The 576,716-nt window shown below is 32.6% G+C and overlaps 38 protein-coding genes, 6 long non-coding RNA genes and 1 other non-coding gene across 79 annotated transcripts; 26 read left to right on the top strand and 19 right to left on the bottom strand.

Moving 5' to 3' along the window:
- Window positions 1-18,345: 18,345 nt before the first annotated feature.
- Dnaaf3 (Dynein axonemal assembly factor 3) lies at window positions 18,346-20,239 on the top strand. The gene is made up of 2 exons (XM_014247425.3): window positions 18,346-19,285; window positions 19,348-20,239. Exons 1-2 carry the CDS (start codon window positions 18,518-18,520, stop codon window positions 20,119-20,121), a joined length of 1,542 nt encoding a protein of 513 aa, XP_014102900.2. The 5' UTR covers window positions 18,346-18,517; the 3' UTR covers window positions 20,122-20,239.
- Window positions 20,185-21,830, bottom strand: rswl (tRNA methyltransferase roswell). The gene is made up of 3 exons (XM_014247426.3): window positions 21,118-21,830; window positions 20,694-21,060; window positions 20,185-20,635 (listed from the first exon to the last, which is right to left on the bottom strand). Exons 1-3 carry the CDS (start codon window positions 21,732-21,734, stop codon window positions 20,240-20,242), a joined length of 1,380 nt encoding a protein of 459 aa, XP_014102901.2. The 5' UTR covers window positions 21,735-21,830; the 3' UTR covers window positions 20,185-20,239.
- A 337-nt stretch (window positions 21,831-22,167) lies between these two features.
- On the top strand, window positions 22,168-35,569 carry Hmgs (hydroxymethylglutaryl-CoA synthase). Of its 6 annotated transcripts, none has more exons than XR_004977958.2 (3): window positions 22,168-22,336; window positions 32,309-33,977; window positions 34,041-35,569. XR_004977958.2 is itself a non-coding variant. In XM_036370085.2 (2 exons), the coding sequence occupies exon 2, from the start codon at window positions 32,414-32,416 to the stop codon at window positions 33,794-33,796; it is 1,383 nt and encodes a 460-aa protein (XP_036225978.2). In that variant the 5' UTR covers window positions 22,168-22,336; window positions 32,309-32,413; the 3' UTR covers window positions 33,797-35,569. The 6 variants fall into 6 exon arrangements, 1 of the variants encoding a protein (XP_036225978.2); XR_004977959.2 differs by having other exon boundaries at window positions 32,309-33,981; XR_004977960.2 differs by lacking the exon at window positions 22,168-22,336 and adding an exon at window positions 24,480-24,730.
- A 2,457-nt stretch (window positions 35,570-38,026) lies between these two features.
- Window positions 38,027-43,132, bottom strand: LOC106627231 (alpha-N-acetylgalactosaminidase). The gene is made up of 9 exons (XM_014247286.3): window positions 41,723-43,132; window positions 40,001-40,178; window positions 39,655-39,924; window positions 39,425-39,586; window positions 39,221-39,360; window positions 39,035-39,145; window positions 38,806-38,920; window positions 38,545-38,620; window positions 38,027-38,218 (listed from the first exon to the last, which is right to left on the bottom strand). Exons 1-9 carry the CDS (start codon window positions 41,875-41,877, stop codon window positions 38,184-38,186), a joined length of 1,242 nt encoding a protein of 413 aa, XP_014102761.2. The 5' UTR covers window positions 41,878-43,132; the 3' UTR covers window positions 38,027-38,183.
- A 3,380-nt stretch (window positions 43,133-46,512) lies between these two features.
- LOC106627226 (V-type proton ATPase subunit Vha44) lies at window positions 46,513-77,853 on the top strand. 3 transcript variants are annotated; one of them, XM_014247276.3, is made up of 9 exons: window positions 46,513-46,629; window positions 56,904-57,046; window positions 57,805-57,958; window positions 72,171-72,357; window positions 72,494-72,592; window positions 72,668-72,923; window positions 74,894-74,991; window positions 75,472-75,613; window positions 75,690-77,853. In XM_014247276.3, the coding sequence occupies exons 2-9, from the start codon at window positions 56,915-56,917 to the stop codon at window positions 75,786-75,788; spliced, it is 1,167 nt and encodes a 388-aa protein (XP_014102751.1). In that variant the 5' UTR covers window positions 46,513-46,629; window positions 56,904-56,914; the 3' UTR covers window positions 75,789-77,853. The 3 variants fall into 3 exon arrangements, with proteins under 3 accessions (XP_014102751.1, XP_014102750.1, XP_036225972.1); XM_014247275.3 differs by having other exon boundaries at window positions 46,541-46,766; XM_036370079.2 differs by lacking the exon at window positions 46,513-46,629 and adding an exon at window positions 54,237-54,255.
- LOC138856878 (V-type proton ATPase subunit C-like) lies at window positions 63,974-71,165 on the top strand. 3 transcript variants are annotated; one of them, XR_011395862.1, is made up of 4 exons: window positions 63,974-65,659; window positions 68,233-68,393; window positions 70,499-70,753; window positions 70,825-71,165. XR_011395862.1 is itself a non-coding variant. In XM_070107757.1 (3 exons), exons 1-3 carry the CDS (start codon window positions 64,668-64,670, stop codon window positions 70,585-70,587), a joined length of 1,242 nt encoding a protein of 413 aa, XP_069963858.1. In that variant the 5' UTR covers window positions 63,974-64,667; the 3' UTR covers window positions 70,588-71,161. The 3 variants fall into 3 exon arrangements, 2 of the variants coding, with proteins under 2 accessions (XP_069963858.1, XP_069963859.1); XM_070107757.1 differs by having other exon boundaries at window positions 70,499-71,161; XM_070107758.1 differs by having other exon boundaries at window positions 68,296-68,393; window positions 70,499-71,160.
- A 715-nt stretch (window positions 77,854-78,568) lies between the features above and the next one.
- ppk (pickpocket) lies at window positions 78,569-81,594 on the bottom strand. Its single transcript, XM_014247344.3, has 8 exons — window positions 81,197-81,594; window positions 80,832-81,104; window positions 80,499-80,762; window positions 80,198-80,435; window positions 79,534-79,673; window positions 79,343-79,473; window positions 79,036-79,276; window positions 78,569-78,975 (listed from the first exon to the last, which is right to left on the bottom strand). Exons 1-8 carry the CDS (start codon window positions 81,451-81,453, stop codon window positions 78,726-78,728), a joined length of 1,794 nt encoding a protein of 597 aa, XP_014102819.2. The 5' UTR covers window positions 81,454-81,594; the 3' UTR covers window positions 78,569-78,725.
- A 698-nt stretch (window positions 81,595-82,292) lies between these two features.
- LOC106627256 (ribonuclease H2 subunit B) lies at window positions 82,293-83,720 on the bottom strand. Its single transcript, XM_036370084.2, has 2 exons — window positions 83,644-83,720; window positions 82,293-83,579 (listed from the first exon to the last, which is right to left on the bottom strand). The coding sequence occupies exon 2, from the start codon at window positions 83,566-83,568 to the stop codon at window positions 82,495-82,497; it is 1,074 nt and encodes a 357-aa protein (XP_036225977.2). The 5' UTR covers window positions 83,569-83,579; window positions 83,644-83,720; the 3' UTR covers window positions 82,293-82,494.
- A 1,288-nt stretch (window positions 83,721-85,008) lies between these two features.
- LOC106627297 (sialin) lies at window positions 85,009-108,646 on the bottom strand. 4 transcript variants are annotated; one of them, XM_014247365.3, is made up of 9 exons: window positions 108,365-108,646; window positions 105,974-106,214; window positions 103,538-103,588; window positions 87,374-87,934; window positions 87,215-87,301; window positions 86,546-86,829; window positions 86,344-86,476; window positions 86,000-86,241; window positions 85,009-85,927 (listed from the first exon to the last, which is right to left on the bottom strand). In XM_014247365.3, the coding sequence occupies exons 3-9, from the start codon at window positions 103,575-103,577 to the stop codon at window positions 85,721-85,723; spliced, it is 1,554 nt and encodes a 517-aa protein (XP_014102840.2). In that variant the 5' UTR covers window positions 103,578-103,588; window positions 105,974-106,214; window positions 108,365-108,646; the 3' UTR covers window positions 85,009-85,720. The 4 variants fall into 4 exon arrangements, with proteins under 4 accessions (XP_014102840.2, XP_014102839.2, XP_069963851.1 ...); XM_014247364.3 differs by lacking the exon at window positions 105,974-106,214; XM_070107750.1 differs by lacking the exon at window positions 108,365-108,646 and having other exon boundaries at window positions 105,978-106,038.
- Window positions 98,398-99,360, top strand: LOC118682219 (uncharacterized). The gene is made up of 2 exons (XR_011395861.1): window positions 98,398-98,673; window positions 98,755-99,360. It is a non-coding gene; the product is annotated as an uncharacterized lncRNA (long non-coding RNA).
- Window positions 108,647-128,323: 19,677 nt separating the features above from the next.
- Window positions 128,324-138,148, top strand: LOC106627251 (coiled-coil domain-containing protein 85). 6 transcript variants are annotated; one of them, XM_036370070.2, is made up of 5 exons: window positions 128,324-128,405; window positions 132,653-134,151; window positions 136,195-136,383; window positions 136,442-136,678; window positions 137,468-138,148. In XM_036370070.2, exons 2-5 carry the CDS (start codon window positions 132,751-132,753, stop codon window positions 137,903-137,905), a joined length of 2,265 nt encoding a protein of 754 aa, XP_036225963.2. In that variant the 5' UTR covers window positions 128,324-128,405; window positions 132,653-132,750; the 3' UTR covers window positions 137,906-138,148. The 6 variants fall into 6 exon arrangements, with proteins under 6 accessions (XP_036225963.2, XP_036225964.2, XP_014102789.2 ...); XM_036370071.2 differs by having other exon boundaries at window positions 128,335-128,417; XM_014247314.3 differs by having other exon boundaries at window positions 128,367-128,491.
- Window positions 138,149-138,761: 613 nt separating this feature from the next.
- Brca2 (BRCA2, DNA repair associated) lies at window positions 138,762-142,495 on the bottom strand. 2 transcript variants are annotated; one of them, XM_014247413.3, is made up of 2 exons: window positions 141,027-142,495; window positions 138,762-140,963 (listed from the first exon to the last, which is right to left on the bottom strand). In XM_014247413.3, the coding sequence occupies exons 1-2, from the start codon at window positions 142,396-142,398 to the stop codon at window positions 138,886-138,888; spliced, it is 3,450 nt and encodes a 1,149-aa protein (XP_014102888.2). In that variant the 5' UTR covers window positions 142,399-142,495; the 3' UTR covers window positions 138,762-138,885. The 2 variants fall into 2 exon arrangements, with proteins under 2 accessions (XP_014102888.2, XP_014102889.2); XM_014247414.3 differs by having other exon boundaries at window positions 138,762-140,960.
- A 338-nt stretch (window positions 142,496-142,833) lies between these two features.
- LOC106627317 (polyadenylate-binding protein) lies at window positions 142,834-149,591 on the top strand. Of its 2 annotated transcripts, none has more exons than XM_014247396.3 (3): window positions 142,834-143,281; window positions 143,442-144,370; window positions 145,527-149,591. In XM_014247396.3, exons 2-3 carry the CDS (start codon window positions 143,639-143,641, stop codon window positions 145,749-145,751), a joined length of 957 nt encoding a protein of 318 aa, XP_014102871.1. In that variant the 5' UTR covers window positions 142,834-143,281; window positions 143,442-143,638; the 3' UTR covers window positions 145,752-149,591. The 2 variants fall into 2 exon arrangements, with proteins under 2 accessions (XP_014102871.1, XP_014102870.1); XM_014247395.3 differs by having other exon boundaries at window positions 142,834-143,353.
- A 4-nt stretch (window positions 149,592-149,595) lies between these two features.
- On the bottom strand, window positions 149,596-150,838 carry LOC106627300 (tRNA-uridine aminocarboxypropyltransferase 1). Its single transcript, XM_070107726.1, has one exon. The coding sequence runs from the start codon at window positions 150,662-150,664 to the stop codon at window positions 149,699-149,701; it is 966 nt and encodes a 321-aa protein (XP_069963827.1). The 5' UTR covers window positions 150,665-150,838; the 3' UTR covers window positions 149,596-149,698.
- Window positions 150,839-150,986: 148 nt separating this feature from the next.
- LOC106627302 (small integral membrane protein 14) lies at window positions 150,987-154,335 on the top strand. 3 transcript variants are annotated; one of them, XM_070107727.1, is made up of 6 exons: window positions 150,987-151,193; window positions 151,275-151,365; window positions 152,913-152,925; window positions 152,957-153,026; window positions 153,143-153,188; window positions 153,251-154,335. In XM_070107727.1, exons 1-6 carry the CDS (start codon window positions 151,002-151,004, stop codon window positions 153,469-153,471), a joined length of 633 nt encoding a protein of 210 aa, XP_069963828.1. In that variant the 5' UTR covers window positions 150,987-151,001; the 3' UTR covers window positions 153,472-154,335. The 3 variants fall into 3 exon arrangements, with proteins under 3 accessions (XP_069963828.1, XP_014102848.2, XP_014102849.2); XM_014247373.3 differs by having other exon boundaries at window positions 151,099-151,365; window positions 152,913-153,026; XM_014247374.3 differs by lacking the exons at window positions 150,987-151,193; window positions 151,275-151,365 and adding an exon at window positions 152,440-152,556 and having other exon boundaries at window positions 152,913-153,026.
- Window positions 154,336-154,918: 583 nt separating this feature from the next.
- LOC106627299 (zinc finger CCHC domain-containing protein 8 homolog) lies at window positions 154,919-157,347 on the bottom strand. The gene is made up of 3 exons (XM_014247369.3): window positions 156,260-157,347; window positions 156,060-156,182; window positions 154,919-156,002 (listed from the first exon to the last, which is right to left on the bottom strand). The coding sequence occupies exons 1-3, from the start codon at window positions 157,262-157,264 to the stop codon at window positions 155,223-155,225; spliced, it is 1,908 nt and encodes a 635-aa protein (XP_014102844.2). The 5' UTR covers window positions 157,265-157,347; the 3' UTR covers window positions 154,919-155,222.
- Window positions 157,348-158,037: 690 nt separating this feature from the next.
- On the bottom strand, window positions 158,038-239,951 carry ITP (ion transport peptide). 5 transcript variants are annotated; one of them, XR_004977944.2, is made up of 5 exons: window positions 239,643-239,951; window positions 239,498-239,558; window positions 164,713-164,933; window positions 160,809-162,854; window positions 158,038-160,007 (listed from the first exon to the last, which is right to left on the bottom strand). XR_004977944.2 is itself a non-coding variant. In XM_014247372.3 (4 exons), exons 2-4 carry the CDS (start codon window positions 222,078-222,080, stop codon window positions 159,899-159,901), a joined length of 411 nt encoding a protein of 136 aa, XP_014102847.1. In that variant the 5' UTR covers window positions 222,081-223,166; window positions 227,103-227,491; the 3' UTR covers window positions 158,038-159,898. The 5 variants fall into 5 exon arrangements, 2 of the variants coding, with proteins under 2 accessions (XP_014102847.1, XP_069963826.1); XR_004977942.2 differs by lacking the exons at window positions 239,498-239,558; window positions 239,643-239,951 and adding exons at window positions 222,000-223,166; window positions 227,103-227,493; XR_004977943.2 differs by lacking the exons at window positions 239,498-239,558; window positions 239,643-239,951 and adding exons at window positions 200,635-201,174; window positions 207,572-207,890.
- Window positions 239,952-243,843: 3,892 nt separating this feature from the next.
- Window positions 243,844-244,949, bottom strand: LOC138857117 (uncharacterized). The gene is made up of 2 exons (XR_011396089.1): window positions 244,822-244,949; window positions 243,844-244,745 (listed from the first exon to the last, which is right to left on the bottom strand). It is a non-coding gene; the product is annotated as an uncharacterized lncRNA (long non-coding RNA).
- Window positions 244,950-247,691: 2,742 nt separating this feature from the next.
- Window positions 247,692-250,618, bottom strand: LOC118682216 (uncharacterized). 3 transcript variants are annotated; one of them, XR_004977952.2, is made up of 3 exons: window positions 250,174-250,617; window positions 249,930-250,109; window positions 247,692-247,811 (listed from the first exon to the last, which is right to left on the bottom strand). It is a non-coding gene; the product is annotated as an uncharacterized lncRNA (long non-coding RNA). The 3 variants fall into 3 exon arrangements; XR_004977953.2 differs by lacking the exon at window positions 247,692-247,811 and adding an exon at window positions 249,787-249,871 and having other exon boundaries at window positions 250,174-250,618; XR_004977954.2 differs by lacking the exon at window positions 247,692-247,811 and having other exon boundaries at window positions 249,870-250,109; window positions 250,174-250,362; window positions 250,424-250,612.
- On the top strand, window positions 247,826-249,852 carry LOC106627243 (uncharacterized). The gene is made up of 7 exons (XM_014247305.3): window positions 247,826-247,966; window positions 248,185-248,321; window positions 248,378-248,522; window positions 248,581-248,603; window positions 248,796-248,927; window positions 248,983-249,145; window positions 249,203-249,852. The coding sequence occupies exons 1-7, from the start codon at window positions 247,950-247,952 to the stop codon at window positions 249,627-249,629; spliced, it is 1,044 nt and encodes a 347-aa protein (XP_014102780.2). The 5' UTR covers window positions 247,826-247,949; the 3' UTR covers window positions 249,630-249,852.
- Window positions 250,619-250,915: 297 nt separating the features above from the next.
- spin (Protein spinster) lies at window positions 250,916-279,957 on the top strand. 3 transcript variants are annotated; one of them, XR_004977941.2, is made up of 9 exons: window positions 250,916-251,696; window positions 267,713-268,070; window positions 270,065-270,391; window positions 271,284-271,545; window positions 276,262-276,360; window positions 276,469-276,762; window positions 276,837-276,978; window positions 277,203-277,377; window positions 278,469-279,957. XR_004977941.2 is itself a non-coding variant. In XM_014247398.3 (8 exons), exons 1-8 carry the CDS (start codon window positions 251,420-251,422, stop codon window positions 278,489-278,491), a joined length of 1,782 nt encoding a protein of 593 aa, XP_014102873.2. In that variant the 5' UTR covers window positions 250,919-251,419; the 3' UTR covers window positions 278,492-279,957. The 3 variants fall into 3 exon arrangements, 1 of the variants encoding a protein (XP_014102873.2); XR_004977940.2 differs by lacking the exon at window positions 271,284-271,545 and adding an exon at window positions 270,548-270,809 and having other exon boundaries at window positions 250,918-251,696; XM_014247398.3 differs by lacking the exons at window positions 271,284-271,545; window positions 277,203-277,377 and adding an exon at window positions 270,548-270,809 and having other exon boundaries at window positions 250,919-251,696.
- A 1,172-nt stretch (window positions 279,958-281,129) lies between these two features.
- LOC106627246 (probable citrate synthase, mitochondrial) lies at window positions 281,130-282,885 on the bottom strand. Its single transcript, XM_014247308.3, has one exon. The coding sequence runs from the start codon at window positions 282,747-282,749 to the stop codon at window positions 281,280-281,282; it is 1,470 nt and encodes a 489-aa protein (XP_014102783.2). The 5' UTR covers window positions 282,750-282,885; the 3' UTR covers window positions 281,130-281,279.
- A 652-nt stretch (window positions 282,886-283,537) lies between these two features.
- On the top strand, window positions 283,538-285,807 carry LOC138856862 (uncharacterized). Its single transcript, XR_011395829.1, has 2 exons — window positions 283,538-283,927; window positions 285,477-285,807. It is a non-coding gene; the product is annotated as an uncharacterized lncRNA (long non-coding RNA).
- Window positions 285,808-287,848: 2,041 nt separating this feature from the next.
- On the bottom strand, window positions 287,849-299,905 carry Sec24AB (Protein transport protein Sec24AB). Of its 2 annotated transcripts, XM_014247410.3 has the most exons (15): window positions 299,637-299,905; window positions 295,261-296,037; window positions 294,351-295,195; window positions 294,183-294,285; window positions 293,249-293,375; window positions 293,071-293,180; window positions 292,773-293,004; window positions 292,542-292,699; window positions 291,964-292,189; window positions 291,514-291,767; window positions 291,077-291,445; window positions 290,766-290,977; window positions 290,599-290,696; window positions 290,363-290,501; window positions 287,849-289,016 (listed from the first exon to the last, which is right to left on the bottom strand). In XM_014247410.3, exons 2-15 carry the CDS (start codon window positions 295,996-295,998, stop codon window positions 288,905-288,907), a joined length of 3,723 nt encoding a protein of 1,240 aa, XP_014102885.2. In that variant the 5' UTR covers window positions 295,999-296,037; window positions 299,637-299,905; the 3' UTR covers window positions 287,849-288,904. The 2 variants fall into 2 exon arrangements, with proteins under 2 accessions (XP_014102885.2, XP_069963794.1); XM_070107693.1 differs by lacking the exon at window positions 299,637-299,905 and having other exon boundaries at window positions 295,261-296,053.
- A 973-nt stretch (window positions 299,906-300,878) lies between these two features.
- On the bottom strand, window positions 300,879-337,049 carry vimar (visceral mesodermal armadillo-repeats). 2 transcript variants are annotated; one of them, XM_070107691.1, is made up of 4 exons: window positions 336,962-337,049; window positions 306,202-307,128; window positions 304,587-304,973; window positions 300,879-304,526 (listed from the first exon to the last, which is right to left on the bottom strand). In XM_070107691.1, exons 2-4 carry the CDS (start codon window positions 306,968-306,970, stop codon window positions 303,922-303,924), a joined length of 1,761 nt encoding a protein of 586 aa, XP_069963792.1. In that variant the 5' UTR covers window positions 306,971-307,128; window positions 336,962-337,049; the 3' UTR covers window positions 300,879-303,921. The 2 variants fall into 2 exon arrangements, with proteins under 2 accessions (XP_069963792.1, XP_014102837.2); XM_014247362.3 differs by lacking the exon at window positions 336,962-337,049 and adding an exon at window positions 326,364-326,893.
- On the bottom strand, window positions 313,369-317,736 carry LOC138856860 (dnaJ homolog subfamily B member 12). Its single transcript, XM_070107692.1, has 3 exons — window positions 315,731-317,736; window positions 314,266-314,429; window positions 313,369-314,012 (listed from the first exon to the last, which is right to left on the bottom strand). The coding sequence occupies exons 1-3, from the start codon at window positions 316,648-316,650 to the stop codon at window positions 313,885-313,887; spliced, it is 1,212 nt and encodes a 403-aa protein (XP_069963793.1). The 5' UTR covers window positions 316,651-317,736; the 3' UTR covers window positions 313,369-313,884.
- On the top strand, window positions 324,651-325,561 carry LOC118682215 (uncharacterized). Its single transcript, XR_004977948.2, has 3 exons — window positions 324,651-324,721; window positions 324,926-325,113; window positions 325,177-325,561. It is a non-coding gene; the product is annotated as an uncharacterized lncRNA (long non-coding RNA).
- LOC106627240 (uncharacterized) lies at window positions 327,306-329,345 on the top strand. Its single transcript, XM_014247300.3, has 6 exons — window positions 327,306-327,590; window positions 327,658-327,986; window positions 328,040-328,130; window positions 328,358-328,408; window positions 328,470-328,930; window positions 329,020-329,345. Exons 1-6 carry the CDS (start codon window positions 327,425-327,427, stop codon window positions 329,173-329,175), a joined length of 1,254 nt encoding a protein of 417 aa, XP_014102775.2. The 5' UTR covers window positions 327,306-327,424; the 3' UTR covers window positions 329,176-329,345.
- Window positions 336,512-345,219, top strand: LOC106627321 (23 kDa integral membrane protein). The gene is made up of 6 exons (XM_014247401.3): window positions 336,512-336,665; window positions 338,789-338,876; window positions 343,036-343,227; window positions 343,321-343,482; window positions 343,544-343,735; window positions 344,833-345,219. The coding sequence occupies exons 2-6, from the start codon at window positions 338,817-338,819 to the stop codon at window positions 344,902-344,904; spliced, it is 678 nt and encodes a 225-aa protein (XP_014102876.2). The 5' UTR covers window positions 336,512-336,665; window positions 338,789-338,816; the 3' UTR covers window positions 344,905-345,219.
- Window positions 337,721-338,750, top strand: LOC106627320 (uncharacterized). The gene has a single exon (XM_014247399.3). It carries the CDS (start codon window positions 337,721-337,723, stop codon window positions 338,444-338,446), a length of 726 nt encoding a protein of 241 aa, XP_014102874.1. The 3' UTR covers window positions 338,447-338,750.
- A 5,772-nt stretch (window positions 345,220-350,991) lies between the features above and the next one.
- Tsp42Eb (Tetraspanin 42Eb) lies at window positions 350,992-355,254 on the top strand. Its single transcript, XM_014247293.3, has 4 exons — window positions 350,992-351,225; window positions 354,203-354,394; window positions 354,471-354,635; window positions 354,709-355,254. The coding sequence occupies exons 1-4, from the start codon at window positions 351,166-351,168 to the stop codon at window positions 354,976-354,978; spliced, it is 687 nt and encodes a 228-aa protein (XP_014102768.2). The 5' UTR covers window positions 350,992-351,165; the 3' UTR covers window positions 354,979-355,254.
- Window positions 355,255-357,280: 2,026 nt separating this feature from the next.
- On the top strand, window positions 357,281-360,968 carry LOC106627290 (23 kDa integral membrane protein). The gene is made up of 4 exons (XM_014247357.3): window positions 357,281-357,532; window positions 360,047-360,238; window positions 360,325-360,489; window positions 360,569-360,968. Exons 1-4 carry the CDS (start codon window positions 357,473-357,475, stop codon window positions 360,839-360,841), a joined length of 690 nt encoding a protein of 229 aa, XP_014102832.2. The 5' UTR covers window positions 357,281-357,472; the 3' UTR covers window positions 360,842-360,968.
- A 1,739-nt stretch (window positions 360,969-362,707) lies between these two features.
- Window positions 362,708-365,867, top strand: LOC106627271 (23 kDa integral membrane protein). Its single transcript, XM_014247337.3, has 5 exons — window positions 362,708-362,887; window positions 364,713-364,904; window positions 365,013-365,174; window positions 365,272-365,475; window positions 365,554-365,867. The coding sequence occupies exons 1-5, from the start codon at window positions 362,828-362,830 to the stop codon at window positions 365,623-365,625; spliced, it is 690 nt and encodes a 229-aa protein (XP_014102812.2). The 5' UTR covers window positions 362,708-362,827; the 3' UTR covers window positions 365,626-365,867.
- A 1,053-nt stretch (window positions 365,868-366,920) lies between these two features.
- Window positions 366,921-392,030, top strand: Tsp42Ee (Tetraspanin 42Ee). Its single transcript, XM_014247421.3, has 5 exons — window positions 366,921-367,078; window positions 369,420-369,532; window positions 390,212-390,571; window positions 390,632-390,826; window positions 390,895-392,030. Exons 2-5 carry the CDS (start codon window positions 369,473-369,475, stop codon window positions 390,964-390,966), a joined length of 687 nt encoding a protein of 228 aa, XP_014102896.1. The 5' UTR covers window positions 366,921-367,078; window positions 369,420-369,472; the 3' UTR covers window positions 390,967-392,030.
- A 4,357-nt stretch (window positions 392,031-396,387) lies between these two features.
- Tsp42Ef (Tetraspanin 42Ef) lies at window positions 396,388-418,460 on the top strand. Of its 2 annotated transcripts, none has more exons than XM_014247294.3 (6): window positions 396,388-396,500; window positions 398,718-398,852; window positions 415,682-415,855; window positions 415,987-416,148; window positions 417,443-417,640; window positions 417,750-418,460. In XM_014247294.3, exons 2-6 carry the CDS (start codon window positions 398,796-398,798, stop codon window positions 417,819-417,821), a joined length of 663 nt encoding a protein of 220 aa, XP_014102769.1. In that variant the 5' UTR covers window positions 396,388-396,500; window positions 398,718-398,795; the 3' UTR covers window positions 417,822-418,460. The 2 variants fall into 2 exon arrangements, with proteins under 2 accessions (XP_014102769.1, XP_036225952.1); XM_036370059.2 differs by having other exon boundaries at window positions 396,390-396,500; window positions 398,734-398,852.
- An 8,657-nt stretch (window positions 418,461-427,117) lies between these two features.
- On the top strand, window positions 427,118-449,942 carry Tsp42Eg (Tetraspanin 42Eg). The gene is made up of 6 exons (XM_014247338.3): window positions 427,118-427,223; window positions 427,847-427,936; window positions 447,873-448,037; window positions 448,178-448,354; window positions 448,620-448,793; window positions 448,919-449,942. Exons 2-6 carry the CDS (start codon window positions 427,877-427,879, stop codon window positions 448,997-448,999), a joined length of 657 nt encoding a protein of 218 aa, XP_014102813.1. The 5' UTR covers window positions 427,118-427,223; window positions 427,847-427,876; the 3' UTR covers window positions 449,000-449,942.
- A 2,702-nt stretch (window positions 449,943-452,644) lies between these two features.
- Tsp42Eh (Tetraspanin 42Eh) lies at window positions 452,645-459,612 on the top strand. Its single transcript, XM_014247354.3, has 5 exons — window positions 452,645-453,138; window positions 457,477-457,659; window positions 458,676-458,843; window positions 458,976-459,173; window positions 459,237-459,612. Exons 1-5 carry the CDS (start codon window positions 453,076-453,078, stop codon window positions 459,312-459,314), a joined length of 690 nt encoding a protein of 229 aa, XP_014102829.1. The 5' UTR covers window positions 452,645-453,075; the 3' UTR covers window positions 459,315-459,612.
- On the bottom strand, window positions 457,858-457,930 carry TRNAR-UCU (transfer RNA arginine (anticodon UCU)). The gene has a single exon. It is a non-coding gene; the product is annotated as a tRNA-Arg (tRNA).
- Window positions 459,613-463,666: 4,054 nt separating the features above from the next.
- Tsp42Ei (Tetraspanin 42Ei) lies at window positions 463,667-466,802 on the top strand. Its single transcript, XM_014247317.3, has 6 exons — window positions 463,667-463,950; window positions 464,053-464,119; window positions 465,675-465,857; window positions 465,957-466,121; window positions 466,253-466,450; window positions 466,526-466,802. Exons 2-6 carry the CDS (start codon window positions 464,060-464,062, stop codon window positions 466,601-466,603), a joined length of 684 nt encoding a protein of 227 aa, XP_014102792.2. The 5' UTR covers window positions 463,667-463,950; window positions 464,053-464,059; the 3' UTR covers window positions 466,604-466,802.
- Window positions 466,803-468,760: 1,958 nt separating this feature from the next.
- LOC106627263 (23 kDa integral membrane protein) lies at window positions 468,761-472,874 on the top strand. Its single transcript, XM_014247329.3, has 6 exons — window positions 468,761-468,871; window positions 469,706-469,797; window positions 471,677-471,838; window positions 471,950-472,111; window positions 472,174-472,374; window positions 472,608-472,874. The coding sequence occupies exons 2-6, from the start codon at window positions 469,729-469,731 to the stop codon at window positions 472,692-472,694; spliced, it is 681 nt and encodes a 226-aa protein (XP_014102804.2). The 5' UTR covers window positions 468,761-468,871; window positions 469,706-469,728; the 3' UTR covers window positions 472,695-472,874.
- An 862-nt stretch (window positions 472,875-473,736) lies between these two features.
- On the top strand, window positions 473,737-480,973 carry Tsp42Ek (Tetraspanin 42Ek). 2 transcript variants are annotated; one of them, XM_014247288.3, is made up of 6 exons: window positions 473,737-473,927; window positions 474,097-474,187; window positions 477,605-477,763; window positions 477,914-478,072; window positions 480,101-480,298; window positions 480,565-480,973. In XM_014247288.3, the coding sequence occupies exons 2-6, from the start codon at window positions 474,128-474,130 to the stop codon at window positions 480,634-480,636; spliced, it is 648 nt and encodes a 215-aa protein (XP_014102763.1). In that variant the 5' UTR covers window positions 473,737-473,927; window positions 474,097-474,127; the 3' UTR covers window positions 480,637-480,973. The 2 variants fall into 2 exon arrangements, with proteins under 2 accessions (XP_014102763.1, XP_014102762.1); XM_014247287.3 differs by having other exon boundaries at window positions 473,739-473,927; window positions 474,075-474,187.
- Window positions 480,974-486,640: 5,667 nt separating this feature from the next.
- Window positions 486,641-487,743, bottom strand: LOC138856859 (uncharacterized). The gene is made up of 3 exons (XR_011395826.1): window positions 487,613-487,743; window positions 486,916-486,994; window positions 486,641-486,861 (listed from the first exon to the last, which is right to left on the bottom strand). It is a non-coding gene; the product is annotated as an uncharacterized lncRNA (long non-coding RNA).
- A 6,681-nt stretch (window positions 487,744-494,424) lies between these two features.
- Window positions 494,425-521,285, top strand: Drep2 (DNA fragmentation factor-related protein 2). Of its 2 annotated transcripts, XM_014247323.3 has the most exons (5): window positions 508,826-509,279; window positions 511,186-512,472; window positions 518,320-518,416; window positions 518,478-518,651; window positions 518,713-521,285. In XM_014247323.3, the coding sequence occupies exons 2-5, from the start codon at window positions 512,320-512,322 to the stop codon at window positions 519,873-519,875; spliced, it is 1,587 nt and encodes a 528-aa protein (XP_014102798.1). In that variant the 5' UTR covers window positions 508,826-509,279; window positions 511,186-512,319; the 3' UTR covers window positions 519,876-521,285. The 2 variants fall into 2 exon arrangements, with proteins under 2 accessions (XP_036225940.1, XP_014102798.1); XM_036370047.2 differs by lacking the exons at window positions 508,826-509,279; window positions 511,186-512,472 and adding an exon at window positions 494,425-495,043.
- An 8,990-nt stretch (window positions 521,286-530,275) lies between these two features.
- Window positions 530,276-532,718, bottom strand: LOC106627244 (uncharacterized). The gene is made up of 6 exons (XM_014247306.3): window positions 532,524-532,718; window positions 531,976-532,444; window positions 531,361-531,914; window positions 531,134-531,299; window positions 530,902-531,070; window positions 530,276-530,826 (listed from the first exon to the last, which is right to left on the bottom strand). The coding sequence occupies exons 2-6, from the start codon at window positions 532,349-532,351 to the stop codon at window positions 530,652-530,654; spliced, it is 1,440 nt and encodes a 479-aa protein (XP_014102781.2). The 5' UTR covers window positions 532,352-532,444; window positions 532,524-532,718; the 3' UTR covers window positions 530,276-530,651.
- Window positions 532,719-534,089: 1,371 nt separating this feature from the next.
- Window positions 534,090-575,264, bottom strand: Myd88 (myeloid differentiation primary response protein MyD88). Its single transcript, XM_014247384.3, has 6 exons — window positions 574,119-575,264; window positions 558,780-559,556; window positions 536,899-537,239; window positions 536,655-536,823; window positions 536,365-536,563; window positions 534,090-535,389 (listed from the first exon to the last, which is right to left on the bottom strand). Exons 2-6 carry the CDS (start codon window positions 559,258-559,260, stop codon window positions 534,945-534,947), a joined length of 1,635 nt encoding a protein of 544 aa, XP_014102859.2. The 5' UTR covers window positions 559,261-559,556; window positions 574,119-575,264; the 3' UTR covers window positions 534,090-534,944.
- Window positions 575,265-576,716: the final 1,452 nt, after the last annotated feature.

The following is a 576,716-nucleotide window of genomic DNA, read 5'->3' as shown; positions in this document are numbered from 1 at the left end:
TTATGCAAAAACTGATGTAAACAAACGTATGTGTGTGAATTTGCATCTGTCTTTAACGCACGGGTATTCGGAATTGATTCACTATATATCTTTACTGCTCACTCTCATGTCTTTTTCTGAGTCATTGCTGACCATAAATCCATCATAGCTGAAAATTGTCAGTTATGACTGTAAATCTAACACAAGTGAAAAATTATTTTGCACAGTAGATAATACAATTTTTATTTCTTTAATAAATTCAAAACTTTTAATCAAAATTAGTTATAATAATATGCATAAATATAAAAAAAGTGTAAAAAAAATATTAAATAACAAATTATAAAAAGAAATGTTCACTTAATTTCATGCCTGCTCCTCTCAAAAGCTCTGCTGTACGTGCTTCTCCAGTTCATGAATATTTCGGAATTTAAAATAGCCTAAATAAAAATTACAATTAACTAAAAATATAACTTTATTTTAAACTTAATAATAACTTGCGTATATTATATTTGAAAACTCCTTCGTTATTTATACATTTTTTAAAAAGCAAAAAATGTTACTGAACAGGAGCACGCAACACTTTTGGTTTATCGCACGAAATAACAGCTACATAAGTATTTCACAACTTCTCGAAACTTCTATGAAAATGTATGCTCTCTCCTTTCGACGTATACAGAACTTGCTTTTGGAAAAATCGTAAACATTGACAGTCATTTTACTATTCATTTGACTGACATAATAAATCTGAGTGTATTGGTGAACCCATTAGAAGTTTCTTTTGGGGGATTTTGCAATAAATGCATACGAACACAAATCTACATCTATGTATATGTTTATGTATGTATTTGTTATTTTATGGCAATATACAAATATTTCATTCTTAAAATTTATAATTTGGCAAACAAAAATGTTAATTGATTAAATGGTTTAACGGCTTCGCTAGCTTGCCTAACATATTAACGCACTGTGTTTGTGTGTGTGTGCGCAAAAGTAAGCATAGAAAACATATTCAATAATGGCCTCGCTAGTTATAAAGGTCGCGATCAACAGAAATGATGATCGCCTTTGGTCATTGGCTGCTCTAAGCGTGCGCGTGTAGCTACAAACATACGTACAAAGCGGCGTTGGAGACCAAGTCTCCACACATCAACAGATATAGTGACTTATACAGATGATAGCCAAATTATTAAGGAGATATTGAGTGTAAATTTTTTTTATGGATTTATGGATATTCAATCTCTGATTAGATGAGCTTCGTGAAATCACTTCTTATATTTTCTAAAAATTATTTACGGATTCAGAATTTAATTTTCTAGTGCTGCTGAAAAAATTTTCCTTCTAACATATTTTTAATAATAATATTTAGTATTAACCCCTAAAACTAACCCGGAAATCCGCCACTGCTCAAATTTTGTTTAAGATTTGATTAATTTTCGCTCTTTCATTAGCTCTTTTAATAATGTTCTTAATAATATTTTGCGTACTGTACTCTCATATATCTATATAAATACTCATATGTGTTACTATTCATGTTAAACGAGGGAATGGTAATAATAAGAAATTCATTCAAAAATTAAAATCCATTAACACATTCTAAATTAAAGGCGCCATAATTTTGTACTTGGGAGCAAAAGAATTTAAAACAAGAAAAAACGTTAACTTCAGTTGCGCCGAAGCTATAATACCCTTCACAAAAACAAAGGCCCCTTACAAGAACTTGATTCCGAACGTTCAATTTGTATGACAGCTATATGATATAGTGATCTGATCTGACCAATTTCTGTGGAGAATAATTTGTTGCCTTAAGCAATAACTCGTGCCTAATTTCGTGAAGATATCTCGTCAAATAAAAAAATGTTCCATGCAAGCACTTTACTCCGATCGTTCAGTCAATATGGCAGCTATATGCTATAGTCATCCGATCGATACAATTTCTTCGGAGATTAGATTAATGCTTTAAATAATAATACATGCCAAATTTCGTGAAGATACCTCGTCAAATTAAAGAGTTTTCCATACAAGCACTTGATTCCGATTGTTCAGTTTGTATGGCAGATATATGCTATAGTGATCCGATATCGGCGGTTCCGACAAATGAGCAGCTTCTTTGTGAGAAAAGTACAGGTGCAAAATTTCAGATCGATATCTCAAAAACTGAGGGACTAGTTCGCGTATATACAGACGGACGGACAGACAGACGGACATGGCTAAATCAACTCAGCTCGTCACGGCGATCATTTATATATATACTTTATATGGTCTCCGACGTTTCCTTCTGGGTGTTACAAACTTCGTGGCAAAATTAATATACCCTGTTCAGGGTATAAATATTAATAAATAGAATAAGATCTAGTAAAAAAAGTTTCATTATTTTTATTGAGTATAGTTACACTATCATCAAATATGCACCGTTTTGTTCGTAACTGGTTGGCATTTTGAAGATAATTTCATAATTCTACACTCCCGTTCTGTTGTCCCTATTTGTAAACATTTGGGAGCCGAAATTCACAAACTTCCTTTGAGTAAATGGTACTAGACGGTGTTTTGTGCCATTATTAGGTCCCTGGCAATCGAAACCGTACTTACATAACGGTCGAACTCGACGATTTCCATTATTTTATGGATTTTTTCGGCAATTGGCCGAAGGCTGGTAGAAAAAAGAAAGCAAAAAAAACATATGTATATTATATATGGTAAGTCCTTAGACGATAACGTCTGGCTCAGTCGACCATTATATAAGTATTCGCGCTAAATTTATGATGTTTACATTAAATATTTATCACGTATTAAAATATGTTATGCATCTTTGGCAACACACAAACTCACATTTTTATACACTTGCAACATGTTGCTACAGAGTATAATAGTTTTGTTCATCTAACGGTTGTTTGTATCACCTAAAACTAATCGAGTTTGATATAGGGTCTTCTATAGGGCCATCTAAAAGGTTTACTGTACATATCTTCTAATTTACTAAGCTACAAAAACCAAATTTACTTAGAACAATTCCTATAAGAACTCGTATCAACACTGTAAAAATATGGTTAAAATCGGACCCCACCCACTCCTGATATAACGGCACTGTTAAAAATTAATAAATTTTAAATTAAATTTTACATCCGAGACGGTACGAGAGAACTTTATAGTAGCAGCGATCAAAGTAAGGGGAAAACCCATATCTCGGGTAATGCTCAACCGATTTCAACCAAATACGGTAAAGAGCATTACTCTGTCATTTTTATGTCGAAGTGAGAAAATGGATGATATCAGACTACAACCACACCTACTTCTTATATAACACAATTTTAAAATCCATCAGATTCTTTCACTTTTCAGTAAACAAATTAAGCACCAATGAATATATCGGTTTGAAACTTTGCACGAATACTGATTTTGAAGTGTGTCAGCTTAAGACCAAACATTTTGCAAATCGAACCGAAACTCAGAGGGTATCTTTATCTGATGTTAATATGCCCGTGTGCTTAAACTGGGCTTAATCGGATCAATAATTCTCTTAGTCCCCATATATTTAATAGACAAATTTTCGAATTTTCGGCTGACTTTATAACGCAAATATCGGTCATTATGTAAATTTTCTTAATGAAATTAAAAGAGCGTATTGCTTATTGTAAGTGGCAAGACTATAAAATGTTCGGTTATACTCGAACTTAGCTTCTCCTTACTTGTTATATTATATATAACTTCTATATTAATAAGTTCAGCTAATATGAGAGAATCAAAAATAACAAGAAAAATCCTAACACACAATAAAAAAAAATTAAAATAAAAAATATATAAGTCTCGTGCCACGGCCGAGATTTTATAAAACAACGACAATAACATATAAACACAAATATATATTAACATATAAAATATTTTCACCAGTTGCTGCTGTCCATTTATCTATAAAAAATACCACAATTTTTATTAAATGCTACAAGCTATTAGACACCCAACAAACGGTATATTCTGCTTGTTCATCCTCAATGAATATGTATGCACATATGTGCATACACACATTAATATTAACTCGAAAGCGTGTAGAAATGTTTTGTTGCGACACCATTTAAAAAAGTAGAAAAATAAATCAAACGCACCACTTTGATATCGAAAATAAATCAAAACTCTTGTGGGTGATAATGAAAACCGCGACGCATACGACGACACAGCCACTTCCGTCGCTAGTTGCGATAGGGTAAAGGTGCATGAATTGGACTGCTTTTAAGCAATGAGAAATCATGAAAAATTATTCACTTTAAGCGATTAAATGGCGTGGTGGGATGGTGTGTTTTTAAATACTGTTTCAAATTGAACATTTACTTTGCTCAAAGATTGAGCGATCAAAAGGAAGTGTTGGAGATTGAGTCGTAATTTCCGAAGAATTTTTTTTTGATTATAGTGAGGATCTAGAGTTGATGTAACCTTAATCGACCATATCATATTATTTTTAGCGACGTATCACAAATAACCGAAAACTTGCAAAAACGCTATATCCAGTTGAAAGTCAGAAAAAATGAGTTTTTTGTGATCTTTTTTTAAAGAGAAATTTTATTTAACAAATAAATAAACAACTATGCCTTCACGGAATGTAATCCACTTTACTACTTGGCTATTCATTTTGACAAATTTTGGATTCACTTAACCCCGTAGCCAATCGCCTTCCGGCTTCCTAAAAAGAAAAAAAGTAGTTTAGTAGTAGAGTATTCCTTCGATCATTATCTGACTACTATATCAAGAAATTCGTGTGAAATTTTCAAGTCCATTGGTCCAGCCGTTGAAGAGAAATCTTAATCACCGAATGTGAAAATAGCGTTTTGAGAACAATGTGTTTAAGTTTTGGGAGCCGATTATACTAAGTTAAAAGTTCTGGAAAATGCGCTCATATCTCCGAAACTATTTGCTAGAACAACTTCAAGTTCTCGGAGAATATTCTTAAATATATAAAAATTCGATCCATATGCAAAAAAACATCGATTCTTTTAAATTGATATAATCCCTTGCCGCTTAAAACAAAAATCCATTAAAAAAATATATAAATATATTATCTATTGTATATATCATTATTGTTTTTTTTCTTTTATAACTTTTTATAAGATAAAATATATTTATGCATTTGCACATATCACCCTATATTTGTTTAGATTGTTTTTATTAAAACCAAATAATTTTAATTAAAAAATGTTTGCACCCCATTTGCGTCAAGCGAAAGCGATTTTGTGCGTCAGACATGATTTAGGAATACAAACAGAATATTAGTAAAACAAATTTATTTATTTGTGAACAAGCGTTTAACATCGGCGAGACACTTAAAAAACTTTCTTATAATATCATTTATAATATTTTATTACAACAAAAGTCACAGCAAAAAGAAAATTTATTGAAGAGCAAAGTATGCAGCAGCCAGATGGTATATTGCAACATTAAATTGGCGAGCTGAAATGAGAGGTATATGTATATTGTACTCGGTTACTTATTTTATGAAATAGTTTAGTGACTTACTAAATCCAATCTCTCTTATATTATAGACTTTTATTTAAAAACACAGCAAATTTGCACCTTCAAACTTCTTATCTCGGCTATAATTGAACCGGTTAACGATGAGAGACATTTCTCACCATAGACACTGTATTAATTTCACTTACGTTTGCACTAAATTTTTCCACTCTCAAGTAATTGCAAATACAAGGACGTGCCACCAAATTCTTAACCTCACAGTCCAATTGTTACTATCGTAGAGTACTTACTGATAGACGGGTCAAAACTTCAACTGAATCGGACTCCGAAACGTGTTCGCGGACTTCAGAAAAAGGAAAAAAGAGTAATAATAGTCGGTCATTCGATTCTTTCAATTTTTTTTTTGGATGGGAGTTTAAGTTAGGTTAGATAGCGGATTTCTCAAGTAGCCGGATGATTATATTTAGACTGCTATCTACAGTCCTTTGTGAAGTTAGATAAAAACTCCCGTAGTTGCATATCAGCTATTGACAAAGCGGCTTCAACCTTTCACAACTCTGCTTAAAGTGTGTAAAAGTATGAGGTACGCGTTGTTTTAGCCTTGATCTGGCAAAGGCGAGACATTCGAGAAGGAAGTTTTGAGATGATGAACTTATTTTCTTTCAAGCAGCTTATGTAAGGGCATGCCTTAATTTTCCCTCCAAATTTTCAATCTTACCGCATGCATCTTGAACGGGTAGTGTAGTTAGAACTCCTACAACTATTGCAAGGTGAGCTTTGCTGAGAGCGAAGATCTCACTAGATCTCTCGTCACGATCGATAAAATTGAATTGCGAGGAAGTTTGGACAAAATACATTAAATTAAAACAATCAATTAAGATGTATATTTGCCACCGTAACATATTGTCAACGATTAATGGTTCAGAAAGTAAATAATATATGGAGATAAACTCAACTACTCAACTTCATACATATGTAGCTGGGGCTTAGCTTCTCACTTTTGAGCCATTGAAAACAACGCCTTAATCCAATATAGTCTAAAGTTATAATATTTTTTTAACATGCATTTAACAACTAAATTTGTATATAGATATGTACATATGTATGTATATACACTTGTAAATCATATGCAATTCATTTAAATAGTTTTAAAAGCAAGTAGCTTTACGAGAACATCGCACTCGTAAAGCTACTTGCTACACAAAATACAAGTTCAAAAACAATTAACACCTTTCACCTTTCTAAACAAAATTAAGCACCGAAAATAGTAGAGAAAAACTTGTTCTCATGATGCTTTAATTTTTTATAACCACACTAAATGCACAAATATGCATGCATCTACATACACATAGATGAGTGTGTGTGTGTGGCAATTTGGTGTTTTTTGCTGGTGGTGGTGGTGGTGTGGCAACTCGTGTAGCATTTGTAGCATTTAGTCATTTGGTCTCACTTAAGCATTGTTTATTGGCGGGGTTTTATGTGCGCCGAACCTGTTGAAATTCACACAACATTTGCACAGGAGTGACATACATATATAGACACCAGTAAATACATATACACATATATATACATATATGACTTAATCTGTGTTTGTACATGCTTTCTAGGAATTGTTTGAATCATAGCATCTGAATGGAGAGGTTACAGAATTTTTTAAAACCTTTGGTTATCAAGTTATTACTAGAACATTAAAGGGTTATATCCACTTGAAAGTCAGAAAAAACGCGACTTTTTGTGATTTTTTGAAGGAAGGGACTGTTTTTTATTAAAATTTGAAAAAATGTGCATTTATAGTCAGCTTAAATAATCAGCGATTAATTTTGAAAAATTTTGGATTCGCTTCACCCATCCATGTCCAGGAAGATCTCTCGGCACTGAAAACAGCGTTTTTTGAAAAACGAGTTTGTAAAAATTCACAAGTGGCTATAGCACCTTAATTGTCACGCCTAGTGTGATAGCCTAAAAAAGGCGATTTTTTGAGATTAAAATAAAAAAAAAAAAATTTTCACTAAAAAAAATATTGGCCATCCAATGACTAAAGGTTGAGAAAAATCAAAAATTGACAAAAGGAAGGTATTTGAAAGTTAAGTTAAATTTTTCCCAAAATTTTGGTCGTTTTTGGTCTGGCAAAATTCGATTTTAGATCGGATCAAAAGAATGGATAACTATATATACAACATGCAGAAAAAGTATTGATAGTTTTCGGATCATATGTCTTTGAGTAATCACTCAAGCAAATTTGAAAAATAAAGTTTTGCGAAAAACGCTTTTAAAGATAAACTGACAGATCTAATGAAACTGAGCGACTACACTTTAGAAGACTGCAACTCAAAAACTCATTGATATCGATTTTAAATTTTAGAATGTATTTATTATTTTTAAAAGTATAAACTATCGACAATGAAAGAACCGTTTTTTTTTTTTAATTTCACACAAGGTGTGTCCTTCAATTTCAACACAATTAGCAGACACTTGGTGAAATTTGTATTTATTCCAAGCGGATACAATATGTAAAAAACAACGTCTTCAATTTCCTACAGGATCCAGATATTCTTTAGCTTACAATTTATGCTTAACATTATATCACCAAAACAGTGCGCTGCGGCTAACATTCAGAGCGTTCCGATACACGTTCTATGATTGTTCTAAGCGCTGTTGCGCTGCGCCGCGCTTTACGACCAAATTATCCAGTGCAAAGTTGTTACGAGCGAACACCTTAACGTGTTGAAAATTCGCTCAAATAGCCCACAGCAACAAGAACAGCAGCAATGGGTTAAATGCTGCCTTGCTAAAGAAATTTTTCGTGGTAGATAATATCTTTTGCTACTTTGTGTTCACTATTAAATTTATATTTTCTGGTTGAGCGCTTTTATTTTTTCAATTTTCGTTTCATTCGTGTGTTTGCAGAGTCCGTTTGCTGTGCTTTCGTTTATTTGCATTAACTTTTTTTCCACAACAACGGTAATAAACTTAGAAGCAATTCGGGCAATAAAAAACTCCCACGGTCGGTGTCTAATTTCTACAAACACACATGTGGGTTTATAGGTATGTATGTATGTGTTTGTTTGCACTGCGTAATATCAGCTTGTTACTTGTGAACAAAAAAAAAAGGTTAGCTTCGGCTGCACCGAAGCTATGATACCACAGATGCATTTTTTATAGCATAAAATGGTATAAAAAAGATCTTTATCTTGAGTTTGATCGGTCAGTTTGCATGGCAGCAATATACTATTGTGATCCGATCTGAACAATTTATTTGAAGAACGTACCGTTGCCTTAGACAATAATCTTTGCTGAATTTCGTGAAGATTTCTTGTCAAATAAAAATGTTTCCTTACAAGACCCTGTGTTTTATTGGTCAGTTTGTACGGCAGCTATATCCAACAGTTGTCCGAACTAAACAATTTTTTCAGAGATTGTAGAGCCACCTAGGAATGCCGAATTTCGTGAAGATATCTTGTAAAAAAAAAAATTATTCCAAACAAGGACTTGAGTTTTATTGCGCTAGTTGTATGGCAGTTATATCCAATAGTGGTCCGATATCGGCTGTGTCGACAAAATAGCACTTTCATTGGAAGAAAAGAACGTGTGAAACATTTCTGATTGCATATCTCAAAAACTGAGGGATTAGCTCGGGTATACACAGAAAGGCAGTCACCGCTAAATCGTCTTAGCTCGCCAGGCTAATCCCTTATATACATATAATATATATGTACTTTATAGAGTCTCCGACGTTTTCTTCTGGGTGTTACAAACTTCGTGACAAATTTAATATACCCTGTTCAGATTATTTAAATATTATACATACAAATAGGCACAATCGGCCTTCATTTGTCTATTGTACTCGATGCCACACACATTAAATTCAAAATAGTCCCCGCCCTTTTTACGAGTATTGTGATTGTGTGTATATAAATTATTCAATTGAAATTGAATTGAATTCATTACGAAATCACTGCCTCGGCAGCGCAGCTTCGTAACAGCGTTTCGCTTGCATTGTGTGAGCGCCAATAAATACTTATCGCCATCAAAATGGGGCAAACGATTGGCAATGCAAGCACTTACCTACACATTTACATATGTACATATATATTTGTGTAATCGTTTGTAATCAACATTTTGTGCACGAGTGTATGTGCTGTGCAACAAAAGCTTAAGCGAATAAAAGTCTACAATCATACATACATATACCATATACAAGCACTCCAACCAATCCGCTGTGAGCGCGCCGACTTCCCCTTGTTTGATTCGGTGCGCGAATCGCATATTAAGTATCGTATTGCAATCACGGGCCGAATCAAATGATTCACTTCGTCTCATTTGTAGCTGAGCGATTGGCAATGGCCATGCAGGCAAACGAGGTTGATGCTGGTATTGTTACCTATACAAATAAACGCATTGCTGCTAACTGCTGTGGCTGCCATCAGTTGCAGTAAAATGTAAAAATTTAAGTGTTTTTCAACTAGTAAGTTGTTAGTGAATAAGAACCCAAATAGAAAAAAGTTTTGTATACATATTGAAAAAGATAACAATTTTTTTGTTAGCAAAATTTTGAAATTTTCATTTGGGGACTCGTGATCAACGGTTATTCAGAGACTGTTGTTTTTTTTTTAAATGTAAATTCTTTTGCTTCTTAATGCTTAGCTTTGTTGAAAGTCCAATAGAATGGTGTAAGTAGTGATGTCGACAAAAGCTTTCAAACCCCTTCTTCCTCTTTTGTATCACTGGAAATATTGTAATTGGTAATTCCGACGAGGAGGCTCTAAGTAAATCTAGAAACTTTTTCCACATTATAACAGTGAAATTCGAATGTGATAGGTAGGATGAATAGGTACAGGTTTAGTGAACTATTGAAGTTTATTATCCACTTTAGCATTACAGAAAATTTGTGTTCTGTAAACACAGTGTGCACTTTTCGCAAAATAATACCTATATATTATATAACTGCTATTATAAAATGGGTTTCCTATGGGTTTCTCAATTGTTATTGGGAGACGAAGCTTACTTCAAGTTCATTAAATAGTATATAACTCTCATTCAAACCATTATCAAATTCTGCATAGTATATCTACAAAAAGATTCGACTATATACAGAAATTCAAGGCAAAAGCAAAAAACAAAAATTAATAAATACCCCAAAATGTTCGCAAATTGTTCTGACGCCATTAAAAATACAAATTAAAATGTTATACAAATAACAACAACGTAACAAGTAAACTGTCGTATTTATACATCACCACTTGCACGAGTACTCCTCTAATGATCAGTCTGTATATATGTACATAAGTATGTAAGTGCTTACATTTGCGCCTGCGCCAGCGTATCACATTTCTTGCACATTGTGGTCTTGTCTTTGGTTTTGGTTTTGACATTGTCTTTGCTCACATTTAAAATGCATTCGTTAAGGATTCGGCACAGTTTTCTGCTATCTAATCAATAATCGAACGAAGTTGTTTCGGTTCCGGTATACCATATATGTATTGTATGTAGATATGTACTCGTATGTACATGATGTGCAACGCAATTAACAAATTTACAAAAAAGAATTTGCTATGTGGGAATTATTATTTGACACATTTTTTTTTAATATTTTACATTGATTTATGCATTGGACACGTACGAGCGTTGTTTGATAAATCAGTGATTTTTGTTATTTTTATACGCTGAACAGGGTATATCAAATTTAGCCACGAACTTTGTAACACCCAGAAGGCATCATCGCAGACCCTAAAAAGTTTTTATGTTAATTTGTTGGAGTCCTTGATATCAGACCACTATAGCATTTGTCTGACATACAAACTGAACCTTGTGTATGGAATATTTTTTTTCTTGACGAGATGTCTTCACGAAATTTGGCATCGCTTATTGTCGAAGGCAGCGATACAATCTTCGATGAAATTGTTCAGATCGGACCACTATAGCATATAGCTGCCATACAAACTGAACGAACATAATCCAGTCCTTGTAAGGAAAACTATTCTAGTTGACAAGATATCTAAACGAAATTTTGCATGTACTGGTTTCCAAGGCAACGCTATAATCGTTAGAGACCCAAAACTCGAAAGAAGTCTATTTTATTTCGATAGTTCTGGACATAAGATGGGTTTGATTCAAAGTCAACGATTTTAAAAACTCAAAAGGTGACTGACTTATCAAACTTCCTATTTACACATAAATATGTAAATTTATGTGTCTGTTGTTTGCATATAATCACACATTTAACATTGATTTACCTTTACCTTTTTATTATTACAACTTCTTCTTCTTAATGTGGTTTATGGCAAATTGAAAATTTCAAACGCCTCGGTCATCGTTAATTTTATTATTTATTTAATTGCTTATTGACAATGTAACGTATACGACTGTGCAAATTTATGCATTGCTCTTTTATATTTATGTATTTGTGTATGTGCGTGTGTGTGTGTGTGTGTGTTATGGCTGAAACTAAATATGCACTTCGTGGAATAGTTCATAATAAAAAATCATATTATGACATATTCATGCACAGAAGTTGCTAGCATTACAATGACTATACATGTTTACATACAAAAATACTCGTATATACTATGTACATACATATATATGTACATATGTATACAATGTTACTTGTACATCGGGCTCAACTTGAGGTTGAAGATGCGATTTTTACTCTAGTAAGTAATAAAGTTTACTTAGTTATTATGCGGTAACACGTGCAACCAACAACACACCAAATGCAACAACAACAATTACATATAACAAGAATAACAACAATAAACACTAAAAGATATAGTTGCCGCTTAGAGCTCCACCAACCAATTGCCGTCATCGCTGCCATATTCCATAGTTCAAGCATCAACAATTCGCTGATTCGCCACCAGTCGGCCACCAGACGCTGTCCGCGCAGTCAGCAAGCGAACAGCATAGCTTATATGCGAGCAAATGGAGGCTGACAGACATACCATAGAAATTTTCCAATAATTTACATGATAATCACTACTTGACAGAGAGTCGAAAAGCATAAGGTTGAAAGGCAATAAAATGCATTGTATGTACATATACATATAACTATATGTGTTTATATTCATCGTTTGTGAGATATGTATATCTGCTACATATGTATGTATGCAATATATGTGCAATGCATAATTTTTATACTTTGTGTATTTGTTGACCTTATTGTTGTTACTTCACCCAGCATTATTGGTGGTTTTAAATATTTGCAACTCTTTGTTGCAATTGCTTTTGTTGTGCAAAGCACTTTGCGTGTATTGGGATTGTAAATTCAGATATACATATATATACTTGCGTGCATAAATGCAATCATTTGACTTTGAATGGAAAATACCGAAATAAAAACTTTGTTGTCTTCATATCTTGCGTTGACTCAGGTTAGTTTGGGATTTGAGTTTTGTTGTTGAGCTTAGTTTGTCGTAAGGTTCTTTAGAGCCGAAGTGAATCCTAGGAGGTCTTTAGTAGGGTTAAAAAATTTGCCAAATCACTGCTGTTGAAATTTTTTGGTAGATGGTGATGTGAACTTTACCGAACAGTTTTTTAAGGGTTAAGGTCTCACTACTTTTGTCACCGACGTCAATCGCCTTATCAGATTTAATATTTAACCAGAATGCTTTGACGATGAATAAAGGTTTCTTAAGTTTCATAGAATTATGATGTTACAACGTAACAGTCATTTTTGAAATTTCCTAATGGTAATCTAACCTAACCTACATAGGTGAACCTTGTACCATATTTTACAGAATTACTGAAGAGTATATTTTAAAAATCTGAGAGGGTTAACTTCTAATCAAAAACATTATTATTGTTGTTGTGGTAGCAGCAGAAAACGTTCCCCAAAATTCGCATAGTTTTAGCTATCAATTATTATCAATATTTTAGCGCAAGATTTATTTGTAAATCCAGATCCATCAAATTTTGGGTTTCGTCAGCTTTCGCCTCTTCCCGCTATTTTTGACGAGTATAAGTCAGCTATTTTTAGTTTATCTTGGGAGAGTATAGTATATAATATATAGGTAAGTATAGTAAATCGAATAGCTGTTTTGAGTCGGTGAGGAAAATTTCTCCCAAACGGATATATTTTTTAGATCATGATCAAAATAATATAATTTTTAAACTGGTCCTTGCAAGCGATATCTTGAGTAAAAATTGAGATATCTTGATGAAACTTGGTACACATATGCCTTGACATCCAAGGAAGCTTGGTATTGCAGATGGACAGAATCAGACCCATAACTAAGCTCTGCAATAAGATGCTGGTATTTAGCACAACGAATTTTATTAGGGCGAGGCATCTACGGTTGAAAAATGTTTTTAAAGTGGGCGTAGCCTTGTCCTTGTGCTGTGAAATAAGACAAAAACAACATCTACTTCCCATGTAAATTTATTTCCATCTGATTCTTTGACTTTCCAGTACACAAATCAGGAAGCCATCAATGTATCCGAATAAAACTTTTCACTAATAGTACCTTTGAATTGGGCCACCTTATGGCAAAAATTTGCCCAAATTGGACTAGAACTTTTGTGAAAACGTTTAAAAATCGTAACTATTATCAACAAGTAAGTAAGGGCTAAGTTCGAATGTAACCGAAGATTTTATACTCTTGCAACTTGCAGAGAACAAAGCCGGGGAAATACCTTCAGGTGTAGCAAAACTTTATATTAAACTAGAAAAAACGTTAGCTTCAGCTGAACCTCTAATACCCTTCACAGGTGCATTTTTTTACAGCATAAAAGGGTATAGAAAGAAATTTATATTTTTTATCAGTTAAGTTTGCTAAGATATCTTACATATTGACCGATATATATGGTATAAAGCCAACCGGAAGTTTGAAAATTGTATCCTAGGTATATGGGAGATAAGGGTTATCTATATTTGGCATTATCTGTACATTTTATTAACCGAAAAAGATGTTCTGTGAGTTCCACATATCATCATCAATTGATGTTTGAAAATCCTGATATTAGTTATATGGGGTCTAGGGCAAATTTTCACCCGACTTTTATCCATTTTAGGCATTGTTATTAGAAAAACACGATCCCCCCATTTTATTAAGATAACTTACATATTGGTATGAAATTGGTTGAGTTGCTCCAAAAATATGGGGTTTCAACTAAAGGTAAACGGTGCCACGCCCCTTGCCAATGCTGACATTGGCTCTAACAAAGCCCTCTTGTGCCATCGCCTATGTAAAATTTAATATCTCTGATGCATTTAGTTACTGATTTATGGCACTTTAATAAAACCGTTATATGAGGAGTGGGCGGGGTTATCATCCGATTTAACCTATTTTCACGCAGTCGTAAGGATTTATACTGTATAAATTTGTGTAATATAGCTTGAATGGCTTGGGAGATATATACATTAAAACTATTAAGGAACGGGACAACGCCCATTTTTTTAAGATCTTCAAAACACAGGTGCCGCTAAAGCTATTCGCTATACTAATAACAGTTTTGTATCTTAAGTTGGGGCTTAGTTAAGGTAATTTTTCGGTTTTCGAGTAATGACGTTTTCTGGGCATGGCAGGGGTCTACAATACCGAATTTCTTATGAAGGCAACGAACGTGTGTACAAAGTTTCAACACGATATTTTAATATTCGTTTCGTCATCTGGATCATTTATATACATATGTATATATAACTCTATATCTATCTCGATCAATTTTAGGTGATACAAACAACCGTTTGGTGAAAAAACTATTCTACTCTGTAGCAACATGTTGCAAGTGTATGAAAATTAATTTCAGATACTTCTCTCTTCGTTCTGCTAACTTTTTCACTTCCTCTGTTCTAGTTGGACAAATTCCTTTAAATTCATATTAACATACTTAGTGTAAGCAGTTCATGGCCGCGGCAATCCAAAGTGACTGGCTGGTGTGACTTACGTATGTATGAGCAGACACACACACACACATCTACACATACATACATATATCTGGAAATACATATAACATACATATGGCATGTATCGAGTGGCAGATTTATTGCAAAGTGCACTCAATAGGAATTAATTCGTTGGTCCGCAGACGCAACAATATTACTACATACACACTTACATACATATGTATGTAAAATATCCACATATTTATGATGTTTTTATACTAAAATTGTTGCTGCTACTCCTGCCGCTCGCTGCATGACTGATTTGTTGCAATGTCAGCTTGTCGTTGCCGCGGCCGCCGCTGCTGCTGCTGTTGCTGGCGTTGCAAGGCGTTGTGCCATAGCGGAGGCGCAAAATGCAAAGGATGCCGATTTCTTTTATGTTCAATATTTTTATGTACTTTTCGACGAATGCAATAATTTTTAATAAGTTGCAACAGCCGCAACCGCGCAACAACAACAACACCCATAGAATATATGGTATACATGTATGTATATATGTGTGCATTTAGTCATTCAGCGTTCAGCTCAAATGTGCATCATTCATTCGCTTTCGCTTTTTGCGCTGATTTCTGCGATTCGCGATGCTGCCGCAGTCACCGCGATCGCGCGCGTCAAGGCGCAATTTGCGCAGCGTATAAATTAAGGAGCATACGGCGTAAGCGAGCTCGCGAGCGAGCGACTGTGCAATGCGAATCCATCAATTTGCCTCAATTGTTCTGCGAATAAATCAAAGCAGCGTTCCACATCAAAATTTTTATACCCAAATGTAATGCTTGCTGCTTTCCGCTTGTTTTTCAAGATCAAGCGAATGTGGCTCGTAAGAGCTCTTTGAAGTTACGCTTGATGGACCCAGCCGAAATCGGACGAAATTAATTGCGAACGCTTTGGTATATATTTCTTTGCGAGCAGCAAATGTAAATATGTGTGAGTTTATATTGTAATGGAAATTTTATATTACACACTGGACTAGTATGTTAGGTACTAGTGGTTAACTAGTTGGAGATTACTTTAAAAATATAATATATTTTAATAGAAAAGTCATTTATTCATAAAATGTTTACCTTGTTTAGGTAGTACTAGTCACTAACTAGTTGTAAATTACTTTCAATTGGATAAACAATTGTGCCTTAAGATTAAAGCGTTAACTTCTTATTATAATCTAAAAAGCAGGGTGTCCACATTTTCCCCGTTTCAGTCTTCTTGATAATTCTTTTGATTATTGATAATTGAAAACATGTACAATAGTTTTATTCAAAGTATTGCCCATCTGAAGTTACAACAATTTCCCATCTTTTTGGCAATTTGCAGATTCTATTCCAAAATAACTGCATCGGCAGCTTGGCGGCCAAGTATGAATAAAGCAGTTTTTGATACCCTGTTCTCACGTGAACCTTATTTCAGAAAGGGCGTTTAGCACGTACGGGACGGTAGTCAGAACGGGCAAGGTCTGAGCTAGAACGCAGGTGAGGCAAAACTTCCCAGTCGCTGTTCTCCAAATAGTTTTTAACCAGTCGTGCAACATGAGGCCTACGAATCTTTAGAAAATATTATAGCAGTGACCTCAGTTTGAGCAAAATCAACCTGTATGCAGTGCTGAATGGAGCACATGCTACAAACGTCTGCTCGATGTTATTGTAAAATCAATCCGTAAACTCCAAGAAATATTCAATAAGCTTTCCAAGTAAAGCAACAAAATTGAATTCACTTTGCTTAATTTTTAACTGAAAAACGCCACATCTGTGAATTGTTCATTGCCTCTGACGTATCGTTATTGATCCATCTTACTTCTAAAGTGGAGAAGCGATACAAAACGTCGACCTTAAAAAACGTTCGCGTAACCAAAACTGCCTAATTTTATATCAAGCTGTATCAGTGTATTCGTATTGGTAAAGAATGTCGTAATATACAATAAACAACCTGCGCTCAAGTAGAAACGGTTGAAATTTTTGAGGTTAAAAAAGGGCGTTATCTCCAAATACTCGCTAATTCGGAGTCGAAGTTTGTACGTAGCATACATATGTAAATATGTTCGTACTGATTTCAATGATTAACAAGAAATTGTGCGAATTTATATCATTTTCAGAAAAAAAATAGAGAATATAATAAATGTTACTCATACACCATGGTGCCCATAGTCTTGAAATATTATATTTGGTAACTAATCAAAAAATTCTTTAATATATGTATACTTATGTGTAAAAATTAATTTATGAATATTAATTTATGAGTCTCCAAAACTGTTTGAGTAAGTTTTTGTACACAGCAAAAACAACAAAAATATTTGAAAGAGAAAGTTTATGGCCACATTTGGTTTCGGAATCTGAATCGTACCTGGGCTTCATGTTAGAGAGGGTAGACCTGAAAGTGGTTTCGTTTTCGTTTCGGAAATTTAAATATAATACACCATTAATTTAATAATATTTTTCTTCATGGTACTTCATGGTCTACTTATTGAAAAGTTTGCATAGGTTCCTCAAGTTCTTTTATTAACAGATCTAGTTAGAAGAAATCCATTATTTTTGCATTGAAATTGAAGGTTTTTTTTTTGAACATAGTAAGACTGATCCGATTTTCACAGGCTTCTCTTGAGGCGAATTTTTCACGGCGAAATCATCGCTAGAAAACGGCAGTTATCACTCGATATCAGATGCTTCCTACCTATAAGGTGCATGTATAAGAACCTCTAAACACAGCGCTCGCAGCTTCTGTCGAGATCGGTGTGTGTGTATTGGCGTTGTGTTGTTGTAATTCAATTCCTCTCCTATTGGCTAAAGCTGGCCGCTTCTGGATGATTGCTTCCTTCATCAGGTCCAATTGTTGACAGTACAGGTCCCTGTCAATCTCACCAAACTCATAGTAAAACCTTTCTGACAGTCAATTCTTGCTTGGTCACCATTTTCGCGCCCTCGCCGCCATTCAGCAGCGATTGGCAGAATGAAATTCAGTTCTTGAAGTTTTGTTGCGTTAACTCGTGTGATATACATTTATAGTAGCATACTTTTATACATATCTACACAGCGTTCATAGACCCACATGCCACACAAGCCTTAGCAACAATAATTCAGAATAATAATCCGCATGGCAACATTAAAAAACAAGTTTAAAAAAAAAAAATAATATAAACGTGTAATCGTCCAACAACGAAGTGAAGCAACTCGAAATAATTAAAAAACAGTCTACAAAGAACTCGTGGATGAATGAAAAATGTTTTGGGGGCTTAGCGAAGCGCTTGATCTGCACCAAGAATATTGCACAGCGCTAAAACTACAACAACCACACGAGTATGACGGCAAAAAGCAGGAAGAAGCCAACGAAGGAGAGCAAAAATCGCAAACGCCTGGAGATGTATACAAAGGAGAGGCAGAAGGTGAGGCGCCCAGCGCAGAAGAAGAAACGGACGCTGGTGGCGATGCAACAGGCGCAGTTAAACAACTCAATATACTGCTCTTCGGTGCTGGTGATCCGCGTCACATCATCAAAACAATGGCCAAAATGTACCGACACAAAGGCAGTCGTGTCAATTTCTATGTGCTCGATGGTTGCATAGAAATCGTGGCACGAAATATGTTGCTGCTCGGTATAGCGCTTGAGAATCCGCAATCGTTTCACTTAATGCGAAAGGTGCATCTCTTCATGGACGTATACGGCAATGCGCTGCTGCGTCCCGCTTCACATCAATATCTAATAGGTAAAGCAAAAGCGATGCTGAAAATGATCACCGACGATGAAGAGCTAAAGCGATTGGCACCGCAACTGAATATTGACCGACTAAGGTATCGCGAGCGCGATGGTTTGGCGAACGCCTTCAACTTTCTACTGCCACGCGAAGCTTATAACTTCAATATGCAGCAGTATTGGACCGAACGCGTGCGCAAATTGTTGAGCACGCGTTATGATTATCGCGAGGGCGCCTTCGATTGGGATTTGAATATGGTGTTGAAGGACAGGGACGCAGCGCAAATATGCTCGCAGGTGACATTCATTTTATTTGTAACAATTTATTTGATTTTTTTTTTCAAAATTTTTGTTCATAGGAATATCGCTATTGGCGCGAAACGGGCATCGCCTTTACTTACCCCGAATATGAGCAGTGCAAGCCGAATAAAACACTCGTCGCCGGACTGGTACGTAACGGCGAGAAATATGTGCATCGCGGTTATGCTGGCGACATAGAGACGGGTCCATTTTGCACATTTGGTCTCAACACCGCTGATAAGCAAATGATGAACTCTGTGCATGGCGATAATGACTATCGTGCCACGGACATTACCGAACGCAATCTGCTGGAATACTTTCACGAATTGCAAACTTGTGCCGCTTACACGCATGATCGTAAAATTTCACGTAAATATGGTTCGGTTAAGTTGCTAATGGGCGAGCGGCTCACATTTGATGAATGCGATGTGGATGCCATGCGCGAGTATGGTAAACCGTGGATTCAGATGGAACAGTGCAAGATATTTTTCCTCTCGGCCGATGATATTTTCACGCTGCAAGACGTGAATGCCAATGAAAACTGGCGCAACTTCTTCGATGTGGTTTTTGTGGGACATAATTACTTTCCATTTTTGAAGAGTAATTTCGCCGAAGTGCTGCGCGCTAATGCGTTGCTCATTTTGGAGAGTAAACTGTTGACTGTAGCGCGTAAAGAGGTGGTGCACGAATTCGAAGACAAATTGAAGTCATATGCGAAGTTGTTAAATTTAACGCCGGTGATCAATTATAATGCCTTGAATTTGAAAAACAGCATTTTGAGATATAAGAAAATCATCGAAGTGGAGAAAGAGCTGAAAACGGGAATTAAATAGTTCAAATGAACATTTTTTTAAAACCGCTAGTTACTACTTTTCAATCATTTTTACAGCCAATCATTTCGTTTCAATTAAATATGTATATTTTTTAAACTAGAAACTTACAAATATGTAATTAGTTGCTATTATGGTTTTTCTTTTTAGTGGCCCAAGTTTCTAAATTGAACTGCGTATCTTTTCTGTACGATCTTATTTTGGGCTTTAGCTTATTTTCTTCATCATTGAAGTTATTATCTAAAGAGAAATTCAGCTGTTTGGCGCGTTTTTCCAGCACACGCTTTTGTTGCAGCTCATCTGCTGATACATCGACGATTTTTCGGCGCGGTACATGCTTCAGCGCTTGTGTCCAATTATTGGTAGTTTTCAGTTCTAATAAAATGTTGATCATTTGGTTAAGCGTTAGCGACTTGCCTGAACCTGCGCCCCACTGTAGGTAGCGATCGAGCGGCAGACGTGCCATGCGCAGTCCCAAACGTTTCGCTTTAGCTAGCGATAGCGGCTCATTATTAACCTTAGAAATAGGAGTAAATTTAGTAAATGTTGTACAATTCTTATCTGTATATATTTACCGTATCCACCATTGCGCCAACTATATAAACATTGTCGGGATTATACACTTCCAGATCTGTGCGGCAATGTGGCGTCAAATAGACTAGATTTTCTTTCGGAAATAACTCGGTAAAACATTTTTCATGCACATTCATCGGGAATTCTGTATTGAACATAGTGGGTATGTAACGGTTGAGAGCTTTTGTGCATATGCTATCCAAATTCACGTTACAGTAATGCAAATCGAAGGGATCATCATGCGCACGATTGTCAGCAAAACATAACATCAATTGTTTAGCTGCGTTCAGTGCCTCGCGGCGCGTCATATGTCGATCGTATGAGCAGTCTAACACAATTTTAGGCGAAAACTGCATGGCGCGTATCAACCTGAATAAGCAAAGCAACAATATGTTTAAGAAAATTCAAAGTTAAGATGTTAGTCACCTGTTATTCTGAAAGTTATTTATGGTCGAATCGTAGATACGTAAAAATAGTGCCGTATGTCCCAAGCCATAGATGATGTGTTGATTTTCTTCACGTTCTTTACGCATTTCCTCCTTGCGCTCCAGCACATGTACGGTACGTTCCTCTTTTTTACGTTCCTTGGCTTGTTTTTTAGCTTCAACTTGCCATAAGTAACCGTAATACTTGTAGCGTGCTGACTTCGAAGGCAATGTAAGTATGTATGCCCAGTTCTCATCTGTAATTGACTCTAATGCCGGCACACGTCGGCCCTCTTGATGTGCGATATCGACTTCGAGTTGTAAGACTTTAAGAAGTTTTTCGCGTTCCTCATTATTGGCTGGAGGCTCAGCCTTTGCACCAGAATCATTTCGAAATGTTGGTTCTGTTTGCGTGAAAGGATTATAGTGGGGTTTAGCAGGTTTAGACTCACTTTCGATGTGGTCATCATCTGCGGCTACTTTTACACAACTACGCGTTGTGACCGAAACACAAACGGTTTTCGTTGACAGCAGACTGTGATTTGTACACTGTGATAGTTGCAAATAAGAATGCAATGCACTACGAGCAGGCGCTAGCCGGAATAATGATTTTAACATTTTTTTTTATTTAAATTATTAACAAGTAAGAAATTTGATAACATCCATGTGTGTAATCGAATTTGCGGCGAATTGACTATGGTCACTCAGCTGTTTAAGAATGTCAAATGCAAAAGCATTAGGTAAAAAAAAAACAAAAGGGAAAGCGGAGAGCGTCTACAATAAAATAGATGAACAATGCATAGAAAGGCAGCAATTTTCGCGTGTTGTGCAAATATTTACATGTATTCCGTATTTATTTTATTTTAAACTATAAACTATTGATATTAGAGAATTATAATTATATAATTTACATTCTCTTTTTATATATTCCAAATTTTCCATTCAACATTTTTTCGAAACCACTGTTGACACTTTGAAAGCCACTGTAATTGAACAGCTGTTAACTTGAGCAACTGTCAAAATCAGCTTTATTCATTTACGTTCTCTGCCAGCGGCTAATAAATTTATTCCAATAAGAGTGAAAAGGAATAGAATTCCTCGAAATAATAAAGTTAATCATTATAGAAGTAGTATTTTTTATACATTTTAAAATAATCAAAATAAACGTGATTTGTGTTCTAATCACTTCAGGTGCAGTGGAAATTATTTAATAATTTAAGGTAAGAACTTTTAATGGAATCGTGTCGAGTGAAAGTTTTTATGTTATTCACACATGAATTCCGCCACAAGAAAGAAGAAAGTAGCATAGCATGTTTGGCAATTAAATACAAAATATTGTTGCCGTTGATGCAATAAAATAGAACTATTTTTTTAATAATAAAGTGTTTCTGCATAAACCCAAAGGTCTAAATCGGCTAAAGAAAGTGCGTCAGGAAAAGCAAAAAGTCCTTTATCAGACTTTCACATGTAACTGTAGCACTGCTAATGACAGCAATAATCAACGTGTAACTTCAGCACCAAAACAGTTAAAATTTTCATTGATGCTTTAATTATTGAACATTTAACTCTGCATATTCAGCGCACATGAAACGCAAAGCAATAGTTACGAAATTTCAAATATTTGTATATACTCATGTTTGTATGTCAGCTGAAAAAAGTCTTATAAGTATGCATGCCTGTGGCTAATGCCTCCGTTCACAAAGCGTGTGCTAAGAAAGTTGTGAGTAATCACAAAACGCTCAGGCGATACTCATTTCTTGGTACTCATATATTAAATAATACGCTCTGTCCATATGAATGTATGCATGCGCAAATGTTTGTAATTAAATTTCCATACATACATACATATGTTTATTAATGTGGGCTTGGCAAATGTGATGAAAAATAGATTGATGTCTATTTTTGTTAATTCATTTATAATTTCACTTGTTAAAACAAAACGCAGTAAAAAAAATGTTTTAGTTAGGCGCTAGCAGTGTTTGTTTTACTTGACCGTTATATTGAAAATGCTCTCAAATCTAAATGTTAAAGACACTATTTGCTAAAACCATAATTTTAATAATAGTATATAATGCTAACGTTTAAGACGCATGAATTGCGTACATATGTATGTATATCGTTAAAATTTTTATAGCGAGGATTTTTGATCAGGCTATACCTCAGTTAACGTTTTTTTTTTGTTATATAGCAATAATTATTCAATAGAAATATACAAACATAATCAGAGCATTATACACATACAAACATATTTTGAATATTTCCGTAAAAATTCAAAATGCTTACACGTAAAAATCAAGCTATAGCTGCATTTTTTCTAAAATGAACTTAGCACTTTCTTAGAAGAACGTCATAACTTTGAATTTATACCCGCATTCATTACTTTTCCGGCTGTAAAAGAGAGTTCAAACGTAAATGCTGATTTTATCGTTCTTTGTAAACACATGCATATGTATTTAGGATATTCATATGTGCCATGTTTGAACTCTATAAATATTTATTCATGTAAATTGAAGACATATAGCAAGCAATTTTATTTACAAATTTAAAATATTTGCAATCAGTTTTACTTTTATGATTTTTGCTATAAATGCAAAACGTCGGAACGATTGCTCACCAATAAAAAGCGAAGCCACAACATGAATACGTTTCATACAAAGCAATTAAACTTTGAACCCATGTAAACATTCGACTATGACAAACGGCAATTATAGCAGAGGGTTTTTCTAAACAACAACAAAGACATACGAATGAATTATAGAATAGTTTTTAGCTTAGTTCGTAAGCGACAAGTACACCGTTGATAAGCTTATCTATCAAACGCTAAAGTCTATGTAAACGATGAAAAGCGTAAGTTTTGAGTAAAACTGAATGAGCTGTACTTTTGTGGGTGTCTGCTGCTTATAAAAAATGTAAATTAAATGTATCGGCTCACTCATATGCATATCTACATGTGTATTTATGCATAACACTTGATCAATGATCGAATTATTTTCATTGCAACAACAAAATGTCAAATATTACAGGCATTGTAACATTACGTGAAAATCATACAAATTGTTTCGATGGGCATTAGCAGCGCATAGGAGTGTCCAGTATAAATAGTCGTCGCCTCATATAAGCATATATGTACATATATATGTACTATATATGTAAGATTTGTATGCTCAAATGTCGGTACGATCGATAACAAGTTAACTTTGTTGTGCACAAGCCAAATGGACAAAAGGTGCTTAGCAATCACAGGGGCAATACATTAACCCCACAACAACAAAAGTAACAATTGACAAATAAAAACAACAAGAACATTAGCTCTAGAAAAGCATTTATTGCAACAAGCGCTGCCAAACGCTTTTATTTGCTGCTCGCTATCATTTCGAAGTCAGTCTTTTTAACGGTTTCCAACGTTACGGTTTACATTTTTTGAAAGCTTTGCGCTCTGAAACATTTAGTTGTGTCCACGATTACGCGATCATTGATTCTAAGTATTTTAAAGCTGTAACATCATCAATTCTGGGTCGCTGCCGGCCTGTTCGTTGTTTATATCAACACAAATAAAGCGCCAATTCATCACTCGGCATACAGAAAACAAAAAGTGAAATTTCGAAATTTAAACGGTAAATAATTAAATTCCAAAAATTGCGCTTCTTTTTTGTTTTCAAATATAAATTAAAAGTGTGACTGCACGTGTCTTTATGCATGTATGTATGTATTAAATATTTGCGGGTATTTATGTTTGTAAATTTGTGTTTGCGTTATTTTAATTGATTGCGCACGAAAATAAACAAATTTGTTGAGTTATTGTCTTTATACAAAAATTTTACAAATTAGTTAGCTTTAAAAATAGTCACTAATTTATTAAAAATGTGCAATTAGCGCACCAAATAAACAAAAGAAAGAATTAATTGTTTTAATGGTCTAATTTTTAACTTGGCTTTACTTAAAATAGACAAGCGTAAATAATATACATACATATATATATGTAGATATATACAGTAACTGACAATAAAATAGAATCAAATCGATGTTTCCGAAATAATTAACAATTTTTATTATTTTTTCGATAAATTTAGGATACGTTTTACTTCGATTAATCGATTCCTACAATATTTATCTTTTAAAACAACATGAAGGTAGCTCTGTTACATTTTACTGTTATCTTTGTGTTCAAATTAAACAAAGTGTGCATTTATTGTCATGACAAAAGAATAGAATCAAGGCGTAAAAGTATATAATCTTTAGGATATTTGTTAAAACTTGACATTTTGTTATAATTAAGTATTATTTGTCGAAGAAATAGGCCGAGGAAAGCATTGCCCAGCGGCCCAAACATTTTTGTTTACTGCTTTGAAATATCCAAAAAATGCACATTGAGGGGACGGGCGCGAAAAACGACGTCTCACGATGACAATTACATAGAGATTTTATCAAAATCCGATCCTTTCAAGACTTCTGTAGCTATCCAAAGAAAATTGATGTAGAAATTTCTGCGATATCTGTTGCACAGAAAAAAATCTCTGCGGAAGGTTATCCCGGAAAATTCCAATTTTGAACAAAAAGACAGCGGAACAATCGGATTGCTTTTGCTTCAGCGCATATCTATTAGATCGGTGAAGAAAATGCAAAAAAAGTGGCGTAAGATCCTTCGATCCGATGAATGTAAAATAAATATGGTAGGTAAGATGGAAAAGATAGATAGGGGTCGACGTTCAAAGAATGGTGAAATAAATCCCTAATACACGACAAAAACTTTCAAAAATGGAGGTATCATGATATGGGACTGTTTTTCGTTGTACAGAGTTGGACCATTTTTAGAATTCGGGAAATCATGGATCGTTATCACTTCCTTAAAATTTCAGAAGATGTCATGTTTCCTTAAGCTGAAGAGAACATGCCTTTAGTTTGGCAGTTCTAGCATGATAATGCTTCGAAACATACCTCGGGTGTGGTGAAGACTTGGCTACAGGATCAAGGAATCGATGTTATGATTTGACCGGCGCAATCTCCGGACTTAAATCCTATAAAAAACCTGAGGAGTATGGTAAAGAAAAAGTTGACACGCATTAAACTTCAAAATAAGGAGGAACTATGGGAAAAAGTCCAAGAGGAGTGATATTCAATACCGAATTTAGTCTGTAAAGCTCTAGCGGAATCTAAGCCGAAAAGGTTATTGTCAAGTTCCTGACAGTTTCTTCAAAAAAAGTAGTCTGCTGATAATACTAAAATTTTTATTAAGTTATTCCTGCTTTTGAAATGTTTAGAATAAATTTTATTTACTATAAAAAATAATTGTTTCCTCCGAAGAAATGTGGTAACCCTTTTTTATTTGCAAATAGTTATGAATAAAATTTGGATTCTATATTATTGTCAGTAACTGTTTGTATGTACATATGTTAGTATGTACATAAATAAACAAACTGCTCTTGTAGTTGCATGTCACTTGTCGTTTATGTCAATTTAAAGCTGCTTTGGTGCGAATAAATGTTAAAAATCAACAACAACACAGCGTTAGCCACTTAACTTTTGAGCCAAGCTTGTCAATATTAAACGAGCTACTCTAAATTAATATATAAGTAGAAATACACGTGATGTTAAAGGCAATAAACTACTAAAATGAGTTTTGAGTAAATTTGCTCTAGTGAATATAATATATTAAAATTAACGTTTAATAATAATATTAAAAAAAAAATGATTAAAAAAATTATTTTTTTAAAAATCACTTATAAAAATATTATTACATATTAATTTATGGAATGCTTAAGTGTTAGCAAAATGACGGCACTTAAGTTGTGACTTGTGTTGAATAATTTTTTTAAGGTATTTTTTAACAATATTCAAATATAATGAAAATTAAATAAATGCTGACTTTTGAAAAAAAGCAAGAAAAAACGTTAACTTCGTTCGCTTTTGATCGGTCAGTTTGTATGTCAGCTATATGCTATAGTGTTCCAATATCGGCGGTTCCGATAAATGAGCAGCTTCTTAGGCCGAAAAGGACGTCTGCAAAATGTCAGATTGATATCTTAAAAACTGAGGAACAGGTTCGCGAGGGACGGACATTCCTAAATCGACTCAGATCGCCACGCTGATCATTTATATATAGTGTCTCTGATGTCTCCTTTTGGGCGTTAAAAACTTCGTGGAAAACTTAACTTAAAAAAAAAAATTTATCTTTATATTCATCCTATTTTATATAATTTTTTTTTTGTTTTATTCCCATAATTTATTTATTTTTTTGCAAAATATAGTTTATTATCATAATATTTTCTCTAATATTATATAATTAATTAGTTCTGTCATCTTTTACTACTGTTTTCGTGTGGTTGTTTTACCTATACATCTTGTACCAGTGAACATTTCCCACATTAGTTGATGTAATGCTGCCGTGTTGACGGTACTTGATCGGATATATGTCCGAATCCGTATCGGATATGTAGATCCGACTGTCTTGGGAACGCATTCTCTCCGTTTGTGTAGACACAATTATTGTGGAAAACTTATAAAACTATAAGAAGTCAGTACTTAGTTTTACAGAGATTCCTTTTCTTCCCTAATCACTTCTTTTCTTGTATAATAAATTATTTTATTTATCATGCATAGTATAAGATTAGGGGAATCTTAAGAAATCAAAAAGCTTCCATAACTTTGAACAAAAAATATATAATTATAGCCTGCTTATTTATATTAACTGTATAATTGTACAGGCAATATCAGATAACACGTGTGCAATTAAATGCGTGTGTGGCGTTACATAAAAAATATTTAAAAAGAATGCACCGCAAAGTGCAGTTTTCCACACACTCCAAAAGTCAGCTGGGAACGAGTTTTCGAGTCGCAACCAAAAATTTATATGAATATGTATATATGGTAATTCCTTTGATAACTTGAAAAAAATCCCAAAAAAAAAGAGTGATCATGATCTTTACACAAATTATGCAAGAGACCCACTGACCAAACAACACAATGTATACATGCATACATACATACCTATGTACATATGTATAATTTGTGTAAGTAAGTAAGTAAACATTCCGCTGAAGATACTCACGCACAATATGTTGCTCATCCGCACGCTCATTCAACGCCCGTTCGTTCGGTCTCAAGCGCACTCTTCACTAAGCAATGTGGCAGAGAAAGTTTTCCATTCGATTTCATTACAAATGCTTACAAAGTCACTTACATACATTTTTTTGTGCAAATAGTTAATATAGCAGTTAAACGCACTTGGTGATGCGTTCCACAATTGGTCCGTCACAGTGTGGTAGTAGTTGTTGAGTGATTTTGTGTGACACATGCAAGTCAGAAGAAACGCGTTTTTTATTTATTATTACTTTTTTTAAAGAGACAATATATTTAAAGTTGAATAAAAGGTGTACATTTAGAGAATAATGTGTTTTAATAATCTATTTATTTGAACATTTTTGGATTTCCTTATTCCCGTAGCCGATCTTCAGAAAGACCTCGGAAAAACGGTGTCTGGCGGTGAGCAAGATTTTTCTGCATAAAATTATCTCAAATCCAAAACTTAAAGTATTTATTATAACAATAGATAAATACAGGTAACGATCGAAATTTTGATTTTTGATGAAATAGCTGCTCACTCCAAAAAAAATTCGTTTTTGTGTAAAAAATTACACTTCAGAGTTTCTTAAATCGAAATTAATATCAAAAATCTCATTCCTGCGATCATTACCTGACAAGTACAATACATCTAGAAATGTTGTGTAAAAATTTCAAGTCAATCGGACCAGCCGTTTTGGATAAATTTTCCTCACCGGCTCTGAAAACAGCGTTTCGAGAAAAAGGTGTTTAAGTTTTGCGAGCCGATTACACTAAGTTAAAATTCCTACAAATATGCTCAAGTTTCTGAAACTATTTGCCGGTTCAACTTAAAATATTGATGATTATTTCCAAATACATTCGATATTTCGATTTCGATTTTTTTGAAATTCATCACTGGAAATAACCGTTTAAATCAATATCTTCGTATTTTCTTAAAATGGCTTAAAATCTTAATATTTTGGTAAGAAAACTTCGCTTTGTGTACAAATTTGAATGGAGCGATCAAAGAGCGCAACAATTATTCATTATTTTTTCTCTGTCAGCATTTAATTATACTATACTTTGGGCGGTAACATCATCACAAATTTTTTTTTTTTTGATAATATTTTGTCCTTTGTTGTATCTTATTATTGGGAAGAAGTGTCAAACTACTTTAAAGTAGTTCTGTACAAGTAAGTAATACCATCTTTATGGAGAAAGGTTAAAATCGCCAAAAATTAATAAGAAAATATGATATTATGGTGGCAACACAATTTTTTTGTTCCGAAAACTTAAGCCGCTACTTGAACAATGACTATTCATAGTAGACTGCTATACTAGTACCATTTTGCACTAGTTCTATACTACAGGGTAGGTGTTACAGTGTTAAATTACACGTAAAATGAGTTTTTTATTTTTAAATTAAACGTGTTATTGTACAATAATATTATAACAAATAGTACATTTATATGTCCGTTATATACCATATGTTAGTTTTTTTTATTACTCATATAAAAAAAAATTTTGTTTGTATTACAATCATTGCGGGCGAATGTTCAAACGGAAATCTTTTATTTGTTGATTTCGATTTCGATTTTCAATTATTATAAATAGTTTTGTTTTATAGTTTTATTTTAAATATTCATTCATTCATATTTTAGAAACTACACACACACACACACACAGCCATCAATTGACCGCCAAAGTGGCTTTTTGGCTCTTGCTGGCTCCGCACGCCGCTCTGTTGACGGAATTTGATTTGGTCTGATCGACCATCGTTTTCGACTCTTTAAGGCTGGTGGGTCTCTTGTCGCGCGCATTTGGCATTTGGCTCTTGAGTGTTCAAGTTGTAGTATTCCCTAGATCTTCGAATTCTTTTTTTTTTTTGGATCTTTCACTCGGCTTTACTCCGTCTGGCTGGCTTTATTTCGTAGCTTTGACGAGTGTTTATTTAAGAAAACTATTTGGCGCTAACAGACAAACAGCAGTGTTAACACATCAGTGTACGTTTGTTTATTTGTGTGTGTTTATGTGTGTGTGTAAAATTGTTGAAAGAATTCGTCGTGCAAACAGGTGAAAGTTGTGCGTGTGTCAAATATTTGGAAATAAGTAGGTATATAGGTTTACCAGGTTTATACCAGTTTACAAAATAAATTGCTACATACATATATACATGTTTCTATAAATTGCTTGTGATTGTGCGTGTTATAAAAGCATAAAGCCTGTGTTAACCTTTGTCCGTTTGGTGCTTCGACACGATACAAATTGAGAATTGCACTCAATTTATTATAGAAATGTGAAGCGATTATTTACATATATAGATATTAATAAAAACATTTCATTTACAATTGTGTGCATACAGATTTGTATTTGTATAATCGATATTGATATGGTATTGTGTCAAAGCAGTCAAAGTGCAGTGAATTGTTTGTATAATAAAAAAAAATGCAATTAAAACTTGTGCGGCACAAATTTTTTTTCACAACTTTTATTTATATTTTATATATACATACTTAAAACTAAAGAGAATCTAAATTTATCATATAATTTTTGCATAAAACATGCAAGACATTAGATCTGCATAAAATAAAAATAAATAAATTATAAATATTTTATGTAATATTATTAATAATATATATTTTTATATTAGATATTTAAATAGTTTTTGTGTTTTTTAATTTTTTGTTTTGTCACATTTTATTGTATTTATTTTCCAACACATGTTTTTTTTTAGAAGTTATATACTCGTATGTTACGCCCATTTTTACAGCTGCAAACTTTTGGAAATTTTCCTTACTTTTTTTTTAAGGTGTGGCGCTTGAACGTTAATTCGAAGAAACTTCTTCCTCCTTATTTTAATTCTCATTCCAGCAGTTTTAGATCTCAACACTTAAAAAACTCTCTTGCCTTTTCTGACTCTTCTAATTCCGCACGTATGCGGATTGCGCCCCTCGCGGTTGGGCGGGAGGAGGGTAATCGTTGGGTTATTATTATTATTGTATGTCATCAGTACCATCTACCCAAATTTGACCCGGACTCACAAAAAAATTACATTTTAACGTATTGTAATACAAATTGTTATTATCACTTTCAAATAAAAGCCTCGACTTGGATGGCCTTCAGCGAATTTTGATTTTTTTTGGGTACAACTTATTTTTGGAGCGTCATTCGCTAGATTGTTAGACAGTTTCGATGTCATATTCATAAAGCCACGTCTCGTCACCAGTAGTGATGTGTTGGTCATCTCTTTTACGACCTCTATTCGTTGTCGTTTTTTGTTAAAGATTCAGTTCTTTTGATACGAGTGTAGCTATTACACGCTTAATACCCAAAACATTAATCGGAATGTATTGAGTCGATCTATAAGAGATATTTAAATTCTCTGCTATCTTTCAGATGTCGAACACGATAATTTTCAAGCAACGTGTCTTTAACTTTGCTTCGCTGTGATCGTCATTAATAGTGGTAGATGGACGACTCGCTTGTTGTAAACTTCCGTTGAATTCACGAGCTTAACTGAATGCTTTGTGTCACTCAAATACTTTCGTTCGAGATAATGTAGACTCCCCAAAATAGTACTTCTGCAGTATTTTCAATGATTCCATAGCCGTGATGCCATTGGAAACACAAAATTTCTAGAAAAACGTTGATAAAAATCGCCAGACAAACCCCTTACGTCGTAGACAAACACGCGCTAATTGACATATGGACATCAAACTTCACACAATATATAATATTATAATATCAATGAAATTGTGTATATATATATTTTTTATACATAAATACGGTTATATGAGTATTTGAATAATTTTTTTTCCACTGCTTTCGTTCCCGCCCGGTTATTAAGTTGAATGTCTTGATAAGAACTCCAACATTTATCTAAGCATTCTACTTAAACTAGACAACTCATCTCAATGCTCTTCACGTTTCAGAAAATTAAACATATAAACATACATAAAAAGCATTTCGTTTCGTGCGTCAAAATAGTTATTTTCGAACCGTGTCTACGACTAATTTATGAACGATTTTCTCATGTGAGACAGAGAATAAAAAAAAAAACAATGCAAGTTCCTACATAATAGCCTTGCACTGTGAAGGATCACCAATTGCAATATATACACCGTTATTAATAGCTAACTTCTTTTCATTTGCAGTCTAACAATCACCCAAGCGTATTACCAACCACCACAACCTACTACTAAGCACTAGTCAAGCTCACATTTCAACTCGCACATACTTACATATAAGAAAAATTACAAATGTGGCCTAAAAATGTTGGCATACGCGCTATTGAGGCGATCTTCCCATCCCAGTATGTGGACCAAACGGAATTGGAACAATTTGATGGCGCCTCAGCGGGTAAATACACCATCGGTTTGGGTCAAGGGAAAATGGGTTTCTGCTCGGATCGTGAAGACGTGAACTCACTGTGCCTCACTGTGGTCAGCCGCCTGTTGGAACGCTATCAAATCAAGCCACAAGAAATCGGACGTCTAGAAGTCGGCACCGAAACCATTATTGACAAATCGAAATCGGTGAAATCGGTGCTAATGCAACTATTTGCCGATTCGGGAAATACAGATATCGAAGGTATCGATACAACGAACGCATGCTATGGCGGTACAGCAGCACTCTTCAACTCAATCAACTGGATAGAGTCGTCCAGCTGGGATGGTCGTTATGCATTGGCCGTTTGTGCTGATATTGCTGTGTACGCGAAGGGCGCAGCACGTCCCACAGGTGGCGCTGGCGCCATTGCTATGTTGGTGGGACCGAATGCATCGCTCGTCTTTGAGCGTGGACTGCGCGCCACACACATGGAACATGCCTACGACTTCTATAAGCCCGATTTGAGCTCCGAGTATCCCACAGTGGATGGTAAATTATCGATACAGTGTTATCTTTCCGCGCTAGACACATGCTATCAGTTGTACTGTAAGAAGTTTGCGAAAAAGTATCCGCAAGAGGCTGAGTTTACTTTGGATAACTTCGAAGCGTTGCTCTTCCACACGCCTTTCTGCAAGTTGGTGCAAAAGTCAGTGGCGCGCGTCGTCTTCAATGATTTCCTGCAATGCAGCGCTGAGAAGCGTGCGCTAAAGTACCCCGGCCTGGAGCGCTTTAACGCGGCCACGCTGACTCAAACCTACTTCGATCGCGATGTCGAGAAGGCCTTCATGACAGAATTCGCTGACATCTTCGAAGCGAAAACACGCCAATCATTGCTGCTGGCCAATCAGGTGGGCAACATGTACACACCTTCGGTGTACTCTGGTCTTGTTTCATTGCTCATCAATACGCCACCCGAGCGACTGGTGGGTAAACGCATTGGCCTCTTCTCGTATGGCTCCGGTTTAGCGGCCACAATGTACTCAATGCAGGTGACAAAGGATGCGGAAGCTTTCAAACAACTCGTATCTAAATTGGATTATGTTTTACCTATGCTGAATTCGCGCGAGAAAGTCGCACCCGAGTTGTTCTCCCAACTGATGGAGGTGCGCGAGAAGAACAATCATGCGGCGCCATACACGCCGAGCGGCAGTGTAAGCGTGCTCTTCCCCGGCACTTACTACCTGCAGTCCGTGGATGACATGCATCGGCGTACATACGAACGCAAGCCGACCATTGCGAATGGTGTGCATTAATAGTTGCTGTTTAAGGATGTGGTCGGCGGCGTGTTGGAGTGCCGACAGTGGTGGCGGTGTAGGCTTCGTAAACGGCGTCTCGGCGCATACAACAGCGGGTGCGTGCGATGTTCTGACATTGCATGGTGGATGAGAGAATTTTGGGCGCCATATGCAGTGCTTTAACATAGTTTTAGTTAAGGTAGGTGTGTGTGTATCACATTTTGTTGTAAATTATTAATTAAAAGTACTTAATTTTTTATAGAAAATAATAACACAAACACAAAGGCAACATGTGGTATGCAATTGCAGTTAAAATCGTATTTTCATTTATTTAATTAAATTTCAAACAACACTTGACAATAATAGTTCATTTAAAATAATGTTGCATATACTATACTAGTTAGCAAAATTCAAATATGTACATATGTATGCAGGTACATAAGCAATAAATGATTGCACTAACTAAATACCGCTAAGTATAATGGTTTACTACAAGTAAATTTTTTACAAAAGAAATAAAATCCATAAAGGCCGAGTTATGGTTCGGCGCACTCGTAAACACGTGAAGGCAATTTGAGCGCGCGGCTTGACAGCAGCAGCTTATGCGCTTGTGCGAACGCAACTCTACCTTGTACCTTATTACTTGATTGCAAATGTAATATGCTTTGTTATTTACTGTTATGCACAACAAAACGCTACTAAAATAGAAAATATACATAGTATGAAAAATTCAACAAGATTTACGCTATTATGTAGTTAGTTCTTAGTTCAATGCACTTTTAAAGAATATAAATTATTTTAAAATGTATAAAAAAAAACTAAAAACATATATATTTTTATATCTTTAACTACTTTTCACATTTGCTTACGCTTAAGAGCGCGCGAAAACGTCTTATGTCAAGCGACCAAGTAGCTTTACATGTTCATGTACATATATGTATAAATGGAAATGTGAATATATAAAATTATATAGCGAACATAAAAATTGTATGTTGAAGCACTATAGCACTAGGTTAAGACAAAATAAAGGCAAACCTCATCCAAACAAAAAAAAAACCGTATTCCTCAACTTATTGCTGTCGGTTGCGGTAGTTGGTATAATCATATTTACTTATGTACGTATGTGTGTGTAATACTCCTAAAAATAATATTTTTGCTACCCGTAGATGTTTAATTTACGTGACATTCGCAGCTGCAGCGTAGTAATCAGCTGATTGCCTAGAAGAGACATAAATCAATACTTTGAAAATTTTATACCAGTTTTTATATAAATATATAAATTGTACGATAAGATTAATACAAATCGTCTACGATTCGACGGCTAATCCAACTAAATAAACTTTAAAGATATTAAAACAACAACGCTATCAACTAATATGTATAAAAAAAAGATTGATTGCGTTTAACAATTTAACCACTGATAACGGTAAACCATGCAAAACGAAAAATTAAAACAAAAAAATAACAGCTAGTAACAAATTATTATTATATGTAAACATTAAATAAAATCAAAAGAAATTTTGTAACATTGCAACTGCATATATATCTACATAAATACATTTAAGCATATGTAATAATTAATCAAAAAAATATATCTAAAGTAAAATACAAAATAGCAAGTTGGACATGCATATAAGAGGCATATGATCTGTAACACACACAATTCGTTGTACGAGTTATAGCTAACGAATATAACGGAATTAATAGCATAAGTCATTGAGCGTTAAAGATAATGTCAGGCAAAGGAAATGTTCAAAATAATAAATGTTAAAAGATAAATTCGAAATTAAATTGAAATTGTTTGATTTCACATTAAGCGTTTGTAGAGTTGAGCAAATGTTGAAACCCAGTTATGTGCGTTCCCAGGACACTCGGGTCTACGTTGCGGGAAATGATCAAAATTACTTCAGGCATGTTTTCTGCAGTTACAACGCTATACAACTATATCCTTCAAAGTATTTGTGAAGCGACATGCCTAGTGTGTCAGCCTAACAAAAGGCGGTTTTTAGGAATTGAAACCAAACAAATATTGTATCAATTGTTTTAAGATTTTAAGAATATATTTATACATACTTTAAGACTACACAGCGATCTCCGAAAGCGCTAAATAGAAAAGGTCCTCAAGTGCAGCAGCCATTCTGGCCTTCTCTGTGGAAGAAACTTAAAACAAAAAAATTCTCTACTGGAAGATATTGTCCGTACAATGATCTAAGGTCGAAAAAAAAATGTTTGAAAAAACAGAGGCGTTTAAAAAGTTCTAAAATACAACTTTTCTGTTGACATCTTTCAAACTTTAAATAAAAATAGAAAACCGTTAGTCGGAGGACCTTCCCGTTACAATTAAGAGCTCATGCTTGGAAAGGCTTTTCTTAAAGTTGTCTATTAACCAATTTTTCAGAGTACCAAGCGAAAAAAAACATTCGTATTTTTTGACACACCCTAATGTGTATTCATACATATATATGAATAACTCTTCAATTGTTTTTGCTTTTACTGTATCCCTTTCCAGATACGCTTTCTTTTTCTTTTATTTGTTCACGTTCTTTTTTTTCCAATTTTTGATAAGTATATAAATTGCGGTGTAAACAAACAATGAAAGCGTTGTTTAGTTGGCTGCCCATTACTTAATAAACAACGGTAATAAGAAAAAAGTCAACTTCGGCTGCACCGAAGCTATAATACACTTTCCGATGCACTGCTTATAACAAACAAAAAGGTATAAAAATATATTTATTTTGAGTTTGATCGATCTGTTTGTAAAGCAGATATATGCTTTAGTGGACCAATATCGGCGGTTCCGAAAACAATAACAAAGTTAATTTAATTTAAACGCGACAGTAGTTGAAAACCTTACTAAAATGGTATAACTGCTTGCTATTACATCACTTACGCACGTATTTATACCAGTTGTTTTTTCCACCCGCCATTCTTCAATGCTATGAGAAACGAAAACATACATCCTTATAGTACCTCATTCTTGTACCATTTTTCCTATGAAAAATACACATATATTTAAAGCGCATTTTTACATTTATATATGTCTATATATAAAGTCAAACTTATTTGTATATTTTCGCAATATTGCAATGCTCTCATCACATTGCACCCGTGTTTACATTTTATCAATCAAACTTTCTAAATAAATTTAAACAATAGCGAACTTGTTGAAATAAATATCCAATAGCAAACATATGTGCTTATAACAATGTATGTACTATATGTATATATGGTATACACCCAGTACTGAAATCGACTAGTTTTAAACTTACAACTGGTATTTATATATGTGATATGTCAACTCAATATCTTTTTCTCACAAAGAGAGTTAGTTTTTATGAGTTCATGTCTCTTGTCACGAATTGAACATTATCAGATTTCGTTTAGAAATGAACCAGTCTCATACTAGTTCAAAACAGTAAGAAAACTAACTAGTTATAACTAGTATACTTTCTAGAATAATTTTTATTTGGATTTAGTTCAAATACTCTGTGTTTTTACTAAGCAAATAGTGATTCGCCAAGGCAATTTAGCTCTCTTTCAGAACCAGCTTTCCAAAAACTAAGTCTGATGTTTTTCTGACTATTTATAAATAATTGTATTCGACTGTGATTTTTAGTTATTTTAAGAATATTTCAAATATATTCAAGTTCATTTTTTAATTACTACAAAATATCGAGATTGGCAACCCTGCGTTGCAAGAGATTGCTCTCTCACTCTCAGCTCACTCGTTTCTACGGAAAAAATCCAATTTTCGCGGATATCCTACCGTACGGTCTGTTGAAGCGGACGGTAGAAGCGGTGGTGACTGTTCATTTACATTGCGCTCTCATAAGGTAGGTCGTATCAGCTGATTCGGTACACAGTTTTGCGTCGGTGACTGTTTGTGCTATTAGTGTTTTTAATAACTATTTTTTGGGTTTTACCACAGTATGTACTTATATATGTATGTGTGTATATAGTACCTAATGCGATTAAGTACTTGATGAATAGCCGATTGAAAGCGTAAATCTTTTTACAATTAATTTAAGAAGGTTTTTAAATGCAAGTTGATTGTGATTCAAATTAAGTTGAAAAGCGTGAAGATGATTCGTTGCATACACTGATTATCGCATCAAAAGTTTTCTTTATTTAATTATGTAGTTATATACGCCAAAAAGTATTTACAGTGATGGCGTAATAATAAGCACGACAAACGGAACTAACCTATTAAAAAAATTCGTTTCTGTGCAAAAAATGAACAGCGGTTAATTTGAGTATACATATTTATTTTTATCATATTTTTAGTAAAGCAATTTGTAACTGTGTCTAGTCTTTAACAGTATTTAGTCTTTAAAATAGTACAAATATACTTCTGTCAATAGAACACGCATTAAAAAATATATATGGTAGATTTGTAGCAGGCTTCTTAATTCAATACTGTGAACTTGAAAAAGTTTACGCCTGAAATGAAAAAAGTAAAAATTTCGTAAAAAAATTATTTAAAATTATTCTAAATTTTTTTTAAATTTTTGGTTAAAGAAAAATACCTTAAATTTAACATATGTATATTTAACACTAATGTAAAACTTAAAAATATTATGTTTACAAAATATATATAAATATATGTTTACCAAAAAATTCTGTTTGTAATTTTCGCATTAGTGTTATATACATATATAATGAATTCTAAAAATTTTTCTTTAACAATAAATTTAAAAAAAAAATTTAGTTTAAAAAAACTTTAACAAATTTTTTAGATAAAAAAATGTTTTTTTGTATACATTTACCATTTGGAATGATACGCGTGTTGAATATATGCGTTTGCTTGATTACACCCAGTTTTTGTGATTTTTCGAAGAGATTCTAAAAATATTGAAATAGTTAAGAAACGGTGAGCATAAAACTTTTTTGAAGTAAAATTTTTGGTTTAACGACAAACTAAATTTTAAAATTACTGTAAATATATATAGTATAATTGTTTTATTTATAATTATACATAGCTAGAAATAATATTTTTTTTTTTGTTTGCAATGAAATGTTATACTCACAACAACATCGTAACCACGCTGGCTGTCCAAACCCATCTCTTTTAAGTTGAAGCTAATTGGATAAGGAGCGCCATCGGTGCGGCGATTTACGAAGGCCACAGCATAAGAATATTCGCTGTACAAGAAATTAAACAAAAAATTTATATTAAAAGTTCAAAAATATATATATTAAATTTTAATATATTAAAGTTGTAAACACTTTTTGAAAAGCAGACAAATAAAAAATTACCCAGCGGAATTCCTTGGTGTAATTGGACGCGTCCAAACTTCGACATTCTTTTGTATGAGCACACGACGGCCTTGAATACCCAGTGGATCCTGATTCACAGCGATGATTTCACTTTATCAAAAAAATATAAATAATAATTTATTTAAAAATTAATAAATTTACAAAAAAAATAATATTTGAATTTACCGATTTTGCAAGATCGCCTTAATTTCGGGACGCACTGTAGCCAAATCGTTTGACATAATCAATGGCGCGGCCAAAATGGCCCACACAGCCATTTGCAATTTGCTCTGATCGTAGCTCAAACCAAAATTGCCAAGAATCAACTGTAAAATATGAAAAAATATATGTTAAAGAAATATCACCTGCCGCTATATCCACACAACTTACCATATCGGGATCATTCCAATGACCGGGTCCACCATGTGGTTGTATGCGATCTTGATTTTTCGAGAAGTAATCCATAATCTTGGCAACCGACTCAAATGAATCATCAATGTCGTCATAATTACGCCACAAATTGCAATGCTCTTTCAGCGCTTCATAGTCGGGCTTAAGTGAGACAGAGCAAATGTTATATAAAAAGTATAAAAAAAAAATATTTCCCAACATTAACTTACGATTTTGCCTTCATATTCTTGATAGACCGGCCAGCTGCACGAATACACCATAGAGCGCCCGGTTTTGTTGAGCAGACGCCCAAATTCAGGATAACCCGCGTCCATTGTCGTTGTATCAGCATAACAACCATCCAATTTCACATAATCCACATCCCATTCGGCGAAGGTCTGTGCATCCAGCTCCATGTGATTGATCACACCCGGATAGCCGGCGCAGGTGTGTGTGCCATAATCCTGATACAAGCCGAATTTCAAGCCAGCCTCGTGAATCTAAGCGACAGCGAGAATTAAAATTTGCTTTTATCAACATTATTTCATAGTTTGTTGTGTATTATTTTTCACTTACATAGTCAGCCAAGTGATTCAGTCCACTGGGGAAGCGATATCTGTCTTCTACTAATTTATTTGTAGCATTATTACGGTTCTTCTCCAACCAACAATCATCAATGATGACATACTCATAACCAGCATCGGCATAACCTTCCGACACTAATAAATCAGTGGTGCGTTTGAAGAGGTTCTCACTGGAAAATAGAGGAGTGTAGAGGGTAAATAGAGGAATTGATAAAATTAGAAATTTTTATTCGCCTAATTTCATACCTCACACCGCTCTTTACTTTTTTTTACTAACTATAGTTCATAAAATTCTCAAACCGCCCTTTAAGTACAGTTTAATTAAGAGGAAAGTAGTTTGAGCCGTTTGAGGTTTATTGCCGTCTTCATCTTTAAAATAAAGAACTCAAGCATAAATGAAGATATCAAAATAAAATTTAACATCAGAATGTGTGGCAACTCTTTTACTCATTTACCGTATATGTGGTTCTATGTTCTTCTGGTGATAATTTTTCACATAGTCGACGTTGATATCGGAAATTTAATAAATCAGTTCATAACCCGCTTAGTTTCCATATATAATGAATATAATGATTTAAGTCTCTTCTTTTAATTTTATCTCGAATACCATATATCGATCAATATCTAACAAATTTATTGTAACGGGATTGTGTACTCAAAATGAAAATTTCGGTGGACAGAGAGGATACTGATATATCCACTTTAAGGCGGATATCTTGGAGAAAGCATAATAATTCAGAGACTAAGAATTAGATAAAATGCCTTTGTATGTGATAAACTGGTAATAGGTGTAATCGGTATGTAAATTAGTCTATTAATGAATTTTAAAATCCGAGACCACATTTCTTCCGTAAACGAACTCGAAAATATTTTACTTTGATTTAATTTTTCAAACCGCGAAAGTAGTTAGAATATATGGTAGTTCCTAATTACAATGTTTTGTGTTTTTATACTCGAAATAGCGTATATTAAGTTTGCCACGAAGTTTGTAATAACCAAAATGAAATGTTGGAGACTCTATAAAAATATACATAGATCATAAATGATCAGCGTAATAAACTGAGTCGACTTAGCCATGTCCGTCTGTATATACACGAACTAGACCCTCAGTTATAATAATATCGATTTGAAATTTGGCACACTCACTTTTCTCCCTAATAAGTTGCTCATATGTCGGTGCCATCGCTATCGAACAACTATAGTATATATAGCTGCCATACAAACTTATCGATTAAACTCAACTCCTTGTATGAACAACTTTTTTATTTGACACGATATCTTTAGATCACTATAGCTAATAGCTGCCATATAAACTAAATTATCAATATTAAGTCTTTGTATGGAAAAAATTTATATAAAGGGCATTCTAGCTTCGATGCAACCGAAGTAAACTTTTTCACTGTATATTATTTAATTGCACTTTTATAAAAAAAAAATTTTTATTAATTTTCAACAAAACTTTGTCCTCATCAATCGACATGAAATTACGTTCTCTGAAAAAATAGTATCGCAAACGCTTCAGCCAACACCGAAAACTTGTTTATATCATTGTTATACTTTTTGTGCAAAATATTTTTAGATTTTGATTACTCTAAGTTCAATAACCAGTAGAGCAATTTGTTTGCACTGAACTTGGATTGAAGCAAAGCTTTGGAGTGCATCTAGCACACTTACACATACATACACAAGCGCGCTTACACACACTTATACACACCTTATGCACTCATTCGGATATTTTTGACAATCGGTTATGCAGCGGAAGCGCTCCCAATGCATCCAACCCATGGGCGGTGTCCTCGCCAAGCCATTCTCCAACGCCACCGCGGCTTGATAAGACGCCAGCAACAGCAAAAGGATGTTGTAGATCATTATGGTGTAACTTTACTCAATCGGAAGCAAAAAAAACAAATACACCTGCAGGGCTTTTCACGCTTTTACTTTCGTTTGTAATTATGTCGCGCAACTTCTGACTTTTATGCCGCGTTCGTGCGCAGTCCACTTGCACTTTGTAAGCGGTGAACAATTAATGATGGCTCCTGTTGTTGGGTATAAGCGATTTATATATGCTTTTCAATTACTAGATAAGTGCAGGTTCTCGGTTGCTGTTGTTGTTTTTCTCCACTTTTTTTTTATTTGTTTTGTTTTGCCTTTTTTTACGCAATAGGTGGTGATGGTGGTGATGGCGGTGTGTCGTTGAAGGGGCCCTATTGCCAGCCTAACTAACTGCGCGTACAATATCGGAGATACAAGAGCTGCGCTCCAATTCTAATGTCGTACTAAAAAACAAAAACGCAGTCGACGTTGGGGCCGGCAGCAGCTACACACGAAAGTACCAACAACAAGTACGTGCGCCAACAACAATAGCCACTTAATGTGTTCGCGGCGACGGTAGCCGCTACTCGGTAACAGCTACTCGTCAAATGTGAGCACAGTCAGTCTTATCAGTTTAAGTTGAGATTGCGACTTGAAGTTCAACGTTATGCTGCTCTTGTGCGCCACTTGTTCGCCTCCTGTTTTATTTTATTATAATTTTTTTTTTGTAGTTTTGTACGATTGTCGTCGTTGCTTTTACTAATTTGCTGATTTTCTGCCGTTTTGAAGTGCTCCTCTACTTTTTTCAATTAAAACTTCTATGTATGTATATGTGTGTCAACCACTTTATGTGTAAATACATATATTTATATGTGTACAGAAATTGTTCTTCAATTGAGCACTCAAACGATAGCGTTAGGAGTCCGCAGCAGGCATAGATGGAATGCGAAAGTCATGAGTCGTAAAAAAAAGTGAACGCAGCACGCTCAAACCGGGATGTCCGCGCTGCGATAAATGATAAGCAAATGTGCATACATACAAACATACGTATATATGTAATTATGTATGTGTGTACATATTTAGCTTAAGCTTAGCTTTGTTTGAAGTCGTTTTGCTGAGGGTCGGCCCGGCCCTCCAGGTTAGGGCGAAGTCGGCACTAACGCCGTTTATCCAAATGACTTTGCAGCTTGTTGAGGGTCAGCCGCCGCTTTGTCAATAAATAATCACAAACTTGTAGGTGTTCATACACACTTACACACACATAAATTGTATATATTGCAACATTTGCTGCCGTTGCTGCGGCTTGTGCTTGTTGTTATTGTTTGCTATTTTTATTGCACTTTTTGCCCATTGCAGCTGGCTTGTTTTAGTGTAGCAATAACGTTTTTTTAATATATTTTTTGGTTTTTTTTTTTGGTGTTTTTCTTTAAATTTTACCAACTATTTATATTTGTGGCGTTTAAGTGGAATGCGTGACTCCGCTGGCACCCGCACTTGCGTTAATTCCGAAACGAAAACGAAAACTTATCGCAAATCCAAATGCAAATGTGTACCCGCAGCGTTAGCGAAATGAAGTGCTTAGACCACCTATCCGTTCGACGACTGGTCGAGGAAACGCGGTGCCATACCGTCAGCAGTAACTGGTGCGCTGCAATGGGAATTGTTTATTTTCAGCTCGCTCTTGCCTTTTCGCTTTAATGTTTGTGGTATTTTTGCCTTTTTGTTTTTGTTATTGCCTTTTTGTTTTTGCTTTTTTGTAATTGCACGATGATCACAATTGCTGATCTGTCAGGTTAAACTGGTTTTACGAGTGTTGATGGACGAAATCGGTAAATTTGCATTTTAATTTAGTTAACGGTAACTGAAACATGCCTTTATTTTGACGTAAAGAACATAAATAAAGAAGGGCAAATGGGTATAATCTTACAACTGTGCAATCATATGTACATATCTATGTAAGTTTGCACATAAGTATACATATATGCATGTGTGTGTTTTCTAAAGCTGTAAGCATTGCAGGTAGAGTTTTATGTCGCTGACAGCTTGCGGTTTGTATGGTAATTCGCAAAGTGACAGTTTAACAAACCCATTTGAAATGATTTGACTAACGTGATGCGCTTACAATGAATTAAGTTGTTTGAATTAAGCTGAAAGTTATTTCGTATTGCTGTTTGAATAGACGCTGAAGAATTTTATGTTTATAATTTTGACGTAAGAAGCTACAATCGAACTTCCATATAGCGAATCTCAAGGGGACAACAACAAACTAGGTTATATAGGCCAAACTTGACGCCTTTGAAAATAGTAAAAAGTGAAAAAAATCTTACAAGGATGAAACCCATTGTTAGGGAAGATCAAATAACACAAAATAAATAAATAATAAATTATGTGCGTTTTGAGTTTGGGAATAGTAAGTTTCGAGGGTCGAAAACGTTTTATCTCGATTTCCGGGAAAACTACGAGTCCTATGGAAAAAAGTTATAAAGTTTTCACATATCTTCCATACTAGGAGTCTTTTGGAAAAAAGTAAAATGGCAAAGTTGTAGATAATAAAAGGATCTACAATTGTTGTTTTAACACATTTTACACATAACCTCAAAATTTATATGATAAGTTTAAATAACCAAGTTTTTGGGCTTTTAATTTTTATCATGTACAAATTATGCCTCAAAAACTGCATTTTTTTTAAATTTAAAATATTAAAGAGGAAACCTTAATTCGACTTATAATCGAAAAAAATTCAAATTTTCAATTCTGAAGTCAAAGTTTCAGATTTTTCGAAAAAGTCAGTAGGTGGAGCTTCTACTTTTTGTCTGTATAAAAGTTAAATACTTCACTGTAGTAAGTTTTCTCAGAAAATTGAAAAAATACCCCACTAAATGATTTAAACGTCCTTTTTTACAGCTGCTACTACAAAATAACAAGTAGATGAAATAAAAAAGCAGCTTCAAATCGTTTAGTGGGGTCTTTTTTTGCATTCTCTGAGGAAACTTATATATTTTTCACAGTATATAATTTTTATACTATCAGAAAATAGAGATTTCAGGTGAGTAAAGTATCGTATAGTAAAATTCGCTATAAAGGAATTCCTTATAAGGAGAGAAAAACATACCGAAACTTTAATGAAATTACAGTGTTCAGGAAAATAATTTGTTGTGAAGAAAATTTCGTTATACAGTTAGTAAAGAGAAGTTCGTCTGTAGTTTATTTACGAATAGAAACAATAAACTAAAAAAATGTGTAAAAAAATAATATTGGTATAAAATGTATAATAATTGTATAGGCATAACCATAAATATAGGTTTATATATATATATTCTCTGAACAATGAGATTTTAAGCGGTTTCCATTTCATAATAAAGGAAAAAGTCTTTACAATTAACTTTAAATACAGTATAATCTAAGTTTAAATTAGTTTTACAAATAAATTAGTTGAACATAAAAATTACATCCTTATAAGGTAATTTAAATACATACACATATGTATAAAATCAAAATTTAATAATAAAATGTAACTTAATAATTTTTAATTTATTAGATATTGTACTAATAAAAATATGTAATAATAATAATATTAATAATAATAAAAAGAATACTAAATTATATAATACACTTTTGATAAATATAAATATTATATTCCGCACATCACAATAAAAAGCCGCCGGTTTACAAACTACATTCAATAACTGCTGATCAAGCTTCATATTTATTTGCGTGTGCTATTTATTTGCAATATTTGCTTTTTGCAATCTATTGCAGAAGTATTGGGCTTTCATGTTGCCGCTGCATTTACAAGGCGATCGAATTCTTGACGTAATTTCGAGAATACACACATATGTATATACATATGTACATATGTTCATATATAGGAGCAAATGGAAAATTAGTGTCCCATATTGAGGTTATGTATATTTGTGTACATAGAGTGTACACAGTGTAATTTGAATTGCGATATTTCAACCAACCGTTTACCGTAATAGTATTTCCACATCATGGTAGTCGGACTCACATAACTAAAGACAAGATAAAAATATTTATATTGAACATAAAAGGAATGGGGCGTCCATATCTTGATACAATCGTACTCACGACTCACCAAGCAATGCTACCCGGCAGTTTTACAATTATACAGTTATTTACATTACAATGGCATTAAGATTAAACGCGAAATAGTGTTGCTGAATGTTTTCATATGGGAATTACTAAATTGCATTATTTCTCAAAACTATAAAAAAACGATTGTATAATATATTAGAAAACTTAAATACAGCGTTTTTTACAATTCGATGCTAGGGCATATATCTGTAATATTTGTACATACATACCTGATAAGTGCATATAATAGTAAAATTAGTACTCGCGAAATAGCTTTGACGTAAACATTTACTGCTAAATTTCAAAATTCAAACAACAGCATTAAAATCAATTAAAATATTATAAAAAAAATTACACTCTATTCTCTGTTTAATTTATTCAGGCATTCCTTGTCTATATCCGCTGCACTTTCATTTTTACATGTCACAATTACATTTCCTTTTGCTACTTTGGCGCCATTATTTTGCCTAGTTCTCAAACCATTGACTGCAGTGCATGCCAAACTGTTAACTGTCAAATTATCAACGAAATTTCCCTGATAAATGTTATCACGTGAATTTTTTCGTATTCCTTTTTACGCTCGTACTAATTCCGTTTTACTCGCACATTCGTTGTGTTGAGTTTCTTCACAGTCTGTCTTCTCGCCGTCGCTGTAACCGTCGTGTAGTTGCCGTCGTCGTTCGTTGTCGATTGATTTTTGGGCAATAGAAAATTGTAAGTGAAAAGTTTCCAACGTAATTGCAAATTCTTTGCACCATCGAATCGCACAAATTTTCGGCTAGTTTTGCAAAATTCCGTCGCAGTTAAAGTGTGGTTTCGCAGCTTCGCATAAAAAGAAACACGAAAAAAATGTAAGTGCCCCGTGCCAAAGTCAGATGAATGTGTGAGTGGGGAATGGTAAAATAGAGGGGAGCAACAAATGTTTTGTGGAATAGCTTATATCTATGATTTTGCCTTTTGGTGCGCTACATAAGAATCGCCTGTAAATTCATGGCTGTTCGATATAAAAACGCAATCAAGGCGTAATTAAACGCGCCATGTAAATCGGATAAAGTGTTTGAATGCATATGCGACATTGTATTGAAGGTTAAAACATGACTTTTAGGTGGTCCCATAAAGCTTCTATAAAAGCTGACAGGATCATGTGTGCGTCCACTAAAAGTGCTTTTGGCTGATTTGCAGGTGTACAGTCTGACTATAAATATATGTCAAATACATATTATGTATAGAAATAGACAAACATATTGCTTAGTTGGCTTAAAAATCATTTGAAAAAGTTAATTTTCATGATTCTGCGAACCCGTGAGCGAAAAATTTATCGATCCAAAGCTGTCATGTGACTGTCATCAAACAGCTGACACCACATCGTGCTGCTATGGTGGATTTGGCATTTCCAAGCGCAGCGCTGCTGTGAAATGTCAGAAAGTGTAATAGCAGCTGTGGTGAATTCTCTTTGCATTTGTTTTGGTTACCTTTTCGGCCTTCCATCCCAATTTGACAAACCTTAAAATTTCTAATTTCATATTTGAATTTTTGTTTTTCGAATTGTTCCTAGTATTGAATAAAGTAGTAGCATGGATTTAATGCATTTGAATTCAAAAAAGTGCTCTTTCGCACTTAATGACAATTTAGAATAGATTTATAAATGGTTTTAAAACTTATACTGTTATAACTGTAGTTGTAATTAACTCACGTGCCTGTTATGATAAAAATCTTGCTTTCAATTGTAATAGCGAGTTCTGACATCATTTCGTTTTTAATTCGCAACAGCTTTTCACCTTACGAAAGTACGTCTAACTTTTAAGGTGTAGCCCAGGACACGCGAATTTAGACACTCCGCACAATTTGCGAATTTCCCAAGCATCGGAAACGCGTTGCATTGACACACATTTGACCTGCTTCATTTTCTAACTTAACGCCCAGCTTTTGGTTTTTTTTTTTAAATTTAGGAAGTTTTCGTGTAAAGCGAAAATGAAAAAAAGCCGGCACGTAACATCATACCACTGTGTGCATGCCGTGGTTTAAACCGTCGCCATGACATGTCCGGCAATGTCTAAAAAGTGGTCGCGCCTAAAATCAAACAAACAATTTCTATAATTGTTAAAGCGACATTATCTAGGCTTGTAATGGCAGTATATGAATAAACCTTAGTGTTTACATACATATAAATTATATTTCCTAGTTATAATTTCCTATTTAATTTTATGTGCTCACGTCTAGCAGGTGATTGCGTGCTTGTAATTAGGGTAGACCTTTAGCAGGAATTGCCTACATTATAATAACTGTAATGGCGCCGAACCGCTTACATGACATAGTTTTTTTTTGTTTTTTTTTAAACTAAGTATTGGATAATGAATTCATAAGGAAAATTTAGCTGTAGTGGCATATTAATAGACAGATATTTGTTTGTCTCTGGTTCATGAAATCAATTTTTCTTGATTTTTTAAAAACTAATTGTTTTCTTTATTAAAAAAAAAATACTTTAAAAATACGTTACACAAATAAAATATATTATCATACAATGTGCTCTTTTCAAGGCTCCTGTGGCACGTGGAAAAATGCTTGGTGAATTTCGCTTTTATCTTGCCCAATCACCACACATGCTTCAGACAGTCATTACATATTTAATTAAAAAAAACTATGTCCTTCAAGTATACATATGTGTTAGTGTACGTATGTTTTGTGCCACACTCACACAGCGTTTAAAAATCATATTGACATCTAGGAAACAAAGTCCTTTTGTGATTGTAAACATTAGCATTTTTATTGATATACGGCACTGATAGCCGGTAATTATACTCCTTCTTGCTAGTAATTGTCACACTTTGCGTGTGTCAGTATGTGTGTGTAATTTGTATAGTATTATAATATTGTTAATAATGCATATTTTGCTTGCGATAAAAATTGTAGGCACTCAATGAACTACTTAACGTGTGTTTTTACAAAAAAAAAACAAAAAACAATTAGGGACATCTTCATATGTAGCATACTTACGCGGGTGTGTGTAAACTAGTTAAAAAAAATTTTTTATTTCATCAACTAATACAAATGAAAAAATAATTTTTCAGTCCACAAATGACAGGCAGCTTGTGTTTTTGTCTATATTTATTAACATACACAATAAAATATTGTGCATTGACCATGAAACGGTAAAAGTGTGGCTGCTTACAATTATATGGTGTATATATCTACCATCAGGTCAGCATGTGCTTTTATTCACTTGAAATATTTCCTATAAAGGGCGCTTCTAATCGTCGAATGGTCAACTTTTTGCTTATCATGTTGACAAGAATTGGGTAGTTAACACGTTTAACATAAATACTTGGTATATATGTCATGCATACATATGTTCATATACCAATGGTAAAAAATAGATACAGAGTTTTAAACTTTCAACTCCACTTTCGCTTGTGTTCGCCATTAACTTTGAAAAAGCACAAAAAAAAATCGTTAATACCCTTCACAAACAAACAGTTCCCATATAAGAACTTGATTTTAATCGATCAGTTTGTATGTCTGCTATATGCTATAGTGGTACGGTAAAATCAATATTTTCAGACATTGTTGCATTGTCTTAGACAATATTTTATGTCAAATTTCCTGAAGATATCTTGTAAAATAAAAAAGTTTTCAATACAAGGTCTTGAGTTTGATCGATCAGTTTGTATGGCAGCTATAACCTATAGTGGTCCCATGTCGGCGAGTTCGACAAATTAGCAGCTTCTTAAAGAGTAAATAGCGTGTGCAAAAATTTCAGATCGATATCTCAAAGACTGAGAGACTAGTTCGCGTATATACAGAAGAGGGACATGACGTAATCGCCTCAGCTTGTCACACCGATATTTTGTAAATCAACTTAATAGGCTCTCTGACATTTCCTTCTGGGTGTTACAAACTTTGTGATTAACTTAATCTCACCTGTTCATGGTATAAAAACATACAAACAGGAGACAGTGGTGCGCAGGCAACTTTGGAGACATAAAACCATAGAAAATGCTCGAATGGCATTCAATAGGAACATTATTATTAATTAATTAGCGAACAGCACACCCGTTGAGTCAGCACTTGGGGTGTACACCAAACTACGCTACAGAAAAGCAAACGTTATACGCTCGTTGTTGCAATGCACGCCACTGTGAACATTTGTATATGTGTTCAGTACGCCAATTGTATTAAAATACTCATATACATATATGTATGTATATGTATGTGTGTGTTTAAGCGCGCAGTGCCAACAAACTTTGCTATTGCCACCACAATATGGGGATATAGCAGCAACAGCAACAACAGCGTACGCGTAACTTCGTTGTTTCGCGTGACATGGCTGCTTGCTTCCTCTGTCTCTATTGCACTGTTCGCTGCTTGCTTAGTATTCACCCCCACGGCTATGAATCTTTAGCATTACCGTCACTATCAGCGCTTTCGTCAGCATTGACGACGCCAGCCAGCCATTCAGCCAAATAACGGCACCACACACCGCTTTGTCGCCGCACATTCGAGTTTAACATAGTTCCACTATTTGTTGTTGCTGCGTTTGCGCAAAATTTTCGCCGTGACAACGCGCACATTTGCCATTTTCCCTTTCGAATTTCGCTGACTTTTCCTAATCATATTTACTTTCCAATAGCTTACCGCGACTATGCGCCATACGGTGGATGGCGGCAAGTAGCAGTTAACCACCAAACCCACTTACCACTCACAATTCTTCCGCTACAAAAACAACAACCACCCACCCATCGGTTCAGGCGTCATTGGTGCGCTGCACTTAGTCTCGTTGGCGCCAGCATGCTTTGGAGTTGTTTATGTTTTTCCCGTTATATTTTGCTTTTTTTCTTATTTTCTTTTCTTGTGTGTATATTTTTTTTTTTTTTTAGTTTTGTTGTTTGTTATTGTTTCTTATAAAACACTTCGCAACTATTTTCGGTGTTCACTTAGCGTTACGACGATTTCGATCGCCTTGACGTTTGCGCTCTACGCGGCGGTGGCTATTGGCAGGAAATATTTTGAGATTGTCGATCTGTGTCGATGTTTGATGCATAAGCTGGTCGCTAGCCGAGCGACGCCACCAAGCCATTAGCTGCATTTCGTCACATTATCACATTATGTATGTATGCACTCGTGTGTGTGCAAATAAGGCTTTGTATGTGTTTGTATACAATATATACAATTGTGAATTGTTGTTTGCTATGCAGGTGGAAATCAATTGTGCTGCGGTGCCACATTGTCCTGTGCATGGCATTCGCTCTGTGAGTAGCCCTTTATTCGGCCACATACATATTTATTGCGGAAGCCAATGGTAGGAAGTTGGTGTCGTGAGTGTGCTAAAAATAGCATTAACACTAAGGAATACTGAATAATAAGTATATTTAAGTAATGTGTGCCACAAAAGTATACGCTTATACTTACATACAATGTACACACATGTAGCCACAAGCATACAAGCACCGTGTTTGCGTTACTCATACGCCCTGTCGTTCGCCTAGTCATAATACAATTTGTGCGCTCATTCGTTCGTTCGCCTTGCCACGCGTCCGAAAAGTATTACTGAACTTTACAAGGTTGCTCATTGTGTTTCGTTACCATGCTGACTACTTGTCTGACTGTCCCGTTTTATTTGTATTTACATACATACATATACAATATATGCATACATATGTGTGCACATTCGTTCCGCTGCACTGTGCATGCAGACACGTTTATATCCTGGCTATCGCCGATTGCATTTATAACGCGTGGCAATTGCGCGATTCGTGTGGTGTGAGTGGCACACTTCCGTTCGTGGCGCCACTTGCAATTTGTTTTGTCAAATTTTACTTCAAATTGTGCACACACACATACATCCATACATACATATGCAAGTTCACTTGTAGTATGCCGATTGGTTGCTATTTGATTTGGTTGTTTTTTTTCGGTGGTGGCATTAGTCATGCTCTACAGATGTGCGCAAATACACCAAAAATGCATGGTATATAATTTAGTGTTTTTCTTTGTGTCTGCGGTTTTGTGAAAGGAATTTTTTATTTGAAATTGTGATGGCGTAATTATCCTTTAGTGTGTATATTTTGATTTTTGCTAAAATAAAATTATTTTGCAAATAATAAAGTACTGTGCGGCAAGCAGTGCTTAGGGCGCTTAGAAGAATTGTGACAAATGCTTAAGATGGCTGATGGCTAACTTAAATTTACTGAAAATTGTATTTCTTTCTTTATCTCTTTCACAGTCATTAGACATATTACGTACCTTAAATTTTATAAAAATATAGATTTAGCCCATATTTATCTTTGAAGGATTCTTTTTTAGATTATCATAAAGATATTGTCCATACAACAACCTACAGTCGAAAAAACATAATGAAAAATTTTAGAAAATGTCGGTGTTAAAATAAAATTATTTTTGCGCAAAATTTTTGGTAGTTTTTGTTTTTGCAGAAGATAATTAATAGTAATCGGTTCATTTGCCGAAAAATCACTCAAGCAAATTTAGAAAATATAGATTTTAAACGCGTTTAAAGATACATACCGTTGGAGCTGATTAATCTGAGCGGCTACATTTTAGAAGTTTATAATTCAAAAAAATTTTTGAGATATCGTTTTAAAATTTTAGTATCTAATTTTTAAAGGTCAATTTATTTATTTATTTTTCATTTAATTTTATCAATTCGACTTGAGTACTTTATTTCCGTTATTCAAATGCTTTATATTATCAATTGTTTACTTTGAAATATATTCCACAATTAATTTATTTTATTTTTTATTAAATTAATTAATAATTTTATTTATTTTTTAATTAATTAATAAGTATTTTTTTATTTATTACTTTTTCTTTTCTTATACTATTTTTTTATAAATTTTTTTAAGTTCTTTTTTATTATATACATATTTTTTATTGTTGTTTTTAATATTTTTTTTAAATTTAGTTTTTTCTTTTTAAATTTTTGTTATATATTTTTTGGTTTTTGAATTTTTTTTTAGTTTTTTTTAAATAATTTTTTTAGAGTACGGTTTTTTTTTTAATCTTTTTTTATTATTTACTTTACTCGGTTAGCACTCCTCTTGAAAAAATCTCAACATCCCTATAACATATACATATATAAATATTTTAACCATGAGAAATAATTTATGTGCATACAAACGGTTACAAAGCACAAAAAAAAACAAATAATTTCAACTCACACAACATTTGCTCGCTTGCGCAAACAAATGCAACGCTGATTACATATACACACATACAAATGTGATTGATGCCCTTCGAAATTTCGAAGATATCGGTACTTTTAATAATGAAAATGGGCAGTGGGAACCTCCTTTTACAACACCAACAAATGCAGCCAACCATTATTGGACATTACGCGCCATTTGTTTATCTCACACAAAAATCCAATTTATTTCACAACACAAACACACACACACGTACACGCATGCCAACAATGTGTGGGTCATTGTTTTCTGCACAAACGGCAATGGGAAAAACTTCTAACAACACACACAACCGACAACAACAGTAATTAAATGACAGCAACGTACGCATTGTTGACATTTTGCGCTCATAACAAAAAAAAAAGCTTACATACATATAATTCTATTGGATGCTTGAAAGTTGGAGCGGTGAAGCGCAACGAATGCCGAATACCGAAATGTGACGAAAGGACGTGTTGAGCGACAAGAGATAGAAAAACAAAAAATTACACAAACAAACATGCCGCCAGCAGTCAGCCAGACTGTCTGTACGACTAAGTGACAACAATGGACGCCAGCATGTCCAAGCGCATACCGCGCTTCCACTTCTCACCTCTGTATATATGTGTGTACATGCATGTATTTTCATCTATCACCATTTTCGCTTGACTTAGACACCATATGCTGCCATGGGGTGGGGCGGTGGTCTGGAGCAACACACATTATTGCTTAGCTGCGGCCTGGCTATGCGTTTTTAGGTTTGGCTGGCTCGCTCTTGTACTGACATAGCTTGCATGCTTGCTTGTTGGGAATGAAATTTCCCAGGACGAATTCAGTTGCAAACAGAGCGCCGCCGTGTACGGAAACCTTCGTTGGTGAAATAAATATTTAAATACAAGAGAAAAACTTAGCCAAATTAAAAATTCTGTTTAATTTTTAGAATCCACAATAACATCTAAATTGTTTGCAATTAAGGAGAGAAATAATTTACTAAAATAGTTCACAAACAAAACAGTGCAAATATAAATTTTTTTTAAAACAGAGCGAGAATTGTCAATGCTGAAAGTGTTTATTGTTGTGGAAAATGTTAAGAGGCCAGCTAAGTTTTCACGCTAAGCACTCAATACACTCACGCATTGAATTGTTGTATGCCATCAGCGGACGAGTATGTAATGTGTGCAAGTTCACACAAAAATAAATAATAATTTACTATAAGTATATACGAATGTGTTTATAAAGTTGACTGAGTGCTCGAGTCTGTGTATGTGTTTGAATGGCTTTGAGCAATTGAAAAAATTTTATAAAAAAAGTTTGTAGTTACTAATTCAAAACACTAGTTTTTTTTTCTTAATTTATGTTATTTTATTTTATGATGCTGCCATATGCAGGTTTAATCAACAAAAAGAAAGTAATATTTTTTATACACTTTCAATAATTAGACCGCTCGCGTGCGCGGTTATCACAAAAAAATTTTAAATGACTTATAAAAGCATTCTCCTTGGTAATTTGAATAGGTATTGGAAGTTATATTTTAAAATTTCTTAATTGAATATATTTTTTTATCACTTTTCTTAATAATCTTCTTAATATTTCATTATTTGCTTTATGTTTGTATATATATTTTTTCTATTTAACTTTATATCACTTGCTTTTTTAATGAATTTATATTAAATATCCGTTTCGATTTGTTTTTATATCCGTGTGGTTATATGTTACTTTTTTTTCTTTTCAGTATTTCTTATATATTTTTATTTATGTGCACATACATTTCAATTAAATAATTTTGTTTCTTAATAAATAAATTCTTAATATCTATGCGATAAAATGCAAATTCAAAAAATAATTTTTTTTAGTTTTAATCATAAACTTGGGATTAACATTTTTTTTATTATCTCTCAATCCGGTATTTGAGATTAGAAATTTGAAAATTTTTAATTAAGATGTTCGAGATTAAAAAAAAATTATTGAAATGCTAATTTAATTCTTTCTAATGCATTGTTTGCAACCATGGATTTAATATTTAAGATTTTTTAAATGACCTTAATTTTGAAAGAATATTTTAAATAATAGCTGAATTTTTTGTTGTCAAAACAACTTGCAAGCATTTATTTAAAGAACTTAATGTCAATTTCGTTTTCAAAAATATTTCTTCAAATTGTTCCTATCATATTTTGGTTGTCACTAACAAAAAAATTTTCGAAATATGCCAAATAATTAAATCTTCGATTTATTTAAAATATACAATTCGTAAACTCTTTAAATATTTTTCATATCATTTTAAAAATACAAATGTATTTTGTTTTGTACGCTATTTGTAAAAATATATGCAGATAAACAAATCTGGATCAAACTGCTATATTCTCAAAAGAAAATTGTAGCAACCCTCTTTTAAACTATAAGAAGTTTATTATTTGAAATTATTTGAAAACTTGGCGCAATTGACAAATTTTATTATTATTTGATATTATTAAAAATTCTTGGAATTCTTCTCTGTTCCCAACGATAATTTATTATATATATATTTTTTCAACACGTATGTTTTTATTTGCTTTGTCCATATTTTAATTTTTATTAACATTTCAATTTTTTTTTTATTAAAATTTTTTTTTAAATATTTTGGTTAATATTTTTATATTTTTTGCTAATATATTTTTTTTCTAATATATAAATTTTTTTTTTCTAATATATTTAATTTTTTTTCTAATATATTTAAATTTTTTCCATAATCACTTAGTGGTTTGTTTAATTTTATTTATTTTTGTCTTATAATTTATATTTCCTTTTAAGTATTATCTATATATCCATAGTTTCATCTTTAATTTTATTAACTAGCATGTAGTTACCGATTTCAATCGGACGTTACTTAATCTCGATTACACAAGTACATTTATACGCCGTGGCATGCGACTTATGTACAGCTGTGATCACCACACACCTACACATGCATATAAATATCTAATCATTACTTATGCAGTCATATGTAAAATAGCGTTTATTTGTAGTTGAATGTCACTTCCTGAGTCCTTCGTAAAACTATTCGCCGCCGTTCAAGTTCAATGCGATATCAATTGAAAGTTTTACAACACTATAAATAATTAAAGGGATCTATTGATTTTACAACCGCAATGCATTTACTTATCCGTAATGAGCGCAACCAACTACTGTTGCCTTACCTTCATTTCACCTCGTTTTGTTTTTTTTTGTAATATAAGTTGGATAATATTTATTTATTTATATGTTTTCCTTTCGCTGCTATGCTTAAGCGTTGGTGGTTCCCAGTTAGTTGTTTGTCATCTCTCTCGCTACGCTTCGCCTTGACTCCTATTGGGATTACTGTAGTTGTACTTGTAGTTGTAAACCGTACAAAAGCGAAGTCCATACAAGCGCATATATTTGAATATTTTATATAACCGTTAAATGCAAGCAATTCCATTGCATGTCGAGACAACTCGTCCATTAAGTGACCATTGACTCTTCTGCCCTGCTATGCAATGTGATGTCATGTCGCATGCCATGCGCTCCTCATGCGTTCGTCTGTGTTTGTTTTTCTTGAGTTTGAATGCTTTGGCGTGGTTCACCAGAAAGAGGTTGCTTTATTTCAAACTTTGTCTAGCTGAGATTTGAATTGAATTTTTTTAATCAATGCTCAATTTGTGTGGAAGGAAATGTTGATTGATTTTTACTAAAAAATTGTCGTACATTTTTTCATTATTTGTGACTTGGCGCGTGTTTGCTTACATACATACAAATATTCATTGTCTATAATTTATTTATTTACTTATTTTATTCTCAAAATTCTCTACAATCCCTTAGAAATCATCAAGATGTCCGAGTATTGGCTTATTTCAGCCCCTGGCGACAAAACCTGCCAACAAACGTTCGACACCATGAACAATCTCACCAGCAAACAAAATAATCTATGCAACAACTATAAGTTTCATATACCCGACTTGAAGGTAATTGTAATTTTTGGTAAAATATATTTATATTTTTGTGAAAAATTATAAAAAAAGTTGAAAATGTTTATATAATATAATTGTGTATGTATATAATTTCTTTATAATAATCATTCTTTATGAATTTTTTTCTTATAAGAAATTATAAGTAATAAGTAGGTTTTTTTTATACAAAAAAAATCCTTATCCAGGTTGTAGGAGAAAACGTTGCCTAGATTTTGGCACATTGCTGAATAACTTACGGAAATGTATTTCATTCGATTTTAGGTCCGTTATAAATTCAATATTCTGCAAAAAAACTTTGTTAATAAATTAATTTTAATTTTTTCTGTTATCATTTAATTGTTTTTGACTTTTTTTTAATAAAAATATTTTTTTTATAAAGACTCTTATAAAATATTAGTTAATCAAAAAAGTAACATTCTTTAAAATGCAATAAAAAAAATTTTGACCTAAAACTTTTGTAGTTGAAAAAAAATTTATATAAAAAATTAAAAAAAAAATTAAAACAATTAAAAAATTTTAAAATTAAGAAATAAAAAGAAAAACTAGAAAAAATTTTAAAAAATACAAAAACTTTATAAAAACATTTTTTTTATAAAAAAATTTTTAATAAACCGTAGTATGAAGCAATAACTACGATTAAAAAGTTATAAACGCAAAAAATTTAACGAATCATATTACGCTCTGAGTGCTTGTTCACTCTGGTGTACACAAATCTGTTAATTTTTCTCTAATAATCATTGCCAATCTTCCAGGTCGGTACACTCGATCAATTGGTCGGTCTCTCCGATGATTTGGGTAAACTGGACACTTATGTGGAGCAAATAACACGCAAAGTTGCCGCCTATTTGGGTGAGGTGCTCGAGGATCAACGCGATAAATTGCACGAAAATCTACTCGCCAACAACAGTAAGTACAAGTGCAATTACTAAACTACACACACATATGTTGGAATAGACTATATAAAGAACATATATACATATATGTACTTTAACAATAATTAGTAAATTTAGTTTGAAATATTTTGTTTGGTTTTAAGACTAAAACAATTTTCTTCTTACTTTTGACAAAACACATTTTTGTAGAAAATACCGAAAATAGCAGAAAAGCACGCAAGCAAAGCATACTTGTGTGCTTAATAAAAGAATTAACCAAAAAGAGCAAGAAGAAAGTTTTGTATACACTAACACCAACAATATGTTGTTTTTTTTTTAGTAGAAATCGTTTGGAATGTTGATTGCGTTGCCAAAATAGTAATTAAAATTAAAAAAATAAACATTAAAACAAAAAAATTCAAATAACAAAATTAACCGAAAGCGTATTAACAACAATTAAAATTGTGCATTTATTTTTGCAAAGCCTTTTAAATAAAACTTAACAATGTTTGTCTACCCAAAATGGAATGAAATAGTTGGTTTTACGTTTTGAATACCCCAAAATACGCAAATCGTGTATAAAACACACCCCCACTAGCGTTGATTACCATAAAAAAATTATTTATTAAAATTAATACGAAAACAATTTTACAAAAACTATTATTAAATTTAGTGCGTACAAAGTACAGATTTAAAAACTAATCGATTTTCAGCTGGAAACAAGCGGTGTCTGTGATTAATAAAAAATTGAACAATATAAAACTCCTCTAAGTTCCCCTTTTTTCTTTGTTTATTATTTAGTAACTTATTATTATTTAGACTTTTTGGTTCTTGATTTATTTTTGTGTTTTTTTATTTCAAGTTGATTTTTTTATTATTTGTTTTCATTAATAATATTTGTTTATGTATTATTTTCAAAAAAATTATTTTGCTTTTTCACCAACTTACTTGTTTTTTGTGCTTTTTTTCATTTATTTCATTATCCAATTCATACGCACAATCATCACATCTCAGTCTGGCAACACTGTGTGTCGCTTTGTCGAGATGCGCTTCTTATAAGCCTTCTATTTTTTTTTCGTCTTATGCATACATGCGTTGAGAAGAATTGTAAAAGCAGTCATAAAAAATTATTGTGTTGTTGTTTTTTGTACTCTTTTTTTTTAAGTGCCTACTATGTCATTTACAACTACATGCATACATACATACAACATTTACTACTAACAATTATTTACAAATGCAGACTGGCTATAAAGCTGCCACACAAACAAATATGCATACATACAAACATATGTACATAACTCATATACAACGTACATATGTATTTTAGTGTAGGACTCCAGCTTATATTCATTCTACGACCATTTTTAGCGGCTTCACCCCAGTTAGCCTCCTTGAAGTCCCACACTTTGCCGTGTTATGGTTGGTCCAAATTTTCTATGGAACAACAATCCACAAATATTTTTCCTTTTTTCCTTTGTGCCCACACGAATAAGTTCACAAATAGAATGACGCGTGATTAGGGTAATTCTATTTATTATTGAAATTTGGGTAGCTCAATTTTGCCCCACAATGACTAATCAGAAAAAAAATTGGAAAGACTGTCGTTGCCGGAATTTCGCATAGAAAGTTATTTGTGTAAAAAATATATATTGTTCGATTATTAAATGCAGTTATGTTTTAATATAACGCTCATATTATAATATTTATAATCGATTTTAGTTGCGAAAAAAATGTATAGTCCTATTTTTCATATACATATGTAAGTAATAAGGCAATAATAATGATAAATTTTGTTTTTAATACTCAAATCTCAGCAAAACTTACCAATCATATTTATTTTTATAAACCCATATTAATTTTTAACGAAATCGTTATCGAGAAATAAAAAGTTACGTCATGAGAGGTCGGTTGCAATTTCACAGCTTATAAAAATCCTAATCTTAAGAGTGCACTTAGTGAAATATTATTTCATCTGAATCTCATAATATTTGTTATACTCATATTTTCGCACTTTTGTGCTCATTCTATTAAAGTTTTGCGGTATTCGAGAACATTTTCCGTATTAACTTTAGAATCTCATATAAAAATTTAAATTTAGAAAACCGCATAGGCCAATATGAGCAAAAAAGTTAGCGATTTATCGATAACATGGTAATAATTACCTTGGCAATCAAATAGAAAAAACGGCAATTCTGATATAGAAAAAAAATCCATACCTTTTTGGTCTAAAAATTAACAATAACGCTGAAAAAATCAGCAAATTATCCCATCAGTTATCGATAACATCTTACTAATTAATTTAAAATAATAATAATTTTGATGTTAAAAATAAAACACAATTTTGGTCTAAAATTTTCCAAATTTTAAAAATAATGAGAAATGTCATGGAAATATTATTAAAAAAAAGTAACTTTTTTTATTAATTAGGTCATATGTATGTTCTCATACTCCCATAAATTGTTATTGGCCAATTTTGCTATTCCTTCAAGTTTCCATAACCTATTCCGTGCCTAAAACTGTAAATTTTGTAAATAAATTATTTCACATAATCAGAAATGAAAAAATTTATTTCATAAATATTATTTTAATAAATAAACTTATAATTTAAATTATTTTCGTACATACTTACATCGATTGAAATTTCGAGTATCTCCTCATGTTGAGTATCGTCCATTTGTGATTTTAAACACAGCCATTACACTGAAAGCGTTTTACCTAATTTCATAGATGACATCAAATCTGCCACTTTGCTGACGTCACTTTAGCGAATTTTTACAAAAGTTGAAGTTTTGTTAGCCTCTTGTTTATAAAATAGAGGGTTGTCAGCTGGAAAAATTTTATGTATCATCTCGTATTATTTGTTTACCCATAAACCATTTACCACAATAACAAAAACATTTTGCTAAATTAACAAATATCGACCGTTAACATTTTTTTCATTTCTGCTCATAAACTTAAAACATAAACTTCCTGTCACCGCACAATCTGACGCTAAACATTTTCATTTCTTCATTTTTTTCCGTAAATTTTTTTATTAACGAAATTTGTTGTAAAAATGTTATAAAAATATATAAACATATTTAATTTATTGGAGAACTGACATTGCCTCTGTTTTGAGAGCCAAATGGTTGATGTCCTTACCGGCTAGATTTGCCATGTAAAAATCGTTTAACCGACCAACCAATCGAACAACCAAACATCTACCCAGAAAACCAATTAGTTTTTAAATCATGCTCAGAGATAAAAACAGTGTTTTGTTGTTGTTCAATTGTGAATTTATTTACGTTCGTTCGTTCGCTCGCTCGTTCGTTTGTTCGTTGTATCGTTAATTCAGTTCATTAAGAATCACTTTCAATACACACGCTCTCAACTTAATCGCAACATATTGTATTATTTGTTATTGTTTTTGTGCACTAATTGTTGTGTTCTCCATAAGGAACTTGCAACATTTATGTTTTTCTTTTCATATGGCAAATGTGTTTTTGAAAATATTATATAATGTTTGTGAAAAAACACCGACTTGAATTTGAATTGTGGGAAGTGCAAGCACACACCGCTATTTTTGGGAGATTTCTGTTTTGTTGTTATTTTGTTTATAAAAATTACTTTAGAAATATTTTTTAAAAAATCTTTGTAATAATTTTAATTGTGAATTTTTTTTTATATATTATATTTTTAATATAAATTTATTTTTTATATATTATATTTTTAATATAAATTTATTTTTATAAAAAAATTTATAAAATTTTTTTTTAAATTTATTTGTTTTTAAATTTTTTTTTTTTTTAATATTTTATTTGTTTTTGAAAATGTCTGCATGTGCATATGTTTGTTTGTATGTACATAGCGTTTTTATTTACAGATATATATGTATGTATGTACATATGAGTAAAGATAGTTGCTGTGTTTGGACATGTTCGCTTTACTTTTAAGTTTGCAGGCTAATCATATCGTCACTTATTTTTATTTTTTTTAGCAGAGCTTTTAAACGTCAAATGAAAAATTAATTGAAACAAATATATAGGATAACTAGATATTTGAAATATGAACATAATACGAATAATCCTTAAGGGGTTACATCCACTTGTGCATCTTAGAATTCTATATTTTTTCGCTCAGATATCAAATATACATATATTTGAAAATATATTCTGCGAAAATTTGTGGTTAATCCCGGAAATAGTTTCGGAGATAGGTCGACTTAAAATTTTTACAAGACCTTATATTCGTAGATATATTTGTCAAGTAATAATCGTAGGAATAAGATTTTTGATAATAATTTCAATTTGTTGAACCACTCTGAAATGTAAATTTCTTTACAAACTTTTTTTTTTTGGGAAGCCGCCATTTTAGTCGTTACCTTTAGTGATCTATTACAATAATATTTTATTGTTTAAGAATTTGAGGTAATTTTAAACAGAAAAATCTTCCTCACCGCCAGACACCTTTTTTTTTTAAGTCCTCCTGAAGATTGGCTACAGGACCAAGGACATCACAAATGTTTTAAAATTAATCAACGATTATTAAAGTTCATTAAATTCTGTAAATGTACAATAATTTTTATTTTTTTGTTAAATAAAATGGTTCTTCAAAAAAAATCACGAAAAACATGTTTTTTCTGACTTGAAAGTGATTATAATCGCTTAATAGTACTGGTGTTCCGATATTTTTATGATTTTACCCCGATTACAACACTGGTTTTTGTTTCTTAATATCATGGCACCAAAAGAGAGGAATATTTTTGAGTTTGTAATACAATTTATTATAGTATAAACTATCATAGTAAACGTAAATGATATGACGTTTAAAAGTACTCTGCTTTATAAACTTATAAATGTACATTAGGGTGTCTGTAATTTCATAAGTTGATGTTTTTCTTGCAAACGAAATCTGATATCACAGTTTTTGCCCGAAAAAAATATTTAATCTAAACAAGTTCTTGATTTTAAATTTAAACCGTGCCTAAGTCATGTGTCTGTTCTCATGTCAATAACATGGAATTAAAAATTTATATATTTAATATTTTGCATTAAACAGGCAAACCTATAACTTTAAAATTTTATATTCTGATACAAAAATGAGCGCTTTGCAAAAGAGATGCTATTGATTTTCTCCACAAAAACATTCCTTTAAAAGTTATACGCAGTTAAAGTTATAAAGTGTACTGTAAAATGGTACACCATGTCGTATGAGCAACCGAGAATGTGTAAATCACTTGCATGAATGCTCAGTAGATTTGATGTATAACTTTGACTGTGTATAACTTTTAAAGTCATTTCTTTATGCAGAAAATCAACAGGACCTTTTTAGTAAATCGCTAAATTTTGTATTAGGACATTCTATTTTTAAAGTTGTAAGTTTATTTGCTTTGGAGATAAAAAAAATTAGTACAGAAGAAGATAAAAATAATACCAATTAAAATAAAAGCTTGTCTACTCTGGAGATTTTTTTTAGAAACTTGGGAAGTAACGGATACCCTAATGTACATATTTATATTAATAATTATTCTTAATTTTTTATTAATTTTGTACATATTTGTGATTATGTAAAAACTGCTTTGCAACATGCTATATATTTGTTATGCTGAAATGTTCGTTTTGCTGCACGGTACATGCAAAAAAATTATGTTCAAAGAATTTTTTGATATATTTTGCTAACGTTTAAATGTTTTTGCAACTCATCACTTAATTTTGTATAATTTTAATTTAATTAACCTTCTTAATCAATACTTAATTTATGTTTCGATACTTTCTTATTTGAACTTACTCTCTAAGAATACAAACCTTGTCGTTTAGCGCGCGATTTAACTTCATGAGTAGCAATTTTAGTGCATTTATGTATGTAGTAATTAATTAAAGCAAATTTGCAAGGCTTCTAACAAAGTGCCGAACGTCAAACTAAACAAATCAGAATAAATCATATGTTCTTACATTAGAAATATTTTTACAAATTATACTATTGCAAACTCTAGGGAATAAATTAGATTTTTTAAAACATTATTTCTAGTAAATTCGATTTAATTTTGTTATAAGATGCTCTGTTTATTATTTATAAACCAATTTAAATGCCTTCCTCTTGTACTGAGGAGCGCATTTAAAGTATATTTCTTTTAATGTGCAACTCAAATGTTAAATTTGTATTTTTTCAAACTGAAAATTATACCTGAAATGAATGAAAATCCAAAAACTAATCCAACACCGTACCAACCAATGAATGAAACAACCGGCGAAAAAAAAAAACAAAATCTAATAAAAAACTGGAAAAACTCGCTGCGCACTTATCCTGCAACCGACAATTGCAAACAACTGTTATCCTGCGAACGTGTTACACAATGGAATGTTTGCCTGTCACGCACACTATAAAAAACACACACACACACATCTATGTACGCACACACTTACAACAATTAATTTACTACATGCACAACCAACAACAACACTATCGATACGGATTGAAAACGAAATCGTAATCGAATTTGATACCGTTGCTATCGTGGTCACCGTCACCGCCAACATCCTCACAACCCCCCTGCCCTCGAAAACTGCACGCACAACGTCGTCTACCTGACGATCGATCGATCCACCGACCGTTTGCGACTGAATATTTCGCCCCTTGTGCCAATTGTGTCACCTAACAACTACCGTTACATGCATATTTGACTATGCATATGTATATGTGTGTGTTTTATATGTGTACAATATATATATATATATGCATATGTTTGTGTATATGTGTGTGTGTGTATGTATGTAACAGGTCCGGGGCCGCCCGACGACAACACGCATGCGCATTCGGAATTGACGGGTAAAGCATCAAATTTATCGAATAGTCGTGACACGACCACTACCACTACCACTTGTTCCGCATGCCACACCGGAAGCCTAAATAATTGCTCCTCTAGCGAGGCATCTGCAGCGTCTGCGTCTGAGCGTGAATTCGATTTGTGTGCATCGTCGCCTGTGTGCGCGTGTGATGAATGTGCTGCCAGTGCCAATGTGAGCGCTAGCGTTAGCGCGAGCGGCGTCAGCGCCTGCGCTAGTGCGAGCGCCACAGCCACCACCCTTGAGGCTGATGAATGTTATCCTTTTACTTCTTCCTCCCTGAATGTGCCTACATGCCATGCGTCCGTCATCGCATCCGCAACCGCAACCGCATCCGCCAATGCCTACGCCTACGCCTGCACCTCTGCCGCCGATTGCGCATCCGCTGCCGTTGTTGCTAATAATGCCTCATATTGCTCCACATCGGCGCCCACCACAATGGTCGCTGATGAGCGCCGCAACGCTGCTACTACTACTTCTACTACTACCGCTAGTAAATTTTTTAACAGCTTTTCCAGCAACAATAACAACAACACATGCAACATAAATAATAATAATCGTTTGGGTTTGACGATCAGTTGTAGCGGCGCAAATATGCTGCAACTGCATCAGTCACAACAGCATCATCCCCACCAACAGCACCACCATCACCAACAACAGCAACACCACGAACCGCTTCACCTACAACATCCGTTGTTGCAACAACATCACCACCACCACCATCATCATCAACAACAACAACTCCACCACCACCACCATCATCAGCCTCATCATCACCACCATCAGTCGCCGCTCTCGGACGGTGGTGAGGGACACGATCAGCAGAACCTGAAGGGCAGCAACAGCACGTCGGATTTGAGTGATACATTCGATTGGTGGTTTCATAGGCATAAAAGAAATTCGAAAAAGAGCAGGTATCTACAAATCACAAGAACAAATCACTCATTAACGTACCCATCCACATCCTACACTAGCCAACACCTACACCAAACACCAAAACACCCAACACCAAATACCTTCAAAACCCAAAACACACCAAATATCAAATACCAACAGCCAAACTACACCCATCCAGCCAGCCGAAATGCTAAATAAGCAATACACAACAACAAAAAAAAAAACAAATAATTCAATCAACTAAACACAAAACAAGAACAACAACAGCTATAGTGAAGATGAGCGCCATGCAAAGAGAAGAGATACAGATCGACCCACGAAAGGCGAGAGCCAGTCGTTAAGCAATTACGTAAATGTTCAAACATGATGAGGTTAAGATTAATAAATACAAAAGCGTACATTTCAACATATATATATTTATATTATAATTTTTTTTTTTGAAATCGCAAAAAAAGTCACTGTTTTGTAAGATTAGATTTTTACTGAAGGAATGCTAGTAAAATCTTATAAAATAAAAAAAATAGGAATGATATTGCCATCGGTGTAAGTCGAAATCATCTAATCGCTTATACCGTTTTTTTTTTGTTTTTTAAAATAACAACCGTTATATGCCGAACATTTTTTTTATATAAATGTGTCTATACCGACAATGAAAAAGCAAACTTTACGAAGAAAGCACCTCATTTTGATCGATCAGTTTATATAATAGCTATATGCTATAGTGGTCCGATATGAAAAATGTAAGCGGAGATTGTAGCGTTCGCTGCACAATATATGCCAAATTTCGTGAAGACACCTTGTCAAATAAAAAAGCTTTTCATACAAAGACTTGATTTTGATCATTCAGTTCGCATTAGCGATCCGATATAGGTCCGATGTGACTGAGGAACTATGTAGTTCGCGTATACACAGACAGACGAATATGGCGTCATCGACTCAGCAACGTCACGCTCATCATTTATATATATATATATATGTATAAATTGTATATTATTTTCTAGGTTCTCCCAAGTTTCCTTATGGGCGTTACAAACTTCGTGGCAAACTTAATACACCCTGTTCTAAATTGCAACCTCCTCACTTGTATCGGACATTATCCTCTTTTATTAACGTTTTAATTTTTCTAATTCTACCAGAACAGCAATGACTTTATTTGCGATTTTATAAATACTTTACTTGATATAAAGTTTAAAAAAAAATAAAAAATTCACATAAAATTTGTAATAATTAGCAAATTCAAAATTATTCATTTGATAAAATATTTAGATTACCACATTTCAATCCCAATTAACACTACTCGCGTCAGCTTATGATTTTTTTCGAATAATATAAGAAATTAGACGAACGTATGATAATTATTAACAAAAAATTTACATATGTTTGCATAAGAAAAATCTAGAGCAATAAATTCTGCAGCACGTACATACACATTACGGTGTCTGTTATTTTCCAAGTTAATTTTTTTTTTTAAACGCGCTTTTCTATTTAAATCGCGCCTAAATAATTTTATTTTTCGCATATATGTAGTTTACATGGAATTTTTCATCTCCAAACCAAATAAACCTACAGATTTGAAAAATATATTCTACTGCAAAATTTTCTGTTCTACAAAAAAAGTCTTAATGGGTTGTTTTTTTTACACAAACGTTTCTGTAAAAGTTGTGCGCAGTTAATGTTATGCATCAAATGTACTGTATTCGTACAGTACACCATGTCGTATGAGCAACACAGAGTGTGTTCTACAAGTATGAATGCTCAGTACATTTGATGTACAACTTTAACTGCCTATAATTTTTAAATAAATGTTTTTATGAAAAAGATTAAGAAGATATTTTTTATAGAGTGAAAAATTTTGTATTAGAATATCACTTTTTCCGAATTGTAGATTTACTTGTTTAATGTAAAATATTTAAAAATCCTACGTTATATGTATATATGGGTAAAGAAAATATAACTTAGCCATTGTTTAAATTGGTTGAATTGGGCTTGATTTCATAGGAACCTTTTTTTACGGCAAAACTTGAAACTGCAGGGAGCCTTTGCAAAATAAAATTCAAATTGGGGAAATAACGGACACCCTAATACACATAAACATACCAGCAAACGATAATGACAAAGGATATACGCAAACGCACGGAAAGCATAGAAGCGCACAAATTAAACACACATATATACATACATAGATTGTTATGTCCACATATACTTAAAATGCCAACATTTTCACCAACCACACCAACACATTTAACGCCCACCCAATGAACAAACAACAAAACAAAAAACAATCGAAGTAAGCACTTGCACACGTTCAATCAGCGATAACCAATCATGCACCGATCGGTAGATTCATCAAACATAATTAATTTCCAGAATTATCGATTTTCAAATTTATACAAATACACTTACATACACATATACATACATACAGACATCAAATGCACCCGTTCACCTAAATCAAAATTGAAATTACTGAATAATTTGCCAATGTAAACCTAACCAAATCAATCCAATCACGTCCAACAACGCGCGCCTCGTTATCTCTCTTTCTCTCTCTCTGTGTCTCTATCTCTCTCTCGATGCTCATTTTTTATAGCAGTCGCTCATCAACGTTTCAATTAAATATAAACAATGGATTTAATTTCACACCAACTCATAGATCGTCCCCAGTGAGTAGTTGTTGTGGCAGTAGTAGTCACGGTCGTTCCAGTCCGGACACAGATTTGGGCGAACCACCGGCATTCCCATTAAGTCCAGGTTAGCATACCTGGTTTACAATTATATTCTAAATATTGTCATTATTTTTTCAACCAATTATGAATTATAGTTTTTTTTTCTGTTTTTTACTAAAGATTTCCGTTCTTTCAGTTCCCTTCATTTTCTTGGATTTTATACAGATATATTATTCTTCTTTCGTTATATTTTGCAATCACTTCTTCGGTTTCCTTTATGAAAACAACTATTTCACCTATGTTTTCACAAATTCCACTTTGTCAACTTTTCTCTTTCTATCACACACGTTTTGTTTTCTACTTCGCTCTGCGCACACTTTGCCTACTCGTATATAATATCACAGCAATTTGTGTAAATTATTTTGTAAATTTGCCAAATATGTTAGTAAGAACATGTAAATCATAACTGCAATATACAAATACAAGGCATACATAATCTTATTTATACAAGTATGATCATAAATATATACATAGCAATGTGTAAGGTGACTCATAAAGTTTGTTATTAAGCGCAATAAATAAGAAATGCGCCTAATGATAGGTAACACATTTTATATGAATAATGCAAATTAATTATATTTATCATTATAATTCGTCATCTAATTCATATAAAAGTTGGGATGTCAAATTGAGAATTGTAGGATATATGTATCGATATTTTATATTTTTATTTTTATATTAAATGTATCGATATTTTTGTATTTATTTTTCTTAAATACTGAAGCCCACGATTTCATTTTATCTGATTCTGAGTAATTAAATTGTGCTTTTTTCTTTATATTATCACAATTTTTTCCAAATAATCCATATTTAATAGATATAGAACTATTTCAAAACTTGCTAAATAAGTTTTTGTTTCTGCAACATTGAAAAATATATAAATTCAATATGCTTCCCGTACAAAATATTCGCTTAAAATCTAGTCCTTGTAAATATCTTCACAGAATTTTACATAAATTATTGTTCAAAACAGCGCTCCAATCTGCAAAAAATTGTTCAGAACGAACCACTATATCATATAGCTGCCATACAAACTGAGCGATCAAAATCGAGACAAAGATCTTTTTATACTCGCTTTGTTATAAGAAATGCATTTATGAAGCTTTGTTTTTTTATTTTGTTTTGTGGTGCTATAAAACCCGTGTTAGATATTATTTACCGATACATTGATTTTTGAATAGAGATTTTACAAAATTTGTGAAGAGTATTTGTTTATAAAGGAATACATTCTGAAATATTTCATTATTATAAAAAAAGAGAAATATGCCACTGATAGCTTTTTTTATTCTTTGAAAATGTATGTGTTACAAAGCTGTACAGACATTTTTTCTTTCGTATCACCGAAAATTGTAACTCGTTTTTAATATTGCTCAAAAAATTAAAAAAATAAGTAGATAAATTTATATGAAATTAGTAAAGAAAATTTAGGTTTTCATATCCCAAAAAATGTAAAATATCTTTTTTGGCAAAAAAATATTATTTCTTACTTTTATAAAATTTTTAAATATTTTTTTTCTTAATATTTTTTTTTTTTAATATTTTTTATCTCATCGAACTACTTTATGAGTCATCGCATATCGTTATTTTTTATCGGCGGTAACTGACACATTTGCATATTGTACATCAATAAAACAGAAGAAAGAAAACACTATAACACTAATTTAGTAATTTACTTGTTTATCCTTAAATTAAATAAATACACAAATAATTTGAGTTCTTGAAACAGTTACTACTCAAACCGTGTAATATTTTGTACAACGATTCCACAGACTTCCAAAACACACCACCCTTTCAACAAAAAAGTAAAGAAAAAATACTATTACCACACATAATACATACATATTAGTACATACGTGTATATATGTATGTATGTATGTATGTATGTATGTATATTCCACACATGTACATATATAACACCCGATTTCTTCCATTTCCCCCCCACCCTTTCACAGTCAGTCTTTCTTTTGCGCTCGTTCAGTTGTGTTTTATAAATAATTGTTTTTGTTGTATTTTTAACTTGCTATTGCAGGCATATTAGTTTATCTTACTGTCAGATGGACTTTTTACATTTTTCATTCAAACTATGATTTGTGTGTGATATTTTCTTTGCTCTATTTTCACGCCGCACAGTGTATAATGCTGATATTCTGATATTCCTTGAGTGTTTGCCACCATCACTAGCTACTTGCATACATAAATACATACAACCATGTGCATAGATGTATACCATACATAACTGTCAATGTTGTCCACCAATTGTGTCCATGTGTTGTGCTCCACAACTCACCACTACCACCACAACCACTACTATGTGTACCACCCACCAACGTTCACCGCTCACTGCTCATCTGCGCTTCCAATAAGCGTTCAAATGACAAAATAAAAGTATATTTGTGCCATAATTGTGCCGATATTATAATGAAATAAAATTTATTTGTTGTTGTTATTTTTTTAAGTAATCAAGGGTCGTGTGTATTTTGTTGCTGCTGTTTTACTACTATTTTATGCCAAAAATTTTATGTTCCGACAAAATGTTAAGAGCACAGTCAAATTGTATTAATGCGAATTTTATATAAAAAATATTGTGCAATATTTATTTAATATTTTTTATGATTATTTTAATTCTAATAGTGTAAATTATTTTTAATTTTGCTATTTTTTTTTAATTTACTTCCAAAAATTATATATATAAAATTTGTTTAAAAATAAAATGTTATACTTCCTTTCTATCCATTGTTATATAAATGTTTACTCTTATTTGCAAAGAAATTGTTAAAAATATGAAAATATATTGTATTTTCGACTTAAAAAATGTTATTGTTATTTTGTTATTTATAATTTTTTTATACAAGTCCACCAACAAATTTAATTATAATTTTGTTATTTATAATTATTTTTTATGAAAATATTTATCTCCACCGTAGCGTTTAAGCTTTAGCTCAATATTTAAATCACAACACTTTTGTACGCTAGTTATTTATTTATTGTAATACTTAATTATAAGCTTGTTTATGGTATCTCAGTTACTTCATTGCTTGAAATTTGCTAATTGTCCAATCTTGTTTAACAAATTTTGTTCAGTGTAATCAATAATATTTTGTGCTACTTCCAATTTCTGTTTTGCCGCCCCTAAAAAAACCTTACTATAACTGTTATGTCTCCCAAAAATGGTCGTGTGTTTGTTGCTGTGACTAACATAACTAATAATAAATATGTACTATAATACTACTATTTTATTGTCGAAATTCCAAATTTTATTCACATTCTTAATAGCTACTAAATTATTTTAATAAAAAATAAAACCACCACTTACATTTAATAACAATGTATAACTTCAATGTGTTGTTAAAAGAAACTACTTAACTCAAGTAATAATGCTTTTAAAACTTTTTCACACTTCTTTATTATTAATTTTTTCTTATAAAACGTAGATTTGAGCTGCCAATGAAATTTCAAATTTATTACTAATTAAATTTAGCTTAGCTGCGGCTTAAATCTACGCTCAAGGTCAAATGCTTATCTTATTTAGTTACTCGAAATTGAAAACAAACAAATTTTTCAAAAATACGCAAGCATTTGGCCTTATTTTTTCTATAATTAATTATTCTTTTCAATTACCTTTTTTTTACATATCAATTTATATATTTGCATATTACTCTATAAACTCTTATTTTACATATTTAAATTTTTTTCCACATACCAAGTATGCCACTAATCGTATTTTCCATCTTTTCCAACATCGTCTTCATTTTCTCGTTATTTATTAACTTCGTGATCGCTTGTCAAATTTCCATACGCACAGCCGATCTATCCGTGTACATTACCCGCTTTCAATGGGATATGGCTAAGTACCCGATTAAGCAGTCGTTGCGCAATATTGCCGATATTATTTCGAAACAAATTGGGCAAATCGATGCGGACCTGAAGACTAAGTCTACGGCTTACAACAGTCTTAAGGGTAACTTGCAAAATCTGGAGAAGAAGCAAACGTAAGTGTGACAACTTTATATAACAAAAATTTCATATAGTTTTAAAGAAAGAAGTTGGAAAAGAATAAAAATTAATTGTAGTAAAAATACAATATAACCTAATTTAATTTGCATTTTATCTGCCTTAAATTTACAGCGGAAGTTTGCTGACCCGTAATTTGGCCGATTTGGTCAAGAAAGAACACTTCATTCTCGATTCGGAGTATTTGACCACATTGTTGGTAATTGTGCCAAAGTAAGTGCACCCCAACCCAATTTAATTCTTAGCTTTCGTGCTTTTTATAAAAACATTTCCGCTTTTTCTTTGTAGAATTCTTGCTAACGATTGGTTAGCCAACTACGAGAAGATCACTGACATGATCGTGCCACGTTCCTCGCAATTGATCACACAGGACAATGATTACTGCTTGTTCAATGTGACACTCTTCAAGAAGGTGGTTGAAGAATTCAAACTGCATGCGCGTGAACGCAAATTCATTGTACGTGACTTCGTCTATAATGAGGAGGAATTAGCAGCTGGCAAGAATGAGATGACTAAGCTCATTACCGATAAGAAGAAGCAATTTGTAAGTATTATATATACATTAGGGTGTCCGTTATTTCCCAAGTTGATTGCAGACGTCTCCTAATGTTACAGTTTTTGCCCTAAAAAAAGGATCCAATGTAAACAAGCATTTTATTATGCATATAAACCGTCATATATCTTTTCCCTTGTACTCCTAAATTACATCGGATTTTTTGATATTTTCCGTTAAGCTGGTAAATCTACAATTTTGAAAAAGTAGTATTAGAGTACAAAAATTTTCATTCTACAAAAAATTATCCTATTAATATTTTCCATAAAAACATTAATTAAAACAAGTAAGGAAGGGCTAAGTTCGGATGTAACCGAACATTTTATACTCTCGCAAAGTTAAATAGTATACTCGTTTGAGATTTCTTTGTGGATTGACTGATATTTTCGGTAGAAGGTCAACTATAGGCAATGGGGTCCACATATTTAGTACTTAGGGGCTTAAACAGTTTTGGTTCGATTTAGATAATTTTTGGCTACAAGGTGGCATACTTTAATCGCATTATTCACGCAAAGTTTTATCCCGATACAGTCATTGTTGCCTGATTTGCATAGTGGAAAGTGAAAGAATCAGATGGAATTTAAAATGGTGTTATATGGGCAATAGGCGTGGTTGTAGTCCGATTTCGCCCATTTTCGCACTATGACATAGAAACATGAAAAGAACGTTATGCACCGAATTTGGTTGAAATCGGTTGAGCAGATCTCAAGATATGGGTTTTCACCTAAAAGGGGGCTGTGCCACACCCACTGACTAATTTTGAACGCGGTTCCTATAAAGCCAATTTATACCATCTCAGAGATAAAATTTAATGTCTCTGGCGTGTTTAGTGCTTGATTTATCGCGCTTTTAGTAGTTTTTAACAGTACCGTTATATGGGGAGTGGGCGGAGCTGCCACCCGATTTCAACTATTTTCACACCGTCAATAGAAGTGCTAAAAACATTTGCTTCTAGTGAATTTTGTTAATATAGCATTAGCGGTTTAGGAGATATGCACATTAAACCTATTAGAGGCGGGACCACGCCCACTTTTTAAAAAAAAGTTTTAACTGCAGATGCCCCTTTCTAATGTGATCCTGTGTACCAAATAACAGTCTTGTATCTTATTGCGGAGCTTAGTTATGGCAAGTTATTTGTTTTTGATTAATGGCGTTTTGTGGGCGTGGCAGTGGTCCGATTACGCCCATCTGCAATACCAACCGTCTCACGGTACCAAGAAACATGTCTACCAAGATTCATAAAGATATCTCATTTTTACTCAAGTTAGAGCTTGCACGGACGGACGGACGGACGGACGGACAGACAGTCACCCGGATTTCAACTCGTCTCTTCATCCTGATCATTTATATATATATAACCCTATATCTAACTCGATTAGTTTTAGGTGATACAAACAACCGTTAGGTGAACAAAACTATTATACTCTGTAGCAACAGGTTGCGAGAGTATAAAAATAAAGGTAGTTAAAGTTGTACATCAAATGTACTGAGCATTCATAGAACACATTCTGTGTTGCTCATACGACATGGTGTACTGTATGAATACATTACATTTGATGCATAAATATAATTGCGCATAACTTTTAAAGGAATGCGTTTATGAAAAAACTCATTCAGAGCTTTTTTGTTGAGCGGAAAATTTTGTATTATAATATCATCTTTCCAAAGTTGAAAGTTTATTTGTTTTGGCGATAAAACTTTATTGCGAAAGTTTAAAAAATCTTAAATTAAATATATGGAATATATAAAATGATTTCAGCACAATTTAAATTGAAAATGAAAAGCGTGTTTATGTTGAAACCTTTTTTGAGGGCAAAAACTGAAACTTCAGGTGACGTTTGCAAAAAAATCAACTTGGAAAATATCGGGCACCCTAATATGTACGAGTATACACACATATACTTATTTATATAATAGTTATAATAAAAATGATATAAAATTTGTATATTTTCATTCCATAGGGCCCATTGGTCAGATGGTTGAAGGTGAACTTCAGCGAAGCTTTTTGTGCTGTGGTGCATGTGAAAGCGCTGCGCGTTTTTGTAGAATCCGTTTTGAGGTGAGTGGTATATGTCTTGATATGAATAAGTAGTCAGTATCTTGAGAAAAAACTTATATTATTTTCAATCGGCTATTAATATATATATAACCTTATATAGACCAAAGGTTCAAAGCATATTTAGCAAAAAGGACTGCTAATCCGATTTGAATAATTTGTTCGCAGTTGTAACGTAGTCTAAGACAATAACTTATGCCGAATTTCGTGAAGATATCTCATCTAATAAAAAAGCTTTTCATAAAAGGAGTTAATTTGCATAGGTTAGTTTGTATGGCAGCTATATGATATATTGGTAAAATTTATACAATATGTTTGGAGATGATAGCGCTACCTTTTACAATAATATATGTCAAATTTCGTGAAGATAACTTGTCAATAAAAAGAATTTTCAATACAAGGACTTGATTTTGCTCAATCTGTTTATATTGATTTTGCAAAACCAATTAACTTCGATAAACTTCGCTTTCTTCTACTCTACAGATACGGCTTACCCGTAAATTTCCAAGCCATCCTCATCGAACCCAACAAGAAGAGCGTGAAACGCCTACGTGAATGCCTTAATCAACTGTATGGACACTTGGATGGTGCTTCTGCTGGCGGTCAGAGCAATGCCAGCATTGATGTAAGTTAACTTTACATTTATTCCTATTTTTGGCATTGAAATAACTTCCATAAATATACACTCTTTTTGCTTATAGAATGTTGACATCCCCGGCTTGGGCTTTGGCCAATCGGAATACTTTCCCTATGTGTTTTACAAACTGAACATCGATATGGTGGAAACAGCAAAAATCTAAAGTTCTTTTGAGTTGAACGCTCAACAATCCAATTTAGCCTAATCACAAATGAAATGAAGAGAAATACCTTTACAACTATGTTTACAAAACAAGAGAGAAGAAGCAACAAACTATAATTATCCTACAAGTGAAACAAAAGCAAACGATAAAAAAGTTTATATAAATCTTTAAAATAGTATAAAGAAAATTACTAAACCATCTGTATGTATGTTGTCAGTTCCACGTTCTTTGTTCGATATATTACGCGGCATAAACGTTCGGGTGACAGCGCAGTGCAAAACGATAAGAGAGGAGTGAGGTGTACGCGCGCTCGCCATGTCATGTAAAACAAAAGTATAAAAGCAATGCTTTACATATATATACTTATATACGCATATATATATATATATATATATATATACATATGTATATAATATATGTATGTATAAATATTTCGCGTCTTCTACGAAATTTTGTAGTTATTTCTGCATGTTAAAATTTTAATTAGTTTCATTTATATACATATATTTGTTTTATCTTAGTTTGGAAAAAAGTTAATTTACACGCACACATACATACACATACTAAATTCTTCTATTGTGTTTTTGAGAGAGAGCATTGCTGTTAAAACCAATTTCGTCATCAAATTTTAATGCCGAGTCTTGGCTGCAGTGGTTCAAGTGTAATTAATTATAGAATATATATAGTAGGTTTCTTCGTTTCGTTATTCTACTTTTTGTGTGGTTTATTAAGCCAATTTGACAGTATTTTCTATTTTCCTTTACATCTGTCGTTGTGTTGTTAGTTAAATAAAAAACTCTTTCTGCAATTTTCGCCATCAATTCAACAACAGTGGGGTAAATTTTTGTTTTCAAACCAAATTTTATTAAATATTATTGTTAAACTTAGCCTTTTAGCGCAAATTATGTCCGAATACGTTGCGTTTTGCTTTCATCTATATAAAAAGAGTCAAAAACGGTTTACAAAATTACGTTAGGCCATTAGTTGGTGAGGTAATTCGTAAGCATTAAAGCAATTATACAGCCATCGTACTTTTATATACATATACGCATACAAAGAAAGATATGCTTGCATTGATTTAACGGTTAATTACAAAAATTTAATAATTACAAAATTGTTCTTGGATTTGTTTTGTTACAAATTCATAGTTTTGGTGTACATACGGGCAACAGGCAAATCAAGAAGAACACTGAAACTTTAAAGTAATTAAAATAGAATGGGAACAACATCATCATTTAATATTATTAGAGTTATGAAATAAATCAACAGCGTACTAAATTCAATAACAATGCTAATATCTAGCATAAAGTGTATATTTACTATGTGTATGTTTATTGTTGTTGTTGAAAGAAGCTAGCATACATATATACTGCGTGTTTTTTATGAATAATCATACTGTACAACTGGCGCCATATTGCTTATGTTAAACTAAAAAAAATTTTAATAAAGCCAAGAAATATTATAAATAATGCGCATAAAAGGACATATGAGGGAGGGAAGCCGCAGCGCAGTTGTGAACTTTTGCTAAAATTTTGTTTCTAAAAGTAAAAGCACTTGCGAATTGTAGTTTACATTTTAATTTCATCTATGCAATAAACGCGCGTGCTTCCCTAACGCAAAGCAAAAACACCGCTTGGTGTCCTTTAACCCCTACAACATTGTTGCGAAAGAGAACGTACAATAATATTTGTAAACTCTAAACTTAAAAGTAAAATAATTATATATATACATACATATATATTATTGTTATAAAAAATGAATATTTCAAATTTTATTGCGTATTAAAAGAGGTACACATTCAACTTACATAAACTTACAGAATTATATACACTTCCACAGACACATATACATATACACTCACACATACATACCTACCTTCAAGCTACACAAGAAACAAAACTTATTTTGCAACAGAAAAGTGAAAACCAAACCAAACTCTATGTAAATGTACATAAGGAGTATTTAAGCAGTCAGTATGAAAACATAAATAAGTTTGATGAAGCGTAAAAGAGTAACGAGCTAACGCCATCCTTGTAAATAATTATACGAAAAAAAGACATTCCAATTTTGTTGTTTTTTCTAATGGGACGCACTGCAGTACTATGAAACAGGTAATGGAAATGTTAACGCCAAGAGGTGGTAAGCTTAAAAAACAGGGTTGTCCTTAAAAATCTATCGACTTTAACACCATTGATAAAATTAAGTTTGAATCGGCTTAGAGAATGTTGAAACGTGTTGGAGAATTAAAAAAATGTTAAATTATTTTATTTTTTGTCCTCTAAAATCGATACAAATGTAATCAAATCCAAGTTTTAGTCGCGTTGGCGTCGTTCAAGGTGTGTCACGCAGAGAATAAAGTCTAGAAAAGAATTTCTGGAAGTAAGTCTAGATGATAGAAAAAACAAGAAAAAAACATGCACCGAAGTTATAATACCATTCACGAATGTATCTATTATAGCATAAAAGGGTATAAAAAGTTCTTTATCTTTATTTTGAACGTTCAGTTTGTATGGCAGCTATATTTTATAGTGGTCCGTTATCGGCAATTCCGACAAATGGTCAGCTTCGTTGGGAGTAGAGGACGCATGTTCTGATTGCTATCTTGTATTGCCTTCAAATATCAGTTTTGCCTTCCCACACTGCGGAAAGAATTAAAAAATATTGCTCTATAAATGAAATAGTTATATCGTTCTAGCTCATCAAAGCCTAAAAGCGCTGTCAGGCTCAATTGAAAAAACTTTCAATTTTCATCTAAAATGATAGATTTGCGGCAGCAAAAATGTCAACAACTAGATTTTGCTTTATTAATTTAAAAACCTTAAAGCGCTTATATATGTATATTATTAAAAAATCAGCTACTTATAACGGTGAATGAATGTGCATATGTTTATCTCATTGCATTTTCAATCGAAGTTCCACGCATATGTCTAATTTAATTTAACGCTCATGCTCTGCTTCCAATTTCATCAAACGCTTCTTGGTTTGACGACGTTTGCGCAAATTATCATATAAACGCACTGAGAAAAAGTAAACCAATTCGATGAGACTCAAACTGGAAATGCCCATAAATAAGCCGAGAATGCCACCCCAGTTAGCTATCAAGGTGGCGATGCTGAAGAGCACAGTGCGCTTGATTGCCGTGAATTGATGCTCCTTGAAGTAGACCGACAAGCGCGAGCCCATGAAACTGTCAAAGGAATAATTATGAATTAGTGAATTAATTATTGCATGATATAGTCATACTTACTCCTCATGCTCGTAGACCTCACGGAAAGCCTGTAATGTTTTGTTCAGCTCATAGCGTGCACTCGAAATCTCCACATTGTAATCAAGTGAGGTGCAGGCTGGCATACAGTCACAAATGATTTTCATATTCGGGTCCATAGTGGCCTGCATAGTTTGATTCTGAATTAGGATGCTCAATTCAGACTGAGCGGTATCATAGCAGTTTATATCATTCACAGCGCAGACGGGCACATCTTTTGGCTCTAGGGGAAGCAACAATTGAGGGTTAATCATACACACATGTATATTAAAGTGATGGAGAGGCTTACTTGGCATCCAAAACTTTGCACAACCACATTTACTGATGGTGAAATTGGTTAAACACTCCACCTGACAATTGGATTGTGAATAGGAGCGGAAATAACGCAAATAACGTTCGTCATTGAAGTAGCACTGGCGTCTGAAATGAGAAATTGTAAACTAATGCCGCGTACTTAGTTATATATATAAATGATTTCACTTCTCTGGACTGAAGTCATGCAGATTATCCGTGGATATAACATAATGCGGCAATACGCTAACCATCACCTCGTCCCCATGCGGCAGCAAAATGTAATTACTCGTTGTCACCGGCACGCTCTCGGGAGACGTGAGAAAAACCTGTGAGGCGAGCCAAAAAGGAATAATTTATTAAATTTCTCTTAATATTGAAATGAGCTCTTCAAAAGAGTGTGTATATATTTGCAGTTGGTGGCTACTAGTAGCTGTAGTCACGGAACGATGGAAATACCAAAAATATTGCTAACCATATGATGTCATCGCTTGAACTCCCTTAGAAATCAAACAGAGCATCATATTTTAGGTCTGGCATATTATGTCTAAATTTCGTCTCAAAACATGCACGAGTCGGCCCCATTTTCTTTTGAGAATTTTGATCCATACAGGTGCTTGATTTGTGCGCGTCCGTAAGTTCGTGTTAGAGATGGCTAGGAGCCAGAAAATGCGGCGAATATTGCGAAGGCAGCAATGTGTGAAAACCTACAACTTTTGTACGTCGGAGGCTACGAGATTCCAGTTCGTGAAAATGCTTTTAGGTGACTTTGATGAAAATCTTAGCACCTTCTTGGCTAATCTTAACTACTTGTATTATATGTTTACCATTATTACCTTTCGTTTCGACCCACCTTATACCCTTGCTTAAAGCTTCGACAAGTATATTCGAAATTATGCTGGAAACCTTGTAGAAAAGCAAAAAATCCATTGCGCGCCGATGAAAATGCTGTACGTTGAGGATAAGAATTATAGCCTTGGCCCACATAGCCATCATCCAATGACCAATTGCCGGTTAGCTCGTTGAAACGTGGCAGCGGTTCGAAAAAATTGTTGAAATCGACCACGTCTTCATCATAATAATTTACAAAGCTGCAGAATTTGGCAAGGGATTAAATGAAAGTAATAACCCCCAAACAATTCGTAACACATTACCTGACATCTCGATATATATCCTTAGCTTGTAGACCATTGAACTGATAGCAAATACCTTCGTCGGTTGCCACAAAATTAAAAATTTTGTCACAAAAATAGAATCGACCATTCCATTTACAAAAGGGGCCCGTCTCGTTCTTCGAAATGGAGATATCGACTAGTGTTTGCGTAATATTGGGTCTAAAGTCCTTCGGTAAATATTTTGCAAAGCGTTGCACAACTTCGGATTCGCAAATGTGCAAAGTGGACATGAAGCGCTCCATACTACGAAGGAAAGTATAAGCATACATACATACATACCTATATCTAACTATAAACGTTCTAAAACCTTACTCCGTTTCGCTTATATCTTCATAATTTTGGAATGAGCCATATTTTTGTATCTCCTCCAATATGCGACTTGAAACGTTGGTAAAATCAAACATATTGCGTTCCATTTTTATTTCCGGGCATATGGTAATTGTGGGGAAGGGTATCTTATGCACAGGCACAAGAGTTTCATCAAAACCCAATATGACAGGTGTGTCCTGCCATTTAAGGTAAGTGGCCCAAATGAGCGAAATCGCAAAATATACCGAAATTACAAGCACAATGAACCAATATAATCTGCAAATTTATTTTATAAAAAAAAAAAAATTATTATAGTCGCTATTTTAATTAACACTCATTCAAAACTTTCTACGCTTGCAATATCTCACTTCTCATAAAATGGCCTATGCAATTCCACTAAGTAACGTAGTCCATGAATGGTTGTATTCTTCGAATATTCCATAATTAAGCCCTTGCAGGCAGACCACCTTGAACCATATTTAATCCGTGATTTAATAATTATATCGCTCGGCACTTCACTAAGTCCAGATATGGTACTCAAAGAATCGGCATTCTTGGTGGGCGTTGGCAGTTTTGTATCCACTTGTGGTAGTGTTGCCTCTGAGCCTCTATTGCTGACTTCCATAATGCTCAGGATGTTATTTAAACAATTCACGTAAAACTTGCGTGCTCCATTTACCGTTAACTACTAAATGCGCAACTTTTAACGCCACTACTTTTATAGCCGCTAGAGCTAATGATATGCTAATTTATAAACTATCCCTAAAGTATTGATGCCCGAGGGAGCCTTTTCCTTTTACCCACATTCCCATGTATGTAAGGATATAAACGTGTGCCAGTAGATGACATGGGTATGTAATACTAATTTTACACAAATATATGCATACATAATTATATACTCTCTTACTCACGAATACCTGCCGGATTCGAATTGTTTTATCTCAAAAACGGTAGCTCTTAGGAAAAAGTATTTATACATTTTTTAAAGATAGTTTTATTATCCTAAATTTTTGATTGAGGTAGTTTTACCATAAATCCTACCCTTTCGTTGAATATTGCGTAAAAAAAATATTTTTTGACCTCTGACCGCGAGTATATTTTTTTCAAATACCAGAACGATATGAAGTTGTCTCCTACAACTGTTTGCTTTTAATCATGTTTTTAACTTATGCACTCACTGTTAGCTTGTGGTAAATTTATGTATCTTTGAATGTTTAAATAGCGCGAAGTGATTTAAAGTAATTGAATTATAAATGATTCTTTAAATACATTTGTTAATATTTGTCATTATTTAACTGATGATAGACACAATGGCTTACCTATTATGACTTAGATTTTGCCTACCCTCCGAAAATTTCCTTTTAAGTGATAAAATATTATATAAAAAAATTTTCAAAAAGCATAGACTAAGTGACTTAATGTTTTACCACACACTTTTTTACATTTATAAACAAAAAATGTATGTAAATCATTTTACATAAAAACTATGTTTTTGTGATATTTTTATTCTTAATATGCATAAAACTGAGTACTAAAAATATATGCAAGGAAAAAGCAAAATATTTTATTATATTTACTTAATTAATTACACTAAAATAACAAAACATTATATACTTATAAAAAATAAGTCAAAAAAGAAACCAAACAAAATAAATCCGCCGTTGCCTTATTTCTTACTAAAAAACGATGCTATGCTTTTTGTACCTTTGGCACTCTTTGCTAACGCCTTTTCCTTAGCTGTTAAATTTCTCACTTTAACTGGCGAAGGTGTCATTATTGCTTGTACCACACTAACTGGGCTTACTTCTTCACTGGAACTATTTGGCCTGCTATGGTCATTAGTTGGTGAACCGTCAACCAAGCCACTGTTTTTAAGTTTATCCGTTACATTTTTGCCTTTATCTTCCAATTTTATTTTCTTGTTTTCATTAGAATTAAGTTGCTGCAAAGATTTTCGTTTCTTTCCACCTTTCTCTTTTTCCTCCTTCTTCGGCGCAGTTGTCAACAGCTTTTCTTCTGGTATTTCCAAATATTCTTTAAGCTCCTCGTGTAAGTCTACATCCAAATAGTCACCGACTATGTCGCATGCCATGCGTAAATAATCCATATCAGATTCTTCCCTGTTTTCGCCCTCAAGTTCACCACGTACATAATTTTTTGACATGGCACTCTGACCACAATGCACACCAATGCTGCGTAGCTTTTCTGTTACACGACGTGTTTTAATTGCTAACCACGCCAGCGTTCGCTCAGCGTTATATTTGTAAAATACCATCCCGTTGGCTTTTTTAACATCGGCGATACATCTCAAGTGCTCCTCGCCGCGTACAAATTCACGCAGTAATCGCAACGTGCTCTTATCATCTGCCTCACCAATATCAGCTAAAGTCAGCGCTTTTTGTGAACAATGTAAACGTATATGATGCAATGCAAGCAGCGTAATATCAATCGGTGTTGTCATGAAGATGCGTCCGTCTGAACACACATCATCGTTGATTAACCAGCTACGCCTTGGTTCGGCAAATTCTTTTACTTCCATTAGCTCTGTGTTGGATTTTGTAATAAAAAGTGTAGGCTTGCCTTTTCCAGGATGATAAAAGTACTCCAAGGTTAATTCATTTTCAGGATCTTCCAATAGCTCTTTTGATATGAACATCACTTTGTAAAGTGCCGGGGCTTTCGCTGCTGGAACAGGTGTTTCCTCGATAGGTTTTGAAGAGCGTGTAGACTTTTTACTCATTTTAAATACGTCTGCAATATATTGTCAATAAAGTTAAAAAAGTCTATAAAATTTACTACAATCAAAACAAAATACTTGTAAAAAATCGCGCGCTTACAAAATACAAACATTTAAGCGAAACGTCAAAAACGCAACTCTGTTAAATTAAAGGTCTAACCACAGTATGGTCATTCACAGTGCATAGTAAACGAAAATGACATTTATATACATAAATCGATATATGTATAATAGAATTTGATATCGTTATCAAGCATTTGAGATAATTGAAGTTAGTGCTTAATTATTTACGTTATTATGAAACATTTTACAAGTAATATCAAGTGTAGGAGTTTCAATCGATTATATTGTTGTCGGTTTTAGAAAATTTTATCCAAATGCCTCTACTTTCAGACCAATCCAATAATTTCTCAGAGCCTTATCAGCTCTAGTTTTGTACCATTTCGGAACCATTTTCCAACTACTTTACTAAGTTATAGGAAGTACTCATTGCAATTTGGCTACATTCGGCATTTGAAAGGATATTTGGTTATAAAGATTCCCCGCCAAAAAAAAAATCAAAAACTGACATAATGGCTGCCTTTAAACAAAGTTGATCAGATCAAAATATAGGGTAATTGTATGGAGAGTGATCGAATGATTTCTCTTCGAGTAATCACTCAAGCAAATTTTTATAATGTAAATTTGACAAAAAATTGAGTTTAAGATATGTTGAAGGCTATAACTGAAAAACCAATAGTTGGCTCAACATTTAAAATTTTAGTATGTTATTTTTAAAGGTATAACGATTTTTTAAACTTCGTACTAGGTGTGCCTTCTAAATATCTGTGTATTCGAATATTTACTCTCTCATAATTATTATTTGCATCGTTTTGTAAGTCTTACGAAAGTCTCGGTGATATTCCTACAACTAAGAATAAATGGTTATACTGGTCTGTAACAAGTGATACACAAAATATGTTTTTAAAATATTATCAACTTTATTTATATTAAATTTTCGATAAAATACATTTTAATGTACAATATTAAAAGCTTACAACACTAATTATCAATAGAGAAAAGTAATTATTTGCGTGCATTAAATGTGTATGGGCATTGTACTTCACTGAACTTTTAATTTTAAACACATAACAGACTTACCGTTATGTATGTGTGTATGTACAAATGTCTATAAATACAGTTTCTCAATATGCTTTAATGCGATTGTAAATAATTGTAAACACCAATTGCATCCATACGAACATGTTTTTTGTTTTCAATCTAAATTTATGCATAATAATAATCCGAACCTAATTAATGTCTTTATTTTACATGCGCAAACATACCTACAATTGTGTCTGCAATACAATCAGATATTGATTTAGATTGAAAACTTTACTATGCCTTATTCTTTCATACCGCACACACTATTAAATTTTAATGTAAAAATATATCTTTTATGTGTTGTTTTTTTTTTTATTTGCTTGTTTGGCAACTCATCCCCTGTCATATGTATGACAGTAGTTTAAACGTTATTAAACCCGTTAAAATTTACAGTTACTTTTTATGATTTAAGAAAATATCATTATCATACACATGAGTTTGTACGAAACCAGTATTAATTTAACTATTTAATATTTATTAAATAACTTTACATAAAGGCAAATATTTCAAGTCTTTTCAGTATTAAGTTGCATGTTTTGTTATTCTCCGCTCTACCAGTCTTGGAATGGCACGAACGTTGCGAAGTTACTCACAATGAAATGTGAGTATTTATCCAAACCATCCAATATTCCTATTCTACTTATATGCAAAACTTTTTATATTTATTACATGTACATATTTATGGCTTAAAGTCGAATTTGATGAATCTCTAACACTAAGTTCAATCACTATTTATGGCATTACGCGTTTAGGTGGGGGTGCACATAACTAAATGAGTGACTGAGATTGGCCTTAATTGCTTTTTCCATTACAAATATATTTTCTACCAACATAACATAACCTTGTAGCAAAAAATACTTTTAATATGTTGACGACAAGGCGTTTCGTGTGGCCTGAAAATTTTTCTCTAATACTTTAAACTTTTTTGTGTAACAGTTTTCCTTCTGCTTTTCAAAGTAATGCTGACATCATACTTTTACATTAATTTTTACTAAACTTCGAAATAACCTGCTCATTTCAGAGCATCTTCCAAGACATGTGCCTTCTCATTCTTTAATGGTTCACCCTCCTCGGCACTAACAACAGATCTGCGTTGCTTCTCTGGTGGATTGTTCCAAGGCTGTAGTTCACCGGAGCCCATAATTATGTAAACAATGGCGCTGGAAATGTAAGTGACTGCCAGTATGCCGAAAACTATTTGCCATTGATGATATGATTTCTGTAAATGCAATCAGATAAGTTAATGTTTAACTGTTGTAAAAGAAATCACTAATATAGTTATGAAACTTACATCATCATAGGTCAGCGCACCCACCATCCACGTCGACAAGAAGCCGCCGAATGAAGAGAGCGTATTGGCCAATCCGAAAATGGTGCCGCTGAAATTGGGCGCAATGTCCAAGCCGTTGCCAAGATAGCCTGCTGTTACAGCGCCGTGTGTAAATAAAGCCAAAGTAAAGATTGTCACTGACCACGCTGCATCGCGTCCCAAAAATATTTGCGCAATCATCAAGGTACCAGGGCATATCAGTGCTGTAATGAAGAAATGTTAAGAATGTTAGATGTCAGCGTCATTTTTCATAAGCATGCCTAAATGATATTTAAATTAAAAAAAGTCAGGGCTTGGTTACTCACCAAAACCGGTGAACACCTTTCTTGTGGCCGTTGTAGATAGCACACCACGCTGACGTAGATAATCAGCAAAGCAGGACGAACTGAAAGCCATTATATATTTGCCCAAGTACGGCAATGAGGAGAAAAGTCCATTCTAAAAGAAGAACAGTAAAACATTTAATAGTGTTAGAAATTTTAATGTTTTTGTTAAACTTTTTCTTACTTGTTTAATGTTAAAATGTAATATTTGATCCATAAATGTTGGCAGCTGATTAACGACAGTGAAAAAGCCAAATACAGATAAGCCGTGAGTAATTACAATTGCCCACACAGGTGCTGAGCTAAACAGATCGCACCATGGCACATAGCTGGGACGTTTCTTGGAAGTAGAGCTGCCAATGGCATCCTCTATTTCGCGCCGTTCCTCAGAGCTGATACGCGGATGTGTGGCGGGTGTCTCATAAACAAAGGTGAACCAGCAGATAGACCACAAAAGGCCAATACCACCTAGAAGAATAAAAATTGTATATAATACATTTCTTTTGTTATTATTATATATCAACAAATACACCAAACATTATTTTTTTTTTACGCTTGTTAACAATTGTGTATAAAGACGGATGTACATATGAGATTATGTAAGTAAGATAAAATTAATCTTAATCTTAAAATCTTTTAGTAATTGTCAATGGCAACTACATACTGCAAATTCATCCGCTTCCGCATAAAACGAAAACTTGGCAGCACTGTCATAGGTATTTTCAACAACTTGGCCGTTTTGCAGATATTCTCCATTTTTTTTCGCTTTGTACTTGTTTTTTTATTGAAGCGCAATTTGAGTATCAAGCTTAAAAAGTGTAAATATAAAAGGACGTTAAGTAATTACACCTACCGGTCAAATAGAAAACGCTGGGCCAACCCCAAATGGAAATGAAGTATCCGCAAACAGGCATCGTTATAGCTGCACCCAAGGAGGAAGCTATAAATTTAAATAGACAAAATTTCTTTTAAAAATATTGTCACAATTGCTTCGATGTAAGATTGAACATACCCATCATGTGCGACATGAATTTAGAACGTTCCATTGGTGGAATCCATACAGCCGCCACAGGATGTATAGCTGGCCAAGATGCGCCCAACATAAAGCCCAACACAACGCGTACAATAATTAACATGATATAATTAATATGTGCCGCCAATGGTGTAATCAGTGTAAGCAAACTAGCCCAGAGCATGGAATGCCCGAAGACACGCCGTCCACCGATTAGTTCAGCAAGTCGACCGCCTGGCAGTTCAGTTAATATATAACCCCAGAAAAAGGAACCTAGTACAAAGTTCGTTTGATAAGAATCCCATGGAAAGTAATCATTTCCATCGTCAGTTGGTGGCAGCTGAGTTGTTGTCGTTGTCGTAGTTGTTGTTGTTGTTGATGCTGCTGTGGCATTATCAGCTAGTTGTGCGGCACTCATTTTGCCGACCGTACGTGGTGGCGAATGCACATCTGGATGCACCATTGCCACAATGGCTATTGTCAGATTTACGCGCAATGCATAGTTCAACATGAAGCCAAGCATGGTGAGTATATTAAGTACTTGACGACATGATAGCATATCTATAGAATTACAAGAGTGGAAAATTTTTAGATTAATATTAGTTCGAATAATAATATAATATGCAACATATATGTATGTACATATATACATTATTTTTAAGTTTGTATGATTTGGGAGTTATCCAAGAAATTAGGAAAAGTATACAACAAAATTAATATCTGAAAGTATTTGAAATTCAAAAATGTAGAGGAATTTATCCCCTACTCATATCTTCATTGCGATTTTTTAGTATTTATTAAAACTATATGTTCAATTTTTAATATTTGGGTGAAAGCTAGCTGGAATTGTATAAATACAAGTACTAAATCCGAATATCGTATATCAATAATCTGCTTTACTTCTTTTCAACTCTAACATACTGTTCAAACATGGCAAAAAATTCCAACAAATACAACCTTCTTTCAATCCCTAAAACGTATCTATACTTCATGAGTTTGTGTGTATGTATGTGTCTACCTGTTTAATATATATCAACCCCACAGTCATTATCAAACTACTATAAATTTGCCGGTGGGACCATATTTACTTAGGTGTTTAATACTTTATGGACTGTTAAATCTCTATAAGCTTGAGGAAAATTTTCAAAAGTGCTATAATTAATCGTGCAAAAATTCGCTTTGATCTGTAGTCGCAAAAAGTAACACCTTATATGGTAATCTTAGTAAAATCAAAATTTGAATTGCGTATTAGGGAAACAAACACAAGACCGGCATGAAATGGTGCCATAATACAAAAAGTAGGCATAGTCATCACGTGATGTTATTGTTATATCTTTATTTTCGTTTTTACTTTACACAATTCACATGCCAAAACGCTCGTGGTCAAAAATGTATGTAAATTGTAGAATCAACTTAACGGCGCTCGTGCGAAGAATGCCTCGGACTGATTTATTGATGGCTTTTGCGCGAATATCAGTTTTTTATTTATTGATTAAAGCTAATTATCAAATGAATTATAATCGTAATGAATATATATGAATGTATAGCCGCGACTTTAAACCGTCGCTGTTATATATTAAGACCGATGAGGTGCGTACCTTCATTTATATCTCATAACTAATATTTAGTATTTGCACTTCAATATTTGATTTGAGTGTTTTAAATTTTTATTTGTATATACTTACATATGTGTTCATAAATGAGTACGCATTCATTTTGAGCAGCATGAGGGTTGGTATCGTTTTAAAAGCCTGTTTCGAAATTTATATAGTATATGCCTATTAATCTGCGGGTAAAAATCCCCAACAAACAGACACAGAAATCAAATTAATTAATTAAATTATAAACAAAAGATCACAAGTTTGTTTTTTATATTTTTGGCTTTGTTGTACGCTTTTGGGGGCCAAACGTGTTTCGAACTAATTCGCAGTAGTCGGCACATGTGACAAACGAACGAGTGCCGACCAGATTTGCAAACTCGATATTTGTATAAATAACTTAAGGCGCATTCCCCAGTAAATATGAAAATGAATAAATCATTTTAAAAAGCACAGTTACTTATTTATAGGATTTTTAGGATCATATATTGAAATATGCACCGATCCGTTAACATTTTTTGAAAAAGAAAACTTTTCGCAATAAGATTTTTCAATAAAAGTAGACTAGGATAATGAAAGAGAGTATAAAAACGTAGCTAACGTATAATTTATGGTTTTTTTATTTTGAGGGCTCTAAACGGTGATATGGCGTAATTCGATTTGGCCATGTCTATCTGTCTGCATATACGCGGATTAGTCTCTCAGTTTTTGAAATATCGACCTGGAATTTTGCACACCACCGTTTTACCCTAAGAAACTGAAAGAAAGACAACGGTATAATCTCCGAAAAAATTGTTCAGATCGGAGCACCATAGCATATAGCTGCCATACAAATTGAACGATTAAAATAATGTCCTTGTATGGAAGTTTTATATATGTGAAGATACCTACACAAAATTTGGCACATATCTTTGTCTAAGTCAACGTCACAATCTCTGAACATATTGGACGCCTATAGCATATAACTATAATAATAATGCACCAGTGAAGGGTATTATCGCTTCGGTGCAACGTTTGTTGCTGTTTTAATTTTTTGATTTTTCTTTTTATTATGTTTTCCAGTTTTTGACCGATTCAATTTTATTATTACCTAAAAACTTCTTTAATAGCTTTTTAGTTTTTAATTTCTCTCTTATCAAACATACTTATTTCAAAAGCACTGCAAAAATTAGAACGCATGGCTTTGAAGGGTATATGTATATACATATGTACGTATGCATGTATGTTTGTATATAGTTAATAGCTTCTTAGAACTAATTAAGGCTTAATTATAAATCTCACTTCGCTAGTAAATTTGATTAAAGCCGGTCAAAGCTATTTTAATCATTATAATATTTCTTTGGAAAAGCTTAATCAAATTTCAAATAAGCGTTAATCTCCATAAACCATTATATGATATTTCTACAGACGTGTAGTGGATGTAAAGTTTTCTTGTGTTTATATATCTACATATATGCGAATACATACATATATATATACTTGCTAAAGTTGTGCAAGTCGGGATGTAAGTATGAAGCTTCCGCTAAACTCTCCGTCTATCTAAATTGCACGAGCATTGTTTATTTGAAATAATATGCGGCAGTTATTTCGTATCTACTTTTTTTGCGGAATAGATATTTCCCACGGCCGTTTGAATACAACTCATGCGTCCACACTTGTGTGTAAGTATCTACGCATGTAGAATTTGCGGCAGAACGTGTTGAATGTACCTACATATGTGCATACACATGTTTGCCTTTTATATGTACCTATGTAGTGCCGCTTTAGAAAATGCGTCATTTACGAAAATTAAAATATATTTGTCCATTTTTTTGCGCGAAATGACGCGTGTGTGCGACGAGAAAAGCAGCTTTCAAATGTCAAATTTCTATTTATTTTTCGTCGACAAAGAGTAAATATTGTAGGCATAAATCTTTGTATAGTACTTTGGAAAGAATTTTTCAAAAAACATTAAAATGTTTTCAAAGCTCTTAAGTTTTCTTTTTCAAATTAGAAAAGAATTTCGCAAGGTTCAAGGTGAACCAAAAAAGTGCGAAAGTGGTTAGATTTCATGGCAAATGTTTGGTTATTTGTGCAACGATTCATTGAACTCTTGTCGTTGTTAACTATTTATTATTACGAACTAGTTTCCAATAACGCATAACAAACAAATAACAGCTGTTTGCGACTCGCTTAACCTTGTAGTATGGCGAAAAGAACAAGCGACTTGTAAAAACACAATCGAATGGCATAAACAAAGAGAAAGATAAATTGGGTAATGATTATGCTTCTTAAATGGTATAAGCTTACTCTCTTGTATTTAATACAATGGTATAACTAGTGGATCTTGTTGCTTTTACGCGCAATTTTTTTGACAAAAAATCGGAGGCCAAAAATTGCCAGAGAAAAATATAGCCAAAGACGGCTAGTAATATTTTAGAGCCATATTTAAGTTTTGCAGAATTTTTTTCTGTCGATTAAGTTAATATAATATAAGGTGTTTGCCGATATCTTATTAATTTAAATCTAATATAATCTATTTATGGAATAATATAAAGTCTTCTGCCGAGAATGTAAAAAACTCTGTGTCTTTCTTTGTTTGTCTTTATTTTTATTTTTTTGTTAAATGATTTGTTTTGTTTTCTACATTAAAAATCGCATGAATCATACCAAAAAGAGTTTCATACAAATAACTGCATGTATTAAAAAAATTTACGAGCATATTCATTTACGTCAGTATTATTACATTTTTGCTGTTGGGAGTCACATTTTTTAAATCTTTCAATAACCTAACCTCTTTAACATATTTCGCTTCGGAAGTAAATAATGTAAATGAGATTTGTATAAACAATTCTCACAACAGAAGCTTTGTTCTTTTATTTAACAACCTGTTTTGTAAATTATAGACTTTAAATAAGCAGCAGACTTATTTAGACATTATCTTAGAAACAAACATATCAATCGAGTATATTTCAAATAATAGGGAGAGAAAATGAGAAAATTTTAAAAATTCAGTAAATTCTCGCTGAATTTATTTGTATTACTTTTATAATAAATGCAGTTAGAAAATTTGTCACTGTCAGTCAAATCAGCTTGGATACTGCAGCCTCTGCTACAATAAATGATCGAATGCTTGTTTTCAACTTAGAAAAGCAAATCTTCTTTGTTTGAGCCTTCATTTTGTGAGCCTGAAGGCCAGAATATACTAACGTCTGACGGCAATTTGTTGTTCATACACACATACATATGTACATATATAGAGAGGGTGTCCCCCCAACAAAAAAAAATTTAAGTACTCGCACTCGCGTATACAGATGTACAAAGCTTAATCCGAAGCCTGTTTAAATTTAGGTTATTGTCACAAAAATTTTGTCATTCGCAAGATTTCAATTTCAATGAACTTATTGAGCTTATTTCAGGTACGTTCAAATATGAGTACTTGCAAACATACATACATATGTTCACACGTCATTAAAAATACAAAATGTGCCAATATTTTTTTAAGTAAACTTATGCTTTTCAAATGCGAAATACGCCGTTGGCTCGAACTTACTTGATTAATGTACATATGTATGTATGTGTGTGTGTGCAAATATTTTTCAAATACCGCAATGTGATTATTTGTATATACATATGTACATTGTTGCAAAAAGTTCTTTGTAGACGCGTCACCATGCTAGTATGTAAATATACATACATACACGTTTGCGTGTATAAGTATGTTTCTCATTAATGCCAATATTTGGATTTTAGCCAATAACTGTCTGGCTTTCCACAGTCATGCATTAACATAAGTGTTTGCATATAATATCTAATATAATGCTTTTAATTTTTTTAATGTGCGTGGGTTTGTACAGGTGAATAAAAGCACTTGAAACAAGTCTACATATATATCCTACCGCAGGTATATATGTACATATGTGTGTGTTGGCTTATCGTAAGTAAACGCCATATCAGCCATCAGTTAACGTCGGCTAAATAGCGGTACTTTTAAATTAGTTATATCATACATATTCACCAATGTCTATTCTATTGTCTCAATGTCAATGGATACCACGTGATATTTGCGGTTTTAATTTGATTATTCCAATCACGTGCAAACGATATGTAAATATATACGACTATGTATATTTTTGTGGTATTAAAATGTTATCTGTGTTGAAGTTACTATCTAATGTTATAATTAATTTATTAACTTAACCGATAGAAGCTCGATGAATGAGTGTGCACCCAAGTTAACGCAACAAAAAACTCATAGACCGAGGTTCCATCTGCGATAACGGTTTTGCTATGTGTTTGGGGGATTGGCAGTGAATCGTCTACAAAGATCTGCTTCCTTATGACCAAACTCGGATTTGTATTGCACGGATTTGTACTGTCAAAAATTGGACCGTCTGAAGGAAGCAATCGCCTAGAAGACACCGTGGCCAATAGGATAGAAATTGTGACTTGCCAGAAGCTTCGGTAGCTTGGCAGGGAGGTTCTTATGCAGCCACCTCATAGTACGGGCATCAAGTGATTACTACTTGTTTCTGTCTATCGCGAATGATTTTGCTGATAAAAACTCGTCTCAAAAGAAACTTGTAAAAATCAACTGTTCCATTTAACTGCCAATGAGGAACGAGGGTTGCAATGGAAGTGTCATTATGCAATTACCTTCAAAATGGCAATAAGTAATCGAACAAAACGGTGCATATCAGACATAAATCCGATCATTCTAACTATGTCAAATAAAATCTTCAATTTAATACAAAAATAATGAATTTTGATAGGCCTTATACAATATAATGTAATGGTGAGTATTGAATGTCAACGGATATCACGTGATATAAGTGGTTTTAATATAATTATGCCAATCACGTGCAAACGATATGTATGTATATTTGTGTGACAATAAATTGTTATCTGTGTTTTGTTTTAGTAATGAGGTAGTTAAGCTTCTCAAATTAGAATTTATTTCCTGACCTCCATAAATTTCGATTTTAACTTTATATAGTATTTATGAATAATTTATTTATACGCAATGTTTATCTTTCATATTTTGTTTTTTGTCAAATAAAAGCAACTGTCACTAACCTACTTAATATAGAATCTAATTAGACGACACTTGTGCGCACAAGTGGGTCTACATGTTGTTTCAGTTGCTAAAAATAACCTTGAATATAAGTAAGTTCATTTGAATGTCTGCCTGAGAAAATCGCTATCAATAGGTCGTCGACCATAAATATGTTAATATACATTATATGCAAACATGTGTGAATAACATACACATGCATACATATGGACCTAAGTATATGCCAACAGCCAACATTATGAATATTCACAGGAAATAATGAGCATCAACACTATTATTGTTTGTATGAAATTTAAAGTTATTTATTCAAGACGCCGTTTTTAAATTAACACACTAAATTCACAAAAATAATTTACACTTATTTATAAAAAATTGAAAAAACAATTTACGCTTCACATATAAAAGAAGTTGCCATACATGAACTTTATTTTTATCGATTAGTTCGTATGTAAATCAGTTTTTCGGAGATTTCAGCGTTGCATTAGGCAATATCTCGTCAAAATACTCTCCCTCCCTCAAAAACTGAGTTACTAATTTGCGTGTATGCAGACGAAAACAAAATTTGCTGCTGACATACATACATATGTAGGAAAAGAAGAGCCAGATATGCAGATAACCTTGACTCAAAGAATTCTTCGCCAATTCCTTATGCCATTTCAATACATTATATAAACAAAATAGGAATTTCTCTATAGATTAATTTAAAATAAAACTACAAGTATATTTTTGCAAATATGTGCCGACAAACATATTCATATATACATATATCTGAAATGCATAAATGTCAACTAACTTGTTCTGCTTTTGAGCTAAATTTTCGTTGAATGTTAATTAGTTAGTCGAATCTATTTTTATTGTGCGATAATTTTGAGTTCCTTATACATTAATGAAAAAACTGTACATATACCTACATATATACACACAGTTATACATACATATATGGTATACGAATGAAGGATGATATTCCGGTTTTGGGCATAATATTCATGATATGGACATAAAATGTTTGCTAATCGGTTTCGAACAATTCAATAAAAAGTAAGACAGTATTTTCAGATTTGCTGTGATGTTTAAAAAGACTCTATTAAGGAGAAAATTGTAACACAAAAAATTGATAAATGTCAAGCAATATTAGTGTTAGCTTCATTGCCACTAAATATATCGATATATCGAATGCTGCTGTAAAGGTTTGAAGTAAACTAGGGTTTAGTCGCTGAAATATTCTAATTGAGCTAATTCATGTATAACGAACGCTTGCTTAATGCAATCTTGTAGTGTGTATTTTCGCTTTATATATTATTAGCAAAATTACGTGGGCACAATAACAAAACAAAATTCCTAAAATTATACACATTCATACAAAAAACGGTACAACGGAACTGAAAGATAAAACACATAATGCTCTCACAATCCCTGGAATTTATTAAAAGCGTGGAACTAACCCCGCAACAGGAAAGCAAAAAAGTGAAACAACAACAAAATACAGTAGATACCGTTAAACTCTAAATTCCAATGGATGCCATAAAAAGCTAATGTGGAAATTTCAAATCCTCGCATTTCCGCTATGCAAACAACTGTTAAGTAATCGTTAATGCTGCTTATCATAGCATTGAAATATTCAGTATAATAAAGTCGCAGACACGCACACAAACACATATGCACATTAATATTTCAGTACACACGCCTGCTAGCGCTTTATGGCATTCGAGCCTCTGCTGAAAAAGGGGGCTCGACTCGCTCGCGGCCAGCCGACTGATAAATATTGGCACGCACACACACCTACACTGTCACATATTTGCAGTGGTATGTATTTGGTCACATTCGCGTTAATGCAAATATGTTTTCTATGTATGTACACATACATACATGCATACGAGTTTATGGTAAGCATACATCATAAATGCTTATAAAAATATCTTTTTTATGCAATTGTGTTTGTTTTTGGGAAAATTCCGCTAAGAACCATCCAGAAAAGTGTGATTTGCCGATAGTCTAAACATATACATACATAAGTATGTGTTTGCATATAAAGTGACTTGCGTCAATAGCTGCTTAAGCCGCTTGTATAAATCACTGCTGCGACATTCCAGAATATAAAAATACTTTCTTGACGGCGCCTATTTTTTGTAGGTTTTTTCATAATAGTAAATTAGCAACTTTACTAAAAATAAAAAAGTGTGCATATACATATGTATGAATGTATATAATTTATGAATGTTGATATAAATTTAGAAGAGAGAAGTAGCCATAAATATTGGAAGCATTTTCAAGTGAAATGGGTTTTCCAAACTTCTTGCCTTACTTTTTTTAAACTAATTTATTAATACTAATTTTGTTATAAAAAAACGAGTAGAAAGTGAGGTGAATCTTAAACACTTTCAAAAAACCACAAATAAAATTAGAAAAATTTTGAAAATGAATTTTTGTTTTAAAATGTATGCACTGCTGAAAAAAGTAGGGCTCCTACTAGAAATATAAATAATCAGTTTAAAAATAATTTCATTCTGTTTTAAAACTTTTTAAAATTTTCGGTTAGACCTTTAAAAAGAACATACTAAAATTTTAAATAAATAGATGTATCAAATAGTTTTTGAGTAACAGCCTTCTAAAATGTAACCGCTCAGTTCAATCAGCTCCATCAGTTTATCTTCAGACGCGTTTTTTTTTTCAAAACTACATTTTTTAAGTTTGCTCGATTGATTATTCCGAGATAAATGATTCAATCACTATAACTTTTTCTATGTACTCTAAAAATGTGTATAAATATACCCTCAAATTTTTAAAACAATTAATATAGTAGGCCTTTTGCCCAGAATCGTCCTTTTTAGGTTGTCACTCTTCGATATATGGCAACTCTATACCAAATTCAAATATATTTATTTTTTCCCATTGGTGGCAACTACATAAAAATTTGGCATACATTGTATAAAAATTTGCTTAGTTTTACTTTCGAACCGTCACGTCGCTGCTAGCTGTTTGAGTTCTTTAAACAAGTTACTAAATATTAAGATTTGATTTGAAAGTTTGGATTAAGCCAACTGTTTGTTCGATTCACCATTCTCTAAATTTTGGTGACCGAATTTAACGTTGCTGTTGAAACGATTGATTTGCCACTTTGATAATAATCGCCAAAGTTAAATGTGTGATTACAATTACTTGCATATTTTTACGACCTTGTTTCTTATCTTATGTCTGGGCATTATCAGTTTCTTTTATTATTGACATTTTATGAATATCATTATATAATAATTTGCCACATTAAATGACAAGTGTCATCGTCGGTAATTACCTCTATAAGCACTAGAAGCTTATTAGAACGTCAAATAGTCTATTGAAAATTTGCGATAAATACCTTGAAGTACTTATACTATGGAATCATATAGAGCTATTTAGATATACGACTGCATTTGTTCACATGAACGAACACTTCATTAGCACTAGAGCTAGTGTAGTAACTTGACAGCTGTAAAAAATCATTACAACGCAATAATTTCCGCAAAATTTGTCATATGTGTTAGAGTGGTGGCGTAGTTAGTGCACGAGTGCATACTAGTTTGTACATATATATTATATATCTACATATTTATTGAATTCTTTTCTTATTAACACGTGAAAAACAAAATATTTATTTATTTTTTTATTTCCTTTTTAAATGTTGCTGCTATTATTGTATATTTCTGCTTTTATTGTTGTTATTGTTTTTGTTTGTATTGCACATTTTACATACATATATTTTTTTCTAATTTTTCTATGTACACTTTTTATTTTAACTATTTCTTTATTGCAGTATTATACAGATATAGATTTATATTTAACTATATACATATATACACATATGTACGTAGGTGTGTATATACAACAATAAAGTGCACTTGTCTGCTAACTAATTACTATCTTGTTTACAAAATGCTTCTAGCGTTTTCAAATTACCATTAATTACCACGTATATACACGTGTTAAATAACTCACTATAAGTCTTAAAACGAAACTTCAATTTATCGCAAAAGCAGAAATATACACTTTAAACTTTATAATTGTTATATTTTCTATAATTTTATTATATTATGCCCTTATGGTCTTTCGTTGCGTAGTTAATCGAATACAAATTTATTTAATTTGTCACTATATGTGTACATTAAGTGCACAAACATGATAAACAATTACAATTATTAACTTAACAACTGTCAATTCAAGCTGACACTCAATCGATTTTACATTTAAATTAATTTATTTATTTGTTTTATGTAAATATTATGGCAACTAGAAGTGGTTGTTATTCAATTATAATATATTTATACATATGTATGTAGTTAAAAAAACACAAAAACAAACAAGATAAATAATTTTCGGGGAACTTTAGGAAAGTAAATGGCGGAAAAAAATTGAAGAAAAATATTTAGTTTTGCAAAACTTTAGTTTATATTTGACATTAAACATTTCATTGTCAACAAAATGTCTTTATTTTTATAACAAGAAACAAATTATAGTAGTTGAAAACCCAAATAGATTTTGTGCAGAAATATCAAACTGCAATTTTCGGAATGCGGAAGAGGAACATACACAGTTGTCACTGAAAGTTGTATGTCCCAGTTAATACCTAGTATTCATTCTACGAAAGGTACAGGTTGCAGCAGAAGGATTGTAAATATGTAAGAAAAACGATTTTTGAGTCTCATTTTTTATAGTTTATTCTTTGTAATACTTTTGCAACATTGCGGCACTGATTCCAGATCTCGAGTTAGAAGATCATTGGCATATTCATAATATCTGCACAATATTCAACTGAATTACGACAATGTTGTGTCACATTTTGAAGAGATCGAACTATTCAAAGCAAAACTATCCGAAAATATACATATGTGTAAAATTTTAGCCTCGATTTCGAACTAGTTCAAAAGATATACACGTAATGATTAGGTGCGTTGACCACGTGCCAATCGGCGCGCAAAACTTTGAAGCTTTGAAATTTTCTGAAAACCATGTTTTTATAATTGACGAGCAGGATTGGAGGAAAAATATTTTTTAGAATTTTTTAATTTAGCGTAATCGGCTCCAAAACTTTAAGCCCGATATTCGCGAAACGCTAGTTTCAGAGTCGGAGAAAAAACTTTCCCCGAATTGTGTGATCGACTGGACCGATCAACTAGAAGTTTTCGCACGACCTCCTTAGAAACGCTTGTACGGTAATAACCGAAGAATCCAAATTCGTAGATAACAATCTCGATTATAAAGCAACTCTGAAGTTTAAATTTTTCCAAAAAAAAAATTGTTTTGGATGCGACCATATAGTCAAAAAATAAAATTCTGATTAGTCCTTCGACCATTATCTATATTCATACATATATCGCAAATAAAATTTATGATGAATTTGAGATAATTTTAGGCAGAACATTTTTCCTCACCGCCAGATAACTTTTTTCGGAGGTCTTCCTGTAGATCGGCTACGAGATCGAGGGTATACAAAATCTTGCAAAATTAGTCACTGAGTATTAAATTATATTAAATTCTGTAAATGTATATTATTCACTGCCAAAAACTTTTGAATAAATTAAAAATTTAATAAATAAATCAATCAGCTGTTTTATGTTTACATATATATTTACAAACAGCAGATGGCGCGGAAGAGATGAAACAGTAATCATTTAATTTGACCACAGGGTGCTCATAACACGCCATCAAAACTTACTTTTGTCTGCATAAAAAATTTGGAAATATAATATTATGGTTATTACTATTATTTACTTTACAAAAGGCTGAGATGTGCTTATAGTACGTAGTAGTAGTATGTATATGTACATATATAAGAATACAGTTATATATGGTGTATTTTTCGTCGACGTTTAGTTTTTCAGTAAACTTCATTTCATTTTATTCATTCTTTGCACATTAACTGTTAATTGATATTTCCACTTAAATTAATTTCGTTGGCCTATTTTTAAGTTGATAGTTATGATTTCATTGCATTTTTATTAAATTATATTCAATAGTGAAGTCTTCTTTAGACGTCAACTCAATTGACATGGCTTATAAGTACGCGCGTGTGTGTAACATTCTCATTCACAAATTCACACACATATGCATCCATATGGAGGAACGCACAAGCTGTGAATGCATTTTCACGCATTCTCGCATGCTGAGACTAAATGTTGACGAAGTACATTGAACCCGTCTCCTTGCATCTAAGAAAGCATGCATGTTAGTATTCTCCTCAATTAAGCACGATTTGTATATGACAAACAATTTTCGAAGTCAGTCAATTTAAACATTATGACCCTGTGGCATTTGTCAGGTACCTCTACATACATCCATACATATGTATATAATTAGGTGTGTGAGTGCGTGTTGATATGACTTTAATAAGCCCCATTAAGGCCGCTGAGCGCCATAGAATTCATAATGACTGAATAATTGAACTGGTAGTGCACAAAAGAGGCTCGACTCAATGCGATCGGACATGTGCAATTCGTTAAACGCTTGTAAATAGTTTTTAATGCTTTATTATGTGTTTTTTTTTTATTTAAAAAAAACTTTTTTTTTACTTATACAATTTTAATGCATTAAATCATTGTTGCTTTGCCTAATAGATTAACACACACATACATGTAAAAGTTTCCGGCGTTAGTTAATTAAGCGGAAAAATGTCGCATTAATACAAGTGTACACACATTAAAGTACGGTTAAGTTACGCTAATTAGTAATTTATCTTAGGTAACTGTATTTAGCAGGTATTCTATACTAAAACAGTTATTTGCTGTAATTAACACATTTCCAGACAATTGTAAACAGAACTTCGAAACGATTTTATTATTTATTGTAAATTAATTTGTAACAATGTACATAGATGTGATGTTGTAAACATGCTTTGAAGAACTTCTAGGTAATTGGGCGAGGCGATTGGGGCAATTCGTTTTTTCAGGATGTTAGAACAAATCCATATTTGTACCCTGCATAGAGTATAACTAGAAGGAAACATCGGAGATCCTATTAAGTATATTTATAAATGATCAGCGTTACTAGCTGAGTGGATTTTTTGCCAAAGCGCGTCTATCTTTCTGTCTGTCTGTCTACATTTTCGCGAACGAACCCCCCAGTTTTGGAGATGTCGATCTGATTTTCGATGAACGATTTTCAACCGTTCTTTTCTCCCCAAGAAGCTGCTCATTTGTCGGAACCGGCGATATCCAACTACTATAGCGTATAGCTGCCATACACAATGGTCGAATAAAATCAAGTCCTTGTGGGAAAAACCTTTTATTTGCCAAGATGTATTCACAAAATTGCAAAATGCATCGAATATATTGTTCAGGTTGAACCACTAAAGCATATAGCTCCCATACAAACTTACTGATCAAAATCAAGTTCTAGTATGGAAAACTTATTTTTTAGTGGTTATTTAACAGTCGTCAAGCTGAGCCACCGTGAAGATTCTCAGCGGTAATCAATTGAGCTACTGGTTGATTACCCATGGTTAATTTTCACTAAATTAATCTTAAACTAACTAATCACAGAGGATAGAGAGTCCATGAAAGTATCTAATCTATCAACTTTGTTATTCATCGTCTTTCTTTCTGTTGTGAACGAACCCTTAACACAATCTTCTACTCCATCGAATTGAGCAAAAAAATTGCAAAGAGTGTTGCCAAGCCTTCTCCGTATTTGGCATGAAAATTCTCGTTGTGTGTCAACCATTTCAATACAAATAAATACACACACACTAGTAAAGCTTTTAATCATGTAAAATATCATAATTTATTATTTTGCTCCAATTAGAAAAATGGATTCGTCATATTTGTGTATATTATAGCAGATATTCAGATAGCAGTAACATTTTCAAGTACACATTTTCGCACACAAGACATATGTACTTATGTTAAAATAAATCTGTTTTACATACAATATGTATGTATTATGTATTTAGTGGCAATGAATATGAAACGTTTTTTTATACATAAATTAACGCGAACGACTTTGAAAACAAGCTACAAATTAACTATGTACCTATGTGGATATACATATGTATGTTTGTATATAACAAGTACGAGCTACAATAATATATATATAAACAAGTATATATATTTGCATATATTTATGCATGCATCTGTTGCATATTGACTACGTATATTCAGTCAGTTGGGGCGCGTCCTGGCCACGACAAAGTTTACTTTTACAGACCTACCTATTTTAGCTTGAGGATAATGACTCAGACTAGCTAGCTACTATTAACTTTTTTTTTGTCTACACAAATATATATAATATATATATATATATATATGGAAATATATAGATATTCATATAGTTACAGTTAACAGTTTTTATGCGTTTAATAAACTCATGCAGATTCAATGTCATCATAGTTATAAAACTTTCTCTACTACTTACATATGTATGTGCATAAATAAATTTTGCAAACAACATAATATTAAGTCGATGTACGAGTATATAAATATAGTGTGTGTGGCGGCTTCAAAAGTGTCAGTTTGTTATATGTTTTCATGTGACTTTGTTTATTTGTTTACTATTTGAATGGAAAATATTCACGAAGTTATGACATTCGTGCTTAGCAACGAAAAGGACGAGAGTCAAAATCTCGTCACAGTGACTTAGTGTATGACTAAACATTGTTGCAATGCGCCCAAAGTTGTAGTATTACTTGTAAAATACACAGTTAGAAGCCGTATCTTTCCATGTAAATGACGGAACATTTTATCTAAACTCTTGTACGTACATATGTACGACTGATCGCCGGCAAATTTCAATACGTTGGAGGTAAGATGTTATTAATACGTTATCTTTGTGTCTATAGGCATTTATAAAAGCAATAGCTTCGCTTGATGCAGTGGTTCTAAATCATATGATTTATTGTCTTATTCCGGTTGGAGATAATAAATCTTGCAAACATGGGAAGTAATAGACTTGAAAATTTCTAATTTTCTAATATGTACAAAATAAAATATTTAGATATATGTATATCTAATTTAATTATTAAATATTCGATTTACCACTCATTTAGTTATAGATTCAACCACTTCTTATTAGTATTGTCGGCAATTATTTTAAGAGGCACACAAAAGAAACATACATTTTTTCCATATTTCGGTAAGTTATACTTTAAAAAATTATATACGAAAATTTAAAATCGATATCTCAAATAGTTTTTGGGTTACAGCCTTCTAAAGTGTTGCCACTCAGCTCAATCAGCTCCATCAGTTTATCTTTAAATGCGATTTTCTCTACAAAAACTACAATTTTAAAAATAAGAATAAAGTCTCCATACAATGTCAACCTGTCAGTTTTTTGTTCTTCTCAAAAAACAAATTTTGGCAGGCCAAAGACGAACACAATTCAACTTTTTTTAAAAGGCCGCCAACTTGTCAGTTTTTGATTTCTTTCTTTTACGGTTTATCTTTTAAATTTGTTCTTGGGTTTTACCCACGGATATTTAGTAGTTCTTTTTTTAACTCCCAAATGTTTCGACTGTCACATAAGATGTACTTAAAGAAAAATTATACATACCTCTGCATCCACTTATTCCTCTTTTTTCTGTATTAGACATTTTGATATTGTCTGAAAATAGAAGAAATATACATTATAAGATGATTTAATTATAGACTTTAACAGCGTGTGGTTTGTATAAGACTTTCTGAACTGAATAAGTCCTTACGACACTGTACTTCTTTTTATTATGGTTGACGTCTAGAATTAGCTAAGACACTCATAAAATAAAATAAATCCATACTACAAATGACAGTTAAAGATTTTAAAACTCTTAAGGTATAAGCTTGTAAATATATTTATGTATAAAACATTTATTTCCAACTTGTTTTGATAATGTGGCACTCAAATGTGGTAATTTAAAACACATTTTTATAAAAAGTTACCTACAAATTCGTCATTAGCAAATTATTTCATGTAATTAATGCTTTTTAGGCAATTTACAAGTATCAATTGCAATAAAATTTAAATATGATTTATTATATCAAATTAATCACAATAATTTCAACAGCTTCGAATCAACCACAAAAGCACGTTTTAGGGTTCTAACGAGCATAAAATGTTTGTAGTAGCCAAGTCACAATCACAAAGTTGCAAAAGGCCACGTTCCGGCAATAGAAATTAAAGAGCGATTTCAAGGCAGCACACTTACTAAAGCTACGCCAGCGTACATACATACAATATGTATGTATATATGTATATACTTAGATGCAATGTAAATGCTTGCAAATGAATGCAAAATTGCAGAAAAGTAGAGCAGTAACAAGCGAAGTCAGCTTTGCTAGAGCAGAACTTGAAAAAACATCCATCATGCATTTCAAATAGACTTCTTTAAGTGATTTTAATGAATTTTGTAAACAAAATTATTCAAATTTATTCAAAAGTGTGACTTTGTGACATACAAACATATAGGTTTCGATTTTAGATTATTTTTCATTTGGCACATATTCGGAACACATGTTGACAAGAGTAGCCATATTGCTTAATATTTTCTTTTTGTGTAATACATACGTACATTCATAAATATAAGAGTTATTAAGCGAGTTTTTTGTGCGCTTAACGAGCTTTTCCCAGCGAAGATTTAAGCAAGGAATACCGATATACTTAATGTCCTAAGATTGCAACAAAATTTTAAATATAGCTATATGGTATAAAAGAATAATAATGTTGAAGATAAATTAAAAATGAAGAAGTCGCATTTTTTATTATTCTATTTGTTTTTTTGAAAAATAGCAAAGTTACTAAACATTTTTTTTATATATGTACATATAAATACCTGTACTTAGAAGCTGGAATAATTTATTCCACAAAACAATGAATAATATTGCTCACTAGCACACGGGTATAAATACAGGAGATTGCCGATTAATTTCTATAAATTTATGCATATAAGTTTACTTATTTATATATGCGCATATATTAAACAAAGCCGAATGGTTTATGCGTTGGAAAATATAAATAAAAACATATTTATTTATAATAACAATAAATGCATTCTCATGAATTAGTTATTTTTATGTCTCTGTAACGTTTTTACTTGTTATATTATATTATTTTGACGTTACTAGTACATCGCAAATTTTGTGATATTTAAATAGTATTCTAACAGAATATCGAACTCTACGACTATGTCTTCTGAAATTTATTGCGACACAAGCGGTTTAATCTTGTGAAAAAAATTGTTAATGGCCAAATGACAGGCCTAGGGATTCATTGAAAATATCTATTTTGTTTAGATATTTCCTCGAGAATCTTCCGAAGCAAAATAAGATAGCCTTAGAGGTTCGGGCGCTCGTTTTGATGGGCTTTTGTAAAAAAAATTCTTGTGAAGTAGTGATCGAAGAATTTAGATTTTTGATAATAATTTCGATTGTTTAAAGGTAAATTTTTTCACAGAAGTTAAGCCGCCATTTTGTCAAAATCAAAACTCACTTCGCTCATTATCTGAATTCATCTATTGCAATAATGTAATACATATTTTTGGATTTGAGATAATTTTAAACAGAAAGGGCTTAACGCAAGATATATTTTTTCGGAGGTCACCCTGTAGATCGGCTACGGAAATAAAGGAAAACAAAATTTTTCAAAATGATTCTGCTAAACACATAGTGGAAAACATGCAAACAACATTAATAACTGAGACGAAGTTCCGGGGCCTATACGCTCTGATTTGAGTATTTTTGCTGTATATTTTTCACTTGGATTGCTGTGGCGTTAAAGCATCAATATTATTATTTTAAATATTTGGTAAAAATTATACTAAATTTCACATGATAAGTCATTTCATTTATAGTACATTACAACTGAAGTTACCAATATAACGGCTTTATTTTCGATATATTTTGTATTTACATATAAAAATAAAATGCATCTATATATAGATAAGAGATTTGGAAATACTTTTCTATATTATATAATATAATTAGAAGTATTATGTATGTATGTATGTTCACCAACCTACATGAATACAACAAATTTTCTATCCAACATATGCTTGACAAGCCCACTGACTCAGCATAGCATCAAAACCAATTGTTGCATGTGGACATACGCACTAGTGTGTAGATACAAGCGCCATTTACTTTTTACTTGGGCGTAGCCAAAATGGGGTTGCGCCAATGGCTTGTGCAATATTACTTAATGCCACAGAGAGCAGGTATATTTTGTTTCAGAGGGGTGAGAGTGGAAAGATCTTCGACTGCCAAAATAATGAATTTGATTAAATAAAGGAGTAGATTGCAATATAAAAATATATAAAATAATAATAATTTTTTTTTTGGTATAACACAGCAAACAGCTAGAAACCACTTAGTGTGCCTCCTTAAACAAATGCAGTTAACGCCAGTGCTTGACAGGCTTATGTATGTCGTATTTACATTCAAAGATTAAAAAATCACATGTTATCTGACGGTCTGCAACTATGACGTAGGCATTACTATTTAGTTACATAGATAAAAAAAAACTCTTTAATTATCTATGAGATATTTGACTTTTCACATAAGTGTATCTAAGCGACAGTTACTCATAATTAAGCGTAAGTAAGTTGTGGCACACGTATGTGTATGTACATACTAACATATGTACAGCAATAAATTAATCGTACATCAACACTGAGTGTATATATCGTTCGAGTATGTACATATGTATGTTTTAAAACGTCAGCTCGCTGTTGTGCACTTTTTCGAAAACATCGAAAATGTGACAGCCGTTAATTTCTATGTATATAATATAAATGAAATATATTATGTAGATTTATATAAGGATCGGTTTATTTTTACTACTACGTGTTAGGTATGTTTGCACAAATGTGCCTATTTATATATACCTAAATATATTCAATTTTTAAAAGTTTTGTTTTGTTTTTCTTTCAACAAACCGTCTCACATTCAAACAGTTTCATATTGCCTCTAATTAGTCAAAACTGTTGATGTACAGTTTTTTTTTTTTGCTGAGAATTTAATTGACGCTATTAATTTGTATAAAATTTTTGGCAGTCAAAGGTTATTGAGGTAATGTCTTGCAACACTTTTTAATAAATCATGATTTTTTAATTATTAGTCAAAAATAATTCTTGGAGAAAATTAATATGTAAAAGTTAATTTTTAAGTTTTGTGTAAGTCAAATTTTTCATAGTCAAAAAAACAATTGACTCCACTTTTATATTTATCCAAAAATTAATTTATAAGTGGAAAAATTATTTTAAAATTTTATTTAATTGCGGTTTTTTGTAGACGGAAACAAATTTTCATCACCAATATAATTTTTTTAAAATTAATTTGAAAATGGAAAAATTATTTTTAAATTGTGTTTAATTACAATTTTTTGTACACGAAAAATTTTTTTGTTCGTCCCCATTATATTTTTGCCCAAAACTTAATTTACAAGTGGAAAATGCTTATTACATTTTTTATGTAAGATTTTTTTAGAGCGGATAAAATTATTTATTTCCATGATTATATTTTTATCCAAAAATTAATTTACAAATGGAAAACTATTTTAAAATTTTATAGACATAAGTATAAATCGAATATCGAAAAATAATATTTACAATATTTTCAAATAGTAATATGAAAAAACGTTATTTTCTTTAAAAAAAAACGTTGATTAATTAAACAAACATCACTATATTATTTTTTACAAAATTTTTAATACATTTATTTGCTTTGATATTGCCTTTTAAGTAAAAATTATACAATTTTATACTTTAGATGTAATTTTAATTAATTTGACACGTTTTTAGTTTTAAAAATAAATATGCTAACTAAACACATTCAAAAATTGTTTTTCATTATTAAAACTTCAAAATATTTAAACAATTTAAATGTCACTTTCTTATTTTTGTAAATTTTTTTTATTATTGTAAATATTATTTCACTTATTTAACGTTATTTGCAATGCAAAGTTAAGATTTTGTATTATTTCAATGTATTAAAATATTTATTTTTTAAATTGTATATTTTAAATATTTTCTTTATAGCTGCACAAAAATTTGTATTTATTTAAATTTGAAATTTCATTTCAGTTCTATTTATATTTGAAATATTTATAAATATAATTCTGTATACTATATGCAGTCAACAACGTGAGAATTTCGTAAGTTACTTTCTTTGACATCGCTTTCATTTACATAATATATAGCAGACCTGCCAAAATTTATTTTATTTTGTCAAACGTTTTCGGCCGGTTGCCACACCACACATTTTATATCTAGGCGATTTTTTTTCTTATTTTTTATTTTCAGTATTACACCGCAGCATGTGTTTCTAATGTATCACCCCTCAGAAGATTATATTTTCAAATTTCAACGCTCAACTGAAGAATTACAACGTAAAAATGCAACAAAATTACCTTTTCACTGTTAACTTTCGTAAATCAATTTATTATATATAATTAATTATTTTATTTTAAAACTTAAGTATTTTTTTAGTTTTATTTCACTGAATTTATTTTCTGCGAAACAATTACATATGTCAATTATACACTGGTGCTTAAGGTGCCGCGCCAAAAATCACATTGATTGCAGTAGTTGTTCGACTCAGGAACTTAGGTGTGTTATTGTACGTTTTCGAACATAAAAAGACCCGAAATCAACTAACTATCGGCAGCACTGCACAAATTCAACTGAAAATATATCAGCGTTGACGCGCCTTTAAATTTGCTCGCTCTCCGTTGACGAGTAGCAAAGGCACATGGCCAGAGTATCGACATACTCTCGTATATACTTATGAAAATATATATGCATATGTGTGCCGTGCTAGTGTGTGTGTTTAGGTATATTTATATATGGATTTTCGTCACGATATTCGTACCTCGTGGGTTGATTGTTTCAACAACCCGATTTTTATTCACTCTGCCTTCTAGCGTGTGCTGGTATTGGTGTATAAACACTCGCATGTTTGTATATATGTTTGCATAGCTGTGCGTTCACATGCATATTAATATGCATATATGTATGTATGTTTATGGAAATTGTGAGCTGTGCTTTTGTTGTAAAGCTGACTATCCTATACTAGTTCCCTGTTTGTATATATGTATCGCTTGGAATGATTTCATATAAATTGCATTTATTTAAAAAAAAATATGTATAAGCATTTCTTTCTAACTCTTCTGTTTAAAACTTTGCTCTTGAATACTATGTTTATGGGCTTATATCAAAGCCCTGAACAGGGTATAAAATTGGCCACGAAGTTTGTAACACCCAGAATGAAAGTCAGAGTCAGAGTCAAAAGTCAGAGAACCTATCAAATATATACATAAAGCATGACGAGCTTAGTCGATTTAGCCATGTCCGTCCGTCTGTGGGAAATATGTAGTCCCTCAGTCCCTAATCTATCGACTCCAATTTCACACAAGTCCTTTCAAGATCAAGATTAATATCTTTTTATAACTTTTTAAAATAAATGCGCCCGAAGTAACCGTGTTTTTTCTTATTTATACTATGAAATTATAGGAATTTTCCGCAGGACCTGATTTCGATCCGAATTCTGATTATGATCAGAAACGTGTTTCTAATAATGTTCGCCCTCGGTAGATAATCGTTAACTTATGAGACAAAATTGACCAGAAAAATGCTAACCCGTACTAACTCGACCTAAAATTTATTGGATTCTTCAGAACTCCTTTGTATTACTGTCGAAGATCACAGCGCAGTTTCAATAAAAAAAATTATGCATGGAAGGTATTTATGAAGACTATACAGTAGAACGATCATGTTTCTGGAAAATCAACTATAATACGCATAACTTTTGCATCTGGACTAAAATGGCAACATCATTCCGAGGCAGTAGATAATACTTACTAATAACTTGAGTTCTAAACTTGTTACCTAAATTTTTTTAGTTTAAGAATATAGATGTCTCAGACTCCATTGGGGAGCGTCAAGTTTTAGGTCGTGCAGATATGAGTAATGTTAGAGAGTTAACCATTAATCCTTTTTTGATTTGTGCTTCAATTTGGAGAAAAACCTCTAACGATGATGAACTGAGCATCAAAAAACATTTCCTAGCTACTGTAAAATTATTTTTTTTCGAAAGTGATGCAGCTATCAGCACCCACATGAGTGATAGCATTACATGCATAAATGTATAATATATATGGTGCATAGTAACATGCAGAAGTGCATTCTAAACGCGCGTGCACGCACACATACAAACATAAATGTAATGTACAAATAAATGCAAGAGTTGAATTCAATCTGATAATGTTTTTACAGACACCCATCAGTGCCAGAGTTCAACCATTTTACTACGAATCTGCACACATGCACAATTAATTTACATATATACATATATAGTCTATATATACATATACACAAATATATATTAATTATCATTTTGAATATTACTCCAATTGTTATTATTAATTGACATTTGGAAAATAAATAATTTTTTCTCTTAGCAAATATATTCCAAGAAGCTGCGCCTTGGAAAATTAATTGGGGAAAATAAGTCGGAATTCTATATTAACTGAGTTATTCCATAAAATCTAATGAATTTGTGTATAAATACAATAATGGAAGAAGCCCATTTAAAGTGGTCATTGCGGTCGATAAGACCCAACAGAATGGGTGATAAGAAGATTTTGGGTACTTAAAAAATTGCCTACTTCAAACAAAATGGCACGTAATGATACTAAAATATTCGTATTGATGAGGTTATCAGTTAGCATACTCTCAAATATATAATTATGGACTATAATGCACAGCTTGTCTGTTTAGCTTCTACTTGATAATGTCGTCGTCCACTTTCAGAGCGATTTAGCTAAGTTTTTTTATTCTATTTTGAAAGAGTTTTAACAATTAAGAGCTATTTTTGAAAAGTTAGAATTTAGAAAGCGCTAAATCGTACAAGCTGCCCCAGAAACATTAGCCCTTGAAGAGTAGTGAAACGAACAAATAACTGCTATCAATACAATAAACTGGTATAATAAAAAAGAAGCTGTCAGATAATTGTTAGACCTTGAGGAGTAGTGAAATGAACAAACAAATGGTGTATATGATATAATTTGGCATAATAAAATAAAAAGTGTCTACGACTCACCAATCCGTGGAGGAGAGTGATTCGAGAAAACAATCGGTATAAATGCAATAAACTGGTATAACAAAATATAAGCTGTTCTTGATGAACAAAGCTTTTGCATGTGGTAAATCGAACAAACAATTGATAATAAACTAGTATAATCAAATAGAGGCTGTCATATAATAGTTAAACTTTGAAAAGCAGTCAATCGACCAAACAAGTGGTATAAATGAAATAAACTGGCATTATCGAATAGAAAGAGTTTTTGATTCACAAAATCTTGGAGAAAAGTGAATTGACCAAAAAATTGGTTTAAATGCAATAAACTGGCATAATTAAATATACAGTGTCCTGGATTCAACAAGAATTAGGGAAACGAATAGGACAAATAATCGGAATAAATGTAATATACTGGCGTAATCAAATAGAGGCTGTTATAGAATTGTTAGAACCTCAACAGTAGTGGAACGAACAAATAACTGGTATAAGGACAATAAACTGTACGAGCAAGCAATTGATATAAAGCAATAAACTGGTATAATAAAAGATAGCTAGAATAGCAACAACTTATACTTGTATAATGCGGTATTACCATACATTCGTCTGTGTTAAGCTTAGTGGACATTTTTGTTGTTGCTTTCGCATTAAATTTTTTACTAGCGCGAAGTGGCGAATCTGAGGCAGCTTAGAATGACTTTGCGTTATGGTCTCTCTTCTTTAACTTAAAAGCTAAAGTTGTAAGGGTTTTATCATTTTATAATTTTTTTTTAAATGCTCTGGTACTCAAATAACTGTTAGCTGCAGCTACTCTCTGATCTCTCAATTAACTTTTTTTCATCTCATACGAGAATTTTAAAAATGTCTTCAATAATGACTAATTAAGATCTTCCAAAAGACAAAAAAAATCCCAGAGGGTCCGATAAACAATTTGGTGGCAGAAAAAATGTTGAAGTGGTGACTGTAGTCAGATGCGGTGTAATATGACCTTTGAAAGCACACTTTATTCACACTTTATATGCAGTTTGAGAATATTAACAGAGCACAAACTCACCGATAATGGCACACGCGCACACACTCATACATATACACTTATATGCTCATTTTTCGGCGAATTCAATGCCATTTTGTATACTTGGACACATGCGCAGGCGCATTTCAAGGCACACTTGCCCAGCAGGTAAAGAATGGTGTGGTTAATGTGTTTCTCCTTTCAAAGCAGGTAAGCACACTGGAGAATTACAAATTCGCCAAAAATATAGTGCTCACAGTGTGTAATATTTATATATGAGAAATTTACAAGGCGTCGCTTAAAGGATCATAACGCTTATTAGTGCCTATAACGGTAAATGCGTAATGATTTTGCTAAATCAAATGTCAATTACAAATAAATAGGGTGTTAAGAAAAGGAAGAAACTTTAGAATATTTATTGCAGCAAAAATGCTTGAATGTCACACAGTATTTACTAACGCTCATCTGCACTCTCGACTATATACATGAATACATAAACGGATGTTCAAAACTTTATTCTTTACAACTTCGGTTTTGTTTTTTTTTTACATAACAACAAAAGCAGTCTTTAGTTTGATAAATGCTTTATAAATGCGAATAAAAAATTTTGAGTGCGAAAAATGCAAATTACTCAAGCATTTTGCACTTTCTTTGTGAAGCAATTATGAAATATCATCTGATTAACGCGAGTAAATTTCCAGCGAAACGCTAATCGGCACGATCATTATGAGTTGAATTCAAAGTTGCTTCATAATTTTATTTTTAAGAAAAATAAAATGTTCAAAGAATATCCCAATTATGGCGATAGGGGCGTCAAATTGACTTACAGAGTTTCTTAGTGGATTAAGGACCGTTACATACCATATGATCAAATTTGACCCGTACTGGTCGATTTAAACTGCGCGCAAGATGTGTCGATAACATTTTTTTCCGTGATTATTAAAACCTATTCTATATATTTCAATGAGTGTTTGGCAGCTGTTTGTTTACGACGCGAATGGTTTGATTGAACAACGAGTTTGCTTGAAATTTTGTGTTTCCAGTGGAATCATAAAAATGTTGCAGAAGTTTTTTTGGGAAACTACTTTATTACAAACACAAGTATTTGAGTGGTACAAAGCATTTAGTGAAGGCCGTGAATTCATCGAAAACTTGCCTTATGCGATTCATCCATCCAGCTCTATTAATGATGAATACATCGAAAAAGTTATAAAACAGTTCCTAAAAATTGTCAGAGAAATAGCAAAGCATCAAAACATCTCTTATGGATCGAATTTACACATTTTGGTTAGTGCTTGGGATATGAAGCGTATCAATGCTATACTCGTACCAAAATACCGTAATATTTTGCAAAAAGCTAGCTGAGAACCCTTCACTTATCACACGCATCATTATTGATGACAAGATGTGGGTGATTCACCATGAATTCATTCCACAGGATCAAGCTGTCATGGAGGAGGATTACTTGAACGTACGCAATTCGCCGTATAATACCGAATTGGTTGGCCTTCTTGACCAAACACGAAACGAGACTAATCGCTCAGCTATCGTATTCGCCAAATTTGGCTCCCTGTAACTTTTTTCTGTTTTCGAAACTAAAAATCCGAGGCTTGTAACAAGTGTTTGGAAAACTAGACTAAGCATTGGCTTTTATTGGATCAGTAATAAGTGAAAATGTAGTTTTTTTTTTGTCTGTCCGGGTAATATTTGACCCCCGTTCTCTCGTAAGCAAGAACACTTGCTGATTTGACATTTCCGTTTCTGAACTTTACAAATGAATGAGGTAATTTTTTGGTTTTGTTTTAATGAACTCTCATTATCATTAATATTAAATGAAAGTTATAAATAACTCCATATATTTATTTAAATGTTTTTGTTTTTTAGTCAAAATAAAACTTTCGCCTTAAGGAATAAATTACTTGTAACGTTCACACAATTGAAATGAGGTCACGGGTGCAGGTGGAAATATAAAAAATAAAAATAATAAAAGCAAAAACATATTTTTTCCTACAATTTAAAGTTGCTCAATCAATAACTATGAATGCAGATCACGTAGGTGAAACCGATGTCGACACGCAAATTTGCCAATAACAATTTAATGCCTAAGCTTCCTGTAGATTTTTTATATATTTTTCATTGAAGAATATCAAGCATTGCCTGCAAATTATTTTACAGTTGAGTTTTTGCTTTATAAATACATATGTAATTACAATGATATTCTTTTTGGATTATTGTGCCTAAACGACAATGCTATATGGAGATGTTTTGCGAGTTCGGAGGTTTTCGTTACTGAGAGATATGGGAAAACAATTTTGAAAATTAAAAAATTTTGAATTTTGAAAACTTGTGAAAAGTAACCATCGGAAAACTTTGGCTTCAAAATTTTGTATATCAAGTTTTAATAATCTAAAATATTTTTCTTATGTTAGTGGGATGTAAAAATATTATTAATAAATAAACAAAAACAAAAAATTAATATAAGAAAAACATTTTAGACCTCAAATTTTGATAATCATGTGATGGAATAATGATATTCAACAAAAAAAGTTGAAAAAATAGAAAAAACTATTTTGCCAGCATTCCAATATTCATATGTTTGAAACGAAAAAGAACACCCCTCTGAAAATTTTAAGGGAAACAAGAAAAACGCGCTAACCGAAGCCATAATACTCTTTACGGGTACATTTCAGAAAAGATTATAGCGTGCTCCGTTGGAAGAACAGAGAAGTTCTGGTAGTAAAACTTGACAAGAGACTTAATCGATTTGAAAATTGAATAGCTTGTTTGAGCTAAGAAGAGTAATTTGGAAGAAAGAAGAACAAGAAAACAATTTTATCGATTCCAGATTGAAGTCTTTAATCAAAATAAGCGTTAATTTGACATTTCAAGCTACCAACCTTACGCTTATAGACATTAAGGACTAGTATTAATGAGTTGTGATATTAAATAACGCCTCATAAAAGAAAGTCTTCCATTCCAACTGAGCCTTTTATTAAACGCATTTATACCCACAAAGTTACTTTAATAGGCAAAAGACGATAGCTTAAACTATATTGCCAACGAGGGAAGGAGCAAGAAAAATGTGCCTCTTCACAAGAAGTAGGACGTTTAACTATTTTAAGATCGACAGTGCAATCAAAGTTCGAACTTCAATTGTAGTTTTTTTTTTATTTATCAAGTTTATTTAAAACCAAAGGCCTAACTGCTGATATTTTTAGATTTTCTCCTTTGCCTTTTGTATTTAGCAGACATTTGAAAATGTCCATTGGGAGGCAACGTTAAGTGGCCGCAATGCGCAGACGCATTAATCGACCGACGATTAAAGAGTGTGTGGCATATAAGGTGAACGTTCTGCAGGCAAAATGCAACCGTGTTGCGCATCGTTACTATTTTTACCCAATGCAAAATACAGATTTACTGGTATTTGCGCATGCGTCTATGTATTTATGCAAGTGCAGATATTATTACATGTATTTGTATAGTAGATGGCAAAAGTATTGGTATCAGTCATGAATTTAGTAATGTAATAGTTATGCTTGCTATGACTTCGATGTAAAAAAAAAAAGTTCTAGCTGTGTATGCTGCTTTTAGAAACTAGTAGCTTGTACAATGTTTTTATCGTTACTAATTTACAATTTTAAGGTGTTGCTACTTAAACTAAATTAACTTAGGCAACATTTCTTGCATTATAAAAAACTCTACTTCGAGGATTAGCCCGTGATCGTAACAAAGTTTTCTTCTCTGAACTTCTCTCATATGGTGGTATGTATTGGCAGACATGTTTCCATTCCACCATCCATACTTACACATGTGAACGCACCCATCTCCCGAATGTCGACAATATGCTATTAACGATAGGTTTCTTTGGGATTATTTAGAGTTTTTATCCATACGACTTTCTCTATCAGAGAGAATTCTTGGGAGTACAGACCTATTCGATATACATACATTGAATGCCATACCCTATAACTGAATGACGGATCTACCCTATTTATTGGTTTCGAAGCCGGTTAAGCTCTTTATTGTATATTTTTATAACTTCCTTCAGCTTTTCTGAGATGGTTTTGAACTTGAAGAATTCTTCATTTATCGCGTAAAATCATGATACTTATAGCAAAGTAAAACAAATTCGATCCGAAATGGATATATGTGGAAGCTTCGATTTTAAGTATTGTTTAATGTGTGTGTCGAATTTATATAAACTTTTCACTTGAAAATAACGTTTTTTTGGGGAAGCCGCCGTAATAATAAATTTTTTCTGGTTCTTAGATTTGGAGCAGAAATTTATCCCTCGCCGCCAGACACCGTTTTTCGGAGAATCTCTTGGAGATCGAAATTTTTCAAAATTATTCTCCGGTTATTAAAATGCATGAAATTATGTAAATGAACATTACTTTTATGAATTTATTAAATAAAAAACCTGTTCAAAAAAATGCACAAAAACACACGTGTGTGTTCTGACTTGGTAGTTTATATAACACTTTAATATAAACCACAGCATCGAGTATCGGTAAATTTTGACAAGAACACCTTTAACCTAAGTCGGGTTTAGCCAAATGCAACAAATTCATTTATAAATTTTTAAGTTTAGTGAAAGGATCTAACTACAATTGCCTTCATCCGGGGTCGCTTAAATCATAACCAAGTTTGCCAATGAACAAAGGCTCTTATCAAAATGTCTTCTTGCTTCAATATTCAGTACTGCAACCACTGGTTCATGCCCACCACTTAAACAAACATTTCCTGATTGCTTTTAAGCATATTTTTATGGCACACTGTATGCATGAAACGAATGTAAATACTCGTATAACTCAATCTATCCCAACGAACGTAACGAATGCAAGTTAACAAATGAATGTGCGTATGTATGTGTGTGTGGCGTGCTGAATGCAGCACCACTAATTTAAAACGATAGTCGATTCATGTTACAAATATGATCAGCGAAATAAAAATTAAAATACAAAGAAACCAGAAAAACCAAACACGCTTTATTGTAAATAAACATAAAAGCCACATTCCGATGCTGCACCAAAGCACATTACGTTGCCACAAACACGTGCATACATGCATATAAGACTGTATAAGCAAACTCACACATATACACAAACACGTGCATCTGTGAACTGACAGTACACTGACCGGCCGTTAAGGCTGGTTAACTTGCTGCCGTGTTGCCGGACTGCCGCTGTGCGAAACGCGCGCAAATTTCAAACACATATGCAAACTTGTATTTATTCACACACACTTACATACATATAAACACATGTGTGTGTGTGTGTGGTGTGTAACCACAAGCGTACGCCTGTAAAGAGGGGATGGTCCACGCTTTTCGATAATAATGATGATCATGATGACGATGACGACGCCGTTGATGCTTTGGCCAAAGTTGAGAATGTGACGAGCCTCCTTCAGCTCTGATACAGCTCTTTGCTGCCCACATGCCTAAGCACATTTCAACACACACACACACACATACATACAAGTATATTCACTTGTAACCACATCTGCGGTGTGTTTGTGCCGCTTGAAGCACTCCTCCCGTTGTCACAATGCGTGGCTGTTCTAATTTGCAAATGAAGAAAAAAAAAACAATAACAAAAACAAAAGAGAATAATAAATTCAAGCATCTAAAAATAACACTGCGCACCTGCAACATACCAATATTTAGCTCTGACCACCTTCCCCACCGCCTTTTCGAGTGCGCGACTCATTTGGGCATAATGTTAGCGGCACCCAACAGCGAATGCAACTAGCGCTAGCTGCGTTATTACCAATATGGTGTAATAAAAATCGCGTTGGCTGTAGGTAGGTATTTCTTGCACAGCCTTTTTGATTCGAATGGAGTCGGTTGGCAGTTGCTTCTGGCTGAGCTAAAGGCTAAGAAAACTCTAGTTAATTAAAGTGTGTTGATTTTCAAATTTATGTAAATTAATTTTTCGCATTGGTATATACATATGTACAGTTACCTATTATTCAAAAGTTGTACACATTTCAAGGAACTTTTTTCAGTACAGTATTTTTTTGCAAATTATATATATCCATAAAAAACAAATAGTTTTTGTATATAATTTTTGTAACAGAACATTTTTTTGTAATTTGTGCAGGTATTTAAATAATTATTTCCTTAATTTGACTTATTGATCTGCGAATTTCTAGAAATGTTAATCTGATTGCTGTCCTTCTCAGTGTCAAGGGGTTATGTTCACTTGCAAAACAGAAAAAAAACGCTTATTGTATATATATATATATATTTTTTTTATTTTTTTGAGGAGACATTATTTTTAATAACTAAATAAAAATAAATAATGCAATTTACAGAATTTAATAATCAGCGATTCATTTTGGATTCGCTTGACTCTATAACAGGTCTACAGGAAGACCTCCGAAAAGAGGTGACTCCAGTAAGGAAGATTTTACTACTTAAAATTTTTCAAATTCAAAACCAAAAAAAAAAAAAACATTGTTATTATGAACGAATTTAGTTAATGATCAAAGGATTAGTGAACATTTTTGATAAAATGACGGATTTTAAAAAAAGTTGTTTGTGAATCTCACCTCACCTCAAACATCTAAATTATTGCCAACAATTTTATTCCGTCTGTAATTACCGGACATATATACCTAAGAGGGTCGTGTAAAATTTTCAAGTCGTTCGGGTCTTGTAATTAATTTTCCTTATCGTCTCTGAAAACAGCGTTTCAAGAAAAACGCGTTTAAAGATGAAATAAACTAAGTTAAAAAATTCTTAAAAATATGCTCATATCTCCGAGTCTATTTGCCGGATAAAATTTTCGGAGAATATTCTCAAATATATGTACATTCGTTGTAAATGCAAAAACAAAACTCGATATTTAGAAATTCACAAATGGATATAACCCTTTAAGATAAAAATTTTAAAATAATAATCTTTCGACTTGGCATAGGGCCAAGCAAGTTCTTGCAGATTTTATTGCAAAATATATGTTTCCTACACATGAAATTGTTTGAGAAAGATTATGAAACACTTGCTAATAAACTATTTAATCCGTCTGGAAATCAGTCTGAAAATCACAACTGAATATTTGACAAGAATTGAAACAAAAGACTTAAGCAGCATACTCGGCCTGCGCGCTTCCACGTTTGAAACAAAAGATTTAAGCAGCAAACTCGACCAGCGCCTTTCAAGACTTTAAACAAAAGAGTTAGGCAGCAAATCCAATTTATACTGATGATACTTTAGCCACTATTTGACTATGTACTCATAGCTACAGGAAACTACTAAGGAAGAAATGGAGCTGAAATATTTTACAAAGGCGATTTTCGAATTTCACTCGCCGGCACTTCATAAAATATCGCAACTTGACTATGGAACTGGGATAACACTCAATCAGTCAGCTCATAAATAGTCTCACTAAGCCTTAAATTAATAACTGCGGATGATTTCCATAAATAAACTGTTCATTTTAGTAGTTACTTATTTTTTTTTTTTTACCAATTAATTTTGCTCATATGGTATTTAAATATTTATATATGATGTGCACATATATATTTGTATACGTATAAATGATGTGCGCAATAACAGGATCGCAGCAATGTAAGCAGCAATATTCAACACACGTTAATTAATACAAAAACCGGACCATGTCAATTAAATGTAAAGCACAAATTAATTTTGATTTCTATACCTTAACGTTTAACAATGTTAGTATGCAAGCTGTCGTACATACCCGGTAGGAAAAAAATCAAATCAATCAAGCTATTATAAGAAATTTTACAAACTATCTCGTAAATAGAAAAACTTGGTTTCAAAGTGAGAGTGAAGTTAGAATAAGATTTATTTAGTAAGTGATTACTTAAACAACTGCCTTTATTGTTGTTAATTAGCATTAACTAACTAAACTAGTACCAGTAAGTAATTATACAAAAAGAAATAAATAATTCTTCCATTTCGCTGTAAAGTTGCAAATTATTTATTTGTGATTGTATAATGGAAACTGACAGGCGGGTGGCCATCCGTACCATTTGAAAACCTCTCTAAAAAGAAGGAAAATAACAGAAACATAAATGTATCCTGATTCATCTCACTCTTTCATTGCGGCTGCTAAATATTTTAAATAAAGTGAAAATACTAAATTTACTACTGAGATAATTAAATTCCTGTTGAACATTCAGAAATACATACATATATAAGTACATATACGTGTAATGTTGCAAAAACTGCTATTGAAACTTCAGTGATGCAATTTGAAGTTTAAAACTGCTTTTAATACTGCAATTAAATGTATGGATCAGTTTCCTAGCGCATTAGGGATGTCATTAATTGTTTTTGTGTACTTCAATGCATATTATTTGCAACATTTTAGTGATTGTTTTATAATTCATTATAGACGCCTATTAAATTAAATTATTTAAATTTTAAAATAAAATTTTTCTAAATAAAATATTTTATTATTATTGAAATTTTTAATGGATAAAAGCTATGTCTTTATATGATTATTTAAGATTTTTACTATTTGCTTGTGACTTGTGCATATAATTTGTTTAATTATCTGTTCAAAAGTGTTTGAAAATAATAATATATGAATTTTGCTTCAATAAATATTAAAAAACTGAACGGAAATATACATATTTTTGTACATATATAATTACGAATTTAATAATCGTATTATGCTGTATTCTAATAACATATTGTATAACTGACCGGCTATTCTGGTCACATTGCGAGTTCATTGCTACAATTTATAAACAAACTTCTTTTCATATATATGTACTATATGTGTGCTTCTATATATACAGAATCAGTTGTTAATTATGATTTGTTTTGGTTTGTTTTGTTTACTCATTGTTTATGGTTTTTTTTCTTGCATAAATACATATTAACATATTATATATTTACTGTTATAATTTAAAAAAATATATTTTAACCTTCTTAGCAACAAAAAACAAAGGGTTATCAATTTGACCTGATTTTTGTTTCATTATCGAGTTGTTGCTTTATTTATATACACATATGAAACTTAAAACATACATCCGATCAAATTTGAATCGGACTCGTCCAATTTAAATGGACGCACAAACCGTATCGATACAACCATTTTGATAGATTGGTACAACCTTTTTATGTTTGTGTGAAGTTTGATCTTTATATGTCAATTAATGTGTATTTGTTTGTTCGTGTTCGCTTGAAATTTTATGTTTCCAAAGGAATCACGGCTACAGAATCGTTAAAAATGTTGCAAAGCCGTGAATTCATAGAAAACTTGCCTTATGCGATTCGTCCATTCATCTCCGTTAATGACGAGCGTATTGGCATCAGAGAGATAGCAGAGACGTTTTGGTTAATATATTGGGTATGAAGCGTGACAATAGTAGACTCGAACCGAAATACCTGAATCTTTTGCTAAAACGACGTCTACTAGAGGTCGCAAAAGAAATGTTGAGCTCCTATGCTTTCCCTCAATACTGTAGACTCTCCAAAACAATTCTGCAACATTTTCTATTTCGTAGTCGAGATTGCATTGTAAACACATACTTTGAAGCAAACTCGTTGTTCGATTGTTTTTTTTTTCATGGCAAAAATCGCCGGTAAACTTTTCGCGTCCAAACACACACTAATTGACATATGGAGATCAAACTTTGCATGAGCATTAGAAATAGGTTGTAATAATTTAGGAAAAAAATTAATGGGTGCGGCTTGCGCGTGCAGTTTAAATGGACCAATCCGTATCAAATTTGATCAGATACTCTATCCAAAGTGTACTTTAAATTTTATATGAAACGATACGAGTACATATGTATATACGAGTATACTATATAGTATACACCTAAATTTGTTTCGTATTCTATTTTAAAGGTCGTTCGAGCCAACAAGCCCCCTTTAACGTCAATGCATGTATGCGTACATTTCAATAGGAAATTTTATATGTGTGGGCATACTTGTATATACGTTTACAGAATGGAGAGTATGACACGCCTTCACGCCTGAAATTATCTTATTTTCTGTTTTCAATTTCATTAATAACAGCATGTGCCATCAATATTCTCTTTTTTTGTGTTCAAATTGCTTTATCTGGTAAATATTATTATGCGCACACATCTGAGGATGAGAAAAAGTAAGAAAAATATTATATAAGTATGCACGCATACGTAAATGTGTACATATTTATGCTTTTTACGTATATTCGAAGAAGTACAAAATATGTTTTTATTTTTTTCGAAAGCGTTAAGTCATCAATATTTTTTAGACACAGTTCTGCAACAATAGTTCGAATTGCGCATGTTCTATTGCGTACTTTGCACTTTGTAATAACATTTTGCAATAGTTATATTTCAATACATACTTACATCGATTAATATACAATATTTGTAAATATGTCAGATTTACACTACATATTATAATACTTGTCTGTGTTCTATCAGAGTTCTAATCTTTCTACAGGCGATATTCTCGTAAGTGCTGTGCTTTATTATATTTGTATGTATGTCGGTATGTACAAGCGTTCGCCCAAGTCTGAACGTTTAAATGACGCATAAACGCCGGAACAGAGGATTTAATTAATTCTCAATACAATAGCACTTGAAAACCTTCAAACTAAATACGAGTTTGATTCGCCTGACTCAGAAATGTTTGAAACTATGTACATAAAAATGAAAATGGGCGGCTTCAAAAATATATTATATAATATGTATATAAATATATTATATAATATTTAAATTATTCGACAGTTTGAAATTGTTTATAAATTTTCGTTTTTTTAATTCAAAAGTATTTAAGATTACCTTTAATAAGCAAGAAAACCCGTTAACTTCGGTTCCTATAATACCCTTCACGAGTGCATTTCTTATAGCATAAAAGGATATAAATATCTTTACGAGATCGTGTCATGAGTTTGAACAGTAAGTTTATATGATAGCTATATGCTAAAATGGTCCAGTATCGGCGGTTCACAAATGAACAGTTTCCTGGTTAGAAAATTTCGTGTGCAAAATTCCAGATTAAATCTGAAACGGAGTTACTCATTCGCATATATTGAGACAGACGGACATGGCTAAATCGTCTCAGCTTGTCACGCTGATCGTTTATACATATATTTTATAGAGTCTCCGACGTTTCTTCCTTTGTGCTACAAACTTCATGGCAAACTTAATATACCCTGTTCGGAGTATAAAAAATCGACAGCAAATCAATTATAGTAAAGATAAAAGTATTATAAAAATATAGTACATTTGTACTTGTATATCTTAGAAACAATTTAGTGTTTATGTGTGAAACATATATGTATATATGTATATTTGATTTAACTGTATTGTTCGAAATTGGCGGAAATGCTGAAACAAACAGCAGGAAGCATCTAACTTACACACTAACGGTCATTAAAACATATCTGTTTCGACGGTTTGCACGAGAACCTTTAAGCAAATTCTTTAACCGTCCGTCTCATTGTAGTGTGTAACTTTCGGTTATTATAAAAATTAAGGATCACGCGAGCTTTATTGGGCTACATGGGTTTCGTCGAGCAAAAAACGCCCTATTTTCAAATTTTTTTTTGCATATAAAAAGTGAAATATTTTATTTCAACTTTCTATTATTCCGAAGATACATATTTGATAAGGATTTTGTGAAATTTTCAAAGGAAAATATTAAAAAATCGGTCATTACGACGTCATTTCCGAGAGTCCCTCGGAAAAAGGTGCTTCCGCGTTGACAGCAGAACTTCCGACAGGATCATCAAAAGTAAAAAGAAAAAAATACATGTTTGAACTAAGACCATTAACTAGGTATTGAATGGAGAAAAAATCAAATAAAGTGAAAATTTTATTTTTGGCATACGTTAAAATAACGGAAATTTTGGTGAAAATTTCTCGACTTTTTTTTGTTTTAAATAATTGTAATTGAATTCAAGACCTTGTAAAGGATATCTTGAACAGCTGTGTAAAATTTCATTGATTCGCATCGTTTAAGTAGTTCGCGATAAATCTTAACAACTGACTTGGAAAACACAGTTTCGAGAAAAACTCGTTTAAAGTTTTAAGTGACTATATACATGACCTCGAGCACGCAACTTTTCAAAGTTGTACTTCCAGAACTATTACTGGGATCAACTTGAGAATTTAGTACAATATTCTAGAGATGTTATAGAATTAAATAAGACAATATAAAAAATTTTATTTTCTGATGCCGTGAAACCTAGGTAACCCCTTAAGAAGATCTAAAAAACTAATGAGCTTTTGTAAAACTACTGAGTTCTTATTGACAAAAATAAGCTGGGATGTTTGACATGTGCAGTTAATGACCTTAAGTGATCTTAAGGAGAAGTCATGTTTAGCTCATCGCTTGATAACATTGGCGTCACGCCATATATGTCTAGTATATGTTTGGTTGTAGACCAATAAAGTGCAATTGCTGTTCATTCGTTGGCCACCCAATCTTGAATTTCTCTTTGTATACAATACATGGTGCTTATTCGCCCCAAGTTTTTGTTAAAGTTTCTCAATGACTCTTCACATGTCATCATAAAACCCAACGAAAAGTCAACTAAACAATGTTTTTTTTTTGAAAGCAGTAATATCTATATTTCGGAGGAGTTGCAAAGAAATAAGAATGTTTTCATAAAAAATTTAGACTGCCTTGAACCACGCGTTCCGCATACGTCTCCTGTAGTGACAAAACACAGATCGTACATAAGCATCAGCAACTAAGGCGACGTTAACTTACTAAAATATATTTGACCTTACCTGCACCTCAATATCAGTCATGGCCAGGAAATTGGCTGCCTTTTCGCCTTTATAACAATTATCTATATGAAATCAGAAAAAATGCGTCTGTGGCGTGTTGCAGTTTGGCGCGTGTGTGTTTAGACTATCTAATGAAATTATCAATCCATTTTGAACTTACTAACAAGTTCAAACTGATAAGAGCTCATGAGATTCCCCATTATGTTAAACCACACTATGAATACAATCACAATGGTGTTTTACTATGTAAATTAGTTCAGCGGATGAGTATTTTCAAAATTCATAGCTTCCTTCTTGTAGCTTAAAGTTTTCAGTCACCAAAATATTAGGTACAAATCGACACAAATAAATCTTATAATACAAATATATATTGTACTTATGTGGTTATAAGTATAATATATAGTACAATAAGATTAAATAAGTATCATAATTAGTTACTATTAATTGCATTATTATTTCAAACAACAGCTGATAACTAGTATAAACTGGCGTTCAAACTAAATCTATATTTCTCGGGAAACAAGAACAAAATCTGCTGATGATGAAACGATATTGGCTTCGCAGCGTTCGATAAGCAATTGACAAGTTAGCAGTGAGTGCAGCAAAAAATGTTAGGTCCAGTACATCCGAATTGGACTTGGTTATATCCGTCGATTCAGAATCAACTTTAGTTAAAAGGCAAGTTCTAAGAAATCTACTTATCAATCCATTAAGTACTACATTACTTATACAATTCCTTAGCAGGACTTCAGACGACACCCATGTATTAATATAATATACATATATAAAATAGTGTTGAGGAGCTATCTTATTAATCTAATATAGATTGTTACGTTTTAATGACCGTTAGTGTGTAGGTACGTATATGATGTGTGCATCTACAGTTATCTGCGGTTGTTACATAAAGTGTACATGCTCTCTTTACAAATACTAATTCAAAGGCAGTTGTATCTATCTATACGCCAATAATCTTATGTTGTTATTATTATTTATCGCTTATGAATTTTAGCAAAGGCGAATGCCAATTAATAATTGCGCAAATTGATTGTTTGCACAATAGAAATTCAGTGAGTATTTTGCATTTCTATTATCCAAGAATTTATTAGCGAAAACATTCCAAGTTCATTTCAATAAAAATTGTGTCAAACTCTCATTTCTGCTTAACTAATTGATGATTTCTTCTTTTTATATTTGTAATCATATAAGTCATTCCTCATTGAAATTAAGCAGCGTTATGCAAATGCGGAATTTGCTGTAATCAAGAGCATGATAACTGTTCAATTGGCTTTCCTTTTCAAAGCAGGTTGACATGAAGAATTTACTTAACTTTGCTAACGTACAATAAAACTTCAGACCTTTGAAAGTACACCTTCAGTGACTTTTGAAATTACCCACAGTTATGCATATGTTATAGGTCCTTCGAGAATCTTCTGGAATTTTCCTAATCCTCTATTTACCGTAACAAAGATTTCCCTAAGAATGTACAGTTTCTCGTCATACCAGCAGCTGTAATATTTTTAAAAGGAATGCACCGAGCTCTGAGGTAGATGAGAGATCAAATGAGAGAATACAATAACATATCATCTAGATAGATGAGAGATTAAATGAGAGAATGCATAACGTTCTTTCTCAGTCAGTTTATAAAAATTATAAAACCTTCAATTGTCAAACCTATGATGACAAAAAAATGATTAACAAAACGGAAAGAATATTTTAGTTCCGCCTTAACTTTCTATATGTTTAACAGTACTTCTATATGCATAAATATTGTATATTTTATGTCATTTTTGATTCTAAATTATTATTAGTTATTATTCTTGAAACAAAATGACCTATTTAGAAGCTGTACAAGTGAGTTGCATCAAGTCTGTGGAATCAACCCCGTTAACTACGACGAGTTGAGAGCATAATAAGCGTCTGAACGGATTTATTTATCATACAATACGTAACAATTAACTTGTATCTCATGTAAAACTTCTTCTTTGATATTTATCTTCTGCAGTCCCTGGTGGAAAAATTTGTATCTCATGAAGTTAAGGTCTTTTTAAATAATTTTATTAGTTCTAACTATAATAAACTATAATCCAACTATATAGTTTGTAAACTTTGGACTTTGATTCGATTGATCCAGTATATAGAACAGTACAGACTACTTTTGGGCCATATTATTTTCTACAACATACTTTACGTATTTTAGGAAAAATAACTTTTTCGCGACCTATGATCGAATAACTGCGAAAGATTGATGCAGTGACAAATTCCTCCCTGGTTCGGGGATCTCAGTGGGCCCGGTGCTCTGTAACAATGTTTTACAAATTTTTTTCTCCAACAATTCACTGCAATCATCAATTGATTGCTGACAAATTTCTTAGTAACATATAAATAAGGTTTGGCTTAAGAATTCACAATTATGCTGTGATGAACTTTGTTTGCAATAAGCCAATTTCAGTATGATTCGTAATGAACATGATGAATTGAAGAAGATATTTTTTCACATTGAAATAAACACAACAACTACTTGTAGTGCCTTGGGTGATGAAGCTTAAGAGATACCTATGTGACCCGTGACAACTTCTAAAATGGTATTTAATATGATTTTATTGTATTACAGTAATTTTTTCGATTATTCGTGAATATTATACCCTGTACAGGGAAACGTCAGGGACCATATAAAATAAACATATATATAAATAATAAGCTGAGTCCATTTAACCATGTCCATCTCTCTGTATATACGCGAACTAGTCCTTCAGTTTTTGAGATATCGATCTAATATTTTGTTCATGTCCTTTTCTCCCCAAAGAGCTGCTCATTTGTCAACCACTATAGCATATAGCTGACATACAAACCGACCGATCGAAATCGAGTCCTCGTATGGAAAACCTTTTTATAACAAGATATCTTCACGAAATTTGGCACAGCTCATTTATTGTCTAAAGCAACCTTATAATCTTCGAAACTCTTGTTCAGATCGGATCACTAAACCATATAGCAGAGACATATAGTTGCCATACAAACTGACCGCTCAAAATCCAGATAACCTTTTTTATACCCTTTTATGCTAGAAAAAATACACCTGGCAGAGTATTATAGTTCGGTGCAGCCAAAGTTAAGATTGTTTCTTGTTTTGTGTTAATTTATTAGTTAGTCTAACATAATAAAGGAAATGTTAAAAATTAAATAACAAGATATATATGCACATATGTCTACAATTATTGAAATTTTATTGGTTTTTGGCGAAATTTATTTGATTTTCATTCATTATAAAAAATTAATAAATAAAATGAACTAAAATTCGATACAAATATGGCAACACCACAGTGATCTTGTCTCTTAACAGTGTTGTATATGAAAAGTAGTACGCTGTCTATACTGCGAAATGCTTAAAGTCATGAATAAAGTGTGATGACTCTCTTCCATTTAGTTAATCTTATCAACTTGTTGATTAAGCGAGTATAAATATTTAATTGATTGTGCGAAATATACAGCATGAATTCTATTAGACCTGTGAAAAGGCACAAGTATGTACCTTAAATTACATTTTCAAGCCGGCTGGTAGCACGGCATAGTAGAAATGTATATGTTCGAATTAAATTTGTTGATTTGCTCTCAGTGTTCAATTGGACGATCTTTGTAGATATTTTCAGTGGTAATTTTTCAAGTAAATTAAAAAATATTAAATAAAACGCTAAAGAATACTTCAAATATATAACAAAGTGCTTAAATTACATGAAAGTAATTGAATTTGTATTTAAATTACATGTTTTTGATGTGACTACAATTGGCTACATTTGTTTGCGTATACGCAGGAGAAAATAAAAACCGGAAGCAATTTTTAAGAGAGACCCACTGCGCGAGAGCAAAAAGCCAAAGCAAAAAAAAAAACACAAACAAAAACAAAACACAACATTCCTATAAGCATTTCATTAAGCCGCCGTTGTATGCCTGTTCATATGTATGTGTGAGTGTGGGAAGTAAAATTGTCGCAATACAAATTCGATTGTTGCAAAGTTGCCGATCGTGCGTGAGTTTGAGGCTGAAAGAGCGTGCTAGCAAGAGAGTGAGATCTGTGAATCTGCTATTTGTGCGTTTTGTGTCGCAGATACATAGTTAGTTAGATACATTTACCATTGGATGCACTTGTATTCACTTAGTAGGTAAAAGATGTCAAGCATCTGCTTATAAAAATTGGTGTTTAGTGTAACTGCAAGTTGAGTGAAGTGAAAATGCATAAAATGCTAGTTTGTAATTGAGGAAATGGTATGATTTCTTTATTTTATAAACAAATAAGTGCAATTTGTTCGATTTTCTTAAAAAATTAAGCAAGAATTGTGTAAAGTGCTGTGAAAGCAAACCCACAGAAAATGAAATATCCGACTTGTTGAACGCTACTGGGCCAGGGAAGCCCTCTAAATGTGTCTCAGTGATCGTACAGCCGAATAAGTTGATATTTCTCCAAATTCCAATTCAATTTCAGCAAAAAATGTGTGTGAAACTCTTGCATAGTTAGTGCCTACAGTTTTTGAAGAAATCTTAAACTGAGTTTAATCTCGAAGAGTTAAATCTAATTGACTTGTGCGCCACTCAAGTTCAGCGCAAGCAATAAGTGACCCCGATTCGGTAAAACCAGAAAAGGATGTTAGAAATTAATAGCATGAGATATGCACACGACAATTGTTTTTATATAACAAAAGTGTTATTTTTTTCAATTAAATTCATAAGCAATAACAATATTCATACTCCCTTCATGAATAAAAATATAATATATACTGACACATACATATGTATATATGTTAATGTATGCGTAGAAAGCAGCAACTTGGCGGTAAATCTGAAACGTTTTTATCGCCAACGTAAATCTAATGACATATCATATACATATGTCATACATACATACATATATACATATGGATTATATGTAGGCGCGTCTATACCGCCTCAAAGTTGTGCGACAACTCTAGCAGACGATCGCTGAAGTGTAACACTTTTCCTTTTGATACTGATACATACCATTTATGTAGGTAGCCCCATAATTACATGTCTAAATATGTAGAAAGGTGCATAGATCGGTATGTAGGCCTAAGATATATTCCGGCTTAGCAAATATAATTATGTTGCGCATATTGACAAAATCATATTAAATAGATTTTATGCTCGGTGACATCTCTTTTACTTTCTCCACATAAAAATAAAACTATTTGGTTTTTATTTAGTTTTGGGTTAAGTGTTGAGAAAGTATCTTATGATATAGTACAAAGACAACTACGGACTGAAAAAAAACTGTGTATATATTCACGTATTTTAATTCAGTTCTTAGTATCGCCTTCAAAATATACTCCTGAGCCAATATAATTATGCCAACGCTTAATCCACTTGTTAGAGGCCTCGGCTGAGATGACCTTCAGTGCCTTCATCGAATTTGGGTTTTTTCGATTTCGGCTAATTTTTCGAGCCCTATTCGCCAATCTACCAGTCCGGGTCAAATTTGATCATATGATATATTAAACTGCAAGTGAAAAAGGTCGAAAAGAGGATTAAAATTGTACAATAATCGATTTTCAAACGATATTAAGACGCATTCCGAAAATAAAATTATTTTCGCTTCAGTGATATCTATCTTCATATTATGCGACTAATGAAGTCCTTAAGAAAATATCGAAAAAGTAATAGATTTTAGGAAATACATTTCTTTAGAAAAACCAGTTATAATTTTTATTATTTGTGTAATGATGCTCGAAAAACAACATTTCAGGCACAATGTTATTATGGCCGCTTTATAATCGGTCCATAGTCAACTACACACTCGACAATAATATAAAAATAGTGTATGAAGAATTAATCCATCTTAAGTATTTGTATGCGGAATTTCTTCGGCACTTTTTATTTTTTTAGCGAAAATCAAAGAACTAAAAAATTAAAAAAATCACAAGAAGTGTTCAATATTATGTTTCCATGGTTCTAAACCATCTCTAACATTTCTTCAACTTTCTTATGTAAATTTTAGAATTTTTCGCGTCTTCACTACCAATCTGGGTTATAAAGAAGCATAGCTTGTGTATACGTAACACTTAAATTTCGTTTATTTATCTCTATTTTATTGCCTTCTCATTTACGCTTTGTTGAAATTCTTTGCCTCTCATGAATGGCATGAAGTGAAAAGTAACGCTTTGGATGGTATTTGCTTAGACGCCAATTTCACATGAATTTTTATTTCAACACACATAAATATATATAAATATATCAACGCTTATATGAATATGCGCAAGCACATTTAAATATTCCAAAATTTGTAGACGATTTCAAAAGTTTTAGTAATCATTTGTACTAAACATTTGTCTTGATACTTATTCTGATCGCTAAGCGTGAAGCATAAAAAAATTATCGTTAAACACTTTTATTTTGAATTGTGTGTAAGTGAGACCTATACGGTCGTTACGTTATGCGTGGAGCAAATAATTACCTCTTGATTAAAAAAATTACACTCTTTCGCACAGATGAACTCAAAATTTTAGGATTTAGGAAATTTGAGAATTTATACCAATTTACTAAAACACAAAAAAAAAACATTACCTTCCTAAATGAAGAAATAACAGCTACTGAGACACCTCTCTTAGCACTATTTGGGGTGATTAGGGACTTCGTACGGAATGCCCAGTACGTTTCTTACAAGGTTTCTATAACAATTTCTGTTTATTGGAATTCTAAATCGCAGAATCTTAATAAAGAAATATAAAGAAATTCTTCGTAGAGTTAACAGAAACTTATTTTCAAAAATCACAATACGAAAAATCTGAAGTCACGAATGGTGCCATTTGGACAACAAAAAAGGTCAGTCCTCAGAGGATGCTCAGAACTCCTAAGTATGCAAAGGCCCTCGCATATCGACAAAGGCCTTTGAGCGTGCCAAAATTTAGTTAAGGTGGCTAATATGAATTCGCCTGGTTCGGGGAAAGTATGACTTTGGAGATACTTTAAATTTAGTCTTGCGAAAGTTGGACAGTGAAGGTGGAAGTGTTTAGATCGTTCCCCCTCGCCTCTTTCAAAAGTTTTAGGCTCATAGGAAATGTACAGATAAGACTGCGTCCAATAAGAACTCCTTTTTTTGCGGCGTGATGAACCTTGCTGGTCAACTAATTCTATAGACCACTTCGGCTCTACCGTAGGTTAGAAGCAACTCGCAGCCGCACAATTGCTGGTTGCTAACCAACGCTTACTGAGCTCGCGCAAGGTGCAAAAGTCCAGTGCTAGCATGCAAAACGAGAACATCGACTCGTTCTCAGTTAAGAGAATAGGTTAAGCTCATCAGCTATGTTAGTAGAACTTTTTTTAATATTATATAACATATTTTTTAATTTTAAAGCTTTGAGAAGAACATTTGATAAATATTTAAGAAATTAATTATTCTCAAATGTATGAAACTATGTATGTTTACTGGATGGTAATACATGTAGGAGAGAAGCCTGCTTTAAGGATTTTTTACACAACCTGTTCTCTACTACTCAACTTAAAGTCAATAATTTTTACAAGAAGTGAGGGATTTTTCAAATGCCATCTCCAATATGCTGTAACATTTTTAGCTGACATTTCGATGATCAAATATTGCCATTTACAGTTAGTTGTAGTGCCATTAATTTGTACTCAAGTTTCCTGCGAATAACTAATGGATTTTAAAATAAAATTGCATTCATATTGGAAGTAAAAAAAAAATTTAAACCTGAAAAAAATGTTTCGGCTCCGACTCGGCACTTTAACACTAAAACTCTCTCTCGATGGAAAATAAATTTACTTTTTTCTAAAAAAAAAAACACCCTCAACAAGTAATAATCAGCAATAAAAAAAAAATATTAATGGTATAATTAAAATCAATCTCAATTATTTCTCCTTTTAAATTTGTAGACTACTTAAAAATGTCTAAGGTCAAGGAGGACCATTGGTAGACTTTGGGGTCAACAATACCCAACTACAGCATAAACAAACGGCAAATGCCTTAAGCAATGACTAAGACGTCTAATAAAATGTCTGGTATTACTAACAACAACAACAACAACAACAATAATAACAATAATAGTAATAACAATATAAACAAACTGAGTGAAAAGTTTTTAAGTACAAACAAAACAAAAACGTTAGAAGCGTCGTCTCACACATTGTCAACTGGTGTCAACACCACAACAAACAACAATAATAATAACAACGCCATCTCCCATAATAACCCGAAATCGAATAATAACAACGACTGTGACAAAATAACACAACAGCAATTTTCTGCTACGATTTCGAGTAAATTACAAGCACCACAAACCCGGCGCTCGCTGCCAGCTCCCAGTGCTGTGCAAACCTTGGCGCAACGCTCACTCCAACAGCAGCAACAGCAAAGCGTGACGACAAACTCATCGGTATTGCCATCAGCCAACCCAATTACAAAATACTCAAACGGTGCCACATTACCTTCACACCAGCTACAGACCATCGCCACTGTACACCAACATCACCCACCGCAGCAACAGCAACAGCACACGGCCGAGCCGACGACAACTGGAACAACAACTGTTGGCATTTCATCGGACGCGCAGCAACAACAATCACACCCAAAATCCTTGAATAGCGCAAAGGATAAGCGTCCTCACAACCATAACCATCACCAGCAACACCAACACCACCCACAGCACCAACCACACCATCACAGCCAACAACAACAGCAGCAAACAGTTTCGAAACATTTGAGTGGCGAGCTTGAAGGCACTTCGTCTACTATTAACGGTATCACTTTACAGCAGCAACGAAACGCCTACAATCTGCAGGCGTTGAAAGCTGCCAATCATTTAAAGGCGCCAGCACATTCCATACCGCCACGCTATCAACCACCACCCCAACCGGCTGGCAACCAGGCGGGCATATTGAAGCACATAAACACACTGCGCAGCGGCGGAGCGGAGAGTGCTGAGAACTTCGGTCAGCGACAGTCGGCGACGGGCGCCAACAAACAGCTTGCGTCCGCGAATTTCGATACTACGCATTTCAATCTTAAATATCCGCCAGACATACCACAATTGTCGCCTGTCTATATACCGGACTCGCTGAAATTAAACGGTGGCAGCGCTCGTTACTTGCCAACGCAACCGACATCGCTTGCACAGCGTCAAACTGCGCGGCTTGCTGGTGGTGCCACGAATCCGCAATATTTCTATAATACGCAACAACACCAACAGCAGTATCGGCAACAACAAGCGGAACAGCAGCAACAACAACAACAACAGCATCAACAAGATATGCTTAAGTTTGTGCGTAAAAGTGATCAGGACCATCCATCACCAAATGCTTCGATCACCTCCAGTGCCGCTGCTGTGCCGACAGGCACCACTCGTCTTACCGCCGAACAGAATCGGCAATTGCAGGTAAATATTCGTTGAAAAATCGATTATTTTGTTGTTAGTTAAGAATTACTACTTAAAACTCGACAATCTTAGTCCGTGGTCTGTACCAAAAACTTGTTGTTGTTACAAGTATATCGCGTTCTCATATACTATATGAGTGCTCAGAGACTCGTTGATTTGCGTCCCGACCGCGGACAAATCCAAAATTATGGAAAAAGTGTATATTCTCTTTAAAATCGACCACATGACTCGGCCTTTAGTGAACATAATCTGGGTGGGTTATCAAAGTAGTAACAGTATCAGTCTAGTTCTTTAGGCTAATTGTTTCAAAAATGTCAGGATACGTCAGCCTCCTACCCGAAAACTACAGTTCTGCTGCTTGGAAAATTTACATTAACTTTGTCAACTTTTTTTGATATCCAAAATAAAGGGGAAGCCCTCTTCAATACCATTAAACGAACTACCGGGTTAAGGTTATTTTTCAATGCCATTTCCGACAGTACTAAAAATGTTTAAGGACTGCGCAGAGTTTGACCGCTGCTTTAGCAATTTTATTACCTAAAGCAAATACGAATTATTTAAATACTATAAAAAAGGCTTATTGATATATTGTATCAACCAAGCAAAGTTTTAGATTCACTGATAAATGTTTCACAATATGGATTTAAAGAAGAGTAAAGAGGAGGTATCAATAATATCAAAGCTATAGTAGCGTTTAAAAATAGAAGATCCGCAAACCCTAACTTATCAAAAAACCGAACTATATTTATATCTACATTTATATTATATATATTAATATATACCATATATATAATACTTCCCTTATTATACTCTCGCAACCTGTTGCTACAGAGTATAATAGTTTTGTTCACCTAACGGTTGTTTGTATCACCTAAAACTAATCGAGTTAGATATAGGGTTATATATATATAAATGATCAGGATGAAGAGACGAGTTGAAATCCGGGTGACTGTCTGTCCGTCCGTCCGTCTGTCCGTCCGTCTGTCCGTCCGTCTGTCCGTCTGTCCGTCCGTCCGTGCAAGCTCTGACTTGAGTAAAAATTGAGATATCTTTATGAAACTTGGTAGACATGTTTCATGGTACCGTGAGACGGTTGGTATTGCAGATGGGCGTAATCGGACCACTGCCACGCCTACAAAACGCCATTAATCAAAAACAAATAACTTGCCATAACTAAGCTCCGCAATAAGATACAAGACTGTTATTTGGTACACAGGATCACATTACGGAGGGGCATCTGCAGTTAAAACTTTTTTTAAAAAAGTGGGCGTGGTCCCGCCTCTAATAGGTTTAATGTGCATATCTCCTAAACCGCTAATGCTATAATAACAAAATTCACTGGAAGCAAATATTTTTAGCACTTCTATTGACGGTGTGAAAATAGTTGAAATCGGGTGGCAACTCCGCCCACTCCCCATATAACGGTACTGTTAAAAACTACTAAAAGCGCGATAAATCAAGCACTAAACACGCCAGAGTCATTAAATTTTATCTCTGGGATGGTATGAGATGACTTTATAGGAACCGCGTTCAAAATTAGACAGTGGGCGTGGCACAGCCCACTTTTAGGTGAAAACCCATATCTTGAGATCTGCTTAACCGATTTCAACCAAATTCGGTGCATAACGTTCTTTTCATGTTTCTATGTCACAGTGCAAAAATGGGCGAAATCGGACTACAACCACGCCTACTTTCCATATAACACCATTTTAAATTCCATCTGATTATTTCACTTTCCACTATGCAAATCAGGCAACAATGACTGTATCGGGATAAAACTTTGCGTGAATAATGCGATTAAAGTATGCCACCTTGTGGCCAAAAATTGTCTAAATCGAACCAAAACTGTTTAAGCCCCTAAGTACTAAATATGTGGACCCCAGTGCCTATAGTTGACCTTCTACCGAAAATATCAGCCAATCCACAAAGAAATCTCAAACGAGTATACTATTTGACTTTGCGAGAGTATAAAATGTTCGGTTACATCCGAACTTAGCCCTTCCTTACTTGTTTTTAAAATATTTTTTACTTTCAACCGACCAGGGTCTCATTAACGAACTACGCGTCTTAAAGGAACAGAATCAACGTTTACTCGATGACAATCAGGAATTGCGCGACTTGTGTTGCTTTCTAGATGACGATCGTCAAAAGGGCCGGAAGCTTGCACGAGAATGGCAGCGTTTTGGCAGATATACAGCCAGTGTGATGAGACAGGAGGTGGCAGCATATCAGGTAGTGTAATGATCTCATTATTATGGTCTAAATACTTATATAATGATTTCTTGTAAAGCACAAGCTACGACAACTCGACGACAAACAACAAGAACTAATTACCGATAATCTGGAACTGAAAGAGTTGTGCCTGTACTTGGACGAGGAACGCACACATATTGCGGCGAATGCACTCTGTGCCAATTGTGGCAGCTCGGTACGCAATCCGTTACGGGATGATGGTGATGGCAGTAGTTCGAGCACAAATGCAGAAGAAACATTATCGGCGTTAAGGAACTATGAGCGCCAAATGCCCGTAAGTACAGCATTTGAACAATATTGGAACTTTTTCTTTTTTTTGAAAGGAAATTGTTAATATAGAGATTTTGGAAAGATGCTTAACATACCTTATCCTTTAGGTGTGTTTTATACAAATTTTTAATAATTTTTGCTTCAAATTATATGGTTGGAAATATCGCTGAAAATATTAGGACTTGAAAAGTTGTATATTTTTCATGACTAAATACAAATTATATTTCAAAATCGGGTCAATTGGCTATCCGGCACTGTGTATCTCTAAAACTGTGGAACCACTAACCTAATTTACATTTTTATACCCAGAAAAAAACGTCGAAGACCCTATAAAGGATATATATAAATGATCAGCGTGACGAGCTGGTTCGATTTAGCGATGTCTGTCTGTCTGCCTGTGTATACGCGAACTAGTCCCTCAGTTTTTGAGATATATTTTGATTTTTTTTTTGTACACGTTCTTTTCTCCTCAAACTCAACTCAAAAACTAGATCTTATATAGAAAACTTTTTTATTTAACGAGATATTGTCACTAAATTTGGCATGGATTGTTGCCCAAGCCAACAGTAAAATGTCCGTACAAATTATTCAGATCGTACCGTTATAGCATATAGCTCTCATATAAACTGTACTATCAAAATCAAGTCCTTATATGAAAAAAATTTTATTTGTGAGATTCGGCGCCAGCGAAGTGACATTTTTTTCTTGTTTTAGTTTATCGGTTGGCGTGATTATATATGTGTATATAAAAAAAAACTTATTTTCAATTTGTTTGATATCCTTCCGCTTTTAGGAAGCAACGCTACGTACAACGCTAAGTGATCAGACCGTCCAATACGTACGCTCGTTGGAACGACGCATACGACAATTGGAAGAGGAACGTGTTGGTACAACAACACCGACATCCAACATTCTAGCGACACAGCATAACCAAACGCAAGCACCAACATCGCAAACACAGCAACATCAACAACAACAACAGCAACAGTCGCAACAACAACCAGCACAAAATCCACTAATCGATCCGATATCGAGTCGACCCGAAGCTGTAGTGCGTGCTCTCCAAGTACTCGAGGTACGCGAGCAATTGGAACGAGATCGTCTCAGTGGACTCATTGAGAACTCAAGAGACCAAATGGATGACGGCGAAAAGGCTTTGGTGCGTGAAATGTGTAATGTAGTGTGGCGTAAACTCGAAAGTAATGTGCCGAACGTGTCGAGTAGTATGTAATAATGTTAACAGAAAAAGTAAGATGAAGAAGTAGAAGAAAATATTGCCAATTTCAATCATTAAATGATTCACTAATATTCACATGCACATACACATCTACAAAAGTATAAAGCATATGCTATTGTCCTGGAAGGGTTTGATAGAGAACTCTCATACATCACAACTTATTACATACATTATTTATATACAAACATACAAATGTACGTACATATATTATGAAATAATAAAGCGTGTTTTTTTTTAAAGATGCAAATAATTGGTAACGGTTTTTAATTAATATGTATTGATGCCCTGAACAGGGTATACACAGTTTGGCACGAAGTTTAGTAGCTCAGTTTTTGAGATTTAGAGCTGAAAGTTTGCACACGTCCTTTTCTCTCCAAGAAGCTGCTCCTGTGTCGATATCGCCGGTATATCTCTACTACTATATAATATAGCTGCAATACAAAATGATCGATCAAAATCAAGGCCTTATATGAAAAACTTTATTTGAAAAGACATCTTCACGAAATTTGACATAGATTATTGTGAAAGGTAGCGCTACAATCTCCAAACAAATTGTTCAGATCACACCGCTATAGTATATAGCTGCCATTCAAACTGACCGATCATGTAAATTTCCTTTTTGTAGCCTTTCAAGCTATAAGAAATGCATCTGTGAAGATTGAAAATTGAAAATTTTTACCCCAGTTATTCATACGACTCGTTAATACGTTTATCAAAATTTATTAAACAAAAATCTATTTCTTTTAAACTTTTGCATACCTGACTTTTGCAAAACTTAACACAACTATATCAAAAGTTGAACGATATTTTGAACTTATTCAAAAACGACAAAGGGAAAACGAAATTTAAATAAATTTACATACGTACATATTTACATATTGTTAACAACTATTGATAAGATACATATATTGATAATTAAGCACATGCTCTGTTTCACAAGATAAACAATATCGGCAAGCAATGCTCACGACGCACTACTCTCTGTCAATGCGCTCGCCCTTGGAGGCTCTGCTCGTGCGTCTTTTTAATCCCGATATACGACAATTGTTTGTGCTAGACATACAAATCGGCGAGACACTTGGCGGTTTGCCATACATATGCAGTCGCTCGATACGCTGTTTCGGCGTCGGATTCAATTCCATTTTCATTATGTTATTACACGAGGAATTTGACAATCTGCTGGCATTGAGCGAAGCGGCGCTTTTATTAACACTATCATTTTCCCAATCAATATGCTTAAATGATGTATCATTTGTTGGTGTTGTTACTGTTGCTTTGGCTTTTGTTGTAGTTGGTGTACCCAATGCGGCTGCTACCGATTCCGCCCGCTTTCTGGCACGTGTGCGCATGTGCGTTTGCTGTCGTGCTGGTGGCTGTGGTGTGCTGGTGCTCATGGCGGCTGAGGTGAAAAATTCTTGCAAATTTGGTATGGGTGTGGCAGGTGGTGATTTGGATTCATTGGCAATTGATGCAGCGGTTGTTGCGCCGCTTCGCTTCGTTGGTGTTTCGACCATGCTACTTTCGGACTTGAAATCCAGGTGTTTTGAAGATTTCGCCTTCACTTTGTTACTCTTATTTAAGGACAACAGATTCTTACGCGCTATTATACCACGACTAGCGCGATAATCTGGCGGAGTTTTAACTGCCAATTCGCTCAAACTGGAATGCGGGATGGTCGTTTGTATGTGAGCTAACGGACTGCGTTCACCACAAATCGATTTACAAATGAATTTTGGTGTTTGAGACGGAGATGCTGATATTCGTGCATTTTGTGCGCCATCGCAATCGTTACGTTTTCTTTTATTCAAACCATTCAATGCTGCTTCGGGTTTATCGGCTAAGTCTTCGATAACTGGATCTATAGGCCACTCAGAAAACAGCAAATTATCTAACGATTTAGTTTCTGAATTCTCTTTGATATTTTCAGCCTTCAAGTTTTCACTGACAAGCAGCTCCGGTAAGCGCTCTAATATACTAGCAGCTCTTTGCTTTGCCTCTTCCGATATTACAATCGCCTTTTTAGATGCCGTCGAGAAACCTGGAAGATTTATTTTGCATTCATTTGCAGTGTTTGCATTAGCCATTTTTTTATTCACCAATACTTCATCACCATTCTCTTCGTCCTCCCCTTCTACAGGCCACTCACTAAATTGTAAATTCTCTAAAGATCGCTTAACATCATCCTCAGCACTTTCTTTTTGATATTCCATCACGTCTGCTACTAAGCGCGCAGCTCGTTTTTTAGCATCATCACTTATTTGTATCGTTTTTCTTGAAGCAGTGGGAAATCCAGTCAATTTATTCGCATCAAGCTCCGCTTCCATGTCATCTTTTGGCAGTTGCTCTAGTATTTTTAACGCTTGTTCTTGTGCCTCCTTGGATATATTTATTGATTTACTTGAAGCTGTGCGAAAGCCAATGCATAACACTTCACTAGTCGAGTCATTTTTTGAAGTAGCCTCATTTTTTAGGCAGATTTCGTCATGTGGGTGTGGCGTTAGCGTCTTCAGGATAGGCACTACCGGCTGCTTTGCTTCATTTGAAATTGTGATTACTTTATGGGAGAACGCGGTAAACCCGCCAAAGTCCGACATTTCTTTACATTGGATATTGACATTATTGTGTACAACGTACGGATTTGCTGAGGTGCCAACTAAGTCATCACTTGTCGTCTTAGAAATGGTTATTGTTCGATTCATGACATTTTGACAATCTTCAATTTCTTCATCTTCCACAGGTAACTCTTCGTCAAAACTACTATTTATTGGTAATGGCGGTAGATTTTTCAATATGGACGTCGCACGAGCTTGAGCTTCAGCAGATATTTTAACTTCTTTATTGGAGGCAGTTCGAAAGCCTATTTTTGGTTCTGCATTTATTTGCTCAAAATTACATGCGTTAGTATCCATCGTATGATTTGCTTCTGAAGTTTCAATTTTGTCTAACTTGAATGATGAAGCCGCATCCAAGGCAATACCCATATCGAATTTCGCAAATATATCACATTCATCATACCATTCATCGTTTTGCTCGTCATTATTTGTATCGTCTTCTATATTATAAAAACAAGGATTACAATGCATATGCTTTACATGAAAAAAGGTAAATAGCGTACCGTTAGGTGTTAATTTATCACAGTTTTGTTTTGATGTGAGTCCCCAATCGACGCTAGAGTCCTCTTCCTCACTGCTAAAGCCTTTAAAGTCTTCTTCGTTTGAAATATGTCCATTGGGACTGGTTCTAAGTTGTTCCTCCATTTCCGGTAGCACTTGTTCTTCTTCGATCTGGATGCAATCATCTTTTACATTATCCACTGTGAATAATATGCCCGAACTACTTTTCTCTGCTAATGGCTTTATTTTTAAATTAAATTGTTTCTCCGTTTCCGCCAATACTAGTTCTTCTTCGAACTGCGTACAATCATTCTCTGCTTTGTTCGCTGTGAAAAATACGCCCGAGCTACCTATTCCTGCTATTGTCCTTATTCCTAAGTTGTTTTCCGCTAATTGATGGTCTACAAATTCCATAGATGTATCTTGTCTATTATCTCTCCCCCCGGACAACTCAGTAAAATAAGCGCTCAAATTTTGTAAATTTTCGCATAAACTCTGTGAATTTTGCAATAAGACGACTTCTTCTTTCACAGGTATAAGTTGAGTTTGATCCTCCTGCACCGAAAGGTCGGTAGATGAATCATAGCTTAGCAAATCCTCATTAGGGATGCAATGTGCAACACTATTGGTGGACTTGTTATATTGCTCAGCAATATTTTGACGTGCCATTACGTTTTCGTGTTTATGTCTGCTGTACGTTCGCAATGGTTTATTAGCAAATCGGAAATTTAAGTTACTCTCCTCCGAGGACTGCTGTAGTTCTGGAGATTGTGGCGAACCACAGAAATCTTCAAGTATTAAATCTACTATCGACTTTGTTTTTCGTTTAGGCTCCGGTGTTGTAGGCGAATTATCTTCATCCATTTTAAATTGTTTTATACTTGACAAATCGCTGGTTTTCTTTTCCGTTTCTTCGCATACGTGTAGCAACTCAGAATCTGTGATTTCAAACGCATCAGTCTTATTATAATTGATTTCACTAATTTTGTCTTCTCGATGTTCGAGAGATTCAAATAAAAAATTATTGCAGGGCTCAAAACCTTGTGTGGCTTTAAAAAGGCGAGAGCTGCTAGGCATTGCACTACTCCGATCCGCAAGGACAAGAAGACGATGCTCAGCAAATGGATCGTAACTAATATTCACTTTTGGCATTGCCTTTTCGTTGCGCGGACACTTATTTTTATTAGAATCTTGAATAGTCTCGTCGGAGTCATACATTACCAAAAGTGTGCAGGATAAATTTTCTTCCTCATCTTCATGGTTACATGACGATTCTGCAGTTACGTTAAGTCTTTTATGTCTTCGATGTAAACGTGATTTGTGTATGGAGTTATTCAATTTCCGTGGACTAGAGTTAATACTTTCATCAGCCATCAAAGAAATAGTCCTCAAAAATATTTTTAATTTAAGAAATAAACAAAATTAGACTTTCAAACACTACTAATAGACAGCTGTCAACTACACTGACAAAAAATAATGTAAATAATGCAGATAAGTGAATCATTAAAATTATTATTTTCTACATTTTTAAATATATCTACAAATTCTCTCCAATGTAACAACTAACTAGCAATAACATCCGAGCGATTGAAAGATTGTAGAAATAACTTTAATAATAAAACATACAATTTGTACAATGTGTTATTTCAATGAATGCTTTTATAATGCATGGAAATATATTAATATCTTGTTTGATGAAAAATTAGAAAAATTGCAATCGACATAAATACAAATAATTAATTATTATTAGGTGGCCACATCTTTTGCCTTACTTTTGAGTGGCCACTGCTTTTCACGTTGCAATACGTGCCCATTTTCTTTGCTCGCACGCAAGTTCGTGGCTCTAGTCTACAAATCGTTTTTTCACAAAATAAATTTGTTAAATAAGAACTAAGTAATTTGGTTCTACTAAAAAAATTTAAGAAACTAATATTTTTGTTATGCGATTGTTAAATGTTGTAAAATAACATCAGCACCATAATTTGCTATTATATTATTAGGCAATGAAAAAATGCAGGTAGAATAAGAGCAAAGAAAAGTGTTAAGGCATTAAGTGAAATTTTGGAGAAAATAGAAAAGAAGGAAAATACATGAAACAGCAAAGGAAGTAAAGTAATCAAACAAAGAAAAGTGAAGTGAAACAAGGCAAAGCAAGGCGGAAAAACGATTTTTTGCAAAACGCACACGCAAACGAAGACGAAAAGCGAAGCGAACTAGCGAACGGACGAGTTACGAGCAATTGAAAATTGTTAACACGGTAGGAGAAGTGTGTGGGATAAAAAAGTGAAAACTGTTTATTGGGCGTCAAACGGTTCACATAAATTTTTAGGTAGCTGATCGTTTACTTTGCCGCTTTTCATATATATTAATTATACATTGTTAATATTTTATTGTCTATTGATTTTGTGAACAAATAGTGAACTGCTATACGTGCATGAAATATAGGAAAATCATAACTGAGTAACTGAACGTGCGCCGGTGCTCTATCAAAAAGAAAAAAAACTTCAAAATTCTTAGCTACGGCAGCAATTCTTACAATAACGCTTATAACAACTCTATCGTCACCACAACGCTCCATAAGCAGCCCGCAGTGCCGCCACTACCACCTCCAATTATGTTTGTCAATTCGATGACGTTTCGCGGCAATCCTGCCCCCAACCATCATTACGCTGGCCACCCATTGGCTACGGCACACCATCCGCAACAACCGCAATTGCACCATCATGCTACAACTGGACAAGCTGGCGGGCCAATGGCTCACCATCCATCGGCAGCACATGGAACGCATCCGGGTGCCCATCCCGGCACAGCCAACAACAATATTCACCATGCCGCTTCGGCTATGAATCGTCATGCACCTCATGCCCCAATGGGTATGGGTAGCGGCAACATTACTTCAATGTCGCCTCATATGCCAAACAATGGCAGCGGCATTCCAGGTAGCGGCAGTGGCAGTGGTGCAAGCTCTAGCTCACCGGATAGTGGTAAAATTTATATCAAGAATTTGGAACGCTCCATTGACAACAAAGCAGTCTACGACACGTTTTGTGTGTTTGGTAACATTTTAAATTGCAATGTTGCCAAAGATGAGGATGGCAATTCACGCGGCTATGGTTTTGTGCATTTCGATTCAGAGGAGGCTGCACGTATTGCTATTTCAAAGGTGGACGGTATGTTGTGCAATAATCAGAAGGTGCAAGTAGTAAAATTCATACCACGCCGCGACCGTGAACAAGAAAAGGCATCGCAATTTAGGAATCTCTATGTGAAGAATCTTAGTGAAGATTTCACTGATCAACATTTACATGAAATGTTTGAACCGTACGGACGCATAACAAGTCACCGGGTAAGTTACAGCCATATCATTCATTAATATATGGTGCAGTTGTAAAGCAATGTTAACTAATTAATACAATTTTAATTTTGCGCAAATGTCAAACAGTAAAATTGTGACTATGTTATTAAGCTATTGTTTTTTTATATTTTTTTTATTAAGCTGCCAACTATGTATTTACAAAAATATTTTTAGTAGTTTTGTTTCCCTGCCATAAGTGCCCTTTGCATCTGTGTTACTCTGTTACACAATTTTTCCTGAATGCTCCTATGCTGTGGTATATTCAGTTTAATGTTTGCTTCGCAACAATATAGCGTTGCGCATGTCCTTGTTTATGCCTTGTGTCATTCCAACTGCCACCCTCCTGAACACCCGTAACTTTACTACCCAGGTTAGGCCTTGGCTTGATAACTAATGGTATTGGTTAATCATGCATATGAAAATTGTGATTGGTTTAAAAACAACTTTTATTGAATTAAATTTTCAACGTCATAATTAAGTTGTTAAAATCAGAAAATAAATATTTTGATGTTTGTACGAAAATAATAAACGTGACAATAGTTAAATGTATTATAACACAGTTTGGTCCAAAAGCCAACGAAAATGAGAGAAATTAATTTTAATTTTAAAATTTTGGATTAAAAATTGAACATTTAGTTTTTTTAATTTAAAAATTGTACAATAGTATATAAAACAATTATTTTTCAAATCAAAAGTTGGGAAAAAATGGATAAGAAAGGAAAGATTTACATAGGTATATCTAACTGGAACATTATAAGTTATAGCAATTAAATAAAAATAAGAAAAAAAGATGTTATTTTATTAAAAAAAACCTTCTTCTTCAAAAGAAAGTTACCAAAATGATGGAAGACGAAGTACGCAAACGCTAAAAAAGTATTTCTTTATTTATTTTAATTTTTTAATTATAAGCTTGGGATTAAATTTCGTTTTTTCAATCCGGTTTTTGGGATTACAATTTTTTTTTTGAATCCAATTCAAATAATTAGTTTCAATATTTTCGATTTAGACAAAAGAAAATTATTTAATTTAAATGTTAATGTAATTATTTTTTAATGCATTATTTGAAACCCTAATTGACTGTAGTTTCTTAAGTGCGCTTTTCTCGCTCTTGGTACATTTTCAACTAACTCGGTATTTTTTTTTTAAGGTGATGCTCGATGAAGAAGGCCGTTCTCGCCGTTTTGGTTTTGTGGCTTTTGAAAGCCCACAATCGGCTCTGGCAGCTGTTATTGGTCTAAATGGTAAGCAATTAGGAGACAATAAGTTCTTGTACGTGGCACGTGCACTGAACAAAGTTGAGCGCCAGCAGGAGATCAATCGAAAACTCGAAGAACGTAAACGGCAAAAAGCTGGCCAAGTATTCTACTATTAAATGGAAAGTATAAAGGATGAAAAATTAAAAAAATTACATTTGATGCAGATAAGAATTAATTCTGAGCCGAATATTGATTGCGAAGTGGATTAGTGATGAATGTTAGTTTCGAGCTCATAAGGTGGTAAGTATAAGAAATATGTTTCAATGAAGCATTGGTGAATATGCTTCACTGCTACAACAACAATTAGCTTCACAAAATTTAGTTGAATCGACGAAAGTTGATAAATGATATGTGTGGATACATAATAACTTTCGCAGGCGAGTCGATACAACTTGATGGAAAGAATTTTTCGAATATCGTATATAATTAAGAATTATTAAAAATTTAAAATGAATATTATAAAATTACCAACTAAATACACATACATACAAACAAATACATATATGTACATGTAGAAATGTAAAATTTAAAGGAAATTATGGGATTTTTCAATTTTGGTTTTGATGTTAAATGAAAGTTTACATTAGTAAAAAAACACATAAAAAAAATATCAAAAAAAAAAATGTATTGCTTATTGTTAACTTTTAAAAACTAAAAATATTCCGCAAGCAAAAATGAAAAAAAGAAATCAACTACAACAATGAAAAATGAAAGGAAAAGTAAACTTTATATAGAAACGCCGTTTAACGTTGATTACACCGTAGAATTTATGAATGTCACATTGAGAATATCTCAATGATTTGCAACTAAAATTAAACATAAATTTAACTTCAAATTAAATGACATATGTATGTCTCTATCTATATATATATAAATATTACTATTATAGCTACTATTACAATTATTCATGCACTCCTCCTAAATGTACACAAATAAACAAAATTTTACACACAGCTTCTACAAACACATAATCACACACTCACATACACACATACACAACCACGTTTGCTTATATACATACAAGTATGTATATGTAAAATGTATAATGAAATTTGTCACGAATCGGCAAGAAATTAATAAACACTCTATTGAAAACATAAAAAAGCACATTTCATAAATTTAAAGCAAGATATAACGCGAGAAACGCTAATATTAACATGAAAAGTACATTTATATTAAATTACTCACTTTGCAAAAAAAAAAAAAAAACTAATAATATTTGTAATATTAATGATCCCCAATTCCATATTATGTGTAAGAGTATTTAATTGTATTGCAAAAAGTTAAAAATTAAAACAGTATCGTAATATTAGAAAAAATGGAAAAGTGCGTAGTAACAACGTAAGATGTCTAAAAACAAAAACAAAGGGAACAACAGAAACCCAAATGCAAAGAAAAGGCAACAAATTTTAAGCTTAGTTGTAAAATCGATTCAAAATGCAAGAAATGTGTATTTACTGTAATTAAAAAGGCGAAGAAAAATAATACTGGCATAAAATAAATAAATAAATATAAAATGATAATAAAAACAAAAAATACATGTAATCAAAGGTGTAAAAAAAACAAAAACAAACAAATTGCAATGACAAAAGGTAAACAGCATGAAAATATTAAATTAAGCGAAGAGAAAAACAAACGCAGAGCACAGAAATCCAGATGAAGTAAACAAAAATATGACTAACAGTAATTTATTTTATTCTAATTAACCCAAAACAAATACTGGTAATAGGAAAAAAAAATTATGATTGAAATTATTATACTAAATGTTCCCAAAAAAATTTTAACATTTAAGTTCTTAACGTAGACAAAATGTATAGATATTACACAAAGAAACACACAAATGAAACTAAATGTTTAAAAAAAAACGCAAATAAAACAAAAAACAGAAAGGAAATTAATGAATTAGCAAAGGAAAACAAAAACAAAAGAAAAGTAAAGTAAATGCATATACATATGAGAAGCAGCAAGAAAAAACTGAAAAAAATTTTATTATTAAGCAAATGAAAATTTACTATATATTTTTACTAGACGAAATGCAATTGCAGTTATTTCCATTCAATACCCCTTTTACTCCCCTCTTCCCTTACAAAATCTATAATTACAATATGATTGAAACAATGTACACATGTTGTATAAATATTTAACTAGTAATTATTTTTTTATTGAAACCAAGATGTTGCAAAAATAACTTAAATTATGTAAAACAACCAAACTGTAACGAATTGAATACAAACAACTAGAAAAGCAACAAATAATTTAGAAAAAAAAAACTAAATAAACAAAAGTGGCAACCAACAAAGTAAAAAATTTAAATTAAATAAACACAAAGACAAAAACAAAAACAAGAAAAGTAAAGACAAACGTAATAACAATCGTATATTACAAACAGGCCTAATGGCAGAATCATAGCGGTAACAGCAGCAGTGGCCACAAAAAATATGAGAAGAATAAGAAGAAATCAAATAAAATCTACGCTTTTACATTTTAACTTCATGGGCAGCTGGGGAGAGGGTGAGACTTTTTTCTCTTTAATCGCCACTGCCATGCCCAAGAATCGTCATTGCTGTCATTACCCTATGATTCGGCTGTACCATATTTATATGTTAAATGAAAAAATAAAATACATATGTGTAAAAACAGCTCGAAAGGTGAAAATTTTTGAACATCACTTAGAGCCATTTTCTATTTTTTATTGCAGTAAATTGTTGTAACATTTTCGAATTTCTCTACAAACAAGCAATTGGTCTCGTAGCTATTCGGTTAACCATCTTTTTAATGATTATTAACCACATACTAAATGTACATACATTCATATCCTTTTTTTTTGTTTTTTTTCTTAAATTAACTTAAGTATGACGCACTTCAGCGACAACTATGTTGACTTTATTATATTTTTTTTTTTCTTTTTCTTATATATTCATACATTGGGATTTACATTGACAAACTGTTATACAAACATGAATAAATAAATAAAAAAAATAATAATACAATGGGAGTGATAAAATATTGAAATGTCGGCAAAAAATAAAGCAAAAAGAAAATCGACAAAGATTAAAGACATCTAAGATGAGATAAAAAGTATTACGCCTGAGGTATAATGCAGAAGAGTACACAAGCAGCACGATTGTGTAAATGTAAGGCAGTTGCAATAAAAAAAACCATATACACATACATACATAGAACGTGGAATCGCGTTAAATAACCCGTCATGGAAGGCTTTTTTTTGTCTGCATTTAATGCATATAAATATAAATGAATTTTAGCCTTGTGTTTGTCTGTTTTGCGATTATTATGATTGGATGTTTCACAGTGTCCCACACCCTCCTAAAAAACACTCAAAATATTTTCACATTGTGAACGCCTAAAAGCAGGTCAATAAAAAAGTGCGACACATTTACATGTCGATCTGTTCACTGCGTAAATATGCCGTTAATGTACAATTTGCTAAAAAAAAAATATAAATAAAACAAACAACCATGTATCCAATTTCAAATAGCAGCAACACATTAAATTAATCAGTGCAGTCAGTAGTAAATTTTTTTTAATAAATTGACACAGCGAAACACCTACACACCCACACATACACAGGGAGAATATTATTTCAAGCGATGCAAAACCCAATCCAGAAAGTTGCGTGCTTCATACCGATATACACAAGATTTATTTATCTATGACCATATATACATATGTATGTACTCTTCGTATTTTGTGTGAGATTGTGCATTTACAGTATTGCGATTTGCATCGCTTGAAAGTGACATCGACGATGTCTTATATACAAGTAAATAACTTATATACACACATTCATACATATTAATTCCATCAACTATCTATATAAATATAAAATATATAAATATATATATACTTACTTGAAAGTGAAACAAACAAAAAAAAAATAAATAAATAAAATTAAATAAATAAAATGCTTTTGCAAAAAGTGTTTAACAAAAAAATAACCGATTTTTGATTTAATTGAATGCTGCTAGCTGTTATTGTAAAAACTACACATTTTTAACATATAAATTAATTTTTATTTCCTCTTAATTATTTTGATAAATAGATTTTATATTGGTCTGCGATATGATTTCAGTTGGTTGTGGTCATAATATTTATGTATTATATCATACATATTGGCAAAGAAAAATAGTAAATTATCGTATTGTCCGTTATAGGGCGCATCACGTACCACATTTGTAGCCTCCGCGTCTACTAAACGCGCAGTTTCGTAAAAGCCTTGACCAATTTCGAGATTATCTAAGCCACCATACTGCCTATTGAGGCCCCAAGCATTAACATGTACTTCCAGCAAGAACTGATGTACAGCTTCAACTGTAGCGAGATACCAACGTGGACTGCCACGTTGATGTCGCCAAAATTGCGAAAATCGGTTTTGTAGAACTACCGTGGGCAAACCCTTTAAGCGTTCATCCTTATAAATACCGCGGCTTTGATTCCACGTGCTATCAATGAATATAGCACGTTTTACCGGCAGATTATCATATGTATATACTTTATTTATGTATTCTTCGCCCTCTTCTGGTTCGTCTTTGATTTCATCTATGCGCCATCTCAACATTGTGCCTATGTTGTGACCTTTCGGTAAGCCGTAATTATTTTCAGTTTTTAATCGTACACGTTGATTGAAAAGCTGCGGTACCGTTAAGCTTTTAGCACTTGGAAATATAAGTATGGCACCATCCATTTTTGAGTAATCAGGCATATCTGGATATGCATAAACATTCACACGATCCCTAGCCAAAACTGCAGCATGTGCTGATGTGCTCTTTCCGTCAATTTCCTTTTTATGCTTTATGATATCGATGTCAATTGGTATCTCTACATGCGGTATGAAATCACCCACATTCCCAACTGGTACATAACAGTTATAACAATAGAATTTACGTGAACGATTACATTGTGTGCAGGTAAAGCGTCCTTTAATTTCATCCAATTGATGTGTGTCGTCTAGGCGCATTTTAGCAAATGGATATTTCCTTGGTGCTGAAACATTGTCCACAGGGTGAGTCATTGCACAGAAATTGTATTATAAAAAATTACAAATATTATATATATGTTTGCAACTTAAATTTAATTGTTTTAATTCAATAAAATTAAGAAATTGTAAACACTTGTTTCGGCGCCACCTAACTGGGCGAAATCAGCTGTGTTTGGTAATTTCTGCAATAATAGGTATGTGTGCTACTTATCGATGTTAAGTGCTTTAATTTTTTAAACAACGGTATGAGACTTGTTGTTATTTCTTCGTTGAAAAGTATAAATCAAAAAATAAAGTGTTTTTGCCTGTAAAATTCTTAATTAAACAAAATCAAACCATACAACTTATTACACAATCTACGTTTCAATTAATGGAATATTCTATTATTTCATTAACGTTACACTGTGGTAACTCTCAATTACGTTCCTCCTATTTGCTATTTGCTTTTATAAATAAATTTCAAGTTTATTGTTTTCCATTGCTTCTCATTTCGGACACACACATCATAAAGTTGCGATTATTTTTTCACAAATCTGGAGAGCAAAAATTAAGTGAAAATATTGTAAGCAACCGTGGAAAACGGAAAGTAGTTAATACGTGTCATCATCGTTTATAACATTTTACTCCCCGAAATTCTTATCAGTTTGCCGAAACAAAAGTTGTGTGGAACAATTCGAGTACCTCCAACGCCAATTCATTAATACATCGCAGATATTTTGGAGTAGCTGGAGGAGGTAAAAAGAAATTGTTCAAACATATTACATATTAATAGAAATGCTAATAAAGAGCACAAAGTGCAGTGCGGTGGGAGGCGATCAAAACTGGAATCATGTAGCAATATTAATATTGTGTATTTACTATATTATTTTAGGAGAACCAAGCGCCAAGTATATATGACAAGAACTCTTGTAACTATAATAATGCAATGCAATTCTATTGAAGTTTTGATGCATTGATGCATACATTTATATATACTTACATATTTATATGCATCCGTTCATACCCTGTCATACGTATGTACTTAGGTGTATAAATAGTACATTGCTAATCATCCTGCATACAAGTTGCTAATGTCCATATTTTTGCTGAGTATGCAATGGAATGATAGATGAGATACTCAAGTGTCATATCTTACCAAATTGAAATTTGTAAAAATTATTTTGCAAGATGCAAATACATATTCAGTTGCATAAACACAACATATGTGAGCTTTGTTTGAACTTGTTTTGATAATCAGTGCTTTTAGTCTACAAGTTTTATACAATGTTCCAAACATTTTTCCAAAGGTCGGTGACAGATTGTGACCTATATGTAATTGCCTTATTCTACCTACTTTAACACAATATTTAATGATTTTATAATATTTTGTATGCCTACGTTAATAAAAGAAGAAGGTAATATGAATTAATTTTAAGCTTTTTATATAATATTAAATAATAATACTATATCCGGACTTACATATGTACGTATACATATATATATATATATAAACCAAATTATAAATATATATATATTTTTTTTTTCTAATTTTTTTGGTCTAAATTAAATGTTATGCGTCCATCCCGTTTGTTTTGCTTTTCTTATCTCTTTCTAAAAAAATGTAAAGAAATACAGTGAAATGTTACAAAATAATGAGAAAATAAACATACAAACAATAATAATTAAAACTTGTCATAATGGGGGACATTTTTGCAAGCTGCTTACAATTTATGTGCATTGTCTCGGGTTCTACTTTGTTCAATTCGCATTTAGAAACCTTATCAGTAAAACGAGACGTGTGAAGAAAAAAATTGTGTTTTTTTACGAGCCGTAAGTACATTCACTTTGTATAAAAATGTGCACAATTCAAAAACTAAAGCTACATTTGAAGGAGTTTATATTACTGCTTAGTTGAAGTTAATTTGAAGGAAAAATAAAATTATTTTGTACGTATGTATATTTTGGAAAATTATCTTAATAACGCCCCTATATTGTAATTTTTTATAAATACAAAACGTTCTTCTCATTTCTTCGTGCATATGTAAATATTTATATTCGATTGATTGTGTACTTAATTGTATACTTTAACTACAAAAAAATTATTGTTATAATATTTTTTAATGCTTGTGGAGAAGACACGTCATTTATATACATTTTGTTTTACGCTGACACCACTACAAATTGGATAAACACCTGATAGCCGACTCTCACTCGCCGCATATTTATTTATTTTTTTTTTACAGTTACGCCGTTTTAGGTTATATGCTAGAATTAATAAAGATTTTATTTTGTATTTTGTCAGTTAAACAAGCAATAGTTGCGCGAATTGTTGGACGAACAAAAAATGGGTGATGAATTTGATGGTTGCGAGTGTGTTTGGTCGCATGAGTACGCAATGCAGCGACTATTAGCGATGGTGAGTTGAAAGCCTTTTGTCTCAAAGCCTTTTATATTTGCAATAATAGATGTGCGCACTAATTTGCATCAATCGCTTTTATTTCATCAATTCTTTCTTTCTCTTTTCTCTTTCAGATACGGCAGAGCCAAAATCATTGCACAGATACGGAATGCGTCGATAGTAAGTTTCTGGTGGTTGACATTTCTCAAATTTATTGTTAATAAATTTATGTTTTTTTTAAGTATCGGGTCGCATACGTGAGACCACTACAACTGGCACTGGAAATGAGGAAAATAACTTCACTATGGTTACAATGTTAATGATCTTTGCTGTACTTATGTATTTGATACGGCCGGAATCGATCATGAAATTAACAAATACAAAACGGCGTTCGCAAAAACAAGATCCTAATGGTGGTTTGCCACCACCACCGCCGCCACCGGCACCGCCTGCAGTCAATTAATATTGGCGCTTCGTTTCGTGCACACTGAAAACACTAAACTTTTTGTCTATCAACTTTAATTCAATACAAATAAGTTAACACCACCTATTCTTTCCAAGTATAATTCTAAATCATTGTTCCCTAAGGGTTTTCTGTCAGGCGAATTTACATTGCAACCGTTCTAAAATTATTAAAAGATGCTTATAATGGATTATAATGGGTTTAAAAACAAATTTCTGGAATAATTTAAATTATTGTGCAATAAAAATTGAAAATTATATAGGCATGTGATCTAAATTATTGTGCAATTAAAATTGAAAATTTTATAGGCATGTAATCGATCACGCAAAGAAAATATATTTATACAACTTTTAAATCATTTGTAAGTTTTCAAATAATACTTAAACTTTTTCTGTAACTTATGCAAACCATTCCATGCAAGGATTTCTCAAATGAAAATTATGAGCACCAAATTTGCTCGCAAATCAATAAGAATATATCTGTGTATATATTAGCATATGTGTATGTACATCTACCTGTAATATATTTGATTGTGCGAATGTATGAGTAATGTGATTTAAATGAAAATTTGTTTTGCTCGCTCTTGGTGTATCTTAGAAGCGTGTATTAACATAAAGTGTTCTTTGTGAGAAACATATAATTAAAAAAAAAACTAAGACGATTTAGCAAATGCCACTTATTCAAAGCGATTAATGTTACCACACACATATATAAATGAATCTGCGTATACATATCTATATAAATATTTTTTTTTTGAATATATATTGCAGCTTACATTGTATATCACGAACTCGAAGTAGATATTTCTTATGTTAAATTCATACACATAATCTGAATAAATAAATTTACAACTACTCACATTAATACTATCTATTTCACACATAATTTTTATACCCTGAACAGTGTATAATATATTAAGTTTTCCACGAAGTTTGTAACACCAAGAAGGACCGACGGTGAACCTACAAAATACACAAGTATATATAAATGATATCTGTCTTTGAGATACTGATCTGAAATTTTGCTCACTTCCTTTTAGGCCCACATTTGTTTTTCGCGCTTGTCGAAACATATGTCGGACCACATAGCATATATGTATATAGCTGTCTTACAAACTGATCCATCGAAATCCAGTATGGAAAGCTTACGAACTTTAGGCATGGATTATTGTCCAAGCCAACTTATAAACTGACCGATCAAAATCAAGTTCTTGTATGGAAATCTTTTTATTTGTGAAGGGTATTGTGGCTTCGATGCAGTCAGTTTTTTCTTTTTTGAAACAGTTACTTTTTATTGTTCACTGTGTCGTTATTATGGATCCATAAAGCAACAGTGTTCGGAAATAGTTACTCGTTTTGTAGATATAGGAAAATATTGTTCGTGTCTTGAGAAACAATTTTTTTGTACTATAGAAATATTGTGGTAAAAATTGATTTATTTTCAGTTTTGAATGAATAAATTGATGTTTGCGTTACAAAGATATATTTAATTACATAATTACACTCATTATATATATTCTACTATAATTGATTTGTTGTTAAAATTAAGTAACGAAATTCCTTTATAGGAATATCGGGAAGTTTTGATTCTCTAGTAAATAATTTAATCATTATATTTTACAATTATTATGTATTTAATAGTAAAGAATTAACCACAAGCACACGTTCACACAACCATTCAGAAATTTACAAAATGCAATTTCAAAACGAATCATATACTTAAACAAGCAGTATATTCATATTCGCTCTTTATCAGTCGTCATCGTCGTTATGCAATTTGGTAACGATATTTCGTACTTTCTTAATAACTTCCTTCATTTGCTCATATTTGCCCGTTGAATCAGGCAGATTTTCAAAATTAATAACATCACTAACACCCACTTTGAAATTGTCACCAGCTGGTAGTTTTTCGTATGGTGAAAAATGCAACACTGGTGTACCCATGTGTGATTCCTTAATAATATCCAACATTCTTGTCATATCATTTGTGGTCGGCGTTGCTGGTTCAACTGTGTGTATTTCGTTTAAATTTGCTGGTTTCGATATTTCACTTGTTTTCGCTTCATTAATGCTAGTTGCCAGTGAGAGTGATTCTTCAGTCGCGCTACTTGACGACAAACTGTCAATATCACACAGACCAGACTTCAATTCAGCGAGTAACTTTTGTTTGCGTTCCTCCAAATAATCCAACGTGGGCGAACTCGTACGTTCATTTGTAATGCATGAGCTGTCTTCATTCGTTGCATCGTTTGGCGGTGTTGGTGGTGGTGGCGGTTTAATGTCGTTTGCGGGTTCCGGTGGTGGTGGAGGGCGAGTAAACACAACATTTTCATTGACTGCGTCGTCGTCCTCAATTTCCATATCGGCATTGTCCAATATGCTGGTTTTAATCTCAATCACATTAGTCGTTTGTGGTAGACTCTTAAGCCTTTTATGTTTATAACCTTTTATAACATTACCTCCCAATTTATTGATGAACTCTTCTTTTCGTTGATGGCGAGACAAAGGCGGTACGTTATGATGCTTATAGTCCTAGAATAATTTTAATTGAAGATAAAGTCATCCACGAATTAATGAAATCAAACTTACATCATAGAAATTCGGACCAGGATCAACATTGAATCCTGGAAAGTCTACAATTTTTGATATGTCATATTTAATCTCATCGCTTTCTTGTGAATTATTTTCCTCTGATGACATCACTGCGCCTCCCTTCAATATGAAAAAAATTTCAAACGTATTGCTTAAACTTAAAATATGTACCTTATGTATATATTGTTTTTACTTACTTCTGTATTGATTAGGGATATACCAGAATACACCACTTTAGCCTCCTCCAACCAACCGGGTGGATAACCAAGCTTTCTCATACGATAGAAAAAGAATGGGAGTTCTCCGCGCTTTAAACCAAGTGCTGACTGTAGCTTGTCACTAATTTTTCCTGGTATTAAATGTCCGAATCTTTGTTCAATATCAATATGATATCTCTCTTGTTTACGTGCTAATTTTGCACGGTTTATACGCGCGTTATTTCGTGGTTTAGCACATTCACGTAATGAGTGCCCACTTACTCCACAATTAAAACAAGCCGCTGTTGTTCGCACCCTTTGACACTCGTTTTCCTCTTTTTCTAACTTTTGCCGTTTACGTGCTGAAGATTCTTCATTCAAAACATCTTTAATACTACGTTTGTATGAAGGTACACATTGAGTGTCTAGTTTTTTCGAGCCAGAGGTATCGATTGTAAATAATGAGGTCAAATCTAAATCCGGCGATTCATTACGATTATCTGACTGGTGGCGCTCAGGTACTTCTGTTATACTAACCGCCTCTTCACAATCACTTAATTCCATATCTGAATGGTTGGCAGCCGATTGTTTTGCTATATATGCGTTTATACTACTAACTGTAGTATTTTCAGCATTCGAAATGCTAAATGCAAACATTGGATTGTCCACAATCATATTCAGAGTCTTATCAAGTGAGTCCAGTATTCTATGTCCATATTCTTTGAAAACATTTTCATTTGAAAATTTTATTTCAAATGCCAATGTTTGTTTACTACTTGTTGGTTTACATATTTCGGCTGCTTCTTGTGCTTCCTCCACTTCTCCTTCTTCGAAATCATCGCAGACAATTGCCTTTTTAACCGTGATAGTAGCCGGCAATTTTGTCTCAAGAATTTCATTCATACTGGTATCCGAAGTTAAATCAACTGTGCTGGTATCACGAGCACGGTCATCCAATTCTTCATTATCGCTATCCAATTTGATTATATCAGGATTTTTATCCATTGTGATTACAAAAATATACAGAAAATCTTTTAGGGAAAGTAAAATTTTGACAGTGCTTAAATTGAATGGTGCTAATATTGTAGAAACGAAGTGGAATCAGAACAGCACAAGAAGCTGAAAAAATATAACAGTTCAAAATTGAGAATGTTGCATTTCACATCTTTTTAACAATATAATTTAATTTTATTTACATTGTCAAAGTTGATTATATAACTGTTTTAAAATGTTTTAATATAAGGCTTCTACTAAATAATAATATTATGGTGGAAGTGAGGGTATTAATGTGAACATTTAAAACTAGTAGAATGTATTATATACTATATTAGTTATTTTAAAAATTATTTCGATTTTTTATTACTTTGAAACACACTGTCTGAGGACATTACAACAAGCAGCCGTTAATTTGTTAGTCCACAGTGTTTTTATTATCAATTTTCTAAAATTCAAAGCAAGATTGCTAACCTTTCACTGATAATTTAAAACATAGCAGTGCTTACAGCGTATAAATTGCTTATAAAATAAAACAAACGAATAGTGAAAGTCTTTAGTCCCGACACAATATGAGAATATTGTTCAAGCTTCACCCTTCGACGTCATTATAAATATTTATAAAACCGTTTCAATCTATGCATCGGAGGTTTGATGGAGTAAATTAAGTCAATTCAAGTTCCTTGTGAGGCAGCAGAGATACAAAAATGCTCAATCGGCACGACTGCGGTGCTTGGCTACTTATCATTAACCCTTTTTTTCTTGCAATAATAAAAAAAAAGCAATTTGTTAGAGTTTGAATTATACAATCTTTATTTTACGACTAGATCCAAAGAAGTTTCAATTTAAAAGTAATAATCATATAAAAATCAAAATTAAAAACAAACAATATAATGTTACAATCATAAAAAATAAAAACCTTAATACGCGTTATGATATTCAATGTATGTATGTAAAGTGGAAAACAAAGTAAAAAAATCTTTAGCTATAGTTACGTTTGTGTTTGTGGACGTGCGTGTATGCAGTTGCAAACATATTTTTTAGTTATATTTAATGCACATTAATATTAATGTACATAATACAAGTATATACACATGTACATACATATGCATGTGTATATATCGTATTGTCTGTAAGCTACACACATACTATCCGTCATTTGTGGTCTATTGAATTTACATATGAGCTTATGTGGGGAGTTGTTTTTATTGTTTGTTGTTATTATCTTCTTATTTGCACAGTATAAAAATCATCGTAACGATAGTACAATATACAATATCATATATATATATATATATGTAGGTATTTTTGTATGTATATAATTAGTAAAAATAACTTAAGAATATTATTGCAAAAATAATTTACAAATTAAAAATACTTTTATGTTTTCAATACAATGCATTCGTAGTATGTTTTCCATGTATGTATGTAAAGTTATTAAATTGTAAAAAATTTAAACCTCACGATTCGATAGCTACTACTTATAGCACGTAATCAATAATTTACGATAGTTTAATTTTAACATAATAATAATTATATTAATATAAATATAATTACAAATTAATACAAAATAATAATAAAAATATAATGAATCATCTATTTACATCAGACATTTAAAATACTCGTGTTTGTGTTTTTCCATTATATTTATGGTATATATATTTTTCGCTTGTTTGTTGCTTGTTATCGATGTCGATTAAATCGATTTGTTGCATTTAAATTAAATTTGAATGCAATCGGATTTTAGCTTTGTATGCATTTTTTTCGTTTTTACGGACACTGTGTTTTAACAAATTGCGTAAATGGAGTATTATTTGAGGCTGAAGTTATTATATTTGTTTTTTTTTTTGGAAATACTTTTGTAAATTATGAAAGCTTTAAAATTAACCACTGGAGACGGATATAGTAAACGCAAGCGAAAACTTCACACACATTGTAGTTTATTCAAAACTCACATTTTTAAATAATTTTTTACATTTAACATTTTTGTGCATAAACTTAGTTTTATTTCATGAAAAATATCTGTACATATAGAAAATGTGTGTCTATTAATTGCGTTTTAATTTTTTTTCAATTTTTTTTTTTTTTTGTTAAAAATTTGCTTTATGCAGACATCAAAGTACATCAACGAACAATTTGAAACGATTATGTTTGCTTTAAATTGAAATTATAATTATTTTATTCACTTTTGTTTATTTCATTAAATTTCCATTGATAATATGTATGTGTGTTTCTTCTTAGTTCTTTAAAAGTATTTTTTAAAACAAAATTTAATATAAAATTCCATAAATTTTTTTTTTTCAGTATTCCATTATTCCATAATCTATATTCATGCTTAGCTGCCAGTGTCGTCATCGTCATCATAGTCATCATCATCACTCCATTCATAATTAACGTTGTCATCGTCAGGATCTCATTGCCATTTTCGTTATACGGTTATACATCAATTTTATATTTATCGCCTTTATTTGATTTAACATTATCAGTGTTCCAGTCCAAGTCGTCGTTTGATCTACATAAAAAAGCCAACACAATCGCACTATCCACATTATGTCCATACAATCCACACACACTGCAACCGTCGCATGAACGTCGTCCGCAGGTCGTCAACAATGAAGCTAGTAGAACGCAGTAGAATGGAACACCTTACTTCTTGCCGAGAGTGAAGCGCCATTCATTGTATTTGTCCATCTCTTCGTGCAGTTGTAAAGCCTCGACGCAGGCGGCGAAGAATTGTGAACCGAAGCAATCTTGCCTGTGTGTGAGAATGTGAGAACAGTTGTCGTTAGTAATGCAATGTTACTGTAAATTAAAAGTTTTAAAAATTCAAAAAATGTTTTGCAAAAATTCTGATTCAAACGCAACAACAAAAAGTGCGTGTTCAATTGGTAGGCAACAAAATCGAACAAGTTCCGCCAAAAATTGCTTGGATATCTTGATTCTAAGATTATATATTGACGATATACATTTATTATTATATACATATGTATGTGTTCATAGTCATCAATAAATTGTAAAAAAAATTGTATATAATTATTTGCACGTGTACATATGCATATTTATGCTAAATTGCGACTAAACAGCTTTGAAAAATTGTACTTTTGTATGTATGTATGTATGTATGTTTTGTATATGTATGAGTTCGTGTATATTATTTCAGAAGTAATAGTCAGATATGTTATTATATGAAAAAATTAAAAAAAAATTGATTTTAAAGGATTTGGAATTTTATGTACATATACATATAGTATTATATTTTGAAAACCTTTAAAAAAAAGTTTCATATTTACAAAAAAAACTTTAATGCAAAAGTTCATACTTCAAAACTTATTCTCAAAAAAATTAAAAATTTGCAACGTTTTCTATAAATATGTATTTTATTGCTCAAATATAGCCTAACTTCAGGCGCACGAGCTTACTCCACCTTTGCAGAGTGGATAAACAAAATTTTCGTTAAAAAAAAGCAGTATCTCATGGGACCATTCAAAAAACTAAATACAAATATTATTATATACAAAAATTAAGGTAAATAAAAATGAAAAAAAAATTAACATACCAAAAAATCAAAAGTTCAATGTTGTTGTTGTTATTGCACTGGTACATGTGTGTGTTTGTAATTGTAATGTATTGCTGCGCTAGTCCTGTAAGTTTAAAGTGCTGCAAAGCGCACACAGACAAATATATGTCACATTGTGTTTTGTTGTTGTTTTTCGTTGCGATCTGTATTGTTGTAGGAAAAACACATTATCCTGATGGTCACATGGCCTCGCACTCCAGTGCTGCCAAGGTCAGCTGCTTGTGCGCTTGTTTGGCGTTGTTGCGGTTGTTGTTGCCGTGGTTCATTTCTATTTTTTCTCGCCTTTTTACAACATACTTTCTACTACATATTTATGCTTGCTTGTCGTTCTACTATTTTATCACAATAATTTCAGTAAATATTTGCTAACAAATTTCTTCAACATTCACATACATATCCATAGGTACATATATATATGTAGGTGTGTGTGTACATATGTAAGTCGCTATGTATGTGTCCGTTTCATTACCATAACTTGATGCCATCTTTTTTCGATTTTAAAATATTTTTAAATTTTTTTAACAGTTTTTTTTTTTTTAATTTGTTTTATATATAGTACATAACTTTTGTAAACGATTCTAGCATATATTTATATTTTATATATAAAAGTATTTAATTATAAAAAATTTAGAAACTCTTAAAAGTGCCACAACTGTCTTAGTAGTACATTCTCGATGTATCTACACTGAAAAAAATAATCTTGTAAAAATGTTTGTATGTATTTTTGTTGTTGTTTGGAAAATTTTCATTCGTGTTTTTTGAGTGTAAGTGGATTTTTGTGTGCTTTTCACAGATTGCAAAATGTTTAAAAGAATATTTAGTTGAGTTTATTTTTAATTTTGTTTGGTAAAAAATATATATTTTTAAAATTTATACAAATAACATTTTTACTAGATAAATACTTACTGGAAAGCACTTACTATAATAATAGTTACACATTTCTTCATGCATTTATACCTACATATAAACTTGTATATACTAACAAAAACATGTAAATTAAAAACTCAAAGTTATGTTTAGTGATTTTCGATTGATAAAATTTAATAAAAAGTACGAACATATTCATAAATACAAAATCAATACTTTTTTAGTATGTAATATTCCCGAGACATGTTCTATGCTTGTGTTTAAGCTGTTAAAGTGATGTTGCGTAGGTTGAAATTGGATTAACAGTACTGCATTTGAAACTCTGTTCAACTACAGATTTATGTAAGGTTAGCAGAATTGCACTTGAAATCCTGTTAAACTACAGGTCCATGTAAGATTAACGGAACTGAATTTGATGCGCTGTTACTCTACAATACTGCATTATACGAGTATTTCTCTTGATTGTCGCATGTATTTGTGCAGAATTTTTCACTAGACTGTACATTTTCCGCTACACTTAGTACTATTGCGCTAAGTACAAATACAAAACGCGTTTTTTGCAAGACTGTTATTTTTAATTTTGCTTTAGTTTAGTTTTGTTTTTTGTTTTCACTCCTAAAACTTTGAGTTAATAGTTTACAATATTTTTCACTTTGTTCTTATGTCTCTTTTGTATAAAGTTATTAAAGTTACTTATAGAATAAATAAGTTTATAAATATATTGAATTTCATTCTCTTTTCTTCAAAGTATTTTTTTTGTGTTTTTGTATTGTATATATGTGTGTGTTTGTGTGGGTGTGAGTTTTATTTATATCTGTTTAGTTATCTTTTAAGGTTCTGATTTGTTATTTAAAATAAATTAAGCATATTTTAAGCATAAACATAATTAATTACATATGTATGTAATAAATAACAGAAAATCATAAAACTCAAATGAAACTTAAACCATCGTAAAATACAATAATAAATAAGTACAAATTAATTGGAAATTGGAAAGTTTTGCATCTAAACTAAAGTTATGTTGGGACCGACTGTGGGAATGATATTGGAGAGCCGTTAATCACTTTAATAAAGTGCTGTAATTTCGAAATCTCTTCCGTTGGTATTAAAAGCACTTTTAAGCATTCTCCAAACCATTTCGAATCGAAGCAGTTTTTCCTAAAAATAAAAAATAAATAAAATAACAACATAAGCATAAAGAAATTACAAAATTAACAATTATATTAAATTATATAGTAAATGAATGTATGTAATGGTAATAAATTGTAAATTAAAAAAATATTAATAAATAAAATGACTGAAAATACTAATATAAACTAAAAAATTAAAAAAAAAATTTTAAACATAATTTAACATAAACATAACCACTTCTGTATGAATAAAATATGTGGAGTAATTGAAAACGGATTTTATTTTAACAGCACAAAAAATAGAATCGTTTTAAAATAATTAAATTTTGTATGCCAATTTACTAATACTAAGGTTGTGTGTATGTCTGTAAAATATTATATACGAAACAACATGTAAACTGGGATTGCACAGTGTCTCTGTGATTTAACCACAAATAATAAATAAATAGGTTTGCTTAAAATATTTTGAAAGCATGAGCTTTAATAGCACTTAAGGTAAAATGAATTTGTATAATTAAATTTCACGATTACTTCCAGCTAAGTACTATCAAATATGTAAGTATGTTTGTAATTTAAAAGTATTTATAATATATTTATGTTGCTGTAATCACTAATTCATTATTTTCCGCATCTCTTTATTGCATATTTGTAAAAGCAAATGGTATTGGCGAACCGTTTACAACTTTAACGAAGTATTGAAGTTGGCTAACTTCTTCTTCGGGTATCATTAGTACTTTGAGACATTCGCCAAATGTTTCGTGTGTATAACAATTTTGCCTGTTTAAATGAGAATAATGCACGAAACAAATAATTTATGGTATGTATACTAGCTGAAAAGGTTATCGGATAGATATAGGGATAGTAGGATCATAAAGGGTGACCTTATTTGTCTTTTGGGACAGTATTACATTTACAAGAATGTTTCAAGCCCTTTAATTAAACTTGCATGCAAATAGTCGTATGGAAAATTTTTTTTTACTATACAGTGAAATTTTTCCACTGTCAGATTAATTTTAAGGGTCATAAATTTAAAATAATAACAATAATATATAAGGTAATGAAATGCTTAATTTACAGTAAAGTAAATTTGATCTAAAATATGTTAATTTTAATTAATAACCTACGGATATAGCCTATTGTTTTGTTTAAGCTTTACTATAAAGACTTCAAGTTAAGGCAAAATTCACTATGTGCCAGAATATTGACATAAAAATATAAATATTATCTTGCTTAAAAAAGTGAGTTATATTAAATAATATATTGTAATATTGTATATAAAAATTAATAATATAAAATTATGGCAACCCTAGACTTAGAAATAAAATGCTTTTAAAAAGATAATGAGAGTTATGAGACTCTCTTTACTTAAACTATTTTTGAGAATATTGCAAATTCTTCATTTAGCACTATGTAAAATACTTTTTACCACATCATATTAGCCGTCTTCGATACGCCACTTATTTGCTCGTTATGCTTGAGTTCTGCTCGCTTGTCACCATTGAAGTCATTACAAGAAAGCATGTTTATAATAAATTATTTGATTCACTCTTATGTGATTTATAACTTTTGTTTTCTCTTTTCGCTACTCTCCGAGACTTGGTGAATCGAAGACAACTTTTTAAAGTAATTAAATAATACTGTGGAAGCGAACCACGATTATTTAAAAATTGTGCAATAACTGTGCATAGCGCTAAATATGAAGTAATATACTTTTACTAATTAGACGTCAGACTAGCGTAGTACTCAGCTTTCTTTAAACACTAAACTTATACCACAGTTATTGCACCCTTTTAACAGATTATCCATGAGTCTTTATCCACAGTGTTAATTAAATAACAAAATGTGGTTAGGTAACTATTTATAGGTCATGATAGGCGACCACTTACTTGCATAGTCGGTGTATACTTGTTTCGCGGAAAAGTTGATAGCAGTCTTCGCAAATGCGATCCAAGCGGAAGAACATTGTTTTGTTGAAGATTCCTTTGCACTCTAAGTCGAAGAAATTGCTTCGCTTTGACAAATTGTGGTTGTTGTGTGGCAAAGCTGTGATAAGTGGAATCAAGACAAGAAACAGCACCACCGAGATCTTAATGTTGCGGGAACACATCTGTAATGAGATTGCAGAAATAAAGGATATGAATAATTAGTAAAAGATATGGTTAAGTAAATTTCGGAATTTAATATTATAATAGTTATAATATGGTAGGATTTTAAAATTTTGAATAAAAAGAAAATTTAATTATTTCTAAGAACTTGAGTTATATGTAAACTAGGTAACTTATCTTGTAAAATATTTTTTAAGTACAAAATGAAATTTTATAGGCATTGTACAGACACTAAATGTTATCGATTTTGAATCGTGCAACGGGTTTCTACAACAAAAAGTGTTATTGTTGTGCAAATTTTGTTATGGCTTAATTGAACAAGTGATTGATATAGCAAGTTCATATGTCCTAGTGTAAACATAGCTTAAGCTTCATCTGTCACAGTGGTTAGCTGGCTTCCGGTAGCGAGAAAAACACAAACTATCGATAACACCATTATTTTTTACGGCAATCAAATAAATCAATAAAGTTGCAGCGAACGAATGCAGTTCGCGGCACTCACGCTACACCTTGGTCACGGGCGTGATATTTATTTGTCTACTATTCTTAAATTTTTTATTTTTTTTGCTTTTGTCTGTTTATGGTTCGCTATTTTTAAAGTTTGTCTGCCAATACTGTATTCGTTCGATTTTTTCGCTTTTTCCGCTTTGTTTGTAAAAGTATTTATAGCTGCGTGCTGTCTGTCGTCTGGCTGGCGTATTCGAAGAATTGGGTAAATGGATATGGGCCAAGTTAAACCTTGAATTTTTCGTGACTGCCCAGCTACACGACTATTGTCGATTCCTTTTGTCGGCAGCAGGCGTCTGACTTCTGACAGCTAGCGACCGGCCGGTAGCCAGACGGCGTGCAGTACGTGTAGTTGCTTTGTTGAGCCGGTTAGTTGCGACCGACCGATCGGTCAACACGACACGGCAGCTTGTAGACTTGAGCGCTTGTAAGCGCCTCATAGTCTACATTCTCGACATATAAACATTTCGTAGTATTATCTACAAGCGGCAGACGCCTGCATGAACTAGCAATACTATAAATAGCACCTATAGAGAAATACGTCTGTGTGTGGAGTTGTTGGGTTCAATGGGTGGCATTGCATAAAATTGTATTGCCACATTCAAAGGCGTTACCGACAACATATATCATTTTAACATGTTATGGCTATTTGTTTATTTTTTTTCCTGTTCTACCTTTACTCGATCTGGTTAGGTGAATTGATCGGTCGCCCATTGAAGTGGCCGCCAGACGATGTTATCTCTATGCAAAAAGGATAATACAGACTCGCCGCATATTCGGCATATTCACATACGTATATACACATACATATGGATATATTTTTAGTATAGAAGCCAAACCCTCCAGTCAGCTTACGGTTAGTTGTATTTGAGTCGCAACGAGTCACGATCTGTGGGCAGCTCAGCAAGTGTGTAAAGTTTTATTTATGGCATAAGTTGTATCTAAAAATAGCGTTATACTTTGTAGTAGTTGGTAAGAATAATATTGCCAAAGAGGCAAGGCATCGCATTGCGGACTTGTTTTTTTATAGTTGGAGTATGAGTTTACAATATTATGAATTGCAGATTTAATCAATGGCTTGCAGTCTTAAAGAAAATATAATGCACATTATTTTATAGGAAAAGTGGGTTATTTTTAAATGTTAAATTATGACTTTGGAGGGAGTCTATAATCTTGGAATTAGTGGTTATATATAAAGCACGCCATATTTTTGTATGTAAAGATATTTATGGATAACAGTGCATATGTATGTTTGTACCATAATAAAGGTGGCTTTAGAGTTCTGAATAAAGACGTGTCAAGCCAATACAAATGTGAACATAATCTAATACTAAATAATTTTAAGCATAAAAAGTTCATTTTACAGGGCTCCTTTGTAGAGTATACAAATTATTAGCGTAATGATCTGACTTATTTTAGCCAGTTCGTCTGTTTCTTCCTCAGCTTTTGAGATATCGATCTGAAATTTTGCTCACATCCTTTTTTTCCCAACAAACCGCCTAATTGTCGTAACCGCCGATTTCGGACCACTATACAAACGGATCGGTCAAACTCAAGTCTTTCTATGAAATTTATTTTTATTTGACAAATTATTTTTATGAAATTTAGCATGGATTATTTTCCAAGATAACGGTACAACGTACGACCCAATTGTTCAGATCGGATCACTATAGCATATAACTGAAATACAAACTGCTGCAAATAAAGTTCTTTGTATATGCTTTATGCTATAAGAAGAACACTTGTTAAGGGTATTACAGCTGCGATAGATACGAACTTAACGTTTTTCCTTGTTTCTAAATAAATTTTGGCTCAAGCATTGACAATATATCTCTATAATCAAATCACTCGCTAATTGTTTATAATTCTTGTTAACTTTTATGTTAATCAATAGAACAGACTATCATGTTATAAGATTAGTTTTTTAAGGTACTTTAAAAAATTTATTGATACCGAGAAAGAGTTTTTTGGTAAACAGTTATTTAAAACTATGATAGTATATGTTATGTTGAGAATTTACAGATTGATTCTAAGCTTCTCGAAGGCATTTGACATTTCGTCATTTTGACGCATATTTTTTAACCAAACTTACTTACAGCAGAACCGAACTAATAATACAGCAACAATATGTTTTTCTAAAAGAATTTTTATATTGAGCTAGAATTCTTATTTAACAGTATCTTTCAAGTGAATCTTTTGCAGCGCGAGATGCTATCATCGAATTGTTAAATAATTCCGCACAAATAATTGCACGCAAATTCTTTATATAATTGCATGTATGTATGCATGACTACATTTTTATTAAATTACAACACACATTTAATGAATCTTTTTATATAATTTGTAAATTGCGAAATCTGATAAACAAATAAAAACACATAATAATTTTAAATTTAAAGATGAAGTCATGCGGCGGACGCTTTGAAAATAATATAAAAACAAAAATATTAATGCAAACAGCAAATAACAAATTGATCAACGCCTATCTATTTGTTATAAAAGCACAATTTTATATTTGTAACACACACACAAACACATATGGTACATATGTGAGCACAGCGTGCACGCGCGTCGCATAGAGATCGCTTTCGCATTTGGGAGCAGTGCGTCAATGTAAATTAATGAATGGCCAGTCGCTCGCTCGCACATACATATATATGTGTGTGTATGTGTTTAGCCTGTGTTTACATGAGTCTTAATTGAAATGGCATGCAGATAATGCTGATGCATCACTTTTAATTAATATATTATATTCGACGACACTACGGCTGGCTGTGCCGCTGCGCCCAACGATGATGAGCGCTGAAATAATGATGGTGCTGCTGATCACATAAATATAGTACATCTGTATGCAAATGATGATCACAGTCTTATAGACGCGGGCGATAATAATTTGTATTTCAGCGATAACGACCGATGATGCAGCACCGTGTGCCGCACTTTATTTGCATTTGTGAAAGACGCAATTCATTTATGGGCGCGACGGCCGAATCGCCGCCTCCGCCGCATAGCGTCACATAGTCAATGTTCTGACAAGCCCCCCTGAAAAAGGGTACAAATACAATAATAATAATGCTGTTTAGCATGCCGATTGGATGGTGTGGAGCGAATGCCGAAGTGGTGACAAGTGCAAGGAAGCGAGTGTCGGCAGCTTCGTGAGCCAAAAACAACGGAAAAAAACGCAAAAAGCGCGCGAAATGCCATAAAAATACATTTAAAGGCACACATACTAACATATGTATTTTAACAGCATACGAATGGTCCGCTAGAAGAAGCGCTGTGTGGCGCGCAGGGGGGCGAGAAAGCGCGTTGTAAATATGTGCCCGATATTATTTAGTGTATGTATGTGCCTGTGTAACTTGAATTGCGCGCGCTAATCGTGTTAGGCGTGCTACGCGTAGCGCACAACGCTTCTGCAGCGCTTATGTGTTTTTTTTTTGTTTTTGTGTTTTCATATGTGTGTGTGTGAAATTAAAAATACAACACACGTCCAAGCGGTTTCGTAAAACGTTGCCGCGCCACGCTGATATGCGTGGCAGGTATGTAAATACACTAGCGTTTAGGTGATATTACAGTAAAACCCCTGTACACATACAAACCTACACATATACATATACATATACAAATACATATTGAAATACTTTCCCCACACATTCATATCCTCATTTGAGCTATTTTCAGTGCGCTCTTTGAATACTCATTGCTGCTGTTGTAATTAATGTGCTGCGCACCAGACTGTTGTGCGCCCACCGCCGTGTGGCAAGTGTGTGTCTGCTTGGAAGCAGCGACAGCGAGTTCGCCGTGACAATTTCTCAATGAATACACGATACTTGTGGCAGACATTGTGTCTAAAATCAAATAATTGCGCTAAATATACACCGTCTAGAAAAGTAGGTACACATGTTATTTATGTCTATACATGTGTATGTAGATATGTACATATGTTTATATATACTATATGCTAAAAATATAATTTTTACTCAAAATATACTGCTGTACAGTTTTAAGAGTTTTTGTTGCAAATTTTAATGAGTTTAAGGTTATGCCAATGATTTTTGTTACTTAAAAATAAGACACATAGTACTAAAAAGTTAAAAATATGTATGTTTGTAAAAAATTTAAATATTATACTAGCAAAAAATATTGAAATATAAATGTACTGTATACCTCTCGGTCATAACTATTAGCCAAGAATATTAAATATACGCAATACTGTATTTTTAATTATATTTGTTCTTTTGTTTTTTTAAATTTATTTTATATATGTACATACACAGGATTGCAAATAATGCATTAAAAAATAATTGAATTAGCATTTAACATAAAACTTTTTTCCACTTTTCTTAGAGATCGCACCACAGAGCCATCATATTCAATATTTTAGAGTAATGGTCAACATACTTACAAATTTAAACGATTAACATTTTATCAGTTTTTAATAAATTAATTTTTACCCCAAAATTAGAATAAATAATTTTAAATCTATCGTTTAATCCGAAGTCGGTTAATTTAAAAATTCGCAACCTTGCATACAAGTACATATTTTTAATTATTTAAAATTTAACTATTCTCACTATTTATTTTTAGCAATATCTACTAACATTTTATAAAAAATAAAACAAAATCTCTAAATGCGTTTTTTTTAATCATGCACATCTTTTAATGTTTCAAGTTTTTTATTTGTATTTAACAATTTGTTTTTATTCAAAGACAAAACAAAATGTAATATGTAATACGTTCTACATTATTTTGGTTGAGCAAAGCAGCCAAAAAGTAAAAAATATAAAACAAAAAAAAAAAAATCAATTGCATTATATTTATTAACACCTCGTCAATAGAGATCACGAGTTTCTAAAAGACAAATGAAAAGGAAACAAGAAAATAAACTTTCCGCATTGGACGAAATTGGCGGATGTGCTCATCCAAAAACAAACTCGCAAACCACAATCGCACATACACATGCAAATAACCAAAATCTGTATTTTCAATACACTTTGATTTCATCTGCTTGTCAACACCATTCATATATACATGCAAAAGCTTTCGCGCTTGTATGTGTGTTCGTATTTTTTAAGCATTTGCGGATGCCACTCAATATAAAATGCCTGCATATCTGCTTCAACCTAAGCGACTTGCTTATATACACACATAGCATACATGTGCTTTTAATTGAATTTTTTTATGAGCTTGTTGATGCTTTCAATTAAGTTGTTTAAGAAGAATATTCTACTTATTCTACAACGAAGAATGTCGATTCAATTTCGATGATTCGCGGCACAAAAACTCATAAAATACACCCAAGCGTCCTTTGAATGCTGAGTATGTACGCATTTATTAGAAAAGAAGTGAAGGTTCATTCGACTTATTAATTGAAACGGTGCGACCGGGTATTTTATAATCGTCTAGTCTCGAATAAGAGAGGAGAGCTTAACTTTTGACGTTAAGAATATATGCTGTTCGTTGACATATGCCTAACCTAACCTAAGAGGTTTCGTCTTTAGGTGTTTTTAGTTCGATCGGCTAATGTTAGAAATTATTACCTTAGCTCGGTTTGTAACGAGGTGCTCATTCATTAGCTCTTTGTATGCCTGAAATAAGTGGAATCTCCTACCAAACTCAAGAATTCCACTCTAAGAATTTTCATAATGGTTTAAATAGTTATCCACGCTTTTCGATGTATTTCAAATATTATTAAAAACTGAAAAAATTAAGATTTTTTTTAATCTTCCATTGCTTTATGTTGAAAGGCACGCGATTGCTTGCAAAAAAAAAATTATTTATACCAGCGCTTGTTTTTATAGCATTCAGAAAAGCGTGCACACACCACATATATGTATGTATGTACATATGTATGCAATATATGAAAAGGTGTGCAAATATAGGATACATTTGTAGCTAATTCATTAAGATGCTAGCCGCATTTAATTCAGCGCTGTCTAATTTGCCAGACGAAAATATTTATAATTATTTTTTGTACAACAAATTATGCGGATACACATAAATTTATAGAATTTTTATGTATGTATGTATGTGCACATGTGTTTTGCCGGCGTTATTTACGAAATATTTGAAACACAAAAGTCTGTGTATGAAAACAAAACGCATAGAATTTTTAAATGTTCGAGGTGTCTGCAACGAAATTGTATGTATGTACATATGTGTGTTTAATGTATGTGCAAATATTTTTAACTTGGTGTTTCCAAATTTATTATTGCGCATTAAGCATTTTTATTGTTAATAAAATTGTATACAAAGCGAATAATTTTACATGCATGCAAGTTCTCTAAGAAAATATTAAAAAAAAACAACAATAAAAACATTCGTCGATGTCTTCCTTGTATTTTTCGGACACAACTCATAAACTGATTTTATATCTTCGGGCAATTGACAATTTAATGCATTAGTATACATTAGAGTATATAAAAACATGTACAATATCGAACTCCCATTGATCGCATCCCATAAATGAAGGCAGTAACCGAAAGCGTAGAAAAATAAAAGTAAAAAAAAGGCAAGAATGCAAAAATTCGCAAACGATATTGACGTGAAAAATTTTCATATATCTATACGTATGTATATTAGTCGACAAAAACATGCCGCCTTGACAGTTATAAATTGCTATTAACCATTGAATTGCCAACTAATCAAAGCAATAAATTATACAGCGAAGTACGCACACAAGCAAATTTGCGTATATACATATATGTCTGTATGTCTGTATGTCTGCACGTATTTGCGCATTCCAACATTATCGTTCACGACGGCAATCAGATCCAGATCAGGGCAACAGATAGCAATGCACAACACGCAACAGATGCAAATGCTATACAAATGGAGGCTTGGCGCATTCACATTAATTGCTCTACTTCAAACTGTAGAATGAATGTGTGTGTGTGCGTGTGAGTGCGTGTTGGTGGCTTGCCTCCAATGCGTAGCCAATAAAATGTTATTCGTGCGATATTTGATTTACAAGCATATATGTACGTTTATTGGTATTTTTATTGAATTTTTCAGCAAATACAGACAGATATATGTATATGTATGTACATACGTAAATATCATTTTACACATCACCAGTATTAATGTCGTGATTGTAGCAATTATATTGCCACTATTATTGATGCTTTAAAAATGTATCACATCATGCGTGGACCTATGCCTGTAAATATGTATATACTTACAAACCAAGGAGCACAGTAATCAAATTTGGCGACTCGCAAATTTGTGTCGCCATTGAAATTAAAAATATTTGCTATAAATATTTCCGAGATTTCTCGAGTCTCAACAATATCGAATTTCTCGCTTGAGCGTCCAAATGTTTTCCAACGCCACGAAATTGTGTTAAAATTGTTGGTGGAAATTGGTGCCGTCCATTGTATTTTTGGAAGAATTTTAAATAGAATTTTTTTTGTGAATCATGGCATTGTGTTAAAATATATTTTCATAGTCAGAAATTCGGGGAAACTCTAAAATTTCAATTCTGTATTAATGATTATATTACATAATCGGTATATTAGTAGGAAGCTCAGTTCTACTTTTCAAGCATATGTAGCGTATACGTCTTGAGTCACATTAATGTCATGCTCATAATACCATATATTAATTTCATTTGCAATCGTCATTACATTGACAGCGGATGTCAAATTGACACTGACAGTTGTCTTTTTGATGTTAACTGTAATTGTAGCGGCGCATATTGACTGTCACTTTGACGTATGCATCTATTAAATTGTTGCAAATGTCAAATCAATCATTCGCTTTGACATTCAGTGAAATAAACAACTTAATTTGAATGTGTTTTGCGCTAATTGTATATTTGTAATCTTTAAAGCGTCAACTGAAATGTTATTTAAAAGGAAATGTTACATGAAGAGTTAGTAAATTGAATAAAAAAAATTTTAACAATACAAAAAATACAAAAAAATAATATAAAATAATTGTGTGTAATAAATATCTTATTTTAGAGTGCTGTCTGCTCTTTTTTCTAAGGATTTTGCATGGGAAGTTTTATAGTTATGAAAATAAATTTTATATTTAGCGGGCTCCACTACTTAACCTTTCCTTTGAAAATGGAACTCAGCAAACTTGAAAGTATAATTACAAGGGTTTCTGGGTACATGATTATCATTCATCATTTCGAACTGGCGGTTATCTTTCACAGATATGTTCAACTTCTATCGTTCTCTTCAGAAAGGTATCAATTCCAAATAAAAGTTCTCGGTAATAAAAACAAGACACTTTTAAGGCTTTGCATACCTCTGAACTGAGCGTTAAAATTTATTGAAAACAAATTTAACAGTTTATCGATTAAACACAATAGCCTTTGCCGGCCGGCATAAAAGCCAACAAACTGTCTTTCATTGAAAAATGGTGCAGCCTTTGCGAAAATCACATATACACACACACACATCTTTACGAGTGTATGTCTGTTAAATGAAATGCGAAGAGCAGATTTTAAAAATAAAATTGTAATAAATTTTGCAATTGGACGCCAATTAGGCATTTGGCGGTACACGCCATACGATCCATGCCTTTAAGAAAGCACGCACACAAACACACAAGTTCCCAAGCAATTTAAGGCGCTTACATGCCAGAGTGTTGGTTGATGTAGCATTGTGATTTCGCTGAAGCGCCGTGGGTCTGCGGCTGTTTGGCGCTGTCAGTTAAGCTGCTCGTGTGGCAATTCGATGCCACGGCAGATTTGCGCGCGCCAGCACTCGTTTGGCGGCGAACAACTTGAGAATGCCTAGGCAGCGGCAGATCAAATCTGAAGTACCTACACACTTATGACGTCCCGGAACGATTGAAGCTTGGGCTTTAAATGATCGACAAAGACAGCACAACAACACAAACCGAAGCAGGCGGGTGTATGTAAGTACGTACGTACGTTCAAGCATGTAGGAGCTCCCAGCGCACCACACACGCACACATACATATATATACAATATATTTATATATACACCAATATGTATGTAAGGTTGACTTTCGTTAAGGTTGACTTTCGTTATGGTCAGGGTTGTGCTGTGTAGTTGTGGTCTACAAAAATAGCAAGAATCTGTAAATCTTCAAACGTGTGACATTTCTTGGAATGCGCATTTGAGGTCATCTAACATATGGCAAATAATAAATGGGACGAATGTGGTGGAAAGTATAAAAATAGATAAATGATGCCGTTGACGGCGATGACAAGTTTGCGTATTCGCTACGCCCAATTTATTGATTTCAGAGAAATTGGGTAGTTTGGTTGTGTATATACACATATCTGCATACATCGTGCTGTATACTTATATACAAACACTTAGGGAAAAACGTTAATTTGGTAACTTTATTATTATTTTATTTTTATTTGAATTTTTAAGAAGTTCAAATTTTAGTTGATTTTAGGCATTTCAGCCGAAATGAATGAGTGCGCTATAAAAATGGAAATATGTTACATAACTCTTTATGATCGCTTATGTGTGATATTTAATTTGCTGCAACAAAAAACAAGCTTTATGTCGAGATTGTCATATAAAATTGTAAACTTTTTTTGAGTAATGCTAAAAATTGGATAAAGCGTTTGAAGTAGATTTATAGGCAGCGACTTGTGCTTGATATAGTTAGCAACATGTGACAATCAGCTGTGTATTATTTGATCAACAGCTGATTAGCTGAGTTTCTTTTATAACGGCAAAATGAATAATGCTTCAAAACAGATATATTTCGCACGCTCAAATGCTGATTTGTATACCCTGAACTGAGTGTATTAAGTATAAAATACTTTTGTATATACGTGAATTAGTTAGTTTTTTAGGTATTGATCTGAAATTTAACACACGTCCATTTCTCTCCAAGAAGCGACTTGTATATGGAAACTGATGTGCTCGGATCACTATAAGAGATAGCTGTCGTACAAACTGAACGATCACAAGCAAGCTCTTTTATGAAGACTTTATCATATATATGTATATCGCACTTTACTAAAAATTACCTTTGTGTTTAGATTTGGATACACACTAAATCGTTTTCATTTCTTTATTATTTTAATATGTAATAAATCTTAAGTTAAATTTATGTTTATTTAGCGTAATTAATGGCAGTTTTAATTTGTTTATATTTGTCAGTTATTTTTAGTCTTATAAATAGGAATTATTGTAAACCAAAATATCATAGTTAAGATCAATGTTGAAAAATTTGGAAAATGCAGATACTTCAAAGAATCAAAAATTCTTCAGAAGTCACTTTGTAGGACAACCGCACATTTTCTGTATTTCCGCTCTAAAAACTGTTTATAGTAATCTAAAAATAAATTAATTAATTAACCCTCAAAATGTTATGAATCAATTTAAATTTCGGTACTTTAACGCTGAAAAGTAGACTATGTAATTAAGAATTCTCCTTTTTAATACCATATATCTCTCTTTTACTCCGAAAAGTAGGCTATACATTTGAAAATTGCCTTTTTTACACCGTTTACCGTCTTAAAATTGCTGAGGAAGCCTCAAATGGCACACATCTTCCTTTTTGTTTTTGTTTTACGTCACTTAATAATAAAACAAAAACACTAACAAGGTCCTGGGTTCAATTTTGGCATCTCTTCTAATATCGAGAAAATTGTTTTTTATTAAATTCGGAATCACATGAAGAGGTTAAGACGTACAGAACCAACAGGATGAGAAGCTCAGCTAAGCGTCTAGCCGAATTGTAAGTGTTAAGTGAGTTTGTAAATTGTCAGAATTAAGAAAAGAACTGCTTGAAATTTATTAAAATTATTAATTATTGCAAAAATCTATATAATTCATAATTTAATAAGCTCCGAAACTTGAGAATTCAGTTAATGTAATTCAGTTTAAAATAAGTTCGCTTGCTATTAGTCCTAAGCATTACATCATTAAATTTTTATTAGCACTGATCAAACGGTCATATAACATGCACTAATTTGCATACTCAAAAAGCCATAAAATTATCCACCCATACATTGCTGGCAGCACTTATACGCACATACCCATGCACAAATATGCACATAAGTGTCTTCATTATTAATTGCAAGCAATCAAAGTATTTATTTCTCAATTTAGCTTCCTACAATTTCCTTATTCGTGCACTTGACCAACAACACACAGGTAGCACATATTTATGGCACACACACATGCGCATACTTGCACAGCCACACACTTGATTATAAACAAACAACTGATTGAAAGCGAAAAATTTAAATTCGACAAAAAAAGGTTGCCCGGCAACTGATTGCATAAATTGTTAAAATATTTAATAAAACCGTTAAAATGAGAGTAAGAAAACAGCGATTTCTTTTGAGGCGGTTCATTTCGGTTTCCCATAAATTGGCCGCTTTTGAATGTTACTCAAAAGAAAAACAAAAAACAAAAAAAAAAAGAGAATCACACAAAATCAAAGATGCTACACTCAAATATACATACATACCTATCTATGTGTTGGTATATGCAAAAGCTATATCTTTATATACATAAACTCGCTCAAGTATGTGTTTGTGTGTGTGTGTTTCGTTGCAAAGTGGAGTCTGCTAGTTGGAGAGCGTGTCATAAGCGGTCATTTCTGGATACAACCAATTTTTGCAGATGAACACAACAGTCAATGCGACAACAACAATGCGTTTGTGATTTGCACATCTATGCGCATACTTACGTAAATAAATATACTTATATTTGTATTTAAGATGGGCCAGCATATGAGTGTGTGTGTATGATGCTGTAGCAAATATTTTTATCATTGAATAAAATGGCAAGTTCACGCGTACATTACTTGAGTGCATAGTATGCATTTATATACATATGTATGTATAATATATATGTGTGAGTAATAGTGTGTGTGTATGAGTGTATTGATACACAAAGCTTTCTTGCGAATATAGTTGTTCTGAATTTATGCATTGTATGCGCTAAATTTGCTACTTTATTTTTTTACTAAATTTTTTATAGCATAATGCAAAATAAAATAAATAATAATAACAAACTAAAAATATGTAGAAAAATTCTCATACATAAATAAAGCGCGCCAGAAATCAATTGGACTTTGCGACAGTAATTTGTGGATATTTAAAAAAGTAAGCGCAGAAATGAGCTACTGAGAATGTTTTCGAATACATCAACGAAAATTTAGGACTAAGAATTTTAAAAAGATTTCAATACTAAAATATTTTTCTAATTTCTATGCAGAGTTGAATTAAAATTTATAATTTTTATTTAATAACGAAAATCTTAATAAAAAATAATTTTAAAATTTTAAATCCCAATTACTATTTATTTTGCAATTTTAAAATTTCAAATCCCAAATACCAGAATTTAAAATTTAAATACCAAATGCGAGGTTTAAATTAAAAAACTAAAAAAACATTTTTATTTTTAATTTCATATTCAATACTCTGTGGCAGTGGTCGGAAAACTTACATATTTAAACGATTTATATTTATTCAATTTTTATTATGGTTTTAGAATTAAAAATTAAATTTTTAAATTAAAAATTCAATTTTTAATTCCGAATTTGCAACTAAAAATTAAATTTTGGAATTAAAAAAATTATAAAAATTTCAATATTCACAATATAATATATACATACATATATGTAGATACAAAATATTGCTACATTTTTTTTTATCAACTTGAACTTTTTGCGATTTTTAAATACTATTTTATTGCCTAATTATTTCTGCATATTTATTTCAACTTAAAATAAAAACACTTTTTTAATTAGTTTGTGCTTTTCAAACGTTTGATAGCGTTGAGTCGCTTTACTGCATACATTTCATGCTCTGTTGTGCATGCTGTATCAGTAATGCGAATAATAAAAAAAAAATTTGAGATAAAATTTTTTTATGTAATGTAAGTACACTATGATAGCCAGTATAGCACTGCAAGTTGGAAACATAAACTGTAAAGAACTTTTTTTCCAGTAAAGCACACAAAAATTAATAAAATTGCTAATATTTGGAAATTGTATGACCGTTATTGTATGAATAGATTTTCGGCCATATGACAAACGGGACTGTAGTGAAGACCATCCTATCGGTACAATTTTGCACCAATTTTTCCAAATAGTAAAATTTAACGTAATAATGCGACGAATGTTGATCACTCTTTCTTCTTCTCTTCTTCTTTCGCTCTCACACATAAAAATTAGTCTAATGGAATCAAGTCACATAATTTCTTCAAATATTTCATTCATGAAAAGTTCCTACCATTTCGTTCGTTTAATTTTTTTTTTACATCAAAAAAATTGTTTTTGGCAATAATTTCTTAATTTTCAACAGTTTTTTTATTTATATTTTTTTTTTGTTTTGTGTAAACTTAAATTTTGGCTTCTCCTAAATGTAACTGCTGTCAAAACTAATACAACCTTTTCATTTAGGCAAATTTTACTACTGGGTTTTTACGTTGTCACATTTCTAATTTTCACTTCAGTTGTGTTTTTCCTTCTGCGCGTACATGCAACTTCACGAAGTAACTGGAAAATGCGAGACTGCGTGGTACCAATGTGTGCAACGCACACAACAAACACAGAATAACACAAAAACAACCCGAAGATGAGAGCAACAAAGCTCCTAAGAAAATGTAGAAAATGCAACTCGTTTTACAATTACAAAATATACAATTAAAACAAGAAAAACAAAAGCAGTAAATAAAGTCGCTACCAGGAAAGCGGCAACAATTTTACTGCGCGGCACATCTGCCACAACATCATTAATGGCACTCTCAATAGCAACATAGAAACAAAAATAACAGCAACAACAATCACAACAATTCCATACACACACATACAACATACACACCATTCACGCATACAACAATGAGCAATAAAAATCGTACAACTAGTGATATATATACACATACATAACATATATCATAGCCACCTGTTGGCTCGTAGGCCAAAGCAACTTGCAACATGCTGCCGTGCAATGATCTCGTTGGCAACAATGTAATGCAGCACTACACATAAATATAATTAACATTTTTTGATACAACTTTCCATAGAATAATTTGCGCGCCACCCAAGTGAGCAGTTAATTTAATAAAATAATAAAAATAAATAAATTAAAAAATGTATAAAATAAAAGTGGAAATTTAATCGAATTTACTGCTTGGGCAGGCAGTAAATGTGAACAGAACAAGTTGCAGCTGTGTGTGGTTGGCTTTGTGTCTCTAGTCCACACCAGCACAGCAACAGATTGGCGAAGGGAACACCATTACAACAAAAAGCCAGCAGCAGCAAGTTTATAGCGTTGTAGCTGCTATGGTTATTATGGCTCACTTTAATGATAATCATGTCGTTGACCATCATGTTGTTTGTTTATTAGCATTCTGCAGCAATACGTGGAACATCTGTGGGCGCTTAGATATTGATAGCGCAGTAAAGTAGGGAGAGTGTGAGCAAGTTGGAGTGTGTATAATTGGATACTCGCTTTCTTGTGTTTTCTGCTTTTCTAAAAACTAATTACCGCTGTAATGTTAGCTCTTTGAAAGTTTATGTATTGGCATTGGGTTGCCAACTGGTGAAGTATTTGTGTATTTTTGGATGAGTGTTGCACAATAAATGGCTTAATAGTAATTTCAGCCTATGAGATTAGAAATGTCTCAATATCGAGGTTGCTCAAAGAGAAAGAAGACGTTAGAGTAACTTCTAAAGCAACAATAATTTAATATTATTAAAAAGACCTCGAAAGCTTACTTTCATATCAAAACTCATAAATTTTTTGTATATAATTTTTTACGAAGTAAAAATTTGCTGGCAACTCTATTTATATATGCGATAAAATACAGCTTTTACCATTTTATTATATCTAGAACAGGATACTTTTTTATTTGAGAAATTATCTTCATGACATTCGGCATATATTATTTTTCAAGGCAAAGCTGCATCTCCGAAAAAATTGTTCAGATCGGACCCCTATAGGATATAGCGTCATACAAACTGGTAGATCAAAATCAAGATAAAGAACTTTTTATACTCTGTGATATCTGTAACAGTTCCTACCGGGCCCGGAGTTCTCTGGACGACACTGTGTATTTTATCTGCTGTGCAGCTGAATTTAACTTTTTTTCTTGTTTTTTATTTTTATTATCAAATTTATGGTATTAGTCTTTGCTTTCCCGTTAAAAAAAATTGGTGTATTAAAAAAATGAAAAAAATGAAGTGATATTATAAAGTTAGCGAGTTATGCTTACGTTTCAATTGTTTTGGTAATATTTGTGTACAGAAGATAGCGTGCTGTATATACATAATAGCAAAGTTGTTTACGAATATGCTAATCAGAGCGAACGTTCGAGACAAAGTGACGCGCCAACGTAGGTAATGTAAGTATACATACTACTACTATAAGTGATAAAAGCATAAAGATAAAATTATAAGCGCTTATGTACATATCAGAAAAAACATTTCAGTGCACATTTTTGTTGTTTTTACGTTTGCAAGCAGTACACACACATTTATTTGTCACAAACTTCTCGGCAAGTGCCGCACACGCCAGCTAAACGTTTGCAATCAAACGGCTATCGAACTTCTACAACAATGTGTACTTGAAGTTTCCACAAGCATTCAATTACGTGTTTACTTAATTATATATTATGTACCCTGTACTCGTATGGACATGTATGTAAGTATGCTTGTGTGGTACTTGTCTGAAATTGCTTTGTAATTGCGCAAACATATTAATTTGCTCAATGCTAATTAGTTGATTAATTAATTCTGTAAGCTTCCGAACTGTTATTCCAACTAGTTAATGAAAATGTTAACATTTACATCTGTATAATTTGTAATTTGCGTCGCTTGTCACATATATTTCATTTAATATGCAATTGACGTGAGTTCGCATACAAAACGTGTGTATGTGTCTGTATGTGTGTGCTTGTTAATGCGCGTGAAAAGCGGCCTGAAACTTTTTCTCAAGCTAAGACATTTGCTATGCCGTTGAGAAATTAATTTGTGCGGTTTGTTTTGCTTGACAAAGTGCCACGTGTCATTCACTTCACGTTACCAAGTGACAGTGTCAGAGTTGTCAATAATTGTGCTTAGCAAAATCAATATTATTACTGCTTAATCAATGCTTCATCAAATTTGCTGTTAATTATGTGTAATGAATTTATAAAAGATTGAGATTTCACTTCATTTTTGCCAAGCATATAAGTAATGTTAAGTAGTTGCAGAAAAGAGTATATCAGTGCGTATGAGTGACATTATCATTAAATGCTCGGTGTGCGTTTGCAGTGTGTGACAATTTTCGAAGGATTTTATTATAATTTTAAAGAAATGGTTGCGGAATGCCTAAGAAGTATTAGCAAATATATTGATTCAAAATTTTTAAAGTAGCAATATGTTTGAGATATATAAAAATATATATTATAATACAATTTAAAAAATAAATTAGAAAAAAATTTAATAACTTAGATATATTCGGCCGAACTTCACCGAAGCAATAACACCTTTCACAGTTGCCTTTTTTATAGCATTAAATTGTATAAAAAGATCTTTATCTGGATTTTAATCGGTCAGTTTGTATTATTGAAGATTGCCTTGGACAATAATCCATACCGAATTTCGGGAAGATATCTTGTCAAATAAAAAAGTTTGCCACACGAGAACTTGACTAAGATCGGTCAGTTTGTATGGCAGCTATATGCTATAGTGGTCCGATATCAACGGTTCCGACAAATGAGTAGCTCCTCGGGAAGAAAATGACGTGTGCAGAATCTCAGATTGATATCTCAAAAACTGAGGGACTATTTCATGTGTGTACAGACGGACATGGCTAAGTCAACTCATCAAAAAGAAATTACACAAATTTATAACCAGTTCAAACTTTTACCTAGCAAGCCTAGCCTAAGTAAATTAGTCATCGTATATTGCAACTTGTTATTAATGAACTAGTACACAACTACTTCGTAACTAGTACAACAATGATTCAAAACTAGTAAACAGATGAGAAATAGTCGCCGACATAAAGATGTTAATATATACAAACGAACACGCCAATATATATATGTAAGTAAGTAAATGTACGCATCAACGTCAACTTGGTGGTCGCTGGTTACGCTGACAGCAATGCATACGTTGACATATAAGCGCAGAGTTGTTTTTGTGCGCCAGCTTGTGTCTAAATTTAGCAAATTTTGCTACAACCGGTTTCAGCTGGTTTTCGTTACACTTTATTTTGCTTTCAATTAAAGTAATAAAATTCCAATTGCACACGAAGCTAGTAAGCCCACATAGCCGTGTATGCGTGTATGTGCTCTTATGAGTGTATGTGTAGCGAATTGCCTGCAATAGAATATGCATGAACGTAGATGCATATGATATGGTCAAAGGTATGCCGCGCATGCGATCTACGCGCCACTACTCACGGCACCCAACAGGCTAAGCGCGAGCTAAGACTCTGCAAAAGACAGTCGCCCAAATGGCTAGCAGACCCACACGAGCGCAGCCATGCGCAGCAACGGCAACGAAGCGACTTGGCCCGCCAGCCGCGCCATTCACAACATTGAATAGATTGTGCCGCGCACTAAATCACAGCGAGCTAAAATTAGACAAAATGCAAGCGCTAACCACAACAATAGCAACAATAGCAAAACACATACACGCACACAAATGTAGTGTATATTTACACTGCAAGTTGTTGTCGCGGCTTGTGAGTCGCGGTCGTGGCGGCAGCTTGTTTCGGCTCACCTTGTTTCTTGCTTTTGCTGCGAGCGTACGGCGAATTGCAATTGACTTTTTGCTGTTGTTGTGTAAGCGCGCTTGTCGGTATATGTGTGTGTGTGTTTGAGCTCTGTTGCAGCGCAGTGTGGCATGCAGCGCTGTTGTTGTTGTGATGGCTCGTTGGTGGTAATGTGGCGTGACCGGGCGTGCCGTGTTACTGTTTTTTGTTTGTTTTGTTGTTTTCGGTTGTTGCTGCTATTGCGGCAGCTGCAAAAAAGCCAAAGCCGCTCACTTCAAGTTATGCACAGGTAAGCGGTCGCTGGCAAGAAAATTAAAAAGTGCAACTTGTGTGGCTTGCCGCGAGCGGGTGGCCAAGCCCCACATGCGCAAAAAGTTGTACGAGATAAAAATACACCAACAACAATAACAACAAAAAAAAACCAAATATAAAACTACAAAAATTGCCGCTTACAATTCAGTTCAAGTTTTGTGTGCAACACACATACAGACATACGTACATACATGCATATATTTGCTGTGTCAACATGAAGCTGTGGTTCGACGTAAACGCGGCAATGGCAAACGTTAAACGATATCATTTTTCATTCAAAACTTATGCGCGTAAGAGCGCAGATTTGTTTAGATGAGTTGGCGCTGCGTGTTTTTTACGACAAATTTACTTTTGGTATCTTTACATATAGAAATATTATATGCATATGCATACATATACATATGTATACATAAATCTTTAATTTTAAAAATATTGTTTAGAATATTAGTTATTAATTCTTCAACTTTTCTGGACACTAATTTCATTTGAATTTTTTTCTTTAAAATTACTTTCGAAAAATTGCGTATCCGCCATGGTATACCCTACAAAATAAATTTATGTATAAACAATGAAATATGGTCTTTAATATAATAATATGTGACTTTTATTAGCTAACCTTCTAGAAACATCACGACAAGTAATTGAATGTGTCTTTTTTATACCCAAGGACTTGGACAAGGACGACCAAACGGTATTCCAGTTTAACATTGAAATCATATGCATATAGTGAAAATTTACTTAGTTCGCGAAATATTATTGCTATTCTTATGGCAACGGCAATTCTCAGTGGCTTTTATATAATCGGTTCAAAATTGAATTTGGAGAGGAATTTTTATATTTTGTTGTGTCTTTTGGGGTTTCACTTCACCTAACGATAGTTGGTTATTATTGATATTTTTAATATATATAGATGCGCAAAAAATTCAACAAAATTTTGCTTTGTTGGATCTATGTATGGTATATACCATAGTGAAACTTGTTAGAGCATAAAATTTAGATAAAGATTTATTTGCTCAAAGGATGCATAATTAGTTATTAATCGTTATTATATGAATGATTGTTGGATCTTAGAAATCTAAGCGCTTTTTTCGCAATAGCAGAGGCTACGATCTTAGAAAACTGCTTATTGGAAGAATTCAGGTACTTTTCATTAGTGATTTGAGGAGTGAAAGTAGTATTGGAATAAGTATATTATACTACTTGCCAAAACTACTACAATCCTATATAAAAAAATTTATTACAAATTGTTAACCGGAGATAGTAATGAAATATAATAAATTCATTGCATTATCTCTAAAGAAGAGAAATATTGAATTTACACATTTATTGTACCAACTTAAAAACAAATATGCCAAAATTCGCATTTGATCAAAACAAAAACTTCATTGTATAGAAAATTATATACCGAACATGCAAAAAAAATTTGTTATTGATCGGATCATTTGTCTCCTAGTAAACACTAGAGCAAAATTGTAACATAGAGTTTTGAGAAAATGCGTTTAAACAGAAACTTATTTATATCGTTAATTCTACTAGAGCAAAATTTGAGGAAAAAAGTCAAAAAATTTTTTGCTCACAATATTTTACGAAGCGGTAAGCTGTATCATAACATTAGCTGGAAAAAAATTGTAGAACTAAAAAAATGTATGCACGCTTTATTCCTAAGAGCCAGCGCTTCTAAGATACGGTACGATAAAGTTACGAACACACGTAACATTAAAATTTTATCAACTCATTTCTTTTAAGCTTGTGAACTAAAAGACTTAACGCTTTTCAGCAAAAATTTGTTTACCTTTAAGTTAATATTTATAACTATATATTGTCTTATATTACATTATCTGATGATTGTGTAAATGGTTGTATAGCGTCAGACTGTCTGTGTTTTCTTAACTGAAACGTTTCACCTTGTGAATTTAATGCAAAAATGCCGATTTACGTACGTGTTAAGAATGTACATATATATATATATATATATATATGTAAACGTGTGTATATATGTATATACATATATAAAAGTATGAGTATTGCGTTAATTATAAGTTTATTTGCTTAACTTATCAACACTTTTTGTTTACCATCTGCATAGTTTTGCATCTTTCATTGCGAATTAAAGCAACAACAACTTGTTTACAAGCAAATATAAATACAAACTATAATTGTAGGTAATTACTTGCGTGAATTTAGAATATACACACATACATATGTATATGGAAAGTAACACACATACAAACATAGAGCTTATCAAGCACATTGAGTGTACAATAAAAATTAAGTACTACAATAAATCTTTAAGATAAGGCGTTCAGATTTATGCAAGTAATATTAAAAACAAAACTTCAATTAACGCTCACCTACCTACAAACAAAAATACACACACACACATATATATGTAAAGAAAACACGTCAACGGACGTATTTAATATATTCCACTATCACACACACACAACAAGTACACATCTGTATGTGTTTGTGTTCACAAGAAAAAACAATGAAGCCAACGACGACACCCAGTCTGCCATGAACGCTGACGCGATTGCGGGCATGCTGTGTGAGGCGGCTAAATCCGAATATATATATGTACATATATGCACATACATACATATGTATTATTTATGTATTTGTACTGTTGCTTGTATTTAGCGCAATAGCTGCTGAAGAGCGCGCTAAAGTTTCGCATTAACTTGGCTAACTGGGTGGTTCGTTGAGATTGTCGGTTGGTTTGCCCGCCTGCTGTTCGCCTGGCCACCTGGTAACTTGCTATAATAAGTTGTTGTTGCTCGTTACAAAACATACACAAGTTTATGCATATGTGTTTGCTAATGTTTTTGCTGATTGATGTTTGACCAATTGCTAGCTTGCTCTGTCAAATAATGTACGAAACTCAAGTTGACGATCTGTCAAAGTGTCAATGCTGTCAGTTACAGATTATACCAGAAATTAACTGTATGGTAAAGCAGCACCCCAGGATTATATATATTATATGAATTTTACAATATTAAAATTAGTTGAAGTTGACTAAGTTTAGATATTGTATTTTCAATTGAATTCAAAAGGATAAAATAATGTTCTCAATGCTAGGTTAGGTTGAGATTTGTGTAATTTGATTGTCTAATTTTATGAAGTTACACTAAATTCGGTTCGCTTGATTTCGATAATTGTTTGGGGATTTGCTTCAGACAATGCTTCGAAAATCGTAAAATATATACAGCTTTTAATCTTTTTTAAGATTCTGTGAATAAAATAATAATAAACTATTCGTTTTTTTTTTTAATTTATCTGGCAAACACTGTTGTTTACTTGTGTCATTAAAAATCTTTACATTTTGCGAAAATATGATTCAACAATTGTTTTCACGCTTATGGATCTTATCTTCATATGTTTATTGTGTCGTTGATAAAGATAGCTTTATTATAGTTAGAGCCTGAACAGAGTATATTAAGTTTACGAAGTTTGTAGCATACAGAAGGAAATGTCGGAGAAGCTTTAAAGTGTATACATATCATGTCATACAAACTGATCAATCAAAATCAAGTTCTTATGTATGGAAAAGTTTTTTATTCGACCAGACATCTTCATGAAATTCGTCATCGATTATTGTCCAAGACAACGCTACAATCTCCGAATGTTCAGATCGGACAGCTATAGAATGTACGTTTTTAGATTTAGTTATTTGTACATTATTATAGGATATGGACGTGTAAAGGGTATTTTAGTTTCGGTGAAATCGAAGTTTTTTCTTATATGTTTTTTTTATAAGAATCTTACGTAAAAAATATTTATAAATTATAAATGGATACTCTTGGAATTTTCAGAAAATATTTTTATTGATTCAATTTTAATGTTTTTAAATTTTTTTTATTTCGTGTCTGCGATGCTCATTCAGTGATCAGCAATTCCAAGTGACCATGTGCAGGCAATGAAAAATGGAATGAGTCGTGAAGGGGTCATAAAAGAATAGTCATACTTTTTCAGAGTTTGAATACTTTGCTCATTTAAAATTACATACATATGTATTCTTATTTAAAATAATTCAATATTCTTTATTTAAAATATCTCAGCTGTTGTTTTTTTTGTTTGATTTCAAATCCAGAGAAGATCCAAAATCCGTGACCACTTGAAATATAGGTTTAAATTTGAAAAAACACCGAGTTTAACAGTTAGAGTTTAAAAACAACTGTGGAGTGCTCCAATTGTGGGTTTAGAAAACTCTAAGTTATGAATTCTTAAAAAATTTGCGATGGCAGCCACATTCTTAACGGTAAGTGCAAGTTTTTTAGTGATACAGCCAAAAAATTTTAATTTAAGGCGAGTTATTGAAACTTTTTGCGCATGAAGTTCGGTTTTATAAGTCGTGCTTAAAATAAAGATTAACGAAAATTAGAAACTTCAGTGTTTTTATATTTTGCACAAATTTGAGATTATGCAAGAAATACTTGATGCTACTCTCAATTTGAGTTTTTGTTTCCCAAAGCATGACTCATATGGAGAAGGGACAGACAAATCTAAAAAATCTGAAACTCAGCAACAAAAAGCATACAACTTGTCAGCGCTGCTGGCAAACTGGAACGTTCTCTGTCAACAGCAAATGGAGATCAAATGAAAAACCAAATACAAATTACAGACAGCAGGCAGTAAGTCACCAGTAAACCGTACTTCACAATATGACACTTAACTACATGCCACATGCTTGTGTATGTATGTGTGCAGCCAACAGACAAGCATATTGCGATCAATGAGACCATGTCCACGGTGAACGACAACACAGATGGCACAATAAAGAACAACAACACCCAACGACAGCAGTAAATACCCATACACACACATACAAATACATACACATGAAATGAGTGCGGTGACTCTGACGGCGACGAATGTGGCATGTGGAATTTCTTCATTCTCAATACTTTATGTTGCATACAACATTGCAGAGCATTGCATCAGCATAGCAACAGTCGCAAAAGCAACGGCATGTGACTACTTGACCAGTTGAAAATCAAGCAAACAAGCAAACGCCGCAACTGCCGCCACAGCATTAGTTTGGGGGCACGTACCACACACAATCGCACTGCTGGCTGTGGTGTTGCCGAAAAAAGGTGTGGTGCCGCAGTCAATATGATTTTTTTCAGGTCATTTTTCATTTTGGTTAACAACATCGCACAGCATAGTAACACAACCGCAAAGAGACGGGTGTAAGCGTTTTGCGCATGCGCACCATATCTTGACCAATAGGCATACATGTCTTATTGCTTTTTTTGTTAGTTTTTTAAATGTGTGTTGTATGAATAGTTGCAACAACGCAGGCGACTACCTGTTGGCGACGAGCGAACACTTACAAAAAAATGTATAGGTTTGTTTGTGTATCGGCACGCACGAATAACCCCAAAATACAAATACCGAAAGATCTAAATTTTTTATATGCGTACGAATTGCGGCCGATCGAAGCGCGCCAGCGCAACGGACTTTTAAACAATTTTAAAGCACAGGTGTGTGCGTGTGTGAGTAAACGATTGTGGCAATGCAAAAACCCGAATGCATTTTTCGGCAAAGCGGCATTTCTGTTGAGTTATGCGCTCATACATATGGTACATAAATATTTAAGTGCATTCACACACACACACACACACGCACAAATTGGGAGTGAGTGCGCCAGCGTGCGAACCCACCGCTCAGCAGTCTCTTTAAAAATAGTTGCGCGCATTTTCTTCAACTGTACGCATTTTTCTGCTTTACAAACTGCTTTTGCAATCAATTCTGTATTTTTTGTTGTTGTTTTAGTTTCGCATTTTAACTGTTGAATGTCGTCGCTTGAGAGTGATGAAAGATTGCAATTGTAAATTTGCACATACATAGAAACATGCATACATAAATAGCTGTAAGTGGCATTATTTATATATAGCACTATGCGCTTTAAAATTAATGTGTGTACGTATGTCTATGTACTTATGCGGTGACACACCCGCAAAAATGACTTGCAAACGTTCACTGTCTGACCATGAACTCGATACGTCGGAACAAATGTGAATGCCAAGAATGAGAGCTCCATCATGGCAAACACTATAAATATGAATGTATTTACATGCATGCATTACGACATACAAACATACACTGCTACAATGTGAGTGATAAACATGCATTTACAAGCTTATAAATAATTGCATGTATATACCTATGCACATACATATGTATGTACTCGTAAATATGTACACATCGATGAAGCTCAGCGCTAGTATAAACCGTACTAGTACTACTAAAAGATGCATTTATACGACCTATAGTATCGTCAGCCAGATAAGGGCAAAACGTTAAAATTTTTAATTCAAAAAGTTAAATTGTTTGAATTTTATTTTTCGGGATTTAAAGTCGGGATCCCAAAAAAGTACCGAAACTTTTAACTAATTTTTATTTTATTTTATATTAGTTTCGAGATTTAAAGTCGGAATCCCGAAAAAATCCCGAAAATTAAAATAAATATTTTTAGGTTGCTTTTTGTACTTATGAAACATTTTGGAGAATAGGTATTGGCTTAACCTGTAAAAATCTATTAAACAAAGTCTTATAGACAATGATTGTAGAAACGGGGATAAGCTTACTTTCAATTTATTTAAAAAAAGAAATTATTGCATAATATTGCCATAAAATTATATAAACAAATCTAGAAATTGTGCGAGAAGCATAATACAAGCATACTGAAGTTATTCTACTCATTGATGCGAACTGGTGTTTTCATAAATATAAACTATTTACATAAGAACAAATAGCTAAATTATAGACTGGAATAGGTTCTTAACAGATGATAAATATTGGCAAATTTTATCTACAATTTTGCGATTTTCTTTGAAAAACATTTGACTTTTAAAAAAACTTGGAAAAGTTTGAAAATATTGTTTGTTTTGTTGCATACGCGCTCTGCTAGCACCCACACCAAAAAAACTTTCTCCTAAAAAATTCCTAAGTGCGTTTGAATGCAACGCAATGCATAGATATGCAAGCAACTACATATTTATGTATGTTTGTCTGCACATATGTATTGTATGGTATAAACGTTCAAGCATGGCATTTATAACTTTACATAATTATGTAGTCGTCTCACGACAATTAGAAAACAGACGAAATGAAAGCTAAAATTTCATTGAAGATCGCCACAAAAATAAAACGAAAGCGTAACCAAGGCATATGCACACATATAAATACATATATACTTATACAGGTATATTACAAGTATATGTATATGTGTGTAAGTACTTAACCATGTGCTACCTCAGCAACACGCCCACTTTTCCTTTAGTTTTGCACCAAATATTTCATCAGCAAATCTGCGCGAAAATTCAATTTCATTATTTTTAGGTACACACACATACAAATGTATACACATATATAAATAAATTGTGCAAAACTAAGCTATTTGGAATTCGTATATCAACTTGCAAGACAAAATTCATTAAAATTTGTTTAATAAACATCTCAATCAGCGGATTTTAATTTTGGAACTTGTAATGCTTATTAGTGCAGTTATGCGTATGTATGTGTGTATTGGTATGGGTATGCAGGAAAACTGAAGTGACTCACGTGATCCCGAGAAATATGCGCGGACTAACAAATATATGGCAGAGGAAAGCAAGAAAATGAAAAAAAAAACATTGAACGCAAATGCAGTCAGGCATATTTGTGCCACATATGTGATATGTTTGTATGTTTGTATGTGTGTATTTGTACTTGTTTCACTTATTAGCAATGACATTGCTGCAAATGTGTGTATGTTAAAGCAAACTCAACACGCATCGATTGTATTTTTGGAATTTTCAAAGAACTTCATTTTGTTTATAAAAATAGTCATCACACCGGTGAATGTACGTATGTATGTGGCAGACTTGTATATATGCAGATATTTATGTATGTATTCATATTTAGTTCCGCTGAAATTAGCAAACACTTCTGGTTGGAAATGGTGATGCATAGCTGAGGTGACTGCGGTTGCCACCTGTGTACATACTATATACATATTTACAAACCCGCATATCATATAAGTACAGTCTTATGTGAACATTTTGTAGGTAAACTTATAATTTTTATTAGTTTCCATAAATACAAGTTCAACAACGCGATCTATGAGGCTTATACATGGCAATGGCAGAGTTTGCTATTTGTGTTTGCACAAACCAAAAAACAAGACAAAAAATGTTACCGCTCACAGGGGCATTCCTCATAACATAAGTGTATAAAAAGATCTTTAACATGATATTGTTCGGTTAGTTTGTATGGATAATATATGTTATAGTGATCCGATCTCAACAATAACAATGTTCGAAGATTGTAGCGCTGCTTTGGATAATAAACTATGCCAAATTATGTGAAGATATCTTGTAAAATAAAAAAATTTTCTATAGAAAAACTTGATCTTGATCGATGTATAAAAATAATATATAGACATACCATATATAAATATTTATTTATAAAACATAAATATTTATTTATAAAACATAAATATTTTTGTTTTTTGACTACAACAAACATGTAAACTTTAGTAAAAACATGTTTTCAATACTAACTACTCTATAGACATTGGAAGTGATAAATATTCAACTAACTCAATAACAGATCTACTTATAATTATTAAAAAAATATGATTCATAAGCTAAATAAAATTATATTGTACTATTATTGAAAAAGGCTAACGGTTCATCAAATATACGCATAAAGCTAACATTTATCAGTATTTAAAATTAGAAATAAGAGCTGTGTGCTTGTTTAGCTACGAGGACTTTAAAACATTAGTAGAATTTGTGAAATAAATTAAATGTAATGTATGAAAGCGTGTCATCTAGATGCTCTGAGGGTAAGACTCTAAATTTTGTTGGACCCGTCACAACACTGAAAGTCACACCAATAATAGGTTAGAAGCATTTAATTATACATACCAATACATTATATTCCATATTATTATATGTTTATATATAGCGCTAAAATGAAGTGAGGGTCGAATATTATGCGTAAAATGTTAAACTTATTACAACGAACGATTCGTAACTGTCATGTGATGATCAGTGCTGATAATTTATGTGATTGACGTCGGTTATCTTAAATTAATGTATTTATAATCTTAAATAGCTTTTGTCATCCAACAAACGGTGTGATGACTGGGTGCAAAGTCAAATATTGATATACTTTATAGCTTCGTGCTTGGTAGTTACAAGAAAGCGACTGTAAAATCGATACGAATATATCGATAATGACTAATAAAATTTCTATGAAATTGCTTTCAATTTTACCACAAGACAGCAAAAAGTAGATAAAAGGAAAAGGTAAATGAAATTAAAGAAACAGTGGTAATTCCTCACGTACTCCTGCTGAGACACACGCACATACACACACATACATATACAAATTAAAAGATAAGCCGTGCAGAGTAATGGTAACGATAAGTCAGCAAGATATATAGATATGACGTCGCAAGTTTGGAATGCACCGCAATAAGAGATAATTTTTGTACAAACACTATGCACTATAAATACGCTAGATATCCTACATATTTATGTATATATATATACCTACATATAGTGAGCGATGTCGCTGCAACATCAGCTGATCTTTCAAGTGCTTAAGCTTCGTTTTCGTCACATTTGACCTACAGATACATTTACCTGCTTGTATTTATAAAGTCTAAAACTTGTTTCATAAAGGCATATGTATACTGTATATGTTTGTACTTTATTGACTCTTTTCATTGTGGTTTACATGGGGTAAACCCAAATTAAGATTATCATCTGCTTTTAACAGCTTTTTGTTGCCTAAATCGGTTGCATTCATTTGTGGTTTTATTTCGTGTTGCTCGTATTTTAGGCATTTAGCTGATGTCGTGCACAGCTTAATTGGCTGAGCGTCATTAATATTGATTTAAGTGTTCAAAGAAATAAATGCTGACTTAATTTCACACGAAAAACTTAATTAACATAAATGCTGAATTTGCAAATGTGAATGTGATTTTTCAGTAACACTACTGGAAGTTGTCAACTCGTTTCGGCTTAGGCTGAGCGCACTGTGAAGCGAGTTGCACAGCGATGATGGTAGTGAATTTTAGAAGTTGTAGAAAATAGTTGGTGCTTGTGTAAAAAATTTGGCTTAAAAACTTTTGTTGCACTAAAATAATGTTTTCTTTTTTGTTTCATACTGGCATTCTCGATCTATAATAATTATATATTTGCTCCTAATTCTGGCGCATATTATACTATTTTCAGTTTCAAAAAAAATCTGGTCTTTTAAGGTGTTTGCGGTTTTTCTTACAATATCAGCTGTTTATATAGGTAAATAATCTAACCACAGACATAAACAATGCAATATAATACCCTGCCAGAAAAATATTTAATAAAAGTAATTTATTGTTTGCATTTGTGTCGCAAAGCCATTCCAGCCTAGGCTTATAGTAAGTGTATGAAAAATTGGTTTAAACGTTCGCATGCTTGCAATGGCCCAATTTGTTCAGATGGTGAAACAGTGATTTCCTTTATAGCCAATTCACATCATAATTAACATTTTCATATTAAATGAATATTCATCAAATCTTAATTTATATCCATTACTTTTTAATTTCGATGTAATTATCATGGTTTTTGATTTCGTTGTGTCAAAGTGACAAATAAAAAGGCATTAGCATTAATCGCTATCGGTACGTTTACTATGGGCAATCACTCTAAATGCAACATAAATTTCTCCATGCACAAAAAAAATTTATTGAGAGATAATAAAAATGAATTGATTTGGCAACAAATACGAGAAATTATGCTTAAATAGGTTGATTGCTTACATGTGTGATAGTAAAATAAAAAGCGCGCAATAAAAAACAAAAAACTAGCGAAAACCGGTTTGCGGATTTTATTGCATTGTTTTTGTAGCAAAGTGCGCACAATTGCACATAAAAAGTTTGAATAAAATTTCGCAATAGCAGCCGCGTGCAATAATAATGGTACATATTAAATAATACATAACTATAAATATTGAATCATGCCGACCGTTAGCGGAGCTTGTTTGCCAAAAATGGTCTAAACTTAATTGGTTCAGTTTTACTTATGGCATACTTATTTTGAAATGCCCCATTCGGGGTTGGAAAGTGTAAATATATACGTATATGTATGTATATATATATACAGTATATATTACCAATCAAAGCGGCTTTTTCGATTTATACTTCAGCGTATTTTGTGTAAAAGCTTTTGATATTTTTAGCATAGAAAAATCACAAATAAAAATAGCGAATATTTAACTACTTTAGCAGCTGTTATATTTAAAAAAAAAATTAACTTTATTGTTGCTGTTTGTGAATTACGACTGAGCCTATGCACATGGGAGTCAAAAACATGAGTGGCGGTGCTTGCTCCCACTATGTATGTTGTCTTAGTATATAGTTTGTAAGGCTTTTTTTTATTACGAATATAGCCTTATATTATAACAAAAATCCAAAATTACGTTTTTTGAAAAGAAGATACAATATATTTAGCGAGTTGTGGTGTTTTTTTTGCAACTTGTTAGTCCGTCTGTATATACGAGAACTAAACCTCATCTTTTAAGATATCGATCTGAGATTTTGCACAAGTTCTTTCCTCCCCAACAAGCTGCTCATTTGTTAAAACCGCCGATATCGGACCATTATAGCATATAGCTGCCACACGAACTATCCAGTCCAAATCAAATTTTTGTATATACATTTTTTATTTGATAGTATATGTGTCTTCATGAAATTTGGTGTGGAATATTTTCCAAGGCAAAAGCTAGAATCTCCGAAAAAATTGTTTAGATTGGACCACTTTAGCACATGGATGCCATACAAATTGTCCGATCAAAATTACGCCCTTGTATGAAAAACTGTTTAATTCGTGAAGAGTATTAGAGCTTCGAGGCAAACGAAGTTAACATTTATTCTTGTTTTAATAAGCAACAGAAGAGATAATAAAAGTTTCAACTTATACACCCCTTTATACTCATGGAAGCTATGTTCCTGGCAATTCAACACCATATGGTAAGTTCAAGTGCATTGCCGTTGTGTGACGTCAGACCCTCTGGCTTTCCGCTAATTGCCTGGCACGTTCCCGTGATAAGAGTTTATGAAATAAGTCTATTATGTCATATACCATATAACGGTAATTGATGATAAAATATCTTTTTTTAATCAAAAGAGACAGTAAAATATTTATCTAATCAATGTCATCGATGACTTGACAAATTCCATACTATTTATAGAGGTATTGCGTCATTACGGCAATTTATTTATTTATTTACGACACACACACAAGAAGTGCCTACCGCAAATTGCGGAAGCCACATAAATATACCCGTATTCAGCTACTATTTCGTTATCATTTTTATGCCCATTGCATGTGATCACTTGGGTAGTACTTCATAATCGTCCTTAAGCTGCCTTAAGCCAGCTGTCTCTCGCTCAATTTCACTGTAATTTAAAGTCGATGTTAAATTTGACAATCGAAAGTCCTACTTCTTAGTTCCATGTCAATGGAGTACAGATTCTTCAGAAGATATATATTTATTGGGCTTGATTATATATTTTTATTATCTCTTCTAGCATTAGCACCCTGGTTAAAACACTTCGACTAAAAAAATGCTTGAAAGTCAAGTGGCATTAATTTCCAATTACAAAATATGCAGTAGGTATAAAAAATCGCTTCCTCACTATTATTTAATTAAATGTAAAGCATTTATCATTTCCCTGCTTAATCGATCAGTGATTATTTGTGGAAATTTTTTCATTGCAATGATAAAAGATTGACGCAATTGCGCATCATACTCTGCCAGTACAGAAACAATATATTTTTATAATATCAGTAAATATCTATTTAATTGTAATGCCTTTTTAGCGTTGCCATCAAATATTAATGAATTTGGTCATGAGAGACTTAATTTACTATGGATTAATTAATCGAAATAGATGGATTGAGTGCTTGGAAATTCTAAGAAATAATATTTATTTATAAAAAACAAACACAAATGTAATAAAAATATGTTAATTGAAAGCTTTCAATGAAAGTGCTAAGAATGCGATAATAAATATTATCAATAATAAAAGCAAAGCTGTAGAAAATGTTTTTCGGCAAAGTGAAAACTTTCAAGGAAAGCTCATTGCGAATTTGGTTATTTCCAAAAAATCACTTAGTAATTTTACAATTAAAGTATGAATGATAGTTTTGCTACAAAATAAAAGCTTTCGATGAAAGCTCATTACGAATTCGGTTACGTCGCAAAAACCACAATTCACAATTAAATCATGATAGATACAAGTTAGTTTTGCTCCAAAACAAAAGCTTATTACGAACATCTCAAAAATCACTTAGTAATTAAAAAAATTAAATTATAGAAAATAGGTTTGCTGCAAGGTGAAAGCTTTCAATGAAAGCCCATTGCAAATTCGGTTACATAAAAAATCACTTAGTAATTTAACAAATCAATTATGGAAAAAAGTTTAACTGCAATGAAAACTTATTGGAAGTTCGGCGAAATCTTCCCCAATTGCATGCGCCAAATTTAAATATTGTTTTGAATTTTACATACTCATATTCGAAAGAAAATAGTTTTCTCTCGTTTTCCTTCGCTTTTCTAGCAGAGATAGCCAGAGTTAGCTACAATTGTGGTGACCTCTTTTCAAACAAATCACATCAACCTTTTGAGGCCGGCAGACGACGTCAATTGCCAAGCGATTTGTATTGTGTTTTATTTACTTTTTATGCTTTTGTTTCTGTTTTTGTGTTTTTGTTTGATGCCTCTGTAAATCAAACACTTGCCTTCCGACACCACATGCTTAAGTGGCACGGGGTAATAACCTTTGCCTCTTTATTGCCAACACGGTAGATCGCTCGCAGTATGCACATACAAATATACACGCACACTATCGCACATACATATGAGCATATATCTGTATGTAAGTGGTACAGATTGATGTTTGTTGGCCGCTGCCGGCTGCACATGTTGCCGGCTTGATGGAGGCTAATGAAGTCAAAGTCTGCACAATACAAAAACACGAATATACAGACATACAAATATATATATTATAGACATACTCGCATAAGTGGGGTTAATTGAAATACAAATGCTGCATATGCAACACAAATCGAAAATTAATCGAAAATGTACAAATAATAAATTTAAATCAAAGCGAAAAGAAAACAAAAACAAAAATGCAAACAAAAAGCCGAAAACCCGAGAGCGCAAACGTACAATTGCAATTGCTCGAAATGTGTATGGAAAATGGAAAATGATAAATGAAAAGTGGAAAATCATATTTGTGCGATAAATCTCAAAAGCTTCGATAATTGCTGCCAGACACAATATACCGCTTTGGGATCACTTTATTAGCAGTGGATTTATGTATGTGTGTGTATATTAGTAAGCTTATTTTTCTTCAAATTTGACTTTTTGCACCTCGATTGATCGCATTTACATACACACATTCATATATATAAATATACACATTGAATCTTCACTACAAATTACAGCAGCGCGTTGACTTAAATGCGCACAAGCCATTGGCAAGTGCAAAAATGGACTTACAAGATTTATTACGAAAATCAATTAAGTCATACGTACAGCATACATACATACGTACAGACCGAAAACGCGCAATGTGCATGCATTTACAGTTGGCGGTCAAAATATGGCATTCAAATAGATGTTAACAACTCGCTCAAGGTCAGACTGCTTGAGGGCCAACTATGGTTAGTGGCTCTGGTGTGGGTGAAAATACCGTTAATGCTTAAAATTCTTGTACACAAGCATACATACAGTAGCGCGTAAGCTAAAGTATGTCACAGCGGAGTGTTTATATTGAAAAAATCTTTAATTAGATTAAATTAGATTAGGTTATCGTGTGTTAGATCGTGTGTCTACCCACTTACTGTATCTATCTTTCTTTTTGCTGCTCACTCCTTAGCTTAGCATAAGATATTTCTGCAATATTTTTTGCTAACATTTTTCTTGAAATCCTGAGAGAGTGGTGAATCGAATAAGTAACTGGCATAAGTGCATATTTTTCGAGTTACAAGCGATCTCCGCGACCCGTGAATGAAACATAAAACACATCTGTATAATAATCTACGGTAAAAAAAAATCAAAATATAAACAAAATTCTAAATTGAATTTCACCCAAAATTATAATTTTTGGCCTGCCAAACTCGATTTTTGATCAGATAAACAAACTGATATATATATTATATAAACTACATATACAGGAGATGCAGAAATTTGATGTTTTTAAATAATCACTCAAGCAAATTTGAAAAATGCAGTACTTCTTCCGAGAATAAATTATTACTTTCGTCCAAACTTTTCAAACACATTGTTTATTTCCTACAGTGCACACATCATTTGCAACATACAATGTTCAAAGCGAATCTGTAAAATTACTTAATGCAAGTGTTAAATGAATTATTATGAGGCTGCCTTTTAGGCTGTCGCATATGCATACTCCCACACCATGAGCCATTACAAGCGCGCTTCATATACATTAAAACCGTTAACAGTTCATTTGTTCAATTTTATGATTACGTCGCAAATGTTGGCGCAGTATATATACATATGTGTATGTAGATTTGAACATATGGTTGTATTTAATGATATATGCAAATTATATGCACAATTATATGGTAAATAATGGCTTTCTGGATTTGTATTGAAGTCTACTAAACATACATACCAACAAACATATACATATGTACATATATCCGTATATTGCAAATTTTTAGTTTTTTTCATTTTCTACCCAGAATATTCCATAAGATTTGGGGGCCATGCTGTTGCAAGCATTTAATGACTTCTAAACAACCTTAAGTACCGCCACATTCTTCTTCAAAGAATTTGAAAGTCAAAAACTTTAGAGCCAATTTACTGTTTATTTTGAGCTGCCCGTCAAATTAGAAATTATAAAAATTTCCGTAGTAAATAAAACTAAATATAAACAAGAATTTCCAAAAACCTAAAAAAAAAAATAGAATACCTACAAATGCAGATGTGGCAAATTTTTGCGAATTCTATTTATATTTAAGTTCCACTGATGGAAAGATACTTCGAAGCATTAGTGAAATTCTTCTGCTGCATTTTTTTAGTAAATTTAGCTGCAATAAAAAATGGACGCAAGACTATTTATGTCTACAGTTTTACCGATATTGATTAATTTTACTAGACTATTAGATTTATTTGAGTTATTTTCCAGTGAATCGTTCTGTTAAAATGTTTCTTACAATATACAAGTGGTATGATGAATAATGCAATACAGTCTGCTAATAATAACGTAGACTATATAAATCATTGGCAACATTTCAGCAACATACATCAGCTGCTGATGCAATTTTTTCTAGTTCTTTGTTTTCAGAAAATTTAAAATAATACTGCGAACATTGATGTTGCAATATTTTATAAAACATTGCAGTCAAAAATCTCGCAACATTTTAAAAAACCAGCAACAAGTTGTTGGCAACATTTTTGTTTATTTCCTTAACATTTTATACTTTTATCTTGCATTTTACAATTGTTTTGAAATATTCTCAGTGAAACATTTCATATTTTGTTTAATATTTTTAAATAAAATGATTTAGAGAATATTTTATAAAACATTGCAATCAAATAAGTCGCCACATTTTAAGCAACATTTTGCTAGCAACTTTTTCAAATCATTATTCAAAATAATTTTTAATTACGTATGTCTTGTATTTTAAACAAATATTTTTAAATATGAAATGAGACATTTTCATCATGTTGCTAAACATTTAACATTTTTAAATTCAAGGGTTTACAGCATAATTGTTAAACTATTAATGGCTATTTTTACCGAAATTGCTTATAAGGCTTTGGCAACATGTTGTTAGGAACATTTACTATTAGCAAAAATCGATAACATTTTTAAGAAATTTGTTTCCCAATATGTTGCTATGTAGTAATTTCATATTTTGTTTAATGTTATCACGTTTAATGATTTACATCATATTACCGAATTACTCGTATCTTATTAATGAAATTGCTTTTAAAGCTTGGCAAAATATTGCTAGCAACATTATTTTCCATACGCAAATATCTCAACTTTTAACTACATTATTTATTATTTCATCAGCCTCTCTGATCTCTGATATATTCCAGAGCCAGTTGCGCTTTTTTAAAAGCTATGTGATATACTAGAATCTCATAAATACTAAATTTTGAGTTTTTAATTATAATTTTTGCTCCAATTTACTTACATTTATTGAGAACTTCATTTATATTCAATTCAAGTACAATGCCTTTTGCTGGTTTGTAGTAGATTGTGTTATTTTGTTGTTGTAGACTTTTATTTTTTCTAAACAATTATACAAATATGTACAAATTGCTTTCAAACTACGTTCGTTTAAGTACACTGAAACGCGCTTCGCTTTTGTTTCGAATTCACTTTTCAAGCTGTTGAATAAAATTTATGATTTTCTTTTTCTTCTTCTTCTTATTTTTTTCAGCAGGTGCGAATATAGCAGCAATATTTATTTATGAAATCTCTCTCTGCCGCTATGCTTCTTCTTTTTTTTATGAATAAATTTATGTTTTCTACTTTTTTGGCCAACTCTTTTTCTGTTTATTTGCCTTTGGTGCAAATATTTGTGTGTGTGTTATAGCGAACTTTTATTTTATTTATTAAGTAACTTTTGCCACAAATCAGTTTATCAATATTTGTTTAATTTAGCAATACTATGACCGCTTGCCGACGGTTGGTATTGTTTTAGTTGTTGTTGCGACGAATACTGCTCAATCTGCATCAATAAGAATCAAGACTCAATTTAGTTTAATTTAGCTCATTTTTTACATAGGCTTCACATACATAAGTATACATGCATACATGCATACATATACACAAACATATATAGGTATACATATGAGTATTTGTACATATGAACATGTGGCTATGTTTAGTTTGTATGCAAAGTCTGTGTGCTTTTAATTTTTTGCGTTGCCTTTTCGTTTGGCTTATTATTGATTTTTGCTATTTTTTTGTTGTTGTTGCATTTTCAAAACAATTAATATTTATAAAACAAAGTTTATTGTTCCGCTAGCCGACGCCACTTTGTCACGTGCTTCAATTTAAATGATTCATCGATAACAAGAGGCTTCGCTTTCAATAGACTCTAAAGAAAGAGCTATTGCTTTTAGTTCAGTTTTTGATTTTTTTTAATTTTTTATTAGACTCATGAATGTAAAATTATTTTTTTTAGGTTATGGTGTTTAGGATAATCAAAAGCTGTATTATATTTTTATGTTTCATATGTAGTTATATTACACATGCTTATGTTTATATTTTTGCTTTTGTGTGTGTGAAATGTTTTCTTCTAAGTTTGGAAAAAATTTTAAAACAAAAGAAAAAAACATAGAAAATAAAAAAAATTGTATTATTTTTTGAAAATAATTTCAAAAGTTATGATTATAGGGGAAAATAGTTTTCATTAATTCGAGGAAAAATTTTCTTTTAATCTTTAATAAAAAAATTATATACATTTTTTTTTTACTTTTTAATATATTTTAGATTTTTGTATATTTAAAGTGAAAATATAAAATATAGAAATTATGAAATCTAATAAAAATAATTATTATAACATTAGCAAGACAAATTGATGTTATTTAATTGCCCAATTCCAAATCAGAAAAAATGCGTTTTTTTTGATTATTATTATTTTTTTTTTTGAAAAATCATTTTAATTAATAAATATATAAAAATGATTATTCTTTTTTTTAGAATTTAATGTTCTTTAATAATCCATGATTCGTTCGGAAAATTTGATTGTCTTTATCCCGTAGCTGATTCTAAGAGGACCTCCAAAAAAGATGTCGATGAGTAAGGTTTTTTTGCTTAAAAAACAAAAAATAAATGTTATTATTACGGATGAAATTTACAAGTAGATATAACCCCTAAAGTTACTACTTTCGTTATTAAAAATTGATTTAGAACTCGCAATTTTTGGGAATAACTTGAATGACACTCAATTGCGATTAAATAAGTGCTTCTGATTCATAACATATTTTTCTATTGCTTTATTTCTTTGTTAATATTTTTTCACACTCTGCAAGAGCCTCTAATATTTAATTTCCATTATTCGCACTTTCGTCAACATTTCTTATCTGCTCTGTCTTCAAATATTGCCTTTCTCGGTAAATGCAGATTTTTTTCGCATTTTCATCGCTAAAGGTAAAAACGTATTTTCACTTTGGTGAACATTTGAAATGTCGGAAGTGTTTGCTTTGCGCAAAATAATATTTCCTGTTGAGTTCGAACAAACAAATGACTACAACACGCAAATATAGGTGTACATATATACATGCAAACACATATATGGCACATAACACAAGTCATTGTAGTTGCAACCAAAGTGGGACATTTGGAAGCGCGAATGACTTGTCTAAAAATAAGAGTACAAGCCAAAAAGCACTAATAATCAAAACAATATTGCAATTTATTTTTAAATGTTTCATTTTATAAAATATAGAATTTAAACTATAAGTATGGACTGTTTTTAAAACTATATTGCAATTTAATTTTAATAATTTTTTTTATAAAATTTTGATTTATAAATTGAAAATATTTGATTCCTTATATTTTATTAAATTTCAAGCAATTACTAATTTGCATAATTTTGGTATTTATATCAAGTAATTTACAAAACAAAAAAATTTTTTAAACACTTTAAAAAAATTTCACACAATATGCGTTTCACACAGCCTCAATTAGCAAATTGACTAAATTGACCTTCTGCCTACCTTTACCAATTAAAATTTTCGATTACCTTCTAATCTCAAATATTTTGCAATTCATATCAATTTCACTAAAAATATAAAAATTTCATTCATAATATTATATACATATGTTGACGTATGTTTATAATATCAGCTCCCACACAGCACGTGCTATGCATGAGTAAACCGATTTGATCTCAAAAGACCTTAAAATAATCGAAAAGTAGGGCAGATTTTTGAAATGTAATTTCCTTTTCAAATATTAGTTTTAAAATTTCTATTTTTATTTTTAGTAAGCAATAATTAAATGAATATCTTTGACCATTTTAGAATGTATGCAAAGAAATTATACCCACGAATATATAAGTAGATTGCCTATTGGCTTTAGGTGAAATTGTCATTTACTCATACAAAATTCAATAACTCAGACATTTCAATGAATTGACCTGAAATTTCACTCTGTTGGCATAATTTGAACTATCTTCACATGGAATAGAAACAGTTTAAAAACAGAGTATGATTTGAAAAATAGACCGTTTGTAGGATCTCATTAAATTTTACCGGGCAAAATTGATAAAAAAAATTTTTTTCTCTAGATTTGCTATTTATGTTCGTAGTTTTGTATTAAAAACGTGAAAATGTAGTTTTGTCAGTCCGGGTCAAATTTGATCAGATGCATATATATTTGTCACTGTTGTAATTGCTAGTTTTTTATGTTAGGTATGTCAAAACCAATGCTAGATTTCAGAGTATTTTCTATAAGTCTAGCCGATATTTGGTCAAACATTTTTTAATAACCCAAAATATCGTTGGTTCAGTCAACACAAGTGGATGCATCATATGTACATATTTATGCCATCTTAAATACATGAAATTACTTGATTTTTTGTGATAATTGGACGTGCGTTCACCACAAATCAATGAAAAACAACAGTTTTATTTTAAAAAAGGTCAACTTACCAGATTGTTACCGATAAATCTAACAGTAGCAATATAATTACACGCATACCAACATTATTCCCTTACAGACATACATACACAGAAATAATTGTATGTATGGCTGTAAGTTGTCTCAACAATTTATTGTGACTTTGACAGTTGTTGTTATCATTGCTGCCGCCAGCGTAAATGATGCGGGCGATGGCATTTTTGATAGACCAATAATGAAGACGAAAATCGCTTGCACCTGAACACATGAAACCAATAGGTAAACACACATACATATATATACATATGTGCGCAGCAATTACTGTCTGTCTACAAGTGTAGAATGTTCAAGTACTCGACTAACAAACAACACCCCGACAGTGGCAGGTAAGAGTAGTAAAAACCACTTGACAACAGTGGCAACAATAGAACAGGACAATACAAGCAGAAATGCAGTAAAACATGAAAAAGAGCGAAAAAAAACGTAAAAATCACTATTGTCTAGGAGAATTGTGGCAATGAAGAGAACCATAGAAAGAAAGCAAACACACTAATGAGCAAACAAAACGGAGTGTGAGTAAAAGGGATGCCATTGGAGAGATTGTTGGGAGATATGAAACTGTGATAAGATCATTAAACATAGAGTATTGTGAAAGCAAACAATGAGCATCGAGGTGCGCTATGTCAGTGACTCATTGACTTAATAATAACTAAGCAAATAACGGTTTAACTTGTTGATTTTGTGCGATTGTGGGTGGCTTTATTGCTAGCGCAATCGCTTTTGTTGAAGTCGGTCTTTAGATAGTTGATGTGATATATATAACTATATATGTGTATGTATGCATATATCTATGAGAGGCATCTAAATATTTGGCAAATCATTTTTCAAGTCATATGTGTACAATATTCTGCCCCGAGTTTTTTTATATTCCCTTGATTCCGCAGCCGATCTCCAGGAGGACGTCCGAAAAAAGTTGTCGGGTGGCGAGAAAGATTTTTCTGCTGATTATCTCAAATCCAAAATACAAAAGACTTTATTATTTTTATATATGAATGCATGTAATGCTCACAGGACCAGTCAAAAAATGGTGGCTTCCCAAAAAACGTCTTAACACTTTAAAGTGACTTAAAAAATCGAAATTGTTATGAAAAATCTTATTCTTTCGATCATTACCTGACAAATATATCTCAGAAATTTCTTCAAGTCGATCGCTCTAGCCGTTTCGGTTTCCGTTTGAAAACATCGTTTCGAGAAAAACGCGTTTCAAGTTTTAGGAGTCGATTACACTAAATTAAAAATTTGTTACAAATACGCTCATATCTCCGAGACTATTTAGCGGATCAACTTAAAATTTTCGGAAAATATTCCCAAATACATGTACATTCGATATATATGTAGGAAAAAAACGAATTTTGAAATTCACAAGAAATCTAACTAGTCCTGCCTAGAGCACCACTATCGAATCTAGTTCTGCCAGAAATGTATTTTCCACTGTATAATAAAAACATTATTTTGTTTAAAAAAAAGTTTATGGTAAGACCTATATAAACAAATTAAACTAAATTTAATTGATTTAGACACTGCCTTAGAAAACAAAATTTTTTTTTTTTCAAGAAACTTATGGTATAATGAGAACGAATGGAACGCATAATGAGAGCACATATTATCAAACTGCCTTAGTTCTTTCTTTTAAACATTAAAATATGTAAGCGCAAAAATCTGCATTTTTAAACTGTATTAACAGTAACTTATCTTACTAAAAGTCAATACCGGCTGAAGAGCAACACACACAGCACAAGCTGATGGGCAACCAAATGAGCCTTAAAACAAAATGACAAACAGTGATCATTTTAGTATTTTTCCATTGCAAATGCAAGTTAAACGAATGCTAATTCGAAATTAAAAATTTCTCACTTCTCAAATATTGTCAATAACTACATATGTCAATATGTTAGTTTGTGTGCGTGTATGTGAACATTTGCAGTTATTTTTGTTGGTCTGCAGGCTGACACGCCAAATAGCAATGAAAATGAAAATTTTTCAATTAAATAAACTACATCTCTTTATGAGACTTGCCATGGGACGCCTGCTTTCTGTCCAAGAACAGAAAATAAAACCAAAAAACACAGGCAAAACAACAACTTGCTGACAGCAATAGTTGCGCGCTGCACGTGCGTAATTAACACTTGCAATTTATATCTTTGGCGGAAAAATTGTTGCTTTTGCCCATTATTGTTAGCGTAAGGGGGGTATTGGGCGATTCATAGTGCGCTGGCTTGTTGTTGCTGCTGGATGCACATACCTATGTTGAATATGGTTTTCAAGTGTGATTAGGCTAATTTTACGAAGAATGAAGATATATTGCTTATGGTTAAAAATTTATTTTTGGAATATGCTATTTGATTAAATGAAATAATGTTTTTTTAGTAATGTTGCCTCAAAAACTATAATATTTGGAAAAAAAATTTTTAAACCCATTCTTTCCTTATATAAAATTTTTTTTAGTGAAGAAAAGTTTTTTTTTTATTAGAAAACAATTTATTTTTTCCTTAGAAGCAAATGTTTTTAACTTTTTTGTTTGAAGAACAGTTTTTTTTATAATTTATTCTGTAATGCTTTTATTGTAATTATTTAATTTTAATTAGAATCAAATATTTTTAACATTCTTTTTTTTTAAGAATTTTTTCATTAAATATTCCTCAATATTTTTGAACTCATTTATTTTTTAGTCTATAACATTAATTTTTTAATATATATATATATTTATTTAACTTTTTATATATGTTTTGTTTTTTATAATTTTTTTTATTTGTTATCAAGAAATTTACGTCTTTTGTATTAAATGAACATTATTTCTAATTAATATTAAAAAGTATATATATTTTGTATTGCTTTATATTTTTTACTTTATATATATTATTGTTTTTAAATTTTTTATATTTTTTTAATTTCTGTATAACTTTCTAAATTTTTTATTATATTTTATTAATTTATTTTTATTATTTTTTTATATTTATTATTTAATTTTTTAGATACAATTATTAAAAGTTGTTGCTCTTATGTCGTCTCTTTTCATTTGTTGTTGCCAATATTTATTGGCTAATTGTCCGTTCGCCTAATGGCCACCTCGAAACCGCAAAATGCCGTCGTCACAACAAACGCCGACGCTAACACGACCAAAGCGTTGTGCGCTCAAAAGCGTTTACAGAGCCAAGAAAACGAATTGCAATCAAACTGGTACGTCGCTTAGGCGCGCATAAACGTATATTTTTTGTGAATTTGTAACTTTTTTAAATAATTTTAATATTACTGGATAATTTATTTATATTGTATAAGCTTTTGTTTATTTATGACTTTGCATTTCGATGCACATATATTTATTTAAATAAAAATAATTTTTTTTTCTTTGTTGTTTTTCAATGCAAACTGTTGTTGTGTCGCAAATTTGCAATCGTTTGCAAAAAAAGATTGAATAAAAATATCTTGCTTTTGCTTACATCTTTCAATTAGTTACTTTTTTAACTTTTTGTATTCTTGCACTAGCTCATTTATTTCTAATTATTTATTTAATTTCTTTCGTGTATTGCACACTGACACTTTTCGCTTTGCTTGACTTTTTTTTTATTAATATTTTGTTGCTTTTTTATTGTAAAACTGCGTTTGATTATCTAAGAAACAAGAAACTTGTTGCTGTTGTTATTTATTGAATTTGTATCTCTCGCGAAGTCAAATGAATTTGAGCTGATGTTAACTTGTTGCTTCTTATTTAAGGACTAAAGCAAATGCGGCGTCAGACATTGTATTTTAAACCGCTACCAATGCATGCAAGCAATGCCAAGCACAGTAAGCGGCCAAGCAGTCAAGCAGCAAAGTCATAGAGGCTGCCGCCTGGTCTGAGCGCAAAAGGCAGCAAAGCAGCAAGCATATCTACTCGCGCAACTGGCTCGTAGAAGTTCCCACTACTGTCCCATAGATAGAGATACTCGCACAAATCGCATTTGCTTTGCTCAGCACATATATTTATGCAGAGTGGCAACAACTACACACATACAGTCATACATGCCCACGTGCGTTTGTATGTCCATACATGCGTACATACTAACTCGCTCAATTATCAATAGTGGTATCCAATCTTGTGGTGGAATTCTCTTTGGTAACCAAAATTTTCGTGAGTAGAAATCATCTCTTGAAATGCATGGCTCGCATAGATACTAACGTTTACATGCGCGGCTATGCGTGTGTGTGTGAGTAAGTAATAGTTGATATATATGTAAAATGCCCAGCAAGAAATTTGTACTCGCAAAGGCTAGAGAAAATTGGTTTCTCTTTGGGATAAATAAGATTACTAGATATCTAATAATACATACAGACCAAAAAGTAGATTGAGAGGTCAAAGCTATTTTGCATAAGAGCAGAAGTCAATTATTTCCATTATAATTGGAACTATTATCCATCATCCATCAGGGGTTACAAAAAAGGTATACCTTAATATTAGATATTTTGCGTCAAAAAAAAATTCGTTAAGTTGAAGTCTTTATTGGCAAAATGTGAAAAATTATCTAAAATCGAATAGAAACTCCTATATTGTTTTCAAGCAGTATTTTGGGTTATGTCGAAGTAGCTTTCTACCTGAATTGTCTGATCGATAGCTTATACAGTTAAACCTGTATAAGTTTTCTCGATCACACCAAGATTATTGAAGTTGGCAAAAATACCTCTATTCTTCGTCAACGTTACAGCCACTCGAAGTTTGGATATGCTTTTCTTTTGCTAATAAAGCTTATTAGAGTTTTCTAACGAAAATATTACATCGACTGATTTATCTCTCGTACTCACTCAAACATATAAAAATCAGAAACAAATGCTTAACGCCTAAAAGTGTGCTACATTTTTCCGAAACATACCAATTTTTCAAAACAATTTGCATTTACTTGTCATTTTCTTCGTATTTGATAAACAATTCCGTTCACTTAGGATAAATCTTTTACACTTTAAACGTTGAAAGTCAACACTGAGCCATAATACTTCTGGGTAATTGACTGTTTTCAATTAAAATGGATTTAAACACCAACAATTAAGGCAATTCTCAAAAACTTCTGAAAATACACACATGCGTACATACGTGCATATAGGTATGAATGTATTTCATGGGTTTTACCAAACACCAAAGAGTCACAACCACACACTTGACACACTTTCATATACATATAGCTTCATGCATGCAAACACCGTGAGAGTATCACAAATATCGCAAGTACTCTTTTGTTGTACTCGGCAACATCACATATGCGACGCGACAAAGCGACAAAATGCAATTCTCTTTAGCTCAGCTTATCTGCTTCAGCAATCGGTGATAAAAAAGGTTGACTTCTTTTCGATGTTTATAAAAAAAAACGCTCTCGCTCTCTTGTACGATCTGAAGCGCTCTTTTTGTGCCCCCTTTTTTACATGCTCTCTCTACCGATTTTCATTTTACAGGCAGTCAATGGAGCAGAGGCATTTTCAAGAGAATTTTGTTATACACTTATGTGTGCTTGTGCATGAGTTTGCAGCGTTATGACCACTTGTTGCATGCCATTCCATCAACATCGAATTGGAAAACGTTCACTCCAGTTCGAAATACATACACACATATATTGGCCACAAAGCAAACCACATGCATTCAAATAGGTGTGTACTAAATGTTTATGTTGAATGTATGTATGTATGTATGGCTTATGACTAATATGATCTTAATTGATGTTTGGAGTTTCCCCAAGCCTTTGCTATGCGGCAAAGGAAACTTTTTGCACTTAGTTAATTGCCGGACTATGTATTCAGCGAGCGAAGTGTACGGAAATCTACTTTATACAATATTTAGTTGCATTTAAAATTTTTTAAATTAGAGATATTGTTTACCTTACAAGTATATTAAAACTAGAAAAACGCTTAGTAATACTGCTGGAATATCGGCAAGTTAGGTCGATGGTCTTCGCGTGACATTCCCAAGTGGGTTTATATGGAAAACTAAAAACAGTATTTCTACGAGAGCTAAACTTCACAGTTATAAATTACAATTACAAGTCCATCTTAACTTTATCTCGGTGAATATTTTAGTCGAGGAAAGGCTAAACAATTTTTTTTATTTATCTCTCATACTTAAATATGATAATTTTCCACGCGAAATCACGAAATTAAAAAGATGTAAAAATTGCAAAAAAATTATGAATTCTTGTTTTGTTTTTAGAAGCAATTTATTTTTGTTAACTAAATATATTTGTACATTTTCGGGATCCCGAAATGTGCGGCTCGAAATCCGACTTTGCAAAAACATTAAATTTGCATAAAAATTATTTATATGTTTTTAAAGGTATCAGGTTTATCATTGTTAACTAAATATAGTACATTATCTTCGTATGCAAACATACATATGTATGTGCATATGTACATATATAAGTACTTATGTATGTATGATCACCCATTTCATGAATACATTCACGCGCATAGCTATTATTTTGCATTGTAATTATGTCTCGTGCATTTTTCGATATCGTAATGTTGCCATGAACTTTCGGCTGCATTGCATTCGAAGCAACAATTTATGCCGTTTGTTGTTGTTTAACAAAAACCCATTCAACAGTAAATGCTCAATGATCGTGTACACGTTCGCCACAACGGTGGGCGATGATGCGTATCGGGAATTTTGTGAAAATAAACACAGATTACACAATCAACCAACAGGCAGGCATGTAAACATAAACAAAAACAATAAAAAACACAACAAGATACATTATAAACCTGTAATTCGAGCTAATGGCAAGCGATCAATGCTCACCGAACGATCGTTAAAAACTAGCGCCTTCTTACACACACACTTAGTTATGTCTGTATGTGTAGTTTGTAGGTTTACTTGTAAAAGGAAGCAAATACGAAGACTTGGTCACACTCGCATCGACGGCATGCATGGAATTGCATCGATCGGTTGACTCGGTTGCCGGCGCGCTGCAGTTGAGTGTGTGTTTGTTGGAAGTGATTATGCATACCCCTTGGGAATGATGGTATTTGTGGGTGTTAATTGCATAGAATAACAAAAACAAACATTTAAATTGGAATTTGAACATGACCAAATAATAACAATAACAAAGCAGTCAAGTAGAGCTTAAGGGGCGGCGGGTGACAATTATTGCTTTAACTCTATGCAACACCTTTACACTCGCGCGTGTGTGTGTAAGCACATGTACATCACTGTTTATATTGCATAATCGCTTGCTTCGCGTATGAATCGAACCGTGTTGCGTAGACATTTTCCGAAGCACCCACATTCAAACACACATACAAATGTATGTATGCATTACAAAAACACAAAAAGTTGTCGGCGGCATGCTCGCATAAATATTTGTTACAAATATGCACGAGTTTGTAGAAATATTTATATTTGAAAAAAGTGATTTATTGAGCGCACGCTTCGTTGACATTTTCAATTGAGAAGTTTGCTATTTGTCCATAAACATAAACAGGATATTATGTACGTAATGAATAGCGGTATTGGGTGTCTAGCATGCTCAAGTGGTTTATAAGTTTTGGTCACTTGCATTTGTAAACTTGGCAACTGATTGCAAAACGATTAGAAAGTGCCATGATAGCTGGAAACATGTGTGTACTTAAGTATACATTTGCAACCAGAAGTTGAGCCCTAGTCGACCTATAGGGGGACTTCCGAAAAAAAGGTCTCTGACCGTGAAGAACATGTTTCTGCTTAGAATTATCTCAATTCGAAAACATTTATTATTACTTTTAGGACTATAGGTAAAAATCGAAGCACAAGTCAAAATTTGGTTTTTAATAAGATGGCGGCTTCCCTAAAAAAGATCGATTTTTATGAAAAATTGTACCTTTCAGAGTGGCTCAAAAAATTATTATCAAAAATTTGATTCCTTCGATCATTACCTATTAAATATCTAAGAAGGTCATGTGAAAACTTCCAGCTGTCTCGGAGAAATTTTTCTTACCGACTTTGAAAATAGCGTTTCGTGAACAACGTAATTAAAGTTTTGAGAGCTGATTGCACGTAAGTTCGAACATTTCTACAAATACGCGCATATATATAAAACTTTTTGACGTGTCAACTTTAAATTCGATGGTTATTCTCAAATATAAGTATATAGTAGGTTCAGTAAAATATATGTATTTGACAACAACCCGCAAATTTACGTGTCACAACTCGAGTTTAAGATTTTGTGATTATTAACAACTACACTAATAAGGTTGTTTAAGAAAATTTGAGTTTAAAAAAGTTTGCGTGCAAAAAATTTATTAAATCGCTCCAAAATATTTGTTGTAAAACAAGGTATCTCTAATCAGTTGTTAAGCCGAGTTATAGAAAATATTATATTTAGTAACAGAATCATCAAATGGTCAACAAACTCATGTTTTTGACGCAGTATTAATGTACGTAAATCAAAATTAAGAACCATAGTATTTTCAATTATATGTAACAACATTGTTATAAAAATAATTGAAATCAAAATAAACTTGACGTTAGCTAAGAAAATAATTACGTGAGTTAGTTGCCTCAATAAAATTCAAAAAGTGTCAGTCTTGAATAGCAAGAAATCGCACCAGACTCTTATATACTTATTGTGTTCTTAACAATAATTGGGTATAATTTAAAAAAATTTAATTTATAGTAAATCAATTTTTCTCATAAAGCCACTGGACTTCTCAAGAATCTTAGTTATATAAAATTAAATGCTTACAGAAAAAAACCGCAATAACTTAATAACAATTAGAAAAATACAATAATTCCAAAAAGTAATTATAGCTGTCGTACCATAATAGAAAAGTTTAGCTACCCCCTTAATTGCATACAAAGAATTCGAGTCAGGTAATGTTTTTCGGTTGAAACACCTACTCAGAGGTAAAGGTCTATGCATGATAAATTGCAAATCGATATTGTACAACAGTTATGAATAAAAAAATAAAAATCATGGGAAAACTGTAAACAATTTATGTAATTTACAGCGAAAACTTAAAGCATTCTCTTTGTCATAAGAATACTCGAGAACAGTGCAATTCAGTGAAATTAGCCGTGGGCAACAGAAGAATTTGAGTTACATTTCTAGGCATGGAAAATTTTCTACGACAGAAATGTTATTGTGTCATAGACGAAAAATATTTACATTATCATGCAATAATTGCAATAAATTGTTGTGCCGATGTAAACGCAGAATAACTTATGAAATCGCTTAGAGTATTTTGCAATTTGCTTTGAATGAATCATTGCCGAACATTTAATTGCAATATTTGCAGGCATTCGAATGATCTTTACCGCACTGCAATCTACATACAATCTATTGAGAATTGCTCGCATTTGCTTGCGTTCTTATTTTACATTTAAAAAAACATACCGATTCCTTAACAACAACAATTCGTTGCGTAGATGGCGCAGATCCATTCACTCGTTCCTTCATTCATTACCACGTTCGTTTGCGCGCCTGTTCGCTTGCTATTTGCACGTCAAATGATCATGCAATATAATTTAATGTTAATTGCCAGCGACAATTAATTGAGTCACAAGCCGACAAGTAGCACTGGCAATTTGTTATTCTAATGTAATTATTAATTTATTGTTGCTGCTGTTGTAATAAAAAATTGAAATACAACAAGTAAGCCCAGCGGCAGTCGGTCTGCCTCTGTAAAATAAAATAATATGTACTTTTCCATTTAGAAATAATACTGCTAAGAATGGCTGCTCGCTGGCCGTTTGCGTCGGAAAGCCCATTTTGGTAAGTCATAGAGTGGAGAATCAACTGAATTTTACAGTACCGAAATGGGCAGAACCGGGTCACAGCGACTCAGTCATATTTTATACGGATTGTTACGTCAAATGCAATGGCTAGATCGCGTCTACTTGGTTACTAGCTCTGTAAGTCAGCCGTTCACAAAAAATTACTGAAAAAGATTTTTGGAGATTACAATATTTAAAAGAAATATTTATTTTCTTATTTTTACTCTATAATTTTATACTAGGGCTAATATATATTATTAAGAATATTAAGAATAAAGCAAGCGAAATGTATGGAATACAGTGTTTTTTATATGAAATTAATCCTAGACAGGTCGCTAACAGTTTGAGAAACCCTGCATTAAGTAATCAATTCCATATTTGTTACAATCAACCGTAATTTTATACAAACAAACATATTTACTTGTACATCATTTGTGGGATTTTATATCGATCAAGGCAGCATTTATTGTATAAATATATGTATTTTAATACAAATATGTGTACATATCTATTCAAACCGACATAAATAAAAAATTACGCAAAAAATGCAAATTAATCAGTGTTGTTGTTAATTTCTTAGATTTTTCTTATCTCAGATTTCTCATTAAATAATGATAATACATATTCTCATCAGTTGATTTATTATGGCATTGACCTTATTTAGATCACTGATATAGATAAGTTCTCTGAATTTCGTTGACTAACCAATTTGAAGTAAGTCACAAATTAATTCGGTATGGGTGAAGTACTGGCGGAAATTGCACTCAGATTTTATTTGCGAACAATGCAAGGGCAAATTCTTTCCAAGCTTACTTTTCGTATGGACTGTGAAAAGAAACGGATTTTGTCCGATCTATAATCTGATCAAAATAGATTAGGGCCGGTACATTTGATCTGCGCGAGCAAAACCCCAACTAAGTCTCGGCTATGTAATCGTGTTTTGGGGAGTCTACCTTATGTCGCATTTGAGTGACACAATGCATTCAATAAAGGTCGTGAAGTCAACTTGTCTCGTGCAAATGGTCGATACATGTATGTTAATGACAAAAATTTAAAGAAAGAGTACTTCAAAATGGTCGTATTGACAGACTTGACTCAACACATTTTGGTTTATGTTTCGGTATGAAGCGTGCCAATGTTAGACTTGACCCTTGCATTAATCAAAAGCATTATTACAGGTGACGAATATGATGTCAAAACTGTCCAACAATCCAGCCAATAACGCTTGAAAAATGAGCCGAAACTGAAAAACCACGTCAAAAACTAAGTTGATGCTCATCAATTTCTTTCATCACCGTTCAACATGAGTTCGTTTCAAATGGTCAACAAGTCAATAGAGAATACTGCTTGACCATTTTGAGGCATTGACATGAAGCAATTTGTTATAAACGACCAGATTTGTGGGCAGCCAATTCATGGATTCTTCACTACGATATTGCGTCGGCCCATTCCATAATGGTCAACACTGACTTTTTGGCTAAACACGAAACAAAAGGTATCGCTGAGTAATCATATTCGCCAGTTTTGGCTCTCTATGACTTTTTCTGTTTTCGAAACTCGGTTGAGAACTCGGAGAATGTACTACAGAATTAATCGCTAGGCTTCTGCTGCTCTTTCCCTACAAAAATATAAAAGTGACTGTAATTCATATCTTGAAGTTTCTCTCTGTGGGTAGCCACCCTATCCAATACTCACTATTTGTATAACAGGTTAATTATACATCAGTCGCCAACAGAAAGTAAACTCTTAAGTTATTTAATAATATTTGTTAAGTAAATACATTCCACATGGTTGCATTGGAGACCTCTAGACTTTTGTCAATTTTAGGTATTGTAACGCTTGGACTCTCTTTTGGTTTCAAACATTCAAGTGCCGTGCAATTAAAATACCGTTTTTATATGCCGTTTGAGTGCAAACATTTCGAGAATAATTTAGTATATAAGTGTCTTTCTGTATATATGTACCTGCTTATATATACATATGTAAAAATCATATAAAGTATAAATAGTAACAATAGTTGTTATTTCGTGTTCAGAGCCGACAAAAAGCGATTATTTAATCACACATTACTCAATGTTTCCTTAGCTTATAAAGCACACAGATTTTGAAAGCCGGCTTGAACCTGAAATAATCTGAACAATTAAATGCTTATCTTTACCTCTCGCCGTAATTGCAGTCATTTTAGCAAAGATTTTTTGTAAGAAACACAACAGAAATAAATTGAAAGTCATCTTCATGAAAGCGCTGGAAAGTAAAACTAACGTGTTTAATAATAGCAATGCATACAGATATGTGTACGTACGAGTATGTAAATATATAAATTAAAATGTCTGTATGACCGCAAGTTGATTGCCGTGTATCTGCTAACTAACGGCGCTCTGCTTCTTGCTCTCTTTTTCTGTGACAGAGCAGTTGACATACCATAAATCAGTTCTGCCGTCCGTAACTTGTTTTTGTTTATGCTCTTGCTCGATATTAAAATTTACATTCTTATATTTCCAACAAATCCCAGCGCAACTTGCGTACAACGGGATGGACATATCTGTCTATTTATTTTATATTTGGTTCGTCTAGCAGTTTGACCTTCGAGAATTCTTACTAAAATTTTCATACACACTTATTTAAGATATTAAAAATGTATAAATACCTATTCACCACCACCCCTAACTACCATATAACGGTAATTTTAAGTTTTACATATGGTTCCCCTCGCATATAGAGCTACCTTACATTTATATTTCTAATTTTAGCAACAATTGCTAAGCGCGCAATGTTAATTACAGTTTTTGTGGCGGAACGGCGACAACAACAAAAATACTAATAACAACTAACGCGAAACTGTAAATGCAAATAGCGCACATATCTCAACGACATACTCATATCCGTACTTGACGGTTATTAAACAGCGACTTTGAGATAAAATGTGTAAATGATTACATATACAACATATGTATACACAGAAATATATGTATGTGTAGAAATTAATAGCTGGGTATATTGCAGGTGAATGAATGAAGAGTGAACTCAACTGTTCGGCTAAATATTGGAAAAATTGTGATACTTTTATGGTAAGTATCTACGTTCAAATGTGTATGTATGTTTATCTAAAGTACTTTAAATGGAAATAAATGAGTTTCTTTGCTTGCTGTTGGCCACCTCTGCCGTCATGATTGGCAAGTTGCGTATACGCCATGTAGTATGACCTGAATATCTCTTTAGTTATTATGTAATCATGTTTATACCCTGTACAGGGTGCATGTAGTTTGCCACAAAGTTTTTAACATACAAAGAAAATGTCGGAGATATTTAAAGTATATGCATATGTAAATATAAGATCAGCGTGACAAGCTGAGTTCTGAAATTTTGCATACATCCTTTTCTCCGCGAGAAGCTGCTTATTTGTTCTAATCGCTCCTATCGGACTGCTATACGATATAGCTGTCATACAAACCGATCAATCAAAATATTAAGATTTGTTATACCCTATACGAAATGCACCTGTGATGGGGATAGTAATGGGTAGATTTCGTTAGCTGAAGTTAACGTTTTTTATTCTTCTCTTTTTTATTTGTTTTCGTGAATACCCTAAGCATTAATGACAATAAAAGAGATATAAACAGTTGCTAGTAATAAAAACAATAATTGGCAATAACACTTCATAACTCAATTATCTAAAATTATCATAATACAGAATAGTTTATTATAGCGAAACCTTCTAATTAAACCAATCCATCAATGGTAGTGGTGTTGGAGTTAATTTGTACAACCATCTAAATTTGAAGTTAAATATCCTTAAAAAGAAAGACGCTTTTACATATCATTACTTGATATGAAATTGATAATTCAAACTACTTCTACTTCCTTTATTAATATCAATTCATATTGTTTTATTATTATCAAATGAAGTTATGTTAAGTTCCACTATGTTAAAACTATGTGGTCATAAAAAACCTCAAGCATACATTGAATTTAGACAGTATTGGGTAATCTAGCATTTTTGTTCAGCTTTTAACCATGGTTCAATTATATAAGGTTTTGTTGATAGCCCAAATAATACAATTTGTCATTCATAATGTCAAAATCAGCTGTTTTGCTTTGTTTTTATGATTCACAAATCAAAATCACATTTTCAAAATATTCCCGTCAATAAAAGTGGGTTTTATTTGACATTATGGACTAAAATATATTTTCGTAAGAAGAAGCACTGTCTCCAGAATTATGCTCTTAACTTTAAGTTCTTTTCATTCGAATTTCACTAGAATCTAACTAGTTACATAAACAGTGCTTATCCTACAAGGCATCCACGTAAGCAAATTTCTGGTGAGCAACTAAATGTAACTGTTTTTTTTTATGACTTAATTGGTTTTGAAAAATTTAATACTTTTCCCAATAATAGATTAGTTTTTAATTCATACAATAGTCTTTAAATTTATTGTTAAATGTGATTTTCTGTCTAATTACTCCTACTGTACTATAATATAACCTACTATCACTCAGAAATACAATGAACACGAGTTAACTTTCAATAGCATGTACTTAAGTAATTATAAGTCATAAAGTATTGTAGTTCCGACATACAGTAAATCCCCTGGGATTAAATTTATGAAAGCGTAGAGTGTGAGTTCTAGTGTTTTTTTTTTTTTGCGCTTCGAAATTCATCATTTTATATTTAAAAAAAATAGGCTATAAAGCCTACAAATGTATCAACAACTGCAACTAGTACTAAACCAAAATAAACAAATTTTTTTTATTTGGAATTTTAATATAGCTGTCTTCGATACGCCAAGCTTTGGAGAGTAGCGAATCGAACAAACTATACCAGATGCTCAAACAAACGGACAGCACTTGTGATGCAATCCTGCGCTAGCATGTGCTCTGACGCAATAGTGTTACGATTCTTTCCCAGTGAAGAAGTTCTTTTGTTCGCTTTAAAAAACGTTGTAATAATCTTTTATATATGTTTTCTATAAATTATTGTACTAAAATATGCAAACAAAACTTGGTAGCAATGAAGATAGCGGGTATAGCACTTTTATGATGTTCAAGTGTGATGAAGATATAATATCTTGTCAAATAAAAAAGTTTTCTATAAAAGTACTTTATTTGAATGCTATAACGCAGATATTCGAGGTTACTATATCATGGTCAATATCTCATAAGCTAATAAACCAGTTCGCGTTTATACATACGGGCGGACAGACAGGTGGTTGTGGCTAAGTCTTCTCAGCACGTCACGCTAATTATGTAAATATATATAAACTTTATAGGGTCTACGATGTTTCCCTCTGGGTATTAAAAACTTTTTTCAGGGTATAACATAACCTAAGTAAATAATAATAATAATAATAACTGATATGCTAGCCCACATTAGGCTATCAACAAATACTTTTCTTCAGACAATTATGTACTACTTAAGATTGAGAAACTATGGAGAATAACACATTTTCTGATTCCGATGATATGCACTTTTATATTTAATATATTGTACGAGTTGCTTATCTTATAAGCAGTAATATATCATATACATTCATATTCATATATATGTATATAGTTGGAAACAATACTTCACTTCCTCAAATTCTTGATGCGCAATATGAGCATATGCTTATGTTTGCGTATACATATGTATGTCTGTTAAGTAAGTGCGCTAGATTTTTTAAATCTATGTGATTGCGGAAATAAGGGACGCTGCGGAAGTGTGCGCTCTCAACACAATTACCCTCATTAAATTAAATAATTTCCTTTTTAAGTTTCATATGCGATGCTATTTTTACACATAGCCCTAAAAATAAATAGAAAATTACCAGAACCTTGTAACAGATTTTTTTGACACCGCAGTATACTTCAATTGCGGACATACAAGTGAATTAAAAGTATTTTTTGTTAGACATACGAAAAGAAAAACTAATCAATCTGTTTTTTTAATAAACGTGATCGCCAATCTTCAAAGTTTAAACCTATCGATCGTCTGTTATCGATAATTATACCGACTAATTACAATAACGACCGAGTAGCCTTGAATACGTTTTTGAATCTGTAAAAAGGTAAACATAGACATGGTAAATTAAATCCAAAAATATCATAATTCGACTAATACTTCATACCAAAATAATCTTTGCCTACAATTTTAGCAAATAATCGCAAAAATATCCAAATACATAATATTGACTCAGTAATATCTTGAAAGAAAATATACAAATTAGGTTATTATCAAATAGATTATGACAATATATGTATACCATAAATGGGAGTGTCCATCTCAAATCGCAACCAAGTACTAAATTTGAAAGTAAATACTTGTATTAATTCAGCTCAATATCTAGAAATTGGCATAAAAACCTTTATATATATACAAGTTTATCTATGTAATTAAGATACTAATATGTCTTCCAAACAAATGCGAGTTTCAATTGTTATCACGTCGGGCAAACACAAATGAACATTAATAAAAAGTTAACTACGATTAGACCTTCTTCAATACCACAAATGTACTGCAGTGAGCGATTTGTCAGGCCGCCACTAAAGTTTTCTGCTATCAGAAGAAGTTTAAAGTACATGCGTATCTTAGGCATAAACAATTCATGTTTATGCAAATTTCGGTTGGAGTGAATCAAGTTCTTTCAACTCAAGTTCACATTGCGCTTATAAGTTATGTAAATTATTTGCCAAAGTTTTACTTTGATTTGAATCAAATAAACAATGTTGGTGACCTTTTTTACTAACCCAATTTATGCTCTTGAAAAAGTGTAGTTCATTGACTGCAAAACCCTAACTCTTTGGAGGCCTAGCAGTTCATTTTAGTTGTACATAGTTTATCACATTCAAGAGTTGCAAGGTTGCAAGCATTTTTATGCCTCAAGCAATGTCTGTTTGTATTAAGCTGAGAATATAGCTCAATTAAATCCTAAAGAAGTGCAAGGTGTAACGCACATCTTCATTTTCTTTTCTATTTTCTGCTTCGCTATGCCTATCAAATTTTCAGACTTAATGTAGCCAAAAAGCTAAACAAAGTAGTTTGAGTATTACAATATAATTATATTTTGAATGAATAGAACTAATTCATAATTATGATCCTTCTGAATAGTTGAATAGAAACGAATTTCTTGATGTTTATTTTACATTGAATTTTATTTTACGTACAAATAGTCAGAGGAGACAATTGAAATAATAACTGATTCAGTTTTGCTTAAAGCTTAAGCTGTCAAATTTAAAAAATTTTATATATTTGTTAGTGAAAAGTTTCATAAGTAACAGCTTAACTTTGAAAAATGGAAATATTGAGTTTGCGAAATTTGATATTAATCAATATTTAAGAAGGAACCAAAACATTTAGTCCGATCAAATTAGAGAGAAAATAATAGCAAAGTTACTTACGAGAAAATTAGTCTCGTAAATTACAAGAAAGTGAAAGTTAGTGAATATGTTCAAAATAGAATTAAAAATAACATACTAAAACTTCTCAACGTATTGTGAAAAAATTACTTGAAATTAAAGGTCAAAAATTAGACAACATTTATTTTTAACTTTTACTTTTTTTTGTTCTAAGAAATTTGTTGTGATCGTGGCATTGATTCGTCGATTGAAAAGTAGTGTCTTTTTATTAAGTCAAAATAAGGTAAAAAATAAGTATTTTAAAGCAGAAATACTAAAGTGTATTTAAGATATAATAATAATAAAAAGGTTAGTTTATATCAAACTTCGTAAAAAAAAGATTTTTTTTTTGCAAATAAAAATTAAAAACCAAAAACTGTGTTATTTAAATTTTTCACATATATTTTGAGATTATGTGAAATAAATGTTTAAAAAAAGTTAAAGACATTTTTATTATCTATACCTTTGTCATTCAACATTTTTCCATAGGACTCGTAGTGTTGCCATAAATTAAGATAAACCGTTTGTAAGCATTCAAAATTCAAACATTAGACTACTTAAACTTTTCGCGACCCCATTTATTTTTTTTTCCTAATAGGTTTCATTTCACTATAATTTTTTTTTTTTTTGCTTTCAAAATTTGTAATTTATGTGATAATTAATTAATTTTTTCGAGTTTTCTAAAATGTTTAATTCTTATTTTAAGAAGTTGGCGAAACTTAAATATACTATATTTGGAAAAAAACATAATTATATTCAAATAATTAAAGACTCCCATTGTTTCTTACCTTAGACACCACCAAGTTGCGTGTGTATTGCACTGCTTCTTGTAGGAGTGAAGCCAGATCTCGTGCAAGTGGATGCCACATGTGGAAAATTTTATTGGTTTTTGTTGTAGGTGAAATTTTAGAGGATTTTATATGCTGATTTCACTAATTGCTGTATTATACGCTAACACTAATAGAAAGTTGACAACGAAAACTTGCTACACTTTTTTAATTTAATAATTTAATAATTTTTTAACCAATTATATTTGGGATAATTCGACACACCTTTTCACCCAACAACACTGCTATTAGAGTGGTAGGAGTATTTTGCAACACTATACTACTATTTGGAATTGCACCAGCACTACTAATATACCATATATGTATTTTTATTTTTTTCTTTCTTTTTTCGATTGCTTTTACACACTACTTTCGCATATACATAACTGCTTTAATATTAGTATATAAATTTAAAATTTATTTTTCGTCGACAATTTCTCAAATCACACGGTGACACTCACTTCGTAACGTTTATCGTAGCGCTTCTCTTGTCGTCGTCGATCGGGTGGTGTTATTAATCGCCATTTTGTATGAATTTTTGTTAAATCTTTATGTGTGCGTTGATACAATCGGCACAGCTGATACATCAAGTTGATTTTTTTATGCAAAAGCGTCACAACGAAATCAAGTCGTATGCAACTTCCTTGGGGTGCTGAACTTCGACGAGTATTTCTTGTAACTTCTCGTATTGCACTTAAGTGGCAATTGTGAGTGCGGGCGTGGAACGAATGTTGGCGTTTAAAATTGCAATGGCAACGCCTATAAGAATGCCAAAGCTAATATTAGCGATGCCGCTGATATTGTAGTTGTTGTTGCTGTTGGTGGTGTTGGTGTTGATTTGTATGTTGTTGTCGTCAGCAGCGGAAGTACTTTTCTTGCGAACGAAAATTGCGTAAATCAAAGTCTTGAACATCGCGCGTTTCCCGACTCGTTTTTGTTGGTGTATCAGAGCGAGCATTCAAATGTGTGTTTGTTTGTTGCAAACTATGTTCGTTGTCTGCTTCACATGTGCACTTTCAAGCTCACAAAACGGGCACTTCCACATTTGTAAATGAAAAATTGCGTTTGTTGTTGTATTGTATGCGGGTGACTAGCAACAATTGCAGTCAATATGTGAATGCGTTGGCTCTACGAATTACATATGTACACTTTTATATAGTATACTACCTCAAATATTTGGTGTATAAATGACACAACGGCTCAAAATGATAGTTACACAGTAAATGTTGTATATTATTATAATTAATAAAACGAACTTGCGAAATAGTGGTTTTTTCTTTGTTTGCCACGAAGTTTGTAACACCCAGAAGAAAACGACGGAAACGCCATCAAGTATATATTTAAATGATCAGCGTGATGAGCTGAGTCAATCTAACCATGTCCGTCTGTCGGTTCAGCTGTATATACGCGAACTAGTCTCTCAGTGTTTGAGATATCGAATTGAAATTTTTGCATATGTCATTTTCATCCTTTGCAACTGTTCATTTGTCGGAATCGCCGATATCGGACCACTAAAGCATACAGCTGCCATACAAACTGACTAATCAAAAGCAAGTTCTTGTATGGAAAACTTTTCTATTTGATAAGATAACGTCGCGAAATTCGGCACTAATAATTGTCCAAGACAGCGCTACAATCACCGTAAAAAGGCAATGAAATTTTTACACCCTTCTATGCTATTAGTATTATAGCATACATAATTATTTTTTATAGCGCCAATATGTGCATAACATAACCTAAAATACATCAACGGTATTAACATTTCTCGCTGTAACTATTATTTTGAGCCGATATGTGTGTCTATATAAATTTATAAATTCCTTATAAGCGTTGGTATGCGTGAAATCTAGACCAGTCAACCGAATGATGCGTGAGAAATTTTATTTAGCAACTTTCGTTTAACACTGCTATGTATAACACTTCTAATAATACAGTTTGCTGCGCTGAATTTATTGGGTGGTAAGCGTTAATGGTTAAGGAGCACGAGATAGCCCGAAAAATCTATTAAATAAATAAATAGCTGACTAAACTTGATATTAGCAGCCGAGTGTGGGAACCGATTGACCGGCGAGCGGTTGCGTACGGTCGCAACAACAAAAAGCACTCCAAATCTCCATATTAATCATATTATTCTATAACTAAAACGAACAGAAGCGCCGCAAAAGCGAACAATTGCCACACGAGTGCTGACAATCACAAACAGGCAATTACACATTAAATATTATCACGAGATTCTGATTTTATATCATTTACCGCTATGCGCGTATACATGTGCGCATGTGTGACAAAATAAATTATTTCACTTTTGCCACCAAGACTTTATTTAGCATGCAAATTTGTTTGTTTGTCTGTTTGTGCTTTCTCACAAATTTGTTTGTCTCGTTATTATTGCTTATTTTCTTTTGATCATTATTTGCTTTAATTTTTCCGTATTTTTGTCATTTGCCTTCATTTGCCACAATTGCAGCACAAATGTGTGTGTATGTATGTACAAATTCAAAAATTTGCTGACTCGAACGACTTTAATATCACCGATCTACCATACACTTACGATAAGTACACACACACACATATACATATATGTACATATGTATATAGACAACGCTACTGTGATATTGTCCAGTCTTTATGCATATTCATCGTTATATTTGTTGATTTGTTTGCATTACGCATAGTTCATGGCATTTTATTTAGTGAGCTTTTTGTTTTATGCCCATTAATGTGCGAACGTATGCGTGAGAATGTGTGTTTGTTTGTATATATGTACATACATAGTTGAGCAGGAGCTGCTAGAGCAGTGACATTCAGTGCCAGGCTACTTGCCCCCGAAGCTGTTTAGTTTAGTTCAGAAGCATACATACATATGTATAGATAAATAAGTACATAATTTGTAGATATTTATTAAATACTTTGTGTGTACTTGTTCGACGTTGGCACCGAATATGAAAGAGCGTAACTTCGCTCGATCAACTGTCAAATGTCAGTTGATGTTAAAGTATATATGTACAAGTATGTAGTGATTACAGTGTTTCACAAAAGACGGTTAATGAAAAATTTTGTCAATTTTGTTTTAGTATATAAACATTTTTTAACTTTTAACGATAATAAATTTACTCAGAGGTGACTTTGTAAAGACGGTCTTACTAAAAGTTGTACGTTTTACATTAGCTAATTCCTTAACCTGTAGAGAGTTACAAGTATGAATGCCATTGACTCATACATTAGAGTAAAAAAGTAAGAAATGAACTAAAGTGTGCTGAAAATTATTTCAGAATATTTTCTCTGCTCCCATCTAGGGTCGCCATAAAATTTGAAATTCCATATTAGTGCTCATATATATATCATCTGATTTGACACGGACTGGTCTATTAAAACAAACAGAATCAATAAAAAAAAAGTTTTTTTTTAAATTAGTACAACTCTCATTTTAAGGTACGTGTGAAGTTTGATCTTCATACCAGTTCGTTAGTGTGTGTTTACGATTTTTACTTTGAAAAAAAATTTAACTTCGAGTTTGCTTGAAATTTAAACTTTCGAATGGAATCACGGCTACGGAATCGTTGAAAATAATGAAAAAGTGATTTAGGGTATCTATTTGAGCCCAAAGCATTCAGTAAAAATGATGAAGTCATCGAAAACTTACTTGACTCGTGCCAAAATCTGTATGTTTTTGACAATGTAGCTGAGAAGCATACATTCATCTAGCGTATGGTGATAAGAATGACTTCAACCCCCAAAAAAATTAGCCGAAACCAAAAAATCCAAAATTCATTGAAGGCACTGAAGGTTATTCCAGCCAAGATTATTACATTTGTACGTATACTTTTGCCTTATACTGTCCGTGTGCATATTTATACTCGAGCCATTTTACTTTGATTTTAATGATGATTATTTTCACGAGTTCACACACATTTGTGATATTTTTTTTACGTTTAGGTCTTTAGCCATTTCTCTCCAACTACTACTTTTTATGTGGATATTTATTTAATATGGCTTAACAAGCAATAATCACAGGAATTGCAAAAACTCCTGGTCGACACTTGGAAACTTTAGTGAATTTCGTTATATTAGCTACTTGTATTTATGTAAGCAGATAACACTTAATTTAGGAATTTATTTTTATTTTATTTATATCGAAAGCAACTGCTGCTACAATAATATGGTCATTGATCTGACCGCTGCATATATGCTTCATATAGTGTCGATATGATGTCTAGTAAACTCTACCACTTACAAGAGAGCTGCTCTTATGTTGCAACCTTTATGGCTAACTGGCGAAGCAAAATTTGAGAAGTAAAATAATCCTAGGGTAGGTAAATCTTAAAGTTCACGTTTGTGTCCACAACAAATACCTATATGTTAATAAATAAACAAAACTATCACTCCACAAATCTTTCTTAACAAAAGCAGAATCTGTCGGTCTAAGCAATTGCTAAACGACCGAAGGTAAATGAAAACTCAAACGAACCTCCGTGTATACTTAGAATAATTTTCTCTGGTATAATAGGTAATGCACCTGCTGAGGTAATCTGGGAGAGCTTAATGCCAGATACTGCTTTCAAAAGAAACACGATTGTCGCTCTAAACAGAACTTGAGTTAAAAACGTTAAGGTTTCTGATGAAAGTCTTATTTGAAGTTAAGTGATCAGACATAAAAGTCAACTAAAAAAAGCAACCCCGATTCGAATTTATTGTAAGCTTGGGCAGATTTATGTACATAAACAGCTGAGTTATTCTGATTGGAAGTATATTATATTTATTAATTTATTAATAGACTGCGATCGACATTTTCAGCTCCAAAGCTTTGAATTTCTCGGATGTCGAAATGATTATAAATGTCAGTTAATGCTAATAAAAGGAAAAGGTTAAAAAACAGAGTTTCAAAATATAAGGAAATATAATTTTTCATTTTTTTAAATTTTACTTAAGCAACTAATGACATTTTTCTAGCATTCTAAATTATGTTGCAATCGTAGAAGCAAGCGTTTCACGTTTCAACGTCGCAATTAATTTTCCAAAAATTTCCACGCATCATTCACAAGAGGCTCGTACGCGCTACTTTACCTTCCCTTTTGCTTCTTAGCCATTTTCATTTTACGGCGACTATTTTTAATCCGCACAACTTTATAGCTTATAAAAATAAGCAATTAAATAAATTCTTTTAGCGCGACGCCGATGTTCCCAGACATTTACGTTTTATTTAATTTATTTTTATTCGTAATTTTTGTATTTTTATTTGATGTCTTGCTTTACGAAATTCCAATGTCGCTCAAAATTGTGCAAGTGCGTCGATTATATCCAACGACTGACTATTGGCTCATGGATTGCAATAAATTTTCGAAGAAAATGATTTTCGCTACACTTTGCGGCACAGAAGATTGACAACAAACATGAGGAACTTTTAGTTTTACTTTATCTTTTTTCATTAATTTTTTTTTTTTTTTTATGAAACGGATATATGCATTTACATATTATATGTATGTATGTGTGTATGGCTTGTATATTCGGTTGCGTACGCTCGCACTTTCCCACTTCCGTTGCACACACTCAAGGCGCGTCGCTTTCAGCTTTGTTGCACGCAAGCAACATACGACGCATTGCGAAAGAGCTCAAACAAATTTATTTCATTTAATTTTCCACTTTTAAGCTTATTACATTTAATTTTCTTTTATTTCAAACTTCACTAGGCATCAACTTTTATTGATTTAATTAGTGCCACATATATTCGGAACTTTGTGGGAGAATTTCACGAATTAAAAAATATTTTTTTCGAATACGCACACCTCGTTTTATGTATACTTTTTGAAAATAGTATTTATTTGAAGTTGAAAAAAATTTTATTTCGCTCGATTTTGTTGGAAAACAAACGACACGTTATGAACGCATAGAGGCCTCAGACTAAAGAACACTGAAAGTTAGACCAAGTGACTAACTAGCTAGCTGGTTGACTGGCTGCAGGCTAAGTCGCTGCAGACAGAGAAGACGACACTCAGACAGCAGACAGGCGACGGCTGAGACAACAAAATATGCAAACCACCAACGGGCAATGGGCAATGCCGGAATATGAGGCAACGAAAAAAATAATAAAAAAAAAACACAATGAAAAACGACCAAATCCGACGTATTCAAAGCAAAACAAAAACAAATCCGTTGAAAATGCAAAAACACTGTCCTCATGTCACATACGAGTCCACGACAAACGCGAGTGAGCAAGTGAATGAGTAACTGAACTGACAGAGGCACTGTGGTTTCTGAAACACAAAACATTTGAGAATTCGAAAAATATAAAGTTATAGGAGAAACAGAAGGAACTTGAGTTTTTCAAAATTGCTTTCAGGTACCGCCTGATCTATGTACTAGACAGGTCTAACTATAATATTTCGGCAAAAAAAATATACGAAATGCTACAAATGGATTTTTATGGTGCATATACTTTTAGTCTGATATTAGAAAAATCTATTATTTTCATCTATTTCAGCCTTCTAAAATGTAGCCGCTCAGTTCTATCCATGAGCTTATCTTTAAACTGCATTTTTCAAATTTACTTTGCAGGCCGAAAACGAGCAAAATTATGGTTGAAATTCCATTATTTTTAAACTCTACCGTTTAGTCATATTTTTTCGTACGGACAATATATGCTAGTACAGGATTTTCTTGTTTCATTAGCGGAGAAGGCGGGAATCACTCAAAAACCGCATGTTTAATTTTTGTCTTCAAAACATTTACTTCTAAATATACCCTAAAAATTCTTAAATACTTGAGTCAGTAGTTTTTTTTTTTGTCCCACTAGGTATGCTTCTTAAAGAGTATATATTATGAGAACGCAGTTACTAGAGTGCGAAAGCGTAGATGATATGATAGAGCTGTTAACTATAGAGACATCGAAAAAATTAAACAAATTGTTTTCGAAAATCGACTTCTTAGCATTAGACAACTAACAGAGGCTCTCGGCTGGATCGACCGAAATAAATTTAGAGTTAAGCTCTTAACTTAACTTTTGATACCTCAAAATAGTATTAAAATGTATTCAAAATGCATGTGACTATCACCTTTGATTCACTGTATTTACAAACCCCCTGCGCTGTATTTTGCATGTAGAAGTGGAAGCCAGAGGGGAGCAGACAGTAGCGTCGACATTTGCTGGCAGCAGACCATCACGAAATGTTTGCGCGAGCGTGCGTGTGAGCACCTACGCATACATAAACGCACCTATGTTTCAACGTGAGCCTCTCCTGAATATATTCAAAACAGTTTTCTATTACAAATTTCGAGAGTACGCGTATTATAACCATATATAACGAATTTAAAATATTATATGTTGTTGACATACTGTAACTAAAGCGGGATCGGTATTGAAAAAGGGGCAAAAATAATAAAAAGAGTAACAATAATAATAGCAAAGAAATACCAGCAACATGTGACAACAATGAGCAACGCATCAGCAACAACAATAAAATGTCATTATGTGAATGTGAAAGAAAAAAAAAGAAGCAAAGAAAAAGCGAACAAAATATCAGCGATGAAGCGCTAATGTCACCACTGTAGATTATAAAAGGGGGATGAGCTCCCGCTGAGGGGCGGTGCGCTGCGAACAGCGGTATAATTTAGACATGCAAGCGCAGCACGACATAATGATTTCTTTGTTGTCATTATTATACGAATGCGATTACATTGCGGCACATGACGATTGAGTCAAAGCTGAACCAAATCAACGAACAAACCAGCGGGCGCATTACCATATGTATGTATGAAGTAGATATGTACATATGTATGTGACTAAGGGGAGGTTGTGGCGCTGCCTATGTCCATACATATATTAGTATGTAGAACGTTGCCATTAAGTTATTGAAAAGCTACATTTTCATTTTTGAAGAGGTTTTGCTATTTCAAAATCTTTGAAAATACCTTTCAACAAGGAAATAAGTTAACATAATAGCTTAAAAGGGCATAAAAAATCGTTATCTTAATTTTGATCGCTCAGTTTGTATGGCAGCTATATGCTATACTGGTCCGATATCAATCGGAAAATATAGCGTTGCCTTGGACAATAATATATGCCAAATTATGCAATGATATCTTGTCAAATAAAAAAATTTGAATATTTCAAAAACAAAGAACAAGTTCGCAAAGACATCGACAGACGAATAGACAGACAGACATTTATATACATACATAGTTGTCTTTATAAGATCTCCGACGTTATCTTCTGGGTGTTACAAACTTCGTGGCAAACTTGATATACCATTTTCAGAGTGTAAATATTATATTATAACGATATATGGGATAGTATCATAAAGTTCGATATTATGACCAATTTGCCTTAGTATAGCTTCCACTTCACCTCCAGATCGTCACCCCTAAAACTAACTATAACATAAAAATTCTTTCTAAAATACACATGGCAACCCTGTGTAAGAAATATATTGTAAAAATATTATTTTTTTCCACTTTCATACAAACTTTTTTTAAATTTTCAATTCATGTGCACCCTAACCTAACTATAATATAATCTATTATCGCAATTCTTTAACATTTAACAATCGCACAGTTAATAATAAACGAAATAGCCGAATTACAATGTATTATTACACGAAACGAAAGTGAAAGCGAAATAATATTTACTCGTAATATGTATGCGCATAATTCTGGCAGCAACTCACACTCACACAAACGCAAGTACATACAATATGTTCGCCTATGCTGACAATGTGAAAATGATCAAATTGGTGCACCCACGAATGTCTGATAGATATGTATGTAAATATGTGTAATTTTGTAAAAGTGGATACGATCTACTTCTATTCTCATGCATAAATAAGTGCATTTGCTTGCTAAACCCAGTAGTGAAAAATTCTAGTCGAAATAAAAATGTTAAGAAATTTTTTTTTTTCAATTAAGATGGCAAACGAAAAGTAAATCCCCAAGATCGCTTGGATAAGTATTATAATAAAATAAAATAAAAAAATATGTGGTTATATTTATTATTATTAAGAGCAATATAATTGCTTTGGTGCCCCTTACCTAGCGAGAAATTTAAAAGCAAAATCGATTTTTTCAAATTTCCATAGGTTATACTTTTAAAAATAACATACTAAAATTTTAAACCTCAAATATGTATAATATGTACCACTTCTAATATGTAACCAACTAGTTCAATCAATTCCAATAGTTTATCTCTAAACGCGTTTTTTTTTCAAAGCTACTTTTTTTCGTATGACCTAAGTGATTACTCGGAAACAATAATATCATCACTACCAAAATTTTTTCTGCATATTTTGTAAATAGTTTACCATATAGAGATCTACCAATTTTTTGATCTGATGAAAAATCGATTTTTTTTTCTATTTTTATTTTTTTTATTGAATTCCCAAATGTGGCCGTTTTTAGGCTATTTCGTTAGATGTGCCCCTCAAAGATTTGAAAACTATAATTTTTTCGAAAGTTGTGTAAGTTATGAACAGGAATTAGTTTCTCATTATTGCATATCCCATTTCATTGTTCAGTTGTGATGTAATTCACTGCTGGGTGGGAATGTAAGAATAATATGGGCAGCTAACTAGATGGAATAAATACTATTACAATTTAATGGTATATGCAATCTGCCATTCATATTTGTCTGATTCATAAATAAAGAATGTTGCTGCTTGAAATGTCATATGAATAGTCAGCATACATTTAGTCGATAGTGTAGAGTTGCTATAAGCTACTGAATTAACAGTTTATAGATAGATTAAATAATATTCAACATACATATATATATCTAAATTGTACTGACAAAAAGTAAAAGATTGGAAAATGCCATCAACTCGATTCTTCTTAGCATATTTCAAACATGGACAAAAGCAAAAAACCATTTGTAAATGCTGAATTATCGGATAAGCATCAATTATTCAAACTCGGCTTTGAGCTGAATAAATCTTTAATTGGCCCGATATTCATAACATCGCAGAATTTGGTGGAGGTGGCCTACAAAAGACAGTTTGATACTCACTATCGACGTATTGTTTTACTTTGAAGAAGGTTTCGAAATTTTCTTCGAAAATTTTAAAATTCGTGCTGCCCGATAAAATGAAAACACAAGAAACTAAATTGGGATTTGAAAGAACTTCCCTTTTGGTGTAAATAATTCAAGTTAACGAACTAAGTCACTGTATGAATGGAATTTTTCGTTTTTTGTAAAATATTGCCTACATTTAGGAGAATATCAAGAGATAAGTAAAAACAAAGATATAAAACGCAAGAAATAATAATAAACTCAAAATTTTTATAAATTATTAATGTTTTTCTAAAATTCTTCTAAAATTCATAATTATTTACACATATAAAGGAGTCTGTTACAGTTAGCTCAAAATTTGTGATTTTAAAATACACAAAAATAATAATAATAATAAACAACGGGAAAAAAATAGTTTAAATTAAATTAAAGGAATACTTTTTCGTATATATATAAATATTGCTTTAGCAGTTGTTCGTTATTTAGACCAACCAAACATCGGCTAAATTCCAGTTAACAAATTCCATTGATTACACATACAAACATGCTTGTCTAGTTTTCATATCAATTCACTTTGTGTAATATCAATTACCGCTCAACTTGTAAATTTTTAAAGTAAATTCCTTAACAAATGTTTCAACATAACAAACTGGAAAATGTCGCTAGTAATAAAGCTGTATAATACACACAGCCACAAAAACAAATACAGACAAGTATATACAGTAACGGGCATTTATTAATAAATACGAATTACTTGTTTAATTAAGAGGTGGGCGCGGCTGCTTGGGATTTAGATTTCAACAAATATAAATCAAACGACCCTTCTCAGCTACCGACTTCCGCATAATTGCATATAATTATAGAATTTAATATGAAATTGCACATACAAATGCTTATATTTGTATTGTTGTATGCCGTAGTGCAGATATTTAGCGAAAGGAAAGTAATACGGATTATAATTTGCATTATGTACAGGCAAATATTTGCAGGAAAATTTGAAATGATTGAAAATGCATACAGAAAGACGATTTGTTTACATACAAATGCTCGTCAAAGTTGGCTGGCTCCCTAGCATTCGGGAGTATTCGTAATGAATGGAGTTATTGTTGTTGTCTGAGAATCGCCAACTTCGCTGATCTTGTTAATGATCGCTTTGTATCGTTGAATTTAAAATAATCCTTCGGACTACTCCATTGCGCGCACAAACCGTATTTATACGATTTTGTTCAAGATTGGTACAACTTTTTTTATGTACATACTTGTACGTGTAAAGTTTGATCTCCATATGTCAATTAGTGTATGTTTGACAGCTGTTTGCTTGGGACGTGAAAATTTTGTCGGGCGATTTTTACCATGGAAAAAATTGTAACAACGTGATTGCTTAAAATTTTATGTTTCGAATGGAGGAATTGAAGCCGTTTAAAATCATTCGCTGAAGGCACTGATGGCCATTCCAGCCGAGACTTATAACAAGTGTATGGAAAATTGTATCACACGTTGGTATGCTTGAATTATCTCAAACGGAGCCTATTTTGAAGGCGATGATCGAGATTTGTATTAAAATACATGAAAGTATATTTTTTTGTCAGTCCTGCACAAGTTTGATCTCATTGTACATTATACCTGATTGATTTATTTCAACTTCACTGATAACAATTTCTTGTCTTCCGGAGACAACTTGAAACATAATTTCTACTAGATTCTTGTAATAAATGTCCATAAAAATAGTGACTATACAATTTTTAGAGTACTATGTACTCTAAAGTACTCATAAATGAAAGTACACTACAATATATTATCAGTAACACCTCAGTGTTGATAAGTAAAGTACTTCTTAGTAAAAGTAGAAAAGTACAAAACTCTATATCAACTAAAGTATTACTTTTATCAAGTGTTACTCTCTTAAGAGTACTCAAAATCAAAACTCTAATGAATCAATTATAAGTTAGTACGAAAGAGAAAACATGTTATATAATCATTCCTCATCCTTTTAAAACTTTGCACTTTGAATATTATGTATGGCAATTGCATATCAACTCGTATATGTTATATCAATCAGATGGTAGGTAAGTGACAACCAGCTGACTGCATTTCTATTAGCAGCTGATTGACCATTTGATTAGCCATTCGCTGCGACCGACCAGTGTTAAGAGCATTTGCAAACAGCGGAAATTTTTGCAGCACAATTCTGGGCAAATATAAATAACATACAAGTCCAAGTATATATATGCAATTAAATGCCTGTGACAGCATATACATATGTATGAATAGCACATATGTAGAATGTTCAATATTTGTATTTTACACCTGCTTATTTAGCATTTAACACCGACAGCCAATTCGACACTTGCACACATATTCACATACATGGATAATTACAATATGTATGTTTGTAGGTGTGTGTAAATGATTGTAATTCAATCTACATCGCAAGGAAACTGCATCAAAGTCAATAAATTTTTGTTGTACAAGTTTTGTGACAGTTTAACTGTGAAATACTTATTCTTTTGATATTATTAAATTTGCGAATAAAATACTAATTTAATGCTAATTAAGGGTTAAGGCTAAAAACAACATACAAGTAGACTGTTAAGTAGAGTAGCGATAACTCGTTAATAAAATTACATATAATACGTGTGAAACACTTTTTCAATTGAAATTTGTAGTTCTGGAGTTATGATCTTGTTATAGAGGCATACATTTTTTTTACATCAAACTATTTCAGCTTTTCCTTTTTAGCCTATTGGAATACAGTGAATATTCGATTTATCAATTAATATTTGGATCAAATAACCTAAAAGTGAGGAAAGTGTGCCCATTTATTTGTGGAAAAACCTAAAAAAAGTCGGCTATAACTCAAAAACTATTAGAGGTATCAATTTAAAATTTTAGTATGGTATAACCTATCGAAATATGAAAAATAAATCAATTTTTTTCCCACACTAGGTGTGTCTCTTAAAAGCTCTAGTATCCCAAACGATGACGACTTCAATTTTTGTCTCGCCTACGTATAAAGCATTAACGAAACAAGAAAAAACATTAACTTCGGTTGCACCGCAGCCACAATACCCTTCACGAATACAAAATATTCCTTACAAGAATTTGATGTTTCAGCTTGTATGGTAATTGTATGCTATAATTATCCGATTTGAACAATTTCTTCGGTAATTTGTTTTGTAGTATTTTGTAGTAAAGTATTTGTGTTGGAGAATAACCCATACCAAATTTCGTTAAGATATCTCGTCAAATGAAAAAGTTCTCCATACAAGCACTTGATTCCGATCGTTCAGTTTGTATGGCAGCTATATGCTATAGTGGTTCGGTTCTGACAAATGAGCAGCTTTTTGGGAAGAAAATAATCTGTACAAAATTTCAGATCGATATCTCAATAACTGAAAGGCTATTTCGCGCATATGCAGACTGAGGAACATGGCTAAATCGACTCATCTCGTCACGCTGATCATATAAGTCAATTTTATAGGGTCTAAGGCGTTTCCTTCTGGGTGTTACAACATCGTGGCAAACTTAATATACCCTGTTCAGGGTATAAAAAGGGGAAACTTGGTATGCATGAGTTCGATTATGGATGTCAATAATAATAAGTCAGACTTTAATTTAATTGAGGTTATGTTACAGTATTGACCAAAAGGGACTATTTTAATAATAAATATAAAGTATACTCGAATCGAGTTTATATTAATGAATACAATACTATTAAAGAATACAAAATTAAATATGTGGCAACAGAGCTAAAACTTCTTTTTGAAGTAGTTGGGTTGAGAAAAAAAAACAATATTTGCATTTTCGTTTAATTGTTCATCCAAGTTCATAACTAACTATATTCAAAATGTTCGTAATACCTATGTACGGTATTTTGCATTTTTCTTATTTGCAGTCGATTTAAATTCAAATTAACCGTGGATTCTCCATTTAGATAATGGTAAGAAATTTTACTTTTAACCAATTCCCTACAATAAAATCACAACGAGCCATTAATTTCCTTTTATCACTTCTTTAATGATATTGTTGTTGAGGTTAAGATGATTTAGATTACACAATACAAATCTTTTAAACACGAAAATTTAATTAAACAACATTTATCGTGTCGCTCGGCCACACGAGCGAGTTAAAAATGCATGCATTATGTTCACATGTATGTACATACATATATTGGTCTATAAATAACAATGGTTGTTGGTTGTTAACCGTAATGCCTAACGAATACTACAAGCGAATGAAAGCCGATCTAAAAATAGCTACGCAACTCCGCAATAAGTACAATATACGGCAATAAGCTGACATAAGTCAATACTAAAATAGCAGTAAAAGGCGGAGGCTGAGTGTGTGTGTGTACAGTTGTTAATAGATATTAAACGCTTTAATAACTGCCAACAATCCGTCGATTGTACACACGTGAGAGCAGAATAGATGCTGGGCATTAGCTCCGCATTTCAGCGAGTATTCCGATTTTTGCAAGCATTTGTTCGTTTAAAAACCGCAAATAACAATAAATAAAATGCGATACGATTGTGAAATGTGGTTTGTAATGAGATATCAAATCAAATGTGAACTTTTGCACGAATCTACGAGCAGCACAACCAGTCATACATACACCTTCCGTACATATGTATATTTGTTTATAAGATTATAGCGAGTTAAGCTCGCTAGCGGCAATTTGGAAATTATACAATAAATTTAATTAATTTTTTGGATTTATATAATTTTAATCATAAAAAATATTCCTAGAAGCAAAGATATAAATTATACTTAAATAGAAATTAATAATTTAATAAAAAGAAATGTATGTTAAGCCCTTATATTATTATATTTCTATTTTCTTCAAGGCAACGTCATTGTCGTGATAGATCAGCATAGATTTGAATAAAGATGTAAGGCTATAGAACCTGGTCTGCCGTGTAAAGTATGACAAAACTAGAAAAGGAAGGAGGGAGGGAGGAAGTAAGTTAATAAGTATGTTTAATATTTTTTGAGCAGTGTACATTGCAACTGAGAAATTTCTAGCATGTACTCTTTTAAAAATATGAATTGCAGAAAAGCAAGGTTATTTATTGATAGAAACCTTTTTGCTAAAAATAATGTTCACTTCCGGGTACCATTTGCTGGCACTATACTTTGAAGTTGTTGAAAAATATTGTGTATATATGTAAATTGCTGGATTAGTTGGATTAAAGGTAATATCAATTTCTTGAAATTATTTTAGTTTAGGTAAGGTTTTAACACGGATTTTCGATCCAAAGATCACACATGTGCAATTATAAGAATTTAAACGTTCTAAGTCCACCACAAATCTACTAAATCAACTGATTTTGGTTAACAAGAACATTAAACCACTTTAGACAAGCAAAATAGAGTTGGGAAGAACGAGGAAAAAGGTTTGGAAAACACTACCAAAAAAATATATGAATTGTTTTAATTCCCGACTAGTTACCGAATTGTAATGTGCAAATACTTGTGAAACCGATTCTCTTGAAACGTTGAATATTCAAAATTTTTTACTTTGAAGGTTTGTCTCAAAAGTATTCTAGATTTAATTAGATTATTTAACATGTTTAACATTTTAAACTCCATTACTTTCGGGATCCCGAATTTAAAATTTTGCATTCCCGAAATTTCGGGATTCTTACAATGTTAAATATACAAAATTAAAGGTTTGTCTCAAAATTAAACTAAATATTTTATAAAAAATGTTGTAATCCACTATTTTCGGGGTCCCGAAACTACAATCAATCCCGAAATTTCACACATCTTATCGAGATGCTTGCCTTAGTGCGCACACATAACAAATAATGTGCACACAATTTTGTCGGACACTTTGTATGAGCAAATAACGGCGGCATTCCGCGCGCAAGTTTGTTTTCCAAGTCTTCAGTTTCTCGCATGACAAGCAAAATTATATCCAAGCAAGATACAACTTCCACACTGTACACATGTGTATACATATATGTATGTGTGTGATTCGTACATTTGCTATTTTCAAACAATTATCTCTTTATAAATAGTTCAATTGGCTATGGTTATTAATGAGGCTAATTCTATGCACGCTTATTTTTTATACATGTTCTATGTGTGTACATATGTACATATGGGGGTGTATTTGTTGAGTTATTGAAAGGCTTAGCAAACTACATCGACAGATGCGTCATAATGTGTCGGTAGCCAATACTGTATTTCTGTTCGAAGCTTCAAAGGAAAGATATCTCAATTTAATTGTTAAATAATGCGATTATCAGTAAAGTGAAAAACAATTGGCAATAGGCAAGCTGCCGACCGATTTATGCAATTAAGATAATGTTGAAAAACTTTCTATTGAAGAATTTAGCTTCCCAGCTAAAATAAACAATAAATTCGTAATTGCAACTATGCTTTCGATTTTTTCTATTCGAATAAAAATTTTACTTTTAAGAAAGGTTCTACAATATATAAAATAAAAATTTGAGAGTTTAAATGCTTCATAAGCGGTATTAGAAATACCTCATTCGTAAAAAGAAGCATATATTAAAAATGCACTTTTCCCATATTTGAAAAATTTCGAAAAAAAATTATAATTCAAGTAAAAAAATTTTTTTGAGATTTATGAACACGGTTCGTTGTTTTTTTAACCACATAAACTTATTTAGAACTCTGGAATCTTTAAATTAAATCACTTTTGAAGATAATTTCGAGTTGTTTAATTAAATATAGTTTCTTCTTGGCCTTATATAAAATAGGACTAAAAAACTTCATTGCAAATAATGCATTAAAAAATTAACATTTGTAATCCCGAAAATCTTCATACAATTTTTTTTTTAAATTTCGAGACCCAAATATCGGAATAAAAAATTAAAAATAAAATTTTAATCTGCAATGTCGGATAGAAAAAATTTGATTCCAAAAAAATTCTAATACCGGATTTAAAACAAATCCCAAATTTTTAAATATAAAATGAAAAATTTAATTTTTTAGATTTAACTTTTTTTGCGTTTGCGTACTTTGTGTTCTACCATTTTCCTTATCTCTTGAAAATGAAAGCTTATTTTGAATAAAATACCAAAATAGCATTACATTTACTTATTTTTAGTTTTTCAGTTAGAATTATGTAAATCTTTCCTTTTTATCCCTATTCATGCCTGTGGTTAATTTGAAAAATAGTTTTTTATTTGTTACTCTAATTTTTAAACTCAAAGATATTTATTCAATTTTTAATTTCGATTTTGGAATTGAATATTGTTGAAAAATATTAATAAGTTAAAAAATAATTAAAAATTTTAAAATTTAATTTTTAATTAAAGGCGTTGGAATTATTTGTTGGAAAACGGAATTAAAAAAATCTTCTTCTTCATCCAAAATTTTTGCCCTTAACTAAAAAATTAGTACTTTTTAACAATTTTCTTATGAAAATCAAATTCAAAGTTCCCACGCCTAAAACTATACCACTTTTGTGTATAAAATAATGTTTGTCACTTACCATTTTGCTAATGTTGTTGTTGTTTTTAAGTAATCGACAAGCAAGTGTCGCAAAATGCAAGCTATAAATTAAAGAAGAAAATATTTGTTTATTTAAAATAACACTAAATCCAAATAGCCAACTTTCTTAAGCTTGAAAATATCACCTTTTTTGGTTTGTTGACTTGTGTTTTTGTGTATGAAGCACCAAACGCGGTCAGATGTTGCTTGCGATGTGTTGACTTAGGAAATTTGCAAGCCACTTATATACCGATGACATGTTGCAGCAGCAGGCGCTAATCCTCGCGATTGCCCCACCGCACGCTGTCATAGTCGACTTTTCACGGTAGTACAAAAACAAAAAACGAATCTAAAAGAAATCAACGGAAAACCAAACACACCCACAAGGCAATCGCATAAAGATAATAGCGATGCCACAAAGGGATGCAACCCTTTTGTGGGGAAAAGTAAGACTTCAGTCATGTTTGTTGGTACTTGTTGAAATGCTGAAAATATGAAAAAAGGAAACAATTTAGATTTTTTTTTAAATTATTATTCTAATAATTACAAAAAACCACTTTGACTGAAAATGACTATGACGAGACAGCTACTCCAAAAATATTTGGTTGCGTAAAAATTCGGAGAAATCTATTCATTGTGGTTCATGGTAATCAACTTGTTGTAGTTTCTTCTAAAACTTTTATACAGCTGGCAACACTCCTTAAAAATATATTTATCTAAAAGTTTTCTTAATGCCTTACAGTTCTTATATCCATATCGTTTCTTAATAAATAAAATTTTCCAAACAGGTAGCAAGTGACCAACTTCATTCGAGTATTACACCCAACCATCCAAAAACAAACTCATAATAATTTTGCTTGCTATAGTGAAAATCTATACTATAAATTTTTTTACTAAAACTACGAATTATTAACCTCCCAAATTCATACTGTTTCCCTATTTGCCGAAGATAAAAAGATGTCAAAGCTTTCAAATGAAACACACAACTATCCTTCCGTGCTTCAATGTCTTACACGGACACATGCCTATAGATATACACACAAATATACAAGTAAGTAGATACACATATTTGTATTTGTATGCGCTTTTAAAAGATAATAAATTTTGTTGCTTACTAGATTACTTGTTGGGCTGTTAATACGCGGTTAGATCTGCTCCTGATGTTGATTACAAAGCGCGCTCGCAGCAGATGATAAAATACATACGGGTAACCAGGAATTATTTTTCTCTTTATACATAAAAAACGTAAGCATAAAATCGCGTGAAAATCCTTACGTTCTTTCTTGTCGTACTTGTTGAACTAAAGGAGGTTACTAACATCGTTGATATATTTTTCAAAGCACCAAATCTGGTGTTGTTGATTTTAAGGAGTATACCTAGTGTGAAATTTAAACAAAAATCGATATTTTTCTTCTTTATTACAAACACAAGTAAACATTCAGCGAAGATCGTGAAGTCATCGACAACGTTCCTCATACAAATCTGTCAATGACGATAACATCGATTAAGTCAAAGAAACAATGCTTGAAAATCGGCGTATTGGTAACGGAGAGATAGCAGAGGATCCCAACATTTTCACATTTTGCCAAAACGACGTCGAGTGCGGATCGCAAAAGAGATGTTTAACAACATAGCTGAGGACCTTCCATTGCCCAAAGCCATCATTACTGGTGATGAGACGGGGTTTATAATTATGAAGTCGAAACAGTCCAATAATCCAGCGAATGACGCTCCAAAAATTAGCTGAAACCGAAAGAACTAATATACATAGAAGGCACCGAAAAGGAGCCTATTTTGAAGGCGATATTCAAAATTTCTATTAAAATACGTGAAATATTAATATATTTTGTCAATCAGGGTCAAATTTGATCAAAAATTATTAGAGAAAATATAGTTCAAAGTTGATAAGCCGAATCACAATTATTTCTGTGGAATCATATACATATTTTAATTTATAAAATCGAACTTAAATATAAATATATTTTTAGGCGATTTGTAAATCGAAATAAACCACATTATTTTAAACAGATTAAAACTGCTATGTGCAATCTGTTAAAATATATTTGTTAAAATGTGTTTATTAATAATATTTTTTTTTTTAATTTTTGCGATTTTGTTGTAAGTTGCATCATTAAAAATAAATAAGACAACAATTTTAATGTCTTTCAATTTTTACAGAAATATTTTATCACAAACTTTTGGCAGACCACAAAAGCAATCACAAGTCGCTTCCAATAATCTAGCAGCAAGGGTTCTGTCGATAACAATAATTATGAATTCATTATCATTACACCCCCACTTGATAGTGCAGCGCGTAACACGGGACTTCCATTGATTATAATGACAATTGTAGATATCTATAAATATATATAAATATATGTATATATGTGTATATATGATAGCATAGCAGATCCTTTAAGCAAACACAACAAAACCAACAAAGGTCATTCAAATGTTGTCACTCTCATTGAGCCGCCATATGGTCGAAATGGCATATGAATGGCGAATTGTATTTGATGAATTGTAATTGTACTAACTACCCTTTCATCACAGGCGCAACCTGTTGCCACATCCCTTTTGATGCGGCATAAGCGCGCCGCGAAATAATGACAGCGCCAGCAAGTTAGAACCCACTAGGTGCGATTCTGAAGGCGTCTGCTGTGTTATGCATTTTTCTCTAAGTGCATACACACATGCAAACGAAGAACTGTAATTGAAGATGTTTTGGAGCCTTACTATGGCAAATATAGCGGAAATTTCACTTGTCAGGATGAAGTTATGAATACTCGTATTTTCCACATTTACCAGGTGCTAGCACTAAGATACTCATATCTTTAGGGCTATTTTGAACGTAGGTCGGGTAGTATTTTACTAGATAAACTTTGATTTGCATACTCCTGCGACTTCGCTTCGTGTGCGTGACCAATGCAATTCTATCCAGAGCAACAAAAATATTCCGCATTTTAATATTAGCTGTTTGGGCTTTGAAGTAAATAAATGTTGGATTAGGATATTCTGGCTGGTTGTCACGCTATACATAAGGCTACAGGTCCTTTGTAATAAAAGATGCAGCTTCAGTTTAATACAAGGTTTTTTTGGAAAGTTTAATAGAGACTTGATATCCAATTCTTATACTTCATCTAGTCGCTTGAACTATAAAGCTCCTCGATATCTAAGATGAGTTCTAAATAAGGCCGGACAGAAGTGGAGAAGGTGTTCCAGCGTCTCTCTAAGATAAGTAAATAAAATTTAATAAAAAATTCTTGTAAAGGGTCGTTCGCTGTTAGAAGGAACTATATGATGATAGTTTGAACGGTGATCCAATCCAGATGCTAACATGCAGTAGCTCTAACATAGCGAGCATCGTGTGCTCTGAAAAATAAATCTCTAGACTTCTTCTATGTCCAATTGTCCCAAAACAATTTTTACGGTTGAGAGGAAGTTGATTACGGTATTTGTTTTTTGAGCGTCCGGTTATTTCGAGACTAAGACTGCATTACCACGGCTCCCATTTTTAAAATCATGTAAAGTCCGTTTACCACTGAATCGGTAGCAGCGTCATACACGCAACGTGTAGTAACGCATCAAGTGTCATGTGAATATTCATTGGAGTGCAACTGACGAGGGTACAATTGTTAGTAGAACAACACCAGATATCTAAAACCATTTGTTCATCATATTCTAACGGTGCAGAAATTCCAATAGACGAGATCAAAAATTAATCACGTCTGGGCAACTAACAACTTCAAGGTGAACCGAAAACTATAAGCATATAGGTAGATAGATATGCCTTGAATATACCGCACTTTTAATAGAAATTTATATAATACAATACATATATTGATGCAGAACCTGAAACCTTAAAATTATATACATAGGCTCCATCTTTCTAACGAAACACGATTTCTAATAAGGACCTTCATCTCGTAGCTTTATCATGCATTTGTTAACCATGATTACATAAAAGCAAATCTGTCTACTCTTTTTTTTTTTTTTTGGAAAAATAAAATTACTGAATTCCAGAGAAAATGCAAAAAATTTCACAAAATAGCTTTCAAGTCCTTTCAAAAAACCACTTTTGGATGGGGTAATTAAAAACATCTATGACGGATACCAACAATAGGTCCTGGGTATTGAGAATTATGATAATTACGCTCACATACATACCTATGTATACTTGAAATTATGACTGGCGTTTCTGCATATTTTATATGAATATTCATATTTCAGAAAACAGTTCACCAGTTACTTACCTTAAAAGTTCACCAGCCAGTATATCCGCCTAACTATACAATTACCAACTCATACCATCTGATCAAATTTTATGCAGACAAGAAACTAAAAACAAAAATTTTCACGCATTTTATTACAAATCTTTATATTTATAAACCCTCGTCTCATTACCAGTCATGATGCGTTTGATGAATGTAGGATTCTCAGCTACGTTGTCAAGCATCTCTTTTGCAAAAGATTCAGGTCTTTTGGTACGAGTCTAGCATTGACACTCTTCATACCCAAGACATTAACCAAAATGTGTTTAGTCGATCCATAAGAGATGTTGAGTCTCTCTGGTAGCTCTCTGATGCACACGACGATTTTCAAGCAGAGTTTCTTTAACTTTTACGTTGTTATCTTCATTAACAGAGGTGCATGGATGACTAGCATCAGACAAGTTTTCGATGACTTCACGACCTTCACTGAATGCTGAATCTTTCAACCTTTGTTAACTTAAGAAACACAATCACTATCTATATTTTGTATTATACTTATAATTTCAACAGGCAAAAGTTTGAATATATATCTAACAAATATACATAATTTACAATATTATTTTACCACCTAAGAAGATAAAAGATAGTTGCTCGTGGATATCCAATAAGATTCACATAGAAATGAATTGAAATAAAAACTATTTAATTATATTATTATCAATCATGATGTCCGTGACCATGCCCGTGTCCGTGACCATGCAAACCCCAACCACCGCCTCCAACTGGAACTGAAACGACTACGGGCTTCACAATAATCGGCTTGACAATGACGGGCTTCACCACGACCGATTTTGATATTATCTTTGGTTTGCCGAATGACGGTATAAATTTCGAATGTGCCGCAACCGATGTTAATATAATGGCCACCACCAAAATGCGCAGCAACACAATTCGCGTTTCTTTACTGTCCATTTTTGTGCAGCGGCGTTCACCTGCTCCTTTGTACTAGTAACTACTGAACCTTAGGCGGCAACGAAACTGTTTATATATGACAAAATGAGAAACTCATAAAATGAAATGAATTAATTAACTATTTTCGATCATTTTTACGCACTTCTTGGGAGACTCGCGAAATTGATTTGTATGCAGGAGAGGCGCCCGGGCATAATCTTACGAATTGCGTATGTACATTTTATTTTTTATTAAGTTGTAGAAATTATGAAGTCATTTAATGTGATGTCCAGTTTCTTGCGGTATTTACGAGTATTGGGTATCGAGGAGGTGAGACTGTTTGATATTTGTATGCAGAAGGAGTAAACAAAAATCCCAAGTGATGGAGATTCGATAAAGATTTTTATTAAAAATTCTGAGTGCACATCCAACGTCGTACATACTGAATTTATATACATAGGTATGTTCATGAATAGATGAGAGCTTTGAACAAAATTAAGTGTTAGGTAACTATCAACTATTCAATCATAAAAGTAATCAGACCTTACTACAATCAATGTCCATATTGTACATCCATTTGAAATTTAATCTACAATACATTCCCAGATACGAGTTATCTTTATATATGTATGTATTATATGTATTTATTTAAGATGCATAAAGATCGTAGAAATTACTCAGCCAATTTTTAAGCTTGATCAAATGTTTAAAGTAAAATTTAGAATGCCGAAAGCTTACCAAAAGTGTTTGATTGTGTGGAATTCCTATCACGAAAATCTATTGACGTCATTTGTGAAGCGTGCGACACCAACAAACCATGAATTAATAATAGTAGTTTGGTATTACCCAATAAACCATGCATCGATACAACAAATATTTTGTTATAACCCAACCGTAAACTCCAATTAGAGGCTAAAATATAAAATTACTCTCCGAATTTCGGTTCTCGAAACGTCTATAAAGCTTCAAACGATTTTTAATATACATATTTGTGTGTGTATAAGCAAAGACGCCATAAAATCGGCAGTAGAATGCCTATTTTCGAAAAATTTGTTTAATTCAAATATAATAGCTATTTATATTTCTGGCCTAAATATGAAAAAAACAACATTGTTAGTTAAGCTGACCTTTAACTACAATATTTTTAAAACCACATTAAGAATGATAAATATTATATATTTTTAAAATCATTTGTCTTGCATTTTTCAAAATCATGTGTCTTTCCGATTGAGGGAATTTCGAAACATGCTTCTTCTAAGTTCAAAAACTGCTGACCACTTAGTCTGTTGAAGAAAGTTAATTTCGTGTCAAAAAACAAGAGTAAAGAGAAAAACATAAACATACAAGGACGGTCGCATAATATACGTAGACGATTAAATAAACACGAAAATTTTGAATTGGCGATAGTCTCCTTTCACCTTAATACACTTGAGTCAGCGCTGCTCCAACGTCTTTTACCTGAAATATGGACAATACGTTTTCTGGTAATCTGCAAAGGAGGCGATAATCTTTTCATTTGATTCAAATTTCTGACCGACGAGTAACGCTCTCAGGTTTGAAAACAAAAAGGAGTAAATCGTGCTATTTGGCAATGGCTGTTTTTCTGCAATTTTACAACGCAGTGCTGTCTCACGGATGCACAAGGTTGTCCGGAGTGAGTAAAGGAGACAGTCAACATTTCAAGCTGCATATCACCCATGCGGATCCTTGAGATATCTACATCTTGTATTATCCCAGCTATTTCGTTCCACTAGTTCAATCCATTACTGCCAATAAGAAATCGTGGACTTTTATCGCGTTATCCTCCGTGATAGGCATTTTCGGAGCTCTTGGACATGGTTCATCAAAAACCGATCTACGAAACATTGAAACCCGTTAATCTAAGGAAAAGAGTCATCGCTTCCAAATGCGATCAAAGCAAAACTACGATCCCGATTCGTCTGATTCCAAGACAGAAGTAGCCGTTTATGAAAATGTACCGAACGATCGTAAGCTTCTTTTCCGAAAGTGGCGATATAGGACGGTGAGACTAGGTATTTATCGGACCATTCTCGAAGATATATTTTTTTAATTTATGCGATGCAACGCAACCCGACGTTTTACTTCAAAATGCTTGTACAAAATCTTATTGATGCTAATATTGTCAAGGTTCACCGATGTTTGATATGATGAACTTCCACAATCACCTCGCTCAGATGCCACCTAAAGGTAGGCGGTTTTATACCATTTGATACTGGCTCCTATGAAACCCTTTTGTATCATCTCGGGTACAAAATTTTATTTTTCTGACACATTTATTTATTGAGTTATCGCACTTTTAGTACTTTCTAACATAACCGTTATATGGGGAGTACGCGTGGTTGTCATCTGATTTCTCATAATTTTACAGTATTTGAAGAAGTGCAAATGAAACTTCTTCTCGGCAAGTTTGGTTGAAATACCTTAAGTGGTTTGTGGGATATACACATTAAGCCAATTGGAGGGCGGGACCACTCCCAGTTTCTAAACATTTTTAAACCACAGATGCCGTTCCTTAATATGGTTGATTGTACCAAATTACAGTTTGGTATCTTGATGTGGAGCTTAGCTATGGGAGGTTTAATTGGTTTTCGATTAATGGCATTTTTTGGACGTGGCATAGTCTAATATCGCCCATATGTATTAACAACCTATTTTGGGCGCCAAGGAACATATGAACCAATTTCAATTTCATTGAGATATGTTAATTTTTACTCAAGTTATCGCTTACACGGAGGGAAATACAGACAGTCATGCGGATTTCAACACGTTTCGTCACCCTGATCATTTATATACATATGTACCATATATATAACTCCATATCTATGTACATATTTCGATTCGTTTTAGGTGTTACAAACAAGTGAGCAAAACTGTAATTCTGTATAGCAATATGTATGAGAGTATAAAAATAATAATAAATATATAAATAAAATTACGCGTAATTATTTTTTAAAAATTATACAATGTATACTAATTTATTTGTATATACTTATACATATATAATTTGTCCTAACATGTTAATAGGCTTTGTTACACTTGGGCACATGTATATATTTGCTTATAGTCAACTTGAAGTCTTGGCAACTCTATTCAAGCAAACAGTTCACAATGGCGTCTTCTCAAAGTTTCCAGCTGGAATTTATTGACAGTTCTTAAATATTTACTATGCGTGATAATTTGTTTAATTTTACATTATTTGCACGAAAATCGTATCTAAAGCGAATCTATTTTTGAATTTTTTGCATAATAATAGAAATTAGTGTTGAAGAAATGAGTATTTGTTCTGGGTAAACAACTGTTTCTTCAGTAAAAACTATACAATTATATTCGACATAACATAATAAGTGTCAGTTCTAAAAGCTAAGAAGGCATTTGTAAATGTTCAAAACATAAAAGATTGTGTTATGTTGAAAGTATTGCCACTAAAAATAACGAACAAAATATTTGAAGTCATAAAGGCTCAATAAGTAATGTTTGTTGTTTTTTACATTTTGTAATTTTACAGAATATTCGATGACGAAAGACTAATCGAATTGGTGGAAAACCATGAGATTCTTTACAACAAACATTGCACTGGGTATAAGGGTGCTGAAGAAAAAACAGATTCTTGGATTAAAATCGGCGAGGAGTTGGGGATGGCTGGTTTGTAGAGTGTATTTACGTTTATTCGTGCAAAGATAATGCTTTGTTTTATGTAGCCGAAGAATGCGCCAAAAGGTGGAAAAGTTTAAGGGAACGGTATTCCAGAGAACTTAAACTGGTTGAAAATAATGCCAACTTTGTTGTGGAGTGGCCTTTATTCGGCGCACTTTCGTTTCTAAGACAATTTGTAAAACAACGACAGTAAGTTTATGCTAAAAATAATTAAAAAATTAACGATTAAATAAAAGTATAATTTCAGCGGGAGAAGCACATCAAATGAAGGTAAGTATATACATATGTCACTTGGAATGTCTCAAAGTATAAATATCAAAATTAAATATCAACAAGAAAAAATTAAGTAAACACCGAAACTATAATACCCTCTATAAATCAACTAAATATTTATATATACCTTGTTCAGGGTATAATAACCAATTAATTGATCAATTTGTAAATTTCTGCATTATTTTTCAGTGAACGACGAGTTGTTAATCCAACTGGTACGTGCTCATAATGTACTTTACCAGAAAAACTGTTTAGGACTTAGATATTCTAGTCAAAAGACAGAAGCCTGGTTTGAAATCTCAGAACAGATGGGTATAACTGGTTAGTAAATAAACTTCCGTTATTTTAGCATAAAATAAATGTACACGATTTTTAGCCGAAGCATGTTCTAGCAGGTGGAGAGGCTTACGAGAACGTTATTCTAGAGAACTAAAGCAAGCGGAAATGCTTTCTGAAAGCAATGATGATGCAAGTTCATGTGTTCAGTGGCCTTTATTTAATTCGCTATCGTTTTTAAAAGATTCTGTTAAGCCACGACAGTAAGTTTACAGTTAAACATTTGAATTGTGCTTTTAATAATTCAAGTCATATTGCAGTACCCGTGACTCAAAGGATTCTTATAGGGATCCAGCTATTGTTGCAATAAATAGGAAGAGACGGAAACGGGTCTGCGCAGACGATAGTGAGGTTCCAGAAGCATGTAACTCTCCAACCTTAGTATGCAAAAAGGAATTTTTTATAGATACAATGTCGATGCCTCCGGATAATGAGCTATTTGCACGAACGATTGAAGATTGTAGAGAAAAGATGATAGTACCAAATGGTAATGAGGAAAAGTTCTTTCGTTCACCAGAAACTTGCAGAGAAAACATGACGACGGTAAAAACTAACGATTCCATAAATTTATTTGGTCAAACAGTTGCTGCAATTATATTGGAAATGAGTCAAGCGAAACAAGCTAAAGCAATGCGTGTATTATTCAATGCTTTAATAACAATTAAAACCGAACCAGAAGAATCCTAATGCAAATATTTAAAGATATAATAGTATTATATATTTATATAAAAACGAAAGAAAAACATTCATTAAGTTTACTTATAAGATAACATAACTTCTGTAATCGCTGTAAGCCAAAAATTGTTTTTAAATAGCAATAATTATTAATTTTAAATTAATATGCATACTAATACTTTGAATTAATATTGTTAAGAGCTTAACTTTAAGTAAAAATTATTTAAACCCTGAATCAATGAATGTCTTTTGTTCTAAGAAAAATTTAAACTCACATAATTAAAAATAATGAAGGCATGCGAATATACATACATATTTTGAAATCGATGAGCTCCATTGAATTTGAATCCATTTATAATACATAAAGTAAATATGATGTCATAAAATAATTATACAAGGCTCGCTCCTGGTCTCTATCAAATTGTGGATTGGCTGAATGTGCAAAGTGTTGTCGATATTTTAAAAAGCGCATTTTTATAAAGACGGCTGAACCTAAGAAAACATTTGAATAAACGTATATAAATTTTAACAACAAATAATTTTAAGCAAGCCTTACCACTTTTGTATACGAAATGAGCATTTTTTAATTTACATGATTCGGATTCCAAACGTTTTGAAGACAAGCTTTCGCACTCTTTAACTAAAGAAAAGCTAGGAACCTACATAAGTAAACATCAGACATGTTTGGATAACTGCTTCAATTTGTTTTCTGAAATATAGGTATTTGCTTTGTGTCCGTTGTGTTCTGTTAATCGACATATTGTATTTTTATAACGTTGTATAAAACGACTACTAAAACTTCTTACACATTACTCTGGAAGACACTGCAAGAAAATAAATTGAAGCGGAAATGAAACCACGCTATGTAAATCAGGCGGTTTGCCGGAATTGACATATCGCGGTTCTTAACCCTTTAACTGCTCGCACTTTAGGTTTAAACGGTAACGGATTTTTCGATAAATCGTCTACCGTGTAACTATTATTACTGTATCTAACCATTTGAAACTTACATAAAAACTTACAATTATTAATATTAAAAACCTTTATGTACTTCATAAAAAAACAAATTGAAGGGAAAATACTGGTAGGTCCGTGAACACTGCCAACCGACATATGACAATTTACAATTTTGATATTTTCTTATCCATGACGTTTGTGAATCATGTGTCAGGTTTCGTAGTACATACCAGAGCTGCCTCAATCTATTTTTATATAGTAAATAAAAACAGTATTATTATAATAATGTGATGATGCAACCCTAGCTGTCATTTCAATCAGAGTTGAGTAAAATTGTTGGACTTTCACATTGTGTCGCCAGTTGTTTTTACACATCTCTCGCGTTAAGTTGATAATTTTGAAAAGAAGTGAGATAATACAAGTAACGCCGACTTGCGGGAATATTTAATTTTTCTATTATTACATTACTTACATTTGTAAACTTTGTGAAAATTTAAAGAAATTAAAATAATATAGTGTGGTCTATTAAGGGATATCACACCTTTTGAAATAGAGAATAAAAATTGTACATAAAACCAAGGTCAGTGAATAAGATACGGAATTGAAAGCAAAATTTCGCTAAAACAGTGCAAATAAAGGAACGTCAAAGAAATTTATGTTCAGGCCAAATTTTTACAAAGACCGCTAAAATCTTAAAAACAATAGGAATTTCGAAATTCCATTGCATTAACTTGTGAAGTAAAATATATAAATTTGATAACGCAGATCATAATTGCTGCGGTGTACGTGTGTGTGCGGTTATTAAATTAGGCTGTGTTTGGAATTTTTGTAAAAATTCCACGTGAATGTCTTCACAATCGTCGGCCCGTTATTTACCAATAACTAAAATGGACAATCCCGCTCTGTCTGGGTCCAGTGGTGATGTGGAGGCCGATAGTAATTCTGTGGAAGCTAGTCTACCCGCCACCTGTTCGTCGCAGCAATTAATGCCTTCATCCTCAGACACGGATAGCGTTGGTGTACAACCGCCAACTACCGGTATCACGAGAACACAATGGTTCACAGTGGTGGTGTTGTGCTTTGTGAATTTAATCAACTATATGGATCGCTTTACTATAGCAGGTATGTAAAAATAACCATTGAACAAATAGGGCAGAATCATCACTTCATTAAGTTTGAAAAGAAAACACCTTTCTGTGTTGTATAATAATAACTTTAATGATTATTTATGTATACCTTCGAAGCAATTCATCTTAAAAATTTTGAATAGTATGTGAGCTAAAAATACTGCTTTAGCTAAATCGTCGAAATGACACGTTAGCGGCTAAACAACTTCAACGCGCATAGCATGAGTTCACTGTGTCAAGTGCTTGAACGTTCAGCTTCTGTTGTCGCTTCTGGCTTTGCGCGCTTCTGAAGTGGATAAATATATTTTCTTCCCATTAATATACAGATGTATGCTTCTTTTAAGCTCGTGGGCATATCTTCGTTAATTTCCATGATAAAGTCGTTCTCTTTTTTCGTACATACATACATGTATATGCATGTAAGTACATATGTAAATAAATATGTATGGGAATATATATATGTAAATTTGTAGTATAAACTGTTTCCGTTCGGTTATATGAATATAATACTATCATCAAGCATATATCTGCTGATATATACAAACATTTCCATATATGTACATATGTATGTATTTAGATAACCACTACAGCAAAGATATATTTGAATGCAGCAAACAACACCTAAATTAATAATTAAAAATGAAGTTCTTGACAGCAATTGATTAATCATAAGCTTTAATATTTTTTTGTTAAATGTTAATCGTAAAAGTGAGAAGTTCATTGTTCTTCCAATTGCGTCACTTGTCTTTGTGCTAACCATATCACTGTATTTCTGATAACTAAATAAACTCTTTAAATATGCGTTTAAGAACGTTTTGTTTACTTTCGTACGCAATCAAGTAGTACTAGATATGATTGATAAGAAAAAAATTCAAAACTGCTTTTTAGTGCACCTATACTTAACACTTTTGAGGAAATACTAACGAGAATAGTTATTGCTACATATATATGTATATATAACTCATACATACATTCATAGGCTTGGAGTGGCATTGAAATTTTGCCTTATGTTATCTACAAAGGACCACTCAGTTTAGTTATCAGCATTCATTGTGAAATCGAATGATTTGAATTTTGTGTAAAAAATCCTGCCTATGTATAAGTTGTGGATATAAGAATTCTAAAATTATGAAACAACTTAATAAATATGATTGAGCATTAGCATGCACAAACAAAAATGTAACCTTATTATTTGTCACTAAATTGCAAGTGAAAACTATTTTGCTCTATTGGTAGGATTTGATTGATCATATGAATATTAAAATCAAAACAAACAAAAAAATATCTCGTGATGACTACCCTTAAAGTCAATCAAATATTGCGTTAATTTTGCTTGCTTACAGATAAGCAAATAATCAGTGTCGCTGGTAAAATTAGTAAATAAAAAAATACTCACTAGTTGTTGATTTGCCGATAAGCAAAGCAATGTAAATACCATGCGTAAATACAACACATACGTATGTACACAGATTATCTATATCACATACAAAAATTAGTTTGGGCCACACCCACGTTCATTGCGGTTTATATGTACATATGTATGAATGCATGTACATATATATTGGATTAATATTTTATAAACAGTATATTCCATTGATATTAAATCTTACAAAAATTATATTTTCATACATACGTACATTTGACATAATTACTGCTTATCTCCATATAAACAGTTCATTTATGAATGACTATTATACCAGTTTAACAGCGTTTTAGCCACGTTGGGCCTACGTAAATATGTTCATACATATTTGTATACATTTAATTTGCGTGAATCATGTCATCATTGCTCTTTGCATATACGTATGTACTCTCCATGCTCTGTGTGGGTCAGCATGGAAAAAAGAGAAACTTGTTTTTATTATTCACCGATGAAATTTGTTTGTACTTGCTTGCTAAAATGTGGCGTGATTTTGCTGTATACATTGGCAATTGTACAAATAACAGTCTTGGCACACAGCTCATCACCGAGTGGAATTTTGTTTACGCCTCTCACACATAACACACATAACATTGAATAATAACATAATTTTAGTTACCCGTGTGCAGCTTCGTCATCATGGTTAGTAGTATAATCATCTATTTCGGCAAATTATACTAATGTAAAACAAAACATCAACAAAAACAAAATACTGAGTAATAACGATAAAGTTTCACTTGTATTAATGCTTAAACTTGTAGTGGTGTTATTTTAAAGTTCTATGGCAGTTCCTATATTTCCATACTAACCGTCAACTAAGGTAAAAGTACAGCACGTGACCGGAAAGTTCTATTGATAGCAACGACATCGGCAGATATAGGAAAATGCACATAGACTTCAGTTACATACATAGTTTGCATTAAATGAATGCAGTTAGCATAGCAAGTAGACGCGCCTCGCCAGAAAGGCGACAAACCGACTGAAATAATCTTAAAGCAAATATTGATGATTATTTATAGATTTATTTACATATGCATATAAGTATACTAATTAAACTACTTGCTAACATACATATGTTAAAGAGTACTAAGATTTGTGAAGATTATGGCTTGTTACTTGAAAACGATTATCTAATAACACAATATTAAATAAATTTTTGATACATTTTCTAATATAAATTAACTGTATTTTTATACCCTGAGCAGAGTATATTAAGTTTGAAAAGTTTTGTAACACCCAGAAGGAAACATCGGAGACCCTATAGAATGTATCGATAAATTGAGTCGATTTAGTCATGTCCATCTGTCTGTATATACGCGAATTAGTACCTAAGTTTTTGAGTTGCCGATCTGAAATTGTACACACGTCCTTTTCTCCTCAAGAAGCTGCTCATTGGAACCGTCGATATAGGATTATTATACAATATAATACATTGAAACCGAAAGGTCATACAAAATTTAGAAATATATTTTATTTTAGGAAAAGTAAAAAATTCATTCATCACTGAATACCTTTATTTGTTTGGTGTAATTTTTTTTGAAATTTGACTATTGAGCTCAATATTAAATGACATTTTTAAATTTTAAAGTTTGGAATATGTTACGTTATTAGTGGCTAAATCTTCATTGGTATATGCTTTGCTTTAATTTCTTACTTCTAGAATTATTTTAACGTTAAATACTGAATTTTTTGTTTTATTTTGTACCTATCGCCTTCATACGACATTCACACACTGCTGCTGCCGGAAAATTTTACGAAATAAAGTATTTAAAAACTCAACCAAAAATATTTACATATTTTTACAAACACTTGCTTATGTATTTGAGTATATATGCCTGTTTGCTGCTGTCGTGTCAGTTGAATAAAAAATACGTCTAAAAATATTTTAAAATAACTATAGAAAGCAAAAAGATGACTTGCAAATTTAAAAATATTTGTCTGTAAATGCTTAGCGGCATACACATGTATGAAACATAATATATTTTTATAAAACAAGCGCATTGTTTGTTTACAATTAAAAGTTGTTAATTGCATTAGTAAATATTGTGAGCTTTCCTTTTGTTTGTGTATTATTACAAGCGTACACATATAGCCACATAGCCACGTTTATACTGGTATTCTCGAACATTTGTTAAAAGTGGCGTGATGCTACGAATATGGTATAAAAAGGTAAAAAGAAAAACACTTGCATAAAAAAACTGAAAATGCGGCGCACGAGTGTGGATAATACCAATTGTTATTGTATGTTGCCAAAAATTCATGGCATTTGCATTCTGCATTTCAACGCCACGTCATTACATTTCGTACATAAATTAACATAGGTACATTTAAATCGCCTAATTACGTTTAATTTTGTAAATGTAACCATTTCTTACACTTTACATATACATGCATATGTATGAATGTATATTTGTCTGCTCATATTTATACGAAAATGTTTTCAAAAGATCTTTATATGTACATGGAGTACATATAGAACATAACTTAATGTCAATATATAAAGAAATCAATATGTATGTGACGACCTTGCCATTTTGCTCGCCAATTAATTAAAAATCAATGCGAAAAACGTAAGTTACTTGTTCAAACAGTTCAAAGGCGATCGAAGAAATTATAATTCAAAGGTTACTCGCTGCAACCGTGGAATTTGGCTGGCCAAAATTTAGTCGTTTCGAAAATGTACGTAATATTTCGTAAATGGCGCATCTCATATGCATAATCAAAAATATATGCAAGTAAATAAAAAATATAAATAAATAAGTATTCTACATGTATATATACAAGTATGTATATTATACTCTTACTATATAACAGTATGTATATTTATGCTGCTACATTTGGCGTCCCTTCGATTACATATCTCAGTTTTTGAGACATCAACCTTACACACGTTATTTTCTTCCCAAGTAGCTGTACATTTGTCAGAACCCCTAATAACGGACAACTATAGCATATAGCTGCCATACAAACTGAACGATTATAATCAAGTTGTTACAGTGCAATAGTTTTTTATTTGACACGATATCTTCACAAAATTTAACAGAAAATATTCCTACTCATTTTAGCAGTTGCTTCTGCTTTTCTGTACTGAAATTAATACCAAAACGAAAACTTACTCAAAAATCGCACGTCAGTTGCTTTTCAGTTATATATTCAACAATTTTACATGTAAATTTTACTAAATCATTCTTTCTTTAATTAAATAAAAATTTATTTTATATGCAGATATACATTTGTAGTTGTGAAGGCTCCACCTCAAGCAGTGTGTTTGCACTCAATTGATGTCATAATTAATATAATATGTAGTTAATGCAATTATCAATCATATAGGATTTGCAGTACTTAGTTATGTAAATAGTTTTAACATTAAATAACAAAATGTGTTATAGAGCCTGTGTGTTTTTGTAATTTTACTTGTTAACTAAGTTTATCTAACTTTAAAAGCTTTACTAGCGCTCAAAGGCTAATGTGCGCTTGTAAAAAGGGTACACATTGCATATACAAGCGTAATAAATTCATAAACTCGATGATCAAACCTATAATTATAACATTTGCAACCCTGCCATTTGACTTCCCTATACTAGTTAAACTATTACAACAAATATTACAATGTAAACTCACATAAAGCTTTTGTAATAATGGAATTACTTACAATAAATACATAATGTATCTTTATATATTCGCCAAAAACATTACATAACCTTAAAATAAACACTGGACCGTTAAAGTTACTTAAAGGCAGGGTTGCAAATTTTTTTATAAAAAAATTTAGGTTTAAAACTAAAACTTTCCCAAAATTGGAATTAAAAATTAAAAGTTAAAAAAAAAGATTGAAAATTTAACTTTTAATCTAAAAATTTTGGGATTAATAATTAATATATTATTTTTATATTTCATCTTTTCATACATATATGTATGTTTACATATTTTTTTTTAAATAAAAACGTTCATTTATTTTTTAAAAATAAAAACGCTCTCTCCAAATACAAGTATGTTTACGTCATTTAGTACCACCACCTACAATATCTTGACCTTGATATTCATCTTCGCTCTCAAAAAATATACATATTTGTATTCATATTCGAATTTCTCCACGCAGCAATTTAATTTGTTCGCACTTTGTACTTTATACTATTGTACAAAAGGATTTCAAGACAGGAAACGTGCCAGAAATAAACAACTTTGTCGTTAAAAAATAGCGGTTTTTCATTTTTTACTAGAAAAAGTTTTTAGCAACTCGAAACTGTTCGCATTGTGTCGTTTGTTTAACTGTGCTTTATTTCTGTTGTTTATATTGGCACTTTTCCAAAAATAAAAAGTCATCGTTAAAAAAAAACGATTTTCGAAAGTTGAACAAGCAAAAATAGCGAACAGCAAAAAACGCATAAAATGCATTTAAATCTTAACGTTCTATGGATATGAAAATGTAGCTACAAATGTAACTAAAAATATAAATATAATGTACCATATGTAAGTATGTGTTTTTGCAACGTATCGTTTTTGCTATATAAGTATGCGAAATTTGTTGTTGTAGTCACGCCCCCACAAATCTCTCAATTAATGACTTTAAGTACAAGAGGTGTGCAGCAGCGAAAGATGAAGAAGAAATGCATTAATTTTGACATTCCTCTACCGTGTGGGTGCAGCAAACCCTAGCAAATTCACGCTTGATTGCTAATACTAATTGATTTAAGATCTTATTATGCTTACACATTCCGCCATTCATGTGCTTTTAGGAAATATAATTTATTTCAGTCTTATATTAATTTTCCTTTTTCTTTTCATAAGAAATTTTTAAGAATTAATTCTACGCGTTTTTTGCTTATAAAAAGATAAATGTCATTACATATTTCTCTTTTGTTGGGTCGGCAGCTTTCCTACGCTCTTCATTTTTTTTTTTTTAGCTCTACTCATACAACTGTTGGTAGCTTTCGGCCATAACCTCTTCACTTCTGCATTTTTCACAGGTGTAAACAATTTTCTTTCACCACCTTTTGCCCATTCACAAACTCTTGCCCACAGAGAGCATACTCACAGATGCATGAATGCATACACACATACACATACATTCACTCATACAGTTTATTTCTCTAAAGAAAAAGTTGTAAATTCGGTCAGTTGAAAAATGCATAGCAAAATTGTGATAATTTTTTGTTTTTGTAATTGTTTAGGCGCTATGTCTTTTGTATAGAAATACGCTCATACAAACATACAAATTGTGTAGGTAACACTGTATACAAGTATTAAATGCTTACGAAAGTATTCGCATTGGGTAAACGAACTTTCTCTTTTCCGCCTTTCTTACTCGTAGTTTTTTTTCTGCTAGTAAATAGTTTTGATTTTTATTGCTCTTTACGGGTTTGTTGACATTTGTTATAGTAGTAAAAAATGTTTTGATTTTGCATTCAAGAGTGGCGCTTTGCTACATTAATTGGTGTAGTAGGCTCATTTGATAGTTACCTAAGTGTGGTCGAAATGACCATTTCATGGTTCTTACTAACTACAAACCTATCGAACTCCACTACCTTTTGTATTAATAATGAATTTCGCTCAAAAACGCTACAAAGAGAATTCTTTTTTTTTGCTCAGAATCAGTATTTTTCTGTTCAAGCTCAGACTCGTTTTATTACAATTTATTACAGTACTCTGTGTTTTATCGACGAACAGTAATAATGAACTTTTGCATTTGTTGATGAGCATATATACTTTGCTTCCTAATTCAAGAAAAATATTTGCTTCTGCCAAGAATATTGTCACGGATCATCGTCCACTCATGCCATTCACTCACTCATCTTTAACAGCAATGTTTATACATGTAAATGTAAAGGTATTTGCCAAAGCAGATTTGCAGTGATAATCTGACAAACTTATTTTTAGCATTTCCGATCTTTAAACATATGTACATACATATATTCATAGGTACAAATGTAATATTTTTTAAGTTTTTTTGTAAATTTATTTTTATTGGTGTTTTTTAAATTTTATTTTTATTATTTGATTAAATTTTTTTTTGCAAACTATCGTAAATTTCTCTCAATTATTTTCGGAAAAATTCAATATACATTAAATATGTACATATATGAGTATTCATTCAATTTGATTTGCTCAACCTTCTGTTATGCTCAACATGCAAATAACATTATTCTATGCTAATTACAGGGGGCATGTTAGAGCAATTAGTAATCGGCTGTTATTTACAGTTTGTACAAATAAGTTTTTAAATTAATTCAATATATTCGAAATTAAATCAAACGCACTAAAAAAGCAAAACGCATTTATTCGAAAAGTCTGCGCAAACAAAATTATTATGCAATAATGGAGAGAATACCACCACAATTAAAATCAGAAAAAAGCAGAAGAAAATACGCGAACTAAATCGCCAATTTATTCAATGCTATTTGTCAATGGAAGTTTTTTTTATAATATATGCAAAAAATTATTTGCCAGACGTTTTATTTTACATTAATTATTTTGACCGCCAATGTTTTATTTTTTTTCTCTCGATATTTACTCACAAAATTTTACAGCTGGAAAATTTTAAGGCCGTTTTCACCAGCCTCGAACTTTGCATATTCATATAATGTATTGTTTACACTCGTGAATATTTGCAGCTGGTTAAAACTTTCCAAAGTTTCCTTATTTATGCATTTAGTCAATGGAATTTTAGAAATTTCTAAATGAACATTTTATTATTTTGGAAAAGACGCAATATTAGTAAGTTGATTATTTTTACAGAAACTTAGTTTAGATGAATTTAATTGCATTCAATAATATTGCAATCGTAACAATAAGATTTATGCTATTGCGCTCAGTTCATACATCAGTTTATTTTTAAAAGTGTTTTTCTCAAAACTGCATTTTTCGAATTTGCTTAAGTGATTACCCGGTAACAAATGATCCAATCTTTATCACATTTTTCTGTATGTTCTCTATATCCAGAACCAGTTTTTTGATCTCATCAAAAATTGAATTTTGGCAGGCCAAAAACAACCAACATTTTTTGTAAAATTCAACTTTTTTAAACGCCGCCATTTTGCCAATTGTTGATGTTTTTCGACCGGAGGTCATTGTACGAAGAATATATTCTAGTAAGAATTGTTTTTAGGTTTCATCCACGCAGAATTACTGCAGCCGTGGAGGACCTATCCTAAAAGTATGTATTACATTTTAAAATAATTGATTTAATATCAAAAATTGCCTCTTTTAGAGTGTCACACTACATGTACCCCTTAAATACATTATAGTTTAGCTACCAACCTGTTGAATACTATAACACGCATTTACTTAGTTGAGTGTTTAATTTTTTAGGGCTTCATTATTTTTGAATCATAGGAAAACTAATTTATTATACAATAGTTTATAGTAATTATAGACAAATTTGCATTATTTTCACTCAAAAATTCGCTATACATAAGCTAGTTTTGCTTTACGATTTGCACGTGAAGTGATTGGAACAATAATTTGAAAACTAATAATCTATATATTTTTAATTTTACAACAAATATACATGTACACATTATTATAATTTTTTTTTTTTTTTTTGTTTTTTTTTTTTTTGAAAAATACCGAATATAATAATTGACAGATATTTTGTTAATTAAAATCCATTAAATGATTCATATTATCAGACTATATGTATGTTTATGTTCATGCATATTTGTGCGTTTACATTTCTTCATTTATAATCAAATTAACACATTATCAACATATCACACATTCATTTCCCATTATCACATAAAGATAAAGTAGTTTAATCATCAGGCATCAATCATAAATTATGACTACATTTCCACACCAACAAGTGCACATCATAATTTTAACTTTCAATAAATAATTATAAATCACATTAGTGATGATCTCTGACAAACCAAAAACCCACTTAAACATGTGATTTGCATTATCGCTTGACATACAAATAATGCCTTTCACGTACCAAACATATATGCACCTTTATTACATATATTATCACATACGCACATACGTATATTCGTATATTATACATATGTATATAGATATGTATATATTCAGTGTGGTTAGTACCAATGTCGGACCATCAATTTAAAAACGACTCTATTATAGTTTTCACCTTTTGTACGCTTGTACCTTGTAAAATGCAAAAACTGCAGAAGTGGCGGAGAATGTATAGTAGTGCGTTAAGGCGATGCAAATACCACTATTTACTCGTTCAGGTGTCTGGCTCTTAAAGTGACGACCGAGCACCGCCTTCCATAGCAGTGCAATTTGGCGCATATTCACACCCTAAACCGCCACGTACATATGTATATACTCGTATTTTGTAGTAGCCTAAGTGCATGTCATTGACCGAAATGTATCTCTCCCTCTTTCCTTTTCTTTATAAATGTCGCAGTATGTTTATTTGTATGTATGTACGTAAATGCATATCAGTGTAAATTTTCAGAAGCCTCCATATGAAAAATGTAAAATGCTTTAAGCGCGGCACATTCCTATATTTAAATACAAATTTTTTTACGAGTGATATAAAATATCGTGTAAAAATAGTCGATTAGTTTTTGAGATATCGATCTGAAATCTTGAACACGTCCTTTTCTTCGAAAGAAACCGCTTATATCGGATCACTATAGCCTACTGCTCCCATACAAACTGAACGATCGGAATCAAGTGCTTGTAAGGAAACCGTTTTCATTTGACGAAATATGTTCACGATTTATTGTGAAAGTCAGCGCTACCATCTCCGAACAAATTGTTCAGATCAGACCACTATAGCATATAGCTGCCACAAAAACTCAACGATCGGAATCAAGTGCTTGTATGGAATTTTTTTTCGTTTGGCAAGAGACTTGCACGAAATTTGGCATGGGTTATTGTCTAAGCCAATAGTGCAATCTCCGAAAAAATTGTTCAGATCAGATCACTATAGCATATACATATGTAGCTGCCATAAAAACTGAACGACCGGAATCAAGTTCTGGTAAAGAAACTTTTGTATTTGTGAAGGGTATTATAGCTTAATGATAAAAAGTCAATGAGTTAACACATTTTATTAAGTTAAGTTCAACGTATAATTAAACTTGTTTGAATAAATTAATATATAATTGGAATACAAAAAATTTGTCGAAATAAACCGTAAGACGTTTATTGACATCAATTCCAATATGTTCAGAGACTCGAATGTGAAAAAGATTCATAATGATTTTATTGCTAATCGACTAATGACGAGGAGACTCAAGGAGGCAGAGATTTTGAATTTAATTTTTATTTCTTTAACTATTATTATTTTATTTGTATTTTCGGAAGAATGGAAGAGTTCGCTGTTAATTAATAATAAAGACGATCTCACAGTTATTTATTTAATATTGCTTTCGAGTTTTTCTTTTATTTTCAAAACTATACCGGAAGTAAATGGTTAGATATTATATTAGAGAAATGCGAGTATAATAACAATTACTATTACTAATCTTATTAATTAATTTTATTTTATTAAATTTGATCGATTTGATCTCATTCCGATTTTTTGTTACATATTTATACAAACTTTTCCTACAACGGTACAAGTTCAACTCCAGCGATTTATTTATTTATTCTCTCATGTTTCACAATTAACTGTTGCCCGGTCACAAGACCCGCCAACAAATCTAGTAAAGTACATGTGTACTTGGTACGTATAGAATTGTATGGGTGGCAGCATTCTGACATTTATTTCGCCGTTGCCGGCTTTGCAAACTGGTTCTCTTGAGCACATTGCCGTACTATTTTTCCATTGCTGCTTTTTTATGATACTCGATTTGTGTTTATGTTTTAATGTGTTGCAGTCTGCAGTTTTAAGTTTTCTGTTTTGCTACTATTACTTCTTTTCGCAACTATAACTTCATCATTAGGTTTGCTTCCTTTGACTTTAAACACAACTGACTGATTAAAAAAATAAAATTTCCGCTTCTCGACTTTTCGATTGTGCGTTACGTTTTCTCATTTTAGCGTAGAATCCAAATCCACCTTAGCCGATTAGCTACCTCAAGAGCAACGAAACCGTCTGTAAGTCAGTGAGTCAAGCCTTCAAATCATCTGACAAACACAAGCAAAAGCATGCTAAATTCAATTTTGCTAAATGGTATTTATTTAAAAATATCATTCCTACCCACTACATAGCAGCTCGTTGTCTTTCGACTTGCAATAACGCAATCTTCTCGTTTATGAATGCTTACGTGTTGACGCGGCATACCAATTGTACGCTTGCACATATTTGCATACACATGCATGTATGCATGTCTGTAGATGGATAGCAAACAGTGCTACCTAGCTTTACCAACAACGGCCCCAACCAATTCGTTTTTAGCGTTTCGCCTTTTCACGGTTGGTATTTTTTTCTGCTTATCGTGCTCACCACTGTTGGCTTGCTTTGCCTACGTAGGCATCGTTCGTCCGTCAGCGTTGTTTGCCATTACGTCACTTATTCATTGCTGGCTAATACCGGCAAGCGCTGATTGGTTGAAAAAATCGTACGATAAATTTCTCATAAAAAGACCCAGATAACAACGAAAATAATTAAATACAAAAAGTAAAAAAAAAAAAAAACGCGAATATACAAGTAGTAACAAAAGCAGTAAAAACGTATGATGAAGAGCGCAAATGGCTAGATTAGCGGGAAAGTGCGGGGCAGTGCGCCCCTTCGGGTTTGTTGGCTTATTGGGGTTTTTAGAGTGTAGTCGTTGTGGCCACGTTGTGTGTTGAAGGCGGTTGGCAATTATGGGCAAGCAGTCGGCTATCTTGTCTGTTGTCTGACTCAGCGCTTGCACTCGCAAACTTGCTTATAAAACATGCAGTTTAGCGAACTAGTTCTGTTACTCATTGTGTTTTTAGGTACATAAATATATACGTAGTTCATATACGTACATATTTATACTTGTAATGTATGTGGGTATATATGTCACTTGCTATTTTTGCTACTCTTCCGTTTACTTGTTGCGTTTTCCGATGACAGTCAAGTTCTCTCAACCATGCGCCACGCTACGCTTTCATTGACTCTCCTAGACTTTTTTGTATGTGTTTGGTTTTATTCTGTTCTAGTATGCAGCTAAATGTATACAAACATTAAATACTTAACCTGAGTAAGTTCTTTTTATCGTGATTCCAGGTAAACAAATATTTGTATAAATGTGTGCATGTATTAATTAACTGCCGCAAAGTCTTGAAGTACGTGCATACACATCTTCAGATACACTAGAGCGGGTGTTTGGGGAGTCCAAGCGCACAAGCTTATCACGCTCGCAGCGGAATGTGCCTTTACTTTTTTATTTTGATGTGTTTTTTTTTTTGTTAGAATAGTATTTCTTTTTGTTGTGACTGGGCGCCACATTACACATATTCTAAATAGCCTATCATATTGTCATTCATGTGATCTATTATCAAGGTTGTGCTGACGCATTGATAAGTGACGCTTTTAGCACCCAGCTCATTAGATTTTATGCCGCTCCCACACTCCGCTGCCAGTAAGAAGATAATGAAGTATTAAACATATGAATGAGTAAGTAAAAGCATTTGAAATCTGTTGCTAACTCAAAATTAGACAATTAAAATGTATCAAAATTTATTCAAAACAGTTTTATTATCTCTGCAACTAATGGAATCAGACTGTTGAGTTATCTGATTAAATTGGATAAAAAATTTACTATATTTTGTTAAGCATTATTTATTCTAAATAAATGACACTTAACAAAAAAAACTCTATAAATATTTTCCCTATGATAAGCGAAGCTCTAACTTCCGTATAAGGTGCGGGGTTTTAAGGTAAAATAATGGATAATTAAAGTACATATTACAAAATATTGATGTGCATTACATATGAATATATCAAGCGGAATAGGTATCTCAACTATATATATCTGATCAAATATGACCCGGACTGCCAATATATAGGCATTCAAGTTTAATTCCTTAAAAATATTTGTATCTAAATCCTGCAATATACCAAAGCTTGTCGAATTCCAAGCACACATTTGTGAGTGGCGTCATAATAACGATGCTCTCTAAGAAATTAAAGAGTATTAGTGACAATTGTCATCACTTGCTAAAACCGGTAGAAGATTAAATAAAGCTACGTTTATTACAAATTCAACATTTTTTTGTTAAAAAGTAATTTGAAAAAAATTCTAGCTATACATTTTTAAATGAATATGTACATATTTACACGAGGCTTTACTAGAAAAATTCTTTGGTTAAAACAATATTTTTTATACTTAAATGTGTTCGATTCCACAAAACCCTTTTTGAATTCAAAAATATGCTCTTCAGCGGTTTTCAGAAATATTTTACCAATGAAAATTAGTTACGCCAAGCGACAGCTTGCAGCAATTCTACCAAAGTAACTGAAATAAAATAAAAGTATTTAACCGCAAAAATCAAATCATCTGAAGGTTAAATGCATATCCGCATAGCAAAAGATGAACAAAAGGCGAAATGTAGCTGCAAGCAAAGCTTAAGCCATCAGTAAATGAACAAATGCATAGTTTAGCTACAAATTAATTGAAAGACGCTTAAACTAGTTTTACTTAATTAAGTTTTGTGTTGCGGAAAGAAAATAATTTGCCAATGATTAACTGACCGTTGCTGAAGCAAGTGAACCGCTTGAGTATATAACAATACATATGTATGTATGTACATACATGCATACTTTATGTAGGTATACAGCAGTTTTTCAATGAAACAACGCCGAGAAAATGATGATAACTAAATGCGCCTAAGAATGATAATAATTAAATGTCGCGTGCAACCTTGAACACCAAGAGGGCCTGCAGTTTGAGATGTCGCCTCCGAATAGCAGTTGTGGTTTTTATAAAGCTTTCTCAAAGCGAAAAGGCATACGCTTGCCGGCGCTATTATATAGAGAGACAGACGCCAATGCACTGTTATTGCATGACTACTCGAATTTAATTGAAACTTTTGCTTGTACAATACTGCACCGATTTCTTAATAAATAAAAATTATATAAATTTAATTATAAATCTGCAGTAACCGCATTAGCTGCATGCCTATGTGTTGATGGCAGCCTAGGGCTCAATAAAAGCGAGTATTCCTGGAACTATGAGCGTCTTGTTTGTAAAATTCCAACAATTTTCACGCTTAAACAAAAAGCATGGTATTCTAAGCCAAACCATTAGCATATTAGTTAATAAAAAATTGTATGACTTTCTTCAAATAGCGCCACTTGTGCGAATATCACACGATAAAGAAGTTGAAAGTGTCAATAAAGTTTCCATGAAAGGTTCGCAAGTCAGATATCATTACACACACGCTAAGAGTAGCAAACGCTTGCTTGTACTTTTTAATTTTTTTCTTATTTAAAAATGAATATATGTATGTACATATGTACATATATACCTACAATCAGAGTGATTGCAATGAAGTCAACTGTGTTAATTAAATATGATCATTGTAATTATCATTACTGTATGGTCATGTTATGTGCTAAAATTAGAGTCGTCGGGCATGCGGCTCCAAAGCTCGTGTGGCATACATTCATTTTGCGATGAAGCTTATGTTAGCTACACACCTCAATGCATTCGAAAAATACTGTTTAGAGAAGAGTTGCCAGTTGATATGTATGAGTTGCCGAATGTAGATGTAGAAATATCAAAATATACATGCTTATAGATGTATATGAATCCTAAGCGACCTTGAAGACCATCTTTCACGAATTTATCGTTTAAATATACGTTTCGCACACTGCACCGAAGCTGTAATACGAGTACCTTTAACAAATGCATTTCTGATACCATAAAGGTGTATAAAAAGTTCTTTATCTTGATTTTAATCGGTCAGTTTGAATGGCAGCTATATTCTATAGTGGTCTGATCTGAACAATTTCTTCGGAGATTGCATCATTGCTTTGGAAAAGAATCCATATTCAATTTCGTAAAGATAATTTGTCAAATTAAAATAAAATTCATACAAAGACTTGATTCTGACCGATCAGTTTGTATGGCAGCTATACGCTATACCCGTCGGTTCATGCAAATGAGCAACTTCTTGGGGCGAAAAGAACGTGTGAAAAATTTCAGAGCGATATTTCAAAAACTGAGAGACTAGTTAGCGTTTATATAGAGAGACAGACGAACATGGCTAAATCGATTCAGCTCGTTACTCTGATTATTTATTTTATAAAATCTATAAGGTCTTCGATGTTTCCTTCTAACTGTTACAAACATTGTGGCAAACTTAATATACCATGTTCAGGGTATAATAAGCGATTACTAATTGTTCAAAGAAAATCATCAATTAAAAACAAGACATGAATTAAAAACAAATATTTTTTACAGGACATCTAATATCACTCGCAAAAAAATGTGTATTTAAATATAGGAATGTCCCTTAAGTTTCAGTTTCTGGGTGTTACAAACTTCGAGACAAACTTAATATACCTAGTTTAGGGTATACAAATAGGAATAAATATCAAATTTTGGTCGAGATTGTGTCTTTGTTTTAAATATTATACAAATACTTTAATTTAATTTCATTAAATTAATATTTTTTTTTAAATAAGTAACCTTCCTTTTAAAATTGTAGATTTTCAAAACTATTTATTCTAATATATTTTCTTCTTGCTCTGAATATTTCAGGTGTTTTAACAGATATACAAGCAGATTTTAAAATCGGTGACGATGATGGTGGTCTTCTACAGACCGCTTTTGTGCTCTCATATATGGTTTGTGCGCCACTTTTTGGCTACCTCGGCGATCGTTATTCGCGTCGTTGGATTATGGCCATCGGTGTATTGTTATGGTCGACAACAACGTTGATTGGCTCATTTATGGGCGGCTTCGGTGGTTTCATCACATTCCGCGCATTAGTGGGTATCGGAGAAGCTTCATATAGTACCATAGCACCCACCATTATCTCCGATTTGTTCATACACGATTTACGTTCGAAAATGTTGGCGTTATTCTATTTCGCGATACCAGTTGGTTCCGGATTTGGGTAAGACTTGAAATAATATGAAATATTCCTTATCGAATATGTTTTTTTTTATAGTAATTAGCGTTATTTATATTTATGTCGTTGATGTGGTTTTTTTTTTTTTAATTATAGTTTTATTTATTATTATCATCTCAAATCTGCAGTTCTAGACTTGTTAGCTGTCGCAATAACATTAATAAATTTGATAAGGAATTTATAAATATTTTTATACTACTTTATTTATTTTTATACTTCGCATTTTATAAATTGTACATAAACGTATATTTCTTTCTGTTGAGTCATTCAACCTTAGATGAATTTTCAAGCTAAATTTTAAAAGCGCCGATCGCGTGATTTCATAAGCGTGATTTCATAATGTAGTGGCAACAATATTTTGCATATTGATTACAATTCATAACAAACTTCCGATCAAACGTAGGATCGCCTGCTTTCACATGCACTCCCATGGTAATAAAAAAAAATTAATTGTCTGAAACAAGGCAGGTCAAAGAGGCGTTGCCTGCCTTCAATTGAATTAAATTTTTGAAATTTTTAAGATGAACACACTTATAGTCAACAGTATATTTTAACGTAGTAACTTTAAACAGTGGATATCAATATTAATGGAACGAGCATACCACAAGGGTTGTTTATGGGTTTCTTAAATTACTCTGCATTGTTAAAGTGTTTGTGGAGTGGACAATTATACAATGGTGAGAAAAAAATCTGTTATAAAGGACAGCTTCTAAGATTAGAAAAGAAATATTTTTTTGTACTATAATACTAGTATGGATTAAAAACACTGCTCAGCGTGATGAGTTGAGTCGATTTAGCTATCTCCGTCTGTCTGTCCGTCTGTAAATACGCGAATTAATCTCCCAGCTTTTTAATATCGTTTTGAAACTTAGCACATATCCTTTTTCCTCCAAGGAACCGCTTATTTATCGCAACCGGCGATACCGGATCACTATAGGAATATGGATCACTATGGGGGTAAGGTAAACCGTTTTATTTGACAGGATATATTCACGTAATTCGGTTTGGATTATTGTCCAAGACAAAGACACAATCTCCGAACATATTGTTTAGATCGGACCACTATAGCATATATCTGCCATACAAACTGGCGATAAAGATCTTTTTATAGCATGAAATGCATTTGTGCAGGCTATTATGACTATAGAAGCAAAATTTGAAGATAACTCACGTCTCACTTTTTTTGAACAGCAGTTTATTTTTTATGTAATACTAAACACTGGCGCTTAAAATCCACCAATCACGACATACTTATATAATATATGTAAGTTCCAATTAAAGTGGTTTCACTGCAGCTTTATCACACCAATTGCTTGCACTTATTTCCATAATATAACTGACTAAATTGCACGCGTTCAAAAGGTTAACTAATAATAGAAATTTTATTAGTGACATTGTCAATTCAAATCTAAATCAATTACTTTATTTTCTTTCACATCAAGTATTTATGTACTACAGTAAATAAATGCGAAGAATTCGTCGCTGAAAGGTCAAATCGTAAAAGTTGTAAGCAATAAGTGCTTTCACCCAACGAAAAGTTAGAAGGGAACCTCCCCTAAAACGGTTCGAAGCAAGCGCAGCATTGATAGCGTGTGCATTTAAGTTGCTGTTGTAATAATTAGTGGTGTACGTAATGTTTAATTAAGCAAGGCATAAATTAACAATTACATCAATGTGCTGGGGCCCTTCAATTTGTAGTCAATCAATTAAGTATGCTTTGCGATTGATTGATTTATATTCAATTTATTACGCAAACGAAGACAATTAGCACTAATTAAATTTTGTTCGAGTTTTACACGATTCTTCGATAGAACTGCTTCCATTTATTCTAAACAATTTCCTTAACTAAAATAATAATTCAATTATGGTTATTTTCAAAAATAATTTATTTCTATATTAAGTCGAGATTTATTAAATAAATAAATAAATATATAATTTTTAAATATACATTCTAATCTGCATTTTCTCTATTTACCCAGTTACATTGTCGGCTCGGAGACTGCGCGCTTGGCTAATAACTGGCGTTGGGCGCTTCGTGTCACACCCTTACTGGGCATTGTAGCCGTTGTGCTGATTATATTGATCAAAGAGCCAGAGCGTGGTGAAAGCGAAGGCTCACCACATTTGGAACCCACCAGCTACACAGAGGATATTAAGGACTTGGTGAAGAATCATTCGTTTATGCTTTCGACAGCTGGTTTCACTTGCGTTGCTTTTGTAACCGGTGCGCTCGCCTGGTGGGGACCTAAATTCATTTACCTAGGCATCAAAATGCAGCCTGGCAACGAGGAGCTGTCGCTGAATGAGTAAGTATATTAGATATGAACAAAAAAATACTAGAAGAAGGATTCCCCCTGTGTAAATACTTCAACATGTTAACGCACAAAAATTGAATTTACTTAAATTTTAGCATATTTAAAAATTTAAAAACACACATAAATCCTATTTATAAAATCAACTAGCGTATCGTACAAGTTTGGCATCATCGCCATGATAGCCGGATTGATTGGTGTGCCAGTGGGCTCGTTTCTGGCGCAACGTCTACGACCACGACACGAAAGCTGTGATCCATACATTTGCGCTTTCGGTTTGCTCATATCAGCGCCTATGGTCTACTTGTCGCTGGTGACACCACAAACCACAACCTCGTTCTGCTTCTTGTTCGTCTTTTTGGCGCAGGTGACGCTGAATCTATGCTGGTCCATAGTGGCGGATATTTTGTTGGTAAGAAAAATGAAAATGAAAATGAAAATACAAAGCAAATCAATGAATCAATGCGGGCGTAGTGCAATCATCAGCAAATGCGTGAAAATATGCAATACAAAAGCAAAAACCATAATAAAAACACCCCACCACTGTCTGCTCCTCCACACACACACACCGAGCGCGCAACAATAACAACGAATGAAAAAGAGCTTGTACGATCGCTAAACGCAACAATTCTTAAGAATTTCAGCTGTTCGAGTTATGAAAAAAAAATTATTATTTTTTTAAATTATTATTATTTTTTTTGTTATTGCAATTTTTTATACTTAACACGAGTTTTCTTGTTTAAATGCTTTCAACGTTCTTACTAAATTTTATTCTTTCTATTTTCTTTGTTCTTTCCTCATACATTTTTGTACTAAAAAAAAACTCAACTTTAAAAACGCACCTTAAAACCCGTAATGTGTAACTGTTCGAAAAAAATATGAACAGCGTTTCGTTACGTTTTGGCATTATTACAATGGTAGCTGGTCTAATTGGCGTGCCGCTCGGTCCAATAGTGTCGCGTGCGGTTGCCAGTTACAAGAACAACGCCGATCCCTTGGTATGCGCCTATGGATTATTCTTTAGCTCATTTTTTCTTGCTGCCGCGATGCTGTTTGTCACAAAATACGTCGTTATGTCGTATATTTTAATGTTCATCGGTCAATTATTTTTGAATCTAAATTGGGCACTTGTGGCTGATATTTTACTGGTAAGAGAAATGCAAAAAGTAATTGATCTTAAAAAGTACACATATTTTGTAGTGGTGGTTTTCGTTGTAATCTACTTCAGTCATACAAATTTACATGCTTACGTAACAAATGTAAACGTTTTATAAATTACATAAATGCTTTCATATATAAAATATTTCAGTAGGTACAGTATCCATATAGTTAGAGTATTTGTAAATATTCATTATACATTATATTTATTATATTAAAGTGTACATATGTAAGTTATTTTTTGATTATGTTTTTGTAAGCGAATAGCAAAAAGAATGCTCAAAAGTTGACTTAGCATGGCGAGCTGTGACGATTTAGCCATGTCCGCCTGTTCGTCTGTCTGTATATACGCGAAATAACCGCTTAGCTTTTGAGATATCAATCTGAAGTTTTGCACACGTCTTTTTCTCCCCAAGAAGCTGCTCAATTGTCGAAACTGACGATATCAAACCAATACAGCATATACTCGTAGTTGCCAGACCAACTGATGGATCAAAATCAAGTCCTTGTAGGAAAAACTTTTTTATTTGACAAATTATTCACTGCACGAAATTCGGCTTAGAATATTATTCAAGGCAACGCTATAATCTCCGAATAAATTTGATGGGACCACTATATCATATTATATATTTAACTGCCATACAAACTGACCGATCAGAATCAAGTTCTTGTATGGAAGACTTTTTTTTTATTTGTGAAGGGTATTTTAGCTAGTTTTATGTATTTTTAATCAACCATGCTGAACTCGAAAAATATAGCCGAGTTAGAGTTGCTGCTTCACATGCATTTTCTCTCTTTCGCCATTCGTTTATACAAATTGGTTTTAGAACGCTTCTTATAATATTATTTATTTAATTCTATGATTTTTAGAAGTTTATTTAGGCATATAAGCTAAATTGGTAACTTTAGAATATTTAACTAACACATCGAATAGTTTTATTTTACCCTATATAATTATATAATATATTATACAAATTTCTTTAATATTATTTTTAAATTATTCATTTGTCATTCCTAGTTCTTTCGCTTAAGACTTCTTTCTGCTTTCGCAAAATTATTTCTTATTTTATTTGGCTTGTTCTTAAGAAACTTTTTCCATTCTTCGCTTCACATTTTAATTAAACTCATTTATCAGTATTAAATAACCAAATATACGAATGCATATTATTTGCTTTTATTACCGCACAGTTAAGACCGCACGCACCCAGCGAACTTGGCACACCCCTCACCCACACTCCTCGAGAAAGTTTTCTGTCCCTTTTTACTATCTGTGCAATAATAAAGTTTTGCAATTTATTTATATGCCAAAATGCACCACTTATTTGCTTTGCAACCGCGTGACAACAACAAAAAACGTTTAACAGTTACTCTGCACATACACACACATACACATATTTTATAAAATACTTCCCCCTCAGCACTTGTGCTTTCAGTTTGGCGACTCGAATATTTGTAATTTGCTGGCCCTCGAAACAAAATGAAAAAAAACATAATAAATGCAATAATGTCGAGAGAAATTACACCCCATGGAGTTGACATATTGCATTTTCACCCATTTCTTTACATACATAAACACATTTCTATAGTACATATTTATGAGACACACACTGACTTCCAGCCAGCTTTATACATATGTCACGTGCTATTTTGGCGCCAACTCCCCCATTAAGCTCATCGACTTTCTTTGCATTTTTTCTTTTTTGTTTGTGGTTGCACCCACTTCCTGAAAGCACTTGCATATATGTGTGTGTAGGTGGAACCATTCATGCAGTGTTAATCCTCATATTTTACGTATGCACGTGCTGTTCCCTCAAATTAAAGGCTCTTCTGCTATTATTAAAGTATACTGCTTAACATATAAATACAAAAGCGTTAAATATAGAAGCACATATTTTGTTAGCTCTTGTAAATCTTATTAGCGCTGGAGTGTGGATAACCCACTTTCTTTACTATCTGGGGAAATCTTTTGTCACTTCAACAGCACATTTGAGAAAATTGGCAGCAGAAGTAATCTCGTTTCAGTCTTATCATAAATCTTGTAGATTTTTAGCTTAGCAAGTATTTTAAGATACGAATAAAATAAATATTAGATTGTTCACGAATTTTTAGTTCAGAAGCAAGCGCATTTTTTTAAATTTTACATTATGAGTAGATTCAATATTGCTGTAAAACAATTTTTGATTTTTTTTTGTTTCCTGCACATATCAATGCCGAACACTAATAACTCTAAAACAGTAAAATAAAGATCTAAAATCCAAATATACTTAAGAAACTTAAAGTAAGTGAGATAGGAAGACTAGAGGAACACTAATATTGTTACACTCTGCACCAACGAAATATAATATACATATATATATATATCTAATCTCTGAGTTGTTTTTTCCTCCTTACTAATTACCGATAGCTATCTCTTCGGTTTTCTAATTTAACACGATCAGATGTTTTATGTCATCCAATCCAATACACGCATACTCGTACATACACTTGTTATACAAATGTATATCAACTAAATATATCTATACATACGAACTGCTAAGAATAGGAAGAATATCGCATGTTATCTAAATGTACGAGTGCCAATTATTATCTAATTAGCTGTTTGGTTGAAAATTATATTGTCAAATACTTTAATAATAAGAAAGGAAGACCTCTAAGCTGTATACAATATGCATGTATACAATACACATACATTGCATGTACATTTGTATATTTATTTTTTATCTTTTCATATAAATTTCATTAACTATCTTAACTCTTTTACGCAATGAAGTATTAAACACATAATTTAATAAAAAGCGTGAGTTGAAAGGTATGTGTGTACTTACATACATATGTATCTAGGTATTATATATAATTCTTTATCACCTGCACGAACTTGAACGTGCTTATTAATCAGCGTAATGAGTCGATTTAGCTATGTCCATCAGTCTATCTGTATATACGCTAACTAGTCTCTCAGTTTTTGTGATATCAATCATCAATATCAAATATTTTTTCCCAACAAGCTGCTCATTTGTCGGAAACGCCGATGTTTGATCACTATAGCATATAGCTGCCATACAACTTGAACAATCAAAATCAAGTTTCTGTATGAAAATTTTTTTATTTGTGAACGGTATTATATCTTTGGTGCAACCGAAGTTAAGGTATTTTCTTATTTTGTATTAAATTTGTTGAGATCTATTATGCCAAACTTTTTTGATTGATTTTTCTTAAATCTATTTTATAGCTCGAAATTGTTGTTATTGTTATAAGTATTCTAAATATTATAACATATATCGTTTTTTGTTATATGAAAATTATTTGATAGCTATTAAGTAATTTGAATCACATCTGGGGACATAGATCACCAAGTAATTACTTAAATAGGTCTAATGAGATTTAACCTTAGTACTAGTACTTTCTAACCATTTTAAGCATATGTTATTGTATTTTTAATATAATTGCTTCAATTATGCTAATATTATTATCGTAAAGAACTTTAGTTTTGTCGTTAGCTATTTATCTTTTTATATGTGTTTATACCTCGCTATTGAAACAATTGAAGACTCGTTAATCACTATATTCTTTCAAATATTTTGCTTGCATAATAGCAAGTGGGTCTAGTGTAAGTATAGAAAATCTAGTAAATGCTTAAAAAAATCATGAAACTTCTTGTTTTATTGGTAAATATTTGATATATTACTCTAAACAACAAAAGAAGCTGTATTCTTGTTAATATTAGTTATATTATGTTATATTATCAATACTATTATCCTGGGAGTATAGACCCATTCTCCCTTGTGTTTAATATGTATAATGACTCTTTAACCTTTCAATAGCGATTTATGTGGTATGTATATTTTGAAGTAATAATATTATTATACATAAATGTTATTTTTTTTTTAATTTTTAAAACGTTTACATTTGCGCAACAAACATAGACACACAAGCACACTCTTACTCTAAAACACTTTCGATGCACGCATATCATATTAATTTTAATACAACACCGCGAGTCCCGTTGATCCATAAGCCCGAAGAAAGCAAAAAAAAGCAAAACAACTCGTTAATTATTTCATTATAGAAAAAATAAATTTAAATTGGATTTCTATTAAATCAGTACACTGCCTCACTTTGTGCAGTACATCTCTCCTAATGCCTAAAATTATGCAATGTCAATTGATAAGGAACGCGCATTGCGCAAACAGCACACAGTGGTGACCAAGAATTAGATAAATTCTCAAATAAATGCTCTGTCACGCTCGTAACTTGCTGCTGGTTGAATTATCGATTGCGCTTTTATACCGTATATAATTAGAATTTAAAACTTTTCAATATTGCATTATCCTGTACTCAAACCAAATGCAAGTGTATGTAATGTCTTTTTTTTTTTTTTCTTTCTTTGTCCGTTTATGGCCCCATCTGTGTGTAGCTTTTTGCAATTGTGGTTAACTCCAGTGTTTCCTATTCTTGCGAAAATCCTACCAAACAGAAAATAATGCATTTTTACGTTTTTGTTTTGCTCGCTTAATTCGCACACCACGCCAACGATAGCGAAGGCTTCACTAATTTTAGGTCAATAACACAATTTCGCACAGTGGATAATTTTGTTTATTTTAATACAGCACACGCACACACCTTATCGTTTTTGTTGTTGTTTCTATTATATAGGTTAATTTAATTTAAAGTAGGAACATTTCTTAATATTTTCTTTACCTTTGCAGTATGTTGTCGTGCCGACACGCCGTTCCACCGCCGAAGCCTTCCAAATTCTGGTCTCGCATGCATTAGGAGATGCTGGCAGTCCCTACTTCGTTGGCTTGGTATGTATCAATTAATAAATGTGTCTTTATTATATTAAATAATAAAATTTTGGAAATAATTTTTCTTATTTAGAGAATAAATTAACATTTTCTTGCAATTCTTTTCAGCTCTCGGAAGGTATCAAGCGCCATTTACGAGCCACTACCACTCAGACCAGTGAGTTCAGTTTGGGTATACCTAGCATGTCACTGACTTTGGAAGACAGTAGTCAAAATATTACCGACAGCATATTGTCGATTAATGCCACAACAGAAAGCACGAATCTCTTAACTCAGGCCGCCAGCGTGGTGAGCGAAAATGTCACAGCATTGGTAGCGAATGCCACAAGTTTATTACAGCAAAATGCCACCGATTTCGTCAGTCAATTACGTGAGGAAAAAATACTCGAATTCGATTTGGAGGTGAGTACTCGTTTTAAAATGTATTGCATAAAATTGTTTTTCAATTTCTCATACATTTCATTTTGTATTTTTAGGACACCGATAGCAATAGTTTCAAAGCGCTGCAATATTCACTCTTTTCCACAAGTTTTATTGAAGTTTTGGGTGCCGTTTTCTTCTTTTTAACTGCCATTTACATATTGAAAGATAAGCGTCGAGCGACGCGTTCCACACTTGGTAAGTTTAAATTCTCAAATAAACCTTCATTTATATTATATTATATAACAAAATTATTTGATTTCTGAGTTAAAATGCGCTTTTGAATATCTCAACTGATCTTTGGGCTAGATAATAGATTACGCATATTATGCAATTTTTTTTAGTCTTTTCCATTATATGTAAATGTGCATATATAAATATTTAAACAAACTTTTTATTTATTTGTTGTTATTTTTTTTTAGTTAACGAATTAAATGATGTTAGCAATACAGCTAATAAAAATACAGAATTCGATTTCGAAGATTCCGAATGTATCGTTCTTTGTACTGATATTTCGCGAAAACAACGTGCTTGAGGAAACAAAATTAATAGCGAAAGTACAAAAAAAATTCAAATTTGCCATTATTGCGTTGAATAGTGAGTTTGGTTTACCTTTTCTTTTCTTTTTTGTTTTGTTTTTGTTATTTGTCCTCATGCTAATTGCAATAGCATATGCAATCACTTGTTGAGCCAAAGTCAGTGTTTTAATGCTTCCAGTTATCATGCGTGCTAATTTTGATACAATGATTTAATTTATTTGAAATATGTATATTTTTTATATAATTTTTTTTTTTTATATTTTAATGCCATTCTAAATTCTTTGATATTTTTATTGTTTTTAATCTTATTTATTTTAATATTTTTTATACGATTTTATTTTTATATTTTTTTCTATTAATTTTTTATATATCTTTTCTTTTATTTATTTACATTTTTTGAATGTTATTTAAATGTTTTGATATTTTTATTTTTTTTATATTGCTTTTTTAATATTGATTTAATGTATTTAAATTATGTATGTAAATTAACTTTTTTTTTTATAACGTCGTTTATTTTTTTTGTAAATTTTTTATTTATTTATTTTTATTCATTTTTAAATTTTTAATTTTTTTTATTTGTGAATTTTTTTTTCTTGTATATTTTTTTTTATTTTAATATATTTTTAATGTTTTGTTTTTATTTTTTCTATTTTAATTTTTTGTATGCTTACCTTTTTTTTTATATATTTTTATAAAAAAAATTAATAAATTATTATTAAATAAATAAAAATTAATAAATATATATTTGTTGTAATTTCTTTTATTTCTTCTATAATTTTGTTGTTTAATTTTTTTTTCGTTAATTCTTAGTTTTTATTTTAAATTTTTGTTTATATTTTGTACTTGTGCTATATTTTTTCAATGTTTTAATTTTTTTTTATTGTTTTTAATATTTTTTTAAATTATTTAATTTTTTAAATAACTTTTTATATTATTATAAATATTTGAATTTATGTCTTTTTTTATTTTGGGTGCTTGAAATCCGATCAATGTCCGCCCTTAATCTTAAACTACAAACTTTTTTTCAGAAGTTATTCGAACTGTATTGCCTTCATATGTCCGTTTATTGTTCTATCGTGCCCTTAAGAACTAACTTAAAAATATTTTTATATTCTACAATAACCGAAAATAATTTTTCTTCCATTTTAGGCAATCAAGCAGCTGAGCAGTGAAGTGCACTTCCAATAAATTATGCTAATGAATAATTTATAAGCCAGTTATCCGATGAGCCAGCCAATCAACCCACAAGCAATTGATTATATAAAAAACCACATTACCCTTCTAAACTGGGGATGCGTTGCGCAAAAGGCAAACATATATGACACATATGACTGAAATATTAGTTTTAACTAATTATTTTGTAGTAGTAATGATTATAGTAGAATCATGTGTGCCTCAAGAAGTGGGTGTGTTCCTATTAGAAACGTGTAAATGGATAATTATGCAAACATCAAACCATTCAACATCAAACATACATATTAAAATGCATGTATATACAAAATAAACATTTATCATTCTCATTTAGCAAACATCATTTAACCGTTAAGATGATTCCTATTGTGTATTTATTTGTATTATGATTTTGATATTTTAAAAATGTAAAAGTTTGTTAAATGCGCCACTTAAAAGCATATCTCATATCACATGTATGTATGTATGTGCATGTTCAGTGGGTGCGTAGGTTGTGAGTGTGGAAAATGCATACGACCACGTATGTGGTCGAAAGCTCAGTGATAGAAATCATAAGAATTACAATACAATAAAAAACAAACACCAATTTTTATGTGAAAATACTAATTGTATGTATATTTTGCTGAATAGTATTTAATAATTTTACAATTTCGTTTATTAAAATTTTTACTCACGAACCACTCATTGCCCTATGCGGTGCGCATGTTTATTTTACCGCTAACTGAACATTTAATATTATATTTATGACATATATGGTATATGTACATACATAGATGTATATAGCTTAAGTTTTTTTATTTTTAAATACGTTTACTCAGACAACAAGCATTGTAAAAAGAAATAAAGAAAAGTACGAGTAAGGGTACTAAATGCACATTAGGTATATAAATTAGTTAGCATTACAATAATTAGATAAAAACTAATTTCTAAATAAACTAGTGGAATAAGCAGTGATGTAAGAAGCGGGTGTGCATTACAACTATTTCTCTGGTAGTTTTTTTTACCTGAAAACTTCTAATTTATATAAAAACACAATAGCTTAAATTCTTTTAAAAAATTGTAATTTTAGAACACTAGAAAATTATAAAATTGGCACATTTATTGTATATTAACTGCCTTTCCCAACTAACTTTATTTAAATTACTTATTTTGCCTGCCGTTTATAAATTATTGTATATGCATACCCCTTCCCTACCGTAATGAATCTGTTAGTTTTACCAAATTTCGCAATGGAGCAGAATTCATGAAATAAGACTGTTTTAGGATGTGTTATATATACATATATTATATATAAATTTAAAATAACTTGATTAAAAATATATTGTATTGAATAAAAATTATACGCATAACAAGTAAATACATAAATGTTCTTATACATATAAAGTATTTATGTATAGCATAATTTTTGGGTTTATTGAATGCTTATAAAAATAAAATATATTAAAAACAGCTAGTTTGTATAATTTCTTGTTTCGAAATTCCATTTCATTTTATATATGAAAGCTATATTGAAATATTCGAAAGTATTAGAGGCGTGAGTAATTAACTCTCACAACAGTTCGGAAGGAACTTTAATGGCGTCGGATAAAATCAAATCACACATTATAAATATCTAATATATGTAATATTGAAGGGGCTTTTTCACTTGCCTGTCAGGAATAACGCGCTTTTTTCGTTTTTTTTTTAAACGACATTTTATTTAATAAATAAATAAATTAAAATGTAAACAATTTAATGTACTTTAATAAGGTATTAATAATATTAATACAGGTAATCAATAAAGGGCTAGTAAAAATTTTGATTTGTGTGATAAAAAATTTACAATTCACAGCGGCTTAAAAAATCGAAATGATTGCCAAAATCTTTGCTGACAAGTATATCTTAGAAGATGGTGTGAAAATTTCAAGTCGATCGGTCCAGCCGTTTCGGAGACTACTCTGAAAACATCGTTTCGAGAAAATCGATTTTGCAGTTTTGGGAGCCGATTGCAATAAGTTTACATTTTTTTACTCGATTCTGCAGTTTTGGGAGCCGATTGCAATAAGTTTACATTTTTTTACTCATATCTCCGAAGCTATTTGTCAGATCAACTTTTCGGATTTGGAAAATGTTCTTTAATGTATCTAAATATATTCATTCATTCGATATAAATTAGTATAGAATCAATATTTTGAAATTCAAGAGTGGATACAACCCCTTAATTTATTTTCGTATCATAGAGTTTTAGATTTCCACTTAATCCTAATAAAAATTACCAGATGTAGTGATTAAAGAACTTGAGTTCGACTCCCTGAAATCTTATAGTTAAATGTTATAGCGCTCATCTCTCGTCACGCAGTGTAAATATCCGAGAATATTTATTACATGAAAAAGCTACTTTTTAAATGCATTAGCCATTCGGCGTTCGGACTTGTAGGTCCCTACATTTTGAGCAGAGAATGAGCCAAATATAGAGAACTTCTGAATACCACATGAAATAATCAAAAAACGAATGCCAAATAAAACAGCTTGACGCTTAAGGCTGCCGTATGACTGGCAGAACTAGCGGTTGGATTTCACTTTTGCAAAAGTGTTCTAAAGTCACACCAATGTGACCAATTAATAAAGTTCAAATTAAAATTCAAGTCCAAAAATTAACGCATTTTAATTCGCTAAACGGAACATGGGTAACGTGTAAAGTTAATATTGTCTTGATACTACTTAACATCATACCGGTCAACACAAGATAATATTTAAACGCCATTTAAAATTTTTTTTTTTTTACATTTTCTATTTTTTATCACCTTTGCCATCACATTTGCTTTTACCACCTGCTTGTGCTTTCGCCATCGCCATTAATGCATCAGTGGTGAAGCTCTTCGGTCGTTCGATGGGTATTTGTAAGGCCCGATGCCAGGTGATCGACGCCATCACACCAAGTGCACGCGAAACGCCAAACAACACCGTATAGTATTGCATTTCCTTCAAACCGTAGTACTGCAACAAGACACCGGAGTGGGCATCCACATTTGCCCAGGGATTTCTTACTTTCTTTCGCGATTGCAGTACGATTGGGACCACCTTGTTAATTGTCTTCACCAATTGATATGTTTCATATTGCGGTAAATACTTGTCGGCGAATACTTGTTGCGCCAGATAGCGTGGGTCAGTTTTACGCAAGATCGCATGTCCGTAACCAGGTATCACTTGGGCCGATTTCAAAGTTTTCAATACATATTCTTCGACTTTTTCCTCCGGTGGATTTTTACTACCCAATTCTTTTTGCATTTTTTCCATCCACACTAATACCTGTTGATTGGCCAGCCCATGTAGAGGACCGGCTAAACCGTTTAGACCAGCTCCATATGCAAGAAACGGATCACTTAATGCCGACGCCACTAAATGGGTGGCGTGTGATGAAACATTGCCCGAATCATGATCGCTATGTACGTACAGATACAGGCGTAAAACTTCGTAAAAAAGTGGATCGTCATAGCCTAGCATGCGACCATAGTTGCCCGCCCAATCCAGCTTCTTATCGATTTCATCGCAGCCCTTGCCGTCACGATAGATGTTTCGATAAATGCGCGCCGCTATATTTGGCAATTTGGCGAGCAATGTCATGCCGTCTTCCAGCGAATACTTCCAGAATTCGGCGCGCTTCACGCCCGTATGGTAGGCTTTCAAGAATTGACTATCCTTGTTGAGCGATGTTACGGCCATTGAAAACTGTGACATTGGATGCAAATCTTTTGGTAAATTATCCAACATTCTTTTAACATAATCCGGCAGTTCGGCCTTTGCATTCCATTCGTCAGTAACCATTTGTGTCTGTTCCGTTGTGGGTATATCGCCCGTCAGTAATAGCCAAAAGATGCCCTCTGGCAAGGGTTCATCACCACACTCAGCCTTCGGCAGTTGCTCATGACATTCTGGTATGGTGCGCCCTCGAAAACGTATACCTTCATTGGCATCGAGTATCGAAGTCTCGCAAAGTAATGCTGGTATACCACGCATACCACCATAAATTTGTGATATCTTCACCTCGCCGATTTTGGTGTCGCCATGCTCTTTGACAAACTTCTTGATTCGTTCTTGTTCTGATTTGATTTTTTCGGTGAGAACTGTACGGAGATCTGCTTTACCGCCTTTGCCACCCTTCGCATCGCATTTACTCGTGTTCCACCGTATACATATTTGGCTCACATTTTGTGTCAAGTGCTTAACACACCGATGCGACGAACGGCCAAACAAACTCATTGCTTTCAAAAATTTGTTTTCTTTTTTATTTTAAATTGTTAAATTATTTTTGGTTTTAGAAGTAAAAATGCATAAATAAATTTATTAGTTTATTTTTGAATGAACGGATAACATAATTTGCAAAGCATATCTTAATTTACCTAATATATGCGTTTTATTAAACATAGACGAGTCTAAGGTACCTACATTTTAGAATTATATAGCGTCGTTAGGCCTACTAATTTAGTATAATTATTTGGTGAGAACTAAGTTGGGGGTTGTCGTTTTAAACTCTATGAAGAATTGTTACATCAGACTATAGGCAAGGCCTTAGAAAATGGCTATGAATCGGATAAAACTGAGATATATTCATGAATAAGATTTTACCACCTCACTTGGCACGTCCAAAAAAAAAAACAAAAAATAAAGCAGTTCAAAGCTCCGAAGGTTTCGCTTGTGAAGTTGTGAGCAGATCACCTCCGCATATAATCGGGTTTTTTCTCGCTTTAATAATCGTATCCTCGGAAAACCTTTTAATCTTTGTACATACATATACAAATTGTGTATTTATACGGAAATACCGACTGCAGGGTACATCTCGTCAAATGAGTCATTTGCATATGAAATGATAAACAAAACACAGAGGTCGGAGCTGCTTATAATAGATCACAAGTGACAGATTTAAAATTCAAATCCGAATACAGCATGCGATTCCATGTTACTACCCCCTTGCCGTTGACTTCATCTCTGCCAATCATTATCACCGATTGCGATCGCGTAAAAAATAGCATCGCTTTGAGCCCCTTAAAACAGTTTCTTCCGAAATTTCAACGCAATCGGTTCTGTCGAAAAATCATCGGACTGTCAATTCTAGCTTGTTAATTGTTATTCGCTCACCCAGCGTAAGAATCTTCCAGTTACATTTGCGAATTTTTACTTGCGCTTGCGTTTTATTGTTGGACGACCGAGCTATTCTCATAATCGCCGCTTATCAGAGACTCCACGGCGGACAATAACAAGCAATTACACAACAAGACAACAAATTTGCATTAATAAATATTATATATAACATACATATACAAAGTCTCGTTTGCGGAAGCTGCTCTTCGGCCGGAAAATGCTGTCACAAGTTATCGTTACAATCATCGCTATAACAGTTATATTGATGTCGATGCTAAGTCACGCTGCGCCGGTGCTTGGTAATTGAGAATGTTTATAGAAATATACATATTTATTTATTGAATTCCAAATACTACACTTACAAATCAATATCGCAAGTCCCGAAAATATGAATTTCTAAAATGCGACAGTCACCAAGAGCTTTGAGTGTATGATTGCACTTTCGTGAGTAGTTCTATCGGACTTTGCAGCAAAATTATGAGTATATATTGTAAATAATGCGTTTTATTTCGATATTTGAGCGTTTTTTTTTTTTAAGTATGTACAATAGTATTAGTCAAAGTATTGTTCATCTGAAGCTATAACTTTTCCCATCTTTCCGGCAATTTTTGTATTCCATTTTTGATACCCTGTTCTGATGGGATCCGTATTCTAGTGATGACATTTTGCATAGACCGGAACAAATGCTAGTCAAAAGGGGCAAGTTGTGGGCTATAAGACGTATGTTTTTAAAATCGTTTTTAATCCATCTTGCCACGTAAGCCAAAGCGTTATCATAATGGAAAATTATTGCCCCGTTTCTTGTCGCAAATTCCAGATGTTTTTCGGCAATCGCTCGATTCAATTTGATGTAGTACGTCCTTCTGATCTTCGGATTCGCCGTTGATTTGGCTGGTTGACAAGGTTCAAGTATGATTTTTTGCGTTTAGGGTTGTATTTTTCACAATCCGATGTCAAATCGACTTCTTATTGTAGCGTTCAAGCACCATACAACAGCGTCTTTCATCGTCTCTTCACTTCAATTCATTTGGCACCGAAATTACTTGATTTTGAATGTATCCGACTGATTTTAAACGTTTTGAAATGGCTGCTTAAGCCGAGATTCTGCCGTCCAGGACGTCCTTCGTTTCCAAGCCAAAATAAACACTTTGAAATCGTGTAAACCCCTTTTTTCACATTGGCTCAGCTAGAGCATGTTCACCATAAAATTCTACTTCCGATGACTTTCAGATAAGGTAATGAAATAATGAAAACAAAAAACATTTGGTATTTGAGTAAAAAAAAGGATAGTAGCTTTCCAACGCTTGTTCAGATATTGGAGCAATGGTATAATAATCAAGTTACGTCGTGTCTTGGCAAACTGACTGTCAGGAGCATCACTAGGTCTGTGATATAAGAGATACTTCTCTTCAAGATTTCAAAAGCCGGGAAATACCTATATATTCTTAATAAGTAAGGTTTCACTGAATTTTTCTAGAGTCTCCATTATCTGGTGTAACGAGGTGCTCTTAGACATAGTGGTTGTTAAGTTGGTCAGAAAATTTATGATAGTCTATTCTAGAACTACACCTAATTAGCTAAAGATTATAAGGAAACGCATGTGGGTGTTTATCTTCTTATTTGAGGTGTGAAATTTGAAGTTATTCGAGAACTTGCACTTTATTAGCTGTTTTTCAAAGACAAAGTAACACTCCTTTGTTTGACGTACCTTGCCGTAGGGCAATAGCTTTTTCAAATTTTCTTCGACCACTTTTGAACCCACAACCCACCACAGTAGTAAATTGAGCTACAAACCTAATTTCTATGTGCATTTTTTTCCTTTAAATACATTAATTATTTATTTTTTAGGTCACCAAACTATTTTCGAAGACGATACGCGCAGTCAAGGTCGCCCTAAACCGATTTTTGTGCATTGTGATGAAATAGGAAATCACTTGAATTGTATGCTGTATTGTAAGAGCAGAGGCTACAATACCGGAAATTGTGGTGGCGATTTTACGTGTAATTGTTTTTAGCTTTAAAGCGAATTTCGAAATGTCTTCGGCAATTAAATATACATAATTCATTTGAACTTATTTATTTTTCAATAATAAATTAATGTAATTCTAGGTACCTTAATATATGTATATGTAATACTAAATTTGTTTTAAATAATAATCAAAAATATTATTCAACTTTATTTGGATTAATTTTTTCTGAAAATAATATGTTTTAAGTTATGCGGGACTCATTCCTATAAACGATCTGTTTGTGAGACAGTTTGGTCGCATATTTCATCGGATCATTTTGAATACTTAAGCAAATTTGAAAAATGCTGTTTCGAGAAAAACTCGTTTAAAGCTACACTGATAGAGCTGATTGAACTGAGCAGCTACACTTAAGAAGGCTGTAACTCAAAAACTATTTGAGATATCGATATTAAAATTTTAGTATGTTATTTAAAGGTAGAACCTAACGAAATATCACAAAAAAATTATTTTTTATAAACTCACATTAGCGGGGAACAATAAGACTAAATAAAATTGACCACCTATATATATAATATTATATATTGAAGTCATCTACGTTATCATTTCGCTTAGTAGTATAATTGATGGATGCAAACGAAATCATAAAAGACGGTCGCAGGTAAATTCAGCGCATTCATTTCATTCAGTTAAGAAAGAAAAATAGAGTCAACAAAATTCTTGTTTAATTTAAATTAGCTTACTGCATTAAATTTATTAAAAATTATGCTTTTATCCACAATAGTTACAGTTACATTATTGTATAGCATATTTGTTTATACATATACAAATCTGTTTGCATGTACGTATATAATGTAAGTATATATATTTATAATTGCATAGAACCGCTAAAACCGAAAGAACTTAGTCCTAATACGTATATAACTAATAATAATTCAGAAATTTACTAACAGATGGTTTTTTTTTTTGCTTAATTAATAAAAAATTTAAATCATATAAATATTTATTTATGCTTGTGTAAATAACCAAAAAAAAATTGTGTGGAAACATTTTTAAATGTAAAATCTTTTAGACACATTGGTTCACAGCATAAAAATAAGGGCGACTGGAAAAGCACTCAACAATATTTAAAAAATATATGCATACACATGTATATTTATATATTTTACGAGTTTTTGTTAAGATTACAAATTATAAAAATGACTTATAAAAAGGTCTTAATAATTTTTCCATAAAAACATTATTTTAAAAGTTATACGCAGTTAAAGTTATGCATCAAATATACTGTATTTATACAGTACACCATGTCGTATAAGCAACACAGCGTGTATAAAATATGCACTTGTATGAATGCTCAGGACATTTGATCTATAACTTTGACTGTGTATAACTTTTAAAGGATTGGTTTATAAAAAAATATTATTAAGATTTTTTTTGTAAAGCGGTAAAATCATATTTTCAAGGATGTAGCTTTACTTGTTATATATATGGGCAAAAAAAATATGTATTGAGCATAGTTTAAATTGAAAATAAAGAACTTGTTTAATTGAATCCTTTTTTTAGGACAAAAACTGAAATTTCAAGAGGCGTTTGCAAAAAAAAGAAAATTAAAATGGCAAATAACGGACACCCTAATGTATATACATAACATAAATTGTATACAATATTCATATATGGTAAGCTAACAAATTTCAATAAGCCACTAAGAAAACATACTAAATAATAACTAAAATTGTTTAGGAAACTTAATCATTTATAATTTTTAATGCTTAAAACACTTTCTTATATAAGCTACTAAATATGCCACATGGCGTATATATTTCTTATTTATCGCAAATTTCGTAACTTGGTCGCTTTTCGCAGCTCCTATTGAACAAATATATCTCTGATATAATGAAAACCAAATAAATATGGTATGCGCTTTATATCAATTTCAAATCAAAAAACCAATGTAATTTATTATTTCTATTTTTTTTTTCCGATTACTTTTCACATTGAATTTGTTTGTAAAACAAGTTAAAACAATAAAACTTTCGTTGTAGTCACCACACCTTTCATAAAACCAAAGCATTTACTTAAATATTAAGAAAAAGTGTTTTTTTTATTAGTTTAGAAATAGTTTTTCTTCTAATTTGCTGACAACAAATAAAGTAAAAAATTGAAATAAAAAGTGAAAACCACCGTTTTCATATCAAATACGAAGCACGAAAATTTTAAGTTACAAAAAAAAATTTTAATTTTGAAACTTAGGCATTAAAATGTGTATAATTTGTTATTATTTATTATTTATTAATTCCCTATGTACAGACAATAACACAATTGCATTGCATTGTTAAATACGCATAGCACAGCAGCTGCTGGCTACAATGTTTAACACTTTTTACTCAATATTTTAACATCGTTATCTCGTCTACTTAGCTATTGCCTTCATCAGTCAAATGTGAAACATGCTGCGATAGTGCTCATCAATATGTATGGTATGAATACACATATAAGACATTCTCCATCTTCCGCTCACTCAACTACACAATTTCGTCGGAAAGACTTTATATTTAATTTTCTTCTATAGTTTTGAACAATGCAACGGGAAATACGGTGTTACAAATATATATTTGCATAGTACCACAGCTGTTAGGTATGCAACGAACTAAGTTTAGTGCGCCGGTGTTTTGAACACGCTTTTTTAATTCTCATTTCTGTATATTTGTTTGTATGTATGTATATTAAAAACCCCGTTGTAGTTATGAGGTGTTCTACTCAGCTGTGTTGTTTTAAGTTTGTAACTAATGTATTTCTATTTCAATTGTTGCTGTTTACGCTATGCAAAAGCGTCGTGTTTATTCTTCGCTCCTTCGCGCTTATAGACTACATTTTTTTCTTACGATTTCTTGCTTTCTAAGTTCTTTAAGACATATTTATATATATATATATATAGGTATATTGTTAGTTTTCTCTTTTTTCATTTATAATCTAAAGTTAATTAATTTGTTTATTTTCATATTTGCTTGTAGATTATATGCGTACTTATAACTGTAAATTCCTTTTTCGTATATCAATCAACCACATAGTAGGTAGTAGTAGTTAATTGTTTAGCGAATTTATTGTTTGTTTATATGTATAATATATTTATATTTATAAGTAATTGATTACATTCATACGCTTTTACTCTTTTACATGTAAGATAAGAAATCGCTTTTTATATTTGTTATCTTCTTTTCATCATTTGTGGCTAATTTCTTTAAATTATTGTACCTATATATGCATGTATATTGTAATCAATTAATCCGTTTAATTTCCACTTATAATATACTATTTAACCTGAGTCCGTATATGTTGCAAAAATTCATAATATGATAAACTAGATTCACTGCGATCATCGACTAATTTCTCAATAAACTGTGGCTTGGCCGTACTCGTGTCCCTGTAAAGATAAGAAAAAAGCAAATAATTGTAGTAGAATAAGTAATAATCTTGCTATAAGAGCAAATGTGATAAAATATAATATTTTTGATTTAAAAACAAAACAAAACGTTAACTGCGGCTGCACCGAAGCTTTAATATCTTCACAACAAGACAAGAGATTCCATACAAGAACATGATTTTGATCTGAACAAAAACTGAGTGACTAGTTTACGTATATACTAACGTAAATACTAATATACGCTAATCGACTGAGTTCGTCACGATGATCATTGTTATATAATATATTTTATATATGGTAATTTCCAACGTTTCCTTATGGATGTTATAAATTTCGTGGTAAACATAGTATACCCTGCTATAATTACATACATTAGCTAATCTTTGAAAAATGTAAATGCTTTTCCACATTTAATAGCAAAAGACACAATCATAATTGTTGTTATTGTATTTTTTACTCTATTTACTTAAAAAAAATGTCTCTCTATCACGATTTAAGCACACGCTTGGCGGTCAATCCTAATAATCTGAAACTACCTCTCGACTACATTGTTGTTGCTGTACAACCATAAAATATTTCCCAAATATTCTTAAAATTGGCTGCTAAGTTGACAGACTTTGGTCGGATAAATAACCGAGTTCGGAGAACAGGATTATATTGCTCATATGTAAGCGCTTCAATGGGCTAATGGTGCGTTCCCCGAACAGCATTTTTCAGTTTCATAAACAGAAAAAAGTCACAAGAAGCGAAATCTAGTGATTACGATAACTCTCCTAAGACATTAACCAAAATGTATTGAGTCGATCTATAAGAGATGTTGAAATAGTCTGCTATCTAGCTGACGCCAACACTGTGTTTCAAGCACTGTTTCTTTAACTTTTTCGATATTATCATCCTTAATCGTTATAGGTGGGTGGACGATTCGCTGATGACTTCTCAACCTTCACTGAAGGCTTTGTGTCACTCAAATACATGTATTCGCGATAAAGTAAATGCTAAAAATGGCCAGACAAACTTTCGCGTCGTAAACAAACAGCTGCTAAACACACACTATTTGACATATGGAGATCAAACATAACATACAACATGAAAATTGGTATATGGTATATGTAATTGAACTTATTTAAGCACTTCGTATGCTTCCTATGCAGCAGTCACATTCATGAAGCCCATTTACACTTTTTATGAATAACTATAGATACCAGTTTTTGATACCAAATGATGTTGATATTTATATATTTAATATTTACATATATGTATATATGTATATGGTTAGCAACAAATTTTGAATTCAATGAGTTTCGCATAGACTTTAATTTAATCACGAAATGTAGTAAAAAGATTACCTTATAATCTGTACTATTGGCGGATTCGGTTTGTCATCATTCAAATGCAAGATAAATCGTTTTAAAACATTATTAGCCGGACTAGTCACATTCGGCAAGCCATACAAATAGTCGGGCAATTCTGCGGTCGCTTTAACACCTAGTAAATATAATTAAGAATTAAAGTTAAACACACAAATAAGAACAATGAAGTGAGCATTGATAAGAAATCGAATATAAATATACGCAAAACATACCAAATACACCTTCCAGCACATTGACGGGCACATTCATGCCAACATAGATGATAATTAGATTCCCACAATCCAACAAAAATATTGAACGCGAATCCAAGCTGTGAGAAATGGGAGCAAATATACAAAGTAATGTGGATTTCAATATATGTGTATTTGTGTGCACTTACAATTCAGCCGATAGCTGCAAACGCGGTAATTCCGGTAAATCTTCCTCATCATCATCTTCTAACGTATTCGCATTCGGATAGAACAGTGTGTCAATTAAATAAAATTCTGGATAAATGAATTTCATTAACTGATCCAATGGCAATGTTTTCATGCAATCCATCGCATATACGCGATCATCTAGACGGGTGCTGGTGCCGACACGGAAAGCCGGCTGTGTAAATATAAAAATAAGGAAGCGTTAAGCAAAAGCGATTTGTAGAAATAAATGTGAATGCAAATAATTGCGCGCTGCAATCAATATTACACTTACGTGTTTGAGTAACGCCGATATATATAATGGCATCAGTGCCAAACTGCGTGGCGCAATCAATTGACCACTCTGGCCGGAGGGTAGATTTTGTGCAATTTTAAATGCATTGAATATATCTACAGTCGCATTGATGAACGCTTCGCGCGCATCGGCAACATTTGACGTCAGCGACCGATCAACTGCCATTTTCGAAAGCAAACCAATTATGGCTTCCGTATCGGCGGCATGCATAACTTCGGGCAGTGAGCCGGTTACGGGTAGGCACATTGTATGGACACGTATGCGACGTTCGCCCTCACTGTTCGTGTACAGCAGCGCTGCTTGGAAGCAGACCGTTTTCGCTTCACTCAACGACTCCTCGTAAGAAATCTAAAAGTATGACATATAAACAAATGCAAAAATATGTAAAATATATAGCTAAATTGTTGGTGACTAACCTGCATGCCGTAGCCTGCATCCGGGTTGACATTCGGCAATGAAAGTAAATCTGTTGAACGCACGAAGAAATTGCCATGGAATGTGTGCACCTGTAGGCCGCGTGTACAGCGAATGCGCATCACAGCCTCAAAGCCGATCTTACGCACCAGATAACGTTTGAAGCATTGCTTTACTGAGTCCACAATCTGCGGCTTCGTTTTCTGATAGAGCGGAAAGTGATGCACGCAGCCGCCACTATATTTGCTGATGCCCGCTGCAAAGGTGGATGAAATGCAAATTAGTCAGCGCTAAGTGCTTAATTAAGTGTTTATTTCAATTTTTATAGCAATTATTGACAAAACACACTCGTTTTTAAGTTATCAAAAAAAATAATAATAATAAATACAATAAATAAAATTATTTTAGGCAACAAAAAAAAAATTTACTAAACAAACTAAATCAACACTTACATATCGTTGCCATATCACTATACTGTTGATTCAGCAAAAACAAATCCACTGCAATTTGGTAGCCCGAACATTCTAAGGCAAAGCGCTTGTAGAAATCTGTTGCTGGATTTAGATGAGCCACATCCTTGGCGGATCGATTGTTGGGATCTTCACGCGGTTCCAGCGAACCGGGTCCTTTATTGGGAAGGCACGTTTGGAAAACAGTCACGCGACCGCCAGATGCTTGCTGTTGAACATAAAAAAATTTCACAAAATTTAACATATTGAATATTAAATTTTAAAATGAAGCTATTGATCGGCATAGCCTCAAAATAAAGGCGAACAAATTTTATGATATATGAATACCGTTTTCTTTTGACAGCTTACAATTTCTATAATGGTTCAAGTAACGAAAATCATGTTATGAACGGTTTGTCTTTTCGAAATATATTTTCTTATAAAATTTTGAAACTCTGAAGCCCATTTTGTTGAAAATATTTACTTTTTAATTTTTTATTAAGCTTTTCAATAAACAAAAAAATGTTTCGCTAAATCCCAAAAATAGATGCGACACTACATTATTAACTTAAACGACTCACCATCAGCTTATAAGCAACCTGCAAAGCAGAGCCGAGCGCTGAACCCGGGTCGTGTGTGTCGGCAAAACGCTTAGGCAGTTGTGTTAGTAAATCCTTTACTAATTCTTTGCACTCCTTCATATTGACCAATAGATTGTCAGGTCGCGGCAGAAACGGATCTTTAATAATAAATAAATGTTAATGAATACAAATTTTAACAGTAAAAAAGATATAAACAAAAACACAACTTACCATCTATATCGAGCAACGTCAGTTCATGTGGCTGATTATAGCCCTCAGCCATGCTGTAGAAATGCACGTGACTGTTGTATGCAATAAAGCCGATTTGAGTGCGTGCATCACCCGGCATATCGTCTAAGTGTTTACTCAGTGTGGCGCAAATATTCTCCAGATAACCGCTTTGTTGGGCAATAATGGAAACATCGAACAGGAACAAATAGATGGCGGGTTGCGGTGGGCGTAACTAAAAGTTTAGTTTAAAAATAAATTTAAAAAAATAAGCATATAATTTAAAGCAATTATTGCTTACCATATATTCGGAAGGTGCAATAAATTCAATAGTGCTCGAACGCACTTCCGGACGACGTGTTACATCACCATATGTTTTCGTTGCTGGATCATATTGAAAATCTTCGGGCACTAAAATAATGTTGAATAACGCAATAATTAATATTGAATAACAGCAATCGTGAATAATGTGTACTTACATTCATTGACCCGATAGCAAAGATTGCACTTCCACATTTTACTGTCGACGAAATATACAAAGGGATTTATGTACGTGCGACACAAACGACAACGCACAATGTTGGGACACTGAATTACTGGTAAACTCTGCAAATGGAGATGATTTAGATTGATTTAAAACTAAGTTGTGAATTTGAATTTCATAACTATAGATAAACATTTAAAAAAAAAATGTATATATTTTGAGTAATAATTTAAAAATATAGGATTAAGCTGTCATACAAACTGATCGATCAAAAACTAGTACTTGTAGGAAAAACTTTTTTATTTCACAAGATATCTTCACGAAATTCAACGTAGATTATTTTCCAAGGTAAGGCTACAATCAACACAAATATTATTACCATCGGACAACTATACTATATAGCTGCCATACATCCTGACCGATCAAAATCAAGTCTTTGTATGTAAAACTTTTTTATTTGACAAGACATCTTCACGAAATTTGGCACAGATTATTATCCAAGGCAACCCATAATCTCCTACAATATACTTCAGATCGGACCATTATACTAGCCTTTAGCTGTCAAACAAACTAATCGATCAAAATCAAGATACAAATCTTTTTATGCTATAAGAAATCCATTTGTAAAGGATGTAATAGCTACGGTGCAGCCGAGTTTAACATTTTTTCTTGTAATTTTCTAATTTTAGTACTAGCGCTACTCTATTCCTGACTACTTTGATTCAACTACGATAATTTTACTGGGACGCTTGAAAACGATGTATTAGTTATACTAGGTATTCTTAAGTAACTTAGTTTAATTTTGGAGAACGGTATTTCAATTTTAAGTTAATTTTAGCAGTTTCAAAAATTTCGTGTATATCATTATCACTAATTCACATAAACTCCTACATATCAAGCAATCATCAAATTTTTTTTATTTTACTTACATTAATATCACGGAATGGATGTATCAAAATGCCCAATGGCAAACGAGACTTTTGTAGCAAAGCATTGCTTTCTGGTATTTTGGCAATAGTACTACGCATTATGCTGTGTGAAAAGAATTATAAATTATCAATTTAATTCATTTCCGCTTTACCAGCTACCGAACTTACTTTAAATTGCAATTAATCGATTCGTGGAATTGATTGTTGAGTACAATGCGGGGAGGTGTTAGAGTGGCAGGTGACAAAATGTGACGATTTTGCATTAAATCAATGGTATCTTGACCCCATAGACGACTGAAACCCGCTTGTGTGACACTCATTTGCTGATTATATGCGTCACCGCTAGGTATAGGAAAGTTCGGTGTTTGTTGTGGCTGCTGCTGTTGCGGCTGAGAGAATTGCTGCTGATGTACTGGCGGCGATTGCTGCATATAAGGCTGTGTTTGATATTGCAATGGTGCAGTACTAGGCTGGCCATTGAATACACCCGGCTGTGGCTGATACACTGGCGCATAGGGTTGCTGCTGCTGTTGCAGCTGTGGTTGCTGTTGCTGTAGCGGTGAAGTCGCCACCATTGGTGGCGGTCCAGTAGGATACATGGGCTTGCGTAGCATCGACGTTTGTTGCTGTGTATTGTTATTCAACTGATTTTGCTGCAGGGCTGTTGCGGCAGCACTTGTCGGCGGTAGTGGTGGCTGCATGGTACCAACTGGAGTGCTCGGTGCGTAATTGGCATTCGTAAGTGTCGCTACTTGTGGCGGCTGTGGATGTGCACTTGGTGGCGCATTTGCCAAAATAGGCTGCGAACGCGATGTTCCGAACATAGCCGCACTGCTGACTGGTGGTTGCGCACCCGCCGTTGCGTTCAAAGTTTGCGTTGGTGCTGTTTGGCTGAACGATGTATTCATGGCATAAGCGGCGGTCGCGTGTGGTGGCGGAACGTTTGCTTGCAATGCTGGCGGCTGTGCAACCAGAGGTGTGGGTGCATTCATGGCATTAGTACGAAAATTGGCCTATATAAAAATTTAGAAAAATCTTACAAAAATACGAATTAGGTAAGTAAATTATTTCTGCGCACCTGGTAATTGCTTGGGAACGGGGTTTGCTGCTGCTGCGTCTGATTTGATGCTATCGATGGTTGCCGCTGTTGCTGCATATTCGTTGGAGGAGGAATGTTCGCCGGCGACGCGCCATTGGTGCGATTAATACTTAAGTTTTGCATACTGCCCGACAAAGCTGCAGCGCTTGCTGACGAGTATTGTGGATTACTTGGTGTTACATTGCCACTAGGCGCTTGACTCATTGACGGTTTGGCGTTATATCCGCCAAATTGTGCTTGCTGCGCCAGTGAAGGTGATGCTGTGCGCGAAGAGTTCGCGCTCAAATCACCGCTGCCGCTTCCACCATTGGTCAAGGGCATACCTCCCGGTGGAACGTTCATGCCTGGCGGTCGCAGATGTGGCGGCAAATTACTAGCTGGCACTTGTGTTGTTGCTGCTGTTGGGGGTCTCGTTGGTCCATTAAGTGCTGCTGATGACGCAGAGTTTGACGTTGGTGGCAAAAATTTACTCATATTACTTTGCAACGTGTGAACCGGCTGCGACAATAATTGCTGTTGTTGTGGTTGTTTCTGTTGTAGTATTTGTTGTTGCTGCTGCTGAATTTGGTGTTGAGGATTTGCGGAGAAGGGCGGTGGCGGTGCACCGGCAACTCCTTGAGTTGTTTGCTGCTGCTGTTGTGTGGCTGGTAAGCCGTTCACAAAATTTATTTGCCCCATGGGCGGAGGACCGTAATTTGTATTCGCATAGCCAGACATTTTCTTGTAGCTTTGCTTAATTCATAGAAATGAAAACACCTGTTGATGGAACATGAGAATTTGAAATTAGGGAATATAATATGGGAATTTAATAAAACACTTGAGGTCGTCAATCGGGTACATGTGCATATCACCACTCCCAGAGGTTAAAATTACACAACTCAGCGTTTGTCAACAAAAATAATCAAATTATTTTCGAACACTCAAGTTCTTATCAAAGATAATTGAATACAATAAATACAAACATATCTCTTATCTTAGCGCACGAATAACATTTACGACAAGCAGACGGAATTGTTATTTTATCTATGTTTTTATTGGCCTTCCGGAAGTTTAAGTAAAAGTTCTAGTAAAATGATATACACTATATTAAAGAAGAAAAACAATTAAGGTTTAATTTATTTGTTTCTTATAACGTTTATATTGTGGAAAAAATACTTTAAAAAGCAGTTTTTTTAGTATAATTATTAAATATATATACATATATATATATATATATATTAAGTTTATAAAAAAAATATTTATATATATATTATATTAAAAAAAATAATAATAAAGGCTTTTAATTCGGCGATATATTAAAGTTATAAAAAAATATATATATATATATATTATATTAATAAAAAACATATATATATATATTATATTAATAAAAAAAAAATATATATATATATATTATATTAATAAAAAAAATATATATATTTATTATATTAATAAAAAAAATACATACATATATATATTATATTAATAAAAAAAATAATAAAGGCTTTTAATTCGGCGATCTATTGACCTTGGATCGGCAAGTAGTAAGTATCTGAGTAACTTCCCGTTCACATTACAGTGGGATCTACGTTACTAGAATAGAAACAGATTTTTATTCGACCAAGGTCTGCCAACTCGGTAGCATTCATCATTTACTATATTTAATAAAAGTATGTTTGAAAAGGTATATTCACCAAATTTGGCATATATTATTGTGTAAGACATCGCTACAATTTTCGATTGTTCAGATCGGACACCTATTGCAATCAAGAAAAACATATTTGTATACGCTTTAATGCTTATAACTACTGACTTCACTGTATTTGAGTTGACTTTAAAATGTAGTTTTTTTTCGACTAACACAGAGTCGTATCATTATCATATACTTATTTAAAATGATTAAACTGTAAAGTATAATTGTGTATTTTAAGATAAGGTTCATGCTATTTAAATTTTAATTTTTAACTGAATTTTATGATATTTTCTCAATAAGATACAAACAAGTATGAACACCTTTAATTGTAATTCGTTTCTAACTTTTACCATATTTTATGTCTATTATAAAAATTGTATTTTGTCAACAATTTATATTTTAATATCTTATTATCTTCAATATACCTTGTAATACATATTTAAGTTACGACGAATAAATAAAAATAAAACATAAAAAAAATAAAATGAAATATAAAAACTAACAGATATGCAGAAAATGATTAATAAATAAGTTATAATAATATCATCATTAAAAAAGTGAGTCTTAACCTTGACCTTAACCCAGCAATAGCTGGTACAAAAATATACTTTCGCACTGCTTATATGTTATGCATTCGAATCATCATTGTTTCCATTATCTAAGCCAAAAATTTATTAGTACAAGATGAACAAATAACATATAAATCAGCAAATTTGCCTGTATACGAGTATGTTGGTGAATGAATGTTTTTCTTAATATACATATCTACATACATACATACATGAACATGAAGAAATTAAATATTAAGAAAATCGTTGAAAAGCAAATGTCTACACACATAAACGTACATTTATAAATATTTATATATGAATAAGTAAGCGGAAGTCAACAAAAACGTTTAATTGTTGCTTTTTGCAAAATATTGCATTCCGATGCGCAAGCAAAAAAAAACCTTCCTGAATTTTTAATTGCACGCAATATGAATCGAATAAACGAATCAGAAGTTGTTAGAAACTTAATGGGGAAAATTATTTTTATAATTTAGGGGTGCAGATATTCTTCATTTTAAGAATGCTGCTGAATTCGAAAATTTGTAGAATCAATTAAATTGTATTTAGTGTAAAGGGACTACTTTAAAACAATAATTTGAAGTTTTCCGAAATTCATTACAATGCAAAAATTTTCAATTAGTCATTATTTAAAAAAAATCATACAAGCATGTAAATATATTATAGATGGTACTATGTAAACTTTAACACTATAATTTAGCTTATCAATAGAGTTTGCACCCCTAATTTAATGTTGACATGTCACGCACAAATGCCTCCACTATTGCGACTACGGAGTAATTGTTTACTTTTATTCAGTTGTAAGAATAGGTATATCTCTGTCTGTCTGTACACACCTTACGTACACAAATATAATTAAATATGTCCATAAATCTGAAAATAAAAGCTTTTAACTCACATGGCAACTAGTAATACACATATTCACAACTTTAACCGAGTTTTGAACGTTGGACCTCCAATTAGAAATGTCCCAGACGATTTCTTTTTGGTTGTTGTTTTTGTTACGATGGCCCCTTTCTCTCCATATTATTAAATGTATACAAGTTAAACTTTACTTCCTGAACCTCAAACGGTTGCATTGCAAAGCGCACATTTCGTCACGTAAAGTATTGTTTTTTTTTATCGAAAGACAATATCCGCTAAGTTGTAGGAGTGAGGAACAAATTCGAATTTCCTATGTGTATTTTGCAATAAAAATGTCACTAAAAAAACTGTCGAACGAGATAAACTAAAATGATATTGAATTTGCATGCCTGCTGAGGCATTATGAGAAGCAGAACTATTACGTGTGCCAATAGTATTATCGTAGCGTGTATACACAACCGGTTGAATGTATTTTACTCAAGTGACGACAGCATAGTTGTGACGTATTTCGGAAAATCTCTTATCTATGCTTCCACAGAAGCTGTTCAACGATTGATCAAATGACGTATTGCACGTTTTGACAGCTGCTTTCCGCGTGTACTTTACTATTGTATCTAGCGCACGTTTGCTGTTAACTTGCACATCTCCTTTGTTGATTGACTAAACCCCACCGTGTCGACGAATGGCAAATATGCAGAAGTATGAAAAATGCAAAATCACCAACACGAAAAGTACGAAACCTAGTCGAAAGAAAGCTATGAATGTAGACAAGCTTTGCCTTTCTATGCGTGTACGTATTAAATGGCCCACTACTGACGACGACAGCAACCAGCTGAGTAGAACAGACGCACAAGCAAAATCAAAGGGACGAGAGCAGCGACGCAATGTTAGGTTTTTATTCCAATAAGGAATATTTTTATGTGTGAAAGCGCTCTTATACCGAAATTTTGATATTCTTTTTAAAAAGGACGATGTGATGTGTCAATTTAAACTTTGTTACTTGGGTCAATGATCGCTATTTCCAATCAGCATTGAGAACATTGGGCGTTATATTAAATTGTGATATGTAATTATTGACTACATATGTATTATTACGTGCACACCAATCCACTCAATTGAATTTTCACAGCACATCTGAAATTATTCCGGAACTAAGAAAGTGTGTACTTTTCACTACTTTTACTAGTATATCTAGTCATTGACCATATAATAACCTGATGATACTTTTGCAAATTTTCCGAGGCACTTACACTTTTCTTTGCTGCTTTTGTTCAGCGAAATTTTTATCACCACCTTTCGAGGCAATAGCGAAGAAATTGAAAATTTCTGTCAACACACACACACGTTGATTAAAACTATTTCAAGGAAATTGTTAACGTAAACCTTACTTTTAAGCACACGGATTAACAGATATATCAAGTTTTATAGATTTAATTAAATCCAATTTAATTTATTGGCACCACAAAATTAACCCGACAAATTTTCATCGAACTGCAAAGATGAGCAAAAGCGAAAAATAATGCAATACGAATGGCAGAAACAATTGGGCTACACATTTTTTAGCAAAACTTGACGTGGCTTCTGGCGATGCCACATTAAACTGTAAATTACATATGCAACATGGGCAATCCATTAATACAACGGTTATATGAATTCTGTAGTTTTTATTTATTTAGTTTTTAGAAATTTATATTGTTTTGCTAGATATGTCTGTATTTATGTTAAAATCACAAAAATTTCAGATCAGCTAAACCAAATTACGAGCGACATCTATCAGTCGGTAGCAGTTATATATACGATTTCGTACTAAAAACCTTCTCAGACAATTTTGTTCTCGTTTGGCTGGGAATTTTTTGGAAAATATGATTTGAGCAGTCGTCAATGATGAACACCAGGAAAGAGAAAATACGCCGACCTTTACAGTTTTTCTTATAGATAGCTGAAAATGTGAATAGTGTTTATGGTCCTGGTACTGCCACTCAAGCGCAATCTTGGTTTTGTCGATCCCGTTCCGGTAATATTATTGTCTAAGATACACCCCGTTTTGAAAGTCCAATTATCGAAAATATTGATAAAATCATCGAGCACTATTTGAAACCATCTTGGATCGAATTTTCATCTGGAATCGCTGCTGCATCGTAACAAAATCGATCCATTTCCGAAGTAGATGGTCAAAAATGATAAAAAGAGAATCACTTATAGCAACGTCAAGCGGAAAAGATCGGGGTCAATTCGCGGTGAGCACGCGCAGTTCTAACTTGGACTATCAACACTTGGACCGCCTGAAGGAATCAATCCCCTAGAAGCGATCAGCTTTAGCCAATAGGGGAGAAATTGTCTACCATCAACGCAACGGCAATCCACACACATCGATAGTGACACTCAAGAAGCTCAGAGGTTGGTTGGCGAGTCTACAAACTTTAAAATATAATATAAAAACAAAAGCCCACCACCACTATATTTATCGCCATAGTAAATAAAATACACACATATTCTACTATAATCGATTTATTGATTTTGAATTTCTTGGTGATTTATTTTGTGGTGTTAGAGCAGGTTAACAAGGTTTTATTGCTTAGACTATTTTTTTTTGTGTTTTTTGAAAGAATGTATGATGTATAATTTCTTCACTTAAATTAATATTATTTTCAAATTTTATTTGAATCTCATGATTTTTTATGTTTAAATGTAATCATCAATATATTAAATAATGACATTGTATAAATGCCTCTAACCGATTTTATTACAATACTTTGTGTGGCTGATTTTACTCAATTCATATACAATCTTGCGTGCATGTTTATAAGTATGTATGTATGCACCTACATATGCACATATGTATATATCTAGTTCAAGTTAATTATTTTTGCGCAAAACATTATATAATCAATATTGTGCATGTTTAAAATTTTATCTTAGAAAAAATTTTTTTAACACCCGTTTTATGTTTCGTATTGTGCTGATTGTTTTTAATATTGAAGTTTAATGCTGTCCTTACAGTTGCTGCTTGATTAAATGCTATTTATTTTACTTTCACTATTTTTTTTTTGTTAAAAATGCTGCGGGTGCACGATTTTCGAAAATTTATTACATTGGGTTATGATTAAATAAAAAAGGTTTACATTTTAAGATGTTTGCATCACTATGTAAATAACCAGGATTTATGTAGGTATGTAATTATATATGTACATATATACGTAAACATACCTTACATATTGTGCTTTTGTAAACTATTTAAAATACAAATAATTTATTTGTTTTAATTAAAAATAAATAATTAATACTTTGCGAAACGCTAAAATATATTTATGCATGCACATGTGCTATTTCAAGCATCTCCAACGCACTTACATTTTATTTACTTTGGAGCTTAAATATATAAATATAAATTTAAAAAAGTTTTTTTTAATTACATCCGTTAGAAATCGTTTTTGAGGAAGAAACATGCAAGTTTTTCAAAAATATATGTATGTAATTTATATAATAGAAGAATATATGATAGTTTTCAATGAGAGAGAGTTTTGCATCGTTAAAGATGTAATTTGTACATAAAAAATATGTGGATGATTAAGAATTTTTTAATATCAAATATTAATAATTACTGATTTTTTAACTCTTGAATTACTACTATCTGCATCTTCTGTTTTTCAAAAAAAAGATATATGTTTTTTTTTTGCTGAGGTTTGAATTTTACGATACCTTTTTCTTCTACTACTAAATTACGATACAATGCTTCAATATTGTATATGCTATTACTAAAAACTACAAGTCTGACTGCAAATCGTTGTTCTAGCGCTAGTACATGTGCGACTACACACTCACTACGATTCTCTCAACTTTATTTTATATGTACTTATTACTTATAAACTAATGTGCGACATTAAATTTTTAATTAATATAATGTATGTATGTTTATTTATGGGTGTATATTAAATAAAATTCACAATATACTGTTGATTATTTAAAATAATTTGCATTCGTGCAGATGACGCTATATTTCATATTTATGTGCCATCTATTTGTATTATGTAAAATGTATGTATTATGTGAGCACATGCGTACAGGTGGAAACCTAAAGTATGTGTGGACGAGAGTTAAGAAATTCGTGCTGGCAAAAAATGTTAACTATTTGCGAAAAATTCAAAACTAACTAAGTTTGTTACGCAAATATTAAGGGGCACATCTAGTGTGAAAATTTTTTTTATTTACAATTGACTGTACCTTTATGAATAACATACTAAAAAATTAAATCGATATCTGAAATAGGTTTTTGAGTTACAGCCTTCCAAAGTGTAGCCGCTCAGTTCAATCACTTTAATCAGCTCCATCAATATAAATTGATATAAAGATAACTTTAAACGCGTTTTTCTCACTATCAGATTTTTTCTGCAAGTTCTGCATATACATAGTTCTCCATACAATGACCTATCAGTTTTTTTATTTTGGAAAAAATTAAGCCTTTTTTGGTTTAACGTTGCGATTTTGTCAATTTCCGATTTTTTTTTGACAATAGCATAGGTTATTGTACGAACAATATATTTTAGTAGATTTTTTTTTAGGTTTCACATACGAATTACTGCGGCAATGGAGGTACTTTTTTAGCACCATCCGGAGATCGCATGTAACTCGTAAAATGTTTAATTTTTTCTTAAAAATTTTACTGTGTATAATCTTAAATTTTTAAAGCAATTGAATTGACATATCAGGTGTGTCCCTTAAATAAGAAAATACTTCGTTAATGTAAATTATTTCAATTTAAATATTTGTTGCAAAAATACCATAATAATAATCATAAGATTGGTTATGGGCGTTTATTTTTATCATTTAAATTATGCTGCAAAAAGTTTTGGTCGCGACGAGGAGGGAACAATTCTAACAAATTTGTCTTATTAGAATTCTGATTGTGTTACAATACTTGTTTGCATACTTTTATCAAATCGCACTAATTAGCTCAAATATTAAAAACAAAAATAGTTTAAAAAAATATTAAGAACAAAAAAAAATATATATAAATATATATATATATATATTTGTTCTTAAAAATTTCTCCTATACGCATTTTTACCGCCGGCACATTGATATTTTCGCATTTAAACATTTCAGTGAGTATATACTATATGTATGTAGGTGTAAATATGTACGTATGTATGTAAGTAAACGGTCACAACACTAAAAAAATTCGCGTAAAATGCTAAAACGTTTACTCGTTCGCTACGAAATCTTTGCAAATCTACTTCTCACGTGGTTAATGTAATGTCCAAAACATAGATTCTTGAATGTCAGCACTTATATGTCTATATACATATATCTGTGTGTTTAGAGAAATAATAAACTAGTTATTATATATGTGTTATTTATGCGTTTTTTCTTTAACAATTTCAACAATTTGCATTTGCCAACATTTTTCCCTAAGTTAAAATTTTTTCACATTAATCCACACACGCGTGATAAACCTTCAATCAAATTGATTTTGCCAGTTCCCTAACTGACAAGAGTCCCCAACCCTGTGGCTATGGACGCACACTACGCATCCTTTTAGAGTGTGCAGTACTCGGTTAGTATCGGTATCGACTTCAGCAACTCATTGATATTGTTCTCCTCCAGATGCGTCACCAATTTGCCGGAAGTGCGCAGTAGATTATTAAAGTTTTGCAAATTTTCCACAATCTCCTTGGTCATTGTGTCCGATGATTTACGTATTAATTCTGCCAATTTCTTACCAACTTCATATTTAATATAAATCTCTGCCAGATTCACATCATCACTCTTGGCGGCAGCGCTATTCGTCAAATACACCACAGACAATATACATAAGGCAATTAGCGCTTCGTTTTGCATGACTAAATGTTGTGATGTCAACATGTTGATCATAGCCTCGACGGTGCCTTCAATGGCGATGAATGCTTGCAAGCTGCTGCGATCGTAATCCTCTGGTGGCAGCTTATCTGCGAAATGTTCAACCGGTGCATCACCTTTGCGTGGCAAGGCGTAAGCGATGCGACCCAAATAGGCGTGCTTGATTAGCCAAGCCATTAGCCTTAGCGACTCGCCAGTGACGCCAGCATAGTCTGACGATTTGCTCCAGTGTACAAGTTGCTCGATAAGTGCCTTATTGCGTAGCAGTTCCAAAGCCAGTTTTTCTGCAAGATAAATGTATAAATAGTAAAAATTATGTTAACTATTACATTTCTAGATTTTACCTTGACCATCCACTGTCATGCGTAAAGTACCCAACAGCTTGAAGACGACCGGCGGCTGATGTATCTCCAGCATTGGCAGTATGGTTTCAACAAGTCCAGCTTGTATGACAGCATTTTTGTTTGGCTTCGGTATGACAAGATTACGCAATGCGCTCAGCAGTGCATGCTGCAGGCGCACATCGTCTTTTACGCCATTATTTTTGGCCAAGACATCGAGTAATTTGTTCATAATCTTATTTTCTACCATATAAATGCAATGGCTGTCTGTACGCGCGAAATTGCCCAGCGCAAGCACACCGGTGGTGAGAAGATCGATGTCTTCCGAATCGAGCCAGTCCTCCATGCTTTTTAGCAGTGGCGTCGAGTAAAGATAATGCATTGATTCGTCTGGAAGTATGTGAAATAATAATAAATACAAAATAACAAATAATATTTATATATTCATTCAATATAATACGCTGTGTGATAAAAAAAAAATAAGGTTAGGTATATAATACTTGTAGCATCAAATTTGACCGGGACTGGCCCATTTAAACTGCGCGCGAGTTAAGCAACGTATTACTTATCACATTATATCACCAAAATATTCTAAATAATCAAACATCAAAACAATCTTATGTTTCAGTCAACAAAATATATCAAAATAACCTTATTTTAGAACAAAGGATATGTAAACAAACGAACTATCAACAAGTAATAAGTAACTACTAGTATAAATAGCAGTAAAATCTTTGTAACCAGTTAGTCGTAACAATAACGATAGATAGTATACATTTCGGTGCAGATCAAAAGTATATTTTTAATGTAAACGATATTAATTCGCCCAAGCATTATCGATTAAATATTTTTTGCCTAGATGGATGCATAACTTTTTAGGTATTTGTGAAGTTTGATCTCCATACCACCAATTAGTGTGTATTTTGTAGCTGTTTGATTGCTACGCGAAAAATTTATCTGGCCAATTTTACCATGGAAAAAAATTAAACAACCAGTTTGCTTAGAATTTTGTGTTTTCAATGGAACTACGGCTACTAAATCGTTGAAAGTATTGCGGGAGTCTACTTTATTACTACCACAAATATTGGAGTGGTACAGTAAAGGTCGTGAAGTCATCGAAAACTTGGCCCATGCGAGTCGTCTCTAATGACAATACCATGAAAAATCTAAAGAAAGAGTGCTTGGAAATCGTCGTGTTGGCATCATATAGTAGAGGATATCAACACCTATTATGGATCGACTCAACACATTTTGGTTAATGTTTTGAGTATGAAGCGTGTCGTTGCTAGACTCGTATCAAAAGACCTGAATTTTTTACCATTACTGGTGATAAGCAGTGGGTTTATGAATATGACTTCCATAGAACCTCTTAAAAAAGTTGATTTAGCATTTTATATCAAAAGTCAATACAAAAATTGTATATACTCGTACACAAAAATATTTGATTGATAAAGCCTGAGAGAATTCGATTTTTTTGATAAAGTTGGGCGTTTTATGAGGTTAGATATACAATGTGTACTATTCTTATGTCTTTCCTTTACTAGCTATTATATCGCATAACTTTTATTTAGATATTTATACTAATACATACAATATGACCTACTTCACTGCTACTTACCTCCCGTGAGTATTAATACAATCAATTCGCATGCCAGCTTCATAAGCGCACGCGCCTCACTGGTACTCGCCAAAGTCTTATATTTCTCAAGCAGATTATAGATCGTCTCACAGAGGCCATCCTTTGCCAGCAGCAATTTCACATCATCATTTTCCGCCTGATAATGCAACAATTCAAGGCACATTTCCGCTAAATCGGGATTTGTGGAGGCAGCCAAAATATGTGACAACTGTATATTGAGATTCGCATCAAAGTTTAAATCGGGCGCATTTTCCGTTAGTATGCTCAACAGCGGTAGAGTATTCAATAGCAGATCTTCATGTTCATCAACATTGCTCATGCCGATTGTAATGATCTGTTGTAGCTTTTGCATAATTTCCAAATCCAGGGCGCGTTTAGCCAAACCCTCGCCACCCAATAAATAATTCGAAAGCAAACCGCCGCGCACTTTAATAAACTGTAATGCGTTCTCTGTGTCGTCTACATGCGTTATGTCGAGCAGGCGCACAAGCACTTCGTCGCCATGCAGCTCGAGTATGAGATCGCGCGCCTCATCATTCAAATAGCAGATATTGCCGAGAGCTCGGCATATTTGTATGGGCAACTCCATATTCGCATCGGCCGGCAGCTCGCGTAGACATTTCAGAAACACTTCGATAATTTCACGTTTTGTGAATTTTTTACGTTGCACTTCGGATTTTGTGATTTCGGCAATGCATTTTGCTGCCTCCTTGCGTATGTTCAATTCCTCTGATTGTGCCAAAGCCATGAAGAGATCGGCCAATTCATGTTTGTCGAAGAGTTTGGGGTCTTTCGTAGCGGATATTTGGGTGAGTAGGTTGTTGGTGTTGCTGTAGCTGTCACTGGACGTGTTCTCCACACTCACCGAGATCGATTTCAGCTTCTCTATCAAATCATCGATTTCGCCTGAGGTTCGAGAAAAAAGTGTGTAAAAAGCGAAAATTAGCAAATGTCAATAAATAAATGTATAAAATGGGCTTGTACTTTGTATTTATATTTAAAAATGTAAATATATTTATCTAGAGCTTATGGAAATTTTGCATGCAATCCGCTTTGCATGTCTCGGCGAAGCGGCAATAAAATCTGATTATTCAAAATAACTTGGTTGACCTAGTTTTTTGGTGACATCAAAACCATAAAAATGACATTTGCTCGAAAATTGCATGCCTCTAAGCAACATACTTGTACACTCATATTTCTTTTGTTTTTTATTTTATTTGCAATTACGCTGCATAGTTCCAACACACGAAGTATCTACTTTCTGATGATGTGAAAGTCCTTAGAAGGATATATGATTTGATCAAATGTGACGCGGACTGATCCATTTAAACTGTGCGCGCAAACTGAATTGATAAAAAATGTTTCTTAGATTGGTACAACCTTTGTTTATGTTAATAAGAGGTTTTTACAATGGAAAAATATTGAACAAGGAGTTTTCTTATAACTTTGTGTTTCCAATGGAATCACGGCGACGGAATCATTGAAAATGTTACATAAGTGTTTTGGCGTGTCTATTTTATCACGAACACAAGTATTTGTGTGGCACAGAGTATTCAGTGAAGGTCGTGAAGTCATCGTAAACTTGCCTCATGCGAATTATTCATTCATATCTGACGTTAATGACGATAACATCGAAAGAGTTAAAAAAAGTGCTTGAAAATCATCGTGTTGCCATCACAGAGACAGCGGAGGATCTCAACAACGCTTATGGATCGACTCAACACATTCAATCATCAGGTTAATGTGTTGGATATGAAGCGTACCAAGGCTAGACTCATACCAAAAGACCTGAATCTTTTACAAAAACGTTGTCATATATTCTCTCTCAATCTTGTGCGTTAGAAAAGGATTTGCAGCATACATATGTATCTATTAAAAAGGTTTAAGAACAAAAACTGTTTTTTTTGGCAGTTTTAGGGGTTTGGAAGTAGAAAGAGGCCAGCTAAATATTCAAAACCCACAGTATATTTATTTATTTATAGTTTGAACTTTAATGCAAAAAGTCACCAATTACATATAAGGTTTAGCGGTTAATTTAAATATATATTATTTATTGCTTGGTAAAGTATGCAGCAAATAACATAGACACATGTTTCCTTAGACCGCAAATTCATCGCTCACAAATATTATAGTTTCCCATATTCAATGTTACTGCTTCACTCACATAAATACCATAAACAAATATGTGTTCTGCAATTTATTGTTAATTTGGCTGTGGAAAGTTTTTGTTGTCTAATCCCCTAATTAAGTCCTTAAAATCATTTCTAAAGTTCATCGAGTCATTAAAACTGTGATAAGCAGTAAGTAAAGACAACACAATTCAACCCCAATCGCAAACAGATTCTTAAGTATTTACCGCTACACATGTAGAGCCTGTACAGGGCACACATATGAATATGAATTTACCCGTGTCCGCCAGAAGGATGCATTCCTTGACTGCTTGGTCGCATTTGTTTACATTATTTTACATCATCAGCATGAATTCGCTGCGATGTGCGACAAGTTTGCCCAAACAAAAAAGTACAAATATACAAACACATATTCACATTTATATACATGTATGTATGTAGATATTAGCATATATTCCTATGCTACACCCGAGATATGGTGATATGTACGATAAGAGTCTGTGTATGGTCATGCCACGCCACCGGCCTGAGCTAACTCACGAATTGTGCCACCAACACAAACAACAGCGACAGCGGTAGGAGCAGCAGTCTCATTTGTATTTCATTTGTGCGCATTGACGCCTCGCAGCTCATCTGCTGCTGGTTTGCATTTGCCCGCCCGCCCATTATCACATTCATATACACAGCATATAACATGCTTACATACACATACACATGAGAGAAAATTGTCGATTTGTGCCGGCTGAAATGTCCTCGTTCATCCAACTGCATACAAATTTCTTGCTTAAGTATGGCCAAACGACTTGAGTGTGCTGCTGCAGTGTTGACAAACGTAGCGGAGTTAATGCCGTGTGTCTACTAACATATACGCACACATACCATACATATGCCGTTAAATGTGGGGGGTGTTTAGAAGTGCAAATGGTTTCCCAGTGAAAAATTTTAGTAAGTTAAAAAAGTGTAGTTAACTATTGATTAAAACGAAATGGTAATAGTTATTTATTCAAAATTTTTGTGTATATGTATGTATAACAAGGAAGAAGATTAAGCTCAATAAAATCTCGAGATGTCTGTAGGTTTTGTTAGTGTAATTTCAAATTCTCTGCTGAAACCGTAAGTTTCTTCTAAGTGCTTTCAAACTTAATATGATAAACACATATACAATATATCGACCGCCGTGCGTACAGAGCAAAAGAGGCAAGGTTTAAAAACAAGTCTAGAAAGAGTGCCAGTATCAATTTTACAAAAATACTAAATATTTCTATTGAAACGAAAAACGATTGGTACGAAAAATCTGCATTTTAAAACAAATTTCATGTTTAGATAGATTTAGGTAGCTCCGCAGCGGGATGCATCCAAGAAAGAAACTTGAGCCACGGCTTTGAAGGTTTCTTAAACTCCCGTAAATTTTTGTTCTCAAAAGTCCTTCATTTCAAAGACTGTTTTTTTAAAACTTTTCTGTACTGGTAATAATAGACCTTGCTTTGGGCAATAGTCTATGCCAAATTTCAGGAAGATATCTTGAACAAAAAAGTTTGCTTTCTAGCGTTGAAATTATGTAGACTTTCCTTTCTATTGTCCAGCTTTTGCTAGACTGAGGTTGAAACATCTGGGCAGATACACTTTCGGCGAACCTGGCGAAGTTCCTGGGATTAATATTGGCCGTTTTAATTAATTTGTGATAGCCTCAAAGCGCTTCGTCGGTTTGTAAGGATCTTGTGATCCATATGTAAGAGTTATGGAAACTAGAAAGGAACGACATTCACAGCTGTTCAAGTGGGATCATGCGTCCCATTTGTTGCTAGGACCACCCTACGACTTAACCTAACCTATGCGGCTATATAGTATATATTATAGTGATCCGATATCGGCGGTTCAATAACATTTCTGATGGATATCACCGAAAATGGGGACAAACTTAATACACCCTGTTCCGGGTATAAAATAATAAGTCACATAATTCGAGGCGCATCGAATCCAAGCGAGTTTATCAAATCAAAAATCATTTACACTAGTTTACACATATAAAGCAACACACATCGAGTGTTTCGGATTTTTTCAATGCTGGGTTTTGTAAATTTAACTTTGTTTACTTAATGCACGCTGTGCGGCTACGTGCAACGCCTGGATATTTCCAGCAAGCAAAGCAGAATAAATAAAAAAAAAAAAATAAAGCAAGCAAAAATAGAAAAGGAGCTGAAAGCAGAAAGTCAATTGCTGCACTTTATTTACACGACGCATCCATAATATTTTCGAGTCAGTCGCTGACGAAGTGGAGCGGCAGTCCTGCTTCTATTTATACAACTACATATACATATGTATATGTATGCATGTGTGTGTATGTAAATGCATATGTACATATTAAGATAAATATCTAAGTTTATGCACTGTTACATTTCGAGTCCATTTCTCCATATTATTTCATGCTTTGCTGTTTTTCTAGTTCATAGCAGCGCCCATACTAGTTTCATGCCGTGCTTTTGTTTACTTCATCTTCTGTTTTTTTTTTGTTTAGTTTAATCTAGAATACATTGCCGCCACTGCACGTCCCATTTTTATTTCCTTTCCAAGTCATTTGCCTCATTTTCATATATAATCTCTTTTCTCTGGTTTTTATTTGGATTTCTCATGTCGAACTACCATATTGCTTGAACTTTTTTTTTAACACATTTAATATGGAGTCCTGATGCAAATACACGCACGCAAACGCTTGCACACACACACACATACACACTCTTGGCGCCAATGTATTCTTTAGTTGATCCTGGTTGTCAACCCTATTAGGCCAACTGAAAGGGTGATCCACTCACTTTGTCATCGAATAGCTGCGCTGTGGGAATAGAAGTGTCGGACTTAATGGTTATTTTCCTTTTCCATTTCCATTCCCAATGTTTTTTTTCTGCAATTGTCCTTGGTTTCTCGCTATCCAACTGTCATTAGGACCCTCTAATAGACGCCAATGGTCGTGGTGTTGGCACAAAGGTAAATGTGAATATACATTTGTATGTATGTATGTGTGTATGCGTGTGTGTAAATGAACTGAGTCATTTGTAGAGAGCTGTGACCGGTTGCGTTGCGAGGCGTGATGGCGTTAAATTTATTAAAAAGCTAGAAGCAGACAAAAAACGATTTACCCTTTTATTACACAATTGCTTGGTCCCTTTGCGAAGCATGTCCAAAAAGAAAATTTATTAAACGCAAACATGTGAATCTATATCCCCCGTTGTATTTGTTCCAATACTCGATGGCTGGCCATTGACAAAATTGTTCCGCATTTCACTTTTAAGTTTTTTTGGTAAGTCAAATTTTCACCTTTTCTTTTTTGGATCGCCTATTTGTTTGCAGTTGCACTGTTTTGATATTCTTTCGTCTCGTTGCCTCCGGCTGCCAGTAAAAAGAATGCGGGAAAATGTCAATTTTGCGCCCAGTCGCCGCTTTTGTTTACTAACCTCCGAGGCGATTTTCGTAAGTCTACAAGCTTTTCGGTCCACACTTTGATATTGAAATATGGCAATGTATCGATTTCAGTCAACTGGAGTTCGTGCTTAAATGGCAAATATGGCGTTGACTTTAAATCCCAATCAAATTGTTGCGCGAATGTTAGAAACTCCATAAACCACTGACTTGCCAATCAATCCCTAATGAGCTTAAAGAAGTTATTGTTGTTGTTGTTATATTGTGGGAACTGTACGGCAAGTCAGGAAGTATCTAGGTATGTTGTTAAGTGTTGTTAGATGAGTAGATTTGAGATTTTATGCTAAGAGGCGTTTAGTATCTCTCTGGAACTCGTTTCATGTCGTAAATAATTTGTAGTCAAATATCAGAAATAACAAATGTATGTGGGATATTAAATACCATGCGCGAAGCTCCTTCTAAAAGCATATAATTTGTAACGATTCAGACAAGTTATCAGCCTCTCCAAAGACGAAGTTTGTAGCGTTGCATACTAAACTCTGCAGATTAAGTTGTCACAACCGCAAGATGGGAATCAGGTCGATGGAATGCTGCTGATTCTGTGACTTTCCAGTGGAGATCGATGGAGACACCAGAGATTAATGCACAAATAGAGCACGACACCTCCCTCCGTTTGACGCGTTGTTAAACTTCCTTCATGTTTCGGTGTGTTAAGTTTTGGTTGTTTACTTCAGAAAGCCTGCTGAAAATGTTAATAGGAATGTTCTTTTTAGCGAAACATACAGATCATTTTGCGTAAAGCATGTTCAGGTAATTCGAAAGGTATTGCGACTCCCGAACTGAGATCTATTGACGGTTCTAAAAATGTTTTATGTCTCCAATGGAAGCACGGCAGCGGAATCGTTGAAAATGTAGCAGAAATGCTTTTGAGTGTATACTTTATCACGAACACAGATATTTGAGTGGCACAAAGTAGTCAGTAAAGGTCATGAAGCCTTGGGTCAGTCGTCCATCCACCTTTGTTAATGACGATAACATCGAAAATGTTAAAGACACAGTGCTTGAAAATCCTTGTGTTGGCATCAGAGAGATAGCCGAGAATCTCAAGATTACTTATGAATACGCATAACCATTTATTAATGTTTATGGGTATGAACTGTCTCAATGTTAGGCTCGTACTAAAAGACCTACATTTTTTGAAAAAAGGAAATTAAGTAAAGGATGCTTGAATATGCAGCGGAGAACTCTACATTAATCAGACGCATCATTACTGGTGACGAGAAATGGGTTTATGAATATGTCGTCGAAATTGTTCAACAATCTGGCGAATGGCGCTCTAAAAATGAGCCGAAACCGAAAAAATTAAAATTCGATGAAGGCACTGAAGGCGTTAGCAGAAGCTTGAGCGTCCAAGTAGATATTATAATATATATAATTAATATATTATAGACATCAATTAAAACTTTAAACGGCAAAAGACCAATAAGTAGCAGAGGTAACATTAGTGGGTCCGAAGACACAGTTGAAGCTACCCCTAAAAAACAAAAAAAATAATAATAATACGCCATATTTGCAACTACTTTGAAAGAGTTGAAGTATTTCATTTATTTATTAGGTTTATTGAATTTAACTTCTCCAAATTACACTAATTTACCGAATTGACACTTATATATTAATACTTTTGCTTAGAGTTTCGTAAACGACATTTGTGTTTAATAGATTTATTCATCGTTACCGAGTAAACGAATTACGCTTTTATGTTTGATAGATGCATAAATTTTGAAGAGGATGTTTTATGAATACATAACATTTTTCGGCTTAATACTCAGCCATTCAAGTCTTCGATAATTATTTGTTTTTATTTATTTGTTTCTATAATTAAATGGATATACATGTATGAATGTATGTATGTATTTATGTAATACCAGGCTTAAGCCAATACAGTAAATACGATTCACAAGAATTTGTATGAGCACACACGCATTAATAGTTCGGTCGCATTCAGAATCAAAAAGCGTAATTTCATCAACTCCAATAATTCTAATTCGAGTAATTATGCGCGATTGCCGTACGTTTCCATTACAATTCCATATTCTCGCTGCCATCAGCAACTGCACACTTAGTAAAGCGAATAGCGTGTTATGCCAATTTTCGATAGCTTCTCACATGATGGTATTTTCAGTGCTTGCGCCTGTGCGAACTTCATGCTGCTGCCGTAACTGCGTGCACGTGCCATCATGCCTTCACCTGCGTACCGACGTGGCGCAATCATCAAGTCGCCGCAACCACCACAACGCATCAACCAAACAAGCAAGCCACACAGGCGAAAGACGCAAATCCGGTGATGGCGGAAGTGAGGTTAAAGTTGGTCGCGTCGATAGTAAGAAAATGACGAAGGGCGTTGGTTACAGTCGATAACCGAAAAATAGAGGGAAAGTTTTTGTTTTTTTTATTGCTATTTATTTGTCTGTGTTGACCATAAATATTTATGATTACTTACGGTAGCTGCGTTCGCGATAACAATTCTGTTTCATCGAATAGATGAAATCCTCCTCGACGGAATTCTCTAAACGTCCCAATGAGCCCTGATAATCGCCGCTGAAGCTTGTCTTTACATAATATGGCACGGAGAGGTGTTGCGTCTCACGTTGCACGGGATATTTGCTATTATCGTATACGTATGGTTGCAAAAGTGGTGGTTTTTATTTTTTTGAGCGTTGAAGAAAATTGTAGTTAGTCGAATTGTACTTGCTTATAATTGCAAAAGATACATGTAAACGTATGAATGAATGAAGAAAAAAACAACAACAACAGATGCTATAAATACAATGCCAAGGGTAGGGAAGTAGAGTGGCATACATACGCACATCCCTATCACCGAATGCGCCCAGGTTAAATAGAACGCAAAATGGAATATTCAAGAGCGCGGGAAAGCCTCGTTACTTAAGCAAGCGCGACAGGTGACAGCTGGCCAGCGGTTTAGTGGTGGCATTAATTTTAAATTCTGTTTTTTTTTTTTTTTGTATTTTTTTCATCTACCTCAGCTGGCCCTGGTTCTGGGCAGAGTGCATCGATGTGCAGATTTCACAAATCCATTTATAGACAGTGTTTACTTTCACAACAAAAGCCTGCGCAAATAACAATGTTAATGCCTCCATTTACAGGGTGGATAGTTGAAGCACTTTAAAAGCAAAAATATACAATAATCTGAGGTTCGTTTGGATTGACGATCATCATACACGAGTGAGTTTAATGAAGTTACCATAAGAGTTAATTTACTTAGGTTTATATCCATTGCATCAGAGAGATAGCAGAGGATCTCAACATATTTTATGGATCAACTGAGCACATTTTGGTTAAGGTTTTGGGTATGAAGCGTGTCAATGCTAGACTCGTACCAAAAGATCTGAATTTTTTGCAAAAACGAAGTCGGGTAGACGCGGTCACAAAAGAGCTGAAGACCCTACATATATCAAACGCATCATTACTGGTGTTGAGACGTGGGTTTATGACGTCAAAACTGTCCAAGAATCTAACGCATGGCGCTCCATACCTTACATGGGCCCGAACCGAAAAAACTTTTGCTGAAGGCTCAGTCTTATAACAAATTCATTGAAAATTAGATTAATCGTTGGCATGCATGGCTCAAAAGAAGCCATTTTACGAGAATTTATTGAAAAATAAAATAAATAATTTGGGGAGAGAGCTGAAGCTTGCGCTACGGACCGGATATAATTCTAGACCACGGTGATACATTTTATAGAAAGTAGTTTGCATACTTATTGAATTACTATTTAGCATTATATTTAAGCTTGGTAAATCAGAGCAAATAGATGTAAAAAAAATGTAAAAAGATATAACGAAATAAACCAAACACAGAAAATATAAAAAGAGCAACAAAATTAAACCACAAATCAAATAATCAATAAGTAATTAAGGAAAACAACGGTAAACACAAAACTCACCTCGACGGCACCAAACTGTACAATGGATCGGATGTAAGGAATGACGAAAACATCGAAATCAAAATCAACACCAAAATCAAACCAAAAGCCAAGCTTGGTTGTTGATTACGCTCCTGAGGTTGACGCTGATTTGCCGGCTGATAGGGGCGCCTCTGCGATGGGCGCGCATGTGGCGGAAAGTTGCCAAAGAATATATTGAATAACTCCTCTGCAGTGATATCATCGCCGAAGGCCGATTCAAAAGTGCTGCCACCATGAAAGTAAGCGCCGTTATAGTGTTCATGCTGCTGGTTGGCACCCAAATTCGTGCTACTGGCTTGTGTCGTCAAAGTATTCGCACCGGACGCATCGTAATCCTTGCGACGCCGCTCATCGGTGAGCACCGCCACTGAATTGGCCAGCAGTTTAAAAGCCTCGGCAGCGCCGGGCGCTTGATTCTTGTCCGGATGCAATTGCAATGCGAGCCGCTTATAGGCGCGTTTGATGTCCGAATCTGTAGCGGAACGCGGCACATTCAAAACCTGATAGAAATTCTTGCATTTATTTATGCGCTTCACCAAATCGAGTTGGTCCCTGGTGTAGCCATGCGTAGCACTTGCATCGGTATTGCTGCTGCTGTTGTTGTTGTTGTTCGAATTTTGACGACGCTGACGCAAGCGTGTGGGCGAATCACTGCCGTAAGCTGCATTCGAATTGGAGCTAAATCCTGAGGTAGTAGCTCCTTCGGCGCTTTGCTGCTGTGTTGCCGAAGCGCTGGCGTTTAATTTGGCTAGCAGCTCTTGTAGCTCGTCTGCTTGCGAATCTGGGTAGAGCTCCTTTGCCTTTCTAAGCAGTTTAATGGCATTATCATAGTTGCCGGTGTTGATTTCACGCATGGCAACGTTGATGTAACGTTGTGCTTCTTCTTGTTGCGCATCCATTTGCGTAGTCTTTGCTGTTGTTGCACTGGTTGGCGTGTTAATTCCGTCAGCAGCTTGTTTGAAGAATAACACAAATTGTTTGCGCTTTATTGTTTTCAGAATTTATTTTCGTTTTTATCTTTTTTTTTGTAATTTGATTATTTTATTTTTGGTTAAAAGTTTCGGATTGCGTAGGGAAATGTCTGAGTGAAAGTGTATGTGAGTGTCTTAATTTGAAAATTACTTCTAGCGTAGTAAACAGTTATACAGGGCATTTACATGAGACAGTTCAAGAAAAGTTTTCTTTCAAAGCTTTAAATTTAAACCACATATTATATTTGAAACAAAATTTTTTGGTAAATCACAAAAATGCTTTATAAATTATGTAATTAACTGCACTATCGTTTATTAGCACACATACACATATACACTTCCTTTTAATTGCCGATATTTTTCCTTGGTTCAAATTCAATTTAAACTGATTTGATTTGCAACTCCAATATCATCAATATATTTCTTTCATTCAACTAAACACACAAATACACCGACATTTAACGAATTAACGAAAATATAATCAAACACTACACGTGAAGGAAAATCACAAAGGATATAGATGACGACATTTATACACACGAAAATATTAATAATGATTTATTACGTATCGAAAAAATTTCAAAAAAAAACTCAAAATTTGATTGAAGTTTCGTAGCATTTGTATGGCTTGAATTGCTGTAAGCGTTACACAAGCGCAGTTCGATAAACGAGTAATGTTCATTTCTATTAAGCAAAATGTTCAATTCTATTATGGAACTAATAACTCAGTAAACTGTTTGATGGTATGCTATTTGGATTAATAGTTTGGTGGGATAGTGGTCTGATCCCCGCGGCGGAGATCACGCGGATCAGACAGTACAAACTACATAGGTTTAATAGAGTCTCTTATATCGACAAAGCGCTTTGAGCCTATCACAAAATTCTTGAAGCGATTAATTTCGATTCTAGCCGAACCCCTGGTTTACATAAGGTCTAACAGGCAAGATCTTACAACCTTAGACCAGTGAAAGATGGTCGTGTCGCTTTTCTCAGACGACTTTGACAATTAGCCAAACAATTTAACTACTAAAAATTTATTCTTTCAACTTTCTTTTACTACAAATTTGAATCAAAGTACAGGGTTCAGATATGCATGGAAATTTACTTCAACTGGCAAATATTTACAAGCATACATAGTACGTATTGGGTCTATAACTATATTCGTGCAGTTTGCCAAGAAATGGCGTAACTTGATTATTATTATTCTATTGTTCCAATATTCCAAACATGCGTTGAAAAACTACTGTTCTTGTGCGCTTTTTTCAGTATATGTCATTCATTTGAAGCTTTAATTAAGAGGTTGATTCTAACAGGGATTTCACCTGGACAGCCTAGAACGTCGGTCCGTTGTGTTACCTAAAACTCCTATATAATAAATCATAAGGCCCTCACAAGTCGACAAAGCGCTTCGAGCCTATCACAAATTTTTCAGACAGCCAACGTCAGTTTCGGCTATGTCTCCTGGTTCGCCGAAGGAAATATTGTCGAAATGTTTCATTCTCAGTCTTGCATATGCTAGACTATAGAAGAGAAAGTGTGCCTGAAAAAGCTTTTTGCGAAGAGTCCTTCGTCATTGCTTTAATATAAAGAAACCCTCTGCAGAAAGTTATCGTATTTTGGTCAAAGTTTATAGTGAACATGCTCTAGCTCTAGTGAAAATGGTTGACACGGTTAAAAAGTGATGATTTAGGCTTGGAAGAAGAAGAACGTCCTGGGCGTACAAAATAAATTAAAGATGACAAACTGGAAGATTAACTCGATGAAGATTGTTGTCAAACACAAGAAGGGAATCTTTGAGATCGTAGAATCTTTGAAAATCACTCAAGGAAGTTTTTCAAACCCTTTAAAACCAGCCGAATACATTCAAAAGCAAAGAAATTGGTTGTCATATATGAATTGATGCCAAGAAATGTTGAAAGACGATTTCGCATGTCAGACATGCTGTTTGAACGCTACAAAAAGAAGTGTTCTGTATTTGGTGGGATCAGAAGAGCTTGTTGTAACTCATAAAATAATAGCGAGAGGATATCAAAAATTAACTAAGTTTATAAAAGACTACACAGTGTGTAATATAAGTATGTATATAGGAATAATGATGATTTTCTAGTTTAAAGTTTGTAAAACCCTCAACATGTTGGTATACTCTTTTGACAAATAATTTCTTGATGCTATTCATGCATTTCCTATTTAAGCATACTTATTTTGTGACAATATTTACAAAGCCATTTGCAATTCAAGCCCCTAAAATCATAACTATGACATTTTGTAAAATTCCTAAATATTTTTCCAAACGATTTAAGTACAATTTGCTTAGCTTTTATGACTGAGTAACGAACTAAGGGAAATTTAAATTATAATTTAAATAAAAAGGACAAAAAGAAGAATTCATTTGATTGCTACACAATATAACAGCAATGACAACTTAAATCGAAAAGGAAAATTATGTTAAGCAGTGCAAATGCAAGCAAGTAAGGAAAGGCTGAAGCCGTTCGGCATGGAACATACTTTAAGGTGGCATATGTAAAATATTAAGAAATATTCGGTAGAACTAAAATTAAAAAATAATTTTTATATAATATGAATTTTTTGGTTTTGGAAAATGCGTGCGGAAAAATGCTGAATGGGTCTGAAATTTCACTGTATGTGATTAACAACACTGTCAACCGTTTAACTGTCAAATTATGTGTTGTTTCCTCGGGAAGTATGAAAATCTTAATAAAAGAAACGACCTTGAGTATTCGTTGACAAATACCAACTGATCAAAATTGACTCGGACTAGTAGTAATGACGTCGAGTAGAGGTTGCAAAAGAAATGCTTGATAACGTAGCTGTGGACCCTAAACTCGTTAAAAGCATCATTATTGGTTACGAGACATGGGTTTATGAACATCGACGTCGAAACTATCCAGCTATCTAGCGAATCCAAAAATGGGCCGCATCGAAAAAACCAATATTCGCTTAAAGCACTAAAGGGATGGCCGGGGCATTCAACAAGTTTATGGATAATTGGATTAAGCGTTGTCATGCTTGTATAGAACAACTGACATTTGTATTGAACATAATTGATCAGATTATTATTAATTAATTGAAAAAGTTAATGCTATTCCAAACTACTGACAAGCGAACCAAGTTAATATAACTTTGCAGAACTTGTGATACCCAGGTAAAAACCACGGTGGAAACCAAAAAATTATAATCACAAAAAAAAAAGTTCAGTTGCTTTTAACCAACGAGGTGCCCCACTAAATTTATATAGCTCTTTTATGGCACATAGCGTGCAGCAGAAAAAAAAAACACAAGCAAAAACAAAAAATATGTTAAATTTTGGTATGCAAGTGAGCATCTCCAAGCAACACAACGGACGGGGTTGAATGGGGGAAGCACATGCCAGGGTGTATGATGTAAAAAATCTTATTAGCAATAAAAAACAACTTGCAGCAATTCATAAGCAACAACGTTAAGCATCAACGACGCCAGGCAACATTGAATGGACTGAACGAACAAAAGCGCCAACAATTGGTCGGCGGCTGGAACTGCGGGCGCTGCCAGTCAGCCAGCCAGTTAAGCTATTTAATAAGAGAACAAATAAAGCATGGCAGCTAAAGGGCAATCTAATTTAACCCTCCGTTCTGGCACACGCCTAATAGTAGGCAACGAAAACTGAGCAGTAGCGGCGGCGGCAGCAAATGCGGCACAATTACTGCGATGCCACATAAATTCTGAAGTGAATTTCAGCTAATCTAAGTAATCTGCGTGAAATGAATAAACCCAAAGTACACACACACACACAGACATCAACGAAAGATGATGGGCAGCAAAAAAAGCGCACACACAAAAGTAACACAGTTTCTTCGAGAAACCCTTACACAAGTTACACAATATACACAGTTTGCTATTATGCCTTGAATAGTTTCTTCTTTTTTTGTTAGCTTGCTTGCTTACTTGACTAGCGGGTGCGTAGTCATAGATATTTCTTATCAGCAGCAAGTACAAATAAGACAGCACTGCATTGGTGGGCAAGGATGTCGGCTTTTCATAAACGGTTAGTTGGCAATTGTAACAGAATCTACATTGTGTAAGTAAAATACATATATTTATACATATGTATGTATTTTTTATGTATATATACATTTATACTAGCTTTTAATATAATAGTTAAGAAAAGCGCTAAAAAGGCGATGTACGCGTTAACTGGCATTCGCCCCTGTATAGTCGAAATACAATGCGTTACTTACGGAATCGGGATGAATATACCATCTTATCAATTTTAACCCGGACTGACAAACAAAAACTACATTTTCTATTGCTATCAGTAATGATGGGTTTGATGAATGTAATCAGCTACTTTGTCCAGCATTTCTTTTGCGACCGCTACTCGACGTCGTTTTTGTAAAAGATTTAAGTGTCTTGGTATAAGTCTAGCAATGGCATGCTATATACCCAAAACATTAACCAAAATGTGTTGAGTCAACCCATAAGAGATGTTGAGATCATCTGCTATCTAATGGCAACAGGAGGATTATCAAGCACTGTTTCCTTAGCTTTTTCGATATTATCGTCTAGCCACGATTTCATTGGAAACACTAAATTTCAGGCAAACTCGGTGTCCATTTTTTTTTTAACTTCCCGCTAAGAAAATTGAAAATTTTCTAAAAATCGGGAAGATATTGGTTTCACCCCATTTTGCAAAAATCGAATTCTCAACAGATCTCGACGTTTTGAGGGTCGAGGAAGGTTCCCCGAACATTTCTACGATGATGTCCGTATGTCTGTATGTATGTGTGGATGTATGTGTGTGTGTGTGGATGTATGTGACCCTCTTATAACTTTTAAACGGCTCAACCGATCTGAATAAACTAAACGGCATTCCAAAGGGTTTCATTGCACTTGAATTTCGTGTGAGTTTGGACCTAATCGGACCAGTAGATTTTGAGAAATCTCAAAAATATTTTGAATTTTGAAATTTTGAAAAATCGTTTTTTTCGAATTTCTTCCAAACGACTTGACCGACCAAAAACTAATCAGTTCTAAACCTTGCAAAAACACATCGTTTGCCGCAAACCGGGTCAAAATCGGTTGATTTACTTGCGAGATATCGAAAACGAAAAATTTCGAAGAGCTCAAAAGCAGTGAAAAAAGCGAAATTTGAACGTTAGCGTATGAAATTAGAGGGAAGTTGCAGGGATGGCCCTTGAGGCCAACCGTTTTCCACATTTTTTCATATTAAAAAGCGCCTGACAAACTGTTCACAACGTAAACACACACTAATGTACATATGGAGAAGAAATATGGTTTTGGCACGCAGTGTAAATGGACCAGTCTGGGTCATTTTTGATCAGATGGTATATAAATAATTTTTTTTTTTTACCCTGGGAAGTTATTTAAAAATTATATTAAAAATACTTTGACAAAATCGAGGAACGTGTTGACTAAATATTGTAAGTGATAGAAAATATCGATGGCACCGTGGGCCTTAGAACCTCTTCCACAATATTTCAGCATGCCTTATACTTTTAATGATATTTTTTTCTGGTACAAAAACACTAAGATTAACAGTTGTCAGCTGGGGTTTTATGCTACAACTGTTGTTGTTTTAGCATAGAATTCTCAAGACAGTTTTGTAGATAGTAGATTTTGGACAGATATGAGCTGAGCCCATTTCGGTAAATTCAAAAGTCGGGGCTACAGCCTTTAGACTTAAGAACTTATAGTCAACTTCTTTATTAAGGAATACATTAATGTTAAATAAAGAAATATATAGATAAGTATGCATTTTCGAAGCAAAAACGTTAAATTATAGTTAACAAATATTTATTCTGCAGATCTTATTAAAAAGCTTGGTTGAAAGAACATGCAAGAACTTAACTCTCTTTCGTTTTACATAATTCTTACTACAATCTCTTCCCCCCAGTTTAGTGCATCAAACAGCCCGACTTCGTTGCCGCACTTGTGTTGGTGGTTAGTGTTGACAGCCGCTGTCAAACTCTATGTAGGCCTGCTGTGCCGCACAACACATAGGCACACAAAGGACCAATTAAAAGGTGGTAAGCGATGGCGGGGGGTTTCAACTCGCACCGCATTACTTGGTTATTGAGCACAGCTGTTACTGTTGCTTAGAGAAAGCCAAGCGCAATGAGACTCTTTGGCGCGCACAGTGTGTGTGCTCAGAGCATAAACAGATTGAATGCGTACATATAACTGAGGTATCACTTACCACCATACATAGATTACACACACAAGCGCATTCCATCAGCCCTAACATTGCCATTGGCGTTTACTTGGCTTTTTATAATGATGCTTCGTCACATATCACTACATACATACATATGTACATATGGCAAGGAGCTCAACCGTAAGCTTCACATCATATGCGGCGTCAGGCATCTGATTGCGTGCTGCGTTGGGGAGCGGTGCGTCAACATCACATGGAGACACACACATGTTTATATGTATATGTATATGTACACTTGTGTATGTGTCTAGAATAGTCTATGCGTCTATTATGTAACATAGTTTATGAATGACAGTGCTTACATGGATGACGATGTTGGTACTGCTACTAAGGGCTGTTGACTGACTATTGTGTGTTAGCTTGCTGTTGATGCTGCCTGCTTGATCCTCAAGGCGTCGAGAAAAAAATGTAGAAGGATGTGTTGTTGATGTAAAGCATAAGTTGTTATGTTATTTGTGGGCATGTAGGAAGCAAGTTGCTGAAAGTCGGCATTGATTTTGTTGTTGATACATACCACAGGCACAAGCACACGTACGTATATACCGCAAACATACATGTGTATATTTATACTGGCTTAGATATGTATGTATGTATATATATATATGTACATTGAATTGTTGTGATTGTTGTTGCCACTCTTGTCCTTGTTGTAATTTTTCCATTTTACATTTTGTTAAGTTTCACTTTCCCCCCAAACATACCATTTTTATTCCCTTTTTTTATTGACATCACAGAAATGCGTCGAAGTGTGTGGATACAGACACGTGTGTGGATACTTGAAGTGGCAAGCCACTACAGACATTGCACTTTTGCATTTGCATTTCTGCACAAGTAGCCACACATACATACATAAGTGCACACATACACATTTGCTTTTTCCTGTGCTACTTCTAGGCTTGGCAACACTTGTTACTAAAATTGAGTTTGAACTTTATTTTGACTTTTCATTTACCTTCTACTCATACATGAAACTGGAATCCCATTTGAAAAGCAAAAATGTATAAAAACAAGCATAGAACTTATTTTCGCAACATTTTTTGAGTTTTTTTGGGGATTTTAAAGTCAATATTAAATTTATAACATAAATGTTGAGCTTTATGAAGAATATTTATACCTTAAACCTTGAACAGGGTATATAAAGTTTGTAATACCCGGAATAAACGTCGAAGACCATATAAAATATATATATGGTATATAAATGACGAGCTAAGTCGATTTAGCCATGTCCATCTGTCTGTCTGCCCCTTTGTATATATAATATATAGGTATGCAAACTAGTCCTTCAGTTTTTGATATGTCGATCTGAAATTTTGCACACGTCCCTTTCTGAACAAGAAGCTGCTCATTTGTCAGAATCGCCAATATCGGATCACTATAGCTATAGCTGCCACACAAATTAAAAGATCGAAATCAAATTCTTGTATGGAAGATTGTTTATTTGAGAAGATATCTTTACAAAATTTGGCATAGATTATTGTCCAAAGCGCCGCTTTAATCTACGAACATATTGTTCAGATCGAACCACTATGGCGTGTAGCTGTCATACAAATTTACTGACCAAAATCAAGATAAAAATCTTTTTATAACCTTTTTTACTCTACGAAATGCACCTGCGAAGGGTATTACAGCTTTTTTGCAACCTCGGTTAGCATTTTTTTTTTTTGTTTTCAAACTATTTGAAAATTATACAATAAAGAGTAATAGAAAAATAAAAATATACGTATATATGCAGAATATGGCGTTAAGAATATCGACCAAACACATTAAGTATGCATAAAATTCAAACTTACATACATACATATTTACCTATTGTACATATTAATCTTATAAGATGTTTTTTTTATTGGCTAAACGATAATTATGTTAGTTTTTTTACATTTTAATAGTTCTTTTTACAGCACTAAACTTTGACAGTCATTTTTAAAAAGTATACAAAAACAAAATTTCTTTATTCTATTTTCTTTGTAACAGTTTGACTTCGAAATTCAAAAACACAAACGTGCATCAACTATTCTTTGTCATGAATTTTAAGAAGCCCGAAGTATATTTTTTAGTTGGTAAACGTATCACTGATGATTCCTTTTGCGACATAATTGTGCTACGAGAAAGGAGTGACCTGATTCCAATACTTATAATATAGTAGCTATATCTTGAAAATGGTAAGTGACTGTATTTATAAAAAAACATTTGCCCAAAATATTGTATAATCAAATATTTTACAGTAGAACAACTCGGGATGAGATGACTACAATGAAATTAGACATTTAAACTAATTTAAAACAGAGCAACATACCGAATACGTCGTCAACTTCAATGTATCGAATTTTGAAGTAAAATTAAACAGAATAGAGATTGAATTCGTCACATTTTCAATTAAGTACAGAAACAAGTGCAGGAAAATGTGTTGGATTTAATCTCATCTAAGATATATAAGTTGTCTATAAAACAGTAAACTTCTGAATTTTATAATCATATATATTATTTTAATTTTTCTGCTTCATATTAGGCAAATGTCATTTAATAACTTTCTTTCGATGATTCCACAAACACATATCTAACTATATGTATATATTCTTTTAAGGCAATAAAAAAAAAACTCAAAAATAATCGGTAAAACTACTCACTTATGTAGATTGTATGCTTTCACAAAGAAACTACATTTGTTTAATGAGTACGACTTATTGTGCGTTGGATTTATTGTGTACGGTGTAGGGGAATGATAACAATGAGTTAGATAGGAAAATTGCAACATTCGTACAATATGCATTCATGCTTAAAACCGAGATAGAAGAGAAACAGTTGTAAATATTGATTTTTCACACCAGATTTTAATAGTGCAAATGCCGATCTCCTGTAATTAATGCAATTATTGCCACGAAGTGCAGCACTTGAGACACCTAACGCAACCGGAGCACATGCACATATTTTAAATGTCTGGAAGTGTGTAAATTAAATAACGTGCCGTAACTTACTTTAAAGCGCAATGTTATTGTCTACAGCAGCAGCAGCAAAATAAGCTAAAGGTACTTCAAAAAATTAATACGGCTAAAGTAAATAAACATAATTCAACTAGCAATGAAGTACAAATGTTCCTGAATGTTGTTTCTGTTGCATATATGCATAAATGTAGTTATGTAGGATTGGTGAGTATAAAAGCCACATAGAAATAAGCATTAGAAATTTGCTTTTGTTTATTTTGTGTAAGATAAACACAAATGCAGCAGGCGCGGTCTCTGCAGTCAATTACTTCCATTTTTTTCTCATAATCATTTGTGTTGAAGCTATTCATGAAGTTATCTGGCAAAGAGCAATAATAGCTAGGCAAACTAGACGCTGGTAAGCATTTCCAATTATGTTGAAATTTATGAAAATGCATTAAAAAAAATTCTTTACTTGCTGCAATACTTACTTGCCATGTTATTTGCTTGCTTTACTGGTTGATGTTTTGCTATTTGGTGTTCCTCCTTTGCTTGCCGCTTCTGTTCTGTCAATATATACACAAATATACCTTTCGTTGGTTTTCTTATTGATATAAAAGTATTTGATTTGAATTTGCGCTATGATTTTATGTTAATTTTATTGTGTTGCAACATTTATTTTTCCTTTTGTTTATTACACGACTTTTGTCCCATGCAACTAACAATTTATTCGCCACAGGACAGCAAACAACGATGTAATTTATATTTTATTCACAACTAAATCGCTTAGGCTTTACCGTATATCACTCCTTTTTGTATCACATTTACTTTAATATTAGACTTTACAGCTTTTTATTAACTAAATGTATTTTAATTTAATAAATACATAAATCGTCACGCACATTAATCACCAGCAATTTTTACTTCTTTCCTGCAACACAAACGATAGAACATTGATTTGTCTCCCTCTTTTTGTCTGGTCAAAATACCTACGACCAGTGTTGCTTTCCTCATTTATTGGCTGCGGCACAGAATACATAAAAATCATTTCATATTATATGATTAACATTTAACAAATATTAAATACTATTACTTTAATTTTATTAATTCCAATGTATTGACATATCTATGTTATTATAAGACATAAAGAACAGAAATATATATGATTTTTTGAAGACTTTTTTTTGTTGAAGTGGTTCAAGAAACAACATTATTTACAGCAAGTACTGCCCAATTTTTGAAAATTTTCTGCTCAAAACTTTCATTAATTTTATAAAAAATATAATTTCGTTATGATTTGTACAATATATTTTAATAATACAAATTATTTTACAAATATTTTGTAAAAATATGGTAGTTTCTTATTATTTTGCATATTCCGAGAACCTTTTACTTATTTCGAAAAATTTTTAATCTGGCCAATTTGTATTACACTGGGCCCAGCTGATCTGCGTTTTCCATCGAAAACGAAAATATTTTTTATTTGAGGTTTTTATGATTAATTTTAAAAATAGGTTTGTTTAATAAATATAACCGTAAGAAGGACGAGAAGATGACAGAGAAGAAATTTAATTCTAAAATGCCATCTGCTTCGGCCTCAGCTGTTAATAATAGCAATAATAATAACAACGCAGCTGCCGCCAAAGCTGAAAGGGAGGAGCGCCTCCGCTCAGCGCTAAAAGCATTTGTCCTTAAGGAACGACAACGCAAAAAGGAGGGTATGTGTTTATCTGAAGTATTTTGATTTAAATTAAGTGATTTATAATTTACCATTTTATTTTACAGAATATGATGCAAAAGAGGAAGAGGAACGTTTACGAAAGGAGCGTGATGAACTTGATCATCAGAATGATGTATCACTTGAAGATACACGTGACAAAATTGCCAAACTTGACCAACAAATTAAAGATTTGCATAATCAGAAGCAGCAGTTATTTTTACAGTTAAAGAAAGTATTAAATGAAGATGAAAACCGTAAAAAACAACAAAAAGATAACGAGTTATTCGCAATGCAAGCTTTGCAAGCACAACAAGTAAATGTTGCACCGCTGCCACCACAAGTGTTCATACCACCCGTTCGTATGCAGCACCATCCAATACCCATTATACCCAAGGTACTGAAATATCGGCAAACTATTTGTTTATAATTTTTTATACTCTTTCACAGCCTGTAGCAAATCAACCTGTCAAACGGACGCGAAGTCCATCACCTCCGTCGCACCAAACTTACTATAAAAATGCCTCCTATGCTCAACCGAGTAAGTAATTCTTGTCATTTTAATATAAATTTACTTCGTTTAAAACATAAGGTAACCATATTTTGAACTGCTGATTTTAGTGCAAGCGCAAGTGCAAAAAAATCCTTTTTAAAAACATTTAAATTGGTAATTAATGAAGTAAAACTAGGTTTTGTTTATGTAGCACGTTTCAGACAGCATATTATTGCTGTTATTTTTTTTAAACAAAAATTATTTTTACTTTGCAGAGATCGATGATGGTCGTCGCGGCGCTGAATATTCTCGAGTTGCATGGAGTAGTAAGAATTTAAATTATTTAAATAATTCTTCTTAACTATAATATTTTTCGAAAATATTTAGAACCACCTTCACAGTATCAAGGACCCGGGGCATTATTCTATTCCTCAACAGGCAATGCACCGCAACCACAACCAGATGGACGTGGTCCAGCTATAATATATCCATATGGCCTACCAATACGACAGGGCTTCCACCTAGATCTGCAGTCAGCACCTTCTGCACCTGTGTCAAAATCAGATCAGGCCCCATCGAAACCAGCACAAGTCTATCATATAAGTTTGGATGCACCACCCATCTCACAGTCTGGACCAGTTTCATCAGTACCGCCCGGTGTGCAATCGCAAAAACCACAAGTTACAATGGAGAAAATCAGTGATCGTTATCATTCTGATGTAAAACATGACGGACCACCAAGTCATGGGCCACCGCATCAATTGCCAGAGGGTGTTGTGTATACACCAATGATGCCTGGCATGTCGCTACATCCCAACATTATGCAAATTAATAGCAATCCAGGGCAGGTTAGCTATTACCGTTTACAACATAGTTTTAGTAGAAAGTTTTGCATTGAATGTTAATATTTATATTGTATTTATTTTGCCATTGTTAGAATCCCAAATCAGCGTCGAGTATAACTCAGGGCTATGGAACTAGCCGTGGTGCTGCTGCCGCACACGAGCATATGGCGCGTCAACCGCAAATAATGCAAGGTCAACCAGGACAGCCACCACAACAACAAATAAATTATAACAGACGTATGTACTAAATGGGAAATGCTACATTTAAAATAAGTAAATCTTAATAATACATAAGTGTACAAGTAAATGTAACAATTTTTACAATATTCAGAAGATTATTTGAAACACGAGGTGAATAAAAATACATATGTACTCGTATGAGTACATATATGTATGTATGTACACACGTTTGCAAAAATGAATTGTGTTTTTAATTTTATTTTTATTCAAAATTTTATATTTTGGTTAAATTCTATAACCACAGAGTAGAGAAATGTCAGTGAGTAATTTAATCACAAAACACTTGTAAAATCATATAACGGACCGACTTAAATAAACTCGTTTTTTATTTAGCCAAATAGTTTTAAATTTTCATATGCATGAAATTGTTTGGTCAATGAGCATTTAAATAAGTTTAGTATTGAACTTGTCTTGATGTTGGACCGAACTCAGGTTTACTTAAAGCTGTCACAGCCACTTGAAATGTAAAGCTGTATGTGCATAAAGCGTAGACGAGAAGTCGGCTGATGATTCATACTGTATACAATCGTTTATGACTTGCTGGCAAATTAAACTGAAAACGAACGCTTAAATGTATTGAAACAAGAAAAAACGATAAGTTCAGCTGTACCGAAGTTATAATACCCTTCACAGGTGCATTTCTTATAACATATAAAGGTATAAAAAGATCATCTTGATTTTGATCGTTCAGTTTGTATGGCAAATACATGCTATAATAGTTCGAACTAAATAATTTTTTTCAGGGATTGTAGCGCTGCCTTGCACAATAATCTTTGCCAAATTACGTTAAGATATCTCGTCAAATGAGAAAGTTTCCATGCAAGAACATGTTAATCGTTCAGTTTGTATGCCAGCTAAACACTAAAGTGGTCCGATACCGGTGATTCCTACAAATGAGAAAATGACATGTGCAAAATTTCAGGTTAATATCTCGAAACATGAGGGACTAGTTCGCGTATGTATAGAGAGGCAGATGGACGGACGGATCATTCATATACATACTTGCATATTTCATGGGGTCTCCGACGTTTCCTTCTGACTGCTACAAACTACGCGTCAAACTAATATACCCTGTTCAGTGCATAAAAATGTCAGCTATCATAATCTCTCTATACACATGTCCATATTACTATTTGAATTTGGGGGCATGTAACTCAAAAAAAATGCAGATACAAACTTAAATAAGGTCTGGTAATTAAAAACATATTTCGTGTTCTTCTTTCCGTTGGATTTTGGTTTCGTTGAACTATAAATTTAAATTGAAAAATGTGTGATGAGAATAAGTGAAATGCTTCCACGTTGATAATTTACATATAATTGGTAATAAGAAATTTAATGGAAATATGAATTTATGTAAGCAAACTGATTCTCAACCACCCCCTGGTCTGTATATGCGCGTTTATGGGAGCATATTTTCAATTTCCATGTCACGTATACGCAGTGCTGACTAAAGGAGTTCACTGGCCAATTCCAATTCAACAAGGGAAGCTTGAGCCAACTACCGGCTGAAAACACGTATCAATTATAAAATGCTTAAATGAGCACGTTTTCCATATAAGCATATGTAAGCAGACGAGCACACCGTTTCTAAATACATTAGGAAATAAACTCTCTAGCATCTTGTATTTGATGTCTTTAAGGGGTTACACGGGGTTCGTCGAGCAAAAAACGCGCTATAAAAACGCGCAATAATTTTTTTTTTCAAATAAAAAAATTAAATATTTTATTCAAACTTTTTATTATTCCGTAGATACATACATATTTCATAAAGATTTTGTGAAATTTTGAAAGGAAAATATTCAAAATTCGGTCATATACGTGTATACGTGTTAGAACTAAGTCCATTAACTAGGTATTGGACGGGGAAAAAAATAAAGTGAAAATTGTATTTTTGGCAGACGTTTTTACAAAACAATGCAAATTTTGGTGAAAAATTCTCCACGTTTTTTGTTTTTCAAATAGTTGTAATTGAACAAAAAAAAAAAAACCTTCGTGCAAGACTTTGTAAATTATATCTCAAAGACCTGTGTATAATTTCATTAAGATCGGTTGAGTAGTTCGTGAGAAATCTTGACAATCACAGTTTCGAGAAAAACGCGCTTAAAGTTTTAAGTGACTATGTTTACTACCTGTCCTCGAGTGCGCAACTTTTCAAAGCTGTACCTCCAAAACTGTTACTGGGATCAACTTGAGAATATTGTACAATATTCTAGAGATGTTATACGAGTAGAATTAAATAAGACAATAAAAAATGTATTTGTTTTTTGAAGCCGTGAAGTCCATGTAATCCCTTAAGAGTGATTCCAAACCTTTCTAGAAAAATAAAAAAAACGGTGTTCAGTTTTGATTGAGCGACACAATTGTTGAAAGTGACGTGCTTAAATTATTTTGTTACTATGATCAGCCCTCTAAGCTAAGTACCAATGAAGTTTAGAAAAATATGTTCTCTCCATAAGAATAAGAATTCACTTACAATATTTCACGGATTTGACAAAAAACTTAACTACTCTATAATACGGGTAGGGATAATTTTTGGAAGAAGATATTCAAATCAATAAAAATATTTTAAATTTTTCACCGAGAGTAAAAATAGTCAGGCGGTATAGCTTTACAGCTTTCTCCAAAGTCCAAAAGGGGCGCTTTCCTACTTATACAGATCTTAGTAACCTTTTTCTTTAAAAATTATTTATTTTTAGACGATTCGGTTGTTTGGTTGGTTGAAAGCGAAGCTTGATAAGATTTTGGGATTATCAATAAATTTGCAATGAGGGCTGGTTAGTTATTTTCGAGCTTCTCGTTAACTTAAGCAATGAACTTTTTGTAAAGTTTTTGTATTAGGGAACTACATTAAATTGGCGTGTAGGCAGTCGTCTTCTAGGCATTGCCACGATAAACGGTTCTTCTATTGGTGGTTCTGACAAATGAGCAGCTGTCAAAAATTTAAGATTGATATCTCAAAAACTGGGGGACTAGTTTGTGTATATTATGTTACAAGCTTGGTGGCATACCTACCCCTGTTCAGGGTATAAAAATTAATGTAATCAAAAACAATGAATATTAAATAAGAATTGGAAAAATATATATAACAATAAAGTAAATAGGTTAAGTAAATACAATAAATGCCATAAAATTGATATGTGAACATGCAGTTGAGAATATTCATGTAAAACACACTTTTAATGTTATTTGTATTTGGTCTCATTGTGGGAGCGACCAAGAAATAATAATTAAAAACCGGTTATAAAAGTTGACCGAAAAGCAACAAATTTCAAACGAATACAAGCTTGTGATTTATAAGCGTATGATTAAAAACACGCACATACGTATTTACATGAGTATATATACATATATTTATGTATTTACAAACTTAAAAGATGTATGTATATAATTTTATTTTCTCATGCATACATACATATCAATGTCGATATGTATGTAAATAAGTAAATAAGCTCAAAGCCGCTGTGGCGCGCTTTTCCGGTGTAAGCAGCTTTTCCGTCACCAGGCATGTATACACTTGCAATTGCTTATATACCTATGTATGTAAATAAACATACATATATGTATGAAGGTATATAAATACAGGTTTATTGGATATTTCGCTTGCTCGCTTGAAGTACAATCGAACGTGTGCATTTGTTTTCATTTTATGCAATCGGTCACAGTCAGTCAGCAGCAAACTGGGCAAAACAAATAACAACAACCGTTGCGCGACAGGAAAAATAATCAAAACAAAAGCGAAAACACAATTTAACAATGCATTTTTTAGAAAAAAAGTGGTTTAGTGTTGTTATTATATATAACTTAATGCACATATGCATGTATGTACGTACATATGTATCTACGAGTTAAGAAATAAACATAATGCTGCTTATGCGGGCGTGGTAGCGTATTTTTAATTTAGTATGCTTGAATTTATGTACAAACATACATTTATATATGCTCTTGTATGTATGTATATACATATGTATGTATGCCTAAATGTACGTACACTTGTTTGTTCGTATGTGCTTTTTTGGTTTTTTTTTTGTTTGTGACACTTTCACTTATAAACGAGCTTCTATTTTTGTGTGTTTCCATTATGTTTAAAGAATTCGTATATTTTAATCACACATATGCAGACATTCATACATACATAGCTGTATATATATACATGCATTTATAACAAGATTTTGCAAACTTAATTTTTTGTTATATATTATATGGGCATTTCCATTATGTCGAACGTGACACTCGCACACATTTTAACAAACGAAAATATTAACTAATTTTTTTTTTTTAATTTTGACAGTAGGATTTATTAATAGCTGCTTATTAGCCCTGTATTTAGTGCTATGGTTGATTTTGGAACAATTTTCATTTTCAAGATAATTATAAAAAAACAAGGCGTTATCGCGGAACACAAATTGGAAGTGGTTTTTGCGGACTTCAGCGAATTCTGAGGCAATATTCAAATGTTACTAATTTTAAAACGTTACGCATTCATGCCTTTAAAATTAGTATGAATTATTTCTAAAATTATTTTCTAGTATTTTTTTAATTAAATATTTACCACTGTCGCAAGGAACATTTTTTTCCATCATAATATTTATGATGATTCTGCTGCTTTAATACGGAATTATAAAACAAGTGCAGTAGAATCGTTTAAAAAAAGTAGTAAATGTATTTATTTTTATAATACCTGGAATGTGTTTAACTACTCTTCATTTTTCATCTAAATTATATAATAAACAATGATTTTCAATCCGATCAGTTGACATATAACACATTTTAACACCAGTTATACTATTTTTTGTACATTGATAAATAGAAAATGCATCATAAGTGATCACACCGTCTTTTTTCTTCAATCATTTCAATATTTCCTTTAGCCAACAGTTTCCATTTTTGCCAGCTTTTCGTATTATTTCCTTGTTTTCTTATTTAATGTTCTGTAATTTAATTGATCTTGTTTTAACTTTTCTCTTCACCGTTTGCAACTCTCCTTATTTTTTTCGACGCGGTTTTTTTCATCTATAAATATGGTAAATAATGCAAAAGTATGTATTTATATTTACATACTTAAATCAATTTTGTAACACAAAAAATAATTTTCAATTAAGACATTTTTTTTTGCTCTTTGTGCCCTTAGAAAGATTTTACACAGAGCAAAAGCTTATACGTAATATGTTATAATAACTTTTTCCAAAAAAAAGTGCAACAGAAATATCGAAATGAGAAGTAGCTCCTGCGCGACTTGACCTTCGTATATCTCGAAATGGGGATTGAATAAATTTAAAATTTATATGCATTAAATTTGATTATTTTCCTCTGAAAATATGCAAAAACAATGTAATATTAATAATTTTTATTATTTTGTCTGTGGTCGATCTTCTGGTGGAAATGCGCATATATTTTATATTTGTATATAAAAACATATTATTTACCACATTAATTCAGAAAATATAAAGTATAATATTTGAAATATTAAAGATATAAGTACTCTTAAATCCGTTTATCAATATACTTATTTTATTTATTAATTTAAATAACCATAATTGTATTCATTATTGGTAAAGGCAGACGATAACCTTTCCACCTTTCTATGGGCCTTGAGTGCGTTCGTCTCTGCTGGCTGTAAATTAAGTGCATTAAAGAAAAACAAGATGTGCTATCAGCGCGTACCACAAAATGTATGTAATATGACTGTAAATAAGATTTTTTTTTGTGGCCGCCGGTTTGTTAAAAATCCAAATTTGTCTTCGTCACACTAATCCAAACGTAAATTTCTAAACGTTTACTTCTATAAACTTCTATTAGTAGAGTTTTCCGCTCTAGCGATAAATTATGTGACTCACATGATTTGAACCAAATTTTGTAAGAATTGAATATTTAATAGGTACATGTACATATAGGCTAAACCGCAAATAAGTACGTACAGATTCTCTCTGATGGTACAAGTCTCCGTTATAAATCAAAGTATTTGATTCTTTGTTGTACGTAATGTATACATATATATTCATACAAATACATATAATAAATCGAAAAAAAAAAAATAAAAAGTGTCCTTCACCCAGATCGAAGAGATCAGCATTAATGTATGCAGTAAAGCTTTTGAACTTTACAGTTTCATTATGCTCAAGGTAAACGCATACATTCTAACGTTGCTCTGGTGGCAACAACATAATAAAAAATGTTTGTGCAGTTTTAGAATAAAATATTGTTATTTACTCTCGCAACAAATAAAGGAATTTTTATGCCATTGCCAATTGACAGATGGTTTTTTATGGCAAGCTTTTCATATGAAAACTATGTTCTAAGATTTGTTGTTATACGAGGTTTGTATTTATAAATTGAATTTATATAAAAATATGTATGTACTTAAACTACATTTCCATAATTAGTTAATGACAAAAGATTATATATAAAATAAAACACCCTCGCAGGCGCATTTCTTATAGCATACGTGGGAACAAAAATATTTTTATCTAGGCTTTGATGTCATCGTATATGCTATAGTAGTTCGATCTGAATAATATGTTCGCATAGTGTAGGATTACAATGAACAATGTCCGACATTTCTTTCTGAGTGTTACAAAGTTCGTGGCAAAATTAATATAACGGATATAAATATACACTTGTAGATATGTAATCATATCATACATATTATATATGATTACATATACTTATATGATTACATGTATACTTATTTATGTCGTTATATGAAGGGAAGTGGAAGCTACTATGTTCAAAAAAACATTGAATGATATTGAACTGTGTGTATTAATGAATGACAGACGAAAAATATTTTTATTTTTATGAGTCAAGCGATCGTATTAATTAATGGCAATATAGACTTACTATAGCTATTTAACTTCACAAACGCATAAACCAATATCTACAGTTTCTTATACGAATTACAACAAAAGTATGATATAACGTAATAATTTTGCATTTGCAAATACTCTTTTTCCATGCGGTCACAGCGGAAATAGGAGAGGAATCAGCAGACGTGAATATGTTTTATTATACAAATTGTACACATTATGACGCGTCAACTACAAACTCATAACAACAATACAAGCAACAAAAACATGGAATAATATAATTTACTATATTAACACTATGTGCTAATGCCGAATAGGCAACCAGTAATAACAATAAAAGCAACAGGCGGTTGTTTTTACACAAAATCAGCCAGCTGAGCTGTTGCGAGTGCTCAACTCAGAGGCGGCTGCTTGCCTGTTCGCTTGGCTTTTATTCGGCTACCTCTGTTAGCTGGCTGACGGGCTGGCTGTTTTTCTGCTTGGTTGATTCACTGACTGAACTGACTACAGCTCTGTCACCGTTCGCCTTTTGGAGCATCGGCACAAATCCGCAGTACTTGGAGATTTCAGTCTAAAATAACGATCGAACTGGTGAACAACCGATGCGGATAAAAATTTTAATTCAATAAAACTACTGTACTAACGGAAATATACGAAATTCCTGTTGAACGAAATTTTGAATTCGCTTTTCGTAGGTACGTCGTTTATGTGTGTTTTAGTGCTTATGATTTGGTTTTAGTTTATTTATCAACAAGTGGTTACCTGTGATTGTGAGAGGTGTATATACTGTTTAAATATCTAAATATCAATTTTTGTTATTACGAAAATACAAAGCAAAACAAGAAACAAATTCAAAAATAAAAAAATATATGAAATAATTGGCAATAATAGCTTCGAAGTAAAATACAAATAAACATACATATATAGCAATGTTGTGAAAGAAAAGAGATGAGAAAATTTGTCTCGCTTTAGGTGATGCGTTTGTTTTTACCATAGTGATCCAATGCTGGTATCTTGTTTATATGGTTGCTTGTACTCCACCTTCAAATGTGTTGAATGCACGATAAGCAATATTGTGATCAACGAACGACAAAACGACGAGGTGTGAAGTATTTCTACAGTTTCTTTGCGATTCAGTCATATATTTTGTGTTCGCTAAGATTTAGTAGCAATTCAAAAATTTACGAAAAAATACGATTTTGAGCGAACTTATTTTGTTTCATATGAGATTCATAATACGCACCGCCACAAAAATACGAATGAATATATTATTATCGAGAAGGCTTTAAAGTGTACGTAAAAATTATATGATGTCATCGATATTTTGGAATGAAAAAGTTACACAACATTTAAAGTAGATTTGGCTTAACCAAATAATTCAAATTCAAAATAATATAACTGTAGTGTTTAATAAACACTTTTGGCATTTTAGGCAATAATCACACACACATACGGATATGAACAAGACGATTACGTGTAACTCCAAACGATAACTTCGTATCATACCGTACCGAAGTTGTAGTACCTATAACTGCGTTCGTGACGAAAGTGGTAATCAAAAAGACATTTGAAGCAACAACACGGTCAGCGTACTAAATAAAATTAATATTAAACACAGCGCTAGAAATCAAAACAAAGCAGAAGCTACATTAAACATAGCACTGCAGCAAATCTGGAAGTTAACAGCTGGCAAGTGTATTTTTCTTCTACAAATCCATAGAGAAGTTATTAAATTTTACCGGCATTTAAAATGGCAACAAACAGCTTAAAATCATATATAGTTTCCAAATACGAAGGTTTGTGCAATTATATGGAGCAGGACACAATTGGCACCCAAGCTGCTATATATGGTACATCAGGTTTAATGCTACTGATTGCATACATTAAACGCAAACCGGCATATTTGGTGCGCCCTTTCAAAAAACCTTCGCACATCCCAGAGAAGTTGATAAATGAACGTATTATGCATACTGGACTAATACGTGATATACAAATGAAAGATCAGGATACCATATTGCTGATTAGCCACAGGCCGCTGATACCGATATTCGCTAGTAAGGATAGAGTATTGCCCGTTAAATTGCCCGGGATAAAAGTGAATGGTAATGGCATATCTTGGTTGCAATCATGTATAGTTGGTCGTCGTGCCACTTTTTTACCGCTAGCAAAAAGTAAAAGTGATGATTTTGTTGTGAGTCAACTGTGTTTGGTACACCCGCCCAAAGGTGGACGTCTTATCGACATATCCGAAACTCTATTGAAATTATGTTTTGCACGATTTGCGCCCGACGAAGCTGCAGCAGTGAAGCGTAATGCAAAGTACTATGATCATCTAAAGAAAGTGGAAGCGAGCGCATTGACAAAACAATCCTGGTTGTATTGGCTAGCTAAACATCCATCACTATGGAGTATGCTGCTTGATGCAAAGGCTAAAATATTTTCGCGAAAGTCTTTATTGCCAGAACTAGTACGCTAAGGAGCCGTAAATATTAGCTAACGTTTGCTGTGTAGTAAACAGCGTGTGCATCTTACATAACGATCTTGAGGAAAGTCTGCGAATTTTATGATTTTCGATTGCGTACTTCTGCATAGAAACCACTGTGTTTTTAGTACTTAGAAATTTTAAGTGCCTTCTTTTATGAATGCTTGCATTTGTTTTGCAATTTTTGTTTAATGAATTTTAATTTTTGACATTGTATGTACATTGCTCCACTCACAATCTGGCTCCACTTTAATGTAAATAAATACTGTTTATAAAACGGTAGAAAATATAATTGAAATTCTGAATTCTTTTTTATTATCCGTCTTTTTTCTGCAGCTGTAACTATAACTTAAAAGTTCGTACAATGAGTTGTGGCATCTCTTTGGTTAAATACCTTTTGTTTTTGTTTAATTTGCTATGTTCGGTAAGTCTTTTTTTATTACTTTAACCTCTATACTCGAAATGGCTGATATATAAATGATAGGTAGATTATTGTTAAATTTATGCAAATTGCATACGAGTTAATACAACTAAAAATTTTAAGCGCATAAAATGATTGCAAAATTGTGAGATCATCAATTTGTCGATTTGACATAATTTATATTATTTCGTTGTATTTTTAGCCAGTTTTCATTCGGCACTGAATTTGGATACACGAACCTGACCAATTAGCTTACTTATTTGGAAGCTTGTGTTTTGTAATTTATACTTCACTTTTAGAAATAATTATAAGTGCATTTATAAGTAAACAAAAAAGTAATTCTTTATTTATTATATATATATTCCAAGTTCGTATATGGATACCGTGTTCTTATTATATTTAAATCTAATTTTATTAAGAATAAATCTAAGCATTATTTTTATTTTTATTCTAAAGGCGATTCTTCCTTAATATCTTACGTAAAATACAACAAAGATTTTAATTGTGAATAGAATTTATGGGTGCTTTTTTCTTACATACACACAAACATACATATGTATGTACATATGTACATAATTAAATATGTTAATAATAGCCACACATATTTATTCTTCTTGAATTGTATATTTATTTCTTAATGTAGTAGATCCATGATTTTGTAAAAAAATATTAAAAATAGTAATATATGTAATAGTATTACTTTTTGGTATTTGTAGAGATATTCATGTGTATATGCAAAATCAAGCTTCTAAGCCAGTTGAATTTGAAAACAATTAAGAATGTAGACAATTTTCTTAGCTGCAAATCTCAAATATAAGATCTATGAACCGGTTTATATACTTGTATATTATATATACTATATATTTATATAAAAAGGGTTCAGCTGCAAAAGCATAGATATACTTAGACACATGAATACAAACATATGTACATATTTATGTGTGTATGTGAGTCTCTTAGTAAGCATATATATATGTATGTACATATTTATGTCAAATTCTGAAAAACTGGTTTTCAAAAATCTTGTAAAAAATTGTTTAAGCTTGAGGCAAATTTAAGGTGTACAAAACACTTATATATACATACATATTATTTTTTTATATTATGTATATTGGTAAGCTACAAAAATGTCTTAGAAAACATACACGAAAACAAGTTTGCTTTCAGTACAGCGGTAGACGTCATCGTTTTATAAATATTGTATAGTATTTCATTACTGTATACAAACGCAATAAAACATATATGAAAGTAAATATTATACAAATATGTATGTATGTATATATGCATGTATAATACATACATTTAAGAATGTGAATACAGGAAAATAATTTTTTTATTAACTTCGCATGCCAAGACAAATTACTGACTTAGTTGGGACGATATACAGTCTGAAGCTTCTCATTAGCGTGACAAGATGTTTTGAGAAAAAAAAAACAGGTAGTCAAATGGAATTTTCAGAACGAAATTATTAAATTTTTTTTCATACATATACCTATGCATGGCTTATAGTCATAAAGCTAATATTACAATATTCAAATAAATATGCGAACTTGTCTCTTTTTGAATAAGGTGCTTCCAGGTAGAAGTAGAGTTATGTGTCGTTGTTTAATAAAGTATAAACTCTGATAGATCCATAGAAAGATTCTGCAGTTTCCCTTATTCATATATACTTAATTCGGTTTCTGCACGGTCTTTTTTTTACATGGTTCGAAAATATCGTAAAACAATTTGTGATTTTTTACACGATTTTAATCCATTTAGCACGATTCAAAAAATTTTGAGCTTTAGCGATTTGTTCTAGAATTAATCTAGTGTGTAAAAACAGAATTAGGTGAATAACATACATGTAATATTAAAATGATTATGTATCGATGGATGATTGATGAGATTATGATTAACATTTTACCACGTGTTGACTTAACATAACAAATTAATTCATTCATGATTCCATTATTATTCACATTCTACAATAGTTATTTACGGATATACAGAGAACTTGAACTTTCAATTATATTAACGGTAAATTATGCGATTTCTCAATTTTGTGCAGACGACATATATAAGAACATATGTCTATAGGTATATCTGTATATGTATATACTCGCGTCTTGCATTTTACGAAAAATTTTGTCAATTAACTGAAAACTCACGCCTGCGTTTTGCCACAGTTTCGTTCCATACACATGAGACTTAATTGCAATTATTAATAATTACACTTGGGTCAATACGAAAGTCAAGTAAATAATTTAATAGCTATTGTACTGGGTGTATATGTCAATATGTTCATATATGTCAGACATAAGAAAGGTATAGCTTATTCTACACATATATTTGTATGTAGATGATTATCTATATACGGTCTGCGCTTTGTGGTGATACATTTTTGTAGATATGTATGGTGCAAACATACATACATATGAGTGATTTTTAAAAAGGTGTTTCTAATTTGTGCTAAAGCTAAGTTAAGTTTTGTACTGAGTAAAAAAAATATAAAAGAAGAAGAATGATTATGTTTGCTACATATGCACTTATGTACATGAGTACATATGTATGTATATTCGTACGTGCCTTTTTAGATTTTTATAATTCTACAGTTTAAGGTCAGTCTGAGTTAAGTAATACAGTTAAGTTTTTGTGAAAATTGAATTGGTTATGCTCGAAGTACACTTTTACTCAATGGATGATTTCTATGGGTAGCTAGTAAATTGAACAAGGTTATGTAACAAGCGTCTATGTATTTTTGTATGTACGTAACTAATTGTTGAAAATATATTTAATATTTAAGAAATGGAACTGTTTCTAATTATTTATTTATTTTTATTTTTATTTTATGTACATATGTATGCATTTGTCCTCTCTATAGTTTTACTCTTAGCTACGTAATTCTTTTTGTACTCGGTTGTTTAGAGTTTAGTCACGTTATTCAATTACTAATGTTGTTGTAAATTTCTATATATGTATTACGTACTTCTAATTGCTTTGAGAAACCTCTAGAAATTGTTGTTTACATTGAATATATACTGGGAAAGTGTGTTTTTTCTAATATTGAAGTCAATCATTGGGAGAATAATTTAAATTTGCACGATAACTTGTGAGTAATAAATTTATAGTTTTATAGGCAGTATTATGTGAATTAAAATGTCTAGGTTTTTTTAAACGCTACCTCAAATGACAAAAAAATTATTGTTTTCAAATTTCACGCATTTTTCATTTTGCATAATTATAAGCGTTGTATTGCCATTAAGCACCCATTATTATACATGGGTATGCATACATGTATGTAGATCATATATGTATGTATGCATATATATTATTACTAAATTATACGAAATGATTGACTTTTAACCGGGGTTGCAAATAATGTGATAAAAAATAATAAAGTTAACATATAGATACATATCTCTCATTTGTAATCTGAAAATTCCTTATTAAAAATAAATTTTAAATTTTTAAACCCAAAGCGGATTGCAAAATAAAAAAAAAATTTAATCCTAAATAATGGATTGAAAAAAATGTTAGTCTCAAGTTTATAACTAAATATTGAAGAAAAAAAATTGTTTTTCAATTTTATTTTTTTGTATTTACGTACTTCGTGTTCTACAATGTTGGTTATCTTTTAATAAGGAAAACTAATTTTTAAGAAAACTTCGACTAGCTCAACAATTTATGTCTTATTTATATTGAATTGCTTTTAATTAGAGTATTTCGGTTAAAAATCTATAAATCTTTCCTTTTTTAGCTTTTTATTTGAAAAATATATATATTAGTTTTTATTATTTTCTCTTATATTTAAGTTAAAAAATATTTTCTCAACTTTCATTTCACGATTTAATTCTTAATTTAAAATTTTTATTATTCAATTAAAAAATAAAATTCTCAATTTTAATCCCAAGCTCAGAATTAAAAACAGAACATTTAATTACAAACCCCAAAACCTTTAAATTCTGGTTTTTTATCCAATTATTTTTTAAATATAAATATCGCAACCTGAAGTATTTTACATGGATGTATGTAGACCATATACATAAGTATATATGCATATAAATTATTACTAAATTATACAATATGATTGACTTATAAATATATAAATTATACTTTTATATAAAAATTTCATAAAATTGATACTCTTTTTTTTAACACGCTTACAATTAAACATATATAGATATGTGGCATATTGCTGATCGTCTTTGGCATCCTGCTCTTCAGCAATATACACAATATCGATGACATTGCGGAGGCAGTGCAAACACAGCAAGTGCCCATTACAATGATCGTTTTGGGTTCGGTGATATTGCTGATATCCTTCTTCGGTTGCTGTGGCGCGATACGCGAGTCGTATTGCATGTCGATGACGGTAAAAAAAAAACAACAAAATATTACAATAATTGTCTAAATATTGTTTTTGAGTCGCAAAATCTCTATACTCACTGCATTCTCCACATCTTAGTACTCTGTGCTGCTCTTCGTGCTGATGATCGGACAACTCGCCCTGGTTATATACATGTGGGTACAAAAGGACCGATATCTAGTAATGATGGGCGATGTCGTCGAAAAGGCATGGGCGCGTAGAACTCACAAAGCGGACTACATGGATGCCATACAAATTAGTGTATTTATTACGAAAACAACAAAGAAGAGCAATAACTGATTGAAATTTTTTGAAATTCTAGATGGAGTGCTGTGGTAAGAACTCTTACATTGACTACTCATTCCAAGGCTACTATCCACCATCGTGCTGTAAGGGTAATAACTGCAACATTGAGAACGTCTATCGTCGTGGCTGTAAGCAGGCATTCGTTGATTTCTGGGATAAGAACAGTGATATTATCAAATATGCGGGTCTGGTTGTCGCAGCCATTGAGGTGAGTTTTCAAATACGAAGTAAAAATATATGTAAAGTATATATTACTACAGCTGCTATTACAAAACACCAAGTTTGGTTAGGTCGTAGACTTAATACAAAATCGATGACTCTCTCTTACACAGATAGTATAAGTCCATTGTTTCACCCGTGAACTCCTAAAAGAGAATCACCAGATCCTCATAAATTGACGATTTGAGCTAACCGCAAGATTGGTTGGTCACCAGCACTTGCTGAGCTCACTGGAGGTCCAAAGTTTAACGTCAGAACGCAAGAATAGATCGGAATAGCGGCTCGCTTCCAATGGGATGAAATTAGGGAAAGGGGAGCCCTTCATATACCCAGCTTCCCTAAGTCTAATAGCAGCCTTTGCCGCCAAGCACCTACCAGCTTTGTCTACAGGTGCAACATGTAGAATGACATTAAGTGCCAATGTTGTTGTCGAGTGCCCTCTAACAGACAACGACCCCATAAAACATTACTGGCTTAACTACGGTTTTATAAAGCCAGAACACCACTTTTGTTGAACGGTTCTATCCTTTCTACAACAATATAAGGCGACCAATGCCTTCCTCACTCTCTCCTCGATATTTGGATATCGATATTCCATGAGAGCTTCTTATCAATTATAAGCCCCAATTACTGTCCACCGATTGAAGAATAGCGCCTCCCAACGAGAGGAAAGTAACCTCAGGGATTTGGTATTCCCTAGTAAAAAAGAAACTAGCACAGTTTTATTTGGATTTATATGGCTAATCCATTTCGCTTTGCCCACATGGTAACGACGTTTAGATACCCTTGGGTTAGATCGTAAACGGTGTGCAGTAATTTTCCTTTTCCCAAAAAAAGCTACATCGTCTGCGTAGGCAACCACCTGGCAACCTCGTTCCTCAAGTTTTTTCAAAAGATCGTTCACCACAAGGATTCAAAGCAAAAGAGAAAGGTTGCCTCCTTGCGGTGTTAAGAAACAGTATTAGTTTCTTTAAAAATTTAACTATCGAACAGTATTGTATTTTTTTATGAGTTTTCCGAAAGTATTAAAAATTGTTCTTGTTAATAACAAAAAAATTATTCTTTATTAAAAATTTTTACTTTCAGTTTGTTGGTTTCATATTCGCCTGCTGCTTAGCGAATAATATTCGAAATTACAGACGTCGCTCGGCCTATTGAGTATTTTGAGTATTTTCTAACACAGAATCTCAAATTAATTTTGCAAATATGTATGTATTTATGAAGAGAAGCAATAGCGGTAATGTTTATACAAAAATTAGTTATATGTATAATCCAACGAAACTGGCAACAAATGTACAATAAAAGTCGAAATTTTTAAACTTGCACACAGTTGCAATCACAAAAGTATACTTACTTTATATATTGTTTATAGTAAGTGATTTAATAATTATGGTAAAAATAGCGTTAAAAACTATCAAATATTGAAGAATTTAAAATAAAATTTGTAATTACTAACAAACTTCACAAAAAGAACGAGCTTTTTTATTCGATTTAACTAAGTAAGTATGTGCATACATATGCGTCTCATTGTTCAATAAATCCTCATTTTTCCTTCGAGCTTTTTGTGTGTTTGTTTTTCAATCTGCAAAAATAGCTTGACATCAAGAGTTTTGTCTAAGACTTAAACTGTTATTATGAGGAGCTACAGAATGTTTATTACGAATTATGTATAATTATATTTTATATTGTTTATAATAAAATATAATTGGTTTACTTAATTTTGGTTTTTTGCGGCAATAGAATGCGCCATAGAAACTAGGCGTTAACAGTGACTGTTTACTATGCACAAAAATCTGGAAAACTGTAGCATACATTTAGGCACAATTCAAACATTGCACTCTTTTATTTGGATGAATAGATGAAGCCACGTATACATATACATACATATGTTTATGGATAAATATATATATATTACTGCTTAAGGGGTTGTATCCACTTGTGAATTAAAAAAAAAATGGACGGTTGCACCGAAGCTATAATACCCTTCACAAATACAAAGGCTCCTTACAAGAACTTGAATCCGATCGTTCAATTTGTATGGCAGCTATATGATCTAGTGATCTGATCTGAATAATTTCTTTGGATAATACATTTTTGCCTTAAACAATAGCTGATGCCTAATTTTGTGAATATACCTAATTAAATAAAAAAGTTTTCTATGCAAGCACTTTATTTCCATCATTCAGTTAATATGGCAGCTATATGCTATAGTCATCCGGTCTAAACAAATTCTTCGGAGATTACACTGTTGTCTTAGCTCATCATGCTGATAATTTACGTATGTATATATTCTCTAGGGTCTGCGACGTTTCCTTCTGGGTGTTACAAACTTCGAAGCAAACTTAATATACTCTATAACGGAGAGGGTTATTTTTGCTGCCGATCAAAATACTTTAGTACCCAATTTAATTGTACATTTTTATACTTGTATGCAAATGTATGTTTGCAGAAACTGTCAAAAAAGGTAAAATTATTCATTATTTATCGATAACTAAATTCTGCTAAATCAATTTGGCCATTGAATTTTGCCAAAATAGGGAAATAAATTAAACAAACTGAAAAATTTGATAAGGAAATAGTAAAACAATTAAAACATAATAAATAACTTTCCTTAGTAATTCATCAAAAAATTTTATTCGTTGAAAGCAGAAATTGATTATTTCGCAATACATATATATGTATGTATATTATACATATGTATGTATATGTGCAAATATTTTAATACAGAGCAGATCTCGAACTAAATACAGGTACAATATTATGAATCACGTCCAATCTCTTAAGACTGTAATTATAGAAACTTAGTAGCAAATTGGCGCTTAGTCACACATATTTGCACTTGCATGTACATACATAAATATATATGCTATATGTGTATGTTTGTAATTCAATACTTTGCACCCGGAAAACGCGTCACAATTTTTCGTATGTTGTCCATTGAACCGCCAATAAATACGTAAGTCATATTTAACCATCCGCATACATACAATCAATGTATCGTTGTATATGTGTATATTAGGGTGTGTAATTTTTTGGAAACTTGTTAACTTAACTAAAAAAAAAGAGTAGAAACTTGCGCTATTTAAGCTCTTAATACTAACATTAAGAGCTGTTTGTTCCTAACTTTTTATTTTTTCTATAAATGCCGTTCAAATTTTCTTTTATATACTTGTATGTGTGTACATATGAAGCCCATATGTCAGGGCATTTACAAAAAAAAAAAAATTAAAAGCAAGAAACACGTTAACTTCGGTGCACCGAAGCTATAGCACCTTTCATAAATAAAAAGTTTACACACAAAAACTTGATTTTGATCGGATCGGATAATAACTTGTACTAGTTCATGAACATTTCGAGAAAATATTCCGTCAAATAAAAAAGTTTTCCATGCAAGAACTTGATTTGGATCGTTCAGTTTGTATGGAAGCTATTAGCTACAGAGGGCCTATAACGACGGTCTCACCAAATGAGCAGTTTCTTGGAGACAAAATGAGAAAATGAAAATTTTCAGATTGATATCTCAAAAACTAAGGGACTAGTTCGGGTATGTGTGTTACAGACAAAAGGAGATGGTTAAATCGACTCAGCTCATCATGATGATCATTTATATATGTTTATATTTATTTAATTTTATATATATTTATATAAGTGTTGCAAACTTCGTGGCAAACTTAACATATCCTGTTCAGGGTATAAATGTGCTGGCGGGAAATTGACAGTATACAAAAGAGCTATGCTATATTTTTTCATAACGTGACCCATTCTTAAGCTATTCAAACTTAAAGCTCCAAATGTGTGACATTATGACTTTTATTTTTATTTTGGAAAGTTGTGAAATGCACTTTATTTGAAAGCTTTTAGCCTATTTTCAATTCGCAAAATTAAAGCTGCCTAAACATGACTCATAATCATATTGGGTATTTGAAAGGGGGAATTTTTGCGACTAAGGACTTCTGCACTTTGTTTGTCACTCTTCTATTTAAAGCTAGAAACAACAACACATTTCTAGTTCAACAACAAATCCAATGATCGCAAACGATGATGTGCACTAGTATACGAGTACATATGCTATATATACATACCTAAACATTTAGAGTATATACAGTGATTCATAACTAACATTTCATTATCATTGCGTTATCGCTTACTTTTTTGCGACAACAATATGCTGATAATGTCTGTACAAACACACCTTTTTCGTTTACTTCATAAACATTAAGTTAAAAATAAAATGTACCGATACTTGTGCCAACTAACGCATGGAAGCGCGCTGGTAAAAAATGAACAGCCTGATAATATAACCTGTAAATATAAATAAATGTAAATACTCAAGTGTATGGAACCTTGCCGAACTAGTTAAAGTACATTAAAACAAATTTTTGCTACAATCAAACTTTATCAATGTCGTTTAGGGGCACATTCAGTGTTAAATTAAAAAAAAAAACAATCGATCGATCGACCCATATTTCAATAGGTTATACCTTTAAAAATAAGATACTAAAATTTTAAATCAATATCTCAAAAAGTTTTTGAGTTGCAGCCTACTAAAGTGTATCCGCCCAGTTCAATCAGCTCCAATAGTTTATATTTAAACGCGTTTTTCTCAAAACTGTATTTTTAAAATTTACTTGAGTGACTACTCAGTGACAAATGATGACAACGTCAACTACCAAGAATATTCTGTAAGTTCTGTATATATATGAGTCCATAGTCCATACAATGATCTGATTAAAAATCGAATTTTGGGTGGCCAAATCGAGCAAAATTGTGGGTAAAATTCAACTTTTTTTTAAAACGCCGCCATTTTGTAAATTTTTGATTTTTTTTCAACCGTGTGTCATTGTACGGACAATATTTCTCTTCAAGTAGTGAATTTATTTTGGTTTTATCCACGGAAAAGGCAGGAATCACTGCAGCCTTTTTTGGTCAAACTCGAAAAATACTGTTTACTGTGTAGTCCTAAAATATCTAAAAAATATACTCTTAAAATTTCAAAACGAAAAAAAAATTCAATCGCCATTATTAGAAAAGATCGAGAAAAAAATCTCAATTGATAGGGTTACTGTGTCTAACTATTACGGAGAAAATCACGACTACCGAAACTTTAATAGATATCTCTGATAGCGCTCTCTATGATTTAACCGATAGTTAACTTTCACGGTAATTTTTATATATTTGGAGATACATAGAGTTACCACATATAAAGAAAAGAAGAGTATTACAAAATGTCTCTTTACTTTACTGACTATTTTAAGTGTCACTGGGTGGGTATTCTACAATGAATACTCTGTCTTCATTACGATAATCGTAAAACAATTCAATAAATATTAAAAAAAAAACAATTCGATTGTGTGTCTATTTTCTTCAAAAATATCTACATATTTGAACTCAAAAACTTTTCACCGGAAAATATAGAATGTATCAATTAGTAGGACTTATTTTTTTAGGCCCAATCAGAGATTGTTGACGAACGTTAAATTTAGCACCCGACTGAACTCACAACTCTCTGTCGTTTGATTTGTTTTTTTCGACCATAGGGATTATACATAACAGAGGTGATAAACTGACTGGAAACGGAAAAACGTTGCGTGGAATTAAGAAGCAACATCAACATCTAATCGCTATTACGGAAAACCACTTTGGATGTATTTAAAATTGAAAATATATTTGTCGTTGACAAAATATTTGTCGTTTCAGCGGCGTACAAGTATACATATAGAAAACGGTGAGGAAATTTTAATTTAATTTGGTTATTACTTTCACTGTAAATTTCTATCGTGAATACTTTCTTTTTCATTACTCGACCAATTGTAAATAATTCCCAAATAATCTTATTGCTTTAACTGATCTTACTTAAGATTCATTTCCTGTTTCCTAAATTTGACATTAATTATTATATTGCTACAATCATACCATACAAACGGTAATTCTTTATTGCCCATAATAAAGATATTGTGATCTCTTCCACAAGATTATGTGAAATTATATGACTTATCAGTGGCTATGGCAGGAGGGCTTGAATAACATATTAGAAACAGATAAGGCAAATTAGTTATTTCAATGAAAGACTTATAAGATTTCAATTGCCTTGTAACCGCTTGAAATTGGGTTCTTTTAGTAATCATAAAAAAATCAAAAATATTGATACTAACTGATAACAAAAGTTTAAATAATATTATTAAAATTAATTTAATTTAGTATGACTTAAAAAAAACAAAACCAAATACTGCTTGGACATGCATGTGTTTCAGGAAATGTTAAAAGTGAAGAGGGTCAACAAAAATCTGAGCTGTATTTTCCGCGCGCGTTTCGACTGGCAATGGGTGTCGCTGCTTGTAACGTCGTGGTCTCAATCTGCCTCTGGACTGCCTGAGTCATCATATTGCAGGCAGGCGTCATCTAGCGAAGGCTGGTGTACTTCTTGATTTATACCCGAATGGTGCTTTATATGCAATCCCAGAAGGAGGTGAATGGGGAAATCCAACAGTCATTGTTAATGAGGCACGTGGCAGTAGGTATAAAACGTTAGGGGTAGAGACCCCAGAATTCAAAACTCAAAATGGAGACCAACGAAGAGATGAGACGGGCTAGGATAGCAGCACAAACGTCGGTGGGAGACGAGACTGCTACCACCGGCAGGCACAGTGAAGTCGAAGAAAAAGGAGAAGCTTCTGCGCTCTACTGAGCAGGTGACGAGGGTTCCAACTCTGACAGAAAGTGTTATGTGTAATAAGGTATGTATCTCTTATACACGTTTATAACGGAAGTGATGAAAATCGTCAAAATTCCATCTAGGAACGATGGGAATATATATATATATATATGTATGTACCTTGATGGAATAACATATTTATTCTGTAGAGCCTGTTTCGGTTAAGTACGATCTCATTTTGGGCAATCTTTTCCAAATTAGTTTTTCTTTCATATATTTTCTAGATAAAAACGTACAACGAAAGCTTACCTATCATTTAATTTCCCAACAAATTATTTATCACACTGCTATATACCCACATAGTACTTGGTCCATAAATTACTGATAAAATATATTTAGTTATGTCGTATATTCAAGATAATAATATTTGCAATATCTCTTGTTTATTACCAACACGAGAGCGCAAAAGACTTATCAGCTCGTATCTGGTTCGCTTGTCTGAGATTTTTCACCGTATGTAATCAGTCTGTGCACACCTAATGTAGAGGACCTGCGTTGGAGCTGGAGCAAGTGACATTTAAAAGAACACAACAACCGCTCTTGTGTGATTAATTCGACAAGAGAACTCGACGCGTTTAGAACATTTGCAGTGAATGTGCAAGGCAGGAACGCGATACTAAAGTGTGAAACGATCAATTTACCAATATAAAACACAAAAAACTTATTTAAAGTGCACAAATTTGACGAGTCGAAAGAAGCATTCCAAAATGAATTTCTTTGAATCAATTGTCAAATATTTAATCTATATCGCCAATATAGTATTTTTGGTGAGTTAAAGCAATAAAAACAATAGACAAAAAATTATTAAAAAGTACAGTGTTGTAAAAAAGTAATGTGTTTGTGTATATAAATTCAGTTTATTACCTGAAATTGAAATTCTCAAAGTACCGTTAGGAATTTGTTAATTTTTTACATTCATATTAGCATATGTTCGCTTTGTGCAAGTGTCCGTGTATTTTGTAATTGTGTGTAGGTGGAAAAAACATGACATGAAAGTGGTTTTAACTTAATGACTTCAAATGGCGCGATTCTGGAGAAATTTTTGCTCCCCTTTATAATTACAGAGTAATCAACTTAATTACAAATATGGATACGGCAATATTTATGATCTTGAACTTCATTATTATATCGGCCAAAGTAAAAAGGATTTAAAAAGACCTCATAGTAAATTAAAAATAAATGTTTTTTTCATTTTTTGTTGCTGTGCATAGTATGAGCGTTTTCCAAATCCTCAATCCTTGGACAGTAACCCTTAAAAAAAAATTTGCTAGAGCAATAAATACCTCCTGTTAAGCAAAAACTTAACTTCGAACTGAAGTTGAAAAATATTTTTCAAGTATTAAAATACCTATAATTAATCTATATAATAATAAAAACAAATAAAAGTAATTTCTTTTCAGTACAAAGCATTACGTATAACGACCTAAAGTCATGTAAGAGTAAAGCAGCTATCGAAGTGTTTTGTTTTCCACCGACTACTCACTTCTGAGATGTTATCAACTGTCATTAATTACTTTGTTACCTGAAACTGAGCACAATATTTTTGCAATTAATAATGTACTTTATTCATTATTTACTTTAAAAAGTCTTTATACTAAGTAAAACTCTTTTTCACTCAAGGTCAATTATAAGGCCTGGTAAAAAGAATTCCATTATTTCTGCATCAACGTAAATTGAAGTTTTTATTTAGCATAGTTAGAATATTTCGATTTAGGTCAAATATATACTATCTCCTAACACACGCTTCTTTCCCCAACAAAATCACTCGTCATTGATAGAAACAGGTAGTAATCACTTGCTGCCACTTCCAGACTATAAGGTGGATGTGTAAGATCCTCCCAACTAAGCTCCCTGACTTTCTAGCGGTCAAAATCACTTTGTGTGGCGTTATGCTGATGCAACACAATTCCGCTCCTTTTGGCCAAAGCTGGCCACTTCTGTTCGTTTGCTTACATCAGACGATTCAATTGTACAGTTGCGAATTAAAAGTTTGGCCGTAGGGGAGTAGCTGATAGTAGATGATCTCCTGCCAATCCCACCAAACACGCTGCAAACCCCTTCTGTTCATCAATCTTGGTTTGACCACAGACTGCGCCAGCTCATCGCGTTTCGACTGCGACGTCTTTCGCTTGACGTGTCGTAAGATACCCACTTTTTATCACCAAGCCACGAAGCCAACCACTTCATAATTGGATCGACTTTGTTGCTTATGTACTTGTAGTGATAAATAGATGGAAATTCGGTCCATGAGGTTTTTTGTCTTAAAACGTGTGATATCGAGTTAAATTTTATATTCCGCCTTATTTGAATATTTCCAAATAGTTTTTTGTACAATGTTTAGCTTGAACTTGACGATTTTCATTATTTGATCGCGTGATCGACCAAACTAATATTGCCGCGTGAGTAGCTGTTACAGTATCAGGACCGTAAAGACTATTTACATTTTTAGCCGCCAGGCTTGGGCGTAATTCCTTTTCCCTGTCAGTTGTTTGTTCAATTCCCTTGCATGTTTCGACGAATTTAAAATAGCTACTACCAACTAACAGTTAAAAAATGGTATCTAAAGTGGCCTGTAGGCAATTACATATATTTCATTATGTTGCTTTCATAAAAAGTTTTCATAAAATCTATCAGATGTTCGAAGAGAAACATTCTATGTAGTTCTATATCTAGCTACAATAAAGTCCATTAACATATGGATGTCAACTACTCTATAAAAGTAATATATGTTTGCATATATGTACATGATTATTGGTAGAATTTCCGCTACATTTTTAACCTCATTTGTGGGCATACAAGTGACTATTATTATTGGCATGGAGTTAATAATTGCCTGAGTACTTATACCTCTCAGAATATCGGTGCATACTTGTTTCGTCAATTCGCTAAAATTACATTTTTTTTGCGAGCGGGAAATGTATTCATTTGTTGACATTCAGATGTACACTAAAATAAATAGTGTTGGTAGAGATTAGATATTACAACTGAGTTGTAAGTAGTTACTGGGTATTACAAACATATGAACATATGTATGTTGTACAAAATGGCGTTGGTAACTGCGTAAATAACCGCGAAAGTTACATACTGCATTTCGAGTTCTACAAGTAGTGTGGCGAAAATTCTCTTTATAAAAGGTTAAGTGGAGTCTAGGTAAATGTGTACTTGTAGTAATTCCGCTGAAAACTATATAATATTTGACCTTGATATTATACAGTAAGTCATGACCAAATGTATGGGGCAGTAGTTATGCTTCGGCTGGTCGTAGGCTTAGACCATAATTTGACAAAATTAAAAAAAAACAATTATGACAATTTGACCCGGACTGAAAAAAATATGTATTTTTACATATATATGTGTATACAACAGTCAACTGTCACCTAATAATCAATATAGAAAGGTCAATTTGCAAAGACAATATCACGTGAAGCTCATTTAATGCATGATAACGCTTTGATAAACACATAACCTATAAATATGAGTACATATGATATCTACTTGTAAGTTTTAGCTACTGCTACAATAATAAAGATTAGAAAGATTTAAATGCACAAATCAGAGTTTTTTATCATACCATTTTTATGCATACCTACCAACGTTTATATATTTGTAGTTGATAACAATTTCAGATTATAATATAAAGGTTAAACCGAACATGTATACATCTCATCTATGAACTATTGGATACTACCATATATAAATGTATATAATAAATACTTATGTGTTTTTTTATTTTTCGATTCATAGATATGTGGCGTTCTCATTATCGTCCTTGGCTCATTTATGGTGGGCAATCTTGGCGATTTCTCATCATTCGAAGAGGCTATTAACGTTGATACACTGCCCATCATAATAATTATACTGGGTTGTATAATATTTGTGATATCATTCTTTGGCTGCTGTGGAGCGATACGCGAGAATTCGTGTTGCATGACAACGGTAGGTGTTATATAATATTATATAGACTAATATGATAGAGCGATACGTGTTATTAACCCATTTCTATTCCCCACAGTACGCCGTCTTCATGTTCATTCTGTTCTGTCTACAAGTTGCTTTAGTAGTCTGGGTATTTATAAAACGTGACGATTTCTTGAAAACTATGACAGATCTCGTTGATACAGCATGGAATCAGAATGATTCCGCTAAAGGTTACCCAATGGACGCGTTACAACTTAGCGTAAGCATGCTATATTTCTAATTTTTTACGAATATAAGTTGAAACTAATTTAATTTCTACTTTTCAAAATTAGTTCAAGTGCTGTGGAAAGACCAATTATACCGATTATATAACTGCGGACAAAGATGTGCCAGTTTCATGCTGTGGCTCTCTCGACATTAAGGAGTGTCCCGCAGATGTCTATCAGACTAAGCCAGGCTGTACTGCTGAATTCGTTGGATTCTGGGCGACAAATACGAATATTATCCGTTACGCGGGCATTGCAGTTGCGGCCATTGAATTGGCGGTACTCACAATAGCCTGTTGCCTAGCAAGCAGCATGCGCAATTCGCGAAGACATTAAATACGCGGAAGAAACTGAGTGTGTGTAGAGCATGCGGTTTTGTAAATAAATTACATCAGTATATTGTACATTGAATTCATTTTATTTGAAGTACAAATAATAATTGTGAATCATGTAACTTATGTACGTGTATGTACGCGTATACACAAGGCATTGCATAAGTTAAGTAAACTTAGTTAGGTATTTTATATTGTTAATCAATTATTATTAATATGTTTTAATATTTGTTGATTCGTTTTATTTATTATGAATACATACAAATTAAACAAATTGAAAGCCAGACTTGTTTATTTCATCGCTTTAGTTATTTTTATTGGAAATGTAATGAAGCGCCGAATTGGCGTAGGTTCATACCGACCTAAACGGTTAAGTTCGACTATAAGATAGAGAAATTGTGCGAGATGATTGAGGAGGCGAGCTATAGTTGCAAATTAGGCACAATAAACATTGGCTAACCCCTTGCCGACCTAGTATTGTGTTTCAGGTGCTTTGTAAAAGCTATTATCTAAAATTATGTTATAACCAAATCGAACAAAAAACTGTGAAAAGGCAAAGGCATTTTAAAAGAGAGATACAGGTTGGTTGAAAAGTGAATAGCGCTGACTAAGAAGTAGCACTAATAACTCCAAATTTTTTTTTTTTTCTCAAGTTAGTACATCTGTCGTGAGAACACATGCAAAGTCAATTAATTATTTGTTTTCAAGCAATTTGAAGTTGACGTATCAAAGTATTTTTTTAATATGGAAAAAAATGAATATCGCGCAGTGATTAGGTTTCTTGTTTTGAAAGGTTTAAAAGCAAAGGAAATTTATGAAAAATTGTTAGAAGTGTAGTCCTCACCTTCAAAATACACCGTTGAATTTTGGGCTGGTGAATTTAAACGTGGTCGTACTAGGCTTGAAGACGATTCACGCGAAGGACGAACAAAAACCGCACCCTCACCAGAAATCATTGAGCAAGTTCCAAGTTTGACTAAGTTTTTTTTTTTTCATTGAGGAGGAAATACATTTACATATGGCAGGCTTTGGTGTTTCGCTCTGGGTATGTCGGATTTGAACATAAGCCTGGTGACTTGCTAATGTTAATACCGACTAAAACCTCCCATTTCTTGTGGCCTCAAATCCCCCCCGAAACTGCCACTAGGCACTACTAAATATGCTCCACATTTTCAATAGTTCTGGACAGCACTGTAGATAAGTTAGTTTGACTAAGTGTGAAATTGCGAATGCCATAGGCATCTCAGACGAACGAGTACTTCATATTTTACATGGAGAATTACATATGATTAAGCTGTTCAACATAATCTGGATCGAAAATAACTTTCTTAGCAGAAGAAACTCGATTTATTACGTCATTTTATAAATATGGATGAGACTTGGATCTACCACCATGATCATAAATTGAAATAAGAACGTTTACAGTGGACTGAAGCTGGTTATTCAGCTCCAAAGCAGGTGAAGTCACAACGATCAGCAACATAGGGTACGGCATCAGTTTTTTGGGACGCAAAAGAATATTGTGAGAAAATCAACGAATTAAAGTACGAATTACTTGAGCATACACCGTATTCACCAGATTTGGCTCTCAGCGACTACGACCTCTTTAGAAACCTGAAACAATTCCTTCGTGGAAAGTGTTTTTCGTCGAATGAAGAAGCTATTACAGCCGTAGATGGGTATTTTGCATAGCTTCCTGAAAGTCATTATAGGGATGGCATAAAATTATTGGAGGATCATTGGAATAAGTGTATTGAAGTTAAGGGAGATTATATTAAATAAAAAAATAAATTTAGAACCAAAAACCGTATTTTTTCATTTCGAGCGCAGAAACTTTTCAACTAACCTGTAGAATAGAACACTTTTTTTACCACTTTAATGAGTTCTTGACATAATTTCTTTTATTGAATTCAATAGGGTAAAAAAAGGTCAAAGCAAGCAGAGAAGAAGCAAATGGAAGTCATCTGTAGTTGCTTAAAATTTCGCATGTAGTTCCAAAAAACGGAAAGTCTGCTACCAAAGCTGTTAGTAGTTCTAATAAGCGAGGTTGCACTGTATCCCTCATATATTATCGATGGGCCAAAGTACTTTGAGCCCTGCGCAATATACGAATTGTATAAATTTTGTATGTATTTACATATGACACACATTTTTACATGGATGTGTGGTACAATAGATACACCTGTGTCATATTTATCTAGTCGATTAGTGCATGAAAAAATAATCAAAGATAAGTACGTAGTGATTTTTTGATATCTTTTGTAGCCACAACAAAAAATTATTATAATTAATTTTATTAAAAAGCAACAATTCGGCCAAGGGTTCAGTCATTCGAACGAAAGTTACGCGATCAAACGAAATTGGTTTTGAAAAGCACACCAATTAAATATTTTCCAAAACTACGAATAGTTGTGCAATAAAAAATTATATAAATAAAAAATAAATATACTAATAAACATAATTAAATATCAAAAATTAGAAATCAAAAACATTAAAAAATGGGTTGGTGCGAATTTCTCATAAAATGGCTGCTATATTTTTTTAATCTGCTCGCAGTGGTAAGCTGATTATATCCTTATACAAGCTTGTATGTATGTGATGTGAAAATATTTGGAAATCAGAAAACAGGTCATGCCAAAGTAATGGGCTTCAATTCAAGATGTGTGAAATAATAAAAACAAAAGATTTCGAAAATAAAATATCGATAACAACAAAGATTGTAGACAATCAAATTTACGAACTGATTATTGGATTACAGTGCTTCGTGTTAGTCGTTGAAGGTGTTTAATAAGGACTAGCATAGGCTGAACTTCACTTGCATGATCTTACTGTTTGTTGTTTTTTTGACGAAATACTGCTAAATTTTTATTAAGAGGGTTAACGCTGTTCAAAAACAAAAAAGGCTATTATGATGCTAATGATAGTTAGATTTTCTATATTTCAAAGAAATCTTTAACACGTAATTTTAAAGTTTTGAAGAATAAAAATAAATTTTGAGTTTAGGCAGTGGCGATTGGTCAGTTTTTACTACCACTAAAATTAGAATCCACTGTTGTTAACATATAACTGAATTTAGAAGAAAAATCAATTTAAGTCCTTGGTGATTTATTGAAATTTAGGGTTACTGATGGACAAAGCGGTTTTCTTTTGCTATTAAAGCGATATTTGAGCAATCAGATCGCAACGTTCTAGTCCTAATCATTGTTGGGAGCCAAACGATTGTTCGATTGTATGGAAAACGTAATTTTGGCGTGCCAAAAATCATCTAAAAAATTGCGCAATTTTTCAAAGGCCGTAATTTTGTTAAATTTTATAGGTAATTGTAGGTCATTGTATAGGTAATACCTTGCAAATTAATTATTAATATTTTTTTTCAACCATGGTGAAGGCCACAATCACTACAGCATTTTAGGATCTTTTTCTTAGAAACTTGGGAAATAGCAACAATTGCCTGAAATTATTTATAAAATATATATAAATATTCCTTCAAAATTTTATACCATTTCATGCAATATTTTCTTTTAATTCGTAAAAATCGCTTTATTCAGGCGGTTACCATAGGTGTGCTCCGTAAAGGCGCCAACTTAGAGTCAGCAGTACAGAAAACATTTTTATCTTTTTTTTTTTTACTTTACGCCTATGTCTTTTCTTATATAAAACTTTGTGCACAACACATGTCAATCGAAAAAATTCCAATCAACGTTGGAAACTTTCGAGTTCACGCCTAAAAATTAAAAAAAAAAAACATCTAAGTCTACAAATTTCACTATATTTTGCCAAAATTCTGTACATATGTATATACATGCCTATATATGCTATATGTATATAAAATAATATCAGCTCTGTCCGGAATTGCGATAACAATATGGATGACTGTAATTACTTTTGACACATCATTTGCACTTTTCGTGGTTGAAATAGATATTCGCAATGAATATATTATATATATTGGGTACGACTTCAGAACGAAATGATTCATTCGATTTTAACTACACTCTTCCATTTAAATACGTACCTATGTTCGATAATCAAAAAATTCACTTGAACTAATTTAAGAACTAATACAAGTTTCTGAAACGCCTCTTTTGCACTAACAATACTAGTAATAGCAAAAAATTACCACTTCATGATATTGCTTAAGTTAAATGTAGGTTAGGTTAGATTATACTGGCTTCATCTAGTCCTAGCGGATGGCATTTTAGGCAGTCCGAAGAGTTATTTCATATCCCAGAATGCCCTTCTGACATCGACATTTAATCTAAGTCTAGTTCTGGTCTGATTTAGCACAATAAATCTTTAGTAGGTCGATACCAATAAGTAACGCATATGAAATGCTACTTTGTACTTCTAACATGTGGATTTCTTCTATTTTTAATCGGAAACATTCAGTCTAAAACCCATTATGGTTGTTTTGTTGATAAAGCTATTAGCATATGTAAGCTGTCTTTCAATTATTATTCTATGCTACATCCTAGAGTCTGATGCATATTTTCTATATGATTACACAACTTCGACAATATTTTGTTATTATGAGTTTTTATATATTTCTCGTTGACCTCTTTAGCAGAAACCCGATTTCTGGACCACACCTTTTTGTTTTGGATTTACTCCATTTTCTTGGACCCAAACAGCCGATTTTATTTTATCGATTATATTTTTTCTCTAATCTGGTAAAATAATGTGTTTGTTGTAAAAATTTGATGTTTCAGAAACCAAAAGCCAAAACAAGTCTGGTTATTTTAGCTCCTCTCTATATTTATTTCACAAGATATCTTCCATCTCTCTTCTTTCAAATCTCTAACGGACTTCGAATCCAGAAGCATTGATAATACTCATATTCGAGCTGAGAACTGTCAAATAATACTATTTGCCTGAAAGCAATTTTATTAAACTATAATATATACAAGTCTTATACGCTGTGGGAACTTATTTTCCGGTCCAGAATCAGTCTTAAAGCTTTTTAAAATTCATATCTATATCCAGCAAATGGTAATCATACATAAGTTGCTTGATATTTTTACTTCGGCGACTTCGTATATGTTCGAGTAATTCGAATTAAAATTAATTTTCAGATAGTTGGCATCCTACTCATCATACTCGGCAGTCTTGTTCTGGATGGCATGGGTGATCTAAAATCGGATAGTAATATCGATTATGTCAATGTCGTACCCATTATTGTTATAGTATTGGGTGCTGTCATATTTATTGTGTCCTTCTTTGGCTGTTGCGGCGCACTTAGGGAGATCAATTGGTGTATCCTATTAGTAAGTCTGAAAGATATATACACATCCTAAATTATTTTTACATTCTTCGATAATAAACCTTTTCTGTTTTCTTCAAACTTCTGCAGTACTCGCTTTTTATGTTCATACTGATGTGTCTGCAGATTGCACTTGTCGTTTGGGCTTTCGTGGAGAAGACAGATTTCCTCAACTCTATGAATACGATTGTTCATAATGCGTTTGAAAATAGAAATGACGATGCTGACAACCCTATGAATATAATACAGATTACAGTAAGTCGCATATATGTTCGCGAAAGTTTGTTTTATTAAACTTTTAACAATCTTTTTATTTTTTCTCTTTGAAATATAGTTCAGCTGCTGTGGCTACAACAATTACACTGATTATAGTAGCGCCGTACCACCGTCTTGCTGTGGTTTTGTGGAAACGGATGCTCCGTGTCCAGCGGTCATTTATACTACTAAATCGGGTTGCCAAACGGTGTTTTATAACTTCTGGTACGATAATTTGGGTTATGTACGAATTGGTGGCATTGTGGTGGTTGTTATAGAATTTTTGGCTTTGATATCTGGTTGTGGTTTGGCGGGATGCGTCCGAAAAGCGGAGCGAAGAAATATGGCTTAGAGAACTGGCTCAATATTTATAGTTAATTATATATTTTAATTGTTCCGTAGCTTAAAAAATGAAATTTGCTTTAAGTGAAGAATATTTTACTTTTGATTTTTGGAAATAAGGTTTTATTTATAATACATTTAGTAGTATAGTTATAATATTTTAAATAAATTACAACAAATTCACTCGTAATGAAAATTTTCGAAAATCTGTCAAAAAATAAATCACGAAATATTGGTTCTACAACTATGCCCGCCAACAGTTGGCGTAGCTTGATTATTATTATATTCTTCCAAAATTCCGAAGCTGCGTTGGAAAGCTATTGTCCAGGTGCACCCTTTTCAGAATATGTCATTCATTTGAAGCGTAAGCAACAATAATTTTTTTAACTCAAATATGTTTGTGCGGGGAGTTCTTCTTCATTATTTTAATATGAAGAAAACCACATCAGCAAGTCATCGAATTTTAGTGGAAGTTTATGGTGAACATGCTCTAGCTGAGCCAACGTGAAAAAAGGGGTTTGGATGATTTAAAAGTGTTTATTTTGACTTGGTAAACGAAAGACGTCCTGGGCGACCAAAAAAGGTTGAAGATGAGGAACTAGTAGCATTAGTTAATGAAAACTGTTGTCAAACACAAGAAGCGCTCGTAGAATCTTTGGGAGTCACTAAACAGCCATATTTCAAAAGGTTTTAAAGCAGCCGGATATAATCAAAAGCAAGGAAATTGAAGTCGTTTTGCATCGTATTGTAACTGGTAATGAAAAATAGAGCCATTATGGACAACCTTAAAAGCAAAAGATCACATGTGAAACAAAGAGCCAAATCAATGGCAAAGCCGAATATTCATGACTCCAAGGTAATGTTGGGTATTTGGTGTGACCGGAAGAGCGTGATGTATTATGAGCTTATAAAACTGAGTGAAATCATTAACGAGGAACGCTACCGACATGAACTCATAACTCATAAATTGTAACAAGAGATTGATGAACAACGCTCAGAATTTGAGACTGGACACGGAGCTTTAAATTTTCCATCATGACAACGCTCGAGATCTTGTTGCAAGACCGGTTAAAAATTAACCTGGCTGGCTGGAAAGTTTTGCCACACCCGTCTTTTATAGATCCAGATCTTGCCCCTTCTAACTACCATTTGTTCCGGTCGCTCTTTTTCGAATACGGTTCATCACTAGTTATAATATTTTACGTTGGAGTATTGATAAAATAAAACTCACTTTTTGTCTGGGGGTACTCACTCGGTGCCCTGTTTTGGATTTGGGACTTGTAGGCATATTTTTAAATAAGCTGTTTTTCCCCGAAGAAGTCTTCGTCTGATACTAAAAACATTTTATCCCGCGCCTTTCCTTAAAACATATATTCTGAATTGCTAAATAATTTCGGGGGTCAGTCACTCTTTTAAGTTTTAAAAATGGAAACGGAAAAATACTTTAAGAGTTACCGGACTAGCAAACATCCCCACTAAAAAAATGGTTTTAAAGTAACCGCTTCACTGAATCAATGAATTTTTTCTCACTTATAAATCAGATATTAAGTTTAGGAACTAACTTTTTATAGATAAAATAAAATAATAGGTTACAGCAGTCTCCTTGTTCGAGTAGCCCGGCTGATTTGTGTAACCGACCCACTTATAGAGCTATTAAGCTCAAAAATATCGAGTACTGGAAATTTTAAAAGTCAATGAAAAGTAAGTAATTTAAGAATATCATTGCCTATTTCGTATTCAACAGTTTTTATCTCCCAAAAATATGCTACACATTTTTGTACAACAACCGTTCCACTGGAAGAAGGCTTAATGAGCTAATAGCGATAAGGCTTTGTGGCCTGGAAAAATTGTGCACTATATAAAATATACTATTAGATAGCAAATGACAGTAATACGGTTGAGGTCTGATGGAAAACGTAGCAATATTCGCATTACAGTTATAAATAAATAAAGAAAATATAGAGGAAGGAAGGAAAAAAGTTTATTACACGAAAATATGGATTGCGGTGGAGTTTTAGTGAAATATGTGCTCTTCTTATTCAACATACTCTTCGTAGTAAGTAAAGACAAGAAAATATAACCTCAAAATGATAATAGCACTTTTTTATATCACGCGAGCACTCAATAACGGTTTAAATAGTTAGACAACGTTAGCAATGTTAGTCATAGAAATCGAATTTGCAGTTCCTAAATATTGAGTCATGGTGTGCTAACGCAGTTTGCAAATTAGTTGCAGCCCATTTTATAAGTTAATTTATTTTTGTAGTAAGTGATTACACGAAAACGAGATAAAAGGAAGAAAATAATTAATATTTAAGTTCTAAGTACAAGCTTACAAGGTAAACAGTGTCATAAAGCAGAAGTCTTTTATCTACATAATATAATATAAAGCTGTTTCGCTTCATCGATAGTAAAGCCTCTCTATCTTATCACCAATGCCGACAAATTTACACAAAAATTAATTGAAACTATTTTTTTTTTTTTGGCGCTGAGGCCTTTTTTTTTGTTTTGTTTACATAAAACGCGTTAACTACGGTTATACCGAGGCTATAAAACCCTCCACAAATAAAAAAATTATCCATCCAAGAACTTGATTTTGGTCGTTTATTTTTTATGACAGTGTGATGTGATATGATATGAAAAATGTATTTATATATTTTATAATTCTCTTGAACATCCATGCCAAATTACGTGAAGAAATCTCGTGAAATAAAACAGTTTTTCATACAAGGTCTTGATTTTGTTCGATCAGATTTGTTTATGCTATGGTTATTCGATATCGCCGGTTTCAACAAATGAGCAGCTTCTTGAGGAAAACAGAGCGTGTGCAAAATTTCAGAGCGATATCTCAAAAACTGAGGGACTAGTTCGCGTATATACAGACAGGGGTATCCGATGCTTCCTTCTGGCCGTTACAAACTTTGTGACATACTTAATATACTCAGTGCAGGACATTAAAATTAAGTGCCCATGTGTGAAGTATAAATAAATTTGTTTACTTTGTACTTGCTGCTGCTAATATAGGTAATATTTTTGTATATAAGCGACATAAAAAAACAATTGCACTTCTTACTGATATCGTTATCAATCAACTCATCACAGCAGTTAAAATTTTACATTGACCACCCTGTATTCTTGAATTTTTTCTTCTATTTTTATCAAATAACGATAGCTCATACCCTTTTACTATAAAATAATTGAGACATAATGCCTATGACGTCATGATTTTGTATAACCAACCCGTTATCAGTTTGTGAATTACAAATGTTCTTACTGTTGTTTGGTACATTTTTCATTGAAAGAGTGGGGTACTTTTTGTCAATAAAAGATATGTAAATTTTTGAGAGGTTATTTGTACCTTAAGGAGTTATATCACCTTGTGATTTTTCAAACTCGTTTTTTTTTTTGTTTCTGCATATTTCGAAAGTACACATATTACAGAACATCCTCCGAAAGGAGTAAGGAAAATTTCTCTTAGTCGGTTCGACCCTTCGACTTTTACTTTTGACACGACTATCTCAGATATATTTATCAGTTAATGATCGAAGGAATATTTTTTTTTGATAATACCTTAGACACCATGAAATGTAAATGCAGAAAAATCTTTCTCCTGGAGATTGGCTACGGGATCAAAGGAATGCAAATTTTTCAAACTGAATCGCCAATTATTAAAGTACATTAAATTCTTTATTAATTAATCTAAATGCTTTTTCAAAAAAATTCATAAAAACCGCGGTTTTTCTGACATGCAAGTGGATATAACCCCTTAAGCGATGCGGGAATCTAACTTCGCTTAAACTAAATTTGACTAATTTTGTTGAATAATCTTCATAAAAACATTATTTTGTACTTATGATAATTAATCAAATACATATCTACAGGTATGCGGTATATTGCTAATTGTCTTCGGTTCCATATTAGTATCACACGTACAGCAAGTGGGTAGCATTGCGCAAACGTTTGAAGCTAACAGCGTCCCCATAGCAATTCTTATACTGGGATGTGTGATATTCATTATTTCGTTTTTGGGTTGCTGCGGTGCAATACGCGAGAATACTTGTTGCACAATGACGGTAAGTCACATAATTACGAGCATATATATATGTAGATGTACACATATGTACATATACATTTTTATAAATGAATATTACTACTTACGTATATACGTCTTCATCTTGTAGTACTCCGTCATTATGCTCGTCCTCTTGCTGGTTCAGATTGCTCTGGTGATTCTTGTTTGGACACAACGTGCCAAATTTCTCAATTATGTAGATCAAATTGTGGAATCAATTTGGAAGCAACACAAAACAGATCAAAAAGTAATGGACGCTTTGCAATTGACGGTAAGTTTTTCACTAATTGGTTAGTTGCTCACTAATCGGTTAGTGCTTAACCAGAAGTACATTTGAAACTAATAATAAAAATATTTCTTTCATTTAGTTTAACTGTTGTGGCGTAGATGGCGCAACTGATTACACCTTAAATCTCGAGTCAGTCCCCAATTCCTGTTGTGGCACAAACGCCGCGTCTTGTAATATGTTAGATGCTATAAAGAGACCTGGTTGCAAGCAAGCTTTCCATTCATTTTGGGATAAAAGCATAAATATTGTACGTTATGCTGGCCTCGGAGTCGCAGCTATTGAAGTGAGTCGTTTAAAGACACTTTGCATTCTTAATTTAATTACTGAACTTAAACCGTAATTTTACTATATTTATTTTCAGTTAGTGGCATTTATTTTCGCCTGCTGCTTAGCGAATCAAGTGCGTAACAGTCAAAGGAGAGCAAACTACTAATTACAAAATGGCGGTTATTTGTAATGTTGTGTTTGCAAGTCTTAGCTTGGCAGCGATTACAGTTTGCTTGTCACCAATAAAACTATCAAATATTTTGCATCTAAGAAGTAACTATTTAGCTTTTATGAAAGTATATGAAATCGGTTTATGCTATAAGATTCTGTTATAATGATTTGAATTCAAAACGATTAAATAAAACTTAACAAATTAGTGAGGAAGCGGAAGCCCCGACGAAAACTAAACTCTTTCAATACATATGACACTTTATTTAGATTCCACAAATGGTAAATTTAGGGCAGCACTGTTATAAAATTAGTCTGCTGTAAAGTTTTTGCCAGTTGTTATGGATACATAACAGTTAGAGCAAAGAATGTAAATTATATATAGTATATATAATAAAACGACAATACGTTGATTTTTCGTTTAGACATTATAAGTTGTTGTTGCAAATTATATTTATGAATTGCAGTGATCATGAAAAATAAGTTAATACAGTAAAATATTATGTCTTTGAATTACAAGAAAACAACATAGTGCCGAACAACGAATGGGTCGTACATCTAAAAATTGTCGCTTATAGAGGTAAATACAAAAGAGGCTCTCAGTTATAGAGGTCAAAGTGGGAAATACGGCTGTCACTTATAGAGGTTTTTGTTGCTCATTCATAGAGGTTTTTAAGAGGTCAAATTTCGGGTCCAGAGACTTATTCTCACTTATAGAGTTTTCTTGCTTACCCAGTTCTCTCTTACTTAGATTTGACTGGAATATATAATACATTATATAATTTATATTCTCTGGTTAGAACCTGTTCAAGCACAACATTGGGTTATCGACTCCGTTCACATGGTTTTGTCAATTCGGTAATAAAAAATATTTCAGAAACTTTAACAGTAATTTCTGGTAGAGTTTTCTGTTTGATATATGCAACAGTTAACTTGCAGAGAAACGTAACTATTAGAAAATTTGTTTATAGACATTACTACGGCGATTAGATGGCTACTTAGTATTAATTTTTTAACACTAGTCGATAATATTCGATTACAATATTATTAATAGTGCTATTCCATCAATTCTTTGCTTAAAGTAAATGGAAATGATATTTCTTTATTAAATTAAATAGTGGATTTGAAATTTTTACGAAAATAATTTATTAATTATTTTTTTCTATTGGAACGAGTGGAAGATTGTTACAAAAAGTTAATAAATAGTATGCAACCCTGCTGTTCGCAGTGCTTACCCACAAGCACAATGTGTAACTTGGCAGTACTCGTATTTTGCGTGCATTTGCCTCCATGATAGCAGGAATTGGTTTTTGATGGCACCACATTGTCATTCAAATTTTGAAAGTAGAAGTGATTGGTATATTTTGTTGTTGGTTGGTTGCGTATACGTGTGCTGTTGTTTAAATATTTTATCAAAGTGAATTGAAAAGCAACAATAGTTGTGTTGAAAGGTATAATGAGTGAAATCATTTTTACTTAATTAAATAAGTTTAAATAATATATGTAATATTATGTACATTTACTGTTAAATTACCAATCAAGTGCTAGTGTGTAGTGACTGTAACAATTTTTGATATGTTGAATAAAGGAGCAATAAATGGGAGAAAAACTGCGCAGGATGCTGGGTTCTCCAACCCAATCGCAGTGTGAAACTGCGGCGTAATTGATACAATGTGCATAAAAATGCAAAATGTATTTTCAATAAAGTTATATTTTAATTATTGTGACATTACTTATTGAGAAAAATATGCATGATCGTAAATAGGAGGACATTGTTTATTTATATAAACTGTAAAGATATATATAATAATAAATGAAATTGAATCCGATAGATATGCTAGATGTGCAAAATCACGTAGGTACTTTATATATGAGACAAAGGATTAAACCAAAACAAAGGAAAATGCATACATGCGCCTTTATTAAAAAACAAGTGTCAATGAACGCATGAGAAGATTTAGTGCATCGCTGTGTAAAGTGATGTAAGTGAGAGACAGCACAAGGCCACAATAATTGAAGAGAAAAATATAAAGAGCTGTATAGTATGTATGCAAGTAAATACTCAATGGTAGCATAGGACCATAGGACGTTGGGCTGTGTTGCATTCATGTGCGTATTAAGTGATTGCCAGTGACCATAATCACTTGAAGTTCGCCAATATACTTAACAATATAAATGGTAATATGCACAAATATGCAATTTTTATAACAATTTAAAAATCGACCGAAAGAATATCAACAAGAACTCATGAAATCTGAAGAGCAGTTTTGTTAAAAAGTATTTACCATTTCAAATAGGAAACCTACCTATGGTATGTGTGTATGTGCATATATGTTTGTACATACCTACAAATTAATATATTAAAGTTGTGCGGCAGCAAGTTATACCGGTTTTGCGAAAATGAATAAAGCGTGAAGCTACAATACTGTATGTACATACATATACATTTTATGGTTGGTGCGGAGTTTTTTGCTACATGAATCTGTAACATATCACATAAATAATAATTCATGTGGTTGTGATGCAACTTAAATCACATTGACATGTACTTAAAGATATTTATACATAATGATATGAAATGTCATAGCAGTAGTATGTGCTGTATTTAGTTATATAGTCCGATGAATCATCGGAAGATTGCATATAATTTCTTGGAAGTCATGTGTGTACTTCCTTTCAGTAACAGCTGTAGATAAAAAAAGTTTAAAATACCTCTTATTTTGTTAGGTAGTCGTCTGAGTTAGAATTAAGTCAACAACAGTCAAGACATACAGTTTCTATATATAAACCGATTGAAGCAACGAAGTTACGTACAAATAAGATATGTTTTGTTTTTATCTATAATATACAATAAATTATTATTTTTATTTCATCATGATGAGAATGTCAGCTTAAAAAAACTTAACTATTACAATAAATTATTACGGCATGCTGTAATAAATATGCATTATATTCGAATTACCATATATTCGTATTAAGCAAAGAGTATTGAAGATCTATAGAATTATTATTAAGCACTTCCGTGTGCTGTTTCCGGGGTTGCAAATAATGCATTAAAAAAAATAATTGAATTAACATTTGAACTAATTTTTATTTTATTTTTTGCAATTCAGAAAATCTAAATCCAAAATAATTTTGAAATTTTTACTCTCCAATACCGGATGGAAAAAAAATTTAAAACGAGTTACGGATTTAACTAAAATAAATTTTAATCCCAAAAACCGAATCAAAATTAATTTTCATTTTTAAATCCCAAATACTCGATTGAAACAAAATTAATAACACGCATATTATTACGAATTAAAAAAAAATTGTTTTAGAATTAACATTTTTTCGCTTTTGCATACATCGTATTTTACCATTTTGAACTAGAATTGGATTTAATTTATAAAAATATTATATTTGTATTTAAAAAATTTTAATTTAACAATTTTATTATAAAAGTTTTGTTTTCAATCTCAACATCGGAATTAAAAATTTATAATTTAATATAATGAATTAAATAATAGAACAAATTAGCTTTTAAATTTTTATTTTCAAATTTTTTTATTAAATTTTTTTAAAATAAAAATCTAAATTTTATACACAAAATTAGAATGTGTACAACAAGGGTTTCGAATTTTTTGATTAAAAATTATATTTTCATATTTTAATTACAATTTTTGTTGTTAGATATATTCATTCTTTTTATAAGGAACTGCAAAGTGGCTTTAAATAATCTTAGGTACTTGAAATCTCACAACTGAATATGTATTCTAACACTCATTAAATTATTAATGTCCTCTGTTTCAGATTAACTTATAATAGTTTGTTTCGAAGAAAGATATAACGCTAAAGTTACCACAATGGATTGTGGCACATCGACGGCTAAATATGTGCTGTTTGCATTCAACACTGTAGTTGTGGTAAGTACCTGTGTAAATACATGTATTTATAGTTACCAAACATAGAAATTCTACACAAAATACATATATTCAAAAGCGATTCATAATATTTTTAACAAGCAATTGACAGACACGGTTATATCTTATTGACAACTGATTATTCCAGATCAAACAACCATACAAACTTAACGATCAAAATCAAATTCTTGTATGTTGGCTTTTGTATATGGGAAGGGTAGCTTCAGTTAACGAAAGTCTATGTTTTTTCTGGCTACGTTTATCCTGTTCTTTGTTATTTTCTGATATAGTTTTTTTTTACTTGAAAAAACAAATTTTTTTGTTTTTTAAATTTTTATTTTTTTTTGTAATATTTTTTTCATTTTAATTAATTTATTTTTTTTTATGTCTTTTTTTATATGTAATATATAAAAATCAAAAATTAACAAGTAAGGAAGGGCTAAGTTCGGATGTAACCGAACATTTTATACTCCCGCAAAGTCAAATGGTATACTCGTTTTAGATTTCTTTGTGGATCTTGCCGCCTTGTTCTATGTTGACCGATATTTTCGGTAAAAAGTCAGCTATAGGCACTGGGGTCAACATATTAATTACCTAGGGGCTTGAACAGTTTTGACTCGATTTAGACAATTTTTGCTCACAAGGTGGCATACTTCAAACGCATTATTCACGCAAAGTTTTACCCCGATATAATCATTGTTACCTGATTTGCATAGTGGAAAGTGAAAGAATCAGATGGAATTGAAAAAGGTGTTATATGGGAAATAGGCGTGGTTGTAGTCCGATTTCGCCCATTTTCGCACTATGACATAGAAACATGAAAAGAACGTTATGCACCGAATTTGGTTGAAATCGGTTAAGCTGATCTCGAGATATGGGTTTTCACCTAAAAGTGGGCTGTGCCACGCCCACTGTCTAATTTTGAACGCGGTTCCTATAAAGTCATCTTATACCATCTCAGAGATAAAATTTAATGTCTCTGGCGTGTTTAGTGCTTGATTTATCGCGCTTTTAGTAGTTTTTAACAGTACCGTTATATGGGGAGTGGGCGGAGTTGCCACCCGATTTCAACTATTTTCACACCGTCAATAGAAGTGCTAAAAACATTTGCTTCCAGTGAATTTTGTTATTATAGCATTAGCGGTTTAGGAGATATGCACATTAAACCTATTAAAGGCGGGACCACGCCCACTTTTTAAAAAGAAATTTTAACTGCAGATGCCCCTCCCTAATGTGATCCTGTGTACCAAATAACAGTCTTGTATCTTATTGCGGAGCTTAGTTATGGCAAGTTATTTGTTTTTGATTAATGGCGTTTTGTGGGCGTGGCAGTGGTCCGATTACGCCCATCTGCAATACCAACCGTCTCACGGTACCATGAAACATGTCTACCAAGTTTCATAAAGATATCTCAATTTTTACTCAAGTTAGAGCTTGCACGGACGGACGGACGGACAGACGGACGGACGGACAGACAGTCACCCGGATTTCAACTCGTCTCTTCATCCTGATCATTTATATATATATAACCCTATATCTAACTCGATTAATTTTAGGTGATACAAACAACCGTTAGGTGAACAAAACTATTATACTCTGTAGCAACAGGTTGCGAGAGTATAAAAATGGCATATATGATCATTTTGCCGGAACTCATATATTCACATTAAAATAATAGCAGCTGATAACTAGCTTAAGGCCGACTTTATTTTCTATGTTGCTACGTGTACTGCTTTCCCGTCCGCTTTTCTATATTTTTCGGTTGGAAGTATGTACATACATACGTACCTACAAATGTACGTGAAGACAAACCGGCTGAGTTTTGAATGAAATGCGTGTGTGTATAAATGTGTGTTTACAAATATATATATTATATTATATGTACATATAAACATATAAATATAATAAACTTAACGATAGTTGCGCTTCGGTGATGTTTTTTATTGTTTGCTTAAAAAGTTAGCGGAGTTGTTTGTGCGAACATTTCAAGAAATCCGTCAAATCTACCAAAACTCATAACATTTTTAAAAAATACCCGAATATCTTTCTTCTATGGTGACATCATCATCAGCAGCCAGCAGCTCGGAGCCAAATATTGGATATACCCAGATAAATACTTATTTATTACATTTATCTACATAAGCTAGTAAAAAACTGCGTAGAAGTGTGTGCATAAAATATAAAATTGTGATAAAATTCTGTGCGGATAATGAGCAACAATGTTGTAGCTAGTTTAGCATAATAAGTAAAGGGAACATACATATGTACATATATTAAATTAAATAAACGTTACAAAAACTCTACTAAAAATTTATTCTGTGCTCTTTATAAGCTCTGAATTGGTTTTTGAAAAAATCGTTTTTCATTATCAGCACATATTTTTTGGATGAAAGTGTAAATAAATTTAAATCACAATGAGTGAATTTCAATTCAAATTCCAATAGCGTGATTGTCCAAATGTGAGATTTGTCAGCAAATCCATTCCTGTAAGTAAGAAAAGTGATTCATTCACGCTGCTAATATAAAACTTTTCTAAGGAAAAGTGTTGTGGTAGATCAATAGTGAGTAATATGTCTATACTTATATAACTTTTTTGTTAGAAACAGAGAATAAAATTAAATTTAATTAAAATAAGCTTTTGCATATAGAATGATAAGAAAAATCGTTTCATAATGCCGTTAAAACCAGGGCTATAAACCACTACAAAAATCGAAGCGGTTCGGTTCTGTGTTTCGAACCACTCAGAAAATACTTATACCGGTTCAAGAACCGGTTTACGAGTATCTCTGAACCGCGGTTCGGTTCGGTGCAAATAGTTCAGTTGTTTATACTAATTGATATGAGAAACCCATATGTATGTATGTACGAAAATAAAAGCCTTCGTAATCGGGATCAAATTCGTGTAAAAAATTTTAACTGCAGATGCCGCTCCCCAATGTGATCCTGTGTACCAAATAACAGTCTTGTGTCTTATTGCGGAGCTTAGTTATGGCAATTTATTTGTTTTTGATTAATGGCGTTTTGTGGGCGTGGCAGTGGTCCGATTACGCCCATCTGCAATACCAACCGTCTCACGGTACCAAGAAACATGTCTACCAAGTTTCATAAAGATATCTCAATTTTTACTCAAGTTAGAGCTTGCACGGACGGACAGACGGACGGACGGACAGACAGTCACCCGGATTTCAACTCGTCTCTTCCTCCTGATCATTTATATATATTATATATAACCCTATATCTAACTCGATTAGTTTTAGGTGATACAAACAACCGTTAGGTGAACAAAACTAGTATACTCTGTAGCAACAGGTTGCGAGAGTATAATAATATTGAATTTGTTAAGTGAAAAAAGGTAGCATTTGATTTATTTGTATAACCTGAACAGAGCATATTAAGTTTGCCAGAAAGTTTGGTACACCCTGATGGAAACCTCGGATCTCTTCAAGGAGCTGCTCATCACATATTGGACCACTATAGCATATAGCTGTCATATAAACTGATTGATCAAAAACCAGTCTTTGTATGGAAAACTTTTGTATTTCACCAGATATCTTCACGAAATTTTGCGCAGGTTATTGTACAAGGTAACGGTACAATGTCCGAATATATTGTTCAGATTGAATCACTATAGCATATAGCTGCCATACGAACTGAACGATCAAAATCAAGATAAAGAGATTTTTATACTCTTTATGCTATTATAAACGCACCTGTGAAAAGTATTTGATCTGTTTAATCGATTTTTGGTAAATACCTCGTGAGGCTTCAATGAATACGTTATTTAAGTTTCGTTGACAGAATGTACAACACATGAATGACAGACACATGTCCGTTCATTACAATTCTTAGATTGGTTTTTTTTTTAAATTATTCTATTTTATTCTGTGCCGTCACATAAGCGGAGTTTGAAAACAAACTTCAAGAAAATAGGTAATAGATTTCTAGGATTTTTGAATCTATACGTTCGCTTGTTATATAAGGTCTATATAACCTGAACAGAACTACGTTAATACATACATAAGTATGTATATAGCCAAATACAGTATATGGTACTTGGCAGCATTTTACAAAATATTATTTGCCTACAAATGCTGCAACAATAACTATACATTTATGTTAAAGAGTCCAATTAAACGCTTTGTTTAACACTTTGTACCAATTTATATTTCTATTAACTTAGATTCGGTCGAACTATTTGTTAATTTCGTTTTAGTTAAAGCCCTGTAATGTCTGTTGATTACTTTTAATTGCGATATGAAAGACCGTTCAAGTAGAAGCAAGCAAAAAAATATGGGAATGAACTATAACAATAAAATATACATGTATGCATAAGTATATGCGTAAGTTGAGAAGAAGAGTTGAGTTCCTTTGTAATTTTCTAAATACAAAATTGCAACAACGATTGCGATAATCGCATTTACTAAACTATTGTAGTGAAACACATAGTCAACAATAAAAATATGGGCTATAATAATAATAATAACTAATTTCAAATAAACAAATTAATGTAATCAAACTTTGCAAAAATTGTACGAAAATTGCCCCGTTGCTTTGGAAAATAATACTTGTCAAATTTCGTGAAGATATGTTGTCAAATATAAAAGTTTTTCATACAAGAGCTTGATTTTGATCGTTCGCTTTGAGGAAAAATACAGACAAACTTACAAACTTCAGGGTGTAATTATAAATAATCAACGTAAAATATTTTTTCAACTTGCTAGTTCAACTCTTTTTTGTTTTAGAAAAGTGGAATGATAGAATTGAAATATATAATATATATGTATATAGTAAATTCACATTAAACATTTTGGGAGCTAAAAACAGCCAACAGTGAAGTACAAAATAAGTATAATGCAAAAAAAAAAATATATATATATACATAAAAATAAAATAGAAGCGGCAAAACAAATTTATATATTTATGTACATAAAAATTTTGTTTAAGGCAAAAGAAGAGCAACAGATTTTACTTATTTGTCTGAATCAACGCTTTTTGCCAGTTGATATACTCGTATTCACACGCTGTTTGTTTATATGATTGTACATAAGGACATATGTGTGTATGTAGACTAAATTGCAAACCATGCAAATATCTAAAAATCTTGTTTACTTGGAACGATTGAATTACGCGCGTAATAAACGAAGGAAGCATACGTATATATGTACATACATATATACATACATACATACATAACATACTGAGGGTCTCATATACTGCAAATAATATAAAATATATAGAATAAACAAAAATTTATGTTAAACGCTTCGCAGGCGGTACTAAAGGAAATGCAATGCACGCAAAGATAAAAAATCTACCTTATATATTATATTATATTTATATATAATATTATATTTGTACATATGTACATATGTATCTAATAATAATTGCATATGAAAGTCACGAATATCAGTGCTCAAGCAATTTTTGTGTGCTGTACATACATAAGCATGTACCTATGTATGTATATTTATGACGCACTCAAAGCGAACAATACAATCAATTTAACAATTATTCTCCTACTTCCATCTTCCATATTCCATTTCAATCTACATATGTATACCATATACCTATATGCGTTCGTTACAAAGTGTTCGGAGAAAACCTACAATTGTCAGATTGACTAATCCACATCATTATGGATGTATTGTACATGGCGCGTAGCCTGTAGGGAAAATGTAGTTCGAAAGCGGCAGTGTAGTTCTACGGTCATTTTTACATCGAACTCTATTATATATGTATGTATGTATGTATATGAGGTGATTTAACTAGTACTAGATGTCGAAGTTCGCATTATTATTAGAGACAGCAAGCTCTGTCATTTTCTGCTAACAAATAATTTTGCGACTACACTGTACGAACTATGACCCAAAAAAGTTCAAATTTCAATTACTCTTATGGCACAAGCAGTCACCGACGAAAAACCGTGGACCGATTTTTTCTTGTCAAAAATCTCACAACTGAACAAAAAAAATGTAATTGAATTTAATATAGCTAAACTATCTCGTTTTGATATTTCGAGTATAAAAGTCTATAAGAGTTACTTATATCAGTTGCTTGTTCGATGTGCCACTCTTACTCTTACACTCTTAAGAACTTTTTAATGAGTGGCATGACACTTGGTATAAATGTATCTTAAAATGCATATGTTCACATATTTCATCACGATGCAGAATCAGTGTCCATAAACCGGGCATCTCGCATGTGGAAGAGCACATTATCGGATGCAATATTTTATTTTTATTTTTCACTTTCTGCTCTTCATTACATCAACTCGTCGTCAGCTTAACCAAGCAATCGCGGTTTACGATTATAAATTGTGATTTTTATTCGTCATTTGTATATTTATTTACCTATTTATTTATTAACATTGAAATGTGGAAATTAATGTGTGATATATGGTATACATGCGCTTATATACGAGTACATACATATACCTATATATGTATATATAAGATCAAAAAATATTTTTCCAATTAGCTGCTTCTCATACGCATGATCAAGTTGCTCAATTAATCGCTAGTCTATTAATTAAGGGAATGACATTTATTCCGTTAGATTCGCTGTTAGATTGTTTTGATTTAAAAACATATTTCAAACTAATCAAAACCTCCAAATTGCTTTAACTTCATTCAAGCAAATAACGGTCATTAGCGTAGTTAGAAATCTAAAAGAACCGCTATTTTAAAGACTTCTAATTCAATGCATTGAATTAATTCTAAACACGCCTCACCTTCAATGTGGTTTTGTCAGATAAATCGCGGTCATACTTTAAAATACTACGCAAATTACTTGAAAGCCGATTTAACTTTAACCTTTATGATAAAGCGGACGATTGTTATGATTTTCTTCGTAATTGTTTATTTGTAATTGTGGACGTGCTACGATTTTTTTATGTTTTAAATGTGTTTTTGACCAAAAAAAAAACATGTGCTTAAACAATGAATTATTACACTTATCAGTTTGGGGTAAAGAAAACGTAATTAAATTTTTTTCTTAAAATGTACAATAAATTTTAGAACTAAAATGTTAAATTTGTTTATCACTGATTCAATATAAACCTTATCATTGCTATCCTTAATGAATCCTGAAGTGAACGCTGAGATTCAATCGATTGTTGAGTGTACTAACTAGCTGAAACTATAACTGACAAAACAAACAAAAATGCTGCAAAAGATATATTTTTTATACCTTGAACAGGATGTATTGAGTTTGCGACGAAGTCTGCAAAACCCAGAAGGAAACGTCGGTGACCCTTTAAAATATTAGTATATATATTTACATATTTTAAAGATCAGCATGACGAGCTGAGTCGATTTAACCAAGTCGGTCTGTCTGTATATACCTCAGTTTTTGAGTTAACAATATGAATTTTGTACACATTCTTTTCTCCCCATTGCTGCTCATTTGTAGGAACCGCTGGTATCGGATCGCTTTAGCATATTTGGTACATAGCTGCCATACAAACCCAAAGATTAAAACAAGTTCTTGTATCGAACATTGTTTATTTATGAAGAGCTTAGCTTATAGCTTCTGAGCGATCGAAGTCAATCTTGTGTTTTCTTGTTTAAAAATGACAAAAAAATAAAATTTAAAAACAAATTTAGCTTCATGTATTGAGAAATACCATCAATAAAGAGCGATATGAAAATGAAAATCTCAAAAACGAACTGCAAATAAATATACTTACGTAAATACGGTTTGGCACTGTGTGCTTTCATTTACTTACCCCTAAAATAAATATTATATATAAGTAAGCACGTATGTATGTAAATTAAAAGCGGCTGCTGTGTATCCAATGAAGTGTTCTACATAAAATTTGGGGCAACACAGATGCCGTTTGCTTCAGTGCACCTTTACAAAAGTAAGCGTGAGCGCCTCTCGATCGATTTTTGCTGAAACAAGAGCAATAAAACCATAGAAACTTTATACATAAGTGTATTTAGTTAGTCAATTTTATAAGAGTGTGTTGTGTTGTGTAAAATTAGTATTATAAAAAATAGCATGTAATTGATTCGTTAAATACGTGAAAACTCTTCACTAGTGCTAATAAAATTTAAGCTAAAGTACTTATCTAAGACATATTTCTGAGATACATTTCACAATTAAATGTTGGTTTTGTACCGCGCTCTTTCTCTGCGTTTTAAACGGCTAACATTTAATGGATATTTTTACTGAGTTTTTTTTTACTGAAAAAATCTTGGTAAAGTTGCCATCTTTTCGATGCGCAGCGCTGCCTGCAGTCTACTGGAATATGCTGAATGAGCTGGTAATGATGTTTCTTAAATATCATTTTTGGAAAGAGCTTTCACATGATGACTAATGCAGCTGGCGCCCATTATGTTCTAAAATTCATACAAAGTATATTCATAGTCGGTGATTTATTGCTGCTATTCATAAAAGTGGAGCGAGAACCGTCTTCAATATACGCTATAAAGTAGGGGTAGCAAAATTCTACTCACTCATTTACTGCAAATTAATCGACGTGCTCTACAGTAGTCTACAATTAAAACCAGTAAGTTTCATTCTTAAAGAAGACTGGCTAAATAATCAAGTTGATTGCAACTTGGCGAAAAGTTTTACAAGTAGATCATCCCTTTACGAAACTTCGAAAAAGTTTAGGTTGAGTTTATGCTTTCGACAGGGCTTTGAATGAGTTTGAAGTACTTCGTAAATATAAAGCGTGTTTTTGTTAGGTCTGAAATATTTTCATTTAAATACAAAAAAATTATTTTACTTTCGAGCACATGGTCACCGTACCTGCTCTGTAAGAAGACCACCACTTCGTTCCAAGCGTGCCTTTTTTCAACTGGTCAGACATACCTGGTTAATGAGCATAGAGAATTACCGTAGCGTCTCAAAAATTGCTCTCACGCAAACAAATCAAATGAGTTAGGCCGATTTTTAATGATTCGTTCGACCAATAAAATGATATTTTCTAACTATTTGCTGTAAATGGTATTTACATGGGGTGCAAAATGTTTTGTAGCGCCCTCTATTGGCTTCTTCAGGAACGCCACTAGAAATACCGATATTTGTATAGGGAAAAACTAGCATCTAAAAATGCACCCTCTAATTGAATAATTGCATTCGTTGTTAAAAGCAGTCTTAATAATTCAATCTGGCAACACTATAGACTTGTATAATAGAATCATATAACGCTTGACTGCTGACGTGTAACAATGACTGCCACAGCATCAGCAAAACAAGTGTATGTATGTATGTACACTGTCGAAGGGACATAAACATCATAATTCAAAAGTAATGTGTTGATATTGTTTTGCTGGCGATCACAGTGGCAATTGCCAAAATAGGGAGATAAAAGTCGACAAATTTCAGGCACATAAAGGCTTCAGACAAACTTAACTGCCTGGAACTCCGCGTATATGTTTGTTTTATTAAATTTTTTGTTTTCTTGTTTTTGCATATTATTGTTTTGCTTTCCGTATGTCTTGCTATGCAGTGACGTCATTCTACTGAACGCCCAAACCTCTTGTCGTTAGCTATACTTCCGAAGCTCGCTTAATATTCCTATAAAAAAGGAATTATGGGGCTAACAAAAATGTAAATAACGCAAAACGTGGGTAAGAGAGATACGTGAAAAAACGCTTGTTGTGAGCTTTAACCAAAGAATAAAGGAATAACAAACCGAACCCAATGGCTGGTCAACGTTTTTAAAAGCAATCGGCTAATGTCAGTCTTTGGCGCCAAAAACGCTGATAGCAAGGGAAGATTTGGCAATAACATCACGCGGATCTAGATATACACATACTTATGTAATTATATACATGCATACATCATGCCTCATATATATATATATATATGCATAAGTATATACATATGTATACATGTATGGTATATACCGTCAGCCAAAGCGTCGTTGGCGGCAAACGAAGGCGTCACTTAACCTAGCTATATAAATATGTGGGAATTTGTTGTTGTTGGTATTATTATTTTCCCATATACATATGTAAGTATGTATGTGTTTAGTTGTTTCTGCTTTTGCCGCCATTGTTTCAATTACATATAAGCGTAATTTGTAAACATTTTAGGCATGCGACAAATGTCTCCCAAAGCACACTCGAGAAACCCTAGGAAGCATTGGCGTCGTCGTATTTCCACCCAATGTTGTCAGCATTTCACCCCACCTCCTCCCAAAGGACAAAATGCATAGTTGCGCAAAATAATATGTATTAATTTATTATATGTATGCGGGAAGTGTTAGTGTATATGTATGTATGTTTTTAAGTATTCTCCACTTCAACGATTAAGGAAACCTTGTATGATCTCATAGAAGAAATCGGAAAAAATGTGAGTTCAAGGCAGGAGCGAAAATTTGATCTTGTGTTGCTAACAACAGTTACATACATTACTAAATATACTCGAGTCAGCGAAATGCGACTGTACAGGGCTTCCAAAGAACGCATCGAGAGAGAATAAGAACTTTCTTCAAAGAAAAAATTAAGCGATTTCTAATTGAATTCTCGAACCTAAGGAATTAAAGTATGGGAAATGATAAATAATAACAGGCATATGATTTTTAGTCGCTTCTTAAAACAGGCATAATTTACCGCGGCAAATTATACCCCTTGCTCGCTGGTGGATTGAATACGGACAAACAGACGGACTAAGTGGATAAATCGACTCAACTCGCTACGTTGATCATTTATATATGTACATATGTACGAGGTGTGTTCAAAGGAAAATTTTTTTTTTTGAAAAGTACTTATTTATTCATCAATATCTATTTTGTCTCCTTCAAAGTAATCCCCCTTGGATATAATACACTTGTGCCAACGCTTTTATCAATTCTCGAAGCAATTCTAAAATGCGCTTTTCGGTATGGCCATCAGCTCTTAATTCGATTCTGACTTGATCTCAGCAATTGCGGCAAAATACATTCCTTTCATTGGTTTCTTCAGTTTTGGGAATAGGAAAAAGTCGCAGGCAGCCAAATCTGGTTGAGGCATGATTACGGTTTTGTTTTTGGCCAAAAAAAAACACGAAAAAGCATTGACGTGTGAGCTGGTACATTATCGTGAAGCAGAATCCACACGTTTCATGCCCAAACCATGCGAAAAAATTAAATGCCATGAGCCGATTGATATGCCAACATCCTCTGCAACTTCCCTAATAGTGATTCGACGATTTTCAAGAACAATTTTTTTTCACTGTTTCGATGTTTTCTTCGCTTGTTGACGTGGTCGCACCTCCGTAATGCTCATCGTCCTTAACATCTTCTCGGCCTTATGTAAAGCGCTTCTACCACTTATAAACACTTTTGCGAGACAAATTGGACTCACCGAATGCCACAGATTACATTTGAAGTGCCTTGGAGCACTTTACTCTATTTTTAACGCAAAATTTAATACGTATTCTTTGATCCATTTCTTTCAAAAGTCAAAAATCGAGGAGCACACAAAAAGGTGACTAATCTTTTCTGTTGTCAAAAACAAACTACTAATCGAAATTGGATAAACATATGTGTGCGATTATAACAAAAACAAAATATCGATAATCGAATGTAGACAGCCCGCGAAAAATCAAAATTCATCTTTTCCTTTGAACACATCTCGTACATGTATGCTTTTTAGAATTTTTAGAATCGCCGACGTTCCATTTTGGGTGTTACAAACTTCGTGGTAAGCTTAATATATCCTATTCAGTGTATAATAACGCATGAAGTGCGAACTAGGGCTTATATAAAAACAATGACAAGTGAAGACAAGCTGAAAGATATGAGCTCTATAAGCTCGCTAACAGCTAGTGTGATAAAACTAGCAAGAAATAATAGCCTAGAGGCAGATATACAAGTACATTATGTTGACACCAAAAATGTAATTGTCAACGAAAGTGCCAGTGATGGCAGCACAGAAATAACATCAACAACAGCAACAAGTATAATTACACCAGCTTGTGGCAAGAGTAACACAAAGATTGTGCACCAAACTACTGCCGTCCGTCCCCCTTAAAGTAGGTCATAACTTGACTTGTCACTATGACGTAGCATACACATGCATTTGCATGTCTATGGGATATACGCTAAAGCGGCAACATCCTTCCGTTTTGAGTAGTTTTTCCACACAAAACAGTTGCTTTGTTGATTTAGCAGCTTGTGGCTTCGAACATAAAGTGAAAATAAAACAAAATATATAGACGGGCATCCTTTGCCATCTTAAATGTATGTGAATCTGCTTCTAGTACGTCTACTTTTTGCAACTACTGTCAGAGTGTATGCTATTGGCTTGCGGCACGCTGAAACGTCGAGTGACATTTGTATTACGTCATCATCTCAATACACAAAAATATAAACAACAACAAGTAAAAAGGAAGTGAAAGTGTTCAGTGAGGCGATTTTATAAGGATTCAAATTTTGTATGCGACGATGATTCATATGTTACAACAATGGAGCGAATTTTTCATGTATAGACAGACGGCATTTATAGCAACAGGATGTGCGCATATTCTTCTCGTACATGCATATGTATGTATGTATGCATATTCGATTATATAAAGTGAATACTGTCAAGCAACAGCCAATGCATATCTCTGGTCGATTCTGCACACGATGCTGGCGCTTGACGTTGATGTGGTGGCACAAAAAAGTTTTGGGAATGCGGAAAGTGGCGTCTATAAAGTAGTGCGACATGTCTATTATATACATATGTGCATACATACATACATATAGTGATACATAAGTGCTGCAGTGATATATGGAAACTTATAGTCTGTCCTGTACTAAGAAGACGATTTGACAAAGTTCTTCTTTTTCTATCCAAAATAACAATATGCTATAAACGAGCAAATGTTTGAGCGATGGATCACTTTTCAAAGATCTATAGTCTAAAATAGTCGTTGGCGGCTAACTTTGAGGAATCTTGTACAAGTATGTTATGGAATAATTTGTAACCGAAATCTTAAATTTCCCATACTATTTTTAAAGCTTATTCATCCAAGCTATGCATTTTCTTCGACTAATAATACTGGTTCTCTCAAAGAAGAGGAATAAGCTCATCCTAAGAATGATAAAGTTAAAGATTGCCATATCCTACATCTTAAATTAACAAACTGTCAATTTTGCATAGTAATTGTAAACAAAACCTCCTCTTCTCTCTATTATGACGCAACGAATCCATTATTTGTATTAATTGTGTCTCATATGTTATGCATTTAACCTTTTCCAAATTTGAAAGATCTGGTTAAAACCTTCGGTTAACCGAAACAAAACCTTACAGTTGAGATGTGTAGAAATATTGCAAAAAATGTTTTGTATTTATTGTGCAGTCACAATGCAACTTTTGTGAACTTTCTTCTAAAGTATTCACAATAACATAGCTTATCAAAATTAAACATAACCAAACTTTTATGGTAACGATGTTGTAATTGCAAACTATCGTATGGTTAGGCTAACATGTAATGATAAGGCTTTTTAGAGCATAAAGCTCTAAGAGTTATCGAAATCGATCGCAAGTTTTGATTGAACAATAAAGATAAATACTTTTCCGGAAGGCTCATACATCAAATTTTTAATTCGAACAACATAAACTTCCCACTGATACAACAGGATAACGCTATACATGGTACATATCTAATGCAACTGAGATACAAATAAATCTATAAAATCCGTCTGTACCTGAACTAGTTTTTAAGATATCGAACTAAAATTTTGCACTCGTCGTTTCCCCCTCAAAAAGCGCCACATTTGTCAAAATCGCCGATATCGGAACATTATAGCATATAGCTGCCATATAACTGAAAGATCGGAATCCAGTTCTTGCATAATAAACCTTTGATTTAATAAGCTATTAAATTTAAAGCTATTAAATTTAAATTAAATATTACGAAATTTGGCATGGATTATTGTTTAAGACAATGCTACAATTTCCGTACAAATTGTTCATATCGGACCACTATAACATATAGCTGCTCTACAAACTGAACGAACGGAATCAAGTGCTTGTATTGCAACTTTTTTGGTGAAGAGTATTGTAGCTTCAATGCAACTGAATTTATTTAAATTATTCTTAATATCTTGGACTAACATATGACAATTATTTTACCTAGAGTAGCTTATAAGTAGAGTAGACGATTCTACTCAAGAGTTTAACAATTTTAGCGTTTCCCTTATAAAACTCGATGGCTTAATATCAACTATCGTATAAAAACTAAATTTCGCTTGACTGCTAAATTTGACACATAATTTTTGCAATAAAATATTTTGTTACAATTTCATGTCTCCACCAAGGTGAGAGTTAAAGGTGTGATTCTTCACATAAACTTTCACGGATTTGTTTTTCTTTAATTTTTTTAGTTTGAAAAGTTTGCATGATGCTTAAACTTACTCATCACTTTACTTGTCTATCACCGGTATTGTAACGAGCTTCGAGTTCACAACGCCAAACGTCAACAGTTTAGTTAACCCATCTCTCTAGCAACGAGCGTATATGTATGTTTTTGTGTGGCTATTAAGAGACGTCTATTAGTTTAATTAATCTTAAAGCGTTCATTTACACTTCTGCAAAGCGTTGGCGTGTCGGCAGAGTTAGCAGCAGCGACGCTGCATGAATTAAATACACTTAGTTGGCGCTCCACAAGCAATCACTGGCTTGTTGTATGTATACTGTATGTATGAGCGTTGATAAAAGTGGTGATAGTGGGGCTTGTGCAGCGAAGTGTGTTTGCATGTGTGTGTGTGAAATCATGACTATATTTCCGTAAAGTTACAAATGTTAATGAAGTTATATACTTTATTATTTATATGCAAATACATACATACATATATAGATATGTATGTATATTATTATATATTAACATACATTTGTCGCGTCAGTCGCTCTTTGCACGCACATTTACCTACAAAACTGCTCGCTAGCTAATTGTGAGCGATGCCAGTTACTTGCTGTAATTAAATAAATTTGTGTGTTGCACAAAAACAACAAAAAAGTGTGAGTGTGTGTAATCGGTGATGGCGCTATGCCATTGGGTTTGAACACATTCCATAGTGGGTACAGCCGCGACTGCAAACGCAACGGTGACGATGAATGGCGCAAATGTAGCTTATTAGGAGCCAAGGCGGGTAGTTACCGTATACTACATACACATCCACATACAAAAAACATTTGCATTAAAACATATGTGTATACATACTATATATGTACATATATACCATATAGCAGAGATATTCATTAAACTTCCCAGTCAGCAAAAAATGTTAATAGAAAATTTTAGCAGCTTGATCCGATTATTTGAATTTTTATAGACTTACGGTAGACTCTTTCACATAATCCCAGATTTTTTTTTGTACATTTTTTTTTGTACATTTTTTGCTCTTACCTAGTCCGTGGTTGAGACTAAAACTTTTCCTGCTATTTGCTGCTTAGTATCTCATCAATCCGGCAGAGATATTGTTACCAGTTTAAGGGGCCCACCTAGTGGGCAGCCTAAAAAAGGCGATATTTCAGAAATATAAAACATATACTGATTAAAAACCTGGTAAGACTTTGATCGGGTAATTTGTCTTAAGACTCTGTTGATTGAGTTTCTGAATTCATAGAAAACATTCAAAACATTGGACGTCTGACCAAAAAAAGTTTCTCGAAACGAATTCCTCATTCTTCCGTTGGAAGAGTGCGTCGAACTTAAGTACCCAAAGGTGGGTGTGATTGAGAACTAATGTGATAGAACTCTTTAAAATTACTTAAAATTGTTACTTATAAAGTTTTTTTTCTCATTTTGTGTTCTGAATTTTTATTATTTTTAATCCTTAACGCGCAAAAATAAATCTATTTTGAAGTGATTTTTGGTCAATAACATTCTTCGTTTTTTGTCAAAGGTCAAGTCTTATCATCTTATCTGTTGTCAAATGAGATAGGAGCGCGTTTTATGCGTTCGTTATACCAATTTGTTGAGAGTCAAATAGCTTGTTCGTTTTTCTACTCTTCACCGTTTGTGCTGCTTGCCAAGTTACCAAACCAATTTAATTTGGTGAATATTCCCTAGAATGAAGCGGTCATTGTGATGGTACTCGGTGTGCTGGAGATTCCAGTAACGACCGATATTTGTTAATCCTCTATTGCGCTATTTCTTAGTTGTACAGTTAACTAGTTACAGCGCTAATTTCGTGCTTTTTTTTTGCGCTAACCATCAATAAAATTTATATGTATGCGTATGCCTTAGTTTTTCCAAGGTCTTATCATTTAATTGTTGTTTTTATACCCTGAACAGGGTATATTAAGTTTGCCAAGAAGTTTGTAACACACAGAGGGAAACGTCGGAGACCCTATAAAATATGTACATAAATGATCAGTATGTAGAGCTGAGTTGACTTAGTCATATCCGTCTGTCTGTCCGTCCGTCTGTATATATGCGAACTAGTCCTTCAATTTTTAAGCTATCGATGAAATTTTGCACTTGTTCCTTTCTCACTAATAAGCTGCTCATTTGTCGGAACGGCCGCTATTGGACCACTATAGCATATAGCTGCCATACAAACTGAACAATCGCAATCAAGTACTTGTATGGGAAACTTTTTTATTTGAAGCAACACTGTAATCTCCGAAAACTAGTCAAAATCATATTCTTGTAAGGAGCCTTTGTATTTGTGAATGGTATTTTAGCTTCGGCGCAAACGAAGGTAACGTTTTTTCTTGTTTTTTGTTACTTGTAGTTTTCGCTTCTCAAATTAACATACTCGTAGTTTATTACACCCGGTCGGTGCATTAGTTTTGGCCGTTGGTTTACTTCATTTAAATTTCAACATTCTCCAATTCGTTATTACCCACTGGTGGCACTTTTTTATGCTGACCTCATTACTCTCGGCTATTAGGGAGGGCAGGCGTTGTTCTAGTAAGCAAAATTATAACACTTTGCATTTTTCATTTGGCCAACAATGGCGGGTATGAGTAATCAAAGAGCGATATGTACATGTGTATTCAAATGTAGCGAGTACGTGTAAAGCTTGCAGCTTGTTGCTTCACAAAGCGGCGTGACTGGTGTCAATCTGCCTGATCGGTGGCAAGTACGTGTGAATGTACACACATACATACAAATGTATTACACACAGTAGCAATCCCGCAATTAAGTCTCAAATGCGTTGTTTCTTTATCATTTGAGAATTGTACTTTGATGTTGTTGTATTTTCAGATACATACTTACTTCTATCTTTCGTGTATTTGCTACACTTATTATGCTGGCATTATTCTTTTGCCTTTGCGTGCTCAAAGTTCATTAGCATTAAATACACTAGTTGTTGTTTGTTTGTGAAAGCATACGTTTATAGCGGGACACAAAAAAAAAATATATAACCGCAAACAAAAAAACCTAAAAAATTATAACCTCAAAAAAAAAAAAATATAACCGCAAACAAAAAAACCTAAAAAATTATAACCTCAAAAAAAAAAATATAACCGCAAACAAAAAAACCTAAAAAATTATAACCTCAAAAAAAAAAAAATATATAACCAGCTTTGCGCAATCATAATGTTACAACTCTGTATTTATCTTCTTGCCGCTACGCCACCCAAGCGTCTGTGGTTCACTTCAAATGACACCTCACAGTTGCCTCTTCTTTCACAGTCCCACAGACGCCAGCCAGCCGCAACGCGTAAAGACCAAGTGAAGTCAATTAGGTCTGCTTCCTCTTGCTCTTTCCCGTAAAGCACTGAAGTAAAACTCCCATTACGCAACTAATTTTCTCCATTTCTCATACTTTTCATTTATTTATTTATTTCCACTTTTTTTTCCAATTTTTGTTTTTAATTTTTATACCCTGAACAGAGTATATTAAGTTTGTCACGTTTGTAACACCAAGAAGGAAACGTCTTAGAGTGTATGATCAACTTGTCGGGTTACGTCGATTTGTTCGTCTGGCTTTCCGTCTGTCTGCATATACGCGCATTAGTCCCCTAGTTTTTGAGATATCGATTTAAAATTTTGCATAATTGCATTTTCGAACCAATTGTTCAGATCGGATCACTATAGCACATAGCTGGCAAACTGACCGATCAAAATTAAGTTCTTGTATGGAAAACCTTTTTACTGGTGAAGGCTATTATAACTTAACGTTTTTTCTTGTTTTCTTCCAACTTTTATTAGGTATTTTTTTCCTACTAAAGCTGATATAATGAATTGGTTATGCCTTATATTACTTTTGGTACTCACTTAGCGTTTAACTATTTATTATTTCGCAGGAAAAATATTTAATTAAAATTTTATTTAGGTTTTCGTGGTCACGATTTGCAATTTAGTTGTTCTCATTTTCTACAATGTTGAAAATGATATAGATTGCTCAAGCACGTTCTCGCTTCTTCGTATGGAAATGAAAATGAAATTCTTACGAAAAATCTATGAGTATGACATCATAATCCATTGAATCCCATAATGTAATTTTCATATTATGACTGACATATGATTCGCCACGTTACTGAAGAATTTTATTGCGAGTGTCGTTGTGGATGCAGCGCCGCAGGCTTCTCCTTTTCTATACGACCCTAACCAATATCATAGGGCTTTAAAAAATAATAATCTGAATTATTAAGACATTTGCTGTGGGCTGAAGTTTCTAAGTCGCCTATTTCAGGCTTGCTTCAAGAACTCGTGTCTCTTCTGAAGAACTCTGTCTATCTAAATTCGAAATCGAAGTTCAAAAATATTGAACTAAATTCTACTCTTATTTGTGGTGTGAATTTTGAGGTTGTTTGATAGACTGGATACCTATAAATATTAGACTGACTTCGAACGAACATAGAAAGCTAGTAAACCTTCGTAATTACCTCCCAGAACTTGAAGGAAATTCAGGAATTTGTATGAATTCTTTAATTTAGTGTAAGCGGTTCCCGTTTGGAGAAAAACGCCTTTTCCAGAATTGACTGGACCGATCGACTTGAAATTTTCACACGACCTTCTTAGATATACATATTTGTTATGTAATGATCGAAGAAATACCATTATTGAAAATAATTTCGATTTTTTAATTCACTCGTGAAGTGTAAATTTTTTCATATAACTCCTTTTTTGTTTGGGAAACCGTAATTTTGTCAAAAATGTTTTGACTAGTCCCTCGATCATTACCCGTATTCACCTGTTGCAACAATGATTTCTTTTTGTGGCTTTTTGATTTGTGTTAATTTTAAGCAGAAAAATCTTCCTCACCGCCAGACACCTTTTTTCCCTGAAAACCGGCTACGGAATCAAGAGATTCTAAAATTTTTTAAAATCAAAATTTCATAAAATATTTTTATGTATTTATTAAATGAAATGCCTCTTCAAAAAACGCTTCACAAACACGTTTTTTCTGACTGGCAAGTGGATATAACCTCTAAATTTCTAATCGTTAAAATGATCCACTTCCTCTTATTTATTTGTAATTTTTCTACAAGAATTTGTTTATGACTTTGGCTTTACCTGCTGTTAAATAACATAGGCACTTGTGTTAACTTTGTTATAGCAAATATTTGTTTTATAACTCATTGTGGGTCAAGTGTTGTCTGTCTTATTTGCACGTACTACAAACATACATACATATGTATGTATGTATATTCTCGAGTGCATTTGCGTGTGTGTATATTCATGTGATGTTTACCTCTCCGCCCAAAAATGTTTACAAAATGCGTCAATAAGTGGGATTTTTATTCGCATTTACTTGAGGAAACACCTCGCCTTTCATATGTTTGTACATATATCCACGTGCAAGCATGTACATACATATATTATATATCTACCTATATACATGTGTAAATATGTATCTATGGATGCTTATGCAAGAGACACATTTTGCAAATGAACAATCGCAGGTGTTTTATGCCCCACATGGTCGATGCATACGTGTACACACACACCTACACACATACGTTAATTTCTAAACAGGCGGTTTCCATAAAAAGTCCAATGAAATATTGTAATCAAGTGCAATTTGCTTATTATTTTGAATTTTGCATTCATTTCGCATTCACCCGCGGCCTCTTTTTCGCTTGCTTTTTAGTCGAACCCATCAAGTACATGCCCTGTTTTGTTTTGTTGTTTTTTATGTTGTGTTAGTTACTTAATTTCATAGTTTACGCTCAATAAACAAATTTAAGTTATACAGTTGAAAGGCTTTTTTTTTGACGTTGCCACACGTTTACAACTTTTAATTGATATGACAAATAAATCATTGCTTTATACTTGTACATATAAAACTAAGGTGCTTTAAGGAGTATTACTGCTGAAAATATTTTTTTAAGAGCGTTGCCACCTATTTAAAAAATTTTATTTCATAAGAGAAACGTGCTATCACAACATGACGACTAACTGAAAAGGTGTGAAAACATTAATCGAAAATTCGAAGCTGATCCGGCAAAAAGTTTCGGAGCGATAAGCGTATTTGTACCCTCTTGGGTATACATTCTTGTCAGGTAATGATCGCAGAAATACAAGCCGCAATTTTCTTCTATCATTACCAATATTCGTCTATTGTAATAATAATTTTTTTTATTTGTATTTGAGATAATTTTAACCAAAGATATATTCCTCACCGCCAGGCACCTTTTTTCGAATTAGAAAGAGATCGGCTAAGGGATCAAGGAAAGAAAGAAAAAAGAAAAATTGAAAATTGAACAAAAAACACATTTTTTCTAACTTAGATATAACCCCTTAAATTTTGCATATTTCAATGCTACTAAAAATATCATTTTACCGCTATTCTTTCAGATTGTCGGTGTTTTGGGCATCGTCTTTGGGGCACTTATACTCAATAGCATCGGTGTGATCGAGGTTGATGGCCAAGTTGGTTTCCCCGTACAGGCAGTTTTGCCAATTATGCTCATAACACTCGGTTCGATTGTGGTATTCATCGCATTTTTGGGCTGTTGTGGTGCCATACGTGAATCGGTCTGCATGACTATGTGCTATGCCGTCTTCCTGTTGGTCCTGCTCATTATACAGCTAACAATTGTTGTACTACTATGGACAAATAAGGATAAGTTCAACAATGCCATGGGCGAGGTCATCGACAAAGCATGGGATAGTCATACCAAGGAACCGGCCGTCTTTGAAGCTATACAACTTTCAGTAAGTGTGTTGAATTGTATGTGTGCGATTATTGGTTGTAACATGTCTACTTTCGTTTAGTTGAAATGTTGCGGCAAGAATGGCATAACCGATTATGTAGTATTGCTGCAAACGCCACCCTCAAGCTGTTGTGAGCATAACGATTGCGTGAATCCATTAAACATTTATGGTGGTTGCCGTAGCAAATTCCAAGATTTCATGTCCTTCAGCACCGACACAGCCAAACACGTTGGCTTGGGATTGATCGCTGTAGAGGTGTGTATTTTTTTTTTTTAAATAATTTTTTTTTTATTATTAAAGTAATTTGTTTATATCGTCTACAGTTGGTTGGTTTCATCTTCGCCTGCTGCTTGGCCAATAACGTGCGCAACTACAAACGCCGAAACGCCTACTAAGCGTGGCTTAAACCCACTCCTCTCGCAAATGTTCCACAAATTATAATTTTATGCTTGTTGATGTCGTGATTTCGTCATAAAACGCACATTTATTTCGAAATTTAAAATAATATGCAATAATGTTTGAAGTAAGCCTTTGATTTATGAGTATGTATGTATATTTTTTGTTAGGAGAAACATACAATATGTACTCTGAATACAATTTTTTATATATATGTCTAATGAAAATTAAGCTGATATGAACAATTGAAAGCAAAAAAAAAAAAACTAAATTCACATTTCTAATGAATTTACATAAGTAAAAAGTTTAAATCGAAATGCGCATTAAAAACCATAAAATGAAAAGTACCGAGTATGCCTGAAATGAACAATATGAGGCCATGAATAAACCACTTTAAATATACATATATACCATATGTACATACGTTGTACCAAAAAGGAAGCCAAGATAATGAAAAATATGGAGTATAAGCAACAAAGAAATCTCAAGTGAATTTAAAACAAATTTTATTTTTTCAAGCGAATTAAATATGTCTTTATTATAAATGTAAACAATAATGTTATCGACTTGAATTAAACTCTGCGCGAGATAATATGCATTCACAGTTTATTATTATATGTATTCTATTGGATATAAATAAAAGTATATATGTATATATTTATTACAGATATAGATATATATGTAAATGTTAGTTACATTATCTACAAGTTATGTTGAATTAATGTTTATTTGATTTTATGACTTTTTACATGTTAAACTAAAGTGAGTTCAAAGCTTGCAAATTATTTACTATATATGTACATACATATGTATGTATGCATGTACATATTAATATATACTATATAATATACACATATGCATTTACGAATCTACTATGCGTTTGCATACAACGAACGTTAATATGTTCGTCTCTCCTAAATATACATACATACATATATGTATTCAATCACCTTTTGTACCATTTTTTTGAAAATCCACTTACCCAAAAGTAATTATAAAGTTTTTTCCTACTTGAAATTCCATAAAAACACGAATATTTAAATAAAAACGACAAAAAACCAAATTGTACAATTTTTATTTTTAATGTGTGTTAAGTGCAAACTTATTATTGTAATACATACTCGTACATGTGTATGCGTAAAAATATGTGCATTGCAACAGTTGATTCTGATTTCTATATGTGGAAGTATGTATATTAAAACAGCAAGTCGGTTTACGAAAAGGCAGGTAATTTTATACCTTGAACCGGGTCTATTAGGTTTGTCACGAAGCCTGTAACACCCAGAACGAATCGTTGGAGACCATATAATATGTATATATATATATAGGTATAAATGATAAGCATGATGAGCTGAATTGATTTAGCCATGTCCGCTACAAATTGTTTAGACCAGGTCACTATAGCATATATGTAGCTGCTATGCAAACTGATTAATCCATGCCATACAAAACAGTTCTTTTATGAAAACATTTTTTGTTTGTGAAGGGTATTATATCTTCGGGGCAACGGATGTAAAAAATTTTTCTTGTTTTTTTTCAGTATTGTTTTAGACAAAATACGTCGAGCCTCGAATCAGTTTAAATCGTCTAGTGCCATTTTAACATAATTACACTAAAAAAACTGATTATTTTAGAAAGTTACATATTGAATTTACAAGTATATATACATATATATTGCGTGGACCTAAGGTGGACCTAAGTGCTCAAACAATAATGCTGAATTATGACCTATCACAAAACCATTTACTTATATATGCAAATTCCTTAGTTATTTTAATAATAATAGCTTATATCTTTATTATTTATTAATAATTTAATTTATTACATACGAACATCCTTTAAATGCAGAAACGAATACGAATTACGAACAATAATGGACAGCTAGCTGTAGTCATTTTAGCTTTGACAGTCGAAAGTGAATGTCTTGACAACAACTCTTACTTCTAATTTAAGTCGGACCATTCTGAACGTTTCGTTGTTTACTAAAATACATACATATGTACATAGTTATCAGGTGCATATACTCGCACATACATATATACAAGGAAACCTGAGTTGGGCGGAATATTTTGTAAAACTTTTGTTTTGTAGCTTGGACAATATGTTAATGAAGCTTAAGTAAACTTAAGTAACTGAGAATAATTTTCGATTTTTTGACCAACTAATTCGAGACTTGGACTTGTTATTATCTTTCAAGCACCCTATATGATCTGAACCTTCAAAATGCGTTGAAATAATAAGGAAGATAATGCTCAGATTTTCACTAGATGTCATAATATCTAAAAAAGCTTAAGTCGACTTAAGCATTTTCAACATATTACCACAGCTATTAATAGTTGCAATCAACCCTTAAGCTACAATATTTTATTAATAATAATTGCTGGATATGTCTGCATGCAAGTGCCACAAGTATTACCAACAACAACATACTAATGATAATAAGGTCATTCATTGCCTTGGTGATTGGAAAGCAAAGCAAGCACACCAAACATTTGCATCGATTGGAATAATTTTACATTTTAAATTTGCTGTAAAGTTTGCCGTTGATTATACTCATTTCAGGAGAAGCTCCGGTATGCCCCATCGGTTTTGGTGTCACCTAAAACAGCGACTAATTACGAATTCTAAATAAAATCGATAATAATTACACTTAATTTTTTTGTAATTTTCAATTTATTTTCTGAAAAAAAAAATTGATTTTCGTACCAATTTGTATTGTAGACTAAACAAAGATTCGCGGGTTCGTCTAGTCATTCTGATCATTTCCATATAGTGTAGAACCCTATATTATCTACTTTGATTTCAGAACAGTTACAAACTACTTAGCGTACAATTTACACTCTATGTAAGAATGATAAAGATAGAGAGTTTTTAACATTCGGCCCTACTCTCGTTGTCGTTTTAAAACGAAATTAGAACGCCTATGTGGCATTCCTGTTGGCATTATTAACATTTATCGAAAGTAAATTGGTGTTCTCCATTTTGAAACGACATAGAACGGTCGTTTTCTGTCGTTGTAGTAATTGGGATCGAGATAGAAACGAGCTCTGAAAAAGATGCTTCTACTTTTTTTGGGTTGGACTGGCCAACACTCAGAAATACAAAATTGATGACGTCATAGGCTATATGGATTTGGTTTTGTTTCTATGTTGCCGCTATTCATTCTATAGTGTATGACGTCACGATGCAGGAATCTTGCTTCTATCATTCTTAACTCAATGCTATATTATATATTGTAAGACCTACAAACTGTTTTCAAAATTCTAGTCGCTGAACAATAAAAATCAAAATCCACAAACGTTAGTCTCACTGTTATCGAATTTTCGGCAAATCGATAGTGAGTCAACACATATGGGAAGCGGATATTAAACAATTACGTTTCATTTAATCTGACTTTTTTTTGCTTGCCTGCTTAAAGTTGGTAACATTTAATTTAGCATTTTACTTAAAAACGTTTTATATGGAAATGTGATACGATGATTTGGAGTTCACGCTTTATGCATGTTGGCTTTTTCTCGTTAAAAAGCTTCAAAGCTTCAGTATATTTTGTAATAGAAGTAAAAGTTTCGCGCTGAGAAAAAGAGAGAGTTAAATGTTTATTTATATGTTTACTTATGTACCCAAGAAATATTTTTAACGTTCTCTTAACACACATGCACACAAACAATACTCAAGTAAAATATAATATGCCTGTGACAGACAAGGGGATAACTATACAATAACACAAATACTATGGTAGCTTGTTTACTACGGCTGATGTCTTGAAAAGAATTTCTGAAGCTTTTTATCAGTAGTGACAAAGCATATATGCGGTTTTTACCTAAAATATTTCAAAATAAGTACATATAATAGAGAAAACTATTCTTAAATAGGTTTTTAGAAAACATAAATATATATACACATATATTTTTTTTAAATAGTAGGTTGTTAAGATATCAATAAAAAAAAGCTCTTACAAGTTACAAGCTGTCTTTGCAAAATTTAATGAACTTTTATAGAAACCTCTTATTTGGTTGAAAAATACATTCAAAGGTTCGATTCAATTTCTGAAGAAGATTCTGGAGAGGGACAACTTTTTTACTGAAACTTTTTTGGAACTCAGTACAGGATGTGCTTTTTGTTGCTACCCTGTTTATTTCAATTTACGTGTGTATGTATATTTTAGATTGTAGAATTGCCGGCAACTGTCGGTGGTGAGAATATTTGTGCGCTGTGAGAGCGAAAAGTGTTTATCTACTCAGGTAAACTATTAATCCACCACTTTGCCAGATGTATTCAAACATTCAAATATATTTTTAGTTCTAAAATAATGCAAAGAAACTGAATAGTGAAAATTGTGATGTAACTGTCAAATCAGCTGTCACAAATGACATACATATGTGTTTGTTATATACTTTGGCAAATCAACAAGATTCAGGATAAGTTTACACCGGAACAAAGAAAAAATCAGAAACACTATATTATTTTTCAAATTCGCATAATCTTATGCAAAATAAAAATTTTAACGTGAAATTATCCGTATAGTGTAATACGTAAGCAAAAAGTAAAAAGAAATTCTGGGATCATGGATCATCATGAAGTAATTTCCAGCATTACAAAATATGTCTCAGAGCCTTAAGCGGTGAGTAGAGCTTTTACAGTTTTTGTCTTAAATGAATGCATAATATCTTAAGAATGTTGTGTCTAAATTCCACGTTGATCCTATTAAAACTGATGACGTTATGGGTATTTTTATACTTGTATTATGAACTTTTTACATCAGATTTCCAAACGTTAAAGCGTTTTCTCTGTAATACACGTTTTCAAAGCTGGTGCACCTCATAACTTTAAAACTACTACCGAGCTGGAAAGTTCTTTTTTTCAAATTCGTTAGTATTTTCTATTTTACATTAACCAAATTAACCAAATCTTTCGCAAAAAATTACGTTTTTTTCTACAAAGTGTTTCCAAAAAGTGAAAACTGAATTTTCGAAAACTCTCAGAGCATTATCTGTGCAAAGCGATTATCTATTGATATAATTTTGATTTCACAAGTTCCAGCACCGAGTTATAAGGGGCATCACAATTAAAAATTTTTCCGAGACGCTTCAGAGTGATTGCTGCCATTGCTGTATTTCTTATTAAAATTAAAAAAAAATATTTTTTTAAATGTCATACTATGTATCATTGGTTTTTAAAAATAGATTTTAACTGTTTTATTAAAAAAAAAATTCATAAAAATATGCCTTGTTTTACACGAATTAATCTTATAACCCCTTAATCGAAAATCGTAGCGCAACTTTTTGTCCACATTTAATCTTCAAAAATTTAGTAGAATAAAAAACAACATTTCAAGGCAAACCCTAATAAATTTACCATAATACTAACATACAACTTAATATTATCGTACAATGGCAACGCTGATGTTTTGCTTTCTCAATTGCCTTTAGGTGGAAGCCAGAAATTTAACACAACGATTTTTAGTTTGCGGTTAAAATTAGGCGCTAAAGCATTAAAATATTTTGTGAACGTGGCATTGTTTTAATTTTATAAGGTATTAAAAAAAATAAATATTACATTCGTATAAGTTAACTCCAAGGTTTTAAATTAAAATTGACTTATTTCAAATAATAATGATAATTTGCATTTGTAGGAAAAAAGTTGAAATACTACGCTTTTTAATATACTTATAATAAATACTTGAACAATACATATAATTATTGTGCCAAGTTAAATTAAATTCTAGCGCATACACAGAATTCATAAAAAGGCAAGAGCGCAGTGACTTGTTGTTGTTGCAGCGGCATGACTTGTTTACCAAACCGTTAAAAGAAAAAATGATAAATACATACAAGTTTTTGTTATTGATGGCAGTGTTAGATAGCGCCTTGTAAAGAAGAAGACATCAGACAAAGTTAAACCCGATTTGAATATGTACATATGAATACAAGGTGCGTTCCAAAGTAAACAGGACTTTAAAAAAAAAAGGCAGAACAAAATCAATTAATTTTATTCAAAAGAGTCTACTTCTGCTTTAATACAGCTTTTTGCACGGTCCAAAAGCATGTCTTAGCTCGTTGCCCGGTATGGCCGCCAGTATGCCGGTGCAAGCCTTTTGAATGGCCTCCACGTCTGCATAACGCTTTCATTTACGTCTTTTCTTTTAGAAGTCGCACGGTGCCATATCAGGTGAATACGGGGAGTGATTGATTGTTAAAAAGTGATTTTTGGTCAAATAATCGGCCACAAGCGTCAACTTCATTTAAATTTAATGTTGGCTCTTTGTTCGAAGCTCATTTTCGCAGCGATGACAAAAACATACTGACACCTAAAACGCAATAACTTCACTTCCAATAGATGAAATGTCATGAAATTTTTACTGGAAGTCGATAAAGGATAGCAGATTCTAACGCACTAGTCGACATATTGATGGCGTCACTAGAGTTTACTTTGTTACTTTTTTACTGTTTACTTTGGAACACACCTTGTGTATGTATTTATATGAGAATGCCGCAAAAAGTGCTTGCCTAAAATTTGGAACTCACACAAACAACAGCCACCTTAACAAATCTTAAGATAATTGCTTTTTATGTTCTCAAATTTTTCGAAGTTTTGTGAGAGCGAGAATGTGTAAAATAAGTAGTAAGAATGTATGTAGTGAATATACAGTTTGAAACTTTTTGAACGTTCTGCAATATTTGTGTATATAAAACAAATCATTTTCGCTATCGTTTCCGACGGATGACTCCACATGCCAGTGGGTTCTCCTTGTGGTTCTCAAATTAACTACTAAGTTACCTCTAAGGTATGTTGGAGGGGTGAAGTGTTCGAGTCACCCGAATATTGAAATGACGGCCATCAGATCGACCCCTTGACGTGAAGAGTTCTTCTGACACGTCGGTCATTCCACGACAACCAGGTCGAGGTCATTTACTCGGTTGTAATCTGCCTAGAATGATATTCAGATACTCCTGTCGAGTTTCGCTCAATGAAAACTCTTCGCCCCAGGTGTAAAAACCTGGCAAACCGAGTTCTCAGGGAACCAATAACCTGAGGCTGCCACAGACAGATAAGAGTGTCAATTTCGCACATAACGCGAAACTCAAATTGTTACCGCAATCAATTTTGGAAATGGCTGTGGCGCTTATTGCTACTGCCTTCGTTTCCGCACAGAATTTTAAATATTATTTCCATGGATACCCGTTTACTTCATACGATACCCTGAATGATAATTTAAAAATATGCTTGTCCCACTCGTATTCCATTGGTACATACTTTGAGAACAACAGGTATAGAATGTCAATAATTCCGTTGTGCTTCAACACCAAACTTTAGGGAGTGCCGAAACGAACAAGCAACTAGTACAAATAGAAATATCATAGTCTGTACATACTGTCTCTCTCATATTAAATTCAACTTATTATTTTCACTACTACTTATAGTAGTTGAAGAGAGAACATACTTATGTAGTTCAAGAGCACAATGTAAGAAATTTCTAAATTCAATTAAAAATACTGGCTGTTTATCGGGTTTGACTGTATTTTGTAGTCATTATTAAATTGCATAACTTTAAGTTTTACACAATATTAAACATAATCAAGTAATACCGTTATTACTTAACTAAAAAAACCAACTAAACTCTGTCATATTAATGACAGGCTCAGCCATTGTAACAAAATAGCAAAATAACAGTAGTACAGCAACACACTATAGTATAATAAATGCGTCTACAAAATATCAAACAATAATTAACTTAAAATTTAATTATAAGCCTCTTTTAAATATAGGAAAGCCCGCGAATAATTACAAACTAAAAATAACAAAAGCACAAATAAAAAACGAAAACACAATGACATCAACGTCTACGATTAAAAAAATTACAATCCTATTTGGCATCGTCTGCTCGGTAAGTGAACTGAAATTATTATTAAATACAAATACTTGTATATGTATAATTTTAATATATAAAATTAGTATTTTAGATTTTTATAAATATAATATAAATTCTTTTACTTACTTATTTATAAACAAAAAAAAAAAACAACTTGGCGCTTTGGGTGTTTGACTATCTAAAAAATTTTGTTTTTAAATAAAGTTTTTCTGAGACTATCTACCATCAAAGTTCTGTTCTAAATTTGAATTTAGACCCCGAACTTAAAGGGGGATAAGGGTTAATTCGTGTAAAATAAAGCCAATTTTTTATAATTTTTTTTTGTGGAACACTTAAAACCTATTTTTAGAAACCAATGGCACATTGTAGTATGACATTTGAAAAATATTCTGTTAAATTTTCATAGAGAAACATAAAAAAATATCATCTTGATCATCAATATATCATCTCCTAGCAGCGTTACTACGTAATTATGTATAGAAATAGTGATCAAAACGATCGATGCAGTAGTTTTAAAGTTATGAAGGGCACCGGCTTTGAAAACGTGAGTTGTGGAGAAAACGCTTTAAAGTTTCGAAATCTGTGTTAAAACATTCATAAGAGAGGTATATAACTAAAGGCCATAAAGGCGTCTTATATCCATAAAACACACTTTTTACCTCGAGCTCAGACCGCATTACTTGTTTATTGCTCTTTGAAGCATTTGAATAAATTTTGTTTTATTTTTTTATGTGTTTAAGATTTTTCTACAAAAAAAAAAAATATATTTCGGCAAAATATTAAAAAAAAATATTTATACATAAAATTTAAGATGTGATTGAATAAACATCGATTTGATCATCATTTTGTGTCACTGCCCAAGCGCAGTATGAACTTGTCAAGGTTAAATTTAACCCGCAGCGCGCTTTGAAACAAGATTTTAATAGCAAGAATTGTATGCTGATTTAATTTTTTTCGATTTGTATTACTTTTTTTTAAGAAAAGCTTTATAAATTTAATCATAATCTAACGGGAGACTATAATCTTTAATGAACTCGACTTATTTGGAGAATGAGATGCGTATATTATTGCATTTATTTACAGCTTTTTATTGTACAAATCATCTTCTAAGGGTTAACAGTTCTACGTCAAATTCAATTTATTAAAAGCGAGAGCAATCATGTGAGCGAGCAATCATGTGAGCGAACAATCAAAAAAAAAATACTTGTACTAGCATGTGCAAATTTTGAAATTTTTTAACGTACATAAATATGTATGCATGTATATAAATATATTGTAATTTATTTAAAAAAAAGCAAATATTATTAAAAATCCGCCCCTTTTAATTTAAAAGTGATAGCAATAAAAGAAATAACAGCAAAATTCCCAGAATTTCAATTTCTGGCTAACTGTTATAAGGCATCTGCTTTTGGTAATAAATATATGTATACATATATACCAATTTACATATATGCACGTATGATAATACCATAAGTATATCATTTAAACAAGAGTCTATATTCATAAAACCATTTGCCTGTCGCGATAAAAAAAATATTTTCGCCTAGAGTATACAAAGCCGTTTGTTACTCACAGGGTAACCAAAAGGTATGAAAATAATTTTGTTTGAGTGACTAAACAACAATGGGAAAAATTCGAAACATGCATATGGTTTAATAAATCCTATAAAAAATTGATTTATGAACGACTCAATTTCAGTGTGTACATATTTATGTTTTCAAAAATGAAGTAAGGAAGCGCCGACATACAGGTTGAACATTTGACTCCCTCGCAAATTGTAGAAAGGTGCACCTTTCATCACCCCACCAAAGATTTTCAAAGCTCAATGAAAATTTTACCTAAAATTAAACGCTATAATACAGTATACTGGTCTATTAAACGAAATTTTAGTCCCCATTTCGACAAATTCAAACAAATGAATAGTTTTCAACCATTTCCAGAAATTTATTTTTAATTGGTCGAGTATAAAAAATTTCAACTGTAATTGTGTCACGCCATTACCATTATGTAGGAGGAAAGGGCGGGCCGATATTTTTTTATTTTTAGACAGTAACATATAAAAATAGCAGTTTATTAGATACATCTGTTCGTTACGTCATTTTAAACTTTTTGGTATCCCCAGCTTATTATCTATATCATATTGTATTGTTATAAACATACGTTATATGCAAGATTATAAAAAAACAAAAACCCATTAGAAATTTCATAAAATCGTCCGAAGCAAATGAGTGAGTAGAATAGCGGTATGGTCAGATGGTAAAAAGGACACTTTCAATGCAATTCTGCAACAAAATTACAATAATAATATATTTTATTTTAGATTTTAGAGGAGACAATTTTAAAATTAAAAAAAAAAAAAATTTTATATAGTATATATGTAAAGTAATTATTTTGATTTATTTTATAGAAAAAAATAATTGAATTAAAATTTAAATATTTTTTTTGTATTTCAAAAGTCTTAATTAAAAATAGTTTTAAATTTTCTAGTCATTAATATAGGAGTAAAAATTAGAAGCAAAGAATTATTCCCAAATATCAGTTTGAAAAAAAAAATTATTAACAACTTAATATTAAAAATTTAATCAAAAAAATTTAAATAGACATTTTTATTGCGCTTGCGTACTTCGTGTTATCATTTTTTAATGCTGATTTTTGCATTAAAAATTAATTTGTGTACTTACGTACCATTTGATCAAATTTGACCCGGACTGTTACAAAAATCAACATTTTCAATATTTTTAATATAAACTTATATATCGCTTTCAAAATACGTTCCTTTTGTGTCCGAGTCATATTTGATCAGACTTTATATACTTATATACATACCATATGCACATATGGTTTATTTTGATTCTACTCAGCGCCATTTATATTTTACTATTTCCGAATTTTCACTTTCATTGAAGCATTCAATTGTGCCTACACACACACACACTTACTTAGCTAAAGTGTAAACTATGAAATATGCTTTTTCTATCTAAATTTATTGATCGTAAATTATTTACGATATTGCCTTGCAATAAATGAGTCTAAACATATGTTTGTATGCATGTGTGTAAGTAAAATTCGCAGATTTTGTATTTTTGGTCGATTTTCTGTTGAATTAAGCGCAATTGCATATTTACTATTGTGTGGTGTTAAAACCATGTGGCGGGAAATTGAAATACTTTGCTAGTAATCAGCTCCGCCACATTTTATAAAATATTATGTGAAAGAGAATTCTTCATCGTTTAGCAAAAAGTTGCAGAAATTTATTGGCGAAATTAATTAATTTCGTTTTCAATTTTTCCCTTGATATTTCGTGCAATTGAAATGAAGGTCGCAAAATCCGTTATAAATACATATGAGTGGCTCTCACTTTTCAATTTTTTAATTGTGCGGTTTCAAATTATGAGTGGTTGTAATTTGTTTGTATGTAATATGTAATTTGAAATGACCGTTATTTGATAAACTCATATATTCTTATTTGCCGAAACGAAACTTAAATATAGCCAGGCATACATACATACATACGTAGATGTATATTCGAAGTTGAAATTGCTTTGGCTTAGCCTTTCTATACTTGGAGCATAGAATAACAAAAAAAAAAAGTAAACCACAAAATATGTATACATACACATATACATGGTATGTATGTTAGTATTTCAGTATATACATACAAATATGTATGGGCGGTTTTATAAAAAACAATGTTTCAATTTCGCAGAAATTAGATTACGATAGCCGTAAACATTGCATATCAATTTTTATTACCTGAAAATAATGCAAATTTTTTTTTGTCTTGGCTCTTGTGTGTATATACATATGTACATAAGTATGTATGTATGTACACTTGTTTAAAATATTTTTCACCACACTAAAAATGCCTATTGAGACCAGAAATCAAAATTGAACTACTTCTTTCCCAGCTATCCTCAAATTTTTTGTTTACAGTGGTTTAAAGTTTGGGGTTTTTCGGTATTTATAATATTATACTTTATTTAGTGATTCATATTATTACACAACATGAAAAAACATCTATAAAACTCCATTCGAAGTGGTCTTTGTAACCAGAAGTCAAAATTAACAATTTACAAATAATTTAATAGTTTTTTATACACTCTCTCAAAATTTTGTTTAAAAAATTAGAATATTGTTTTTTTCTCAACTAGTTTGTAAGTAAGATTATCTTAGTTCTATTTTCAACGGATTCGAGTTTTGTAAGAATTTTTTTACTTACTGTAATCGGCTCTCAAAACTTTAAACACATTTTTCTCAAATGTTGTTTTCAGAGTCGAAAAACTTCTCTGAAACGGCAGGACTGATTGACTTGACATTTTCACACGACTTTCTTAGATATATTTTGCAGATAATGACCGAAGGAATGAGATTTTTGACAATAACTTTTTCCTCCTGCATATCGGCAACGGGAATGTCCGATTATTGAAGTACATTAAATTCTGTAAATGTACATTTTTTATTTATTTATTGTATAATTTTGACTTGCAAATTGATAAAACCTTTAAAGCTTAGCGAACTTAGCCTTTGTGCAGTTAATCATAGGAAGTTTAGTGAGCTTCATGCTCACAGTAAGACTTATTATCCTACATTACTAAGAATATTGTTTATTGTCTGGTTAGCAGCAATGTCGATCATCGCAGCACACCCTTCTTCACCGTTCGGTTTTTTAAAGCAATCAATTGATACAGAAATTAGTTCAAATATTTTTACGAAGAAACATTTTGCATAAAATTACTAAAATTAAATTATATATAATATATATATATATATATATATACATTTTGCTGTGTATATATATGAGTCAGAACATTAACTCGCACCTGTTATATTATTAAGAAAAAACAATTTATCACTCACATTTATGTATGGAAATAAATTTTCGAATATAGTGAATTGTATTTTCAAATAAACAACAAAATGCTTTATTTTATCAAATCAATAAAGAAACATATTGTGAGAACATGCATCAGCAGTATATTTCATCATGAATCATTATTATATCCTCACCATTTTTTTAGTAATTTGCAAACACCTCAAAGTGAGTAGCAGGTAAGAATTTGACGTTTCCCACGTTCAATAAATTTAAATTTCTAGCGAAAAAAAGTGACTTTCATCGTCTTAAGATTGTTGAGTGTTGTATTCCATCAATAAAACAAAGTAAACAAAAGAAGCCAACTAAAATTGCAAAATTTTGTTGATATATATTTTCCTTTTCAGTTACTAATTCTGAATTTACACTGAATTTAGAGAATTTCATATCGTTCTGTGTGGTCACATTCGAACAAACTCTAACCAGTCAGGTGAACATAACTCAAAGATAAAATGAGGCATAACAAAATGTGATAGTTATGTAGTCATATATTGAAAATCAGCGTTTTTTTTGCATATAATTTTAATTTAGTTGAATGAAATATTAATTGCAAATTTTTCTGTACTAAAATTTCTACTTTTCCAACACTTTAGAAACTCATTATTTTTAACGTATCAAATGTTATCGAATTTCACAGTATATAATTCATATACGCAGTTTACACAACCACTGTTTAATGTTAATTTGTGGTACGCGCTAACGATGACTTCAGTGCAATGCCAAAAAATCGGGCCCACTATGTTTGGTAACCACCTTATATGTATGTATATATTATTCGCACATTCGTTCATATTAGTCGATAGATAACTCAACCGCCGGTTTCTTTAACAGTGGAATGCTTCAAATATACACTTCGTACGTACAAGTATAGGAATGTATGTATGTAGAATATTATTTTCAGTAGAAAATTAATTTTTTTGCTCATTCGAATTTCTTGGAATGAGGTTAGACAGGTGGGTACAGATGAAACATAAATACAATTAAAGCTTGGTTAGCATAATATTTGGGTGGAAATTCGTACGACGATTTCGACTCGCATAAAGGTGACGAAAGAGACGAAAATTCTAACGTCTGGAGTTTTGGTTAACTGTTTAACCATTTTTTTTTAATTTTATTTTATAAAAATTATTAAATGTTAATAGCGCTACGTTCGGGTGTAATTGAACATTTCATACTCTTGCAACTTGCTAAGTGTTGGCAAAACTTCATATTATAAAATGTTGCGAAAAAATTCAACATTTGTATTTATTATTTTTTTAAGCTATATTATACGTCATAGAATTATAGAATTATATTAAAATCATCCACAAATGAAATACAACTGACATAAACTTAACCGAGAGGCTTAATGTAATATATTGAGTTGATGTGCAAAACGTCAATCAGAAGATCGCAATTGTTGAAATTAGGCATATGAGATTGAGTCCAAGGTCCACACCAACTCCAATCATGTTCAGCGTTAAATCATTAACATAATAAGGTTTGTTAGAATTACGAAAATTATTCAATATATTATAATTTTGCTAAGATATCTTACATATTGACCAATATATACAGTATAAGGCTAACAGGAAGTTTGAAAATCTTTTATTAGGTATATGGGAGATAGGTGTAGTATTGACTCGATTTGATCTATTTTTGGCATTGCTACGTATTATAAACCGAAACAGATGCCCTCTGAGTTTCGTTATTGAAATTCAGATGAAGGTGAGGTAACATCTGAATTTAAATTATATATCTCACACATTGGCCGATATTTTCGGTAAAAAGTCAACTATAGGCACTGTTATCCACATATTTGGTATCTAGGGGCCTGAACAGGTATTTGATTATTGTGTCTTAAATAGTTTAGGAGATATGTACACCAAACCTTTTAGAGGTTGAATTTACAGCTTGCTAGGATAGATTGACAGACGGACGGACGGACAGACAGAGATCCGGATTTCAGCTCGTCCCGTCATCCTGATCATTAATATACATATACATAACTCCATCTCCTAATATATCTCCATTAGTTTTAGGTGATGCAAACAACCGTTAGGTGAATAAAACTATTATACTCTGTAGCTACATGTTGGAAGCGTATATAAATTTGAAATGATTGCTTTCAGCATATTGTGGTTAGTTTTGTGGTTTCAGACTACGTAGCTATTGGTGAAATGTTAGCGCGCAGAAATTTTTGTGGTTTTCTGAAGTGCTCTCTCGCTAATTATGAAAGCAAAAAGCTTCAATATGTTAATTACGTTTTCGTTATTGTTTCCCGGAATAAATTTAATTTATTTTTATTCATTAGTATTTTGCCATTCAAAAATATTTCCGTATTTATTTATGTATATATGTTTAGTATTGACTGCAGGTATTTTCAGGTTTTATTTCTGTATTTTTTATTAGTTAAAATTTCATTAGAATTTCGTGTAGGCCTTAGATCTTAGGTTCTAAAAGTATAAAAATTAATCTTATTCCATAAGTTTTCATTTTGGGTTCCTAATAAAATAGAATGAATGAATCATGTTTTCTTTTTTTTGGTTTTCTATTTTTAATATGCTATGTCTTCAATATTTAACCCAACGGTTGTTTGTATCACTCAAAACTAATGGAGTTCGATATAAGGTTATATATTTATATATAAATGATCAGAATGAAGAGACGAGTTGAAATCTGGTTGACTGTCTGTCCGTCTGTCTGTGCAAGGTGTAACTTAAGTAAAATTTTAGATATCTTTATGAAACTTGGTACACATGTTTCTTGGTACCGTAAGACGGTTTGAATTGCAGATGGGCGTAGTCGGACCGCTGCCACGCCCACAAAACGCCATTAACCGAAACACAATAAATTGACATAACTAAGCTCCTCAATAAGATACAAGACTGTTATTTGGTACAGCGCATCACATTAGAGAGGGGCATCTGAAATTAAAATTTTTTTTTTAAAGTGGGCGAGTTCCCGCTCTCTAATAGATTTAATGTGCATATCTCCTAAACCGCTAAAGCTATTTTAACCAAATTAACCAGGACAAATATTTTTAGTACCCTTACCGACAGTGTGAAAATGGGTAAAATCGGGTGATAAAACCACCCCTATATAACGGTTTAGATTAAAACTACTAAAAGTGCGATAACTTATTAAATAAACCAGCCAAAGACGTTCAATTTTTCACATAGAATGGCACAATTAAGTTTTATCTGAGTTAAAACAAAAATTGGACAAGGTGCGTGGCACCGCCCACCTTTAGGTAAAAACTAATATTTCGGGACCTGCTCGACCGATTTTAACCAAATTCGCTATGTAACATTTTTCTGACATTCTCATGTAACAGTGCGAAAATGGGGTCAATCGAACACTAACCACGCCTATTTCCCATGTAACATCATTTTAAATTTCATCTGATTCTTTCACATTCCGCTATCCAAACCAAGTACCAATGAATGTATCGGGATAAAACTGTGCACAATTATGCGCTTATAGTAGGTCACCTTGTGACCAAAAATTTACAATACCGGACTACAACTGTTCAAGCCCCCGAATACCGAATATGTGGACACCAGTAGCTATAGTTGACTTTTTACCGAAAATAACAGTCAATGTGTGAGATATATAACTGAAATTCAGAGATGATCCTTTCCTGATAATAGTATGTCTGTGTGTCAAAAATGGGTTGAATCGGGCCAATACCTAATATAAAGATTTTTTAATTTTCGGCGGACTTTATACCGCATATATCGGCCAAAATGTATCTCAATGAAAATTAAAAAGTGTATTTTAATCATAACAGTGTATATATAAAATTGGGTAAAAACTTGACAACTAAAATCATAATTTTCGAACATCCGGCTGACTTTACTCCATATGATTGGTGGCGGTATGTTAGGTACTTTAGTCAAACCCAGGGAGCATTTTAAGGGGTTTCCTCGGGTAAAAAACGGTCTTTTTTCAATAATTTTTTTTACATATAAAAAATGAAATATTTTAATTAATTTTTTTTTTTATTTAAAAGATACATATTTAATAAACATTTTGTAAAATTTTCCAAAAAAAATATCAAAATGGCGGTCATTACGACGCCATTTCCGGCAGTCCCTTGGAAAAAAGGTGCCTCCGCGTTGTCAGCAGAACTTCTTTCAGGATCATCAGAAGTAAAAAGGAAAAAATACGTGTTTTAGTAAAGACAATAAACTAGGTATTGGGCGAAGGAAAAAAAATGAAAATTGGATTTTCGATGAAAATTTCTCGACATTTTTTTTTTAATAGTTGTAAATGATAGCTCGAAGACATATGTAAAATTTCATCAAGATCGGTTGAGTAGTTCGCGAGAAATCTTGAAAACCGACTTTGAAAACATAGTTTTGAGAAAAACGCGTTTAAAGTTTTAAGAGACAATAAAAGTGCCTATACCTAACCTCGAGCGTTCACCTTTTCAAGGCTGTATCTCCGAAACTATTAGTCGGATTAACTTGAAAATTTAGGACAATATTCCAGAGATGTTATAAAATTTAATAAGACAAAAAAAATTTATATTATAATAAACCGTGAAACCCATGTAATCCCTTAATAGTCTGTGGTATATTAGTAGATAATATCGGGTCAATACTATCCTCACTATATAGTACTTATAATAATTTTTATTATTTTAACAAGTTTTATGCCGAATATGTCGGTCAGTGAGTACTATTTATATATAAAATAAAAGCAATAAAACCAAGTTTAAGTTTATGGCCTGCAATATAAGTCAAAAAGATACCAAATTTAATTGTATTCATCGAATAATGGGTGTTTAATTTTTTCGCAATATTTTTTAATATAAAGTTTTACCAACATCTGGAGGAATTTCCCGGGCTTTCATTCTTGCAAGTTCAAGAGTACAAAATGTTGGGTTAACTTAGCTCTTCCTTACTTGTTTATTACAAATTTTTACCATTTGTCTTAAGATATGTATAAATATACCTTTAAATTTATTTTAAAACAATCGATACAGTAGTTTTTAATTCTCACAAATCGATTTTCTGTTATGTGTTTCAAAATTGAATTAAATTCTCATTAGTACAATTTCGAAGATATCTGGTTCCACTACCTTGAGGAAAATGATTCAAATGCCAACATTTGATCAATTTCAATTGTGGTGACTTTTCAAGTATAAATTCGATTTTATTCCTAGGTTGGCAAGTTGACATAAAAATCTACTTACATATATTACCGAAATAACAACGGCATTCATTGGTTTTACTTTATTAACTGCCATTAAATTTGACTTTATGAAAACGGGACATGATAAATGAACACCACCTTTGGAGAAACGGAGGTATTTTAGATTTTACTCCTTGATGGTTATATATGACACTAATCCACCACATTACTCTAAATCGCCGGAATAGTTAAAATATTTGTCCACGTCATTTTAAAATTATAGGAAATTTGACGGCATTTGATGACAGAGTTATGACACAACATTTTTCCATATCGTGCTGCCATTTATGAAAATGGGTTTGCGTGCGTGATCTTAACCTTCCTTACTTGAGTTTGTCTAGTCAAAATAAAACAATTACCGTTTTGACTCATTTCATTGTCAATAATAAACAAATGACGCTGATTAATACATTTATTTATATTCTCGTTATGTATACCCCAATAGGAAAACAAAGTAGTTATCAAAAATAACAATTCACAATTAGAATTTTCTGACTATAATCAGACTGGACAAACTACAAATACTAGTTAAATATATATCTATGTATGAGTGTAATAAATAATTTATATCAATAAACATTTGGAAGACCGAAACAATATATGACTTTGACCCGGAAGGGTTGCGTAAAATAAATCGATAAATTAAAAATTTTTCTAGATTTGTGCAACCTTACTTTGTATGTTCGTGTGAAGTTTGATTTCCACTTGTATGTTAGTGTGTGCTTCCAAGCTGTTTGTTTACGAGGCGAATAGTTTGGAATCACGGCTATTGAATCGTTGAGAATGTTGCAGAATTGTTTTGGGAAGCCTTCTTTATTACAAACACAAGTATTTGAGCGGCACGAAGCATTCAGTGAATCACACCTAAAAAACTGCGACTTTTGCAAAAACAATGTCGAGTAAATATCGTAAAATACTTAGATGCTTGACAGCGAAGATGAGGTGGACCCTACTTTCAACAAACGCTTCATTACTGGTGACGAGACGTGGACTTATGAAATGACTTCAAAACTGTCCCACAATCTAGCGAATGGCGATTGAAAAATGAGCCGAAAACGAAAAAACTAAAATTCACAGAAGGTATTGAAGGCCATCTTAGACGAAGCTTATAAAATGGAAAATTGTATTATGCGTGAAAATGTAGTTTTTTTTTTGCCAGTTCGGGTCATATTTGATCAGATGGTATATCCCTTAGAACTATTATGACAAGATATATTTTTAATCGACATCTGATAATTTGATCGATAAACATTTCGTCGGAAATCAACCGTAACAAACATCAATTGCTTGTATGGAAAGAGAATTGTCGACTGCCTAGTTGCAGCTTATACTAGTTGTAGAGTAATTTATAACTGGTCGACTTTACTGCAGAGTATGTATGGTATGTAACATGTATAGTGTTAAGATAATGTAATGATGTTACGGGCACGTTAAACTAAAAAAATAACGAGTTTTTCAAATAGTAGAATATTATACATACTTAAAATTGACAATAGTATGAATAGTAAGCGCGCTTACCTCATTTGCAACAAAGCTAACAGTTAAGTTAATGATATGTTATTTACAAATTGTAAAAATTGTAAATTACAATACTTCGTGAATATTTAGCTACTTTTGAGCTTTTAAGTAGCAATATTTATTGCTTATAGCATCTAGCATTGAAGTTGATGACATGTTGTACACAAAAACGTATTCATAAATGTAAAGATCGCTCCTTGAACTTTTTGCTATTTTTGCTGTCACCACCTTTATCACCCATTACTTTATCGCGCACTTATTCACTTAAATCAACTATGAGACGTCACTACTGACATCAATTGCCGGTTGAGCTGAGTGTTTAATTGAATGGTAAGTCATTGTATGGTATGTTCCATCACCGCCTGTATGTCTAATCTAGGCGAATGCAAACTTCTAGATTAATTTAGCGATTAACGCTTATACTCTATAGGGTATTTGCTCGTGACTACTAAATTATAGTAGAACTAAGAGAAAAAGGCAAAAAGGAATATCAACGCTATTTTATCGCGTTTTGGAAAGCATCAAGTAATTTTAAAATTGATAGTTAAATTTTGTAAATTACAGTTTTTATGCTAATTTCAATTGCTTAAATAACTTTCTAAAGGGCGACTCAGAATAAATATAGATACAAATGTGTCTAGGAGCATATTATACGCATTAGGATGGTCCTTCAATTCTGTCGCATGTAAATATTGCTTGCGAACAATTTTGTATGTCTCAGATAAAAGCTTTATTTATTAAACTTTCTTCATACAGGATAAAAATTTATATACTACATATTTGACAGTGACTTTAAACTTCACAGATGCGTTTTTTAAAGCAGAAAAGGGTGTAAAAAAATCTACATTTTAATTTTGATCCATCAGTTTGAATATCAGCTAGTGACTGACCTGAACAATTTGTTCAGAGATTGTCGCGCTGACTTGGACAAATATAAAATATAAAAGTTTTCTATACAAGAACTTGGTTTTGATCGATTATATTGTATTGCAGCTATACTCTATAGCTGTCCGATACCGCGGTACCGACAAATAACCAGCTTCCTGGGGAGAAAAGGTCGTGTGCAGATCGATATCTAAAAAATGGAGGTATAATTCTATTGTATACAACAACCACCCTAATGCCCACTTTTAAAGTAATTTTTAAAAAGTAAACTGATAATTTTTATATACATATGACTTGACATATGATGAATAACTTCGATTTATCGACTCGTTGTGCCAAAGCTGTATGGATGAATGCATGGTGGAATCCTCTCGGCACTTTCTCCTCTATTACCAAGCTTTTGCTAGACTGAGATTGAAATATTATATATCGGTAGACACACCTCTGGCGAACCTAGCGAAGTGGCTAGGATTGATATTTACGGTCTTAGCAAATTTGTCGCTAGCTCAAAACACTTCGAACAGGTATGAGAATCTGGTCATCTATTTTTAGAAGTTTTGGAGGTATCACAGAGGACCAACATCATATCTGCTCAAGTGAGATCCATCGCTACCTTTGGCATGAGGATCAACCCTGTGTGTTCTTTTCGCACTCACTTACAACAAAAGGTCAATGTAAGGCTTTTAAGAAATGTATTTATGTATGTATGTATTTCTTATGTCACAATTTGACTCGAATTTTTTCAATTTAAAGGGTTTTCAAAGAGTGACTGTTGATGAATCCCTTTAGAAATATTCTAAAATCGGATAGTTATCTATATAGTCCAAAGAATATAGTTAAAAAGTTGCAGTCAAAGTGGTCAACCTGGGATATACATCGAGTCAAACCCGAGCTTAAGGCCACATCCAGACCAAAAAATGAATTGTAACATTCTTCGGAAAAGTTAATGCGTGCCAATTTCGTTCCTCAATTGAAGCAATTTACATTTGCATAAATTTAAATATGTTAATTGAAATTAATAATTAATAAAATGATGCCCTGGACACTACGTGATAAGAGTAAAGTGTCACAAGAAATTGCTCACACAATAATAATACATATCATAAGTGTAAATTAAATAAAATGGCGATTACAGTTGAATGGGTACTCGTACTGTTATTACTTTATTTGCAGAACTTTAGTTTTGACCTTGAGCGACATATGTAAATCTCATCAGCCATTGCCTTGGGACTCTATAAAGCACACGCATGCATATTATTGCCTTAAATTTCTTTGTTGCCCGCAGTAATCGACTTAATGTCGCCATGTGTTATGCCTTTTCATAGCCCGCCACCCTTCACTGACGACAACTGCCAGCTTCAAATTACACTGTAGTGCCTGCTGAACGCGAATTTCCAGCACCTCCATGTGGTCCTTGTTGATATGCACCCCACATAATAAACGCCTGTGCATATTTACTTATTGTACAGTATTTATGCGAGTTTATATAGAAAGTCTGCTGAGTCACACATCAGTATACATACCTGTATATTAATACATCTTTATATATATACATAAATATTATCATAAATAAATGCGTCTTTGGCTATTTCATCGTTTTTCCTTAATGGATTTCCACTGTAGTAGCTTTTAAATGGAAACTCCTACGTAAGTCTTACCCACTTAAGTATTCCTTATGTTCACAAGCACACTGTACTTCTGGGAATACATAAAATGTTTGTAAATATGAAAATAGTTTGAGCGTGTATATGTAGTCCGTATGTATGTATGACGCCAGCTGGTCCGACACAGTTCGCATTGGCAGCCAATGCCCTCGGTATGCGTGTCCATAGTTGTCTTTGCTTCTCATCGCTGTATTTATTAATATCAGTTGTAGCATGTATATGCAGTGCTGCCATTTGATTAAATTTGCTCTACAAGAATTTTTATACTTATTTTTGAATTTTAAATATAAAAGTTTTAATCCAGTTAATATCAGAATTATAAATCAGATCTTTATTTTCGTCTTCAAAAAACGCTCCTGTTGAATTAAAGAGATAGCACTTCAGCGATATTTGTTAAGGGCCTTCGTTGAAATAGTTTTAGTTGTTTCAAAAAATTTGCTAATTTTACTCCGATAATTGAGTTTTGGGAATACAGAACAGAAAGTGTCTGGTGATGACTTTATACATCTTGAACTAGGTATTTTAAGTTTGCTTGAAAGTTTGTAACACCTAGAAGAAAACGTGGCAGACTCTGTAAAATATATATATCAGCGTCACGAAATGATTCGATTTAGTCATGTCCGTCCGTCTGTATATACGCGAACTAGTCCTTCAATTTTTGAGATATCGATCTAAAATTTTACACACATCGTTTTCTCCCCAAGGAGCTGCACATTTGTCAGAATATCGGAATTATAGCATATAGCTGCCATACAAACTGACTGTTCAAAATAATGAAAGAAAGATCTTTCCACACCTTTTTATGCTATATGGAATACACCTGTAAAGGGTATTGTCGCCGAAGTTAACCGTTTTTTCATTTTGTGTTGTTTGTGTTTGTAACGAACTTTTTTTTACAAAAAAACAAGAAGAATTTTGCTAAGCATACATTGTCAACACCCTTTATAGAGGGTTTTTAATGACATAAATTACCTGGAAAATTTTGTGCTTTGTAAACAAATAGTACGCTCTTACTTCAATGGAATATCAAAGTATTTTTGATCCAAATTATTCTTGTATAAAATTTGTAGATATAGATTATGGCATACTAAAAATGAAACACTCAGACACACATCTGCAGTTGACTGAACGTGAATAAAAGTGCGCCAACATTGAATGAGTGACAAACGATTTTTGAACTTCGACCGCGCAGATTATTTTGAATCGTATTTTTCCAACTATGATGATAATGACTAAGCCATTGTGATGTTGTTTTATCTGATAGGAAACCTAATGAGTCATTTGCTTTAACGCATGACAAATAGAAAAACGCCTGAATTTTCAAATTCAGAGAGATTATATTTTTCCTGATCATTCCGATATAATAATCGCTCTAAAGAATCTGAAGTTTTACTAATTAAGCCCACGGTTAAAAAATTGCAAATTTAGCAAGAGAAACGAGAGATTCGGCTACACTACATTCTCATGCAGATACATTTATACATCTGTATATTATCCATTTATTTAAGCCTATCTGAGAGCGAGACACGTCTTTTCAACATCAAAATTGAGTCACTATGTTGCGATGGAGAGGATGAGCACTACTTTAATAAGCATGTACATACATATGTTTATCTACATACTCGTATATATGTATGTATATATACATACATATGTGTGCTTTTTTATTTCGCGCCATGACACCACTACAGCTTTTAATTTAACATCAATTGAGAGTATGATCAAAAACCGTAGCGAAACAGATAAAATTACGTTGAACTATATATATATGTATGTATATGTACACACAAACATATTTACACGAGCATGAGATCACTCTTAAAAAATGTTTTCCATTAATTAGCTATCAATTAGTGCATTGCCATTTTTTGTAGAATATTCAAATTGAAAATAAGTGAAATTCCAATAATAAATAATACCCACTGAATTTGACCCGGATTAAAAAAAAAACACATTTTCATGTATTTTAATACAAATCTTTATTATCCCCTTCAATAGAGGCTGCTACTGAGCCAAAACAAGCATGCCAACGCTCAATCCAATTTTGCCTACATACACTTGTTGTAAGTCTCGGCTGGCATGGCTGTTTCGGCTCATTTTTAAAAAACCATTTGCTGGATTTTTGGACAGTTTTGACGTCAGATTCATAAACTCACGTCACGTCACCATCCTATAACTGTCTATAATACATTTTATGAATGTACGGCCTCTACTCGACGTCATTTTTGCAAAATATTCAGGTTTTTTGGTACGAGCTTCATACACAAAACATTAACCGAAATGTGTTGGGTCGATCCATAAGTGACTGTTATCTCTCTGATGCCAACAAAACGATTTTCAAAAACTGTTTCTCTAACTTTTTTGATGTTATCGAAAACGTGAATTGACGACTCACATGAGGCAAGTTTTCGATGACTTCACGACCTTCAGACCTAAAATCTCAATCAAACGCTATGGTTCAGTGCAAGGCTATTATTCAGTGGTTAGGATTAAGGTTTTTTTTTTTAACGGGGTCATATAAAAAGATTTTTTATGACATTTTTCAATTGTTGAAATTGATTGTTATAGGACTAAATTTTTTGCGTGAAATTGCTTGTGCAAGTTATAACATTTTTGTTATATTTTATTGCAAGTTTGTATTCAATGTAAATACCGTTATTTTTTATATAAACGTATGTATATATCGTCAATATTTTAATCAAACTATTTTCTTCGCTTACTTTCAGGTCTTTGCCTTGGTGTTAATTTCGTTCGGCGTTTATGTGCTCTCCTCCTATAGAGTCAATGAAGTCGGGGCTTTGGCCGCCTATTCATATATTGGTTTAGGTGTGGCCACAATTGTTGTATTCTTGCTGGGATTCTTTGGTGCGGCTCGCGAAAGCGTTTGTTGTACGATTACGGTAAGTGATGCGGAGTAGAAAAATGTACTTATTTATTTTCTCTTAAATTAAATGTTATGGTTTCGTTTTCATATATGTACTTTTATATTTTTTATGCACCTATACATATATAAATTTCGTTATTTTTACAGTTTATCGCTTTCCTTTGGATTGTGATGATAGGCCAAATCGCAGTCACTTTCCTATTGGTGAGAGGGGAGCAATCAACAGCATCACATGTCTCGAATAATTTGGATGTGGCTTGGGAAGAAGAGCTGAACAGCCCTGGAGCCATGTCTCTGTATGAGACTTGGGTAAGTGTTTAATGATTTTACAAAAACGTTTTTAAAAATGCATAGTGTGGGAATATATATCCTAAACGATGAACACCCATATCATTATAATAAGTTCGTGTATAATCGGCCGTATTATCTCGCGCACTGCAAGTTTTTTTTGAGCTTCTTCAAAAAATATATGTATGAGTAGTGGGTTCTTCAGCGAGTCAGACCCACAGTAGGAACATCCTCGTAGTTATAATAATTGCATATTGTTCAAAATAAATCGATTGGAGATATTAATTACTTTACCACGAACACAAGTATTTAAATGGCCCAAAGCATTCAATGAAGGCCGTGATATCATGAAAAACTTGCCTCATACGAATCGTCCACCCATCTATGCCGATTAATGATGATAACATTGAAAAAGTTAAAGAAAAAGCGCTTGAAAATCATCGTGTTGGCATCAGAGAGATAACAGGCGATCTTATACATATATAGATGGACACAACACATTTTGGTTAATGTATTGTGTAAGAAGCGTGTCAATACTAGACTCGTACCAAAAGACCTAAATCTTTTGCACACGCGACGGCGACTAGAGGTCGCAAAAAAGATGCTTGACAACGTAGTTGTGGACCCTACATTTCGCGAACGCATACGTGAGTAGACGTGGGTTTCGGAATATGCCGTCGAAACTGATAGATTTGTATAAAAATATCTAAAATTGTAGGTCAAATTTGATCAATTACTACTTTCCCCTTTTCATTTATTGTTTACTTCATAAGAATTGCGTTTAAATATGTATACTATAACACATATTCTCTGTTCGCACCGAGGCTTCAATTTATGACATTGATTTAATAACATGGAATTTCCGATAACGCTGATTGATATACTACGAATATAAGCTCATAAACTCAGAAGTGTTTACATATACAATAGGGGTATTCAGATCGAAGATGTTGATCTGGTTATTCGTTAGTTGATAGTTCGTTAAAACACTGCACTGTGAACATACTTTTTGCCCTGTTTCAGTAGTATTGGTAAATTTTGTTCCAAAATATTTGATTCAATTTTATTGAATACTTATTGTTGAAAAGTTTGTCTGAAATTATTTTGTAGCGATGAATCAAATGAACATTTTAGGCTTCCACGCAAAACAAACAGCTGCTTTGATATTACCAAGTAATGAAAAAATTGTCTAGCTTGTCAATATGCACGTAAAAAACTACCGAATAACGACTAACGAATTAACAAAGCTCGTGTGAATATATAGGTATAAATATGTTTGGTATGCTAAACATTTTTTATTTATTTTTTTTGACAGCTCGGTTGTTGCGGTCGGGCAAGCCCTCACGATTATATAGCCAATGATCGCATGCCGCCAATAACGTGCTTCAAGAATGGCGATAATACGAAAAGTGAAAATCTGATCGGCATCGGCTGTCGCATAATGTTTGAGGACTACTGGCTAAGCTTGTTGCGTTCCTTCAATATAATCGCTTGTGTGATGATTGCTTTGGAGGTGGGTTCACATACAGACACTTACATACAATTATATGTGTGATAATGCTTCTTCTTCTTTTTGTTGACTATTGAAAATAATAAAATTAATTTTTTTTATTTTATTGCAGTTATTGGGTAGCGTGATATCGTGCTGCCTGTGCAACAGCATACGCAATGATCACAGGCGCTCCTATTATTAACCTCATATGCGCCCAGTGTTGCATAGCGTTGATTTTTAGATTTATGTTACTTCTATTAGCTATTTACAAATTTTTTTGTAGAGTACACAAAAATAAATACGAACAATAGTTTATTAGCCTAGGTATTTATATAATTTATTTATATAAGTTGCTTACTATAAATGAAAGCCTTAATAGTTTTTTGCTTTTTAAGTTGTTGTATATTTTACTCTCTAACTAACTGTGAATATAAATTTGTCAATTCGTTATTTATATTAAAAAAATAATATTAAAATTACACAAGAAAACGCTATGAAATACATAAAATGAAAACCGAATGTTGCTGCAGCTGAACCTATTATGTAATTGTTAAAATTGGAACAAGTTAAAAAAAGAAAATTATTCCGTAATTAAAGTGAATTTTATGAAATTAATACTAACCTAAAAATATATTGTACTTTGAGGGTGAAAAAATAAACTTTTATAAAAATATTTATATGTACATATAAGCGCACTCATACATATGTATACTCATAAGAATATGAAACAAAATTACTGCTAATTTTGTTATTTTTTACGAATTTGCGCTTAAATGTTTCGCTTGTGAGTTTAACTCACGCCTTCATATGTAAATAAAATGTACAAATGTTTGAAAAAGTTCTGCATACGGGTTTCTTTGTATGGATAATTGGCTAATCTGCTTGCAATTAATAGAATTTGGCACGATTGGAAGCACAACAAACAACGTGCTTAGCTTAGCACAGTGGTATCAAGTTGGTTAAAATTGGAAAATTATATTTTTCTTCGCACTTATTATTTATTTATATATATATATATAAAATTTATAGTGAGTATTTTAATTTGTTAATTTTAGTTCAAAATTATTTTTCAAAATTTTTTATATGTATTTTAGATTTTTATGCGAAACGTGCATATTTGGTCCTGTCATTTTTATTATTTTCGTGAATGATACCCTTGCTTCCACAAAAAAGTTTTTCATAATTTAAAAAAAAAGTGGTATTTAATGTGGTCTATGCGTACAATTTTTTCTATGGTAAAACTTGTGTTGGCGAGAGTTGAGTTTATAGCGTACATTTGATCTACTATAATGTTAATTATCAATGTGAAACTCAGTTTAATTGAGTATGTCTTAATAATGCAAAAATTATATAGATTCATTATTTTTTGAACTTACCAGATGAGTTTTGAAATAATTAATATCTATAAATATTATACATATTTAATTTTTGATTTTTTTTTTGCATTTTTTTAAGATTTTTAGTTATTTTTAAGCTTATCGTATTTTGAAACAATATTTTAAAATAATCTTATTGCCGTTAAATATATTATTTGTTTTATAAGTAAATTGTTTCATTATACGAAAATGTATTCATTATTATTTATTTTAAAAAGCAGCTTTTAGGAAGGGTAATTTCCGCTTCATTAAAATTCTGTTTATACCTATGTATATATATTTAAAAATAATTTAATTGATATCAAAATTAAATAGGTATGCTGAAATGATAAACAAATTTTACTTGAATATATTGTCCGTACAATGAGCAATGGTCGAACAAAAATCATAAGTTGAGAACAACTAAAATGGCGGCGTTTTTAAAAAAAAAGTTGCATTTTACCCAAAATTTATAATTTTTAGATTTTTGATCAGTTCAAAAAACTCGCAGGTCATTAATGGACAACTATATAAGTACATAACATGTAGAAAATATTTAAGTGATCGGAATATGTGTCTCCGAGTCATCTCGCAAGAAAATTTGAAAAATGTAAAAAGTTTTGAAAAAAAGGCGTTGAAAGATAAACTAATTGAGCTGATTAAACTGAGTGGCTACACTTTAGAAGGCTGTTACTCAAAAACTATTCAAAATATCGATTTAAAGTTTTAGTATGGTATTTGTAAAGTTGTAAACTATCACAATACTTAAAAAAAAAAATGTGGAAAACGGTTGGCCTCAAGGGCCATCCCTGCAACTTCCCACTAATTTCATACGTTAACGTTCAAATTTCGCTTTTTTACTGCTTTTGAGCTCTTCGAGTAATTTTAGCCAAACTTTAGCGTAGCCACTGTGCGATAGAATAAAATCCAATGGATATCGATATAGAGATAATCGATAGCGCATATACAATGTACATTTTATTTGTATGTATTAAAGGTTATGAAAGTAAAGATTATGAGGAAAAAAGTTTGATTCTAAATAATTTTGTTTCTAAATATTAGAAAAAAATATATTTGGAATATCGGTTTATATGTGACTTCAAGCGTGCTACTTATATATGTATGTAAAAAAACATGCAAACGCATTTTGTGTTTCTTAAGTGCCTCAGCTGGATACAATATTTCCTTATTGAAACCAAAGTAAACGGAAACGGAAATTGTTAAAAAGTATGCAAAACACTATGTAGGAGGTGTATTACATTGCTAAATATAAATATGAATAAATATGTTAACGTTCAGATAATAACGCAACATCTATTATAAAAGCACAAACTGTTATAATTATGTTATCTATAAGTATCGTGTTTGTATGTAACAAAATATTATACACATATGCATGTTAAAATGTTTATATGAATGTATTTATATCTATAACTCAACATTTTACTAAAAACTTTTATGAATACTACCAATGCATTAAAATGTACCAAAAAAAAAATTTCGAAAACGGAAAAAAATAAATAACTAAATATATTTGTGAGAATTTATTATGCAAACAAAAAATTTTAAATAAAAATCAACTATTTTAAATAAAAAAAACAAAAACAGTAATGGGAAAAAAAAATTTTGAGATTATAAATTTTATTTAAGTAAAAAATATTATATGTTATGAAATACAAATTTAATAAATCAAATGAAAATATTAAATAATAAAAAATAACAGTTGCAAAACAACATAAAGTAATTATAAGTTCTACAAAATCAATAAAATATTAAAGTGTATATGAACACATCTTAAAACAAAAATTAATAATTATTTTATAGAAGATATATGTATATAAAAAACTTTTGATAAACATTTCACAGCTTCAATTATATAATGATTATATAATAAACACTGTTCAAATAAAAAACAAGTAAGGGAGGCTTAAGTTCGGGTGCAACCGAATATTTTATACTCTCGCAATTTGCAAATTAAGAAACCTAACAGCTTGACCAATATATATGTTAAGTCCGCTATATTAAGTCAAGCGGATGTTTTTAAATCCGAATCTTGGGTATAAGCGGACTAGGGGAAATATTGCCCTGCTTTCATTCATTGTAGGTATGAGCACACACTGTTTTTAGATAGAGATTTTTTCATTTGATTAAATTTCTTATATATTGACCAATAGATACGGTATAAAATGAAACGGAAGTTCGAAAATATTTATCCTCCTATCAAGCACTTCCATACCGCATTTATTCAGTGAGTTATTGCACTTTTAGCAGTTTTTAACATAACCGTTACATGGAGAGTGGTCGAGGTTATTATCCGCTTTTACCCCTTTCCACTGAGTATGAAGAGATGCTAAAGAGACTTCTTGTCAGCAAGTTTGGTTGATATATCTTTAGTGGTTTGAAAGATATATTCATTAAACCATTTAGGAGGCGGGGTCATGCCCCCTTTTAATCAATTTTTAGCGCACAAGTGTTCCACGCTACTGTGATTGTACCAAATTACAGTTTTATATCTTAATTTAGTACTTAGTTACGGCAAATTTATGGCAAAGGACTGATTCTGCCAATTTGCAATGCTAACGCTCCTTAGGTGCCAAGGACACTTGTACCAAATTTCATTAACATATCTTAATTTTTAGTCAATCGTTATCTCTTGCACAGACGGACGGACGGACGGACAGACAGTCACCCGGATTTCAACTCGTCTCTTCATCATGATCATTTATATATATTATATATATACCTATATATAACCTTATATCTATCTCGATTAGTTTTAGGCGAACAAAACTATTATACTCTCTTAGCAACAAGTTGCGGGAGTGTTATAAAGAAGAATACATTTTAAATGTATTATATTATCAGCTTCAATTAACAGAAGAACTATGAATGCCAAATATTTGTAACCAATTAAACGAGGCTGATCCTCAAGTGCTTTACATAGAATAAAAATTTATATTTACATATTTACTGTAGCTCTGTAGATAAATATTGCATAGCTGTCGTTCATTATAAGGATAATTGATGAAAGTCAGAGGAAATTTCATGACATCTTCTGAGAGTCTAAGGGTCCACACAAAAGATCTGTCGTCTGACTGTTGAGTAGAAACGGACTTAGGTTCAATAGTGCAGCCACAAATTTTACCATATATAATTTATATACAATAAAGTAATGTTCCAAAAACTTTAAACACTATTGCAAAAAAACTTCATTGAAAATATAGTGAAATTGAAAATGCAACATGACATTATTCCACACTGTCCTAAAAGTTGTAGAAACCATCAGAAATATATATATAATGACAAAACTATGACACATGTCCATCCTTTTTGATAAAATAGACTTCATTATATTATTGTATAACTCCGAGAAGTGACACATATTCATGTTGCTCTCTTTTAAACTTTCCGACCTTCCACTATTAAATGATAAATAAATGTCTAAACATATTTCTACTCATACCCATGACATTTCTCAAGCGCTTATACTAATTTCACATTTAAAACTCAAATTTTAAGAGCATTTTATAAATCTTTTCACTTATCGCCAATTTTTAGAATGCGGCGAATCAAACAAGCAAATTGAATAAATTAAAGCGGCTGCTATAAATCAAATAGATAAAGACAAGTTTTTATACCACATTTATGATGTATCCATATATTCCTTTATATTGAATTCAACTAGTAAACTTTGTACTTCCTTTTATATATAAAGTGGAGAAATTACGAAACGAACACAAAGTTGATTTTCTGTTTGAAGCATAGAAGTACACTGGAGAGTCTCTAGTGTTTGAATATGTCCAAATGTGCATTTATTGACAATGAGCTTTGAGTGCAAAAATTGATTTGAAGAAATCTCGGAAGTATAGATTAGGCATTTGTATTTATGAGCTTTTGACAGACTCCCCAAATTATAATTCGCACAAAATTTAAAAAAGTTTCATAAAATAACTGAATTTTCGCCTAATTGTATAATATAAATGAAAAACTACACAAATATAACTACAACTATATATACTCGTATGTTATATTCGATATATAAAATTCGATAAATAAACAATATAAATACAAAACATTTGTTTTTATATTCTTAATGTGCTGATAAGTTAAAATGTAAATGAAATCTGCAAATAGTGCTGTAATGGTGTTACACAAAGCTTAATTTATTATTCATTTGTTCGAATTTCATATAAAAATGGACGACGAGCTGCCAAGGCAGTGTTTGTCTTAGGTTTTATGTCTTACAAGCGAAAAGAAAGATAGCTCTGATCATCAATACGATCAAGCTGCTGTGATTCGACTGAAGTGTATATTTTGTCGATACTATGTTTTATCTATGTTCTCATTCTCTCCATTTATATGTGTGCGGCTTTTATTTCAGTTGACAACATAACTACGTTTATCAGGTGCAAACTTATCAACTGCGCTACGCTATTGCGGCGATAAGTTTTTCGCAAGTGTAATTGCTGTACGCTTTCGTTATTTTGCAAAATAAAGAAGCAAAATGCACTTTGTCACGAGCATTGTTGATTATTCAATTCTTCTTCTTCCATTGATTTTTCTAAGGGGTTATATCCATTTGCAAATCAGAAAAAAACAATTTTTTTGTAATTTTTTTTAGATGCATTTTATTTAATAAATTAATAAAAAACAGACCGTTTATTGAATTTTATTTTCTTTAATATAGACGATTGATTTTGAAAAATTTTGGATTCTCTTGATCTCGTGGACGATCTCCAGGAGATTTTTCTGTTCAAAATATCTCAAATCTCAAAACCAAAAACGTTTATTATTACAATAGATGAATGCCGGTAATGATCGAGAGACGAGTAAATATTGAATTTTGACAAAAGGGTAGCCTCCGAAAAGCAGTCGTTTTTAGTGAAAAATTACACACTGCAGAATGGATTAAAAAAATCGAGATCATTACCAACAACAAGGAAGGGCTACGTTCGGGTGTAACCGAGCATTTCTTACTCTTGACACTTGCAAGGAACAAGAAACCCCTTCAGGTGATGACAAACATTTATGGCACATCAAACTAAGGAAATTGTGTCGTGATTTCTTTCATTTAAGGAAAGAGGAACACTGTTATTAGAAAAAGTTTCTTTCTGAATTTCATTAAGATTTTTTACATATTGACCAATGTAGATGCGGTATAAAGTGAACCAGAGGTTCGGGAAGTGTTGACATGCTTTTACCCAATTTTGGTTATTGTGTGATTTCGACTATTTTTGGACGTAGGATGAAATACCTTGCCGACACTATTTGAGCAAAGTTTTATTCTGATAACTTTATTGATGTTTGCTTTGTAAACTGTAAAGTAAAAGAATCAGACGGGATTTAAAATTGTATTATATGGGAATTAGGCGTAGCTGTCATCCGTTTTTGCACATTCCATTTTCAGTGTCTAATAAGAATGTTTGGGTAACCTCACCCACCAAATTAAGTTAAAATCGGTCGAGTAGTTCCTGAGATATACTTGTAGGATTTCACCTAAAGGTGGACGGTGACACGCCTCTTGTTCAATTTTCACACCAGATCCTAAAAATCTTTTCTCTACTATCCTGGTTATGAAATTTAATGCTTGTGGCTCAATTATTTAGTGAGTTATCGTACTTTTAGTAGTAACATAACCGTTATATGAGAAGTGGGCGTGGTTATTATCCGATTTTACATATTTTACAGGATTTGAAGAGATGATGAAATTACTTCTTCTCAGTTTGGTTGATATAATATATTTTAAGCAGTTTGGAAGATATGTAAATTCAACCATTTAGAGCCCACTTCTACAAATTTTTAAAACCACAGGTGTCCCTGGCTACCGCGGTCTCTTATACCAAATTACACTTTTGTATCTTAATTTACGGCTTAGTTATGGCACTTTAAAAGTTTTTGTATGGGCTTGGCAATGGTCCGATTCCGCCCATTTCCAATACCAACCTCTCTTAGTGCCAAGGAATATGTGTACTAAGTTTCAACAAGATATCTCAATTTTACTCAAGTTATCGCTTGCACGGCCAAACGGGCGGACACACAGTCACCCGGATTTCAACACGTCTCGTCATCCCGATCATTTAGAACTCACAGAATGAAGATGATAAGTCCGCGCCGACTCTTTTTACTGGGAGAAGATGTATAGAACCAATCTGTACTTCACAGTCGATGGCAATTGTGTTGCGTGCGTAAATAGCTCTTCAAAACATAAATCAACTTTTGACAGTTTGCATACAATCATTTCTCGTATGACAACAAAATATTCAAGCGCGAGTCAGTAACACACAAAGCAATTGCATGGCCAACCAAAAACTACGAAAAACCAGTATTTTTGAATATACCAAATAATATCTGGTGGGTTGCTTTCTTTAAAATCATCAGTGTTTACCTTAATATTCACTTATTATTCTTTCTCTCTACAAGCTATTTGCTTAAATAAATTCCAACTTAATTATTACATCGTATCTTTTTTTTCTAAAGCTGTTTTCTTACGCAAAACAGTAACTTATTCATAATCTGAATGCTGGTAAAGTCATATACACATGCGCAGAGGATAAGTTTTACCAACCCGTCTAAAAGTATGCTTCAAATATGTGTGCATTATCGCTTATATCCATCTTATTTGCTCAAACGCAACAACACTTTTGCTGCTCTCTTCAGTGACTATTTGTTATGATATTTTCAGTTGACCTCCGATAAGACGAAAAATCTCACGTGCACAACAAAAAACAACTTGAGAGCTGGCAGTTTTTTGCGTACACATTGAATTAGCCTACTATAAAAGTGTTTCATGCCATTTCGTTTCAGCGGCAACGTCATGAATTATGCAGTGGATCATGTATGTGTGTATGGATGTGCTCATATTCTTGATGTACTCTATAGGAAAATTAAATTCTTTATAGTTTAGTTTATATAACTAAATATATAATATTATATATAGAAATTAATACAAAAAAAAATTTTTTTTACGAAATAAATTAAGTATTTTCTTATGAGAGGTTAATATAAATCTTGAAACGCCTTATATTTAATACTTTTTGATTGTTTTCAAATTAAATAATCTCTATACGATCTTGCTTAGTTAAGGGTGATAGCTACAAGAAAAAACTTTGTAAAGCAAGTATTATACCATCTGATCAAATTTGAGCCGGACTAACAAAAAACTACATTTTCACATATTTTAATAAAAATATTTTTAATTGCCTTCAAAATAGGCTAATTTAGAGCAAACTCAGGAATGTCAATGCTTAATTAAAATGTCCATACACTTGTTACGGCTCGCCTTTAGTGCGTTAAGCGAATTTTGTTTTTTTTTGATTTCGTCATTAGCTACATTGTTGGATAATTTCGACGTCTTATTCATAAACCCTCGTCTCGTCAAAAGTAATGAAACGTTTAATGAATCTACGGTTCTAAGCTATGTTGTCAAGTATCTCCTTTGCGATTTCTACTTGACAACGTTTTTACTAAAGGTTTAGGTCTACTAGTAGGAGTCTAGTATTGACACGCTTCATACAAGTATATAAAACCTTAACCAAAATGTGTTGAGTCCATCTATAAAAGTTGCTGAAATCCTCTGCTTTCCGTCTGATGCCAACATGACGATTTTTAAGTACTACTTATTCGATGTTTAACTAAATGCTTTGTGCCAAGACCAAATTTCGAGCAAACTCGTTGTTCAATTTTTCTTATCATTGTAAAATTTGCCGTACAAACTGTTCTCTGTAAACAAACAGCTGCGAAACACACACTGATTGATATATGGAGATCAAACTTTACACGAACATAAAAATGGTTGAACTAATCTAAGTTAAAAAGTTATATTAAGTGACAAAAATAAAAATATATAAAAAAATAGCAAAGTCACAGCTGAGTTCTAAATATGTTTTAATGATGTCAGTGTTTTTAAATTTATTAATAAATTTAAAAATTGCCACCTAATAAAAATAGCAACAACTCTGCATTTAACACACATTCAGTAAATTTTTCTTGCAGGGTTATCGAGCTCACTGTGAGAAGTGTTAAGAATAGTTTGCTTTTGCTCGTTTCATTCTCGATTAATTCCATGCGAAATTTTCTCAGCCAACTATTTGTTGTTATGCTCCCAAGCATCTATCATAATCTAAATCAAATAAGCAAAAGTAAACGCAAATTATTAGCGGCGACGAAATAGTCGCATTGGAGGTGTAGCTAGTTTCAGTCTATTCACGCTTGGCGCCGTTGATGGTTTTTCAATTCGCTAGCACTTCACGGTAATAACGGTTTAGTGCTATTCAAATTCGAATTTTTTTCAGTGAAATGAAATTTGCGCGCGATTTGTGCAAAATGCCATAAATACACATATGCTTCTATGAAAATTGTTGTACTGGTGCCTAAGTGTTTATAGAAAGGCTTTAGAAGGGTATCAGAGGGACAAGTGCGTGCTTAAATGCAGCACTGCATGCTCTGTTAGCAAAGTGCAATGCAAATTTATGTGTATTCTAATTTCGTTTGCTAATTTTGGATTTTGGAAAATTTATGAATTTCATTCGAGAGACGAAACAAGCGCGTGTCCGAAAATAAATATTGGTGGACAATGGACATTCAAATAGGCATTCGCGCATATATACCTAGTGTAGTAGAATAGCAGGCGTTTAAAAATATGCCGAAATGAACGAATTTTCCATCCGATTTTGTCATCTTTATTTGTGTTTTCATATTTTGCTCGCTTTTCCTCGGTGTTTCCTTTTGCGAACTTTGATGTGACTTTTTCTGTTGTCGGCAATTTTAAATGTGTACAATATAAAATTGTATGGTTTTTTCGAAAAACTAGCGCCGCGAAATTTAGAATTATTTCGATACACTTTCATTTTTAATTTCTTATTTTATTTTATAGTGAATTGTATATAAATAAATAGCAACAAGCATGGCGTGTTCAACAAAAACTCTAAAAGTATTTTCTTTGATTTGGGATATCCTCTATGCGGTGAGTAACTGAAAGTGAATTTCTTACAATTTTTTGTTTAACATGCTGTGTGTTTTGGAAAATTGTTTTGAATACTGACAAATTTTCCTTCAATCTAGCCGAGTATTGTTATCATGACAGATAGTTTGACCGATATCAGTGACTCCACATTGTTCGACATTTATTGAAGAAATAGTTTACTCTAACGTTAGGTCAATAAATCACATATTTTTTCACCCTTCCTGGTGGCAACGTTCTAGTTATTCCGTTAGAACAAATTGGAGTCGGACGGGTTCATTTGAATTGCGCGCGTATTTTGAAGGTTATATTAAAGATTTTCATTAAAATACGTAAAAATTAATTAATTAATTTAATTTACGGGAAACATTTTTAAGGCTCATATATCGAGTTAGATAAATTTTTTGGCCAAGTGTCCTAGAGGTTAAAATTTTTTGACTTTTTCGATATTGCAGCTGCCAAAGGCACACTAATTGCCAAAAAGCAGTGATGAATATGTAAAAACTGCATAATTAACCACAATATTAAAATAAATTTAGTTTTCGTCCATATAATCAAGCATGATCGAAGAATTTTTACTGAAATGTTTTTCAAGAAAATGGCTAATACTCAATAAAGCAATAGCCAATGCTTCTTCGTTCTGATTTTTTTAAGGGACACATTTTAGTATATATTTTATATTTTTTGTTTTCCAAATTAAATGTGGATGGATAAAACTATTTGAATTAAAGAGGTGTGATTTTCATACTTAATTATATTACTTTACATTCAAAATAAAAATTTACAGCACTCCCTTTAAAAATGAATGACGCCTTAAATGAAATCAACAAAAAATAGGTTCTATAAACTTATCTGCGTGGGCGTATGAGTAACTAAATGGCCTACGCACTTACACAACCTTAATAAAATCTTTCTTTGTGCATGTGTTGGTGTGCCTGTCTATCAAAAAGGCGCAGCTTACTGCCGGTAACAAGCATTAAAGGTGTTTTTTGAAAATAAAACTGCAACTATTTACTAAAATTTGCGAAAATATTAGTATTTTTTATATTTTTTTTTTACATATTACATTTATAGGCGTTGACAACTAATTAGAAACGCTTGATGAAAATCTAATCCAAAGTGTTTGAGAACAATATAGATTTACATAAAACGAACTGTAATATTTACAATGCAAACTCAATTTACTTCAATTAATTTGCATAACCGAATAAAACTCGGCGCACGTGTGTACACCACGGCGTATGGGTGACTTACCTTCACTGTCAATATTAAACGGTGACTGCAAGAGTAAAGTGCAAAGCTATTAAATTGCAACAGTTACGTTACTAAATAAATATTGCTGCGCTATATGAATTACTACAACAACAATAATAATAACAACAGCAACCGTAAAGATTATAAGGCGCATGCAAAGTGGCAATAGAAAAACGCTTAAACAGCAAACAACAAACAACAACAAAACAACTTATGCAAAGTAGTTACCAAGATTTAACACAACACTGTGTATTTGTGTGTGTGTGCGTCTTACATTTGGCTTGTCACTCTAGCAGCGCGATCATTGACTCAAGCCACCATTCATTGCTGTTAGTCAAGCGCTCGCTCGTTGTTTCATTCATTTATTCAGACGGTCTGTTGGCGCGTGCTATTTATTTGGAGTTGTGTATGAGTATTTGAAATTTACACACCTTGAATTGACAATATAACAAAAATAACAAAATGAGAGTGTCCAAAGTTAAAAAAATAAAAATAAAAAAAAAGTGTAATAACATTTGGAAAACTTCAGGCGCTCAAAGCAAAGCGTGTAGAAACGTAAACAAATGGGCGGCAAACAAATGCCGCTTATGAAAATTAAGTTTGAAATATACAAATATTCAAATGTGCGCAGTACATGTATGCGTCTGAATGTACCATAAATACACCGCTGTTCGTGACGTGTGAGTTTGTGTTTAATTGCTCTTGTTGTTGCTATGCTCACTTCATTTATTGCGATTTTTACTTGGTTTACTTTGCTAAGTAAATGCCGCTGATTTGTTTGATTTGCGGTTAAAATTGCTGGTTATGGTTTGTTCTTATTGTAGTTGCAGCAAACTGTAAACTTACACGGTGGGCGCAACTGCAGTGTGTGCAGAGTTCAAAATACACAACTAGATAGTTTTTAAACAAATACACATATAAATACAGTCATAAAGAAATATATATATACATACATATGTATATGTATTTACTCGCCTGTGAGTATGCACGTGAGCTCATGACGACGAAATACGCAATAAATTCCGTTGTGTCAAAGCACTTAGGTGGCCTTTAAAGTACATATGTATGTATTTTGTATGCTTGTATGTAAGTGTGTGTGTATATGCATAAACTTTTATTTGTACTGTATGTAGTACAAAATGTTAAGGGCCAGTATTTAAATAAACAGTTTACATATATAAATATATTACGTTAATTTAGAGTATTTAGATTTTCAGGGTTACTTAAAAAAATTAAATCGAGCGTGTTCATATATATATGAAGTATATTGAAGAGCTTTTATTTACAACAAATTATTTTCTGATGATTTTTTTGCCAAATCGGTACAAATATCATATGATCAAATTTGACTCGGACAAACAAAAAAAAAACACATTTTCATGTAATTTCATACAAATATTTTTTATCGCCTTCAAAAAAGTTTCCTGGGTCAACATAAGTATGTCAACGTTTTATATAATTTTACATACACTTTTTATATGAATTGGCTGGAATGGCCTGCAATGCCTTCGGCGAATATTGTTTTTTTCGGTTTCGGCTCATTTTTGCATAACCTTACGGTAGATTCCTGGACAGTTTCGACGTCATATTCATAAAACCACGTTTCGTCGCCAGTAATGCTGCGTTTTGTGCAAAATTTTCAGTTCTATTTAAATATTCAAAATATCAAATGTGTTGACTCGATCTTTAGGAGATGTTTAGATCCTTTGCTATCCGATTTTCTAGCACGGTTTCTTTAACTCTTTCGATGTTATTGTCTTTACTATGAGACAAGTTTTAATGAGTTCATGATGTTCACTGAATGCTTTATCCTCTTTAAATACATGTCTGCATGATAAAGTTGACTCTCCAAAACACTTCTGCAATATTTTGAACGATTCTGTATCCGTTTCATTGAAAACACAAATGTTTAAGCAAATTCGTTGTTCGATTTTTTTTTTATGGTCCAAATTGGCATACAAACTTTTTGCGCCGTAAACAAACGGCTGCCAACCCGTTCGGATAAAAAATGTTTAGCGGTTTTCTTTTGGGCACAACTGCATAACTTTGTTGTGGTACACGATCCTATTAAGTTACTAAGATTCCTACATTTACAATAAGTTGTCAATGTTTTTAAAAAAAATAGGGAAAAGGACTCAATAGAAATAACAAAAAAAAAAAAAATTATAATAATAATTTTGGTGTGTAATTCAAGGACGACAGGAATTTTGACACTTTTCTTTCAATTACTATTATTTATGGTATAGTCAAAGGTCTAATCTCTCTGAAAAATTTCTCAAATTCGGTTTTTTTGAGTCTTGCGATGACCTTTCCCTGGAAGAGAGTTTTTATGTAAATATTTAGTAATTTTTATTAGGAACCACTATTTCTCTACCAATTTATAGTAGTTTACAAAATTAACTTTTGGATTCCATATTAAAATTTCAATTTACTTCATGATGTGTCAATACTTTTCATATTACTTATACGTCACGTCTACTTTCTGTCCATACTCGTTCAAGTGGTTATACTCTCATTGCATAATACACTCCCAACGCTTATGTTTAATTAAGACGCTTTGTTGTACATATTTTTGCACTCAATCGTATTTGCAAATGTGCCGTGACTTCACACGTCAGCTCTCTACTTTCGAGTTAAAGTGATTTACCTATTTTTAAAACTTAGGACACCAGACAGTCATTACGTCATTGCAATCATGTGCTTAAAACACACACAAATATAATATATGCATACTATGTGCGCTCTTAGGAAGTATCTCTCTATACGTGTATATTTGCTTGAGTGTTGCTGATCGAACTTGAATTATCTGTGCTTTTGATTTAAAAAAAAATTCACTTAAAAAATCATAGTTCGCTTATCATGCTTTTTTTTGTATTTGGCGCAGTTGACCTAAATTTGGGAAATGATGGAGACAAGTGTGTATTTAATTATATATTAACTCTAGTTATTCTGAAAATCGATTTTTTTTTAGTATGCTATAGTAGAACAGTGAGTGTATGAGTGTTTGGAGATTCTGAAAGAAACTTAACAAAATGACAGACTTTGAAAAAATTGTCGAGTTTTGTTGAAAAATTGCACGATTTTCGTACAATCACAGAACTGAAAGTTCATTGTACAGAAAAATATATGAAGGCGATGGAATAATTGGTCTTCGAATTACAACGGCAGCCAGTTGGAAAAATGTAGATTTATTTTTTTTTTGCTTGTAGATAATACCTGAGCAACTAAACTTTAGAAGGCTGTAACTCAAAAATTACTTGAGATATTCATTTAAAATTTTAGTATGTTACTCCGAAAGGTATAAGCTATTAAAATATGCAAAAGCAAAAAAATTAATTTTTTTTTGAAATTTCACACTCCGTGTGATCCTTAAAAAGCATGTACTATAAATGCGATCAAATTAAAAATTATTTGAATTTAATTCTTTAAGTATTTGCACAATGCTGTAACCTGGAGCAAATTATTTCTAAATCTCAGGTTATTACCATGGATTTGAACTCTCGTTTGCTGCTCTTGAATCTTGTAACTGAACTGTGACTGCTCCCTATTGCTACGAATTCCAATGTAAATGGACATTTGAACCAACGTGTACTTCAATAATTCTTCATTTTTACTTAATGAAGACAAGTTTTGACGATAAATTGGAAATCTCGTAAACATTATTATAATTTCGTGTAGCAACTTTTAAGCGGCTAAAATTTTACGGTTTAATTCGAGCAGCATTTTGGTTTGTATTGCTCCAAAAAAAAATCACGTTTATTCGCACTAAATATAATTTTGGATTTAAAAAATCAAAACTTTGAAACTTTGGGTGATAATATATATATAAAAACAGTATTCAATTGATTTGATAATAGTCAAATGTGTTTGAATTGGTTGGCACAAATTTCTATTTTTTTCGCAAACATCTGGTTCAAAAGGCTCCACATTAACGTGAATTACTTACCAAAAGAAAACTAGATTCAATGCCAAAATTTAATAAAAAAAGTAAAACAAGAAAAAAATGAAAAATAATAATGTTAAGTAAAAACTCTAGCAGCTCTGCATGAAATCAAAGAGAAACATTAATCGGTACAAAAGAAATATGCTAACAACAAATAATAAAAACAAAAAAAAAAAAATTAAACATTAAAAAAAATATAATATTAATACTAATAATTATAATAAAAATAAAAAACACGAAAAGCTATAAAAATCATAAAAGCAAAACTTTGGTCCCACGCAATATCTTTTGTTTTTTTTTATTGTTTTGGTTCACCTCTCCACGTTTTGTTGTTTTTCACGCTTTTACCGCTGACAAATTCTAATATGCATAGCCACTTGTTTGTACATAGAAATTTATATATACATACATACATACTTAAATATTTGTGTTGAATTATTGCTGCTTTAAGCCTACGCATTTTCTTGGCGCTAAAAGCGTGAGCGCTCCCTCCCGCGATGCTTCGTTGCCCAAATGCCATTAAACACACACACATTCATTTGCGCACAGTTAGACGCAATGTGGCATTATCTAAAATACTATTAACATAACAAAGAAAAAGCTAAGAATTTTACTCAAATTTCGTCTAAGTACAACAACAAAAAGAAAACAAAATTATTGACGCGAAAAACAAAAGTATTGTTGGTGTCGGCACATTGTTCGAAATGGAAAGCGTTGATGTCATCACTTGTGGGCTGACTAACAATTCGGCCGTCTGTCAGTGTGTCTCGCCAGCACGTCTTAAGATTGTTAGTATATGATTGTAAACATCAGGGCACTTTGTAATGTAATTGGCCTACGCAATAAAAATAACATCAAGCATTATATTTAAATGTTGATATTCAATAACTTGGCTGAGCAATCAGCTGGTTGCCAATGTATTTTTGGGCGTCTGAGCCACACCAGTTACTTAGAGAAGATTTTAATAATATTCGCGGTTTCGTGTAGAAAATTAAGAATGAATATTTTTTTTTATAATTTAAGAATTATCCCAATAAATTTGTCACATACAAGTATTTATAAAATTAAAATTTGAAATAGAAGTTAAAAACACTATAAATCAAAAGCGAAATAAGAAATTCCAAAATTAGATTAGAAAAAAATAAAAACGTTATAACAAAATATAAAATTTGGAGTTGTCAACCTATTTGTCATAAAAAGATAAAGATAGGCCATCCGTTTATCTTTCAACGCGTTTTTTTTCGAAACGGCATTTATCAAATTTGCTTGAGTGATTATTTGGCGACAAATAACCCGATCAGATTTTTCTATCAGATTTTTTCTGTATGATACGTATATAGTTCTCCATGCAATAATTAACTAGTGTGATCTGATCAAAATTCGATGTATGGCAAGTCAAAAGATATACAAATTTTGGGTACAACAAAACTATTATTTAAATGCTGCCATTTGGCAAATTTTTGATATTTTACGACCGTAAGACAGCATCCTTTCGATGAGAACTTTTTTTGAGGTTTCATTTACGGATAATGTTGGAAACACTGCAGCACTCTAAACATTTGTTTTGAGTCGTCTAAGACCGTTTGTAATTAAAAAAATATTCAATAAATATTAAAATTTAATTTTCTCTGCAAATATTTTACTTTAACATAATTATAGATATGCTCTAACAATTTTAAAATAATTGTTTTCTAAAAATCTAGATATATTTCAATTTACTTCGCCAGCCGTGTTTAAGTGTGCTTCAGTTTAAATATAATATTTGGATATACATTTTGCTGTGTTTTTATTGGTTGTTAATGTTTCTCTACAGAAATGTTTATTTTGGCTTGTTTTTGGGGTGTGAATGTTTTCGTTATTCAAATTTCGAATACATTTCTTCCACAATACATTTTAGCAAATAAAATGGCAAACCTAAATAAATAAATATATTTAACTAAAGGAAGCTATAAAATGTGTTTTCTTACAAGACGTGATATATGGGCCTATGTGAATATACACATACTTGTCAATATGTAAGAAATTGATAGAAGACTCTCTTTGTTTTAATCTCGCCTGTATATAGCGGATACAACATTTATAAAGTTGTGCGTCACGCTGTTCGCTTTGTTTTTCAAAAACTGTGCGCTACATATCAATAAAAATAACGGAAAAATTTCTTTAGTATACGGTTGCTATGCCGACCATGTGGCCTACAATATTTCAGACTCCATTCAAGAGGTGGCTGCCTTTAGCAACTCACAACAACAACTACACACCAACACAATATATAGTCGAATAGGGTGCGTATACGCACTGTGCGTTGTGATGAGCATAGACAATAATATTTGGGTTGGTTCCAAGGTCATTTTACTACGGCTGGGTCGGGGAAAATATGAATATATACATATATATATATGTGTGTAGCTGTATATAGAAATATATATTCGAAATAAATCTGCTAAAACTTTTAATATTATTTCAGTCAAATAGGCTGTTTCCAGTTGATTACGGCTACTGATAAATTTTATGTATGCATATGTATATATTAGGGTGGTTTATATAAAATAATAATGATTTTTAAATATCACAAACTCACTTGACTATAAATGGTAGATAATTAAGGTAAGGGCACAAGCGTAAAAATTGCTCTATAGAGCTAAAAAAATTAATATTATATTATTTTATTATATAATTTATTTATGGTGTTTCCGATGGTAATAACCCTTATACCTACTTGGTGCGATCACATCGGTTTTGTATAATAGATGACAGTTTTAAGTGCACACTTAAAGTGACCGTAAAAAAAGAACAATTGATTCCAGTCTTCTCCGTGGTTGACACCTAAAACAATTTCTTATCTCCAGGATCTGATCATTTGGCCGACTCAAGCAAATTCGAACTATCGTAATATGTAATTAATAAAAAATAATAATAATAATTCAAAATTCTAATCCTTAGCACCTTAATGCAAATTTAAATTAATCTTCTTATTTTGGTAGACCACCCTAATGTGCCTACAATCGTTTTGCAAGTGTGTATGATAAAAAGTTTTTGAAGAAGTCACTGTTTAGTGTATATGTTTTTTAAGTGTTTTTAATAATTTCTAGAGGGCTTAAAAAGCTTATCAGCTAAAGTTTTAGTTGAAGGCGACTAGTTAAATTAGTTTCAATGCAATTATAAATGAAATTATTTACCAGTGGTGAATAGGCAATCTTGACTCGCTTAAAAATTTTCAGTAGATAAAATAAGTCCAAATCCAATATAAATACGAAAATTGGACATACATATGTATGTACCTATATACCATACAAATGGTATAAGTAATACAAGCTTCTACAGTTTAAAGAATATTAGATGTGGAGGCGACTTTAGCAGTATTTAGCGACAACTATTTACCGTTTCTATCCTCGGGTAAAAATGTTGTTTTGAAGTTCGATATATCAACATAATTTCGTCATTTGTTTATCACACAATAGCGGCGCCAAATGTGACGTTTGTGCTTAAGTCCAAGAATTGGAAAAAAACTTATTAGCTTTCCTAAACATTTATCAATGCAAATATAAACATGTGTACAAACAAACACATTAAATATCCATTGATAAACGCTGGTGTTTTTTAAATATATATGTATGGGTCCAATGTCTGTGTCAAGCCATAAATTTTGAATCGAATCAAAAGTCAACAATCAACTGGCATTTAGTCATAATTATGAAAATTAATATGATAGCTTTATGAAGTGTGTGAAGCTCAACAATGGCTTATCAGGAAGTGATATATGCAAGCAGCTATTGCTAACTGCTATTGTATTGCAAATACAGGTTTGCTAATAACACAGATTAGCATGATAATGGGTTACAAAAGACATAAGTGGAGATTTACTGGATTTGAATACAAGTATGTTGTTAACTTCAGCTGCACTGTAACTTTAACACCCTTCACAAGGGAATTTCTTATAGCATAAAACGGTATCTTTATCTTGATTTTGAACGGTTAGTTTGTATGGCAGCTATATGCTATAGTAGTCCGATCTGACCAATATGTTCGAGGATTGTAGCGTTACCATATAATATCCGACAATAATCCGTGCCAAATTTTGTGAAGATATCTTGTCAAATAAAATAGTTTTCCATACAAAAAATTTGTTTTGATCATTAAATTTGTATGTTGTAATGGTTCAATATCCGCGATTCCGACAAATGAGCAACTTATTGGCAAGAGAAGATTTCAGTTCGATATCTCAAAAACTGAGACAGACGGACATGGATTAATCGGCTCAGGTCGTTACACTGATCATTTTATAGGGTCTCTGCCGCTTCCTTCAGGGTGTTACAAAATACGTGGCAAATATTTGCTGTTCTGGTCATAAAAATGTATATACTCGTATCTAAAATGGAAAACCACTCAAGCTGCTGCTAATAGTTCATACCTCATCGAATATTTTCAGCGCTGGAATGTCATTGCCTACCATAAGTCATCGGTTTTAAACTATTTACTAAACTGTTATAGATTGTTACAGTGGAGTGCAGTTAAGCATTGCTTCTACTTTAACTAAAAGCCCATCAGTCCAACGTAACATTTTCTTCTCGAATACTTTAAATATTATCAAATCTGATCTTGTCAGCGGTCATACTTTTTCATAAGCCTGAGCGACTTATAGAGGATGTATTTTGTTCAGTGAGAGAGTGTTTTGTTATACTAAATAAATTTTTTCTAAAATTGTTTAAAAATTCGATTATACAGTTAAATATTACTTATTATTTAAACAGATTGTAAATTCATGATCTCCACCGTATTTTATTGGACTAAACCAGTAGCAGTTTTATTATTACTTAGTTAAGGAAATATCATTTAATATTTTTCATAGTGGGATAATTAATTGTTTATACAGTAATTGAGGTTTCAAAATCTTGAATTGTTCCAAAAATCTTAACGTGCCATCGTTTCGTAATCTCAGTCACCTTATCATGAAACGTATATGAGTGCCAACAGAGTGACGAATCGAACAATTTACTGATATAAATCAAACATATAATTATTTTCAAATAACCTATAATATAATGAGTTTTTATGCCCTCAATATTCTTCTTCTCCAGATACTCTCTTGTAATAAATTGCTCAGTTTAGTTTTTTTTGTTATTTCCTTCTGTAAATTCTTTGCCATGAGAGAGCAAAGATGAAATGTGACAAACAAAGTGGGATACCTGAGATACTACTATACATTTTCGGGTTGAATCTAATCAGTATTCCAACTTCTACTTTTATGAACACAACTGTCGATCGGGTGTGTTGTAAAATCATATGGTATTATACTCGTACCATATTTGTATGTAAATATAACAGAAAAATATTAGTAGTAGTTGAAATTGAATTTCTCTTTGACTTCAGGGAAAATAAGTTGTAATTTACATACAAATTGTTTAATTATTACAAACTTAATTGCGACAGTAATAAAAATTTGAAACGAAATGGGAGAGAAATTTGTTGTAATTAGATCTATGCCTCTGATACATTAGAAACGCGCAGAAAATTATATGGTTACAATTAAATGAATTAAATATAAGTTTCTAACATGCTTGTTTGCATTACAGTCACGTCCGTACATGTAAATGTAAACCTAAAAGGAGAAACATAAAAGTTTCTTTCATTAAGGCATAAATGAAAAACCAAATGTTAGCCACCTGAAAGTGATTCGGGAAATAGTTGCAATTGAAATTACGAAATAAATTTATTGTTGTAAAACGTGTTGTTTATATTCAAATAATAGAGAATAAGTTTTTAATCTGTGTGAGGTCTTTGGTGTTACAAAATCGATTTTGGGAGTCCCTTTAACACACGAAAGCGGCAAATTTGCTTATTTGTATTATAGACGTTTTTGTGTAATCGGTCATAAAAAATAGGCAAGAGGAAGGTCTGAAAGAATTTATGATTTTTCATTGTTTTTGTTTATATTGCGAGCAAAGTTGGCTAGGTTGTTTGAAAATGAGCACAGAATTTTAAATATTTTTCCAAGGACGATTGGCCATGTACAATTTGATCCATTCTGAAATAAAAACTATTTTTTCTCGTATTTATTTTATAATAGTCTATTAAACCAAATAAACAAATAAGCTATCGATTAGTTCAACTTTCCATACACTTGTTATATGCTTGGGCTTGAATAGCCTTCAATGCCTTCAGTGAATTCTCGTATTTTCGGTTTCGGCTTGTTTTGTGTTGAGTCGATTAATAAGATATGTTTAGATCTTCAGATATATCTCTAATGCTAAACGAAGACTTTTAAGCCCTGTTTCTCTAACTTTTTTGATGTTATTGTCATTTATTAGGTTTTGACGGCAGAAAGGTAAGGAAAAAGTTCAAAAATTTATTACTCTATTAAAGCACAGGAGTAAACATATATGATACTTCCTAGGTATCCCCCTCCCTTTCAGGTGTGACACTTCTCAACTAAAAGTGGTCGAAGTCTGACTACAGAGATACCGGGGACCTTAATGTCTAAGTCAGCCGACGTTATGTCGAAAATATCAGCCAATGTGTTTTCATTATCTCAGATTTTTCTAATTTGGGACCAGGCTAAGAAAATTTTCGCATTAGTGGTTGAAGAATTATATAAATAAAAGTTCTGTTATGTATCTCCAGAATAATTTTCAATATTGTCAACATTTCTTAATTTCCTATGCACAATTCTACAGCTACTATCAAGCTAAAAAATGTAGTCAGAGCCACCAGAATTTCAATCCAATCAAAAATATCCGTAAATTCGCGATAATGACTTCCCGTCTCGAGCTTGCATAAACCTTGGGCTGAGATTCGCTTAACTGACCTTTACATTTGGCAAAAAATATTATTATTTTTTATTAGCAATCAAATAATTTAGTTGGAATTTATGGCATATTAGTTTATGTATAATCCGCGACATATGTATAAAGTACCATATGTACATACACACGCACACATCCGCACACTTGCGCTCTCCTAACAGACGTCTTTGGTGCGCTGTGGGCAACGCTGAGTCAATTGGTGGTTTGTTATTCAGTTGGGCACGTTTGTTTACAATTTGTTTAAATTGTTGTAATTTATTGACATTGCCGCTTTTATTTGTTGTTGCTGCATGTTTAGCGTACACTTGGAAAAGCGTCGCGCAAACCAACCACACAGTGATAAACCTAAATTCAATAACAACAGCAACAAATAACGTTCTTTTCATATAAATCAGACGGCTGACTGACGGACTGACTGACTAACTGACAAACTGAGCTGAGTGATTGACTGATTGGCAAGCGTAAGTAAAAATTGGCGAATATTTCAGAAGGCATATATATACATATGTATGTATGTATTGGTTTGTAGGTGTGCATGTGCGCGTGTACAGTTGGTGGCATGATTTCTGGCGAAAAACCGCTAAGTGTTCCACTGAAGCTGAAAGGTACAATATTTATACTCGTGCAACTGTGCCGATCTAATTTCGCGCTTAATTTTGCCACTTCACTGTTGTGGCATTTGCCAAAATGTGCCAGTAAACTGCGCGTGTCTTTTCGTTGCAAAAGCTTAGCGATGCACGTGTGTCTATATTAGGGTTCTTAGATTTTTCGAGATTTCAATTATAACAGTAGTTAATTTGTGGCTTTAATGAAGAATGAAGCATGTACTTTTGAGTTTTATAGTGGAGGTAGATGGCGCTGAGTTGAACCATTTCTAAAAATAAAATATATAGCTTACAAATTGCGTAATTTAACTACTGAAAATAAATTCAATATATTTATATTTAGGTACATATCAATCAGGGTTGCAAATAATACATTAAAAAAATAACTGAATTTGAATTAAATTTTTTTTAAATTCCAAACACGTGATTAAAAAAAATTAATCCCGCATATCGGGTTAAAACAAAAATTTAACCCCACATTTCGAATTAAACAAAAAAAAATTTTTATTTCCAAAAACCGGAAAACCAAAATTTATCCCAACTACCACACAACTTAAAAAATAAAAAATAAAAGTTTCAATCTCAAGCATATTATAAAGAATAAAAAAAAATAATTTGTTTTGGAATTAACATTTTTTCGCTTTCATTCAAATCAAAAAATAATATTTTCAATCTTTAGTCTTCGATTAAGAAATGAAAAGTTAATTTTTAATCCCAACATCGGCTTTCACTAAGCTTTTGACCAAACACGAAACGAAAGTCAGCGCTCAGCCAACGCGTTCGTCAGATTTCAACTCTCTGTGATTTTTTTCTGGTTTTGAAACTGTAGAAACCCTCTTTCGGTATTGATCCAATATCCAATATACATATAAAAATCGCCAGACAAACTGCTCGCGTCGTACAAAAACGGTTTGCAAATACATACTATATGACTTCACTTCACTTCATTTCATAATTCTAAACTTCGAGGTAATATAAATTTGGGTGGATATTTCGGTTGGGCTGCCGCTGAACATAAATAAATTGTACTTATAACAACACTAATTATATTTAGTATAATATTTAAATTTTTTCGATCATTTAAATATTTCTTTAAAGATTAAAGAATTTTAAGAACCATTTCATTAGTCATTACATCAGCATATGTGAAAGCACTCACCCTAATATACTTGCACTTTTTTGCAATAAAAAGTTCTTTTCATTCGCGTGACTCATGTTGCTTTGTTGCATTTATGGTTGTTGTTAATTTTAAAATATTCTGAAATCTTTTTCAAATGCGCGCATCCGTTTCACACTAATTTTCTTACATAAACACACAACTAACTAGCGAACTTTTGCAAATATATATATATATATATATGTGTTTGTGTGCGTGTGTTCGTGTCTCTTTTAATTCAGTTTTATTTCACTAGTTGCATCGTTTAGTTTTTAGTGCTCGTAAAGTAATTGAGCACAAGGATGGGTGCGCTTTTTTATCAGCCGCGTAATCTTCATCTCTTGTCTTTACTAAATATACCTAAGTGTATGTGTGTGTGTGTCTGCAAATTTACATGTAAATGTATTCCGTGTTTACTCATAGCATGATCTCTGTGATCTTACAAAATGAATAACCGGTGAGTTAAAAGTGCAGTGGGTGTACAAATAATGGAACCCAAGCGTTTCATCTAGAGCCTCTTAAGTTCGACTTATTGCTCTTTATTAGTAGCTACATATCTACAAGAAGATTTTCTGTTGATTTCAGTGACTTATTTTGTGGTACTGCAGAACCTGAGCGCCACAAAATTTTATGGCGGAGTGGGATCACATATTTACTGGGTTTAGTTCACGAAATATGCCAACAACTACTGTTCAGCCCTGTTTGAGATACCTTGACATTTTCAGCAGACAATGAGAGTAGTGTCTCATGCGAAATAGAAACACGTCCGTACGAAATGCAAAATGTTGAAAAATGAAAAACTTGTCAATCAATCTTTTAAAAATTCTTCATTACCATTGCTTCAATATTTTCTCTACTACTTTTAATTCGCATAGCGGATATTTCATACGACAGCTGTCAAAAGTAATACTCAATGATCTGGTATAGAATTAGAAAAGAGGTAAACTCAGCAGTATCTTTCAACTATATTAATTTTAAATGGTTTTTACTGTAGTTGTCAATACGTATAGCATAAACTATATAATATATACATGTATATGTCTGTAGCTCATATTTATGTAATCTACAGTGAAATAGAGACTATTAATTAGAACTGCACTTGTCATACGCCGTCATCACTTATTGCTCTTATCTAATCACTATATTATATTTTGCGCTATTCCACATACTAACATATGTTCATATATCCAAATAATTTTAGATATTTGTTAAGCAACGGTTACTGAATAATTTCTAAATTAGACTTTGCCGCTTTTGCCATTTTCATCTTCCTTCTTCGGGGCTTTATGGGGCCTCTTTGCTAAATTCGATTTTTTTTCGCATTTTATTTGCAATTAATTAATTGTTTACCGCAAACACTAATGCTACCTGTCTTTTTAAATGTGTGTGTGTGTCGGTGCACATTGCGTGACATGACAGTTAATAAATCATAGAACTAAAAGGCCTATGATTTATGGTCGTACAAAGCGTCACCGATTTTTGTTGATTGCTGTTTTCATTTTTGAATTAAATCAAAATGATTAAGTGATTTCAGTGTCACTTATGGTGATTAATAAGAACAAGAGCGCAGGGAAAAGCAAGTACCAAGGAATTGTAGAAATGAGATCGTGTACGATGAGAAACACTTAATTCTCTAAAATTAATTTCAAGGCTCTAAACTAACTCACTGGCTTTTTTACTCTGAACTCAGTCCTAGTAAAGTTATAGACGGCCAGTTCTTATGCACTTAATAAAACAGAAATGGTTACTTTTCATGACAGATACAACAAATTTTTTTTCGTTTAAAGATTCGATTTATACTGAATTCATACTCAATGCCGGTAAATATCTTTCAGAGTCGTTATTTATACAACTACATCACGCATTTCTCCATAGACAGGTAGAAAAATGTTCAGCTTAATCTGCATATTTAAGATTAAATTTGACTCGGTTAGATTCATTGAAACAGAGCGTGCAAACTGAATCGAAAAATTTTTTTCCATCGATCAGTACAACCTCTTTTATGGACGTCTGAAGTTTGATCTCCATATGTCAAATGTTGTGTATTTGGCACACAATAGTGTTTACGACGCGAACATTTTGTTGGCGATTTTTATATATTGGATCAATTGAGTAAACTTTTCAGTTTCGAACGGTGGCGGAGGGCTGACTCTAAACTCTCTGACCTGTCAAAAACACACTATGGGGGAATTATGTTTCTTTATAGAGAATTATTTGGAGGAAGCTTAAATAAGTTTATCTCTGATCTATATATAAGTGAATCTATTGAAGAGTTTTAAATATGGTGAAGATCGATCTTTCAAAGAAAGGGAAAAATTCGACTCTTTATCAAAAATTGTTTTTACAAATATATATTATATACGTTAAGTACCTCCTAACATGAAAGTCTTTTCCATTCTCCATCTTCTACTTCAGCTTTTTGTATTAGAAGTTAATGTGGGACCTTTTAAAAAATAGCTCAAAATACATATTATATTTGTGTGTCGCTGCCTTACATAATCAGAATAGCTCTTTATTTATGTTCTTAGTTCTATGGTTACCACGTGATGTCAATAAAGTGTTTGGTAATGTACTTTTAAGCGAATATATGCTATCTCTTAGTACTTAAATGTACAAATATATATGTAAATGTGTGAGTATGAATGTACAAGTATGTATGTTTGTATAATATGAGCTCCCTTATCGCTGAATTCAAAATAAACAGTGACGCGTAGATTTCACTTTTCTTATCATCACACGCTTTAGCCTTAACACAGTTGCTGAAAGAACAACCAACTCATTTACTATGAACACATGTACATATGGTACATACATACATACCTATTTAGCTAAGGAGTATACTCACTTTTATTATTGGATGAGTATTAGAAAAAATTTGCAAAGCGCTTATGACTGCACTTGGCCGCAATCTACTTTGTATAAATTGTTTTAAGTGCTTCTTTGTACGCAGTAGATTACGAGTATATGGTATGATCAGGCGCTACAGGTATTATGTAAGACTGCCGCATTTGTTGATAAAATTTGCAAAAGGGAAAAAGTAGATACGGCTATTTCTAATTTGCCAATTAATCTTAGCAAATATACATTTACAGAAAAATTATGAGTCTGCACCTACACCTTGTTGAACTCGTTTACCATAGTTGAGCATTCTAATTCAAAATGTCTTATAGATTGCACTTATTTCATTTCGAATTGACATTTTCGAATTTATATTCGTTCAATGTTTCTCCATAATCGTAAAAATGCAAAATTGCCATAAAAGTATGAATAATTCATTGCGAATTTTCTGTTTTTGTTTATGAAGATTTAGTTCATTTAGTTTGTTCGAATTTTATACCCAAACGTAACAATTAAAGTTTGGTATAAGATTACCGTAAAATTGAAAAACTAACTGTATGGCATAACATTTGTATAACAACAGTAAAAACTCTGTCAAAATGTGATTGACTGAAGCCCAGTCTGTCAAGTTGAAGTTTCTTATTTAAATGCAACTGACATTTATTAAAATCTGTTATTGGCTCATAACATATGTTTAAAATAATCAAAGTTGGATACTTTGTGGCGAGTAATTTTAATTTTGTAACCGATTTTCTAAAATGAGAGAATGTAAAAATTAACACGTATTTGTCTTAATTTCTAATATTTTTGATTTACCAATAATATTTTTTTCTTTTCTAAGGTTGGTCTGTTCTATATTCCATCACATTCGGAAATTAATTTTTTTATTTCTTGAGTTTTTTTTTTCCTATGTTCCATCATGATCCGTCTGTTAATGCGTCCGTTAGTCTATTTTGAGTTTTAATTACTGAAAACACCACGAGTTGTTTGTTGAGGATCGAGTTGGAATGACAACAACCTCACTGATAACCGAACATGAGAAGCGAGAATTTTAAAACGGTCAAACTCTCATTCTTCCGGAATCAATCTTTAAAAACTTTAAATATTTCCTGTTGACTTGTTAGACTTTTTTCACCTCGTTTTTTACCAGCAACAGTTTTAGTGCAGCCAGAAAAATATTCTTTAATTTAATATACATTTTCGCAAGATTTTTATATGAATCATAGTTTCACTTCGATGAAAATGCGATCGAAAATACCTGTTGATTTTGCTATTCTAAAGTTCTAAAAATTGTCTACAGAATTCCACTCGCGCTTACTTAAACTCTGCTTAGTGATAAGGAATCAAGAGCTATCATGTCGAAATGAATTTCGAATGAATTATAGAAGAGGAAAAATCACTTTCACAAAAGTAATGTTTCAGGTAAAATTAAAGAGGCGATTAGGTTCATAAGTAGCCTTGCTTACATGCAATGTATACCTATATACAAGTATGACAGCTCTCTGGCTGTGCTAAGTTTCTGCTGGGGTGATTTTGAGGAAATGTTATGCTTTGAAAATCATGATCACTTTATATTCATACATAATCTTTTCAAGCAGTCACATATATACGTTCACATGAACAATACTATTTTCAAAAGGTTAAAAGTATAATTTTAGAAAACTAATGTTTGGTTTTGCCAGGTGGAGTACGAGCTTATTTAGTTCATTTTATTATTTTTATTCCTTTTCAATACAGACATCACTATACTGTTTCCCTTTTATTTTTCAAGCCATAAAATATGAGTTTGTATAGAAAAAAATTGTCACAATCTTAGCTTTGCACTCATTTGCTCCTAATTTGGGTATTACTACTCAATAAATAAAAGCACTGTCGAAAATTATTGAATTTTCAAGCTTGTTGACATATATCAAGTCCATTAAATGGTGACAAATATAGTAGATTTTATTATTTGAATAATCTATTCGCGAAATGTAGTAAGTTTTTGTTGGGTTGACTAATGATTTAACTGAACAGATGTCTGCTGAATTTTATACTATTTTTTAATTTTTTTAAATACGTATATTCCAAAGCAAATAACTTTGTGTTAAGTAGTTATTGCTGCAAAGACAACTTCTCAGCTGTTGCGAACACCGCTAATATATGAATACTATATTTATTTTCCTTATGAAATATAAGAGAAATGATCATATATATATCATTATACGCCATATTTGACATTATATTTTCGATAAATGCGAAAACGCAAGCCAGGCGGCTTAGAATGCAAATAATAATAACCGTTTCGGAATTTATGATGTCAAAGTTGCATCACACTCTGGAAGACAAACTGCGCAAAAACCGTTTCATAACTTTCAAATAATGCTGTTACCAAATCGAACTCGATGGTTGCCATACGAGTTAGTGCAAAAAACCCCGAATTTCTGAGGCGGATGGTTACTGGTGATGGAAAATGGGTCACTTACGACAACATCAAGCAAAAGTGGACGAATCGCGATGAGCCAGCATAAACGGTGGATAAACCAAAATTGACGGTCAAGAAGGTTCTTCTAGGTGTTTGGTAGTATTGGCACGGTGTCAGCTACTATTAGCTTCTTCTCTACGCCTAAACTCTTACATCGGACCTGTACTGTCAACAATTGGATTGTCCGAAAGAAGCTATCGTCTAGAAGTGGCTAACTTTTATCAATAGGAAAGGTATTGTGTTCCATCAGAACAACGCTAGGCCACACAAATAGGAAAGTATGTTATCCTCAAAACGGCTACAAGTTATCGAACAAAACACAGCGGATTTTACATAAATCGGATCATTCTAACTATGTTAAATAAAACCTTCAATTTTATGCGAAAATAATGAATTTATTTTTACTAAACTTATTATAGTGGTGTATTATTGAAAAATAGCGGTAAAAGAAATTGCATTAAGAAAGCTATTGCAAAAGCTCTTTGTGCCGATTTCAGCTACGAAATATTTAGGTTGCCACTTTTAGAGAGCCATGAGTGGTGTGGTTCTGAAAGTATATGGAAAAACTTATATATACTTATATTTAGGTTCAAATTCCATTAAGACTCTGCTAAAGTAAAATAAAACTGGGATGCCCTCCTATTTTTGAAACAGATAATACTATAAGTATCTCTGATGAAATTTTAAATCGGCCTTACCAATTTATTTATTTTTATCCATGTTGATATAGTTAGAAATGGCGGAAAACGTTGATGAATTTTGATTCTGAGTTTCTATTATTCTTTAGGGTAAAAAACCAGTTCTTATATTGTACAAAATAACGCCCATTTGTTTGTTTTAACTATGTCACTTATTAATTTTATATATTTTTCATTTTAGCTACTTGGCTTGGTTATCATTGGCATTGGGGCATATGTGATCATCAAACTTGAATATTTCAATACCGCAGCCTTCGTAATACTCGGCTTGGGCATCGTGGTGTTCTTGACCGCAGTCTTGGGTTCCTTGGGTGCGGCACATGAAAGCAGCCAGATCTCCAAAACGGTACGCAAATTTTCACATTAGTAAACATAGTATCGATTTGTATTGTTATTTTATTGAATTTGTTTTCCTCAATTTTTTTTTGGTTAACTTTTCAATGTCACTGCCCTTTTATGCCGATCTGATACAACGTATGTGCGTAGTTCGCCATAATTCTGCTGTTATGGGTTGTGCTGCAAACACTATCGGTTGGCTTCTTTTGGATCTTCCAATCGACATTGCTGATCAACATTGATCACACCTTCGATCAATTGTGGGGTACACCAATAGTGCCCATCAAGCCGGGCAACACTAGTCATATAGCGAGCATTGAGAGATGGGTGAGTATGAATACTTTAATATCTACAATATATGAATGCTTATGAATGTGTGTATATTTGTAATTTCGAACTTGCGCACTGGAATTGTTTGCGCATGCGCGCAAGTCTTTTCACAAAATTCCATATATGCGTGCATAAACATGTGCTTATAAACTATAAATTATTTTTATAGTATTTTTTTATATTTTTTTTATAACATTTCACTGTTGACAATCATAATTCATAATCGTTTATTTCCTTATTTGCGCCGCCATTCATGACTTAGCTCGATTGTTGCGGCAATATCGGCTCCAGCGATTACCTGCTCCCGCCAAATAGCTGTTACAACAGCGTTACAGACAAGTTGAACTTCGACGGCTGTCGGCAGAAGTTCCTCACTTATGTGGCCGAGCGTTGGCAGGCGTTTAATTTCTTCGCCATCGGTGTGGTTTTGGTCGAGGTGCGTATTCAAAATGTCAAAAATAAATTAATTATTACCTATTTTCAAATTATTGGCTACTAAATTATGCTAAATGATTGTGAAATAAAATTTGTTATTATTATTATTCTCTTACGTAATTACAGCTGATTTGTGCCGCTTTCGCCTGGGTCTTGGCTAACAGCATTGTGAATCGCTGGCGCCGCTCGAAATACTATCCCAAATAAGCAGTTTAACGCGATTCATTTAAATGCGCACAAAGGCCAAAGAATTTCTACACACATATACATAACCAAATATAGGTGAAAAGTATGTGTATGCATAAATGAGTAAATGCAGTTACAAACGTACGCAACTATACAAACCGATCAATGTATTTTTGTTATTGATTTTTTTTCATTTTTAAATTTTTTTGATTTTTTTGTTTTTGTAAACAAAGTCACCACACAACGATATTTTGTAGAAGTGCTTGTTCTGACGCTGGAAAATATGAAATTAATTTCGCTAGTCTACCTCAACATGCTCATAAATTAGCTAAGCTATTAAAGAAAACAGTAAAAGCACAACTCTGAACTCAGCTTAGCTGAAAAATTTATAGTTACCAACACACACATATTTCTCAGCGATAATAAACACATAGTGGTATGTACATACATATATGGTAGACGAAATTTGTTTAATTCGTAAAGGAAATGAAACGGTGGTGCCAAAAATGGTATTCAACAGGGAGTAAATTTGACAAAATATTAAATACATTAATTTTATAAGAACATTTATAAATGTTTAAAAAAAAATTAAGTAAATCAACACCTACATATTATATAAGCAGCAAACGATTCAATAATTAATATATATATATTATAATATAATAATTATTATACAAGTCATAATAAATTTTTCGAAGCATAATTGCGCTGTATTGTTGTTAACATTAGTTTAAGTCGTTAATAAATGTATTTAATTAAAATTGTGCATGTTAAATAACAACTAAACTGACGAAAGTATACAGAAATAGAAACAAATTTTATAAAATGTACAAACTTATACTATAAAAAGTAATAAATTGATCATTAAAAAATTGCATTTTTCTCAACAAATCAATAAAATGTATATACAGTTAAAAAAAAATAATAAAAAACCGAAAACGATATTTTTACTGGCAGCGAAAAATTTCCGTTTTTATTTATTTTGTTGGTAGCAGAAAGGAAAATTAAGAAAATAGTGATTTTCGAAAAAAAAGCAAAATATTGTACCATTTCTCTTACTTATTGTTATATAACCATTTGTTAAAAACACACTAGTTTAATGGAAATTAATTACCAAAATTTTTCAACAACAACAAAAGACGTTAACCTCGGCAGAAAAAGAGTATAAAAAGATGCTTGTCTTGATTTTGATCGGACAGTTTGTATGTCATTTAGTAGTCCGATCTGAACAATATGTGCGAAAGTTGTAGCGCTGCCTTGATTAATAATCTGTTACAAATTTAAGTCAAATTAGCCTGACAAGTAGAAAAGTTTTTCATACAATATCTTGATTTTGAACCATCAGTTGTATGGCAACTACAATACTATATGCTAAGTGGTCAGATATCGGCGGCCGGGTTTCATCTCATCTCATTATCTCAAAAACTAAGAAAAAAATTCGCGTATATACAGACACTAATCATTTACATATACATTATATATATTTTGTAGAGTCCGTGATGTTTTCTTCCGGGTGTTACAAACACCAAAAATTTAATGTGATATAAAACAAAGGGTTGCCTACTTTTCAGCGCAAAGAATAAGAGCAACTCTAGGGTACACATAACTGAATTAGGTGGCTTATATACAATAACAATATATGCAAATATAAAGTTCTAAAGACAAGTTTTTTTAAATTATCTTGTTTAGTAAATATTTGTGCTCTCTTCCTGCTTAAACATAGTTCACTGATCAAATTTGCGCCAAACTATAGGCTTTGACAACTGCCAAACTTTTGCGAGGAATTCGTGATTGATGTAGGTTTAACAGAAAAATGTCTCTATTGATTTTTACTATTAAAAAGGAAAAACAAAGTATGATTTCTACCAAATCATTAAAATTTTTCTAATATATTTCTAGTAGTCCACATGCAGTCGAAAACGCAAGCAACGCATTTGAGCGGCATATGACTTGCAATGAGGGCTACGAGATCGTAGAAAACTTTTCCGCAAAATCGATAATGAGACGCAATTAGTGCAAAAAACTCGTCGTGTTGGTATTAGAGTGATGAGGAGTGATTCTAAATAGCTGTTCTTGATCGACTAATATATTTTTCAGAAATATGAATTTTGGGTCAATAGAGTAGCATATTCCTTTGGGCAAAAAAATAGTAAAACTTCTACCAATAATATCTCTTAAACGGTTATGTTTACGAAATAACTCTAAGAGACCATTTGGCAGAGCAATTAATTTCCTGCAAAATCTATGAAGCGAGATATTTTTTCAATTAGTGGGAAGCGAGATATGAATTTTACTATTTGATATAAAGAAAAAATAGAAAACTGATAGTCGGAGAACCTTTTCGTTATTTATTATATATTATTCCATTAAAAGCCAACCAATTTTTTCGACTGCGATGCGAAAACAAAAACATTCGAATTTTTGACCCAACCTAATATAATATAATATATATATATTAAAAATTTAAATAAATAAAGTAAACAAAAAAACAAATTTGTTTTGTCAATAAAGAAGGGTTTTTGAAATGATTCACGTCAATCATATTACATATTAAACATTATCTGGTGTCTGATGCTTTGTGATTGAAGCAATTCATATGTGGATAAATTCTTAAAAAATCCAGTAAATAAGAAAGTTACTAAAAGAGCGAAATCCCTGATGGCAATGAGACTTTAGTAATGTATTTTTTATATGATGTTTATATATTTATATATTGCATATAGACACTAAGTATGTACAATTTAAGTCATTCAAAACACTTTTAGCTCTCGAATTAGCAAACGCACATATTTATTTTGCTTAAAACTCACATGGTCTATAATTTTTCTAAAATCAACAACGAGCAGTGAAATAAACTTGAATGTTTACAAAGAGCTTTTCACTGTTGCAAAGTATGTACTGTTGTAAAAGGTATGTATGTATGTATATGGAAATATTTCTATAATTTAAGTATGTATGTATGTATGTTTCTTAAAATATATGTAAGTATGTGTGCATGCAAGTCGGCGCAATATGTATGTGATCAAGTTTAAGCTGGTTGATATTGGCCTTTAAAGTCTTTTGGCCGGCCACAATTTCCGATCATAAAATCAACATAAAATCTGTCGCTGTCACCAGCTTAGCGCGTAGGTGCAGCATGCGCTTTTGACATTTAAAAATTCATAAAGATTTTGGTTTTCACTTTGATATCATTTTTTGTTTTTGTAAAGTTGTGTTTTTGTTTTAATCTCTCTAATCTTTATTGCATTTTATTGGTCGGCTGTGGAGACTATGTGTGCGAGTTGGCGTTCTTGGTGGAGAATCTTCGACGAAATATTTGCATACATACAGACACACACAAACATATACATGTTTTTTCGTAAATGTGTGTCTTCGCTGTAGAGCGTCTGAATGACAACTGAGAGTGAAAGACAACAACAGATTTTTTCTATTGCCAATGATAAAGCTGCCAACAACTATAATAACAACAACAAGTGAGTGAAAGCATAAAAACAAAAGCGCGCCACCGAAGCGAAAGCTAGCAAATACTAAAGAGAATTATTAGCAATTTGTCGACATTTTTTTCAGTTTTTTTGGTTTTTTCAAGATTTTCTTATGACATGGCGATCGGAAATTTTGTCATCGTTGAGCTCATCGCTCCGCTAAGGTACTACTACAGTTGGCAGCGCAAAACAGAGCAGATCAGATGAGATCGTCAGGGCCACTTTGTCGTTTAGTTGCTGCTTATTGTCGATTCAGTTTAAAAAGCTACGTGAAAGAGCTTCGAAAGAGGCTGCGGATGCGCCGGTGACGATCGGTCTTTAGTACTACAAGAGCAGTGTCTTGTGAATTTTTTAGCGTAACGGAATTTGTTACAAGTAGAATCTATTGTGTAATTGTTTTTATTTTTAATTGTTGTGCCTACATACTTACATACATACATATGTATATGTAAAAAGTTAACAAGTAAATGAGAATAACAGTATTATTTTGACAGCAATAAGTGTTTTATTAATTTAAATAATATATATACGCACATACATCTATATATTATATAAACAATTTTATAAAAGACCGTTAGAGGCTGGATATAGAGAACAGCTGTTCAAGAAACGAAAATGATTCGCTGCACCAGGAAGCGCTTGAAAGTCACGTTATTCGTATTTAATGCGATATGTGCTGTAAGTATTGCGAAAATTCAACAAAATATTGTGAAATAAAAACTAAGGTTCCATATATGATCCGATCTGAAATTTTTTTTGGAAATTGTATTCTTACTTTGTATAATAATAGATGCCAAATTTCATAAAGATATCTCTTGAAATAAAAAGGCTTTCCATACTGGGTCTTGAGTTTGTATGGCAACTATAGGCTATAGTGGTCCGATCTAATACTTCTGCAGAGATCATACCGTTGTTTTGGACAATAGTCTATGGTAAATTTTGTGAAGATATCTCGTCAAATGAAATACTTTTCCATACAAGAATTTGATACCGATCGTTCAGTTTGTATGGCAGCTATATACTATAGTAGTCCGATATTGGCGGTTCCGACAAGCGAGCATCTTTTTGAAAAAAGGGCTTGTACAAAATTTTAGATAGATACCTTAAAAACGAGTAATTGGTTCGCATATATACAGATGAACAGACGGACTTTAGGGAAAATAATAATTTTTGAATTTACTTTCAGAATCAACTTACATTATGTTAACCGTAGTCAGATTACTTATACTATATCTTACATATGGAGCACTAATACGGTATAAAGTCAACCGGAGGAACATATACCATTATATTAATATAAGGGGATATGAGAATATATGGACCCATTTCAATAAGTTTTCAAACAGAATTATCCTATGTCAGGGCCATGTTTGTATGTAATCCCAAGGGAGCTGATAGGATTAAAAATAGAAATTTAAAGGAAATAGTGTAGTGGCGATTTATTAATTAGTAGTTAGTGAGATGCGAAATTCCAACACTATGCACATGTTTGCAATATAAAGTTTCGTTACTTTTTAAAATGCTAAAGGTTTATGCGATCCGCCGGGTGATATAAGCAACCATTAAAAATAAAATGTGAAAAAATAAAATACTAAGCAACAAATAAAGCATAAAAATAAATTTAAACAAGTAAGGAAGGGCTAAGTTCGGATGTAACCGAACATTTTATACTCTCGCAAAGTCAAATAGTATACTCGTTTGAGATTTCTTTGTGGATTGACTGATATTTTCGGTAGAAGGTCAACTATAGGCAATGGGGTCCACATATTTAGTACTTAGGGGCTTAAACAGTTTTGGTTCGATTTAGACAATTTTTGGCCACAAGGTGGCATACTTTAATCGCATTATTCACGCAAAGTTTTATCCCGATACAGTCATTGTTGCCTGATTTGCATAGTGGAAAGTGAAATAATCAGATGGAATTTAAAATGGTGTTATATGGAAAGTAGGCGTGGTTGTAGTCCGATTTCGCCCATTTTTGCACTGTGACATAGAAACATGAAAAGAACGTTATGCACCGAATTTGGTGAGCAGATCTCAAGATATGGGTTTTAGCCTAAAAGTGGGCTGTGCCACGCCCACTGTCTAATTTTGAACGCGGTTCCTATAAAGTCATCTCATACCATCCCAGAGATAAAATTTAATGACTCTGGCGTGTTTAGTGCTTGATTTATCGCGCTTTTAGTAGTTTTTAACAGTACCGTTATATGGGGAGTGGGCGGAGTTGCCACCCGATTTCAACTGTTTTCACACCGTCAATAGAAGTGCTAAAAACATTTGCTTCCAGTGAATTTTGTTAATATAGCATTAGCGGTTTAGGAGATATGCACATTAAACCTATTAGAGGCGGGACCACGCCCACGTTTTAAAAAAAAGTTTTAACTGCAGATGCCCCTTTCTAATGTGATCCTGTGTACCAAATAACAGTCTTGTATCTTATTGCGGAGCTTAGTTATGGCAAGTTATTTGTTTTTGATTAATGGCGTTTTGTGGGCGTGGCAGTGGTCCGATTACGCCCATCTGCAATACCAACCGTCTCACGGTACCAAGAAACATGTCTACCAAGTTTCATAAAGATATCTCAATTTTTACTCAAGTTGGAGCTTGCACGGACGGACGGACGGACGGACGGACAGACAGTCACCCGGATTTCAACTCGTCTCTTCATCCTGATCATTTATATATATATAACCCTATATCTAACTCGATTAGTTTTAGGTGATACAAACAACCGTTAGGTGAACAAAACTATTATACTCTGTATCAACAGGTTGCGAGAGTATAAAAAAGGTTAATATTAAGTCAATTGTGTACATCTTGTTCATTGGCTAAAAATTGCATTTAATTCACTTAATTAATTTCTAAAATTCTTATATTCTCTTTCACCTAATTACGTCTCTTCAATGAGACACATTTTCACTTTTCCGTTATTTACCTTGGCAATTTAGCGCATTGCTTGCAGACGTTGATGACAAAAATTAGTCATATTGTGTGCGACTATTTAAAAATAAACTGCAAAGTTTGACCGTTCTTTACGCTTTTCTCATTTTTAATGCAATCAGCCACAAACACATACATACATACTATACTATATGTATGTGAGGTTTTTTGTTGTTTTTTAAGTTTCATTTCTTGTTTTGTTAAACATTTCATTTTTATTTTTTTGTTTTGTTGTCATTTCAAATTTCTGTTTGCACTTTCTTTTCTTCCTTCTGCATCGCAAGCGTATATAAGCAATATTTGAAAAACCGTTTGTGAAAACAGTTGTGCAAACTTTTTGAAGTTTGAGCGTTTTTGAGCTTTCAACAAAGCTTTCAAAATAAAAATTGTGTACAGTAGTGGCAAATGTTATTGGGATTTGTGAAACTGTTATTTTCAAAAATAAATGCGTGTGTGGGTACAACTTAATTGGCTATAGAAAATCGTAGCCACATGTTCATAATCACACAGGTGGGTTACAGGTGGTTGTAGGTGTTGAGAAGTAATGCTTTAGTATACTTGATCGACAATCGAAAGCGAACAAAACAAAATACTTTTTCCGAAGTTTATTTGGACCTTAAGGCCAGGTTAGCAGGTCGATCCAAAAGAAGATCCCATTTAGACAGCTGAGAACGCCGGTCCAATGTCATACCTAAATATGCCAGAAATTTATTGAGGTGGCTTATATTAATTCCGGCTTTAGCCTTGGGAAATCTGGACAATAAAGGAGAAGTGCGTTTCTACCTCACCTGCTTCCATATAACTTTGACAGTTAGCGTCCGACAAGATTTCCAGTCTTACCTTTCCTAATAGGGCCTCCTTAAATTCGAAAGAATTCACTGTCTTTTTTTCTTGCATTTACTGTCTGCCGTTCAACATTCATCAAAACAGAAGCTAGTGACCAAGTGAAGTTGGGAAATTCACTGAAGACTGAATTTATAAAAAGAGTTAATCGGTCCTTATGTAAGACTGTCTACTGTGGCATCCACACGAGATAGAAAATTCCATTAGTTCACACCTTGGGCTCCTAGGAAAGCATACAATTAGTCAACTTTTATGGCATTTCATTAGAAGACTAGAATCTGTAAACATGATCTTGAAACTTAAATGTAAGTCTTTGTGAACCGATTTAACGACGGCTTGCGCATTATTGAGACATTAAACACGACTACGTCGAGAGATTTTTTAAAGTTAATGCACAGCTGAAATGAGGTTGATTCCTATAATTTACCTTGCCGAACTTTTTCACTGAAACTCCGTATGGCAAGATGAAGAAGGACCTGGAGGAGCAGGTAGTAATCACTTTTTGAAATTTGACAACAGATTAATGTTCAAGATTACAGTGCCCCTGTAGGAACTGTTATAGGAGAACAAGACCATATTCAAGAAAATATGATTTCCTAGAGCCCTTGTGGGGATCGAACCCGCGACCTTTGGATTAGAAGTCCAATGTGCTATCCACTGAATCCAAGAAGCGCCGACACATCAGTTCTGGATCTTTTGGTACGAGTCTAGCATTGACACGCTTCACACCCAAAACATTAATCAAAATGTGTTGAGTCGATCCATAAGATCGCATTTCGCATGTTTTCGTTGACTTCACGATCTTTACTGAATGCGTTGTGCAACTCAAACACTACAATAATTGACAACTGAAGATCAAACTTCACAAGAATATAAAAAGGTTATACCAATCTAAGATATTTTTTTATGGATTTGGTTAATACGCGCATTTTAAATGAGCTTGACTAGACTCAAATTTATTGGATGGTAAAATAGCTATTAGGAAGCTGTATTTGGAAGTATTTTTATCTTCTTTTTTACTCGTTCTTTAAATCACAGCATTTTTCTTGTTTCACTATGTACTCTCCCTAAATATTTTATTATCAACAAGTAATATGGAGTTTATAGCTTGTTTAGGGATTTGCTTCAGCTCCTGTATTAATATTAAAAAACTGCAAAGAATATTACGAGCTTAAATATAATATTAGTTCGAGAAATTTCAATTTCTTTCTTATTCTTTCTCTTTATTTTTAGATCATGGGTGTAACTCTAATGTGGTTTGGAGCTTGGCTACATAGTAATATTGGAGAAATTGATGTGGATAATAGTGAAACCCTTGTTGCCATAGTAATTGTACTACTGGGAGCAGTGTTACTGGTGATGGCGGTCTTTGGCTGTGCTGCAACTTATATGGAGTCTAAAAGCATGTTGATAAGTGTAAGTTATGATCCATTATGTAAGTATATAAATTATACATATGTATATTGATTTGAAAAAGCTTGAGGAATATTTTGAGATGACTTGAATTCTGAATTGGTTTCAACACAGTTAAAAACCTCGAATTTCGAATGCTACAACTCGTAGACGACTAATTCAAATGCTAACGTACTGTTAAGGGCAAAATAGAACTTTCTAGAGCCCTTGCGGGGATCGAACCCGCGACCTTTGGATTAGAAGTCCAATGTGCTATCCACTGCACCAAAGGGCCGCTTAATTAAAGCTTATAACTGTATATATCAAAATAAAGTACAACTATAAAACAGTTACATTTAATTGTTTAAATAGTTGTACCGAAATAATTCTAACGTATGTGACTGCTTATACAGGTGTCTTAGTCTTTTTCACATAAGTTCCTAGTTCACTAATTTTAAACTCAGTAACATCAGCTGAATGCATTTAGAACATAAAATTCGTTTTGAGTAAATTATGAAATTTTTGGCCCAAAAGAGCATCAGTATCACAGCGCCAAGAATATTATTTATCGTTCACCATACTTTAATAAATATTTAGTTAACCTTCTTTTCCACATTCTTCGGGCCCTTTAAAGTTTAAGCCGCATCACTAGAGCAGTCGGAAATATACTTGCAGATTTGATATTGTCTGCTTAGGGGCAATTGTCATTAATTTTTAGGATTACTGCTACAGTTCTACGTTAATTCTAAATCCGTTTCTGCAACCGGAATGTTCAAAATCAACGACGACACCTCAATATAACCTCAAAGTACTTTTGAATCGTTAAAAGTCATCACTCATACTCTTAAAGTCTCTGTAAAATGCCTTTTTATTCGAAAATTAGAAAAAATCGGTAGTTACCTGCTTTCAAAAGAAAACTAATGAAGCTAAAAAGAGCAGAGTTTCAATTTTCGAGTAAACTTAGCATATTTGCAAAGCAATATAACAGATAAATATTATAACAAAAAAAAAAAATTAAATAATCTCTATTTTCTTTTCAGTATGCTGTTATTTTAGTCATTTTGCTGGTTATACAAATATTTCTCGTGAGCATCAGCTACACGGCAACTAGTGGCAGCCTTTCAAGTGGTTTACAGCGCGGTTTCGATGAACTCTGGGATAAGCGAAATACGAATAAAAATACAACATTGTCTTTTTATGAAGAGTGGGTAAGATTTATAAGTGATTTATTACCCACAAATATTATATACTCATTTCACATACCTAGAAAACAGCATCCTGTAACCCAAATATTTATCTACTTTCGCTCTACTAAAATATTATTAATTTCCTACTTACAGCTCCAGTGCTGCGGCAAGAGCAGCGCCAATGACTATTTTCTCATGGACAAAGTTCCGCCGCCCAGCTGTTGTCGCTACCAGGACTGTACGAACGTTCTAAATCTCTATGTGGATGGTTGTGAGAAGAAATTCGGCGAATATTTGACTGAGAAGACGAGCAGCTTTAACACTATTAGCTGGTGTTTGATTATCACGGAGGTAAGCTTTCTCAAACTTGTATAGAGGAGTGCGATAACTTTAATAAAATGGTATTTTTTGCAGTTAATTGGCTCCGTCTTTGCTTGCATTTTGCTTGATAGCATCCGAAATTATCGCGATCGCATTCGTTTCTACAACTGAGGAGGGTGCGGAGAGTTAAATACAAAATGCAAATACCTCGTTCCTTTGCACTACATAGTATTGTTACACACACATATATACATATGTTGAATTGATATATTATTAATATAAATTAGGAGAAATATTGTAAATTATTAGTCAATTATTATTATGCAAGCTAAACCTAGACCTTAAAAAATTTAGTTACGTTCTTATATAATTTTTATAAAAAAATATATTGTTGTTTAATTGTAAGTAACACAATTTATGGTAACCTTGAAGTAAAATAAACTCGAATGCAAAAATTTTTATTTATGAATTTTGACTATATTATTATTTTTTAAACAATCTAAATACTAATTTTATGACATGAAACACATATTTATCAAAAGAATGAGCAATTGAGAAGCAATTGAATTTATTTTAAAAACTATGTTTAAATGAAAAATTTTCAACAGGTGGCAGGTTAGGTAAAATTGATGAATCCCACTAGAACAGATATTCGTTCTTTGAGTTACCCATAAACTTCTAAAAGTGGAACACCAGATTTTCATAGATCAACAAAGCATTATAAGCTTACCACAGATTTATTTATGCGGTCAATAGCAATTTCTCCAAAGGTGTGGTTACCGAGGTATTTTAATCTCAGTCTGGCAAAAGCTCGGCAATAGGGAAGAAAGTGGAAAGTTGATTCCCTGTCTTCGCCCATATAGCTTTGGCATAGAGCGACGACAGAATATTTAGCCACACCGCGTTTGAACCTATTGTATAGTCCAATCAGAACATCTGCAATTGTGGCAAGATTGACTTTGCTAAAAGAGGCTAAGTGGTTTACTGTGGGCCAGAAGGATCTTGCAGTGACACAAGTTCTGGTAATTGACCAGCGCTTGCTGAGCCCACTGGCGATACAAGGGTTCAACGCTAGAACACAAGAAGATATCGGAAAACCGACAAGTATCCAATCGCAACAGGTGACAACTCTCGGAAATATTATATCCTATTAAAATCCTTCATAAACATTTGTAGTTAAATACTCATATTATAATATTATTTTTATTTATTTTCAATATTTCAAACAGGTGGCAACTCTTCGAAAAAAGCAAATCTATAAAAATCTTTTCAAAACATGTTTAGTTTGATACTAGTACTATAATATTTTATTTCTTTTAAACTTTTCAAACAGGTGGCAACTCTTATAAAAAAAAAACCAAATAAAAACTGGTTACCTTATATAGGAATCCCACTCGAATAAATGCGGCATAAGCCCAGCATTGAGGCCATAAATCGCTAAAGAAACTAAAGGCCTATACATATCTCTTAAGTATGAAAAGATCGAGACATGTTTGCATTTAGGGGTTGTATCCTCTTGTGAGTTTCAAAAAAATTTCTAATGTATATATGTATATTTGAAAATTTTCTCCGAAACTGATCGACTTGAAATTTTCAGGTAATGTGTATATCTAAGATGGATTCAAGGATTACAAGAATCAAATGATTACAAATTTTCATATTAATATTGTTTTTTTTTTATTACACACGGAAGTGTAAATCTTTTCAGAAAAAACTATGTTTTTTTGGTGAAGCCGCCAATTTGTCAAAAACCAGAATTTTGACTAGGTTTTCGATCATTTCCAGTATTTATCTTATTACAGTACAAATGATGAAAACTATTTCATTGAATTTTGCGCAGAATGTAAGATTTCAGAGCTTAAACCAATTTAGGTGGCAAGGAAAATTATCAATTACAAGCTTAATATCCAACGCATACGCCACGACGTATACGCAATCTTTCATATCAGCAACATGGAATATTATTTCGAATTGTCTTTGGCATAAATACCGTAGACAATTGTGCTCTGAACTAGCTTCAAACATACGATGTTTTAGAACACCATTGAACAGCGTTGGAATCGAAAAGATTGTCCTTAGATTCGATGTCTTTATGTGCAAGAGATCCTGCGACTTCCGATTAATTATGAACTAGTCTACTTGAGGTCTATCCACTTTGAATTTAATTGATAACTACTGTAAAAGCATCCCAAAATATTTCACTCTTTCACAGTTACTGAAGAATTTCGATCATCTGACAATCCAGCCAAAAAATTCATCGCGTTCCCATTACGTAGACCCTAGTTTATTTGATCGAAAGATTTAGAAATTATGATTCATGTATTTTGCTTGCCGCCTTTTTGGCACAGATACGAAAATCGCTTTACAGACGCAACGCATCTAGTGTTTGATTTATGACTAAACTTAACTACAATGTATATGCTGAAAATTGACCATGAAAATCAACCCGTTCGACAAGTGAATGTAAACGAAAAACATGGAAATACAGTCCCACGCAATAAAAAAATAACAAAAACTAAATAAAAATAAGAATACAAAGAAAATTAAGTAAACAGAATAAGCATAAAAATCGAAAAAAAAACAATAAAAAAAATCATAAATACAAATTAATGCGTACGAATTAAAAAAATTGGTATAAAAGCCATAAAAAGTAAAACTGGAAATGCAAATTGAAGGAACAATCACGAGAGTGAGAAGAAGAGAGAGTCAACGAGAGCAAGCGATAAATAAATCAATGCGCGAGTAGCAAACTTATTGTTGTTCTACATTGTCACGGGATTTTAGCAATCTTTCGAAATGAGAACAAATTTAAAGACTGCAACTAAAAGCGTAATGCAGCAAAAATATGTCACAAATGAGAGCTAGTAGAACACGAAACAAGAAAAAACAACAATAAAATCAGCTAAATACAGTAAGCTAACACAAGTAGCAGCTAACAGATGAGAAGCGTCAATAGCCAGCGACAACCACATTATTAAATAAAAGCCTCAACCAGTCAAAAATGAAGTTGATCACCAACAATTGCAAACAGCTAACGGATGAGCAGTAAAAGTGAATTGTGCACGCTGAGCGAGATCAACACGACCTCGCCGCCCGCTCACCGCACTACCGCTGCCAGCAGCAAAACAATTATATATAGAGTGGCGCTTAAGGCTATGAGCACAGTGAAATTCGGTAGCGCAGAAAATAAATAATAAATAAATAGAAAAAAAAATTAATAAAAACGAAAAAAGAGAATTTATTTATATGTTTCTGCAATAAAAAATAATATAATATACATACATGTGTCAATATAAATTTAATTTTCAAAAGTTTATACTAATTAAAAAATAAGACTGTTGAAATTTAAATTTTTTTTTAGAAAATTTGTAATGAAATTGAATTTAAATTTTATTTCATGATATTAGAAATATTTTTTCTAAATATATTTATATGCGCAATTAAAATAAAATTTTTTTGTTTGGAAAATTTTTAAAGAATATTTTGTTTTAAGTTTTGTTTTCATAATATGATGAATACTTTTAGTAAATTATTATTTGGACTAGTAAAATTTAATATTTTTGATTGGAAAATTTTGAGTGTTTTTTAAAAAAAATTTAAAGGAAATTTAGTTTTTGTTTCCATAAGGAATACGTTTTTCTAAATATTTATATGGACTATTAAAATTTAATTTTCTTAAATTGGAAAATTTTTAAATTTTGTTAAAAAAATTTTTAAGAGAAAGGTAATTTTAATTTCTTTTAATAATATTAGGAATATTTTTTCCAATTCGCATATGAATACAAGTAGATTTTTGAAATTTAATTTTTTTTTTTAATTGGGAAATTCCGAATTTTTTTTTAAGAAAAACAGAATGCGAATTAAAATGTTACTTAAATTTTTATTTTCATGATATTAGGAACATTTTTTCTAAATAATTACCATATATGGACTATTGAAATTAAATATTTTTAAAATTGAAAAATTTCGAAATTTTGTTTAGAAAATTTTTAAGGAAAAGGTTATTTGATTTTTTTTTTATAACGTTAGGAACATTTTTTCTAAGTATTTTTAGGGAAACATTTTTTAATGAAAACGTATTTTTAATTATTTTTTGTTTACTTTTATATTATTATTAATATACAATATAATTGCTAATAAATAGTACTATACTAGTACTATGTAAAGAAATACAAAATTTTCAACCTAAAGCTGCTTTAAAAAATGTTTAAATTTCATTTTTCATCAGCAATTTATTTTCTTTCGTTCTACGCTCTCACCTCACTCTTTATTGATCTCTTTCTACCGTTCCACGCTCTGATCACTGCTGCACTATGCACATAGCCTTAACCAAACAACTCATTTGCGTCGCATGATCTCCCCCACCAAGTGAATGTGCCCACACACAATTATACATACATACATACACATATGCACACGGGCATGAGCGTTTCAAAATAAAAATATTGTTAAAGTATAAAATTCTATAGATTTCCATATAATATAGAATAAGTATGTGGGATTTTTGTTAAATTTTAGATGCAGTGTTTTTAGTCAGTTTACGAACGCGCGCTGAGACCGGTGCAGTGATTGAGGCGAGTGGTGAGTGGCGAAGGGTTAATGAAATTTTTTCTATAAAAAAAAGTTGTAAAAAACGTGTGAAATCACTTGCTTAAGCTATTTTACACATATTTAATTTTCACTTGTAAACTTGCAACATAACATAATTGCCGTCATTTCGGAAAAGCGCGAAATTTACCACAAGTGTGCGAAAAGTTTTAGGCTTCGTAAGTTGTTTTACCATTTTTGTCTTGGCAAACCATCAAAAGTGAGTTGATACGGTTACATCAGCAGCTGAATGAAATATATTGGAATTCTACTAAATTAACGGCAAATATTTTTAATAAAAAAAAAAACATAATTTTAAAAGCTGCACAATGGGCTTAGGTAAAACTACAACAAAGCATTTGTTGTTGTTGCTAAATTTCATATTTACGGTGAGTAATAGTTAAAGTATTATTTTAATTTTAATTTTTTTTTGTATGGCCTTAACTGCAGTGGCGAGTAATACAACAAGTACGACGCATGCATTTATAAGTATCAAATATTCGCGTACCTTGCTGGAAAATTTTGGATAAAGTTGGTTTTAGTTGACACGTTAGAAAGGTTTGCGTGGACAAGAAACAAACAGAAATCGATTGAATTTCTGAATAATTTTTAATATATGAATAGCGTAGCTTTTAGTGGGTTTAGGTATTTCTCACATCAGTGAACTCTTTAAGAAAGTTATTTAATCGGATAAGTTAAGTAAAATCCTGCAGCATTGATAATGAATTCGAATGAATAGATACAGCCCAAGACTTTGCTAGCGCTGAGAAACTGTCCTTTTTTTAATATTAATTGCATTTGCTGCAACCCTGGTAGCTTAAGATATTAAATTAATTAATTTCAAAAGTAACGAAGAATGCAAAATTAATTTAACGATATGTATCATTTTATAATTTTTTTTACTATTTTGATAACTACGCTAATAAGTATAAGTTATTATCATGTCACAGAGGCAGAGACCGTTTATCACAAAGATACTGCCTTGGTATTTCCGCCAGAGTAATTAGATTTTCTGCAGGGATTGTTGAGGTTTATAATATATGAAGGTGTTTATAACAAATTATTTTTTGCTTTTTGCATCATTAGCGCATTGTTGCCTTTGCCTTTGTTGTAAACACCTGTCTCTAACCATATTTTAGCATATTCTTGGCAGCCAATAGGGGTTTCAATCTAGTATTCATTCCAAACAACATAAAAAAGATGTTGGAGTTTAAAACTCAACATTAAGAGTCGTAGAACCGACTGCCGAAAAGAAAATTAGACCCATCGTATCCTCTTGACTGCCAATTAAGCATATTTTCTCATGTTTGCAATCTGACCGCCCTAGGCTCGTTATTTGAGTGGGGACATATCAATTTCCAACTCAAAACTAAATCGAAACCCAGTTTTGCCGAGGGAAATGCATTTTTTATAAGACTGTTTCAGAGACATTATTGGAATTTCTATAGAATTTTCAGCCTCGTAAAGGTATCTGTCGCAAAAGAATATGTTTTATGAGCTGTATTTCAGGAGCTATTGTAAATAATGCTACCTATTGAGGTCCAGTGCAAAATCAGTCTCTTGACATTTATTTAATTTGTAACTTTAAAGCCATTTACATAAATACAAAATAGTTTACACACATATACATATATTGACCAGATGCTTTATGCGAGTCGTCCATCTACCTACAGTATATGGAAAATTGGTTTAAGCGTTGGCATGCTTGTGTTGGCACAAAAGGAGCCTGATTTGAATGCGATAATAAAGATTTGTATTGAAATATATGAAAATGTAGTTTTTTTTTTGTCAGTCCGGGTCAAATATGATCACATGGTATACACATATACATTTATATTTTTTTGTTAAAATTTAAGTTTCTTTTTCTCACACTCTGTATTTAACTAATCATACGAGTATATTTGTTATTAAGCAAATTGAACAATAACTCCAATTATTTTTCAGCTGCTTGGCATTGTTGTAATCGCATTTGGCATATTCGTACTGGTCAGCGCGGCCAACAACAACATCGATCATGGTGAGAATTTAGCCGGTGGACTCATAATTACGCTGGGTATTATAATTGTGGTGATTTCAATATTCGGTTGCTTGGCGGCGATACACGAGTCACGCAGGAAATTGATTGCTGTAAGTACCGTAAATAAACAAAGTGCACCTCACGAGGGTGTATTTATATAGAAATGCAAATCAAGTAATTATGTTTGTAATGCCTCCACACCCGCACAGTACATCATCAGCTTAATAGTGTTGATACTTTTGCAACTCATTTTGGCTGCGATGGCCTCACAAGGCACCAAGGATGGGCTGGCGGGCAGCGTGCACGACGGCTTCGAGGAGCTGTGGGAATACGAGTTGAAAGAGCCCGGCGCTTTGGCCTACTACGAGAATTGGGTATGTATACACACATATACGCAGATGCATACCGAGACGAAAAATAGTAGTTTATTTCATTTACTTCACTTTTTCGCATTAATCAAAATTAATTTCCAATTATTATTATTATTTTTTTGTTGTTGTTGTAGCTGCACTGCTGTGGGGTCAACAACACCGACGACTATCATCGCATCCAACACGACATACCGCGCACATGTTGCAAGGACCGCAACTGCCAAATCGTCGATAACATCTACAAGGAGGGCTGTCAGTCGAAGTTTGAGGAGTACCTGTCGGGCAAGATGCTCATGTTCGGTGTGGTCAGTTGGATTTTGATTATTGGCGAGGTGAGTGGTAGCGGCGAGGATTATGTCTCAATTTTTTTTTCTTAAATATTCGAGTTTATCTGTGGTATTTTGCAGATCATTGGCGCCGTGTTGGCTTGGATGTTGTACAGTAGTGTGAAAAACGAAAGCAGAAGAAATCTACGATGGATGTAGTACATTTCAGGAATTTCAAATCCAATTTTTTGTTCAATCGAGTGTAGTTTTTTAAGTGAGTTGCAATATTTATACTTAAATCGTGTTTACCGCACATAACGACTGTACCTAATGTTATTTTTTATTATTCAAAATTAAATTAAATTATTATATTACAACTAATTAGTCAAACGGTGAAAATAAAAATATTTAATTCCAATTGGAACTTTTTTATTTGCTGTGTAAAAATATACGTGGCGATAATAACAGGTTGTAAAATTTTGTAAATGACATAGTGATCCATAGAGTAATTGCTACTTTATATTTATAAAAAAAAAATTTGTAAATTATAACAATAAAAAAATTTTTCAGCACATCACAAATTGTTTGAAAAAAAATATTTAAGAGAACTGATGTCATTCATGTCACTGGCTCGGCTAATTTTGTATTTGGGCCTTAAGTTAACTCAATTTACCACAATTTTTTTTCGGCTCCATATAACTGAAGACTTACTTGATATAAGGACCCAAATCATTAATGAATTATAAGTAAACTTGATTACAGTAAATATAAAATATAATAACTTCGAGGAGCTCAAGTCCACAATTGCTATTTAGGTCCACAAAAAATCATGTATCAAGCAACTTACCATTACCTGTAAGGATGTTAGTGCTAATATTCTTAAAGGAAAGTGCACTCAATTGTCAAATAATGAGGTTGATTTGGATTCTGTAAGATAACGTTCGATTGTCCCACAGTTACCGCTTTTAGTTAGTTTAGTTTTTTGTCAGGTGGGAGGTTAAATAATAAAATAAAGGAATTTTGGGGGACCAATCTTTCTATGTTTTCTATGAAATTTTTAATAGTGATATATGTAGTATAGAATACCATCTGATCAAATTGACCCGGTTTGATTATAAAATTATATTTTAGCGTACTTTAATATAAATCTTTACTATCGCTTTTAAAATAGGCTTCTGAGCTAATACTAACATGCCAACGTTTAATCCAATTTTCCATATTGAGATGTTGAGATCCTCTGATGCCAACACGACGATTTTCAAGCACAGTTTCTACAATTTTCGATGTTATCGCCATTATCAGAGATAGATGGATGACTCGCGTGAGGCAAGTTTTCGATGACTTCACGAACTTTACTGAATGCTTTCTGTATTTATGTGACGTAAAAGCATAATCAGGCGATTTTCTCTCTGATTAATTTTGCAATCTTTTTATACCGAATCTCTTCAATCTCATTTCTATAAAATAAGCTAACTAACTTCTATAATAACTAGCAGATTTATCAAACGTTTCGTACTTTACTTTTAGGGAAAGAAATAAATACAAGGAGTTATGCATTCTCTTATAACATGTCATTAGTTGTTTTGCGCAAAGTTCATCCATTCGGATTATATATACCTGCCCCATAAAGATATCATTAGCTCGAATAAGGATCTCATAAAATTGCCCCAGTCTTTTTCTGCTAATGGGGAAACTTAATTCAGCTAAAAGCCAGACTTAAGTTCTAGTTTTCTACAATACAATAACCCATGTATAAGAGAAAATATTTAGAATCTAAAGGTTTTTAGTTTTTCTGGAAAGAAACATTCTCTTTTTATTTTTTTTTAGCAAATTTACCGATCTTGAGTTTTAAACTTAATTTACTAATAAATTCAACCGACTCTCGACAAAAAATATCAAAACTCTGAGTACAGTTCTGAAATAACAAAATGTTTCAAATATATAATGAATATGATCAATATGTGATCTCATGAGAAAACAGTACATTTTTATATCAGCTGTAACCTCTCTGGAGTACCTCGAAAAACAATATTTTCAAACTGCACTGCAACAAAAAATTTTAATAACGAGATTCCAATTTTAGTGCTCGAAATACTTAAATATTGTGCATACAGAAGAAGATAAATTTCATAGCACAGTAATTTATTTTACTTACACATGTAAACAATTATATAGTATTTGTAAGTAAATAAATATGTGTGCATGTGTTTCGTTAAATGGGGAAACCGGCAAATGCGAGTGCCGAGTTGCGATATGTTGGTGGATATGTTTACACGCCGCATAGATTTGTTTCCGAATTGACTTTTCAGTCATTCGATTTTCCACGAGCTATGCTTTCTCTAGGTATTCTTCCGTGTTTGTATTTGAATTAATTTGCGTGAACATGCAATCCACCAGCAGTAGTCGTCAATGTGGCACGGACGCGATCATTTCGTGGCAAACGACTCACGTTGATGTGCAGTGCTCGATTTGATTTTTTATTCGGGGGTGTGTAAACAAATGAAAATTAGAAAATCTAACGGAAATGCAACCGTATTATAATTAACAGTTTTTTGTAACAAACATAAATATTTATTGAAAAGAAACTTAGAAAGAAATAATATAATAACATAGTAAATCTTGAAGGCAAAAAACAAATCAACTCGGCAGTAATCTAAAAATAAATAAAAAGTTGAGGCTAGTGACTTTTTTTATTGCAGAAACTTACATACATACACGTATGTACAAGGCCAAAACCAAAAAATCATTTAAAAAGACTGCGAGTAGAAAATTGCGTGCAGCAGCTTTTAGCTTTATTTTTAATGAATACTTTTTATTTCAGTTTTATTTTCATCATATTTTGAATATTTTATGCGAAAGAGCGTTCCTACTGCGTTGGTGAAACATAAAAATGAGCTATGAGTGGCATGAGAAGAAAACAAAACAATTAAAAAGTTGTGTAAATAAAACCAAAAACCCGAAAAGGGAAGAGAAATAAAGCCAAAAAAAAAATAAAAAATAAATGAATAGATAAACATAAATAATAGAAATGCTCAAAATAGAGAAACAAGTTCTAAAAGATAAATAATTAAATTACAATTAAAAAAATATAAATTATATTTAATTAATTTAAAAAAAAGTGAAGCCAAAATAACACATGTATACATATATTATCTGCCAAAAAAGTTTCTTAAATGACACTTAACAAACTTTTCAACACCTTTGTCTTCGAATACACTCATTAGAACGACAGGAACAAAATTTTGTGATTGAACAAACTGTTTAATTAGAATTAAGGTGTCCAATTATTTATCTAATAAAACATTTCTATTTGATTCACAGCTAAATAAAGTGTCAAAGGCAACATGAAAGTGCCCTTTTCGAAAGCCACGCTGTGGAAATATGTGTTCCTAATGATAAACTGTTTGATAACTGTGAGTATTGAAGAATTATAAAAAAAATTTAACAAAAACTAAACTTTAATACGCTTCACAGGTGCATTTCTTATAGCATAAAAGGCTATAAACGGATCTTTTTATTGATTTTGATCGGCCAGTTTATATGGCTATAATTTTTCTAGTTCGGTATCAACAATTTATTCAAATCAAAATAATTAAAATTGGAGAAGATATCTCGTAAAAAAAAATGTATTTACAGATTGTAGCATTGTCTCGGATAAAGATCCATGCCGAATTTCGCGAAGAACTATTGTCAAATAAAATAGTTTTTCAACTGAGCAAATACGCACGGGCAGACTGACGGTCATAGCTAAATCGACTCAGCTTGTCACGATGATCATTTATATAAATACTTTAAAGGGACTCCGACATTTTCTTTCTTCCATTATCGACATTAGTGACCCTAATCAAGATTGAAACAAGCAAAATCTAGCCTTTAAGATTTTTAAAAATTAAAAAATAAATAAAAAATCATTGCAAAAATCCTACACAACAGCGCCGTCTACCGCCTCTGATATAATATGTAAAATACTTAATTTTATTGGAAGTTGTAGCTTAAAAATGACTTTATATTCCAGTTAGAACTGTTTAAAGGTACATGTTTTAACAAAATTATACATAAAATTATTTGGAGAATATTCCATATCGATTGGAGCGAACGAATAAATTCTGAAAACTTAAAATAAAATAGGAATACGGGGAGGTCCAAATGCTTCGTTGCATATCAAGCTTTTCATGAGAAAATGCGCAACAAATCCTATAAGTTGTAGTGTGATTTTTCTCGTCAAATTAAGCCGCTTAGAAACATAGAGGTTAATCTCTCGTCGTTTGAGGCTGTTTTTTGAAATTCGCTGTCGTAAATTGTTTACTACTTCAGCCGATGGACAAATCACTCAACGAGAATTCTTCTGTAGTCATTGAAATATTATAATTTGGAGTCATTTACCTTCCAAGAAGAAACGATATTTTTCGCCAGATTAATGCAAAATTAATTTAATATAATTTAAAATATATTTTTTCAATTTATCATAGCTTTTACGCGTTTTCGAAACAATTATTTTCTTATTCACAATATTCATAACTACGTAAGCACATCTGATCTTTCATGGGTAGATCATTCAACCTCATAAAAATGTCACACATTTAGACATTTATTGAAACAAGGTGGAGCCCCAAATATGACGTTAAACAAAAACAAGAATACAGCAACATTAAAATTGCTTGAAAAATCTGAAATAAATATGTACTGTAATTAAATATTTGTAGCAGACAGTACCCGATCGTATTTCAATATTTTTTATTGCAGCTGCTTGCATGCATTTATTGCGTAGAATTTTGACCGAGACACAGAAAATACATGAACATATTAGTAAAACTGTACACATACTGTGTTTTTCGTTAGTTGTGAATTAAATTAACACAGATATATGAATTTAGTATTGAGTGTCTAACTGAAAACTCGTTGGTTGTTTTGATAAAAGTAAGAAATCGTTTAACTAATTACTAATAACAGTTTCCAACTGGCTTAGCGCTAATTTATTTCATGTATATTTCGACTCTTAAAATTTTGCCTCTTAAAACACTGCAATTTTCTCAAAATTATCAGAGGTCACTATTGTGAAATCTTAAAATGATGGAGCGAAGACTGTCGTAATCTCTACTCGTAGCATTGGTAGTAAAAGATATGTATGTACCGCAGTTATACGTCTTCGGAATCAGACCTTAAAGTAAGAATTCATTGATTTCTAAGACTAATTTTCGAGAGATTTTCTACTTCATAATAAACATTTGCAATTAGAATTTTCTAAAAAACTATTCTGTGCTTAAGAAAAAATTAATTTTATTTTAATTTCAGGCCTTCGACGTTCTACTCATCTCATGCGGCGTCGTTTCCCTAGGCGGTGCCGGCTCTTTAGCCGGTGCTTACACCGCAGCATCCATTGGGTTCCTAGCAATGTTCATCGCCTTTACGGGCGCCATGGCATCGGTGCGTCAGTCATTGATGCTATCTTGGGCGGTGAGTGAGTGGCAAGTCGGCAATCACACATAATTAACCGATAACTAAATTCATGACATATAATTATACCAATATAATTTTTTTGTTTGCGATTTTTGGTTAATTTCGCAGTACATAGTTACGACAGTGTTATGCATAGTTTTGGAAACGATTTGTATGATCGCATTTGGCATACTCAAAGATGACTTCTATTTAATGGCGGTCGAGCGTGTACAAAGCATTTGGGATGAACGACCAGAGACCCAGGAGGCATTGGACGAAATTCAAGAACAGGTCGCCAGCGACGAGTTCTTTCATAATATTATTTTTATCAAATCGATTTTATTTATTTGTAGCACCATTGCTGCGGACGCGACAGTCCACAGGATTATTTGCCTGACAAACAGCAAACTCTACCTGCGAGTTGTTGTCGCTGGGGCGATTGTTCGGAGGATAATAATATTTTCGCCAGAGGCTGTGTTGATGCGGCGACGAGCTTTTTTAACGAACAAAGTGACAATCTTATTCTGATTATTGTTGGACTGATTGCTGTTCAGGTAAAGTGCGAATTAGATAAGTACATAACTTCATAAAACCTGTTTAGACACTTTTTTTTTAAATATTTTCGTCAACATTTTTTAAACAAAAAAATAACGCTTTTTGAATAACTTTGAAGCAGTTATAGCAAGTATTTAACATTTTTTTATATTTTTTATTTACCCAAAACACGCAATAAAATTAATTCGCTAACACAATTTCTAAGTCAAAAAATATTTTTAAATCTTTTTAGGTATTTGGCGTGATTGCTGCCTACTACTTCACTCGTAGCATGGTAAATCTTAAGCAGAAGCGGGAACAAATCATTATTAATGAGTAATTAGCCAATTTTATACCACAATATGTCGCAAAAATTGGAAAATTTTGTGGAAATAGTATACTCTTTTGAATAAGATTGATGTGAAGGAATTGTGAATATTTAACTGAATAAAATATTTAAATTCGAATAATATAATAGATATAAAAATAATAAAATTGTTAAATGAAAAAATAAAAGAAACATTTTTTATTTTTAATCTCTCTTGCGGAAACTGAATAGTTTGATTCATAGCAGAGGTGCATTGATCTTTTTCACGAACTTCAACTTTTGCAAGACTGAGGTTAAAACATCTCGGTAGAGGTGAGAATTGAGGTTAAAAAGTCCACAAAGACCAACATATGTAGGCAAGCCATTTGAAAATGATTTCTCAACCCACACAAGGTTTACATATACTAGAAATGCAGCAAGATCTATTCTAGAGTTATTAAGTGTAACCGTAGAGGTTGGGAATTGGAAAAAAAGTATATATTTTGATTGATACTCTAAGAAAAGCAAAACTCTTCCGAAAAGCTATATAAAAGTAGATGAACCAAATTTTTATAAATCTATGCTTCAACCTAAAAATCAAATATAATTTGCAGTAAAGAAGCATATTTTCATAATTTAAAATGATTGTAAAGTTTAATAAAAAATTATGCTTTTAGCATTCTCAAAACCTTAAAAGTCACTGAAAACTTCAAGACTTGAAAACGGTTGATGTGAAGATGGAGCTTTAACGGTTTTACTCTCACATAGAACTTTTACAAACGCACAGCACTTCATACATCTTCCCATCGCAACATAAACGCAGTCAACAAGTTGCTTAACATTGTTGCCAGCAACATTTACACTTCGTGCACACACAAGGTGGCCACAGCGCGACCGTTGTTGCGGCACGAACGATTGATTACGAAAAGCGCACAGCGAGAGCGATCAAGCGCAGCGCCGGCGTTGTACAAATCCACACGAACATTCCCCAACGAACAAACACACGCACACACACCGGCAGACAGAGGTCGACACGCAGCTAGCGCGCAAAATACGATTACAGGTTTGAAATATTGGATTTTTTGGCATTTCGAAAACTGTCTGCGATCGAAACGGTTGACCACTGGGCTTCTGCTTGTGCTATAGTGCTACTTGTTGTGCAACTGGTTTGCTAATAAAATTGTGAATTTAAAATATTTGACTTTTGCGTTGTTGAATTTCGGTGCGAGTTCTACTCAAACGTTTTCTACGACTTTCTTCAGTGCTGTATGCATTTTTTGTGTTTAGTGTTATTGTTGTTTTATTGCGTTATTTGCATACACGACAAGTTTAAGTTATAACGGTCACTGTAAATAACTGCAACGTAGTATTGGCGAAAGCAGTTGCATCATTAAAATATTATTTCCATTTTAGATTTTTTGATTTTCGCGTATAGATAAGTGAATAACGCAAAGAGATTTTTCAAAATGGGCTGTACATCCGGTGTAATGAAATGTCTGCTGAATATAATGAACGTGCTGATGGCGGTAAGTTCAATATGCAATTATTGCAAATGCTATGCAGCAACAACAACAAGAACAAATGATTTTTATTTTTTTTTTTGAAATAAGAAGAGCTATTTGCTTTCAAAAGATACAACAACAACAACTTGTTGAGTGACGTGAAAAGTCCGTTACATGCTGTTATTGTTCTTGTTGTTATTGTTATTATTTCTTTTGTTGTTAACCAAACAATTGCATACACAAATAAATGGCGATGAATAATACTGCATACACACATACACATATACAAAAGCGTCAGTAAGGCGTTTTCACTGTCACTTGGCAAGCAAAACAATAAAAGTAAAAATGCACAAATTTAAATATCTGCAGGCAACAAAATACAAAAACAAAAAAAAAAAAAAAATTTGTACAAAAACAGCAAAAAATTAAAAACAAAAACAACCAAAAACGAAAAATCAACAAAAAATTAAAAATATAAAATTCAACAAACAAAAAAAACCCTTAACTTCGGCTGCACCAAAGCTATAATACCCTTCACAGCTGCATTTCTTGTAGCAGAAAGTGGTATTAAATGATCTTTATTAGATTTTGATCGGCTAGTTTGTATGGTAGCTATATACTATAGCGATCTGATCTATACAAATTATTCGAAGATTGTAGCGTTGCTTTGGATATTACTTTATGCCGAATTTCGTGCAGATATCTTGTCAAATAAAAAAAGTTTTCCGTACAAGAACTTGTTTTTGATCGGTCAGTTTGTATGGCAGCTATATACATTAGTGGTCCGTTATCAACAATTTCGATAAATAAGCAGCTTCTTGGGGAAAAAAGGACGTGTGCAGAATTTCAGATCGATATCTCAAAAACTGAGGGAGTAGTTTGCGTATATACAGGCAAAAGGACCGACAGACGGACGTGGCTAAATCGACTTAGCTTGTTTTTAATAGGCCTCTGACGTTTCCTTCTGGATGTTTAACACTCCGTGACAAACTTAATATACCCTGTTCAGGGTATAATTAAAATATAAAAACAATAAAAAATATAAAAACACAGATAAAAAAAAATTAATTAAAAAGACAAAAAAAAAATACAAGAAATCTTTAAAATAAAAATTAGAAATGTTACTTCAAATAAAAAAGCCTTTAAGCATCTAATAAAAAATCGCTGCCATCCGTTTGTCACTTTGCCGCTGCGAATACAGTCACCTTTTTTACGTTTTGTGTATACTTTACAAAATGATATCATCGATCGGCCGCTAAAATGTTAATTTGAATTCAAAAGCAGCTGTGTCAATATGATTCTTTTTTCTTGGCTTCTGTGTTTTTGTTGTTTTCGTTTCACTGAACTCACATGCCGCATGCCTAATAAAATACGGTTTGCACGAAATTTTGTAAGTATGTGCGTGTGTGTCGTTTTGTGCACAATTAATACAAATATGGCGGTTATTTATGTGCGAGCATATATACACATCAGCTCCATTGGTGAATAAGTCACATCAATGGCTTGTATCGCCTACCGTTTGAGCTTGTGCTTAACCACCAGCTCAACTTTGAGTTCACTTTGGCTAAGCTTGTGATATTGTTTGTTGTTGTGGCGATATTTTGGTGCGACAATTCTCGATGCGCACACAGGTACTCATACTTACATACATACTACAAGCAAACATTGATAAATGGCGAATGTGTGCGTAAGGCAAATATGTAAACATGCAAACATGTAAACATGTATGTATGCATGTATGGTGTGTGTGAGTGTGTGCGCACAGGTATTTACTTGTTTAAAACTCGAAATTTATGTATGCCACCAAGCCGTCTCGCCCGCCGGTACCGTAAACAGCGTTGAATGAAACGCGTAACGCTGCCAAGTCACGTAAAATAGTATGGTACTTCATACAGACATACATATACTCACATGTATATGCATATATGTATGTGTTTGTATGTAAGCATTTGTTGTTTTCTTATTTTGTTGTCGGGCATCTACATTGCATTCAAATTGTTTATGGTTTTTGTTTTCTAATTCTGTACATATATTTGTGCAGGGTGGTTTGAAAACTGAGCGCAATTGAGATATTTTAATTTATTAATTATGTGTATGTATATATGTATTTTGAAAATTGCCTATTTTCATTAGTTTTTAAGTATTCTTGCTTATTTTTTATAATTTCACGTATTAAAATTTCAACCGATTTATGTTAACTCTTTTGATTCGATTGTTCCATGTAATAGTCGGTTGGTTTGGAACAACATAAAAATTATTAACAGTGTTGCCACCTGTTTGTAAATTTAAAATTTGAAACATAAATAGACTAAAGAAACCCTACCAAAGTGCTTTATCAATGCTTAGAGCAAAAAATTATTGTAATAGGGTTACCACCTGTTAAAAAATTAAATTCAGTGAAGCTTATAGGTTAAAAACCATTTAATAGTCGGCTTGTTTGAAATAACAAAAAAAAAATATGTTAGAAAATTTCAATTTTGAAGCATAGATATTTTAAAAGAGAACTACAGTTTGAAAAGGTTTAAAAAAGTTTAAAGTGGGAGAATTTTATTAAATAGGGTTGTCATCTGAAAAGTACTAATTTAATAAAATTGTTAGATTGAAGGAACTTTTATGAAATTGATATCAATTTAAAGAACTTCTTTTTTGTAATTTAATCTTTTGAGCAAGTTTACCGTTGGCAGCAATTTTGAATAGATTTACGCCGGTTTGAGGTATGTATTATATTGCATTCAAATGATAACGTGAATAAAACAGTTTAAGCTTTTTTTTGAATATTTTTCTGTAGAGTTACCAAATGTTTTCAACGTTTATTTGTAAATTTAAAAAATTGAGTTATGAAATTTTACTAATATATATTAATTTCCTCCATGACTTTTTTAATGTTTATTTTTGTTTTGGGTTCTTACTTAAATTTAAATAATTAATAAAACTAAAAGTTTATAAAAAACTAGTTTAATATATTACTATTTAGTAAATGACTTCGGTTTAATTAAATTTAAGCCAATTTTAATTAATTAAATTATATTTAGTTAAAACAAATTTAATTAATTTTAATAATTTTTTATTAATCTATTATTTTTTATTACAAATTTATTATAAATTCATTAAATTTTCATTTAATTTTTTTTTATTGCCAGTGTAGAGTTCAAGTTTTATAATTACCAATTTTTAATTTTGTGCCTCAATATAAAACCAGTTTGCGAGCCACCATTTATCTGTGCATTCAATTATATTATACAATGAGTTAGTTGCTGCAAACTATTTGGGTAAAAGCTCAATGCCATTGCTAAGCAATTCATGCCAAATTAGAACATGCAACTGCACATTACTCTCAAATACACCATCCACACACACATATATACACAGTATATGCATTATATAAACATACATTATTTTTAAATAAATTTTTCATCATTCTCCCAAACTCTCTTCCCGCAGATCTTCGGCCTGCTTTTGATCGCTTTGGGCGCCCTGAGCTTCAACACCGCACCCAAAGTCTACATCTATTATCTATTTATCGTGGGTGGCATTAATTTCATAGCTGCAATGTTGGGTTGCTGTGGTATTTGCCAGGAGGATGTTTGTCTCACGACCACGGTGCGTATGAGTAACCTACACACATCGTGAATGCCAATTTTTGCCCACACACGCGCACTCGTATAACCAGTTTACGGGTTTTTAATTGCAAATTTGATTGATTTTTTTAATTGTTGCTGTTTTTGTTTTTTTTTTCGTACTTTTTTTTAGTATGCCATCGTCATTGCGCTTTCTTTGGTCTCCCAAATTGTTGGCAAAATCTACGCTTCCGATTCGGCGGCAATCAAGGAATTCGCTACCAAGGATGTGGAAAAGACCTGGTTAGAGGAAATCAAAATGCCAGGAGCTATGAATAATACGCAACAAACGGTAAGTTTGTGGGAAAATGTTTTAACAGAAATTATGAATGAGGAGCGAACTAATTGACATTGCTTATTTTATATTTCTCGTGTTGATTCAAACGCAGGAACCTTAAGCAGCCCATTTTTGTATGTAGCTATCATGTGCAAATTATGACCATGAATTTAAAAAAAAAAGTAAAAATAATAAAATATTTACAATGCAACAAATAAGCAAAATTTGTATGAGGAGTATTTGCTGTTGTATATATGGTATACAAACAATACCTTTTTTGGGGTGTTACCACTAGAATTGTGAATAATAAGTATTTGGTTTGCAATACTTACATTTGACAATAAAAGGCCGAAGCAATAATATCCTTCACTTTTATTTTTGTATAGAATGAGTGGGTATAAAATGATAGATCAATATCAGTTTGTATGGCAACTATAGGCTATAGTAGTCCAATCGAAATAATTTGTTCGGAGATTGCACAACTGCCTTGGTCGATAACCCATGCCAAATTTCGTGAAAATACATTGTCAAATATAGAAGTTTTCCATACAGGGACTTGACCGATCATTCTATAGTGCGCCGATATTGGCGTTTTCGATTGAGCAGTTTTTTGGAGAGAAAAGGACGCTTGCAAAATTTCAGATCGATACACGAGTCGCAAAAGCTTACAACTCAATGAACTTTACATAAATTCAATTCTAAATTATAGTTTGTATTAAAATAAAAAAAAAAATAAAAAATATATATATTGTATATAGAAGTAATTGAACTCCGCACTTTAAAAGAAATTATTAAAAACAAAAAGAAGTAATATGAAAAACTTTAAGTCCAAAAATTACTAAATAAATATTTGTTTTGCCACAGAAAACTGATAACAAAGTTTCAAAAAAGAATAAAAACAAATTCCTATCGGTTGTTAAAAAGCCGATAACACAGTGTTCGCACAATGGATTGTGGTATATGAAACCAAATAAGTCAGAGTTTTTGTGATTAATCAATGCAAATATGTAATATTTCCAGAATTTTTAAAATTTACCCCTTACTTCATTTGGGTGTATTTAAGAAATACAAGTTAACTTTTCGTACGACTTCAAAACTATTTATTAAATCTAAAATTATTTTTTACTACATTTGCTAAATGTTATAGTGCTTACATATTGTGCGAATGGTAAGCAGAAGCAAACGTTTCTCACAAAATCTAGAGTTTACAAGAACTCACCACAAACGCCAATTTTTTTGGTATATGTGAAGATATAAACTTATTTACTAAACACTAAACATAAACTAGGAGTTTACCAACAAATTTTCTTTATTTCGCCTCAAACTCCACTTCATTATGTTGTTTTTAGGGATTTCAAATTGAACTCCACATATTATATAATTATTTTTGTTTTCGAACTCAAAACATTAAACTTGAGTTTATGAATAATAAGAATTTTTACTAATTTTGAGATAATTCAAATTATATTCAAAAGTTCATGTGGTAACATGTACTTACCATTGTAGACTCTCTTGCATCGTTTTCACAGCAGATAGGTAACTGAAAAAATACTAATAATAATAATATGTTATAATATTATTTTAAAATTTAGCATTATAAAAATACTTTAATAACATATATGACTCATACATGTGGCGGATTTCACAAGAGGCATCTGCTTGATGCTCATGTTTTATATATGTTTGTGAGCTAGTATTACGGACAAAGTAAATTATATTTTAAGCAGTTATCACATGAAAAACAATGAAAAAATATATTTATGTACATGCATACAAATTTAAGTATTTATTGTGACGCGTTGCTTGATAATTCACAATTTTGTTTAAACGATAAGCGTGTGTCAGTTTAAATATAATATTTTAAAAGAACAAAGAAGTAGCCCAGAATCTATACATATATCACGAACATATGTATATATGTACATGACCTTCAGGCCAATAATTCTACACACACACACATATAAGCTATGATTAAAATTCCAATAATGAAATAATTACTTCGAAGAACAACAAGATATACATAAGCGATTATCTTCTTTACAGTATCACTGCTGCGGTAAAATCAGTCCCAACGATTATTTCTCTATTGGACGTTCCGCTTACCCCGCCAGTTGTTATCCCAAAATGATCGTAAATCAAACAGCTCTGTGGAATGCCGGTTGTGTGCAGGCGGCGGAAGATGAATTCCTCAGCATTTTCAATTACTCGTCGAGCGGTGAATGGGGAAATCTGATAGTTACGGTAATTAACACAAGCACATACATATGTATATGCAAATACGACTTGCCAGCATACATACATACATATACCTATGTAAACATACATACATACATTTATAAGCGTTAGTAGAGTGTGTGTATGTGTGCTTGCGGCTCATTTGCACCTTGCTGTACTTTACTGTAATTTTGTTTAGAAATAATTTCCGCATTGTACATATGGTATTTACATATTATATGATATTTATTATCACTTTTTTCTGTTTATTTGCATTTTATCATCGTTTTTAGGGTGTGATGCTGCTGTTCGCTATTTACCTGGTCATACGCTTCCGCAGCAAACAGCGTCGGTATGATTACTAAGCCTCTGGGCGTGTGTGTAATATACAATTTCTATGTTTACTAAAATCTAATTGAAGCATACATATATTTTGGCACCCAAGATTTGCAATACACACTTGCAATGTACATATATGTTTATTACAAAAACAAAAGAAAGAACAAAGCTTTATATCACATCATTTTGCATAATTTTTATATTTGTTGTATTTGTAGAAGGCATTTAGGACTTTGTCGCCTGTTGCAATGTATTTATTTTCTCATAACTGTATATGTATATGTGTACTTTTCCTTGTAAAAATTTTAATAAAAAAAAAAACAAATAAACAGAATCTGTTGTTGAATACTAAACTGAAAATAACGGGGTTTTACTGTTTCTTTGATAGCGAATACATTAAGGTGAGTACAGTTGTGTGTAAAAAAATATAAACACAAGTATTTTTGCTGCATTTTGTTTAATTTTTAAACTAATCAACATTTTTAATTGTTACAGTAGTGTGCAAAATACAATAAGTTTGTCATATTGACTGATGTTTAGCACTTATAAAATAGGCAGAGCTATACATAATCATTATTGCGTCAATATAGAAAAATCAGAATTTTATAGAAAATCTTCACCTTTTAAATTTTTATACCCTGAACAGGGTATATTAAGTTAGCCACGAAGTTTGTAACAACCAGAAGGAAACGTCCCCATTAAGTAAATATATTTAAAAATGATCAGCGTGACGGGCTGAGTCGATTAAGTGGTTACATGGGTTCACGGCTTCAAAAAACAAACATTTTTTATTGTCTTATTTGATTCTATAACATCTCTAGAATATGATATGACTGTCCCCCTGTTTGTCTGTATGTATACGAACTAGTCCCTCAGTTTTTGAGATATCGATCTGAGATTTTGCGCACATCCTTTTCTAACCACGAATTTACTGTTTGGCCACTGCTTGTTTACAAAAAATTTGTCTGCCAATTTTTACCATGTGAAAAAAATTGAACAATGAATTCGCTTGAATTGCTGTGTTTCCAATGGAAGTGTTTAGGGGATTCTACATTAGCACGAACACAAGCATTTGATTGGCACAAAGCGTTCGGTGAAAGTCGTAAAGTCATCGAAAACTTGCCTCATGGAACTATTCACCTCTATTATTGCAGATAACATCGAAAAGCACCGTTTGTGCTTTAAAATCATCGTGTTGTCATCGGAGAGATAACAGAGAATCCTAAAATCACTTATCGATCGACTCAAGACATTTTGGTTAATGTTTTGGGTATGGTAGACTCGGGCTTATAAAGCAATCTAGCAATTTAAAGGTGATGCTCATTCTTTACTTTTTAAACCTTCATAAAACGAATATGAAGTCGTGGCCTCCTAAAATTGATTCCTTAATTTATTTTACTACTAAAAAATAATCTCCAAATATATTTTAAAAAAAATTTTTGTTAAGACATTGCCAAGCCATTTGATATTATATATTGCACACTACTGTGCCAAAACATATGTACGTGACTTCAATGAATTATTATTAGTATAAATATTGTTAGCATGCAGAAAAAAACGTGATCTTATTTAAGAAACATATCTATGAACTTGGAAAGAGTCAATAAGTGTTCCCAAGCTGAGAGATATATGTACGTATATGAAAAGGGAAATTACTACTAACACTCTATGTGTCATAGTATCTATGAGTATTTAGAGTGAACGAAGATATCATGAACTCATACGAGCCTAACGAGAAAACTTTAAAGGCTGAAATATACGGAATTTTTGTAGAATCGCAAAAAATATATTTACCTTAAAGAAAAACAGCTCTTCTATCTTCTTTACAAAGTTTTGGAAATTTTCTTAAAAATTTTTGAAACAACAGTAAAAATATAATATTGCTAAAATTACTTATAAAAAGTTTTTGTCAGGGAACAATACGAATAATTGTATATAATATCAGATGTTCACTTTTTCTGTTGATAGAATGGATCAATACTTTAGAAAGTTGTTTAAAGCATTAATGATAGTTTTAAATTATAATACAAACAAAACTTATCGGCAGAGAAAATATAAAGCTAATAAAAGAAAAAGTTCTATATGGCATTTTGTTTTTTCCTACTTAGCTGCAAAAGAACGCTGCAACTCGTTTACATTTCTCTTAAAATTTTCTAATATTCTTAATTGTCCTTTCAGAGTGAATATTGAAATCCCAACTTTTTTTTTTTTTTTTGTGCATTTGATCTAGGCTTGCTTTGATTACGTATGATTTCAAGAATCTTTCAAAATTTATACACAATAGGGTTTTGTACTTTACACGGCTTTAATCCAAGTTGTGTAGTGTACAAAAAATACACATATGCGCAAAATAATAACAGCATTCGCCAAACATAGTGGTTCATAAAATATCTTTAGAATCGGAAGATAAATATAAGAAGCGCAGAATGAGTAATTGTTTATGCAATATTTGTCTACATATTACGTACTACTTAACATCAAACTCAGCTTATATAATAAGTAAGGTTAAATAATATAGTATTTTATTTTTTTGTTGTTTGTTTGTGCTACACCTACACTACTATTACGCCAACAATTTACTAATTTGAAGGTTTGCGAATCATTTCGCTATTTTTTTGTTACTGAGAAATCGCTTGAGTAATGACACATTTAGACAGTCCACGTAATAATTCCAGAACAATTATTTGACATCATTTCTTTCTTATTATTATTATTACGGAAGCGAGTAGTTATACGTCATTGTTAATCATAAGTCACACTCTGAGCATCATGTGTATTTCATTAATCTCTCTTTAGATCAAATATTAATGACTCATTGCTTCTTAATGACTCTCTTAATCACATTTAGGTAAATGTACTTGTAAGTATACCAATGTATTTTTTATGTATTTTTGACTTATTTTGTAATACGTATTACATAATACTACTTATGTGTATTGTTAATTCTGAAAAGCTTTAATTCGTTGCTAATTTCTTGTAAATCAGTAAAATTCATTACGTGCATTTAAATTATATGTAATTGTATGGTATTAACCGAAGTAAGTAATGAGGTTATTTATAAATGTCATTAAAGCTTTTTGATCTGGCTAAAGAATATTTTATTGTACTTTACAATTACCGTGATTTCGTAGATTTTCACTTTCAAGTACCGCACTAACGGATAATACTTAAAACTAGCTTCTAATATTTCGAAGTTGACAAAGTAATTGAAACACTCGGTAGTTACTAATTTTGGGTAATTCAATTAGTTTTATTCACCGTTGAGAAATGTTTAAATATACTTAAAAACAGTATACTAAGAGAACAAACTAAACCTTTATCTTTGTAAATTTCCAAGGATCAGGCTTTTTTTGTAAGCACTATTCTGCAACATTTTTAGGCTGTAGAATTTGAATAATTTTCAAATTCTCACTGTAGAGAGATAAATAAAAGATGTGCCCAAAAATAACCAAACTTTAGTTTAAATCGTTATTTATAGAAAATTTTTAATGCAACTAATTACTAATGATACCATTATTTGCTTTCAAACGCACCTTACTTTATGTAAATATATAAATCGGATGACAGATAGTAAAGTTACAGCCATTTCAATAAAAGAAAAAGTGTGCAATTGTTAAATTTTTACAAAGATAAACTATAAAGTTTTGTGTTGAACTTGAAAAAAATTCACTGAGATTTTGGAATTTTTTTATCAATTCGATTTATGATGACGATTGTTTCAGTCGTACTCTCGTTTATATATGTTTTAAACGATTTACAAATTGACATGAGGATTCAAATGACGACCAAATGCCAAGTCGCCCAGAAGCTAGTAGTCGTGGTTGAAAAGATCCGTGAAATGATTGGTATCGATGCAAAATTTACTACGAGAATGTTTTCTGAGGGTTTAAATACGCGTAAAAACACTATTTGGCGAATATTACTTGAAGATTTGGATAAAAGAAATGTCTAGGTACGTTTTGTTCTACATGAATTAAATGAAAACAATAAAAATGAAGAGTTTTTGATGAAAAAAAAAAACAAGAAAAAATGTTAACTTCGGTTGTATCGAAGATATAATACTCTTCACAAATACAAAGGCTTCATACAATAACTTGATATAGTGATCTGATCTGAACAATTTCTCCGGAGATAACATTGTTGCCTTAAGCAATAACTTGTGCCTAATTTCGTAAAGATATCTCGTCAAATGTTAAAGTAATTTCTTCGGAGATTACTTTGTTGTCTTAGAAAATAACTTATGCCAAATTTTATGAAGATATTACGTTAAATAAAAAAGTTTCCCATACAAGTACTTGATTGCGATTTCTCAGATATCGGCCGTTCTGATCTAGCAAAGGAGGGACAATCAAGAAGGAAGCGTTGATTTCTAACTCGTATTATTCTTTCAAATTAAGTAAGTTTAACGACAATTTTGGTAGACGATACTTTTGGGAAGGGCTGTCATCACAAAATACTAGATATAATATAGTATTAATATCAAATGAAAGTTTAGTTTGCTTTTATTATATCGATTTAATAAAATCTGATTAATAATAAATAAGCTTACCGTTGGTATTAAAAGCAAATATTTTTAAAGTTAACGGCAAAAAAGCTTTGTAAAAGCTTTTCACCAACAATGGTGAGTTCATTTAGATACGAAATTTTTTCAACGTACATACATACAAGTATGTACATGTATACACGATTAGTAATTATGTCCGTATGCCAGCTTTTATGCTACTATTAAGTTTATTGAATAAAGCAAACTTGTTTTCAGAACTTCATGTAGAAGTGGAAAGTATTAATAAATAGTATGAATTGAGGCAGAATATATATTTGTATTAAGTTTTATGTTATTAAAGCAGTTTGATATTTTAATTTATAATAGCATAATATTATAAAAATCACTTATTTCTACAAATCTGGACAAATATGTTTTTAAATATATGGCAACAATTTACATTTTTTTTTAATATAACAGCAATGATGTACCAGAAGTTTTAATTTTTTTTATTATTATTAAAAAATAAATTTATTTATATCTCTTCTTAATTTATAATATATTATAAAGTTTAATGCATATTTTTTTTTCATTTTCATTTCACGTTGTTAAGGTGAAAGGAATGTCAAAGTATGTTCACTGAAATGTCAAAGTGACATAAAGAATATCCTTTTTGAAGTAATTTAACTAAGTGTAAGTAAGAAAATACCCTCTGGTTTCTGTTAAGTGCTGTTTCTCCAGCGCAAGTAATAGAGAGAAACGCCCGCTCCAGTGAGAGAGCGTGCCAGAAGGCGTCTTATGCGCATGTCTGACTTTTATAAGGATAACCATTGCACTAAGCGTAGTAAATTACTGCATACTAGAGCAGAGATGAACATCTATCAAATGTATTGTTGCGTATGTAAAGTTCTACTACGTGCTTTTAATGAGTGTCGATTATGCCGAGTTGCGGGAGAGTTAATAATTTACTAAGGTACTCCTGCGTTAGGGTGTGACATACCATGATGAATTAAATATTTAATATAAAAATTGTATATATCCTAATTATATAAAATAAGGTGGTTTCTGTAGGCGTCCAGGTATCACGCAAATTTTTAATTTGTACAACCACTTGGGTTGCCAAACATTTTGCTGAAAGTGGTATTTATTACCACTATTTAGAGAATTGTTTCATAAATCACACAAAATAATGATTTTTTTATGTTTTTCATTATATAAATAAATAAACAAATCAGACCATTAGAGGTCATTTAGCCTATTTTGTTATCAGAATTCTTGAGAGCCACCCTTATGTTGTACGTATATACTACAGATCCATTGGATTTTATGCCCACTATAAGATATTTGTGTTATAAGACCGTTATAAATGTTGTTGTAAAGCCCAGCAGGCTAGAGCAACAAAAGCGGGAATGTAATGGCAGCTTCAAATATGAAGACAAATTGAGTGACGAATTTTTCAAAGAGAGTGCCTTGTATATAAGGCAGCTATAGAATCATGTGAATAATTACCGTTACTTTCAAATATACTGAAAAAACTAAAAACACAATTTTACCGTATAGTAGGTATTTTATATTTAAAACTTAATATTTATTACAAAAAGCTATAGTAAAAATGCATGGCATTTGATTATCCACCAAAGGGGTAAAATCTTTGCGGACAGAATAACAAACGCTTAGAAGTTAACATCGATGTGGGCAGGATCGTAGATCACGTGAGCCTGCTCCTCGGGATAATGGATGGACTCACCGGGCAAGCGTTCGTATTGAGCTGTGGAATAAGAAAAATAACAATGTTGAAATAAATAACGTTAAAAATACTTACCAATAATCTGTTCTTTGATAGCATTGAGGTTTTGAGCATAAGCTAAGCACAGGAAGCAGGCGGCAAGAACGAATACAATCTAAGTGAGAATTTATGAACGAATCACATAAATATATTGTACTATATATTTTCATCATTAGTAATTATAATTTTTATTTTACATTTTAAAATATATTTAAAAATTTCAATTTTTTAATTATCGAATACATTTTTTACAATGTGATATTAATTAATTTTTTTTACTTAAGTTTAGTTTATACATTTAAACTTTTTTTTAAATTTTTGTACAACCAAACCTATTTCAAGTTTCCATATTTTTTTCCATAATTATAAATTAAATTTGAATGCTTGAATATATAAATTTTGTGTTAAAAATAATCAGAAGTAAAAAAATGTTTCGAATTGAATTTCTGCTTAATAATTTTTTTCCCTTTTATAAGTCGTTAAAAGTAATAATTTTTGATTTAAGCAAAAAACTGATTTGAAATTTCAAAACATTTTTTTTTTAAATATTATGTTAACATTGTTAATGTATTTTATTTTAATATTTTTCAAGATTTTATGTATTACAATTTGATTTTTATTGAGATTAATAGATTTAATAAAATATTGTGTTAATAAATATTTTTTATGAAATTTTGAATTCAATTACTAGTTGATTATTTTTTTACTTCTATAAGTTTTTCTTTAAACTTACCAAGAATTTCTGCATTTTCGCTGTTTAATATTTTGTACTTTCGCTTTGAGCTTAAAATGTTTACTTATAAATTCTAATTGACTGAGCTGGACTTTTATACTCTCACTGGAACACCGAAAGAAGAACATAAAAAAAACTCGTTTCTTTCGGATTTTAGAAGAGTTCTTTAACTAACTGCTGTATTATTGTTATTAAATTTTTTTGTTGTGCACCAGTGTCAGCATTAATCAATGGAATGCGTTAGCGTTTTCAGTGTTGATTTGAAATTTTTTGATTGAAAATTTAGGTGTTTAGTTCGTTATTACGTCAATACAAGGAGAAGAAATAAATATTTTAAATTTTTAAAAATTCAGTGGGTTTGGAACCTAAGTAGGTAAATTTACACCAAATTTCGTGAAAGAAAAAAATTATTTGTACAAAAAAAAAATAAAAGCCACAAACATTTGAATTTTTCACATAAGTTTTTAGGTTATGTAAAAAAAGTCTATATGCAAAGGTTATATCTTTTTTCATTATCTACAACATTCCCCTATACCTTTTTTATAAGACCCGTATTTTCGCCGGAAATCGAAAAAAAATGTTTTTAATGTTAATGTTTGTCATTTTATCTTTCGTTTCCGATTGGTTTCAACCGACTATGAATTTTTCTATTTTTTTTTTATTATTTTCAAAGGCTTCTGAGGTAGTTCATAAAAAACTATTTTATACATATTGAGTTCAACAAGCTAGATGTAAAATATTTTTCACAGTGTATTTAATAGATTCACTTAGCATCGAAACAGAACTCGCTAGCTCACTTTCGTTTGCCAGACAGAAACCTAAAAAATTGCCGACAAATAAACGCTATGATGCGCGACTTAATTAACATAAATATGTATTTAAGCATATATTTTAGGCGGCTTATACTTTTAACACTACAATTTATTTATTTTCAACAAAAGCAATTATTATTATTCTTTTTTGTTTCGATTTTAAATTACTCAGTTTAAGAAATGTTAATTTGTGAGCAAAAAAAATTGTTATGACGCTGAATTGTTGAAAGAAATAGTGGAGCATGGCAATACATACCTGCCTCTTACATATACTTGTAAGTGTAAGTGTAGAAATGTGTGCGTCTGTGACGCGCATATTTAAAAATTTCGAAAAAGTAATCGAACTACTTTGACGAAGTGTAAAACCCTATTTTACTATCACACTTTGCGTTGGGTTAGTGGTTGGTTGCTTAAGCGTAAATGTGGCTTAAGGCAGGGTTGGGCGATACTACTATGCGCCCAACCACTCTATGAGTTGCCACAACAGACTTACCGCCCCGAAAATGTCCCACTATTTTTCACAACACCTTCAGCGGGAGCGCAGCATCCAATTTATGCGCTCTCTCTCTCGCGCGCGCTCTCGCACATTGTCGCTCGCTTATCATGCCTGTGCTTTGGCATACGATCCGCTCCGGTACATGGAGGCTGGATAGCTGGCTTAACGGCCTAACTAACAACTAACGGCCTGCCTTGCATGCCTGTTTGCCTGCTGCCAGTTTTGCGGCTGTCTGTGTTGGTCCATACGCAGATAGAAAAGTCAATTTTTCATCTCGGCGCAGCGCGAAGGGTGTTTTTACTTGAAAATCGAAAATCTTTTCACACTAAAATTTATTGAATCACGATGCACATACTCAAAGCTTGCGTAATTTAAAGATTGTGGAGAAAAGCGATAAGCGCAGCGCATAAAAATCAATAAGAAAATTCAGTAAAATCTATACGAAAGAAAAAAAATTCTGCGATTACTATGTGTGCGTGCGTGCGTGTGTGATTTTTTTTCTGGTGTGTGTCGATTTTGTATTTCGGAAACGCGATGCGAACGCGAGCATGAATTTCGTTTTACGCCTTTGGCTGCAGTCGAAATCGACAATTGGCAGTAACGACGCGCGCGCTGACGCCAACGGCAACGTCAACGCAAGTATCAACGCCGACAACGACATCCACACAGCAATCGTATACATGTCAGCACGCAGAGACGTCGGCAGTGAAAGCGACAGCGGCCGAGGCCGAGGCAGCCAACTAAACGGTGTGTAAAAAGTGCCAAAGTGGAGTTGGCTGTGCGCGCGTGTTTGTGTGTGTGTCTATGTGCACGCAAATCTGTGTGTGAGAAAATTTTATCGGAATTCGGAGCGCAGAAAAATCTATTGACGGAGCGCGTGGTGTGTGTTCCCCAGTCAAGCGAGTACCAGCAGATTTTCGAAAAAAATTCAATTGGTAATTTACAAGTGATTAAAAATTTTTAATTTTTAAATAAAAAAAAATAAATGTTAATACGAAACGACGTGTTTGTGTGCGTGTATATAGAAACAACAACAACAACAACAACAAAGGACTAACTTTAACGTGTACAAGACATATATGAAAAATCTTAGCAGCAAGCAGCGCCGTGTCAGCTGCCGCGTACGCGCACCTAGCTACACGGAGGCCGCATATGTGCGCTTACAATTTGTGGCTACTAACGGAGGCTGTAGAAAGAAAAAAGTTTATTTTTTATTTGAAAACTCCCCAACTGCAGCACATTCATCGACGCGTCTTCTTTATTGCCGCAACGCTATTTAACTATTTCAATAGCCGCCTCCTCAATCTTAATCAATTTATCTACAGAAACCCTTCGACTACTCATTATTGGTTATTAGTAAAAAAAAAAAAAGACAAAGATTAACCTTCGCTCATAAGTAGCGATTGTTGTGTTATATATTTATTCTCGTTGCGGTCCATTGAGTGGCTAAAGTGTTTATTGACCCATTGTTTCACATATTGCTAAGCGAGTGCTTACAACGCATCACACACTCTCCTTCCTCCACAACAAACACACATTCACCTCCACCACTCACACGCGCCACCACACTGTCGCTCACTTGTACACATATCGCAGGCCATCAGAACGTGATTAGTTGCCCTACCCCTTTTTTTGCACAGAAACAGGGTGTATTGCACTCGAACGTGTCGGCTGTAATTCGCGAGATGCATTGTTTGGGTCAGTTACTGTTTTAATCAGTTAACGGTCTTATTAAATCGTAGATATAATCATAAATATGTACATGCAACCATATATAGCTGATTTCGATAAAGCACTTGCTGTGGATCGAGTTTTTTTTTATCTAAAGTTGACCTGTTACGTTTTCTTTCTCTGACAAGTTTCTTTAAAGTTTAGTTAGCCCCACAGTTAACTCCAAACCCAAACAAGATCATTTTAAAATTTATGGAGCATTGTTTTTAATATCGGACGCTCTTAAGTGGACTATGGTGAAACTTCGAGTGCTTGAGATGTCTAATTTTCATAATGAAAATACTGAGATTTATGCGGTCGCAATACCAACAAATAATTCATGATAACATCTTTAGCTGCGTCTTTCAAGTGACGCAAAATATTAAAAGAGCATACTCAGGCTAAGAAAGTAGTCTTGGTTTTTGAGTGCTGATGGACAAAATTTAGTCGACAATAGAAAATATATATTATAAGAAGTAATTGCGATATGCCACACCGCTCTTGTAAAAAATTACTATTTAGTAAAAATAGGTTTCACTCAGACTCAGACCCAGTACAACGTTTGGAACGACGTTTTGAAACATGTATATATTTTTTATGCCATTTATGGACATTTTCTACAGTACCTAGATTACGGCTGCTTAATAGTTGGGTTATTATCATAAAATGCGCCTTTAAAATTAGATTTCAGTTTTGAAAATAGAAAATAGTCACATGTTAGTAGATCATGCGAAAACGGAGGTTGGTTGATGAGAGGAATTGGTTTTTTCATTAAAAACCCGTTCACTTGTTGGGCTTCATTTAATTCATATGAAACAAAACGCGCACCGACCTTGCTTTTACCCAAATCTTCAGTTAAAATTCTCCAAATAGTGTTTTTACTCGTATTTAATCCCTTAGCCAACATTCTCGTAGTAACTTTTGGCATCGATACCAATAACTTCATGGACTTTTTTTACCAGTTCCACACCTAGCCTACTAGCTTTTGGGATACCTGGACATTGATCTTCATTTAAATCCTCAAAACTTAAGTTTTTTTTAAATCGTACGGCTCATACAATCATCACCAACAAGCTTTTTCAACAATTCGTATGTTTCAGCTTAGTTAAACACAAAATTTTATATAGGTATGCTCTATTTTATATATGGAGCAATTGCCCACTTTTTCCTCTATTGGACCGGCTGTAACTTTAACATCCGTCATGCGATTTACATGAAGTTAGGTGCGTTTGAAAGAGTAAAGTATACATTCACAGTCTGCATTAAATTTCTATACCTAAACCGCATTTGGAATAAGATAAGAAGTCGTTTCTAGTCTTTAACTTGCTTGATTGCGCCTAATAAGGTGTACACCATGGCGAATGAGCGACCTTTAGTAGTCGATCGCAGTTAATGCAAAGTCATTACCAGCGTATAAGAAAAATCACTTCACAAATCTTCAAACCTTACATATGCCGTTGTTTGTATACAAAATGTAAAGAAAAATATAGAAGGTCCACCTTCAACGCAAAATGCTATAGTTTTATATGCATTGTTCCATGCCGTGCTAAGTATTCTCGTTAAATTTAAAGTACTATATCAATAACAATGTGTACGGAGATGTTGCGAGCACCACTACTACACGGTGCTAAGCTAATGAGCGCTGCGCTTTGACCAGCATGTATGTATTGACATATGTCTGCATGTGTGTGTGTGTGTGTGAGTACGCGTATTCCTACTTTACGTTGGTGGCCTTCAGTTTAACTAAGATAAATATTTTCCTTCAATTAGTAACTGTTAAAAGAGAAAAAGGTCAAATATGAATAAATAAAATGTGCCGTGATGTGAAATCCGTTCATTGCTGCTGCTGCCGACGTTGCGGCCGCTAGGAGCTGAGCTGATTTTTTCCAGGAAAACAGATGTAAATATGCCTACAAAACACATGCATACACACACATACATGCGAGTGTGTATACAAAACGACATGTGGACACAGGCAAACATGCAGACAAATACAAACATAAGTAGAGGCAAATGTTTAGCTGGACTTCCATAAGCTCAATAAAACGGCGAAGAAAACAAGTAACGGATGTCAGTGTTGTAGAGAAATTTTTCGTAGATTTTGCGAAATTCAAGCACAAAAGGTATGAAATAACAGACAAACAGTGCGTGCAATTGAAAGTGAGTGCATAGTGGAATAGCTGAAAATACGTGTAATATAGGAAGAGCAGCCAACTTCAAGATGGATTACACAGAGAATCACACACACATTAAAATTACAATGCTAACGTATGAGATGCAAATGTCAAATCAACAATGTAACAGTGATAGTGAGGGAGAGTAAAGGAATGTGAGATAATGCTTAAAATAATTGAGAGATAGAGAAGTGCCAGAGAGCGTAGGTATAGTCGGGGGATGATGAATACTGTGTAGGTGTGCAGCATTACGTCGAAAATTGGGCGTTAATAATTGAAAACATTGAGCGAAAAAGGACATAAAGACAGGGTGGATGGGTAAAGAGTACGCGAAACGTTTGTGTAATGAAAGACTAACACAAACATAGGTGCCGAGCAAATGGAAACAACATCAAGCAAAGAAATGCCAATAGAAAGTGTAGAGTGAGAAAAGGTATTCGAATAACAGTATGAATGAAATTACTTTTAGCTGATTCGAAGGCACTGGTGGTAGTGGAACTTATGTGGACGAATTTCAGTGCTTGTAGAAATGTAGAGTAAATGTCTAGTTAAGAGGGAGAGAGATAAGGCAATAAGTGATGTTTGAAGGAAAATAACATAATAAAATAACTGGTTGTTATTTAAAGATATGAAATGTAACTGGTAACTATTTTTCCTCGCTATTTAAACTTCGCTTGACCACTTCAACTGAAGCTTTTTAATTTTTTAAAAATACTCGAAAGAAACCTTATCCTCACAGAAAGAAAAATTCAAATAACCACACAGTGTTTGCAAAGTATGTCTGAAACAATTTTGTTTTTATTAAATCTTTTTCCAATAAAACTTTAAGATTAAGCCAAATCCGTCTATCTGTCTGCATATGCGCGAACTAGTCAACCAGTTTTTTGATATCGATTTAAAATTTTGCACGCTTCCATTCCTACACAAGAAGTTAGTAATTTATCGGAATTGTCAATACCAGGCCACTATAGCATATAGCTGTCACACAGACAGAACGATCAAAACCAAATTCGTGTACGAAAAGTTGTTTTTATTTGACAAGCCATCTTCACGAAATCGGGCATGGCTTGTTGTCCAAGGTAACGCTATAATCTCTGAACAAATTCTTCAGATCGAACCACTATACCACTAACAAGTCTTGTATGAAAACTTTTTTTTATTTGTGAAGGACATTAATGCTTCGGTGCATTTAAAATATAAGTGCAAAAACATTAACTACTTAGAAAACCTTAACTTTGTATGGAGTTGAAGTGATCATGAGTACCATTTCGTCAAAGAGCTGATGAGTTTGAGGGTTCTATGAAACGAATCGTTTATCCCGTTTATCATTTGAAAAAAAAAATAAAGCGAAAAACACTTCTAAATTTTTAGGAATGACATTCAGGGAGATTTTAACCTAGAACGGCGAAAATAATAGTTATGTCGAAGTTTTAACCCTTGGAACTAATGAAAGAGCTACTTTCGTCACTTATATGGAAGGTCTGTCATATTTTTAATAAAGTCTCATTCACCTTCTTATACTTATACTTATGACTTCTTTATATTCTTAATATGGAAATTTCTAAATATATTCGAAATGTATTAAAAAATACACATGTTTTAATGTAAAACTAGTTTTTTAAAAACTCTTTTGCAGAACATTTGCTAGTAAACAAGATAATAATGTAAAATTCCAAAAACACTTTCAAGTCAGCAACAAAAACAACACTACAAAACAATGACATTAAACGAACAGTGTGCAGCAGAGAACAAAAATAAAAATATATTAGCCATATGCCCTAAAATATCTTCGACAAAACTTATAATCATAATAACAAAAACAAACATCGTCTTCCCAATGAATTAAATGCACAAATAAGTAATAGAAAATACATAATAAATTTAAATTAAAAAAAAATCAACAAATTTTGAAGCAATAAAAGAATTATCAACAAATGAAAACTGAGTGTTGAGAAGTTAAGCTTTTGGAACACCCTGCAGCTGCCAACAATCAACGCACACAAATTGAGAAGCAATAATCGACGGAAGAGTAGGTTTCCGAAAATATATTATTAATGCAAAAAATTTTTGAGAACGCAACGAGAAACTTACACTGCATTGCGTTTGAGTGAAGCTCGTGTTTTAATGCGGACAGTGGTGGCGGTGGCAGTGTGGCAGCGCGGCGATACCGGATGGCAGATACCACAGACCCTCGATATCGTGGGCGGCTCTGTTGAGGCATGTCGTAATGGCCAGAGAGGTAAGTGCGCGGTTCTTTCACTTCACATTTTATACGTATATCAAATATTTAACTATGTTTTACATAGATGAATAGATGAAACTATGCATATTAATATGGGGGTCCTATCTTCCAAAGCACAATTTATTATTGTTTTTTACTATTATTCCAAACTATTTGGACCTTTACTTTTTTAGCTCAATATTAGTAGCTCAATCTAGAGGAATATTTATGTTATTGGAGTCTACAAAGACGGTTTAGTCTTTTCTTTGGTCCAAAGGCTCGTGTCGATTAAAAACAAGTTTGAAATCAAATCTTTTTCGAAGTTGTGAAGGTGTATTTCTTACCCCTCTACTACTAATTAGTACCGTTTTACATATGCTCAGCACTGGAGAGTCTATGTTTACTCAGAAAACTCACTAATTCCCCCTTAAGTGGATACAAGGCTTGGATTTCAAGATATTTACAACCGATATCGCTGTCGGTCTCTTAATTGGTTCCAAATACGTGAAATATTTTAACAGTGAACTGCTCTGTGCTTCTTCTTATAAGTTACCAGATCTTTGATCATACAATCGATCTGACATTTTGGAGAGCCAAGAAATATTATGTACTTAAGTTTTGGAAGAAACATCAACGATAATGTATCGATATGTGTATGCATGTAATATGAGCAAAAGAAAAAAATTCCATAATATTTTACACTAAAATTTTTTGTGACTCTATTTGAATTTATCGCTAGTATGGTAGTTCAATGAATTGGTTTTGGAGAAAAGAAATGTTTAGCATCACTTTTATTAAACTGGATTATCACATTGTACAACAAAGTATAAAAATAACTTGAGTCCAACATTTATCTGTTAGAATCGATAGATAGATTTTACGATTTTATTATTTTCTCTTCAATCGCATCATATTTATAGTATTTATTATCTTAAAATATTTGTACAACAAATATAAACTTGTTTTGAACTCATTTCGGAAAAGTTTTTTTTCGTGAAACTCGTTTTAGACGGCAAATTGGTTTGAAAGCCGGCAAGCGGATAAGATGTTTTGTTATAAAATACTAATTGATCGGCGCCACTTGGCTAACAAGTTTAAGAAATGTGTTGACAAAAAGAATGTAACAATTTAAATACAAGAATATTTTAGGATGTGATAGTTCGCGTATCAAAAAACAAGTTCGCAGGCTTTACGATCTCTTACGTACTTAGTTGTTTTCAGAATTTCAAATTAAATTCAAACAGGATTGACCGCAGTTATTTTTAGCTTTTAAGAAAAAATATTTTTTTTGAACATAAGATGGGAACTTCTGAATGAAAAATATTTGCAAATATTTTTGGTTTTTTTCCGACTAAGAATATGCGGCGGAACATTGCAATTTCAAACAATAACGTAAACATAACTAGCTAAAATGTGTGGTTTCGATTAACCGTACTCTAATATATAGAGTGACTCTTTTAGAGGAATATATTCGAATACTTAACATGTATCTATTTGAGAATATTTTAAGAAAATTTTAAGCGACTTTTTTAGAGGAATAGATTCGAATGCTTATATATCTATTTGAAAATATTTTTCGAAAATTTAAAGTTGATCTGGCAAATAGTTTCGAAGATATGAGTATATAGGTGAAAATTTTTTAACATAGTGCAATCAGCTCCAAAAACTTTAAATGAGTTTTTTTTCAAAACGCTGTTTTCAGGGTACGTGAGGAAAATTTTTCAAAAAAGACTGGACTGATCGCCTGGTAATTTTCGCACGACCTTCATAGATATATTGTATAGGTAATGATCGAAAGAAAATATTTTTTTTTTTTGGAAAGAGACCTAAAGTGTTTATAATTTTCTTGAGTTTTGAATTCGAGATAATTTTAAGAAGAAAAATCTTCCTCACCGCCAAACATTTTTATTCAGAGGTCATCCTGAAGATCGGCTACGGGAATTTTTTGGTAATAATTCCAATTTTTAAAATTACTGTGAAGTGCAAATTTTTTCACAAAAAAAACGACTTTCTTCGGGAAGTCGTCTTTTGTCAAAAAATCTAAATTTTCTGCATTCCTTCGATCATTACCTGTATTTATCTATTAGCATATACATGTTTTTTGTTGGATTGGAGACATTTTTAAGTTGAAAAATAGTCTTAACCTCAAGACACCTTTTCGCAGAGGTCTTCCGTAACCGATACGGGATTAAGGGAATCCAAAATTTTTCAAATTTAATTGGCGATTATTAAAGTACGTAAAATTGTGTAAATGTGAGTTATTTTTATTTATTTACTAAATAAAATGCCTCTTAAAAAAATTCACTTAACTTTATACATATAGTAGGTAGGGTTAAATTGAACTCTAAACTTCCTAAGCCAGCCACGGTTATGTTACGTTAACTGTTATTACATTACGCTAAGTTAGGTAAAGTTCTGCCAAATAACGTTGTGTTTTACTACGTTAAGTGAGATTTTGTTACGTTACGTTAAGTAAATGATTTGACTTTAAGTAAGATTGTGTTATTTTACGTCAAGTAAAATTATTTTAAGTTAAGTGGCGTTAAATAAAGTTGAATAGCAAAACTATATTATTAATTAATCGTATCAAGGCGTTACGTTAAGTTCACCTTTACGAAAACCCTCTGTGACTCTCTCTCTCTCTCTCTTATTCAGTTGATAAATTGCTTGATATATCTGATCCAGACTTGATATAGAATCCTTCTATCTCTACAGTGCATAACAATAGCAGCAAACGCGTCGAAGTGCTGTTAAACCCTAAGCCGACTAACAGCAATGCTAACTAAACAGCATCTACTGTTAACATTGCTTAAATAGTATTTGTGCCTTTATTTATGACTTTTAAGCGCTAAATAACGGCGCGCAGTTGCACAATAACTGACAATTGAGCAATCGCACGCTGCTAATGCCGGAGTATGGAGATTTGTGCGCAGCTAATGTGCAACGGTTTAGTTGGCAGCATAAAGCTTACTTGCACTGTTTGCAATACCAGGTCTTGTGATTAACTTATCTACGTTAGCCTTCAGCTGCTGCAGCGGTAAGGCAAAATGTTGCGATAATTTACAGTTACACTGCTGCTCTGCGCATTAAAGTCCTGACAGTGACTCGGCCAGCCATTAATGATAGGCATAATGCACATACGATTATATGTATGGATGTATGTGTGTATGCATATTTGTATGCAGGTGACAGCCAAGCGTCGCTGCATTTTGCATGTTGCGAGCGTGAGTAGATTTGAAGAAATAACACTCAGCGCCTCCATTCTGCTGGTCGTCTTTCATACTCACGGTGTCTTTTGCCAATGAAATCTTCACAACACCACTCTCATTATGCACCGTTGTATTGTCTGTGCAGCTGCTGCAAGTTCGCTTAATGAATGCATGGTGCAGGGTGCGGGGTACGGTGTGGTTTGCGAGTGTGCTGGCTGCTTGGCGTTGATGCAGTCGAGCATTTGTGGGACACTGGCAGCGTTCGAGTGACTGACTAGCTTTGACCTAAATATCTGCAGGGGGAAGTGGTGCGTTGCATGTGGCAAGTATCATATGGCATGTGGTGTGTATATGCACCACACATTACCTTTGTACTTAACGGGGGGCCACACTGTATGCATGTATGTATGAGGTAAAGATGTGTGCACATATGTATGTATGTATGTGTGTGCGTTTGCGGAGCGCTTGGTGCCTTACAAGTTCGCCGTTTACTACAGCTGTTTCTGCTGTTGATATACAACTGTATGTAATTGTTGTTGTTGTTGTTGCTGCTGATTGCGCTTTTGTTGTTGCGACAACGCCAGCAACGATTTGAATTCCTTTCACTTTGACTAAAGTTTTTCTTTGTTTGTGTTGTCGTTGCCATACATTTTGGATTGTTTGTCATTTTTTATATATATATATTTTTGTTTTTAATTTTGTCAACGTTGCTCTTGTTGTTATTGCTCTTAACGGCAGTGTTGTTATTGTCCTTGCTGCTGTGGTTTTATCTATATATATTATATAGCTCTTGTTCCTGTTGTTGTTGTAGTCAGCTGTTAGTTGTCATATGCTCATAAATGCTGTGGCAATCTCAGTAGATAATTTCATAGTTGGGAATTTCGCAAAAACAACAACTTACAGTAACACAACCTACAACTGTGTGTGTACGAATAAAATGTATTTGAATAACACCGTTTGCATGGGTGCTTATATGTATGTATGTGTGTGTGCAAGTGCGTCCGTCAGTGTGCTTTGATGCCGCAGCAATTCAGATGAAACTAAATTCTTTAATATTACATTTCCTAAGTTGTTGTTTTTGTGTTTTTTTCTTAATATAAATTTTTGCGCCGTTATTTGTAAATGTGTATAAAGGTATGTGGGCTCATATAGCTGTAGTTTGTCTTGTGGGCTAATTTGGTGTCCATGTCGTGAAATAATTTCGTGAGTTTATTATTTTCATATGGCGAAAATATCTTTTTCTCTCACATTTGCGTTGGAATTTTTTCAGATATGATATGATGTCATAGTATTTACTATTGTTCTTAGTATAATTCCGGGAGTATTAGCTCCAGTATTTATGATTTTTTAACAATAACTTTGAATTACATTTGTACACTTTAGTCTGCAGACATTTCAGAGGTTTCAGACAACACATTTTAGACAAGAATTTATTCTGCATTTAACGTACAACCCATGTAAAATTCTGGTCGTTTTGCACACATCGATAGGAGACAACTCTATTCCTAAAACCTCTGCGAATCATGTAAAAGTTTTATTGTACGTTTGACACACATTACGCAAATTTTTGCTAAGTTTAATTATTTCCGATAATTATGAACTTTATTACAAAATATAATAATATTTTGCGTATTTTAACTGTTTGTTTATGGCTTGCGGCTCTAATATTACAAAATATGGAGAAATTTAGATTTTCTTTAACTTTTTTCGGTGGCTGACTAAATTACAACAAAATATGTTGAAATTTTGCTTGGCTTAACATTTTGTAATACTTGGCAACTCTAGTATAGACTCACACCTCGTGTGAACGCCTAAAAAACTGGCGAGTTTTAAAATTATAAGGGTTTACTATTTACGCATATTTTAAAAATATACAGTAAAATTTTTGAAGAAAAAAATTGAGTTCAGTGCTGCAGTAATTTCGGTCTTCTTCGTTGATGAAACCCAAAAAAAAAATTTCAACTAGAAGATATTGTGCGTTTAAAGACCTACGCTCGAAAAAAGACCTACGCTAAAAAAAACATCAAAAATTACCAAATTGCCGGCGTTTTAAAAACAAATTGAATTTTTCCTAAAGTTTTCTTCGTTTTTGAACTGCCAAAATTTAATTTTTAATCAGATCCTGACAGTTGGTAGCTTATGCAGCAAAAATTTGATATTTATCGGATTATTTATCTCCGAGTAATCTCTCAAGCAAATTTAAAAAATGTGTTTAAAGATAAATTGATGGAACTGATTGAGCTGAGCGGCTACACTTTATGAGACACACAATTTTTTTTGATATTTTCATTAAAAATTTTATGATGTTATTTTTAATATAAATTCCACCCTGAAACATTTTTCGTCTTTTCCTTGTTGAAGGAATTTAACTGTTCATTGCCTGTTCGATGTCCAAGAGGTAAGGTTAAAGCTCACAAAAGGCATTACTATGTCAATACTTCACTAGCCTTTATCTATGCTGTGGCCTATTGGATCTCACGCCTTGAGCTATCCAAGTGAACTATGAGGAATATAAATAAAATGCCTGAGAATCGATAAGATCCAACGATAGGAGGATAGGATAAGCTTTTCAAAGAAATTGTCTCAGTGCAACTTTAACTTGTGCTTAGTGAAAAGCTGTATGAATTTATTGAGTTTCGTCTGCTATATGCTCGACCGCTTTGACACTTTGTTTTAAGGATATTCACTAATGTATCGAATTTGGTCATCTTGTATTTGTTTATCAAATATTTCGGACGTTACGTATTTGTTCACAGTTAAAGTTTAAAACGGTTTCCACATCGAAATAATGCAGGAATATTTATGTGAGAATATATATGTAAAATTTAAATTTTTTTACGTTGGAATCTTTCACTATCTAATTTACCTTGAGCTTTTACCTTTTGTACTTCACAAACTGAAAATATATTCCGTTTTGTTTCAAGTAAGTAAAGGATATTTTTACAAAAAAAATGAAATTTAGACTAAGCATGTGGCAATGCTACAATTATCAAATTACATTCCCACATACACATACACACATAAGTGTCCTTGAAGTTCGGCGCTCGACGGATCACGCCAATTTCAGTGACACAACATCATCGACGATGTTAGCAACTATTTGAATACATGAATTTCATATGTTTGCATGATAACTTTTTATGTTTAACAACTACACGCTTAACACTCGACCATATTCTCCGTGACCCATGAGAAAGATATGCATTGAAACCTTTGAAATTAACCGACAATGGCAACTGAATAGCTACAATGGCTTCGCGGGTTGTCGTTGTTGTGCCCGCTGCTGCTCTACGGCTGCTCCGCTGATGGGCATACGAGGTTGGAAAAATGGAACTTGAACAGAACCAACAGACACTCCCAAATGCACGACGACAACGACAACTACGGCGACGATGATTGACCGAGCGGGCAAAAAAAAAACACAGATAGGTAGCAGAAATTACAAAAAAAAAAAAAAAAAAAAAAAAAAAAAAAAAAAAAAAAAACTAGAAGGAATTGAAATATAATAGACCAAATAGCAATAACAAAGCAAGCAAAGGTGAAAGGGTGCGGAGGGTTCACACCATAGCATGTAAATGCGTACGAAATAAAATCGAATTAAGAAACATGAAAAAAATAAATAAAAATGCATTGTTAACAACGAATGAATATTGTTTTTGCGAACACAGTTTCGATTCGTGATGCTAACAGTTGTGCAACGACAGTGAGAGAGCGGCATCGGCAGGTGGGGGAGTATGCCACATGACAGTGTGTTAACAGCTTTGCACAGACACACATACACGCATACATACAGACACAAGTGCATACAAATGAACATAGCGAGACACACTTCACTTTCACACAGCCTTCAAAAACGTGGACGTAAGGCGGTCAGTGCCGTAGCGGCGGTGGAGGTAGTTGCCGAAGTGAAATTGGGTCAAATCTAATGTTGTGCCGAACAAAAGCGATGATGACAACAACTGCGCTGTATAGGTGTGTGCGCCAGCGCGTGCATAGCAGAGAAATGCAGCGCAGAGCAGTAATGGAAGAAGCAGGAGAGGAACAGAGTAGAGAACAAAACTGAATATCCGCCTCGACTACGATGACGACGACTTGACGAAGTAAGGCGATGCAGTGGCAGTGTGGCCACCATCTTTTGGAATATTGAGCCAAACATATAGTGAAAGCCATCACTCCAGCTTCGTCAGCTGTGTAGCTTCGATCTTTAGAAAGCGAAAACTTATGTTAATCGCTATTATATATTAACTATCCGCATATCATTAGTAATAACGGTAACTAATGAAAATGATGTTTACATAGTTAAACTTTATTCGAATGTACAATTCAGTGCTTGATTCCCAACCGAGCTATCCCTATCCTATCACTTATTTGTAGTATGCGCTTTGATCTTTTCTGATAGATTGTGGCACATAAAAAGTTCAAAATCGTTTCGGAAAAAGTATTGCATTGAATGATAATAATTTGCAATGTGTGTTACTTGACTGGTAACAAATTTTGGAATGCGCCTAAACGTAGGCAACAACTTTTGGTTTAGTTTTGTTTGATGGTATAAAAAAGGACATTTCGCGCATAAACAACTCTGGAATAAAGGGAAGAAATGAGTTAAAAGGCATACCTACTATAAGAGCCTAAAAAAGGAAATTTTGGTAATAACATAAAAGTACTGTATCGCTTGTTTTAAATTTTAAAGATACATTTACATATATACATTTTAAGAATACACAGTAAAATCTTTGAAGAAGATATAGATAGAAAATATTTTTTAAGTTACGCGCGCTCTTCGACGCGCTAAAAAATGGTCTCTACTGCTGTAATGATACCGGCCTTCTTCATGAATGAAGTCAAAAATATTTTCTTTGCTAGATGATATTGTCTGTACCTCCCGTCGAAAAGAAATTAAAAAACTGAAAAAAAAAATCGAATTTTACCAAAAACTTTGGTTGTTGTTGGTCATGTATGCAGACCTACATATAGAGTCTACTAACAAAAAACGACGTGATGTTAAAATTAAATATAACACTAAATTTTGGTAAAATGGGTACTGTTTTGTTTTTGTTTGTTATGCAGATAATTTTATGCCGTTTATGATTTGAACAAAATGTTGGCCAAATAGCCACCACGGCTCCGTTTGCATATATCCACAAACATTTCAGCTGGAATTTCGGCCAGTGTGCGCTGAATGTTGTCTATCAACTTGTTGTTGTCTATCCTCGAGCGTTGCTGATTGATTAGCGTAAACCTTTAATTTAACATACACGCAGAGAAAAAAATCTAGAGGCATTAAATCGCATGATCTTGGCCGCCAGTTCTCGAAATTAACGTGCTTATCGCACCGTCTTGTTGGAAGTAGAGGTCATGCGCGTCCATTTCATCAAATTTCGGCGAAAAAAGTCGGTCAATATCGTGTTATAACGCTCGCTATTGATGGTAACGACATTTACTGCCTCATTTCGAAAGAACTCTTTGGGGATGCAATTGCATTTCTTAAACCACACGTGTATTTGACTCAACCCAAAGCAACAATTTTATTTGTTGACGAAGCCATTAAACTAGAATTCGGTCTCAGTTGCAAGGCAGATTTTTCGACTTACAGTAGCCACGGAAGAAAGTGAATTTACGTAATAGTCTTGTACAATTTTCAAGCGCTGTACCAAACGTGACATTGTGAAATGGTAAACCTTAATGAACATACTGACAAAATTTGACACAAATCCGTAAACAAACACGGGCTGTTAATATCACGTTATCCCTGTTGGTAGACGCTGTATACAAAGAACATGCAGAAAATTTAATAGTGATCGAATCATTTGTCTTATTAAAATGATCTTACAATAAGTTGCCAGAGATTTCTACTTATTTGCTAAAAATTATTCTTGCTAATAGTCCAAGATCTAGTTTTTTCTCCAATAAATAGAGTTGGCAATTGCTGTTTGTTGTCCACTCCTGTAGTAAATATATTAAAAATGAAAAAAAATACTACTAAAAGTTTTCAAATATTTCCCACAAAATCATATGGCAACTCCGCTCAGAATGCAATGCCGAACCGCTTCAGCTCAATTACGAAGAAGTTGAATGAGCGAATATGAGCATATGGACCAGCAGTGACAGTGGCGCTAACAGCTGGCTTGATTCGGGCGCCACACGAACGTTGCTAACGCGGTGAGTGAGTTGAGCGTATGCACAAACGAGTGCAGCAGCAATAGCTGCAACAACAATGAATGTAAAAGCAAACAAGCACTACAACAGCAACAACATGTATGCTCATAGTAGTGTTGTTAGTATTTCGAATGGCAACCAGCAATGGCAACGACAGCGACAGGAGCAAGTGCAGCATCCTGCATCATTAACGACGACGCTCTGACACTTGCGCTGGCTCTTTGCCTTTGCCTACGACTACGACTATGGCATTTTTGACTTTGGCTGCGGTTGCTCTTGCCTGCCTGCTGACTACTGGCGATTGCAGTTTGTGTTACTCATTCGTGTCGGACGGAACATCTCGCATCATCACCTCCACGCAACCGAAAAATACTATAACACACCAAACAAAAAATATATGAAACAAAAATTGAATAAAAAATCTACACATAAAATACTTGCAACTAAAACTGACTGACATAGCATACCTACACACATACACAAGTAGTATGCTCGTATGCTCGGGGAAATGGAAATTTTCAGAACTTCAACAAACTGAATGCAAATCGAGTTGAAATTATTTACACACACACACGCGCCCATAAAAAATTAACACATAAGAGCAGCAAGCCAAAACGCAGTGCAGTGCAGGTGAAGCGAAAAACCATTGCAAAAGCAGCAGCAGCAGCCCTAAAATATGCAAGACTTAAATGGGGCGAAAAATGTTTGCAGTCAATGCACATTGGAGTTCGGGAAAAAGTAAAAGTTATCGCCACGAAGGCAGCCACAGCAAGTGTACGCTGATAGAGAAAATCACCAAAGTCTGCTTCAGATGTGCGAAATGGGTGTGCAATATGAAAAATAATGCACAAAAGTATGTTAAATGAATGAAATGAATTTTTATGCAAGCGGACCAAATACTTATAGCCTAGGTACACTGAATATGGCAGCAGCTTGTAGCGGACGTGAGTGGTGCAGCAGAGTATAAGAGGAGCAGTCGAAAAGAAAAAAAAAAACTGAAAGCGAAAAAGTAGTAAGACAGCGCCTAAATGTATGCTATAGCAATGGCAACCTGGAAGTGAAAGTTCAGGGTTTTACGCTGTCACTGCAGATAAGCGAGGAAATACATCAACGACGACAAAGCAGCGCAACAACAAAAACAAAAGCACTAACAACAATCGCAGCAGCTGTATATAGGGGCACAACAAAAGCACAAAACGGCAACAGCATTGGCAATTAGAAATAATACGACGCCAACTGGAGCAGCAGCTAACGGTAAACTCAGCGCACATGGAGGTGTAGCATGCAGCGCAGTGCAGCGTGGTGCCGTTACGCAATCTTTTAGGCGCAACAAATTGTTAAAGCGCACAAGAACAACAGCTGCTGCGCATACAAGCGTATTTATGCTTATATAAATGCATTTGTAGGTATGTGTATATGTGTGTATACATAAACGCAACATATGTAATTTCGGGCTATAAGCGACGTGTACGCGTGCCTGTGTGTGTGCGCACTGCGAAACACACCCTTAAAAACACAAAAACAAAGCAAAACTATGAAACGAAAGTGAATGTGGCGGAATAGAAATGTGCGAATAACGGTGCATTCGCAAAACGAAGTTTCAAAAAAAAGCAAAATTGAGGAAAGTGAATATTTTTTAAGTTCACATTAGAAAACAAAAACTTCAAAAAACAAAAAATTCGAAAATTAATCTTGAAAAAAAAAAAATTTTGAAATTAAAAAATTTCGAAAAAAATGTTGATGAAATAAAAGCTTAAAAAATCAATTTAAAAAAAAAAATTTTGAAACAAATATTTTAGAAAATTAAGAATTTTTTTAACTAAAAAATCTTAAAAATCATAATTTTTGCGCGCCTAGTACTGTTGGGCCCTCCGCCCAAGCAAATATTGTGTGAAAATGTGCATGTTTGTCATTTGTATGCTCTGCACGGAGAAGCGCAAAGATGCTGGTGGTTTTGCCAATAAAAGTGTTACAACAATGCCCGTTACAAAAAAGCGTCACAGCACATCGGCCTCCTACTCATCGGCAGTGTCCACCACTTCAACCAGTTCATCTGCCTCGACTGGATCAGCTGCTAACTGCTCATATGGCCCAGCTATACATGCCACAACAACATTGGGCGCTGCCACATTGATGCCCTTTAGAAATGCCACATGCAACATTATGGGTGCAACAACAGCACCAGCGCAAGCACTGCCACACATTACACCACCATTAGCGAGCATTAAGTACAATCTTGTACAGAAGACTGTCTCACCAGCAGTGGTCTTCCAAGAGCTGCCGCCACGTTATCGCGCCTGGTTGTAAGCGCTGCATGCGAATTTCGAGCGTTTGAGTGATGAAGGTGAAAATGAAATTTAAACTAATAAAAATATAAGCGAACAGTGTTGCACGAAAGTGAAAAAGAATTTAGTGTGGAAGAAGAAGCAGATACAGTTATCAAATTCGAAATTCTAGTAACACTTTAAATAAGTTAAAAATTTATATGTGGCTTTGCCATGAGTTTGTGTTAAAAGCGGTAAAGTATCAAAAAACATCGTTTTGTGACATCAGTGTGTCAAAAAAGGTGTGGGCGCCTACATGTATGCAAAGTAAAAATCAAGCAGCAAGCAAAAAATAGGTGTGTAGCATTACGCTTTGTTTAACAGCATACATACAAACATACAAATGATTTGTGCTGGCATTTGTACAACGTTTATTCGACATGTGTTGTGCGCCTAAAAGCATGCTAGGCGGCAAATACTGATTGAAATAAACACTCGAACATAAAAGACCAAAATAAAAGTAGAAAAAAATAGAAGGCACAAATTTTCAAACGCACACACACACACACAAACAGGCAAAAAAAATCGGCCATTGCACACACGCACATGCGGAGACACAAAGTGAAAATAAACGAAAAGCAAATAATCACTAACATGTAAACGTGACAGCAAAGAAGACTGCAGCAACAACAACAACAACTGCAATAATTGCACTGCGAAAAAAAACAACAGCAACAATAGCAAATAAAAAGGCCAGCAGCTCAATGGAAAAAAGCAATGGCAGCTACGGAACCTTGTAAAATCAGCAGCAATAACAACAACAACAACTACAGCTCACTAACAAAAAACAAAACAACAGTCAGCAGTGATTTGTGTGTGTTCAATTTGTTACATGTCCAAAGCGAACCGAACAGCAGCAGCAGCATTTAATTGCATACAAACAGGCGCATATACATAGACACATTTAAATAATGTATGTATATACACAGAAAAGCACCTCTACACCCATATGCATTTGAGTCTTTGATGTGTGTGTCGGTGTGCGCGAGCGAACGTTCGACTGCCCGCCTGCATTTGTGTACATTGCCCTGATTATATCACACACGAATGTAGGCCGAAGCTGAGTAGGACTCAGCGTACCACTGCCAAGCCAACAGAACGACTGCCAACAACGATAAATAAAAATAAAAATAGAAAATACAACAACAACAACAACAACAACAAAGGGAAATACTCTAATGACAACAACAATAACAATTACTACAAAAATAAACATGCGAAAAGCGTAAAACTAGAGCAAAAACATTTTAAATTAAAACACACAAAAACAAAAAAACAGAATTGTAAAGTGGCACACATTCAAAATGAGAAATGAAAATTAAACGAAAACAAAATGGAAAATGTTGCTATTGAAACTTAAAAAAATTATTAAAATTACGAAAAATAGTGATTTCAGTGCAAAAAGTGAAATTAGTGTATTTGCGCCTGAAAGTAGACTACGACGACAGAAATTGTGAGTATACGGTTTCCTAGTAAAGTGTAAAGCAAGTTTCAAATAAACAAAAACCACTAAAATCTAAAAAAAAATTAAATATATAAAAATCTTTCTAAAAACTATTTGGAATCATTCACTGCCAACAACAACAAAAGCAACTGTAAGCACTATCACTCTCACTTTTGCGGCGCTAAGCATACAATAATCAGCTGTGCGCCGTTTGTCGACATATGTAGAAATAATTTATTAAAAGAGAATAAAAACAACAACAACAAATATATAAACATAGCTCTTTAACGGGTATTTTGGCTAAAATTTGAAATTATAACTGGGCGTGACGCAGTAAAACAGTAGTGACAGCAGTGAAAGTGACAGCGCAGCAACAACAGCTGTTACAACAATAGCACAACGAAAATCACAACAAACAACCAACAACAGTTGGTCAACGCTGCAGCAGCTGCAACTACAACAAAAAGAGATGTATGGCAAAGCAGCAGAAGGCATTTAAAATTTTGAAAAATAAATAATTAAAAAATATTAAAGAAAAGAAATTCATTAAAAAGTAAAAATTAATTATAATTAAATACACTTAAAAACATTAAAAAGTATTTAAAAAAATATATAATTAAACAAATTAATTGAGAAAGAATCAAACGTTGGCACTAAAAAATTAAAAATTTAAAAAGTGAAACTATAATTTCCATTTACGAGAACTACTACATACATACATACATGTAATAAAATAATTAGAAAAGTTTTGTGGAAATAAATAATTTGTGAAAAAATAAAATTTGCTTACATAAAAACAACATAGAAGACCTAAGGGTCGCTAAAAGCAAAATAACAGTGCGTCATATTTCGGATGTAATTTCCTGTGTGTGTGTGTCTGTAGAATAAATTAACAGTACAGCATTGTACCAAGAATTTATGTGGTTTCACGCAAAAAATTATAAATAAAAAAAAATTAATAAAAGTGTAGAAATTTTACAAATAAAGGTTGCAAACTTGCCTGAAGAAATAATAAAAATATTAAATATATATATTGTGGTTTAACAAATATGCTCAAAAACTGAATAATATTTAATGTACTACGAGTAAATTGCTGCTATTGAACAACTAACGAATTTCTGGTGCGAAAATATTTTTGTTTCGTTTATTTTTCAATTACTATTTAAATACTTATAAAATCCTATACTTGATGTGGATATTATGCAAAATGATATACATGAACTTTTTCAAGAGTTGCCAACTATTTCAAAATTTAATACAATTCCTACAAAAATTGACGAAAATTTACCGTTGATAATACCATATATTTCAATAAGCGATGCAGTCTACTTACAAAAATTTTATTCAATAAAAATAATAAGTTAGTGAATAATCACCAGCTGGGTTTATAGTAAAAGTAACGAGGAGAGAGAAAGTTTACAGTTCAGAATATTTTTGAGAAGCGCGGCCACCTGTTTAGGATATTTAATTATAAAAAATAATAGTAAAAGTAAAAGAGCGAATGTACATGGCTTAAGAGCGCTTACAGTTTTAAAGAGGGTTGCCGCTATCAAATAAATAAATTTAGTATTTATACAAATTTAATTTTTAAAACTTGAAAATTTAATCCATTTAATTTTTTAATCCCAAAATTAGAATTAAGGAATCTTTAATTCCTATAATTGCAAAAACATAATTAAAAATTGGAAATTTAATTTTTAATCGCGAAGTCACAATTAAATATTGATGAAATAAATATTTTAATTTAAAAATTGGCGCAACAAATAAAAATAATAATTTATCAGATCATAAGCTGGAATGAAAAGTGATAAAAAAAGTAAAGATTTACATAATTTTAACTGAAACCGGTTAATTAAAAGTCATTAAGTTGAAATTTTATTAATAATGAATTTTCTTTTTCAAAAGATTACTAAAATGGCATTACACGATGTACGCAAGCGCGTAATTATTTAATATTTAAAAACATATTTTTAAAATTTTTAAATATACATTTGGGATTACATTTTTTTTCACTTTTCAATCCGGTATTTTGTAATAAATATTACGTTTTTAACTTTTCGATTTTTGGTATTAAAAATTGACTTGTAAATTTTCACTCCGATATTTAGTATTAGAAATTTGAAAATTATTTTTAATTGCGATTTTCGAGTTTACAAAATAAATAAAAAAATTTAGTTAAAGTGTCAGTCAAATACCATTTTAATTAAATATTTGCAACCCTGGTTGCCAACAACTTTTAAGTCGATGATTTTTTGTGGATAATTTCGAAATTACGTAAAGAAATCACTTTTTTTTACTTTAGTATATAATTGGGCTCAGTCAGTAAAGTTCGATACTTTATAGTTTTGTTTAAGAATCATAAATCACTTGATATTTAATCAGTATCAAGAGGTCTTGTAAGTAGTCAAGTTTAAGGACTAAATTCTGCTGATTTTGTCAAAAAAATTTTTCAAATCTCCATAAATAGCTTATATATACGAAAATATTATGTTTTGAAAATTTGAATATACCCCAGCTCCATTAAAATACTTCAGAAATAAGAGAGATCTCACGAAATTCTCAAAAATCTTCGTAAAATGAGCTGATGCCAAAATGTTATGTTCTGAAAAGATATGTAACAAACTTAATACATTGTATTGTACAAGAAAGTGAAACTAATATCATATTCAAACCCATAATTACTCTCATAAGAACACAAATAATTCCCATGAAAAACTGATTTAGATTTTCATAGCTGCGTTAAGTTTCATATAGTTTAAGTCTAGCTAAATTGAGTTAATATATTATATGTCATATAATACGAAATATAACATTTAAAGTTTTAGTATGGTATTTTTAAAGGTGTCGATTTTTTCAAAATAACACCTTTACAAACGAGTTATGCTCGTTCTCGCGCTCACTCAAGTATAGGATTAAAGGTTTAACATAAAAGGGGTACCATGTTTTAGAATTAAATACTCGAAAATATTCACTAAACTAGCCTGGTACTCCGATAGTCGAAAAATAAATATTTTTATTTACTTCCAGTTGCATTTTAACTGCATTTAAATTAAAATAAGTATACAAACATTTACGGCGCACAAGAACGGCCTAATATTATTAACTGCAGAGAAAAAAATTTAAAAAAAAAAAATAACCTTTCATAAAAATTAAGAAGAAAAAATAATCAAAACAACACTTCCGTAGTTATTTATGCCTAACTTCGTGTGAAATGATAATATTTGTTTAAACAACAACTTTTTTAACAACAACAACGGAATATTGAGAACTTTTGTAATACAAGCATTTTGTAACGACGATCTTTTTTGATAAACGCTTTTTTCGTTACTGGTTATTTATATAACTAATGTTAACATTTTTCTAACAACAAAGACTTAATTAAGTGTGGTTTTTAAATCAAATAAAATCTAAGAGAACTGAATTTTGTGATTGGAAGAATTTCAGGTTGCTTCATTTTTGTATGCATAGGCAGTGTAAATTAGTTGGAATTACAAAAAAAAAAAGAATATATGTTATATAAAAAATATACTAATAAAAATAATAAATTTGAGGGCAATCAAGTTTGTTTTTAAAGGAAAAAAAATTAAATAAAGTAAATACAAAATAGCGTTTAAAATCTAATATAAGTTGTTCGCACAAGCGGGTTCATCACTATTAAAATCAATAACTCGAATAAAAAAAAATTTATATACACAAAAATCAATATATTTTTAAACAAAACATAAAGAAATAAAATAAATGACATGATTTTAACGAAACAAAACGCTAAAGCAAATTAAATTAATCAGCAAAACAATAAAATAACCAGAATTTAGAAGAAGCAAAAGAAAAATTTAAAGAAGAAACGAAAAACTAAAAATTAAAAACGAAAACAAATTAAGATTACAAAACGGAACGCGCGCTAAACTCAACTACTTCAGATTGTTAACTACCTAAACGTAGCTTTTAGTATCAAATAAATATAAAAGCAAATAGTTTATAAGGCAATAAAAATAAAATATTTAAAAAATTAAACTATAAGCAAAAAAAAAAACAAATTACATCAAAAGCTGCTCACTGAATAAAATAAAAAATAACTAAATTAATTTAAAAAAAATAAGCAACTACCTGGCTAAGCAGCTGTATTTTAATCGCTTAAACGTGGCTAGCAAAAGTGAAACTATGTGGTCCAATGCCTTGTGCACATTGGGCGTCACTAAACCCCTATGCAACTGCCTCAGCATACGACAGGTGGCAGCTGCGGCAGCGGCGGCGGCCAGTCAAGGTGCTGCAATTACCACCGGCCCAACATCAGCTACCAGTAACACTGCCGGGGTAATTACTATTAGAATACTACATATTTCACTTATACTACTAGAGCACTACATAGTTCTTTTATTGTTGTTATTGCTTTTCAATCTCGTCTTTATAAAATATTTGTAACTAAAATTAAGTATACGCGTATGAACTTTAAATATTTTTATTTTTACATTCAAGCCTAATTGCTAGGGAACACCTGCTAACATAAAGCTTAACAGACAATGTTATGTTTAGGTTACATTAATGCCAACTCACTGTTTTGTTAACAGCGCTTAAAATTGCAAATTCAACTCCATTTATAACAAACTAACACTACTAGATGTTTTTTTGAGTATTCCAACACTTTTTTTTTTTAGATTTCGAAAAAAATTCGGGTTAGGCTTAAAATCCTCAATTTCAAATCCCCAAAATTCTGGGCGATCCAACACCGGGGTATCATTAGTTTTTTCGATTAGATCTTCTTTTTGAGTTTGGGGAATTTAACTTTGGGATTTTTTTATTGTGGTTTTTGTGTTTGGAGATTGAATTTTAGGGGGTTTTAAGCCTCCTCGACAAGCTTTTACATTATATTTTGTTAACATACATATATCATAAACGTTGATATCTCGAAATCTTATGCGATTTTTTAATGATCCGAAATCTCATACGATTTTTTACTGAAATTAATTATAAGAATATTTAGGAAAAAAATTGACTCGGAAGTTTGAATAGTGGAAGAGCTGCTTCTTTTGTGAACATTTATTGTCGTTAGTGAAGATGTTTTTAGCGTCATATTTCGTAACTCACAATATTCTTTTTGAATGTATGGAGCAGATAATTTCTCTCCTTTGACGCTGAGAGTAGCGTTTTATATATTTATATGTGAAATAAAAAATATAGACTTTAAGTTATATAAATATAAATGTGGCATCAGCGTGCCACTAACGTTTATATGAATTCGGAAACCATATTCATACCACTTTTAATATTTTTGTGTTGGAGAGAGATATTTGAGAGTGGTAAGGCAAATGTCTAATCTTCACTAAGTGTCCAGCTTATGTTAGTCGAATGAAAATTTCACAGGTGAGGTGAAAATTAACGTAGCCTCAGCTGACATGTCGAATCTCAGAGTGAACGCGTATATGGTATTACACGAAAATTCCATCAAAAAATAGTTAGCTTAAAAAAGATTGACTCAGATACACAACTCGGCTCACTATATAACTCAAATGATTTACACCAAATTGATTTTCTCGAAAAATTCTTTATCAAAAGTTCTAGATCACTTATTCTTCTTAATATTAATAATATATTAAACCCTTTAATGCTTGATGACCTAAAACTAACTTTTATAAGAGGTATTTTTTATAGCAATAATACTGGTTACTGCAGAAAATCACATCAATAATATTGATTAATAAATTAAAAGGCGATTAATTGTAGTCTATAAGCATTTGACCTCACACCAGAGCCTTGTGTTCGCAGCAAAATCTCTGCAATAGCAAGTAAAAGCCAACCAAAGCAACTCTGACAATTTTGTAGGCGATGCGAGAGCGGGGGCATGTCATAGCAGAGCACAGCTGATGACAAAAGTGAAATCGGGCAATTACACGTTGTCGTAGATAAGCTCACACACACACGCACATGCATGCACATACATATGTATATATACATATACTCAATTGCATACACATGATCTCTAAAGTATACATAGGATTTATATGCGAGTATATATGGATGTATGTGTGTGAGTAATATTTATGCACGAATGAGAATGAATGACAGAGGGCGTGCGAATCGCGCATCAAATTGGGTGCGGATGTTGAGTAAAGGAAATTATATTGCAAAAGGAAAATGTAGCGAAAGCAAAGTATGTGTAAGTGTGCGCAAACGAAAGATTTGATCGATGTCGCCATTTGAATGCTGCAAGTGGCAGAATGCTGGCTACAACGAACCGAACGCAACTCAACTGAATTGTGCGGAACTGAACCGAACTGGGCGGATGCAGGATGCGTCAGTTGCGACCGCAGTGTTTGTTGTACCACAGATGTTACCTTACTGCTGTTGTTGTTGTTGTTGTTATTGCAACGTACATGACCAACGCAATTTGTAGCAGCCACATTCGCTGCTTGGCACGACAGGACAAACGAACTTACGAAAACGCTCGGCGTTTAGCAGAAAGGTGTGTTGACAGGGAGCTGTAGAAGTGTGCGGTGATAGGTGGATTGGGCGGATATTTCAAGATGCTGTTGGGGTAAGGCAAACTGAATTCAGTTAAATTCGACGGAATGAAGTGGAATGAAATGGAATGGACTGCTGATTTTTCTATTTCGCCATTGTTGTTATTGCAAAGTGCTGCTACTTGCTGGATGAGTGTGTGTGTGTGTGCCCACGTATGTGTGTTTTTGAGTGTATGTAAGTAGTTGTTGTTGTTGTCTATTTTGTCATGGTCTTCGCATAGCAAGTTGTTGTTGCTGTCAGTGCTGCTGCGACGGCTGCTTACTGGGTCACTAGGACTCTCATTTGATGTCCTTGCAATGCATTGCAACATACAAGCGACCGTTTGGAAGAATGTATGTGTATACCAATGTTCATATATATATATATATATAGCCTATAAATATGTATAAGCTCGTAACGCCTTATGTATTGTACATATTTATGAGCACATATATATTCACAGCTGTATTGCGCTAGTAAATAGTGGATGTCACACACATACACATATGTATGTATGTATGTTTGTAGGAGAAAATAATCTCAGTTCAGTTTAGTTTCACATTTATTTCATTTCATTCGTGGTGTTTATTGTATTTTTATACCCTGATCAAGGCATACGAAGTTTGCGTGTATATACTTGTACTTGTATAATTGATCAGCGTGATGAAGTGAGTCGATTTAGCCTGGTCCGTCTCTATATATGTAGTTAACGATCGGAAATTTATCACACGTTCTTTTCTCCCTAATAAGCTGCTCATATGTAGTAATCGCCGATATCGGACCACTATAGGATATAGCTGCCGTACAAACTGATCGATCCAAATCAAGTCCTTGTATGGACAATTTTTATTTAACTAGATATATTCACGAAATTGTGTAGATATATTCAATGCATTGTTGTCCAAGACAGTGCTACAATCTCCGAAGATATTGTTCAGATTGAATCACTATAGCATATAGCTGCCATACAAACTGAACGAACAAAATCAAATCATTCTATGGAAAACTTACTTTTATATGTGAAGGGTATTGTCGTTCCGGTGCAATCGAAGAAAACGTTTTTTCTTGTTTTTTTGTTTTCTTTTAAATACACATGTGCAACTTTTCTTGCTGTTGCAGTCACAAAATGCTTCACTTTACTGCAGCTTCGATACACCCGCGCTACCCGCCTTTGTACTGCGTGGATGCAGCATCAATGTTGCGAATTTGTTTGATTAAAATCTACCAAAATATACTCACACACATTCATATGTGCTCACATGAATACTATACAGTCTAGAAATACTTTTCAATCGCAAGTATTTCCTTATAGGCATTTTCCAGCAAGGAATTTAATTCAAATCCTTTTACTTCTCGCTATCTGCTGGCGGAGCATTTACATACATACATACACACATAGGTATATTGTGTGTGTGTGCCTATTTCCTTTTTGCAATTTCAACGCTGTCAAACACACACTAATCTGGCAATTTTCAACGTCCATTGTTCGGGCAGCGCCTTTGTTGCAACTTCAGTGCAACGTGTTTATCTTGTTAGTTGTGATTATATCTACATATATACATACCTATATGTATTTAATATTATATGTATATATGTTATATTATATGTATATATGTACTTAAGCATATATGTATATGCTCTTACTCGCCAAACTGCAAAGGCCTTTCATTGCACTTGTATGTGGCTGTGTGGGTGTTTTGCGGCAAGGTATATGCAATCCTTTAATTATCCTTTAACTGTGGCGCTTTCGCTGGCAGTCCGCCTGCATTGGACACTTACATTGCTCTAATCACAAAATCTGCAAATATTAACTATGTACAAAGCACTCGCCATGAATTCTTGTATGTGCTACAACGGTACGGGTATTTGTAGTTGGATGCAGATAAGGCACAATTTGTGGCGTTTGGCGGTGTAACGTACTTCAAGACTTGTGTGGAATTCTTTGCGAGCCATTTGCGCAGTAGTCCACTTTAGAGATTGCTGCTTTACTTTAAAAACTCTTTAATAAATATAACCGAACTTCTCAACTGCTTTAAAACTAGATTTTGAAAACCTTTCATATATCTTGCATAGCCTAAAACTTGTTAAATTATCAAGTAGTTACCAAGTCACATAGTCCTAAATGAGCCAAAAACAAAAAATATAGTTCAATTCTCGGTGCGCTGAATATGCAGCTTCAGAAAGAAAAAAGTGTTTTTTTTACAAGAACTTGAATTGGATCGTTTAACTTATATGGCAGCTATATAGTGATCCGATCTGAAAATCTGTATTCGTAGATTGTCTTGTTGCCTTAGATAATAATCCGTGTCAGATTTCTTAAGGATGGATAACATGTCAAAGAAAAAAGTTTTTTATATAAGAACTTTATTTTGAGATCAGAGGGGACATACAAGTACAGGCAGATATAAGGACGGAGAGACGGGCATGACTAAAGCGACTCAGCTATTCACGCTGATCATTTATATATGTGTATGTACTTTATATGGGCTCCGACGTTCCCTTCTGGGTGTTACAAACTTCGTGGCAAGATGTCTAGTGTAGCAATTAGTGAAGCAAAACTATGCAGGTACTTAGAGGAGCGAAATAGACTTTGAGCGGAAAATTTAACAGTATATCAATTAATTGGAAGTGATTTTCAAAGTCAAATAGTCTGATAGAAACAACCGACAGGCTTTCACACGAGTCCCTTTCTATGGAACATTACATACGACTGTACTAAGATAATAGATAATGCAGTAAAGGTTTTGTCCAAAGGACCACATTATACTTACAAGCGATAAAAGGCACTTTCAATCCTTCAAAGAAAGTGACACTCAGAGTTTATGATAACGTAATTTCAACGAAACCAGCTATAAAGCTGAGCATACTGTTATTAAAGCAACAATATAAAAAGAGTGGCTGGATATCTGTACGGATATATCCTTCGATTAATGAATGGGTTTAACAATTAGCGGACTTCAAGGCAAAGTAGTTTTCTACAGCTCAAAAATTTAGTGTTAATTCTGACGTAACGGCATTAACGTGAGCCAAACATGCGTTTTTGTAAACAGAAACTCCGGGCACAATCTACCATTGATAAAGTGTCCTCAACGAAAATTGTAGCTAACTACTTTTTTAATGATAGCGGTAAGAAGAACGCGGTCACTTATACAATATCTGCTAGGAGGGCTTAGACGATACATTATTTTCAAGCGAAGAGGAAACAGGCAAATGTCGTTTGAAAATATCAAGACTACCTGAAACCAAACTCGCATAAAAATGCAAATGGAGAACAAATGTCTCTATTTATTAACTGTAAATATTCAAATAAATTCTAAATAATAAAACAAACGAAAGGCATTTATTTTTGGTTGCCTTGAGAGTGGTTTAAGAGTGGACTGACGATGGGAATTTCGAAAAGGAAAGCTCAACAGCCAATACTCAACGAATTCGCTAAAAAAGCTTTTATGTTTTATGATGCAATAATATTAGTTCTCTTATAAGTTTCTAAACCTTAGAATTTCAACTACCCTCAAATGGCAGAAATGCACTAGAAGGTTTGATATTACCTCCGAATACACAAGAACTTTGAGAGACAAGTTTTTGTAAAGCTAAATCACTTTCAAATCAAATCCACTTTCGGTACAAATATTTATAACTAATTCATTGCTTCTTTTATTACAGGAGTCTCGTGGCAAGAGACCCCTTAAAATTTGGGATAGTTGGCGAAATGTGCGCAAAGGCGTAGTTGTTGGAACATTCGAGGAACTATTAGTCAGAGGTAAGTTTCATTTGTATTAAGAAATCTTTCTATAAATATTTTCAATTGCGATTGTCAACAGGAAAAGATAAATTAGGGGTTCCTGCCTCAGAACCGGTGCGTGTTGTTCTGGAGTGCGATGGAACCCAAATTGAAGATGGCGAATATTTTCGTACATTGACGAACAATACGGTGCTACTATTGTTAAGGCAGGGTGAACGCTGGTATCCAACTGGTGTGGATGTTATAAAAGCTGGTAGGTCATTGTACTCACTTAACAATGCTCATACTAAATCATTTTATCAACGGTGTTATAGCGATATCAGCCATACCGAAGATCGTCTGTGAGACGATTCATGCGCTCGACTTACACGATGAGACGCCATCTTGGAAAATTATGGATAATAAGGGTCGTGTTACGGTGGTCCTGCATTGGGACCAGCGTCAGGGAGGTGGAGGCGGTGGAGGAGGAGGCGGCGGCGGAGGAGGTGGAGGCGGTGTCGGCGGTGTTGGTGGCATGGGACCGAGCGGTAGTGGTGTCAGCGGCAGTAACGGACTCATGTCATCGGACAAATATTCACCATCGAAGAAGGGATTATCGGCGCAAAGTTCGCTCGATACCAAATCGGTGTCGTCACAATCGTCACAGCAACGCTATGCCAGCCCACAAATAACCGTCATCAGCGATGAGGGACCAGCTAGCATATACCATCCGGGCGGTGTGGTGCTGCCACCTGGCGTTGTAATACCCGGCACCAGTAGACGCCTATCTAAACAGGGCGGTTCATTTGATAGCGCAGTGGGGGCGGTGCATGTGCACACACCGGAATGTGCGCATCATGCGCATACGCCCAGTCGGGCGGGCAGTCCCAGCACCACGGAATGCGATTTTCATTGTTGTGCGCTGCACGAGGAGGGACGCAAAATTGCGGTGCACAAAAGTGTGGCCACATCGCCCATACAGGACGGTACCACAAGTCCCCAGCCGCAGCAACAACAAGCGACGCTATCTATGTCATCGGTTGTGGATCCTATGATGGGCGGCAGCATGCAACGACGCTCATCGGGCGTCAAAGGCCATGTACGCTTTCTGGATATAGCGCCGGAGCGTGATAGCTCCGAGAGTGAAACAGAAAACACCGTCATGGAGGATGATAAGACGACGACTGAGAAATTCCTGCTGCTCATCGATCAGCTGTCTGTCGATCAGAAACGACACCTCAGCATCAAAGATATCGGCATCATATTGGAGCGACTCAACTCGAAAATACTCGACGTGGAGCGACTAGATCGAGAATCGGAATCGGACGATTGCTACAATTGGACGATAAAGGCGACAATACGTGGTGACGCGCTGCGCGAGCTGGGCGTCATCTATAATGGTAACTATTACGCCATATCCGAACATCCCGGTTACAAGGAGGAGGTCGAAGAGAATGGCGAAGAAGTGGAGGAGGAGGACGAAGAGGATAGAATATAGAAATGCAATTAATTAAATTTAATATAGAAAAAAAATAAAAAAAACAAATGAGCAGATTAAGCATTAAAACCGAACTCACACATACACACACACGCATTTACAAGCAAAAGAATTATAAAAAAATAAACTAAAGAATCAGAAAACAAAAGAAAATGTGTAATAAGAAGGAATGTGTGAGTGGAAATACAGATTAAAAGACATAAAATGGTTGAAGAAAATAAAAAGAAAAGAAAGAGGAAGAAGAAGAAAGTGAATAAATAAGCTAAAGCATACGTTTAAGTAAAGTATAGTGAAACAATTTTAGTAAATTGTAGTAAATTAAATAAGAACAAGAGAAAGAAGAATAAGAAGTAACAATAGTAGTTAAAAGGACAGTGCGGCATAGTGAAAACAGGGAGGTGACAGAAATCGAAAATAGACACACACATACAAACATTACATACACTCACACGCATGTAGACAGACATGGCACACATACATACAACGTGTGTGCATAATTGTAAGCATTAATAATGACAACATAAAAATACCAGAATGCAATTCAATAGCGTTTAAGTAATAGTTAAAGCAAGATGTAAGAAAAAATTAAATGAAACCAACAAAAAATTAAATAAATTAAACGAAATTAAAGAAACCCCGACTTGGCGCTAAACCTAACCCTAAAGAAATTAAAAAACTAACTTGACCTAAAACACACAAACATATGTAGGTTAATAGAGATGTTAATAGCGCGTAGAAGGCAGCAATACACAGTGAAAAACTTGCATAGCCAACCCAAGTATGTACCGGAAAGCACCACACACGCATTAACATTAACGCAGAAATAAAAAAACAACAATAACAAGTAAATAAATGAAATAATAAATTCAAAATTCTAAAATATCGCAGAAAAATTAATCAATCAATCGTTTTTACATACACGCACATACACACATATTAACATGTGGACTACGTCATTCATAAACTATTTATGAAAATAAGTTTATTAATTAATCGTTAAACCTTAGACACACAATTCATATTATATAAAATATTTATATAATTAATTTATATAAAAGCAGCAACTCATTTACCTTCTATGTGAACCAATGGAATTATTTAAATCAAAAAGAACAGTTAAGTTTCTCTCACACAAATCTCAATGCAAACAAATGTGATCTTACTCAATCTACTCATTACACATTTAAGTATTTATTTATGTCTAATTATGTACATATGTAACGGTACACATAGTGCACATATAAACAAATCTTCATGTGTGTAAATAATTTGAATTTAATAATTATGCATATAATTAATTTCAAAATACAGTGAAGGGCATTGAAATAGAGTAGGAATATATTAAAACTCTCAAATTTATTTAAAAAAAAAAGTTTTTCTTTTTACTATTTTAGTGCGAATAAATAATATGTGCGTGTGGCTTAAATTTATTTTAACTTAAAAAATATATATGTATATTTATAAAAAAAATATATGTATGAAAAATTTTATGCAAAAACATATATTTTAAAAAAATATGTTAATCGTTTCTATATTTTTTTAAATTATTTTTTTTGGAAAAATAAATTAATATAGTATTAATTTTTATAGCTCTACTAATTACACAATCTACAGTAGCGGGCATTAAAATAGAAAAAGAATGTATAAAATTTGAACCGCTACTATTTTTAAGTTTTTTCTTTACTCTTTAAAAGCTAATAAATAAGTTTTGCTTGGATTTAAATTTATTAAAAAAAAAATAATAAATATATACATATATATTTATAAAAATAGTATTAAAAAAATATATGCATCGTTGCTGTATTTATGTTTCTACACAAAATACTCCTTTATCGTAAATAAATATTATGTGCTCGGGTTTTAAATTTTTTTTTTAAACAAAAAAAATGTATACTAAATATTTATTTTACAAAAAAAAGTATTTAAAAAATATTTTATCATTTTTATATTTTTTATACACAAATTTATATAGTGTTCCGTTTTTAATAACACAGTGTACGGTGACGGGTATAGATAAAAAAAATTATTTTTTAAGAGAAAAAATTTTGGTGCGCATAAATTAATAGTCTTGTGTTTTAAAATTATTTAAAGTTAAAAAAAATAAACTTTTATGAAAAAAATAATAATGAATTCAAATAAATAAAAATTTTGGTGCGCATAAATTAATAGTCTTGTGTTTTAAAATTATTTAAAGTTAAAAAAAATAAACTTTTATAAAAAAAAAAAAATAATGCATTCAAATAAATATTTTTATCATTTCTACATTTTTTATATCTACATATATAAGACACAAATTTTAGTCTTGTTTTTTAATGCGCTTTTAATTACACTATATTTTTCTGGTTCCTATTCTTTGGCGCATCACTGTATTCTGTAATATTAATTATAACTACAATCTTGTTTTTAACAAGCTCCAATTGTTACATACATACATATAGTCATACTGTCATATTCCATATATAAAAGTGATTCTTGAAATGTTTTAAGCAAGTGATTTTCACGCACATAAATACCTCTTTATAAATATATATATAATATATGTATATGTGTTAAGTAGTTGGCAATAAAAATATTTGTAAAATCTACTTCCAGATATTAGATTGTATTTAGTTCAGGAATTGAAGTTGAAACATAAAACCTACTATTTTTAATGTTTTATTTTATTGATCTGTGTATAGTGTAAGAACTATATATAGCTAATTTAACATAAACATAAAACTGCATGCCAAAATAAGTATAAGTTGTGTTAGTTGGGATGAAAGCTCATTTTATTACGATGAAAGTTCAATTGATCGCTATGAAATCATATTTCCATCTAAACTGAAGCTCTTTTAAGCATCAGAGCTTTTTTCGTTCAAATTATTTCATTTGTTCTCTAAAGGGCTAATGTAACTTTATGAAACTATATTAAATTCGGAATAGATTGAAAGCATATACGGTCACGATGAAAGCACAGTAATCTCTTGAAAGTTCGTTTGGTTACAGTGAAGGTTGCCACAAAAAAATTTTTTATTTGAAATGAAAACTTATAAACCATTAGAGCTTTAACGAACCAATATGGAGTTTAATTAAAACCGAAAAACTGTGAAAGTTATAATAAGAAGCGGGAATCTGAAAGAACTTGTGCTTACGCTGAACGCTCAATTGGCCACGAGGAGAGTCTACTTAATTGCAAAAAAGTTATTATTATAATTTAGAATGAAAGCTCTATTTTTCAATGGAAATTGAATCTTAAAGCTATGTGAGCTTTTATTGTGTGAATATATAATAAGTAGTAATATTGCTTTGTGGAATTAAATCAAAACTGGAAATAATTAAAAAATGTTATTTTACCAAATTAAATATGATTATGTTTATTTTGTAATTACGATTTTATATGTAACTATGTTAAGACATTTATTATAATACTTATTTAAAATGCAGACTTAAAGCTTATTTATTCATGTTAAGCACGCGCTAAAGCCACCTTATTAGCTCACTTTTTTACTCAGATCATTCAGAATTTATGTTTACATACATAAATAAGTTGAAGAAATATTTAGTAAAACTATTGCAATTACAGCATTTAATTCAGCAAATAAGTTGATTAATTTTTAAATGATATTGCAGGGTAAGCTTAGCAAAGTTTCTTTGGAAAATTGTACATAAATTCAAACAAAACTGATGGGATTCCGAAAAGTTTGGAGCATTTTGTTTATAACCAAAATTTTATCTATAGGGAACACAAGTGGTAAAGATGTTCAGCCAGAGACTTTTAACATAAACTAATCTCTCTATTAAACTTTTATGGTTCAAAGCAAACTTTTTGGATCCATAAAGTAGATATTTTCATCGTCCTAGTTTGAATTCAAAATTTTGACAACTTGAATGTTTTTGAAGACGTTGAATGCATATGAGAGAAATAATGAGATTCGTAAATGCGGTTTATAAGTATACATTTGGGGGCCAAGGGAGCATTACTGTAATTCGGTCCGATCTTTTATGCTGTAAAGAAAACTCATTCGGGGCTAACGCGTTTCAAAGAATATGAAGGAAATAACGAGACCACAAGATATATAGGTACATGAAAATATTAAGCTGCCATATAAATTTACGTTTGCTTACGGCATTAGCATACTTTTCGGGATCAGCGAAGCTTTACTCTAGAATAAAGAAACCTAATTCAGAGTCAAGGTATTCATTAAGATTGAAATTGTTCAATATATTTTTCGCAAATGTAATGACCGCTCTCTCACTAAGCTGTGAGAATACCCTCTATATGTGTAATAAGTATATCTGCAATATCACTGTTTTTGCAGTTTTTTTCTTTTCAGCATCCACTTCTACCACTCTCCTCTAACTGCTCATTAAGTACTTAAATAATACAATAGTTGTTAAATAAGTGTTCGCTGTTTTTTGTTGAGTTTTCATTTTAAATGAATTACATAATAAATAAATAAAACTGCCATAGTATTTAATAGTGTACATGATGAGGAAACTACCACAACAATAACAACAACAAAACACGCATAATTTTTAAATATCAGAATTAGTAGAAAACACGAAGTAAAAACAAAAATAAAAGAAGATATATAAAAATATTTAAAAACATTAAAAAATATTAAAAAATGTCAATACGAATAAACAATAAAATAAAATGAATAAACAACACAGAAAATCCCATAAGTAATAAAGACGAATGAACGAATATATTTACGAAAACTTGAACACAAGAAAAACACACAAAATTCTCCTCGTAGTGATATTGGTTTTTAGAAATTTCATAATTGAATTGAACAGCAAAGTAAGAAATGAAACGAAAAATTACAAAAAACAAAAAAAAAAATTGGAGGGAGAAACTAAAAAAAATAATTATAATAATGTTTGCAAATGATGAATTGAGGATCAAGATACACTGCCATTATAAGTTTTTTCCTCAACTATTTTGTAATTCTAGTGAACAAAAAGAAGATTTAGTGAAATAAATTGCGTGAAATGTGTGTAATTTAAAATACCAACTGTTTTTGTTGTTAGTACGCCCAGTTATGTAAGCTCATAAGCAAAGCACAAATAGATGAAGTAGTTAAACATAAATAAAAAAAATTATGAAATATACAAAATTTAACTAACACACCCACACATACAAAATAAATACATAAAAGAAATTGTGAATGAAAAAAAAATTGTATGAAAAAAAATTGTTAGTTACGCAAATGTTCATTAACACACACGCACACAAGCGCACATACATACATTGAGTATATTTCTAATTTGTTAATAAAAATTGGTAGTGAATCAAATTTGAATTGAAATTTTCAAAAAAAAAAAATTATACAAAGAACACCCGAATTTTCACACTTCCTTTCAAAATCATTTAATATTTGTTAACAAAGTGCAAAAACTTTAACCTTTAATGCAAACAACAAACGTCGCACATTGCGCATACGAAAATCACAAACATTTCAAAATTTGACAAACATAACCAAAAAAACTTAAAAAATAAAAATAAAATATGAAATTAAAGTCAAACTATTGTACTATTCATTGTTCAAAGCACAAAACCACATATAAGACCTAAAACAATGAGTAATATGCGGAAAGTGTAAGAAAAAAATGAAAAAAGGGTGTTTGTAACTAGAACTAATACACATACACCTTGCACCGGCATGAAAATTCTTAACATGATTAAGCAAATAATGCTTGCTGATTAAATTTAAAAAAAATTATAACTGTAGAAAATTGAAGATCATTATTAGAAAATACATGGCAGATAGTGGCGAAGCGATAACGAAAATACACAAACTCATTTATAAATACATCTACACATACAAAAGAAACAAAAACCACATTGCATTCAAAAGGCGCTTAAGCAGCTGGTGTAGCGGTACTTTTGTTGGTAAACGATTTCGTAACAAAAAATATATACTTTTTTAGTATAAAAAAAATTAATATATTTTTTTTTCTATTTCAATAAAATATTATAATTTTATTTATTTCTGAATTTATTATTATTTTTTTATTTTTTTCTAATAAATCATTTAAGTTCTAATTAAAAATTTATTTTATTTACTTAATATAATATGTATATTAAAAATGTGTGACCGAAACAAGCTTTCAAGCAAATGATCGAATAAGTTGGTAAAATTTCTCAAATGGTCACCCTTGACATCATAAAAATCTGGTCGTCATAAAAAATTACCAATTCCTGCACAATAAACCATAGATATATAGGCATATTTCTAAAATTTTCATTATACTTTTTTCTAAATTAGTTACAGTGAAAGCTCCAAGAAGAAAGTAAAATTTTTACCTGAAATGAAAGCTTATAAACAAAAAAAATTAAATTGAAATGAAAGCTTGTAAACCATCAGAGCTTTAACGGATGCATATGAAATTTATTTAAAACCGAAAAATTCAAAAAAAACATACTATATACATATATGGGTAACGCTGAAAGCTCATTTGGTTGCTGAAAACCTACTTCGTTGCAAAGAAGTTATAAATTTAGCATGAAAACTATATTATTCAATTGAAATTATATTTTTATACTATGTAAGCTTTTTTTGGTATCAATCTAAATAAATAAAAGAATTTTAGTTTTTTTAATTATGTTATTATTTTCATTAAAAAATTCATCCAAGAAATATTACTTTTTTTAAAGTATTCATTAATTTATATTATTACTATTTTTTTCTTTATTAATTTTTGTTTTTTTAAGTATACGAATCAAACGTCTACGGTGTTGGCAATTTAAGTTCTTATGTTCCAAAGATTTAAATTAACTTCGTATAGTTAAATGAAATCTAGTTTGAAATAAAATTTTATAAATTTAGAAAATTACCAGAAAATTTTAGCATATAATTATATGATATGAAGACATTTTAAACGTGACCAGGATGAGTAGAAAACCATAAGCGCGTCAACTTCATAAAAAATGTTAAAACATTGCTCATAAAAAAATGTATGAAATTTGGAATTTTTTTTTTAATATATGCTGCTACGGCATAACACAAAACAAATACGTAAAATTTCGGACTCGTCTACTATGGATCGGAACATGTGAAAAAAAGGTCCAGGAAATAAGCGCTTATTTAATTTGATAAAACTTTCAGCGAGTGAATTTTTAATGAGAAAACATGAAATTGAAAGTAAATAGGGTAAACAGTCCGAATTGAAACTACGCAATCACAATATTTCTAAGCATTTCGCATATTTAAATATTAAACACTAACAAATGACTGCAGACGCCGCTCGCCCTTTGAAAAAATTAATGCATTAGTACGCGCACAAAACCATATAAACCAATATGGAAAGATTGCATAAAATCTAAAAAAAATCTCAATAACATTTTAAGCGAGTAACGTAAACCCAAGAGTCGCACTTCGCCAAAAGTGAAACAAAAACAAAAAGGATTAACCTGACACACATTTCGCATCACACACAAGTCACTTAGCCACTTACGAACCCATTCACAAGCTCACTTCCAACAGAATGCGAGAAAGCATGAGAATAGTTTTTTGTTTTTGTTTTTGTAGTAAATAAGCTCCGGTACATAAATAAAATTATAGAGAAGGAAAGAAAAAAAATATGTATATTATATAAATAAAAAAATAAAAATAAAAAAAAATTAAGAATAATATTGCATGAACTAAAAGATAGAGAAGACATAATGAATAATGAAAATTAATTAAGAAAAAATAATAAAAATACAGAAATCATAAAATGTTCCCAAAAACATAGTAAATTAATTTTTTGCGGTAAAAATGCAATCAGCTAAGGTATGGAAGTTAGAAATTAAGTGAAAGTTAAATTAACCGAAAATTATATAATGCGGAAATATTTGAAAATATGTATGTGAAAATACAAAAATTCAGAAATAATAATAAAATTCACAAATCAATGAAATAAATACGAATTGGAAAAATAATTAAGCAAAGTCTAAAAGTGTTGCATAAAACTGATTAGTGTATAAAATGAGCAAAGAAAAAACATTAAAAAAAAAAATTAATACAAACACGCAAATCATTTTTATTAGCATAACACAAGAAAGCAAGCGAAGCAGCGAGAAATAGTAAACCGCAAAAGCAAGAAAAGCAAGCAGCGAGCAAAATATAAAAAGTATTGAAAATAAATAAAAAAATATGAAAAGTAAATAACATAAAATGCATTAGTGCATAAAGCTAGCGCATAAAAATGATTGCTAACAGTAAATAATATATTAAAATTAAAAATATAAGAAAAAACACAACTAGCATATTATTGTAATTAAAATATAAAAACAAAAATTGATCAATTAAATTGTTTTTATTAATTTTGTTACAACATAAATGAAAGGCAAGGAGAAATATATGAAATAAATAATAATAATAGTAAGCGTAGCAAAGCAGCAGTACTTAGAAGCAGATAAAGTTCAAGTTTAAACCGCAAAACAAAATAAAAATTAAATAAAATAATAAAAAATAATGATTAAAAAGTAAATAAAAAAGAAGTTAGGTAAAGCACATAAGAGATTAAGAGAAAGAGAGAGCGAGAGCGAGCGAGCGCTAGAAATATGATGAGTGTAGTAATTTAATGAAAAAAAAAAACAAAAGAGATTGCATAAAAATTATATTAATTTAGTTGTAAGCATTATGATTATACTGATTATTATTACTATGATTATCATTATTATTAAAAACAACTAAAATTAATAATAATTTCCATTAATTGAGGTAAATAAAAAATAATAAATATTATGAATAAATGAAGAAAGCAGCATACATACATACATACATATATACATACAGTAGTAAACGAACAACAACAATAACAACAACTCACTGGCAATATGAAATTACCAAAAGAACACACACATCCGATGAAACGCGCCACAAACTGACTTTCACACAGTTGACACAAGCATAGAATGATAACAATAACAACAACAACAATAATATAAATAGAACTAAAAACCACTAATTAACAATAAATAGGAAAACAATTAACTATACGCACTTAACTGCGGAAACACCGTCATTCGGTCAGTCAGTCAGTAAGCTAGTCAGTGCAACAGTCACATATACACTTACAGCAATTGAATTGTTCATGGTCAGTTATTGTATGTATGTGTCAGAAGTAACACAAAATAAAAAAAATAATAATATTTACAACATAAACATACATACAAACATACAGACAGACAACATAATTAAATAGTGAATGCGTTGCGTTGCGAGAATTAATGATGAGCGATGATGTCGACGATGCTGTGTAGCAGACATACTTAGATACATACATACATGCATAGATTAATTAAAAGCGGTTACAAATTATGTATGATGTATGCAAAATGAATGCAACAACAAGTATAAAATAAATGATGATACCAAATAATAATAATTATAATAATAAACAGTTTAAACAATGATGAGCAGCAAAGATGAATAACAAATAACAAACGACAACAACAACAACAAACAAAGAACAAAGTTATTTATGATGAAAAATAATAAAATGCAAAAAAATTACAAAAAAAAAATAATAATGCAACAATTGTTTCAATTTTGTTAGGAGCAGAGGTTGTGCAATGTGCATTAATACATATGTACATATATTATAAAAATAATCAGGGTTGCAAAGAAGTCATTAAAACAATAATTGCATGGACAGTTGAATTAAACTTCGTTTGTTTTTTGAAATTTTTGTAATTTCGAAAATCTTAATTAAAAATAATTTTTAAATTTTTAATTTCAAATATCAAATCCACAAACAAAATTATACTCGATACCGGTTTAAAAATTTAAAATATATTTTATAAATACCGGATTAAAAAAAGTAATTAACAAAAATTTTTTCGCGATTATATACTTCGTGTGCTACCATTTCGGTTATCTTTTGAAAAAGAAAGCTTATTTTTAATTAAATATAAACATATGTAGCTTAAACTTTTTTGTTTATTTATATTTAAATGCCTATAATTATAGTGCTTCAGTGCGAAGTATTTACATATGTAAATCTTTCCTTTTTTATACTTTTCTATTTCAGCTTTCAAATTTACAAATATTTTTTTTCTAAATACTCCATTCTTTAAGTTAAAAATTATTTTAATTTATTAATATTTTACTTTTAAATTTACTAGTAATTTTTTTTTTATTTAATAGTAAAAATTAAAAATTGAAAATTTAATATTTAATCTCAACATTAAAAATCTAAATTATATGCCCACTTTGAAATTCTCAGATTTTTAATTTTTAATCCAAACATAGGAATTAAAAATTGAAAATCTAATATTTAATCCAACATTTTTTAATTAAGAAATTCGCAACCCAACATGTGAATAGAAATAGGAAATTGCGTCTACTTACCACACGCTGTTGAAGCAGGGTTAAAAACTGCGCAGCTACTTTGGTTTGCATATAATAATATTGATTGTTGTCATGATATTAATGTCTTCCGCATGCAGCATTTACTCCACAAAGGCTAAAATAGTTGTAGCAGCCAAAACTTAAATACATTTCTTAATACAATTTTTTACGCACAACTTGATTTGCAAATATTTAATGACAAACATTTTTAAGTACATAGGTATAATTGATTCGATATTTATTCACTAAAACTATGAGATAGAATTTTTTTTAAAACAAACTAAGCTACAAAATATTGACTGCAAATATTAATATAAAAAAAGGCACTGCACATGGCATATAAAACAGTTCATCTCACTGTACATATGTATGTAGGTATGTGTATAATTTTTGGTTTCTTTAAAGTTAGCAAGTAAATGCGCCTCACTGTGGCTATGGTAAGGCACTATTTGTGTTATTGTTGGACTTTGTTCTTCTTTATCCATTCGGGCCTTTTCAAAAACTTCTTTTTACCCGTGCGTTTATCAGCAGTGGCTTTACTTTTTGATTTTGCTTGGGGTTTATTTTCGTCAGCTGCTGCTATTGGCGTGTCTGGTGGTTTGGGCATACTTGGTAGCGCTGGCATGTCGCTACATAGCAAATACAAAATAAATTACATTAATATGTCGTACACAATAAAAAAATATAATATAAAATTCGCTTACTGATTATATTCTGTGGTTTTTGTGAGTGGTGGTAATTCTTTGACGCTTAAGGAATCGACTAAAAGATCCCAAAAATGTTCACTATGATATTTTAAAGTATGCAGACCACGTAAACGACGCGGCAACTGTAAGCCGTAGAGTAAAGGTATAATTTTGCGACGATTTTCCTCTGCAGAATGCAATGTATGTATTATCACTAAAAAATAATTCCAAAAAATAATTTTCTACTTACGCAATTGCAACGTTTGCGCATTGTGAAAGAAGAAACAACTCTCATAGTCGCGGTTAAAATTTGGTGTTACAATTAGCAACACATAATTACAGCGATCTTCCATGAGCTCAGTCACGGCATCGTGAAAGAAAGTGCCACCGAGCAAATCGCGGTTCTTAAACACAAGCTGCAACAAACAATATAACTGTTAAATGTGAACTTAAATACAGTAGCCACACGTGACTTACCTCGAAATTATATTCGGTATATTTTTCTAACTTTTGTTGCATTTCATTGGCGTAATGCTGATCGGGTTCAGCGTATAATACGAACGCATCGTATTTTGTTAGCGGCAAACCCCTGCGTAAACGCGCGGCATCTTGGCGTGTTAGCGGATTTACTTCGTTCGTATAATGTTCGCTTTCGTATTTTTCGGTCATCGGTTTAGTAGTTTGTACAGCTACAGGCATTGCCTCTGGCACAACAAGTGCAGCTGTTGGTGCGCTTACTCGGGCGCTACCAGTTGCATTTGTTAATTCCTCTACACGTTCAATTAGGGATTCCAGATTTGGTGGCGGACTAGGTGGCGGACTTGGTGGTGCACTTGCTGAGGAACTTGAGCCGCCATCTTCATTTTCGCCACTATCCGTGTGATCATTGCCTTTTTCGCTTTCGCTTTCATTTTCCCCATTTTCATTATTTTCAACTAAATATGCATCATTACATTCAATTGGAGTAATTGAAACACACTCTGTTGCATTTGCATGTGATCTTTTGCTCTCGAATAGGCGAGCGTCTTTCACTAAATTAAGAAAGTTTATTTAACATTAGACTATGTGAACGATACCTACTACCCTACTTACCCAGAAGCGTAAAAATATCGTCACTCACATCCCACCGATCGATTTTGGAAAGAAAATGCAGTAAATGATAACATGTAGCCTCCGCAATATTCCGTTGCGTCCATTGACTCAGCACCGTATGCATTGGATCGTCAGAGTTATTATTACAGAAGTTCCGCACTTTTGCCAATTCGGCTATGCCGCGCCAGTCACGATCATGTCCCGCATGTCTTAAAATTTTACGACCATTCAACATTTCTGAAAGTTTAAAGCATGTTTCCGTGCTCAATTCTGAGAGCGGCGTTTCAGCTAGAAGATGTGCTTCCTCACTATAATTGAAAGCTGGCACGTTCATAGAGAAAGGTATGGCGCTTTCGGTACTTGTATCCAGCACCATTTTCTACAATTATCAGCAATATGCCTGCTTAAATCGAGTAGAACACTCAGTCACTTCGTGGGGTATGCTAATAACAATGCACGGGTACTGTTTCTATAACGATATGAACGAATTAATAATTAAAAGGTTGTGCTAATTTAGAGATGTTCGTTTATAAGAAATAAATAATCACCTTTCTGTTTTGTTCAGCCAATCACTCTGCCACCTGTTGAAATTATACGAGCCTTTACTCCATATTCATTGTTTTAATTGATACACTTTGCAAAGCTGTATTATAAAAATTCAATATATTGTGTGTTGATTTAAACCAAAACCCGACGAAAAAGTTTTAAACAACTGCAGCGGTTGAAACAAAAATAAATGACAAGTTTGCGAATAGGAAAGATTACAACAATTTACCGGCATGAGTGTTGTCAGCACTTCGCAACGAAAGGGATTTTTTGTTGGCTCATAAAAAAATATTTATATGTACGAATGTATATATATTATATTTTCTAACAAAAAGGATGTTATAAAAGTGCGTTGAATAAAAATTTATTTCCTTATAAGTTTATCATGTTATATGCAAAAAAGTGATGAAAATCAAAAAGTGGCAGCCTGTCAAATATTGTGTAGGGTGACTACGATGACTATTTTTATATATTTAAACTCAATTATTATAGTTGAATAATTTTTCAACTTGAAATGTGACGTCAACTGTGAATATGGCTACATCCTGTGTATTTCCGGCATTTGTCAAAATCAAAACGGTATAGTAGTTCAAACGCGTATCCTTCTTTGACGCTTGAAAATATGTGTTTGCAGTGAATTTAATAAATATGCCTGTACAAAATTTGTTATTAAGTAAATATTTTTTAAGCGTATGAGTTGTTTCATAAAAGTAAAGTATTTATATGTGTATTTTACTAAAGAAACAGCTTTAATCATCATGAGGAGTTGTGCCAATAATTGGCTGCTGTAATTTGCAAGACAACAAGTATTGAAGTTATTACTTTTTGTAAAGTGATTAATTCGTTGTGCATGCAAATATATCGGATTCTGTTAATTAAGATGGTGTATCATCTGCTTCGCACAATATTAAAAGTGAAACTTCATGAATTTAGTTATACTTGCGTATCGTGAAATTTCTGGGTTCCGGATGAATGCGGATACATATGTTTGTATATAATAAGTTTAAATATTTTTAATTGGTTGAGGAAAGTACTAAAGTAACTCTCCTTGACCTCTTTTGTTTGTAAAAACAGTGTGGCACTAATCATATCACCAAACTTTTTTAGAGATTTTAATTAAAAATCTTAACTTAGCAATTGTATGTAATTGTCGTTTAATATATCGAAAAATATGTATGATTTTATTGTGCTCCTGCTGTTCGAATTCAAAATAAATATGACAATGATAGTTGTGGCACAACGTTATTTCCTTTTCATTATTAAAACAAAAATATTAGAACACAATTTTGCTCCCACTTTCGCATTGGAACGAAATCAATTCATTTATGTATTCATTTTGCTTTAACCAATTCAACAGTAAATTTTGCATAACAAAATCTATTGTATGCAAAAACCCTTTTGATTAAACCTTTTAGATTCTACAGTTTCATTCATGAAAACATTATAGTTAAAGCCATTACTTTTTATTTCGCTGAGTTCCCAAAGCTATAATAAACAAGTGCATTGTGTGCGTTGCAAAACCAAATTTTGAAATATGAATTTAATTGAATAAAGCAATGATAGCGTGGGTTTTTTTTTTATAAGATTGCATATTGTCTTTATTCGTTGTCTTAAAATAGTACATTCTTTATGAATATGTATACATATATATATATAAATACAACTCTTAATAATGGTTTTTTAAAGCACTTTATGGCTTGCTAATAAGTTTGCAATATTCAAACAGTTAATTTAACAGTTAAAATAATCATTGAAATGACACTGATTTGTGCAGCTATGTTTAAAGAATCTTATAAATTCAATTATCAGATATGTACATGAATGCGCGTGCTAAATTGATCGCTAAATATTGATGTTTGTGTGTATATGAGCATTTGTGAGCGAAGTAAGAAATGCAACAAGTTGCTAAGGAATTATGTAGTGAGCACTGGAAAGCTTAAATGTATATTTGAAATATTTTAAAAGCGTTGTAGAAGTTGGCGACTAGTCACAATTGACTTTACAATTAACAACAAATCTATATTGTATATAAAACAATTAATAACGCATAATTACATTTAAAACAAAAATTTTTTTTTATGAAAATACGGGTTTTAACTGATTGAGCGGGTGAATAGAGTAGAAAGCGTGTACAGCAACGATACTAATGTATGTGTTTTGTGAGTGTTGGCTGCTTGTTATGTCACAGTTGCGAAGATAAAACCAGGTTCGTATAATTAAATTAATACATAAATAATATACAATACACTAAGAACATAACATTTTTTCCATTTTGCTTGCATTTTGTTACGTATTTATTGGTTTTGCTAAACAATATTATATATAGTATACTCGTATATCTGAAATTTATAAATACAATCTTAAAGTCAATTTACAATTAAGCAAAAAAATAAAAACAAACAATTAATTACAATACAATACTATTATTCTGCTGTTTGTTGTAGTTTCGGACTACTGCGGCTAAACACCCGCTTGAGCACAGCTTTAATAGGTTTCTTCTTTTTCTTCTTCGCCTCCGTATTTATGCTGAGATCACTCATGCTGACGGTGTTGTCAACATTGACGCCAGCATTCAGCTGACTAGTAGAGTGTGCATTTCGTAAACCATTGACGACTTGACTAATGCGATTGTTGTTGTGATTGTTAGTGTAGACACTGTTGTGATGACGCAAGGATGAACGTTTGTTGAAATGATAACGTAGCTCCTTCTGTTGAAATACATCATCCTCCTCCTCTTCGGGTGTGTAGGCATGTCCGTTAATATTGATGCTCGGTATGGGTGAGGTGGGTGTGGTTACGCTTGTTGTGCGGGGGGTTGGTAAGCTTGTATAGCTCGTGTCAGATGGTAGCTGCCTAACGGTGGGCAGGCTGTGGGTGTAAAAAAATATATATACATACATATAAATAACAATTTATAAAGATAAAGTAAGTAAATATTTATCTATATATGTACATACACACATTAATATAGAGTCTGTATATTTAAGAGGTGTGATTAGATGCTAAGCAAATAAGTATTATATAGTGCTGAATGCTTGACTTGTGTTTGCTTGAGAGGTTTATCTGATCGTGAGATAATAATTTAACTTTATTGTTATTATTAACATTAATTGTTTACGAAAAATAGGAAAAATGTCGAGAGCTCTGTATTGTTTTTTTAATAAACTGATACGATTACTAGTTGTTGTTGTAGCGCTTATTATTCTTTATTGTTTAGGTGTTTTTAAAGTAATAAAGCTTGTTTTATGTGATATACTTCGACAGAGTTAACCCAGAAAGGTTGAGCAGGCTTGGAGGGACATGCGAAGAGGTGTTTAAGGTCAAACCCGGACAAGCGGTTACTATTCATATGTTATATTCAAAGCGCAGATTTTTGGAAAAAATGATAGTATATTTTTTGTATTCAAGTTTAAGAAGTAATAATTTTTATTAAAAAAAAAGTTTTGTGCGAATATCATGAGTACTTTTTTTGCAAACCAACGTCAAAAATAGGCCCGAAATTTAAGCGCGAAGATAGGCGACCCCCTTAACTCCAAATAACTGGCTTCTAAGTGAGTTTTATAAGAAACAGAAACGCATTTAAATTATATTCCCTTTATTGCTACTAGGAAAGTGGAGCTTTAGTAACCAAAACAGACCGGCATTTATACGTGGCCGAAGAACTGTTAACTTAGCAGCATTCCCATAAAATATTTTGACATTATTCTACATTGTTATAACAAAGAAAATATTTTGGAAAATTCTCTTAATTTTTAACGATAAAATACTACTGAACAAGTCTACCGAACCAAATCATTATTATGACTAAATTTGCCGCTAATGGCTTAAAGATTTATGGCTTACGTGTCAACTTCATTTAGGCCATATGGCGACGGGTCTGAGGCATTGTAAGAGCGTCGTATTGAGTCGCCAAGACGCGCCCAAAAGTCAAATAGCGTAGTAGGCACTGGTGTATACTTGAGGTGTGTGTATATTTTTAAGGCACGTGGTATAACAACCGAATCCTCATAAATAAGCGGTATGATCTTACGCGTATTATTCTCTGTAAAGCAAAAAAAAAAAGGAAAATGTAATTAAATTAAATAAAATTTTCCATGCCGTTCAACTCGATTATTAGCGGCAAATGCACTCACGTATTTGCAGCGCGTGTGTGTAATTCATCAAAAATTGATTCTCTGGGCTATCGAGAAATTCTTTTGTTAAGATCACAAGTAAATAGCGGCAACGCTCCTCGATCAGTTGCGTCAATGCAACGTGCGTGAACGGTACGCCACCGAGTAAATCACGATTCTTGAAGCATAACTGTAATACAACAACAAATAAATATGTGTTATTATGTATAATTTTTGGAAATAATTTTTTGGATTTTTCACATACCTTAAAATTATATTTTTCATTTTCTTCGAATTTGGTTTGTATTTCGGCGGCTTGTTCAATATCCGCATCGGCGAATAGCACGAATGCGTCATATTGTTGTGGCGGCAGTCCTTTTTGGGCGAGTATCACATCGTCACGTGTCAATATGGTCATAGTCGGGTCGCTTTCATTGCTGTTAACATCGTTGCCGTTAACACCATTGCTGCCCGCCAGTATGAACGGTGAGGTTGGGTTTGACCAAAATGTGGCCGCCAGCGCCGTTGATGTTGTAGCGTCTGTTGTATCGCTGGCGATTAACGATTTTTGTCGCAATTTTATGGCATACCTTTTAGCATCCTCAACTGCAATTAAAACAGTTGAAATAAAATTAGCCAAGCGTTAATTATCAATAATTTCTGCAAACGAAGTGTTATTATGATAAGTGTTAACCAGTTCGTAGAATTGATTACCAATAAAGTGTCACAGGCGACAAGTGGGAACTCCCGCTTACTTAAAAGTCAAAATAACTCTATTTTCAAACGATCTGGTTTGGCAGCTGGTTAATGCTGCTTGCCGAAAGCAATATCACGATCGAATTTATGTTGAAACGATAAACCTCTTAAATATATGTCAACACTGCAAAGTAAGCAACGAGGTAATATATACCCTATTTACACTCTAAAAGTGTAAGATTGCTATTTTAATAACCATATCCAACTAAAAGAACCTATAAACGACCTCTGAAACTTAATCGAACACGTCAGGTAACTCCCTGCGGGTCGATAAGAAACTATGAAAGGAAATACCGGCGCCACTGATTTTTTTTGTAATTTTAAGGGTCAATCTAGGTTAGATTATAATGCAAGGGAGACAACTGGGATGCCACATATATAGTTGATATACCCGTCATTTGAGATGCCCTAAAAATCCTAAGCATCGATTTAGATACCCTTATGTATCGAAGAAACGCTTTGATTGCAGCACAAATCTGCTGATGTGGGTAAATTTTATTTCAGCCAATTCGTTCGGTTGATGATAGTTATGACGATCTAGTTGTATCAACCTCAGTCTAGCGCAAGCTGATGTGGCGAAGAGAATGAGTCGAAATTTTTCTATCTTGATCTCTTCCAGATAACTTTTACAGTGGGCGTCCGTCAACATTTTTTCCTTCACCACAATTTCAAGTAGTATAATACTGGTGGGGGAAAGAAATTCAAGTGAGGTCTATAGTGATACCGATCCTTAATGAAATTTTTTTATCCAAATAGACAATTTAATTCGACTGACTTTATCGAGCTGAACGATAAGACAACATACAAGACAAGACTACTTGAGGTTACGTTTACTACTGACAATATTTACATTTTACATATAGGAATTGAGCGTATGGTTCGCTCGTATCGATTTGAAAGAATAACTGAGCGCAAACCGAAATAAGAAATTTTTTTTTGGATTGGTACAACTTCTTTTTAAGTTCGTGAGAAGTTTGATCTTCATAAGCCAAAATATGTAACAACAGTTTGCTTTAAATTTTGTGTTTCCAATGGAGTCACGGCTACGGAATCGATGAAAGTGTTGTAGAGGTGTTTTTGGAAGTCTAATTTATCAGGAACACTCGTATTAGAGTAACAGAAAGCATTCATTACAGGTCGGGAAGTAATCGAAAACGTGACTCACGCGAATCCTTCATCCATTCATTTTGTTAATAACGATAACATCATAAAAGTTAAAAAAACAGCGCTTGAAAATCGTTGGCAGATTATGTCAATATTTCTTATTTTGGTTAATGTTTTGGGTAAGTAGCCTGTCGATGCTACACTCGTACAAAAATATCTGATTTTATTTTGCATAAACGACGCACAGTAGTGGTCTTGTATTGGCTCAGTATTCTATTTTGAAGGCGATAACAATGCTTTGAGTTAAAATACATAGAAATGTTGTTTTTTTTGTCAGTCCGGATCAAATGAGATCGAATGGTATTAATCTAACAACCAATTGAACGACATTTGTTTTAACTTATACGCTGAACTTTTGAAGGTTAGGTCCTACAATAATTTAAGTTTAGCGATCATAGAAGCGACATGTGCTCTCTAATATGCCTGGCAGATTTCTTCTTTATCAAAAAATGTAAAATTTATGACACTGATAGCATATATTTAGGAGCTGAAGAGACACCTATGAGCCTCATTTGTTCAATACTACATACTTGTGGCATATGGAAAAGCAAAAAACTATAAAAAATGTTTTTACTCAACAAAGAGTGCAATAAATTTTATATTCGTAAACAATTATACTTCCTCATAAGGCAATCAAATTGTGCTTAGCGCTAAATAATATGATAGTCTAACACACGTGACATCCGATTATGATTGCGCGGCTCATTATAGGCCAATGGCCATACACTTTGCATTATATAAGTATATACCTATATAAATAATTACATGTAAATATGTAGAAAAATGATGGTAGTTTACTTATATATGTACAAGTATATGCAAATATATATGTATATATAACAAAATATATATTTTTTAGTTAACTGCCGGCGTGCTCCTTTTGTGTATGTAGTATGTGTTTTGCAGGCTGGCACTTAAAAAAAATATTACGCTGCTTATCGGCACATACTGTTTGGCCTTGTGAGGAGCACATGACGCTGATGAGCATTCTTCAATTGCCATGTGTGTGGCAGTAAGCACTTTGATTAGCATTCTAATGCGCGAATTTCATACCTACATATATGTATATATATATATATATACATGTACGTAAAGACAAACACACATGATTATCAGAGTGGCAATAACACTTTTAAAGCGCGTTTATGGACCTTTTCGATATTTATCTCTTCTAATTTGGCATGCATAATCGATGACCGTCAGTCGAAAAAAGATTGTATATAATATATTATACAAGGTGTGTTCCAAAGTAAACAGTAAAAAAGTAACAAAGTAAACTCTAGTGGCGCCATCTATATGTCGACTAGTGCGTTAGAATCTGCTATCCTTTATCGACTTCCAGTAAAAATTTCATGACATTTCATCTTTGGGAGTGAAGTTATTGCTTTTTAAGTGTCAGTATGTTTTTGTCATCGGTGCGAAAATGAGCTTCGAACAAAAAGCCAACATTAAATTTCGTTTTAAAATTGGTAAAACTTTTACCGAAACGTTTCAATTGATGAAACAAGTTTATGGCGAGGATTGCCTATCCCGTAGCAGAGTGCACGAGTGGTTTCAACGTTTTCAAAGTGGTCGTAAGGACATAAATGAGAAATGAGCCGAAACCCAAAAAATCGCGCCTGGAGAAGTCAAAATTGAAGACAATGCTGATTTGTTTTTATGATTCCAAGGGTATTGTCCACAAAGAATTTGTTCCATCCGGCCAAAACGTTAATACGGTATTCTACCTTGGAATTTTGAAGCGTTTGGTGCGTCGTATTCGACGTGTTCGGCCCGAATATCGCGAAGATGGAAGTTGGCGTTTGTTGCACGATAATGCGCCGTCTCATCGATTGACGCTTGTGGCAGATTATTTTACCAAAAATCACATTTTAACAATCAACTACTCCCCGTATTCACCTGATATGGCACCGTGCGACTTCTACCTTTTCGGAAAAATGCATTTGCGGATGAAAGGAAAGCGTTATGCAGACGTGGAGGCCATTCAAAAGGCTTGCACCGGCATACTGGCGGCCATACCGGGCAACGAGCTAAAACACTCGTTCGAAGCTGTATTAAAGCAGAAGGAGACTATTTTGAATAAAACTAATTGATTTTGCCAATAAAACCATTTGTTCTGCTTTTTTTTTTAAAGTCCTGTTTACTTAGGAATACACCTTGAATATTCCTACACAGATCCAGGTATATGTGATTATTGTCTGAAAATTCGTTCACACTCATCTAACGATACCAAATTTTGCGCCCGGAGGCATTGTACTATATGTGTTTACACTCGCAGTCATACACACGTGGAATGTAATGTGTGCCTACAGTGGCAACGACAAGTAAACGAACAAATTTTGGTGACGTTTTTTTTTAGTTAATGAAAATTATTGCCAAACACAAGAAAGTTCGTAGAATCTTTGGATGACACACAAGCAGCCATTTCAAAACGTTTAAAGGTAGTCGGATACATGCAAAAGCAAGTAATTCGGATGCCATATGAATTGAAGTCAAGAGACCTTGAAAACGGTTTTACATGTCAGAAATGATGTTTGAACGCTTCAAAAAGAATTTTTGCACCGGATTTTGGCTGGCAATGAAAAATGGATCCATTAAGCCAACTTTAAATGCATAAAATCATATGTGAAACCTAGCCAACAAGCCAAACCAATGGCAAAGCCGAATATCCATGACGCCAAGGTAATGCTTAGTATTTGGTACGATCACAATAGCTTCTGAAACCATTAACGAGGAACGTTACTAAAAACAACTCATTACATTGAATGAAGCGATTGCCGAAAAACGCACCGAGATCGCGACTAGACACGAGGCAATAATTTTCCAACATGACAACGAACGGTCTCATGTTGCAAGACCGATTAAAAACTATTTGAAAAACAGCGGTTGGAAAGTTTTGCCCTACCCGCTTTATAACCCAGAAATTATTTTTATTTTAGCAGTTTCGCAAATATTAAATTTTAACATAATAAATTTGCGTTTGAGTAAAAGCTGCGTGCTAAATATGATGCTATGAAACTTGTATGGTTCTAAATTGAAAATAAAATAGATGTTTTTTTTTTTCGAAACAAAAACGTAAACTTCCTAGAATTCGTTGCTCGTAAATTAGCAACAGTTTTCGCTAATTAATTACCACAACGTTCTTCTTGCTTGTTTTCGCAACTTATTTGCGTGCGTTACATATTATCTAAATTAAAAAGCCATGCTGCCACTCGGCTAATACCTTTTGTTATCTGTGAAATCTTATTAAGCGCGAAATTGTATATCAACTAATTAGGCGCTAATTAATTTGTGTACAAAATGTCATGGAATTTTCCTTTGCTCGGCATTTTTTATTTTATTTAACTTTATTTTTTTCTTTTTGTGTTTTTTTTTTTTTGTTTTGTTTGTGCACACACGCTTCCTTTGCCGGCGTTAAACAGCTTTTTATGGTCATTTATTAGCTGGCATTGCGACTCATTGACGACTCGTCAAAATAATGCGCGAAAAAAGCGACTGTACAAGAGCTTTATTGCATATTGAACTGCACAATCGGCGATTAATTAGCGCAAATTGTTGGAAAAAATCACAATGAAGTGCAATTTCAAAGGCGCGCGTGTGATACAACACAAAATTGCTCGATTGTTTACACACTTAAATACACATGCGCTTATAAACAATACACGCAAATACACATACAAAACATATGTACATTTGTATGCGTTTGCTTATGTGTGCGTGTGCGCGCACTTATAATAGCTACTTTAGTTAAATATTGAACTTAGCCGATAGTAAAAAATTTACGAGAAAACACTAACTTAAATAATGAAATGGCAAACACGCAAATCCAAACTCACAGAGCCACTAAATTTTCCAAAGAATTATTATTTTTTGCTAAACTTTTGCCGTTACAAAGTATTTGCACAGCAGTTTTTCCTTAACTGCGCATAAAACCACTGGCGCACACACTTTTGGCGCAGGCTGTAAGGGATGGTGGGGCATCATTAGAGCTGGTACGTCGTTAGCGTGTTGCCAATCTGTTGAATTCTATATATGTGTATATATGTGTGTGTATATTGGCAAGTGTGGGTGCTTTATGGCTATCGGTCTGGAGAAAATGTGTTGCTCGTCTTTTTAACTTTCGCAAGCGAAAATGTTTTTCGAAACTGAAAATTTTCTTTTTAATTGTGCAAAAATCCACTTGTGCATTCCGCATAAAACACTTTCCGTTTTTTAATAGCGAAAAAGTGTTTATTTTGTGCAAAACACAACAATCAATCTGCGTCTGTTTGTAGTAGGAAATGTATACACTGACTGCAAGCAATAAACGTATCAGCACAAGCGAAATTTTAACGTTAAAAAATTAAAGAAAAAAAATGATTTTGATTTAATATAAATTCAGTTACTTCTATTAGCAAGCAAATAATTTAAAAAATGCAACTCTGCATGTAAGCAAGGTCGCTAAGCAATTTAACTAAAACTTTGTTTGTTAAGCTTTCCTTTCTGTTTGAATTAAACGTCGCCTCGGCTAATAAATTGTGTATACGATAAAAGCGAAAGTACACTATTGTGAAATAAAATTACATATAATTGTTGTGGGACCCAAACTTTAATCACAGACGAGTTGCCAACATTGCGCCGATTTATTTGAGAAATTATTATATACAAACAAATGAATCGATGTAATCATGTACAATACTATTACTATTATAAGTATTGGCAATTTATGGATTCCATCCCAAAAAAAAAAAACCAAAAACTATGCTGGCTTGGTGACCCAGAAGGAATCAAACCATTTTTTGATAACCTGTTCTGATGTGAACCGTATTCCAGTGAGAGATTTCTGGATTGACCGGAACAAAATTGTAGTCAGAAGGGGCAAGTTCTAGGTTATAAAGCGGGTGTGGCAAAACTTTCCAACCGCTGTTTTTCAAATAGTTTTTAATCGGTCTTGCAACATGAGACCGTTCGTTGTCATGTTGGAAAATTATTGCCTCGTGTCTAGTCGCGAATTCGGTGCGTTTTTCGGCAATCGCTCCATTCAATGTAATGAGTTGTTTTTAGTAACGTTCCTCATTAATGGTTTCAGCCGATTTTAGAAGCTCTTGTGATCGTACCAGCAACTAAGCATTACCTTGGCGCAATGGATATTCGGTAAATATATTTATTGTATACATATATCCATTTTTGCCAATAAATAAGACTTCCTGCTGGGAAAATCAAAGAAATAAAAATATTTTATTGAATTACAACCATAAAGCAACATTGATGAAGCTAGCTATGCAAGCCCATTAAACAGTGGTATGTGCAATATTTTGTGGGAATTAAATTTACTCAAAAATATTATTATATAAATAATTTCACACATGGAAATATGAATGCATAAAAAATTGTTTTGTTTTTTTTTTTTGTTTTGCTTATAAATTTTGCGCAATTAGGTGCACGTTGCAAATTTTTTTCAAGTAGGATTGCCAAAAAAAAAATTTCCTTATAAAGAAAAAATAAAATACAAAAGAGAACACAACAAACAAAATTAAAAAGAAATTCGATATTATTTAACAACAACAGATAATGAAGACGAATGTGCATAAAAAGGAAATGAAGAAATTAAATAATTTTTATTGAACAAGTTTTGCCGAAACCTTCAACGCGTCGATGCGGAGCGTTAAGTAGATTTTTAATATACACAAAAAATATATATCTATAAATAAATAATATAAAAGAAGTTTAACATACGAGCACACATATGTGTCTGTGCATGCATCCAATTTCAGATTTTGAATGCATTTTCGCATGCGATTGCTTTTCATATTCAAATCTGAACATGAACTTATGCGGGAATTTCTTTGAACATTTTTTTGCTAATCGTTTTGTATAAAAAAAGTGACAAGACAAAGAAAAAACAAATTAAAAAAAAAAACAATAACAAAATGAAAACAAAAGTATATGAAAGCCAGCAAACAAAATGACAAACATTGTTGAGACATATTTAAGTGCATATCGGTATATACATAGGTATGTATATGTAAGTATGTTATACCTGTACCTGTTTAAATAGGTCTACAATATTATATATAGTACATATAAGCGTGTGTGGGTATGCCTGTCTGTATGTTTTCGGAATACTGATTTCCGTAGCGCTTAAAATTTCTAGTTATTTAAATTCACGTGAGCATTTGTTGACTAACAACAAAAACAACACTCAATTATAGCAAAAAAAGCGTGAGCAAAACAAAAACAAAGAAATAATGGTTTAAACCGAAAAACTCCCCGGTAGCGTAATGACATAGTCGTCACATATTTTTAGATTTACATAAAATTAACCTTTTTTTAAAAATTTTTTGTTTTTCCAATTAGAGTAAATAATAAATTCATCGATAATAAATTACGAATGACAAAATTATTAATTTTGTTCCGGTTTTTAATTTTATAATTAGATGCGTCATTAACAGAGTTGAACATAAAGCAAGAAAAAACCTTAACCTCCGCTGCACCCAGCTATAATACCCTGCACAAAAAAAAAAATGTCCATACAAGAACTTGGCTTCTATCGGTCAGTTTGTATGACAGCTACATATATGCTATAGTGGTCCGATCCGAAAAATTTGTTTAAAAATTGTACTATTGCCTTGGACAATAATCCATGCCAAAATTCGTGACAATACTTCGACACAAAAAAAAAGGTGATAGGTTAGCTTGTGTGACAGCTTTATGTTGTAGTGGTCCGATATCGACGATTCCGTCAAATTAATAGCTTCTTGCTGAGAAAAGGAAGTGCGCAAAATTTCAGATTGCTATTTGAAAAATTGAGGGACAAGTTCGCGATGATACACAGATAGACGGACATGATTAAATCCACCTAGCTCATAACGCTGATCATTATATACCTTACTATTCCCTGTTAAGGGTATGAAGATCATAAGTTGAGTAGGAGAAATATAAAGCGAGAAAAAGATAGCACATAAGATTCGGAGTAAACGTAAATTCCTTTTCTTTTTGTGAACTCAGTTTGAGGGTGGATAAAACATATTTGTGTTGGATAATAAATACAAACCAACTTGAAGAAAGAAAAAGAAAGAGGGTCTCATGCACAGAAGGCGAACTACTAAAAATCACTCTTCACATTTTGATTGCCAAGTCTTTCAGATGATCAGTAAAAGTAGTTTAGAAAGTTTGCTGTTTAATAAAAAGTTTGTTTGACGAGCCTTAGTTTGCAAGCGGCCGTACTGCAGATATCGTAAGGCTCATTGTAGTCGCTCTATCAATAGAATTATTATATTGTTAAACTTTAGAATTTACCTAATTAGATACACTATTGCTAAAGTGAAGCCACAAATAGCAGATATTGTAACTTCACTGCGGCCCAATTATATGTGTTGTAACTATGATATTCCATTTTGAATTGAAAAGAAAAGTTTCTACTGCTTGGCCTATGTTCTTGCTTGTCACAGTTTGCTGATACAAATCTTCATATTTCTGTTGACACGTTGAGTATAATACCCTTCACAAATAAAAACAGTTTTCCATGCAAGCACTTTACTCCGATCGTTCAGTTAATATGGCAGCTATATGCTATAGTCATCCGATCTATACAATTTCTTCGGAGATTAGATTAATGCTTTAAATAATAATCCATGCCAAATTTCGTGAAGATACCTCGTCAAATAAAAAAAAGTTTCCCATACAAGTACTTGATTCCGATTGCTCAGTTTGTATGGCAGCTATATGCTATAAAAGGACAGGTGCAAAATTTCAGATCGATAGCTTAAAAACTTATATATACAGACAGACGGACATGGCTAAATTAACTCAACTCATCATGCTGATCATTTATGTATACATTTTATTTTATAGGGTCTCCGACGATCCCTTCTGGGTGTTACAAACTTCGCGGCAAACTTAATGTACCCAGTTCAGGGTATAAAAATATGTGTAAAATTCGCGCAAAAATTAAAAAAAAAAAAACGAAACAAATTTGAGATACTAAATATAGTCGTGAAGGCTAGCTTTGGAGATTTCTTTTATTGTTATTTTTAGCTAAACAATGGGCGGTATGTACAAGTATGTAAATATGTATGTACATGTGCTAACTTCTAATTCAACATTCTGTCAAATCATGTTCTATTGTATCAAATTGCCGGCCTCAAAGCCAAGCAAAAAAAGTTGAATAAACAATCAGCTAGACTCGTGTTGGCACACAAAATAAATTAGTCGCAAATTTTAACAATTCGGTCATGTTATTGTTGAGACTCGAATGTGATTAGACCATGACCGACGTAAGAAGCTGAGCTTGCTTGCGATTATTTAAGCGACGCCAATGAAAGAGCCAAACTTGTGTCGTGTGACGCCGCTGAGCATGTGTTTTTTTACCGGTAGATTTAGAAATATGTACGTTAAACAGCAAATAATAATTCGTACATAGCGGTTTAGACTTTTGACGCCCCACCATTTCTACGGCTAAAAACTCGGCCCACATCCGATCGAGTACCCGACAGCGGCGCCTTAGCAACCAAGTATATTTGCATTGTTTATTAGGACCGCACGTAATTGATTTCATAAATGATTATCAAGCTGATATTCGCTCATTTATGATTGTTATAAAAATCAGTGGGTGATAAGATCTATCTTTATTACATTTGCTTGCGTGGAATTAGTAAACGTGATGACAAAGTACGTTGAAAATAAATTTTATAGCCAATTGCAGGTGTCTATAATTATAGCAATAAAATATGCAATTAAATATATAATAATACTTTTTTGCGTCATTTTTAATGGCGGCTACATGTTGTTGTAATGAGAATATTTATCATATTGTCATTGCAATGAGCCGTTGTAACAGAATTATAAACCAACTGATTAACATCAGAATAACATATTTTATATATAGTGGCGAAAGGATTTGAAGAGAGAAATAACTGATCATTTATTACATGGAGACTCGTACAGGGCCCGTAAGGCTATTTGATAGATGAGAAGAATTTTGCCTACTAACTCTAGGGTGAGTTTTCGTAGCAGTTCTAAAATTTCGCAAACATGAACACTCTAATTAGCGGTATTTATTCGAAAAACCACAAATTTTTTAAAATACTTATTTAATTGTGGAAGATTTTCCAGGTTTCACAGCGTTCCAAGTTGCATGTACTGTTCGTGATATCGTAAGCACCTTACTCGTTAACGAATTATGAACATAAATTCACAGTACCTCTAAGAAATACTTTCCAAAGTGGCTGGCTAAATTCTAAGAAACCGAGGACGTTAAACATGTACTTTTCAAAAAAAATATTACATAATTTGTTTATAAGAATAAGATTTAAAAATGGCTTATGATTAAAACAAAGAAACCATATATGAGTCACCTTGTACAGTAACATTGAAATTATTGCGTCCCAAGTAGCTTATTTCCTAACGCTGAATAAATGTTCACAGCTTTACTCAACAGCGTTTTGTAAATGCCTTCTTATCAATGCCAATGCTCTGGAAAATAACAATGAGGAGACTGCCTTTAATTGCAATGTTGAAATGAAAGCTTAAGCGAAATTTCTCGGTTATCCGAATGAAACTTAAAGGCCCAGCTATATAAGACATTTGCGGAACTGTTTCAAATGCAATAATGAAACCAAGACAGCGTTTTTTTCACAAAACGAAAAAGAGTCGGGAGTCCATGTCAATGGTCTAACGGCATCTACGGACCACTCTTTTCAGAAATCGTCCCAGCGTTGAAAAAATCTAACATTACAATTTAAGAAAGCTGATAACAACGAAAAAATCGTGTTAGAAAATCGACTTGTTGGCATCAAAGAAATTGTAGAGCATCTCAAAAACGATTATAGATCGACGCAAAACATATTAGTTAATGTTTTGGGTATAAAGCGTGTCAATGCTAGACCCCTGAATCCTTTGCAAATACGACGTTCAGTATAGGTCGCAAAAGAGATGCTTGACAATGTAGGTAAGCGCCCTACATTCATAAAACGCACGATTACTGGTATTCGGGATGATGGCCCTCTAAAAATGAGCCGAAACCGAAAATAACCAAAATTCGCTAAAGCCATTTAAGGCCATCCCGGTCGAGGCTTATATATCAAGTGTATGGACGATTGGAAAAAACGTTGGCATGCTTGTATTGGCGCAGGAGCCTATTTTGAAGGTGATAATAAAGATTTGCGTTAAAATACTGGAAATGCAGGTTTTTTGGTCAGTCCGGATCTTTTTTGATCAGGTGGTATGTGTTAATTTTTCAGTAATCTCAGGCTCAGAGAACGGTGAAAGGCATATTTTATTTGTCATATTTCGCTGTCACTACTGACGGTTGCACTTTTCACGCCTCTGCGTTGAGAGTTGAAGTTTGTGAACCACAGACTGTCAGACTGCGTCAATCAAGAAGACAGGGAAAAGACTGTACGTAAACAAAATAAATTCCGCGCAGTGTAAGCGAGAGACACTTGCTGCATATTGCCGATAATCAAATATTATGACAACTTTGAGCAACTGCTGCGCACCTTACTAGAATACAAATGGCCGTAGAACAAAAGAAGAACAAAAATAAATAATGAATAAAAAAAAAAAAAAACTAAAACTAAAAATAACAAGTAAGGAAGGGCTAAGTTCGGATGTAACCGAACATTTTATACTCTCGCAAAGTCAAATGGTATACTCGTTTGAGATTTCTTTGTGGATTGACTGATATTTTCGGTAGAAGGTCAACTATAGGCACTGGGGTCCACATATTTAGTACTTAGGGGCTTGAACAGTTTTGGTTCCATTTAGACAATTTTTGGCCGCAAGGTGGCATACTTTAATTGCATTATTTACGCAAAGTTTTACCCCGATATAATCATTGTTACCTGATTTGCATAGTGGAAAGTGAAAGAATCAAGTGGTATTTAAAATGGTGTCATATGGAAAATAGGCGTGGTTGTAATCCGATTTCGCCCATTTTCGCACTATGACATAGAAACATGAAAAGAACGTTATGCACCGAATTTGGTTGCAATCGGTTAAGCAGATCTCAAGATATGGGTTTTCACCTAAAAGTGGGCTATGCCACGCCCACTGTCTAATTTTGAACGCGGTTCCTATAAAGTCATCTTATACCATCTCAGAGATAAAATTTAAGGTCTCTGGCGTGTTTAGTGCTTGATTTATCGCGCTTTTAGTAGTTTTTAACAGTACCGTTATATGGGGAGTGGGCGGAGTTGCCACCCGATTTCAACTATTTTCACACCGTCAATAGAAGTGCTAAAAACATTTGCTTCCAGTGAATTTTGTTATTATAGCATTAGCGGTTTAGGAGATATGCACATTAAACCTATTAGAGGCGGGACCACGCCCACTTTAAAAAAAAAAATTTTAACTGCAGATGCCCCTCCCTAATGTGATCCTGTGTACCAAATAACAGTCTTGTATCTTATTGCGGAGCTTAGTTATGGCAAGTTATTTGTTTTTGATTAATGGCGTTTTGTGGGCGTGGCAGTGGTCCGATTACGCCCATCTGCAATACCAACCGTCTCACGGTACCATGAAACATGTCTACCAAGTTTCATAAAGATATCTCAATTTTTACTCAAGTTAGAGCTTGCACGGACGGACGGACGGACAGACAGTCACCCGGATTTCAACTCGTCTCTTCATCCTGATCATTTATATATATATAACCCTATATCTAACTCGATTAATTTTAGGTGATACAAACAACCGTTAGGTGAACAAAACTATTATACTCTGTAGCAACAGGTTGCGAGAGTATAAAAACAACTTCGGATGTTTATGCATACGGATGTGTGTGAGAGTGTAGCGAAGGGTTGATGGACTTTGCGCACAACCCGGTTGGTAGCCCCAAATTACGTCAAAAATCGCCCAGCCAGCGTAGTGAGTGGCAGCTGTTTTAGCACAAGTGACCAGTGGCGGTGTGGGGAGCAGGTGTAGGGATCTAGGGTAATTTAGTTTGTGCAAATAAACAATAAAACGAATTATTGACTCACGACGATGCGGGCGATTAGCGTAATCCGTTGCTAAAACAAAGCGCGAAAAAAAGATGTTTAATTAATGGATCTGCTGTAAATATTTATGTATGTACGTGTGTGTATGCGTGCATTGTTAGTGTTTGCGCCTTAACACTTGTTAGTGCGTTTGTTGTTGCTTTTTCAATTGGGATGTAAATCTGTTCATGTGTGTGTGTGAGTGAAAAAAGGGAGCAGCAAATCAAAATTGCACGGATGTTACGCATTTTCAGTAGACATTTTATGTTTTTCTCGCTCGCATTCGCCGCTATACTTGTATAGTGTTCATTGGTGTTATTTTGTTTTTCATACCCTAAACAGGGTATATTAAGTTCGGCACGAAGTTTGTAATATCCAGAAGGACACGTCGGAGACTTTATACAATATACTTACGTATATAAATATAAATGATCATCGTGCTCAGCTGAGTCGATTTAGCTATGCCTCTGTCTTTCTATTTATACGCGAACTTGTCCCTCAGTTTTCAAGGTATCGATCTGAAATTTTGCACACAACCTCTTCTACCCAAGAAGCTGCTCATTTCTCGGAACCGCCGATATTAGACTACTCTAGGATATATGTAGCTACCATATAAACTGATCGATGATAAATATTGCAAATTAAGCAAGCAAAAAGAAAATAACTGTGTGGATTGTAGACACTGATATTTAAAAATACTATGTTTTCTTTTGTTTTTCATTATAAATGCCATTGTTATTAATAGATTAGTACTTAATTATATAATAAACTAATATTATTAGGCCTATGTACAGGTGTTTTGTAACACCTCTATAGGTGGATACTTTGTATGTAATATGTACTTTGTATCCTGGGATAAATAAATAAATAAACTTTTTTATTTGACGGGATATCTTCAAGAAATGTTGTAGGAATTATTATCGAAGACAACGCAATAATCTCCATACAAATTGTTCAGATCGGGCCACTATAGCATATAGCTGTCGTACAAACTGATCGATCAAAATCAAGCTCTTGTATGGAAAACTTTTTTTATTTGCGAAGGGTATTCTAGCATCGGTGCAACCAAAGTTAAAATTTTTTCTTGTTTTTGTTATGCTATTTTGTTGTTTTTTGTTGATTAACATTTTTATTGTTTTAGTTTTAGTAATTTTTTTGTGTTTATTTTTACGTTTCTGTATACATATGCATGTATGTGTGTGTGAATGTATGTATGTATATAAATATGTACATATATGTATGCTTCAACATTTCTGCCAGTATATGCATTTTCTAGGTACATCTGTTGGTATATAACATATAAATAGATTATAGCATCTATTATACTGTACATAAGTACGCATGTATGTGTGTTTGTGTTATTGTAAAATATATTGCGTGTGCACATATTATAACACTCCGTTTTGTTTGCTTTGGCTTCGGGGGTTTTTATTTTAATTTTTTTATTGACTGCTTGCCTCAGTTGAGCAAATCTCTGCTGTTCCACATAATTCGCGCCATCAACATGATTTGTCGTCGCTCAGCGCTGCGAAACAAGTGCACGCACACACAAACATGCATAAATACATATACGGACATACATATGTATATATATTTACATATATGCATTAAATTTGTTGCCATCGGCTGGTCAATTTGGCTCAGTGTAAACAATTACGAATCATTCAATGTCATAGGCGGACCACAACAACAAAGGTAGCAGCAGCAACCAAATATCGACAATAGCAATAACGGAAAGCATTTAAAATACTAAAATTTATGTACTTTGTGTGCGTGTGCGTGTGTGTGTATGTGGCTATTAACAAAAGTTATGTGCGGTGTTGTACATTTGTACTTGCGTATGCAAAATACAATCAGCTACAAAATGCTTACATACACACTCATGTGCACACGTGTAAACGTATGTATGTAAGTAATGGCGCGCAAAATTTGTTTGATGGAATTACTTTATTGCGAAAAGTTCGGAGAAAGTGGCTGACGCAAGGAAATTTATGTAAGTATGTATGTGCTTTGCTTATAAACTTTAGGGCATAAAAAATACATTCATCCGTAAATATGTTTACATTTGTATGTATATGTATGTATGTGTGACTGAACAAAATTTTAATTTATTGCACAAAGCAGTATTGAATAATATCGCAAACATACAAATGTACATAAGTAATACATTACATTATATGTTGTTATGAACAATCATGTGTAAAATATTGGCAGTGCTGCTTTTAAACTATCTCATCTCAGCTGAATCTCAGCAACTTGCATCTAAAAGCCTGCCACTGTTGCCACTCAAAACATTTCCAGGACATTTTAATATAAAAAAAAAGAAAAGAAATTTGCTTCGCATGCACCAAAACTAAAAATTAAAAAAGTGTCCATACAAGAACTGGATTTTAGTCGGTCAGTTTGTATGGCAGCTATATGCTATAGTGATTCGATCTTAACAATTTGTGGTTGGAGCTAGTACCTTTGTCATGGACAATAATCCATGCCGAATTTCGTGAGGATATCTCGTTAAATAAAAAATGTTTCCATACAAGGACTTGATTTTGATCGAACATATTGTATGTCAGCTATATGCTATAGTGATCCAATATTGGCGGTTTCGATAGTGGATCTGCTTCCCGGGGAGAAAAGGGCGTGTGCCAAATCACAGATCGTTATCTCAAAAACTGAGAGACTAGTTCCGGTATGTATAGACGGATAGACAGACAGACATGGCTAAATCGTAAATTTCCGCAAATAAAGGACCATAAATAAAAAATTGGAATTAAGTCAATACGTCAACACCGTTTTTTTTTTTTTTTTTTTTTTTTTTTTGAAAAATAAAATCGTTAGCCTATAACCTATAACCTGATAAGACACACATGCTTATCGCGCCTCTTTTAAGTAATATTTTTTAATTCACTGCTATTAATTTACACATAGCTGTTTTGAGGTACACCCATTGTAATTGTATATAAATATATAAGTTCCTCGGGAAAAACATGCATTGGTCATAGCTTAAGTACATACTATATGTATACAAGTATATATATGTGGTATTAAGTATTTCTGGTACATTTATTTTGCATGGAATAGTTCAAATTATCCCTTGAATGGAAAATCTACACCGGACCAAAATTCAAGTAAATGAAAACAAGCCACTCGTAGCTTCATGATCCCGGAAATACTTGAGTACGCTTTTTCTGCTACTACTCACGATAAAACCACAGCTATACCATCTGATCAAATTTGACCCGGACTGGTCTTTAAAACTGTGCGCGCAAACCGAATCGGTAAACATTTTTTTCTGTTCGTGTGAAATTTGTCTCCATATTAGTGTGCGTTTGAGAGCAGTTTGTTTTTGACGCGAAAACCTTGTCTGGCGATTTTTACCATGGCAATTTAGCAACAAGTCTGCTTGCAATTTTGTGTTTTCAATAGAATCAACTTGCCTCATGTGAGTCGTTCATCCATTGCTGTTAATGACGATTTAACATCGAAAAAGTTAAAAAAACAGAGCTTGAAAACAGTCGTGTTGACATCTGAGCCGACGTTGAGAGGTCGCAAAAAAAATTTCATCGAATGTATATTTACTGGCGACAAGATAAGGGTTTATGAATTTAATGTCGAAACTCTCCAACAATCCAGCGAATAACGCTCCAAATATGAGCTGAAACCGAAAAAATTAAAATGCACTGAAGGCACTAAATGTCATCGTAGCCGAGACTTATAACAAGTGTATGGATAATTAAAATGACCGTTTTGGCATGCTGGTATGGGCTCAGGAGCCTATTTTGAAGCCGAACAGCAGTTTTTCTGTGAGTCCGGATCAAATTTGATTAGATGCTCAGCCCTTTACACAAAAAAAAAATGATATTTTAAGTTCCTCCACAGTGAATTTAATCCCATGATCTACGAAGTAAAAATCGCATTCAAAGTTCCATGATGTTTCTTTAAATTTGTTTGCATATATTTCCTACAGGGTCTACATTTTGCCCGCCAGCGAATACGTTTACAATATTTCTACTCTTTCCTACATATTTGTTTACTGCTTAGCAATGATTTATATTATTTTTAGATTTTCGTTCATACGTATTCTCGAATTACACTGTAACAATTATACTGTCCTTCTGACAGTGCAAGCACACTAAGCATGCATATGTGTGTGTGTGTGTGCGTGTGACATGTTGACATATTAATCTGACGATGCTGTGTGTAGATGTGTTATTCGAAAGTCATTGAGCCAAGCAAAATTCGTTAAGCCCCACAACAGTTGGAGTTGGAGTCGCTAATCATCGCCGCACGGCCCGAAAACTCGGCTGAGCGCTGTGCCATGAGCACAAGCGATGCACACATACACATATGTATGTATGTACCTTAATGAGGCGTGCAAATAAAAGCGCGTCACCAACGTCACTGCATCCAAATTATTTATGTATGTATGTATGTGCGTGCGCTGAAGTATGTATGCTGACAACGAGACTGCGCCGTATGTAAATTTGCACGGCTGCTGCGTCTGTCATTCTGTTTTATTTAATTTTTGTTTGTTTGCTGCTGCTTATTTTGGGCTTTTGTTGGCTGTATGTTTAATCTTAGGGGCGGCGGCGCAGTTAAATTTGGTTTAAAGTGATTGCTCTTCTCGCTTTTGTTTTGTGATAAATTGCATATACAAATTTGTATGTATGTCTGTATTTGATTAAGTATACATATGTGTATATCTGTTTGCAAGGAGATAAATGTAGAACGTCAAGTGATTTTCGACAAAAAATGACAAACATTGAAATAAAAAGAAGAACGCGCGGGTGTGGCGGATTAACGAAGGGATGGAGAGAAAACAGAAAACAATATGAAGAATTGCTAACTTCGGCCGCAACGAAGTTCTAATACCCTTCTTAGGTGCATTTTTTATAGCATAAAAAGGCATGAAAAGATATTTATCTTGATTTCAATCGATCAGTTTATATGGTAGCTGTATGTTATAGTGCTCCGATCCGAACAGTATATTCGGAGATTGTAGCGTTGTCTCGGATAATGGCAAATTTTGTGAAGATATCTTGTCAAATAAAAAAAGTTTTCCATACAAAGACTAAAATTTGATCGGTCAGTTTGTATGCAGCTAACGTTAGAAAAGAACGTGTGCAAAATCAGATCGATATCTCAAGACCTGAGAGACTAAATTGATTCAGGTTGTCTCACCGCGTCACCCGGTTCCGGGTATAAGATATTATTATTTTTCATAGTTCTGTGATGTATTTACTTTGTAAGTGTGTATATGTGTACAAGTGTCTTAGAGTTTTAGTAGTGTGCACAGAAAATTAGTTCAAATTAGCATAATGAATTTCCCCTCTCGATATATAAGTAAATACATATGTAGGTCTGTTTAAAATTTAAAATAAAATGTAGCCGCGTAAAAATAAGTAGCATGTTTATTTTGTTGGCCAAACAATTTCTGCGTTAATATTTTATTATCAACACTGTAGTTGATTTCTTTTTTTTTCATTTTCTTCATATAAACAATATTTTATTTTATAAAAGCAATTATTTTATTTACATTAACAATATTAGTCTGCTAAAAGACCGCGCAAGCAATATGCGTCAACATATTTTTTTTTGTTTTTAATTATGGCTCAATACTTTTTTATTCTTAGTTTGTTTGGTTGTTTTTGTTTGGAAAGTCACGTGCCTCAAATTGAAACACATCTGCTTTATTATGATTAATCACATACACATTAATAAAATACTAATAAATTATTGCGATAATCGGTATTGCATGACCATTAGGTTAGAACATAGACTCACCACCAACAACAACAAAAAGTTTATTGTCGATCATAAACACCAAAGCTTTATATTAAAATTCATTGTCAGTCATTTTTTAACCCATCATTAATACCGGGTGCCCATAATCCGAGTTTTCTATGCTATATTACATAATGTTGCATGGGAAAATTTTTTTTTGGAAAAGCCATAATGTATAGAATCTTCGATTTTTATTGTATTGCTACGATATTCTTATAAAAGGCTTTTAGAAGCTTAGACCTTATTTTGAGTTAAAATGGCAGAAATCTAAAAAAAAAAAATCGAATATTTTAAAAATTTTGATAGTTTAGATATTATAACGGATTTGTCAAAATTCAAACTACTTGTTTTCAAAGTTTGGTGTTAGTGGCAACAAGACTAGTTTAAGTGGACGACGAAACTTTAAGCGCTTTTTTCTCGAAACTACTTTTTTCGTCTCGATCGTCACGATATTTCAACTTCATGACTTTTTTTATTATTATCGAACCTTATCTCACCAACGACGTGCCAAATGTCCTATGGATTGTTCGTACTCCAAAACTATTTTTCTATGTACTGATTAAACCCAAAAATTAGACTCACGTTTTTAAAATCGGTTGAAATCCAAGCCTCTGCAAGGAAACTTGCCTCCGTAAGAGAAAATAAATGTCAAATACAGGTTTACTTTGACAGCTACGCTTCAAGAAAATTCTATATCTCTAAATATATTCTTCATTTTTATATTCATAAAGTCTCGTACATATATTGTAGACAATACTTAAATATAATATAAATAAAGTCAATATTAGGTATAAATTTTACGCCACTGTAATTCTTAAAAAAAAAGTCTTAATCAAAAACTAAATTTTTCAAATATATACCAGCAGTCATTAAAGGGTTAAAGCACGCATCCCCATCGAAGACTTTATAAGAAATTAAAATCACTTTTGCTGTCTTGTTACTTTATAACACACAAAAAAAAAAAAATCACCGGCCAATTTTGGGCGTAAAAAGCATTTACGATTGCACCAAATAAAAGCGAGCCATTTATTGATTTCGCAATAATTAAATGTTTAATTAATTCAATGATCCCCGAAATATTGTGTCGCAGTGAAATATAAAAGTATAATACACGTTCACATTGCGTCATCTCGCGTTGTGTCGGGAACTAATTTTACTGTGAATTAGAGTGATCTCCAGCGGATTTGAAAAGAGAAATCCATAATTAGATTCAAGAGTACTTATCATTAGGGTGTTTTTAATATGAATTTAATATTTTGTTTTTGCTTTGATTTTTTGAAGTTTTGAAATGTTCGGTGAAGTTATGATCTTATGAATAAAAGCTCACCAAGGTTCGATGAAATTAGTGGTGATAATATATTTTTGACCAACTCGTGGTTCTTTTATAGTCAAATTATGCATTCCTGTTCTTACGGTTTCTTCTAACTTAAAATATTACTAAATTAAGTTATATGATATTTGGAAAGGTGTCTACTACTAAAATTTGCCTAAATGTAGGCAAGGCTTTATCATAAGTAATTTGTTATGTTCGGCGATTGTAGCATAGACCATAATCTATACCAAATTTTGAAGATATCTTGTTAAATAAAAAAGTTTTTCATACCAGGAATTGATTTGGATCGAGCAGTTTGTATGGCAGCTATATGGTATAATGATCTCATATCGGCGGTTCCGACCAATAGGCAGCTTCTTGGGGAGAAAAGGATGTTTGGAAAATTTCAAATCGATATCTCAAAAACAGAGGGACTAGTTCGCATATATACAGACATACAGGCGGATATAGCTAAATCCATAATTTGATTGATCTCAGCTCGCCACGCACATCATTTATATATGTTTATATCTCCGATTTTTTCCTTCTGAATGTTATAAACATCGTGGCAAACCTAATATTTGTAAAAAGGTGGCAACTGTGCAGATATGTTTCAAACGATTTTATACCAAATTTAAAATTTTAGTTTCACAAATTTGTTCTCTTGACTGAAAATTGTGATACTTCCGTACATTTACTACAGCCAACACCCGCAGATACCATATTATAGCATCGATTGTTTGTGTGGAGAGCGCAATCGATGCGCAAGGTGGCAACCGCACAGTGCATTATGTCATCACGACCGAGTGACTGTCATACGAGCCTTTCGCATAATTCACCACGCCAACACATGGTCATTAACCACATGAAGCGCGTAATAAAGGTTATGTGGCGCGACGCTTTCACCGCACTCGTTTTTGTTGTTGTTCTACAAGAATGCGAGAATTATTTACTTGACGCTTGGCATTACAACAACCTTGCAAAGTGTTTGTGCACACATACTATGCCTGACAACGAGCAGCAAACAGAAAGAAGGAAATATAATTAGCAGGTTTTAAATATAGAACACGTGCCCAGGGAATGCCTGCACTGAACAAATATAAGCGCCTGGCCCAACGCCCTACGCAATGCTTACATGCTAGCTCTATATGGATGCAGTGCTTGCTTGTGACTCACCCATATTCTCGTAAATGTCATCGCTGACATCCCAGCGATCGATGATGCCGAGGTATTGTTGCAACCGTGCAAATGTCGCTGTCTGCGGCCGATGTGAACACCACTCACGCAGTACGGCGCGCATCGGATCATCATTGTTGCTGCTGCAGAAGCTGCGCACTTCAGCCAACTCCGCCACGCCGCGCCAATCCCGCTCATAGCCATCTTCGGAGCGCAAGATCTTGCGGCAATTCAAGAGTTGCGACAATTGTAGGCGTGTATTGGTGCTTAGCTCCTGCAGTGGTGTCTCCACGAACAGGCCGATGTCGGCGCTGTTTACTTCCGCAGCCGGCGAGTCCATTGACGTCGACAGACTGGCATTGTATGTGGAGGAAGTGGTTGACGACACCGAACCGGGTGTGCTAACGCCGACGGAGGAGATGGGCGGCATGCGATTGTTAATATTTGGTATTGAGATGGCCAGGCGTTGTTGTTGCACCATATTTTAGCTGATTTTGTTATAAAATATTTTGAAATTTTTGTTTGTGTTTTTGGTTAATTTGATATTATTGCTTTGGTTTTTGTCAAAAGTTATTGTTGTTGTCGTTGACCGGGTGTACGGTTATCGTTGAGGTGTTTTTGTTTTTTTTTTTTGGTGGTGTAGAATACTGCAAGCGAGTTTATTGCCTCGAAGCGTTCAACGAACGTTCACGACAAACATACATACGCACACATACACCTTCTGTAGCGACGACGTTGACGGCGGCAGCGCAGCGACTGCGGTGGTGACACGTATGACTGCAAGTAAAAGAAGGGAAGAATATGGCAATCAATCAATTTATTATTTAGGCTGTATAATCTTAATAAATAAAACTAAAAATAACAATAACAATCACTACCAGTTCAATAAATATATAGAACTGATAAGCGCTAATCTAATTTTCAAGCGTTAAAGTGAGTTAACGTCGACATGATTTATTCGCTTGTCGTCTGATCAGCGTCAAAGATTACCGCCAAAACACATACACACACGATTTATAAGAATGTAAGTACTTAGCAACGTAAGATTAAATGATTTATATTATCTTGGAACTGATTCGTTCAACGACAGCTTCCACGCTAAAAAGTAAGTACTTTAATAAAAATTGGGTTAACTATTTTTGGAGGTCATTGACAAACTTCTTCGCTTACTGGAGTACTTATGATATCCATCCGTATATGTTTCAAGGCGCCTCTGAGCGTTTAAGGAATTTTAATAGACCGACAAATGTTCTGGACTTGAAATTTGTCTAAAACTTTAATCAAACTTCCGTCTGTATTATTATTTTTATAAAAAAAGATATCTCCGAAACGTCTTAAGGTTAAAAAATCAAAATTTTCGACAATTTTTCTATACCACTTCAAGGAGTTATTTCTCGATTAACATACTTCTTTCATTAAAATATGTTTTTCAATATTAACTTTTTTATAACGAATGCTTTGTACCTTCATTGAATGAAAAAAAAAACACTATTTAAAGATGGAACATCTTTTAACTTGGTTCTAAGTAATTGCGATTTCTAGTATTCGAAATTTTCGGTTTTAAAGCTAAGCAATTGGTTGAAGCACCATTTATTTATGGTGTACGCCTCAACATTATTCAACAAGTGGAGGAGTCTATGTACCAGCTTTCCATCTTCACCCAAGACCTATATAGCTGAAGTAAGTTCAGAGGTTCTAAACTCCTTCGCTTGCCAAAGTTCAAGATGCTGGTCGATAGCTGATATTCAACTACATGAGTTTTTATTTGACTTCACAAAAAACTGTACATAACAGTCTAAGTGTTATCCACGCCATCTTGTGTTATCAAACTCGCTTACCCAGCACTGACTACTACTAAATAAAACTCTTTTTATGTTAGTTGGTTTAGGTCGCTCTTAGAATCATTGATCGCTCTTAGAATTAGAGTTATGCGACAGCTGTAGGTTATGGCTTTCCGATGATTCCTGAACCTTTTTTAGGTTGATCTGATTAAAAACTATTATCAAGAATCACTGGGCTAAATGTATTTAGAAGGCATTTAAAAAAAAAAAACAAATCTTATTACTGTTTTATCGAACTACCCTCGCACAGTGCGACTGTCTCAATTTATATTAGACTGACTTTCAAATACAAACACACAATCGCCTTTATTCCTATAATGGTGATTTGTAGAAATAATATTGATTTATGCGCTTATCTGTTTAACTTTAGCTTTGGACTATGAACTAAAGTCAAATGGCGTTTCTTATTTATGTGTCATCAAACGAACGTGCTCGAAATTAATGGACGATAATTAAGCGGGAATTGGGTAACTAAGGGCATACATATTCTGATATTTTTCTACTGTAGGTTTGTTGATTCCAAAAATGATTTAAGAGAATATTTTTATATTTAAGGTGGTTAAAGGAAGAGTAAGTAAATGATTAAAAAAAATAAAAATAAATTTGAGATTATAAACCTTGGTACAGTTGTCTACATTAGAATTTATCTACAAGAGTTGAAAGAAATTGCCACTTGCACATTTTTTTTTTAGTTTTAAAAAGCCTGTTTTGAAATTCAGAAAAAAAAATCAATAATTTACATTATTTTTTAAGACTTAAACCATATAACGTGCCTAAATGTAGGCAACGATCTACATACTTGTATATAAATATTTTGTACTGTAGCTAATGTTGTCTACATTTAGGGTTGTTTTAAGAGCGTGTTGATCAATACAAAGAATACTTAATAGTTAAGTTATGCAATAGAAAAAAAGATTATTGCTGAAAATAATTTTTAATAGGGTTGCCACAGATATTCTATTTAATTTTTCAAACAAAAAATACAAATTTCAGTTTGCCTCATTTTTGGATATCAAATTTATCTGTTTAAATTTACGTAATGTTTTATTTAAAATTTCTTTTAAGCACCACGCAAAGCTTTTAAAACTAAACACAATTTAAATAAATATTTTCTTCGACTATAACAATATTTAATACTATTTAATTTTAATAATAAGCAACTTGTACTCGTAAACGAAAATTGTATGGTTTTCTTATAAATGCTGAAATTCATTCACGACTTTCATAAGAGGCACTTGAAAGCTTTATCGAATATATTATATTATTATCTATGTATGTACTAATGCGAATACATATAAATTATACATATGTAGGTATGTACATATGTATGTATACTAGGGTGGGCCAATACATGATTATACATTAGGGTGGGCCGAAAATCCGTTTTTTTTAGAATTTTCATTATTAAAACCGAAAATATTTTTCTTTGGTAAAAAAAAATATTTTCAAGAAAAAAAAATTTTCGGTCGACATCTCAGGCTTGCCAAATCCAGTTAAAGTTAAAAGTTTTTGGAACATTTTTCTTACCTTATAGCGAAATGGTCGTTATTTCAGTAACAAACAACTCTAGAAAAATTGTTTTTACATTTATGCAGTAGAAATTAGAATTCCCTATGAAAATAATAAGATCAGATATATTTTTCATCTAGAAAAATTAATACCATATTGAAAAATCTCATTTTTTAGAGGAAAATCGCAATTATCTCAGAAGCTATCAACTTTACGTAAATTTACTATAGGACCTTTTTTGTAGAGAATCAAATTTCCGATCGATATAATGTAAGAAAAATATTTTCCAAAATCTTTTAATTTTAACTGGATTTGGCAAGCCTAAAATGTCGACCGAAAATTTTTTTTTCTTGAATTTTCGGTATTAATAATGAAAATTCTAAAAAAAACGGATTTTCGGCCCACCCTAATGTATACTCATGTATTGCTGACAACTGACGATGCGATAAAATATAATATGCGCACATCGTAAATAAAATACACACATATATTTGAACACTAATGAGACATATGAATTATTTCTAATCGTTAATTAAATAATGCTAAATTTATATATGGTATACATATGTACATAAATATTTGATACCCATATTAATGTACATTACTAAATTAGGGTTGTTGACTTTGTGGCCGTCAAAACGGCGGAATAAGAAAGTATTGCGGCAGCGGTTACGAAATCGTTAGAAGCCTACAAGAAGATTCAAATGAAATGTAGAGGGTATTTTTTTAACTATATAGAATAGACAAATAGCTGTATAGAGCTGTCAAAGCAAACTCATAAGTTTGACATTTGTGTTCGTACACCTTCGTACATTAGAAAATCGTTGAAATTTTCATCTAAGTCCATTATATGGGACTCATTTCAAGCGTAAACAACAAAAACTATTTTTTCTCCGCCTGAAACCGAAAAACGTCGTATTTTGATGGAAATTTATGGTAACCATGCTCAAGCTGAGCAAACGAGAAAAAGAGGGTATGCATTATTTAAAAGTGGTGGTTTTATCTTGGCAGACAAACAACGTCCTGGGCGGCCAAAAAAGTTTGAAGACGAGGAACTGGAAGCATTAAGTCAGACAAGTAGCCATTTGAAAATGTTCAAAAGCAAGGAATTTTCCGTTATGACAACGCTCGACTTCGTGCGACAGCGGCTGGGAAGTTTTGACTCACCCGTCTTATAGCTCAGACCTTACTCCTTCTGACTACCATTTGTTCCGGTCGTTGTTCCGGTCATGGGTTACGGTTCACAACAGAACAGGGTATCAAAAATTGTCTTGAATAACTTTTGGTAGCCAAGCCGAGGCAGTTTTTTTGGAATGGCATCCACAAATTGCGTGATAGATGGGAATATGTCATAGCTTCAGATGGGCAATACTTTGAATAATATAGTTCTATTGCACACGACCACCCTAATGCGCATACAAATTGGCAAACTCATCAATATATAAGTACTATATATGCATGTGTGGAATTAAATTACTGATGACTAAGAACTAGTTTAGAGCGGTGTTCATACCAATTAAAGTTGGCTTGTTAAATAACAATCAAGTCATATTTGCAGGCAGCGAAGCGCTATCTAAGCTGATGTAAGCTAAAACAAATACGACACTCATACATATGTAAATATTTAGACGCATTTCCCTTTGTGGGTAAATTTAAATATATACATACACAGATACATACATTTTTGTTAAAACAGCAATAACTGGTTGAAAAAAATAAAAAACAACAACAATAAAGTATGAGTGATAGCCTCATTACCCATCACTGAATTATTATGTATACCTACGTGGTGTTTTGCACTGTATATACAGACATACAAATGAACATATGTATAAGCAAATTTGGGTAGAAGTGTGTCCGACCATTCGTTTCAAGAGAAAAAAAACGAACAAAATCAATATACTATGTATGACAAAAAAAAAAAAACTACAAAAAAAACTAAAAAAAATATTAATCGAAAAAAATAAATAAAAAAAAAAAATTATTAATAGAAATAAAAAATAAAATACAAAAAATTTTATTTATTGTATAAAAAATATTAATTAAATAAAAGAAAAATTTAGAAAAAAATAAAAGTACAAAATTCAATGAAAATTATATAAAACGTTGGAAAAACGTGTTAGTAATAGCTAGACAGCTTCGCGCGTCTGTTTTGTACGCCACTCGCATTCCTACATATATGGTATAATGGGAGCGCCGGAAAGGGCTGTAATGCATATTTATAGCTTTAGAGATGTGTGCATGTGTCTTCACATTGGAAAAATTTTAATTAACTGCCACATTAATAATAATCTTAAAACGTTTTTGTATACAATTACGGTAATTAAACTGGGTCCCGGCCTGACAGTTGAACTAGAAAAAGCCGGTGAAGTCTACAGAGCAGGCATGAAAGCTTCACTTTATATAATTATTTTCCGCTTTTGTTCTAATTCTCCACTTGGTAAAAAATTATATATTCGCGCATCGCATATATCAGTTTTACGAGTAAGTATTCGCGGAAAAACGAATGAAAACGATTTTTTAAATTGTTTTATAATTAAGAGAACATCGTACACAAGGTAGGTTGGTATTGTAAATGGGCGGGATTGGACTATTGGCACGTCCACAAAATGTTATTAATCGAAAACATATAAAGTGCCATAACTAAGCCATAAATTTGGGTACAAAAATGTAATTGCGAACATGAGATCGCAGTGAATAGAGACATATCTAGATGGAAAATTTTTAAAAAGTAGGTGTGGCCTTGCTACCTAATAGGTTTAATGTAAATATCTCCTTACCACCCAAACCTGTAGGAACAAAACGTGAAATGGTTATAATCGGGCCAATACTTTACCTAGCCCTTATATACCCTTTCTCAGTTGTTATTATTTTATTTAACAGTTTTTAATGTATTTACATTTAAATTGAGTCATCATTTTGTATAATCTATTAAGCAAATAACGTGATATATGATATTTGTAAAATACAATTAAAATGGCTTTTGTCGAAATTCGTGGTTTAAGCCCGTTATTAGCTAATTATGAGCTTTACTGTTTCGTGTCCGATTATAATTAATTAGCAGGTGATAGTTTTAGTTTGAAATAGATATTTCTTGGTAAATCGGTGGAAACCTCCTAAACTAAATGTAATATGTATGTGTGTATGTTATTTGCAGATCATATAAAATTATCTAATTAAATATGTACAAGTGAAAATGTTGCGTCTAGATAATTAAATGTACATAAGTATGTATACGCCTATAGCCTTCGTACAAATATATTTATTTTTATTGTACCTACTACACGTGTCTGGAACAGGTAACAAATATCCGATATTTTGTTACGCTATTTTCTAAGTGTAATTTTAAAGAAATATAAACAAATATATATGTATGTATACGTACAAGTAAATGAAAAATTATTTTGTTCTACAATTTAAAATTTTTTTTATTTGATTTTTAAATTTTTTTAAAACTTTCTCTTAAAAGTTAAATTTTGAATTATTTTTATTTATTTCTTAAAAAATTCAACAGCAAACATGAAATAAATTTAATTTATTGTTTTTGTTTTTTAAACAATCAAACGAGTTATGCGGTTTTATATTTTTAAATTTTTTTTGGCTGGCGTTGGCGGTTAGTCTTTTTGTGGCGGAATACGAACATATTTTTTTTACACATTTTTAATTAAAAAATAAGCGAAGTATTTTTTTCTCTTTTGTTATGGTCTAATGAATGCGCTAGATTAGACTAATTTCTTTGCATATTTCAAATTGTGCTCTAACGCCAAATAAGCTTCACACATATAATATTGAGTGACTTTTTGTAAAGCAACACAACCACAACGATAAGTTAATGTCAGAAAAACAAGTTCCAATCGTTCAATCACCCCTTCTAAAACACCAATATCGAATATCAAATTTTAATTGCCCTTTTCTATTTCGATACTTTCTTTTCACTGGCAACACCATAATGGTCTAGGTTGTGATATGTAACGAAATATATATAATAATATAAACGAATAGAACATAAGTACAGTGGGTTCAGAAACGTACGGAGTTTTTCTGAAGCTAGGTTTAGGCGGAAGAAGTTAGTTATTTATTTGTAAAGCTATATTCTCAGTTTCCTAAGAACACGACAAACTACAGTTAGTTAAGGTGTTATAAGCGCTTGCAAGTCCGAAAAACGCATTTTTCGTGATTTATTTAAGAGACATTTTAAAGTTAAAGTAAAAATACTGTACATTTTTAAAATATAAAGTACTTTAATAATCGTTCACTCATTTTTAAAAATTTTGATCCCCTTGATCCAGTAGCCAATCTCCAGGTGAATTTCCGCAAAAACGATGAAGGTGAAGAAGTTTTTATTGCTTAAAATTATATTAAGTTCAATACCAAAAAAATTGTTTTTATTAAAATATATGAAGACAGTTAATCAAAAAAAAAAAAAATGGTTTTGAGAAAAAAAAAAATTACACTTCAGATTGGCTTACAAAATCGAAGTTATTGTTAAAATCAAATTCTTTGAACAATACCTGAAAAATATATCTAAGAAGGTCGTGGGAAAATGTCAAGCTGCTTGGTACAGCCGTTTCGATGAAATTTTCTTTATCGAGTATGAAAACATCGTTTCGCGTAAAACGCGTTTCTAATTTTGAGAGCCGATTACACTAAGTTAAAAAATTACGGTCATAACTCAAAACCTGTTTGTCGGATCAACTTCAAATTTTCTGATAATATTTTTAAATATCTCAACAATCAATATATTGTACATATAAGTAAAAAAAAAAATCGATTATTTTTAATTCACAAGTGGGTCAATTAGTTGATACAATTATTCTATTAATTAACTCATTGTTTTGGATATTTAATTGTACTCAATAATGATTTTTATCTTTCCTTGTTAATGATATTTCGTTTCCTTTACAGAGGATTCCATACACAAATTGAAAACACCTCGCAGGGTTGTATGTAGATCTTTACTATTTGAGTAATTAGTTAATTTATGTACAATTGAGAACAATAAGGAGCCCATTTAAACAGGATATTATTATAAAATACACTTAACTATTGCGACAGAACATTTTTCCGGCGATCTATCGACGAATTAATTTCACAGCCAAGGCACAGAAACTTTACCACACACTGCAGTAATGTTATTGAATAAGAGCATATGTGCCCAGACTAACAACGATCTTTACAATCTGGTGAATTGTAATTTTTCAGCCATTACTTGTGCTTCAATAATTATGTAACCAAATTACAAAACAAGTTTGAGATTCTTTAACTTCCGGGTTAGCAAGTGTAAGGAAGTAAATCTAATAAAATGCATTAATTATGTGAGTTAATTTCAAGGTTTTCATTCTGTTCATTATAAGAGGTTGAAGTGCTTGACAGCAGGCAGAATTAATCTATTATCTATTAAATGGTTATAAACTTAATTTGAAAAAATTAAAGAACTCTACGATCCTTTCACTTATTGTGCGAGCTAGAAAGCTAACGTGCACTAATCAGCAAAGTGTTTTTTTTTGTTTGATTAACTTGTTGGTTATAATTAGAAAGGAAGACTGATAGGTCTGTTTAGCATTATCCATTTATTTTTAGTACAATTTGGAGCGAAAAAAATATAACGAACACTTCATTTTACTTTATTGCTAAATTTTAGAAACTCGATGAGTTTATAAATAAATATTTCGGCAAACAAACGTGCGCTAATATGCTATATATAATGGGTAAATAAATTTCGGTGTGCAAATGTATGTATGCATGTCTAGGTTGAGATCTACTAATCAACCGCTTTTATCAGTCTGCGTATTCATATAATAATTATTTTATATTTATAACTCTACAATGGTTGCGGAGTGTATTTGAAGATCTGAAACACACTTGTTTTGAAGTTATCTTTCTTTAATGTGATTACTTACGTATACTTGGTTACTTTTCAATCATTTCTATATCCTGAACAGAGTATATTTAGTTTGCCACGAAGTTTGTCACATACATCGGCAAACCTAAGAAGTATATATATAAAGGACCAGAGTGACGAGCTGAGATCATTTAGCCATTCCGTACGTCTCTCCATCTGTATATATGCGAACTAGTCTCTCAGTGTTTGAGAAATCGAACTTAAATTTTGCACACGTCTTTTTCTCCCCAAGAAGCTGTTCATTTGTCTGAACCCGCCGATATCGCACCAATATAGCATATAGCTGCCATACAAACTGATCGATCAAAATGAAGTCATTATACGGAAAACTTTTCTATTTGTTAGGGTATCCTCACAATATTTGAACCAGATTACTGCTTACAGCTACGCTACAGCCTTCGAACAAATTGTTCAGATCGGGCTACTACAACATTTAGCTGTCATACAAACTGACTAATCAAAATCAAGTTCATTTATGGAAAACTTCTTTATTAGGTAAGATATCTTCAGGAATTTTGGCATAGACTAATATTCAAGACAGCGCTACAATCTCCAAAGAAATTGTTCATATCGGAACGCTATAGTATAAAGCCGGCATACAAACTGACATATCAAAATTAAGATAGACATTTTTTAACATTTTTTGCTATAAAAAATGCACCTGTGAAGGGTATTAAAGTCGCGGTGCAGCCGAAGCTAACGGTTTTTTTTTTCGTGTTCTCAACAAGAACAACGAATAAGAAGCGCTTAAAATCGAAACCGAATTCACTCGCGGCACTTGTGTAAGCTGAAGGCTTTTAAAATCTCTTTGTACGCATTAATTAATTAACTGCTTTTGTGTATAACTCTGTTTTCAGTTTTAATTATTAATTTTTTTCTACTTTTGTTTTTGCTTCGCATCATCGATAGGTTAATGTCAGAAACGTGTATGTTAAATTCCAAACAGCTATAAAACTCTACTCAGACACTACTCACACACAGGTTCAATAAAACAAATAAATTAATGAAAAAGCGCGAGAGGAAAAGTCAATAAAATTCATAATACACAGCTGTATCTATATATCTGCGCAAACACTTACATAGCAGCGCAAATAAAAGCAATACAAATTAAAAATGCTAATTTTTCAAACAAACTATAAAATTTTGTCTAGAAAATAAACCGTAACTTGCACGAAAGACCAGTTAAAGCAATGACAAAAAAAAAACGAGTTACTCACTTTTTTCAAGCTTCAGTAGGTTCGGAGTTAGAAATAAATGCTCGAATATATAATAGAGTATATACAAGCATATTTACAGCTGTACGTTTATGAGTATGTGTGTGTGCGTGTATGTTTGAGCTTTAAGATCTAGACAAGATAAGCAGTCATAAATAAGAGACAAATTCACTAAAAGATAGTACAGCTTTAAGTAATGCTTCTGTGTAGTATATATGCGCGTATGTCTGATGGATCAGCAGTAACAAGGTCGGTCAAACTCTTAGATCCGACGCTTTGAATTAAATTTGAATGTGATTTTAAAGGTTTATTATTAAATTTTGATTGTTTAATGGTGTGTGTTTGAACTTTATGAGATTTTTTATTATAGAAAACTAATCAAATCGTGACATTTTTCCCTTTAGGTTTATTTCAGATAATTTAGATTGATGTTTGACAGAAAAAAAATGCAATAAAATGTTAAGAAGCAGAGAGAATATAGCAGAGTACAGCAATAAAAGTGTATATAAAGATTTTTGCCTTGATTTTGATCCGTAAGTTTGTATGGCAGCTATAAGCTATAGTCGTTAGATCTAAACAATGGCAAATAAAAATGTTTTCCATACAAGGACTTGAGTTTGATCGACAAGTTTGTATGACAGCTATATGTTATAGTCGTCCGATACGAACAATTTGTTTTTTTTAAGCTCCTGTCAATCAAAAATATTTCCGGAAAGTTTCCAGTGGCAACCCAACCATTCAGAGGTGTATTTTCGAAAAGTGGGTAGTGCGTGAATTGCCAAAAAGATATTAAGAAAAATATTACTCTTTGATCATTTCCGTTAATCATCTACAATTCTTTGAAATCTACCAAGAGATAACACAGTGCTGCCGGACTGTTTCTAAAATACCGAAGTTTGAAGATTTTAACGCCTCTGAGGAAGCAATGTAGATTTCTATGAAATTTTAGAGAAATTATCTTCAGAAACTGAGATTTAGCTTTATTAATTTTTATAATATTGTACTTTTATCTAACATAAAATGATAATGCTTGTTTCCAGCAACGTAGCGCTAATGAGTCATGACTGTAAGACGTTGTCATCTTTGTAATAAACAAAGCTGCACAATTCTTCAAAACTTTGCACGAATAATATGAAATAATGCTTTCATTATCTTAATTTCCTTAACTTGTTTGCACTTATTGCCAAAAGACATTTCACATAATTATTCCAACCAAATTTTATAACTCTGAAAAGCTTTTTCTTCTACAAAAACAAAATGAAAAAAAAATAGCTTGATAAGCTGAGCTGACTATCTGTGTACGCATTTTGTAATATCACAGCTAACAATGGGCCAACTGGAGACAAATGAGGTGTTCCTATCGCTAAAAAACGTCTATCAAAGTGAATGGCATAGCATGTCGTGCCACTTGTGCGCTAATTGGCAAATATATACAGACATACATATAAATAATAAAAAAAAATAAAAAAGAAAATGAACAAAAACAAAAACAATTCGCACATGCCATGAATGGCACTTATCGACAAGCAGTCTGTCGGTTGGTTGGTTTGTTGGCCCGTCAAAATGGCCGAAGGTATGTACATGCGACCTTGTGCCGACAAATGCTTCCAATGGGAAAGCGCCTGAACTCGTACTAATTTTTTTAAATTAATTTATAGGTTTATGATAGTCACATGGTCGCCTCTCCCAATTGGCGTAAGGCCAAAGAATGCAGACGTGCAGAAAGTGGAAAGTAGCAATTGTGTTTCAGCAAAAGTGGAGTGTTTGCACGATCTGATTAGGCTTTGTTAGTGCTGTAAGTGGATAGAGCAATTTTTTTAACTTTGCTGCTACAATTACACTTACTTTGTAGAGATATGCGTTTTTTAAGTCCTCAGAATTATCTCGATTTTCTAAAGTGTTTTCTGGAAAGCGAAAAATAAACACACCTCTCTGTTTTAAGGGTTTATTTAATTTTTTAATAAGAAAGTTGTTAGGTTATTATTACGATCAAAGCTAATTAAGAGTACTCAACACTTTTAATTGTAGATTATTAATTATAATATTTGTTTTAACAATAATAACTTCGTGTTCCGCTTATCGAAATAAGCACACTAAAAATGTACGATGCCGTGTGTCTGTCTGTATGTCCCTAACCTAACTTTTTTTTATGAAGTTCTTGAAATATAATTTCCAACATGCTGAGGGCATTTATTGGCAGAATGCTGTTACAATGGCAACGATACTGAAACTCAATCGACACTGAGACACTTTGAACGCTATAGCAACAACAATAATATTATATAACAAAATTTTTAAGGTAGCGGTTGCCCATAAATGGAGCAAAATTATGGAGTTTTTTACAATTTCATCTAACATTGCGCAACAATTTTGAGAAATTTTTAGATTTTTAATGAACTTTGTATGTGAGCCACCGTGCAATTGAAAGTGTAACTTTGTCAGTGCCTACAACAGCTGATTTTACCTTATCGCAATTGACCCGTATTTTAACTGGCTAAGAGCTGTTATTTCGGAGCACTAACCTTATTTTGATCGATCGCCGAGAAAAGGTGTCTGGTTTAAAATTATCTCAAATTCAAAAACCTAAAAAAAAATTGTATTACTATAGATAGACGAAAACTGTTAATGAACGAAGCACTAATCACAGTTTTAATTTTTGGCATAATGGTGTCTTTCGAAAAAAAGTCGTTTTTTGTGAAGAAATTTTCACTTCAGTGATTTTGATTTGAAATTGTTATCAATAATCTTATTCTTTTGATCATTATCTAACAAATATATCTGAGGTCGTTTGAAAATTTTAATTTGATCGGCCAAACCGTTTCGAGAAATTCAGAAATCAACGCCTCCGAAAACGTTTCGAGAAAAAAGCATCTAAGGTTTTGGAAGCCGATAACACTAACTTAACCTATCTCCGAAATTATTGCCGGATCAACTTCAAAATTTCAGAGAATATTCTCAGACATATGTTTATTTGATATACTTGTATGTATACCCAAAAACAAAAATCGATTTTTTAAATTTCATAAGTGGATATAATCCATTAAAAAACAATATCTTGTTTACCAGTGCCATTTTTCTTTTTAGTTGGTGTCCACAACAAAGCAACTGTATAGAACTTATTTAAAAATAGTGATATTTACACTTTCCCAGTCGCTATTTTAGCAAATAGTTTCAGCATTGTTTTTGATGTAAATAACAATATTTTTCGAATCTCTTTCGTTGTACAAACATACATACACACAAGTATACATTTGTAAAAATTTAAATATTTTGCTTTCATTTAAGTGTAAATTTAATTGCTTTAGGCTGACAAGTTTGCACTTTTGTGTTTATATGTGTCCGCAGCTGTGTTTATCAGTTGTCGCTTTTATATTACATTTATTACGTTTTTAATTGTGCTCACTCTATATATATTATATATATTTTTCTCTATAAAACATATACTAATATTTGTACATATATGTAGGTATAAATATATTTGTATTATAACTATAATATATACGTATGAAAGGCTTTTGCGGTTTTACTGAGTAATTGTAATAATTTTTGCCACAAGCTATACGTAACTATCAATCCAGGTGCTAAGGGGCTGAAAAACTGTAGGTCTAAGTAATTAGGCGACAAGCGCGATAATTTCAAATCATTAGGGTAGAGTGAGAATCTATGTACATACAAATTTTCATACATATGTATATATAATGGGGCAGCACAATATACAGTTAACCGTGTGGGGAATTATATATGTATAATTGCTTGTCAAATACTGTAATACATAAAAAAAATTCAAACTGCTGGCGTTCCAGTTATCAAACGCTTGTATATAGATTGTGTTTAGCTGACGGATGGTAGAGCTGTTGCTATTATGATAACTCGCAATGCGATAAACAATTTGAAAAACTAGATATACATAATTTTTATACCTTGAACAAAATAAGTCTGTCCGTCTGTATATACGCATGTATGCATGTAGTCTAACAATGTTTGAGATATCGAGCTGAAATTTTGTACACGTCCGTTTTCCCCCAAGAAGCTGCTCATTTGTCCGGTTCTTGTATGGAAAATATTTTTATTTGACGAGATATCTTCACAAAATGTGGCATGGATTATTATTGTTGTTGTTGAAGCGGCAGAATTCTGCCGAGTTGACAGTCCTTGGCGGTATATAATCCGAGTCCATTGTATAAATCTACAAGTAACCAATCCTAAGTAGGCTCATACAATGGACCAGACTGTCGTGAGAACAGCATGGATTAATTTCTATGCAACGGTACAATCACCGAATAAATTGTTCAGATCGGACTGCTATGACATGTAACTGGCATAGGTACAAACTCACTGATCAAAATCAAGATAAAGATTTTATTATATTCATTTATGCTATCAGCAATGCACCTTTAAAGGGTATTATAGTTTCGGTGCTATCAAAGTTACATTTTTTTTATAGTTTTTGGGATATGCGCGCACATCTATGTATTCATGTACATACATAATATATATATGTATGTTTGAATATATGCCTGCAGCAATAACCGCAATAATAGAAACTATATCAAATGTATATCTAATTGTGTAAATTATTTTCAATTAACAAAACACATAGGTAACTTTGTAGAATATAAAGTAATACACTAAACATGCATATTTATACACACACAAGTATTTATGGTATATAGAACGATGCGAAGTAAGCACAGCATAAGAGCAATATACATATATATATATATATATACGATAAACGGAGGCTGCTGTTGTTATTGTTGCTGCTGTTATTGTCACTCTGTGAAAGAATGAATGTTGTTAAATTAATATACAAAAAAAAAAAAAAAGTTGCAATAAAACAAACAAAATATAGCTAAATGTGAATTGTGTTCACCTTCAGGCTGTCTGCGTCTCCGTCTGTGTCTTTCTGTCAGCCGTGAGTGCGATTGCCTCAATGCGTCCAAGGCGTATGTCGTATGCGTAAAACTGACGCACACACTCTGTAGTGCGGGTGCGGCGTTGAGGGTGTTGCGGCGGCGACAACTACGACTACGCGGCTCCACAAGTTTTTGTTTTGCTCCCCAACTGTTGCCTCCACCACTGTGATATGATATGTTTTTGGTCGTTCTCGTTAGTAGTACACTTTAATTTTTGCTATTAAAGTGTGGGTTTGCTGTTGTTGTTGCTAGTGCAACCTTTTAAATGCGCGAATATTTCAATTGTTTGCATATGACAATCATGCCAACATCACGCACAACAAACACCAGTGATCACACTCTGATTGCCCCCGGACACATAACAACAATCAGACATATGTATGCTCATAGAAGCAACAATAATAATAATAATAATAACAATAAATGCGAACACACGTTTAATATTTTATTCAATTAACTTTTGCAATTTGTTTAATATCTTGTCGTATTCAAAAATATACAAGCACACGCATATGTAGATATGTGTATGGCTTTACTTGTTGGTTACTCTTTGCGTTTGAATTTTGCAATTAATGCAAACCCGAAAGACAAAAAGCGACACTTTGTCAATTTATTGGTTCATAAGATCAAATTTTTGCTGTTTTTATCACACTTCTACACGACGACAAATTATTACTTTTTGCGTTCTCCGGCCACCAACTGAATCACAAGCCACATCTCAACATTTTTGTGTGTGTTTTTTTTTAAAAATCGATATATACAATCTTGTCCGCGTAGCTAGCTGGCAGTCTGCCACACAACAGCCCAAGTATAGCCAAATATAAGTGCACAATAGGCGATAATATGTAAATATTTATTTAGGATAGCACAGCCACAAGACAATAAAGGAACACAATTTTTTTCTTTAATTACTTAATTTAGCGAAAATGCAAAAATATATTGTGACTTTGTTATTTTCCTAAGAAATTCATTGTTATTTAGCGAACACCATATGCGCGAATGTCGAACACCAAAATAATACTTGACTGTAACGAAAACGAAACGGCGAAAACCACTTGACAATTTACACGCGAAAACACAACAAATGAGCAATGACGGGAAAAGACAACTGAGCGAAAAGCGGCGAAGCAAGTGTCAGAAGTGTTCGGGCGAATTGTTGCGCGCAAGTGCTGCCGTAGTTTGGTAGAGGGAATTTTTTGTACCTCTGTGGGGAAAAGATAAGAAAATTGCTTATCATCCTACATTGGTTGTTTTTACGTTTATGTGAAAAATTAAGTTACAATATGTTCAATAAATATTTATGAAATTAGTTTTTCCTCGGAATTAATTCTGTGAATGTTTATGTACATTTATAAGAAAAGGAAAAAAAGAAAATTTTTGTAAAGCGAGAAGTGTATCGTTTCATGATCAATATTTCCGGATATTACGGCGTGTTTACACAATACGCATTTCGGTACAGTAAGAAAATTTATTTTAAAATGTGGGTGGTGGGTCACAGCGGAATCGCTGGAAACTGCAATACCAATGATCTATAGAGTAAACCCTTACCTATATTTTATTAGATGGGCAACGAGTGGGCACTTCGCTACCTCCTTACACTCTAGCAGTGGTTCTATGGGCCTGCCATGAGCATAGCAAGCTGGTCAATGACCAAAACTTGTGTGACTGGCTTTCTGGTCCAAATTGGAATGCAAGAGGTAATGAAACACTCGCTCTTAGCGAAGTTCATCTCACCGCCATGGTATGGGTTCTGAATGGACACTGTAGGCTAACATGCGGTTAGGTTATATATCTGGTAGGATGCCAATCGCTAAATCTGTGTGTAAGAAGGCGAGGTACAATTGTCTAGCCACTTAATTTTCAACTGTCCAGCTTTTGCCTGATTAAAGTTGAAGCAGCTGGGTAGTTACACTTTCGGTGAGCCTGGCGAAGTAGGATTGATGTTAGCCGCCTAAACAAATTTGTAAAAGGCACAAAGCGTTTAGTACAAGTGGATATATAAGGGTCTAGGGATATATATATATATATATATATATATACAGGACCAGCGTTAACAACTGTCCAAGTGGGATCTTGCGTTACCTATGTTGCAATGGATGGATCAGAATGATATGGAATGCCTTAAGGGCATGAAGCATCGCTAAGATTTTGTGCAAAGACCGCGAACGAAAACTCACATGCTTTTACTCACAAGGTCTCGTAAGTACTGTAAGACAGCCTAATCATAGTAACAGCGATTCATGCGAAAAGTGCAGAGAAGTAAGCATGAGAATTGCTGAAACACCTCTACTTCTGCCCAGCCTTATGTAGAGCTTGTTTTAAATGTCGAGGAGCTTCGCAGTTCAAGTGACTAGATAGAGTACCAAATTAGATATCATAAAGTTCACAAAAAAATTTGACGTCCTGTATGACGGATAATTTATCTCGAATGAAACTGAACCTCCATCTGGCATGACTTAGGACCAGTAGGTCTATGTAAGGCGTGACAGCCGGCCGAAATATGCTTGCTACCTACATATTTTTTCTGGAGTGATTCTAAAGCCCCAGTCGTTGTT

The sequence above is a fragment of the Bactrocera oleae genome, chromosome 4, assembly GCF_042242935.1.
Source record: "Bactrocera oleae isolate idBacOlea1 chromosome 4, idBacOlea1, whole genome shotgun sequence".
Taxonomy (NCBI): domain Eukaryota; kingdom Metazoa; phylum Arthropoda; class Insecta; order Diptera; family Tephritidae; genus Bactrocera; species Bactrocera oleae.
The sequence above is the reverse complement of the archived record's forward strand: the minus strand, read 5'-3'. Positions and strand labels throughout refer to the sequence as shown.

Excerpts from the sequence above, each read along its gene's own strand:
- Sec24AB (XM_014247410.3), bottom strand. The coding sequence starts at position 295,998 with ATGTCTGGCTATGCGAATACAAATTACGGTCCTCCGCCCATGGGGCAA. Across the intron at positions 292,190-292,541 it reads AGGTTGCTTATAAGCTGATG|CAAGCATCTGGCGGTCGCGT; the intron begins GTGAGTCGTTTA and ends TATGTTCAACAG. Across the intron at positions 291,446-291,513 it reads ATGCAGGCTACGGCATGCAG|ATTTCTTACGAGGAGTCGTT; the intron begins GTTAGTCACCAA and ends TCATACTTTTAG.
- Tsp42Ef (XM_014247294.3), top strand. The coding sequence starts at position 398,796 with ATGACATCAACGTCTACGATTAAAAAAATTACAATCCTATTTGGCATC. Across the intron at positions 398,853-415,681 it reads TATTTGGCATCGTCTGCTCG|GTCTTTGCCTTGGTGTTAAT; the intron begins GTAAGTGAACTG and ends GCTTACTTTCAG. Across the intron at positions 415,856-415,986 it reads GCGTTTGTTGTACGATTACG|TTTATCGCTTTCCTTTGGAT; the intron begins GTAAGTGATGCG and ends TTATTTTTACAG.
- LOC106627256 (XM_036370084.2), bottom strand. The coding sequence starts at position 83,568 with ATGAGTAAAAAGTCTACACGCTCTTCAAAACCTATCGAGGAAACACCT.
- LOC106627240 (XM_014247300.3), top strand. The coding sequence starts at position 327,425 with ATGACAGAGAAGAAATTTAATTCTAAAATGCCATCTGCTTCGGCCTCA. Across the intron at positions 327,591-327,657 it reads ACGACAACGCAAAAAGGAGG|AATATGATGCAAAAGAGGAA; the intron begins GTATGTGTTTAT and ends TTTATTTTACAG. Across the intron at positions 328,931-329,019 it reads TTAATAGCAATCCAGGGCAG|AATCCCAAATCAGCGTCGAG; the intron begins GTTAGCTATTAC and ends TGCCATTGTTAG.
- LOC106627320 (XM_014247399.3), top strand. The coding sequence starts at position 337,721 with ATGGCAACAAACAGCTTAAAATCATATATAGTTTCCAAATACGAAGGT.
- Tsp42Ei (XM_014247317.3), top strand. The coding sequence starts at position 464,060 with ATGGGCTTAGGTAAAACTACAACAAAGCATTTGTTGTTGTTGCTAAAT. Across the intron at positions 464,120-465,674 it reads TGCTAAATTTCATATTTACG|CTGCTTGGCATTGTTGTAAT; the intron begins GTGAGTAATAGT and ends ATTATTTTTCAG. Across the intron at positions 466,451-466,525 it reads GGATTTTGATTATTGGCGAG|ATCATTGGCGCCGTGTTGGC; the intron begins GTGAGTGGTAGC and ends GGTATTTTGCAG.
- LOC106627299 (XM_014247369.3), bottom strand. The coding sequence starts at position 157,264 with ATGGATAAAAATCCTGATATAATCAAATTGGATAGCGATAATGAAGAA. Across the intron at positions 156,183-156,259 it reads TATCCCTAATCAATACAGAA|GGAGGCGCAGTGATGTCATC; the intron begins GTAAGTAAAAAC and ends TTCATATTGAAG. Across the intron at positions 156,003-156,059 it reads CTGGTCCGAATTTCTATGAT|GACTATAAGCATCATAACGT; the intron begins GTAAGTTTGATT and ends AAATTATTCTAG.
- LOC106627226 (XM_014247276.3), top strand. The coding sequence starts at position 56,915 with ATGTCCGAGTATTGGCTTATTTCAGCCCCTGGCGACAAAACCTGCCAA. Across the intron at positions 57,047-57,804 it reads TTCATATACCCGACTTGAAG|GTCGGTACACTCGATCAATT; the intron begins GTAATTGTAATT and ends CCAATCTTCCAG. Across the intron at positions 57,959-72,170 it reads AAATCTACTCGCCAACAACA|CCGATCTATCCGTGTACATT; the intron begins GTAAGTACAAGT and ends CCATACGCACAG.
- Drep2 (XM_014247323.3), top strand. The coding sequence starts at position 512,320 with ATGTGGTCCAATGCCTTGTGCACATTGGGCGTCACTAAACCCCTATGC. Across the intron at positions 512,473-518,319 it reads CTACCAGTAACACTGCCGGG|GAGTCTCGTGGCAAGAGACC; the intron begins GTAATTACTATT and ends CTTTTATTACAG. Across the intron at positions 518,652-518,712 it reads TGTGGATGTTATAAAAGCTG|CGATATCAGCCATACCGAAG; the intron begins GTAGGTCATTGT and ends ACGGTGTTATAG.
- rswl (XM_014247426.3), bottom strand. The coding sequence starts at position 21,734 with ATGTTAAAATCATTATTCCGGCTAGCGCCTGCTCGTAGTGCATTGCAT. Across the intron at positions 21,061-21,117 it reads AATAACTTTCAGAATAACAG|GTTGATACGCGCCATGCAGT; the intron begins GTGACTAACATC and ends TTGCTTATTCAG. Across the intron at positions 20,636-20,693 it reads TTGGCGCAATGGTGGATACG|GTTAATAATGAGCCGCTATC; the intron begins GTAAATATATAC and ends CCTATTTCTAAG.
- LOC106627246 (XM_014247308.3), bottom strand. The coding sequence starts at position 282,749 with ATGAGTTTGTTTGGCCGTTCGTCGCATCGGTGTGTTAAGCACTTGACA.
- Myd88 (XM_014247384.3), bottom strand. The coding sequence starts at position 559,260 with ATGGTGCAACAACAACGCCTGGCCATCTCAATACCAAATATTAACAAT. Across the intron at positions 536,824-536,898 it reads ATGAAAAATATAATTTTAAG|TTATGCTTCAAGAATCGTGA; the intron begins GTATGTGAAAAA and ends GTTGTATTACAG. Across the intron at positions 535,390-536,364 it reads GGCCTAAATGAAGTTGACAC|CCTGCCCACCGTTAGGCAGC; the intron begins GTAAGCCATAAA and ends TTACACCCACAG.
- ppk (XM_014247344.3), bottom strand. The coding sequence starts at position 81,453 with ATGGAAGTCAGCAATAGAGGCTCAGAGGCAACACTACCACAAGTGGAT. Across the intron at positions 79,674-80,197 it reads GCTTTAAGCAAGGGTATAAG|GTTTTTCTCACGTCTCCCGA; the intron begins GTGGGTCGAAAC and ends CTCGCCTCACAG. Across the intron at positions 79,277-79,342 it reads TGCAAAGTTTTGGATGCCAA|AGCCAAAAGATGTGCCCGTC; the intron begins GTAAGCCTCTCC and ends TGCTTCCCCTAG.
- LOC106627263 (XM_014247329.3), top strand. The coding sequence starts at position 469,729 with ATGAAAGTGCCCTTTTCGAAAGCCACGCTGTGGAAATATGTGTTCCTA. Across the intron at positions 471,839-471,949 it reads CATTGATGCTATCTTGGGCG|TACATAGTTACGACAGTGTT; the intron begins GTGAGTGAGTGG and ends TTAATTTCGCAG. Across the intron at positions 472,375-472,607 it reads TTGGACTGATTGCTGTTCAG|GTATTTGGCGTGATTGCTGC; the intron begins GTAAAGTGCGAA and ends AAATCTTTTTAG.
- LOC138856860 (XM_070107692.1), bottom strand. The coding sequence starts at position 316,650 with ATGGATGCGCAACAAGAAGAAGCACAACGTTACATCAACGTTGCCATG. Across the intron at positions 314,430-315,730 it reads TACAGTTTGGTGCCGTCGAG|CAAATATCCCGTGCAACGTG; the intron begins GTGAGTTTTGTG and ends ATACGATAATAG. Across the intron at positions 314,013-314,265 it reads TTATCGCGAACGCAGCTACC|GTGAAGGCATGATGGCACGT; the intron begins GTAAGTAATCAT and ends GTCGGTACGCAG.
- LOC106627290 (XM_014247357.3), top strand. The coding sequence starts at position 357,473 with ATGGGTTGGTGCGAATTTCTCATAAAATGGCTGCTATATTTTTTTAAT. Across the intron at positions 360,239-360,324 it reads TCAATTGGTGTATCCTATTA|TACTCGCTTTTTATGTTCAT; the intron begins GTAAGTCTGAAA and ends AAACTTCTGCAG. Across the intron at positions 360,490-360,568 it reads TGAATATAATACAGATTACA|TTCAGCTGCTGTGGCTACAA; the intron begins GTAAGTCGCATA and ends TTTGAAATATAG.
- ITP (XM_070107725.1), bottom strand. The coding sequence starts at position 222,080 with ATGTGGCATCCACTTGCACGAGATCTGGCTTCACTCCTACAAGAAGCA. Across the intron at positions 164,934-221,999 it reads GCAACTTGGTGGTGTCTAAG|ATGTGTTCCCGCAACATTAA; the intron begins GTAAGAAACAAT and ends ATCTCATTACAG. Across the intron at positions 163,604-164,712 it reads AGTATACACCGACTATGCAA|GCAAAATTGTTATACACACG; the intron begins GTAAGTGGTCGC and ends TCATTTAAACAG.
- LOC106627297 (XM_014247365.3), bottom strand. The coding sequence starts at position 103,577 with ATGTCTAATACAGAAAAAAGAGGAATAAGTGGATGCAGAG. Across the intron at positions 87,302-87,373 it reads ATTCATGTCGCACATGATGG|CTTCCTCCTTGGGTGCAGCT; the intron begins GTATGTTCAATC and ends TTAAATTTATAG. Across the intron at positions 86,830-87,214 it reads CAGCGTTTTCTATTTGACCG|GTGGTATTGGCCTTTTGTGG; the intron begins GTAGGTGTAATT and ends TTATTCTTCTAG.
- Brca2 (XM_014247413.3), bottom strand. The coding sequence starts at position 142,398 with ATGGCTGATGAAAGTATTAACTCTAGTCCACGGAAATTGAATAACTCC. Across the intron at positions 140,964-141,026 it reads TGATAAATTAACACCTAACG|AAGACGATACAAATAATGAC; the intron begins GTACGCTATTTA and ends TTTATAATATAG.
- Tsp42Eh (XM_014247354.3), top strand. The coding sequence starts at position 453,076 with ATGATTCGCTGCACCAGGAAGCGCTTGAAAGTCACGTTATTCGTATTT. Across the intron at positions 457,660-458,675 it reads CTAAAAGCATGTTGATAAGT|TATGCTGTTATTTTAGTCAT; the intron begins GTAAGTTATGAT and ends TTTTCTTTTCAG. Across the intron at positions 459,174-459,236 it reads GGTGTTTGATTATCACGGAG|TTAATTGGCTCCGTCTTTGC; the intron begins GTAAGCTTTCTC and ends TATTTTTTGCAG.
- LOC106627317 (XM_014247396.3), top strand. The coding sequence starts at position 143,639 with ATGTTTGTCAATTCGATGACGTTTCGCGGCAATCCTGCCCCCAACCAT. Across the intron at positions 144,371-145,526 it reads GACGCATAACAAGTCACCGG|GTGATGCTCGATGAAGAAGG; the intron begins GTAAGTTACAGC and ends TTTTTTTTTAAG.
- LOC106627251 (XM_036370070.2), top strand. The coding sequence starts at position 132,751 with ATGACTAAGACGTCTAATAAAATGTCTGGTATTACTAACAACAACAAC. Across the intron at positions 134,152-136,194 it reads AACAGAATCGGCAATTGCAG|GGTCTCATTAACGAACTACG; the intron begins GTAAATATTCGT and ends TCAACCGACCAG. Across the intron at positions 136,384-136,441 it reads AGGAGGTGGCAGCATATCAG|CACAAGCTACGACAACTCGA; the intron begins GTAGTGTAATGA and ends TTTCTTGTAAAG.
- LOC106627300 (XM_070107726.1), bottom strand. The coding sequence starts at position 150,664 with ATGACTCACCCTGTGGACAATGTTTCAGCACCAAGGAAATATCCATTT.
- LOC106627271 (XM_014247337.3), top strand. The coding sequence starts at position 362,828 with ATGGATTGCGGTGGAGTTTTAGTGAAATATGTGCTCTTCTTATTCAAC. Across the intron at positions 364,905-365,012 it reads ATACTTGTTGCACAATGACG|TACTCCGTCATTATGCTCGT; the intron begins GTAAGTCACATA and ends TTCATCTTGTAG. Across the intron at positions 365,476-365,553 it reads TCGGAGTCGCAGCTATTGAA|TTAGTGGCATTTATTTTCGC; the intron begins GTGAGTCGTTTA and ends ATTTATTTTCAG.
- Tsp42Ee (XM_014247421.3), top strand. The coding sequence starts at position 369,473 with ATGGATTGTGGCACATCGACGGCTAAATATGTGCTGTTTGCATTCAAC. Across the intron at positions 369,533-390,211 it reads CATTCAACACTGTAGTTGTG|ATTGTCGGTGTTTTGGGCAT; the intron begins GTAAGTACCTGT and ends CTATTCTTTCAG. Across the intron at positions 390,572-390,631 it reads TTGAAGCTATACAACTTTCA|TTGAAATGTTGCGGCAAGAA; the intron begins GTAAGTGTGTTG and ends ACTTTCGTTTAG.
- Tsp42Eb (XM_014247293.3), top strand. The coding sequence starts at position 351,166 with ATGAATTTCTTTGAATCAATTGTCAAATATTTAATCTATATCGCCAAT. Across the intron at positions 351,226-354,202 it reads TCGCCAATATAGTATTTTTG|ATATGTGGCGTTCTCATTAT; the intron begins GTGAGTTAAAGC and ends TTCGATTCATAG. Across the intron at positions 354,636-354,708 it reads TGGACGCGTTACAACTTAGC|TTCAAGTGCTGTGGAAAGAC; the intron begins GTAAGCATGCTA and ends TTTCAAAATTAG.
- LOC106627243 (XM_014247305.3), top strand. Across the intron at positions 248,523-248,580 it reads CAATTTGTAAAACAACGACA|CGGGAGAAGCACATCAAATG; the intron begins GTAAGTTTATGC and ends GTATAATTTCAG. Across the intron at positions 248,604-248,795 it reads GAGAAGCACATCAAATGAAG|TGAACGACGAGTTGTTAATC; the intron begins GTAAGTATATAC and ends ATTATTTTTCAG.
- LOC106627321 (XM_014247401.3), top strand. The coding sequence starts at position 338,817 with ATGAGTTGTGGCATCTCTTTGGTTAAATACCTTTTGTTTTTGTTTAAT. Across the intron at positions 343,228-343,320 it reads CGTATTGCATGTCGATGACG|TACTCTGTGCTGCTCTTCGT; the intron begins GTAAAAAAAAAA and ends TCCACATCTTAG. Across the intron at positions 343,483-343,543 it reads TGGATGCCATACAAATTAGT|ATGGAGTGCTGTGGTAAGAA; the intron begins GTATTTATTACG and ends TTGAAATTCTAG.
- Dnaaf3 (XM_014247425.3), top strand. The coding sequence starts at position 18,518 with ATGTTTTGGGGGCTTAGCGAAGCGCTTGATCTGCACCAAGAATATTGC. Across the intron at positions 19,286-19,347 it reads CAGCGCAAATATGCTCGCAG|GAATATCGCTATTGGCGCGA; the intron begins GTGACATTCATT and ends TTTTGTTCATAG.
- LOC106627302 (XM_070107727.1), top strand. The coding sequence starts at position 151,002 with ATGGAATATTCTATTATTTCATTAACGTTACACTGTGGTAACTCTCAA. Across the intron at positions 153,027-153,142 it reads TGCAGCGACTATTAGCGATG|ATACGGCAGAGCCAAAATCA; the intron begins GTGAGTTGAAAG and ends TTTCTCTTTCAG. Across the intron at positions 153,189-153,250 it reads AGATACGGAATGCGTCGATA|TATCGGGTCGCATACGTGAG; the intron begins GTAAGTTTCTGG and ends GTTTTTTTTAAG.
- LOC138856878 (XM_070107757.1), top strand. The coding sequence starts at position 64,668 with ATGTATGTAACAGGTCCGGGGCCGCCCGACGACAACACGCATGCGCAT. Across the intron at positions 65,660-68,232 it reads AGAAATTCGAAAAAGAGCAG|CAGTCGCTCATCAACGTTTC; the intron begins GTATCTACAAAT and ends CATTTTTTATAG. Across the intron at positions 68,394-70,498 it reads GGCATTCCCATTAAGTCCAG|TGTATAATGCTGATATTCTG; the intron begins GTTAGCATACCT and ends CACGCCGCACAG.
- Tsp42Eg (XM_014247338.3), top strand. The coding sequence starts at position 427,877 with ATGGCGTGTTCAACAAAAACTCTAAAAGTATTTTCTTTGATTTGGGAT. Across the intron at positions 427,937-447,872 it reads TTTGGGATATCCTCTATGCG|CTACTTGGCTTGGTTATCAT; the intron begins GTGAGTAACTGA and ends TTTTCATTTTAG. Across the intron at positions 448,794-448,918 it reads TCGGTGTGGTTTTGGTCGAG|CTGATTTGTGCCGCTTTCGC; the intron begins GTGCGTATTCAA and ends ACGTAATTACAG.
- spin (XM_014247398.3), top strand. The coding sequence starts at position 251,420 with ATGTCTTCACAATCGTCGGCCCGTTATTTACCAATAACTAAAATGGAC. Across the intron at positions 276,361-276,468 it reads GTCCCTACTTCGTTGGCTTG|CTCTCGGAAGGTATCAAGCG; the intron begins GTATGTATCAAT and ends AATTCTTTTCAG. Across the intron at positions 276,763-276,836 it reads TACTCGAATTCGATTTGGAG|GACACCGATAGCAATAGTTT; the intron begins GTGAGTACTCGT and ends TTGTATTTTTAG.
- Tsp42Ek (XM_014247288.3), top strand. The coding sequence starts at position 474,128 with ATGGGCTGTACATCCGGTGTAATGAAATGTCTGCTGAATATAATGAAC. Across the intron at positions 477,764-477,913 it reads ATGTTTGTCTCACGACCACG|TATGCCATCGTCATTGCGCT; the intron begins GTGCGTATGAGT and ends ACTTTTTTTTAG. Across the intron at positions 478,073-480,100 it reads TGAATAATACGCAACAAACG|TATCACTGCTGCGGTAAAAT; the intron begins GTAAGTTTGTGG and ends TCTTCTTTACAG.
- LOC106627231 (XM_014247286.3), bottom strand. The coding sequence starts at position 41,877 with ATGATCTACAACATCCTTTTGCTGTTGCTGGCGTCTTATCAAGCCGCG. Across the intron at positions 39,925-40,000 it reads TGAATCACTTGGCTGACTAT|ATTCACGAGGCTGGCTTGAA; the intron begins GTAAGTGAAAAA and ends GCTGTCGCTTAG. Across the intron at positions 38,921-39,034 it reads ACACCAAGGAATTCCGCTGG|CGAATATTCTTATGCTGTGG; the intron begins GTAATTTTTTAT and ends TTTCTTGTACAG.
- LOC106627244 (XM_014247306.3), bottom strand. The coding sequence starts at position 532,351 with ATGGTGCTGGATACAAGTACCGAAAGCGCCATACCTTTCTCTATGAAC. Across the intron at positions 531,915-531,975 it reads CGATATTTTTACGCTTCTGG|TGAAAGACGCTCGCCTATTC; the intron begins GTAAGTAGGGTA and ends TTCTTAATTTAG. Across the intron at positions 530,827-530,901 it reads AAAACCACAGAATATAATCA|CGACATGCCAGCGCTACCAA; the intron begins GTAAGCGAATTT and ends TTTGCTATGTAG.
- Hmgs (XM_036370085.2), top strand. The coding sequence starts at position 32,414 with ATGTGGCCTAAAAATGTTGGCATACGCGCTATTGAGGCGATCTTCCCA.
- vimar (XM_014247362.3), bottom strand. Across the intron at positions 304,974-306,201 it reads TGTATTAATACTCACGGGAG|ACGAATCAATGCATTATCTT; the intron begins GTAAGTAGCAGT and ends ACATACTTCCAG. Across the intron at positions 304,527-304,586 it reads CATGACAGTGGATGGTCAAG|AAAAACTGGCTTTGGAACTG; the intron begins GTAAAATCTAGA and ends TTTATCTTGCAG.